The following is a 515961-nucleotide window of genomic DNA, read 5'->3' as shown; positions in this document are numbered from 1 at the left end:
CACAGGTAAATTGCATACACCTTTCAAACATCTCGGATGTTGGCTTTTTCCAATCACTACCAACTTTAACTTGTGTGTGCCTGCAGCATTGGCACACCCAAGAACAGTCAACCTGTCCTTAGCATCCTTAAAACCTGCTGGTGCACTCTCATCAGCCGTTGCTAATGTTTTTCTAAGAACGTAGCGCCAGAACAGAGCTGTTTCATCAGCATTGTAAATTTGTTCAGGACCGAGGTTTTCATCAGATATTATTTTTGCAAACTCATCTATGTAATTTTCAGCTGCTTCATGATCAGCAGAAGCTTTTTCACCACAGATTTTCAGATATTTTATACCATGACGCCTCTTAAATTTATGCAGCCAACCTTCTGAATATTCACACTCAACTTCAATGTTCAGTTCTTCATGGTATATTCTAGCTTGCTTCATGACCATCAAACCAGTCAGTGGCACACGTTCACCTCTGCGTTGTCGAATCCACTCAATCAGCACACGGTCAAGATCTTCATTTTTTGCCCTATGCAATGTTTTCCTACTTTTCATTAGTTTATGGTCATCACTGTCAGTGTAAAATTTCAACAACTTGTCTTTCTGTTTCTTTAAGTCATATACGGTGGTAGTTCCCACACCATATTCTTCAGTAAGACGTCGCACAGACACACCACGGTCAAGCTTCTGCAATAACTCCACTTTCTGCGATATCGATAATGAGCGATGCTTCCTTCTCTGCTTCTCACTGTTACCCATTGGGGTATCTGCAGCTCTTTTTAGCATTTTCACAAATTGTTAAAAGCCAGCAAATATGTAAGAGAGCAGCAAATATTTAAGAGAGCAGCAAATATCTAAGAGAGCAGCAAATATCACACAGAGCAGCAAATATCACACAGAGCAGCATAACACCTGCGTGGGTCAAGCATCGGCAGCGTCGGGTCATGCTTTGCGCCACTTTCGGCTTTCAGAGGTTTTCTGGTTTTGGATGTGCGGATAAAGGCTGGTACACTATATCTTATCCGAAATGGGGTGGGGTCGGCGGGGTCGGGGGTGGGGGCCGGGTTCGGCGGGGGGGTCGGGGGTCGGGGGTCGGCGGGGGTCGGGGTCGGCGGGGGTCGGGTTCGGCGGGGGGTCGGGGGTGGGGGTCGGCGGGGGTCAGGGTCGTGCGCACGACTTACGCTGAGCGATTTCGGTTTTCAGAAGTGCGGAAAAATGCTACACTATCCCTTATCCGGCTAGGCCTGTAAGTCGTGCGCCACTCTGGTCATGTCATGCGCACGACTTACGCTGACCGAAAAAACCTTCGGTTTTTAGAGGGTTTTGGTTTTCGGAAGTTCGGATAAAGGGTAGTCTACCTGTAATACTCCTGTGAAGTGCTTTGGGATGTAGTACTATGTTAAAGGCGCGATATAAATACAAGTTGTTGTTGTTGTTGGAACTAGTTGGAACTGGTTCTTGTCAACAAATGGGATTGAGGGTTATTAGAAATGCCCCAATACAACAACAACAACAACTTGTATAGCGCTTTCATTTATTCGCCCATACATTTCCAAATGACAATTAATTTTGTCCCGGATGATTGTCTCTACAAGTTTCTCCACCACTGACGTTAGGCTGACTGGCCTGTAGTTGCCAGGTTTATCCCTCTCCCCTTTTTTAAACAGGGGTGTAACATTTGCAATCCTCCAGTCCACTGGCACCACCCCCATATCCAAGGAGAATTGGAAGATTGTGGCCAGAGCCTCCGCAATTTCCCCCTTTACTTCCCTCAGTAACCGAGGATGCATCCCATCCGGACCAGGAGACTTTTCTACTTTGAAGACTGCCAACCTTTTAACTACCTCCTCTTTATCTATTTTTACCTTATCCAATATCGCTACTACCTCCTTCTTTACTGCTACATTGGCAGCCTCCTCTTCTCCAGTGAAGACAGATGTAAAGGCCCCGATTTTCGGCTTGTGTGGGAAATGGTCGGGTTTCCCCGAATGTGGGGTTTCTGACACACATAAAAAAGTGTCAGCCAGTTCCACGCAATTTTTCCTCAAGTGGCCAATTAATTCCCAGCATGTGGGAAGCCTTGCTAATTGTCCAATTCGAGTCAGAAATCCCCACAGTATGATGCCATCATTCGTGGTGCTTTCAAGGTCCATAGCAAGCACTGCACCCTCTGAAGGCTTCCAAACGAACCACACAGGATGGCAGAGGAGCCTGCAGCAGCTGTGGCCAGTGCCAGACCCCGAGCTGCCTCCAAATTCGACGAGGCTTCACTGCAGGCATTATTGGATGGGGTTATGGCCCACAGGGAGGTCCTCTTCCCTAGGTCAGGGAGGAAGAGGCCTCCCACTGAGACCAAGGCTGCATGGATGCAGGTGTCAGCAGATGCCAACTCGCTGGGAGTCACCAGAAGAACCTTGGCATTACATCTGTAACTCCTTCCTTTACTCCCCCACAGTACCATCCAGAGCCCCCGTCCTCACTGTGGAGGAGGAAGAGGCTGTGCAGACAGACTCCTCAGAGGAAGCTCCAACCTCTGAGGGTGCAGCGTCAGCAGAAGTAAGCGCACCCAGCACCAGCGCAGGCACTCACACCTCGGGGGGACCTTCGGGACATAGAGTAGTGTTGTCACGTGGTGTTTCACAGCTCACAAGTGAGCCTCAGCAGATTCTGGAGACAGGGACAGCAGTGGAGAGTCCTCGTCGGAAGGCGCAGGACTCTGCCAGCTCAGCTCAGCTGCGCTGCATGTCGACCCTCTGCCTCTGGGTTCATCTGCAAGAGAAGAGGTGATGGATCTCCATGCACAGATGCAGGAGTCTCTGGCAGGTTTTGTCTCCAGGGTCGCTGCGAGTGTGGAGCGAATGGAGGAGTCCATAGCGACCATGAGCAGAGCCTTTGTGGAGTCATTGGCACATGAACGCATCACCATGGAAAGGTTGGCAACCTCCATGCAGGAGATAACTCGCCAGGGTACGGAAAACATGGTGAGTGCTCATAAGAGAATGACATCTCTTGAGGAGCGTTGGCCATCTGTTGAACAGAGAAACCAGATCTTCATGGAAGTCCTTCTGAGTAGGACTGCCAGTGCAGAAACGGGTCCCCATGGCCCCCTAAAGCGCAGCAAGGTGCTCTCAAGCCACTTCCAAGTGCTGGCCCCTTCTGGCCTGTGCAGCTTCAGGTGAGTGAGCAGCAGCCTGGTGCTCCGTTGCTGATCCTGCTGTTCCTGGTTCTGCGGCTGCCGCCTCTGCTGCTGGAGATCCTCTAATGGCAAGAAGGGAAGGAAAAAAAGGCGTCCCATGCTTCTCGTAGATGCCTCCGCTGAGGAAGCGCTGAGTGAGGGTGGCGAGAGGGGCTTCCCAGGAGATCGCATTGGAGAAGTGTGTGAGGCTCCAACCTTCCATAGCTGTGCCTAAGCCTTGAAGAAGTAGCCCCAAACCTGCAACAACAAGGTCCTTCAACATACAAGTGCTGTCCTTTTAAATCGCAGCTTCTCCGATTGACCTGCAGCTGCAAGCAAGCAAGCCGGCAAGCTTCACGCCAGGTCTCATCAGCGGGGTTCCCCGCAGGCGTGTTTCACGTGGGGAAAGCCCCAAATTCGCTACGGCCCCGGAAAATCTACTTCAATAAGGTAATAATTGGTCATTAGTGTTCCGACGACCAGTCCCGCCAGCGGCGGCCGGGACTGAAGCGGGTCGCAGAGAAACGGCGGTCCGAAAGTCGGACAGGGCGGGGAATCAGGCGGTGGCGGGGGGGGGGTCGCGACCCGCTTTTTCAGCGATTTTCGGCCCCCGGCCGCCTGGAAAGCCGCCCGACTGCTGGCAGAAAATCGACCCCAAAGTCTTCATTTAGTACCTCAGCCACGCCCTCTGCCTCCATAAGAAGATCTCCTTTTTGGTCCCTAATTGGCCCCATTCTTCCTTTGACTATCCTGCATTGACACTTCTTCATAAAGTAGGCGAGGTCGTGTGTTTGTTGAGTATCCACGTTTTATTAACAATGCCAGTTAAGGAACAGAAGTTGAAGGAGTCAGAGCTGAGAGCTCCACGAGCCAGAAACCAGCAACCTAGGCACCAGGGAGACACGAGTGAGACACGTGACAGCGGCGTAGACGCTTTCTGCGTATAGAAAAGCACGCCTCATATCACATCCTTTCCCTCACGGAAGATATACTGGCTATCCGTTTCAGATTTCAAATACAGCATGGTGATTTTTTTCCAAAACAAATGTGCGTATATATAGTGGCACTCTGAAATTTAACCAATACAAAAACACACAATCACAAACAGGCATTCCAAAAAACATAGTCCTCCTAATCGAGTTGGAGGCTTGTGCTGTCTTCCAGATCTGCGATCGGTGATTGGTGTCTGAATACCAGGAGTTTCTAGTGTTGTCGCTTAATTCGGAGACAGTGGACAGTTTGGAGGACCGCTGGGGACCTGCGTTTCAGAAAAGTCCTCAATCTCAGGTGTATTGTTTGCATAGAAGCATAGAAAAATAGGAGCAGGAGTAGGCCATTCGGCCCTTCGAGCTTGCTCTGCTATTCAATATGATCTTGGCTGATCCGCTATCTCAATACCATATTCCCGCTCTCTCCCCATACCCCTCGATGCCTTTTGCGTCTAGAAATCTATCTATCTCTTCCTCCACAGCCTTCTGTGGTAGAGAATTCCACAGGTTCACCATCCTCTGGGTGAAGAAATTTCTCCTCATCTCAGTCCTAAATGTCCTACCCCGTATCCTGAGACTGTGATCCCTCGTTCTAGACCCCCCAGCCAGGGGAAACATCCTCCCTGCATCCAGTCTGTCTAGCCCTGTCAGAATTTTACACGTTTCAATGAGATTCCCTCTCATTCTCCTAAACTCTAGTGAATACAGGCCTAGTCGACCCAATCTCTCCTCATTAGACAGTACTGCCATCCAGGAATCAGGGTGCTCATCAACACAAATGAACTGACGGCGATTCCTGCTGCACGACGAGTCTCTGACTTGCACATCGTAGGTTCTAGGACCCACCACACTTGTGCATGTACCAGCACGCCAAGCACTCTGGCCAGAGAGTTTCGTCCACACTGTATCACCAGGGTGTATTACTGGAAGTGGGTTAGCATGCATGTTGTGGTAATGCTGCTAATGTTGCTTCATGCCGACAAGTGCACGAGCGTCTTCCTCAGTCAAAGAGGCGTTGGACCAAGTACAAGGCTCAACTTTGTAACAGGGCTAAGTGTAGAAAGCCGAAACCTCAGGCTGGCATTGCATCTACCGTTCAAAAGATTCAGATTGCATCTGGCCATACTAACACTGAGTCCTCATTAGCACACTGTCACTATTCCTGGTGCTACTCTTGTTTTATGAACCAGTCCTCCAATTTTAAATATCTCTCTATGTGAAGCACTAAGTCGCTGTGCTTCTCTACTCCCTTCAACATTTGACCAGAGTTGTCTCCTTATTGTGTCTCATCCCAAATTTCATGTGTGGGATAGCTCGCAACTTTGGAACAGCAACAGCTTACATTTATATAAGTGGCTTCAACATAGCCAGAACGTGGCAATGTGATTATCAAGTATGAAGCTAAAAGGTGCAGGGAAGGGGTTAATAACACCATGGACATTAACAACCCCATGGACATTAACAACCCCATGGACATTAACAGCCCCATGGACATTAACAACGCCATTGACATTAACAGCCCCATGGACATTAACAACGCCATGGACATTAACAGCCCCATGGACATTAACAACCCCATGGACATTAACAACGCCATGGACATTAACAACGCCATGGACATTAACAGCCCCATGGACATTAACAACCCCATGGACATTAACAATGCCATGGACATTAACAACCCCATGGACATTAACAACGCCATGGACATTAACAATGCCATGGACATTAACAATGCCATGGACATTAACAACCCCATGGACATTAACAACCCCATGGACATTAACAACCCCATGGACTATCCCTCCTCGTCTTTCTTGACCTGTCTGCAGCCTTTGACATGGTTGACCACTCCATCCTTCTCCAACGTCTCTCCACCGTCATCCAGCTGGGTGGGACTGCACTCGCCTGGTTCCATTCTTATCTATCTAATCATATCCAGAGAATCACCTGCAACGGCTTCTCTTCCCGCTCTCGCATCGTTACCTCTGGTGTCCCCCAAGGATCTATCCTTGGCCCCCTCCTATTTCTCATCTACATGTTGCCCCTTGGCGACATCATCCGAAAACACAGCATCAGTTTCCACATGTACGCTGATGACACCCAGCTCTACCTCACTACCACTTCTCTCGACCCCTCCACAGTCTATAAATTGTCAGACTGCTTGCCCAACATACAGTTCTGGATGGGCAGATATTTTCTCCAATTAAATATTGGGAAGACTGAAGCCATTGTTTTCGGTCCCCGCCACATACTCCGTTCCGTAGTCACTGACTCCATCCCTCTCCCTAACATCTGTCTGAGGTTGAATTACACTGTTTGTAAACTTGGTGCCATATTTGACCCTGAAATGAGCTTCCGACCATATATCTGCAGCATAACAAAGACCGCCTATTCCCATCTCCATAACATTGCCCGTCTCCGGCCCTTGCCTCAGCTCATCCGCTGCTGAAACCCTCATCAATGCCTTTGTTACCTCTAGACTTGACTATTCCAATGTACTCCTGGCTGGCCTCCCACATTCTACCCTACGTAAACTTGAGGTGATCCAAAACTCGGCTGCCCGTCTCCTAACTCGCACCAAGTCCCGTTTGCCCATCACCCCTGTGCTCGCTGATCTACATTGGCTCCCGGTTAAGCAACGCCTCGATTTCAAAATTCTCATCCTTGTTTTCAAATCCCTCCACGGCCTCGCCCCTCCCTATCTCTGTAACCTCTTCCAGCCTGACAACCCCCCAAGATATCTGCGCTCCTCTAATTCTGCCCTCCTGAGCATCCCTGATTAGAATCGCTCCACCATTGGTGGCCGTGCCTTCTGTTGCCTGGGCCCTAAGCTCTGGAATTCCCTGCCTAAACCTCTCCGCCTCGCTACCTCTCTTTCTTCCTTTAAGACGCTCCTTAAAACCTACCTCTTTGACCAAACTTTTGGTCACCTGCCCTAATTTCTCCTTATGTGGATCGGTGTCAAATTGTTTTTTGACTTATTCTACTCCTGTGCAGCGCCTTGGGACATTTTACTACATTAAAGGCACTATATAAATACAAGTTATTATTGTTGTTGACATTAACAGCCCCATGGACATTAACAAACCCATGGTCATTGTGAATTTAAAATGTGAATACAGCCTGTGCCGGAATCGCTGGAGAAGCACAAATCAGGACTAGGGCCTAAGAACAACTGCTGACAACAAAATGAGTAAACTTAAAAGAGTCCTTGGTTTAAGACTGCTGCGTCAGTTAGACATTGTTGGGAAAAACAGGCCATGTCTGTGTGAAGCAAGGCTTTGAGAGGTTTTGGACACTGATAAAGGAGGCCTACGCATTCCATAGTCTGGAACAAGTGAGATAAAATGATAGAATGTTGGTTGAAGGGCTGCACCTGGCTGAACATCTAGGGAAGTTGGCTGGCACACAACAAACACCCAGCCACCCATCATGGATGCCTAGCAACAGAGGGTGATGGGACAAAATGGATCTTCCCCTAACTTTTACTTATGCCCCAACTGGCAGAAACAATATAAAAATGAGACACGGTGACGGAAGCAGCAATGCCGTCGATGGAGCCGAATGCACTCTGCCTATAGGAGGCAGACCCACCAGAAGAAAAATCATAGAAACATAGAAGATAGGAGCAGGAGTAGGCCATTCGGCCCCTTGAGCCTGCTGCGCCATTTAATGAGATCATGGCTGATCATCCAAATTCAGTACCCTGTCCCTGCTTTCTCCCCATATCCCTTGATCCCTTTAGCCTTAAGAAATATATCTAATTCGTTCTTCAATATATTTAATGAATTGGCCTCAACTGCCTTCTGTGGTAGAGAATTCCACAGGTTCACCACTCTCTGGGTGAAGAAATTCCTCCTCATCTCTGTCCTAAATGGCTTACCCCTTATCTTTAGACTGTGCCCCCTGGTTCTGGACTCCCCCACCATCGGGAACATCCTTCCTGCATCTAGTCTGTCTAGTCCTGTTAGAATTTTATAAGTTTCAATGAGATCCCCTCTCATTCTTCTAAACTCCAGCGAATATAAGCCCAATCGACCCAATCTCTCCTCATACGTCATTCCTGCCATCCCAGGTATCAGTCTGGTGAATCTTCGCTGCACTCCCTCCATGGCAAGAACATCCTTCCTCAGATAAGGCGATCAAAACTGCACGCAATACTCAAGGTGTGGTCTCACCAAGGCCCTGTACAACTGCAGCAAGACATCCTTGCTCCTGTACTCGAATCCTCTCGCTATGAAGGCCAGCATACCATTTGCCTTCTTAACCACCTGCTGCACCTGCATGCTTACCTTCAGCGACTGGTGCACAAGGACACCCAGGTCTCGTTGCATTTCCCCTTCTCCCAATCTATTGCCATTCAGATAATAATCTGCCTTCCTGTTTTTGCCACCAAAATGGATAACCTCGCATTTATCCACATTATACTGCATCTGCCATGCATCTGCCCAATCACCCAATCTGTCCAAATCATACTGGAGTTTCTCGGCATCCTCCTCACAGCACACACGCCCACCCAGCTTTGTGTCGTCTGCAAACTTGGAGATATTACATCTAGTTCCCTCGTCTAGATCATTAATATATATTGTGAATAGCTGGGGTCCTAGGACCGATCCCTGCGGTACCCCACTAGTCACTGCCTGCCACTCGGAAAAAAACCCGTTTATTCCAAAATCAAGTGCCACGCGAGAGCTGGTGCCTTGCCGTTGATTCCTTGGTTTAAAGGCCGTATGTATTTCTGATGCTGTCTTTATGCTCGTGTAAACTGTTTTAATGCTGCGCACAATGTTAAATCATTAAAGGTAGCATTGACCTGAGTAGTGTGACTTTCTTTGGCAGCCTGCTGTCCAGGTCCACGAGTTACTGAAACGTCTGCATCCTTACAGAAAGTGGCACCCGAACAGAGACCTGACATAGTCAGAGAAAGAGAGGGTAGAAATAAAAAACAGAAAATGCTGCAAGTACTCGATGTCCTGAAACGTTAACTCTGTTTCTCTCTCCACAGATGCTGCCTGACCTGCTGAGTATTTCCAGCATTTTCTGTTTCTATTTCAGTATTTCGCTTTTGCAAGAAAGGGTAGAATCCTGTGAATACGGAAACAAGGTTTGCTGCGCAGAGATGTAGGAGGGTGAAAGATAAAATGGATACAGTAATTCAAGAAAGAAAGACTTGCACCTTTTACGACCACCGGACGTCCCAAAATGGTTTACAGCCAATGATGTACTTTTGAAGTGGAGTCACTGTTCTAATGTAGGGAACACGGCAGCCAATTTGCGCACAGCAAGATCCCACAAACAGCAATGTGATAATGACCAGATAATCTGTTTTTGTTATGTTGATTGAGGGATAAATATTGACCCAGGACACCCTGGAGAACATCAAACTGACCAAGGTAGGTGACCATCGGACGTCCCAAAGCCTTTTACGACCAATTAAGTACTTTTTGAAGTGTAGTAACATATTCACAATATATATTAATGATCTAGACAAGGGAACTAGATGTAATATCTCCAAATTTGCAGACGACACAAAGCTAGGTGGGCGTGTGTGCTGTGAGGAGGATGCCGAGAAACTCCAGTATGATTTGGACAGGTTGGGTGATTGGGCAGAAGCATGGCAGATGCAATATAACGTGGATAAATGTGAGGTTATCCACTTTGGTGGCAAAAACAGGAAGGCAGATTATTATCTGAATGGCATTAGATTGGGAGAAGGGGAAGTGCAACGAGACCTGGGTGTCCTTGTGCACCAGTCGCTGAAGGTAAGCATGCAGGTGCAGCAGGTGGTTAAGAAGGCAAATGGTATGTTGGCCTTCGTAGCGAGAGGGTTTGAGTACAGGAACAAGGATGTCTTGCTGCAGTTGAACAGGGCCTTGGTGAGACCACATCTTGAGTATTGTGTGCAGTTTTGGTCGCCTTATCTGAGGAAGGATGTTCTTGCCATGGAAGGAGTTCAGCGAAGATTCACCAGGCTGATACCTGGGATGGCAGGAATGACGTATGAGGAGAGATTGGGTCGATTGCGCTTATACTCGCTGGAGTTTAGAAGAATGAGAGGGGATCTCATTGAAACTTATAAAATTCTGACAGGACTAGACAGACTAGATGCAGGAAGGATGTTCCCGATAGTCAGGGACTCCAGAACCAGGGGTCACAGTCTAAGGATAAGGGGTAAGCCATTTAGGACAGAGATGAGGAGGAATTTCTTCACCCAGAGAGTGGTGAACCTGTGGAATTCTCTACCACAGAAGGCAGTAGAGGCCAATTCATTAAATATATTCAAGAAGGAGTTAGATATATTTCTTAAGGCTAAAGGGATCAAGGGATATGGGGAAAGCAGGGACAGGGTACTGAATTTGGATGATCAGCCATGATCTCATTGAATGGCGGAGCAGGCTCGAGGGGCCGAATGGCCCACTCCTGCTCCTATCTTCTATGTTTCTGTGTTTAGTCACTGTTGTAATGTAGGAAACACAGCAGTCAATTTTTCCCACACAGCAAGCTCCCACAAACAGCAACGTGATAATGATCAGATAACCTGGTTTTAGCGATGTTGGTTGAGGGATAAATACTGACCCAGGACACCAGGGATAACTCCCCCTGCTCTTCTTCGAAATAGTGTCACAGGATCTTTTACATCCACCTGAGAGAGCAGACGGGACCTCGGTTTAACGTCTCATCCGAAAGCTGGTACCTCTGACAGTGCAGCACTCCCTCAGTACCGCACTGGAGTGTTAGCGTAGCTTTACGTGCTCAAAGTCCCCGGAGTGGGACTTGAACCCAGAACTTTCTGACTCAGAGGTGAGGGTGCTACCCACTGAGCCACAGCATGAAAAGAGTAGAGAGTGATGAAGTTACCAAGGAGAGAGGAATGGTTCCATGTAGAGGACCATCAGGCAGGCCCCCTTTGAAGCATCTGCTATCAGTATGTCAGAGGAAGGTCCCTGAGCAAACAGAAGGATAATGCACAGGAGGAGGAGAGGTTATGGGGAGAAAGCAGGGACCGGGTACTGAGTTTGGATGATCAGCCATGATCGCATTGAATGGCCGAGCAGGCTCGAGGGGCCGAATGGCCTACTCCTGCTCCTATCTTCTATGTCTCTATGTTAACATCAGCCCTGTCACAGCAAAGGCTGTGGTTTCTGGTTCCAACATTTTCTGTTTTTATTTTAAAAGGAAAAGGCAGTGGGAATTTCAGTCCGCAGGAATGTGTACAAGTGTGAGGGTTTAACGTTAAGAGTGCGACAAATATTTCTGCAGCATTTCTTTTGATTGAAAGGGTTCAATTTTCAATGGGCCGTGGAGGCGTGATTGGAAGTGTGTGGGGGTTAAAATCGCGAAAGCTGGCGGGCGGGAACCCCCCCCCCAACCTGGTTCCCGACTCCGAGCAACTTTAACTCAGTCATGTCTAATGGTCCCAACTCTGCCCCACCTCCAACAGGCGGGATAGGTCATTAAGGCCCTTAACAAGCACTAAATAGCCTCTATAATCCTATTTTGAAAGGCCCTTGCGAATTTAACCCTTTTCCCACGTTAAACACGCCTGGTGGGAAACACAACGGTGAAACCTGGCGGGAGCACTATTGGATTGCTGACTATCAACTGCAGGTCAACCATTAAAGAGGAGATTTGATCAGCCATCATTTACAGATGGCAGGACTTAGTGTTCTCAGGTCTGGGGCAACTTTTAGAAGGCTTAACCACAGCTGTGGAAGTTTGGAGCCTGACACCCATCTCCAGTGTGGCCTCCTGGGAAACCCCTCTCGCCACCTTCACTCAACGCTTCCTCAACTAAAGCATATTCCAGAAGCATGGGAGCCATTTATTCCCTTCCCTTCTGGGCATTAGATGAGCTCGAACACCAGCCGCGGCACCAGCAGAACCAGGAACAACAGCAGCAGCAACAGGAGTGCCAGGCTGCTGCTCACCCACCTGAAGCTGCACAGGCCAGAAGGGGCCAGCACTTGGAGATGGCTGGAGAACACCTTGCTGCACATCAGGGGGCCATGGCGACCTGTATCTGCACTGGCAGTCCTACTCAGAAGGACTTCCATGAAGGTCTGGTTTCTCTGTTCAATAGATGACCATCGCTTCTCCAGAGATGTCATTCTATTATGAACACTTACCATGTTTTCTGCACTCTGGCGACTTATCACCTCCATGGAGGTTGCCATCCTTTCCATGGTGATGCGTTGAGACGCCAATGACTCCACAAAGGCTCTGCTCATGTTCGCTATGGACTCCTCCATTCGCTCCACACTCACATCGACCCTGGAGACAAAATCTGCCAGAGACTCTTGCATCAGTTCCTGGAGTTCCAGCACCACTGATCTTATGGATGGACCCAGAGGCAGAGGGTCGACATGCAGCTGAGCCGAGCTGGCAGAGTCCTGCGCCCTGCAACTAGGACTCTCCACTGCTGTTCCTGTCTCCACCATCTGCTGCTGCTCACTTGTGAGCTGTGATACACCAGGTGACAGCACTACTCTATCTCGCGAAGGTCCCACCGAGGTGTGAGTGTCTGCGCTGGTGCTGGGTGTGCTGAATTCTGCTGACGCTGCACCTTCAGAGGTTGCAGCATCCTCTGAGGAGTCTGGAAGCTCAGGCTCTTCCTCCTGGACAGTGGGGATGGGGGCTCTCGATGGTCCTGTGGGGGAGTAAAGGAAGAAGTCAGAGATGTGATGCCAAGGTTACATGCACATTGCATATTGCAGATGATCATAAGTCCATCTGTTAGAGCTTCAGAATCATTACAGCGACTCATGCAATGCCAATGAGAGAGATGGAAAACTATTCTGTCACCAGCTTGCTGTGATGCACTCGTCTGTCTGCCCCCCACACGCGTATCTTCATCCACTCCTACGATCTCCAGGACCGCCTCCTCCCAGGGGGTGAGGTGGGCTAGTGAGGGTGGCCCTCCTCCTGTCCTCGCTCTTTCTCGCTTATTGTGAGCCCTCTTTTCCTGCAATGAGGGAGATAAGTGGAGGTTGAGTGAGAATGAAGGAGTGAGTATAGAGATTCCATAGCATAAATACTTAGAAGGAGACAAAGATGGAGTGAGGTGGCAAGACCAAGGGCCCTCCCTGTGTGTTGTCAGTTGTTTTCATAGCATCACAGTGATAGGGAGTGTGAGGGCTGCAAGCCAAATAGTTAGGTGAATGTGACCATAGAGAGAAAGGGAATGGGTAAGGGTGCATGGATGTCAGTGTCAAGTGGGCTGTAGAGGAAGAGATTGCTAAAGCTGAGTGCTGGTGAGGAAAGGCAATGGGGATCAGATTGAGGGTGATGGGAAATTCATACTCACTTTTCCAGTGCGCAGAAGGTCATGAAATCTCTTCCTGCACTGAATCCAGGTTCTGCGGGGTACTGATAATGAGTTGACCTCCTCTGCCACCTGGATCCACACAGCCTTGGTCTGCTGGGGAGGCTTCTTCCTCCCTGAAGAAGGGACGAGCACCTCTCTATGAGCTCTTGCTCCCTCAACTAAAGCTTACAGGGTGACGTCATCAAACCTGGGAGCAGACCTAGGTCTCTGGCTGGTCATTCTGCCTCCAGGTCCCTGTAGCATGAAAGGGCAAAAGGTTGGCAGTCTGCAGAAGAAGCAAGGCTTGTTGCAGACCCTAAATGCAGCAGCAATGATGACGTCATCAGAGGGGACTTTCAGTCAGGAAAAACGCAGTTGCCAAGGGTTCCCACACGTTGGAAATCAATTGGACAATTAAGTTAAAATTGCATCAATCTCCCACATCCATTTAGATTCGGGTGGATAACACGAAATGCGGATAACACGACACCATCCCGCACCTGAGTTAAAATCCAGCCCAAAGTCTCTATTATAAATGTGTGTGTGTGTGATGTTTGTTTTCAGTGTCAGCTCCACCCTCTTCTTTCCACAGAGCTAACAGTAGTCTGACCCTCCGTAGATGGTGCGTTTTAATCAATGTCTTTTTCTATAAGCGCTCTACTCGGAGCTCCGTCACGACAAGAGAGCCCCAGCTGGGCAGAGGAAATGTTTCAAGGACAGCCTCAAAGCCTCCTTGAAAAAGTGCAACATCCCCACCGGCACCTGGGAATCCCTGGCCCAAGACCGCACAAAGTGGAGGAGAAGCATCCGGGAAGGCGCCAAACATCTCGAGTCTCTTCGCCGGGAGCAAGCGGAAGCCAAGCGCAAGGATCGCACGTCAACCCAAGCACCCCACCCACCCGCCCCTTCAACCACCGTCTGCCCCACCTGTGACAGAGACTGTAGGTCCATCATTGGACTCATCAGTCACCTGAGAACTCATTTTTAGTGTGGCAGCAAGTCATCCTCGGTTCCGAGGGACTGCCTAAGAAGAAGAAGAAGAAGAAGACTTTTCTAAAAGCATTTAAGTTTCTTGATTGTTTTATGCATACTTACATGTAGTATGTTCGAGATACTTTGAGTCGTGTTTATGGTTTTGAACAGATTTAAACTATGTGAATGTTCCTTGGGCTCGCGAGCTGGGAATATCACATAAAACTTGGTGAGTTCATAACCCATTACAGGGATCAATATTTTTAAGGTGCATGAACGTGTAAGTATGAGTGTTGAGTATGTTCATTTCAATTTGCGATTGTGCTCACAGATTTGGGGAAATTTATGTGCTTTACATTTTAAGTTAAAGATGCTAGTTAGGATTTATTTCGATTGAAAAGATAAAGGGCAGCTTTGAAGAGTTGCAGGATGCAGTCTGGTTTTAAATCAATATGAACTTCTTCAAAACACTTTGGCCTAGAAATTCAGTTGGGCGCGCCAGCCGTTAGCGCCTTAGGAGGAGTAGATCTCGAGCGCTAGGCGCTTAGCGCCCGGGCGCAGCGCGATCTGCGCCTCGCCTCAACTTCAGTACACATTTAGCGCCGGCGCAAAGTCTTAGCGCGCGCCCTGCTGCGCGTGCAGATCATGACGTCATTTCGTCGTGCAACGCCCTTTGTGCGCCCCGAACCGGAACTTCACTCGCGCCGGCCCATTGTGCGCCGGGTGGCCCTAACGACTGTGAAGTGGAACGGTACACAGCCGAGGCGGGCCACGGGGAGCGCTAATTAAAGGGCACTTACCCTGCACTATAAAGGCCAGCCATTTTGCAGCATTCACTCTTGTGCAACGGTTTTTTGGAGAGAGACCAAGGAGGAGAGCTTACTGGTTTGGACCAACACTAGGACAGGTATTTTTGGCTCAGGCCAGAGCTTAGCAATTATCTTTGCCTTCATTGAGAGCTCAGTGTTTGCCAGCATATAATGGGGGCTGCATTGGGTGCCAACGCTGACTTTCAGCCTTATGCCAGAAGGGCTTACAGACGCCGTGAGAGAGTGGCAGCCCTGGCTAGATGCAGAGGGGGCAACAGGCGTCGCCAACTGAGGCCTTACCCACCCAGGGTATACCGCCAGCAGACCTCCTATCTGACCATGTCTGCCGCGATGTGTGTTAGGAGGCTGCAATTCAGAAGGGAGGTGGTTGCAGACATCTGCCAGCTGCTTCACAGAGATCTGCAGCCACAGCTGATGCGCAGGATGTCTCTGTCGGTGGCAGTGAAGGTGACGGTGGCTCTCAACTTCTATGCCACCGGCTCCTTCCAATCCGCTGCTGGGGACATCGCTAACATCTCCCAGTTCGCCGTGCATTGCTGCATCCGCCAGGTGACCGATGCCCTTTTCAGAAGGAGACATCAATTCATCTCCTTCCCCATGACCCTGGACAAGCAGCAGCAGCGTGCAGTGGGATTTGCAAGAATAGCGGGCTTCCCCATGGTGCAGGGCGCCATTGACTGCACGCATGTGGCTTTGCGGGCACCTCTGGAGCATGCCGAGGATTACCGCAACCGGAAGGGCTACCATTCCCTCAACGTACAGCTGGTGTGTGACCACAGGCAGCGCATCCTAGCTGTCAATGCCCGCTTTCCAGGCAGCAGCCACGATGCCTTTATCCTGCGACAGACAACTGTGGCTGACATGTTCCAGGCACAGCCTCCCCCAAGAGGATGGCTTATCGGAGACAAAGGCTATCCTTTGTGTACCTGGCTCATGACCCCGCTCCGCGCGCCCACGACCCCTGCTGAAGAGACATACAACGAGAGCCATCAAGCGACTAGGGACAGGGTCACTGGCAAGGCTTGGAAGCTAAGCTAGAGCCAGGCCTGGTTAGTACCTGGAGGGGTGACCATTAGGGAAGACCAGGTACAGAAAGTCACGGAAGGAGCCCCGAGGAGGGGCGGTTGGTGAGAAGGTCACGGAAGGAGGAGCGGCTGGTAAGCAGGCCCGGGCGTTGGGCTGAAGATTGTCGGACAGGAGGAATGGTGGAAATGGAATGGCGGCGCGCACCAACGCAGCGGCTTTGCTTCTCCCAGTTATGGGAGCTTGCAAGATCACATTTCGTTGTTCATGTACTTGTGCAATGACAATAAAGTTGAATTATTATTATTATTATTAGAACAAACAATCGGCGTCCTCAAGCAACGGTTCCGCTGTCTCGATCGCTCCGGGGGAGCCCTCCAGTATTCGCAGGAGCAAGTCTCCCAATTCGTCGTCGTTTGCTGCATGCTGCACAACCTGGCTATCCGCAGGACTCAGGCACTGCCACCTCACGTTGGACCACCACCTCAGGAGGAGGAGCAGGAGGAGCATGAGGAGGAGGAGGACGAGGAGTACCAGCCCAGGAGGGAGGTAGAAGGTCCAAGGGCCGCCCGTCGGCGGCTTATTGAACGTCACTTCTAGGCCCCCTGTCAGGGAATGGCTTGTGCCAATGAAAGAACATGATTGCAGCCGCTCCGCAAGCCCTCAGCCGGTTAAGGCAACAAACACTTCAAAGATCAAACATGGACAATGTTAATAAATAAAATGCTTTATTGTACAAACTCAGGGCCCTTCCCACATGAAAAACAAAAACACTCAAACACATTACTCGCTCCCACAACCTGGAGAGGATTAACAAAACAGTGCAACTAAAATGGCCGTCATCCTCGGCCTTCGTAAAAAACAAACATCACATCCTCGGCCTTCAAAAAACAAACATCCAATTCTCGGCCTCAAAAAACAAACACAACTGGCCACACATTCGACTTTTTGGCCCGCTAGGGCGATGCCTTGGCCATCTTTGTGTGGCCCCTGCCCGCCCTGCTGCTCCTCCTCAAAGTAAGGCCATTGGCTGCTGCAAGGCTGGGGGCAGGATCCAGAGGGGCACATGTCGTGACGGCAGATGCCCTTGGGGGTCGGCCTAGTCGAGGTCTGGCCGTCGAGCGGGCGGCTGTTGAATGCTGCAGCTGTGGCTGGCTAGCATCAGTCCTGCAGCAGCTCCTGGCAGCTCCACTGGGGGAGTGGCAGTGGCGGCTGGAGGAATGGGGGCAAACTGGTGGATGGCAGGCACTCGCTGGTCGCCTGAGACACTGGCACTCGCCCGGGCCAGCACTGCAGCATGCGCACCAATCTGCCGAGGGACAGACCGCGCAGCGCGCTGGGTGCCCTGGCGATGCCTGGCTGACACAGCGAGTGTGGCAGCAGTGAGTGCCCGTGTTGACCTGTTCAGTGACCTCATCAGAGCACCCAGTGACTGCACGGCACCATTGATCAGCTGCCCACTCGCTGCCTGAGCTGCCCCGAATGCCGCCCGACTCGCTGCCTGATCTGCCCCGAATGCCGCCCGACTCGCTGCCTGCTCTGCCCCGAATTCCGCCAAACTGATGGCCTGTGAGGCCCCGATGTCGGTCACACTCCGAGAGAGGGACTCAATGGCCTCAGGCAACCGTGCCACTACCCCCATGAGCTCCATGTGCCGGCGCTCCGAGTCCGCGGACAAGTCCTTGAGGCGTTCCATCTCCTCGGCAAAGACCATCTCCGGACTGGAGGCTGGACTCTCCCTCTGGGGAGAAGGCCGCCGAGCTGGCCGACCCTTCCTGCGTTGCTGGACGCCGCTGGGCCCAGCAATTGGACTCCCCTCCGACCCTTCCCCCCTCTGGGGAGAAGGCCGCTGAGCTTCCACCCCCCTCCAGCGTTTCTGCAGGCCGCAGGTCCCATGAGCTCCCCTCCCCTCCGACACTTCCGCCACGCTCCCCTCCAGGGAAGACGTGTCCCCTACATTCGCATGGGTTGCCACGGCTGAGGGTTCCCCTGATGGGCCGCCTTCCTCTTGCTCCTCCTCCTCCTCCTCTTCTGAGGGGCTGTCACTGGCAAGTTCAGGGACCTCCTCCTCACCATCTGAAAGCAGGAAGGCACAAGAGTAGCTTTTGAGTGAGGAGAGGGCGTCAGCGAGGGATGCATGAGTGGTGGCATTCAGCGCATTGGTCGGACAGTGGCAAAGGATGTAGATCTGATGCGCAAGTGGGACGAGAGAGGTCCAAAAGGTGATGTCCTTACCATTGGTGCCCAGAACAGGGTCGGCATCTCCACATGCAACGGGGCCAATCACCCGGCCACTCATGATGCGCTCCACGCGATGTTGCAGCTCGGTGAGCGGCTGGATCTGGGGTCGGCCTCCCCCGGTCGCAGTCCGGCTCTTCTTATTATTGGCCAGCTTGGCCTGCAAGAGAAAGGACAGCCTCTAAGTACAGTGTGTAGCCCTGATCTTGTGTGCACTGCCTCCCATGGTGGAATAGCCTGGCCAGTGTGTCGCCCTGATCTTGTGTGCACTGCCTCCCATGGTGGAATAGCCTGGCCAGTGTGTAGCCCTGATCTTGTGTGCACTGCCTCCCATGGTGGAATAGCCTGGCCAGTGTGTAGCCCTGACCTTGTGTGCACTGCCTCCCATGGTGGAATAGCCTGGCCAGTGTGTCGCCCTGATCTTGTGTGCACTGTCTCCCATGGTGGAATAGCCTGGCCAGTGTGTAGCCCTGATCTTGTGTGCACTGCCTCCCATGGTGGAATAGCCTGGCCAGTGTGTTAAGTGCAGAATGTGCAATTGATGTTCATGCCTGTCCCATAGCTGCTGGATGAGGGCTGGCCATTAGGGCTTTCAGGTCCCTTTGCCCATAATGTGAGGTTCACATGCAAGGGTGAGGAGGTCACTGGAAAGGGTACTCACCCTGACAATCCGAGTGAGGTCATTAAACTTTTTGCGGCATTGGACACCGCTCCTGGGGACCTCGCTGTTGGCTGACACCTTGCTGGCGACATGCCTCCAGGCTCTCCGGTAGACACGGACCGGCGCCTTCCTGCCATTGTCCGGGTACAAAATATGGCGCCTCTTCTCCACACCACCAACCAGCACACTCAGATCAAGCTCTGAGAAGCGCTGCGCTCGTTCACGGGCCTTCTGCATGGCTTCAGGCGCTATTTGGGTCCAGCAGCAGTGTTCAGGCCTAGCTGGAGGGCTCCACTATCCAGGGCGTGGCAGCAGACCAAGTCGACCCTTCCCCCTTAAGAGCTGGCCGGCGCCAGGGTGTCTGCTGTTAATCACGAGATGGCCGCACCTGCGCTGTGCCCGGCCTCGGCGCTCTCGCTCAGCACCTCCGGCTTAGCGCCTAAAGAGAGGCGTGCAGCGCCAGTTTTAGCGCTCGAGCAAACTCTTAGGGCGAAGTTAATGAATATCGGAGAAGTGGCCTCGATTTTGCGCCGGGCGCAAACTTTAGCGGCCGCCCGACTTTACCGCCCCAAAAGTGGCTACAATGAATTTCTAGGCCTTTGTTTTAATTGGATTAGAGCTAAAAGCCGCTATTGATTTATGCAGTTTAAATTAAAGACACGTGGCCTTGTTTTAAGTCAATTCAAATGTTTACAAAGCACTGTTACTGAAAGTCTGAGACCTGCTATTGTGATTGGCTCTTCCCCCACTTACGAAGGCTCCAATTGCCTGAAGCCAGCTTGGCTGAAAGGATAAATGTTCGATGTTTGGTACCTGTGGAGTGAGGCCTGGGTTCAGCCAGGTGTAGAGTGGATAGCCCTTGTCTCTGAGCAGTCACCCTCAAGTTCGAGGTGGTGGCCGGAAGATTGCTGGCACAGCGGACTGGCGCAGGATGAACGCATCATGACTGCTGCCAGGACACTGGGCATTCACCATCACGATGTGCTGGGCGTGGCCCCACACCAACTGAGCACTAAGTGAACGGTAGCCTTTTCGGTTGCGGCACATCGCAGGATTCATATGCGGCGCACGCAAAGCCACGTGTGTGCAGTCGATGGCGCCCTGCACCATGGGGAAGCCCGATATCCTGGGGAAGCCACGTGCACACTCCTCCTGCTTCGTTCTGTTCAATGAAGTCCCTTCTCCTGGACTACAGAGCTTCTGTGAGCTCCCGGTCAGTGAACTGGGAGACGATAGCTACATCACCTGCTCCAGACAGAAAGGGCTGGATTTTCATTGAGGAGGCGGGTAGGAGGCAGGACTATAACTTTCGGGGTTGTTGTCCCGCCTCCAACGAGTTGTGGCCAACCCATGCGATTTTCACTTGATTGACCTTGTTGAGCCCGCCCAGCGGGTTCAACAGGCCAATTAAGGGCCACCCGGCAACAGGTGACATCACAGATTGATATTTCATCTGTCAAGACCTTTTGACAGATGAAATATCAGTGTTCGACAGCTCTTTGAAGCTGTCAAACACTGGCAATCTGTACTCCAAGTTAATTCCTTCCTCTCAGGATGATTTAGAGATCTCCCTGGAACAGAAAGCTGAATGCTGCAATTTTTGACAGATCGCGGCCATTTTGCTTTCTGTGCCGGTGTGATGAGGGACTCCCGAGACCTGAAGGAAGGAAGACTGTAAAGGCAAGTAAAACTTTTTTAAACACTTTAAACACACCAAACACACTTACCTCTGCACTCATGCACCCATCACTCACCTGAACACCGGACATCTCGACCCCTCCAAGCCCTTCAGCCCGACGGCCCGCCTCGCGAACTTGGCGTGGTTTGGAGCCGTCGGGAATCCCACACTTCAAGAATGAAAATAGGGATTAGGCAAAAAACTGCCTGTTAACTACCTGTTAGCAGGCAATTAATTGGCACTAATCCCCTTCCTGCCTCGGGGAGGCGGGTCCCAGTACGGGTCGGGTATCCGCCTCCTTTGAAACTGGCATGGAGGCGGGTTGGGGGGCGGGATGGGTTCATGACCCCCGATTTCGGGATTGTAACCCCCCGCACGCCTCCAATCCCGCCTCCACGTCCCAATGAAAATCCTGCCCAAAGGATCCGGTGGCGAAAAAATTCAGGGCCACGGTCACCTTGAGGGCCACTGGCAGCGCCGTCGTCACCCTGCTCTGAGGCTGCAGGTCTGGCTCCAAGAGGTGGCAGACTTCTGTGACCACCTCCTTGGTGAAGCGGAGCCTCTGAACACACTGCTCCTGGCTTAAGTGCAGGTCGGAGAAGTGCACTCGGAAGACCCTAGGTGGGTAAGGCCTCCTGCTGAGAGCCTTCCTCCTCCTCCCTCTGCGAGCAGCTTGTCCTCTTTTTTGCAGCCTCTGCTCCATCTCCCCATCCTGCTGCAGTGCGAGGGCGACTGCAAGTAGAGCCCCCATGACTGGAAGCAAGTGGTCTGACCAGAACCCTTGAATTCAGAAGCAAGGCCTTCTCCAATTGCAGCACCATGCCCTGGCACCTCACCAACTTCAAATAGTTCTAGAAAGCTCCAAGCAGTTCCACAAACTTACACAGAGCCAGTAGAAATCAAATAGCAAGTCACCTGAAAGTTGTTGATGATCCCTTTAAATATCCCTAGTGGAGAGTCCCTCGTGCAGCTGAAGGCAGCTTCAGGGAGGGCCTACTGTAGTGTCCGAGTATCAATAATACACGGACTGCAGGAGAACAATAATAACAGGTATTTACTGAACAGAGGGTAACTTAAGACTGAAGTACAGAAGCCTGCTATGGCTTTATATACAGGTGTGGTCACTGCCGGTACTGCAGTATAAAATCAGTTCTTCTCTTAAAGGTACATACACAACAATTCCTCCCCTTTTAGATAAACAGTACATAACATTCATTTAACAACTAAATAATAACTAATTACAATTACAATTTTCTCCGTACTGTATACATCAACTGAAATAGTCATTTATAAGTTCAGTCTTTGAGGAGGCTTCCTGATCCTGACTGGATAGCGCCTTTCTCGAGTATCCTGTTCTTGCGGCGGAGTCGATTCTGGCTCATTGTCATTGGTTGGTTCGTCAGCTTCCAATACCACTGCTTCTGAGGTAGACGCAATCTGTACTTCGGGTTCATTACCAGGTGCACATGCTCGTGGTATGGGTTTGGCTTGTTCCTGTGACTCTAGAATCTGGTCAGCATGGCGTCTCACGATGCTCTCTCCAACGTCCACTGTGTACATTAGTGGTCCCTGCTGTGTGCATATCGTTCCTGGCTGCCATTTTTCTGTTCGGTAGTCGCGGGCCAAGACAGGTTGCCCTATCTTGAAACTCCTGGTTGGCTTCTCATTGATGTGCTGGAATTGCTTATCCTCAACATCTCGTCTTATGTTTGGTTTGAGCAAATCCAGGCGACATCTTAGCCTTCGGTTGAAGAACATTATGGCTGGAGCTCGGTTGGTGACTGCATGTGTCGCATTCCGGTAAGCAAACAAGAAATTATCCACCTTGTGTTGTAGTGGTATGTCGTCGTTATACATCGCCTTTATTGCCTTTTTAAAGGTCTGAACAAACCTCTCAGCCAATCCATTTGAGGCTGTATGATATGGGGCAGATGTGTAATGTTTCACCCCATTATTCCTCAGAAACCTCCGGAAATCCTCGGACACAAACTGTGGCCCATTGTCAGAGCAAATCTGTTCTGGCAAGCCATTCCTGGCGAAGATGGTCCGTAGGACTGCAATAGTTTTCTCCGTGGTGGTGGAGGACATTTTGATGACCTCTGGCCATTTTGAATGGGCATCCACGGCAATTAGAAACATTGAGTCCATCAATGGACCAGCAAAATCAATGTGTACCTGTTGCCATGGAGATGAGGGCCACTCCCATGGGTGTAGCGGGGCCTGTGGTGGAGCGTTTTGGACCTTCTGGCATCCTGTGCATCTCTTGGTCATATCCTCAATTTCTTTATCGATTCCCGGCCACCACACAAACGCCCTGGCTAGGCTCTTCATTTTTACCCCTCCCAGATGACCCTCATAAAGCTCATTGAGCACTCTATCTCTCAACTTGGGTGGAATTACCACTCGCGATCCACACATCAAGGTCCCCCGGCACACTGACAGCTGTTCTCTCCTTGGCGAGAATGCTGGCAACAGTGAGTCGCCATGTGCTGGCCATCCCTTCACCGTCAAATCATAGACCCGAGAGTGTGTCGGGTCATTTCGGGTTTCCTTCCCTATACTTGAGTTTGTAACAGGTAGACATTCGACTATGGTCGCATGGAATATCTCAACAGGGTCCACTGCAGGTGCTTCCTCTACCATAGGCAACGGTAGGCGCAACAGCCCATCAGCGTTTCCATGCTGTTTCGTACCCTTGTACTCTATGTCGTACTGATGTGCCCCTAGAAAAAGTGACCATCTTTGCAGCCGTTGCGCCGTCATCACCGGAACGCCCTTCTTTGGGTTAAAAATGGAGACCAGGGGCTGATGATCAGTCAGTAGGGTGAATTTCTGCCCGTGCAGATAGTGATTGAACTTCTTCACCCCCCACACCAGGCTGAGGGCCTCCCTGTCAATCTGGGCGTAGTTACGCTCGGCTGAGGTTAACGAGCGCGACGCAAAGGCTATTGGCCTCTCTGAACCATCAAGGAATTTGTGTGACAGCACCGCTCCAATGCCGTAGGGAGACGCATCACATGCCAACCGAATCGGTAGTGTTGGATTGTAGTGGGCCAATACTTCTTTTGAAGTGATTCGGCATTTACATTTCTGAAAGGCACGCTTACACTCATCACTCCATTTCCATGTTACTCCAGTTTGCAGCAGGGCGTTCAGTGGGTGCAGAATTGTAGATAAATTCAGCAAGAACTTATGGTAGTAGTTCACCAACCCGAGAAACGACCTCAGTTGCAACACATTTTCCGGTGCTGGAGCCTTGACTACAGCCTCAATCTTGTCTGGCAACTTATGCAACCCTTCCTCATCAATCATGTGGCCACAATCCGAGATTTGTCTCCTGAAAAATTCGCATTTGGGGCGGTTGGCTCGTAGCCCATATTCCTGTAATCTCGTGAGCACCTGCTCCAGGTTGGCAAGGTGTTCACTGTCATTTTCGCCCGTAACCAGGATGTCGTCCAAATAACATTGGGTCCCCGGGATCCCTTGCAGGACTTGTTCCATCGCCCTCTGCCAAATAGCCGGGGCTGATGCTACCCCGAATACCAGTCGATTGTACTGGTAAAGGCCTTTGTAAGTGTTTATCGTGAGGTATTTCCGAGATGCTTCTTCCACCTCCATTTGTAGATACGCTTGGGACAGATCAATCTTCGTAAAGCGTTTCCCTCCAGATATTGAGGCGAAAATATCTTCTATCCGTGGAAGTGGATATTGTACTGTGTGCAGGACTGGGTTCACAGTTACCTTGAAGTCCCCACAGATGCGAACCTTCTTCGGCTCCCCAGGCGTGCTGCTCAATGATTTCTTCATTACAGGAATGATGGGTGTGGCCCACTCGCTCCAGTCCACCTTGGGCAGCACACCCGAACGCTCCAGACTCTCCAGCTCTGCTTCAACGGCTGGGCGGACCGCGTACGGTACCGGTCTGGCCATAAAAATTTTGGGGTTTGCGTGATCTTCGATTTTTATCATTGCCGTTACTCCTTTTAGAGTCCCAAGTCCTTGTTGGAACACCTCTTTCGCGTCAGTTAGAATTTTTGACAGTCGTCCAGGTGTGACGTCATCATCCTTTTTGTCAGTCACAGTTAGCGCCTGAATGGAATGCCAATCCAATTGTATTTTTCGGATCCATTCACGTCCCAATAATGGTGGTCCTCCATCTGGTAGTATATATAGATACAGTTTCTGTGTTTCCTTGCCGTTGTATTTAACTGGCACCCTTATTTTTCCTCTGGGGTAGACTTTTTGCCCCGTGTATGTCTTCAATACAATGGATGTGTCCTTCAAGGGTATGTGTGAGAATAGCCGCTCATAGTCTCGTCGATTCATGACAGTTAGGGCTGATCCTGTGTCCAATTCCATCTTTACTTGGGACCCTGCTATCATGAGGGTGACCCAAATGGTTCGGTGATCCTCCTTTGCGATCACGTTGTGTAACTTTAGACAACTTAGTCTCCTGCTCCCGGAGTCATTATCACTCTCCTGATCTTCCGAACTACTGTCTGTCATTTTTTTTACTTTCTTGTACTTTTCCTTAGTAGTTCTTGTAGTGTTGGTTTTCTTTCCCGACCTGCAGACTCTTGCTATGTGTCCCATTTTCCCACATTGCCTGCATACTTTGTCCTTAAACCAGCAGTCCTTCTGATCACGGGTTGTTCTGCCGCAGCGATAGCACTTTTCTGCTCCATATGTTAGTGCTGTATTCTTGTGGTTTCTGTTGTATTTCCGCAGCTCCCCGTGCTGCTGCTTCGTAGGATACTGCCACGCTGAAAGCCTGTTCTAGCGTCAGGTCCTTTTCCGAAAGTAGTCGTTTCTGGGTTCCTTCACTCTGGAGCCCGCAGACAAACTTATCCCGTAAGGTGTCTGCCAGTCCTGCTCCGAACTGGCAGTGCTTCGATAACTTGCGTAGTTCCGTAAGATAGTCAGCATTGCTCTCATCTTTGTGCTGGTTTCTTTTATGGAACTTGAATCTTTCTGCTATCAGCAGTGGTGTAGGGGTGTAGGGTTTAGGTGTTCCTGTAAGATATTAACAATCTCTTCAAAACTTTTCTCCATTGGTTTAGCTGGGGTAATTAAATTCCGCAATAGGCCGTACGTTCTCGCGCCCATCAAATTTAATAATACCGACGCCTTCTTTCCATCGGCCACCTCATTTGCCTTGCAGTACACTTCAATTCTTTCCACATACATGGTCCAGTCTTCTACCTCGTTGTCGAAAGCAATGATACTGCCACTCTTCGGCATCTTGGGTGATTTAAAATGGCGCCTCCCGCGCTTTTCCTTCTTCCCCAATGGAATAAAATGGCGCCTCCCGCGCTTTTCCTTCTTCCCCTTGCTGCCACGCTGCTCCTAGCGTTCTACAGGGTAATGGCGGCGACCCGCAGCTTCGGCGCGTCTCACTTTTCCTTCCCCTCGTTTTATTTTCTCTACGCTGCCCGGTTCTTGAGCACCGACCGCACCCTGTGCGCTCCACCCTCTCTCTTTTTTCCTCCCGGCGACGCTGCACGGCCCCTTTTGCAGAGCCGCTCGACCGAGCTCGAGCCTGCCGCAGTCCGGAAGGGTCAGTGCACTACCTGCTACCAGAACGATTTGCTGGAACACCTTGACTGGGGAGTCAAGCCCAGCTCTCCACAGCCTCCCCTGCAATTCTCCGAACTCCGATGGATCCTTGGGCGGTTGCCCGCGGTCGACGCCCGTTGCTCTGACTTCGACCTCCAAGAAGCTTCTTCTCAGGGAAAGATCCCCGTGAGGTGATGCAGTACTGCAGGTGAGTTCGAACCTGCTCGTCGCCAGTGTAGTGTCCGACTATCAATAATACACGGACTGCAGGAGAACAATAATAACAGGTATTTACTGAACAGAGGGTAACTTAAGACTGAAGTACAGAAGCCTGCTATGGCTTTATATACAGGTGTGGTCACTGCCGGTACTGCAGTATAAAATCAGTTCTTCTCTTAATGGTACATACACAACACCTACAGTCGCTGATTGACGTCACAATCTGCCTCATTTGCATTCTTCTGCTGAACGCAGGCAACGGCCGCGCTACCGACCTGCTCAAAATGGTGACCGCCATGGCCCGCGCTGGAAGTGGCCAGAAGCGAGGTGGCCGCCATTTTCTGCCGAAACCGGCCTAAAATGACAGCGCTAATTGGGAAATTTCACAGCCCCCATACAGAATGAATCAAAAAAGCTGCATTCACCAGCGAGGCTGCTGGGTGGGAATAAAGCATTTCCAGCTGTGGGCCAGTGGTTTGCAACACGTAGGAACAGGAGGAATTTCACAGTCAGGAAGTCCTGTTGCAAATATTTGGTGAAACCACACCGGGAGTACTGTGCACAGTTTTGGTCTCCTTACATAAGGAAGGATACACTTGCCTTGAAGGTTCACTAGGCTGATTCCTGGGATGAGAGGGCTGTCCTATGAGGAGAGATTGAGTAAAATGGGCCTATACTCTCTGGAGTTTAGAAGAATGAGAGGTGATCTCATTGTAATGTATAAAATTCTGAAGGGGATTGACAGGGTAGATGCTGAGAGGTTGTTTCCCCTGGCTGGAGTGTCTAGAACTAGGGGGTCACAGTTTCAGGATAAGGGGTCGGCCATTTAAGACTGAGATGAGGAGGAATTTCTTCACTCAGAGGGTTGTGAATCTTAGGAATTCTCTGCCCCAGAGGGCTGTGGAGGCTCAGTTGTTGAGTATATTCAAGGCTGAGATCGATCGATTTTTGGATATTAAGGGAATCAAGGGATATGGGGATCGGGCTGGAAAGTGGAGATGAGGTCGAAGATCAGCCATGATCTTATTGAATGGCGGAGCAGGCTCGAGGGGCCGTATTGCCTACTCCTGCTTCTATTTCTTATGTTCTTAAAAGACACTGAGGGGGAAACGAGATATTAAGTATGAGGCTGAGATATTAGTAAGGTGTGAAATGCAAACTCACCATCACTCACTGTGAGAGTGAGCTTGCAATAATTGTGAAAGGAATTTTCGCTCCATTTTTCAAATAAATTTGTTAAGTTTTGTGACAATTTTCAGCCTGACCTGCCCACGTTCCACTCCAATGGGTTGGGTCACTTGCTGGCGGCAATCTCGTGTTCAACAAGCTCTCAGTAATCTCACTTACACGTACACTAGCCACTCTCTACACTAGTCAAGTGACAATAGGAGGGAGAGAGAATCCTTGCTCTCGGATACAGTGCTGGGGGCTGATAGCGTCTCTCCTCCAGACCCACCCTTCCAGCCAGGTCCCATTTTACTGGAGTTTTTAGGTTACAAACACTCCAAGGCTGGAGTCCAGCGGCCACTGCGGGCCCTCGGGTATCTGGCCTCAGTGACCAGCCTCCATGGGGGACCCTGGACACTAAGTGACTGCGGTCTATGGAGGAGCTCATAAACTAGCCCAGTCCTGTCCTGCAAACCCCCACATACCTACACTTTCAGTGGGGATCTTGGGTCACAGTGGAGGCAGGGGGGTGGTGCAGGAACGCTGGCTGATTTCCTCTTCCCCGTCGCCTAGGACACTGTGGCCCAGATCAGCACAGAATGGGAGCCAATCCTAGGACCTGCCCACCCTATGGGGCTCACGGCACTTTGAACTCTGAGCCGCGAGGCTCCTTTCATTCGCTGTCTCATTGCTTCCCGAGGAGGTGCAGCAAAACATGTGAGTTTTATTTCAAACATATTAACCGGACAGGACTTTTGCACCAGGGATTCAACCAGCTCAGCCCATAACAACTTGACCAGAGTCACAGGCCTGGGCGTGATTTCTGCTCACATCTGAGGAGAGGTTGGGAATAGTGACTGTTCCCATCTGACACACTGATAGTGAACACTGGGGGAACACTGCATCAACAGATATCTGCCAGTTCAAACTTCACGCTTTTAAGCCCATGGCTAATCCCCTTGGGACAGACGGAACGCCTCCCCAAGCCCGGTACGGAACGCGAATGTCAACTGCTATTTGTCAGCCCAAATGTTATCCAGCTCCTGCTGTAGACTGGCGTGGGCTGCTTCATCATCGGAGGAGTTGCGAAAGGATCTGAAAGCTGTGGAATCTTCCGCGAACTCTCCCACTCCTGACCTTATGATGGAGAGAAGATCACTGATGAAGGGCAGGATTTTCATTGGGCCGTGGAGGCGGGATTGGAGGCGTGTGGGGGGTTAAAATCTCGAAATCGGGGGGGGGGGGCAGGAACCCATCCCACCCCCAACCCGCCTCCATGCCAGTTTCAAAGGAGGCGGATACCCGGCCTATGCTAGGAGCCGCCTCCCCGAGGCGGGAAGGGGATTAGTGCCAATTAACTGCCTGTTAACAGGTAGTTAACAGGCAGTTTTTAGCCCAATCCCTATTTTTATTGCTGAAGTGTGGGATTCCCGATGGCTCCAAACCACGCCAAGTTAGCGAGGCAGACCGTCGGGCTGAAGGGCTATCCGGTGTTCAGGTGAGTGATGGGTGCATGAGTGCAGAGGTAAGTGTGTTTGGTGTGTGTAAAGTGTTTAAAGAAGTTTTACTTACATTTACAGCCTTCCTTCCTTCAGGTCTCAGGAGTCCCTCATCTCACTGGCACAGAAAGCAGAATGGCCGCGAGCTGTCAAAAGTTGCAGCATTCAGCTTTCTGTTCCGAGGAGATCTCTAAATCAGCCTGAGAGGAAGGAATTAACTTGGATTACAGATTGTCAGTGTTTGACAGCTTCAAACAGCTGTCAAACGCTGATATTTCATCTGTCAAAAGCTTTTGACAGATGAAATGTCAATCTGTGACATCACCTGTTGCTGGGTGGCCCTTAATTGGCCTGCTGAGCCTGCTGGGCGGGCTCAACAAGGTCAATCAAGTGAAAATCACGTGGGTTGGCTACAACTCGATGGAGGCGGGACTACAACCCCGAAAGTTGTAGTCCTGCCTCCTACACGCCTCCTCAATGAAAATCCAGCCCGAAGCATCTGAACATGTTTGCGTCAAGCAGCATGAGTGGAGCGAGGAAGTTAGCGTTAACGCTTCACGTGGATGATCTTTCACCAGAACATTCGGCCTGAAATGTTAACCCTGCCTTTCTCTCTCCACAGATGCTGCCTGACCTGCTGAGAGTTTCCAGCATGTTCTGTTTTATTTCAGAGTTCCAGTATCTCTGTGTTATGTCTGACATTTGGTGATAGGTACTCGATTGCCTTGGCCTGAGCACATGGAGTTTGATAGTGCTGTTATCATTGTAATGTGTATAGGTATTCGATTGCTTGTGCCTGGGAGTGTGTGTGTGCAGCAGCCATATTAAAAGCAGCATGAACTGAACTCACTGACGGTCTCTGGATTTTCTTTGCAAACGCAACATTTGGCGACAAGGATGGCTGAAATCTCTCTTCCACCACCTCCTCCCTTCCTTGCACTACCCGGTGAGCCCCCGATCCCATGGGTTCACTGGTTACAGTCCTTTGAAACCTACCTCATTGCTCTTGGACTAGAAACTGTGAGTACGGCTCGGAAAAAGGCACTGTTATCCCATTGCTTGGGAGCGGAGGGCCAGCGCGTTCTTGGGACATTATGCACAGCAGACTTAATCCAAACATATGATGAGGCTGTGGCTCTGTTAAGCACACACTTCTCTGCCCCACAAAGTGCCCTCCTGCGGCGATTCATTTTTAGACAGCGTCACCAACTCCTCGGCGAGTCAGTGCATCAATACGACTAATTTGAGGGGGTTAGCTAGCTCGTGCAGGTTCGGTGCATTACAAGATGAGATGGTGTGTGATCAACTAATAGAGCACACAAACAACGTGAGAGTGCGTGAAAGACTGTTACTTGAGTCCGACGATCTGTCGTTGTCACAGGCAGTCAACATTGCCTTTCAAGTGGAGTCTGCAGCCAAATGTGCAGCGAAACTAGCACACACACCCAGTGACAGCGCCCTCGGCCCTGACAGCTCTGACACGGTAATGCTCGCGCGACGGCAGCAACGCGCGCTACCGCGGCAACAGTGCGGAAACTGCGGATCTCGTTCACATGCTACCAGAGCGCAGAATTGCCCCGCGCGCGGCCAAGCCTGTCGCAATTGTGGAAAACAAAATCACTTTGCCAATGTCTGCCGCTCTGCCCTGGTTGCTACAAATAAACACTCTCAGTCCTCAAGCACTATAATTCACAACGTGAGCTCTGGGCCAGTAGTGGCTTTCAAATCATGCACAATTAACCTGAATGATGTGTGCATCCCGCTGTTGTTGGATACCGGTGCCAGTATCTCACTGCTGAATGTGGACACATTCAAACACTTTTTCAGCTCCCTGCCACTCTCTGCGCCCTCCACTACCCTTTGCGGCTATGGTAATTCGAAAATTGGACTAGTGGGCTCAGTCAACCTCACAGTACGCTATGGAACAAAAGTTTTGCCAGATTTTTGTTTTCATGTGGCACGCCAAGGAGCTAACCTGATGGGACTGGATCTTTTCACTGACCTGGGTTTTTCTCTCTTGGACACCGGCGGGTCTGCGATTCTGCACGTCGCCTCACCGTGGCGCCAAACATGGCCAGCACTCTTCGAGGGTCTGGGCTGCCTGACTGCCTTCACCCACCAGCCCATGGTTGACTCCACTGTTACCCCTGTCATTCAGCCACTGCGCCGCATCCCGCTTGCTCTCCGTGACGGGGTCACAGCTGAACTAAAGCAGCTACTGGAAGCCGGCATCATCGAACCAGTTGATGCCTCCCCATGGGTCTCCAACCTGGTGGTCGCAACGAAAAAGTCAGGTGGTCTACGCGTCTGTGTCGATCTTCGAGCAGTGAATAAGGCCGTAATCCCTGACAAGTATCCACTGCCCACGTCAGAGGAACTCACAGCGCAGTTCTATGGTTCCATCCTGTTCTCGAAACTGGACCTTCGACAGGGCTATCTACAGGTTCCCCTCCACCCCAGCAGCAGGGACCTCACTGCTTTTGTGACACATGCTGGCGTCTTTCGGTACACCAGGATGCCATTTGGACTTAGCTCTGCACCCAGCTGCTTCCAAAAGGTGATGGCCTCTGTGCTCGCGGGCATTCCTGGGGTGGCCATCTACCAGGATGACATTGTCGTGCATGGGCCCTCGACCTCCACTCACGACGAACGCCTTCACAGAGTTTTCACAGCTCTAGCAAAACACAAGCTCACACTGAGTGGCGAAAAGTGTGTCTTTGCTGTTTCAGAGATCGAATTTGTGGGGTTTCGGTTGTTGGCTGACAGTATATCCCCACTCCAGTCAAACGTGGATGCCATTCACAGCATCCCAGAACCCAGCTCTGCAGCACAGGTTGCCTCCTTCCTTGGCATGACTGGGTACTACCTGAAGTTTTTGCCCCAGTACTCAGCCACCACAGCCCCACTGCGCCAGCTCCTGCGAAAGGATGAGCCCTGGGTGTGGTCACAAGCCTGTATGGAAGCTGTTCGCCTCCTCAAATCGCAGCTCACGTCGCCTCCAGTGTTGGCTCACTTTGACGTCACCAGCCCCACCCTCGTCACCTGTGACGCGTCTGCTGCAGCTGTGGGGGCGGTGTTATCGCAGATACAGAATGGAGTGGAGAAACCAATCGCCTTTGCCTCCCGAGCCCTTAGCCCCACTGAACAGAAGTACTCAGTAGGCGAGCGTGAGGCGCTGGCGTGCGTCTGGGCATGTGAGCGGTGGCACCTGTACACGTATGGCCGTGCCTTCACCCTGCGAACCGATCACCAGGCTCTCACTGCCCTGCTGTCGACATCCGGCACGGGTCACAGACCTCTGCGTCTACACCGCTGGTCTGACCGCCTCCGCCAATACAATTTCAGTCTCCAATTCACACCAGGACGTGACAATGTTGTTGCAGATCTGCTCTCCCGCACTGTCTCTGCTCCAGCCCCACTCGTCGGGTCTGAACAAGTGGAACAGGATATCGTCCAGATGCTGCACACGCCTCTCCAAACCACAGTCTCTCTCCAGGAGCTCAAAGAGGCCTCTGAACAGGACCCGGCCCTCTCCCAGCTGTGCACCTTCATCAGAGATGGCTGGCCTCGCAAGGTGCCTGAGAAACTGTCTGCCTACTCCAGAGTTAAAGAGGAGCTCTCCTGCTGGAATGACTCCTGTGTTGCACGTGGGCTCTGCACTGTGGTCCCAAGTGCCCTTCGTGCGCGTGTTTTATCCATGGCGCATGAGGGCCACTTGAGCATAGTGAAGCTCAAACAACGATGACGAGACCTAGTGTGGTGGCCGGGTATCGACAGGGAAATCAAGGCCCTGGTCAAGAACTGTGCAGCCTGCCTTGTAAGTGGCAAGACTGGCCACCAAGCTCCCCCACCCCTGCAACCCCTTGCCTGGCCCTCTCAGCCCTGGGAGCACCTGCAGCTGGACGTCTGCGGGGAGATCCATGGTGTCCCCCACCATCAACGGTTCCTAGTGGTGACCTATGACCTGCACTCAAAATGGCCAGAGGTCACTGCTGTGGGCTCCGTCACCTCTCGGGTCATCATTGATATCCTTGAGTCCCTCTTCTCCCGCTGGGGGCATCCAAAGGCCATCACCACAGACAATGGCCCCCAAATGGTCTCTTCGGAACTCTCCTCTTACCTTGAGAGCAAGGGCATCCGTCACATTCGCACAGCGTACTACCACCCCGAGTCAAATGGGGGGATGGAGCGTTTTAACCAGACACTGAAAAATGGCCTCAGAGCACACCTATCCCAGGAGTGTGCATTTGACAAGGCCCTCCTCCACACACTGCTGCACTACAGAGCCTCCCAGCATTCCACTACAGGGGTCTCACCCGCATCCCTCATGCTAGGCCGTGAGCTCATGCTGCCCGTTGGCAGGCTCCGCCCCTCGCTAGCTCAGAGCCCTGCTCCACCGGCTCAAGCCACAGTCGCTAGACAGCAGGAGAAGATGAAACTCCGCTTCGACCAGTCGAAGAGGGCCAAGGCGCCCAACATCTCAGTCTCCGATTGGGTCAGAGTCCGCAGGCCTCACCGCAATAATAAGATGGCGTCATTCTGGTCCTCCCCCCTCCAAATCAGCCGCCAACTTGGACCAGCCACTTTCTGCCTCACTGACGGCTCTCGGTGGCATGCCAGCCGCCTTCGGAAGGTGCCAGCACCACCTGATGCGGGATTATACGGACCTAATCCCCAAGCCTTACCCCCAGAGTGGCGGGATGCACATGTGGCTCAGCCAGCCAACCCTCAAGCAGATGTTGTGCCTCAGCCTGCTCCTCACCAGTCCACACCTCGGCCTGTTCGTACACGTTCTCACCCTGGCCACCTACAGGACTTTGTCACTACATTTCATGTTTGAAATTCTGTGAGGGGGGAGGAAATGTTATGTCTGACATTTGGTGATAGGTACTCGATTGCCTTGGCCTGAGCACATGGAGTTTGATAGTGCTGTTATCGTTGTATTGTGTATAGGTATTCGATTGCTTGTGCCTGGGAGTGTGTGTGTGGAGCAGCCAATTAAAAGCAGCATGAACTGAACTCACTGACGGTCTCTGGATTATCTTTGCAAACGCAACACTCTGAAATCTCCTCCAGCCCCACAACCCCCCTGAGATATCTGCGCTCCTCTAATTCTGCCCTCTTGAACATCCCTGATTATAATCACTCAACCATTGGTGCCGCGCCTTCTGTTGCCTGGGCCCTAAACTCTGGAATTCCCTGCCTAAACCTCTCTGCCTCTCTTTCCTCCTTTAAGACGTTCCTTAAAACCTACCTCTTTGAACAAGCTTTTGGTCACCTGCCCTAATTTCTCCTTATGTGGATCGGTGTCAAATATTTTGTCTGAAAATACTCCTGTGAAGTGCCTTGGGACGTTTTACTACATTAAAGGCACTATATAAATACAAGTTGTTGTTGTTGTTTTGCTTTTTGTGTTCTGGGTTCCTCTTCTTCTTAGGCAGTCCCTCGGAACCGAGGATGACTTGCTTCCACATTAAAAATGAGTTCTCAGGTGACTGATGAGTCCAATGCGGGACCTACAGTCTCGGCGGTCACAGGTGGGGCAGACGGTGGTTGAAGGGGCGGGTGGGTGGGGTGCTTGGGTTGACGTGCGCTCCTTGCGCTGCCTGCGCTTGGCTTCCGCTTGCTCCCGGCGAAGAGACTCGAGGTGTTCGGTGCCTTCTTGGATGCTTCTCCTCCACTTTGTGCGGTCTTGGGCCAGGGATTCCCAGGTGTCGGTGGGGATGTTACACTTTTTCAAGGAGGCTTTGAGGGTGTCCTTGAAGCATTTCCTCTGCCCACCTGGGGCTCACTTGCTCCGAGTAGAGCGCTTGTTTTGGGAGTCTCGTATCGGGCATGCGGACAATGTGGCCCATCCATCGGAGCTGATTGAGCATGGTCAAAGCTTCGATGCTGGGGATGTTGGCCTGAGCAAGAACACTGACGTTGGTGCGCCTATCCTGCCATTGGATTTGCAGGATCTTGCGGAGGCAGCGTTGGTGGTACCTCTCCAGTGCTTTGAGGTATGTGGAGGGTGGTACTTGGAGGAACCCCTTGCAGTGGTGTCCCACACCTGCGACAGGTATAATTCTCGCCGCTGGGGTGTTTTCCCTTTGATTTATTTTGCAGTGGCACAGAATCTGGTAACTACCATGCATGTGACATATGCACAGCGGAATGCTCCCAAGCTGCAAGAGGCAGTGAAATTAAACCCGACAGCAAGATCGTGCAAGTCCCCAGGGTAATCATTTCACAAGTCCTGCATTTGCCATCAGCAAAGAGATCAGCCAGCCGGGAAAACGGTGACAGAGGACAACACAAAAGAGAGAGAGAGAGAGAGAGAGACTGAAGAAACCAAGAAAACAAAAGTGGGAAGGAAGGAACCCCGAAATTCGAATGACTAACAGTTTCTCAAACTGTGTTTGCTGTTTACTATTCGAGCAGAACTTGAAGCTGCCTCAACGCACTCTCCAGCAGATGTCAGTGCATTCTGCCGTTCACTTTGTGTCACACATTTATCAATCACACTTGCTCCTTCCAACTCTCTTATCAGCCTCTGGTTGTTGGAAATGACTATTCTCAATAAGCTACCATTTGCATCTTTTTTAAAATACTGGTCCTTTATTGTAATCTGTCTCTGTTTTTTTTTGTTATTTTCATCCACATATTTAATTCTTTCATTCTCACTCTCACCAGAACCCACACATTTATTACGATCAGTTGGATGCTCATTAACGTTTAACCCCTTCATCTCCGCCCAACCAACCCACCGTCCATCTTAGTTTTCCTGTGAAACAGTCTCCACAGAAACACTTTACAGCTTTTTCTTCTTTTTCCAACTCCAAATGGCTACGGTAGTGGTTATGTTACTGGACTACAGGAAACTTTCGATTAACCGGCCCCTAAATAACTGGAAATGTCGGTTAACCGGCAAAATTCAGGAGTAGGTTCAGGTAACTTTTATTACTTGCCTTCCTCCATGTGTTGCTGTGCAAGGGTGTGGCTGCAGCTGTTGCTAAGCTACAGAGACGCTTGCAACTTGTGGCCATTGTTCTGAACCTGTTGCTGAGCAACAGGGTTTGTTGCTTTATACGGAGCTCTCAGCTCCGTATCTTTTACTATAGTGTTCGGTTATCCGGAATTTTTGATGAACCGGCACCACGTCGGTCCCGTCCGTGCCGGATAAAAGAAAGTTTCCTATAATGATCTGGAGACGTGAGTTCAAATCCCATTTAAATTTCATTAAAAACTAGTGTCACTAATGGTGACCATGAAACTACTAGATTGTCGTAGAAACCCATCTGCTTCACTAATGCCCTTTAGGGAAGGAAATCTGCAGTCCTCACCTGGTCTGGCCTATATGTGACTCTAGACCCACAGCAATGTGGTCGACTCTTAACTGCCCTCTGCGGTTCAAGAAGGTGGCTGACCGCCACCATGACCATGGGCAATAATTGCCAGCTTTGCCAGCGATGCTCACACATCCCATGAACAAATAAAAAAAATATAATCTGCGGTCCTTGACTTCCTTGGGTTCGCTTTCCACCTTAAGCCTCTTGTTCCTGTAATTCCTCTCTCTTCAAATACTTCTAACGTTTGTAATTCCTCCTCCTTACTTTTTTCTTCCACAACAGGCTTAGAGCGAGCTGGATCTCTTTCCACTTACACAGTCCTCAGCTCTACAGTTATGGGCAATGTGGCCTGAATCTGTAAACTAAAGCCAAGGAAATGCTTAAACTCCTGGTCATGATCAAAGTAGGAACAATCCACCTTGACTTGATTGCTACATAACATCTGAAAATAGTCATAACTCTACTGCTCGTATTCTATCCCACCCCTTGTGTTGAGTCTGTGTGTCCCAGTTATGTTTAGGATCAATCACTGACACAGACAACAAGAATAACTTTTAACAGGTCTTTACTATTCGGAGGTCAGGGCTGAACTGCCCAGCAAATCCTTACACAACACTTATATACCGGTGTGGTCACCACCGGTATTACAGTATACAGCAGCCAAGAGAAAGTAGTACATCTCTTAAAGTAGTTCTCTTAAGGTGGAACAGGTTACATACACCACAATCCTCCCTTTTTAGCTTAACAGTTATATCCCCATTTAACATAACATAATAACATATATACAACTTCATGCAAAACAGTTCAAAGATTCAGTCTCTGAGGAGGCCTCCTGATTCGAGTTGGATAATGCCTTTCAGGGGTCTCTGATTCTCGTTGTTGGGGTGACTCATCTAGTTGGTCTCTTATGGATTGGACATCATCATCAGGTACATTCACTTCTGAGGTAGATGCTTCAGGTTCACTAACTTCTTCCACGGTTGTCTCTGCCGTAACCATGGGTTCGACCCTTGTTCTCGATTCTACCAGTTGGTCAGCATGACGCCGTATTACATTTTCACCAACATCTACCGTGTACATCAGGGGTCCTTGTCTGGCCCGAATTGTTCCAGATTGCCATTTCTCGTTTTTATAATCCCGGGCTAACACTGGTTGTCCTATTTCGAAACTCCGAGTGGTCTTGTTATTTATATGCTGGAACTGTTTGTTTTCAACTTCCCTCCGCACATTTGGTTTTAACAAGTCCAACCTGGACCGCAACCTCCTGTTATAGAACATCATGGCAGGACTTTGGTTTGTCACTGCATGGGTGGCGTTTCGATATGCCAGTAGGAATTTGTCCACCTTGTGTTGTAGTGGAATCTGATCTTCGCTCATGGCCTTTATCGCTTTTTTGAACGTTTGTACAAATCTCTCGGCCAACCCGTTTGTAGCCGGATGATATGGGGCAGAGGTATAATGTTTCACCCCATTCTTCTTCATGAATCTCTGGAATTCTTCTGACACGAACTGCGGTCCGTTGTCTGAACATATTTGTTCTGGCAATCCATTTCTTGCAAATATCGTTCTTAACACCGCGATCGTCTTTTCCGAGGTAGTGGTAGTCATCTTAATCACTTCTGGCCATTTAGAATGCGCGTCCACCGCAATTAAAAACATGGAGTCCATGAAAGGACCAGCAAAGTCAATATGTACACGTTGCCATGGGGTTGAAGGCCATTCCCATGGATGCAGCGGTGCAATCGGAGGTGCATTTTGCACTTTTTGGCACCCTGAGCAGCTTTTCGTCAGATCCTCTATCTCTGTTGGTCGATACCTGGCCACCACACATAAGCCCTAGCAAGGCTTTTCATCTTGACTCCCCCCAGATGACCTTCATGCAGTTCCTTTAGAACTCTCTCTCTTAACTTAGGAGGAATAATCACCCTTGTTCCATACATCAATGTTCCTTGACAGACGGACAGCTGTTCCCGTCTTGCTGAGAATGCCGGTAACAGTGGATCACCATGTGCTGGCCATCCCTTCACTGTCACTTCGTAGACCCTGGACAGTGTCGGGTCGTTCCTGGTTTCTCGTTCAATACTTGCATTGGTGACTGGTAAACATTCGATGATGGTCGAGTGAAACAACTCAACAGGGTCAACCGTCGGTGCCTCCTCCTCTGTAGGTAGTGGCAGGCGCGACAGCCCATCAGCATTACCATGCTGCTTTGTACCTTTGAATTCTATCTGATATTGATATGCCCCTAGGAAAAGGGACCATCTCTGGAGTCTCTGTGCTGTCATCACCGAAACACCCTTCTTAGGGTTAAAAATGGATACCAACGGCTGGTGGTCTGTCAGAAGCGTAAACTTTTGGCCCTGCAGGTAATGATTAAACTTCTTTACTCCCCACACAAGGCTGAGAGCCTCCCTATCTATCTGAGCATAGTTGCGCTCAGCGGAGGTCAATGATCTGGATGCGAACGCAACTGGCCTCTCCTGGCCATTTGGCAACTTGTGTGAGAGTACTGCCCCAATACCATATGGAGAAGCATCACAAGCCAAAAGAATAGGCAGCGTTGGGTTGAAGTGAGCCAACGCTTCCTCTGAGGTGCTCAATGCCTTGCTTTCGCGAAAGGCCCTCTTACAGTCCTCGCTCCACTTCCATGGTACTCCCTTCTGCAAAAGAGCGTTCAGCGGGTGCAGCACCGTGGATAAATTTGGCAGAAACTTATGGTAATAGTTAATCAACCCTAGAAACGACCTCAATTGGGATACATTATCCGGAGCGGGAGCCTTCACAACAGCTTCGATCTTGTCAGGAGACTTATGAAGCCCCTCCTGGTCAATGACATGACCACAGTACGAGATCCGCTTCTGAAAGAATTCACAATGCTGGCGATTAACTCGAAGACCATATTCTTTCAATCTGGTGAGCACCAGTTCCAAGTTTGCAAGGTGTTCCTCGTCATCATCTCCTGTAATCAGAATATCGTCCAGGTAACATTGTGTACCTGGAATTCCCTGTAATACCTGCTCCATGGCCCTCTGCCAAATTGCCGGAGCCGATGCCACTCCAAAAACCAGTCTATTATACCGGTACAAGCCTCTATGCGTGTTGATTGTGAGATACTGGCGTGACTCTTCCTCAACTTCCATCTGTAAGTACGCCTGCGCCAGGTCTATCTTGGTGAAGTGTTTCCCGCCAGACAACGAAGCGAAGATATCCTCAATCCGCGGAAGCGGATACTGCACCGTGTGAAGCACCGGATTAACAGTGATCTTGAAATCTCCACGGATGCGAACCTTCCCCGGTTCCCCCGACTTGTTGCTTGATGAACGCTTCATGACGGGGACAATGGGTGTGGCCCACTCACTCCAGTCTACCTTAGACAGTACTCCTGAACATTCTAGCCCTTCCAGCTCAGCTTCCACAGCAGGTCGTATTGCATAAGGTACCGGTCTGGCTTTGAAAAATTTTGGGTTTGCATGTTCTTCAACCTTGATGTTTGCTGTAATTCCTCTCAGTGTTCCCAGTCCCTGTTGGAACACCTCTTTAGCATCGTCCAATATTCTGGACAATCGTTTAGGTTTGACATCTTTTGTACCGGAGTCTACCGTTAATGCTTTTAAGGAATGCCAGTCCATATTCATTTTCCTAATCCACTCCCGTCCCAGTAGTGGTGGACCTCCCTCAGGTAGCACATATAAGTCCATTCCTCGGCTTTCTTTGCCCTTGTGTACCACCTTTACCTCTATCTTCCCGATGGGGTATACTCTTTGCCCCGTGTATGTTTTCAATACAATCTCCGTATCCCGTAGGGGAATATGTGGGAATAACCTTTTGTAATCTTTCTTATTCATGACCGTCAATGCCGATCCAGTGTCCAATTCCATCTTCACTTGGACTCCTGCTATCTGAAGTGTGACCCAAATTGTTTGGAGGTCTGCTTCCTTACCAACATTGTGTACTCTTAGACTACCCAGTTCATTACTGCTGGAGTCTGAATCTGACTTCTGTTCGTTCGAACTGTTCTCTGTCACCTTGTGTACCTTTCTGTACTTTTCCTGTGGTGACTTTTTGTTGCTGGTCTTCTTTCCTGACCGGCACACTTTAGCTATGTGACCAAGCCTGCCACATTTTCTGCATTCCTGATTTTTGAACCAGCACTGGTTCTGATCGTGCGTTGTCTTTCCACAACGATAACATTTTACTGTACTCAAGACCATTTGATTGGTGCTGAGTTCCGGTGACCGTAGCTGCATTTCTGCAGTGCCTCTCGCTGCGGCTTCGTGCGATGCTGCAATAGTGACAGCTTTATCAAGCGTAAGCTCATTCTCCTCAAGCAGTCGCTTTTGTGTTCCTTCTTTTAACAATCCACACACAAATTTATCTCTCAGCGCATCTGCTAGTCCTGTTCCAAACTGACAGTACTTTGCTAGCTTACGCAGTTCAATTAAAAATTCAGCGTTGCTTTCGTCTTTCAGCTGCGTTCTTCTGTAAAATTTAAATCGTTCCGCTATCATCAGCGGCGTGGGGTTTAAATGATTTTTCAGGACAGTAACAATATTCGTGAAAGTCTGATCCGCCGGTTTATTTGGTGATAGAAGGTGCTTCAACAGCCCGTATGTTTTCGCACCCATTGAGCTTAATAAGGTTAGTGCTTTCTCATCATTTGGTACCTTATTTGCTGTACAATACACTTCCATGTGTTCTACATACATGGTCCAATCTTCGATATCGCTATCAAAGGTATTAATGCTCCCATGTTTAGGCATCCTTGCAATTTTTTTTTTTTTTAAATTTTTCTTTTTCTCAAAATGGCGGCTTCCCGCGCTTGTCTTCTTCCCCCGCCTACTAAAATGGCGGCTTCCCGCTCTTGGCGGTCTTTCCCGCGCTCATCTTCTTCCCCCGCCGACTACAATGGCGGATTCCCGCGTTTGCCTTCTTCCCCCGCTGGCTGCAATGGCGATTGCCTTGCTGCTGCCGTTCTCGCCTCCCCAGCGGTTCTCACTCCCCGATGCTGTTTTGCCTCGCAGCCCCGCTTGCAGCCCGGTCCTTTACACCGGCTGCGTTTGAATTCTCCGCGGCTCTCGTGCCTTAAGCTTCTCAACTCCCCGACGCTGCTTTGCCTCGCAGCCCCGCTTGCAGCCCGGTCCTGTACACCAGCTGCGTTTGAGTTCTCCGTGGCTCTCGAGCCTTAAGCTGACCCAGTCGCTGCGCCTCTCGGCCTCGATTGCAGCCCGGCCCTTTCTACCGGCCGTGGTCGAGCTCTCTGCCCTTATTCCTCCGTTTTCCCTCCCCTACTCCACAGCCAACGCGGCCGACTTTCTGCTCGTGTCGCTGATCGGCTTACCCACCACCATGGTAGAAGGGATGATCACTGCCTGTCGCTGATGGAGGGCTTCGTGGTCAGAATTCTTTTTCTTTTTAAACCCGGGTTCTCGATGCCTCCCGTGCGATGGTGCTCAGCCCGTTCTGAGGACGAAGCTGCCTTGGATGTAAAACTGCCGCAGGGTAAGATCGGACTCGTCGCCACTGTTGAGTCTGTGTGTCCCAGTTATGTTTAGGATCAATCACTGACACAGACAACAAGAATAACTTTTAACAGGTCTTTACTATTCGGAGGTCAGGGCTGAACTGCCCAGCAAATCCTTACACAACACTTATATACCGGTGTGGTCACCACCGGTATTACAGTATACAGCAGCCAAGAGAAAGTAGTACATCTCTTAAAGTAGTTCTCTTAAGGTGGAACAGGTTACATACACCACACCTTGCCCATCACCTGCACCCTCGCTGACCTATGTTGGCTCCCGATCCCCAAACCGATTTAATCTTCTATTTTTGTCTTTAAATCCCTCTGTACCCATGTCCCTTCCCATCTCTGTATCTTTCTTCAACTCTGCAAACTCACTCCCACCGAACTCCCCCCATTTCTCTGATTCTCGCCCCTTGTGCATCCACCCTCTCTTCACCCTATCTTTGGTTGATGTGTCTTCAGTCTCCTGGGTCCCACTCTTTGGCAATCCCTTCCTCAAAGCCTCCACTTCTCCACATCTCTCTTCTTATTCAAGACCCTCTTTAAAAGTCACTTCTTTGCCCAAGGCACCTCTCCTAATATCTCCTTCTTTGGCTAGTTGTCTAATTTCCCCTTGTGCTGAGAATCGCGATGGGAAGTTTCTCTAGAGGTAGTGGTATATAAAATGCACGTTCTTGTTCTATAAATGCAAGTTGTGTTGTGAATGTTTCCACGTGGATCATCACAATATTTTCTTTAACAAACTTCCTCTTATCTCAGTCTACTTTCTCTTGTATGCTCCTCTGGTTGTTATTAAAAGCTCGGACTTCTGAAGCTTGAGTTCTCGGTGAAGTCCCGCTGCCGTCTTCTTCCGCAGATAAAAAGGCTTAACTGGTATCTACCTGGTCAAAAAAACTCCAACTATCTCCAACCCACTGCCTGGTTTATGTAAGATTGGAAGAAAGCTGACAGCAGCCACAGCTCCTGTCTGTTCAGTCAGAGGGTTTGGATCTGGAGACCTGGAAAATGAAAATAGGGAGGAAGTTTTTAAAAAATGATGCAAAATTCAGGAAAACGAAAATCAAAATGATGAAAGGGCAGCGCAGTTCTGCTGGAAGGTCATCGACCTGAAACGTTGGGGGTGATTTTCATTCAGGAGTCGGGAAGGAGGCGGGACTACAACTTTCAGGGTTGTAGTCCCACCTCTATCGAGATGCGGCCAATCCACGCGATATTAACTTGATTGACCTTGTTGAGCCCTCCCAGCGGGCTCAGCAGGCCAATTAAGGGCCACCCGGCAACAGGTGACGTCACAGACTGAAATTTCATCTGTAAAGAGGTTTTTACAGATGAAATATTAGCTTTTCACAGCTGTTTGAAGCTGTCAAACACTGACAGTCTTACTTCTAACCTGAGTCCTTCTCCACAGACTCAGTTAGAAATCTCTGCTGCACAGAAAGCTGCAGGCTGTCACTTTTGACAGTTCGCAGCCATTCTGCTTTCTGTGCCGGTGAGATGAGGGACTCCCCGAGACCTAAAGGAAGGAAGGCTGTAAAGGTAAGTACAGGTAATTTAAACTTCTTTACACACTTTAGACACACCAAACACACTTACCTTTGCACTCATGCACCCATCACTCACCTGAACACCGACATCTCGACCCCTCCAAGTCCTTCAACCCGACGGCCCGACTCCTCTAACTTGGCGTGGTTTGGAGCCGTCAGGAATCCCACACTTCAAGGTTTAAAATAGGGATTAGGCTAAAAACTGCCTGTTAACCACCTGTTAACAGGCAGTTAATTGGCACTAATCCCCTTCCCGCCTCGGGGAGGCGGGTCCCAGTGCGGGGCGGGTACCCGCCTCCTTTGAAACTGGCATGGAGGCAGGTTTGGGTGCGGGATGGTGTCGGGACCCCCGGAATTTGGGACTTTAACCCCCCCACATGCCTCCAATCCCGACTCCATGGCCCAATGAAAATCCTGCCCGTTAACTCTGTTTCTCTCTCCACAGATGCTGCCTGGCCTGCTGAGTGTTTCCAACATTTCCTGTTCTTTATTTCAGATTTCCAACATCCGCAGTATTTTGCTTTTGTCAACATTACCATTTGATGATACAACGGCCTAGAAATTCGGTGGGCTGCGCCACCAGTTAGCGCCTAAAGAGGGCACTCAGTGGCTTTAGCGCCACTGGCCACGCCTCCCGCGATATTTAGCGGGGCGCTAATGGCGGCGTTAGCCTGTTGCGCTGCGCCACCACCGATGACATCATCGGTGGGCGCAGCGCCCCGCTACTGCCCTGATCACGATATTTGGTCGTGCCCGCCTCTGTAACGCCGATCGCAAATCGCGCCCGGTTCACGGGGCCTACCTGTGGCGGTAGTGGCGCAAATTAAGGTGGCGGTGCGGGGCGGCCATTTTTTCGGTGGCCGCCTGCCAGCACCTCCATCCCCGGCCTCCTGATCCCCCCCCCCGGGCAGTGCCGGCTGTGTCCCGAGAGCCCGGCACTTCTCCTCGGTGCCGGGCTCTTTTGCTGGCACTCACGATCGCTCATCGCGCTGGTGCAGGCCCCTCCCCCTTAAGAAGGGGAGGAAGGCCTGCAGTACCGCAGTGCACCATGCCGCAGTGTGTGGCGCTGCGGCACGTAGCGCTGCGATATTCAGTTTGAGCGCCCCAAGCGGGACGCGGGGAGCCTCGAGCAGCGCCCCGAGTCCCTCTTGGGACGCTCCAACTGAATATCGGGAAGGCGCAAGCGGCTCCGCCTGGAGCGCAAATTCCAGCGCCCAGGCGAGCTTGGCGCCCCAAACACGGCGCCACCGAATTTTTAGCCCGAACATCTTTAAAGCAAGTGTCAGATTTAGTAAAGTGCACAGCCAGCGTGCAAATTCAGGTGCGGGGCTCAAACCCAGAATATTCCGACCTAAAGGCAACTAACTCAAACACAAGTTGCACGTGCTTGTCCAAACTACACGGAGACCTGATCTACTGTTTTGAATGCCCTTGTATTCTTTGAATATAGAAGATTAAGGGGTGACCTCATTGAGGTGTTAAGATGATTAAAGGATTTGAGAGGGTGGATAGAGAGAAACTCTTTCCTCTGGTGGGGGTAATCCAGGACAAAGGGGGCATAACCTTAAAATTAGAGCCAGGCCGTTCAGGGGTGATGTCAGGAAGCACTTCTTCACACAAAGGGTAGTGGAAATCTGGAACTCTCTCCCCCAAAAAGCTGTTGAGGCTGGGGGTCAATTGAAAACTTCGAAACTGAGATTGATAGATTTTTGTTAGGCAAGAGTATTAAGGGTTACGGAACAAAGGCGGGTAGATGGAGTTATGGTACAGATCGGCCATGATCTAATTATATAGATACATAGAGATAGGAACAGGAGTAGGCCATTCGGCCCTTCGAGCCTGCTCCGCCATTCAATGAGATCATGGCTGATCTTCGTCTGAGATCATAGCTGATCTTACCAGTTCAGTACCCCGTCCCCGCCTTTTCTCCGTAACCCTTAATCCCCTTAGCCTTCAGAAATATATCCAATTCTCTCTTGAAAATATTTATTGAATTAGCCTTCACAGCCCTCTGTGGCAGGGAATTCCACAGGCTCACCACTCTTTGAGTGAAGAAATTCTTCCTCATCTCTGTTTTAAATGATTTGCCCGCTATTTTTAGACTGTGGCCCCTGGTTCTGTGCTCCCCGGCCATTGGAAACATTCTCTCTGAATTCAGCCTGTCCAGGCCTGCCATAATTTTATATGTTTCGATGAGATCCCCTCTCAATCTTCTAAACTCCAGTGAGTACAAGCCCAAACTATTTAATCTCTCTTCGTAGGTCATTCCCGCCATTCCAGGTATCAGCCTGGTGAATCGCCGTTGCACTCTTTCCATGGCAAGAACATCCTTCCGCAGATGGGGCGACCAAAACTGTACACAATACTCCAGATGCGGTCTCACCAGCACCTTGTACAGCTGTAGTAAGGTATCCCTATTCCTATACTCGAACCCCCTTGATATGAAGGCCAACATACCATTTGCCTTCTTAATCGCCTGTTGCACCTGCATGCTCTCCTTCAGTGACTGGTGCACAAGAACACCCAGGTCCCTCTGCACTTCCCCATCTCCCAATCTATTGCCATTTAGATAATAATCTACCCTCCTGTTTTTACCCCCAAAGTGGATAACCTCGCATTTATCCACATTATAGTGCATCTGCCACGTATCCGCCCATTCCCCCAACCTGTCCAAATCGCACTGTAGCCTCCTGACATCCTCATCAGAGCCCACCCCTCCTCCTAGTTTAGTGTCGTCAGCGAATTTGGAAATATTGCATCCAATTCCCTGATCCAGATCATTTATATATATTGTGAACAGCTGGGGTCCCAGGACAGATCCTTGCGGCACCCCGCTGGTCACTGCCTGCCACTCCGAAAACGAGCCGTTTATTCCAACTCTCTGTTTTCTATCCGCCAGCCAGTTCTCTATCCACGTTAATACTTTGCCCCCAATCCCATGAGCCTTAATTTTGCATGATAATCTTTTGTGTGGAACCTTATCGAAGGCTTTCTGGAAGTCAAGGTACACCACATCCACTGGCTCTCCCCCATCTATTCTACCAGTTACCTCCTCAAAAAATTCCAGCAGATTAGTCAAACACGATTTACCCTTTGTAAATCCATGTTGACTCTGTCCGATCCTTTCCCCATTTGTCAAGTGCTCCGCTATTTTATCCTTAATAATGGACTCTAGCATTTTGCCCACAACCGATGTAAGGCTTACTGGTCTATAATTCCCTGCTTTCTCTCTACCCCCCTTTTTAAATATTGGGGTAACATTAGCTACCCTCCAATCCACGGGTACTGTTCCCGAGTCAATGGAGTTCCGGAAGATGATCCTTAGAGCATCTGCTATCTCCAGGGCCACCTCCTTAAGTACCCTAGGATGTAGTTTATCAGGCCCCGGGGATTTGTCGGCCTTCAGTCCCCTCAACTTACCCAACACCATATCCCTAGAGATACTAATTTCTGTCAGCTCCTCCCTCTCATTAGTCCCTATGTTTGCCGATATCCCTGGGAGGTAATTTGTGTCCTCCTTTGTGAATACAGAACCAAAGTATGAGTTTAATTGGTCTGCCATTTCCTTATTCTCCATTATATATTCTCCCGAATCGGACTGCAAGGGACCGACTTGGGATTTTACCAGTCTTTTCCTCCTGATATACCGATAAAAGCTTTTGCAGTCTGTCTTTATGTTTGCTGCAAGTTTACTTTCGTATTCTATTTTCCCCTTCCTGATTAATCCCTTTGTCCTCTTTTGCTGTATCCTGTACTGCCCCCAATCTTCCGGTCTGGTGCTTTTTTTTGCCAGTTGATATGCCCTTTTTTTTGATTTTATGCTGTCCCTAATTTCCCTCGTTATCCACGGTTGAGTCACCTTTTTAGGTTTATTTTTATGCCAAACCGGTATAAACATGTTCTGGAATTCTTCCATTCTATCTTTGAATGCTTGCCATTGTCTATCCACTGTCAATCCCCCCAGAAACACCACCCAATCAATCTTACCCAATTCCCGTCTCATACCCTCGTAATTCCCTTTATTTAAGTTCTGGACCTTAGTCTCTGATTCAATTTCCTCACTCTCCATCTCGACTGAGAGCTCGATCATATTATGATCGCTCTGACCCAAGGGGCCTCGTACAAGAAGATTGCTGATAAGTCCCTTCTCATTGCACAATACCCAGTCTAAAATGGCCTGATCTCGAGTCGGCTCCTCGACATATTGGTCCAGATAACCGTCCCGAAAACATTCCAGGAATTCCTCCTCCTCAGAATTTTTACTAATTTGGGTAGTCCAATCAATATGTAAATTAAAGTCACCCATGATGACAGCTGTGCTCTTATCGCACGCTTCTCTAATTTCCCTTTTTATGCCTTCCCTCACCTCCATATTACTATTTGGAGGCCTATATATCACACCCACTAACGTTTTCCTCCCCTTGCTATTTCTCATTTCTACCCATACAGATTCCGTTTCATCCGAATGGCGGGACAGGCTCAAGGGGCTGAATGGCCTCCTCCTGTTCCTATGTTCTTGCATCTTTGTACTTCTAGGGGATTCTAATAGCAACACTGCAATTCCATGTGAAGTTTCCACTCCCACGTGCCTAAAGGATCAGTGTCGAAAGCACATGGATAAGCAGGAGGAACACGGAGAGGAGACAATGCTGCACTCTGAAGAGGCTTGACCTGCAAACGTGATTCTTGAAATGCGATCAAATGTTGACAGTAAATGTTGTTGCTGCAATTATTCAGACCTCACAAACACTGGCCAGTTCAGCACGGTTCAGCAACCATTCTGACTACTGAGGTTTGATCGGTGCCAGCCTAAGCAAGCTGACAGCCTGGGCCGTCTGGAGATAGGAAGGTAAGTAACACCTGCATCTGAGAAACAGAATAATTGTTCCCCAATGGTTTTCATTCTTCTGGTTTTCTGCATGTTCTAATGTGACTGCAAGGTAACTTGTACTGACAGCAGGTCAGGTAGTCCCTGACATGAATCAGTCATTCATGAAAGAAAGACTTATGAAATAATACTGAGCAGCCTACGGGTGGCGCTGTCCAGGGAGTGTATAAATACTCGGGCACGGGCCCAGCTTGCGCAGGACATTCTTAACAGGAACTAGTGAAGGACACAACTAGACCTCCATGTTGTAAAACAGTTGATTAAAGCTTTGTTTAACGCTTAGACCAAGTGCCTAGTAGTTTTCTTACGTCAGTCCCTACCCCATTCACACAGTTAGTCTGGCTACTCATATTACTATCATTCAAATGTTACAATTACAAGAACTCAACCTCAATAGAGCCGGCAGGCACGATGGGCCAAATAGCCTCCTTCTGTGCTGTTTAATCTACAAATACCTTCATCGCTGCTGGCTGGTGGGCACGCAGAGGCGTTGCTCAGAGTTAGTTATCCATGTGAGGTCTGTGAGTGAGAGTGAGGGTTCAGCACCCAATTACTCTGGGCTTCCATCAACTAGAAACTCATTGCCTATATTAGTTTCACTTTGGACGCTCAGAGTTGCCAGCAAGAGATTTTCACCCTTCAGTTTGGGCTGGATTGAAAGAGTAATGGAAATCTGCAACTCTCTCCCCCAAAAGGCTCTGGATGGTGGAGGGTGACATGAATCAGTCATTCATGAAAGAAAGACTTATGAAATAATACTGAGCGGCCTGCGGGTGGCGCTGTCCAGGGAGTGTATAAATACTCGGGCACGGGCCCAGCTTGCTCAGGACATTCTTAACAGGAACTAGTGAAGGACACCACTAGACCTCCATGTTGTAAAACAGTTGATTAAAGCTTTGTTTAACGCTTAGACCAAGTGCCTAGTAGTTTTCTTACGTCAGAGGGGTCAATTGAAATTTTCAAGACTGAGATCAATATATTTTTGTTAGGCAAGGGTATCAAAGGATATGGAGCAAAGGCAGGTAAATGGAGTTGAGGTGCAGATCAGCCCTGATCTAATTGAATGGCGGAACAGGCTTGTGAGGTTGAATGGCCTCCTCCTGTTCCTGCATGTCTCAAACCGCTGTCCCATAGCTGGAAATGCTGTATTCCCACCCAGCAACCTCCCTTGCGAATGCAGCTTTCTGAGACCATTGTCTTGATGGAGACAGATTCATTCTGTATGGGGGAGAAATTCGGTATCGCCCTGTTTGGGGCGCAATTATCTGCCGGGCGCAAAGTTTTGCACCTGGCGCTAATTATCGCCTCCGACTGCAAACTTGGCTCCTATCGCCACTGAATGTGATTGGAGCGCTAAATCAGGTGCTACACACCTCTCTTAAGGCGCTAACACCGAGGAGCGAGGCGCTACCTCAGAGCGCTGGCGAAGCTCATGTGATGTCAGTCAGCAATGGAACACAGACACACTGGCGCCGGCCAGTTCTTAAAGGGGAGGGTCGATCTTGCTCTCCATCCACACCCTGCTCATTGCAGCCTTGAATCTCGGCCTGGAGAGACCTGTACATCAATTCTGCTGGAAAGAACAATGGAGAGGCCCAGGGAAAGAGCTCAGAGAGCAGCCCCCACAGTCACTTCTAAATCGATGCATGGAAGGTCAAATCAAAATGAACCTGCAAAGTGCTGCTCAGTACCCAAAACTCCTTCACACAGCATTGAATCTCTCCAGAAGTCTCTCTCTCTCTCTCAGAATACGTGGTGCAAATATGTCACCGACCAAAAAAAGGCAGGAAGCGGTCACCTTTAAACAGTGCTCCCCCAGTCCCTTCCCGACTGCAAAACGCTCCTCTCAACCTATCGTTGCTAGTGGCAGGCGGTAAGGCAGGAGATGCCACTCATTATCCGGTCTGGGGTGCTACCAGGGTGTTGCACGCTTGACGGGCGCAGGAGATTGTGGCAGTAGTGTTTCTGGTCAATTTCATGAGCAACGCAAACATTGCCATGCCCGGGTGCTAGTTGCTTTGCGCCTCATTAGCGCCCTCTTAGGGCGCTAACGGGAGGCGCAAAGCAACCGAATTTTCCCCCCATAAGTCTATTCTTTAAATCCTTGAGTACAGAGTTTCTTTAAGTAATTAGGTTGCAACACAGGCTTGCATAAGACACATTCTGTCAATTTGTCGAACAGAATATGTATTTGTATTTTAGATAGAACTGGATGCAGGCTGACATGATGACTGGTGGCCCTGTAGAAGCTGCCTTGGCTCATCGTGACTGGTTCAGTGCCAATCTCTCCAAGTAGTTCCAGTAACAAGCCATGGCACCAAGGTCAGTCTCAAACACACCATATATCTTGTTGTGACATCACTGTGCACCATTCAACGCACCCTGTAAGGATTCTTACGGGAGAATGTGAAATGAAATGACAGCCTTCTTTTTATATTCGCTTATGGGATGTGGGCGTCGCTGGCAAGGCCAGTATTTATTGCCCGCCCCTAATTGCCCTTGAGAAGGTGGCGGTGAGCTGCCTGCTTGAACCACTGCAGTCCGTGTGGTGAAGGTGCTCCCACAGTGCTGTTAGGGAGGGAGTTCTAGGATTTTGACCCAGCGACGATGAAGGGTCAGCCGATATACTTCTAAGTCAGGATGGTGTGTGACTTGGAGGGGAACTCGGAGGTGGTGGTGTTCCCATGCGCCTGCTGCCTTTGTCCTTCTAGGTGGAAGAGGTCGTGGGTTTGGGAGGTGCTGCCGAAGAAGCCTTGGCGAGTTGCTTCAATGCATCTTCTAAAGCATCCTCAGCTCAACCATCTCCAGCTCCTTCCCCAATAACCCTCCGTTATAAGGTCAGAAGCGCGGATGGTCGCTGATGATTCCACAGTGTTCAGCTCCCTTCACAACCCCTCCAATAACAAAGCAGCCCATGCCAGCCTACAGCAAACCCTAGATACCATCCAGCCCTGGGCTGACAAGTGGGCAGATAAGATTCATGCCACATACGTGCGAGCTAATGACTGACATAATAAAACTCACTACACACTTGGTTTGAGCATAAAGCAAGGCTTTAATCAACTTGTTTCAGAACATGGAGGTCTAGTTGTACTTCACTAGTTCCTTGTCTTACAAAATGTCCCTGGGCAAGCTGGGCCCACGCCCGAGTATTTATACTCCTTGGATGGCGCCACCAGATGGCCGTCCAGTGTTATTTCATGAGTAGTTTCTTTATGATGATGAGATTTATAACAATGACCATTTCAAACAAGAGAAAGCCAAGTCATCTCCCCTTGACATTCAACGGCACCACCATCACCAAGTCCCACATCAGCACCACCACTGACCAGATGCTGAACTGGACCACCATTGCTGCAGAAGCCGAGTAGAGTCTGGGTTCTCTGAAACACGTGCCTCGCCTCCTGACTCCTCAAAGTTCTCCAATATTAAAAAAGCTCAAGTCAGGAGTATGACACAATACCCATTACTTGCTTGGATGGGAGCAGTTACAATACCACTCAAAAAGCGTGACACCATCCAGGATAGGGCAGGTTGCTTCATCAGTGCCCCAGCCAATGGACTCAATATCCACCCTCTCCACTGCAGTATGTAGAATCCACAGGATGCACTACGGCAACTCACCAATGTTACTTTACATAAGAACATAAGAAATAGGAGCAGGAGTCGGCCATTTGGCCCTTCGAGTCTGCTCTGCCATTCAATAAGATCATGGCTGATCTTCTAGCTCATCACCACTTTCCTGCACTATCCCCATATCCCTTGATTCCCATAATATTCAAAAATCTATCGTTCTCTGTCTTGAATATACCCAATGACTGAGCCTCCACAGCCCTCTGGGGTAGAGAATTCCAAAGAGTCACCACCCTCTGAGTGAAGACATTTCTCCTCATCTCAGTCCTAAATGGCTGACCCCTTATTCTGAGACTGTGACCCCTGGTTCTAGACTCTCCAGCCAGGGGAAACATCCTCCCTGCATCTACCCTGTCAAGCCCTGTAAGAATTTTGTATGTTTCAATGAGATCACCTCTCATTCTTCTAAACTCTAGGGAATATAGGCCTAGTCTACTCAATCTCTCCTCATAGGACAATCCCCCCATCGCAGGAATCAGTCTGGTGAACCTTCGTTGCACTCCCTCTATGGCAAGTATATCCTTCCTCAGGTAAGGAGACCAAAACTGCACACAGTACTCCAGGTGTGGTCTCACCAGAGCCCTTTGATAGAACCTCCCTCCCCCGTGACCTCTACTAACGAGCAGCAATGTCGTGGGAACATCATCACCTTAAAAGTTATACACCATCCTGACTCAGGCCTGTATTGCCATTTCTTCATCGGGGTTGTTGCAGCAACATCTTTTAATTCCTTTAACACCAATCTGACAGCACCTTCATCAGGGACTGCAGCAATTCAAGGAGGAGGCCCGCTACCACCTGCTCAGGGCAACTAAGGATGGACAATAAATGCGGCCTTGCCAGCGTTGTCCACATTCTGAGGAAAATTCCTTTAAAAATCACCGAGCCCAGGTTCCGCCTTGCAACTCCCTTATACTTGCCATAGAGGGAGTGCAGCGAAGGTTCACCAGACTGGTTCCTGGGATGGCAGGACTGTCGTATGAGGAGAGATTGGGTCGACTAGGCCTGTATTCACTAGAGTTTAGAAGAATGAGAGGGGATCTCATTGAAACGTATAAAATTCTGACAGGGCTAGACAGACTGGATGCAGGGAGATTGTTTCCACTGGCTGGGTGGGTGGGGGGGGTGGTGCTAGAACGAGGGGTCACAGTCTCAGGATACGGGGTAGGACATTTAGGACTGAGATGAGGAGAAATTTCTTCACTCAGAGGGTGGTGAACCTGTGGAATTCTCTACCACAGAAGGCTGTGGAGGCCAAGTCGCTGAATATATTTAAGAAGGAGATAGATTTCTAGACACAAAAGGCATCAAGGGGTATGGGGAGAGAGCGGGAATATGGTATTGAGATAGAGGATCAGCCATGATCATATTGAATGGCAGAGCAGGCTCGAAGGGCCGAATGGCCGACTCCTGCTCCTATTTTTCTATGTTTCTAAGCTTCTGTACATACATCTGGCACAGGCTGAATGGCCTCCTTCTGTGCAGCATCATTCTACGATACTAAATTAGTTGGTAGCAGTAAGACTATATTTGATCCATTGATAATTTTTTTTCTTTAAAAATCTATAAAAGGCAAAAGATAAACATTTTAAGTCATTTCAAATGCGTTGGCACACAACTGTCTTTTTACATTAAATATCGCTAGTTGTTTACTTTTGTGGTCTCCACCAGGGCAACACTACTCTGAGATATTTTTGGACTTGTCCTCAATGTAAATGACACAAAACTTAGTGGACATTCTGCTGGCATATGGAACTCAGTTACTTCAGCTTCTGAAAGGTGTTCGTGTTTAATTCATTCAATATAGGGGAAAAAATGTGGTGGGTATCATTGGAGAGAGAGGCACGGACTGTTTAAAATTAATATTGTTTAAAAGTAATATTGTATATACCCAACAAATGTCAAATCGATTGACACCTACAGAATGTTGGAAAACTGTACCTTTTTGCTATGTAAGCTTTGGCAATATGGTTCTCTGTAAACTTTCATGCCAATAAAGCATTTGAACTGAACTGAACTGAACTGACACACACACACAGATTTCATTTAGCAACAGCTGGTGACTGCAGCCAACCGGCCTTGGATATTTATTATAGAATGTTTAGATTAGAAATATTATGTTAGGATAAGAAAGAGACTAAAGCAGCACAGCAAGGCCACGATGTTTCTGTGTGCTTCTCTAAGGTTGTTGATGTATGTTGAAGAAAATGTAGACTTGTGTCTCTGGACTATGAGACTACCATATTAGGAAATGCCCGCTGCAGTTTGATAAGAAAACAGTGTATAAATGTCAGCTTTTTCCTTTGTTCAGGCGGCACAGAAAGACCCGTGCTCTATCTGTGACTAGACTCCGCTTGTAAATTGCATTTTATGCTGAAGTTAAAGAATAAAATGATTATAGCCAGAAGACTGAATTAGTTACTGCTCAAGTGAACAAACAGAAGTTCGTTTTAAGACAACACATTTCTGGATAAATTCTGGGGAATTCGAAGCTATGCTGAAAGAAAGGATCTTGGCACCAGCCTTGCACACAAGAGGTCCATGGCATCAGCTCTCTACCCAAGCAGAAGAAAACATATCAAAGTTCCTTGGAGCTCTGGCAACAGATCTCTTTGGCCCAGCAATAGGGCTTTCTCAAAAGGTTAAACATCGTTCTTGAGAGCTCAAGTTATTCATTGATGGATGGCTGCCAAGTCAATTTGATCATGCATGTGCCCATTGTTTATACGAGTGGGCAGCTGTGCCTCCAGGTACCGGTGACATTCACTGGCATTGTGGCTCACAAGGAGTCATTGACAATCTTCTTGATGTCACCATTTCAATTTTATCCCAACTGCCCCTGCCATGAGCTGAATAACATACAGATAGAACTTTTAAGGAGAACATAGTTTAGAGTTTGTTTGACTGGCAGAAAGCAAGAACAAAAGGGAGGCCCTGACCTGAGCACTTTTGTTGGTGGAGGGGGTCAGAAAGGAAAAAGAAAGACTTGCATTTATATAGCGCCTTTCACGACCACTGGACGTGCCAAAGTGCTTTATAGCCAATAAAGTCACTTTGAATGTAGTCACTGTTGTGGGAAGGAGGTGAGCCACTTGTCACTGCATCCCCAGCCTGTGCCCTGCTCTTGTAATCATGATGTTGATATGGCTGGTCCAGTTCAGCTTCTGGTCAATGGCGGCCTCCAAGATGTTGATGGTGGTGGGCTCGGCAATGGTGGTGCCATTGAATGCCAAGGGGAGGTGGCTGACATTCTCTTGTTTCCAATGATCATTACCTTGCACATGTGTGGTGTGAATATTACCTGACACTTGTCAGCCCAGGTGTGGTTGTTGTCCAGGTCTTGCTCTAGGCTGGCATGGGCTGCTTCCTTATCTGTCCTAACTGCTACAATGTGACCTTCTTCACATCAACCATCCACGAGGAATAGGGTGAAGATTGCCTAGTTTCATTATGTACTCCTGCAGTAGGTCAAGATGAAGAGACTTCACTTCCATCTGGGTTCGCAAATCCTAAAACTGAAAGGACCTATTGTAACTCATGTCACCCTCAGTCCGTTTGGGCCATCAAATTAAGCACATTCCACCCAAATGTGCTAATCCTCAAAGCGACTTTGAACAAATCCATTCGAATTTCTAGTCGTGGCATATATCATTGGCCGTTGAAACATGCAGTCTTCTCTGATCGATCCCAATTGGGGCTCAGTCTCATGAATTTCACTGGTTTCCATTGACCTTGTCTACGGGGCTGGTTAGAGCAGGGTAGTTCCAGTTGGATGACAAACAAGACCAGTTCACTCATCCTAAGCTTTTAATCCAATTCCTGTGGACAAATTACCAGTGATTTCTCCGCTGTCGTGAGGCCACTTCCTGGGATACGGCGTTTTTTTTAGGTTTTGTATCTTTATGGAACATGACAAGACAGCACAAAGCAGACCATTAATTTACTTGCTGCACCATTCAATTTACAAAAGAGCATTTCATCGATTGCCTTAATTAGTTCATAAATATGGCTGAGCCAATGTTTGTAGAACATCAATAACTGTGAGATAAAATAAATCTGGGAGTGAGTTGCAAGACAATAGTTCAATTCGAGCAATGTCAGTTTATTAACGTCACTGGAACTTTGAGATTTTGAATTCACCTGAAATTTATTGCTGGACAATTGCTTATTAGCCTGAGTGCTGTACAAACAGTGCAGTTACGGTTAAAATATGGCACTGGAGCCAAACATGTAGAGGTCTGTACCCCAGCAATCTAAATCTGCTTGAGTGGGATTCTAGGAAAAATACACTGCATTGCCCGCCATGTACAAACAGTACATCAAAATGGTAAGGGAAAAGTGGCAGGGAGTTCAATGAAACTTTGTGCTAAAACCCTTAAGATTGATACAGAAGCAATAAAACAAATCTACAAATCCAAATCTCCAAGACTGTTGAAAGGAAAGTACGAGCAGTGGCACTGCCATAGCCCTTGCTCTTTAATCCATAGAACTACACAAGTTTACAGCAAAGAGGGCCACTTGCCCCTTCCAGTCTGTGCTGGCTCTTTACTCGAGTAATCCAGAATGAATCCCATGACCCCTCTCTCCCCCTATAGCTCTAGATCTTTGCTTTAAAAAATCACCCACTTTTACCTTAGAACAAGCTTCAATCCCACTCTGTAGCAAAGCATTCAATGCGCTAACAGCCCTCTGCATCAAGAAATCCCTCCTAACCTCTGTCATCATTCTCAGTGACTCCCCAAACAAAGGAAATAATCTTTCCCTATTCACTCTTATCAAAACCCTTTATAATTAAAAACAAACTCTATTAAATCTCCACTGATTCAGTATCTCAAGTCTCTCATAATGACTGCAGTTTCTATCCCAGTGAATCTGTGCTCTCTATGGCTTTAATGTCCTCTCTATAATCGGGTGCCCAAAAACACCGCACAGTATGCTAACTGTGGCCAAACTTATCATAGCCTCTTCATCTTGCATTCTACGGCCCTGTTTATAAAGCTGAAATGACTAATGGTGTTTTTTGTGGCTTTACCTGTATTCTGTAGGGGGTGGTGGGTTTGTCGGCCTTTTAAATTGACCTTGACGGTTCGAATCGTCCCACTCCCTGGTTCTGGGGCTTGGAATTATTTAGGGGATGTGATAGATGTAGGCAGACAACTGTTTGGTGCAAGAACAAATATTTTATTTAGAAATCGCACACCACACGAATTAACTAAACAAAAACGTATACGCAACGGGTACAGAGGTTATGCAGTGAGAGAAAGAAAACCCAAAACAAAATAAAACTACACTAAGTTAGGCTCTGAAATTACAGGGACTATGCTCACCAAAGGATTTCTCCACAGTTTAGACCAGTTCCACACTGCTTTCTCTCTCCTCAGTCTTGTGGACTCCTTGGCTGGTTGCGGTGTCTTCGGTATTAGCACTGGTCGACGTTTTGATGGTACACAGGTTTTTCCTAGAGTCAGCGCTGGATGATGGTTGATCTTTCAGTGACTCCGAGGCTTCTTGTTAGGTTTTCTTGTTGCGTTGCTGTAACCTCGTGTGGCAAGTTAGATGTTTCAAAGCCAGAGTCAAAGAGCCCAGAGTCCAAGTGCTTTTCCAGCGTGTTCTCGGGTACGTTTCTTCTGCTCCGGTGTGCTGCTGCTGCTGCCCGCCAGCACTCTCTCTCTTCAGCCCGTCTGTTGAAGTCTCTCTAGCTACTAACAAGCCCCCCGTTATACCTGAGAGGCTGCTTAAACTTTTGCGCCAAAACTCGGGTGCACAATTGATTTTAGATGACTCCCTTTTGTGCGATTTTGGCAGGCTGATCAACTCTGATGTGACCGCTTTGTGAGAATTTTGGTGGGCTGATTGAGCATTAGCATGATACAAGATTCCCAAAGGTGTTGATGGGGTTTTTGAATGGTGCTGTTAGAATGTAATCAGGTCTTGATACTGTTCATTGTGTGTTTTGCTGATACCAGGGATTTTCTGTATAGCCGTTTTAAGAACTATTAAAATGTGTATTTATTTGGGTCCCTGGTAAGTGGGCTTTTGTTAGACTGCTAATGTCTCCCTGGGGGCCTGCCTCCCAGGTGGGTTAGCAGCCCTATAAGGATCCCATTTTCCTGTGCAGACCCAGCATACAATTTAAAATGTCCTAACTCAATCCAATAGGCCCTAGTTTAGTCCAAAGGCGCCAAATAGTGAGCTATTTCTGTCCACATTTCTCCTCCAAAAGGTCCAACACAGTCCCTTTTTAAATTCCAGACTGATGTCCATTGAGTAGGAGGTCCCGGAATTTTGTGAATCCTACAATTCACACATTTAAGAAATGATTTATTTTCATCCCTTCTGTCAGTTTCCACTGAGTGTGAACTCTCCTTTCTCCCAAAATGCCTCACCTCACACTTCTTTGCATTAAATTGCATCTGCCACCTGTCTGCCCAATTCGCTGACCTGTTTTATGTCCTCCTGAAGTCTTTAAACACTCCACCTCGCTATCTGCCAAACCCCTTCATTTTGTCTCATTGTGAATCAAGGGATTGAGAACAAATAATCTGCAAGATAAAATGATGAGCTGTAAAATAGCAAAACTATCAGTAAAGAACCAAAATAAGCATCAGTGTTTTAGTTTAGAATACAGTCCCGCTGTGTCTGCCACCTGAGCATAAATCTTTGCTCACATTAATAGTCATCAGAAAGGCCACTGATTTTGGATTATTAATGGAAAAATCAATGGAATTGTGGAATCCTCAAAACACCAATAACAACCCCAGAATCCTGTATAACAAAACAGGGTGCAATGTATTTGCCTAGATTTTCCAATTGGAATTGTCTTAATGCTACCAATAACCCACAGTTACTGCCAAATTGCCCTGGATCCCATGGGCTCTTACCTTCTTGACCAGTCTCCCATGCGGGACTTTGTCAAAAACCTTACTGAAGTCCATGTAAACTACATCAACTGTACCACCCTCATCCACACACCTAGTCACCCCCTCGAAAAATTCAATCAAATTGGTTAGACATGATCTCCCCTGACAAAGCCATGCTGACTATCCTTGATTAATTCTTGCCTCTCCAAGTGGAGACTAATTCTGTCCCTCAGAATTTTTTCCAATAAATTCCCTACCACTGATGTTAGGTTCACTGGCCTGTAATTCCCTGGTTTATCCCTACTACCCTTCTTGAATAATGGTACTATGTTAGCTGTCCTCCAGTCCTCTGGCATTTCCCCTGTGGCCAGAGAGGTTCTGAAAATTTGAGTCAGTGCCCCTGCAATCTCCTCCCTTGCCTCACACAGCAGCCTGGGATACATCTCATCTGGGCCTGGGGATTTATCCACTTTTAAGCCCGCTAAAGCCGCTAGTACCTCCTCCCTCTCAATGCTAATTTGTTCAAGTATATCATAATCTTTCTGCCTGATTTCTATGCCTACATCGTCCTTCTCCATAGTGAACACAGATGCAAATTATTCATTTAAAACCTCACCTACATCTTCCGGCTCTACACACAGATTGACACTTTGGTCCCTAATGGGCCCTACTCTTTCCCTCGTTATCCTCTTGCCCTTAATATACTTCTAAAACACTTTGGGATTTTCCTTTATTTTGCTCGCCAGTGTTTTTTCATGCCCCATCTTCGCTCTCCTAATTTAATTTTTAAGTACAGTACCCACCTGCACTTTCTATACTCCTCTAGGGATTCCACTGTTTTTAGTCCTTTGTATCTGCCAAAAGCCTCCCTTTTTTTCCTAATCCATTCTTGTATATCCCTTGACATCCAGGGTTCCTTGACTTGTTGGTCCCACCCTTGACCTTTATGGGAACATATTGGTGCTGTACTCTCTCTATTTCCTTTCTGAATGACTCCCACTGCTCTGATGTGGATTTTCCTATGTAACCCCTTTACGGTTCTCTAGATATATGTGAGATGTGGTCTTTGTTGTAGACAGTATTCTATAGTCCAGTAAGGAGATCACTACTACAATGGCTTAATTCTAATTATCTTACTTTATAGTTTTAACGTCAGATAGTATAAGAAGATTACAGGTCAATGAACTAAATTAGACATTTGCATACATTAGAATGAATCTAGACATAATAAACATACATTCTCCATTTACATGGATTCAAAGGAGAATCTGTCCCTGTGTCCAAATTCGAGTGCACACTTTCGTTGGCACGCTTAAGTTGGAGTTCATGGTATGTATAATGTCTGCAAGACTTATGACTCCGAACCCCTTCGTTGAATTCTCTTCACGATCACTGAATCCCACTTTGAGTTCTGGATGCAGAGCTACTAATACGAAGGGCGGCGGCCGAGTTTGGAAACCCGGGACGGGATGCGGCAGCCATTTGCCTCCTGAGCCCTCTTTTCAGAGCTCCTGCCCTCTTCTCTTCCAGTCGCTCCTTTTTCCCGCTCGAAAACCCCGACTCCACCCCTTCCTCCTGGGGTTTCTGCCTGGAGACTGCGCAGCCTCACTGTCTGCAACAGTTGATACTGGTGCAGAATTATGGAAAGTCTGCTCTTAGTCACATTGTGTCCTTAAAAGTTCTTGCCGTACCTTCACATGGGCAACTTTAACCCAGGGATTTATAACAATGATAATACAGTGTCTAAGTTAAAGATTGATAACCATACTTAGCGTACATAACATTTCCAGTGGATATTACACTCCCCCCCCTACCAAATATAGGCATGTCCCCATGACTAATGAACTTTACACATAAGGGGTTGCATGCTTCCCAACCATGTATAAAGGGAGGTAACATATCGAACCGTAGGAGCTATCATTACACTTGGCACTCCTAGTGTACTGTATGTCAATCTTTCAGGAACCTTCTTAACTCGCTGTGAGCTCCTTATTTCAGATACCCGGTCTTCAGTTCCTTCAACTACGTTGGAGGCGTTGGTTCCTTTGTTATCATGCCTTTCAGTCTCTTTTATCTCCTTCTCGGAAGCATCTGGTTCTTCCCAGACCATGTCCAAGTCTGAGCTAAATGGTTCAGACAATTCATCCAGATTCTGTCTTATGTGTCTTTCTGGGAGGTCGTACCATAGATCCCATATTCATCTTCCGACTCATCAGGTTCCTCATGATCCACACACTGTGTCATGGGTTTTCTGTCTTCTGGAACAAAGTTTTCCTGGTTTCTCGTTTTTTTCCTTCTTCTCTGCAGGGTTCTCCTACTAGGTGTCGGCTCATTATCCGCTGGCGGATCCAGACGCACTTGCTGTCCCAATGGCAGGATATGATTCCGGTGCAGTATTTTTATGGGTCCATTCCCACCTGCAGGTTTTAGCCGAAACACAGGTAGTTGTGACATTTGACTTTCAACAATGTAAGGTGTAGAAGCCCAGCGGTCTGCTAACTTATGTTTCCCTTGAAGTCCTAGGTTCCGTATGAGAACTCGGTCACCAGGCATGAGTTGAGAAAAACGGATCTTCTGGTCATACCTCTGCTTATTTCCTTTATTCTGTTTGGCAGAAACAGACTCAGCAAGTTCATAAGCAGCTTGCAATTCCTTTCTCATGTCAGATACATACTTGAGGTAAGTTCTCTGTGATGTGCCATCACTGGATACTCCGAAACACAAATCCACCGGCATCCTCGCTTCACGTCCAAACATGAGGTAGTACGGTGAAAAACCAGTAGCGTCATTTCGGGTACAATTATAAGAATGAACAAGATGTCCAATGTGCCGACTCCACTTGTTCTTTCGCTTTGAATCCAGCGTTCCAAGCATGTCTAACAAAGTACGGTTAAACCGCTCAGGTTGAGGATCTCCCTGAGGATGGTATGGAGTTGTTCTTGGCTTCTCAATCCCGAGCATGGACAACAACTCATGTATAAGTCTACTTTCAAAGTCTCTACCTTGATCACAGTGTATTCGCTTTGGCAGTCCATAGTGGATGAAGTATTTCTCCCACAACACTTTGGCAACGGTGGATGCTTTCTGATCCTTTGTGGGAAAAGCTTGGGCATAGCGAGTATAATGATCTGTAATGACCAAGACATTTGCGGTATTGCTGGAATCAGGTTCGATGGACAGAAAATCCATACAGACAAGGTCTAGAGGTCCATCACTTTGCATGTGAAACAGAGGAGCAACTCTTTTAGGTAAAGTCTTTCTCTGGACACAACGTGCGCAGGACTTGCAGAACTTCTCAACTGCAGACTTCATACGCGGCCAATAGAATCTGTCCTTGACCAACCCATAGGTCTTATCTACTCCCAGATGACCTGCGTCATCATGCAAAGACTTCATCACTATTTCCCTGTACTTTTCAGGCAGGACCAACTGTGAATGACATGGTTTAGTGGGTGGGTGAGTGATTCTACACAACACTCCCTCTTTAATTTCCAAGTGGTCCCATTCTCTTAGGAGCAGACGACAGTCAGGATGTTTTGATTTGTCGATCCGTGTAATATCACCCAGCCGGAGAGCTGAAAACACCTCATGAATACAGGGATCCTCCTGTTGTGCTTTGGATATTTCAGATGAACACAACATGGGTAAGTTTTGTACATCCAAACTGGAAAGGTTGCAAAATGCCTGGGGAACAGCATGCATTGACGCTCCCAAGTGGTCACTCTCTCGGGCATGAAATGAATTCTTTGGTCCAGATACCACGGACATCTGACACATTACTTTCACATCTGCTGAAGCAACATCTTTCCACTCTGGTTTCTGGTAGTGTGGGCGACGAGACAGAGCATCTGCGTCAATGTTCTGGTTCCCAGGTCTGTACCTGAAACTAAAGTTGTAAGCAGATAGTGCAGCAAGCCAGCGGTGGCCGGTGGCATCAAGTTTTGCCGAAGTCAACACATAGGTTAATGGATTATTGTCTGTCCTCATTGAAATAAAGAGTAGATTGCCTTTCAAAAGCTAAGCTTTATTAACCTTAAAAAACCAGCAAGTACATGTTGAGCACCCAGTCTCAACCAAACTGTAGAAAACTGAATTTAAGATGGCCACCACAGGTCACATGGAATCAACTAACCAATAAGTTTACAGCATATATCTCAAGGCAGGAAAACAGGCAACCAATTACAATGCTTCTTATAAAACAAGAATAATCACCACATTCACCCCTCCTTTTAAAATATACTTCAACCTAGGTAGCCTTTACAGTTTACAATTAGTTATTTATGACTAGAGCAATACATGTATAATGCCTTCAACAATTTTAAAATTTTACTATTAAATTATTAATTATTTTAAAAGTCCATTTTTAATCTTTCCAAAATGTTTGACATCAAACATGAAGGACACAGATTTTTGGTCAGTTACTAATGTAAAATGTTGCCCAGATAAATAATGTCTCCATTTACGCAGTGCTTCTACTATTGCGTACGCCTCTTTCTCTATTGATGAATGTCTCTGCTCACTATTGCTCAGAGTACGTGAGAAAAAGGCCACAGGTCTTCCATTTTGGTTCAGGGTAGCCCCAATTGCAAAATCGGAAGCGTCCGTCTCAATCACAAAGGGAACCTGCTCATCAATAGAATGCACAACTGCTCCAAGGATATCCTTTTTAAGATTATCAAAACACATCCTGGCCTCCCATGATAGAGGATATGTCGTAACCCGAATAAGGGGCTGGATCTTCTGCGAGAAGTTTGCAATCCAATTAGAATAATAAGAAAATAGTCCAACAACTCATTGCAAGGCCTTAGAATTAGTAGGGCAAGGTAAATCAATCAGTGGTCGCAGCCATTCTGGATCTGGTTTAATCTTGTTTCCCGAGATAATATACCCCAGTAAATTTACCTCGGTGGTCGAAAAGATACACTTCTCTTTATTGAAAGTTAAGCCAACTTTTTCCGCAACTTGAAGGAATCTTTCTAGATGAAAATCGTGCTCCACCCTTGATTTGCCACACACCGTGATGTCATCTAAATATGAGAAGGTGTCAGAGAGAGAGTTATCACTTATAAAAGCATCCATTGCCCGTTGAAAACAGGCGACACCGTTCGTAACACCAAATGGTACTCGTCAAAACTGGTACAGCTTTCCACCAGCTTCAAAGGCCGTATATGGTTTGTCCCTCTTAGCGATAGGAATCTGATGATAAGCACTCTTTAGGTCAATAGTGCTAAAAACCTTATATTGAGATACTTTATTGATAAGCTCATCAATCTTAGGCAGGGGGTACGCATCTAATTGAGTATACCTGTTAATAGTTTGAGAGTAGTCTATCACCATTCGCTTCTTATGTCTCTCATTAGTGGTGACAACTACCTGTGCCCGCCAGGGCGAAAAACTAGGTTCAATGATTCCTTCCGATAAAAGACGTTGAACTTCAGAATTAATAAATTCTTTATCCTGACTGCTATACCTTCTTGACTTGGTAGCAATTGGCTTACAGTCCAGCATCAAATTGGAAAAAAGTGATAATGGAGAAATGAATAAAGAAGTTAATCCACAAATAGACAAAGATGGCTGGGTTCCTCCGAAAGAAAGACTGAGGGACTCATGTAATTGAAGCACATCATGACCAATCAAAATGTCCGCACAGAGATTAGGCAGAACGGATAGGCGTATATCAGTATACGTATTACCTAGGAGAATTAATTTCACAAGGCAACAACCAGCTACTTGTGAGGTGAGAGTCGTCTGAGCCATACACACCTGATAGGAAACAGGCAAAATTTTCAAACGCTTCTCCCTCACAAACTGAAGGCTTATAAAGCTCTCAGTACTGCCCGTATCTATAAGGGCCTTCACTTCTAACCCATTAACTTGGGCCATAACTATAGCTTTGTTTAGGCCACGGGAAAAGGCGGCAGAAACTGATGCAATAAACGCCCTATCTAAAGGCTGAATGGTCGCAGAGGAGGCAACCGATTTGCAAACACGTGCGTAATGACCTCCCTTGCCGCATTTACTACACACAGCCTCCCGGGCAGGACACTTCAGACGGGGGTGCCGGGCGTTCCCGCAAAAATAACACTTCTGAATCCTAGAGGCAACAGCTGCCGAAGTAGAAACTGTTTCGGAATCTGGTAAACCACTCCTATTAAATCCATGTAACTCCCTTTCATCCGGAACTGCCGAAACCACGGTCGCAGGCCGATCAAAAAGAGCATAAGAATCCGAACTTCTCTGAGCCAAATCCAATGTAGAGGCTTGCTCAAAAGCACTCTTAAAATCCAAGATCTTATTTTCTAATAACCGCTGACGAATTGATCTAGACAGTAATCCATTAATAAATGCATCCCGTACCGACTCTTCCCTATGTTCTTCTGCAGACACGGCCTTATAATTACAGTTAGCACCAAGGCGCCGGAGTGCTTGTAAATAAGCATCCAAGGATTCTCCCGCCTGCTGCCTACGGGCAGATAAAAGGTGACGTGCAAATACCTCATTTTTGGGTTTAACAAAAATTTTGTCCAACGTAGCAATAGCCAATTCATAAGTTTCACAGTCCAAAATATACTTATACACATCCGGAGCAATGTAGTTGATTAGTATATCCAACTTATTTAGAGATTGCTGATCCAACACACCCAAAAAGTTTTTAACTGTACGATACCAATGTTTCCATTGATCATCCACTCCTGCAGAATTAGGGTCAGCATTAAATAGTTCCGGTCGAAGATATCGTTCCATTATAGCAAAAGGTTAATAAATTGAAATAAAGAGTAGATTGCCTTTCAAAAGCTAGGCTTTATTAACCTTAAAAAAACCAGCAAGTACATGTTGAGCATCCAGTCTCAACCAAACTGAAGAAAACTGAATTTAAGATGGCCACCACAGGTCACATGGAATCAACTAACCAATAAGTTTACAGCATATATCTCAAGACAGGAAAACAGGCAACCAATTACAATGCTTCTTATAAAACAAGAATAATCACCACACTCACTTCAAACTTCACTCCATACAGATAATCCTGCAGCTTATCCACCACCCCCCACTTCAACGCCAAGAATTCTAGCTTATGAGCTGGGTAGTTACGCTCTGATGGCATAAGACTGCGACTGATGAACGCTACGGGTCTCAGTCCTGCTCCTTGGTCCTGATACAACACACCACCCAACCCTTCTTGACTGGCATCCATGTGTAGCACATATGGCAGCTGTGGGTTTGCAAAAGCCAACACGGGGGCTTGAGTAAGACTTTGCTTTAAGGTGTGGAAGGCCTCTTCGCATTTCTCATCCCATCTAACACCAAAAGGCTCAGAGGGTTTGAAGTAATCCTTGTTCTCTTTACCTTTAGCCTTTTTCTTCCTCTCGGCTGGTGGGAGGTAACCAGCCAGCAGCTGATTCAGAGGATGGGCCACTTTGGAGTAATCCTGCACAAAGCGCCTGTAATATCCGCAGAACCCAAGAAATGACCGCAAGGCAGTCACTGTGTTCGGTTTGGGCCATGTGGTAACAGCTTCGATCTTGGATGGATCTGTGGCTACTCCATCCTGTGATACAATATGCCCCACATAGGACACGGATGTTTGGCAACACTGACACTTGTCCAATGATAGCTTGAGACCTTCATCCTCCAGGCGACCAAGCACTTTCAGCAACCGAGCTTCGTGTTCTTCAAGGGTTGCCCCAAACACAATGATATCGTCCAAGTACACCAATACTTCGAGCAAGTTCATGTCCCCAACTGTTTGTTCCATTATTCTTTGAAAAGTTGCTGGAGCGCCTGAAACTCCCTGTGGCATCCTTTCAAATTGGTAGAACCCAACTGGACATATAAAGGCTGTCTTTTCTTTGTCCGATTCACTCATCGGTATTTGGTAGTATCCACTTCTGAGATCCAACACACTGAACCATTTGCTTCCATTAAGACAAGCCAGTGCATCCTCAATTCTTGGAACGGTGTATTAGTCGGGAATAGTACGTCTGTTAAGCATCCTAAAGTCCACACACACCCGAATCTTTCTGTTCTTTTTCCTCACCACCACTATAGGAGATGCATAAGGACTCCTGGACTCGGTAATGATCTCAGCTTCTTTTAACTGTGACAGTTGCTGTCTCACTGCTTCGATGTCAGCTGGTGCCAGCCGTCGAGACCTCTCCCGAAAGGGTTTATCCTTGGTAATTCTGATAGAATGGCGAGTACTCTTACTACAACCAACATCAAACTCATGAGTAGAGAAAACTCCTCTCCATCATCTACCTGACTAATCGGTCCTTCCATTCTTTAGGAACGAATGAATCTTCAAAGTTGAAGGAGGAGGGTGTCAGATCTCCGGTTGAGTTAACTTTGGACTCTTCCTTCACATGTGACGACAGTACATTTACAGGAAACAGATGCGCAATCGGCATTCCTTTCCTCAATGTGATTCCTTTGCCTGACACATTCCTCACGGTCACTGTAACTCTCCTTGACATCACAGCTGTCGGGGTCTGCAACTCTGGTCTCACCAGAAGCTCATTTGGAAACCGTGACTCTTCTGCAGGATCATCAGGTGACTCTATCAGAATGGCTTCAGTACCTGGCGTTCCAGGGAATTTTGGTATCCCAGGGATTCTAGCCACTCCTCCAGGACGCAGGGTGATAGGTTTGGCTCGAACGTACCACACAGTTCCTCTTTTGCTATCATCTACGTCGGAAGAAAGTTCAGGCAGTTTCTCAAAAGCCTTTTTGAAAACAGGATGAATGTGTCTGGTGCTCAAGAAGTTTTCACCTCCCTGCTCTTTGCAGCTTGTCAGGAGTCGTCTCACTATGGGTGTATTACTACCAACCAGTATGGAAGCCTCACCTTTCACCATGGGGTCAGGGCAAACCAACACAAGTGCATCAATGGTCTCAGTGGTCCCTACATCAGCTTCCAAGAACTCCAACCTCAGCGACAAATAGCCATCATATGGGTAATCAGCAGGACTAAGGCCCCAGATCTGCAGAAGACTGATTGGGGTTAACGGCAAATGCGTCAGGTATCGGTCATAGAAGGATCTGTACAGTATGGTAACCTGAGAACCTGTGTCGAGGATAGCTTTAGTATAAATGCCTTCAATCTGTATTGATACAGCAGAACTCGGCCCTACTAAACCTTCAGGTATGATGTCTTTCATATCCCCTCGTCTATTATTGCACTTAGCAGAACGTGTCTTAACTACAGGGACAGCAGGCCGTTCCGTTACTGTGCCCCTTTGTAGTTTCCCGACTTCTTGGTAAGTTTTATGAGACGGTCATTTACTTTTTTTTAGATTTTCCTCACCTCTACATTCTCGCTTGAAATGTCCATCCTTTCCACAGTTATAACAAAAGACTCCAGGTCTATCTCCTTCATGGGGATATCCTTTAGAGGAATCATTCATTTTGCTGTTAGACTTCGCAGGGTGTTCAACCTTTTGCACCCGTGCGTCATCCCTTTCTGTGTTGGGCTTAGACCGAAAATATGCCATCTCGGCTCTCATGACATTTATTTCCTTCTTCAGCTGTTCCATCTCAGGGTTGACATCACCCTTAGGAGTAGGAACTGTAACAGGAGTCACAAGCTTGGACATCACAGCACTCTTTGCTACATTCCGGGCCTGAAGCATATCCTCCTCCTCTCTGACTTCCCTTAGCAGCTCAGTGAAGGTAGGTGGATCTCGCAACTTATGGGTCAGGCGTATGCGAAGAGCAGTCACGTCTTCGAGCAATGCACCTCGCACAACCTATTCAATGCGGAACCGATTCATTTCAGGCAACTCAATCCCTCTTTTCCGTAACATACAATGCAGCAGTTTGTCTATTCTCAGCAGATAACTGGACAGCTTCTCTCCCTCACACTGGAATGTGCTTCTGAATCTTACCATCAAATCTGAAATGGTTTCAGTAGTTCCAAAGGCAGTTTCTAGAGCCTGCATGTAGTCAAAGGAAGTAGCAGAGGTGTTCTGCGCCTTTAAGAATCTTACAATGTCAGCAGCAGGACCCTTAAGGCTTTCTATTATTTTCTGCCTCTTCACATTGTCACTGCACTGCCATTCCTCTAGCAGAGGCAGGGTCTGCTCAGCCCAGGCGTCATACTCCTCTTCCTCACTGGGAGTTGGCCTCACTCCTGAGAACATACGGAGCTTACGGTATCCCTGAGCCTCGAAGGGCAGATTGGTGCATTTATCCACCAGAGAACTAATGGTACTGACCAACTGAGTGTTCATATCCAGGGCCGAAGGACCTATCAGACCTTTGACATCAGCAACAGTCTTTCCTTCTTGTCTCAAGAATGACAACAACTTGGTCTGAAACCCTTCTTCTTCCTTAGCAGTAATAGGGACAAACTGAACAGGCCAGGGACCAGCCTCTTCAGAAAGCCCAACTGCCTCAGGTAAACCATGACCTCTCAGATTCTCTGATGTCTGGATCAACACAAACTGCTTCTTGGTAGCTGTATCCAAGCAGCGCTCAACTATCCTAACCTTTCCAAAGGCTTTGACACAATTCAGAGCCCTTAGCAAGACATCATCAGGGTCATCGTTAGCAACACCATTCAGCACAATGGCATGGGTAGTAGCTATCTGCTTCCCTTTGCACCAAGCTTCAACCTCAATAACATCCATCTTTTATGCTCAAACAGCCCAGTAGAAACCACAAACCACTCTCTTAGCAATGAGCATTCAATACTGTTAGTCTACTGACATAAATAGACCCCAATCCCGGACGAGCCCCCAAAATGTAACCCCTTTACGGTTCTCTAGATATATGTGAGATGTGGTCCCTGTTGTAGACAGTATTCTATAGTCCAGTAAGGAGATCACTACTACAATGGCTTAATTCTAATGATCTTACTTTATAGTTTTAACGTCAGACAGTATAAGAAGATTACAGGTCAATGAACTAAATTAGACATTTGCATACATTAGAATGAATCTAGACATAATAAACATACATTCTCCATTTACATGGATTCAAAGGAGAATCTGTCCCTGTGTCCAAATTCGAGTGCACTCTTTCGTTGGCATGCTTAAGTTGGAGCTCATGGTATGTATAATGTCTGCAAGATTTATGACTCCGAACCCCTTCGTTGAATTCTCTTCACGATCACTGAATCCCACTTTGAGTTCTGGATGCAGAGCTACTAATATGAAGGGCGGCGGCCGAGTTTGGAAACCCGGGACGGGATGCGGCAGCCATTTGCCTCCTGAGCCCTCTTTTCAGAGCTCCTGCCCTCTTCTCCTCCAGTCGCTCCTTTTTCCCGCTCGAAAACCCCGACTCCACCCCTTCCTCCTGGGGTTTCTGCCTGGAGACTGCGCAGCCTCACTGTCTGCAACAGTTGATACTGGTGCAGAATTATGGAAAGTCTGCTCTTAGTCACATTGTGTCCTTAAACGTTCTTGCCGTACCTTCACATGGGCAACTTTAACCCAGGGATTTATAACAATGATAATACAGTGTCTAAGTTAAAGATTGATAACCATACTTAGCGTACATAACATTTCCAGTGGGTATTACACCTATAAGTAGCTGATCCCAGTCCACTTTGGCCAGATCCTGCCTTATCATATTAAAATCAGCCTTCCCCCAATTTAGAACCATTATTTCTGGTCCATCTTTATCCTTTTCCATGACTACCTTAAATCTTACCGAATTATGGTCACTGTCACCAAAATGCTCTCCTACTGACACTTGCCCAGCTACATTCCCTAGAATCAGGTCCAGTACCGCCCCCTCTCTTGTAGGACTTTCTACATGTTGGCTCAAAAAGCTCTCCTGGATGCACTTTAAGAATTCCGCACCCTCTAAGCCTTTCACACTCTGACTATCCCAGTTAATATTGGGGAAGTTGAAACCCCCTACTATTATTACCCTATTATTTCTACACTTCTCTGAGATTTGCCTACATATCTGTTCTTCTATCTCCCCCTGACCATTTGGGGGCCTATAGTAGACTCTCAGCAAAGTGCTTGCCCCCTTTTTTGTTTTTAAGTTCTACTCATATGGCCTCATTAGAGGAACCTGCTAAGATATCATCCCTCCTTACAGCAGTAATTGACGCCTTTGATTAATATTGCAACACCCCCTCCTCTTTTACACCCACCTCATGTCTCGCCTGAAGATTCTATACCCCGGAATATTGAGCTGCCAGCCCTGCTCCTCCCTCAACCATGTCTCCGTGATAGCTCTTTAGGTGACTAAGTTTGTGCCTAAGCTAGGAGTTGATGCCAACACCGACTGCTTCATGTGGTTAAGTATTCTGTTCCTGGCATCAGTATCCCTCATCTTGATGGGCACAAAGCTCAGGAAAAATTAAAGACATGGGGGATGATATCCTTCCATTTGTGGAGTTGAAAATCAAAAAAGTCCGTCACGTCCTCAGTTAAGGTAAGTGGTTCCTGACATCTTTCAGCATGCGGCACCATCCCTGCCCATGTCGAGTAACGTTATTGCCATTTCACCACACATGGACAGATCCTGAGGGCCTCTTAGGAAGACAGTCCTCTAATTCATGATTCAGATTTCTGAATGCCATTCCTTCTAATACCTGAATGGAGACAGACCTCCAGGGGATGGCATCTCATAAACACGAGGGCTACTGAAGTTTTCTTTTCAATTTTTTTTTGCCTTAACTACTTATTTCTAGGCTGAAGTGTGCTTGATAGCTGGAGATAAAGGTTTGAGATGAGCTTCCCTGTTGTGAAGGAGTTGGGGAGGAAGCTATTGTTCAAAGTGGAGCAGCTAGTTGCTCTCAGGGGGGACGATCTGCTGACAGTTTGTCACACCGCTAACAGCCCTTGAAACATTCCTGGGAGAACACTGAAGGGAAATAACATCCGTGTTCAGTTGCAGGCAGCTGTTTTTGTTGGTTGATGACCGAAAGCTCAGAAAGACATGGGCAAGAGAGAGCCAAGCTCAGCAACACTGGTCTGGCAGGAACAGAAACCTGCCTTGAACACAGCAAAGCTGACAGACTGCAGGAGGAGCTGCTGCAGAAAAGGTCTATTAAGTAATAAATGATGGTAACGGGTTGAGAATTTCCCCCTCTGACAGCTATACCATTAGTGTGGCAGATTGGGACACCCAACTACACATCTGTCCAGTTGTCCTTTACCAAGGGAGCGGTGAGAATGTGAAACTCGCTACCACAAGGAGTAGCTGAGGCGAGTAGCATAGATGCCTTTAAGGGGAAGCTAGATAAACACACTAGAGAGAAAGGAATAGGAGGATATGCTGATAGGGTGAGATGAAGAAGGGTGGGAGGAGGCTCGTGTGGAGCATAAACACCGGCACGGTCCAGTTGGGCCGAATGGCCTATTTCTGTGCTGCAGATTCTATGTAATTCACCCTGCCTAATTTCCTGGGGCGAACCTTAATGAAATTATTTGACGGGGTCACAGTGGTGTTTCTGCTGACGCCGGTGAGCTTGTCACAGGGAGGATGGAAAATAGCTGAAATCGGGCACCTGCCACAGCTTAAAGGGGCTGACTTGAATCTTGTCATTCATGGGAAATGACTTACGTAATAATACTGGGTGGCCTGCTGGTGGCGCTGTCCAGGGAGAGTATAAATACTCGGGCACGTGCCCAGCTTGCGCAGGACATTCTTTAACAGGAACTAGTGAAGGACACAACTAGATTTCCATGTTGAAAAACAGTTGATTAAAGCCTTGTTTAATACACAGACCAAGTGCCGAGTAGTTTTCTTACGTCAGGGGCTGCTTACCACCTGGGCAGACGGAAGTGCGGGATCTCTTTGTTTCCCAGCTGGATATGACACTGGGGGACAGTATGTCAAACGGCCCCATGACCGATTGCACTCAAGTACAGCACAGATCAGCGAGGACAGGGGTGAGAGGTGAACGGGACTCAGTTTGGGAAAGCATGTTTTGGGGCTGTCATAAATCTCATCATCAAGAAACTACTTATGAAATAACCCTGGACAGCCAGCTGGTGGCGCCGTCCAAGGAGTATAAATACTCGGCTGTGGGCCCCAGCTTGCCAGGGACATTTTGTAAGACAAGGAACTAGTGAAGTACAACTAGACCTCCATGTTCTGAAACAAGTTGATTAAAGCCTTGCTTTATACTCAAACCAAGTGTGTAGTGAGTTTTATTACATCAGGGGTGAGTTAGACTCTACGGCAGGGTGAAGCTGAGGAGGCCATTGAGGAGAGCATTTGGGAAAGCCATGACGTAAATGGAGGCTAAAAGAAGGAAGAATGGAGCATTTCTTCGCTGCTTTATGCACCGTTGGGATTGAGCTGTAACTTTAGTTGAAGGCTTGAACGACTGACTCTTGTTAAACGGCCACGGGTGGCTGATAATAGTCTTGGAATCTGAAATGAGATGGAAATGATTGCAGAGAACAGATTGGTACATGTGTTCTCCTGCTTATTCTGAGCCAGCCTTCAACGGCACGGCATCCCTTTTATTTTCTGAATTGGGATTAAAGGCCAACGCTTAGGACATTAATAACAATTCCACCGACACATTTGGCTCTCTGCCTCTTTCAAGCACTCGAAGTGATGTCACACCACTGCTCCAAATCCAAATGGGCCCAAATTGGATTCCTTCAGCCATGTAAATGTTCCAATCTCACTTCGACTTCCAAATATTGTTAAAGGTGAACTGTGCTGTACAGAATAGCCGCTAATTCCGAAATGTTCTAATGGAGTTAGTGCAGCATTTAACGCCCCATGTTTGGCTCCATACTCCACAGCACAGCGACTTTTAATTATTATTTGTTGATGGGATGTGGGTTTCGCTGGCAAGGCCAGCATTTATTGCCCATCCCTAATTGCCCTTGAGAAGGTGGTGGTGAGCCATCTTCTTGAACCGCTGCAGTCCGTGTGATGAAGGTACTCCCACGGTGCTGTTAGGGAGGGAGTTCCAGGAGTTTGACCCAGCGACAATGAAGGATCGGCGATATACTTCTAAGTCAGGATGGTGTGTGACTTGGAGGGGAACTTGGAGGTGGTGGTGTTCCCATGTGCCTGCTGACCTTGACCTTCTAGGTGGTAGAGGTCGCGGGTTTGGGAGGTGCTGCCGAAGAAGCCTTGGCGAGTTGCTGCAGTGCATCTTGTAGATGGTACACACTGCAGCCACGGTACGCCGGTGGTGGAGGGAGTGACTTACCAAATGGAGGTCAACCGTCTCATCACAGGGAGGACTGAGGCAATCAGGTCTCACACACACGTCAAAGTTCCTGACTCAACAATTCCCACCTTGCACACTGAGGCTACATAATTAAGAGATGAGTTTATCCACTGGTTGGCTGAGTTACAAAGAGCAGGAAGAACCCAGCTTCTGTGCTGTCCTGGTCAGTGCTGATCTCAGCCAGGATGACACTACGGTTGGTCAGAAAGCCCCTTGGTTAAGAATGGAAATAAGATCAGCATTCATCCTCCTGACTGCTATCAATTCACCCTTGCTGGAAGATCGTCGTGTGGGGTGAAGACAAGGTTGGTCTCTGCTGTGATGCCCCAGTGGCCAAAGAGCCTTCCAAATCTCACTGGTTAAGCTCACAATGATTCCAACAAGATAAAGATTTAAAGGCTGCACTGGCACACTGAAGGTGGTGTTGAAATTCGTTGTCGTCTACGTCTGCCCTTGTTGACAGTAAGCTCCCAAGGTATGGAAAGCGGTCCTAGGACCCCAGCTGTTCACAATATATATTAATGATCTGGACAAGGGAATTGGATGTAATATCTCCAAATTTGCAGACGACACAAAGCTGGGTGGGAGGGTATGCTGTGAGGAGGATGTCGTGAAACTCCAGTACGATTTGGACAGGTTGGGTAATTGGGCGGAAACATGGCAAATGCACTATAATGTGGATAAATGTGAGGTTATCCACTTTGGTGGCAAAAACAGGAAGGCAGATAATTATTTGAATGGCAATAGATTGGGAGAAGGGGAAGTGCAAAGAGATCTGGGTGTTCTTGTGCACCAGTTGCTGAAGGTAAGCATGCAGGTGCAGCAGGCGGTTAAGAAGGCAAATGGTATGTTGGCCTTCGTAGCAAGAGGGTTCGAGTACAGGAACAAGGATGTCTTGCTACAGTTGTACAGGGCCTTGGTGAGACCGTACCTTGAGTATTGTGTGCAGTTTTGGTCGCCTTACCTGAGGAAGGACGTTCTTGCGATGGAAGGAGTGCAGCGAAGATTCACCAGGCTGATACCTGGGATGGCAGGAATGACGTATGAGGAGAGATTGTGTCGATTGGGCTTATACTCACTGGAGTTTAGAAGATTGAGAGGGGATCTCATCGAAACTTATAAAATTCTGTCAGGCCTGGACAGACTAGATGCAGGAAGGATGTTTCTGATGGCCGGGGAGTCCAGAACCAGGGGTCATAATCTAAGGATAAGGGGTAAGCCATTTAGGACTGAAATGAGGAGGAATTTCTTCACCCAGAGAGTGGTGAACCTGTGGAATTCTCTGCCACAGAGGGCGGTGGAGGCCAGTTCATTAAATATATTCAAGAAAGAGTTGGATATATTTCTTAAGGCTAAAGGGATCAAGGGATATGGGAGAAGGCAGGGACAGGGTACTGAATTTGGATGATCAGCCACAATCTCATTGAATGGCGGAGCAGGCTCGAAGGGCCGAATGGCCTACTCCTCCTCCTATCTATGTTTCTATGTTTCTATAACCTCCGAGTGAGCATAGACGCAAGCATCGTCTGCATGCTGTAATTCAACTGAGGAAGTGAGTGTTTGAAGACCAGGACCTCAAACCTGGCACTAAGCTCATGGTCTACAGAGCAGCAGTGATACCCGCCCTGCTGTATGCCTCAGAGACATGTACCATGTACAGCAGGCACCTCAAAGCACTGCAGAGGTACCACCAATGCTGCCTCCGCAAGATTCTGCAAATCCATTGGCAGGATAGGCGCAGCAACGTCAGTGTTCTTGCTCAGGCCAACATCCCCAGTATCGAAGCTTTGACCACGCTCGATCAGCTCCGATGGATGGGTCACATTGTCCGCATGCCCGATACGAGACCCCCAAAACAAGCGCTCTACTCGGAGCTCCGGCACGGCAAGAGAACCCCAGGTGGGCAGAGGAAATGCTTCAAGGACACCCTCAAAGCCTCCTTGCAAAAGTGTAACATCCCCACCGACACCTGGGAATTCCTGGCCCAAGACTGCACAAAGTGGAGGAGAAGCATCTGGGAAGGCGCCGAACACCTCGAGTCTCTTCGCCGGGAGCAAGCGCAGACAGCGCAAGGAGCGCACGTCAACCCAAGCACCCCACCCACCCGCCCCTTCAACCACCGTCTGCCCCACTTGTGACAGAGACTGTAGGTCCCACATTGGACTCATCAGTCATCTGAGAACTCATTTTTAATGTGAAAGCAAGTCATCCTCGGTTCCGAAAGTAAAAAGAAAGATTTAAAGCAGAGGTAGATACGGGCCTACGGGTCAAGAATGGGGCGGTGGGATTGCTCGAGCAAAGAGCCGGCACGGACACAGTGAGCCGATGGGTTACAGCTCTGTGATTCTCTTATATGTTAAGGATAAATAGAAAAAAAACATAGAAAAATAGGAGCAGGAGTAGGCCATTCGGACCTTCGCGCCTGCCCCGCCATTCAATATGATCATGGCTGATCCTGTATCTCAATACCATATTCCCACTCACTCCCCACACCCCTTGATGCCTTTTGTGTCTAGAAATCTATCTATCTCCTTCTTAAATATATTCAGTGACTTGGCCTCCACAACCTTCTGTGGTAGAGAATTCCACAGGTTCACGACCCTCTGGGTGAAATAGAAGATGTTGTATTAAAGATCCAACCAGCATCAAATATGCTGCTCTCCTGCGAGATCAATAGCTGGTCAACATTCAATTGGCCCAAATCACCATAATCTAAATGTTGCTAATAGGTTTCACTCACAAAGTATGGGGGCGTCATTTTAGGCCAGCTCATCAGTGTTCTCCTCTTTAATTTGTTTAACAACCATCAAAGACCATATTGACACCCCTATAAATTATGTAGGCAAGCAATTGCTTTCGCTCCCCCCCAAAATCGATACAATTCAATTTATAAAGCAAATTCATCTTCACTTAATATCTCCAAACCCAATACTGACTTTTTGACCCCAACATTGGACCCATAAATCTGAAAAAAACGACAGATGTGATAGAAGCTGACACAAAATCATCATCAGCCAGATACTAGTGTAATTTCTTATTTTTTTTTTAATTTCAAAGTACACCTTCAGTTTTGCATTTGAAAAACAATGACATCGTAAAATAAGAACGAATGCCATTCCAGATTAAAAAAAAATACAAATTTTTTCTTCAACGGTCTCCTACTGCACGGAATAATTTTACAATATTTCCCAAACATGTAACTTTCCCCAGGCAGGCCTTGGGCACTTTCGGACCCCTGATCGCCATTGCTGCTCAGGGAATGACACGCTTTGTAGAAGTGGGGATGGATTGTCACAGTGGGTTCAACACCATCATCTAGGTTCGTCTTAAATACAACTAATCCATCTGTTTCCTCAACCCCCTACTACAGATATTTTCATAATGATAGGATTTGGCCAATTGTGAACCATAAAAAAATCAAGGATTCCAGTCATTTCCATTTGTTTATCAGGTAAACATCAAAGATTACAGGACAAGAGAAGACCATTGCACTTCATCTGGCTGCTAAAGTTTGAAAAATAACACACACTACTAAATCTTCTACCCCTTAATCACTTGCCCCGACAATTATTGATCCAGCTCCCTCTTAAATTTGATGACAGCATTCATCTTTAAAATGCCGTCCGACTGACTGAATTCACCTGAAAGGAGGAGGTTACTAAAGGAACTCAATACAGGACACTTTCGATTTACTGGCACCTAAATAACTGGAAATCTCGGTTAACCGGCAAAATTCAGGAGTAGGTTCAGGTAAGTTTTATTACTTGCCTTCCTCGATCTGTTGCTGTGCAAGGGTGTGGCTGCAGCTGTTGCTAAGCTACAGAGACGCTTGGAACTTGTGGCCATTGTTCTGAACCTGTTGCTAAGCAACAGGGTTTGTTGCTTTATACGGAGCTCTCAGCTCCGTATCTTTTACTATAGCTTTCGGTTATCCGGAATTTTTGATGAACCGGCACCACGTTGGTCCCGTCGGTGCCGGATAAAAAAAACTGTGTATTGGAAGTCCTCTATTTATCTTGTGGAATTCTTCCCCGCCCACTCAAATAAAACTCTCTGCTAAAATAATCTCCTGAGTGTGTTCCAATCGCCCTCTCTTTCTTTAGATGGTGGAGAGACACACTCAAGGGAAGCCAGCCAAAGGTCTTCTTAATTTATTTCATTTTGCTAAGAGTGGTCATAAACATTTTAAGAGGAGATAAATTTATCACAGTCTCCAATGTCACATCAGTCAAATGCTGCGGATTCTCAAGCTAAACACTCTTCAACCCTGTCCTGTTAAAAGGCTACAAACCACACTCCCGTGGACCCAATATACTGGAATCCAAGCACATTATTTGCTTCTAGGTTATACAATAAATAGTCATGCAGCTTCTTTTAAATTGTCTTTTGTTTGGGTGAATTTGTGCGCTCATCAAGAGAGTCAGCATCAAACACTCAGAGGTCAGGTGCAGAGTAAAAGTCCCTTGATTCTCTTCCCAACATGTCCCAATCACAGCCTTAAACCTACCCCTCCACCCCTAAGATTGCACTCGTGCATGTTTTGCTACCTCCTATAACAACATTTCTGATGATGTAAGCAACAATGCCAACTTAGTGCCCAACGCTGGAGAGTTGTCAGCCGTGGCCTAATGTCAACTCAATTTCACATGAGGTCCTTGCGGGTAGAAAGGGGAAAGAGGGAGAACTGCTCAGTCTGGGGGAACTGTGACATGAAACTGACATGAGATAACGCAGTGTAGGACTGTGACACGAAACTGACATGAGAAAATCCAGTGTAGGACTGTGACATGAAACTGACATGAGATAACCCAGTGTAGGACTGTGACATGAAACTGACATGGGATAACGCAGTGTAAGACTGTGACATGAAACTGACACAGGATAACCCAGTGTAGGACTGTGACACGAAACTGACATGGGATAACGCAGTGTAAGACTGTGACATGAAACTGACACAGGATAACCCAGTGTAGGACTGTGACATGAAACTGACACAGGATAACCCAGTGTAGGACTGTGACGTGAAACTGACATGGGATAACGCAGTGTAGGACTGTGACATGAAACTGACACGGGATAACGCAGTGTAGGACTGTGACACGAAACTGACATGGGATAACGCAGTGTAGGACCAGATGCAGAGTAAAAGTCCTTTGATTCTCTTCGCAACATGTCCCAATCACAACCTTAAACCTACCCCTCCACCCCTAAGATTGCACTCGTGACACGAAACTGACATGAAATAACCCAGTGTAGGACTGTGACATGAAACTGACACAGGATAAACCAGTGTAGGACTGTGACACGAAACTGACATGGGATAACGCAGTGTAGGACTGTGACATAAAACTGACACAGGATAAACCAGTGTAGGACTGTGACATGAAACTGACATGAGATAAACCAGTGTAGGACTGTGACATAAAACTGACGCAGGATAAACCAGATGGTGAATTGGTTGGGATGGAAGACCTGAACAAATTGGTGGTGCGAGTGCTGCACGTTTCTGAAAGTCCTTCCATGCTGGTGAAAGTCACTCTCAGTATCAAGGATGTCAGGCCTTATATTGTGTGCTGCATTGTAGAAGGAATGAACCTGCGACTGGGAAATGCACTGAAACAATTCCTCGTAGCTCAGACCAAATTACACGATGATGTCTGTCAGAGGAAAACGTTGGCAACTATTGCAACTCATGATCTACATTTGGTGAAGGGACCTTTGCTGTATGATGCCAGACCCTCCCATTCCTTGAAGTACCAGACCACAAAGAAGGTTTAAGATAAAGATTGAGAAGGATATAAATGGAAGGAGAGCCAGGGAGAAGCAGGCCCCGGGACGTCGGTACCACGGCGGCTGAAGATTGTCAGGCAGGAGTGCGAGAGTGGACCCTATTGTGATGGCGCCGATGAAGTGTCCTTTGCTGCTTGGTGCGCTCGGCTCATTCAGAAAAAAGCATTTCACTGACTGGATTTCACTTGTTGTATTTGGTTACGTGACAAATAAAATTGAAATTGAAATTGACATGAAACTGACATGAGATAACCCAGTGTAGGACCGTGACATGAAACTGACATGAGATAACCCAGTGTAGGACTGTGACATGAAACTGACATGGGATAACCCAGTGTAGGACTGTGACATGAAACTGACATGGGATAACCCAGTGTAGGACTGTGACATGAAACTGACATGGGATAACCCAGTGTAGGACTGTGACATGAAACTGACATGAGATAAACCAGTGTAGGACCGTGACATGAAACTGACATGAGATAACCCAGTGTAGGGCTGTGACATGAAACTGACATGAGATAACCTGTAGGACTGTGACATGAAACTGACATGAGATAAACCAGTTAAGAGACAAAGAAGTCACAGAACAATGTACTCTGGGCATTGTTATGCAGCAGACGCCACACCTGTAGCTATTAGATCGACACAAAATTCGCAGCCCCATTATATTGATGATTCCGCATTGTCCCCTGACTCGGGGAAAATGGGGATCTTAATTCCATTAGAATTCTGATTGAATCATTGTTAACAATAAAGGCCAGTTAAGTGTCTGCTAACATTAAAAGGACAGAAGATTAAATTCACACAAAGTTCTCTGGTGGTGCTGTGGATACACAGGAACTTTAGAAACTTCGCATTGCTCTGATTGTAATTATACTGCTGCCGGTGCCAAGTGGAAACAGTACGAGACTACCGACGGAGGGTGATCTGACACCAGGTCCCACCTACATCAAGTAACACAATTTGCATAGATGAGAAGACAAAATCACTTTGCATTGACATAAAGTGTGCGCTGGCTAGTCAACAACGGAACAGCACAGAAAATAATGTGGCACTGGGAAATGTGGGCTTGCGTGATTTGAATGCTGCATAAATAGACATCAGGAGGAGTGCAATGCATCAGCAATATTCCCTCCGTCTTGGAGCTGAAGCACCTGCCCTCTGCTCTGCAACTCCTCCAGTGGCCTAATTAAAACCAACACCTGAGGTTGCAGTTTGGGTAGTTGCTGGCACGATGGTATATTCTTCCAGCTTGTGTTACTCCTCCAGCAAGTTTTGCTGAGGAAATTTACAGAGGGTCCTTTTCTTTAAAAAAAAGCAATTTAATTTCCAATGTATTCAGGCCATGGGAGACCCAGAACTGTCAACCGGGAGCAGTTGAGTGAGTCGAACAGGATCTGCACTACCTTCTTCAAATGTAGCAAGTATGAGCACACTCTCATTTGCCGCTGGCTTTTTGCCATCATGGTGACTGGGCACCTTACTAGGGCAGCATTACTAACAGGAAAAAAGACTTGCATTTCTAAAGCACCTTTCACGATGTCTCAAAGCGCTTTGCAGCCAATGAAGTACTTTTGAAGTGTAGTCACTGTTGTAATGTAGGAAACATGGCAGCTAATTTGCACACAGCAAGCTCCCAGAAACAGCAATGTAATAATGACTAGCAAATTGTTTTTAGTGATGTTGATTGAGGGATAAATAGTGGCCAGGACACTGGGGAGAACTCTCCTGCTCTTCTTCGAAATCGTGCCATGGGAGCTTTTACGTTCACCTGAGAGAGCAGACGGGGACTCGGTTTAACGTCTCATCCGAAAGATGGCACCTCCGCCAGTGCAGCGCTCCCTCAGCACTGCACTGGGAGTGTCAGCCTGGATTTATAAGCTAAAGTGGGACTTGAACCTACGACCTTCTGAGCATAAGCTTGAAATTGTCTCTGACACCCAGGCAGAACGAACAAAAACCAGTCACGTTCCACGTGGAGAATGTTAAACCCAGTCAATCTTTGTTTAGTGTTGTCGAACTGGCCGTGACAGACTTCAACACGCGTTGGGTCTTGGAACATTATCTCAATTCACCTCTCCCTGTTCCGTGCCAATCAGTTTTGTTTCTTGGATGCCAGCGTGGTTTTCATCTTCCTCCATTGGCTGGTAGCCTTCCTCTCTGGGCAGACACAGACACCACCCTGCCCCAGACAGATCCAGCTGCTCATAGGGAATGAACATTCTGAACCCATCTACTTCATCCATATGTTGGTCTAGTTTCTTCAGGTACAGGCAGCTCAGCACAATCCCAATAACCTGCAACAAATAACAGTTTATTTCTATTGTATACAGCTTTATACAGCAAATATATCCTTCAAATGTAGACGATTCATAAAAAAAAACACTTTTCCCAATGCATATTTTGTATGTTTCTCTGCCAGCTTTTGCTCTCTCAACTGATCATTTTTTTCCCTACTTATTTTCGTGGCACAATCAAAGCAACAGGAATAAAATCTGAGGTAACTTTGGTGAAGGAAACCATTTTTCGATTTGGTTTTCATACAGAACCATGCACGCGGGACCTTTGCTGAGCTCTGCGATTCGTTGCTCCTTACGCTCTATTTTGGTTCGAGACCACTCTCAATTCGAGTGGCACCTCTTTGCCAAAGTGTAAAACTGAAACCTGGTCTGGTACGAATCTCTCTTTCTTCTCCTGAAGCCGAGCGATAAATTGAATCGGCTGCTCCCAGCTCGCAGGCTACGCTGCTCTCACATACACAACAGAGAGAAACGCGCATAGTGTTTGCCCACCCCATCCACCCACCCTGGCGTCAGCACAACAATTGAGGGGGGGGGGTGGGACACTCTGCAGCAGGGGAAAATCTAGCCTTCAATGCCCCCTCCTAGAGGCTATCTCATTGAAACTTATAAAATTCTAACAGGACTAGACAGGACAAGATGCAGGAAGGACGTTCCCGATGGCGGGGGAGTCCAGAACCAGGGGTCACAGTCTAAGGATAAGGGGTAAGCCATTTAGGACCGAGATGAGGAGGAATTTCTTCACCCAGAGAGTGGTGAACCTGTGGAATTCTCTGCCACACAGGGCAGTGGAGGCCAATTCATTAAATATATTCAAGAAGGAGTTGGATATATTTCTTGAGGCTAAAGGGATCAAGGGATATGGGGAGAAAGCAGGGACAGGGTACTGAATTTGGATTATCAGCCACGATCTCATTGAATGGCAGAGCAGGCTCGAGGGACTGAATGGCCTACTCCTGCTCCTATCTTCTATGTTTCTATGGTTCAAACATACTCTGCCCACCATTTCATCCCACTAATTGAAGACATTTTTAAGATGGCAGACACGTGCCTCTGGAGACAGCAGCTTGCATGACTCAGGGAGAAGTGCCAATCCATCTTCCAGTCTGGCAATTGTCCAAATCACATATACAGAGCAAATTATTAATTTGAAAATATTAATTTGAAAATGTTGCTGAGTCACTTTTATAGATAGACCACTCAATGGGGAAATGTGGAAAGTACAATTTATTCTGACCATAACCTTACAATCATATTCATGGCTTTGTCTTCATCCCTTGCGAAATCAATTTTTTCCTGTGGAGCATTCTATGTATTTTATTGTAATTACAACATCTGAATTCTCTTTCACTTGTGTGAAACACCATCAAAACTTCTCAACTCCAGTGAGATATCCTTCATTACCAGCGATCTGATACTCACACAAACAGCTCGCTGCGATACTGTCTAATTGAATGGCAATGAGAAAGCCGCGACACTGATTTCATTAAACTCATACAGCTGCTTTGCTTGCCATGGTATATGGTTGCCGAACCATGAATCAGGCTCCTTTTTTAATTAAGGCTGTGCAATCTTTGTCAAATAAGGAGCAAAAGCTTGACGGAAAGAAAATAAAGAGTTACCCAAAGCTTTTGTTATTGCGGTGCAGTCATGTTTATTATTGATACTTTCGATTGAAACTGGTCGGCAACGATTACAGCAACCTGGAGCTGACATATTGTTACAGGAGATTACATCCTCGTACTTTGAGAATGCAGCTTCGGCATTTGAGACAGACCTGCTATAAAGTTCCAGAGATAAAGTCAACAATGAATTGCGAAGAATCATCCCTTTTGTCATTTAATCTCGCCTCCCTCCCACCTTATCACGAAGACTTTTTCACCCAGAGGGTGGTTGGAATCTGCAACTCACTGCCTGAAAGGGTGGTAGAGGCAGGAACCCTCACAACATTCAAGAAGCATTTAGATGAGCACTTGAAACACCATAGCATACAAGGCTACGGACCAAGTGCTGGAAAATGGGATTAGAATAGACAGGGCTTGATGGTCGGCGCGGACACGATGGGCCGAAGGGCCTCTTTCGGTGCTGTATAACTCTATGGCCTTCCCTTTTGTTCTTTCCTCCACTCCCCTCCCCCCTTTCCCAGCCTCTGTACTTAAAACCTGCTACAGGAAACTTTGTGCTATCCGGCACCGACGGGACCGAGCTGTTGCCGTCCCATCAAAACTGCCGGACAAACCAGCGCTAATGTTGAAACATACGGAGATTTTCAGTTCCGTGTGAATCAACAAACCCTGTTGCTTAGCAACAGCTTCAAAACAGTCAGCTGCAGCTTAAAAGCGTCTCTAGCTGAAGCTGTTGCTTAGCTACAGACCTTGCAGAGCCTGACAGGGAAAAAAAAAGCAACGAGAAGTAAAAAAACTTATAGGAAACGGCTCCTGAATTTTGCCGGTAGATAGAGCTTTCTGGACTTTTAACCTCCGGATAAACCAAAGTTTCCTGTACATCTCTAACTTTTTCCAGTTCTGATAAAGGGTCATCGACCTGAAACGTTAACTCTGTTTCTCTCTCCACAGATGCTGCCTGACCTGCTGAGTATTTCCAGCATTTTCTGTTTTTATTTCAGATTTCCAGCATCTGCCATATTTTGCTTATGAATTGCGAAGAAGTGGCTTGATTCATGGAAGCATAGAAACTTAAAGCACAGAAGGAGGCCATTCGGCCCGTCGGGCCTGTGCTGGTTCTTTGAAAGAGTCGTCGTGTTTAGTCCCACACCCCGTTTCTTTTCCCTAACCCTGTGAGTTCCTCATCCTCAAGAACCCATCCAACTCCCTTTTAATATTATTGATGGAATCAGCTTCCACCACCTTTTCAGGTCGAGTATTCCAGATCCCGACAACTCTCTGAGTGAAAACATTTCTCCTCATCTCCCCTCGAGATCTTTATCCAATGATTTTGAATCTCTGACCTCTGGTTATTGACCCACTCACCAGAGGGAATAGTTTTTCTCCGTCTACTCCATCAAAACCTCTCATCATCTTGAAAACCTCGATTCGGTCACCTCTTAACCTTCTCTGTTCCAAGGAGAACAGTCCGAACTTTTCCAACCTCTCCTCATAACTGAAGTCCCTCATAGAAACATAGAAGATAGGAGCAGGAGTAGGCCATTCGGCCCCTCGAGCCTGCTCCGCCATTTAATGAGATCATGGCTGATCATCCAAATTCAGTACCCTGTCCCTGCCTTCTCCCCATATCCCTTGATCCCTTTAGCCTTAAGAAATATATCTAACTCCTTCTTGAATATATTTAATGAATTGGCCTCAACTGCATTCTGTGGTAAAGAATTCCACAGGTTCACCACTCTCTGGGTGAAGAAATTCCTCCTCATCTCTGTCCTAAATGGCTTACCCCTTATCTTTAGACTGTGACCCCTGGTTCTGGACTCCCCCGCCATCGGGAACATCCTTCCTGCATCTAGTCTGTCTAGTCCTGTTAGAATTTTATAAGTTTCATTGAGATCCCATCTCATTCTTCTAAACTCCAGTGAGTATAAGCCCAATCGACCCAATCTCTCCTCATACGTCATACCTGCCATCCCAGGTATCAGTCTGGTGAATCTTCGCTGCACTCCCTCCATGGCAAGAGCATCCTTCCTCAGATAAGGCGACCAAAACTGCACACAATACTCAAGGTGTGGTCTCACCAAGGCCCTGTACTACTGCAGCAAGACATCCTTGATCCTGTACTTGAATCCTCTCGCTATGAAGGCCAACATACCATTTGCCTTCTTAACCGCCTGCTGCACTTGCATGCTTACCTTCAGCGACTGGTGCACAAGGACACCCAGGTCTCGTTGCACTTCCCCTTCTCTCAATCTATTGCCGTTGAGATAATAATCTACCTTCCTGTTTTTGCCACCAAAGTGGATAACCTCGCATTTATCCATATTATACTGCATCTGCCATACATCTGCCCAATCACTCAGCCTGTCCAAATCACACTGGAGTTTCTCGGCATCCTCCTCACAGCACACACGCCCACCCAGCTTTGTGTCGTCTGCAAACTTGGAGATATTACATCTAGTTCCCTTGTCTAGATCATTAATATATATTGTGAATAGCTGGGATCCTAGCACCGATCCCTGCGGTACCCCACTAGTCACTGCCTGTCACTCGGAAAAAGAGCCGTTTATTCCAACTCTTTGCTTCCTGTCTGCCAGCCAGTTCTCTATCCAAGTCAGTACCTTGCCCCCAATCCCATGTGCTTTAACTTTACACGCTAATCTCTTATGCGGGACCTTATCGAAAGCCTTCTGAAAGTCCAAATACACCACATCCACTGGTTCTCCCTTATCTATTCTACCAGTTACATCCTCAAAAAATTCCAGTAGATTAGTCAAGCACGATTTACCTTTTGTAAATCCATGTTGACTTTGTCCGAACCTGTCACTGTTTTCCAAGTGCTCTGCTATTACATCTTTTATAATGGACTCTAGCATTTTCCCCACTACCGATGTCAGGCTTACCAGTCTGTAATTCCCTGTTTTCTCTCTACCACCTTTTTTGAATAGTGGGGTAACATTAGCTACCCTCCAATCCATGCGAACTGTTCCAGAATCTATAGAATTTTGGAAGATGACCAGCAATGCATCTACTATTTCTAGGGCCACTTCCTTAAATATCCTAGGATGTAGATTATCAGGCCCTGGGGATTTATCGGCCTTCAATCCCGTCATTTTCGTAACACCATTTCCCTACAAATACTGATTTCATTCAGTTCCTCCCTCTCATTAGACCCTATGTTCCCTGACATCTCTGGGAGGTTATTTGTGTCCTCCTTTGTGAAGACAGAACCAAAATATGTATTTAATTGGTCTGCCATTTCTTTGTTCCCCATTATAAATTCCCCTGATTCTGACTGCAAGGGACCTACACTTGACTTCACCAATCTTTTTCTCTTCATATATCTATAGAAGCTTTTACAGTCAGTTTTTATGTTCCCTAGTCAGTTTTTATCCCTGGTAACATCCTGGTAAACCTCCTCTGTCCCCTTTCTAAGGCCTTTACATTTTTCCTGAAGTGTGGGGCCCAGGATTGTCCACAATACTCCAGCTGGGGCCTAACCAGTGATTTATAAAGTTCGAGCCTGATCTCTTTGCTTTTATATTCTATTCCTCTCTTTATAAACCCAAGTAACCCAGATGCTTTTTTAATCATCTCATCAACTTGCCCTGCCACCTTTAAGGATTTGTGTATATGGACACCAAGGTCTCTCTGCTCATCGACACTTTTCAAAATCATACCATTTATAGTATACTGCCTTTCCATATTAGTCCTCTCAAAGTGCATCACTTCACACTTCTCCGCATTGAACTCCATCTGCCGTGCTTCTGCCCATTTCACCATCCTGCCTATGTCATCCTGAAGCCTATAACTATCCTCATCACTATCTACAACATTCTCAAGTTTCGTATCATCTGCAAACTTTATAATGCTGCTCCCTACTCCCGAGCCTATGTTGTTTGTAAAAATTGAAATGAGTAATGGACCCCAAATTGACCTTTGGGGAACACCACTGCAAACTACCTCCCAGTCTGAAAAACTTCCATCCACCGCCACCCTCTGCTTCCTGTCACTGAGCCAAATCCGTATCCATACCGTCACTTTCCTCTTAATTCCATGGACTTCCATCTTCTTAACAATCCTCCTGTGTGGCACTTTGTCGAATGCCTTCCGGAAGTCCATATAAACAACATCTACTGCACTACCTTGCTCAACCTTCTCTGTTACCTCATCAAAGAATTCAATCACGTTAGACAGACACGATTTGCCTTTAACAAACCCATGCAGGCTCTCCTTGATTAACCCATGCCTTGCCCAATGAAAGTTTATTTTGTCCCTGATAATGGTTTCCAATAACTTCCCCACCACCGATGTTAGGCTGACTGGGCCCGTAGTTTCCTGGTTTATCCCTCTCCCCTTTCTTGAATAGTGGTATATTATTAGCAACCCTCCAGTCCTCTGACACTACTCCTGTATCCAATGAGGATTGAAAGACTGTGACCAATGCCTCTGCTATTTCTACCTTTGCTTCTTTCAGCACCTTAGGATGCATTCCATCTGGACCTGGTGACTTACCAGCTTTCAGTAATGCTAATCTTTTAGTACATCTTCTCTATCTAGTAGTATCCTGTTCATAATGTCCCTCTCCTCTTTTAGTGTAACATTCACATCATCTGCTTCCTTGCAAAGACAGATGCAAAGTACTCATTTAATACTTTAGCCAGGTCCTCTGTCTCTACCTGAAGATTGCCTTTTGGGTCCTTAATAGGCCCAACATTTTCCCCCAGCTAACCTCGTACACTTTTGTGGCTCACTCTCACCTCTGAGTCAGAAGGTTGTGGGTTCAAGTCCCACTCCAGAGACTTGAGCACAAAACTCTAGGCTGACACTGAGTGCTGACACAGGGAGTGCTGCACTGTCAGAGGTGCCATCTTTCAGATGAGACGTTAAACCGAGGCCCCGTCTGCTCTCTCAGGTGGATGCAAAAGATCCCAGGCCGCTATTTCGAAGATGAGCAGGGGAGTTATCCCCGGTATCCTGGCCAGTATTTATCCCTCAATCAACACAACAAAAGTAGATTATCTGCTCATTATCATATTGCTGTTTGTGGGAGATTGCTGTGCACAATTGGCTGCCGTGTTTCCTACACTACAACAGTAACTACACTTCAAAAAGTACTTCATTGGCTGTAAAGCACTTTAGGATGTCATGAAAGGCACTGTATAAATACAAGTCTTTCTTTATGTGTTTATAAAATGTTCAATTTAAAGCAGCCTGCTAATCACAGAATCACAGAAACCCCACAGTGCAGATAGAGGCCATTTCGGCCCATCGAGCCTGCACTGACACATATCCCACCCGAACCCCGTAACCCCTACACCAACACATATCCCACCCTATCCCCGTAACCCCACGTATTTAATCCCCCTAACACTAAGGGTCAATTTATCATAGCCAATCAACCTAACCCGCACATCTTTGGACTGTGGGAGGAAACCGGAGCACCCGGAGAAAACCCACGCAAACACGGGGAGAATGTGCAAACTCCACACAGACCTCTCTTTGCCTCCCGTATTAACTTTTTCAATTCCCTCCGATACTTTCTGTAATCTTCCTGGTTATTAACTGAATGTTGCTCCTGACATTTGTCATAAGCCTCCTCTTTCTGTTTTATTTTATCTTTTAGTTCCTCTGTCAACCAGAGCGCATTCGTTTTGGATGATCCACCTTTTCCCTTCAAAGGAATATGCCTGGTTTGTACTGGAACTATCTCTTCTCTGAATGCCCTCCACTGCTCTGTGACTGCTTTACCCTGCGATCACCTTTTCCAATCTATCTGTGCTAGGTCCCTTCTTAAATCACTGAAATTAGCTCTTCCCCAGTTGAGCATTTTTACCTTTGCTATTTTTTTATCTCTTTCCATAATTACTCGAAAACGAATTATGTTGTGGTCACTGTTAGCTAGATGATCTCTTGCTGTAACACCCTCCACTTGCCCAACTTCATTCCCCAGAACCAGATCCCACACTGCTTCCTTCCTTGCAAAAAAGAAAATACTGCAGATGCTGGAAATTGGAAATAAAAACAGAAAATGCTGGAGATACTCAGCAGGTCAGGCAGCATCCGTGGAGAGAGAAACAGAGTTAATGGGCAGGATTTTCATTGGGCCGTGGAGGCGGGATTAGAGGCGTGTGGGGGGGTTAAAATCCCGAAATCGGGAGTCCCGACCCCATCCCGCCCTCAACCCATCTCCATGCCAGTTTCAAAGGAGGCGGGTACCCGCCCCGCACTGGGACCCGCCTCCCCGAGGTGGGAAGGGGATTAGTGACAATTAACTGCCTGTTAACAGGTAGTTAACAGGCAGTTTTTAGCCTAATCCCTATTTTTAATGTTGAAGTGTGGGATTCCCGATGGCTCCAAACCACGCCAAGTTAGAGGAGGTGGACCGTCGGGATGAAGGGCTTGGAGGGGTCAAGATGTCCAGTATTCAGGTGAGTGATGGGTGCATAAGTGCAAAGGTAAGTGTGTTTGGTGTGTGTAAAGTGTTTAAAGAAGTTCTACTAACCTTTACTTACCTTTACAGCCTTCCTTCCTTCAGGTGTCGGGAGTCCCTCATCTCACTGGCACAGAAAGCAGAATGGCTGTGAGCTGTCAAAAATTGCAGCATTCAGCTTTCTGTTCCGGGGAGATCTCTAAATCAGCCTGAGAGGAAGGAATTAACTTGGAGTACCGATTGTCAGTGTTTGACAGCTTCAAACAGCTGTGAAACGCTGATATTTCATCTGTCAAAAGGTCTTGTCAGATGAAATATCAATCTGTGACGTCACCTGTTGCCGGGTGGCCCTTAATTGGCCTGCTGAGCCCACTGGGTGTGCTCAACAAGGTCAATCAAGTCAAAATCACGTGGGTTGGCTAGAACTCGATGGAGGCGGGACTACAACCCCGAAAGTTGTAGTCCCGCCTCCTTCCCGACTCCTCAATGAAAATCCAGCCCAACGTTTCAGATCCGTTCTGACGAAGGGTCATCGACCTGAAACGTTAACTCTGTTTCTCTCTTCACAGATGCTGCCTGACCTGCTGAGGATCTCCAGCATTTTCTGTTTTTATTTCTGCTTCGTTCCTTGTTGGACTGGAGAAATATGGATCAGAAAAGTTCTGTACACATCTCAGAAATTCCTCTCCTGCCCTACCTTTATCACTATGTTTTTCCCAGTCTATATTAGGGTAATTAAAGTCTCCGAATATTACGACTCTCTTTCTGTTACATGCCTTTGAAATTTGACAACAAATTTGCTCATCTAACTCCTCACTGTTTGGAGCTCTATAAAAAACACCCAGCAATGTCACAGCTCCCGCTGTGTTCCACAACTCAAGCCAAATAGATTCAGTCCTAGAACCATGTAGTATATCCTTTCTATTTAGATTTCTTCAAGTTAATCTATTTGTGAATGTACTGGGAAAAGATAAGAAATGTCGGAAATGATCCCCACAGTTTCTCATTAGTGAAGGAACTTAGGCTGGTGTAAGCAGTCAAGACGACACGATTACGATCTCCTGAAGTGGTCCCTGGCATGTGATTTATAATGTTATAATTGGTAGCTGTATCTCGTAGACACTGCACGTAAGGGGTTGTGTTTTATAGTCTCATTGATTTGATTTAATAAAGAGTGTTAACCAGATGTTTCAGTGTTTCCTAGTTTTCGAACATGTATTAGAGGTAAAGGATGTAGGACAATATCCTATAATACCTCCGCATAAGAGCAATAGGAATAAATGATAAACCCAACAGGGACGGTGAGGTTTCGGGAGAGAATTCCAGAGCTTAGGGGCTAGATGGCTGAAGGCATGGCCACCAACGGTGGTGCAACAGGAGTGGGGGATGCATAAGAGATGGGAATAGAAACATAGAAACATAGAAGCAGGAGTAGGCCATTCGGCCCGTCGAGCCTGCTCCGCCATTCAATATCATGGCTGATCATCCAAACTCAGTACCCTGTCCCTGCCTTCTCCCCATATCCCTTGATCCCTTTAGCCTTAAGAAATATATCTAACTCCTTCTTGAATATATTTAATGAATTGGCCTCAACTGCCTTGTGTGGTAGAGAATTCCACAGGTTCACCGCTCTCTGGGTGAAGAAATTCCTCCTCATCTCTGTCCTAAATGGCTTACCCCTTATCTTTAGACTGTGACCCCTGGTTCTGGACTCCCCCGCCATCGGGAACATCCTTCCTGCATCTAGTCTGTCTAGTCCTGTTAGAATTTTATAAGTTTCAATGAGATCCCCACTCATTCTTCTAAACACCAGCGAGTATAAGCCCAATCGACCCAATCTCTCCTCATACGTCATTCCTGCCATCCCAGGTATCAGTCTGGTGAATCTTCACTGCACTCCCTCCATGGCAAGAACATCCTTCCTCAGATAAGGCGACCAAAACTGCACACAATACTCAAGGTGTGGTCTCACCAAGGCCCTGTACTACTGCAGCAAGACATCCTTGTTCCTGTACTCGAACCGTCTCGCTACGAAGGCCAACATGCCATTTGCCTTCTTACCCGCCTGCTGCACCTGCATGCTTACCTTCAGTGACTGGTGCTCAAGGACACCCAGGTCTCGTTGCACTTCCCCTTCTCCCAATCTACTGCCATTCAGATAATAATCTGCCTTCCTGTTTTTGCCACCAAAGTGGATAACTTCGCATTTATCCACATTATACTGCATCTGCCATGCATCTGCCCAATTGCCCAACCTGTCCAAATCATACTGGAGTTTCTCGGCATCCTCCTCACAGTACACACGCCCACCCAGCTTTGTGTCGTCTGCAAACTTGGAGATATTACATCTAGTTCCCTCGTCTAGATCATTAATATATATTGTGAATAGCTGGGGTCCTAGGAGGAACGCAGAAATTTCAAAGGGCTGTAGGCAATGTTCCCCCTAATTTTTTCGGGGTGCATGGCCCATTCACAGCTTTTGTGCATGTGCGAAATCTAACATTGGAAAAGCCGGGCCTGGTCTGCGCAAGGCCGACAGAGAGCTGTGGGGCCGCGCAGCTTGGAGGGGACATTGGTTTTAGGGCTGGAGGAGGTTACAGAGATGGGGAGAGGTGACAGTGTGAAAGGATTAAACACGAGGATGAGAATTTTAAATTGGAGGCATTGGGCGACCAGGAGCCAATGTGGGTCAGCGAGCACAGGGTGAACGGGACTTGGTGCGAGTTAGGAGACGGGCAGCAGAGGTTCGGATGAGCTCAAGTTTCGAGAGGGTGGAAGGTGGGAGGCCGGCCAGGTGAGCGTTGGAATAGTCGAGTCTGGAGGTAACAAAGGCATGGATGAGGATTTCAGCAACAGATGGTCTGAGGTAGGGACGGAAATGGACGATGTTATGGAGGTGGAAGTAGGCGATTTTTGTGAGGATGAAGAGGATATGAGTTCGGAAGCTAAACTTGGGGTTAAGTAGGACTGTGGCTCAGGATAATTAGATGTGCCTTAACATTAAGTGAGTTGTGAATCATTCAGGACTGGCATTACAGCTTCCTGCCTCAGCAGCAATAATTATGTCTCGAGTGTAACCTGGGTCAGTTGCACATCCATAATCATTCAGAGGATAAATTGCAGCGCTGATGGAGAAAGGACTTATTTGCTAACAGCTTACTTTAGCGCTGCAAGTCAGGAAACGTGATTGGGAAAACAATTCCGGCTTCACAGACCAACAGGGGAATGTTGAAGGTTAAATCGCAGTAGTTCTGCTGCCTGGGTGATTCCACTAATTCTTAAGTGATCTCAAACTATTGGAATCAGATCTGTACTCTGAAGCCCTTTCACCAATGCTGCACAGTATCTGCAATACGCATAGTTGAAAAAAGAGTCCATTTACATAGCGCCTTTCATGACCTTGGGATGTCCCAAAGCGCTTTACAGCCAATGAAGTACTTACGATGTGTAGTCATTCTTGTGATGTAGGAAACACAGCAGCCAGTTTGCACTTAGTAAATTTCAACAAACAGCAATGACTCGATCCTGTTTTTTTAGCGATATTGGTTGGGGGATAAATATTGGCCTGGACACCGGGGAGAACTCCCTCTGCTCTTCTTCGAAATAGTGCCATGGGATCTTTTCCCCTCCCCCTGCGAGGACTTCGGTTTAACGCCTCTTCTGAAGGACGGCACCTCCGACAGCACAGCCCTCCCTCAGCACTGCGCCGGGAATGTCAGCCTGGATTTTGTGCTCGAGTCTCCGGGGTGGGGATTTGAACCCTCAACCTTCTGACTCAGAGGCGGGGCGCGCTGCCCACTGAGCCACGGCCGTCACGTCTCCCAGGAAGAGCAGACAGCAAGAAGGCAGAAGGCACGAGGCAACATTCCTCTGCTGAATAAGCTCAAAGAGTTGCCAACAACATTCCCGCTAAGCTGCGGGCCACGTGGCCGCACTGCGGTCTGGAGGTCCCGCGCAGGTCACTCACCGGCTTTACAATGGAAATAACCGCGCAGGCGCGAAAAATTGAATGGGGCACGCAGCCAGTTAAAGGGCCTGCGGACCCAAAAAAATTTACAGGGAACATTGGTTACCAATATTTTTTTTTAAATCAAAGGAACTTTCATCTTCCAAATGATGTGGTGTATTGTGGGTGAGTGGCAGTGACTCCCTTTCCCTAAATGTTACTGTGTCCTGCAGATTTTCACTATCTTGTGCAGAAAGAAGGCAGAGCAGCCCGACAGACTGCAGGAGAGAGTATGGCCGGAATTTTGCCGGTCCTCAGAGTGTGGGATTGGAGGCGGGACCGGTCAAAATGGCAAAGATTGACAGCGGGCAGGAAACCCGCTGTCAATCCGCCTCCAATCAATCTTCCCAAGTGTCGGGTCCCCGATTTGCGTATGGACCCGACACCTAGGGAAGAGGATTATAGCCACTTACCTGGCTGTTAACAGGTACTTGATACTTGTTAACAGGCTCTTTTTCAATTTTGCCGCTTCTGCCTCGGGTTACCCGATGTCTGGACACCACGCCAGGTAAGTGTGACGTGTTGTGAGTCTGCTGTAATGTTTCTTTATTGATGACAGCTGCAGAAGTGGTGTGAAGAATCCAATGGTGCACTGGTGAGTTTCAGAGGTAAGAAAATGTTGGGAAAATCATTTTTAATGCATTTACACTTTTTTGTAGGTAAGAAGTTTTGAATTGGCTGACTAATCCCAACTCATTGGGAGAACCTCTCTCACCAGTGACAGATCGCTTCTGTAACCTCAGCTGCAGCTGCCATCTGTTCTAGCCTAAGGAGGGAGTCACTGGAGAGTCTGGGTGAAAGAGCTCACCTTTGTACAGTGATTGTCAGTGTTTGCAGCACCTCAATGGTATCAAGCACTGAGAAATGAGCTGTCAAAGAAAAATTGTGCATGGTCCCTTTAAGAAAACCAGCAGATGATGCGTCTGCTCAATTCTTCTTAATTGGCCGGCAAGCCCGCAGGGCGGGTTTAACAAGGCCAATCGACGTAAAATCACGTCCGTTGGCCGGATGAAGTTGGGGGCGGGACTGGAACCCGGAAACCAGCTGACCCGCTCCCAAGCCGCATCCAATGACAAAATCCCGGCCTATGTGATCAACGGTCACCCTCATGGCAGATCTCTGATGTGGCATGCGGTGGGACGTAGGGATGGGGGAAGGAGTGGGAGGTAGGGGTGGGGATGGGAGGTGGGGAGGGGTGGGGGTGGAGTTGAGTTGGGGTGGTGATGGGAGGAGGGGTGGGGATGGGAGGTGGGGAGGGAGATGGGAGGTGGGGGTGGGGATGGGAGGTGGGGTGGGGAGGGGGTGGAGCTGACTTGGGGCGGGGGTGGGAGGTGGGGTGGGGAGGGGGTGGAGTTGAGTTGGGGCGGTGATGGGAGATGGGGTGGGGTGGGGGTGGAGCTGAGTTGGGGCGGGGATGGGAGGTGGGGAGGGGTGGGGGTGGAGTTGAGTTGGGGCGGGGATGGGAGGTGGGGTGGGGTGGGGGTGGAGCTGAGTTGGGGCGGGGATGGGCGGTGGAGAGGGGAGGGGAGGTGGGTAGGGGTGGGGGTGGAGTTGAGTTGGGGCGGGGATGGGAGGTGGGGTGGGGTGGGGGTGGAGCTGAGTTGGGGCGGTGATGGGAGGTGGGGTGGGGAGGGGAGTTGGGGAGCGGTGGGAGTTGAGTTGGGGCGGGTGATGGGAGGTGGGGTGGGGAGGGGAGGTCGGGAGGGGTGGGGGTGGAGTTGAGTTGGGGCGGTGATGGGAGGTGGGGTGGGGAGGGGAGGTAGGGGTGGGGATGGGAGGTGGGGAGGGGTGGGGGTGGAGTTGAGTTGGGGTGGGGGTGGGAGGTGGGGAGGGGTGGGGGTGGAGTTGAGTTGGGGTGAGGAGGGGAGGTGGGGAGGGGTGGGGGTGGAGTTGAGTTGGGGCGGTGATGGGAGGTGGGGTGGGGAGGGGAGCTAGGGGTGGGGATGGGAGGTGGGGGTGGAGTTGAGTTGGGGCAGTGATGGGAGGTGGGGAGGGGTGGGGGTGGAGTTGAGTTGGGGTGGGGAGTGGAGGTGGGGAGGGGTGGGGGTGGAGTTGAGTTGGGGCGGGGGTGGGAGGTGGGGAGGGGTGGGGGTGGAGTTGAGTTGGGGTGAGGAGGGGAGGTGGGGAGGGGTGGGGGTGGAGTTGAGTTGGGGTGGGGATGGGAGGTGGGGAGGGGTGGGGGTGGAGTTGAGTTGGGGTGGTGATGGGAGGTGGGGAGGGTTGGGGAAGCTGCATCAGGCTGAGACCTGGCACTTGCCCCAGGCAAAGCTGGGATGGGTAGTCATCTGTCAACTTCCACTGCAGCCCACTGGTGCCCAGGGACAGAGGCTCGGGCTGGGAATTGGGTGCAGGTTGTTTGTCTGGCTTCTTGGACAGCCTGTGATGCCGTGACAATAGATTGACTTCAAAACTGAAGGACATATAGATGATAAACAATTCTGAAGAGCTCCTTATTAGCAACTCAGTAATTCAGTAGATTCTATTAACTTCAGATTCTATTCACCCGTAAACACATTTCAGATTTATTTGATATAGCTTACACCATCAATACATTTGAGCCATCATTTTATTAATTAGCTCCATTTTTCTGCCAAAGACCAAACTCATTTTGTCAATTCTAAATATTTACCGTGTTCTTTAACTGCGGAGAGCCTAATTAACGTTGGTCTTCTTGGAAATCACTGGCTTCAGGGCACGCTGATGAACACATCACAGTAAATGTCTGGAGCGTCTTAAATGAGGAGAGGTGGAGAGGTTTAGGGAGTGATTTCCAGAGTTCAGGGCCCAGGCAGCTGACGGCACGGCCACCAATGGCGGGGCCATTAAAATCGGGGATGCTCAAGAGGCCAGAATTGGAGGAGCGCAGAGATCTCGGAGGACTGCAGGGCCGGAGGAGATGACAGAGATAGGGAGGGGCGAGGCCATTGAGGGACTTGAAAACAAGGATGAGAAGTCATTGCGTGGGAAAGTATACGCACAATATAGTGCCTTAACACTCCATAACTGTGGTGCGCTGGAGTGTCAAAGTGCTCTCCCACAGTCACGCAAAGTTTGAAGAACCGGAGTCTGAAAACTTAATGGCCTAGCAATTTGACTCGGATGGTGGCGATATACACAGCGCCTGATATTCCGTTCTATTGACTGCAGTAGAATTGAATATCAGGCACTGCGTATAATGGGCAGCCAATCCGATACCGCCTGCCTTTGCATCACCGACCGAGATGAACTTCTAGCCCAATCTATTTTATTTTCTATTATCCCTAATTAGGCTGACACTCCAGCGCGGTGCTGAGGGAGTGCTGCACTGTCGGAGGTGCCGCCTTTCAGATGAGACGTTAAACCGAGGCCCCATCTGCTCTCTCAGGTGGATGTAAAAGATCCTGCGGCCACTATTTCGAAGAAGAGCAGTGGGAGGAGTTCTCCCTGGTGTCCTGGGGCCAATATTTATCCTTCAATCAACATAAGAAAAAACAAATTATCTGGTCATTATCACATTGCTGTTTGTGGAAGATTGCTGTGCGCAAATTGGCTGCCGCATTTCCCACATTACAACAGCGACTACACTTCAAAAAGTACTTCATTGGCTGTAAACCGCTTTGGGACGTCCGGTGGTTGTGAAAGGCGTGATATAAATGCAAGATCTTCCTTTTCTTGCTGCTTGAGACAGATTGGGTTAATGAAGGCAAGGGAGTAAAATATGTGCCAAGATGTGCATTCGTAGTTATCCTTTGTTTCATTTGCTCTAATGGATAAATGACAAGAAAACAGATGGTGATTTAATTTCTACTGACAGGAGAAATGCACAACAGTGCTCTCAAAACAAAATTCAAATGAACAGTTGGCTAATTGTTGACTACTTACCAAGGCTGTACCAAAGTCATTAATATGATTGGCCACGATTTGTGATTTGTAAATGTCCTATTTAATTGCACCAGTGAGCTCATTATGCAGTACGACTGTCACCCATTAGAACTCGGTTTGTTATGGGATTCAACACAAATGCTGCAGGTGGCTCTCATTGAATGGCGATTGCAGGAACGCTGACCTATGTTCGTCTCGGGCTCCAGATGGTGGGCCAGTACCAGGCTCGGTGCCCACAGGAGCTGTACGCTCAACAACAATTCACACAATGGAGGCCAATTCTTCTTCTTCTTCTTTCTTCTTCTTTTTCCTTCTTCCTTCTTCTTCTTCCAATGGATATGATCTTCACCGCGCGTCAATTACAGGAGAAATCCATTGGCAGGATAGGCGCACCAACGTCAGAGTTCTCACTCAGGCCAACATCCCCAGCATCGAAGCTTTGACCACGCTCGGTCAGCTCCGATGGATGGGTCACATCGTCCGTATGCCCGATACGAGACTCCCGAAGCAAGCGCTCTACTCGGAGCTCCGGCGTGGCAAGAGAGCCCCAGGTGGGCAGAGGAAACGCTTCAAGGGCACCCTCAAAGCCTCCTTGAAAAAGTGCAACATCCCCACCGACACCTGGGAATCCCTGGCCCAAGACCGCACTAAGTGGAGGAGAAGCATCCGGGAAGGCGCCGAACACCTCGATTCTCTTCGCCGGGGAGCAAGCGGAAGCCAAGCGCAATCAGCGCAAGGAGCGCACATCAACCCAAGAACCCCACCCACCCGCCCCTTCAACCACCGTCTGCCCCACCTGTGACAGAGACTGTAGGTCCCGCATTGGACTCATCAGTCACCTGAGAACTCGTTTTTAGTGTGGAAGCAAGTCATCCTCGGTTCCGAGGGACTGCCTACGTCGTCTCCTCTCCTGCTTAACACCCTTGTGTTTCCTCCCAGTTTCCTTCCCTTCCTTCCTCTTCTGATGGCAGTGACTCTATCCTCGGGGGGTACGGTTAGGCTGGCACCTCTGGTACCTCACCCAAGTTTATTTGCAAGCCTTGGCATGTGAGCGCCAACAGACTGACCGCGGAGGATCTCACAGTCTATCCTGATCCTGTTCTCACCTGGCCTCCACACACGCATGCTTCCAATAGGGGTTGGTCGTTGGGTGGCAATCAGGATCGCCACACCCAGCCTGCTTTCTCTATCCTTAGCCTCTTCACGTTCCTACCACCGCCCTGCCCAAGATCAGCTAACTCGAAGACTCCCAGAAACCAGGCATTAAACCTGGGACCTTAATGATCTGTATGGAAGGGAAACGGAGACTTTTACCTTATAATACAGTTAATATATTGCGTCCAATTTTGGACGCCCTACTTTAGGAAGGATGCCAAGGCCACCATGGATAAGGTGCAGAAGAGATGCACTAAGACCATCCCAGGGATGAGAGGCTTTATTTATGAAGCGTGACAAGAGAAACTGGGGCTCTTTTCATTAAGACAAAGAAAGTTAAAAGGAGATCTGATGGAGGTGGTCAAAATTATCAGGGGTTTTGATAAGGTAATTAGTGAAAAACTACTTCCATTGGTCAGTAACTGGTTCATCACCAAAAGAATAAAGGGAGAGGGTAGAAGAGTTTTGTACAGAGGGTTGTCAAGATACAGTAGTGTAGGGTACTGTAGTGTAGTGGTTATGTTACTGGACTAGTAATTCAGAGAATGTGAGTTCCAAATCCTACCATGGCAGTTTGAACATTTGAATTCAGAAAAAAATCTTGAAATAAAAAGCTGGTCCCAGCAAAAGTGACCATGAAGCTTATCAAATTGTCGTAAAAGCCCGATAGCAAAATACTGCAGATGTTGGAAATCCGAAATAACAACAGAAAATGTTGGAAAAACTCAGCAGGTCAGGCAACATCCGTGGAGAGAAATTTGAGTTGACGTTTCGGGTCGAACCCTTCTTCAAAACTGGAAAGAAAATAGATCGAAGGCAGGGCTGCGATTGGACAAAAGAAACAAAAGAAGTAAAAGAGACAATAAAAGGTATTCGAAGCTAGATGAGATGGTAATAGGCTGAGATTAGGTGTGAAGTGTACTGGCAGGGCAAGAGATAGCTGCCAGGTGTGAGAGAGAAACAAAAGGAAAGGGGGGGGGGGGGAAAAGGAGTGGAAAAATTACAAGAAAAAATGTAATAGGGGCCGAGGTTATGATCTGAAATTGTTGAACTCGATATTGAGTCTGGAAGGCTGCAGAGTGCCTAATCGGAAGATGAGGTGCTGTTCCTCGAGTTTATGTTGAGCTTCCGTGGAACAATACAAGAGGCCAAGGACGGTGAGGTCCGAGTGGGAATGGAGCGGTGAATTAAAATGACAGGCGACCGGAAGCTCGGGGTCACCCTTACGGACTGAACGGAGGTGTTCCGCAAAGCGGTCACCCAATCTGCGTTTGGTCTCCCCAATGTAGAGGAGACCGCATCGTGAGCAGCGAATACAGTATACTAGATTGCAAGAAGTACAAGTAAATCGCTGTTTCACCTGGAAGGGGTGTTTGGGGCCCTGGACAGTGGGAAGGGGGGAGGTATAGGGGCAGGTGTTACATCTCCTCCGCTTGCACGGGAAGGTGCCAGGCGAAGGGGAAGGGCTGTTTGGGGTGATAGAGGAGTGGACTAGGGTGTCTCGGAGGGAGCGGTCCCTACGGAATGCTGAAAGGGGAGGGGAGGGGAAGATACGTTTGGTGGTGGGATCACTTTGGAGGTAGCGGAAATGCCGGAGGATGATCTGTTGAATGTGGAGGCTGGTGGGGTGAAAGGTGAGGACAAGGGGAACCCTATCGTGGTTCTGGGAGGGAGGGGCAGGGGTGAGGGCAGAAGTGCGGGAGATGTCCTTCAGGGAAGGGATCCTGCTGTCCTTACCCGATCTAGCCTCTATGTGACTCCAGTCCCACACCAATGTGGTTGAACCTGAAGTGGGACTCGCAAGCCACTCAGTTTATTATTCCGCCACCAGCGGTACAAGAGCAAGGCCCAACCATCAACTTCTTGGGGCAACTAGGGATGGTCAATAAGTGCTGCCGATGACCACATCCTGCAGCGTTTGGCATCGGCACTTTTATTCTGAGTCACACTGCTGATGCACGTTTGGGCTGTTCCAGTGACATTAATGTCACACCAGCCTGGTCTGGTCTGACCTTCCTAACCATAGGAAATCAAGAATCATAGAAAGTTACAGCACGGAAGGAGGCCATTTCGGCCCATCGCGTCCGCGCCGGCCAACAAATATCCAGCCTAATCCCACTTCCCAGCTCTTGGTCCGTAGCCCTGCAGGTTAGAGCGTCCCAAGTGCACATCCAAGTACTTTTAAAATGTGGTTAGGGTTTCTGCCTCTACCACCCTTTCAGGCAGTGAGTTCCAGACCCCCCACAACCCTCTGGGTGAAGACATTTCCCCTCAAATTCCCTCTAAACCTTCCACCAATTACCCCCTGGTTTTTGACCCCTCTGCTAAGAGAAATAGGTCCTTTCTATCCACTTTATCTAGGCCCCTCATAATTTTATACACCTCAATAAGGTCTTCTCTCAGTTTCCTCTGTTCCAAGGAAAACAGACCCAGCCTATCCAGTCTTTCCTCATAGCTAAGATTCTCTACTCCCAGCAACATCCTTGTAAATCTCCTCTGTACCCTCTCTAGTGCAATCATATCTTTCCTGTAATGTGGTGACCAGAACTGCACGCAGTACTCTAGCTGAGGCCTAACTAGTGTTTTATACAGTTGAAGCATAACCCCCCTGCTCTTGTATTCTATGCCACAGCTAATAAAGGCAAGCATTCCGTATGCCTTCTTAACCACCTTATCTACCTGGCCTGCTGCCTTCAGGGATCTGTGGACATGCACTCCAAGGTCCCTTTGTTCCTCTACACCACTCAGTGTCCTACCATTTAATGTGTATTCCCTGACCTTCCCTTAACAAATCCGTGCTGACTATCCTTGATTAATCCATGTCTTTCTAAATGAAGATTTATCCTGTCCTTCAGAATTCTTTCCAATAATTTTCCCACCACCGAGGCTAGGCTGACTGGCCTGTAATTACTCGGTCTATCCTTTTCTCCCTTTTTAAACAAGGGTACCACATTAGCAGTCCTCCAGTCCTCCGGCACCACACCTGAAGCCAGAGAGGATTGGAAAATGATGGTCTGGGCCTCTGCTATTTCCTCTTTTGCTTCGCTTAACAGCCTGGGATACATTTCATCCGGGCCTGGGGATTTATCCACTTTTAAAGCTGCTAAACCCCTTAATATTTCCTCTCTCACTATGTTTATTTCATCTAATATTTCACACACCTCCCCCCCGATAGCAATGTCTGCTTCGCCCCTCTCCTTTGTGAAAACAGACGCAAAGTATTCATTAAGAACCTTACCGACGTCTCCTGCCTCCACACACAGATTACCCTCAAGATCTCTAATAGGTCCTACCCTTTCTTTAGTTATCCTCTTACTCTTAATATATTTATAAAACATCTTTGGGTTTTCCTTGATTTTGCTTGCCAAGAATTTTTCATGCTCTCTCTTTGCTTTCCAATATCATTTTTAATTGCACCCCTGCACTTTCTGTACTCCTCTACAGATTCTGGAGTATTTAGCCCTCGGTATCTGCCATATGCCTCCCTTTTTTTCTTTATCCTACCATGTATGTCTCCAGACATCCAGGGGGCTCTAGATTTGTTAGTCCCATCTTTTTTCTTTAAGGGCACATATTTGCTCTCAAGCCTCCGGATCTCCTCCTTGAATGCCTCCCACTGCTCTGACACTGATTTACCTTCAAGTAGCTGTTTCCAGTCCACTATGGCTAAATCTCCTCTGAGCTTAGCAAAATTTGCTTTTCCCCAATTTAGAATTTTTATTCCTGGTCTATTGTTGTCCTTTTCCATAACTAGCTTAAATCTAACTGAATTATGGTCACTAGCACCAAAATGCTCCCCCACTGACACGCCTTCTACCCGCCCAGCTTCATTCCCTAAAGCTAAGTCCAGAACCACCCCCTCCCTTGTTGGGCTTGCTACATACTGGCTAAAAAAGTTCTCCTGGATGCATTTCAGGAATTCCGCAGCCTCTATACCCTTCACACTAATTTTATCCCAGTTAATATTGGAGTAGTTGAAATCCCCTACTATTACTGCCCTATAGATTTTGCACTTCTCAGAAATTTGTCTACATATTTGCTCTTCTATCTCTCTCTCACTGTTTGGGGGTCTGTAGTACACTCCCAGCAGTGTGATCGCCCCTTTTTGTTTTTCAATTTGACCCATATGGGCTCGTTTGATGATCCCTCCAACATATCATCCCTCCTCACAGCTGTAATAGTTTCTTTAATCAACACCCCCCTCCCTTTTTACCTCCCTCTCTATCCCGTCTGAAAATCCTGTAACCAGGAATGTTGAGCTGCCATACCTGCCCCTCTTTCAGCCACGTCTCTGTAATAGTTATAACATCATAATCCCAAGTATCTACCTGTGCCCTCAGCTCATCTGCCTTGTTCGCTATACTCCTTGCATTGAAGTATATACCATTTAGTACAGGCAAACCTCCTTGTTGACTACTATCTAGCCCTTTATTCCTCTGTCCTTCCAATTTACTTTCTAAGTTTTTGTTTTCCAATTCCAGTATTTCTTCCCTCCCTACTGACTCCATACTTAGGTTCACACTCATGCACTCACACATTCACACTCTCAAACACACACACTCACTCACACACTCACACTCAAACGCTCTCCTCACTCAATCCCCACAATCACTCCCCTCACTCACTCACTCACACACTCCCCTCCCTCACTCACTCACGCTCCTCCTTAACTCGCTCACTCCTCTCCCTCAATCTACTCCCCTCCCTCACTTTCCTCTCTCCCTCCCTCACTCCCCTCCCTCGTTCACTCCCCTCCCTCATTCCCTCACTCCCCTCCCTCACTTTCCTCTCTCCCTCCCTCACTCCCCTCCCTCACTCACTCCCCTCCCTCATTCCTTCACTCCCCTCCCTCACTCACTCCCCTCCCTCATTCCTTCACTCCCCTCCCTCACTCTACTCCCTCCCTCTTTCAGCCACGTCTCTGTAATAGCTATAATATCATAGTCCCAAGTATCTACCTGTGCCCTCAGCTCATCTGGCTTGTTCGCTATACTCCTTGTAAATGAGATACTACTGGCTGCATATGCAGAAGTATCGAGCTGGTAGTGGCTTTTCCTGGCTGAGGTGGCTATGGATTGGCACCCAGGCTGAAATGATGAAATAAAAAGCAAACGCTTCTGAGAAGAAGCAAAGAATCCAAGAGTTATGAAACGTAAGTCAAGCTCAATGGCCCCGATTTTAACTCCAGGTGGGTTCTGGACAGCTGGGTAACGAAAACGTCCCAAGGCGCTACACAGGAGCATAATCAGACAAAAATGACACCAGAGCCAAAGTAGGAGACATTAGGACAGGTGGCCAAATCCTTGGTCAAAAAGGTAGGTTGTGAGGAGAGTCTTAATGGAGGAGAGGAGGCGGAGAGGTTTAGGGAGGGAATTCCAGAGCTTAGGGCCTAGACGGCTGAAGGCACGGCCTCCAATGGTGGGGTGAAGGGGATGCACAAGAGTCCAGAATTGGAGGAACCAGAGATCTCGATGTACAATACAATTCCTGCAGAGTTGCTGCAGTGTATCTTGTAGATGGTACACACTGCAGCCACGGTGCACCGGTGGTGGAGGGAGTGAATGTTTAAGGTGGTGGATGGGGTGCCAATCAAGCGGGCTGCTTTGTCCTGGATGGTGTCGAGCTTCTTGAGTGTTGTTGGTGCTGTGCTCATCCAGGCAAGTGGAGAGTATTCCATCACACACCTGGTGGTAGATGGTGAAAAGGCTTTGGGGAGTCAGGAGGTGAGACACTCACCACAGAATTCCTAGCCTCTGATCTGCACTTGTTGCCACAGTATTTATGTGGCTGGTCCAGTTAAGTTTCTGGTCAATGGTGACCCCCAGGATGTTTATGGTGGGGGATTCGGCGATGGTAATGCCATTGAATGTCAAGGGGAGGTGGTTAGATGGTCGCCTGTTGGAGTTAGTCATTGCCTGGCACTTGTGTGGCGCGAATGTTACCTGCCACTTATCAGCCCAAGTCTGAATGTCGTCCAGGTCTTGCTACATGCAGGCATGGACTGCTTCATTATCTGAGGAGTTGTGAATGGCAGTGAACACTGTGCAGTCATCGGCAAACATCCCCACTTCTGACCTTATGATGGAGAGTAGGTCGTTGATGAAGCAGCTGAAGATGATTGGGCCTAAACTAAGTTCTCCTTAGCTGAGAATATAAACCACAATCATGCTTTTTTTTGTGATTGCACATTTGTACTGAACCAGTCACCGAGCCCTAGCTGACCTGTACGCAGGCTTCCTGTTTTCCATTCTGATGTGCGTTCCCCAAAGGCAGCTTCCTATCTTCTCGGCAAGTTTGACTGGAAGAAGATTGGTCTCTTGCTGCTGCTCCATCATCCAACTTATCTTCCACGGGATTACATTTTAGCTCTCATTACTTCAGACAAGTTTTCGAAAAAGTTTTTTGTTTTAAAGGAAGGTCACGCTCGTTGAGGAGGTTCAGCATAGGAACACAGGAGTAGGCCATTCAGCTCCTCGAGCCTGTTCCGCCATAAACTTCAAATCTTGTCCCTTTGCTTTCTATGCCAGTGAAGAACCTTCTGCTATGGATCATCATGTATAGATTGAAACCACACTGAGCCTTCCTGCTGACTGACTACTTGGAACCCATTGATTGGTCAGTTCCTCCCCTCATCAATTAATGGGGGCAAGCTAAACGGTTAATTCTTCTACTGGCTGTTGCGGAGTTAGTGGCAGTAAGCATCAGCCCTGTTGTCATGGGGATGCATTGAACAACAAGCACCAATCTTCCCAGAGGGACGGCAAACTGGAAGTCAGCAAGAGATTGTTTATACATTGCCCGGAGTGACAGAGAAGCATTTGGAGAGGCTTGGGAAGGAAGTTTGAGGCCCAGTCGATTAGCTTGCCCATTTCACCAGTAAAGTGCTTGGCAGAGGGAGTTGAGGGAGGAGGCAAAGACAGAAAATAACAAACACGACATAAAAAAGTCCCTTCACTGATTTGACGTTCAGCACATTGGCTGGGGATCCAAATTTCTCTGGTCTCCTAAATCTAAGGCTGATTGCACGTTGTCCTCCCCCACCACTGCCCCCCCCCACCCCCCGATTCCAACATGCAACGTTTTTAATTCTCGTGATGTGAGCAAAACATTTTATATTTTTTGTGGGTATAAATCCACCAGTTTTGGTGACCTTCAGCCAATGGCCAGACTGATGACCAGCTCCGAGGCCTCGACCATCAACTCGAGGAACGCTCGCCCTCAAATTTTCCTTTTCGCCCGCGCCCCATGAGGTGCTACCAACCGTCTCCTGATCCCCACGCCGAACACGAGAACTCAACAGGACTGGGGTAAAGAAATCAAAACCTGTGTCCGACCATTCCTATAGAACAGTACATTGGTGCCAAAATGCATCGCTACAGGCTTTCGATTTAAGTTTTCCATAAAAATGTTGAACTAAAACACTGAATAAAAAGAACACTGTGTATTCTGTCTCTTTGTGTACAGGATAGAAGATTCTCAGGACCCCCCTTTGGCCTCTTGTGGAACTGAGCTACTACTGGGACATTCATTGGCTGTAAAGCGCTTTGGGACATCCTGAGGTCGTGAAAGGTGCTACAGGAAACTTTTTTTTATCCGGCACGGACGGGACCGACGTGGTGCCGGTTCATCAAAAATTCCGGATAACCGAAAGCTATAGTAAAAGATACGGAGCTGAGAGCTCCGTATAAAGCAACAAACCCTGTTGCAGCTTCAGAACAATGGGCACAAGTTGCAAGCGTCTCTGTAGCTTAGCAACAGCTGCAGCCACACCCTTGCACAGCAACAAATGGAGTAAAAAAAAGTAATAAAAGTTACCTGAACCTACTCCTGAGTTTTGCCGGTTAACCGAGATTTCTGGTTATTTAGGTGCCGGTAAATCGAAAGTTTCCTGTATATAAATGCAAGATCTTTCTTTTTTTGAGCTGGGGGGCTGGGGTCAGCCAGTGTTCCCACTCCTGAAATCCATGCAGCGACCCTCATACGGTAGGTGCACCTGTGGATATTGGGTAAAGATAGGGTTGGGCTGCGATGCCCCGTGTAGCGGAATAGACTGCTGAGATTCGGGCCGTGAATTTAATAACGTTCAGGTGTCGGGTCTGTCAGCGGAGAACTGACCTGACACCAAGCAGTGGTGTCCAGGATGCCATGTTGCAGATGGTCAGTTTCAGAGCGCAGAAAATGTTGGTTGCTGCATTTTTAATACACGTACAGATTTCTTTAGCTTACAAGTTTTTAGATCCAACTGTATGTCCAGTGCCACCTCATTGGGAGAACCACTCTCACCAGGGACAGATCGCTTCCGTCACCTCACCTGCAGCTGCCATCTATTCCAGCAACAATCAGACCTTGGTCCTCCGAATCCTTCCACAATCATCCCCAACAACATCACCAACCTCATCACCAATCTTCGCCGCCATCACCTGATGCTGCACTGGAGACAGAGCATTAGCCCCTGACAACATTGCTGGCCGGGAGGCATCACCATGGCCAGATTTTCTTCACTTGACACTGTAAACCCTGGCTGCCAGATGATGCATCAGGTTGACACCATCCCACACCAGCACCGTGAAGCATCCCTTTAATGTCCAAGCCATTCCATGCACACACATCACCATAGCGGGGGGTGGGGGGGGCGGTGCGGAGTGGAGTTATGACTGAACAATCACTGGAACTCAGTAACACACTTCTCAATGTGCGCTCAGATCTGTCCAATAAGGGGCACTTTTGAAAAGGAGATTTCACTGTATGGCAACACATTACCAGAAATTTCACATGGACATTGGCTAAACCTCTCAAGTGCCCACCCTTGTGTGTTGTTAGTTGGTATGCTTGCAGTAGAATGAGGGTGAGTGTGAGGGGTGGCTAGTGAAATGGGGAAGTGATAAAGTAGATAGAGAGGGTTGGGTGGAGGTGCAAGGTAAGTTGGAGTGAGTAAGGATGTGGAGGAGTAGGGTAGAAAAGGCAGAGTGATGGGGATGTGTTGAGTGGCACAGCAGGGTGAGTTTGAGTGTGGCTTTGCAGTAACGTTTCGTGATCTATTGAGACCATTGAAAGGTTTGTGCCACTGCAGCCTGGGACCCCCGACGACATCCCTGCTTTTGCCCTCCTGTGCAATGTGCAACCAGGCTGCATTGGTGTCCTGGGGAGGTCTCTTCCACCCATGGGAAGGGAAGAGAACCTCCCTGCGTGATATGGAGGGAGTCATGGGAGAGCCTGGGTGCAAGCGTTCACCTTTGTGCAGTGATTGTCAGTGTTTACAGCACCTCAGTGCTGTCAAACACTGACAGCACGACTGTCAAACTCCATGTGGACATGGCCCCTTTAAGGAAACTGGTTGATGACGCGTCATCAAATGGTGTCATCAGACCCGCTTCCTGTTAATTGGCCGGGAAGCCCACAGGGCGGGCTTAACAAGGCCGATCATGGGAAAATCCCATTTACAGAGCAGCTGTAGCTGGGAGCGGGACCGGTACCAGGAAACCAGCTGACCCACCCCCATCCCGCCTCCTCTGTTAATTTTGCAGCCTCAATGTCCACACTTAACCAACTTGGGCAAGGTACCGTAATTTGACCCGTGGGTGACGACCCCAGCATCTTCAGGAAAGGAGGGGACAAAGTGGAACAAGTTTGTAAAAGAAAGATGTGAATCTTCACTGACGCACAGATCTTTCCCATTAAATTTAAGCAAACATGCTCAAGCCACGTTTTGGGAGAGAGTTTGAACAGTTCGGACTCTTGTTAAATGTCAACGCCAGATGAACTTGCCATTGAGGAGTAGGAAAGTGATAGGTCAGAACCAGGATGTTTGAAGAGGAGCAGTCTCTCAACAACAACACATTTGTACTCTGATCTCTGAACACTGAACAAATAGGGATGGTGATGAGCTCAGCAGATAAGGTTTGACTCTTGGGCAAACACACTCTGTTTGAAGACACTTTTGTCGGCTCCCACTCATTGCCTTTTGGCGTGAAGGAAATTAACTGCTAAAAAATTATACTGCACAAAATACACTGCAGCAAGCTGATAAGCTGACAGATTTATCTCAGATTTAATGATTTTTACGGCAGAACTAGAACCTATCAACTGAACAGTCTGTCTCATTTTTCTTTTAAAATTATTCTTGGGAGGTGGCTATTGTTGGCAAAGCAGCATTGCTTGCCCGCTTTGGAGGGCATTAAAGGTCTACCGTGTAGTGTGGGACTGCAGTCACGTGTAGGCCAGACTGCTCCCCTTCTCTGAGGGACGTCAGTGAACCAACTGGGTTTCTGCAATAATCTGGCAGCTTTCGTGGCCCTTGATTTTTTTCCCCTGGGTTTCCCTATCGGAGGCCAAGCAGGAAGTAGGGAGGCCGTTTATGGGAAGTGACCACAGGTGTGGTCAAAGAGGTGTTTTTCCAGAAGGGTTTGGAAGGTGGGGGTTTAGGAAGAGAACTCAAGTCTCCCCGTTGCTGCTAGTGGGTCAGCGGCCTTCTTTGAACAGATCGCCCCTGGAACAGACAGACTGGAGTAGGAATCAGCAAAGGATTACATTTTTTTTTTTACAGGGCTATGGAGAAAGGGCAAGGGAGTGAGCTTATTTGGATAGCTCGACCAAAGAGCCGAAACTGGCACGATGGGCTGAATGGCCTCCTTCTGCGCTGTATCATTCTATGAAGAAACTGAAGATGTCTTTGGGAGGGGAGGGGAGAAAAATATAAAGATGTGATCTTGTGACCTCCAGGTCAAAGAAACATCTGGGGGGCAAAATTGGGTCGCGCCCCCTTTGGGGCGCTACTTTTAGTGCCCCGAAAAGTTTAGCGCCTCCGCGCCCGAAATTCACTGGTAGTGCCCCAAGAGGGAGGTGGGGTGCTACTGGAAGCACTCCCCCTCCCACTTGGGGCGCTGCGAGTGAATATCGTGGTGTTATGTGCTGTGGTACTGCACGCCTTCCTCCCCTTATTAAAGGGGAAGGGCCGAGCGCAGCGTGACCCAGGGCCCAGCTGGGCCACCAGGGATTGGAGTGCAGGCAAAAGAGCCCGGCACTCAAGAGAAGTGGCGGGCTGACGGAGCGCAGCCGGCACTCCGCGGGGGGGGCTGCAGAGGAGGCCGGGGACGGCATAGCGAGCAGGTGCTGGCAGGTGGCCAGCAACAAAAATGGCCGGCCAGCACCTCCCCTTTAATTAGCGCCGCCCCGGCCGCAGGTAGGCCCCCCTGACCCCGTCGGGCATAACATCTGGCGGTAAGTCAGGGGGCGCTACCGAAGATCGCGGCCGGAGCGCGAGTGTGGTGCTGCGCACCGCGATGAGGTCATCGCCGGAGGCGCAGCACCGTGGGGCGCTAACGGTTACCGCTGCCGCTAACCTCCCGCTGAATTTCGCGGGAGGATTTGCGGCACCGCGCCCGGGCGCTAGTTGCTTTGTGTCTCGTTAGTGCCTCGTTAGCGCCCTCTTAGGGCACTAACGGGCGGTGCAAAGCAACCGAATTTGCCCCCCGCCCCCCTGCCCCCTGGGACCTTGGTGAATGATGGTAACAATAGTCTATCTCCTTAGCCAATGAAATTTAAGGATTTGAATGATTAGCAAAGCTCTAAAGTGGCGGCTTGGATAGCTGATTATTTACATTAAATTTATTAAAATATCGCCGAATTGCATGCCTATGGAACATGACACATAAACAAATGAAGAAGGCGGCCTCCTGCTCATGATTCAGATTGTTTTTTAATTTGTGACATTCCGGAACCAAAGGCACCCACTGCCAACACTCGCTAGCTAGATATTTTATAGCAATTGAAAGCATGACTTACTTGTGGAGTCAGCATGGTGATTGTTGGTTACTTACCATTGGAAGCAATGTCTATGAGGAAGCCACTCACAATAAACAGATGTTCCTCAGCCTCGCTTTATGTATTCCCAAAGCTCTAGTGGACCCACCTACTTTGCGGGGGGGGGGGGTACTCTAATCCTGAAAAGCTGACATGAATTTCGCATCACTAACAACAAACAACAACAAATTGTATGTATACAGTGCCTTAAACATCGTAAAACGTCCCAAAGGTGCTTCACAGGAGTGTTATCAAACAGAAATTTGACACCGAGCCACAAAAGGAGAGATTGGGACAGGTGAGGTATGTTTTAAGGAACGTCTTAAAGGAGGAAGGAGAAGGAGAGAGGTGGAAAGGTTTCGGGAGGGAATTCCAGAGCTTAGGGCCCACGCAGCTGAAGCCAATGCGGAGCAATTAAAATTGGGGATGTGCAAGAGGCCAGAATTGGAAGAGTTTTACTCCTAGCCAGAGTCAACAGCAAATCAAATCTCATGATCTTCCTACAGTAGCAAAATACTGCGGATGCTGGAAATCTGAAATAATAACTGAAAACGCTGGAAACACTCAGCTGGTCGGGCAGCATCCGTGGAGAGAGAAACCGAGTTAACGTTTCAGGCCGAGTTAACCTTTCGTCAGACGAAGGGCCCCAGGCCCGAAACGTTAACTCTGTTTCTCTCTCCACGGATGCTGCCTGACCTGCTGAGTGCTTCCAGCATTTTCAGTTGTTATCCCATGATCTTCCTCTTTGCTGCTCAGAAAGATTTCTCACTTTGCCAGCCAGTTACTAACCTACGCTTTCTCAATCAGTCACACTCGCGTCTGCGCAGCACTTGCCAATCTGTGCTCTCTTTGTTTCCTTTCAGTTCGATCATATACAGGAAACTCTTTATTATCCAGCACCAACGGGGCCGGCGTGGTGCCGGTTTATCAAAAAGTCCGGATTACAGAGAGGTATAGTTAAAAGGTACGAGAGCTCCGTACACAGCAACAAATCCAGGCTTCCCTGTTGCTTAGCAACATGTGCAGGAACTCCGGCCACAGACCAAGCGTCCCTGTTGCTTAGCAACAAGTGCACGAACCCCAGTTACACAGCCACAGATCCAGGAATGGCCACTAATATGAAGTAAAACTTACCTGAACCTACTCCTGAATTTTGCCGGTTAACAGAGATTTCCGGTTATTTAGGTGCTGGTAAATCGAGAGTTTCCTGTAGTTGTATTCCCGAATGCATTTTCTTTTCTCTGTGAAAGACTTACTTCCTTTTTATCATTTCCCCAGTTTAACTTGCATCCTGGTTGTGTGCTTTACGCGGCATGTGCAGAACAATTATCGTTCACTGCTAACTGGTTTCAAAGTGGAAATATTAACCATCCCATTAACAGGGTCCCTACGCCGTGAAATAGCAGCCCTAAACTCTGCTGTAAGTTTAGTTTGTTTTAACAGCACAAATATATTAATCGCTTGACACTCATGGGGAAGTTGAGGGCGAGCGCCCGTTTTTAGCGAGGCTAATGGCGGAGCGGTGTAACTCATGGCGTATCTCTTCTTCACCACGAATTGCTGGGTTATTTACACGTTAATACAGTGTCAGCCATGGCTTAGTTGGTAGCACACTCGCCTCTGAATCAGAAGGTTGTGGGTTTAAGTCCCACTCCAGGGACTTGAGCACATAAAGCTAGGCTGACACTCCCAGTGCAGTGCTGAGGGAGTGCTGCACTGTCAGAGGTGCCGTCTTTCGGATGAGATGTTAAACCGAGGCCCCGTCTGCTCTTTCGGGGGGGTGTAAAAGATCCCATGGCACTATTTTGAAGAAGAGCAGGGGAGTTATCCCCAGTGTCCTGGGGCCAATATTTATCCCTCAATCAACATCACTAAAACAGATTATCTGGTCATTATCACATTGCTGTTTGTGGGAGCTTGCTGTGCAAAAATTGGCTGCCGCGTTTCCCACATTACAACAGTGACTACACTTCAAAAAGTACTTCATTGACTGGAAAGCGCTTTGAGACGTCCGGTGGTCATGAAAGGCACGATAGAAATGCAAGTCTTTCTTTAATAATGGTGTGCACCATGAACTGGCCAAATTCTGGGCCATTGGATGTGGTAAATGAAAGAGATCTGGGGGGACCTGATTGACAATTAATCGAAGCTACTGCAACAATGCTCGGTGACAAATCAGATGTTGGGATGTATTAAAAGGTCAATATTGAGCAGCAATACTGAGGGAATCCTGCGAGGTTGCTGTTTAAAGGATTCTAAAGGGTCTATATCTGACGTTCATTAATAAATAGACATTCTTATTATGAACACAGCTAGCTTTTGCTAGACACTTTTATTGAGCACATGTGGACTAGGTACAGTATCTGCAGAGGCTTCCATCTTGACTGCTGCCTTGTGGGTAGCCTAGTGCCTCATGGGTAATGTAGTCTTAATATACATACAGCTGGGTAGTGTAGTCTTATACATACAGCTATATACAGCTCTACACAGCTCTACGGCTCCACCTAGTGTCCACTATAGAATGACATGTTATTGATCATTACATCCCCCTTTCTTTGAGGTTTAACAAAATCAATATCAATCAACTTTCAAGAAAACAATAAAGATAATATCAGTAACACTTTTGTTAGTGCTCTATAAACATAAACATTTTCAAAACAGTCAACACATTTTCAAAGCTTTACATTGTACTCAAAGATTAAGTCTATCAGGTTTTTTTACTTCACGTGTGGATCTTCTCAACACGGGTAAGTCTGATGTGTCTTCATGAGATTGTTCTGGCGATGAATGACAAGATGCAGTTGCGGCATTGTCATCAATCTGGTCTTGAATAGTCTCTTGTGTTTTTAGGAGGGAACGGCGGTTCCTCCTGAGAATCTGTCCTTCCTCAGTTCTAACAGTGTATGACCTTGGTCCAACTTCCTCAAGAACTGTAGCTTTCCTGTTCCATGCATCTGGATCCTCAATCCTGACAACAACATCCCTTGTCAATGGTTTTAGAGTTTTGGATGACTTGTCATAGTATGATTTCTGTTTCAGCTTTAACAGTTGAAGTCTCTGTCTCAGTTCCTCACTTTGCTGTTCTTTTGCACAGCAGGGTAGCGTGGTGCGCAACTTGCGACCCATTAGTAGTTCAGCAGGTGAAGAACCACAGTCTAAAGGTGAGGCTCAGTAGCTCAGCAGGGCGAGATAAGGATCAGACTTGCTTTCTGTCGCTTTCTTCAGTAGCTGCTTGAGAACTTGAACACCTTTCTCTGCCTTACCATTTGACTGAGCATACAAAGGACTGGATGTGATGTGCTGAAAGTCATAATGTGCTGCAAACTGTTGCCACTCCTTACAGTTGAAGCATTGACCATTGTCGCTAACGGCGATCCTGGGAATTCCATGTCTGGCGAAGATGGATTTCACATGCATTATGACACTGCTTGCTGTGGTGCTTGAGAGCAGTGCCATCTCAGGATAGTTAGAATAGTAGTCAATCACTATTAGTCTTTACCATTTAAATGAAAAAGGTCCATACCAACCTTTTGCCATGGTGCTGTTGGTATGTCAGCTACTATCATTGGTTCCTTTGCTTGTTTGTTTTGGTGTTTCTGACATGTCTCACATTTGCCTATCATGTTCTCAATGTCCTTATTTATGCCAGGCCAATAAACAGTGTCTCTTGCTCTCCTTTTGCATTTTTCAATTCCGAGGTGTCCCTCATGAATCCTCTTGAGCATGTCTTGACGTAGAGCCTGTAGAATGACTATTCTGTTCTGTTTTAGTAATAGTCCACTTGCGACACTCAATTCTGACCTTATGTGAAAATATTTTGGACAGGAACCTTTTGGCCAACCATGATGAATGTTCTCTATTACTGTTTGTAATACTGTATCTTTTACTGTTTCTTCTGCTATTTGCTTTGATTTTGTGTCTGACACGGGCAGCGCAGCAGTGACCATACTCACATGAACATCCACGTCTCCTTCAGTAGAGCTCACATGACTCATTGTGGGTGCTCGGGATAGTGCATCTGCTAACACTATGTATTTGCCTGGTGTGTAGATCAGTTCAAAGTCATATCTTTGCAGCTTCATCATGAGTCGTTGAATCCTTGGAGACATCTCATTCAGGTTCTTTTTTATGATGGCAACCAGTGGGCTGTGGTCTGTCTCAACTGTGAAGGTGGGAAGTCCATATATGTAGCCATGAAACTTTTCTAGTCCAACTACCAAGCCTAGACATTCCTTTTCAATCTGGGCGTATCGACACTCAGTATCAGTCATAGACCTGGAGGCATAGGCAACAGGCTTCCAATCTTCACCCTCTGCTTGTAGCAAGACCGCACCTAGGCCATCTTTTAATGCATCCGTTGACACTTTGATTCTTTTTGTTGGGTCAAAGAAGGTGAGTACAGGTGTGGTTGTCAGCACTGTTTTGAGGTTTATCCACTCTTGTTCATGTCTTTCTGTTCATGCAAACTCATTTGTTTTATGTAGCAGGTCTCGCAGACAGGCTGTCTTGGCCGACAAGTTAGGAATGAACTTTCCAATGAAGTTTATCATCCCCATGATGCGTAGCACTCCTTTTTTGTCAGTGGGTCGGGGCATTTTGAGTATGGCGTTTACTTTTTCCATATCTGGCTCTATTCCTTTACCAGATAGATTATCTCCTAGGAAAGTGACTTCCTGGATGCCAAACTGACACTTGGCTTTGTTGAGCTTCAGTCCATTCCGGCGTATGCTCTGTAGCACTTTAGTCAGTCTCTCATTGTGTTCTTTCAGTGTGGAGCCCCAGATGATGATGTCATCAACATAGACCTGAACTCCTTCCAGACCTTCAATTATGTGTTCCATCGCTCTATGAAAGATTTCAGATGCAGATATTATCCCGAAAGGCATTCTGAGGAAACAATACCTGCCAAATGGTGTGTTGAAGGTACAGTATTTGGTGCTCTCTTCATCCAGTTTTAGTTGCCAAAATCCTTGTGAGGCATCGAGCTTTGTAAAGTATCTGGCACCTGACATTTCACTGGTGATTTCTTCTCGCTTGGGAATCTGGTAGTGTTCACGTTTTATGTTTGCATTTAAGTCCTTTGGATCCATGCATATTCTTAGATCATTGTTCTTTTTCTTTACACATACCATGGAGTTAACCCAGTCTGTTGGCTCTTCGACTTTCCTGATGACTCCTAGTGTGGTCATTCTGTCCAGTTCATTCTTGAGCCGGTCACGCAGGGGTGCTGGAACTCTTCGTGGAGCATGTACCACTGGCTGAGCATCCTCCTTTAGCTGGATCTTGTAAGTGAATGGTAGAATTCCAAATCCTTTGAACACATCCAGGAAATTACTCACTACAGACTCCACTGAGTCATCTGGTCTGCTTATGGCACAGTTTATACGGTAGACTCTCTTGACCAGTTCTAATTCTTCACAAGCTTTGTCACCTAATAGTGAATCAAGTCCTTCAGCCACAACAGAAAACATGAGATGATGCACTTTGTCTTTGACTGTCACTTTAAGTCTGCATACACCTAAGTTATCTATTTTCTGTCCATTATAGTTCTTCAGTAGTACTGACTTTTTCAGTATTTTGGGCTTTTCTTTCATGTTTTTAATGTCACTCATACTGATTAAGTTTGCTTTTGCCCCAGTGTCCAGTTTCAATGTAACTAATGCTCCATTTATCTGCAGTGGGATCATCCATTTGTCCTCTTTTACTGCATTGACTTTATGTTCAGCATTGTTTATTCCTGAAGGCTGCACATTTTCTGTATCCTTTTTGATATTGTCACGACACCATTCCTACAAAAAATGTCTCACTTAAATCAGTGTCCTCAATTACATTAACTCGTTGCCCTTTCTTAGTTTTTACTTTTGAAAAGCATTGTTTGGCAAAGTGATTCTTTCCATTACACTTTGTGCACATTTTTCCAAACGCTGGGCATTGTCTTAACTGGTGTTTGTAACCACAGCGTTTACAATTAAAAATTTCATCCTCCGATTGCTTTTCATTTCTATTCTGCCCACGTTTCTTCCCCTTGTAGGACACAGCACCGACAGCAGCATTATCACTCATTACAATCGCATCATTATTGATTTCACTGAAAGTCTTCGCATGCTTTCGAGCTAGCTCGCTGGCTTGGCATATTTTCACTGCATTTTCCAAATTTAGTTCGGTTTCTCTCAACAGACGTTCCCTGACTTTTTTATCATGAATACCAAACACAATCTGGTCACGAATCATGGTTGATTTCAGCTCAGAGAAATTACATGTCTGTGCTTTCAGTTTCAGATCAGTTATAAAGCTATCAAAAGTCTAATTTTGCTGCTGTGTCCTTGAACAGAACATGTATCTTTCATAGGTCTCATTCTTTTTGGGAGAGCAATGTGCATCAAATTTCTGTAGCACATCGTCTAATTTGTCTCTGTTCTCCGCTGGATTAAATACAAATGTATTAAATACCTCTATCGCCTGTGGGCCTGCAACTGTAAGCAGCAACGCTATCTTCCTTGTGTCTGGCTTCGTACCGAATCCGATGGCTGCAATGTAGAGTTCGAATTGTTGTTTAAGAGTCTGCCAATTGTAGTCGATGTTTCCTGTGAGTTTCAAACGCTCTGGTGGCTTCAAATTCTCCATGTCGCTTTTCACAATTTTCAGCAGATCTTCACCATCCTGGTACCATCTTGTGTTCATTAATAAATAGACATTCTTATTATGAACACAGCTAGCTTTTGCTAGACACTTTTATTGAGCACATGTGGACTAGGTACAGTATCTGCAGAGGCTTCCATCTTGACTGCTGCCTTGTGGGTAGCCTAGTGCCTCATGGGTAATGTAGTCTTAATATACATACAGCTGGGTAGTGTAGTCTTATACATACAGCTATATACAGCTCTACACAGCTCTACGGCTCCACCTAGTGTCCACTATAGAATGACATGTTATTGATCATTACACTACATACTGCAAACCCTGACAAGCTATTTCACCTTGTCCAGAACCAGAGGACAGGGTCTGCGCTTGAAGACGGGTAAATTCAAAACAAATCTGTGGAAACATTATTTCAGTGAGCGAGTGGCCAATCTATGGAACAGGCTCCCGAGGGAGACGGGGAAAGCAGTTAGTATTGATTCATTCGAATCCAAATTAGATTTCATTCAGAAATTAATATTTTGGGTTACAGTATATGAGTAATTTGAGACATGACGTGTGGTGAGTATAGCACGCTTGGGAGGAACAGATGACTTTGCACTTCTGGTTCCCAAAGCTCTCCACTACTAAGGTTTTCCTGGCCTTATGTCTGGGTGTGTTGTAGACTAATTGATGGCGATTGATTGCTATGATTTGTCGCCAACTCCATTATCATATGGGCCCTGACAACATTCCGGCAATAGTACTGAAGACTTGTGCTCCAGAACTAGCCAAGCTGTTCCAGTACAGCTACAACACTGGCATCTACCCGGCAATGTGGAAAATTGCCCAAGTATGTCCTGTCTAAAAAAAGCAGGACAAATCCGACCCGGCCAATTACCACCCCATCAGTCTACTCTCAATCATCAGCAAAGTGATGGAAGGTGTCGTCGACAGTGCTATCAAGCGGCACTTACTCAGCAATAACCTGCTAACTGACGCCCAGTTTGGGTTCCGCCAGGGCCACTCAGCTCCTGACCTCATTACAGCCTTGGTCCAAACATGGACAAAAGAGCTGAACTCAAGAGGTGAGGTGAGAGTGACTGCCCTTGACATCAAGGCAGCATTTGATCGAGTGTGGCATCAAGGAGCCCTAGCAAAACTGAAGTCAATGGGAATCAAGGGGAAAACTCTCCATTGGTTGGAATCATACCTAGCACAAAGGAAGTTGGCTGTGGTTGTTGGAGGTCATTCATCTCAATCACATGACATCACTGCAGGAGTTCCTCAGGGCAGTGTCCTAGGCCCAACCATCTTCAGCTGTTTCATCAATGACCTTACCTCCATCATAAGGTCAGAAGTGGGGATGTTCGCTGATGATTGCACACTGTTCAGCACCATTCGAGACTCATCAGATACTGACGCAGTCCGTGTCCATATGCAGCAAGACCTGGACAACATTCAGACTTGGGCTGACAAGTGGCAAGTAACATTCGCACCACACAAGTGCCAGGCAATGACCATCTCTAACAAGCGAGACTCTAACCATCTCCCCTTGACATTCAATGGCATTACCATCACTGAATCCCCCACTATCAACATCCCAGGGGTTACCATTGATCAGAAACTGAACTGGACCAGCCATATAAATACTGTGGCTACAAGAGCAGGCCAGAGGCTGGGAATTCTGCGGCGAGCGTCTCACCTCCTGACTCCCCAAAGCCTTTCCACCATCTACAAGGCACAAGTCAGGAGTGTGATGGAATACTCTCCACTTGCCTGGATGAGTGCAGCTCCAACAACACTCAAGAAGCTCGACACCATTCAGGATAAAGCAGCCCGCTTGATTGGCACTCCATCCACCACCTTCAACATTCACTCCCTCCACCACCGGCGCACTGTGGCTGCAGTGTGTACCATCTACAAGATACACTGCAGCAACTCGCCAAAGCTCCTTCAACAGCACCTTCCAAACCCGTGACCTCTACCACTTAGAAGGACAAGGGCAGCAGACGCATGGGAACATCACCATCTACAAGTTCCCCTCCAAGCCACACACCATCCTGACTTGGACCTGTATCGCCGTTCCTTCACTGTCGCTGGGCCAAAATCCTGGAACTCCCTTCCTAACAGCATTGTGGGTGTACCTACACCATATGGACTGCAGCGGTTCAAGAAGGCGGCTCATCACCATCTTCTCAAGGGCAATTAGGGATTGGCACTAAATGCCGGCCTAGCCAGCGGCGCCCACATCCCATCAATGAATAAAAAAAAAATCATGTGATTACCAGGATGGTAGAAGGTGAATGCAGATGCTCAAAGGGACCTGGGTGTCATTGTACATGAGTCACTGAAAGTGAATGGGCAGGTGCAGCAAGCCATTAGGAAGGCAAAAGATATGCTGGCCTTCATTACAAGAGGATTTGAGTACAGGAGTAAAGAAGTCTTACTCCAATTATATAGTGCCTTCGTGAGACCACACCTGGAGTACTGTGTACAATTGTGGTCTCCTTACCTAAGGAAGGATATACTTGCCATAGAGGGAGTGCAACGAAGGTTCACCAGACTGGTTCCTGGGATGGGGGGATTGTCCTATGAGGAGAGATTGAGTAGACTAGGTCTATATTCTCTAGAGTTCAGAAGAATGAGAGGGGATCTCATTGAAGCATACAAAATTATTACAGGGCTTGATAGGGTGGATGCTGGGAGAATGTTTCCCTTGGCTGGGGAGTCTAGAACCAGGGGCCACAACCTCAAGATAAAGGGTCGGCCATTCAGGACTGAGATGAGAAGAAATTTCTTCACACAGAGGGTGGTGAATCTTTGGAATTCTCTACCCCAGAGGGCTGTGGAGGCTCAGTCATTGGGTATATTCAAGACAGAAGTCGATAGATTTCTGACTAGTAAGGGCATCAAGGGATATGGCGATAGGGCCGGTGAATGGAGTTGAGGCAGAAGATCAGCCATGATCTCATTGAATGGCGGAGCAGGCTCGAAGAGCCAAATGGCCTACTCCTGCTTCTATATCTTATGTTCTTATGAACTAGATGGACCGTAGTCTTTTTTCATCCAGCAATTCCTACGATCCTATGCAGTCAGAATGGGAGTCCAGTTAAAGGTTTATGTTCAGCTAGGATTCACAGAAGCGTTGAAGAGCTCCGGAACGAATTCATCAAAATGTTTAGTGAGTTTCTGATCCTTTGCTGAATGCAGTTACCACCCTCACTGCACCAAGAATGCCCCCATGTCAGAGGCACAAGGTTAGGTGATGGAAATATTTTCTCTTGGTCATCAAGACACTTTATACCACAGCGTTCCCTCCAAAACACAACAGCAGTGCGTTCGATAAGCTCATCTTAAAAAATATCGGCGTGCGGAAAAAAAACTGTGGACAAGGGGCCCCATCAGCCGAGTCTGTGCCCACGGTATTCCGCCACGCTTTTCAGCAACGACAGATTAAATATTGAGCTCTGCTCTTTCTCACAGGAAGGTCTGGTAACGTTGATGAAGGAGTTAAAAGTGATCTGGAGTGGGAGGACGTTTGGGTGTAACACAGAGGAAATTTGAACTATTTATTCAGTGCTTAATGAGCCCAGTGTGTCCCATACATATTCAGTCTCATGGTAGGTGCGGCCAATTATCATTGGAACATATTGGGCTCATTAAGCACTACGCTGCAGTAAGGTTTGAATCCCATCTTTTTTTATGCACCAGATTTAATCTTATGGAAATTCCTTAGTACTGTACAGCTTTTTATTTTATTTTCAAGGCACAGTTAAAACATGGCTCAGCAAGTACCTTCAGCGCATGAGCTATGACAGTTCTAAACTTACAACCCTGGTCTGGATTTTGCGGTCAAGATAACGGTGAGGTTATCAGCTATTAACGTGTAAATCAGACAGCAACTTTTTCCAACTGCGCAGTTAAATGTGGAAATCAGGAAGTTGTTATCCAGGAGGCCCTCCTCCTCCACAAGCTTTGCTACACAGGTACCTCGCCGAGAGACTCGGCATTGAATCACATGGAGCGGGGTGAAATTGGGGTACTTACCCACTAGTTATCTACTAAACGTGCTAGAAAAAATTAGGGCCTGTCCATTCCAGTGTAAGTAGATTTTTAACAGCATGATAAGTCCTAATTACTGCCAAACAACCTCTCTGGCACTGAAAATTAACTTTTACAAGTGTGGAGTCTCATTCCTTCAGATTTTAATTATTATTGGAGATTTAAAAATGTTTAAATATTTTTCTTTTAATTTTTTTCTGTCTCTTTTATCTCTCTCTTAATCCAATCTTTCTTTCCCTCTCTTTTATTTCGCTTTCTGTACCTGATTTGACATTAAATTCAACATTCTAACTGACACATCCTGGTTCAGAATCTTAGTAACAATTCTTCAATCTGATTGGTTAAGGAGGTACACCGTTGCTTGTCCTGCTCACACTGGTCCCAGCTCCCCTGTCGAGGACGCTGTGCCGAAATGGCTTTCTAATCACAGCAAATTCCGCTGCAAAACCCCACAGAGGGGGAAATTTTAACATGGGGGAGTGGGTGCGGGTGGCGGTTAAATGGCCAAAACTTCGAGGTATGTCAGGAAGCCAGCTCTAACCTGCTGACTTCCAGATTTTACCCGAGGCGGGACAAGGGACGGGCTCCCAGGAGGCGGGTTGGCATTTTATTTATGTTAATGAGGCTGGGAGCCTTGGATTTAACCTGCTGTGCAGGTCTTACTCTGGCCAGCCCAGTTTCCCAGGCCTCGGAAAACCCGGCAGCTGCAGTGAGTTGAGGACAGCCTTGGGGAGCACTCCTTGTGGGCCAGGAGGAGCAGGAGTGCTTCCTCCCGACCCCCCAAACTCCCCCAACGTTAGACCGCACCCCCCATACAAACCTCCCCCCCCCCACAAGGATTGGAGCACCCCCGGGGTTGGGGATCGGACACCTCTGGTCCTGTGGCCTCCTCTGGAGCGTTCCCCGCCCGACTGAAAGCCAAGCCCGTCAATCCAGGAGGGGCCCTGTCAATGACGTCACACGCACCCTGTGGCGTTAAATCTCCACAGCATGCGGAGAAACCCAAACTTCCGGATATCCCGCGACCTTCCAAACCACCTCTCTGCTGCTCCCATCACATCGGAAAGTAAAAATTCCCCCCAGAAAGTCTACGGGGAAGTGTAAGTGTAATGAACAGCTAGCACTGTTCGCTCGCCGCTGACCGTTAAATCGGCCCCTTGTTCACAATATAAACTGCATCATTTTCTTGTGGTAAATGCAAGCGAGAAATGCCAGCTCTGATCTTTGCCTCTCTGGTGTGTAATCTGTGTCTAGGCTACAATCTGTGCAGCCCCGCTTTATCCTCAAGGACTGATTTCAGGTGAAATTGTGCTTTCTCAAGCGATAATCGTACTAATACGTGCAACCTTTCTGATTTACTTGTTACGGCTAATATCAGAAATCTATGGTGACACTTTGAAATCTCCCCGCTTATTCACAGGTGTCGACTTGTGTTCAACACTGTGAGAGAAGAGCCAAGGACTACCACACAGTCAGACTCGAGGGACAGTCTGGCGGTTTTCATCCAAGGCACTTCACTCAAACTCAACCTCAGGAGCAATCAACTCAGCAGCGTTCAAAGAGAGAATGCCGTGCATTTATATAGCGCCTTTCACGACCTTAGGACATGCCAGAGCACTTCACAGCCAATAGAGTACGTTTGAAGTGTAGTCACTGCTGTGATGTATTCAGCTTATCTATCACTTTGGAGCTGATAAGGTAGGTCTGTGCAGATTAGTAAGTATGGCAATGGCTACCTTGGAACTTACTCCAATGCCAGTTACTGAAATAAAAATTAAGGATACAGAACAAAAGAGAGAAAAATATGCACTAATAAAAGAATATTGATTGAATTCTTTGTTGAGGTAAGAGAGAAGGTTGATTAAGGTAATGAGGTAGATGTTGTATATATGGACTTTCGGAAGGCAGTTGACACAGGAGGCAAAACACAGGGGACGAATCGACTCTAAAACAAAAGCAAAATACTGCGGATGCTGGAAATCTGAAATAAAAACAGAAAATGCTGGAAACATTCAGCAGGTCAGGCAGCATCTGTGGAGAGAGAAACCGAGTTAACGTTTCAGGTCGATGACCCTTTGTCAGAACTGGAAAAATCTGGAGATGGATCAGGTTTTTAAGCAAGTGCAGGGGCAGGGAAAGGGGGGAGAGGAGGAAAGAACAAAAGGGAAGGTCTGTGATAGGGCGGAAGGCGGGAGAGATTAAGAAACATTAAGAGAGATTAAGAGATGGTGCGAGGCAAAAGGAGATGGTAATGGGACAAGTTAAGAAACAAAAGATGGGTCTAGATGAAGTGTAAATGGCACTGGCAGAAAAAAAATAAAAATAAAATAAATGGAAAAGAAAAGGATAGGGACGAATCAACTCTCTTAGCTGGCTGAGCTGGTTTTACGCGGATTAATTCTGCCTCCGTTCCTCTCAGGTATGACCACTGTTCTTATGACTGCACCATCGACGTAAATAACAGGTTTCAAAAGAACCCTCTTTTACACTGTTGCAGACGCTCCTGGGCCCAAGGCAAGCCCACCATCTCAAAACCTCAGTCTGGCCTACTACAGAGACACAGGGCAGGATTTTCATTGGGCCGTGGAGGCAGGATTGGAGGCGTGTGGGGGGGTTAAAATCCCGAAGTCGGGGGGCACGAACCCATCCCACCCCCAACCCGCCTCCATGCCAGTTTCAAAGGAGGCAGGTACCCGACCCGCACTGGGACCCGCCTCCCTGAGGTGGGAAGGGGATTAGTGCCAATTAACTGCCTGTTAACAGGTAGTTAACAGGCAGTTTTTAGCCTAATCCCTATTTTTATTGTTGAAATGTGGGATTCCCGACGGCTCCAAGCCATGCCAAGTTAGCGAGGCGGGCCGTCGGGATGAAGGGCTTGGAGGGGTCAAGATGTCCGGTGTTCAGGTGAGTGATGGGTGCATGAGTGCAGAGGTAAGTGTGTTTGGTGTGTGTAAAGAGTTTAAAGAAGTTCAATTACCTTTACTTACCTTTACAGCCTTCCTTCCTTCAGGTCTCAGGAGTCCCTCATCTCACCGGCACAGAAAGCAGAATGGCCGCCAGCTGTCAAAAGTTCCAGCATTCTGCTTTCTGTTCCAGGGAGATCTCTAATTCATCCTGAGAGGAAGGAGCTAACCTGGAGTGCAGATTGTCAGTGTTTGTCAGCTTCAAACAGCTGTCGAACGCTGAGATTTCATCTGTCAAAAGGTCTTGACAGATCAAATTTCAATCTGTGACATCACCTGTTGCCGGGTGGCCCTTAATTGGCCTGCTGAGCCCGCTGGGCGGGCTCAACAAGGTCAATCAAGTCAAAATCGCGTGGGTTGGCTAGAACTCGATGGAAGTGGGACTACAACCCCGAAAGTTGTAGTCCCGCCTCCTACCCGTCTCCTCAATGAAAATCCAGCCCACAGGCTCTCCATCACATTGTTGTAACTGGAGATCGGAACGCAACTCCAACTGGGAGCTGAGGGAATGGCATCATAAAAAAGATATTGTTTTAACAGAAAAAGTGTAATAAAACTGCCGACAACACCATCAACCATTACACATCATTCTTTGAGATGGATTGCATTAAGTTCTAAAGGAGATTTACCCTTTCAATAACTGATACAGTATTAAATATTTCTTCCACAGCTATTCGTTCTTTGGCTTTTTTTCATCTCTTCCTTCAAAGTAATGAATAAAGTCAGCCCGTGAGAGCACAGTGAGCTCCCCAGACACATTCTTATTCAAAAAAATATATGCAATCCTGCCCATTTTACCACAGCATTTTTCAAAAATTTTTAATAAGCGTACTGTACAAGGCAGCATTTGACCTTACACATTCTGCAACAGATTGTTCTGACTTACAGGACATCAAGTATATCCGCAGGTTATCAAATATTACTCGTATGTAAAGTATTAAAATGGAAAATGTGCATGAAACACAAAAAGTTAGCATGCAGGTACTGCACGTGATCAAAAAGGCAAATGGAATGTTGGCCTTTATTGCAAGGGGGTTGGAGTATAAAAGTAGGGAAGTCCTGCTACAACTGTACAGGGCATTGGTGAGACCACACCTGGAGTACTGCGTACAGTTTTGGTCTCCTTATTTAAGGAAGGATATACTTGCATTGGAGGCAGTTCAGAGACAATTCACTAGGTTAATTCCAGAGATGAGGGGGCTGACTTATGAGGAAAGGTTGAGCAGGCTGGGCCTATACTCATTGGAATTTAGAAAAATGAGAGGGGATCTTATTGAAACATATAAGATACTGAGGGGGCTCGACAAGGTAGATGCAGAGAGGATGGGGTCGATTTTCCTGAAGCTGTCGGGAAGAAGGTGGGACTACAACTTTCGGGTTTTAGACCCGCCTACTTCGACGTCCGGCCAAACCGCGCGATTTTCCCTTGATTGACCTTGCTGAGCCCGCCCAGTGGGCTCAGCAGGCCAATTAAGGGCCACCCGGCAACAGGTGACGTCACAGACTGCAATTTCATCTGTCAAGAGTTCTTGACAGATGAAATATCAGTGTTTCACAGCTGTTTGAAGCTGTGAAACACTGACAGTCTGAGTTCTAACCTGAGTCCTTCTGCACAGACTCAGTTAGAACTCTCAGCAGCACTCAAAGCTGAAGGCTGTCACTTTTCACAGATCGCAGCCGTTCAGCTTTAAGTGCCGGCTGAGTGATGGGCTCCCGACGGCTACAGGAAGAAAGGCTGTTAAGGGAAGTACAGGTAAGTAAAAGTTCTTTACACACCTTAGACACACCAAACACACTTACCTTTGCACTCATGCACCCATCACTCACCTGAGCACCAACATCGCGATCCCTACAACTCCTTCAACCCGACGGCCCACCTGCTCTAACCTGGCGTGGTTTGGCGCCGTCGGGAATCCCACACGAAACCCCTCAAAATAGGGATTAGGCTAAAAACTGCCTGTTAACTACTTGTTAACAGACAGTTAATTGGCACTAATCCCTTCCCGCCTGGTTTCGGCGGGTCCCAGTGCAGGGCGGGTACCCGCCGCACCTGAAACTTTCGTGGGGCGGGGTTTTGGGCGGGATGGTGTCGGGACCCCCAAATTCGGGATTTCCCCCCCCCACATGCCTGAAACCCTGCCTGACGGCTCCAGGAAAATCGACCCCAATGTTTCCCCTCATGGGGAAATCTAGAACGCAGGGGCACAGTTTCAGAATAAAGGGTCGCCCTTTTAGAACTGAGATGAGGAGGAATTTCTTCTCTCAGAGGGTCGTAAATTTGTGGAATTCTCTGCCCGAGAGAGCAGTGGAGGCTGGGTCATTAAATACATTTAAGGTGGAGATAGACAGATTTTTGCAAGATAAGGGAGTCAAGGGTTATGGGGAGCGGGCAGGGAAGTGGCTTTGAGCCCAAGATCAGCCGTGATCTTATTGAATAGTGGAGCAGGCTCGAGGAGCCAAGTGGCCTATACCTGCTGCTATTTCTTATGTTCTTATGTTCTTAAAATGATATCGATGCATAAGCTTCATAAATTGCTTTGCAGTAGTGCAACAGGAAGAAACCGCCTGAAAGGGTGGTGGGAGCAGATTCAATAAGAACTTTCAAAAAGGACTTAGCTAAATACGTGAACGGGAACAATCAGCAGGGCTACGGGGAAAGGACAAGGGAGTGGGACTAATTGGATAGCTCTTTTAAAGAGCTGGCACAGACACAATGGGCCGAATGGCCTCATTCTGTGCTGTATCATTCTATAACTGGCATCCACGAAGCATGCAGTTAGAAAACCACTGACATGAATCAGTCATTCATGAAAGAAAGACTTATGAAATAATACTGAGCGGCCTATGGGTGGCGCTGTCCAGGGAGAGTATAAATACTCGGGCACGGGCCCAGCTTGCGCAGGACATTCTTAACAGGAACTAGTGAAGGACACAACTAGACCTCCATGTTGTAAAAGTTGATTAAAGCATTGTTTAATGCTTAGACCAAGTGCCTAGTAGTTTTCTTATGTCAACCACTGATATTTTACCCTTCCCCTAGCTCCGTATCAGAAGCAGCTTAAACCCTTTCTGCCCCTGAATATCAGCCGTGCTGGAATATGCCAGGCGGAGGAGATTTAAAGAAGATGATGAGGAACAAGAATTGCTAATTCACAAGTCAGAGGACTCTGAGCATCATTAGCTTTCCCTGTATCAATCCGAACTGTAACTGAAGGTTAATGAAGTACACTAATTGTAATGCAGTAATTATACATCATTTGCATAATGTAGTGAGGATCATTGGAAAGAAGACAATTGCGAAATGGCTCAAGCCAGCTCATTCTAATTGCCAGGGTAGTTGTGTGCTGGTGAACAGAGACACAGAATGACAGGACGCTTTCTGCTCCAAACTCCAGGCAACGTTCATGGCGAGTTCCTTGGGCCAGTTGGATCCTTGTGGTCCCAGTCAGGCCGACTCTCAGGGGGAAATTTTCCAGGGGGTCAGGGGACGGGATCGGTGGCAGGTCGGGTGGAAAATTTGATTTTTTTTTGACAGCAGTTCGGGACCCCACTGTCAACCCACCGCAAAGCGCGTGTGTGATCTCCCATCTGACCCGACCCGCAGAGGCGGCGACCCAATTAAACCAATTATTGGGTTGTTGACAGACCCTTAATAATGATTTTAACCTTACCGTTTCACTTTAACTGCTCGCCCACGGGGTCCATGCTGCTCGGGGACCACGTCTGTGAACCTGAGGCGGGAGTTGAATGGCCATTGCTCCAGCTGGTTACTTGACAGCTTCAAATGTCCAGTAACAGCTCCCACCTGACAGATCACCACCTTCCTCAGCCACAAGCTGTTTCTCAGTCCATTTCCAGCACAGATTCTACAGGTTTTCCACTTTCCACTCTCACCTCATTGGAAGAATTCTCTCACCATTGACAGAATGCTTCTGTCATCTCTACTTCACCTGCCATCTATTCCATCAACATGGGTGCCCTTTATACTGTCTCACCTTGGTCCTCAGAATCCGACCACAATCAGCCGCAACACCAGCAGCACCGGGCACACCAGCAGCACCAACAACCACACCAACCTTCTCTGGAATCACCTGATGCTGCGCAGGACACAGGGCATCAGCACCCGACCACATTGCTGCCTGGGAGGCCAGGGATGGCCTCACCATGGCCACATTTACTTCACTTGATGCTGTACACCCTGGCTGCCACATGATGCACCAGGTTGGCACCACCCCACACCAACACCATAAAGCATCCCTACAATGCCCAAGCCATTCCTTTCACACTCACCACGATTGTGGGGGGTACCGTTATGTCTCACCATTCACTGCAACTCACTAAGCCACTTCCAAAGGTGCACACAAATCTGTCCAAGAATGCAAAGTGTTGAAAATAAAGGTTTCAATGTTTGACAGCACATTAACAGAAACTTTACATGAACACTGGATAAAACAGCCAAGTGGCTACCCTTGTGTGTTGTTAGTTGGCATGATTAAACTAGGATGAGGGTGAGTGTGAGGGGTGCCTAGTGAGGTGGGGATATGAATGTAGATAGAGAGGAATGGATGGAGGTGCAAGGTAAGTTGGTGTGAGTAAGGATGTGCAGGAGTAGGGTAGGGAAGGCAGAGTGATGGGGATGTGATGAGTGGCACAGGAGGATGAAGGTGAGTGTGGTTTTGTACTAATGTTTCGTGATCTAATGAGATAATTGAAAGGTTTGTGTCACTGCAGCCTGGTCCTCCTGATGACATCCCTGCTTGTGACCTCCTGTGCAATGCGCAACCAGGCTGCGTTGGTCTCCTGGGGAGGTCTCTTCCGACCATGGGAAGGGAACAGGACCTCCCTGCGTGCTGTGCATATGGAGGGAGTCATGGGAGAACTTGGGTGCAGCCCTCAGCCTCTGTGCAGTGATGGTCAGTGTTTGCAGCACCTCAATGCTGTAGAACGCTGACAGCACAAATGTCAAAAGAAAGTTGGCCGTGGTCCCTTTAAGGTTCCCGGCTGATGACGCGTCCTGAATGACGTCACTAGACCCGCTTCCTCTAATTGGACCGGGAAACGCGCTGGGCCGGCTTAACAAGCCCCCAGTAACGTAAGTTCCTTTTAGGCAGCAGGATGGAGCCAGCAGCAGGGTCGCGACCCGCCACCGACATCGCCCGCCGCGGACCCACCGAAGTGAGCAAAATCCCGGCTCTACTTACTTGGAGTGAGGCCCATTCATTTGGGCCCCAAAATGCAACCCATTTTGATGCAACCCACTTATAAAATTAAACTCAGCGGCCGCATGTTTAAATGGGTTGAAAGTCTGTGCCACTCTTTCTTATCACAGATTTCCCTGATATTGATGGCCCTGTGAACAGCGCGGCAAATCAGAGAATGAGGCAGTCAGCTTGTGTCACTCCTGCTCAGCCTCTCACAACCGCTTCAGGAGGAATATTGGCAGAGGACTGCGAATAGTGTTGTTTGAGTTTCCTCTTGGCTGCTGCATGAGACCTCCCAAAGGAGGGGTGCCTATGGGCTCGATAGGCTCTATCTCTGCGCCAATAAAAGAAAATAGCGCCTTTCACGACCTCAGGACGCCCCAAAGCGCTTTATAGCCAATTAAGTACTTTTTGAAGTGTAGTCACTGTTGTAATGTAGGAAATGCGGCAGCCAATTTGCACACAGCAAGCTCCCAAAAACAGCAACATGATAATGACCAGATAATCTGTTTTGTTTTTGTTATGTTGATTGAGGGATAAATATTGGCCCAGGACACTGGGGATAACTCCCCCCTGCTCTTCTTCGAAATAGCGCCGCGGGATCTTTTACGCCCACCTGAGAGGGCAGACGGGGCCTCGGTTTAACGTCTCATCCTAAAGACGGCACCTCCGACAGTGCAGCGCTCCCTCAGCGCTGCACTGGGAGTGCCAGCCTAGATTTTTGTGCTCAAGTCTCTGGAGTGGGACGTGATCCCACATCCTTCTGACTAACCTACAGGCCCAAGATTATCATGTGGACGGAAGCCAACTTTGAAAAAGATTGCACAGAAAAGATAAAAATCCACTTTAGCTGATGAGTTGCCTCAGATCTAATTGCGGCATATACTAATCTTCCCAAGCAGGGTGTTGCACAATCACTCCCAGGATAGTAGAAAATCAGTTATGATGATTGAACTTCTTAAATGCAGATAGAGATATTGCAACTATTTACAGGTAGGTTCCATTACTAATGTGTGGAAAGCCAGTGCAAAATAAGTTCAGTACTCCTGAGTGAAGTCATAAATCAATGTATACCACTAAAGCCAAATGGAAATAGGATATTAATATAGAAAGACTAATGCGCGGTATGACAAAACTGTTCCTGCATCTGATGAGAAGGATCTAATGTCTTACATTGCAAAGATTTAGAGGCTGGGACACCAACTGGATGAACGGCAGTAAAACAAAACAAGAGAAGGAAAAACAAGCTTTAAACAGCTTGAAAAAGCTCGGGCTGTTCTTGGAACAGAGAAGGTTGAGCAGCGACCTAATCGAGGTTTTCAAGATAATGAGAGGTTTCGATAGAGTAGATTTAGAAAAATTAGTTCCTTCGCCGAGTGGGTCAATAACTAGAGGTCATAGATTTAAAAGCATTGGCAAAAGATCGAGACGGGAGATGAGGAGAAATGTTTTCACTCAGAGTGTTGTCGGGATCGGGAACGCTCGACCTGAAAAGCTGGTGGAAGCTGATTCCATCAATAATTTTAAAAGGGAGTTGGACGGGTTCTTGAGGATGAGGAACTCACAGGGTTACGGGCAACAAATGAGGGTGTGAGGTTAAGCACGACGGCTCTTTCAAAGAGCCAGCACAGGCCCGACGGGCCGAATGGTCCCCTTCGGTGCTGTAGGTTTCTATGATTCTCTGAAGTTGGAGAGGGAGAGGCCAGAATGGTAACTCTGCACCGGATTAATCTCAGGGACAAACACGTGATCAGGGTTCGGCTGCTAAAATGGACAAATTCGGGTGCTGGAGGGATGAGTTTCAATGGGAGGAACAGCCTTTACCCATCTGGGACCTTTGCAACGCTCTTCCTATGCGCAGCCTGCCTCTCTGTGTATCAGTGCTTTGAACCACTAACACACCACGCTCACATATTCCTTTCAGCAGGAAGATCTTGATTCATTTTCACACGCCAATCACAGCTCTGGATTTTGACAACGGATGAAAATGACCCTTCCCTCTATACTCGCTAAAAACCCTGAAAAGCCGAACCCAGCAATTATAATATTGTACTGTTTGTCTGAGCCTACAAAACCCAGTACAGGAAACTTCACGATATCCGGCACCGACGGGACCGGCGCGATGCCGATCTATGAAAACTTCCGGACAGACCAGCGCTAATGTTGAAGGATACGGAGGTTTTCATCTCCGTATCTGACAACAAACACCGTTGCTTAGCAACAGCTTGTAAACAGTCGGCCCGTACCTTGGAAGCGTCTCTGTAGCTTAGCAACAGCTTCAGAGAGGCTTTCCAGAGACTGAGGCCTAGAAATTGGGTTGGGGCGCCAAAGTGGCGCAAAAGTCGGCGGAGCGCAGGATTTAGCGCGGCGATCGGAGTGATACCGATCGCCAGAAATTCAGTTTCAGTGTCGCTCGAGGGACACGGGGCGAGGCTCGAGGCGCTCCATGTCCCTCTTAGGGCGCTGAAGCTGATTATCGCAGCGCAACGTGCCGCAGCACCACATGCTGCGGTACTGCAGGCCTTCCTCCCACTGTTAAGGGGGAGGTGCCTGCAACAGCGTGATCCCCGCTCGCGAGTGCCGGCAAATGAGCCCGGCACCAAGGAGAAGTGCGGGGCTCTCGGGAAACAGCCAGCAATGCTGCGGGGGGCGGGGGGGGGGTTAGGAGGCCGGGGACGGAGGTGCTGGCAGGCCGCCGCCAAAAAAGCGGCCGCCCCGCACCTCCACCTTAACTTGCACCACTGCCGGCACAGTAAGGCCCCGTGAACCGGGCGCGGGTAGCGAGCGGCGCAACTGCGGCGTTCGCTACCAAATATCGCGAATGGGGCACGAATGGGGCGCTGCGCACACCGATGACGTCATCGGTGGCGGCGCAGCGCAAATGCCTAACGCCACCATTAGCGCCCCTACTGAATATCGCCGCAGACGCAGCCAGTGGCGCTACAGCCACTGACTGCCTCTTTAGGCGCTAACAGCTGGCGCTACTCACCCAATTTCTCCCCCTGACTGTTTAAAAAAATGCTAGGAGAAGAAAAAAAAAGAAAAAAAACCTGACAAAACGGCTGCTGATTTCTGCCGGTAGATCGAGGTTTCCGGACATACAACCTCCGGATAAACCAAAGTTTCCTGTATTTAACCTCAAAGATGTTTCTTGGAATAAACAGTAATCTTTAAATGAACCTACGGCCTTCTGGCTCAATGGCCATTGTATAAGAACAATGCTCGTTGATCCATATTACATTACATACATCGGATATACGGCACAGAAACAGGCCATTCGGCCCAACCAGTCCATGCCGGCGTTTATGCTCCACTCCAGCCTCCTCCCGTCTTTCCTCATCTAAATCTATCAGCATAACCCTCGATTCCCTTCTCCCTCATAGGCTTGTCTAGCCTCCCCTTAAATGCATCTATACTATTCGCTTCAACCACTCCCTGTGGCAGCGAGTTCCACATTCTCACCACTCTCTGGGTAAAGAAGTTTCTTCCAAATTCCCTATTGGATTTCTTGGTGACTATCTTATATTGATGGCCTCTAGTTATGCTCTTCCCCACAAGTGGAAACATTCTCTCTGTATCCACTCTATCAAATCCTTTCATAATTTTAAAGACCTCTATTCGGTCACCCCTCAGCCTTCTTTTTTCAAGAGAAAAGAGACCCAGCCTGCTCCTACTCCTACTGACAAGGACTCGTTTGATCCCTCTCTTGTTCCACCAGGGGTCCATCTTTCAACTTATACAAGTTGTTAGTGCTGTTGGGGAGAGTTGTTAGTGCTGTCCCTGGGACTAGGGACAGGGTCACTGGCAAGGCTTGGAAGCTAAGCAGAGCCAGGCCTGGTTAGTACCTGGCAGGGGTGACCATCAGGGAAGACCAGGTGCAGAAGGTCACGGAAGGAGCCCCGAGGAGGGGTGGTTGGTGAGAAGGTCACGGAAGGAGGAGCGGCTGGTGAGCAGGCCCGGGCGTTGGGCTGAAGATTGTCGGAATGGTGGAAATGGAATGGCGGCGCGCACCGACGCAGCGGCTTTGCTTCTCCCAGTCATGGGAGCTTGCAAGATCACATTTCGTTGTTCATGTGCTTGTGCAATGACAATAAATTTGAATTATTATTATAACTTGGCAGGGGGGTGGGCACCAGCATATAGGAGTAGAAAAGAGGAATAAGGTGCATAAAAGAGAGAGTGTGTTGGATAGTACTGGAGAAGATAGTACTAGAGGAGGTAATAGTACCATATTAGATAGGAGCAGACTAAGAAAGACTACGAAAAAGTTTAGAATGCATGTATGTAAATGCACAAAGTGTGGTGAATAAGGTTGGTGAGCTACAAGCGCAATTAGCTGTATGGCAATATGATGGTGTGGCAATAACAGAAACGTGGCTTAAAAATGGTGAGGACTGGGCACTTAATATTCAAGGGTACAAGTTGTTCAGAAAAGATAGGGAAGGAAAAAAGGGAGGTGGGATGGCAATGCTAATTAAGGAAGACATTGTAGTGTTGGGAAAGGAGGATGTTCTTGAGGGGACCAGGGCAGAATCCATTTGGTTAGAGTTGAGAAGCAAAAAGGGTATGATCATGCTATTGGGGGTATTCTATAGGCCTCCAAATAGTGAGAGGGAGGTAGAGGAGCAAATCTGCAGGGAAATCGCAGAAATATGCAAGAGCTTTGGGGCTAGATTTTCAGTTGCTTGCGCCAGCAGTTAGCGCCTTAAGAGAAGTGATTTTCGGGCGCTATGTGTGTAGCGCCTGGGCGCAGCGCAGTTTGCGCCCCGCCCCAAATTAAGTTGCCCGTTAGCGCCGGCGCAAAGTTTAGCGGCCGCCCGGATGCGCGCGCAGAAAATGACGTCACATCCTCGTGCAACGCCCTTTGGCCGCCCCGAATCCAAACTTCAGTCGGACCGCCCCATTGTGCGCCTGGCGTCCAGAGCGTTTGTAAAATGGAACGCAACACACCCTGGGGAGTGCAAATTAAAGGGCACTCGTACAAAAGGCACTCTGCATGTGTTGTGTGGAAGTAAGCTGTGTGTTGTTCTGAACGGTCTATTTATGTTATGTTTCCGGGCACCAAGTCGTCGTCGTCGTCGTCGTCGTCGTCGTCGTCGTCGTCGTCGTCGTCGTCGTCGTCGTCGTCGTCGTCGTCGTCGTCGTCGTCGTCGTCGTCGTCGTCGTCGTCGTCGTCGTCGTCGTCGTCGTCGTCGTCGTCGTCGTCGTCGTCGTCGTCGTCGTCGTCGTCGTCGTCGTCGTCGTCGTCGTCGTCGTCGTCGTCATCGTCATCATCATCATCCCCCCCAGACTTTGCATTTGAAAAAAATACATGCACCCTTCCCCTTTAAGAGCTCACTGGCACCAGAGTGTCTGCCGTGCGCTGCGCCCGAGCTCGGGTGTTGCGCTCTCCACCGCCGGCTTAGCGCCTAAAGATACTAGTGGAACGCCTCTTTTAGCGCTCCACCAACCTCTTAGGGCGAAGCCACTGAATTTCCGGCAACGGGGCGCTACTTTGGGGCGGGCGATAACTTCGGGCGGGCGCTAAGCTTAGCGCCCCAAAACTGTCTATACTGAAAATCTAGCCCATAGAGTGGTGATATTGGGGGAGTTTAATTACCCAAATATCGATTGGGATAATGCTAGGATAAAGGGAAAGGAGGGGGAGGAATTTCTGAAATGTGTTCAGGAAAATTTCCTTGACCGATATGTTCTTGGCCCAACGAGGAAGGAGGCATTGCTGGATCTGGTGCTGGGAAATGAGGTGGACCAGGTCAACCAAGTGTCTGTGGGAGAACACTTGGGGACGAGTGATCATCGTATCAGAAGATTTAGATTAGCAATGGAGAGGAGCAAGGAACAATCTAGAGTAGAACTTCTAAACTGGAATAGGGCTAACTTCAATGGGATGCGAAAGGATCTAGCCAGGGTAAAATGGAACCAAAGACTGACAGGAAAACCTGTAACGGAACAATGGGTGATCTTTAAGGAGGAGATGTTCCAAGTATAGGCTAGGTACATTCCAACAAGAGAGAAGGGTAAGGGAACCAAAGCAAGGGCTCCTTGGATGATGAGGGAGATAGAGAAGATGATGAAACAAAAAAAGAGGGTGTATGATGAATGTCAGATGAATTCTTCAAGGGAGAACCAGACCAATTACAATAAGTTGAGAGGGGATGTGAAGATGAAAATAAGATTGGCAAAGAGAGAATATGAGAGTAGAATGGTGGTTAACATAAAAGGGAACCCAAAAATGTTGTACCGGCATGTAAACAGTAAGCAGGTGGTAAGAGGTGGGGTGGTGCCTATTAGAGACAAAGAAGGTGATATATGCTTAGAGGCGCATGGCAAGGCTAGAATACTCAATGAGTACTTTGTATCGGTGTTTACTAAGGAGGTGGATGCTGACAAAATATCGGTAGAAGTGGAAAAGTTAGAAGCAATGAAAGGGGTGAAAATTGATAGACAGGATGTACTAGAAAGGCTGGGTATGCTTAGAGTGGACAAGTCACCTGGTCCAGATGGCTTGCATCCCAGGTTGCTAAGGGAATTGGGGAGGAGATAGCGGAAGGGCTTGCCATAATTTTCCAATCTTCCCTAGATGCGGGGGAGGTGCCTGAGGATTGGAAAGTGGCAAATGTGACACCATTGTTCAAGAAAGGGTTTAAGGACAATCCTAGTAACTACAGGCCGGTCAGTTTAACATCAGTGGTGGGTAAAGTTTTAGAAACAATAATCAAGGAAAAATTGGAGAGATTTAATCTGATTAAGGAGAGCCAACATGGATTTGTAAAAGGCAGATTGTGTTTGACTAATCTAATTGAATTTTTTGATGAAATAACAGGGAGGATTGATGAAGGGAATGCAATGGATGTTGTCTACATGGATTTTCGGTAGGCGTTTGACAAAGTACCACATAGAAGGCTGGTTAACAAAATTGAGGCTCATGGAATAGTTGGGTCAGTGGCAGCTTGGATAAGGAATTAGCTTAAGGACAGAAAACAGCAAGTTGTGCTAATTGGCTGTTTTTCAGACTGGAGGATGGTAGACAGTGGTGTTCCCCAAGGGTCAGTGCTGGGGCCTCTGCTTTTTTTGATACATATAAATGACCTGGATATTAGAATACAGAGTAGAATTTCTAAATTTGCCAATGACACCAAACTTGGGGGTGTGGCAAACAGTGATGATGATATCAATCGACTGCAACAGGACATAGAAAGGCTAGCAGAATGGGCAGACAAGTGGCAGATGGAATTTAATACAGAGAAGTGTGAGGTGATGCATTATGACAGAAGGAACAGGGAGAGGCAATATACACTTAATGGCACAGTTTTAAAGAGTGTGCAAGGACAGAAGGACCTGGGAGTTAATGTGCATAGGTCCCTGAAGGTGGCAGGGCATATTGAGAGAGTGGTTAACAAAGCAGATTGGGTCTTGGGCTTCATAAATAGAGGTATTGGGCAGGAATATAACTCAGGAGTCGGGTAGGAGGCGGGACTACAACTTTCGGGGTTGTAGTCCCGCATCCATTGAGATGCGGCCAATCCACACAATTTTAACTTGATTGACCTTGTTGAGCCCGCCCAGTGGGCTCAGCAGGCCAATTAAGGGCCACCCGGCAACAGGTGACATCACAGACTGAAATTTCATCTGTCAAGAGGTTTTGACAGATGAAATATCAGCGTTTCACAGCTGTTTGAAGCTGTCAAACACTGACAGTCTTACTTCTAACCTGAGTCCTTCTCCACAGACTCAGTTAGAAATCTCTCCTGCACAGAAAGCTGCAGGCTGTCACTTTTGACAGTTTGCAGCCATTCTGCTTTCTGTGCCGATGAGGTGAGGGACGCCCAGAACCTAAAGGAAGGAAGGCTGAAAAGATAAGAAAAGGTAATTTACATTTCTTTAATCACTTTAGACACACCAAACACACTTACCTTTGCACTCATGCATACATCACTCACCTGAACACCGACTTCTCGACCCCTCCAAGTCCTTCAACCCGACGGCCCAACTCCTCTAAGCCGTCGGGAATCCCACACTTCAAGGTTTAAAATAGGGATTAGGCTAAAAACTGCCTGTTAACTACCTGTTAACAGGCAGTTAATTGGCACTAATCCCTTCCGGCCTCAGGTAGACGGGTCCCAGTGCGGGGCAGGTATCCGCCTCCTTTGAAACTGGCATGGAGGTGGGTTTGGGTGTGGGATGGGGTCGGGACCCCTGATTTCAGGATTTTAACCCCCCACACGCCTCCAATCCCAACTCCACGGCCCAATGAAAATCCTGCCCATTGAGTACAAAAGTAGAGAAGTTATGCTGAACCATTATAAAGCGCTGGTTAGGCCACAACTGGAGTATTGCGTCCAGTTCTGGTCACCACACTTTAGGAAGGATGTGAAGGCCCTTGAGAGGGTGCAGAGAAGATTTACCAGAATGGTTCTGGGGATGGGGGATCTTCATACTCCTATTCAGCCCATTCATGATTTTGAACAGCTCTATCTAATCTCCTCTTAACCTTTTCTGCTCGAAGGAAAACAAATCCAACTTCAGCACTCTGCACATAACCAGAATGGTACCGGAGTTCCGGGGATGGGAGATACAGGACAGGTTGGAGAAGCTGGATTTGTTTTCATTAGAGCAAAGGAGGTTGAGGGGTGATTTGATAGAGGTGTACAAGATTATGACGGCTTTGGATAGGCTAGACCGGGAAAGGCTGTTCCCACTAGTTGATGGTACAAGGACTAGGGGACACAGATTTAAGGTTTTGGGCAAGAGATACAAGGGGGAGGTGAGGAAAAACTTTTTACGCAGCGAGTGGTGAGGACCTGGAACTCGCTGCCGACGGAAGTGGTGGAAGCGGAGACACTCAGGCCTAGAAATTCGGTGGCGCCTGTAATGATATCAGCAAATAGTGATGGTATTTGCCTGTTTGATTATGATGCCTTACCAGCATATTTGCCTGTTTGATTATTTATGCCTTACCAGCAGAGGGCATGTGACAGAGGCAGAGTTTAGTTTTAGTTTCGTTTTAGATGGATCTCTAAGATGGTGTCTCCTGTTTAGCTGTTAACTTAGATGAACAAACTTTAGATTAAAGACATAGGGCTAGATTTTCAGTATAGACAGTTTTGGGGCGCTAACCTTAGCGCCCGCCCGAAGTTAGCGCCCGCCCCAAAGTAGCGCCCCGTTGCCGGAAATTCAGTGGCTTCGCCCTAAGAGGTTGGTGGAGCGCTAAAAGAGGCGTTCCACTACTATCTTTAGGCGCTAAGCCGGCGGTGCAGAGCGCAGCGCCCGAGTTCGGGCGCAGCGCACAGCAGACACTCTGGTGCCAGTGAGCTCTTAAAGGGGAAGGGTGCATGTGTTGTTTTCAAAGGCAGAGTCTGGGGGGGGAAAAGGAGGAGGAGGAGGAGGAGGAGGAGGAGGAGGAGGAGGAGGAGGAGGAGGAGGAGGAGGAGGAGGAGGAGGAGGAGGAGGAGGAGGAGGAGGTGGTGGTGGTGGTGGTGGTGGTGGTGGTGGTGGTGGTGGTGGTGGTGGTGGTGTCCGGAAACAGAAATACGCCATTCAGAACAACACACTGCATCCTTCCACACAACAGATGCAGACTGACGTTTATCGTGCAGGAGGAGTGCCCTTTAATTTGCGCTCCCCAGGGTGTGTTGCGTTCCATTTTACAAACGCTCTGGACGCCAGCCGCACAATGGGGCGGTCCGACTGAAGTTTGGATTCGGGGCGGCCAAAGGGCGTTGCACGAGGATGTGACGTCATTTTCTGCGTGCGCATCCGGGCGGCCGCTAAACTTTGCGCCGGCGCTAACGGGCAACTTAATTTGGGGCGGGGCGCAAACTGCGCTGCGCCCGGGCGCTACACGCATAGCGCCCGAAAATCACTTCTCTTAAGGCGCTAACTGCTGGCGCAAGCAACTGAAAATCTAGCCCTTACTCTTTCATCAATGTGTCGTCATTGAACCCACATAGAAATCAATACATGGTGTCAGAAGTGATTGAAAGAGATGAAGAGGAAAAATCTGAAGTTAAATCAGCTCTCCACATATTAGCAAGCCAAAAGAGAACATCGTTACTTACCTTTGGAGAATAGCTAACGAAGTGAAAAATGGTAGGATTACACCCACCGGCGAAGCTTCTGTTGACAGGTAGTGTGGCTGAAAGTTGGAGAAGGTTTAAACAACGTTTGGAGTTGTATTTAGCGGCAATCGGAGCTGACGAGAAAAGTGATAAAATGAAAGCGTCAGTGTTCTTACATGTTGTGGGTGATGAAGCGCTGGAGGTGTATAATAACTTCACATTTGCTGCTGATGGAGACAAAATGAAACTGGATAAAATAATGGAACAGTTTGAGGCCTACTGCATACCTAAACGTAACGTGACGTTTGAGAGGCACAGATTTTTCACATGTGTACAGAAAACGGGAGAGACTATTGATCAGTATGTGACTGAACTGAGAAACAGAAGCAAAACGTGTGAATTTGGGGGACTGACAGACTCGCTGATAAAAGACAGACTGGTGTGTGGTATTCCAGATAATGGTCTAAGGGAAAGACTGCTAAGAGAGCAAAATCTAGACCTGGGAAAAGCCATAGCACTGTGTAGGGCTACAGAGACTGTGAAGTCGCAGGCAAAGGAGCTGTTCAGTGACAGTAGCTGCAACGTGGATGCAGTGAGAAAGAACGGACACAAACCGTTTAACAAAAAGAGCGCCAATGTGAAAAAAGAGGCGTGGCCAGCGAACAAAAATGAAGGGAGCAATCGAAAGTCATGTAGTCGATGCGGTACACAGCATCCACCAAAAAAGTGTCCAGCATATGGTAAAACATGCAGTAGTTGCAACAAAAACAACCATTATGCCCGTTGCTGTAAGAACCAAGCGCAACAAAGCAAGGTCCATGCAGTAGATGAAAGCGAGATAGAGGAGTTCTATGTGGATGTTGTGTCTGAAAACAAAAAAGAAAAAAGAGACTGGATGTTGACACTAAAAGTGAATGACATACACATTCCATTTAAATTGGATACTGGAGCACAAGTTAATGTGATATCAGAGGCTGATTTTAAGAAAATTAGACCCAGACCAAAGATACATGGAATAAAAGTGAAAGTGACAGGATACTCAGGTACTGATATACCAGTGAAAGGAAGATGCATTGTCAAAGTGACACACAAGGACAGAGAGCACACGCTAGCATTAATCGTGGTGCCAAAGGATGTGCAAGCCATACTAGGTTTAATAGCCTGTGAGAGACTGAACCTGGTAAAGAGAGTCCTCGTTGTGGAAAGCAAAGGAGAGACAGTCTATGATGAACTCATGAAAGAGTACAATGACCTATTTCAGGGTCTAGGCTGCCTTCCAGGAAAACACACGATCAGAGTAGATAAAAGTATGCCAACGGTCATACATCCATGCAGAAAAGTTCCGTTTGCTCTTCAAAAGCAACTGAAGGCAGAGTTGGACAGGATGGAAAGCCTGAACGTGATTCAGAAGATAGATGAGCCAACTGAGTGGGTGAGTTCCCTCGTCATTGTGGACAAAAAGAATGGAAAGCTCAGAATTTGCCTGGATCCAAGAGATCTAAACAGAGCAATAAAGAGAGAGCACTTCAAGCTTCCTACACGTGAGGAAATCATGTCAGTTTGCAAATGCAAAGTATTTCAGCAAGTTAGATGCATCATCAGGATTTTGGCAGATGAAACTGGACGAAGCAAGTTCAAGACTGTGCACGTTCAACAGTCCATTTGGCAGATACAGATTCCTAAGGTTACCATTTGGTATTGCCTCAGCTCCTGAAGTGTATCACAAAACTATCCATATGATCTATGAGCACCTGGAGGGAGTTGATACCTCAATGGATGACATCATAGTATGGGGAACCACGAGAACTGAGCATGATGAGAGACTGAAAAAAGTGCTGGAAGCAACAAGGAAAACAAACCTGAAGCTGAATAGAGAGAAATGCCAGCTCGGGGTGACAGAACTGACATTCGTGGGAGATATCCTTAGCAGTGAGGGCATCAGACCAGATCCCAGAAAGGTGTCCGCCATTGAGAATATGCCAAAGCCACAATGCAAAAAGGACGTGCAGAGATTTAATGGAATGATCAACTACATGGGTAAATTCATATCCAACCTCTCAGAAAAGATGGCGCCACTGAGGTGACTAACTGAAAAGAACATAGTATGGGAATGGAATCATGAGCATGAGAAGTCATGGAGCGATCTAAAGAAACTGCTCACAGAGGAACCAGTTCTGAGGTTTTATGACCCAGTGAGACCCATCAAGATATCATCAGATGCATCACAGAGTGGGCTCGGTGCCGTTCTTCTGCAAAAATATGACTACTGGCAACCTATTGCATATGCATCGCGCTCAATGACAGACGCGGAGACGCGATATGCTCAAATAGAAAAGGAGCTGCTCAGCATCACATACGCCTGTGAAAGATTTCACCAGTTTGTGGCAGGACAAGCAATCAGTGTAGAAACTGACCATAAGCCCTTGATTGCATTGTTCCAAAAGCCACTAAATAGCTGTCCGCTTAGAATACAAAGAATGATGATCAGGCTGCAACGCTATACACTGAATGTTGCATACACACCGGGTAAGCTGATGTATACAGCAGACACGTTGTCCAGAGCTGTTGACCCAAGTGAGCCCGCAAACACCAAAATGGATGAAAAAATGAACGCCTACGTGGACATGATCACAAGTGCACTGCCCATAGCAGATGCAAAAATGGAGCTCATAAAGACTGAGACAAACAAAGATGAAACAATGAGATGACTGAGGAAAAGCATCTTGGATGGATGGCCCAACATGAAGCAAGACTGCTCACCTGACATGGCATAGTACTGGAACTGCAGGGCGGAACTATCAGTGGTCGAAGACATCATCTACAAAGGAAGTAAAATAGTTATCCCAAAGAGTCTGAGAAAAGAGATGCTAAAAAGGATCCATGGAGGACATCTGGGAATCGAAAGGTGTAAGAAAAGAGCACAAGAGGTGATGTACTGGCCACGAATCAACCAAGATGTGACAAATGAGGTGTCAAACTGCACAATATGCCTGAAATATCAAGCAAGCAATCCGGTAGAACCACTAAAGCCACACCCAGCGCCAGACAGACCTTAGCAGAAGGTAGGCGCTGACCTATTCGTATGTCAAGGGAAGGACTATCTTGTAGTCACAGATTATTACTCCCTGTATCCAGAGGTTTGTAGACTGTACACCGCCACTGCAGATGCTGTGATAACATGTATGAAAGCCATATTCTCCAGACATGGCGTGGCAAGCGAGGTCTTCACAGACAACGGACCCCAGTTTTACAATGCAAGTTTCCGACACTTTGCCAAAGAGTGGGGCTTTGTCCACACAACATCAAGTCCTCACTTTCCACAGTCCAATGGACTAGTGGAAAAATCGGTCCAGACAGTGAAAAGACTGATGTACAAGGCAAAAGACAGTGGAACTGACTTCTACCAGAGCATGCTTGTATACCGCACAATGCCGCTCGAGTGTGGTATGTCACCAGCCCAACTCCTTATGGGACGTCTGCTAAGGTCAAACCTACCCATCCCGGAGAACCTCCTGAAAACAAAAGAGGGGGAGAAAGTGAGGAAGTTCAAAGAACAACAGAAAGAAAAGCAAAAGTACTACTATGACAGAGGAACACAAAACCTACCTGAACTCCACACTGGTGACCAAGTAAGGTTCAAAGACAAAACAAACATATGGACTCAGAAGGGAACTGTCCTGAGTGAAGTCCAACCAAGATCATACACCATTCAGACAGATGAGGGTGCTGTTCTGAGAAGAAATCGTCGGATCTTCTCATGAGACCAGCCACAGCAGATCAAAAGACTGATACTGTTGAACAACCTGATCACACAGCTGAGAAACCATCATCGGAGGCAACAACTCAGATTCAAGGACAATCAATCAGAAAATCCTCAAGACACGTGAAGCCTCCTGAGAGACTCATTGAGCAAGTTTAAGGACTCTTGTTATCGAAGGAAGTAATGTTATCTTATTCTCTCTTCAAGTTCTAGGTATTTACATATTTCATGTGAACACACAAAACAAGGTTAAAAAACCTTGATCATGATAATGATAATGTAAGTTCATTAAGTGTTACAGTTAAAATGCAGAGTAATACAAAGAAAACATGTTGTTAGATAAAAGTAAAATACTTTTGTTTTAAGAAAGGGAGATGTAATGATATCAGCAAATAGTGATGGTATTTGCCTGTTTGATTATGATGCCTTACCAGCATATTTGCCTGTTTGATTATTTATGCCTTACCAGCAGAGGGCATGTGACAGAGGCAGAGTTTAGTTTTAGTTTAGTTTTAGATGGATCTCTAAGATGGTGTCTCCTGTTTAGCTGTTAACTTAGATGAACAAACTTTAGATTAAAGACAAAGGGCTAGATTTTCAGTTTAGGCAGTTTTGGGGCGCTAGCTTTAGCGCCCGCCCGAAGTTAGCGCCCGCCCCAAAGTAGCGCCCCGTTGCCGGGAATTCAGTGGCTTCGCCCTAAGAGGTTGGTGGAGCGCTAAAAGAGGCGTTCCACTACTCTCTTTAGGCGCTAAGCCGGCGGTCCAGAGGGATAGCGCCCAGGCGGGGCGCAGCACGGGTGCGGTCATTTTTGCACTGACAGCAGACCCCGTGGTGCCGACCAGCTCTTAAAGGGGGAAGGGACGAATTAGTCTGCTGCCACGCCCTGCACACTGCAGCCTTGCAAAGAGGCCTCAACACTACTGCTCAGCCCCAGGGAGTCATGGCAACGCCAGAGAAGGCCCGTCAGCGTGCCCTGCGCTTCTCAGAGGGTGATCTGGACATCATGCTCACAGCTCCGGAGGTGAGGCGCAAGATCTTGTTTCCAGACAGTGGGAGGAATCCAACCCACCACGACTACACCAAAGCCTGGAAGCAGATCGCCCAGAGGGTGACATTCACCGGCGAGGCCCCCAGGACCCACACACAATGCCGTAAGAAGTACAACGATCTGACCAGGATTGTGAGGGTGAGTAGCCTTTCCAGTCTCCTCCTCATTCTTGCATGTACACCTGACATGATGGGCAAAGGGACCTGAAAGTCCTTTTGGCCAGCCCTCAGCCAGCAGCATTGGGACAGTCATGAGCATCAAATGGCCATTCGGCACTCTACACTTTGGCCAAGCTATTCCACCATGGGAGGCAGTGCACACTACATCAGGGCTTCACTCTGTCCAAGCTATTCCACCATGGGAGGCAGTGCACACTACATCAGGGCTTCACTCTGGCCAAGCTATTCCACCATGGGAGGCAGTGCACACTACATCAGGGCTTCACTCTGTCCAAGCTATTCCACCATGGGAGGCAGTGCACACTACATCAGGGCTTCACTCTGGCCAAGCTATTCCACCATGGGAGGCAGTGCACACTACATCAGGGCTTCACTCTGGCCAAGCTATTCCACCATGGGAGGCAGTGCACACTACATCAGGGCTTCACTCTGTCCAAGCTATTCCACCATGGGAGGCAGTGCACACTACATCAGGGCTTCACTGCGCCCTTACAGCCCGTCCTTTCTCTTGCAGGCTAAAGTAGCGTTTAATCGCCAGGCCCGTGCCAGGGGTGGCCGCGCCAAGCTGCAGGAGCTCACTCGGCTGGAGGAGCGCGTGTGTGTGCTCATGGGAGCACGTGTGATTGTCCCCACAGCGTGCGGTGTATCCGACCCTCCACTGCCCGGCAATGGTAAGGACCTCGCCTTTTGGCCCTCTCGCGTCGCACTGGCCCATCCGAGCTACCTCCTTTGCCACTGTCCCACCAATGCGCTGAATCCCACCAGTCCTAACTCCCTCGCTGACGCCGTCTCCTCACTCTGAAGCTACTCTTGTGCATTCCTGCTTTCAGCTGGTGACGACCAGGACCCTGAGGCTGCCAGTGACAGCACCTCCAACCAGGAGGAGGAGGAGGAGCAAGCCGGACCTTCGGGGGAACAGTCACGTCCCGCAGGAGAGGAGGAAATGCTCGACACCTCCTCACTGGACGAGTGCCTGGAGGAACTGTCGCAGGGCAATGCAGCTTCTGGGACCAGTGGCGTCCAGCCACCCAGCAGCCGTGCGCGTGGCCCGCGGCCTTCCCCCCAAAGGGGGGAAGGATCAGAGGGGAGTGCTGCTGCTCGGCAAACTCGCCGTCACCAACGCGGCAAGGGTCCCCTAGTTCGGCCCCCTCCTCCCCAGCGGGAGAGTCGCGACTCCAGTCCGGACACCTTCACTTCGGAGGAGGTGCGGAAGCTCGATCAGATGGCCGACGACTCGGACCGGCGCCACACGGAGCTCATGAGCGTGGTGGGGCGCATGCCTGAGGCCATCGAGTCGCTGGCGACCAGTGTGCGCGAGTTCGGGGCAGCAACTGCCGCGACTGGCCGCATGCTAACTGATGCCGTCAAGACCCTGGCGGATGTGATGCGCGCGCACACCAGGACCAGAGGGCCACTCACTGCTGCCACACGCGCTGTCTCAGGCAGGCATCGCCAGGGCAGGCGCCGCGCTGGACCATCCCAGCAAGCCGGCCGTCGGCTGATTGCTGCGGATCCTGCAGTGCGGGCCCGGCCGAGTGCCACCGCGCCACAGCACCAGCCAGCGCATCCCAGACGCCAGCTGGCCCACATTGCACCATCCGTCGCCGCCATTCCCCCTCTGGGGCGTCAAGGGCAAGCGGCTGCAGCTGATGGTGGCCAGGCTCAGGCGCGCCACTCAGGAGACGGCCCCTCGAGGCCCAAACGCCGTGTAGGCCGCCCCCCAGTGGCATCTGGCGGAAGGGCATCTGAGCCTCAGGCGCCTTCCCCCAGCCTCGCAGCAGCCACTGGGCAGAGCTTGCGAAGGAGCAGCAGGCAGGGCAGGGGAGGCAAAATGCTGGCCAAGGTCTCGCCCTCGCGGGCCACTCAGTAGAGGGTGTGGCCAGCTTTCCTTTAATATGGCGGTGGCCATCTTTATTTTGCCCATGGTTGTGGTTTTGGAGGGCTTTTTTTTTGCGTTAGGCCGACGTTGAGGCCCGGTTTCAATAAAGGTGGAGTGGCTCCTCCCCAGTTTGTGGGAGTGAGTCGTTTGTTGGGCTTTTTGTGGGGCCCGTTTATTGTTTTTGGGGATTCATGTGGGAAGGGCTTTTCATTTTTGTTTAATAAAAAATTATCTTTATTCATGCAGTCTCCATGGTTGTTCTTCTTAGTGTTTGTTGGCTTCGCCGGCTGAGGGCTTGCGGAGCGGCTGCATTCATCTTCCCTCATGGCCCCTGGCCATTCCCTGACAGGGGGCTTAGAAGTACCGTGTAATAAGGTGGCGTCGTGCGGCCCTTGGCCCTGGTCGCTCCCTCCTGGGAACGTACTCCTGCTCCTCCTCCTCCTCCTCCTCCTCCTCCTCATGCTTCTCCTGCTCCTCCTCCTGAGGTGCTGGTCCAACGTCAGGTGGCAGTGCCTGAGTCCTGCGGATAGCCAGGTTGTGTAGCATGCAGCAAACCACCACAAATTGGGAGACCCGGTCCGGCGAATACTGGAGAGCTCCTCCGGAGCGATCAAGGCAGCGGAACCGCTGCTTGAGGACCCCAATAGTTAGCTCGATGATGTTGCGGGTGGTTTGATGGCTCTCGTTGTAGGCCTCTTCAGCAGCGGTCCTGGGCGCGCGGAGCGGGGTCATGAGCCAGGTGCACAAAGGATAGCCTTTGTCCCCGAGTAGCCATCCTCTTGGGGGAGGCTGTGCCTGGAACATGTCATGCACAGTACTCTGCCGCAGGATAAAGGCATCGTGGCTGCTGCCTGGGAAGCTGGCATTGACTGCCATGATGCGCTGCTTGTGGTCACAGACCAGCTGCACATTCAGAGAATGGTAGCCCTTCCTGTTGCGATACTGCTCGCCATGCTCCAGAGGGGCCCGCAAAGCCACATGCGTACAGTCAATGGCGCCCTGCACCAAGGGGAATTCCCCGAGTCTGGAAAATCCCAATGCGCGCTGATGCTGGCTCTCCAGGGCCATGGGGAAGGAGATGAATTGGCTTCTCCTTCTGAACAGTGCTTCGGTCACCTGGCGGATGCAGCGATGCGCGCCGTACTGGGAGATGTTTGCTATGTCCCCAGCAGCGTATTGGAAGGAGCCGGTGGCATAGAAGTTCAATGCCACTGTCACCTTCACTTCCACCGACAGAGACGTCCTGCACCTGAGCTTTGGCCGCAGATCTCGGCGAAGCAGGTGGCAGATCTCTGCAATCACCCCCTTCCGGAATCGGAGCCTTTTAACACATCGCGCGGCACTCATGTTTAGGTAGGAGCGCTGCTGGCGGTATAGCCTGACTGGGTAAGGCCTACGTGGCCGACGCCTGTAGCCCCCTCTGCCTCTAGCCAGGGCTGCCCCTCTCACAATACGTCTGCGAGCCCTACGGACATGGAGCTGCAGCTCCGCGTTGGCACCCCATGCAACCCCCATCAAATCCTGGCAAACACTCTAATTTCCAAATGGCCACTTGCAGCGCTGTTGCCTGAGTCCAAAAATACCTGGCTCTTGCTGCTTGAAACCAGTTAGCTATCCTCCTTGTTGTGTCTCCAGAAATGCGTTGCACAAGACTGTTTTCTGAAATAATGGATGGCCTTTATACTGGAGAGGACGTTCCCTTTAATTAGCGCCCCCCGGGGCCCGCGCTGGTTGTGTTGCGTTCCTTTTTCCAAACGCTCCGGCCGCCCGCCGCACAATGGGGCGGTCCGACTGAAGTTTGCAATCGGGGCGGCCAAAGGGCGTTGCACGAGGATGTGACGTCATTTTCTGCGCGCGCATCCGGGCGGGCGCTAAACTTTGCGCCGGCGCTAACGGGCAACTTAATTTGGGGCGGGGCGCAAACTGCGCTGCGCCCGGGCGCTACACGCATAGCGCCCGGAAATCACTTCTCTTAAGGCGCTAACTGCTGGCGCAAGCAACTGAAAATCTAGCCCAAACTCTTTCATCAATGTGTCATCATTGAACCCACATAGAAATCAATACAGCGCCCTTGCCTGGGCGCCGGAATTACCGCTCCGGACGGAGCCGCTTGCGCCAGCCGGAAATTCAGTTTGAGCGCCCCAAACGGAAGCGGGGCGCTGCTCGAGGTGCCCCGCATCCCTCTTGGGGCGCTGCAACTGAATATCGCAGTGCAACGTGCCGCAGCGCCACACGATGCGGCACGGCGCGCTGCGGTACTGCAGGCCTTCCTCCCCTTCTTAAAGGGGAGGGGCCTGCAGCAGCGCGATCAGAGATCGCGAGTGCCGGCAAAAGAGCCCGGCACCGAGGAGAAGTGCCGGGCTCTTGGGACACAGCTGGCACAACGTGGGGGGGGGCGGGCTCAGGAGGCCGGGGACAGCGGCGCGAGGAGGTGCTGGCAGACGGGCAGCAAAAAAAATGGCCGCCCCGCACCTCCCCTTTAGTTAGCGCCTCTACCACCGCAGGTAGTCCCCCGTGAACCGGTCGCGATATGCGACCCGTGTTCCAGCGTGGGGCGCTACCAAATATCGCGATCAGGGTGGTAGCGGGGCACTGCGCACACCTATGACATCATCGGTGGCGGCGCAGCACTACAGGCTAACGCCGCCATTAGTGGCCCGCTAAATTTCACGGGAGGTGTGGCCAGTGGCGCTAAACCAACTAAGTGCCCTCTTTGGGCGCTAACTGGTGGCGCAGCCCACCAAATTTCTAGGCCTCAACGTTTTCAAGGGGAGACTGGATAGGCACTTAAGGAAAATAAACTTGCAGGGCTACGGAGATAGAGCGGGGGAATGGGACCGACTGGATTGCTTTACAGGGAGCCGGCATGGACTCGATGGGCCAAATGGCCTCCTTCTGTGCCGTTATGACTCTATGGGGGAAAAATTCAGTATCGCCCCGTTTGGGGCGCCATTATCGGCCGTGCGCAAAGTTTAGCGCCTGCCGCTAATTATCGCCTCCGATAGCAAACTTGGCTTTTATCGCCCCTGGAGGTGATTGGAGCGCTAAATCAAGCACTTCACACCTGTCTTAAGCGCAAAGGCCGAGGAGCGAGGCGCTACCTCAGAGCGCTGGCGAAACAAGGAAGGGCAAATCAAAATAAACCCTCAAAGTGCTGCTCAGTACCCAAAACTCCTTCACAAAGCGTTGAATCTCTCCAGAAGTCTCTCTCTCTTTCTCTCAGAATGCGTGGTGCAAAAATGTCACCGACAAAAAAAGGCAGGAAGCGGTCGCCTTTAAATAGCGCTCCCCCAGTCCCTTTCTGACTGCAAAAACGCTCCCCTCAACCTGTCGTTGCTAGCGGCAGGTGGTAAGGCAGGGGGCGCCACTCAATATCCGGTCCGGGCCGTTACCGGGGCCTTGCGCACTCGACTGACGTCACAATCTGCTGGCGCAGGAGATCGTGGCGGTAGTGTTTAGCGCCGCCGCAAAATGTCTAGTTAATTTCGCGAGCGGTGCAAACGTCGCCGCGCCCGGGCGCTAGTTGCTTTGCGCCTCATTAGCGCCCTCTTAAGGCGCAAACAACTGAATTTTTCCCCATAAGACTTTGTTCCACTTCTAACTCATTCAGCGATGCCCAATGAAGTACTTTTCTGAAGTGTAATCACTTGTAATGCAGGAAACACGGCAGCCAATTTGCGCACAGCAAGCTCCCACAAACAGCAATGTGATAAAGACCAGATAATCTGCTTGTAGGTGTTGGTTGAGGGACAAATATTGTCCAGGACACTGGGGATAACTCCTCTGCTCTTGGAATAGTGCCATGGGATCTTTTACATCCACCTGAGGGAGCAGAAGGGGCCTCGGTTTAACGTCTCATCTGAAAAACGGCACCTCCGACACTGCAGCACTCTTTCCTGCATGCACAACTTTGAGTTTGGATAAAGAAGGACAATATACATTTAAGGGGATGCTAGATCCATTTAAGGAGAAGCTAGATAAGCACATGAGGGAGAAGGGAATAGAGGGTTATGCTGATGGAGTCAGATGAGAAAGGATGGGAGGAGGCTCGAGTGGAGCATAAACACCAGCATGGACTGGTTGGGCCGAATGTCCTGTTTCTGTGACGTATATTCTGCGTAATATTAGTGGAAAAGTTAAATATCAAAATAGCGAAAATTATGCTGAGCTGTATAACTGGGCAAACTAATCTTCAGGAAAAAGCAATTGGCCACAGTTCTACACTGGAATCGAGCAGGCTAAAATGAAAATACTCAGAGCAAAGATATCAGCATCTGGCGCTACTCAGATTAGCATCTGCCTGCCCAAAGCCCCTATCTATGAGGTGGGTCTGATTGAGACAAGCAAGGGTTCAGCACACATAATCTGTCAGATTTTTGACTAATTGCACGTCTAAGCTGCCTCTGTGAAACACATACTCCAGCTTGTGAAGTGTTTCAAGCTGGGATGTTGAACTTCAAATTTGAAAAGGAAGTGTTTCCTTATATATTGGTTCTTTTAACTGCGCACTAAGCAGGAAGCCTCCAATCGGAAATTACGGGCCATTGTCTGGGCAGACTAGAGGGAGCTTTATTTTGCGCCTAACTGTTATTTGACCAAGGAGTGCTTAATGGCAACATTTGGATGCCTGAAATGGAAGTGCAGCATTCCCCAGCACAGGCGTTCCTCACCTGTAACAGGGAGGCATAGCTTCCAGCCTTAGCCTTGCCACTAAAACCCCTCCTTGAGAAGATACTGTGTTGGCTTTACCCCGCCCTTCAGTACTACAGGAAACTTTCTTTTATCCGGCACGGACGGGACCGACGTGGTGCCGGTTCATCAAAAATTCCGGATAACCGAATGCTATAGTAAAAGATACGGAGCTGAGAGCCCCGTATAAAGCAACAAACCCTGCTTCAGAACAATCGTCACAAGTTGCAAGCGTCTCTGTAGCTTAGCAACAGCTGCAGCCACACCCTTGCACAGCAACAAATGGAGTAAAAAAAGTAATAAAAGTTACCTGAACCTACTCCTGAATTTTGCCGGTTAACCGACATTTCCGGTTATTTAGGGGCCGGTTAATCGAAAGTTTCCTGTACAAGTCTCAGTGATAGGACAATAAATCGGGAAGATCAAATTTGAACTCCCCTCTAAAATAGCAGGTGGTGGAGATGGCCTCCCAAGACCGCCCGGGAAAAATAATATCCTTTCCCCCACCCTCACCTTACTGGACCACCTTGAAAGACAGACAGATTCTCCGCATAAGACATTAGACTACGGGATAGATAGGGGACTGTGCTCTCTCCCCTATTTAATAAATCAGGACACATTTAACAACTAAACAATCTTGGACAGGCCAAAGTGCTGGTCCTGCAGCAACCTAATGGCGGAAGACACCATCAGTAGAATTTCTTGCCACCCCTGAGGAGATGTGCTTTAGCACCAGGAATTCCTACTCCGGAATCCAGAGCTTTATGGAGATTGGACTGACGTCACAAGAGGCGTGTGTTATAAATCTCATCATCATAAAGAAACACTCATGAAATAACACTGGGCGGCCAGCTGGTGGCGCCGTCCAAGGAGTATAAATACTCGGGCGTGGGCCCCAGCTTGCTCAGGGACATTTTGTAAGACAAGGAACTAGTGAAGTACAACTAGACCTCCATGTTCTGAAACAAGTTGATTAAAGCCTTGCTTTATGCTCGAACCAAGTGCGTAGTGAGTTTTATTACGTCAGCATGTACTTCGACTTCACTGGTGTTATTTGAATTTTTTTGGCAACCATTGGCATTTCCTATCACCTAGCCAAAAGTAGAGAAGATCCTTCTCCAATCCCTTTGGAGTCTCCATTATTGTGGCCCTTTCCCTATGATGTGAAATGTGAAGAGGCAGAGGACAGGCTGCACGCATTTTTCAAATACAGGAAACTTTCGATTAACCGGCCACTAAATAACTGGAACGCTCTATCCACCGGCAAAATTCAGGAGTCGGTTCAGATAACTTTTTTTACTTTTAGTTACTTTTTTTACTCATGTGTGGCTGTGCAAGCGTCTAGCTGAAGCTGTTGCTAAGCTACAGAGACGCTTGCAAGCTGTGCCAATTGTTTTGAAGCAACAGGGTTTGTTGCTTTAGACGGAGCGCTGAGCTCCGTATCTTTTAACTATAGCGCTCGGTTCCCCGGCATTGTTGATGGACCGGCACCAGCTCGGTCCCGTCCGTGCCAGATACCAGAAAGTTTCCTGTATCGGGAATATAACCGATAAAGTAGATGTGCACAGACTCTGGGCTGAACCAGAATAGGGCCCCAAAACTGAGCATTAGCCGAGGTAACAGCTTTACACATTGAGTTGTATCGAGTTGACTGCCAATGATGACAGAGAATGTGGAATTCATTGAAACATTTTAAAAGGAAAGGAAGGAGGACAGGCTTTCTGCTAAGGCGAAGAAAATGAGACATCATCAAGGACCCCAGCGACAAGATGAGCTGAATGACCTTTCTGCTTTCTTTCCTTTTCATGTCACCCCCGAGTCCTCTCTGCTGCTTTTCACCTTTGCCGGCTTGACTTACGTGTTTTCGCCGGGCACGGTGGAGACATGCTTGGCCTGCAGGAGGTTACACCTCATCACAAGCAAATACACAATGCACAGACTTCAGGTCAGGTAACCTGCTCAAACAGAAACAGCTCAACATCTGATCCGGGCACTTAGTAAAATGCCAGTGCACTTACTGCGCTGCGAGTGAAAGGGCAGTCAGAACTCCAAGGCTGCATGTCATGAACAGTATAGAACCGGTACATTACACAGAAGATGCTTTTAAGCTACAGGAAACTTTGTGTTATCCGGAGGCTAAATGTCCGGCAAGCTCGAGCCACCGACAAAAATCAGGAGCTGTTTCATTAGTTTTTTTTCTTTTCGTTGCTTTTTTCTCAACAGTCAAGCTCTGCAAGGTCTGTAGCTAAGCAACAGCTTCAGCTAGAGACACTACAGAGACGCTTGCCGACTGTTTAGAAGCTGTTGCTAAGCAACAGGGTTTGTTGATTCACACGGAGCTGAAAATCTCCGTATGTTTCAACATCAGCGCTGGTGTGTCCGGCAGTTTTAAGGGAACAGCAACAGCTCGGTCCCGTCGGTGCCGGATAGCACAAAGTTTCTGGTATATACTATGACTTAAGCCTGCCCACGACCTTTTTTAACCAAGTAATCACTGGGGTGTTTATGCCTCACAATTTACATGTAACCGCAGACTTCATTCTTAAGAAGTATGCATAAGTCTGTCTGCTTTGAACTCTAATTCTATAATAGTGTTCTCGACAATGTCCAGAAGAAACCAAAAAGGAAGATTTCTTCCTGTCTCCAAATGTTCTTCTCCTTCTTAGGCAGTCCCTCGGAACCGAGGATGACTTGCTTCCACATTAAAAGTGAGTTCTCAGGTGACTGATGAGTCCAATGCGGGACCTACAGTCTCTGTCACAGGTGGAGCCGACGGTGGTTGAAGGGGCGGGTGGGTGGGGTGCGTGGGTTGATGTGCGCTCCTTGCGCTGCCTGCCCTTGGCTTCCGCTTGCTCCCGGCGAAGAGACTCGAGGTGTTCGGCGCCTTCCCGGATGCTTCTCCTCCACTTTGCGCGGTCTTGGGCCAGGGATTCCCAGGTGTCGGTGGGGATGTTACACTTTTTCAAGGAGGCTTTGAGGGTGTCCTTGAAGCGTTTCCTCTGCCCACCTGGGGCTCTCTTGCCGTGCCGGAGCTCCAAGTAGAGCGCTTGTTTTGGGAGTCTCGTATTGGGCATGCGGACAATGTGACCCGTCCATCGGAGCTGATCGAGCGTGGCCAAAGCTTCGATGCTGGGGATGTTGGCCTGAGCAAGAACACTGACGTTGGTGCGCCTATCCTGCCAATGGATTTGCAGGATCTTGCGGAGGCAGCGTTGGTGGTTAGCATTATAAACACAGAGGCAGACTCCCTATGCTCACTATATCTAGCAAAATTGTAAAGACACTCTAAAACAACATGTTTATGATTTCACAAGAAGTATCTAAGCACCAAACATTTCTTTCCAAGCTTCACACGCATGGCCACACACTCTATTACTGCCACTTCAAATTGGGACTGTTGTCACATCACCATTTGAAAATCTGAGCCTACAAAACAACCTTTCAACACAAATCACCTGCATGATGCTTCTTCAGTTACTCACAAGCTGGGATTCAGGCTGGGTGTTGTGTGCCCCTGACGAACAGCACATCAGTGACCTGCTTGACACATCTGTGCACTGCAGATTGACTGATGTTCCTGGTGATAGCATACAATGAGCCTGAGCCTCACAAGTTAGGAGTGTGATCTTCTTTACTGCTACTGGCAGTGTGGAGGTTAACTGCAGGTCAGCTTTAAGCACTTCAAGTAGATGACACAACTCTCTCCTGTGTATACTGTGTTCGCTGCTCATGATGCGGTCTCCTCTACATTGGGGAGACCAAACGCAGATTGGGCGACCGCTTTGCGGAACACCTCCGTTCAGTCCGTAAGGGTGACCCTGAGCTTCCGGTCGCCCATCACTTTAATTCTCCGCTTCACTCCCACTCTGACCTCACCGTCCTCGGCCTCTTGCATTGCTCCAAAGAAGCTCAGCGTAAGCTCGAGGAACCACACCTCATCTTTCGATTAGGCACTTTACAGCCTTCTGGACTCAACATTGAGTTCAACAATTTCAAACTATAATCCCTGCTCCCATTTTTTATGCTGTATGATTTTGCCATCCCCATTTGCAAAATTTTATCTTTCCTGCCTCTTACCTTAGCACAGTACGTTCCTTCAATTCCTTCCTCCCCTCCCTGTCTCTGCACCTGCTTAATATCTGTTCCATTTCCAAGGCTTTTTCCAGCTCTGATGAAGGGTGCCAGAGCTGAAACGTTAACGCTGTTTGTCATGAATCTTACCATTCATGAAGAAATGACTCATGAAATAACACTGGGCGGCCAGCTGGTGGCGCCGTCCAAGGAGTATAAATACTCGGGCGTGGGCCCAGCTTGCCCCGGATGTTTTTATAACCAGGAACTAGTGATGTAACTAGAATCTCACGGTTGTGAAACAGTTGATTAAAGCCTTGTTTTATACTCAAACCAAGTGCTTAGTGAGTTTTCTTACATCACTGTTTCTCTCTCCACGGATGCTGCCTGGCCTGCTGAGTGTTTCCCGCATTTTCTGTTGTTATTACAACTCTCTCTATCATTGCCTCCCCGGTGAAGCTTGGCCTGCAAAGGCAGTTTTCAAGGACGCTTCCAGGCAGATAGGCCTGGAGATATAGGCATGACCGCATGGGTAAAGGTGTAAGTAGCCCACCTACAGTGCAATCGAACCTGCCTTGCATCCCTCGTTCATCCTCCTCTTCCTCCTCCAAAAACAAAAGGGAGGAATCCCCATGGGAATTTCCACCTCCTAGGAGCTGATGATACATGGGATACAATAACTGAGGTCCAGTAATAATGATCTCCACTCAACTTCCTCAGCCTCTGCTCACCCATTTTCCACACTGGCCACACAGAACGGAAAATCGAAAACAAAAGCTCTGAGATTTTCGACTTTTCGGTAGCATAGTGGTTAAGGGCTGGATTTTACACCAGCCCCGAGGAGGCGGGTTTAGAGGTGGGACTGCTGGGAAAAAGGGAAAAATTGCGTGCGGGTCCCAACCACACTCCCGACCCGCCTCCGGACCGTCTTCCCGGGAGGTGGGTCCCCGACTGGCACAGGGACCCGCCTCCTCGAGGCAGGAAGGGGATTAGAGCCACTTAACTGCCTGTTAACAACTAGTTAACAGGCAGTTAAGAGGCTTTTCACCATTTCATGCCTGCTGCTGCGGGCTTCCCGACGTCGGGAAACCCTGCCAGGGTCAGCGAGGTGAGCAGTGGGTCTGCGGGGGTGAGAGGGGTCGAGATGTCAGCTGTAGAGGTGAGTGATGGGTGCAAGTGTGGACAGGTAATTATGAGAGGTGAGTGTAAAGTGTTGAAAAAAGTTTCCTTACCTTTGCTTCTTCCTGCAGGCTTCAACCTTTGAGGATCCGGAGGTGCCTCCTCTCAACGGCAGAGATGACAAAATGGCTGCTGCATTCGCAGATGCAGCAGCCATCTGCTTTCTGCTGAGGAGAGAGGTCTTGGTGAGCCTGTGTGCAAGGGCTCACCTTAGAACAGAGATTGTCAGTGTTTGACAGCTTCTCAAAGCTGTCAAACGCTGACAATTCATCTGTCACAAAATTTTCGACAGATGAAGCGTCATACGCTGACATCATCTGTCACCGGCTTTCCCTTAATTGGCCGGTAAGGGTGGGCTTACCAAGGCCAATCAAGGGAAAATAGCGTGGGCTGGTCAGACGTCGCTGGGGGCGGGACTGAAACTCGGAAACCAAAAGTCCCGCCTCCAGCACGTCTCCATTGAGAAAATCCAGCCCTATGTTACTGGACTAGTAATCCAGAGGCCTGGACTAATGATCCGGAGACGTGAGTTCAAATCCCACCACGGCAGCTGGGGAATTTAAATTCAGTTAATTGAATAAACCTGGAATAAAAAAGCTAGTATCAGTAATGGTGACCATGAAACTATTGGATTGTCGTAAAAACCCATCTGGTTCATAGATGAAGGAAATCTGTCATCCTTACCCGGTCTGGCCTATATGTGACTCCAGACCCACAACAATGTGGTTGTCTCTTAACTGCCCTCTGAAATGGCGGCTCGCCACCATCCTCTGAAGGGCAATTAAGGCCGGGCAATAAATGCTGGCCTTGCCAGCGACGCCCACATCCCATGAACGAATAAAAAAAAATTGAAAACTTCAATCCTGAATGACAGGAGTGAAGTCTGGAGATTCCAAAGGAGACTCAATTTTTCTTAACTATGCAGATACCAGGGCTGAACAAAATACATTTGCAGTAAGTTATGTATGTTTTATATCAAGCAGTTGGCCAAAAAATCAATTTGGTTCCTGAACAAATCAGACTTTAATTGGTTCCCATCACTTTCTAATTGCCATTAGCTACAAGGCGATTTCTCCCCCCTCTCCCCCCCGCACCCCGCTCACGTTTCAAAGTCAAGGCTTTGTTTTCTCAATAAATATCTTGTCAGAAGTGCGCTCATTTCCACAAAGCACTGGCCTCTGATCTGAGATACGCTTACAAATGGACCTTCACAATACCAAGCTGAGTACATGCCGTGGGCGACTGGGGTAATAGCACCAGTTTGAGTCCTCCGCAAATGCACAAAGACAGATTACTGATGCAGTTGAGGTGCATTTGCCCAGAAAATGGTCTTGGGGCTGTGGTTTGCCAGTCAAGCTGGGAGATTATCAGGTCCAGTTCATTGCAGGGCAAGTACGCATCTCAAGACTGAAATGACTGCGGATCTTGTTTTCCTTAGAGCAGAGAAGGCTGAGGGGGAACCTGATTGAGGTGTACAAAATTACGAGGGGCATAGATAGGGTAGATAGAAAGGAACTTTTCCCTTTAGTAGAGGGGTCAATAACCAGGGGGCATAGTTTCAAGGTAAGGGGCAGGAGGTTTAGAGGGGATTTGAGGAAAAGCTTTTCCACCCAGAGGGTGGTTGGAATCTGGAACTCACTGCCTGAAAGGGTGGTAGAGGCAGGAACCCTCACAACATTCAAGAAGCATTTAGATGAGCACTTGAAACACCATAGCATACAAGGCTACGGACCAAATGCTGGAAAATGGGATTAGAATAGACAGGGCTTGATGGCCGGCGTGGACACGATGGGCCGAAGGGCCTCTTTTTGTGCTGTATAACTCTATGACTCTATCTGAAGCCAGACCTAATCAGAACCATAGTGATTTCAGTCTCAAGATTTACAATCAATCTCCTCACTGGTCTGATTCCCCAAGCCTTTTATATATCTGGGTCGGAGGTGCCAATATTAAGCCACAAAACACCAGATTTTCAAAAAGCTCCCAAGAAACCAGCCTGGCAGCATTATCAAATCAATCAATCAAATCAACTTTTATTGTCATTGTTAGTGCACAAGTGCAGTACAACGAAATGTAGGCTTGCGGCTCCCGAGAGTGTACAATTTGGATTAGGACACTTAAACATTTCAACATACATTTGTACATATATATTAGCATAAATATGACCATAATAAAGTGCATCGGCAGATGTGCAGGCTTTAGTGTTTATTTGTGGAGTTCAGTAGGATGACAGCCCTGGGAAAGAAGCTGTTCCTAAATCTGGTCGTACGGGTGCGAATGCATCTGTAGCGTCTTCCAGATGGTAGGAGGGCGAACAGACTGTGGCTGGGGTGGGTAGGGTCTTTGATGATGGACCGTGCCCTCCGTAGGCAGCGTTTCTGATATATATGTTCTATGGTCGGTAGCCGGGTGCCGGTAATGCGTTGGGCAGTTTTGACTACCCGCTGCAGGGCTTTCCGGTCATGGGAGCTACAGCTGCCGTACCATACCGTGATACAGTTTGTCAGGATGCTCTCTATAGTGCAGCGGTAGAAGTTAGAGAGGATCGGGGGTGACAGATTACATCCCTTCAGCCTCCTCAAGAAATATAGGCGCTGCTGGGCCTTCTTCACCAGAGAGGAGGTGTTGAGGGACCAGGAGAGGTCTTCCGTGATGTGGACTCCGAGGAACTTAAAGCTGGCCACCCTTTCCACCTCCGCCCCATTGATGTGGATGGGGGTGTGACTTCCGCCTTTGGACTTCCTGAAGTCCACGATTATTTCCTTTGTTTTCTTGGTGTTAAGGGCCAGGTTGTTGTCGGCGCACCACTTCACGAGTTGCTGGACCTCCTCCCTGTAGGCTGACTCATCGTTGTTGGTGATCTGGCCTACTACCGTGGTGTCATCTGCAAACTTGATGATGGTGTTGGAACCATTAACAGCCACACAGTCGTGGGTGAAGAGAGAGTAGAGGAGGGGGCTCAGCACACATCCTTGTGGGGCCCCCGGTGTTCAGGGTCGGGGGGGGGGGGAGGTGTGGTTACCTAATTTGACAGACTGGGGTCTGTTTGTTAGGAAGTCCAGGGTCCAGTTGCAGAGGGAAGTGTTCAGGCCAAGAGTTTGGAGTTTGGTGGCCAGCTTGTTGGGGACGATAGTGTTGAATGCTGAGCTGTAGTCTATAAACAACATTCTGATGTAGGTCTCCTTACCATCTAGGTGATTCAGTGCCGAGTGTAGAGCAGTTGTGATTGCATCCTCCGTTGATCTGTTTGCCCGATAGGCAAACTGGTGTTGGTCAAGGGAGGCAGGAACACTGGCTTTGATGTGGGCTAAGACCAGTCTCTCGAAACACTTCATTATGATGGGTGTGAGTGCGACAGGTCGATAGTCGTTCAGACACGTCACAGCCGCTTGTTTAGGCACAGGAATGATGGTGGCGGTCTTGAAGCATGTAGGGACTACTGCCTGGGCCAATGACAGGCCAATGGCATTATATTTTCCAGTCAACAGCAGACAAGTCAGGTCCAGAGTCTCAAATCTCTCATGTTCCCACAAAAACCCCCAGCTCCACTGCAGCAGATGTTAAGAATGGGGAGAGGGGGAAAGGGTCACACAGCTGAATCAAAGAGGAAGCTCAAAACTAAAGGACTTCATTTGCGGCTGGCAAATCACTTTCCAGATGAAACGTTAATTCAAAAACACCGGTGAAACGGTGCAAACGCCCACCCTCTCCGCCATTTTAAACCCCCCTGCCCGCACCGTTCCCCCCTGGGTGAGGGAGAGTTAAAATATCACCTAATGGCTCCTCATACCAGCCAGAAACATTTGCTCTGATTTGTGATGGAATACTCTCCACTTGCCTGGATGAGTGCAGCTCCAACAACACTCAAGAAGCTCGACACCATCCAGAACAAAGCAGCCCACTTGATTGGCACCCCATCCACCACCTTAAACATTCACTCCCTCCACCACCGGCGCACCGTGGCTGCAGTGTGTACCATCTACAAGATGCAGTGCAGCAACTCCCCAAGGCTTCTTCGGCAACACCTCCCAAACCCGCGACCACTTCCACCTAGAAGGACAAGGGCAGCAGGCGCATGGGAACACCACCACCTCCAAGTTCCTCGTCAAGTCACACACACCATCCTGACTTAGAAGTATATCGGCCGATCCATCATCGTCGCTGGGTCAAAATCCTGGAACTCCCTAACTAACAGCACTGTGGGAGTTGTAATGTATATACCTTTAAGGGAGGAACTACTTTTTACAGCTCATGTATACTGTAGTACCGGCAGTGACCACACCTGTATATAGCACTGAGTAGTAGTCTGTACAGGCAGTTGCAGTGTGAGCCACGTTGAGTAAACACCTGTTGTACCGTTCTCCGCAGTCTGTGTCTTATTATACACGGACACTACATTGGCGATGAGGCAGGTTCGAACCTATATGCAACTCTGCATCACCTCCCGGGGATTCGTTCCTGGAGATCAGTAGATTGGAGGTCAAGGCCAGAGACTCGGGCGTCGACCACGGGCAACCACCCAGTCATCCAGCAGAGACTCGAGAATTGCGGGGGGAGGCTGTCGAGAGCCAGGCTTGGCTTTCCAGTCGAGGTGGTCCAGCGAAACGGGCTCGCAACAGGTAGTGCGCAGACCCTTCCCGGACAGCGGCGGGCTAGAGCCCGACCGAGCGGCACAGCAAACGGCCGAGCAGCGTCGACGGGGGAGAGAGAGAGAGGGCAGAGCGCACAGGGCGCAGCCGGTGTTCAGGGGCCGAGCAGCGTCAGAGAGAGGCAGAGAGAGAAGCGCAGAAACCCGCGAGGCGCCGCCATTGCCATGAGGACTGCCGAGAGCGGCGTTGGCAGCAGCGCAGGAGAAACGCGCGAAACCTACAGGGTGCCGCCATTGCCACGAGAACCGCCGGGAGCGGCGTTGGCAGCAGCGGGGGAGGAAGGAATGCGCGGGAGACGCCATTTTAAGCCATTGGGAGACGCCATTTTAAACCACACCCAAAATGCCGAAGAGTGGCAGTATCACCGCATTTGACAATGAAGTCGAAGATTGGACTACATATGTCGAACGAATAGAGGTGTACTGCAAGGCAAATGAGGTGTCAGATGACAAGAAAGCGTCGGTATTGTTAAATTTAATGGGTGCAAAGACGTATGGTTTATTACGAAATCTAGTAACCCCAACGAAGCCAATGGAAAAGAGTTTTGAAGACATAGTAACGATACTACAGGAACATTTAAACCCCACACCGCTGCTGACAGCAGAAAGATTCAAGTTTCACAAACGGAACCAGCATAAGGATGAAAGCAATGCTGATTATTTAACAGAACTGCGCAAACTATCGAAACACTGCCAGTTTGGAGCGGGACTGGCAGATACCTTAAGGGACAAGTTTGTGTGTGGGCTTCAAAGTGAAGGAACCCAGAAACGGCTTTTATCTGAAAAGGACCTTACGCTGGAAAAGGCTTTCAGCATTGCGGTATCATATGAAGCAGCAGCACAGGGCGCTGCAGAGATACAACAGAGACCGCAAGAATATGGCAGAATGCGGCAGAACAACACACGACCAGAATGATTGCTGGTTCAAAGACAAAGGCCTAGAAATTCATTATAGCCACTTTTGGGGCGGTAAAGTCGGGCGGCCGCTAAAGTTTGCGCCCGGCGCAAATTCGAGGCCACTTCCCCGATATTCATTAGCTTCGCCCTAAGAGTTTGCTCGAGCGCTAAAACTGGCGATGCACGCCTCTCTTTAGGTGCTAAGCCGGAGGTGCTGAGCGATAGCGCCGAGGCCGGGCGCAGCGCAGGTGCGGCCATTTCTTGATTGACAGCAGACACCCTGGCGCCGGCCAGCTCTTAAGGGGGAAGGGTCGACTTGGTCTGCTGCCATGCCCTGGATAGTGGAGCCCTGCAGCTAGGCCTGAACACTGCTGCTGGACCCAAATAGTGCCTGAAACCATGGAGAATGCCCGTGAACGAGCGCAGCGCTTCTCAGAGATGGATCTGAGGGTGCTGGTTGGTGCTGTGGAGAAGAGACGCCATATTTTGTTTCCGGACAATGGCAGGAAGCCGCCGGCCCGCGTCTACAGAAGAGCCTGGAGGCATGTCGCCACCAAGGTGTCATCCAACAGCGAGGTCCCCAGGAGCGGTGTCCAATGCCGCAAAAAGCTGAATGACCTCGCCAGGATTGTCAGGGTGAGTACCCTTTCCAGTGTCCTCCTCATCCTTGCATGTGCACCTCACATTATGGGCAAAGGGACCTGAAAGCCCTAATGGCCAGCCCTCATGCAGCAGCTATGGGACACTCATGAACATCAATTGCACATTGTGCACTTAACACACTGGCCAGGCTATTCGACCATGGGAGGCAGTGCACACAAGATCTGGGCTACACACTGTACTTAGAGGCCGTCCTTTCTCTTGCAGGCCAAGCTGGCCAATAATAAGAGGAGCCGGAATGCGACCGGGGGAGGCGGCCCCCAGATCCAGCCGCTCACCGAGCTGCAACATCGCGTGGAGTGCATCATGGGTGCCCGGGTGATTGGCCCCGTTGCATCTGGAGATGCCGACCCTGTTCTGGGCACCAATGGTAAGGACATCACCTTTTGGACCCCTCTCGTCCCACTTGCGCATCAGATCTACATCCTTTGCCACTTTCCGACCAATGCGCTGAATGCCACCACTCATGCATCCCTCACTGACGCCCTCTCCTCACTCTAAAGCTACTCTTGTGCCTTCCTGCTTTCAGATGGTGAGGAGGAGGTCCCTGAAGTTGCCAGTGACAGCCCCTCAGAAGAGGAGTGTAAAGTCTGTGGGTTGTTTAGTTAATTAATACACAGACTCCAAGAGTAACTTAAAACAGGACTTTACTATTCGAAGGTCAGGGCGAATCTGCCCAATAACTCCTGGCACAACACTTATATACTGGTGTGGTCACCGTCGGTATTACCGTATACAGAAGCCAAACAAAGTAGTGCCACACCTAAAATAGTTCTCTTAAAGGTGAACGGTTACATACAATAGTTCTCTTAAAGGTAGACGGGTACATACACTACAATCCTCCCTTTTTAGCTTACAACATACTTATTCCCCATTAAACATAACATATAATCAACTTCATGTAAAACAATTCACAGATATAGTCTCTGCGGGAAACAGTTCACAGATTCAGTCTCTGCGGGAACAGTTCACAGATTCAGTCTCTGGTCTTGACTCGGTCCGAACAACATCTCTGTGGTGTAGCTGGTTCACATTTCTAGCGTGACTCATCCAATAGTCTTTCCCTTGGCTTAACAGCTTGAACTTCCGTCCTGCTGAACCAGCAGTGCTGACTTTTACAAACAGCTGGACTGCCTTGGTAATTTTTCCTACTTTCCAACTGATTTGGCCCCCTTCGTGGGGCCCACGTGCATGATCTGATAGAAGTGATAATGATTTAGATGGTTATCGTCTTCTGCTTCGTCTTTTTCTTTTCTGCTTCTTGGAGACTCTCGGGGCTCCCTTATCCGCTGCCAGCTGTAGCGCCACCATCTCCCTATGTTCCTTAGACTTTAAGTGCTTCATCCTGATTTCTGCACTTTGGGAGTTTTCATCACAAGCTGGGCAGACCAAGTCATCATAATATTCCGTGTCACTCAACAGGTCATGGTAATATTCGGTGTCGTCCTGAGCTAGTCTAGCGAGAGGGCCTGCTACTTCTTCCGTACCCAACTGGACGTTAGCCGACTGTTGTTCCCTCCCTATACATCTTTCCTGAAGAGACTTCTTCATGTGTTCATATTCATCCCGCTCTTCCTGGGTTTCCTGCAAATCCTTCACTAATGACTTCGTTTGTGATTTCAACACTTCCCCTTCCCTCGGGGATTGATTGATCAGGCTATTCAATCCTTCTACTGGAGCAGCTGTTTCAACATTCTGCTGTTCACATTGACGTGATTCAGCGTACTTTTGGCATCCCTGTAAAATCTGTGTTGCAACCTCAGCTATTTCCATAGCTTTTGAGAGCTCCGAACTCCTTCCCTTTGAAGATTGAAGCTCGTGTTCAGATTGTTCCCATTGTAGAGTCTTGTCCTTCAGCATATGAAGGAGTTGGCTGACCATTAACTCTTCCACGGGAACACTGTGGGTCAGAGTCTTCTCCATTTCATCCACCTTTTCCTCCAATGCTTTCACCTTCTTTTCCTCTTGTACTTTAGCTTCCAGCGCTCGGAGAAGTTGCGCCTTGATGCTCTCTAGCTCATGTTCAGAGGCCATTCTTACAGTCTCTATGTTTCTTACAGTTCCCTTTTCTTCCACTGAACAGATTCCCAGTTGAATCTGTTCTTCAAGTTGTTGAATCTCGGTCATTGCCGCCCCATATTTGTCTTGGGTTTCCTTTAATATTTTTATGAGTTCTTGTACATCTTGTCTTTCATGCTCTGCCATGTCTTTCACCTCTAATTTCTCATCTATGGATGGAACTTCTACCGATGAGTCTGTCTTGGCCTTGAGCTCATCAAGAATTTCCTGCAGCCTTTGGACTTCTTGCTCATGTTCAACCTTCAGTTGCTCATATGCTTCCACTGAAACCAGCTTTTCGGAGGTTGCCGAGTTAACCCCTTCCAGAATTGTAGCCTGGGCCTGTTCATACTGTTCTTTCAACTTCTCACACTCTGCTTGTAAGGAGTCGTAGAGAAGAACTGGAATAAAATCCTGGCTTCCTGAAGATTCCTCTTCATTTGCTTCTTCCTGCAAATATTCTAACTCCTGAACAGCATAAGGGAGATGTGATCGGTAATTGGTCACGATGGCTCTATGGTCGCTCTCTGCTTGAGCTAGCTGCTTCTGTTGTCTTTCCAGATTCTCCCATTCGGTGTCATAGAACTTTTTCATTGTTTTCATCTCTTGTACGAGACGGTAACTCAATTGTTCTAATTGTTGTCGTAATTTGAAATAAGTTTGAGTCCGAGCTCGGTGTTCTTCCATCATGGATATGTCCGTAACTTAAACAGGCTCAGAATTTTCTGTCAAACTAGGTTGTCGTTGTTCGGTGGAGTTCTGTTCTGAAACTTTGTTCTTCTCTGGAGCATAAGCCTTTATGCATGCCTTCGTTTTTCCAACCTTCGTCGGCAAGTCCATTTCAGCCTTGTCTTTCATATTTGGGTTGGTCTTATCGTCATCCGTTTCAGAATCTGAGCTGATTGTCTGCACCGAGTCCTCACTCGTTATGGCTTTTAGATAGTGCCATTCCATGTCTATTTTCTTGATCCACTCCCGTCCTAGAAGTGGTGGTCCTCCCTCATGTAGTACGTATAAGTTCATTCTTGGGTGTTCTTTACCCCTATCTCTCACTTTGACTCTTATCTTTCCCATGGGGTATACTTTATGCCCCGTGTATGTCTGCAATACGAACTTGGTATCTCTTAAGGGTATATGTGGGAATAGCCGGTGGCAATCCCTTCGATTTATGACTGATAGAGCTGATCCAGTGTCCAACTCCATTTTCACTTGGATTCCAGCTATTTTTAGCATGACCCAGATAGTTTGTAGGTCAGCTTCCTTACTCACATTGTGAATTCTCAGACTACCCAGCTCCTGGCCGTTTGGGTCTGAGTCTGAATTCTGTTCGTCTGAACTCTTCTCAGCCACCTTGTGTACCTTGTTGTACTTTTCCTGTGATGGCTTCCTTTGGTTGTTGGTCCTTTGGTTGTTGGTCTTCTTCCCTGACCGGCATACCTTAGCTATGTGACCCAGTTTGCCACATTTCCTACATTCCTGGTTCTTAAACCAGCATTGGTTCTGGTCGTGTGTTGTCTTCCCACAACGATAGCATTTTGTTGTTGTCGAGGTAATTTGATCCACACTTAGTGCTGCTGTCTTTAGCTGCATTTCCGCAGTTCCCTTCGCTGCGGCTTCGTGCGATGCTGCAATAAGGACAGCCCTGTCAAGTGTAAGGTCGTTCTCTTCGAGTAGTCGCTTTTGCGTTCCTTCCTTTGCCAACCCGCACACGAACTTGTCTCGCAATGCCTCTGTCAGATTCCCTCCAAACTGGCAGTATTTCGCTAGTCTACGCAGTTCGACCAAGTATTCTGCGTTGCTTTCGTCTTTCCGTTGCATTCTCGCATAGAATTTGAATCGTTCCGCCAACATCAACGGTGTGGGGTTCAAGTGATCCTTCAGAACAGCCACAATATCATCGAAAGTCTGATCCGCCGGTTTAGCTGGTGCTAGTAGATGCTTCAAGAGCCCGTATGTCTTTGCGCCCATCGAGTTCAGCAAGGTTATAGCTTTGTCATCTTCTTCTATTTTATTGGCCTCACAATAGATCTCGATGCGTTCCACGTACGTGGCCCAGTCTTCTACCTCGGCATTAAAATCGTTGATGTTACCACGCTTAGGCATCTTCCTCTCCTTCTGATAACACCCCGAATTATTTCTTTAACTTATTTTTTTTTTTTTTTTCTAAGATGGCGGTTTTCCCGCGAAAATGGCGGTTTCCCGCGCTTATCTTCTCTCCCCGTCCACTTCAATGGCGGTTTCCCGCTTCTGTCTTCTTCCCCGCCTAATGGCGGCTTCCCGCGTTTCTTCCCTAGCGGGAGGGGTACACTTTCCCCCACAGGCGACGGCCGCTGGCTTTCAGATTCACAGCCTGCGCGTCGGCTTCAGTGCTTTCCCTTTTCTCGGCAAGGCAACCGGCGCTGGGTACACCCCGTTGACGGCGAACAGGTTCAGCTGCTGGGCTGGCTCTCGCTCAGTTCCCCTTGCTCGGGCTCGGTCTCTCTCCCGCTCTCTCGGCTCTACCGGCGCTGGGTACACCCCGTTGACGGAGAACAGTTTCAGCCGCTGGACTGGCTCTCGCGCAGTCTCCCTTGGTCAGCTCTGCCTCTCCCGCTCGCTCGGCTCTACCGGCGCTGGGTACACCCCGTTGACGGAGAACAGTTTCAGCCGCTGGACTGGCTCTCGCGCAGTCTCCCTTGGTCGGCTCTGCCTCTCCCGCTCGCTCGGCTCCCAAACGCCTCTCCCAGCCGTCTCGCAGTCCGGTGCTTCCCTCCCCGGCTGCGGCTGAGTTTTTATATCTTCTCGCGCCTACGCTCCCGGTCGCAGCGCTTCGTGGCTTCGGTCGCTGCCCGGCCTTTTTCGCCGGTCGCGGTCTAGCTGTCTCACGACGCCGTTGCGTCCCCAGCCTGTCTGTACCGCGGCTTCCTTGCTCCACGCTGCCCCAGTCTCAGCGCCTCTGGGCCCGACTTCTGTCCGGCTCCTTTCTCCCTCGACCGTGGTCGAGTGCACCGCCCTTATCCTCCAGTTATTCTTTTTACTTTTCCCTTACTCACAGTCACCGTGGCCGCCTTGCTTCTCGTGCTGATTGGCTCACTCCTCACCATGGCAGAAGGGACAGTCAGTGCCTGTTGCTGATGGAAGTCTTTGTCTCTGAATTCTTCCTCCTTTCCAGCTCTGCAGACTCGAGTTTTCTCCCAGCAGAATGATGAGGGCGGTTGCCTCTTCTCGACGCTCGTTAACTGCTTCGGAATTATTGTTGCCGCAGGGTACGATCGGACTCGTCGCCACTGTAAAGTCTGTGGGTTGTTTAGTTAATTAATACACAGACTCCAAGAGTAACTTAAAACAGGACTTTACTATTCGAAGGTCAGGGCGAATCTGCCCAATAACTCCTGGCACAACACTTATACACTGGTGTGGTCACCGTCGGTATTACCGTATACAGAAGCCAAACAAAGTCGTGCCACACCTAAAATAGTTCTCTTAAAGGTGAACGGTTACATACAATCGTTCTCTTAAAGGTAGACGGGTACATACACTACAAGGAGGAGGAGGAGGAGCAAGAGGAAGGCGGCCCATCAGGGGAACCCTCAGCCGTGGCAACCCATGCCAATGTAGGGGACACGTCTTCCCTGGAGGGGAGCGTGGGGGAAGTGTCGGAGGGGAGGGTAGCTCCTGGGACCAGCGGCCTGCAGAAACGCGGGAGGGGGGTGGAAGCTCAGCGGCCTTCTCCCCAGAGGGGGGAAGGGTCGGAGGGGAGTCCAATTGCTGGGCCCAGCGGCGTCCAGCAACACAGGAAGGGTCGGCCAGCTCAGCGGCCTTCTCCCCAGAGGGAGAGTCCGGCCTCCAGTCCGGAGACGGCCAACGCCGAGGAGATGCGCCGCATCAAGGACTTGTCAGCGGACTCGGAGCGCCGGCACACGGAGCTCATGGGGGTAGTGGCACGGTTGCCTGAGGCCATCAAGTCCCTGTCTCGGAGTGTGTCTGAGTTCGGGCCCTCAGAGGCCACCAGTCAGGCGGAATTCCGGGCAGATCAGGCAGCGAGTCGGGCGGAATTCGGGGCAGCTCTGGCAGCGACTGGCCAGGTGATCAGTGGTGCCGTGCAGTCACTGGCTGCTCTGATGCGGTCACTGAACAGGTCAACACGGGCACTCACTGCTGCCACACTCGCTGTGTCAGCCAGGCATCGCCAGGGCACCCAGCGCGCTGCAGCAGCACAGCGGTCTGTCCCTCGGCAGATTGGTGCGCATGCTGCAGTGCTGGCCCGGGCGAGTGCCAGTGTCTCAGGCGACCAGCGAGTGCCTGCCATCCACCAGCTTGCCCCCATTCCTCCAGCCGCCACTGCCACTCCCCCAGTGGAGCTGCCAGGAGCTGCTGCAGCGACTGATGCTGGCCAGCCACAGCTGCAGCATTCACCAGCCGGCCCCTCGACGGCCAGACGTCGTCTAGGCCGACCCCCAAGGGCATCTGCTGTCACGACATGTGCCCCTCAGGAGCCTGCCCCCAGCCTCGCAGCAGCCAATGGCCTCACTTTGAGGAGGAGCAGCAGGGCGGGCAGGGGCCACACAAAGATGCCCAAGGCATCGCCCTTGCGGGCCAAAAAGTAGAATGTGTGGGCAGTTGTGTTTGTTTTTTGAGGCCGAGAATTTGATGTTTGTTTTTTGAAGGCCGAGGATGTGATGTTTGTTTTTTACGAAGGCCGAGGATGACAGCCATTTTTGTTGCACTGTTTTGTTAATCCTCTCCAGGTTGTGGGAGCGAGTAATGTGTGTGAGTGTTTTTTGGGGGTTTCGTCTTTTTTTGGTTTTCATGTGGGAAGGGCCCTGAGTTTGTACAATAAACCATTTTATTTATTCACATTGTCCATGTTTGATCTTTGAAGTGTTTGTTGTCTTAACCGGCTGAGGGCTTGCGGAGCGGCTGCAATCATGTTGTTTCATTGGCACAAGCCATTCCCTGACAGGGGGCCTAGAAGTGACGGTCAATAAGCCGCCGACGGGCGGCCCTTGGACCTTCTGCCTCCCTCCTGGGCTGGTACTCCTCGTCCTCCTCCTCCTCCTGCTCCTCCTCCTGAGGTGGTGGTCCAACGTGAGGTGGCAGTGCCTGAGTCCTGCGGATAGCCAGGTTGTGCAGCATGCAGCAAACGACGACGAATTGGGAGACTCGCTCCTACGAATACTGGAGGGCTCCCCCGGAGCGATCCAGACAGCGGAACCGTTGCTTGAAGACACCGATTGTTTGTTCTATGATGTTCCTAGTCGCTTGATGGCTCTTGTTGTATGCCTCTTCAGCAGGGGTCGTGGGCATGCGGAGCGGGGTCATGAGCCAGGCACACAAAGGATAGCCTTTGTCCCTGATAAGCCATCCTCTTGGGGGAGGCTGTGCCTGGAACGTGTCAGCCACAGTTGTCTGTCGCAGGATAAAGGCATCGTGGCTGCTGCCTGGAAAGCGGGCATTGACAGCTAGGATGCGCTGCCTGTGGTCACACACTAGCTGTACGTTGAGGGAATGGTAGCCCTTCCGGTTGCGGTAATCCTCGGCATGCTCCAGAGGTGCCCGCAAAGCCACATGCGTGCAGTCAATGGCGCCCTGCACCATGGGGAAGCCCGCTATTCTTGCAAATCCCACAGCACGCTGCTGCTGCTTGTCCAGGGTCATGGGGAAGGAGATGAATTGATGTCTCCTTCTGAAAAGGGCATCGGTCACCTGGCGGATACAGCAATGCACGGCGAACTGGGAGATGTTAGCGATGTCCCCAGCAGCGGATTGGAAGGAGCCGGTGGCATAGAAGTTGAGAGCCACCGTCACCTTCACTGCCACCGACAGAGACGTCGTGCGCATCAGCTGTGGCTGCAGATCTCTGTGAAGCAGCTGGCAGATGTCTGCAACCACCTCCCTTCTGAATCGCAGCCTCCTAACACACTGCGCGGCAGACATGGTCAGATAGGAGGACTGCTGGCGGTATACCCTGGGTGGGTAAGGCCTCACTTGGCGACGCCTGTTGCCCCCTCTGCGTCTAGCCAGGGCTGCCACTCTCTCACGGCGTCTGTAAGCCCTTCCGGCATAAGGCTGAAAGTCAGCGTTGGCACCCAATGCAGCCCCCATTATATGCTGGCAAACACTGAGATCTCAATGAAGGCAAAGATAATTGCTAAGCTCTGGCCTGAGCCAAAAATACCTGTCCTAGTGTTGGGCCAAAGCAGTAAGCTCTCTTCCTTGGTCTCTCTCCAAAAAACCGTTGCGCAAGAGTGAATCCTGCAAAATGGCTGGCCTTTATAGTGCAGGGTAAGTGCCCTTTAAATTGCACTCCCCGCGGCCCGCCTCGGCTGTGTACTGTTCCACTTCACAGTCGTTAGGGCCGCCCGGCGCACAATGGGGCGGCGCGAGTGAAGTTCCGGTTCCGGGCGCACAAAGGGCGTTGCACGACGAAATGACGTCATGATCTGCGCGCGCAGCAGGGCGCGCGCTAAGAATTTGCGCCGGCGCTAAATGTCTACTGAAGTTGGGGCGAGGCGCAGATCGCGCTGCGCCCGGGCGCTAAGCGCCTAGCGCTCGAGATCTACTCCTCCTAAGGCGCTAATGGCTGGCGCGCCCAACTGAATTTCTAGGCCAAAGTGTGCAGACAGTGTGCAAAAGTAGGACACATAGCACGAGTCTGCAGGTCGGGAAAGAAAACCAGCAATAAGAAACCTACCAAAGGAAAGTACAAGGTGGTACATAAGATGACGGAGAATAGTTCAGATGAACAAAAGAGTGATAACGACTCCAAAAGCAGGCAACTGAGTTGTCTGAAACTACATAATGTGATCGCAACGGAGGATCACCGAACCATTTGGGTCACTCTCAAGATAGCAGGAGTCCTGGTAAAGATGGAATTGGACACAGGATCAGCCCTAACAGTCATAAACCGACGGGACTACGAGCGGCTATTCTCACACATACCCTTGAGAGACACAAAATTTATTTTGAAGACGTACATGGGGCAAAAAGTCTGCCCCAAAGGAAAAATAAGGGTGACCGTTATATATAACGGTAAGGAAACACCAAAACTAGACCTGTATGTATTGCAAGATGGAGGACCACCATTACTGGTACGTGAATGGATCCGGAAAATACAACTGGATTGGCATTCCATACAGGCACTGACTGTGGCTGACAAAAAGGATGACGACGTCACACCTGGGCGACTGTCAAAGATCCTAACTGACGTGAAAGAAGTGTTCCAGCAAGGACTCGGAACACTAAAAGGCATGACAGCGATGATTAAAATTGAAGAAAACGCAAGCCCAAAATTTTTTAAGGCCAGACCAGTACCTTATGCGATCCGCCCAGCCGTCGAAGCAGAGCTGGAGAGTCTGGAACGTTCAGGTGTACTGTCCAAGGTAGACTGGAGCGAGTGGGCTACACCCATCGTCCCTGTGATGAAAAAGTCGTTGCGCAGCACGCCTGGGGAACCAAGGAAGGTTTGCATCTGTGGGGACTTTAAGGTAACAGTGAACCCGGTCCTTCACACCGTACAATATCCACTTCCGCGGATTGAAGATATTTTTGCCTCGCTATCTGGAGGGTAACGCTTCACTAAGATTGATCTGGCCCAGGCGTATCTGCAAATGGAGGTAGAAGAAGCATCAAAAAAATACCTCACAATCAACACCCATAAAGGTCTCTACCAATACAACCGGCTGGTATTCGGGGTAGCATCAGCTCCGGCTATTTGGCAGAGGGTAATGGAACAAGTCCTGCAAGGGATCCCAGGGACCCAGTGTTATTTGGACGACATCCTGTTCACGGGCGAAAATGACAGTGATCACCTTGCCAACCTGGAGCAGGTGCTCGCTAGGTTGCAGGAATATGGGCTCCGAGCTAACTACCCCAAATGCGAGTTTTTTAGAAAACAGATCTCGTATTGTGGCCACGTTATCGATAAAGAGGGGTTTCATAAGTCCCCAGAGAAGATTGAGGCAGTAGTCAAGGCTCCAGCACCGGAAAATGTGTCACAACTGAGGTCGTTCCTAGGGCTGGTAAACTACTACCATAAGTTCTTGCCAAATTTGTCTACAATACTACACCCACTGAACACCCTACTGCAAACTGGGGTGCCATGGAAGTGGAGTGACGAATGTAGACGAGCTTTCCAGAAGAGCAAAACACTAATCACATCAAAAGAGGTATTGGCCCATTACAACCCGGCATTACCAATTCGGTTGGCATGTGATGCGTCACCCTACGGCATTGGAGCGGTGCTGTCGCACAAATTCACGGACGGCTCAGAGAGGCCAATAGCCTTTGCGTCACGATCACTAACCTCAGCCGAGCGTAACTACGCCCAGATTGACAGGGAGGCCCTCAGCCTAGTGTGGGGAGTGAAAAAGTTCAATCACTATCTGCACGGGCAGAAATTCACCTTGCTGACTGATCACCAGCCTCTTGTCTCCATTTTTAATCCGAAGAAGGGCGTTCCGGTGATGACCGCGCAACGACTACAAAGATGGTCACTTTTTCTAGGGGCGCACCACTATGAGATTGAATATAAGGTCACGAAACAGCATGGAAATGCTGATGGGCTATCACGCCTGCCACTGCCTACTGCGGAGGAAGCACCAGCAGTGGATCCTGTCGAAATATTCCATTCGACTATAGTTGAATACCTACTGGTAACTAACGCTTGTATCAAAAAGGAAACCCGAAATGACCCGACACTGTCTCGGGTATATGATTTGACGGTGAAGGGATGGCCAGCATATGGCGACTCACTGTTGCCAGCATTCTCGACAAGGAGAGAACAGCTGTCAGTGTGCCGGGGGACCTTGATGTGTGGATCCCGAGTGGTAATTCCACCCAAGTTAAGGGATAGAGTGCTCAATGAGCTTCATGAGGGTCATCTGGGAGGGGTAAAAATGAAAAGCCTAGCCAGGGCTTATGTGTGGTGGCCAGGAATCGATAAACAAATCAAGGACCTGACCAAGAGCTGCTCAGGATGCCAGAGAGTCCAAAATGCACCACCACAGGCCCCTCTACACCCATGGGAGTGGCCCTCATCTCCAGGGCAACGGGTGCATATTGATTTTGCTGGTCCATTCATGGACTCAATGTTTTTAATAGCCGTGGATGTGCACTCGAAATGGCCTGAGGTCATCAAAATGTCCTCCACCACCACGGAGAAAACTATTGCAGTCCTACGGACCATTTTTGCCAGGAATGGCTTGCCAGAACAGATTTGCTCCGACAACGGACCACAGTTTGTGTCCGAAGAGTTCCGGCGGTTCTTGAAAAAGAATGGGGTAAGGCATTGCACATCCGCCCCGTATCATCCAGCCACAAATGGATTGGCTGAGAGGTTCGTACAAACCTTTAAGAAGGCAATAAAGGCTATGTACAATGACAACATTCCGCTGCAGCACAAGGTGGACAATTTCCTGTTCGCCTACCGGAATGCGACACATGCAGTCACCAACCAGGCCACAGCCATGATGTTCTTTAACCGAAGGTTAAGATCTCGCCTGGATTTGCTCAGACCAAACGTATGAAGAGATGTTGAGAGTAAGCAATTCCAGCACATCCATGAGAAGCCAACAAGGAGCTTCAATGTAGGGCAACCAGTCTTGGCCCGCGACTACTGAACAGAAAAATGGCAGCCAGGAACGATATGCACACGGCAGGGCCCACTAATGTACACAGTGGACGTTGGGGAGAGCATCGTGAGACGCCATGCTGACCAGATCCTAGAGTCACAGGAACAAGTCAACCCCATGCCTCGCCCATACGTACCTGGTGATGAACCCGACGTACAGGTCGCATCTACCCCAGAAACAGTAGCATCGGAAGCTGATGAACCAACCGACGACAGGGGGCCAGAATCACCTCCGCACCAAGAGCAAGACACTCGGGAAAGGCGCTATCCAGAAAGGATGAGGAAGCCTCCCCAAAGACTGAATATATAAATAGACTATTTTCAGCTAATGTTGCATGTTAAAAGTGTTAATTGTAATTAGTTTGATATTTAATTGTTAAATGAGTGTTATGGTACTGTTAATCTAAAAGGGGAGGAATTGTAATGTATATACATTTAAGGGAGGAACTACTTTTTACAGCTCATGTATACTGTAGTGCCGGCAGTGACCACACCTGTATATAGCACTGAGTAGTAATCTGTACAGGCAGTTGCAGTGTGAGCCACGTTGAGTAAACACCTGTTGTACCGTTCTCTGCAGTCTGTGTCTTATTATACATGGACACTACAGGAGTACCCTCACCACATGGACTGCAGCAGTTCAAGAAGGCAGCTCACCGCCACCTTCTCAAGGGCAATTAGGGATGGGCAATAAATGCTGGCCTTGCCAGCGACTCCTACATCCTATAAACAAATTTTAAAAAACCTTAACCAGGCCTGTGAAACCAGGAGGGTGGCTTTGCCTGTGCTGCCTGACATGTTTGATCAGATGAACTAATTCACTGCATAAACACCATCTGTTTCTGAAAATATAACACAGACCTTACAAGGCAGCATCCTTGATCCAAGTTAACGGGTCTTTGAAATGTCATGTATGTCAGTTCAAACCTTCAATACCATTACACCCAGTGTACTCAAGCTTTATACAATGAGAACATTTTATTCCTTGAACGTTTACTCATTAGGGAATAAAGACGTGCTGATACTTTGTCAAAATCAATACCGCTTTCACTCTGCTTTTCTGCAGATTAATAGTGCTCGAAAAATTCGTCTAACAATTACAGAGTTCATTCAGTACTGTCCCGAGAGCTGAGTAATACTCCTTTCAAATCTGCACGGATTCTCAATATCTAAAAGAACATGGAATTACTCAATAGCTGGTTGTGCAATAGGACTGAGTGACTCATACATTTTATCCGTTACAAGTTTTTCCGACGTGCGCGGTTTTGTTAAAGATTTATTGATTAGATTCTGCTCAGCATCACTGTCCTCACGGTTCCTTTCCGATTTCATTCACCTCACAGCATGTGGCTGTGATTCACCGGGAGAGAGGGCAAGGCGCAGGGTGGTGTACCTGTGATAAAATTCACCCCACGCATTGACCATCCAAACTCAATCACGACTGGCATGAAATTTCATCGAGCGAGTGAAACAATTTGTTCTAGTTTAATAACGGAAAGTTTTCAGCCACTCGGCTCCAGTTCAGCTATGTCTTACAGTAAGAGGATTATTTTTTTTTCTGGTGAATGTATTTTATACGTTTTGGGACATTTCCCCCCAGGTCCTACGCAGGCTGCGATAAAGTAATTTGCGGGAGTGCTGCTTGCAGTGGATGGCGTAGCAATAGACTGTAAAGTGGCTCACAAATCTTCTACTGCATAAGAACCATTTCCAAATTCAATTGTGCACTTCAGCTAAATTACTTTGAATGCACAGCTTTGCCAGTGATGATTAAAACCCACAATCCCACCTGAGTTTGAGGAGATTGCATCCCATAAAGTAAGATATATCAAGGAATATCATACCCTTTGTAAAACAGCGTACACGCAATAGAATTTTACGCTTCAAAAGATGGGTGGCTAATGAAACCCAGTTACTTGGAGCTGCACAGAACATTCACAAGCCACTAGCAACAGAGGCGTTAACTGCAGGGAATAGCAGTGCGCAAAAATAGGCTTATCTCTCTGTTCTGGGAAGAGGGGCAGAATCTTCCATTCAAATAGATGCTACAGGTGGACATAGAAACATAGAAACATAGAAGATAGGAGCAGGAGCAGGCCATTCGGCCCCTGGAGCCTGCTCCGCCATTCAATGAGATCATGGCTGACCATCCAAATTCAGTACCCTGTCCCTGCCTTCTCCCCATATCCCTTGATCCCTTTAGCCTTAAGAAATATATCTAACTCCTTCTTGAATACATTTAATGAATTGGCCTCTACTGCCTTCTGTGGTAGAGAATTCCACAGGTTTACCACTCTCTGGGTGAAGAAATTCCTCCTCATCTCTGTCCTAAATGGCTTACCCCTTATCCTTAGACTGTGACCCCTGGCTCTGGACTCCCCGGCCATCGGGAACATCCTTCCTGCATCTAGTCTGTCTAGTTCTGTTAGAATTTTATAAGTTTCAATGAGATCCCCTCTCATTCTTCTAAACTCCAGCGAGTATAAGCCCAATTGACCCAATCTCTCCTCATACGTCATTCCTGCCATCCCAGGTATCAGTCTGGTGAATCTTCGCTGCACTCCCTCCATGGCAAGAACATCCTTCCTCAGATAAGGCGACCAAAACTGCACACAATACTCAAGGTGTGGTCTCACCAAGGTCCTGTAAAAAGATCCCATGGGACCACTTTGAAGAATATGACAAATGTAAGGTTCACTTATGACAAATGTAAGGTTCATAATACAGTAGAGAGCCAAGCTGAATATCGAAAGTACAGAGGAGATCTAAAAATGGGAATAAGAGGGTTAAATAGAGAGTATGAGAATAGATCAGCGGCTAGCAAAAAAGGGAAATACCAACAGAAAACGCTGGAAAAACTCAGCAGGCCAGGGCAGCATCCATGAAGAGAGAAACAGTGTCAACGTTTCAGGTCATGACCTTTCGTCAGAACAAAAAAGAGAATCCAGCACTCTTTTATAAACACATAAATAGTAAAAGGGTAGTCAAAGGAAGGGTGGGGCCGATTAGGCACCAAAAAGGGGGTCTTCTTGTGGAGGCAGGGGGCATGGCTGAGATACTAAATGAGCACATTGCACATTGCATCTGTCCTGGCCAATATTTATCACTAAACCAACATCACTAAAGCTGATTATCTGGTCATTATCACATTGCTGATTGTGGAAGCTTGCTGTGCGCAAATTGGCTGCCGCGTTTCCTGCATTACAACAGCGACTACACTTCTGAAGTACTTCATTGCCTGTAAACGCTTTGGGACGTCCTGAGGTTGTGAAGGGCGCTATAGAAATGCAAGTCTTTCCCTTTCTTTTACAAGTCTTGGCTTGCTCAGGATAGCACCACCACAATGCTCCAACAACACTCAAGAAGCTCGACACCATCCAGGACAAAGCAGCCCACTTGATTGACACCCCATCCACCACCTTAAACATTCACTCCCTCCGCCACCGGCGCACCGTGGCTGCAGTGTGTACCGTCTACAAGATGCACTGCAGCAACTTGCCAAGGCTTCTTCGGCAGCACCTCCCAAACCCACGACCTCTACCACCTAGAAGGACAAGGGCAGCAGGTGCATGGGAACACCACCACCTCCAAGTTCCCCTCCAGGTCACACGCCATCCTGACTTGGAAATATATCGGCCGTTCCTTCATCGTCGCTGGGTCAAAATCCTGGAACTCCCTCCCTAACAGCACTGTGGGAGCACCTTCACCGCACGGACTGCAGCGGTTCAAGAAGGTGGCTCACCACCACCTTCTCGAGGGCAATTAGGGATGGGCAATAAATGCTGGCCTTGCCAACACCGCCCACATCCCATGAATGAATAAGAAAAAACATTCTCTCACAGACAAAGCTAAATCCTAAAAGCGTGTTGGTGTAGTTGTCACATCCTTAACCCTGGTATCGCAATAAGAACGCTTTTTACAAACAATATTAGGAAGTGTGCTCGAGGCTGTGGAGGAGAATACGTGGCTGGGTGGTGGGGGAGTGGGCAGATGGTGGGGGTCATAGTGCACATAAGTTATCGGACCAGGCGCCATGGATGACCTGGGCCTTTCCAGTCCTTCGTTTTCTCACAGCCCGCAATATATGATCGGTTCTTCTATTCCAAATCTCAGAAAAATGCCCTCCTGTAACGCAGGTAACCTGTCAGTGCCGCGTGAATGTATTGTACTGGCTCTTGCCGCCTCCCACTGCTCTTGACAAACAATTAATCCACTTGCACAACCAACTCAACTGGAGGCCGGTGTCCCTGTGGATGAAAGGTGCGCCTCACAAGCACTAAAAGGGGGCTTGCTGAGGAAGGCCACTGATTTGTGGTTTTCATGGAAAAGTAGGGTTTATCTCAAGCAAAGGAACACATGCTCCAAGAATACTAAAGTGAACTGCTACAACCTTTAGACCTTTATTGTTTAGGAACTATTTTAAAGTTCTGGTGAGAAATTAAGGGCTAACAATTGAGGGCGTTAACTCCCCGGACAGATTAGCGCCCCCACGCCGGAAATTCAGTGGTTGCGCCCCAAGAGGGAAGCGGGGCGCTACTGGAAGAGCCCCGCATCCCTCTTGGGGCGCTGCGAGTCAATATCGCGGTGCTACATCACGTCACGGTATTGCAGGCCTTCCTCCCCTTCTTAAAGGTGAGGGGCCTTGCACAGCTGGGCCCCCGGGGATCGGGAGTGCCTTCAAAAGAGCCCAGCACTCAAGAGAAGTGCCGGGCTCTTGGAGTGCGGCCAGCACTCCGCGGGGGGTTGGGGGGCGTTCAGGATACTGGGGACGGGAGCGCAGGCAGGTGCTGGCAGGCGGCCAGCAACAAAAATGGCCGCCCCGCATCTCACCTTTAAATAGCGCCGCCCCTGCCGCAGGTAGGCCACCCCCTGACCCCGTCGGACATAGCGTCCGGCGGTAAGTCAGGGGGCGGTCCCGAAGATCGTGGCCGGGGCGCGAGCGGGGCACTGCGCACGGCGATGACGTCATTGCCGGCAGCGCAGCACCACGGGGTGCTAACAGTTACCGCCACCGCTAACCTCCCGCTGAATTTTGCGGGAGGTGTTGGCGGCGGCGCGCCCGGGCGCTAGTTGCTTTGCACCCTGTTTAACGGGAGGCGCAAAGCAACCGAATTTTCCCCCCTAAATCTTTTGCACGCCCACTGTTTCTGCTGATTTGATTCAATCTGCTTCTGTGTGGTGTTTATCTCTTAATAAAAAACAATCTGTAGTTTTTGGCCTATGTGATTTGCCAGCGTGCTATCATCTACCAATTTCAGAAAGCCTAGGAGTGACTGAGGTAGTCCACACTGTTCCTGGTGTTTATACCGATAGTAAAAAAGGTTTCATTGTTCATCTCAAGCCACACTATTACGGTTACTTTGCATGCATGGTTGTGTTTGGTTCGTAGCAAGTGAGAATTCAGCTACCAAAGTGGACCTTTGGTCTGATCATGAGTAAAATGCACCTGGAATGTCTCGGATTGGGAATAGAGCTGACCTTTAAGCCATGAGCTGCCACATTTATTAAGTTCAGGCAAAGCAACTCAGACCAGACCAAGTACCTCCGCCTCCAGGGAAAGGGACGCCTCTGGACCATGAGCCAACTCTCAGGGTTATTTGCACATGTCCTGGGAGCTTGGCGTTTGCCCAACCTTCTGGATGGGAAAGAGCGAACAAGATGCTGAACACGTTAAAACAGGGACGAGATGCTCCCTTCCCCGAAAAAACAAAGCCTTTGTCTGAGCTACGACATTCACAGCCTTAACTTTCTCCAGTCTCCATCGCTTCCCGGCGCACAGTCCAATCCTCAATCTACATCTCCTCTCCAGCAACAACCTTTTCAACAAATGGGTGATCGAAACCAAGCACCTCAACAGAGGGTTTATTTTCCCTCACATCCCACCAATTACCGGGGGAGGCGGGGGGGAGGGCACGGGGGGCCTCATGGTTCCTGTTATCCCCGTTGGCGAAGAACTGCATTGTTCTCGAGCGTCACCGAGCCAGCATTTTGTGCAAAAATCACACTCGTCGTTACTTTTCCAAGGATACTATTTCGGATACATCTTTTGTTCTCAGGCCTCAGTACAGAACGCGGATCAACAGCACGACAACACGGACCAAGAGATTACCTGTGGCAAGAGTACTGCGGCAAGAATTCCTACTGTGATACCGATGTTATCCTCAAACCACAGCGAGATGGCGTCGACACAGCCTCGGGCGTAGATGATTGTGCCTACCTCGAAACGCTGCGGATCAAACCAAAAATAAAGCAAGGTCAGCATGGTGGAAGAAGATTTCGCCTTAAGCCGCCTATTACTGAATGTGCAATAATTGCTTCACTTTCTCTTCCCTCCGCCCTATTCATTTAATTTGGCCCAGAAATTCGTCACGGGCGGTGGCACAAAACGGGCAGTATCGGATCGGCTGCCTATTACACGCAGCGCCCAATAATCAGTTCCATTGCAGTCAGGCGGGTCCATCTGGTGCCACTGCCAGACATGATTCAGCCATTCATGAAAGAAAGACTTATGAAATAATACTGAGCGGCCTGCGGGTGGCGCTGTCCAGGGAGAGTATAAATACTCGGGCATGAGCCCAGCTTGCGCAGGACATTCTTAACAGGAACTAGTGAAGGACACAACTAGACCTCCATGTTGTAAAACAGTTGATTAAAGCTTTGCTTAACGCTTAGAGCAAGTGCCTCGTAGTTTTCTTAGATCACCGCCCAAGATGGATTTCTAGGCCTTTACCTTTACGTGATCCAGTGCTGGCCTGTCCCCTGGCGGACAGGGATCACCATTGACTGACTACCTCCAACCCGTCATGCTTGCCACTGTTGGAGAGAACGGGGAGCAGCGTGTGGCGTGCGGTGGCGCAGCGGTTATGTTACTTGGACTAATAATCCAGATCAGAACTTGAGTTCAAGTCCCCGCTAGGGCAGTTTGAGAATTTGAATTCAGTTTAAAAAAAAATCTGGTAAAGGAAAAGCTACCATCAGCAAAAAGTAACCAAGAAGCTGATGAATTGCTCGTGACAAGCCCAACTGGAACCTGCCACTCTTAATAATTCAATTTTTAATAATTCAATAATTTAATAATTCTTACCCGGTCTGGGCCTCTATGTGACTCCAGTCCCACAGCAATATGGTTGGACCTTTAGCTGCCCGCTGAAGTGGCCAAGCCAGCCACTCAGAGGCATCACCACCTTCTTAGCATAACTAGGGGTGGGCAGTAAATGCTGACCTTGCCAGCGACGCCCACATCCCGAGAATGATTATTTAAAAAAAAACGCAAATTGTCTCATGTCACGACGGTTTTTACCGGGCACTAGAATGGATGAAATGCATTTAGATTGGCAGGTTGGAGCACTGACATCCATAAGCCCCAATCCCCCAGGCTCTGATTCACGCACTGATCCTCATATTGCAGAGATAGGGGGTGATTTTGCCGATGGGGATGTCGATGAAGGCGGGACTGCTGCTTGTCGGGTTTCAGTCCCGCCTCCATCGACGTCCGGCCAACCCACGCTATTTTCCCTTGATTGACCTTGTTGAGCCTGCCCAGCGGGTTTAGCCGGCCAATTAAGGGAAAGCCAGTGACAGAGGACGTCAGCGTATGACGTTTCATCTGTCAAAATTTTTTGACAGATGAATTGTCACCATGTGACAGCCCTGTGAAGCTGTCAAACACTGACAATCTCTGTAGCTTGGTGAGTCATTTATAGCCGCGTTCCAGGAATTCTCTCTGTGCTCCTAATGCCTCTTGAATTGTCGCAGGAAGTGCACAGAACACACGTTCTACCATATCATTCCTAGCACAGGTAAATCCCAACCTTTAGCATTGAATTCATCATCACTTAGTGGTCTGGTTATTAGGGACAAAAATTGGACAGCAACTTTCGGCACCCGTACATGCGCATTTTAAAAAATTCATTTAAGGGATGTGGGCGTTGTTGGCAAGGCCAGCATTTATTGCCCATCCCTAATTGCCCTTGAGAAGGTGGCAGTGAGCCACTTTCTTGAACCACTACAGTCCGTGTGGTGAAGGTACTCCCACAGTGCTGATAGGGAGGGAGTTCCAGGATTTTGACCCAGCGACGATGAAGGATCGGCAATATACTCCTAAGTCAAGATGGTGTGTGATGGGAAGTTGAAGGTGGTGGTGTTCCCATGCATCTGCTGCCCTTGTCCTTCCAGGTGGAAGAGGTTGCGGGTATGGGAGGTGCTGCTGAAGAAGCCTTGGCGAGTTGCTGCCGTGCATCTTGTAGATGGTACACACTGCAGCCACAGTGGTGGAGGGAGTGAATGTTTAAGGTGGTGGATGGGGTGCCAATCAAGTGGGCTGCTTTGTCCTGGATGGTGTTGAGCTTCTTGAGTGTTGTTGGAGCTGCGCTCATCCAGGTAAGTGGAGAGTATTCCATCACACTCCTGACTTCTGCCTTGTAGATGGTAGAAAGGCTTTGGGGAGTCAGGAGGTGTGACACTCACCGCAGAATACCCAGACTCTGACCTGCTTTTATTGCCACAGTATTTATGTGGCTGGTACAGTTAAGTTTCTGGTCAATGGTGACCCCCAGGATGTTGATAGTGGGGGATTCGGCGATGGTAATGCCATTGAATGTCAAGGGGCGGTGGTTAGACTCTCGCTTGTTGGAGATGGTCATTGCCTGGCACTTCTGTGGCGCAAATGTTACCTGCCACTTATCAGCCCAAGCCTGAACATTGTTCAGGTCTTGTTGCATGCGGGCATGGACTGCTTCATTATCTGAAGAGTTGTGAATGGCGCTGAACACTGTGCAGTCATCAGCGAACATCCCCATTTCTGACTTTATGTTGGAGGGAAGGTCATTGATGAAGCAGCTGAAGAAGGTTGGGCCTAGGACACTGCCCTGAGGAACTCCTGCAGTGATGTCCTGGGGCTGTGACGATTGACCTTCAATCACCACAATCATTTTCCTTTGTGCTAGGTATGACTCCAGCCAGTGGAGAGTTTTCCCCCGATTCCCATTGACTTCAGTTTTAAACGTGGAAATCCAGAAGCTGCTGTCAGAGATACCCCGCTCCTCCACAGGGCGGGCTGTTACATTTCTCGCTGATAGACTCAGCACTGAAATCAATGCAATGGCGTGAACTTGGGGTACTTACCCACTAGTTCCTCACTAAAAACGCCAGAAAAAGGTAGGGCTGGTGCATTCAGGAGTAAGTGAATTTTTAACGGCATAATAAGTGATAATTACTGCCGAACAACCTATCTAGCCAAAATTTAATTTTACAAGTGTGGAGTCTCATTCCTTCAAAAGTTAATTAGTGGTGGAGATTTGAAAAAAAAAATTAAATAATTTGTTTTCACTTTTTCTGTCTGTCTCTTTTATTTCTCTCTCTTAATCCCATCTGTCTTTCCCAAATCTTTATTCCACTTTCTGTACATGATTTAAATATAATTTATACTTCCTGCTTTGGAGGGGCGATTCGATCACTGATCGGGGGTCTTTGTATGGGACGGGGGGCGGATCTGATCCAAGGGAAGAAGGTAAGCTTGGGGGACCATGGGAAGCACACCTGCTCCTCCTGGCCCACAAGCAGTGCTGTAAAGGCATTTACCTTCTCCCCGAAGCTGTCCTTGCCTCACTTCAGCTGACGGGTTTCCCGAGGCCTGGGAAACCCAGCTGAGCACGGTTAAACCTGCAACGATTGTTACATCTGAGGCTGCCAGCCTCATTTAAATATTTAAATTGCCAAGCCCCCTCCTGGAATCAGGCTGGCTGCCCGCCCCCCTGTCCCGCCTCCGTTAAACCCAGAAGTGGGCAGGTTGGAGGCGGATTGGTGTCGGGTTTGACATTGTAACATTTCACCTGACCCCCCCAACCCACCCGTTTTTGGGGGTTAAAATTCACCCCTGCGTGGCTCAGTGAGGGTTCTTCAATCTGATTGGTTGAAGAGCCTCGCCATTTCTTTCATTGCTCACAGATGCCCTGTAGAGGGCGCCGCGCTGGATCAGACAGCGGATTTGAGCAAGTCTGTGCTCTGAAGACCGAGAAGACTTTGTGGGCCGCTGACAGCGAGGTGAATGGCGAGCGCCGTTCCTTCGCCGCTGACCGCAAAATCCATTATCCATTTAACTTATTCTTAACCCTGCCGTACTGCATCATATTCAGCTGATTCACCTACACTAAAGGGCACAGGTAATTATAACTGTTCCTTCAGGGAGCAAAATTCAGTGACTAGCTAAAGATCAGTTTGTTCAAAAACGAGAACAAAATCTGAACAAATCTAGCCGATGCTTTTTTTTTGCTGCTAATCCTGGATTTAATCAAACTGTAGCAAACAATTGCAACCATGTAATAATCTGACGCACACACACACAAATACATACGTACATACAAACATACACACACAAACATATGTGCACATATACGTACACAAACATACACACAAACACACACACAAACATACACACGCACAAACATACACACAATAAACACAAACATACACACACACAAACATAAACATACACACATAAACATACACACACACAAACACACACAAACATAAACATACACACACACTAAACACAAACATACACACACACAAACACAAACATACACACAAACATACATACACAAACAAACACAAACATACACACACAAACAAACACAAACATACACACAATAAACACAAACCTACACACACACAAACATAAACATACACACGTAAACATACACACACAAACATACACACACAAACACACACACATAAACATACACACACACATAAACATACACACAAACACACACACATAAACATACACACACAAACACAATACACACAAACATACACACACAAACACAATAACATACACAGAAACATACACATAAACATACACACACAAACACAATACACACAAACATACACACATAAACATACACACAAACATACACACATAAACATACACACAAACACAAACATACACACAAACACATACACATAAACATACACACACAAACACAATACACAAACATACACAAACATACACACACAAACAATACACACACACACAAACACAATACACACAAACATACACACAATTTACACACAAACATACACACACATAAACATACACACACAAACACACACACACAAACATACAGCAGTGAGGTAATCTGATTGAGGGATAAATATTGGCCAGCACACCGAGGAGAACTCTCCTGCTCTTCTTCGTAAATGGTACCATGGGATCTTTTACATCCATCCACCTGAGAGAGCAGGCCGGCCTCAGTTTAACGTCTCTTCTGAAAGACGGCACCTCTGACACTGCAGCACTCCCTCAGCACTGCACTGCAGTGTCAGCCTGGATTTTTGTGGTCAAGTCTCTGGAAGTGGGATTTGAACCCACGACTTGCTGACTCAGAGGTGAGAGTGCAACCCATTGAGCCACGGCTGAAATAGACAATTCGGCCCAACTGGTTTATACCGGCGTTGACGCTCCACACGAGCTTCCTCCCAGCTTATTTCTTCTAACCAATCAGCATGTCAGTGACGAGTATTGACAACACTGATGTAAAGGACAGGTTCTGTCGCTCAGGAGGTCTGGTTCTTACCACAAGTAGAATCATTGCTCAAGTTATTTCGCCCAACTGTAGGGGGTGGGGGGGGGGGGGAGAAGACCATTATTTCAAATCCTACATCGATGGTGGAAGAAGTAGTAGAATGGTGGCCATAAACCTATTAGAGAAACTCGGCTGTTGTTTGTCTCTGTGGAAGGAGCGGAGGCTAAAGAAACATCTGCTGGGGTTGAACCCAGAGAGAATATCCCTGTCAATAGAGTTTAGAAGAATGAGAGGGGATCTCATTGAAACTTATAAAATTCTAACAGGACTGGACAGACTAGGTGCAGGAAGGATGTTCCCGATGGCGGGGGAGTCCAGAACCAGGGGTCACAGTCTAAGGATAAGGGGTAAGCCATTTAGGACAGAGATGAGGAGGAACCTCTTCACCCAGAGAGTGGTGAACCTGTGGAATTCTCTACCACAGAAGGCAGTAGAGGCCAATTCATTAAATATATTCAAGAAGGAGTTGGATATATTTCTTGAGGCTAAAGGGATCAAGGGATATGGAGAGAAGGCAGGGACAGGGTACTGAATTTGGATGATCAGCCATGATCTCATTAAATGGCGGAGCAGGCTCGAGGGGCCGAATGGCCTACTCCTGCTCCTATCTTCTATGTTCCTATGTTTCTATACACACACACAAACATATACATATATAAACATACACACACACATAAACATACAGACACACAAACATACACACATAAATGACGTAAGAAAACTACAAGGCACTTGGTCTGAGTATTAAACAAGGCTTTAATCAACTGTTTTTCAACATGGAGATCTAGTTGTGTCCTTCACTAGTTCCTGTTAAAGAATGTCCTGCGCAAGCTGGGCCCATGCCCGAGTATTTATACTCTCCCTGGACAGCGCCACCAGCAGGCCACCCAGTATTATTACATAAGTCATTTTCACATGCATGACAAGAATTATGTCAATAAACATACACACAAACACAAACTTACACACATAAACATCCACACACAAACATACACACACACACAAACATACACACACACACACATACACACATAAATACACACACACACAAACATACACACATAAACATACACACACACATAAACATACACACATAAACATATACACACACCTATAAATGAGCAACTGCACCCTTAAGAAATGACACCATTACCCAAGACAAAGGCATCAATGGACTGCAATGCGGGCTATGAATTTGGGCGTTCAGGACAGGTCCGCGTTCCCAGTCTCCCGTCAGGAGCAGGAGTGATTTCCAACTGCTCCGAGCAGTTAAGGGGACGGTCAAAGTTGACCATCCAGGCTTCTGTTGAGATATTTATCGTGTTTGTTTCATTGAAAGACCAGCTGGACTGTTCTCAGCTGCCTGAAGCCGAAACACCTATCCAGTTGGCATTACTATTTCATGTGCTTCAGCAGTGGGGCTGAACACGAAGCTCAGATCCACCTCTCACCTCAATTACAGCAAATAGCAGCCTGGAGCATCTGGAAAGTTATTACCGTTACATTTAACCGTGCCACGGATGCCTGGGTTGTATTGAACCTCAGTTTGAGATATGTCGATTCTTTTCTCATTTCAATTGCGGTGTGCTGTCATTTAGCGATGTGAAGAGAATGCGCCGGTGGTTTCTTTGACCTCATTGTCTCTCCTGCCATTTTATTCCTGCTCAAGCTTGCTTCAGCACTGTTGCTCTGTAAAACTCACTCATCTTTTCTTTTTTCCTGTAACCCACAGTCTCCTCAAACTGTCGGCCCCCTCCAGCCAAGCCAGGTCTCAGCCGTGGCTCAGAGGGCGTCACTCTCGCTTCTGAGCCAGAAGGCAGCAGGAGAACTCCCCTGCTCTTCTTCATCTTCCGTGGGATCTTTTTACGGCCACCTGAGAGGGCCGACGGGGCCCGGGTGTACCGTGCCACCTGAAGGTAGGCACCTCCGGCCGTGCAGCGCTCCCTCGGTACTGCACTGGAGCGTCAGCCTGGATCATGTGCTCGAGTTTCTGGGCTGGGGCTTGAACATAAGAACATAAGAACATAAGAAATAGGAGCAGGAGTAGGCCAATCGGCCCCTCGAGCCTTCTCCACCATTCAATAAGATCATGGCTGATCTGATCCTAACCTCAAATCTTCTATCACTCTGCATCCACCCGAACCCATGTGATCTCCCGGGAGAGGCGAAAAACCAGATAAAGACCCAATGGCCAATTTGGGAGAAAAAATCTGGGAAATTCCTCTCCGACCCATCTAGGCGATCGAAATTCTTCCAGGAGATCACTCTGTCCCTATATTTTCTACAGTACTTACCTTCTGTAAAGGTGATCTCCACCCCAGCCAGGAACAGGAATAAAACCATCTCCTGAAATCTAACACAGAATTAGAACACAGTAGGAGCAGAACCAGGCTACACGGCCCCTGGGCCCACTCCACTACCCACAGGGCCATGACCATTCCGAACCTAGAATCATGTCCTATTTCCTGCCCGCTCCCCGTAACCCTTAATTCCCTTTACTTCTAGGAAACTATCTATTTCTGTTTTAAATTTATTTAATGATGTAGCTTCCACAGCTTTCTGGCTCAGTGGCAAGAGTGCTACCCACTGGGCCTACGCTGACACCCGAGGTGCACTGGCTCCTGCTCTCACACTTTTTCCTGTAACCGTGAACCAGGGCAAGGGCCATACAAGTGTCCGTCAGGTGTGTCACCTGCCCAAGTACCTGGCATCTGCTCAGGTTCTCCACAAGACAGCCAGGCCAAGGCTAGGCACGTGCTATGAATATTCTGATCGCCAAGATGGTTCAAAAGTAGACCAACAGGAAGTAGGTCAGTTTACAATAGCTCCTAAATCATAGAATCATTGAAATTTACGGCACAGAAGGAGGCCATTCGGCCCATCGTGTCTGCGCCGGTCAAGAAGGAGCTATCCAGCCTAATCCCACTTTCCAGCTCTTGGTCCGTAGTAGGTTTTGGCACTTCAAGTGCATATCCAGGTACTTTTTAAATGCGATGAGAGTTTCTGCCTCTACCACCCTTTCAGGCAGTGAGTTCCAGACCCCCACCACCCTCTGGGTGAAAAAAGCTCTCCTCAACTCCCCTCCAATCCTTCTACCAATTACTTTCAATCAATGCCCCCTGGTTATTGACCTCTCTGCTAATAATATAATAATAATAATAATAATCAACTTTATTGTCATTGTTAGTGCACAAGTGCAGGACAACGAAATGTAGGCTTGCGGCTCCCGAGAGTGTACATTTTGATTAAGACATTTAACATTCAACATTCATTTGGCTTGTAATACATAAACATAAACATAATAAAGTGCATTGGCAGATGTGCAGGCTTTAGAGTTTATTTGTAGAGTTCAGTAGGATGACAGCCCTGGGAAAGAAGCTGTTCCTAAATCTGGTCGTTCGGGTGCGAATGCATCTGTAGCGTCTCCCAGATGGCAGGGGGGCGAACAAACTGTGGCTGGGGTGTGTAGGGTCTTTGATGATGGTCAGTGACCTCCGTAAACAACGTTTCTGGTAGATGTTCTCTATGGTCGGTAGCTGGGTGCTGGTAATGCGTTGGGCAGTTTTGACTACCTGCTGCAGGGCTTTCCGGTCATAGGAGCTACAGCTGCCATACCACACTGTGATACAGTTTGTCAGGATGCTCTCTATTGTGCAGCGGTAAAAGTTAGAGAGGATCAGGGGTGACAGGTTACATCCCTTCAGCCTCCTTAGGAAATATAGGCGCTGCTGGGCCTTCTTCACCAAAGAGGAGGTATTGAGGGACCAGGAGAGGTCTTCCGTGATGTGGACTCCGAGGAACTTAAAGGGAAATAAGTCCTTCCTATCGACTCTATCTAGGCCCCTCATCATTTTATACACCTCAATAAGGTCTCCCCTCAGCCTCCTCTGTTCCAAAGAAAACAACCCCAGCCTATCCAATCCTTCCTTTTAGCTAAAATTCTCCAGTCCTGGTAACATCCTCGTAAATCTCCTCTGTACCCTCTCTAGTGCGATTACATCTTTCCTGTAATGTAGTGACCAGAACTGTACACAGTACTCTAGCTGTAGCCTAACTCGTGTTTTATAGAGTTAGTTCAAGTATTTCCGTTACTGTCTTGTTTTCTCATAAAAAATAAATCTGTTGGGTGCCCTAATGTCACATGTGGTGTGCGACTAAAGCCACATATAGCAGACAGGTCTGTGTAGAAATGTAACCCAGCAGGAGTCTTGTATCTAGAACTTGAATTTTGGATTTTATACAGCTTCCCTCTCAATAACATTCTTCATGCCATAATTGAGTCTGGGCAATACAACCAATAGAAAGACAATTCAATCTGTGAATAAAACCCAATTTGAACCTTGCTACTCATTCGACTGGATCTTTAAAATAAATGTTTTTCTTTCGTAACAGCTAGAATTCACCGGGTCCTGGAAACAAATTAAATCAGGGAAGAATGGCAGTGTTGCTCTCAATTCATACAAGCTCGTAAAATAACATTCAGTTTTGACACAGCAGAAGGAATATCAATGAACATAAGGCAACAGGCTCCGACTCTCAAATTCACTTTGACAAGGCCTTTTTACGCAATTATCTCTGTTTTGCATCAAATACAATAGACCCTCTAACAGGTGCGCACCCTTTGCATTTTCTTTCCGTTCCATTAGGCCACTTTGTATGTTGGTCTGCATTAGGCATTGCATTGGGGTATCGCTGTCAATTCACTCGCTGGAATCGAAGGAAGTGTTTTCAACCCAGCAGTTGGTGCAACATAGGACTGAGGAAATATAAATGGTGCTGTCAATCCAATTTAACCAGCACTACACTCGTGGTGTAACTGCTGCACACCGACGATGGGGTGTATGAAGCAACAATAGTCCACAGCCTCCTGCTCTCGCATAGAATGATACAGCTCCGCTTGACAACGGCATTACCATCGCCCAATCCCCCACTATCAATATCCTGGGGGTCACCATCAACCAGAAACTTAACTGGACCAGCCACATAAATACTGTAGCAACAGGAGCAGGTCAGAGGCTGGGTATTCTGCGGTGAGTGTCTCACCTCCTGACTCCCCAAAGCCTTTCCACCATCTACAAGGCACAAGTAAGGAGTGTGATGGAATACTCTCCACTTGCCTGGATGAGTGCAGCTCCAACAACACTCAAGAAGCTCGACACCATCCAGGACAAAGCAGCCCGCTTGATTGGCACCCCATCCACCACCCTAAACATTCACTCCCTCCACCACCGGCGCACCGTGGCTACAGTGTGTACCACCTACAAGATGCACTGCAGCATCTCACCAAGGCTTCTTCGGCAGCACCTCCCAAACCCGTGACCTCTTCCACCTAGAAGGACAAGGGCAGCAGGCGCATGGGAACTCCACCACCTCCAAGTTCCCCTCCAAGTCACACACCATCCTGACTTAGAAGTACATCGCCAATCCTTCATCGTCGCTGGGTCAAAATCCTGGAACTCCCTCCCTAACAGCACTGTGGGAGCACCTTCACCACACAGACTGTAGCGGTTCAAGAAGGCGGCTCACCACCACCTTCTCAAGGGCAACTAGGGATGGGCAATAAATGCTGGCATTGCCAGCGACACCCTGATCCCAAAAACGAATTTAAAAAAAGCAGAGAATGATGCCATTCGGCCCATCGTGCCAGTGCCAGCTCTTTGAAGGAGCTCTCCAATTAGCCCTGTAACTTTTTCCGTTTCAAATATATATCCAATTCCCTTTTGAAAGTTATTATTGAATCTTCTTCCACTGTCCTTTCAGGCAGTGCATTTCAGAGCACAACAGCTTGCTGTGTAAAAAAGAATTGTCCTCATCTCCCCTCAGTTCTTGTGCCAATCACCTTAATTCGGTGTCCGCTGGTTACCGGCCCTCTAGCCATTGGAAACAGCTTCTCCTTATTTACTTTATCAAAACCCTTCATGATTTTGAACACCTCTATCAAATCTCCCCATTACCTTCTCTGCTCCAAGTTGAACAACCCCAGCTTCTCCAGTCTCTCCACGTAACTGAAGTCCCTCATCCCTGGTACCATTCTAGTAAATCTCCTCTGCGCCCTGTCCAAGCCCTTAACATCCTTCCTAAAGTGTGGTGCCCAGAATTGGACACAATATTCTAGCTGAGGCCGAAGCAGTGTTTTATAAAGGTCAAGCATAACTTCCTTGTTTTCCGGTAACTGGGGCATAGGGCGTATGAATAGTTGTCGGGTGAGATGTCTGCCCAAGCACCTGGCACCTGCTCATCACCGTCACAAAACAGCCAGGCCAAGACTGGGAACTTGCAATGTGGCGACTCACACAACAGCAAGTGGCTTAGCTCTTTGGTCGCCGATGGGAGCTCTTTGGTCGCTGTGGGCTGCTCCCCCGGTGGCGGTGAGTATTTCAGCCGCACAGATCAAGAGCAGCTCAGGTTCAATCCTTGCGCTGTGTGGGCCTAGCTGCCAGGGTGACAGGAGAAGCACCGCAATTGGGCCCAGCGCCCCTGGGTTGGGCAGGGCAGAATCTGGCAGGAATCCCCCCCCACCGCTATTTGTTGTCCATTGGAAATGCGGGCGGACAGGACTGCGCGTGGCGGTGATGCCTCTGTGATTGAATAGCCCACTGATACTCAGCATTAAGACTCAGACTGCCTGGGTGACAAGAGGACAACTGCCACCCGCAGAACCTCACCCTTGCGACGGCCAGTGCCACCCTGACAGGAGAAAATGATGGGGAGAAACGTCACCGAGCCAACAGAGCTCAGTTCCAATAAAAAGGAAAAAAAGAGGAAATCTGTAATAAAAATGTTATAAAATACACAACAGGTCTGTCGGCATCTGGATATAGAAAAGTGCAGGTTAATGTTGTGGGTGTAACTCATTTCTCACCTCTTGATGCAGAGCCTGGTATCCACACTGAGTGTTGACGACATCTCCTTCCTAATAGGACAGAAAGCAAAGTGTCACCAGCCAATCATTAATGGGCAGTTACTGCCTGCTGTCAGACATCAGCCCTTGGAATCCGATGGATAAATGTGAGAGGACTTTGCTCATTCTTAAGCCTTCGAACAGAACTGATCCGAAAGGACGTGAGCTCTGGCCATTCCTGTTGGCCAACATTTACGGCCAACTAAATCCAAACAGGCTTAAATTGGAATAAAACCGTTCCCTCAGCCTTCAAACAGGAAAGTATAGGAGTCAATTCATAGGATTCCATCGGATATACGGCACAGAAACAGGCCATTCAGCCCAACCAGTCCCTGCCAACGTTTATACTCCACTCGAGTCTCCTCCCGTCTTTCCTCATCTAAATCTATCAGCATAACCCTCTATTCCCTTCACCCTCATGTGCTTATCTAGTCTTCCCTTAAATGCATCTATACTATTCGCCTCAATCACTCCCTGTGGTAGTGAGTTCCACATTCTCACCACTCTCTGGGTAAAGAAGTTTCCTATTTGATTTCTTGATTTCCTGAATTCCCTATTTGATTTCTTGGTGAATTCAGTGCTCGAACCAGTTTCTGGGATTCAGCTGTGGGTTTATGTTGCTACGCCAACTGCATGGATTGGATTATTGCATTGTAATCACTTCTGCATGCCCACTATTCCCTTTAAGCTGTATTTGACTCCACCTGCCTACTTCTGATCACTGGAGGGTTCCGGAGCAGAAGGCAGGGGAAGGATAGAAGACAGATCTATCAATACTACTCTCCATTTGTCGTCGGCATATCAGAGCTGTGCTTGCTCAGCAGTTCAACTTCTTGACCGCTGACTCATGGCGCTCCGCACAAAAGCAGCACCAAGTGTGAGCCTGCTGTGTAGTACTCGGCAAGGCCAGCCTACACCTGGGGATACAGTCGCAGAAAGAAAGGGCAGGCAGTATGGGAATCTAGGAGCAGGAGGAGGCGGTTTAGCCCCTCGAGCCTGTTCCGCCATTCAATGAGATCATGGCAGATCTGTGACCTAACTCCATATGTAGACTGTAGTTTAAATGTCAGCCAATGCTGAGAGCTGAACACTGGACTCCCTGGGCTGGATTTTGCCAATGGGGACGTGTTGGGGGTGGGACTGCTGGTTTTCGGGTTTTAGTCCCGCCCCCAACGACGTCCGGCCAACCCACGCTATTTTCCCTTGATTGACCTTGTTGAGCCCGCTCTGTGGGCTTAGCCGGACAATTAAGGGAAAACCGGCGACAGAGGACGTCAGCGTATGATGTTTCATCTGTCAAAGATGAATTGTCAGTGGTTGACAGCTTTGAGAAGCTGTCACTCAAACACTGACAATCTCTGTTCTAAGGTGAGTCCTTGTACTGAAGACTCACCAAAACCTCTTTCCTCAGCAGAAATCAGATGGCTGCTGCATCTGAGAATGCAGCAGCAGTTCTGTCATCACTGCCGTTGAGATGAGGCACCTCCAGATCCCCAAGGGTTGAAGCCTGCAGGAAGAAGCAAAGGTAAGTAAACTTTTTCTAACACTTTACACTCACCTCTCATATGTACCTCTCCACACTTGCACCCATCACTCACCTCCACAGCGCACTTTTTGATCCCTCTCACCCCCGCAGACCCACTGCTCGCCTCGATGGCCCCAGTGAGATTTGCAACCATTGGGAAGCCCGCACTTGCAGGGGTAAAATGGGGTTAATCCTCTTAACTGCCCGTTAACTACCTGTTAACAGACAGTTAATTGGCTGTAATCCCCTTCCCGCCTCGAGGAGACGGGTCCCGGCGCAACTCGGGGACCCGCCTCCCGGGAAGATGGCACGGAGGTGGGTTGGGAGCGGGTTCGGTACCCGCTCCCAGTTTCTGCCATTTTCCCGGCAGTCCCGCCTCCCCAGGGCTGGCAGAATTCCCCCGTTTGTGCCTGTTGCTCTGTCCGTCTCACCGTGATTCTTTGGGCTCCCTCCATCAGCAGCCCTTCAGCTACACGGCCTGTTGCCAGCAATAAATTGGAGTAAAAGATTCCTCGGGCTATCAACTCAGTAACAGGTTTCCAAAGAGACAGCAAAAGTGAAATCATTGCAACCAATCTATAAGGTTATTCCATTATGTTTACGATTTCACTTTTGAGTCCATTATTGAAGAACTGAAGAAATTTGCTTTCCTGTTATTTTGTGAACATTGGATGTGTTGCTGGTTTGTACAGCAATCACAAATATCAGCAAACCATTCAGTCTTCCAGTTTTTCTCGCATGGGATCGCAAAATAGTTTATTTTTTTGCTCCGTCCACCTATTTCTTTTTACCTTCACTCCTAATCCAACTCAAGGTTTGCACCATTCCCTGTCTAATAAAATCAAGTCCCTCACTCCCTCCAGTAACTGCTAATTATAAATCGGTACCATTCCGTACCAATCTCCTGCTTCTGAAGGGATGAAGTAGTCACAGATGTTCCCTTCTGCAGAACCTGTTATCAACTGATTAAAGTTCGCCCCGATTTTAATTGTTCCACAATTGACGGTCGTGCCAAGACCCGAAGCTCTGGAATTCCCTCCCTAAACCTCTCTACCTCTCTCTCCTCCATTAAGACGCTGCTTAAAACCTACCTCTTTGCCCAAGCTTTTGGTCATCTGTCCTAATAGCTTCTTATGTGGCTCGGTGTCAATTTTTGTCTAATTAACACAACTGTGAAGCACCTTGGGATGATTTATTTAACATAGAAACATAGAAACATAGAAGATAGGAGCAGGAGCAGGCCATTCGGCCCCTCGAGCCTGCTCCGCCATTCAATGAGATCATGGCTGATCATCCAAATTCAGTACCCTGTCCCTGCCTTCTCCCCATATCCATTGATCCCTTTAGCCTTAAGAAATATATCTAACTCCTTCTTGAATATATTTAATGAATTGGCCTCAACTGCCTTCTGTGGTAGAGAATTCCACAGGTTCACCACTCTCTGGGTGAAGAAATTCCTCCTCATCTCAGTCCTAAATGGCTTACCCCTTATCCTTAGACTGTGACCCCTGGTTCTGGACTCCCCCGCCATCGGGAACATCCTTCCTGCATCTAGTCTGTCTAGTCCTGTTAGAATTTTATAAGTTTCAATGAGATCCCCTCTCATTCTTCTAAACTCCAGCGAGTATAAGCCCAATCGACCCAATCTCTCCTCATACGTCATTCCTGCCATCCCAGGTATCAGTCTACGTGAAAGGCGCTATATAAATGCAAGTTGTTGCTGTTGTCTCCAGTTTGCCCTGGAGTGTTTTTGGATTAGGTTTATTGTCCAAACTGATCATTGCTTTAAGGTCAGTCTTAACTCAATAGTTCAGTGGTCACTGCATCTACATTGATTTCTACTTCCCTTAACAAGCAATAGCGAAAGGTTACTTCTGCTACAATATAAAGAGAAATCAATCGCAGTATAACGTTAGTAGACCCCAGGGCAGTCTGATTAACCCTGTCCTGACGCACCGTGCCTCCAAAAATGCATAAAGTTCCACAATTTCACACAGAGTCATCATTCCCAGAACAAGTCTAAGAACATCAGGCAGCGGCAGGGTGAGCAAGGGGGAAAAATTCATCCCGAGGGTCTCTCCGAATGAGCGTAGTTTGACAGTTCCGGAGTACGGACTTCACATCTCTCCAGTCCGTTGTTTTGCCTCTCATTTCTCCCTCATCTATGCCTTTGTTACCTCTAGACTTGACTATTCCAACGCACTCGGGGCTGGCCTCCCGCATTCAACCCAACTTTTTTGTCTTATACAGGTAGACTATCCTTTATCCGCACTTCCGAAAACCGAAAACCTCTAAAAACCGAAAGTTTTTTCGTGGAGCGTAAGTCGTGCGCACGACATGACCCGAGTGGCGCCAAACATGACAGGAGTGGTCCGGGAGCTCTGCCTTTCCCTGTGAGCAGGGCAGAGGGTCACAGAGTTCCCTCCTGGGTAGGAGATTGCAGGCCGAGCCGGGCAGTGTGAAGGAGGTACCGGGAGAGTGAACCCAACAATACAGCGGCCCGTCCGATAGCTGCAGCGGCCCGTCCGATAGTCTTTTCTTCCCCCACCCCCCGACCTGATTTGCGGGCCAGCTTAGTGTAGGAGTCAGCCGATATCCGGCTTTCCCACAACTGGCGGTGGCAGTCGAGCCCCAGACCCCCGCTAAGTCAAGGAATTCAGATACGGAGCAGGGGGAGCCGGAAACCTCGATCTAACAACGGCAAAACCAGCAGCCGTTTTGTTGGGGTTTTTTTCTTCCCCTAGCGTTTTTTTTCTTCCCCTAGCATTTTTTTTACTTCCCCTAGCATTTTTTTAAACAGTCAGGCTGTGGAAAGAGTCTCTGTAGCTTAGCAACAGCTTCAGAGACGCTTCCAAGGCAGGGCCTGAGTGTTTACAAGCTGTTGCTAAGCAACAGTGTTTGTTGTCAAAACCTTCTGAAATCCGAAAAATTCCAAAAACCGAAACACAGCTGGTCCCAAGGTTTTCGGATAAAGGATAGTCTACCTGTAATACTCCTGTGCAGCACCTTGGGACGTTTTACTATGTTAAAGGCGCTATATAAATACAAGTTGTTGTTGCTGTATCTCCTCCCCCCTCCTCTCCTGAAGGTGCTGAGCCTTACGGAGTAGGTTCCAAAAATCAGTTTCTCCAACAGCTGCTAAGAAGGAAACAACCCCTCTGGTCCCTCGATCTACTCACAGTTCTTCATATGTGAGATTAGACCGTGAGGGTCGGCAGACTATTTGACCATTTAAGGCATCTTAACTCCGCCCGATCCTGAGCTCGGCCAATGTCCACACAACTGCACACCGACCACAAACCGAATCTGGGACCTTCTGGCCTGTGTGGCTTAGCTCTACACTGGGCCTGCTAGGCCCGCAAGGAATGATCATTTCATTATTAAATGTCATCTCCCGCAACGCAAACATTTTAACTCAGCTGTGACTCACTGGGTAGCACCCTCGCCTCTGAGTCAGAAGGTCGTGGGTTCAAGCCCCACTCCAGAAACCTGCGCACAAAAATCTAGGCTGACACTCCCAGTGCAGTACTGAGGGAGCGCTGCTCTGTTGGAGGTGCCGTCTGTCGGATGAGACGTTAAACCGAGGCCCCGTCTGTTCTCTCTCAGCCGGACTTAAAAGATCCCATGGCAGTATTTTGAAGAAGAGCAGGGGAGTTCTCCCCAGTGTCCTGGGGCCAATATTTATCCCTCAATAAACATTACAAAAAACAGATGATCTGGTTATTATCACCTTGCCGTTTGTGGGAGCTTAATGTGCGCAAATTGGCTGCTGCGTTTCCTACATTACAACAGTGACTACACTTCAAAAGTACTTAATTGGCTGTAAAGTGATTTTGATTTGAAAGGCGCTAATAGAAATGCTTGTTCTTTTTTTTAGAATGCAACCTCATTTCCAAAGTTGTTCACAAGGGAACTGAATTACTTTCATCGTGCTGCTTCTGCATCCATCCGTAACTAACTGCTGTGTGTCAAAGGAATACTTCACGTAATTTGGGTAGAATAGACCCATTCTTTCAGTGCTCAGGCATGAACCCCCTGTGAACTCACCCGGGCCACTAGACCCACCCTGTTTACCTTCTGTTACAGCCACCTCGAGCCTGATTTGAAAGGTGCATCGAAATGAATGGGTCACTTAGGCTTGTGTTGGTTCCAACAGGTCACCACGCTTGGCATAATGGCACATTTCTGTCAGCAAGTTAAACACCGTAAAATCCTCACGTTGAGTCTGCATTTTTTCCAAAACCCCTCACTGATAGGCCAGTTTCACACCTCCAGTTGGAGATGTTAAATTAACCAATCCGTAAGCACAGGCTACCAACCCTGCCTTGTGGTCTGGACATCTCGGTCACAATTTTCTCCCTTCTTCTCGTCCTCTTGCTCAGACACCAGTTGTCCTCTGGACCCTCACCCACATGACCATTCTTCAATCATGAGCCCGGAGCCCGTGTAGTGAATGTCAACACGCTTTACAATTTTATCATTCGAGGCATCATAGCCTAACCTGATGTTGCGATAGCCACGGACACAAATTTCTACCAGGGTGGGGGGTCACAGGTTAGCGATCAGGATATGAACATGGTTGATTTTCCCTTTCCCAGTCCAGCATTGCAAAGACTGAGATCAGGTTAGACTAGGAATAAATTTGTATAGTTCAGTTGCGCACTGCCTTTATTAACTGAGAAAACGGCAGAGCTCTATATTTTTCAGTGTCAGCCAGTGGCTCAGTGGGTAGCACACTCGCCTCTTGAGTCAGAAGGTTGTGTGTTCAAGTCCCACTCCAGAGACTTGAGCACAAAAATGTAGTCTGACACTCGCAGTGCAGTGCTAAGGGAGTGCGGCACTGTCGGAGGTGTTGTCTTTCGGATGAGACATTAAACTGAGGACCTGTCTGCTCTCTCAGGTGGATGTAACAGATTCCATGATGCTATTTCGAAGAAGAGCAGCGGAGTTATCCCTGGTGTCCTGGCCAACATTCATCCCTCAATCAACATAACAAAAACAGGTTATCTGGTCATTATCACCTTGCTGTTTGTGGGAGCTTGCTGTGTGCAAATTGGCTGGCGTGTTTCCTACATTACACCAGTGACTACACTTCAAAAGTAGTTCATTGGCTGTAAAGCGCTTTGGGACATCTGGTGGTCGTGAAAGGCGCTATATAAATGCAAGTCGTTATTTTTGGGAGGAGCAGGGAGAGGCAAAGGAGGCCATTAGATTGGGAAGAGTTGTGGAAGCAGGGAAGCAGAGGCCGTTCATTTGGGAAGAGTTAAGGAAGAGGAGAAAAGGAGGCTGTTCGTTTAGGAAGAGTTAAGGAAGAAGCGGCTGTTTCAGGGAGGAGAACCACATCTGTGACAATTGAGTCAGAACTAGAGCGTGGGCTGTGCTGTGTCTGAAGAGCAATTTCTGTTAGTTCAATTTACTTTGTCAGTCATAAATAGAAATCGGAGGTTGAGAAGCTAAGAATTTGCATATCACCAATGTCATCGTGTTTGAAGACCAGGACCTCAAACCCAGCACCAAGCTCGGTCTACAGAGCAATAGTGATACCCGCCCTCCTGTATGCTTCCGAGACATGGACCATGTACAGCAGGCACCTCAAAGCACTGGAGAGGTACCACCAACGCTGCCTCCGCAAGATCCTGCAAATCCATTGGCAGGATAGGCGCACCAATGTCAGTGTTCTTGCTCAGGCCAACATTCCCAGCATCGAAGCTTTGTCCACGCTCGATCAGCTCCGATGGACAGGTCACATTGTCCGCATGCCCGATACGAGACTCCCAAAACAAGCGCTCTACTCAGAGCTCCGACACGGCAAGAGAGCCCCAGGTGGGCCGAGGAATCGCTTCAAGGACACCCTCAAAGACTCCTTGAAAAAGTGCAACACCCCCACCGACACCTGGGAATCCCTGGCCCAAGACTGCACAAAGTGGAGGAGAAGCATCCGGGAGGGCGCCGAACACCTCGAGTCTCTTCGCCGGGAGCAAGCGGAAGCCAAGCGCAAACAGCGGAAGGAGTGCACGTCAACCCAAGCACCCCACCCACCCGCCCCTTCAACCACTGCACCCCACCTACCCGCCCTTCAACCACCGTCTGCCCCACCTGTGACAGAGACTGTAGGTCCCGCATTGGACTCATCAGTCACCTGAGAACTCATTTTTAGCGTGGAAGCAAGTCATCCTCGGTTCCGAGGGACTGCCTAAGAAGGCCCCACCCCCGCCGAGTAAATCGACTTTCCAGGAAGGATTAAAAAAAGAATAGCATCTAAGCAGACAAACATTGCACAATGTAGACTCCTTAAAAGACAAGAGAGGGGAGACTGAGGTGATCCAAAACAGATAAATGCTGGAAATATAGAGCAGGACTCTCAGCTACAATCAGGACACAAAGGGTTACACCAGGAACATGAACCTATCTTCCCACTGCACAGATGTTGCCTGATCTACTGTATGTTTCTAATGTTTAATGATTTTATTTCAGATTTACAGCATTGGCAGGGGTTTGTGTTTCTATTTGTGAGGTTGACGGGAGGCTGACAAGAGGCTTGCTTTATAAATGTCTCACTTTTTGCAAGGACTGTCTCATTCCCTGTACTTGTAGCTTGCTGCTCAATCAGCACACGCACTGAAGGATGAGGAAACAGAAATGTTCCAATTTTCAAAACAAGGTCTGAAGTAAGACTTTGCTTTGTTAGCTTAACATCAACAGTGAGAATATTAGGAATAATTCAGGTACATGTAATGGGAATAAAGGGAATAATTCACACACATCAGAAACCAGGGGGGCGATTTTTGCCAGCCCTGGGGAGGCGGGTTTGGAGGCGGGACTGCCGGGAAAATGGCCACCTCCATGCCATCTTCCCAGGAGGCGGGTACCCGACCCGTGCTGGGAGCTGCTTCCCCGAGGCGGGAAGGAGATTAGTGCCAATTAACTGCCTGTTAACAGGTAGTTAACAGGCAGTTTTCAGCCCTGAAGTGTGGGCTTCCCGACGGCTTCGAACCTCGCCAGGGTCAGCGAGGCGGGCCGTCGGTTTGCGGGAGTCGGAGGGGCCGAGATGTCTGGTGTGCAGGTGAGTGACGGGTGCATGTGTGCAGAGGTAAGTGTGTGAGGTGTGTGTAAAGTGCTTTAATAAGTTTTACTTACCTTTACTTCTTCCTGCAGGCTTCCTCCCTTCAGTTCTCGGGAGTCCCTCAGCTCACCGGCACAGAAAGCAGAATGGCCGCTGAACTGTCAAAAGCTGCAGCCTTCTGCTTTCTGGTCAGGAGAGCTCTCTAATTGCATCTTGAGTAAAGACTCAACTTAGAAGACAGATTGTCAGTGATTGACAGCTTCACAGAGCCGTCAAATGATGACATTTCATCTGTCAAAAGCTCTTGACAGATGAAACTGTAACGTCCGTGTGTAATTGAGACACGGACTGCAGAAGTTGGTTATAACAGGTGTTTACTAAATGGAGACAAAACTGGAACTAATATACAAAGTTACTACACAGGCTTATATATAGGGGTGGTCACTACTGGTACTGCAGTATATAGGGGCTGCAGAATATAGTTCCTTCTTCAAGGTACATACACTACAACTCCTCCCCTTTTAGCTAAACAGTACATAACATTCAATTAATAATTAAATAACATATTTACAATTACAGTTGCTATATACATTAGCTGAAGTTAATCAATTATAAATTCAGTCTTTGAGGAGGCTTCCTGATTCTGTCCAGAAAACACCTCTTTGGGGTATCAGGTTCTTCTGGCAAAGTTGATTCGGGATCAACGTTGTTGTTTGGTTCATCTGCTTCCAATATCACCGATTCTGAGGTAGATGCAATTGGTACTTCGATTTCATCACCAGGTGTATAGGATCGTGGTGTAGATTTGACGTTTTCCAGTGACTCTAGAATCTGGTCAGCATGGCGTCTTACAATGCTCTCTCCAACGTCCACGGTATACATTAGAGGTCCTTGCCGTGTGCAGATCGTTCCTGGCTGCCATTTCTCTGTGCGGTAGTCCCGGGCCAAAACTGGTTGACCTATCTTGAAACTCCTGGTTGGCCTTTCATTCATATTCTGAAACTGCCTGTTCTCCACATCTCTTCTGATGTTTGGCTTAACCAAATCCAAGCGGCATCTTAGTCTTCGATTTAAGAACATCATGGCTGGAGTTTGGTTGGTAACCGCATGTGTTGCATTCCGGTAGGCAAACAAGAAGTTATCCATCTTGTGTTGTAGGGGTATGTCTTCATTACACATTGCCTTGATAGCCTTCTTGAATGTTTGAACGAACCTCTCAGCCAATCCATTGGTGGCTGGATGATATGGGGCGGATGTGTAATGCTTAACACCATTGTTCTTTAAGAACCTCCGGAACTCTTCAGACACAAACTGTGGTCCATTGTCGGAGCAAATCTGTTCAGGCAGCCCATTTCTGTCGAATATGGTTCGTAAGACTGTGATAGTTTTTTCTGTGGTGGTTGAGGACATTTTTATTACCTCTGGCCACTTTGAATGTGCATCCACCGCAATTAAAAACATCGAGTCCATAAATGGACCAGCAAAATCAATGTGTACCCTTTGCCATGGAGATGAGGGCCACTCCCATGGATGTAGAGGGGCTTGTGGTGGGGCGTTTTGGACCTTCTGGCATCCTGTACAGCTCTTGGTCATCTCTTCGATTTCTCTATCGATTCCTGGCCACCACACAAACGCTCTGGCTAAGTTCTTCATTTTTACCCCTCCCAGATGACCCTCATGAAGCTCATTGAGCACTCTATCCTTCAATTTGGGTGGAATTACTACTCTGGATCCACACATCAAGGTTCCTCGGCACACTGACAGCTGTTCTCTTCTCGGCGAGAATGCTGGCAACAGTGGTTCGCCATGTGCTGGCCATCCCTTCACCGTTAAATCATAGGCCCTGGAAAGTGTCGGGTCATTTCGTGTTTCCTTTTCTATGTTTGCATTCGTCACAGGTAGACATTCGACTATGGTCGAGTGGAATATCTCCACAGGATCCACTGCAGGTGCTTCTTCCACCATCGGCAACGGTAGGCGCGACAATCCATCAGCATTCCCATGCTGTTTAGTTCCTTTGTACTCGATGTCATATTGGTGTGCCCCTAGGAAAAGGGACCACCTCTGTAGCCGTTGTGCTGTCATTATCGGGACACCCTTCTTAGGGTTGAAAATGGAGACAAGAGGTTGATGATCAGTTAGTAGAGTAAATTTCTGTCCATGCAGGTAGTGATTGAACTTCTTCACCCCCCACACCAGGCTGAGGGCCTCTCTGTCAATCTGGGCGTAGTTACGCTCGGCTGCAGTTAACGAGCGTGACGCAAAAGCTATTGGCCTCTCTGAACCATCAAGGGATTTATGTGACAGTACCGCTCCAACGCCATAGGGAGACGCATCACACGCCAGTCTTATCGGTAGTGATGGGTTGTAGTGAGCCAATACTTCTCTTGAAGTGATCAGGCCTTTACACTTCTGAAAGGCCCGCTTACATTCATCGCTCCATTTCCATGCTACTCCAGTTTGTAGCAGGGCGTTCAGTGGGTGCAGAATTGTGGACAAATTCGGCAAAAACTTATGGTAGTAATTCACCAATCCGAGGAATGACCTCAGTTGCGACACATTTTCAGGCGCTGGAGCCTTAACTACCGCTTCAATTTTGTCAGGGGACTTATGTAACCCCTCTTCATCAATCACGTGGCCACAATACGATATTTGTTTCTTAAAAAACTCGCACTTGGGGCGATTGGCTCGTAGCCCATGTTCTCTTAGTCTAGTGAGCACCTGCTCTAGGTTGGCAAGGTGTTCACTGTCATTTTCACCTGTCACTAGGATGTCGTCCAAGTAACACTGAGTCCCCGGAATCCCTTGCAGGACTTGTTCCATCGCTCTTTGTCATATAGCCGGAGCTGATGCAACTCCGAATACCAGTCGATTATACTGGTAAAGACCTTTGTGAGTGTTTGTCGTGAGATATTTGCTAGAGGATTCTTCAACCTCCATCTGCAAATATGCTTGCGCTAGGTCAATTGTTGTAAAACGTTTCCCTCCAGATAGTGAGGCGAAAATATCTTCTCTCCTCAGAAGAGGATACTGTACTGTGTGAAGGACTGGGTTCACAGTCACCTTGAAGTCCCCACAGATGCGAACCTTCCTTGGCTCCTCAGACTTATTGTTTAACGTTTTCTTCATGACAGGAATGATGGGTGTCGCCCACTCGCTCCAGTCTACCTCAGTTAACACGCCTGCATTCTCCAGATTCTCCAGCTCTGCCTCGACGGCTGGGCGAATTGCATACGGTACCGGTCTTGCTTTGAAAAACTTGGGAATTGCATTCGCTTCTATTTTTATCAAGGCGGTTACGCCTTTAAGAGTTCCCAGTTCTTGTTGAAATACCTCTTTAGCGTTAGCTAAGACTTTTGACAATCGTCCAGGTGTGACGTCGTCATCCTTTTTACCAGCCACAGTCAGTGCCTGAATGGAGTGCCAGTCTAAACTTATCTTTCTGATCCATTCACGTCCCAATAACGGTGGTCCACCATCTTGCAGTATGTACAGATACAATTTCTGTATTTCCTTGCCGTTGTATTCGACAGGCACCCTTATTTTCCCTCTGGGGTATACTTTCTGCCGCGTATATGTCTTCAAGAGAATGGATGTGTCTTTCAAGGGTATGTGTGAGAATAGCCGCTCGTAGTCTCGTCGATTCATGACGGTCAGGGCTGATCCTGTATCCAATTCCATTTTGACTTGGGACCCTGCTATCGTGAGGGTGACCCAAATGGTTCGGTGATCCTCTTTTGTGATTACGTTGTGTAGTTTGAGACAGCTTAGTCTCTTGTTCCCGGATTCACTATCGCTCTTCTGGTCTTCGGAACTACTGTCCGTCATCTTTTGTACTTTCCTGTACTTTTCCTTAGTAGTCTTTTTGTTGTCGTTAGTCTTCTTCCCGGACCTGCAAACTCGTGCAATGTGTCCCATCTTTCCGCATTGCCTGCATGTTTTGTCCTTGGACCAGCAGTCCTTCTGGTCATGGGTTGTTCTGCCGCAGCGATAACATTTTTCAAATCCCCGTGTCATTTCATGGGTGCCGTATTCCTATGGCTTTTGCTGTATTTCCGCAGCTCCCCTTGCTGCTGCTTCGTACGATACTGCCACGCTGAAAGCCTTATCTAGCGTCAGCTCTTTCTCTGAGAGTAACCTCTTCTGGGTTCCTTCACTCAGGAGTCCACAGACAAATTTGTCCCGTAGGGTATCTGCCAGTCCTGCTCCGAACTGGCAGTGCTTTGATAGCTTGCGTAGTTCCGTAAGGTAATCAGCATTGCTCTCATCTTTATGCTGATTTCTCTTGTGGAATTTAAATCTTTCTGCTATCAGCAGCGGTGTAGGATTTAGGTGTTCCTGTAGGATATCAACAATTTCGTTAAAACTCTTCTCCATCGGTTTGACTGGAGTGATCAGGTTCCACAATAGGCCGTACGTTCTTGCGCCCATTAAGTTTAGTAGTACCGATGCCTTTTTCTCATCGGCTACTTCATTTGCCTTGCAATATACTTCGACTCTTTCCACACACGTGGTCCAGTCTTCTATTGCATTATCGAAGGCAGTGATATTGCCAGTCTTCAGCATCTTGGAGATCTAAGATGGTGCCTCCCGCGCTTTGCCTTCTTCCCCGATTGAACAAAATGGCGCCTCCCGCGCTTTGCCTTCTTCCCTGCTGGATTAAGATGGCGCCTCCCGCGCTTTCTGTCTTTTCCGCTGCTGCCAGCGCTGTTGCTGGTGTTTTTATGCCTTGATGGCGACGCCCTATGGTCTTCGCGCACTTCCCCCCGCGCTGCTGCCAACGCCGCACTCCGCGGTCCCCGTGGCAAACTGCAGCTCCTTGCGGCTTTCTGCGCTTCTAATTTATTTTATTTTAATTACTGTTCCCGTCGTCAGAGCAGACCCTATGGAACACTTTCCTCCCTCTTCTCGGGTCTGTACATTGCCCAGCTTCATAGCACCGGCCGCGCCCTGTGTGCTCCACCCTCTCTCTCTCTCTCCTCTTCCCGACAACGCTGCTCGGCCCTGTTGAAAAGCCACCCGATCGAGCTCTAGCCCGCCGCAGCCCAGGAAGGATCAGTGTACTACCTGCCACCAGCCCGATTAGCTGGAACACCATAGATTGTAGAACCAAGCCCAGCTCTTGACAGCCTCTCCTGCAAATCTTCGAATTCGATGAATCAGAGGGGGTTGCCCACGGTCGACGCCCGTTTCTTCTGTTTGTTTTTTTTTCTTTTTGGATTTCTTCCTTCTGGCCTCGACCTCTAACAACTTCGCTTCAGGGATGGATCCCCGTGAGGTGGTGCAGAACTGTAGGTAAGTTCGGATCTGTTCGTCGCCAATGTAATGTCCGTGTGTAATTGAGACACGGACTGCAGAAGTTGGTTATAACAGGTGTTTACTGAATGGAGACAAAACTGGAACTACTATACAAAGTTACTACACAGGCTTATATACAAGGGTGGTCACTACTGGTACTGCAGTATACAGGGGCTGCAGAATATAGTTCCTTCTTCAAGGTACATACACTACAGAAACGTCACTCGCTGACGTCACCAGTAACCGGCTTTCCCTTAATTGGCCTGCTAGACCCACTGGGCGGGCTTAACAAGGTCAATCAAGGGAAAATAGCGCGGGTTGGTCACAAGTCGATCGAGGCGGGACTAAAACCCGACAACTGGGAGTCCCGCCTCCAAAAGCTCCCCATTGACAAAATCCAGCCCCAGGGGACCTTTAACCTGCAGTAGAAGCAGTAAGGGCGAACACCTCATACTTGATACATGAGCAACAGGCATATTTGGTGGAATACGAGAAAAATTCACAATACGAGAAAGACTTCACTCATAATCCCCATCTCCCTCCCCCACCGCTCCCACGACTCAATACTTACAGATCACTCGTCCTTACATAAAATACACAGTGAAAAATAGCAACAGCCATGACCTCCGATTAAGCCGGCCCGCTTCCAAATGACCAAAAGGGCCATAACGAACATTAAACATCTCAAGAATACGCATGGTCTAAACCACACACTGTTGGCCCGGGTTGTGGAGAGGAAATGCCATCCATTCAGTGGTTCAGAAAGTTGCCCCAATCTCTGGAAATACCAACAACTTGCAGCTACAATCAGTGAGCTGAACAGCCAACAATATTTCAACATTCCCAGCTGCTCACGGCATAATGATTTGAGCCAGTGAATTAAAACGATTGGTAGGAAGGGTTCTGCTGGGTTGTCCCCTCCAGGGATGGTCGGGCTCCTGACACCAGAAGGTGGCTGTTGCTCAGCTGCCAATTAGCATTGGCAGGCCTTGTCCATGCTCGCTACTAATCAGAAGCTCTAATTCAGAAGCACGGGCAAGAACAGATAAGGACTCAAAACTGGAGGGAGGTGGAAAGAGAGCGTAGAGGGCCTCATGAAGATGCTCTCAATGGAAAAAAAAAGATTTTAAAGGCAAGTAAATGTTCATTAATCAGCACGGGTCACTGACAAAAATCTCCTTTCACTACAGGCAAATTAAACAAATGAAAAGCAGCAGATATTCCACTGGGAGCCTCAACTCCATTTAGCCCCCTTTGCTCCAAATTCCATGATACCCTTGCCTAAAAAAATCTATCGATCTCAGTCTTGGAAGCTCCAATTGACCCCCAACATCCACAGCCTTTTGGGGGTAGAGAGATCCAGATTTCTACCACCCTATGTGAGGAAAAGGTGCTTCCTGACTTTGCTCCTGAACGACCTAGCTCTAATTTTAATTTCGGAACATCAGAATTAGGAGCAGGAGTCGGCCACACGGCCCCTCGAGCCTGCTCCGCCATTCAAACATCAGAAATAGGAGCAGGAGTCGGCCACACGGCCCCTCGAGCCTGCTCCGCCATTCAATAATGTCAGGGCTGATCTCCGACCTCAACTCCACTGTCCCGCCCGATCTCCATATCCCTTGATTCCCCGAGAGTCCAAAAATCTATCGATCTCAGCCTTGAATATACTCAAAGACTCAGCATTCACAGCCCTCTGGGGCAGAGCATTCCAAAGATTCACAACCCTCTGAGTGAAGAAATTCCTCCTCATCTCAGCCTTAAATGGCCGACCCCTTATCCTGAGACTATGCCCCCTAGTTCTAGACTCTCCAGCCAGGGGGAAACAACCTCTCAGCATCTACCCTGTCAATCCCCCTCAGAATCTTGTATGTTTCAATGAGGTCACCTCTCATTCTTCTAAACTCCAGAGAGTATCGGCCCATTCTACACAATCACTCATCATAGGACAGCCCTCTCATCCCAGGAATCAATCTAGTGAACCTTCGTTGCACCACCTCCAAGGCAAGTATATCCTTCCTTAGATAAGGAGACCAAAACTGTGCACAGTACTCCAGGTGTGGTCTCACCAAGGCCCTGTACAACTGTAGCAAGACTTCCTTACTCTTATACTCCAACCCCCTTGCAATAAAGGCCAACATGCCATTTGCCTTCCTTATTGCTTGCTGTACCTGCATGTTAGCTTTCTGTATCCTTTACGAGGACATCTAAATCTCTCTGAACACCAACATTTAATAGTTTCTCACCATGTAAAAAAATTCTGTTTTTCTATTCTTCCCACCAAAGTGAATAACCTCACATTTCCCCACATTATACTCCATCTGCTACTTTATTGCCCACTCACTTAACCTGTCTATATCCCTTTGCAGCCTCTTTGCGCCCTCCTCACAGTTTACTTTCCCACCTACCTTGGTATCATCAGCAAACTTGGATACATTGCACTCGGTCCCTTCATCTAAGTCATTAATATAGATTGTAAATAGCTGAGGCCCAAGCACTGATCCTTGCAGCACCCCACTAGTTACAGCCTGCCAACCGGAAAATGACCTGTTTAACCCTACTCTCTGTTTTCTGTCCGTTAACCAATCTTCTATCCATGTTAATATATTACCTCAACTCCTTGAGCCCTTATCTTGCATAGCAACCTTTTATGTGGCATCTTATCGAATACCTTTTGGAATTCCAAATATATTACATCCATTGGTTCCCTTTATCTACCCTGCTAGTTACATCCTCAAAAAACGCTATTAAATTTGTTAAACACAATTTCTCTTTCATAAAACCATGTTGACTCTGCTAACCATATTATGATTTGAAGGTGCCCAGTTACCACTTCCTTAACAATGGATTCCAGCATTTTCCCGATGACTGATTTCAGGCTAACTGGACTGTAGTTCCCTGTTTTCTCTCTCCCTCCTTTCCTGATTAGCAGGGTTACATTTGTTACCTTCCAATCTGCTGGGACCGTTCTAGAATCCAGGGAATTTTGGAAGAACACAACCAATGCATCCACTATCTCCGCACCCACCTCATTTAGACCCCTAGGATGTTGGCCATCAGGTCCAGGGAATTTGTCAGCTTTTAGTCCCATTAGTTTCTCAAATACTTTTTCTCTACTGATATTAATTACTTTAAGTTCCTCACTCTCTTTAGCCCCATGCTTTCCCACTATTTTTGGTATGCATTTTGTGTCTTCTACTGTGAAGACAGATGCAATATATTTGTTAAAATCTCTGCCATTTCCTTATTCCCCATTATAATTTCTCCTGTCTCAGCCTCTGAGGGACCAACGTTTACTTTTGCTATTCTCTTCCTTTTTACATACTTCTAGAAGCTCATACAATCTGTTTTTATATTCCTTGCTAATTTACTCTCATATTCTATTATCTCCCTTTTTATCAATTTTTTGGTCATCCTTTGCTGGTTTCTAAAGATCCCCCAATCTTCAGGCTTACTACTATTCTTTGCAACATTATAAGCCTCTTCTTTTAATCTAATACTATCTGTAACTTCTTTAGTTAGCCATCACTTTTCCCATGGCATTTTTATTTGTCAATGGAATGTATATGCATTGAGAATTTAGGAATATTTCTTTAAATGTTTGTCACTGCTTATCTACCGTCATACCTTTCAATCTAATTTCCAAATCTACCTTAGCTAACTCGCCCCTCATACCTATGTAATTGGCTTTATTTAAGTATAAGACTCTCATTTCCGACTGAAGTATTTCACTCTCAAACTCAATGTGAAATGTTATCATATTATGATCACTCTGCCCCAAAGGATCTTTTACTATGAGATTACTAATTAACCCTGCCTCATTACACAATACAAGATCTAAAATAGCCTGTTAAACATAGAAACATAGAAGCTAGCAGCAGGAGTAGGCCATTCGGCCCCTCGAGCCTGCTACGCCATTCAATGCGATCATGGCTAATCATCCAAATTCATTACCCTGTCCCTGCTTTCTTCCCATACCCCTTGATCCCTTTAGCCTTAAGAAATATATCCAACTCCTTTTTGAATATATTTAATGTATTGGCCTCTACTGCCTTCTGTGGTAGAGAATTCCACAGGTTCACCACTCTCTGAGTGAAAAAATTCCTCCTCATTTCTGTCCTAAATGTCCTACCCCTTATCCTTAGACTGTGACCCCTGGTTCTGGACTCCCCGACCATCGGGAACATCCTTCCTGCATCTAGTCTGACAAGTCCTGTCAGAATTTTATAAGTTTCAATGAAATCCCCTCTCATTCTTCTAAACTCCAGTGAGTACAAGCCCAATCGTCCCAATCTCTCCTCATATGTCATTCCTGTCATCCCAGGTATCAGCCTGGTGAATCTTCGCTGAACTCCTTCCATGGCAAGAACACCCTTCCTCAGATAAGGCGACCAAAACTGCACACAATACTCAAGATGTGGTCTCACCAAGGCCCTGTACAACTGCAGCAAGACATCCTTGTTCCTGTACTCAAACCCTCTCGCTACGAAGGCCAACATACCATTTGCCTTCTTAACCGCCTGTTGCACCTGCATGCTTACCTTCAGCGACTGGTGCACAAGGACACCCAGGTCTCGTTGCACTTCCCCTTTTCTCAATCTATTGCCATCCAGATAATAATCTGCCTTCCTGTTTTTGCCACCAAAGTGGATAACCTCACATTTATCCACGTTATATTGCATCTGCCATGCTTCTGCCCAATCACCCAACCTGCCCAAATCATCCTGTATTTTCTCAGCATCCTCCTCACAGCACACATGCCCACCCAGCTTTGTGTCGTCTGCAAATGTGGAGATATTACATCTAGTTCCCTTGTCCAGATCATTAATATATATTGTGAATAGCTGGGGTCCAAGGACCGATCCCTGCGGTACCCCACTAGTCACTGCCTGCCACTCGGAAAAAGACCCGTTTATTCCAACTTTTTGCTTCCTGTCTGCCAACCAGTTCTCTATCCAAGTCAATACCTTGCCCCCAATCCCATGTGCCTTAACTTTACACGCTAATCTCTTATGCGGGACCTTATCGAAAGCCTTCTGAAAGTCCAAATACACCACATCCACTGGTTCTCCCTTATCTATTTCACTAGTTACATCCTCAAAAAATTCCAGTAGATTAGTCAAGCACGATTTACCTTTTGTAAATCCATGTTGACTTTGTCCGATCCTGTCACTGTTTTCCAAGTGCTCTGCTATTACATCTTTTATAATGGTTGGTTCCCTGACATTTTATATTATACTCAGCTACTTATAGTCCGCAGTTTGCAATATGATCAGTGCATTTGCAGTTATTTTAACCAAAGATCAAGGGCTCTCTTTATACTGTTTCTTCACCAATTCCTCCGTATTCTCTCCTAAAGCTGGTAATTGTTGCTGCTGTGTAGGTCAGGTAGGCATCACCTTCCGATAACTTGCCGAAATGGCCACGATATGGCCCAGAAATTCAGGCAGTGGGCATGCAGGGTTCAGTCGCTGAATGGTGAGGCACCCCAGCTCATTATAATAGAGCCGGAGGGGCGATCAGAGCCAGCTGGCAAAGAGTAGTGCAAGATCAGCCCGCTGCTAGCGTCGCAGCGGGCCTCAGGTAAGTAGATCGGGGACCGGGGCCAGAATTGAGTCGGGCCAGGAGTGGGTCTGGTCTGGGATTGGAGGGCTGGGAGTCGGCGGTCTGGGCATTGGGGGCACTGGAATCAGGGGGACTGGAGATCGGAAGGCCTGGGGCCGGGAATCACGGGTTCCTGATGGGAGTTGCGAGGCCGGAGAGTCGAGAGTTGCAGAATCGGGAGTCCAGAAATCGTGGGGTCGGGGGGTCAGGGCCGGGAGTGGCGATGATATGGAGGGAGGAGTGGCGGCTGCCTCAGGGCAAACCAGTCTTGGCGATGAGGCATATGCGAAGACGCCTGACGTAATAAAACTCACTACGCACTTGGTTTGAGTATAAAGCACGGCTTTAATCAACTTGTTTCAGAACATGGAGGTCTAGTTGTACTTCACTAGTTCCTTGTCTTACAATATGTCCCTGGCAAGCTGGGGCCACGTCCGAGTGTTTATACTCCTTGGACAGCGCCACCAGCTGGCCATCCAGCATTATTTCATAAGTAGTTTCTTGATGATGAGATTTATAACAACGCCTATTTTTGTTTCTTACCCAATATGGCGGGCAGCGCACGACTGGCCATATTAGGGCCTTAGTAGTCTGACTAGTGCCTGAAAAACGGGTGCTGCCTGGCCCAATTTCAGACACTGTCGGTGAGCCCCAGGGGGGTGAGTGCCTAAACCAGTGCCTGCCCACCTGCCATCCAAAAATGCACAACTCCCAGCCTGGTGAATCTTCGCTGAACTCCTTCCATGGCAAGAACACCCTTCCTCAGATAAGGCGACCAAAACTGCACACAATACTCAAGATGTGGTCTCACCAAGGCCCTGTACAACTGCAGCAAGACATCCTTGTTCCTGTACTCAAACCCTCTCGCTACGAAGGCCAACATACCATTTGCCTTCTTAACCGCCTGTTGCACCTGCATGCTTACCTTCAGCGACTGGTGCACAAGGACACCCAGGTCTCGTTGCACTTCCCCTTTTCTCAATCTATTGCCATCCAGATAATAATCTGCCTTCCTGTTTTTGCCACCAAAGTGGATAACCTCACATTTATCCACGTTATATTGCATCTGCCATGCTTCTGCCCAATCACCCAACCTGCCCAAATCATCCTGTATTTTCTCAGCATCCTCCTCACAGCACACATGCCCACCCAGCTTTGTGTCGTCTGCAAATGTGGAGATATTACATCTAGTTCCCTTGTCCAGATCATTAATATATATTGTGAATAGCTGGGGTCCAAGGACCGATCCCTGCGGTACCCCACTAGTCACTGCCTGCCACTCGGAAAAAGACCCGTTTATTCCAACTTTTTGCTTCCTGTCTGCCAACCAGTTCTCTATCCAAGTCAATACCTTGCCCCCAATCCCATGTGCCTTAACTTTACACGCTAATCTCTTATGCGGGACCTTATCGAAAGCCTTCTGAAAGTCCAAATACACCACATCCACTGGTTCTCCCTTATCTATTTCACTAGTTACATCCTCAAAAAATTCCAGTAGATTAGTCAAGCACGATTTACCTTTTGTAAATCCATGTTGACTTTGTCCGATCCTGTCACTGTTTTCCAAGTGCTCTGCTATTACATCTTTTATAATGGTTGGTTCCCTGACATTTTATATTATACTCAGCTACTTATAGTCCGCAGTTTGCAATATGATCAGTGCATTTGCAGTTATTTTAACCAAAGATCAAGGGCTCTCTTTATACTGTTTCTTCACCAATTCCTCCGTATTCTCTCCTAAAGCTGGTAATTGTTGCTGCTGTGTAGGTCAGGTAGGCATCACCTTCCGATAACTTGCCGAAATGGCCACGATATGGCCCAGAAATTCAGGCAGTGGGCATGCAGGGTTCAGTCGCTGAATGGTGAGGCACCCCAGCTCATTATAATAGAGCCGGAGGGGCGATCAGAGCCAGCTGGCAAAGAGTAGTGCAAGATCAGCCCGCTGCTAGCGTCGCAGCGGGCCTCAGGTAAGTAGATCGGGGACCGGGGCCAGAATTGAGTCGGGCCAGGAGTGGGTCTGGTCTGGGATTGGAGGGCTGGGAGTCGGCGGTCTGGGCATTGGGGGCACTGGAATCAGGGGGACTGGAGATCGGAAGGCCTGGGGCCGGGAATCACGGGTTCCTGATGGGAGTTGCGAGGCCGGAGAGTCGAGAGTTGCAGAATCGGGAGTCCAGAAATCGTGGGGTCGGGGGGTCAGGGCCGGGAGTGGCGATGATATGGAGGGAGGAGTGGCGGCTGCCTCAGGGCAAACCAGTCTTGGCGATGAGGCATATGCGAAGACGCCTGACGTAATAAAACTCACTACGCACTTGGTTTGAGTATAAAGCACGGCTTTAATCAACTTGTTTCAGAACATGGAGGTCTAGTTGTACTTCACTAGTTCCTTGTCTTACAATATGTCCCTGGCAAGCTGGGGCCACGTCCGAGTGTTTATACTCCTTGGACAGCGCCACCAGCTGGCCATCCAGCATTATTTCATAAGTAGTTTCTTGATGATGAGATTTATAACAACGCCTATTTTTGTTTCTTACCCAATATGGCGGGCAGCGCACGACTGGCCATATTAGGGCCTTAGTAGTCTGACTAGTGCCTGAAAAACGGGTGCTGCCTGGCCCAATTTCAGACACTGTCGGTGAGCCCCAGGGGGGTGAGTGCCTAAACCAGTGCCTGCCCACCTGCCATCCAAAAATGCACAACTCCCAGCAGACGTCACTGGGTAGCCATCAGCAATACAAACCCTGGCTGATGGGCTAGAGAGGGGAACCAAAGGGTCCTGAAGCCAACTGTGGCGTCCAACTCCTGCTCCCTCCACTGTTTGCTGGGCTTTAAACTTCCCATCCCAGCGAGCGCTGACTCTCGCTGGGACCCAGTTCAGGCATGAAGTTCTATTACAGAGCTGCAACACAATTTGCTGGTTGGCTGACCCAAAGAATGAAGCAAAATGAGAGTTACGTGAAAGTGAGCTGGAGTCCAGACCCATTTAAATGAATAGCAAATGAATACTTTCACCAGTAAAACTGCGAGTGTTGCAAATCCAAAAATCAAAACAGAAAATGTGGGAGAGCGAAGGTCAATCGGCATTGGAAAGAGAAGGAAAGGTTTGGTTGAGACATCAAACTGAGGCCCCGTGTGCCTGTTGCAGTGGTTCAGGTGGCTGTTAACCCCAGGTGGAGGACAACCCCAGCTTCTCTAGTCTATCCACGTAACTGAAGTCCCTCATCCCTGGAATCATTCTCGGAAATCTTTTCTGCACCCTCTCTAAGACATTCACATCCTTCCTAAAGTGCGATGCCCAGAATTGGACACAATACTCCAGTTGAGACCGAACCAGTGCTTTATACAGGCTCATCATTATTTCCATGCTTTTGTACTCTACGGGGGAAAAATTCAGTTGATTTGTGCCTCCCGTTAACGCCCTAAGGCGGCGCTAACGTGGGGGGGCGAAAAGCAACTAGCGACCGGGCGTGGCGCCGCTAACGCCTCCCGTGAAATTTAGCGGGAGGTTAGCGGCGGCGGTAACCGTTAGCGCCCCGCGGTGCTGCGCCTCCGGCGATGACATCATCGGCGTGCGCAACGCCCCGCTCGTGCCCCGGCCATGATCTTTGGTAGCGCCCCCTGACTTACCACTGGACGCTATGTCCGACAGGGTCGGGGAGCGTACGTGTGGCCGGCGTGGCGCAAATTAAAGGGGAGGTGCCGAGCGGCCATTTTTGTTGCTGGCCACCTGCCAGCACCTGCCCCCGCTGCTGTCCCCAGCCTCCTGTGAAGCCCCCCCACCCCGCGGAGTGCCGGCTGCTCTCCGTGAGCCCGGCACTTCTCCTGAGTGCCGGGCCCTTTTTGCCGGTACTCCGATCCCTGGAGGCCCAGCTGGGCCCCGGGTCATGCTGCGCTAGGCCCCTCCCCTTTAATGAGGGGAGGAAGGCCTACAGTAATGCGGCACGTGGCGCCATGATATTCGCTCGCAGTGCCCCAAGAGGGAGGGGGAGTGCTTTCAGTAGCGCCCCGCCTCCCTCTTGGGGGTGTTACCAGTGAATTTCGGGCGCGGGGGCGCTAACTTTTTCAGGGCACTAAAAGTAGTGAAGTTAGCGCCCCAAAGGAGGCTCGACTCCATTTCCCCCCCATGCAGCAGAAAAGACATGTTTATAAAGGATGGGAACTGAGTGAGCTCTGTTGATGAAACTGTAGTGGGGAAAGAGTTAAAATGACATCGCTGGCCGTTTCACTGAATGGTGCTAGCATGACAGGTGCTAACATGAAAGGCCACATCCATAAAGATGTGGTCAAGATAGCTGACCTTTGAAGAGAAAAAAAGCAATTAAGTGGAGACAGGATGTCCAGCATTTCAACTGCCTTTAACAGCTTTATTACCGAGGTCACATTCCAAGATATCTTTTAATTAGCATTCAGCAGTTTGAGTGATTGATTGAGGAGGCAGCTTACACATGTTTACATGAAGATTTGTAACCAATCCGTGAAGGTGCATGTGGGCCATGATCCAATCAGGTGGCAGGAATGAATTGTGCATGAGGCTGCCATGCTTATTTTAATGTATAAAAATGTAGTGTTTGCTGTAACAATTTGGAGAAGTCTGGCTAAAGACAGGGCAGACTGTCTCCCCACTGGTGTAATAAAGACAACTTGACTATCGATCTGAAAACCTTGTGTCGAGCGTTGATTTAAAATACTCCACAACGAAACTCTACTGCATTGGTTACTTAAAAAAAAACAAGTTAAGGGAATGCATAACTGTGCTTTAATATAGCCTGAAATATTACCAGTATTGTTTCAACATGGCTTCCAAAGAGAATAGCGCAAAAAGAGGCCCAACCACGAGGGCCATTTTCAACAGTTGGCCGCCTGTTCCTCATCCAAAAAAGGGCGGCTGACAATTCAAAATCAGCAGGGGGTTGGGGGGTGGGGGGTGTGGTTGGGTGGGGTGTGGTTTGGGGGGGGGGTGAGCTCAGCTGGCACCCTGATGCCAAAGGCCCGCCTTATGCAATTTTCAGATGGGCCTGTAAATGGGCACCTGCAGGCTGCTTAAATATGCAATTCGAGGTCCGACGCCGATCGCAGCAGTTTGTATTTGTGTTGCACTGCAGAGCCAAGGTCAGGCTAACACCTCTTTGGATGTTAGGCAGCAAGTGGGCCGAGAGCAAAATCGTCTGGCAGTAATTGGGGTACTTCAAATGCAATCACATCATTCACATTTCAAAGGCAGGAAAGTGGCCCACTTACGATCAGACAGTAATGCCCCGCCTATTGGAAGATACAACAGAGCCAATCGTTTTAAGGCCCTGTTTTCGACAGTGAAAAAGATGGAATTGTATTCCAAGGCCACTCACCTTTGTCTCATGACTCATCTTGGCTGGCTGCTCAAACCGTCCAGGTAAGAAGAGAATTCTTCGCAATATTTTTAGACGGCTGCCGTTGTTCTTTGAAAGTGTATGAGATTCTTACGAGACGAAAAAAATCCATGAAACAAAAATTGGGGGCATTGAACATGTCAGCTAATGAGCTGGCATTATTTGTACAGATGTACCCTGTTAAAGGGAGCACAGAAATTGGCCCTGCAGTCGGTGGAACCGAAGTTCATGACCACGGTTTTCTTGCGACAAGTTGCTCTTTGCCGTAACATTTCTTTTTTGCTGGTGCGATTGAGCGAACAAATGCCTGAGGACCCTACACCCTTCAGGCCCCTTGGGCATCAATGTCCTATATGAAGTGGAGCTTTCGAGCTCTACTATAATTAAAGGGTTAAGAAGGGGTCTCGGGAATCAAATGAGCTAATAGGCCTTTTACAGTAGTCAGCTTTTCCTAAGTTGCTGAACTGGCAGTTGAGATAACGCCAAGAATAACATGTTGATTTTGCAGTAGCATTGGAATGATTAACGACTGCAAGCTGTGTAACTTGGAGATAATTGCAAATAGCAGAACAATGAGTTGGAAGTAAGGAGGCCTGAAGGGGCAGGAAAGCAGAACAATGAGTCAGAAGTACAATGTTGGTGAGGCCCCATCTGGCATAAACAAAGGTCATAGCTGCAACAACAGCTTGCGGTGATAACGGACATATGCTTTTCCGGTAATAAAGGCGGTGTAGAAGTGCTTGAACTCCTAACGAAAGTACTGAGACTGAAACTAGCAGTTAACCAAACGTGGTTTAATGCACTAGTAAAAGTTACAAAACAAAAACGCAGGAGAAACTCTATCCAGGTCTGTACACCAACTGGTTACACGAGGACTGAGGGGGAATGCCTCTCCCCTCTGACGTCATGACGTCATCACGTTTCCCGCTGTTGGGAACGTCACGTGACCTGCGTGATGACGTAATCGCGCTGGATTGCCATTTTACCGAACCCGCGCTGTTTATACAGAGCAAACACTTAAAGGTAACAAACCCCTGTTAAAGGCAATTATATACATTTCTGCAAGAGTCTCTTGGTGGCTTTGCCACATACGCCCCCCCCAAGAATTGTCTTTAATAAGGAAAGTCAATCGCAGAGGAGGTCGGACAAGCCTGTTTGAACGACTCCTAAATTCCCGGAGAGGAAAACGCTGAGCAGCTGGTGAGCTGGAGGGAATAGCGGCCTAGTCAGGTGCGGCAGCAGCCGGTGGTCGACCCCTACGCGGTGGCTGAGTGGGCTCGACTGGCTGTTCAAGGTCCAAGTGCGCGGGCTTGAGGCGATCGACGGAGATGTGGTCCGGCCTGCCATTCTCGCATAATCGATCCCCAACTGCACGGCTTGGACGGTGGCACGGGAAAGGCAATCCGCTACCACGTTGTCCTTGCCGGCCACATGCCGGCTGTCGGTGGTAAATTCAAAAATAAATGTAAGCTGTCGCTGCTGTCGAGCCGACCACGGTTCGGCAGTCTTGGCCATCGCGAATGTCAATGGTTTGTGGTCGACAAACGCAGTGAAGTGGCGCCCTTTGAGCAGAAAACGAAAATGGCGAATGGCCAAAAACAACGCCAACAGCTCCCTGTCAAAGGTACTGTACTGGCGTTCGTGCCGTCGCAGCTGGCGGCTAAAAAACGCCAGTGGTTGCCACGTGCCATCGACCCATTGCTGTTGGACGGCCCCTATGGCGTAGTCCGATGCGTCAGTTGTGAGAGCGATGGTGGCTCCTGGCAGGGGGTGTGCCAACATTGTCGCATTCGCGAGGGCGGTCTTCGTGTCCCCGAAAGCGCAGTCCATTTCCAGCGTCCAAACTACGGGCTCCTTTCCCGGCTTCCCTCTGAGGGCCTCGTAGAGCGGCCACATGAGCTGTGCAGCCCTGGGAACAAAACGATGGTAAAAATTTACCATACCCAGGAACTCCTGGAGTGCCTTCACGGACTGCGGCTGCGGGAATGCGGCGATCATCTCCACCTTAGCCCGAAGCGGCATTGCCCTCTCTGAAGTGATGCGGTGGCCTAAGAAGTCGATTTGCTGCAGGCTGAACTGGCATTTGGCCGGGTTGACAATGAGGCCGTGCTGCTGAAGACGACGAAAGAGAAGGCGCAGATGCTTCAGATGGTCCTCCTTTGTGGCGCTGGCGATCAGTATGTCATCCAGATAGACGAACAAAAATTTGAGATCCCGCAGCACCGAATCCATTAGGCGTTGGAATGCCTGCGCCGCGTTTTTAAGTCCGAAAGGCATGCGGAGGAACTCAAACAGGCCAAAAGGGGTGATGACCGCTGTCTTTTTGATGTCCTGGGGATGTACCGGTACCTGATGGTACCTACGGACGAGGTCGACCTTGGAGAAGATCGAATTCCCTGCCAAATGTGCGGAGAAATCCTGTATGTGCGGTATGGGTTACCGGTCGGGGGTCGTGACATCATTGAGGTGGCGGTAGTCACCGCAGGGCCGCCATCCACCCCCGGGCTTAGGGAAGATGTGGAGAGGCGAGGACCAGGGACTATTCGACCGGCGAATAATCCCCAACTTTTCCATGGCGGCGAACTCCGCCTTAGCAGCCGCGAGCTTGCTGGGCTCTAGCCGCCGTGCCCTGGCGTAGACGGGAGAGCCGGTCATCATTATATGGTGCTCCACCCCATGTTTGGCGGTCGAAGCCGAGAAGGTGGGCTTAGTCAGCTCTGGAAAGTCCCTGAGGAGGCGGGAGAAAACATCGGGGGGTGGCCGAGCGCAGGAGACCGAGTGCGGTGCCGCGCACACAGGGAATACAATCGAACGTGGTGGCGTGAACGAGCTGACGATTTTAAAAATCAACCAACAGGCCGTTGGCGCATAAAAAGTCGACGCCTAGGAGTGCCTGTGAAATTTTGGCAGTGACGAAGTCCCATATAAAGCGTTGGCCACTGAAGCAGACCTGGACCCGCTGTGTCCCGCAAGTACGAATCGCACCCCCGTTGGCAGCTTGGAGGGGAGAACCACGCCTGCCGGACCGAAGGTCGAGGACTGACGCGGGAAGGATGCTGCACTGCGCCCCTATGTCGCACAAAAAATGACAGCCCGAGATGGAGTCGGTTAAATAAAGTAGTTTCCCTGGAATCGCCGATCGCCATCGTGGCCGCGGGGCACGCCCCGGAGTCGGTATTCTTGACGCGCTGTTGCTTGTTCGGTGTTTTGGGCACAAAACTGCAAGGCGGACGGCAGCTTCTGGCCTTCACGCCAAACCGAGCGTGGTAATAACAGAAAGCGGTTGTTGGAGGCGTCGAGGCAGGGCCCTTTGGGGCGGGGCGTCTCGCGACGGCGCAGTATGGTTGTCGGACTGCGTATATTTTATCTGCCTCTTCGGCGGGCGCTATGCAATCCCCGGCGTCCGATCTGGCGAGGGCCGCCTGCACCTGTTTGGGCAGTTGACTGAGGAACAGTTCGCGGAACAGGAAACATTGCGGTTCAGACCCCAGGAGTGTGAGCATCTGGCTCATCAACTCCGAAGGTTTGGAGTCTCCTAACCCGGGCAGCGTGAGTAGGCGGCGTGCGCGCTCTGCCTTCGTATGGCCGAATATCTGCATTAGCCGTGCCTTAATGGCGACATACTTGTCGGTGGCCGGGGGGTTCTCCAGTAGGCTGATGATCCTCGATGCCGTCGAGCTGTCGAGTGCGGAGACCACGTAAAGATAATGGGTCTGATCCTGCACGACGTTGCAGAGCTCGAACTGCGCCTCCGCTTGTACGAACCAGGAGGCCGCCTGTTGTTCCCAAAATTGGGGGAGCTTCAAAGCCACTGCGTTGGCTTCCATCATGGCCCTGTGTTCCGTTTCCGCCACGAAGAACATCCACGAGGATTCGGGGTCACCAATGTAGGAGTGCTTGAACTCCTAATGAAAGTACTGAGACTGAAACTAGCAGTTAACCAAACGTGGTTTAATGCACTAGTAAAAGTTACAAACAAAAACACAGGAGAAACTCTATACAGGTCTGTGCACCAACTGGTTACACGAGGACTGAGGGGGAACGCCTCTCCCCTCTGACGTCATGACGTCATCACGTTTCCCGCCGTTGGGAATGTCACGTGACCTGCGTGATGACGTCATCGCGCTGGATCGCCATTTTACCGAACCCGCGCTATTTATACAGAGCAAACACTTAAAGGTAACAAGCCCCTGTTAAAGGCAATTATATACATTACTGCAAGAGTCTCTTGATGGCTTTGCCACAGCGGTACCTTAATGTAACGCGGCATAAGCAACCAGTCAGTAAATGTGCACGCGGGGCGAAACCCAATCAAACTGTTAAGATGGGTCATGCACGAGGCTAATCATGTACCAATATATATTTTTTTAATTCATTGATGGGATGTGGGTGTCGCTGGCTAGGCCTGCATTTAGTGCCCATCCCTAATTGCCCTTGAGAAGATGGTGGTGAGCCGCCTTCTTGAACCGCTGCAGTCCATATGGTGTAGGTACACCCACAATGCTGTTAGGAAGGGAGTTCCAAGATTTTGGCCCAGCGACAGTGAAGGAATGGCGATACAGGTCCAAGTCAGGATGGTGTGTGGCTTGGAGGGGAACTTGTAGGTGGTGATGTTCCCATGCGTCTGCTGCCCTTGTCCTTCTAAGTGGTAGAGTTCGCGGCTTTGGCGAGTTGCAGTGCATCTTGTAGATGGTACACACTGCAGCCACAGTGCACCAGTGGTGGAGGGAGTGAATGTTGAAGGTGGTGGATGGGGTGCCAATCAAGCGGGCTGCTTTATCCTGAATGGTGTCGAGCTTCTTGAGTGTTGTTGGAGCTGCACTCATCCAGGCAAGTGGAGAGTATTCCATCACTCTCCTGACTTGTGCCTTGTAGATGGTGGAAAGGCTTTGGGGAGTCAGGAGGTGAGACACTCACCGCAGAATTCCCAGCTGCTGGCCTGCTCTTGTAGCCACAGTATTTATATGGCTGGTCCAGTTCAGTTTCTGATCAATGGTAACCCCCAGGATGTTGATAGTGGGGGATTCAGCGATGGTAATGCCATTGAATGTCAAGGGGAGATGGTTAGAGTCTCGCTTGTTGGAGATGGTCATTGCGTGGCACTTGTGTGGTGCGAATGTTACTTGCCACTTGTCAGCCCAAGTCTGAATGTTGTCCAGGTCTTGCTGCATATGGACACGGACTGCGTCAGTATCTGACGAGTCTCGAATGGTGCTGAACAGTGTGCAATCATCAGCAAACATCCCCACTTCTGACCTTATGATGGAGGGAAGGTCATTGATAAAACAGCTGAAGATGGTTGGGCCTAGGACACTGCCCTGTCTTTTGTATAAAAGACTGCTTAAAACTTTGTATCATCGGAGAGAAGCCTGGCTAGACAGATCGCAGGTTGTCCCCCCACCGGTGCGAATAAAGACTGCTTGAATCTTTGAATGCAGACCTGCTGTCAAATACTCCACTTAATATACAACGTACAGTACTGCTATCTTCTTTCCTCATGAGTATATCTAATAGTCTCACCACACACAGCATTAGCTCGGATGTAAAACACATCTCTGAAAGGGCAGCCCACACACACCCTGCAGAAACTTCACTCGCTTGAAGATAGCGCTTCACCAACTGAGCCAGAGCTTTGCTGACCAGCTCCCACAAACAGCAATGAGATAAATGACCAACAAACCTGTTTTGGTGTTCACTGAGAGAGGAATGTGGTAGAACATCAGGAGAGCTCCTTGCACGTGTTCGAATAGGACTACAGGATTTTATTCTACATCTGTCTTGGAGGGCAGATTAGGCCTCAGTTTAACTTCTCCAGAGATTTGAGCACGTAATCTAGGCCTTCACTCGAGTGCAGTACTGAGGGACGCTGCACGGTCAGAGTGGCAGTACTGAGGGAGCGCTGCACTGTCAGAGGGGCAGTACTGAGGGAGTGCTGCACTGTTGGAGGGGCAGTACTGAGGGAGTGCTGCACTGTTGGAGGGGCAGTACTGAGGGAGTGCTGCACTGTCAGAGGGGCAGTACTGAGGGAGTGCTGCACTGTTGGAGGGGCAGTACTGAGGGAGTGCGGCACCGTCAGAGAGGCAGTACTGGGGGAGTGCTGCGCCGTCGGAGGGGCAGTACTGAGGGAGCGCTGCACTGTCGGAGGGGCAGTACTGAGGTAGCACCGCACTGTTGGAGGAGCAGTACTGAGGGAGAACTGCACTGTCGGAGGGGCAGTACTGAGGGAGTGCTGCACTGTTGGAGGGGCAGTACTGAGGGAGCGCTGCACTGTCAGAGGGGCAGTACTGAGGGAGCGCTGCACTGTCAGAGGGGCAGTACTGTGGGAGCGCTGCATTGTTGGAGGGGCAGTACTGTGGGAGTGCTGCATTGTTGGAGGGGCAGTACTGAGAGAGTGCTGCATTGTTGGCGGGGCAGTACTGAGAGAGTGCTGCACTGTCAGAGGGGCCGTACTGAGGGAGCACTGCTCTGTCAGAGAGGCAGTACTGAGGGAGCACTGCACTGTCAGAGAGGCAGTACTGAGGGAGTGTTGCACTGTTGGAGGGTCAGTACTGAGGGAGTGCTGCACTGTCGGAGGGACAGTACTGACGGAGTGCTGCATTGTCGGAGAGGCCGTATTGAGGGAGTGCTGCACTGTCGGAGGGACAGTACTGACGGAGTGCTGCATTGTCGGAGAGGCCATATTGAGGGAGTGCTGCATTGTTGGAGGGGCAGTACTGAGGGAGAGCTGCATTGTCGGAGGGGCAGTATTAATGGATGCATTTTCGGAGAGTCAGTACTGCGGGAGTGCTGCACTGTTAGATGTGCCGTTTTTCAGATGAAATGTTAAACCAAGTCCCCATCTGCCCTTTCAGGTGGATGTAAAATATAACATGGCGTTATTGGAAGAAGAGCAGGGGGAGTTCTCCCCGATGTCCTGGCCAATATTCACTAAAACAGATTATCTGGTCATTATCTCATTGATGTTTGTGGGAGCTTGCTGTGCGCAAATTGGCTGCCGCGTTTCCCTACTTTAATAGACCACCCCAATAGACGGGCCAAAGAACACCCCAATACACTGGGCAAAGACCAACTCGCCGACTTCTGGGTTTTACTGAGGCGGGACAAGGGGCGAGCGACCAACCTGCTCCCAGGAAGCAGTTTGGCATTTTCAGTATTTTAAGTAGGCCGGAAGCCTGGGACCCTCTCCCGGGACCGGGGCTCAGCTCTACCTGGTGCTGCGGCCTCCTCCACCTGGCTGGGTGCGAAGCCTGTCGATGTCAGAAGATGCACGGTCTTGTGTTAAATCTCCCCAACACGCGGTGGGGGAAACCCTAGACTCCCAGATTTCCCGTGCGCTACCCAACCCCCTCTGCTCCCGGCGCGTCGGTAAGTAAAAATTCCCCCACTGAGTGCTGAAGAGCTCTCCAGAGGAGGCTGGCTTGGAGCAGACACGGGGAGCAGAAGAATGATGCCGTGAAGCTGAAGCCATCTCGCTGGCCAAGAACTGCGGGTATCTCAGCCGTCAGTTCGCCCAGACTGGCCAGGCCCTGCATCACCTCGTAAACACCTCATCACCCTGGGCCCCGAGGTCATCAGCACTCACTGTTAAAATTCATTCACCCAACAAAATTACACGGCAACATGCATTACACCAGTGTTGTTGCCTTTTCGTTCTGCATGGAGAGGTTTCCAGTCCGGGCTGCTCCTGCAGGCTCTCCATTTTGTCATCTTCGTCTGCCATCTGGACACGCCTTGGCGCGCCATCCTGCCGTCTGGTGGAGGCGGGGGTCCCCAGTGGAGGGCTCTCTATGCGGGAGTCCTCTCTTTATCTATTGGGGACTTGGCCCCTGGAGAGTGTTGCACGGAGCAGTCCTGTGCAATAAAGTTTTAAGCAGGTTCACGGGCTCCCAGGCTGCCTGCCTTTTCTGCGGCCTGGAGGAGTCCGTGTTCCACGTCTACATGGAGTGTGAGAGGCTGCAGCCCCTCTTCCATTATTTGAAGGGGGCTGCTCCTCGATTTTAGGCTGCACTTCAGTCCCACGCTCCTGATCTTTGGTCAGAGGGGAGCAGGCAGATCGGAGGACCTCCTCGTGGGACTGCTCCTGGGCCTGACCAAAGTGGCCATCAACTGGTCCAGGCAGCGGGCGGTCGAGGGGGTAGTCCGGCCCGGCTGCCTGCCTCACTTCCGCGGCCACGTTCGCGCCTGGGTGGCTCTGGAGATGGAGCACGCGGTGCCCGCCAGCACGCTCGAGGCCTTCCACGACCGGTGGGCACCGCGGGGACTGAAGTGTATCCTCACCACCGACAACTGAATTTTAATTTAAGTTGTTAAGTTTCATTTAATGTTTTAGCAGTTACAGGTTTTTGTTTGTTTATGGTACGCACAAGAAGACTAGACCAGAGTTGTAGCAGAAAAGATGGCCTATGCCACACTTCTATCACGCTGACATTTCTGAATGTTGAGGTCAATCATATTATTACACTGTCGTGAGAAATGCCATTAAGCAATGCCTGTAACATTCCCGTGGCATACTGGTTAGCACTGTTGCCTCACAGCGCCAGGGACCCGGGTTCGAATCCGGCCTCGGGTGACTGTCTGTGTGGAGTTTGCACATTCTCCCCGTGTTTGCGTGGGTTTCCTCCGGGTGCTCCGGTTTCCTCCCACAGTCCAAAGATGTGCGGGTTAGGTTAATTGGCTATGATAAATTGACCCTTAGTGTTAGGGGGATTAAATACGTGGGGTTACGGGCATAGGGTGGGATATGTGTTGGTGTAGGGGTTACGGGGATCGGGTGGGATATGTGTCGGTGCAGGCTCGATGGGCCGAAATGGCCTCTATCTGCACTGTGGGGTTTCTGTGATTCTTGTGATACTCAGTCGTCACGCTGTGGAATAAAGTTTGGTGAAAGAGGAGCTGAGGCTGACTGACCCTCCACTGTTTAAAATTCAATAAAGGTTCATTACTTATTAAAAGGAATTAATGCACTTCTGGAGAAGTGCCGTTTCATGTTTTTAATACAGTGTAACTTACAGCCAAGTATGAAATATTTATTCAAAGTGGCCGACAAGTCATTCGACGCACTCATCCTCACATCGCACACGACAAGCAAAGCAAGTGACAGACACCAGTGGCACATCGGAAACTGCATATTGACTTTTGTTACCAGACAAAGGTCCCAGTTTCGATCCTTGTTTTGCTCAGTTACCTTATCCGAGGCAGGTGTGACAATGTTCGCTTTACCTAGGCAGTGACGTTCTCCCAGTGCCCTGGCCAACCATTTTCACTCAACCAACACCATAAAAAAAAAACAGATGATCTGGTCATTTGTCTCATTGCTGTTTGTGGGATTTTGCTGTGTGTAAATTGGCTGCCGTGTCAGCCGTGGCTCACTGGGCAGCACTCTCGCCTCTGAGTCAGAAGGTTTGTGGGTTCATAGTCCCACATCAGAGACTTGAGCACAAAAATCTAGGCTGACATTCCCAGTGCAGTGCTGAGGGAGTGCTGCACTGTCGGAGGTGCCGTCTTTCAGATGAGACCCCGTCTGCTCTCTCAGGTGGACGCAAAAGATCCCATGGCACTATTTTTGAAGAAGAGCAGGGGAGTTCTCCCCGGTGTCCTGGGGCCAATATGTATCCCTCAATCAACACTTAGTGATATTGATTGAGGGATTGGCCAGGACACCGGGGATAACAGATAACAGAATATCTGGTCATTTTCACATTGCTGCTTGTGGGAGCTTGCTGTGCACAATTTGGCTGCTGCATTTCCTACATAACAACAGTGACTACACCTCAAAAGTACTTCATTGGCTGTGAAGCGCTGTGGGACGTATGGTGGTCGTGAAAGGTGCTATATAAATGCAAGTCTTTCTTTCTTTTATTTATCTGGGACATGCTGCGAATGCTCAGCAGGTCACGCAACATCCGTGGAGAGAAAAACAGAGTTTGCGTCTCAGGTCAAGATGCTGCCTGACCAGCTGAGTATTTCATTATTTTATGCTGTCATTTCAGCATCCGCTTGCAGAGAGACAAGTAAGACACAGAAGAGGAGGAAGCTGGAGAGGAGGAAGCTGGAGAAGAGGAAGCTGGAGAGGAGGGAGCTGGAGAGGAGGAAGCTGGAGAGGAGGAAGCTGGAGAGAGGAAGCTGGAGAGGAGGAAGCTGGAGAGAGGAAGCTGGAGAGAGGAAGCTGGAGAGAGGAAGCTGAAGAGGAGGAAGCTGGAGAGGAGGAAGCTGGAGAGGAGGAAGCTGGAGAGGAGGAAGCCGAAGAGGAGGAAGCCGGAGAGGAGGAAGCCGGAGAGGAGGAAGCTGGAGAGGAGGAAGCTGGAGAGGAGGAAGCCGAAGAGGAGGAGGCTGGGAGAGGAGGAAGCTGGAGAGGAGGAAGCTGGAGAGGAGGAAGCCGGAGAGGAGGAAGCTGGAGAGGAGGAAGCCGAAGAGGAGGAGGCTGGAGGAGGAGGAAGCTGGAGAGAGGAAGCTGGAGAGAGGAAGCTGGAGAGGAGGAAGCTGGAGAGGAGGAAGCTGGAGAGAGGAAGCTGGAGAGAGGAAGCTGGAGAGGAGGAAGCCGAAGAGGAGGAAGCCGGGGAGGAGGAAGCTGGAGAGGAGGAAGCTGGAGAGGAGGAAGCTGGAGAGGAGGAAGCTGGAGAGGAGGAAGCCGGAGAGGAGAAAGCCAGAGAGGAGGAAGCCGGAGAGGAGGAAGCTGGAGGAGGAAGCTGGCGGAGGAATCAGATGGAAGGATGCATCCCTTCATTATTTTGAACACCTCTCTCAAACCTCCTCTTAACCTTCTCTGCTCTAAAGAGGACAACCCCAGCTTCTCCAGTCTCTCCACATAACTGAAGTCCCTCATCCCTGGTACCATTCTAGTAAATCTCCTCTGCACCCTCTCCAAGGCCTTGACATCCTTCCTAAAGTGTGGTGCCCAGAATTGAACACAATGCACTAGCTGAGGCCTAACCAGTGTTTTATAAAGGTTTAGCATAACTTTGTAGCTGTTGTACTGAATTCCACTATTAATAAAGCCAAGGATCCCATATGTTTTTTTTTTAACAGCCTTCTCAACTTGCCCTGCCACCTTCAATGATTTGTGTACAGACACCCCCAGGTCTCTCTGTTCCTGCACCCCCTTTAAAATTGTACCATTTAGTTCATATCGCCTCTCCTCATTCTTCCTACCAAAATATATCACTTCATACTTGTCTGCATTAAATTTCATCTGCCATGTGTGACATGAATCAGCCATTCATGAAAGAAAGACTTAAGAAATAATACTGAGCGGCCTACGGGTGGCGCTGTCCAGGGAGAGTATAAATACTCGGGCACGGGCCCAGCTTGCGCAGGACATTCTTAACAGGAACTAGTGAAGGACACAACTAGACCTCCATGTTGTAAAACAGTTGATTAAAGTTTTGTTTAATGCTTAGACCAAGTGCCTAGTAGTTTTCTTACATCAATGTGTCTGCCCATTTCACCAGTCTGTCTATGTCCTCCTGATGTCTGTTACTATCCTCCTCCTTGTTTATTACATTTCTCAGTTTTGCAAACTTTGAAATTATGCCCTGTATGCTTGACTTTTAAGTATGACTACTCCACGTACAAGGTCATACAAATTACCATTTAGGCAACCATTATATTAATTCAATGTGGGAATTCCCCTGTGCTGGAATAAACTTAATCTCTGATAAAGTACTGCTGTTTCTTTGAATCAATAAGCATTAATTTAGAAGCAGGTGAGTGAACTGCAATGCTTGCTGAGCATTTTGAAACTTCTGTGCTCGAATTTAACATGATTTCAAGGGAAGAAAACAGAAGAAGTTTGAAGAAGTTCTCATACCAAAAAAAACACTATTTTCAAATCAAAAGTTGGGAAAATAAGCTTCCCGAGGGGAAGTTGGTGCAGATCCACTTCACTGGCTTTACCTCCAAATCCCTCCATGGCCTTGCCCTTCCCAATCACTGTAACCTTCTCCAGCCCTACTACCCTCCGAGAACTCTGCGTTCCTCCAACCTCTTGTACATCCCCCACTTTGTACGCTCCACCATTGGCCTTCAGCCGTTTAGCTCCTAAGCCCTGGAATTCCCTCTCAAAACCTCTCCGGACCTCTGCCTCTCTCTCTCTCCTCTTTTAAGTCGCTCCTTAAAAACCTACCTCTTTGACCAAGCTTTTGGTCACCTCTCCTACTGTCTCCTTCTTTGGCTCGGTGTCTATTGTCTGATTACGCTCCTGTGAAGCGCCTTGGGATGTTTTACTATGTGAAAGGCACTATATAAATGCAAGTTGTTGTTGCTGTTACCTGTGTCCGTCACTTCAGTGATCTGCCGCAGTCTGAGCTCTGCAGAAAGAACGCGCAGCTACAAATCTCAGAAGTGAAGACAGTTCAGAAGAAAGCCGCAGAACGGGGCGAAGATGTCACACTTACACTACTATTATGTTGCTATTATGGGCTGGGAAAAGTGGCAAACCAACAGAGACCCATGAATTTTGAACACCGCTCAACCATATTTCATTACTGGTGTGATGGGTTCCAGGCACCTCCTTTAACACCAATAATGCATTGGCTTGGCACCAAGACCTGGGTGCAACGAGACCTGGGTGTCCTTGTGCACCAGTCGCTGAAGGTAAGCATGCAGGTGCAGCAGGCGGTTAAGAAGGCAAATGGTATGTTGGCCTTCGTAGCGAGAGGGTTTGAGTACAGGAACAAGGATGTCTTGCTGCAGTTGTACAGGGCCTTGGTGAGACCACATCTTGAGTATTGTGTGCAGTTTTGGTCGCCTTATCTGAGGAAGGACGTTCTTGCCATGGAGGAAGTTCAGCGAAGATTCACCAGGCTGATACCTGGGATGGCAGGAATGACGTTATGAGGAGAGATTGGGTCAATTGGGCTTGTAGTCGCTGGAGTTCAGTAGAATGAGAGGGGATTTCATTGAAACTTATAAAATTCTGACAGGACTGGACAGACTGGATGCAGGAAGGATGTTCCCGATAGTTGGGGAGTCCAGAACCAGGGGTCACAGTCTAAGGATAAGGGGTAAGCCATTTAGGACAGAAATGAGGAGCAATTTCTTCACCCAGAGAGTGGTGAACCTGTGGAATTCTCTACTACAGAAGGCAGTTGAGGCCAATTCATTAAATATATTCAAGAAGGAGTTGGATATATTTCTTAAGGCTAAAGGGATCAAGGGGTATGGGGAGAAAGCAGGGACAGGGTACTGAATTTGGATGATCAGCCATGATCGCATTGAATGGCGGAGCAGGCTCGAGGGGCCGAATGGCCTACTCCTGCTCCTATCTTCTATGTTTCTATGTTTCAATGGCACAGCACCATTGCAAAAACATCACAGCTCATAATCGGCCAGTCAGCATCGCTTTTAAACCATTCATTGGGCCTTTTGACAGCAGAGTCCAAAGGAAGAGAATTTCCTACTAGTTCAGCAATTAAACACTTTGGCGACTCAGCTTTGGGTTTGACTTGCACCAGTGGCATGAATATCTCCTCATCCTATCGACTGTCAGACTCCTGCATTAAATGAGTCCTCGAAAGAAAGAAGGAAAGAACGAACTTGCATTTATATAGCGCCTTTCACCACCTCAGGGCGTCCCAAAGCGCTTTACAGCCAATAACAACAACAACAACTTGCATTTATATTGTAAAATGTCCCAAGGCACTTCACAGGAGCCTCATCAAACAAAATTTGACACGAGCCACAGAAGGAGATATTAGTGCAGATGACCAAAAGCTTGGTGAAAGACGTAAAAAGAAAGACGAAAGACTTGCATTTATATAGCGTCTTTCACGACCAACGGTCATCTCAAAGCGCTTTACAACCAATGAAGTACTTTTGGAGTGTAGTCACTGCTGTTTTAAGGAGCGTCTTAAAGGAGGAGAGAGAGATAGAGAGGTTTAGGTAGGGAATTCCAGAGCTTGGGGCCTAGCCAGCTGAAGGCACGGCCACCAATGGTGGAGTAATTAAAATCGGGGATGCTCGAGGCTAGAATTGGAGGAGCGCAGATATCGAGGCGGGTTGTGGGGCTGGAGGACATAGGGAGGGACAAGGCCATGGAGGGATTTGAAAACAAGATGTACTTCATTGGCTATGAAGCTTTGCAACATTCTGATTATGTGAAAGGTGCTATATCAATGCAAGTCCTTGCCTTTCAGCTTTGCTATACTGTAATTAAGGGATCGCAGCTACGACTGGATGTCGGACAAGCAGTGTGAACAAATCAGAGACAGTGGGGGTGTCGAGAGAGGTGGTGGTGAGATAGAGCGGAGTGTCCTCAGTGGGACCTGATGCTGTGCTTTCCGATGATGTCGCCGAGGGGCAGCATGTAGATGAGAAATAGAAGGGGTCTCTAGAGGTAACAGTGTGGGAGTGGGAAGAGACGCCATTGCAAATGATTCTCTTGCTACGATTCGATAGATACGAATGGAAGCAGGCAAGGGCAGTACTTTTGAAATGTAGTCACTGTTGTAATGTAGGAAACGTGGCGGCCAATCTACGCACAGCAAGCTCCCACAAACAGTAATGTGATAATGACCAGATAGTGGTGAAGTGTTTCCGCTTTGGGTGCAATCAGCGATACAGGCGTCAATTGCGCTCAAAGTTGCGCTAGTTTTCAGAAGTGTTTTTTTTCTTGCTCAAGTTTCCGCTCAAACCCATTTGCATATTGTCAAATGTAAACCTTCTATGAACCAGCGCAATCGGGCAGCGTTTTAGAACATTAATTTAAAAAATAAAGTTTGCATGAAAAAATATTCCGTGATATATTGAAGAGCGGTAATCTGCTGCAGTTTGATGAGTACTGCTGAAAGGGGGCTTAGCGCAAAAAAATAAGCATTTTTAATCAGAGTGTCTAGTCCACCACCTGTGAGTAACCGATTTTAAATAACTAAAAAAGACTTTAAAAAAATTATTCAGAACCATTTGCTTGTTACAATAGTCAGTTCTTTCGTAAATTAAAAAAAAATTCATAGCTTTTAAAAGGTGCCTATTAATGCCTTTGCTTCTAAAAAAAAGCTTAACTTTTAGAGCCTCTTCGATTGACCGCAAACGTGCGCGAATAGCGGAAACTGGCAATGGTGATCAATTCGATCTGGGGGCGTGGCCAGTTTTGTGGGCGGGGCCAGCTTCTAGCGCGATGCTTGTTAAAACTAGCGTGAAAGATCGCGGAAACTCGACTTGTGTTGGATGTAACTTTGGCGCGTGAAATCCCTCGAAATTTGGCGCTGGTTTGGCTGATTCTGGGCGAATCGCGCTGGACCGGAAAACTCCTGTTTAATATGTTTTTAGCGATGTTGGGTGAGGGACAAATATTAGCCAGGACACCAGGGAGAATTCCCCTGCAGTTAAAATTAAGTAATTTAAAATTTAAAAAAAAAACAAAAAGGTTAAAATGAAACTGTAACTGTTATACCAAAGTGATAGGAGATGTTCTTCTGTGATTAAGCCCAAGTAACTTCATTTGATCTCTAACAGAGATGCAAAATAAAATACTCATGATCGAACGGTCCCAATATTTACAAAGATGCAGCACAAGAGTGACGGCCCCCATGTCTCCTAAATGCCCTTGGGCAGTACAGGAAACTTTTGATTAACCGGCCCCTAAATAACCGGAAATGTCGGTTAACTGGCAAAATTCAGGAGTAGGTTCAGGTAACTTTTATTACTTTTTTACACCATTTGTTGCTGTGCAAGGGTGTAGCTGCAGCTGTTGCTAAGCTACAGAGACGCTTGCAACTTGTGCCGATTGTTCTGAAGCGCAACAGGGTTTGTTGCTTTATACGGAGCTCTCAGCTCCGTATCTTTGACTATAGCGTTCGGTTATCTGGAATTTTTGATGAACCGGCACCACGTCGGTCCCGTCCGTGCCAGATAAAAGAAAGTTTCCTGTAACAGGTTCTCACTAACTCTACATCTAGCTCAGTGCAGGGGCTGCTCCATTTGTTACTATACATCAGCAGGATAAGTATAATTGCTAAAAAAAAAATGATATCCTATTGGTATTCTCTATGGTTGGAAAAACACTGAAGAACCCGCAATCACATTTCTGCAATAAAACAGTGTAACTATGGAAAAGTTGGATGGGATCCTCATCCATCATCTAGGCAACATAATGAACAAAGTGCCCAGATTGTTATAGCCTTAGGATATGAACATGTTCAAACAGCTCAGTGTTTCTCAAGCAACGCTGACTGGTTCTTTTGGTTTAATACCATCACAGTGTAGGCTATGGTCAAAATCATTTCAGTGCAGAGCTGACACAGGTCAGAAGCAAACCTGATGCTGTTTTTCGTACACTGAATCAGAATGGTAAAAGAAACAGATGAGGTAAGCATAGATTATTTCCACTCTTCTTCTTCTTAGGCAGTCCCTCGGAACCGAGGATGACTTGCTTCCACATTAAAAATGAGTTCTCAGGTGACCGATGAGTCCAATGCAGGACCTACAGTCTGCCACGTGTGGGGCAGACGGTGGTTGAAGGGGTGGGTGGGTGGGGTGCTTGGGTTGACGTGCGCTCCTTGCGCTGCCTGCGCTTGGCTTTCGCTTGCTCCCAGCGAAGAGACTCGAGGTGTTCGGCACCTTCCTGGATGCTTCTCCTCCACTTGGTGCGGTCTTGGGCCAGGGATTCCCAGGTGTCGGTGGGGATGTTGCACTTTTTCAAGTTACTTTATTTCCACTGGTAGGTAGATCGAAGACAAGAGGCCAGGATCTCAGTATGACCACGAGGTGCATAAAGGGGGAGGTCAGAAGAAACTTTTCACACAAGGAGTTTGTGGAATGTGGTCTGTGACATGAATCAGTCATTCATGAAAGAAAGACTTATGAAATAATACTGAGCGGCCTACGGGTGGCGCTGTCCAGGGAGAGTATAAATATTCGGGCACGGGCCCAGCTTGCGCAGGACATTCTTAACAGGAACTAGTGAAGGACACAACTAGACCTCCATGTTGCAAAACAGTTGATTAAAGCTTTGTTTAACGCTTAGACCAAGTGCCTAGTAGTTTTCTTACGTCAGTCTGCATTGCCACAAGTGGTGATCAATGCCAAATCCATTGCAGCATTCAAAGGGTACTGGATAATTACTTAAGAATATGCAAGGATGTGGGGAGGAAGCATGGTATTGGGATTAGTTTGGCGAGAACGCAGAAAAATGGGACTGAGAAGCCAGATTGCTCTATCACTGTCACAGCTTACCGAGCGGTTGCATGGGCATCTTAACATAACTAATTGCAGCGTCCCATATCCCGGATTATCAAATACTGACACTCACAGCTTCAAATCCTCAATCATTGATGATTGTTCTTACTTTTCTGGGTCCCCAAGCATCTTCACTCATCTTGTTCTTGCAGTTTAAGTTAAATTGGTAAATGGTGTATCTATGCCTTTCAGGTATTTAATCTTTTCTCCAATGAGAACAGATCAATCCTATTTATCGAACTTCCTTGCTGTTCTCAAGCCCTCTTCATTTGATAAATGCCCAGATGAAGCAGCAATTACAAACAGGTCAAATGTGACCAGGGTGAAGCTGTCCATCGAGGCTCATCATCAAATGTTCTTGAAGAAGGGTTTCGACCCGAAACGTCAACTCAAATTTCTCTCCACGGATGTTGCCTGACCTGCTGAGTTTTTCCAGCATTTTCTGTCGTTATTTCTTGAGATACATCCTGGAACACGTTATCTATTTTCTCCTTTCACTGATTATATAGCTTGGTATCAAACCTAGTACTTTTCAGTGTACCCTCTGCATGGTACTTGCAAATAAGGTTCACAGCAGAACACCTAGAACTCTGGTTTACACCCTTGTAACTTTATTGTTACCTTCAGCTTTCTGTTGCCATGTTATTTATTAGCCCAATTAGCTAACTTTCCAACAGTTCGCTGCACCTGTATCGTCTTCATAAACCTTGGATATATATCCTGCGTAAAAATCCTTCGTAATTTTCATTGCTTAATTCCATTACAACAAGAACGTAGATTTGTAGTGAAAGTGTGTGAGAGGCACAGAACGAGAGGGACAGAAGGAGAGCAGGACAGAAAGAAAGAGGGACAGAAAGGGAGAGGGACAGAAAGGGAGCGGGACAGAAAGAGGGCTAGTAAGAGAGACAGAGTGACAGAAAAAGTGCAACACGAAGCGAATAATAATAAAAATGAAAGAGGATTAGAGAGTGTGAGAGAAGCAGTAAGGTGCAATTTAAAAAAAAAGTTTCCTTCATGCGTGGAGACACAAGGATATTATAAATGAGAACTAAAATGGGATTTCGATATTTATGAGATGCAGAGTAAAGAGTCTGATTGCTTTCAACAGGGCTATGTGCAAATCAAAATGGATCAAAATGAAATCTTGCATCAGTGGCTTTTAGCCAAAATATATATGTGCACAAGTCATGCATCATACACTGAAGGATATCAGTGGCCCCTTTAATGCTACTTCCTCACTTTTGTTGGCTTATTTCGGATTGGAATGATTTAGGGTCTGGTGGAATATGGGGTCACGTGACAGTGGCCTGCTTGCTTATTCATTTGCTCATCTCTTGGAGGAGGGAATGAAATCATCAGATGGGAATTGAAAAGAAAGGTGATCCAATTTACAGAGGCCATTTAACAAACATGCACAACCGAGATGTTTAAAGAAACTGATGGCTAATGAGCCATCTCAGCTTGGTAACGCACAGCTGCCGGTGTTGATCGGTTTTTGAGGGACGGGAGACAAGAAGAACTAATGGAGCCCAAAAAGACATCTGCTGTGGGTCCCCTGCTGTTTAGGCGTGAAGTGGTGCAGAGTGGGTATTGATGCCAGGTAACGAGATGGCTTTTAATGAGCCAGAATTTGCCTGAAAGTTCCAAAAATCCTAAAGCTTGAACTTATGGGGTTTCCCTGAATATTCAAAAAAAAAAGGCACAAAGCTGCAGACCCTTACTTTGTGTATTTTGAACAGCTCAAACCTTTCAAATCAGCTTTCAGGTTTGCGACTGATGCATAATATTGTTGCAGCTTCATTGCACAAAAGCAATCATTCATATCCTTCTCACGACAGCATTATGAATCAACGTTTTCACAGCCAACATATATTTATTACATTAGTGATGTTGTTAGGAGGAGGATAACTGTACAGAGATTTGAGGGCAGGGAGTGAGCAATTCAGCAACATTTCAAACCAAGAGATAGGTTCTGATTCATATGTTAATATTCAAGTATTCCTGAGCTTGGTGACACTGGCAGCTCTATAGAGTTCTCACCATCATTATTACAAACTGCAGTGGACTTAAAAAAAACAGGAATAGCAATCATCAACTATCAAACACACGGAGCTCCAACAGGTTTTTTCAGCAGGAGTTTCTAAAGAGGTTTAGGGCGCAGTTCAATCGTTTCTGGCACATTCGTCAGGAATGTCCATCTTGCGAGCTCAGCAGCGTCTAACCAAAGTCTTTCTCAGCACTAGCTCTTCCAAGACCTGGTGTCAGCCACAGCACTCGTGCCTCTGAGTCAGAAGGTTGTGGGTTCAAGTCCCACTCCAGAGACTTGAGCACATAAATCTAGGCTGACACTCCAGTGCGGTGCTGAGGGAGTGCTGCACTGTCGGAGGTGCCGCCTCTCGGATGAGACGTTAAACCGAGGCCCCGTCTGCTCTCCCAGGTGGACGTAAACGATCCCGCGGCCACTATTTTGAAGAAGAGCAGGGGAGTTGTCCCCGGTCTCCTGGCCAATATTTATCCCTCAATCAACATCTAATGCAGATTATCTGGTCATTACCACGTTGCTGTTTGTGGGAGCTTGCTGTGCGCAAATTGGCTGCCGCGTTTCCCACATTACAACAGTGACTACACTCCAAAAGTACTTCATTAGCTGTAAAGCGCTTTGGGACGTCCGGTGGTCGTGAAAGGCGCTATAGAAATGCAAGTCTTTCTTTTTTTCCTTTACGACGCTATGGTCCAAGTACACGCTCTATCCTACAGCATATTCTGGCTAGATTTTATTAAATATTCAATCTCGGGATGTGGGCGTCGCTGGCAAGGCCGCAATTATTGGGCATCACTGGTTGACCTGAGAAGCTGGTGGTTGTGGGCTTTTGTCTTGATAAAACTGAGCGGCCACTTCAGAGTTAAGAGTCAACCACATTGGTGTGGGACTGCAGTCACATGTTGGCCAGACTGAGTAAGGACAGCAGGTTTCCATCCCGCAAGGACATTAGGGAGCCAGACAATCAGACAGCTTCACAGTCACTTTTACTCATGCCAGCTTTCTATTTCCAGATTCAATCACTGTACCACACCTTCTCCTCCTCTCATACACAAACTCACCATTTTTTGCAACCCTCGCTTCCCCACACCTCACATCTGACACACTGCACAGCAGATATTCCACCATGACAGCCACATTCTCTAAACATCCCTCCACCACCGGCGCACCGTGGCTGCAGTGTGTACCATCTACAAGACGGACTGCAGCAACTCGCCAAGGCTTCTTCGGCAGCACCTCCCAAACCGGCGACCTCTTCCACCTGGAAGGACAAGGGCAGCAGGCGCACGGGAACACCACCACCTCCAAGTCACACACCATCCTGACTTCAAAGTAAAAATAAAAACAGAAAATGCTGGAGATACTCAGCAGGTCAGGCAGCATCTGTAAAGAGAGAAACAGAGTTAACGTTTCAGGTCGATGACCTTTCTGACCTGAAACGTTAACTCTGTTTCTCTCTTCACAGATGCTGCCTGCCTGACCCGCTGAGTATCTCCAGCATTTTCTGTTTTTATTTCAGATTTCCAGCATCCGCAGTATTTTCTTTCTGACTTAGAAGTATATCGGTCGATCCTTCATCGTCACTGGGTCTAAATCCTGGAACTCCCTCCCTAACAGCACTGTGGGAGTATCTTCACCACACGGACTGCAGTGGTTCAAGAAGGCGGCTCACCACCAGCTTCTCGAGGGCAATTAGGGATGGGCAATAAATGCTGGGCCAGCCAGCGACGCCCACATCTCATAAACAAATTTTAAAAAAGACAAGAGCAGGAACGTTATTAACATAAGTTATTCATTCCTTTAAATAGCTCTGGTGTGCACCCTTTGACGCCTACAAAGAACCCCGATCCAATAGGGTGCGCTCACTTCCTGCCCGCCATATAGACGCTTATACGCCTGTTTAGCGCTCGAAAAATGGGGGGAGGGGGGGCAATCGAATTTCTCGGCCCTCATCTTGTCGTGACAATTATTTTCAAAACATTCTTCCTGCTTCCTCTATTTTGTCCCTTCCCTTCAGCTCCTTGAGGTAAAGGGCAGGCCGGTCACCTGCTCAGCCTCAGAGAAGGCCATCGGTGATGCTGCTCAATCCAGCTGCAGCAGTGGCCTTGGTGGGTGCTGGGGTGGTAAAAAACCCGCCCCTCCCTTTGAGGAAGTATCTGGCCTGCGACCGACACCTCACCCGAAGGACGAACCGCCACCAAGCGAAAAGCTCCTTCAACAAAGGCCACCAGCTCGAAGCGGTGAAAAAGCAGGCTGTCAGATGGGGAAGCTCTTCAAAAAGAAAATTGCTTCATTTAACACTCCAACGGTGCCGACGCTCCTGAAATAATGGCCTGTGCCCAGAGCTTCACACCCACGTGCAAAGAATAATCAAAATAATTTATCCTGAATGGGGCTGCAGAATTGTGTAATGTCAGATCGCATTAGACTAAGAGACAAATGACGGGTTTCTTAATGGCCCAGAAATTCGGGTCGGGGGCTTCCCGCAGGTGCAAGCCTCCGACCTGCACTTACCTAGCGCGCCGGCCGTTGTGCTGTGGGGCCCCCGTGGAATTCCGATCCTGGGCCTGCTCCAGCTGCCGGCGCGCAGTGCTTGCGTATCCCAGGCGTGCAGTTAGTTCGATGCATCCCCTGGGATCACGTGGGCCATGGGAGCCAATCGGAGCAGGAAATGCTCCATTCATAAGTCTGACAGGAAGACCTGTCAAAACTTAGAAATACTACGGGCCCCATAACATCACTAAGTCTTCAAATACATTTTTTTTTAAATCACATTTTTTAAATAAACTGTAAATTACATGAAATAACTATTTTAAACAATAATTTAAATTTTTGAAATAAATAATTTTATTTTCTAACGGGGCTAAAAATAAACTTACCTTTCTTTAAAGTATTTAAAAATAATAAACCTGTGGAAAAAATGTTTTAATTTTAATTAATTCACCACTTACCTTGTAAAAAGCAGGCCTTGCGACTGCTTTTTATATGTCTAACTTCTGGAGACTTACCCTCCCGGGAAAACCTGCTAAAAAACCCGAAGTTCGATGCGCATGCGCAGCCTCTCCCACGCACGTGTTCGACCTCTGAACCCCTGCTTTCAGGGGAACGGAAGTGCCGGTTTCCCGCGCATGCGCAGTGCATGCAGGAAACCGGCACTTCCATTGGGCTTACGGGCGAGTGCCCCGTGCGTACTCACCCGTGGAGACCCGAATTTCTGGGCCAATATCTCAGTCGATGGAAAAGAAAATTGGGTGAATGTGCAAAACGGGCGGTCAAATCGCTACCGCCCATGAGGAAATTACACGCCGGGTAACCAGGTCAAAGTTCACAAGAGGGCAAGCCAGAGCCATGATGCGCAGAGTGCGACTGGATGTCAAACTGGTTCCCTGTATCAGTGCGCTCGTATCATTATGTTGCTTTCATGATGGAGTACGCGCGCGCCCACCTCTGCCTATAGTGGATAATCCAATGGCAGATTCAGGCAGAAGGTCCCATCTAACCCACCCATCCCCAGTATTCCACTGATGAATTTCTAATAACCCTGAATTATTATTGAAAGAGGAGAAACCCCCACCATAGTCAAGACCTCCTCCCCCCCAGTTGAATCAGTGAGCATTCGCTCCTGATACAAAGACCAGAGTTGAACAAGTTTCTAGACGCAAAAGGCATCAAGGGGTATGGGGAGAGAGCGAGAATATGGTATTGAGATAGAGGATCAGCTATGATCACATTGAATGGCGGAGCAGGCTCGAAGGGCCGAATGGCCGACTCCTGCTCCTCTATTTCTATGTTTCCATGAGCAGCCACCTGCAGTAGAGCTTATACAAAAAGAAAACACTGCAGAGGCTGGAAATCTGAAATAAAAACAGAAAATGCTGGAGCAACTCAGCAGGTCAGGCCGCATCCGTGGAGAGAGAAACAGAGTTAACGGTTCAGGTCGATGACCTTTCGTCAGAACTGGAAAAAATCAGGAAATGGAACAGAATTTTTAGCAAGGGAAGAGGCTGGGAAAGGGGGGAGGGGATGAAAGAACAAAAGGGAAGGTCTGTGATAGGATGGAAGGCGGGAGAGATTAAGAGACATTAAGAGATATTCAAGGCGGGAGGAGATGGTAATGGAACAGGTTAAGAAACAAAGGATGGCTCGAGATGAAGTGTAAATTGTGCTGGCAGAATGAAAGACAGCTGCCATGTGGGAGAGAAGAAAAAAAGACACAGAATAAAAAGTGGGGATAAAAAAATATATATATATATGATAGGGGCCGAGGTTATGATCTGAAATTGTTGAACTCTGTGTTGAGTCCGGAAGGCTGTAAAGTGCCTAATCGAAAGATGAGGTGCTGTTCCTCGAGCTTACGCTGAGCTTCCATGGAACAATGCAGATCATAACCTCGGCCCCTATCATATGTATATTTATTTATTTAGTGTCTGCCAATGCTGTCTTCAACTTGCCCCTCCCCAATGGGGCACAAAAAGCAAGCTCTGCTGATGGCTCGGTCGACAGGTGCATCACCCGCTGTGTCACTGAGTTACACACACCTGGAAGGCCCCAAACTCACTCCAGATATGTGTGAGTTATCTGATCTTGGCCAAGGCAATACTGGGAATTCTCCAACTGGACCCGGTGTCCCTAGGCAGGAGGGAAGACAAGAAGCCAGCCAGGGTTCATGTTGCTGATCACTGTCTACTGGCTCCAAGGAACATAGGAACAGGAGGAGGGGAGATTGGGTCGATTGGGCTTATACTCGCTGGAGTTTAGAAGAATGAGAGAGGATCTCATTGAAACTTATAAATTAGATGCAGGAAGGATGTTCCCAATGGTCGGGGAGTCCAGAACCAGGGGTGACAGTCTAAGGATAAGGGGTAAGCCATTTATGACAGAAATGAGGAGGAATTTCTTCACCCAGAGAGTGGTGAACCTGTGGAATTCTCTACCACAGAAGGCAGTAGAGACCAATTCATTAAATATATTCAAGAAGGAGTTGGATATATTTCTTAAGGCTAAAGGGATCAAGGGATATGGGGAGAAAACAGGGACAGGGTACTGAATTTGGATGATCAGCCATGATCTCATTGAATGGCGGAGCAGGCTCGAGGGGCCGAAGGGCCTACTCCTGCTCCTATCTTCTATGTTTCTATGAGACCATTTAGCCCTTGAGCCTGTCCCGCTGTTCAGTGAGCTCATGGCCGAGGTGGGGACACGAGGGGGTGGGGGTGCCGCGAGGGGTTGTGTAAAGGTTCCAAACACCGGTTCATGGGGGTCTCCCGCCATCCTCTGCCCAACCGCTGCTGCGTACTTCTCATCTGATAACACGGCTGGGATCAGACTTTACCACATGGGAAATTAGCGACAGGCACAAACGGTGTGCTGCGGTTCCAACACCATTTTCCCCCCCGTGACCCCTAATCCGCTGCCCTCGAGGCTCAAACTATAAATGCTCCAAGCTGTTGTGACATCTGAAAGAGATTCTGCACCCATCGCAATGTTGACTCCAATATTTACACATAGACCTGGGATGGCTGTGACTGTGTGGTCACAATGTACAAGGTTAATTAGCACCCTCCCTCCAGTTGTCTGTATTGGAATTAAACCTTTGTCCCTCTCATAGAAACTTAGAAAAATAGAAGCTGGAGTCGGCCATTCGGCCCTTCGAGCCTGCTCCACCATTCAATATGATCATGGCTGATCCTCTATCTCAATACCATATTACCGCTCTCTCCCCATACCCCTTGATGCCTTTTGTGTCTAGAAATCTATCTATCTCCTTCGGAAATATATTCAGTGACTTGGTCTCCACAGCCTTCTGTGGTAGAGAATTCCACAGATTCACCACCCTCTGAGTGAAGAAATTTCTCCTCATCTCAGTCCTAAATGTCCTACCCCGTATTCTGAGACTGTGACCCCTCGTTCTAGGCCCCCCAGCCAGGGGAAACATCCTCCCTGCATCCAGTCTGTCTAGCCCTGTCAGAATTTTATACGTTTCAATGAGATCCCCTCTCATTCTTCTAAACTCTAGTGAATACAGGCCTAGTCGACCCAATCTCTCCTCATACGACAGTCCTGCCATCCCAGGAATCAGTCTGGTGAACCTTGGCTGCACTCCCTCTATGGCAAGTATATCCTTTCTGAGGTAAGGAGACCAAAAACTGCACACAGTACTCCAGGTGTGGTCTGACCATGGCCCTGTATAACTGCAGTAAGATATCCTTGGTACAGTAGCCTGTACAGGTTGAACCCCGGTAATCCGGCACCCGACAGTCCGGCACCTTCAGTGGTCCGGCACGAGGAAGGTCCTGCTGTCACATTCCCTCCCTGGGATGGGTCCGGCTCGGGCTCCGGGACCGCCGCCGGGTCAGGATCAGCGCCTGGACCGCGCAGCATCACCGACGGCTCGGCGGAGCCCGAGCCCGAGCAGCCCGTGGACGGCGGGGGCACAGGGAGGGCAGCAGCAGGAAGAGGAGGAGCAGGTGGTGGCGGTGTTTGTGGTGACTTTTGACACCTTCAGTGGTTCGGAATTTTCAATGGTCCGGCACCGGCCTGGTCCCGAGGGTGCCGGATTACCGGGGTCCAACCTGTACCAGGTAACCAAACAGGACACCCAGGTCCACCTCGTGTACTGTGATGGAATGCCTTCACTGTCGAATACCAATGCATCATTCACTGTTTGTTGGTAATACCACTCAGGGCCTCTTAAAATGTACTTCGACAGCCCAAGGTTGAAGATTCTAAGTTAAAACGAAAAGCCAATTTTAAATTGTAACGGGAAGGACAATGAAGGTGTTGTCAGTCTCAAGCCTACCTGTTCCTTCACACAGCAGGTGTACGGTACTCCACAGGCCAATGGGCCTGGTGCATCACAGGCATGGTAATGATTCACAGCCCAGTCCTTGTACTCATCTCCTCCGCAGCACGAAAACTGCCAACAAGAAACAGGTCAAAATTAGTGCACAATCTTGCTGAGTTGTCAGTCACAAAGTTTCATTCGCTTTTGAGTTGTTAGATTTGTGGTGGGAGGGAGCAGAGAGAAAACAACTGTGTTGGGATTGTTGGCGCTGATAAGGCGAGATTTCTTCAAGCAATTTTTTGTTGCGTAAAATTTGTGTTGTTCAAGGTGCTGGAGAATGGATCGTTTTTCCATTCTGGTGTCTTACTGGGTGTTGGCATCAAACACTCCCAGGACAGGCACAGCACGGGTTAGATACAGAGTAAAGCTCCCTCTACACTGTCCCATCAAACACTCTCAGGGCCGGCACAGCACAGTTAGGTACAGAGGAAAGCTCCCTCTACACTGCCCCATCAAACACTCCCAGGACAGGCACATCACAGTTAGGTACAGAGTAAAGCTCCCTCTACACTGTCCCATCAAACATTCTCAGGGCAGGCACAGCACAGTTAGATACAGAGTAAAGCACCCTCTACACTGTCCCATCAAACACTCCCAGGGCAGGTACAGCATGGGTTAGATACAGAGTAAAGCTCTCTCTACACTGTCTCATCAAACATTCTCAGGGCTGGCACAGCACAGTTAGATACAGAGTAAAGCACCCTCTACACTGTCTCATCAAACACTCCCAGGTCAGGTAAAGCATGGGTTAGATACAGAGTAAAGCTCTCTCTACACTGTCCCATCAAACACTCCCAGGTCAGGTAAAGCACAGGGTTGGATACAGAGTAAAGCTCCCTCTGCACAGTCCAATCAAACACTCCCAGGGCAGGTACAGCACGGGGTTAGATACAGAGTAAAGCTCCCTCTACACTGTCCCATCAAACACTCCCAGGGCTGGTACAGCACGGGGTTAGATACAGAGTAAAGCTCCCTCTACACTGTCCCATCAAACACTCCCAGGGCTGGTACAGCACGGGTTAGATACAGAGTAACAATCCCTCTACACTGTCCCATCAAACACTCCCAGGTCAGGTACAGCATGGGTTACATACAGAGTAAAGCTCCCTCTACACTGTCCCATCAAACACTCCCAGGTCAGGTACAGCATGGGTTACATACAGAGTAAAGCCCCCTCTACACTGTCCCATCAAACACTCCCAGGGCAGGTACAGCATGGGTTACATACAGAGTAAAGCCCCCTCTACACTGTCCCATCAAACACTCCCAGGGCAGGTACAGCACGGGTTAGATACAGAGTAAAGCCCCCTCTACACTCTCCCATCAAACACTCCCAGGGCAGGTACAGCACGGGTTAGATGAACTGGGGCTGAAGAGACGTGTAACCGTGGTTTCCGCAGCCATTTCTCTGACTTTACGGCGGTCCAGCGGAAGAAGCACTGTGATAGCTCGCCTTCGATGTGTGTAAGCCCCATCTTTTAAAGACTGCCCCCAACCGCATGAGTGAGGCATTCACCCATTCTCCACTCCAGCCGCCAAGAGTGAGACTGCTAATTTAGTGCCAATTGTCAATCATGGCAAAGTAAGGACACAGTGGGGTAGAGTGTCCATGATGGTTCCCCAATTGTCTGCCCTAACATTGGCAGAAGATCAGCAGAGACCCTGGAGGATTGGCGTTAATGGTCATCCATTTCTCTGCGTTTCCACCCAAGTTCCGGCAAGAGAGCGGGAGAATCCATGCGGAGGTTCCAGCCCAGTTTCTTCTTTGCCGTGGGATATTGGGAAGACCAAAGCCATTGTCTTTGTTCCCCGCCACAAACTCCATTCCCTAGCCACCGACTCCATCCCTCTCCCTGGCAACTGTCTGAGGCTCAACCAAACTGTTCGCAACTTTGGTGTAATATTTGACCCTCGAGATCAGCTTCCGACCACATATCCGAGCCATCACTAAGACCGCCTATTTCCACCTCCGTAACATCGCCCGACTCCGCCCCTGCCTCAGCTCATCCGCTGCTGAAACCCTCATCCATGCCTTTGTTACCTCTAGACTTGACTATTCCAACGCACTCCTGGCCGGCCTCCCATTTTTCTAGAGTTCTGCCGCAGGGTCATCGACCTGAAATGTTAGCTTTGTTTCTCTCTCCACGATGTTGCCTGACCTGCTGAATGTTCCCAGCATTTCCTGTTGTTATTTCCCATTTTCTACCTTCTGTAAACTTGAGGTCATCCAAAACACTGCTGCCCGTGTCCTAACTCGCATCAAGTCCCGTTCACCCATCACCCCCTGTGCTCGCTGACCTACACTGGCTCCGGTTAAGCAATGCCTCGATTTAAAAATTCTCATCCTTGTTTTCAAATCCCTCCATGGTCTCTGTAACCTGCTCCAACTCTGCAACCCTTCGAGATAACTGCGCTCCTCCAATTCTGGCCTCTTGAGCATTCCTGATTTTAATTGCTCCACCATCGGCGGTCGTGCCTTCAGCTGCCAAGGCCCAAAGCTCTGGAATTCCCTCCCTAAACCTCTCCGCCTCTCTTTCCTCCTTTAAGATGCTCCTTAAAACCAACCACTTTGATCAAGCATCTGTCCTAATATCTCCTATGTGGCTCGGTGTCAAGTTTTATTTGATAACATTCCTGTGAAGCGCCTTGGGACGTTTTACTACGTTAAAGACGCTATATAAATACAAGTTGTTGTTGTTGTTTGATATCAGTCCTTTTACTAGTTTGAACCCGTGTCCGCTTGTCCTACTCTCCCAATGTGAAGTCTCGCAGAAGTAGCACTATGAAAGCAGCTGTGTCAGTGAAACCCGGCCCCTGCAATGCTGAGTCCCGGCCTCGCAGTGCAACCCTGCTTTTGCAAACTGAGGACAAAGTCTTACAGATCCTGAATCACAAGGTGAATAAAAAATACAATCACTAGCTACCTTTTCATCGCGGTGAAAGGATTTTGGTGCATCACCGTCATGTGGGAGGTGGCCTTGAATTTCAAAACAAGGACAAAACTATTGAAAAGTAAAAGTTTAATCAAAGGCAAAACGATTTGCTTGGATGACGCATCCAGCTTTAAAATGTGAATAATGAAGCAGCTCAAACTGGCACTAATCTCATCGCTAAAATTCCATGTCAGGAGAGCTTTCCTGCGTTCCTTGTTTATTTTCGCATGGAGCCCTGCTCTCCAGTAAGAAAGGATTGGGAATGTGGAAAGCTATGTTCATGCAGGTCCGTGCCATGTAATGGGGTTAATATTGTGGCGCTGTCCCAATCTGTCAACCGTGGCTCAGTGGGTAGCACCCTCGCCTCTGATGTCAGAAGGTTGTGGGTTCAGGTCCCGCTTCAGAGACTTGAGCACGAAAATCCAGCCTGACACTCCCAATGCAGTGCTGCGAGAATGCGGCACTGCTGGAGGTGCCGTCGCTCAGATGCGAAGTTAAACCGAGACCCTGTTTGCTCTCTCAGGTGGACGTAAAAGATCCAATGGCACTATTCAGAGAACAGCAGGAAAGTCATCCCCGGTGCCCTGGTCAACTTTTATCCCTCAACCAACATCATTAAAGAAAACAGATTGTCTGGTCATTATCTCAGTGGGATCTTACTGTGCGCAAATTGGCTGCCGCTTGTCCTACATTACAACCATGTGACGACACTTCAAAACTACTCCATTGGCTGTAAAGTGCTTTGGGTCGTCCAGAGGTTGTGAAAAGCGTTGTATAGTGCAAGTTCTTTTCGCTTTCCATGTTTTTCATCTCACTGAGCGCTGCTCTCCTGTAAGATTCGACTAGGAATGCGTAAATCTATTCTATCGCATGGACTGGCTATGTACTGGGGTTATTATTGTGTCTCTATTCCAATCTGACCATTGGCATTGGTCAGATTTCACACTACTGCTTCTTCTTCTTCTTAGGCTGTCCCTCGGAACCGAGGATGACTTGCTTCCACACTAAAAATGAGTTCTCAGGTGACTGATGAGTCCAATGCGGGACCTACAGTCTCTGTCACAGGTGGGGCAGACGGTGGTTGAAGGGGCGGGTGGGTGGGGTGCTTGGGTTGACGTGCGCTCCTTGCGCTGCCTGCGCTTGGCTTCCGCTTGTTCCCGGCGAAGAGACTCGAGGTGTTCGGCGCCTTCCCGGATGCTTCTCCTCCACTTTGTGCAGTCTTGGGCCAGGGATTCCCAGGTGTCGGTGGGGATGTTGCACTTTTTCAAGGAGGCTTTGAGGGTGTCCTTGAAGCGCTTCCTCTGCCCACCTGGGGCTCTCTTGCCGTGTCGGAGCTCCGAGTAGAGCGTTTGTTTTGGGAGTCTCTTATCGGGCATGCGGATGATGTGGCCTGTCCATCGGAGCTGATCGAGCATGGTCAGAGCTTCGATGCTGGGGATGTTGGCCTGAGCGGGAACACTGATGTTGGTGCGCTTATCCTACCAATGGATTTGCAGGATCTTGTGGAGGCAGCGTTGGTGGTACCTCTCCAGTATTTTGAGGTGCCTGCTGTACATGGTCCATGCTTCTGAAGCATATAGGAGGACGGGTATCAGTACTGCTCTGTAGACCATGAGCTTATGCCGGGTTTGATGTCCTGGTCTTCAAACACTCTCTTCCTCAGGCGCCCGAAGGCTGCACTGGCACATTGAAGGCGGTGTTGGTGCTGCCCTGTTGCTATTGGCAGAAGGTTGTCCAGCACATTAAAACGGCCCTGTGCTGTATTACGGGGCAGGACCAGAGCCAGAGGGCCCTACGCCAGCTCACGAGACCTCCTGCAAAAACTGGGCCTCTACCCATCACTGCAAGGACCACAGTCAGGGCCCTTACACCTCGGAGAACCATGTGCTTGACACTAGCTGCAATCCAGTCACGTAGAAGAGTCCTGATTTAGTACAACTGCAACCGCTTCAATAAACCAGTCAACACGGTACAATTTAGAATGGTGATGTCTTGCATATTGAACAGCAAGTAGGTAGAAAGCAATCAGGGCTGGAGGGTCCAAATCAGATAGTGCAGTTTGAATAAAGTTGACTTCGGCTACTTTCCTTCACAGGGCATAACTTACAGAGGATATCAGTCCTAAATGGTAATTAGCTGTTGACAAGATTCAACTCTCTGAGCTGAATGTAAAGGCCGAATTATTCATGATGAGGCAATGTTGCAGGATAGCCCAAGGTCACAAGGAGTCTCCAAACTGACGGAGCACATCTACTGCACACATCCTGCTGCCCCGCTGGTACAGCCCAAGACTGACAGTCGTAAGCAGCGCTCAGACTCTGTCACCTCAACAGCTCAATTTTGACGGTTATTGATTGTGGTGCTGGAGGGAGCATCGTGGAAGAACTCCTTCTCTCCCCTTCCATAAATGTCAGCTGTGGCTCAGTGGACAGCAACCTCGCCTGAGTCAGACGGTTGTGGGTTCACGTCCCACTCCAGGGACTTGAGCACATAAAGCTAGGCTGACACTCCCAGGGGAGTGCCGCACTGTTGGAGGTGCTGTCTTTTGGATGAGACGTTAAACCGAGGCCCAGCCTGCTCTCTCAGGTGGACGTAAAAGATCCCATGGCACTATTTCGAAGAAGAGCAGGGGAGTTATCTCTGGTGTCCTGGCCAATATTTATCCCTCAATCAACATAACAAGAACAGACTATCTGGTCATTTATCACATTGCTGTTTGTGGGAGCTTGCTGTGTGCAATATTGGCTGCCGCGTTTCCCACATTACAACTGTGACACCACTTCATTGACTGTAGAGCGCTTTGAGAGTCTGGTGGTCATGAAAGGTACTATAGAAATGCAAGTCTTTCTTTCTTTGCCCCCACCGTGCCAAAGACAATCATCCTTGTAATATATGTTAGCCCCAATTTTAACGGGGTGGGAATTGGGTGGGCGGGGACAAAGCGGGGGAGGGGCGGGGGGGGTGCGGATGGCAAACCGGGCCTCAGCTACACCTTTTATGTTAAAATTCGGTGATTGACGCCACCACCAATAGGAAAGGAAGCGAGTGCCCCCTTTCAACGGGGCACAACCGATAAACCGCAAACTTAACCAAATTTAAATGAAACTTCACAAATCAAATCAAAATGTTATTTCCGGGGGTGATGAAGCACTCCAGTCCCTCCGGTGCCCACTGGTTGAGGAAGGCCTCGAGCGTGCTGGCAGACACCACGTGCTCCATCTCCAGGGACACCCAGGAGCGAACATATGCACGGAAGAGAGGCAGGCAGCTGGGCCGAACGACCCCCCTCGGCCGCCCGCTGCCTGGATCAGTTGATGGCCACTTTGGCCAGGCCCAGCAGCAGTCCCACGAGGAGGTCCCCCGACCTGCCCGCTCCCCTCCGCACCGGGTGACCAAAGATCAGGAGCGTGGGGCTGAAGTGGGCCTCAGCTACATGGCCTCGGTCAGCTGCCGGTCCAAATCCGGTGAGAGCCGGCAGCTGTCCGGCCGGTGGGGGGCGCATGACCGGCCAGCGAGGAGCAGTCTCTGGCAAATCAGGTAAATCGTTGGGAGGGTGTTTAGGGAGGGCCTCGCGATTGAGGGAGGGCGAGGTGGGTGGGGGGTGAAAGGCCTAAAATTAGGAAAAAGAGTGTCGTCAGAAGCAATGTTGGCCTCTTAAAAACTGAAAGCGGTGAGATGATCAATGATAATAAGGAAATGGCGGATGACGTAAGAAAACTACTAGACACTTGGTCTAAGCATTAAACAAAGCTTTAATCAACTGTTTTACAACATGGAGGTCTAGTTGTGTCCTTCACTAGTTCCTGTTAAGAATGTCCTGCGCAAGCTGGGCCCGTGCCCGAGTATTTATACTCTCCCTGGACAGCGCCACCCGCAGGCCGCTCAGTATTATTTCATAAGTCTTTCTTTCATGAATGACTGATTCATGTCAGCGGACATGTTGAATAATTACTTTGCGTCAGTATTTACAGTAGAAGAAGAGGTTTGAGGAGCTTTCAGAAACTCAGCGGTATAGTGAGAGGTGATTTTCTTCACTTGAGATCAGTGATGGTGCTGCCAAACCGCAAGTGGAAGTGAATACAGGCAAGAGCTATTGATGCAACCATTGTATTGCAGATCGGAGGCAGTGTTGTATTCTGCACTGGGGTGCTGGTGAAATGAGACTCCACCCTCTGAACAGCGCGTGCCCATTTTACAGTTCCCATTGCACTCCCAGTGATTGGAGAAACATGGCGGTAAAGCACTTTGGGACGCCCGGTGGTCATGAAAGACGCTATACAAACGCAAGTCTTTCTGTTCTCTGGGCTTTGCCTGCTGGTCACCCTCCAGTATGTTGCCAAAGGATCGTTATTCACATGCGTGGGTAGCACCCTTGCCTCCGAGCCAGAAGGTTGTGGGTTCAAGTCCCACTCCAGGGACTTGCAGCACATAAAGCTAGGCTGACACTCCCAATGCAGTGCTGAGGGAACGTTGCACTGTCGGAGGTGCCGTCTTTCAGATGAGACGTTAAACCGAGGCTCCGTCTGCTCTCTCAGGTGGACATAAAAGATCCCGCGGCCACTATTTTGAAGAAGAGCAGGGGGGAGTTATCCCCGGTGTCCTGGGGCCAATATTTATCCCTCAATCAACTTCACTAAAAACAGATTATCTGGTCATTATCACATTGCTGTTTGTGGGAGCTTGCTGTGCGCAAATTGGCTGCCGCGTTTCCCACATTACAACAGCGACCGCACTTCAAGAAGTACTTCATTGGCTGGAAAGCGCTTTGAGACCTCCGGTGGTCGTGAAAGGCGCTATAGAAATGCAAATTCTTTCTTTTTCTTTCTAACAATGAGGAGGACTAATATGGATTCCCCTGTTATTTCCCAATGGCAGCCTCCTGGATCCCAAGAAAAGTCAGGACCTTGATACTTTCGGAGACGTGGAGTAGATCTCCTTTATGTCCTAGCGTGCCATCAGTAGCCATGGTGCAATATCAATGTTAAAGGACCATTCAGCTTCCAATACAGCTCATGAATATCCAACAATGAGACAGTAATTGCATTTAACAGCAGCACTGAATCAGTCGAACACAAAGTACTGCTTTAAGCATCTTCTACAATCGCTGTGCAGTCAAACCGTGATGCAGTGTGTTAAGATAGCTCTATTTCAATTTACAGTACAATGTTGCTCATCACTTAGCGATTCATTCCATCCCTGACCCATTAAAAGTACAAGCGTAATAATTACAAGTATTTTTTCTCTGCTCTTCTGCAGAGCTTTCTGGCCTTTTACTATTATCTCTTCTTGTTGAGATATTATTGAGAGGGAAACAAAAAGGTTTTCAAGACTTGACAATTCATCCTCCGCCCGCCCCCATCCTGTTACGAAGCCAAACGCGATGGAAACTTTTACATTTCAGGAATTGCAGTTGCAAGTTTCACTCCGCTCCAGATCTGCACCTCTCACCACGAGGCCACCCCCATTTATTTTGGGGGGGGGGGGGATTCAGGTGTTTAAAGAGGCTGAACTGGATCAGCATCCTGAATGCCATTCTGGCTGGCTCACGCTGCTCCGAGCAAGGAGGAGATCTCCAGGGAGAACTCAGTCAGTGCACAGCGCTGGAGGAAGAGCACAGATTGCGTTTGGTAGGAAGCTGGAGAGTAGACAGGTAGATCCAAAGAGATCTACGGACCTCATCTACTAATGGAACAATGGGAGAGGCCTTCAAAGAGGAGATGGTTCAGGTACAGAGTAGACACGTTCCCATGAGGGGAAAAGAAAGGACATCCAAAGCTAGGGCTCCCTGGATGACTGAAGATCTACAGGTTAAAATGAGAGTTAAAAAGGAGGCTTGTGACAAATGTAAGGTTCATAATACAGTAGAGAACCAAGCTGAAAACAGAAAGTACAGAGGAGATCTAAAAACGGGAATAAGTTAGCAAAAAGAGAGTATGAGAAAGGATTAGTGGTGAACATAAAAAGGGAACCAAAAGTGTTTAATAAACATATAAATAGTAAAAGGGTCATCAAAGGGTGGGGCCCGTGAGGGACCAAAGAGGAGTTATTCTTGTGGAGGCAGATAGCATCCCTGGTACCATTCTAGTAAATCTCCTCTGCACCCTCTCCAAGGCCTTGACATCCTTCCTAAAGTGTGGTGCCCAGAATTGAACACAATACTCCACCTGAGGCCTGACCAGTGAATATTTTATATCTGCCTTCACTACAGAAGTGGAGGCTGCCAATGTAGCAGTAAAGGAGGAAGCAGTAGTGATATTAGATAGGATAAAAATAGATAAAGAGGAGGTACTTAAAATGTTGGCAGTACTCAAAGTAGAAAAGTCACCCGGTCCAAATGGATGCATCCTAGGTTACTGAGGGAAGTAAGGGTTGAAATTGCGCAGGCTCTGGCCACAATCTTCCAATCCTCCTTGGATATGGGGGTGGTGCCAGAGGACTGGAGGATTGCAAATGCTACACCCCTGTTCAAAAAAGGGGAGAGGAATAAACCCGGCAACTACAGGCCAGTCAGCCTAACGTCGGTGGTGGAGAAACTTGTAGAGATAATAATCTGGGACATAATTAATTTGTATTTGGAAAAGTATGGGCTAATAAATGAAAGTCAGTAAGGATTTGTTAAAGGCAAATCGTGTTTGACTAACTTGATCGAGTTCCTTGATGAAGTAGGAGAGAGGTTTGCTTAACATAGTGCGGTTGATATTGTGTATTTGGACTTTCAAAAGATGTTTGATAAAGTACTACATAATAGACTTGTTAGCAAAATTTAAACCCGTGGGATTAAAGGGACAGTGGCAGCTTGGATTCAAAATTGGCTAAGGGACAGAAAGCAGAGAGTAATGGTGAACGGTTGTTTTTCAGACTGGACAGAGGTATGTAGTGGTGTTCCCCAGGGGTCAGTATTAGGACCACTGCTCTTTCTGATATATATTAATGACCTGGACTTGGGTATGCAGGGCATAATTTCAACATTTGCAGATGATACCAAACTCAGAAATGTAGTAAACAATGAGGATAGTAACAGACTTCAGGAGGATATAGACAGACTGGTGAAATTTAACGCATAAAATGTGAAGTGATACATTTTGGTAGGAAGAATGAGGAGAGGCAATATAAACTAAATGGTGTTATTTTATAGGGTGTGCAGGAACAGAGAGACCTGGGGGTGTATGTACAGAAACCTCTGAAGGTGGCAGCACAAGTTGAGAAGGCTGTTAAAAAGCATGTGGGATCCTTGGCTTTATCAATAGAGGAATAGAGTACAAAAGCAAGGAAGTTAATGCTAATCCTTTCTAAAACACTGGTTAGGCCTCAGCTGGAGTATTGTGTTCAATTCTGGGTACCACACTTTAGGAAGGATGTCAAGGCCTTGGAGAGGGTGCAGAGGAGATTTACTAGAATGGTACCAGGGATGAGGGACTTCAGTTATGTGGAGAGAATGGAGAAGCTGGGGTTGTTCTCCTTAGAGCAGAGAAGGTTTAGAGGAGATTTGATAGATTTGTCCAAAATCATGAATGGTTTTGATAGAGTAAATAAGGAGAGGCTGTTTCCAGTGGCAGAAGGGTCGGTAACCAGAGGACACAGATTTAAGGTGCTTGGCAAAAGAACCAGAGGTGACATGAGGAAACATTTTATTACGCAGCGAGTTGTGATCTGGAATGCACTGCCTGAAAGGGAGGTGGAAGCAGATTCAATAGTTACATTCAAAAGAAAATTGGATAAATAACTGAAAATAACGGAAAAAATTGACAGGGCTATGGGGAAAGAGCAGGGGAGGGGGACTAATTGGATAGCTCTACCAAAGAGCCAGCACAGGCGTGATGGGCCAAATGGCCTCCTTCTGTGCTGCATCATTCTATGATTCTAGCAGGTGAGCTCACTGAACGGAGCAATCAACAGCTACAGGAATAAGAATCCAGTAGCCTGAGCTGTGGGGATACCTGCTCCTAATTGCTAGCCAAGGACCCACAGACTGGACCATACACAATGAGGACAGGTACTGGCTTGACTGCGATGTCCATCTTAGTCAAGTAACCAGCTCACACTGTCCAGGTTCAGCCTGAATAGGGTAACACTCACTTCAGAATAGAACACAACTGGAGGGCGAGGGAGGAAGGGTAGCTGAGATACAGAGAACAGCACACAGTTGAGATTCCAATCATGTAGCATTTGAAATGTGTGATGTTTGAGGCTGGAATGTTATGTTTGATTTTGCACATGCTGTTTCGAAGCACAATTTAATTAACATTTACAATCAGCTAATTTAGGTTTTTATTCAAGTGAGTGATCTCTCTGAATGTGTCATTTAACAGGATTTAATTCCACGACATGTTCTGAAATGATTTGTTTCAGACACACAGAGCTGAGGGGTTATTTGTAAAATACAGCTGTCCTTCACGATAATTAAAAAATGAAACTTCAACAATTTGATCCATGCCCAAGGGAGGGGAAAGCTTTGATTTAAAAAAAAAAATTGTGTTTTGTATTTTCTCCTCTCCCAGCACCAGTGAGTCCGTGATCAGCACACCAACCATTGCTTGTCTCCTAAATTGCATTTTCCACAGAGTTAGAGGAATGTCATTAATAACACATCAACAACAACCACCACAACCTGTATTTATATAGTGCCTTTAATATAGTAAAACGTCCCAAGGCACTTCACAGGAGTGTTATAAAACAAAAAGGGGGAGAAATTGGGTAAGTAGCGCCACTTGTTAGCGCCTAAAGAGGCAGGCAGTGGCTGTAGCGCCACTGGCTGCGCCTCCCGCGATATTGAGTTGGGGCGATAATGGTGGCGTTAGTCTTTTGCGCTGTGCCGCCACCGATGACGTCATCAGTGTGCGCAGTGCCCCATTCACGCCCCGTTCGCGATATTTGGTAGCGAACGCCGCAGTTGCGCCGTTCGCTACCCGCGCCCGGTTCACGGGGCCTTACTGTGCCGGCAGCAGCGCAAGTTAAGGTGGAGGTGCGGGGCGGCCGCCTTTTTCGGCGGCCGCCTGCCAGCACCTCCGTCCCCGGCCTCCTAACCCCCCCCCCCCCGCGGCATTGCCGGCTGTTTCCCAAGAGCCCGGCACTTCTCCTTGGTGCCGGGCTCGTTTGCCGGCACTCGCGATTGGGGTTCGCACTGTTGCAGGCACCTCCCCCTTAACAGTGGGAGGAAGGCCTGCAGTACCGCAGCGTGCCGTGCCGCAGCGTGTGGCGCTGCGGCACGTTGCGCTGCGATATTCAGTTTCAGCGCCCTAAGAGGGACGCGGGGCGCCTCGAGCCTCGCCCCGTGTCCCTCGAGGGGCAATGAAACTGAATATCGGACGATCGCTGAAGCCGCGAACGCTGCGCTAAATCCTGCGCTCAGGTGACTTTTGCGCCACAACCCAATTTCTAGGCCAAAGAATTTGACACCGAGCCACATAAGGAGAAATTAGGGCAGGTGACCAAAAGCTTGATCAACGAGGTAGGTTTTAAGGAGCATCTTAAAGGAGGAGAGAGAGAGGGAGCGAGGTGGAGAGGTTTAGGCAGGGAATTCCAGAGCTTTAGGGCCTAGGTAACAGAAGGCACAACCGTCAATGGTGGAGTGATTATAATCAGGGATGCTCAAGAGGGCAGAATTAGAGGAGCGCAGATATCTCAGGGGGGTTGTGGGGCTGGAGGAGATTACAGAGTAGGGAGTGGGTGAGGCCACGGAGGGATTTGAAAACAAAGATGAGAATTTTAAAATCGAGGTGTTGCTTAATCGCGAGCCAATGTAGGTCAGCGAGCACAGGGGAGATGGGTGAACGGGACTTGGTGCGAGTTAGGACACGGGCAGCCGAGTTTTGGATCATCTCAAGTTTACGTAGGGTAGAATGTGGGAGGCCAGCCAGGAGTGCGTTGGAATAGTCAAGTCTAGAGGTAACAAAGGCATGGATGAGGGTTTCAGCAGCGGATGAGCTGAGGCGGGGCGGAGACGGGCGATGTTACCGAGGTGGAAATAGGCGGTCTTAGTTATGGCGCGGATACGTAGTCAGAAGCTCATTTCCGGGTCAAATATGACACCAAGGTTGCAAACAGTCTGATTCAGCCTCAGACAGAGGCTCGGGAGAGGGATGGAATCAGTGCCTAGGGAATGGAGTTTGTGGCGCGGACCGAAGACAATGGCTTCGTTCTTCCCAATATTTAATTCGGAAAATTTCTGCTCATCCAGTACTGGATGTCGGACAAGCAGTCTGACAATTTAGAGACTGTGGAGGGGTCGAGAGAAGTGGTGGTGAGGTAGAGCTGGGTGTGGTCAGAGTACATGTGGAAACTGACGCTGTGTTTTCAGATTATATCACTGAGGGGCAACATGTAGATGAGAGTCTTTAATGAAGCTGTTTAGAATTGGATCCAGCTCCCACAATGGGGCTACAGGGAGGTCCAAAAAACTTCCATTATGAAGGCCTCATCTGACCTCATTTACTTGGCAATCTTTTAACCCATTTTATTTAACCTCTTCGTGCCCATCCCTGAAAGTGCCCTGCCTCGCCTTAAGTATGACAAGGACCAGGTTAATAGTTTGGAGAAAAGCTGATTTTGAGGGGCTGAGAGTAGAACATGGGAAAATAAAATGGACAACAATATTGGCAAACAATGACATAGAACATCAATGGGAAACATTTAAAACAGCGTTCAACAGAGTCCAGGAAAAGTATATTCCACTAAAAAACAAGAACAAGCTGAACACTAATGAGACACCATGGATGAATAAAGCCGTAAGGGAAAAATTGAGGGTAAGGAAAGAGGCATACATTAAGTACATGGACAGCAGGGGAGAGTGAGGTAAGGGAAAATATGACAAGATTAGGAAAGATGTAAAAAAAAAGAATTAGGAAGGCAAAGAAGAACTATGAAATTACATTATCAAGGAACATAAAACAAAATAGTAAAATAGGGCAACTCAGGGATGGTCAGGCTAATACCACAGGTAACGATAGAGAGATGGCAGAAATATTAAATAATTACTTTGCCTCAGTATTTACCAGGGAGATAGAACAGGTGGACATGACATTGGATCATGAGATTAGTAATGAGATAAGTGCACTTAAAATAAAGAGGAGATATATTAAATAAACTAATCAAACTCAAAGAGGAATAAACCCTGGTCTGGATGGATTACATACACGCATTTTAAAATAATCTAGGGAAGAGATAGCAGAGGCATTACTACACATATTTAATAATTCATTAGAAAAAGGTGTAGTGCCAGAGGACTGGCAGATAGCTAACATAATACCTATATTAAGAAGGGAGATAGAACATGTCCAGGGAACTATAGACCAGTCAGCTTAACATCGGTGGTAGGAAAAATAATGGAATCCCTACTAAAGGAGAAAATAGAAAAACATCTAGAAGCCAAAAATATAATATAATAAATGAATAGTCAACTGGGAGAATAGACAAGGGTAATGCAGTAGATGTAATTTATCTAGATTTTCAAATGGCCTTTGATAAGGTATCACATAATAGACTAATGAGTAAGGTCAGAGAATACGGAGTCAGGGGATAAGTAGCAGAATGGATAGCTAGCTGGATTCAAGACAGACAGCAGAGAGTAGGAGTAAAGGGTAGTTATTCACAGTGGCAGAAGGTGGGTCATGGTGTTCCACAAGGATTAGTGTTGGGACCACTGTTGTTCACAATTTACATTTACGATTTAGACTTTGGAATCAAAAACACAATTTCTAAATTTGCGGATGACACCAAATTGGGGGGGATAGTCAATACTGAGGAGGACTGCAACAAATTACAGGAAGATATTAATAAACTTGCAGAATAGGCATATAATTAGCAAATGAAATTCAACACAGATGAATGTGAGATATTACATTTTGGTAGGAAGAATAGGGAGATCACTTATTACTTGGAGAGTTTGGCCTAGAAATTCGGTATAGCTGCATTTGGGGCGCTAGTCCTGGCGATGCGCAAAGTTTAGCACCAGGCACAATTTAGCGCCACCAAGCGCGATATTGGGCTGCAGCGCCGCTAAAGGTGATTGCGGCGCTAAATCAGCCGCTGCACGCTACTGTTAAGGCGCTAACCCGGCGGCGCAACCCAATTTCGCGGTGGCGGGGCGCAGCGAGGGTGCTGTCAATAATCACTTTCCCTGAGACACAGTGGCGCCGGCCAGCTCTTAAAGGGGCAGGTCAATTGGCATCACCAGGCACACTCACTGCCTTGTAGGCCTTCAAAGCAGTGGGAGCCTACCTGTGGCGCACCAGCCTAGCAAGACATGGAAAGGGTGAGGCAGAGGGCAGAACGCCTCACTGATGGGGCATTGGATGCTTTGGTTGGCACAGTGGAATCAAGGCCAAGGAAGATGGTCGGAATGTGATTTATGTTTTGGACAGTCTCCCGGGTGTGAGAGTCAGTTATGTGTCAGTGTATTAGTTTTGCTTTCTGCTGCCATAGCTTTCTCATGTTTGAAGGAACCACATTTTGTGTAATGAAACACTTTCTTCATTTACAATGGCCATGCCTTCTATTTACATGCATCTTGCCCTTCACAGGCTTGGGGGTATCAGACCGGTTCCATTCCTGTTCTTGGAATGGCAGCAAGCACTCCGTGAGAGGGGCCTAGAAGCTACTTCTGATCAGCCTCTGATGCGCAGCCTGAGAAGAGCGACTCGCGTAGAAGTTCAGGCCAGCAGCCATCTTCTCAGCCGCCGACAGAGATGTCCTGCACCTTATCTGAGGCTGCAGATCTGGCTGAAGCAGCTGGCACAGCTCAGTCACCATCTCCTTTCTAAATCGCAGCCTTCTGACACACTGCTCCTCCGGCATGTTCATGTAGGAAAACTGCTGTCGGATAACCCTGCCAGCGTAAGGTCTGCTGTGGCGACGTCTGTTGGCCCTCCTCCATCTGGCCATGCCCGCCCCCCTCTCCCTGCGTCTCAGTGCCCTTTCCAGATGATTCAGCAGCAGGACGTTCCCCTCCAATGCAGCCCCCATAATAAGTGCCCACAGGAAGGTTCCCCATTGTCAAGGCTCACCAAGAGCAAGGTGATGGTCAGAAGGCTGAAGATCATCTGCCTGCGCTGGCTCAGTGGTCAAATGGCTCTGTGTGTGCAGCTCAGCAACTCTTTGTAGCTCTCGAGGAAGTTGTGATCCAAAAGTGGCTGCCGCTTTTAAACCACACCAGTCCCCTTTAAATAATGCTCCTCCAGCCCGAGAGCGACTTGGTAAGGCCCAGGTAAGCTGTCACTATTAGCGCCAGGCGCTACGGAGGGGGGCGCCACTGAATTTCCGGTCCGGGGCACCCAAAAGGCGCTGCACACTCAAATGACGTCATAATCAGCCTGCGCCCATGAGCGGGCGCTAAGATTTAGCGTCGGCGCTAAATGCATGCTCAATATGGGGCGAGGCGCTAGGCGCCTTGCGCCCGCCCGGAAATTGGCTAGCGCCCCACTTCTCGGCCTCTTTAGGCGTTAATCGGTGACGCTAACAACTGAATTTCTCCCCCAAAGAGTCTAGGTGGGGTAGAGGAGCAAAGGGATCTCGGAGTACAAATACACAAATCACAAAGTATCGACACAGGTTAGCAAGGCCATAAAAAAAGCAAACCAGGCACTAGGGTTTATTTCTAGAGGGATAGAATTGAAAAGTAGTGAAGTTATGCTAAAATTGTATCGAACCTTGGTTAGACCACACTTGGAGTACTGCGTGCAGTTCTGGTCGCCATATTATAAAAAGGATATAGAAGCACTGGAGGGGGTACAGAGAAGATTTACAAGAATGATACCAGAAATGCGAGGGTATACCTATCAGGAAAGGATGAACAGGCTGGGTCTCTTTTCGCTTGAAAAAAGGCTGAGGGGTGACCTAATAGAGGTCTATAAAATGATGAAAGGTTTGGATAGGGTGTATACAGAGAGAATGTTTCCACTCGTGGGGAAGAGCATAACTAGAGGCCATCAATATAAGATAGTCACCAAGAAATCAAATAGGGAATTCACAAGAAACTTCTTTATCCAAAGAGTGGTGAGAATTTGGAACTCGCTACCACAGGGAGCAGTTGAGGCAAATAGTGTGGATGCATTTAAGGGGAGGCTGGACAAGCATATGAGGGAGAAGAGAATAGAGGGTTACGCTGATAGAGTTAGATGAGGAAAGACGGGAGGAGGCTCGAGTGGAGCATAAACACTGGCATGGACTGGTTGGGCCAAATGGTTTGTTTCTGTGCCGTATATCCTATGTAATTGTATGTAATCCTTGATGGGGTACAACTTCCTGCGGACCTCTGGTACCTCGTTCAACTGGCTCCTATTCACAAGAGCCCTGCCAGTGTGTCGTCCAGCTATAGGGCCATGGGTGGGCATCACCCAATCCTGTTGTCACCCCACATCCTACAGGGGTTGATCAAAAGTGATCAGGCATAGCATTTTCCGTTATCTAAACCAGGACAGCTGAGGCCAATCGAAGCTTCCCTGACTGTGGCTAGGCTGAGATCGAACCTGGGGCCTTTCTGGTTTTCAGTCAACGTAAGACAGCCCCTTGCTACCAGGGTTCTATGTGATCAGGTGACTCAAGAGCGATTCCAGTTACCTTAACTGAACCTCCCCTTTCACCAACAGCCCCACATTCCTTACCTTTCCTCTTGCAATAACCATCACATCATCCTCTTTCTGACAACATTTATTGGTACCTCCCTCGCTTGACCTCAGATGTAAAAACCAACCCCAGATGTACAATCAAACCATAATTTATCAGAATAATCATTGGATCAACCTATGCCTTTGCATAACCTAGTGCTCCTACGTGGTGCTTCCCCAGTGGCTACAGCATTGATGGTGGAAGGATGTTGACTTTCAATTGAGGAAACTGCAGATGGCCTGGGAGGGCGACTTCGAGCAGCTCTGGGCCTAGAGTGGTCAAGTTCACACTGTACCATCCCGGCCTTGGCTGCACCCGGCTGGGGCGGCTGACTGATAGGCAACAGCAAGGGCACTGGTGGAGTGGCAGGGGTAGGAGCAGGAATGCTGTCATCCTGAGAGAGCAGCTGGAGAGTCTAGAACTTGGGGGTCATAGTCTCAAGATTAGTGGTCAGCCATTTAGGACTGAGATGAGGAGAAATTTCTTCACTCAGAGGGTTGTGAATCTTTGGAATTCTCTACCCCAGAGGGCTGTGGAGGCTCAGTCATTGAGTATATTCAAGACAGAGATCGCTGGATTTTTGGACACTGAGGCAATCAAGGGATATGAGGATAGGGCGGGAAAGTGGAATTGAGATAGAAGATCAGCCGTGATTGTATTGATTTCTATGTGGGTTCAATGACGACACATTGATGAAAGAGAATGTCTTTTAATCTAAAGTATGTTCAACTCAGTTAACAGCATTACAGGAGACACCATGTTAGAGATCCATCTAAAATGAAACTAAAACTAAACTCTGCCTCTCTCACATGCCCTCTGCTGGTAAGGCATAAATAATCAAACAGGCAAATATGCTGGTAAGGCATCATAATCAAACAGGCAAATACCATCACTATTTGCTGATATCATTACATCTCCCTTTCTTAAAACAAAAGTATTTTACTTTTATCTAACAACATGTTTTCTTTGTATTACTCTGCATTTTAACTGTAACACTTAATGAACTTACATTATCATTATCAAGGTTTTTAACCTTGTTTTGTGTGTTCACATGAAATATGTAAATACACTAGAACTTGAAGAGAGAATAAGATAACATTACTTCCTTCTATAACAAGAGTCCGTAAACTTGCTCAATGAGTCTCTCAGGAGGCTTCACGCGTCTTGAGGATTTTCTGATTGATTGTCCTTGAATCTGAGTTGTTGCCTCAGATGATGATTTCTCAGCTGTGTGATCAGGTTGTTCAACAGTATCAGTCTTTTGACCTGCTGTGTAATCAGGTTGTTCAACAGTATCAGTCTTTTGACCTGCTGTGGCTGGTCCCATGAGAAGATCCCGACGATTTCTTCTCAGAACAGCACCCTCATCTGCCTGAATGGTGTATGATCTTGGTTGGACTTCACTCAGGACAGTTCCCTTCTGAGTCCATATGTTTGTTTTGTCTTTGAACCTTACTTGGTCACCCGTGTGGAGTTCAGGTAGCTTTTGTGTTCCTCTGTCATAGTAGTACTTTTGCTTTTCTTTCTGTAGTTCTTTGAACTTCCTCACTTTCTCCCCCTCTTTTGTTTTCAGGAGGTTCTCCGGGATGGGTAGGTTTGACCTTAGCAGACGTCCCATAAGGAGTTGGGCTGGTGACTTACCACACTCGAGCGGCGTTGTGCGGTATACAAGCATGCTCTGGTAGATGTCAGTTCCACTGTCTTTTGCCTTGTACATCAGTCTTTTCACTGTCTGGACCGATTTTTCCACTAGTCCATTGGACTGTGGAAAGTGAGGACTTGACGTTGTGTGGACAAAGTCCCACTCTTTGGCAAAGTGTCGGAAACTTGCATTGTAAAACTGGGGTCCGTTGTCTGTGAAGACCTCGCTTGCCACGCCATGTCTGGAGAATATGGCTTTCATACATGTTATCACAGCATCTGCAGTGGTGGTGTACAGTCTACAAACCTCTGGATACAGGGAGTAATAGTCTGTGACTACAAGATAGTCCTTCACTTGACATACGAATAGGTCAGCGCCTACCTTCTGGTAAGGTCTGTCTGGCGCTGGGTGTGGCTTTAGTGGTTCTAGCGGATTGCTTGCTCGATATTTCAGGCATATTGTGCAGTTTGACACTTCATTTGTCACATCTTGGTTGATTCGTGGCCAGTACATCACCTCTCGTGCTCTTTTCTTACACTTTTCGATTCCCAGATGTCCTCCATGGATCCTTTTTAGCATTTCTTTTCTCAGACTCTTTGGGATAACTATTTTACTTCCTTTGTAGATGATGTCTTCGACCACTGATAGTTCCGCCCTGCAGTTCCAGTACTCTGCCATGTCAGGTGAGCAGTCTTGCTTCATGTTGGGCCATCCATCCAAGATGCTTTTCCTCAGTCGTCTCATTGTTTCATCTTTGTTTGTCTCAGTCTTTATGAGCTCCATTTTTGCATCTGCTATGGGCAGTGCACTTGTGATCATGTCCACGTAGGCGTTCATTTTTTCATCCATTTTGGTGTTTGCGGGCTCACTTGGGTCAACAGCTCTGGACAACGTGTCTGCTGTATACATCAGCTTACCCGGTGTGTACGCAACATTCAGTGTATAGCGTTGCAGCCTGATCATCATTCTTTGTATTCTAAGCGGACAGCTATTTAGTGGCTTTTGGAACAATGCAATCAAGGGCTTATGGTCAGTTTCTACACTGATTGCTTGTCCTGCCACAAACTGGTGAAATCTTTCACAGGCGTATGTGATGCTGAGCAGCTCCTTTTCTATTTGAGCATATTGCGTCTCCGCGCCTGTCATTGAGCGCGACGCATATGCAATAGGTTGCCAGTAGTCATATTTTTGCAGAAGAACGGCACCGAGCCCACTCTGTGATGCATCTGATGATATCTTGATGGGTCTCGCTGGGTCATAAAACCTCAGAACTGGTTCCTCTGTGAGCAGTTTCTTTAGATCGCTCCATGACTTCTCATGCTCATGATTCCATTCCCATTCTATGTTCTTTTCAGTTAGTCGTCTCAGTGGCGTCATCTTTTCTGAGAGGTTGGATATGAATTTACCCATGTAGTTGATCATTCCATTAAACCTCTGCACGTCCTTTTTGCATTGTGGCTTTGGCATATTCTCAATGGTGGACACCTTTCTGGGATCTGGTCTGATGCCCTCACCGCTAAGGATATCTCCCACGAATGTCGGTTCTGTCACCCCGAGCTGGCATTTCTCTCTATTCAGCTTCAGGTTTGTTTTCCTTGTTGCTTCCAGCACTTTTTTCAGTCTCTTGTCATGCTCAGTTCTCGTGGTTCCCCATACTATGATGTCATCCATTGAGGTATCAACTCCCTCCAGGTGCTCATAGATCATATGGATAGTTTTGTGATACACTTCAGGAGCTGAGGCAATGCCAAATGGTAACCTTAGGAATCTGTATCTGCCAAATGGACTGTTGAATGTGCACAGTCTTGAACTTGCCTCATCCAGTTTCATCTGCCAAAATCCTGATGATGCATCTAACTTGCTGAAATACTTTGCATTTGCAAACTGTGACATGGTTTCCTCACGTGTAGGAAGCTTGAAGTGCTCTCTCTTTATTGCTCTGTTTAGATCTCTTGGATCCAGGCAAATTCTGAGCTTTCCATTCTTTTTGTCCACAACGACGAGGGAACTCACCCACTCAGTTGGCTCATCTATCTTCTGAATCACGTTCAGGCTTTCCATCCTGTCCAACTCTGCCTTCAGTTGCTTTTGAAGAGCAAACGGAACTTTTCTGCATGGTTGTATGACCGTTGGCATACTTTTATCTACTCTGATCGTGTGTTCTCCTGGAAGGCAGCCTAGACCCTGAAATAGGTCTTTGTACTCTTTCATGAGTTCATCATAGACTGTCTCTCCTTTGCTTTCCACAACGAGGACTCTCTTTACCAGGTTCAGTCTCTCACAGGCTATTAAGCCTAGTATGGCTTGCACATCCTTTGGCACCACGATTAATGCTAGCGTGTGCTCTCTGTCCTTGTGTGTCACTTTGACAATGCATCTTCCTTTCACTGGTATATCAGTACCTGAGTATCCTGTCACTTTCACTTTTATTCCATGTATCTTTGGTCTGGGTCTAATTTTCTTAAAATCAGTCTCTGATATCACATTAACTTGTGCTCCAGTATCCAATTTAAATGGAATGTGTATGTCATTCACTTTTAGTGTCAACATCCAGTCTCTTTTTTCTTCTTTGTTTTCAGACACAACATCCACATAGAACTCCTCTATCTCGCTTTCATCTACTGCATGGACCTTGCTTTGTTGCGCTTGGTTCTTACAGCAACGGGCATAATGGTTGTTCTTGTTGCAACTATTGCATGTTTTACCATATGCTGGACACTTTTTGGTGTATGCTGTGTACCGCATCGACTACATGACTTTCGATTGCCCCTTTCATTTTTGTTCGCTGGCCACGCCTCTTTTTTCACATTGGCGCTCTTTTTGTTAAACGGTTTGTGTCCGTTCTTTCTCACTGCATCCACGTTGCAGCTACTGTCACTGAACAGCTCCTTTGCCTGCGACTTCACAGTCTCTGTAGCCCTACACAGTGCTATGGCTTTTCCCAGGTCTAGATTTTGCTCTCTTAGCAGTCTTTCCCTTAGACCATTATCTGGAATACCACACACCAGTCTGTCTTTTATCAGCGAGTCTGTCAGTCCCCCAAATTCACACGTTTTGCTTCTGTTTCTCAGTTCAGTCACATACTGATCAATAGTCTCTCCCGTTTTCTGTACACATGTGAAAAATCTGTGCCTCTCAAACGTCACGTTACGTTTAGGTATGCAGTAGGCCTCAAACTGTTCCATTATTTTATCCAGCTTCATTTTGTCTCCATCAGCAGTGAATGTGAAGTTATTATACACCTCCAGCGCTTCATCACCCACGACATGTAAGAACACTGACGCTTTCATTTTATCACTTTTCTCGTCAGCTCCGATTGCTGCTAAATACAACTCCAAACGTTGTTTGAATCTCCTCCAATTTTCAGCCACATTACCTGTCAACTGAAGCTTCTCCGGTGGGTGTAATCCTTCCATTTTTCACTTCGTTAGCTATTCTCTAAAGGTAAGTAACGATGTTCTCTTTTGGCTTGCTAATATGTGGAGAGCTGATTTCGCTGGGTAGCTTACTTGCCACTATCTCGTCGAGTTGCTAACTTCAGATTTTTCCTCTTCATCTCTTTCAATCACTTCTTCTGACACCATGTATTGGTTTGTATGTGGGTTCAATGATGACACATTGATGAAAGAGAATGTCTTTTAATCTAAAGTATGTTCAACTCAGTTAACAGCATTACAGGAGACACTATGTTAGAGATCCATCTAAAATGAAACTAAAACTAAACTCTGCCTCTCTCACATGCCCTCTGCTGGTAAGGCATAAATAATCAAACAGGCAAATATGCTGGTAAGGCATCATAATCAAACAGGCAAATACCATCACTATTTGCTGATATCATTACAGTGATCTTCTGGAATGGCAGAGCAGCCTCGAGGGTTCATATGGCCTACTCCTGCTTCTAGTTATTATGTTTTTAATGTATCACTTCACGTTTCTCTGCATTAAATTCCTAATACCGACCCCTGGGGAACAACACTGTATACCTCTCTCCAACCTGAAAAACAACTGTTCACCACTATTCTCTGCTTTCTGTCCCTTAGCCAATTTTGTATCCATGCAAACACTGTCCCTTTATTCCCATGGGCTTTAATTTTTGGTAACGAGTCTATTATGTGGTACTTTAATCAAACACCTTTTGAAAGTCCATATACACATCAATCGCACTGCCTTCATCAACCCTCTCCGTTACTTCCTCAAAAGAACTCGATCAAGTCAGTCAAACAGATTTGCCTTTAATAAATCCGTGCTGACCTTGATTTATTGGCTATTACTTTCATTTATAAGCCCTCCTTCCATCCCTTTTCATCTAACTCTCTCAGCATAAACTTCTATTCCTTTCTCCCTCTTGTGTTTATCTAGCTTCCCCTTAACTGCACCTATGCTTTTCACTTCAACGACTCCCTGTGGTATCGAGTTCCACATTCTCTCCACTCTCTGGGTAAAGAAGTTTCTCCTGAATTCACGATTGGATTTATTGGTGACTATCTTATGTTTATGACCCCTAGCTTTGGTGTCCCCGACTAGTGGAAATATTTTCTCTATTTCTACCCTATCAAACCCTTTCATAATCTTAAAGACCTGTATCAGTCACTATTCCATTCTGTTTATTTATTGTTAAGTTTATTAGCAATTACTTTTTATTTAGATTCATCAACTTCCTTGGCTCAGTATAGAGAGCGAAAAAAATGCAAAAGTAGGGGGAAAAATTCAGTTGTTTGCGCCTCCCGTTAGCACCTTAAGAAGGCGCTAATGGGGTGCAAAGCAACTAGCGCCCGGGCGCGGCGATGTTTGCGCCGCCCGCAAAATTAACTAGACATTTTGCGGCGGCGCTAAATACTACCGCCACGATCTCCTGCGCCGGCAGATTGTGATGTCAGTCGAGTGCGCAACGCCCTGTTAGCGCCCCGGACCGGATATTGAGTGGCGCCCCCTGCCTTACCGCCTGCCGCTAGCAACGACAGGTTGAGGGGAGCATTTTGCAGTTGGGAAGGGACTGGGGGAGCGCTATTTAAAGGCGGCCGCTTCCTGCCTTTTTTTTGTCGGTGACATTTTTGCACCATGCATTCTGAGAGAGAGAGAGAGAGAGACTTCTGGAGAGATTCAACGCTGTGTGAAGGAGTTTTGAGTACTGAGCAGCACTTTGCAGGTTTATTTTGATTTGCCCTTCCTTGCTTCGCCAGCGCTCTGAGGTAGCGCCTCGCTCCTCGGCCTTTGCACCTTAAGACAGGTGTGAAGCGCCTGATTTAGTGTTCCAATCACCTCCAGGGGTGATAAAAGCCAAGTTTGCTGTCGGAGGTGATAATTAGCGCCAGGCGCTAAACTTTGCGCACGGCCGACAATGGCGCCCCAAACGGGGCGATACTGAATTTTTCCCCCTTAGAGTCTTAAAGAAAAGTTATTGAGAAAGTGTTTCTTGAAACTATTTTAAGAAACACTCAATGGAACTGAATGTTATGTCTGAATAGAGACTTATGATGATGGTGTGGGAATAACTAGCTGTTTTCTATTTCTACAATATTCTGGCAAAGAATAAGAAATAAGTTGAGTGAGTGGGCAAATACATGGCAGATGCAGTATAAAGTGGCTAAATGTGAGCCATTTCTCATTGCACACAAGCCCAGGGCGCGTCCATCATTTCCTGAACCAAACATGAAAATGTTCCCTTTTCGTGCGCATATTGAACAGCAAATCTACAACCACATTTCACCTCAATACAGCACATTTGACAAGTCCAATTACTTCAGAGTACAATGTCCATTTGTGTTCAGACTTCCTTTGCTCCTCTTGTTCCGATCGACCCGCCAGATGAACAATTAAATGGGCTGCTGTACAGAGAAAATTGATTTTTCCATCCCCGGTTTAGAGAAATCCTCTTCTGAACAGAGCATTAGCAGAAGATTTACTGGCTCACCAGGACTAAGCAGGCCCGGATTTAAAGGCCAATGGGATTCCTCAGCAATGTTAACCGTGGGATCTCAGGCTTACTAACGTACAATGACAACCTGCATTTATTCAACGGCATCAATTGGGAAAATGTCCCACTATTCTTCACGGAAAAAAGATAAAAGGAATGAGACTGCAGAAATAACCAGAGTCTGCGGAAATAATCAGCGTCTGCAGTGTCTTTGGCGTAGAAAAACATCTTGGGCGGTAGGTGCAAAACGGCCAGTATCGGATCAGCTGCCTGTTGTACGCAGCGCCTCATATCAGGTCCATTGAGTGCGTATAACGGGCGGCTGATCTGATACCGCCCGTTTGTGCCTCCGCCCGAGATGAACTTCTAGACCATTCAGGCGCAGTATTATTCAGAGCCTGCAGTAATAGTCAGAAGCTGCAGTAATATTCAGAACCTGCAGTAATATTCAGAACCTGCAGTAATATTCAGAGTCTGCAGTAATATTCAGAATCTGCAGTAATATTCAGAGTCTGCAGTAATATTCATTCTGCAGTAATATTCAGAATCTGCAGTAATAATCATTCTGCAGTAAAATTCAGAGTCTGCAGTAATATTCATTCTGCAGTAATATTCAGAGTCTGCAGTAATATTCAGAATCTGCAGTAATATTCAGAGTCTGCAGTAATATCCAGAATCTGCAGTAATATTCAGAGTCTGCAGTAATATTCAGAATCTGCAGTAATATTCAGAGTCTGCAGTAATATCCAGAATCTGCAGTAATATTCAGAGTCTGCAGTAATATTCAGAATCTGCAGTACTATTCAGTGCCTGCAGTAATATTCAGAGTCTGCAGTAATATTCAGAATCTGCAGTAATATTCAGAACCTGCAGTAATATTCAGAATCTGCAGTAATATTCAGAGTCTGCAGTAATATTCAGAATCTGCAGTAATATTCAGAATCTGCAGTAATATTCAGAGTCTGCAGTAATATTCATTCTGCAGTAATATTCAGAATCTGCAGTAATAATCATTCTGCAGTAATATTCAGAGTCTGCAGTAATATTCATTCTGCAGTAATATTCAGAATCTGCAGTAATATTCAGAGTCTGCAGTAATATCCAGAATCTGCAGTAATATTCAGAGTCTGCAGTAATATTCAGAATCTGCAGTAATATCCAGAGCCTGCAGTAATATTCAGAGTCTGCAGTAATATTCAGAATCTGCAGTAATATTCGGAGTCTGCAGTAATATTCGGAGTCTGCAGTAATATTCAGAGTCTGCAGTAGTATTCAGAACCTGCAGTAATATTCAGAACCTGCAGTAATATTCAGAACCTGCAGTTATATTCAGAATCTGCAGTAATATTCAGAGTCTGCAGTAATATTCAGAATCTGCAGTAATATTCAGAGTCTGCAGTAATATTCAGAGTCTGCAGTAATATTCATTCTGCAGTAATATTCAGAATCTGCAGTAATAATCATTCTGCAGTAAAATTCAGAGTCTGCAGTAATATTCATTCTGCAGTAATATTCAGAGTCTGCAGTAATATTCAGAATCTGCAGTAATATTCAGAGTCTGCAGTAATATCCAGAATCTGCAGTAATATTCAGAGTCTGCAGTAATATTCAGAATCTGCAGTAATATTCAGAGTCTGCAGTAATATCCAGAATCTGCAGTAATATTCAGAGTCTGCAGTAATATTCAGAATCTGCAGTAATATCCAGAGCCTGCAGTAATATTCAGAGTCTGCAGTAATATTCAGAATCTGCAGTACTATTCAGTGCCTGCAGTAATATTCGGAGTCTGCAGTAATATTCGGAGTCTGCAGTAATATTCGGAGTCTGCAGTAATATTCAGAGTCTGCAGCAATATTCAGAATTTGCAGTAATATTCAGAATTTGCAGTAATATTCAGAGTCTGCAGTAATATTCAGAATCTGCAGTAATATCCAGAGTCTGCAGTAATATTCGGAGTCTGCAGTAATATTCAGAGCCTGCAGTAATATTCAGAGTCTGCAGTAGTATTCAGAGTCTGCAGTAATATTCAGAATCTGCAGTAATATTCAGAATCTGCAGTAATATTCAGAGTCTGCAGTAATATTCAGAGCCTGCAGTTATATTCAGAGTCTGCAGTAATATTCAGAGCCTGCAGAAATTTTCAGAGTCTGCAGTAATATTCAGAGCCTGCAGTGATATTCGGAGTCTGCAGTAATATTTAGTGTCTGCAGTAATATTCAGAATCTGCAGTAATATTCACATTCTGCAGTAATATTCGGAGTCTGCAGTAATATTCAGAGTCAGCAGTAATATTCAGTGTCTACAGTAATATTCGGAGTCTGCAGTAATATTCACATTCTGCAGTAATATTCGGAGTCGGCAGTAATATTCAGAGTCTGCAGTAATATTCAGAGTCTGCAGTAATATTCAGAATCTGCAGTAATATTCAGAATCTGCAGTAATAATCAGAGTCATAGAAACATAGAAGATAGGAGCAGGAGTAGGCCATTCGGCCCCTTGAGCCTGCTCCGCCATTCAATGCGATCATGGCTGATCATCCAATTTCAGTACCCGGTCCCTGCTTTCTCCCTCTTCCCCTTGATCCCTTTAGCCTTAAGAAATATATCCAACTCATTCTTGAATATATTTAATGAATTGGCCTCAACTGTCTTCTGTGGTAGAGAATTCCACAGGTTCACCACTCTCTGGGTGAAGAAATTCCTCCTCATTTCTGTCCTAAATGGCCTACCCCTTATCCTTAGACTGTGACCCCTGGTTCTGGACTCCCCGACCATCGGGAACATCCTTCCTGCATCTAGTCTGTCCAGTCCTGTCAGAATTTTATAAGTTTCGATAAGATCCCCTCTCATTCTTCTAAACTCCAGCGAGTACAAGCCCAATCGTTCCAATCTCTCCTCATATGTCATTCCTGCCATCCCAGGTATCAGCCTGGTGAATCTTCGCTGAACTCCTTCCATGGCAAGAACATCCTTCCTCAGATAAGGTGACCAAAACTGTACACAATACTTAAGATGTGGTCTCACCAAGGCCCTGTACAACTGCAGCAAGATATCCTTGTTCCTGTACTCAAACCCTCTTGCTACGAAGGCCAACATACCATTTGCCTTCTTAACCGCCTGCTGCACCTGCATGCTTACCTTCAGTGACTGGTGCACAAGGCCACTCAGATCTCGTTGCATTTCCCCTTCTCCCAATCTATTGCCATTCAGATAATAATCTGCCTTCCTGTTTTTGCCACCAAAGTGGATAACCTCACATTTAGCCACATTATATTGCATCTGCCATGTTTTTGCCCAATCACCCAACCTATCCAAATCATCCTGGAGTTTCTCGGCATCCTCCTCACAGCACACACTCCCACCCAGCTTTGTGTCATCTGCAAATTTGGAGATATTACATCTAGTTCCCTTGTCTAGATCATTAATATATATTGTGAATAGCTGGGGTCCAAGGACCGATCCCTGCGGCACCCCACTAGTCACTGCCTGCCACTCGGAAAAAGACCCGTTTATTCCATCTCTTTGCTTTCTGTCTGACAACCAGCTCTCTATCCAAGTCAATACCTTGCCCCCAATCCCATGTGCTTTAACTATACACGCTAATCTCTTACGCGGGACCTTATCTAAAGCCTTCTGAAAGTCCAAATACACCACATCCACTGGTTCTCCCTTATCTATTTTACCAGTTACATCCTCAAAAAATTCCAGTAGATTAGTCAAGCACGATTTACCTTTTGTAAATCCATGTTGACTTTGTCCAATCCTGTCACTGTTTTCCAAGTGCTCTGCAGTAATATTCAGAGTCTGCAGTAATATTCATAGCCTGCAGTAATATTCATAGCCTGCAGTAATATTCGGAGACTGCGGTAATATTCGTAGCCTGCAGTAATATTCAGAGACTTCAGTGGGCTGAAGATTTTGTTTTAGAAAAGCAGAAGGTTGTGACACAGGGCTTTGAATCATGTAATTTCTGAGGATGGGATTTCGCATGTCTGTTGTTAATTACAGAGACAACCAGACCTTCTGTTTTTTTTGTGAAGAGCAATCCCAGCGCCCAAGTGCAATTTCAAGTGACAGGTTGCTATTTCACTGCAGAGTGCAATTTGACCAGCTCGGGAATTCTTCACAGCTCCCAAGAGTTTCCTGAGAGCAGCTTGTCTTGTTTTATTACTTGGCTGAATTACTGGCTGGAACACTTGCCGTCACTTGCCCCAGAGACAAGTGCAAATTAAGTGGTTTGCTATAAAGAGAGACAACACAGCTAAGCAGGTGAAAAATGCAGAGTTTTTACACACCTCCTGGATCTATTCTTTGCTCCCTCCTATTTCTCATCTACATGCTGCCCCTTGGCGACATTATCTGAAAACACAGCGTCAGTTCCCACATGTACGCTGCCGACACCCAGCTCTACCTCACTACCACTTCTCTCAACCCCTCTCGCTAAGTTCGCAACCTTGGTGTCATATTTGACCCTGAAAAGAGCTTACAACCACATATCCGCAGCATAACTAAGACCGCCTATTTCCACCTCCATAACATCGCCCGTCTCCGCCCTTGCCTCAGCTCATCCGCTGCTGAAACACTCATCCATGCCTTTGTTACCTCTAGACTTGACTATTCCAACGCACTCCTGGCTGGCCTCCCACATTCCACCCTACGTAAACTTGAGGTCATCCAAAACTCAGCTGCCCGTGTCCTAACTCGCACCAAGTCCCGTTCACCCATCACCCCTGTGCTCGTTGGCCTACATTGGCTCCCAGTTAAGCAAAGCCTCGATTTCAATATTCTCCTCCTTGTTTTCAAATCCCTCCATGGCCTCGCTTCTCCCTATCTCTGTAATCTCCTCCAGCCCAACAACGCCCCCCCCCACCGAGATATCTGCGCTCCTCTAATTCTGCCCACTTGAGCTTCCGATTGTAATCGCTCAACCTTTGGTGGCCGTGCCTTCCGCTGCCTAGGCCCTAAGCTCTGGAATTCCCTGCCTAAACCTCTCCGCCTCGCTACCTCTCTCTCCTCCTTTAAGATGCTCCTTAAAACCTACCTCTTTGACCAAGCTTTTGGTCACCTACCCTAATTTATCCTTATGTGGCTCGGTGTCAAATTTTTTGTCTTGTAATACTCCTGTGAAGCACCTTGGGACGTTTTACTACGTTATAGGCGCTATGTAAATACAAGTGTTGTTGGTGTTACCAGCAACGAGCCCCTCTCACAATCTGCCTGGGCAAGTTGGCTCGCTCTCACGGCTCGATTCATCACTTAACAAACCTTCGATTTTATTTGCTTCGAATAATTTTTGAAAAAGGATAAGGAACTTCGAGCGAGGGTTAATTACAGGGTGGCTTTGTGCCTTTTGCTGTGACGGTTCTGTCCTGTTGTACGATGATGGTGCTTGTGTCAGCCATGGCTCAGTGATAGCGCTCTTGCCTCTGAGTCAGAAGGTTGTGGGTTCAAAGCCCCACTCCAGAGACTTGAGCACAAAAATCCAGGCTGACGCTCCCAGTGCAATGCTTAAGGAAATTAAGCTGGAAACTTTGTGCAGTAGATCTCAGCTCCAACCATTTTGTTTTTACTCAAGCAACTATTTTCGAAAGGATAAGAGTTGCAGAGCAGCAATATCAGTATGAAGCCTCGGCTCGGAGCTTCCTCCGTATTTGCGCCCAAGAAACGCGTGCAACCGGGGCGCAAATCAATTACGCGGCTTAAGAAAATGGTGGAAGTTTGGCCGTGAGTGAGTTATGCACGCAGGTAAAATCCGCCCAAATGTCCTCCATCTTCTACGTCTGCCTGCTTGAACAAATCCCTGCCCACAAAACAGGCCACGGCCCCCCGACTCCCAAATCCAAGTATCTTCCAATCGGGCTGATTTTCAGGCGCAATAGAAAGCAGAGTCATTTTTCTGGCCATTTCATTGCAACGGTTTGAGCGTTTTTACAAGAATTATCCACACTGAGAGCTGCACTATATTTTCTGTTCCTTTTAATGCACTTTTATGGCATAAGTATAAATCACATTACAAATTTAAATGTTCCCCTAATTGGAAGTTCCTTTGCCTGACGTGCATGAACGTCGGTCGAATGAGTTGAAACTTTAAAGTTTAAGGGGGAAAATTCAGTTGGTTGCGCCTGCCGTTAAGAGGGCGCTAACGGGACGCAAAACAACTAGCGCCTGGGCGCGGCACTGCCCACGCCTCCCGCAAAATTCAGCGGGAGGTTAGTGGTGGCGCCAACCGGTAGCGCCCTGCGGCGCTGCGCCGCTGGCGATGACGTCATTGGCGTGCACAGCGCCCTGCTCACGCCCCGGCCACGATCTTCGGGAGCGCCCCCTGACTTACCGCCGGACGCTATGTCCGACGAGGTCAGGGGGGCGTACCTGCGGCCGGGGAGGCGCAATTTAAAGGCGAGGTGCGGGGCGGCCATTTTTGTTGCTGGCCGCCTGCCAGCACCTGCCTGCGCTCCCGTCCCAGACCTCCTGAAACGCCCCCCTCCGCGGAGTGCTGGCTGCGCTCCAAGAGCCCGTCACTTCTCTTGGGTGCCGGGCTCTTTTGCCTGCACTCCTGATCCCCGGGGGCCCAGCTGGGCCCCAGGTCACGCTGCACAAGGCCCCTCCCCTTTAAGAAAGGGAGGAAGGCCTGCAATAGCACGGCGCGATATTGACTCACAGCGCCCCAAGTGGGATGCGGGGTGCTTCCAGTGGCGCCCCACTTCCCTCTTGGGGCGCAACCACTCAATTTCCGGCGCAGGGATGCTAATTTTTCAGGGGCGCTACCCGGCGAACTTAGCGCCCCAATTGGGGCGCTACTCAAAATTTAGCCCTAAGATTCAAAGAAAAAATATACTGGTGGGGGTTCGGCATTTCCTTGGGCCTCGATTGTTTACGCTGATTTATGCCCATTTTACGTTCGGGCATATTCTAATCAGTTTGGGAGGGTACTTGGGGTAACTTGACCTCGGCAAAACGAGCGCAGCCTTGGGCGCAATTTCAGATGCAACATCTGAGTTGCATTCAAGGAAGAAACTCCAGGTCCTTAGGTTTAAACATGAGGGTTAAATGGACTATGGGATTAGTGAAACAGATGTCTACCGTTGCATCTCCAAAAGCAGTTCCAAAGCTACAAGCAACTACAAAAAAAATCTCAAGGGCTACGATACTTCGCATAACAGATCAGAGGATTTATATTTCTCTTCCTCCTCCCGTTGGCATTTGGGACCAAGCGTATTCCATACAAGTGTTGTTGAGCATGGTCTTGTAAAAGTTGTCCATTTATTAGTAGCACTGCCTGATTTATTTTTCTGGGGAGGCTTGAAAAAGAACTTAGGGGGAAAAATTTGGTCGCGCCCGCTTTGGGCGCTAACTTCGCCGGGGCGCTACTTTTAGCGCCTCGAAAAAGTTAGCGCTCCTGTGGTGTAAATTGAGTGGTAGCGCCCCAAGCAGGAGGCAGGGCGCTACTGGAAGCGCTGCCCCTCCTTCCTGGGGCGCTCCCATTGAATATTGTGGCGCTACGTGCAACAGCGCCACCCGCGTCGACATGTAGTGCCGCGGTATTACAGGCCTCCCACCCCTGATTAAAGGGGAGGGGCCTAGTACAGCGCGCACCGGAGCCCTGCTGGACCACCGGGGCGCGGGGTGCCGGGAAAACAGCCCGGCACTTGAGCGATCGCGGCCGGCACCCCACATGAAGAAGCGGAAGGCGCAAATTAAAGGGCAGGTGCCGGGGCGGCCATTATTTTTTGGGGCCGCCTGCCAGCACCTGCCCTTTAATTTGCGCCGCCACGGATGCAAAAACGCCACCCTGACCCTCTCGGACATATTGTCCGGCGGTCGGTCAGGGGGTACGACCGAAGTTTGCGGCCGGGGCGCTGTGCACGGCGATGACGTTATTGCCGGAGGCGCAGCGCCACGGGGCGCTACCGGCTACGGCCACCGCTAACCTCCCGCTGAATTTTGCGGGAGGTGTTAGCGGCGCCGCACCCGGGCGCCGGGGGCTTTGCACCCGCACAAAGCAGCCCGATTTTTCCCCGTTTGTGCCTTCATAGATTTGTGGATCAACGTTTGAGTCCAGGATAGAGTTCATCAGGTGTTGGCTCTGGAGAGAGCGGGCTTGATTTGCCAAATGGCCTTTTCTCACTTTGGATATTCTTGTGCAAACCGATACAGCTCAGTTGAACAAATTGTACTTTGAAATTGGAGGAAGGAACCCTTCTTCTCAAGTCTTCTACGTCAATGGTAGGTTTCTCATGGGGTGGGTGCGAGGGGGAGAGAGCAGGGGAGAAAACAATGGCCTAGAAATTGGTCTCGGGAGGCTGCGCAAAGCGGGTGGTTTCGGATCTACTGCCTATTATATGCAGTGCCTGGTATTCAGTTCCATTGCAGTCAATGCAAATGCTGGAGCAGTTCCAAACTAATTCCAATGCCCTGCTCTCTCCCTGTAGTCCTTTGTCTTTCTCTGCTTCAAATAGCCATTTACTCTTCCTTTCAAAGATGTGCTCAAAGCTCCGACAACTCTCACTGGAAAGAAATGTCTCCAAACCTCTCTCAGCGCACATTTTGAACTGATATACCCTCATCGCTGACTCCCCAACCAAAGGAAGCACTCTTTTCCTAATCACCCTCAGACCCTTCATCATTTTAAATCACCTCGGAGCCTTTTTTGCTGCAGTGGAAATAATCTATCTCAGATCATAACCTCGGCCCCTATAATATTTTTATATATTTTTTATCCACACTTTTGGTTTGTGCATTTTCCTTTTTCTCTCTCCCACATGGCAGCTGTCTCTCACTCTGCCAGCGCATTTCACACCTCATCTAGAGCCACCTTTTGTCTCTTTACCTGTCCTATTACCATCTCGTCTCGTCTTGAATATCTCTCAATGTCTCTTCACCTCTCACAGACCTTCCCTTTTGTTCTTTCATCCCCTCCCCCATTTCCCAGCCCCCAAACTGGCCTTTTAATCCGTTTCATTTCCTGCTTTTTTTCTCAGTTCTGAAGAAGGGTCTTCGACCTGACACGTTGACTCTGTTTCTCTCTCCACGGATGTTGCCTGGCCTGCTGAGTTTTTCCAGCGTTTTCTGTTGTTATTTCGGATTTCCAGCATCTGCAGTATTTTGCTATCATAATCTATCTCATGCTCTTCCTCAGGTTTCCCATTCCTGGTATCTCCTGGAGACCAGCTACCTCGATGAAATTTCCAGCTTTCCCCTTTAAGACGCTCTCCCATAATAGCGAAGGTGATCCTCAATTTCTTCAGTGATAAACCCACTTCCTCAGTCATGAACACAAGTCCCCGTGCACCGTAACCAGGAGTGAGGGATAGCTGCCTTCAAAAACTAAATTGCTTGCAGAGGGACTTCTACCGGATGCATTATCCTGACAAGTCCCTTTTCAGGCGCTGCATTGTGTTTAAAGCTTTTTTCTGTCTTTATTTCCTCCCAGAAATCCAGTTCCTCTGTACTACTTTATTAACATCAGCTCCAACACATGCATGGGCTTCTGCAGTGAACAAAAACCCAATAAAAATGTTAATTTGAAAAGAAATTAGTTTTAAAGCCAATGAATAGGATATTTCTTTCATTTACCGCTTCACCAGAATTATATACCACGACAAATGTTCAATTACTCAAGGCCCCCTTTACAAATAATATTTTTTTATGGAACGACTGCAAAATTCAACAGGAGATGTGTGAATTAAAGCTTTAGAAAGTGAGCTACGTGATATTATCAGTATTAATTATTCAGATTTAAACCCATGAAAATGAGTTAAAGCTAACAGAAACTGCATTAAATGATATTTAAAGCATCAATATCTGCCTATAGTTACAGACCCAACCTAATAATTCAATTTTTTTTAAAATAAAGTTGCCTTTTCTCTCCTAACATTAGGCCTCAACCCTTACCAACCGAACCCCCCACCCCCCGCTCTCAAATAAACTGGTATGTTTCCCACACCAACCATTCTAGTAGCTTCACTCGAAGACTGGCTATTTTGTCATCCTGGCCAATGGATACAAGGAATTGGTTCAAAGCCATCCAGACCCTTAGGCCTGCAAAGAAAGAGGCTATTCATCTCGTCGGTCTGGGCCAACCTCAAATCATGGATCGCCAAGTTATATAGTCCTTCTTTATCCGTCAACATTCTTGGGGCTGGATTTTCCCAGCCTTGAGGAGGTGGGTTTGGAGGCGGGACAGCTGGGAAAATGGGAAAAATTGGGAGCAGGTCCCAACCCCGCTCCCAACCTGCCTCCGAACCATCTTCCTGGGAGGCGGGTCCCTGAGTTGCGCAGGGATCCGTCTCCTAGTGGTGGGGAGGGGATTAGAGCCAATTAACTGCCTGTTAACAGGTAGTTAACAAGCAGCTAAGAGTCTTTTCACCATTTTCAGCCTGCTGATGTGGGCTTCCCGACAGCGGGAAACCCCGCCAGGGTCAGCGAGGCAAGCTGTGGGACTGCTGCAGTGTGAGTGTGCAAATGACAGCTGCAGGGGTAGTGTTGATGGGTGCAATGGTGCACAGGTGAGTATGACAGGTGAGAGAATGTAGTGAGAAATATTTTTATTCTGTTTATATGTTTGTGTAGGTGACAAGATTTGATGTTTCTGGGAAGCCTCGTCTGATCGGGAGAATTGACAGATGGCTTCTGCAATCTCACATGCAGCTGCATTCTGTTTTCTCCTAAGGAGAGAGTCATTGGAGAGCCTGGATGCAAGGGCTCACCTTTGGACAGTGATTGTCAGTGTTTGACAGCACCTCAATGCTGTCAAACACTGACAATTCATCTGTCAAAAAATGATGGGGCCTGTCACTTTAACAAAACTGGCAGATGAAGCGTCATGCACTGACGTCATCTGACACCGGCTTTCCCTTATTTGGCCGGCAAGCCCGCAGAGTGGGCTTAACAAGGCCAATCGGGGAAAATAGCGTCAGGTCGTCAGACATCGCTGGGGGCGGGACTAGAACCTTGAAACCAGCAGTCCCACCCCCAACGCGCCTCATCAGGTAAGATCCCAGCCTTGGTCTCTCTATCTAGTCTGATCCCAAATGGAACTCCCAGGTCTCTTCCATTGGTAAGTCTGTCTCAAAGAAGCTCAATTTCCTCTTTCATACGGAACTGTTCTTCCTCCTCCCAATTCTTAATTCTCTATAAGTCCGTTTAATACTTGAACATATTGAGGAAGGTTCTTCTGAAACTGCCTTGCACGCTGGACAGGATACAGTTGTTGGAAAGGCCGGGCGTACCTACTACATGGAACACGGACCAGCTACAGCCTTTGGAAGCCTCTGCAGCAGCCCTGGGCCGGATCTACTCCAGTTCTTCTACAACCTGGAGCCCATTCCTTCCTCCTGGACAGAGGTAATTCAGTCCCACAGTGCAGAGTGGCTTAGAAAATGCTGTACTGCTAAAGCTCAACATTGTTAGTTCAATACATGAACAGGTTACAAAATATGCGTTAAGGGTCAGCCAGTGGCTCAGTGGGTTTAGCACTCTCGCCTCTGAGTCAGAAGCTTGTTAGTTCAAGTCCCACTCCAGTAGACCTTGAGCACATAATCTAGGCAATAGCTTATCTGATAGCCAACAAGCTGTCGGGCGGTCTGTGCACTCCTCTGCATAAAAGCACGGTTAAACAACTTTGGAACAGGCTGCCGGCTCGTGTGGTGGACGCCAATTCTCTGACTTTGTTCAAGCGAGAGCTGGACCTGTTTCTGGTTGGGGTGGAGATCGCTCCATACAAGAGGTAGGTACTGCAGGACCAGAGTGATCGCCTGGACGAGTTTTGATCGCTTAAAGGGGTCGGAGAGGAAATTTCCAGATTGTTTTCTCCTATTTAGCCTGGGGTGTTTAAACTGGTTTTCCGCCTCTCCCAGGCGATGGCATGGTTTCGGTTGGGGTGGGGAGTGTATATATTGTGATGTTAGAGACATACAGGGTAGGATAAAGAAAAAAAGGGAGGTGTATGACAGATACCGAGGGCTAAATACTCCATAATCTTTAGAGGAGTACAGAAAGTGCAGAGGTGCAATTAAAAAGGATATTCGGAAAGCAAAGAGAGAGCATGAAAAATTCTTGGCAAGTAAAATCAAGGAAAACCCAAAGATGTTTTATAAATATATTAAGAGTAAGAGGATAACTAAAGAAAGGGTAGGGCCTATTAGAGATCATGAGGGTAATCTGTGTGTGGAGGCGGGAGACGTCGGTAGGGTTCTTAATGAAGAAGGAAGCTGTAGACTGCAGGAAGCTATCAATAAATTGGTCAGGTGGGCAGAACAGTGGCAAATGGAATTCAATCCGGAGAATTGTGAGGTAATGCATTTGGGGAAGGCTAACAAGGAAAGGGAATACACATTAAATGGTAGGACACTGAATAGTGTAGAGGAACAAAGGGGCCTTGGAGTGCATGTCCACAGATCCCTGAAGGTAGCAGGCCAGGTAGATAAGCTGGTTAAGAAGGCATACGGAATGCTTGCCTTTATTAGCTGTGGCATAGAATACAAGAGCAGGGGGGTTATACTTCAACTGTATAAAACACTAGTTAGGCCTCAGCTAGAGTACTGCGTGCAGTTCTGGTCACCACATTACAGGAAAGATGTGATTGCACTAGAGAGGGTACAGAGGAGATTTACAAAGATGTTGCTGGGAGTAGAGAATCTTAGCTATGAGGAAAGACTGGATAGGCTGGGTCTGTTTTTCTTGGAACAGAGGAGGCTGAGGGGAGACTTTATTGAGGTGCATAAAATTATGAGGGGCATAGATAAGGTGGATAGAAAGGACCTATTTCCCTTAGGAGAGGGGTCAAAAACCAGGGGGCACAGATTTGAAGTAATTGGTGGACAGTTTAAAGGGGATTTGAGGGGAAATTTCTTCACCCAGAGGGTTGTGGGGGTCTGGAACTCACTGCCTGAAAGGGTGGTAGAGGCAGGAACCCTCACCACATTTAAAAAGTACTTGGATGTGCACTTGGGATGCTGTAACCTGCAGGGCTACGGACCAAGAGCTGGGAAGTGGGATTAGGCTGGATAGCTCTTTGTTGGCCGGCGCGGACGCGATGGGCCGAAATGGCCTCCTTCCGGGCTGTAACTTTCTATGATCACAGCTGTGTGGGACAGGCTGGATGGACCAGTGGCTCTTTTCCTGTCCATCATGGTTCGTATGTTTGTAAACTGTAGCACTGCAACAGTGTCCCTTTAACAGAGAAAGGAAGCTGTTTTCAGCCTTGACGTCCAATGCTAAAGAGTTTCTCTCATTTAATTTGGAAGGCAAACATTGCACTGCATCCCTGAAGCCTCCGTCCTGCTGGGTTGTGACAAGTGAGTTATTCGGCAGAGAAGTGCAGCTGACATTTATTCGGCCCCAGTTAATTGTTGAGCTGATGAAGTGTCCACCCTCTCACTTAGGGCGAGTCGTCTAATGTGCATCAAGCGACAGACAACATTTGTTTACCCATTCCCGGAAACCAGCTGATTTTGCAGGAGAAAGCCAGCTGTCCGCTCTGCCCCCTCCTCCTTTCGAAGCCGCACGTAGAGATGCTTTCACTTCAGCCGAGAGGTTGCGACTGCAGGCCCGCGGCAACCCGTCACGATAAGTGGGGGAGCGTTGAACACCCGAGGGTGCCATTCTGTGGGTTTCGCGAGCCCTCGTTTAGTTGTGAAACCGTGGGGGCCTTTTGCTAATTGAAACCACGGGTCTTCCCACTTCCAGCCCAAGCAGTGGTGTCGGGTTCAAGCAAGCACGGACATCAGGGGGGAAAGATTCAGTTGTTTGTGCCTCCCGTTAGCGCCTTAAGAGAGCGCTAATGGGGCGTAAAGCCACTAGCGCCCGGGCGCGGCGATGTTTGCGCAGCTCGCGAAATTAACTAGACATTTTGTGGCGGCGCTAAACACTCCCGCCACAATATCCTGCGCCGGCAGATTGTGATGTCAGTTGAGTGCGCAACGCCCCGGACCGGATATTGAGTGGCGCCCCCTGCCTTACCGCCTGCCGCTAGCAACGACAGGTTGAGGGGAGCGTTATGCTGTCAGAAAGGGACTAGGGGAGCGCTATTTAAAGGCGACCGCTTCCTGCCTTTTTTTGTCGGTGACATTTTTGCACCACGCATTCTGAGAGAGAGAGAGAGAGAGAGACTTCTGGAGAGATTCAACGCTGTGTGAAGGAGTTTTGAGTACTGAGCAGCGCTTTGCAGGTTTATTTTGATTTGCCCTTCCTTGCTTCGCCAGCGCTCTGAGGTAGCGCCTCGCTCCTCGGCCTTTGCGCCTTAAGACAGGTGTGAAGCGCCTGATTTAGCGCTCCAATCACCTCCAGGGGCGATAAAAGCCAAGTTTGCTGTCGGAGGCGATAATTAGCGCCAGACGCTGAACTTTGCGCACGGCCGATAATGGCGCCCCAAACGGGGCGATACTGAATTTTTCACCCCAGGGGTCTCCATTGGAGAGCTCCTTGATCACGCCACATACCCAGCACCTCTCTAGGGTACTGTCGAAGTGCATTCTGTGTTTCTCAGTGGAGCAGAGGTTGTTGAATGGGGTGAGGCTCTTTGAGATACTTGTACGTTCTATTAAACTCCCATGTTACTGTCGCACTAGACAATGCCACAACTGTAACAGCTTGATCTCAGATGTTACTCTTAACTCCAGTAAAGATCATTTGGAAATACGATTTACATTATTTTAATAGCACACACTTCCTCTAAGTGTCACACTGACTCTTCCCCTTTCCTGATAGCACCCCTATTCTTATAAACAGCGTATCCTCCAACTCACCGTCACCAATGCAATCGAAGATGTTCACATTTTTCACATGTTCCCCATTCTCTTGTTAAATAACTGGAGGAAGATGGGGGAGGGGGGGACATCTTCACTTAAAAATATTCAGGACTATCAACTGTCCCGTGTTTATAACAAGAGTCCCCCCTCAGCACTGCACTGGAGTGTCAGCCTAGATTACGTGCTCAAGTCTCTGGAGTGGGTCTTGAACCCACAACCTTCTAGGCTCAGAGGCGAGGGTGCTACCCACTGAGCCACAGCTGACACCTAATGGGCCTGAAAGCAACAGAAAACACTTTGTAAATGGTACAGTCAAAGCAAAAAGGTGAAAGAGGGTCTGAGAGAGGAGGGAAAAGTGCATTAATGGCACTCGACTGTCTTCAGACTTCGATACGACAGGTGCAGCTTGATATTTTTAAGAATGAGTCGATGCCTCAGGGCAATAGGAGATTTGCAATTGACAATCTCACACCGAGGATATGCCCAACCGTGACAGGTATGAAAGTACGGTATCTATAAATACCAGACAGGAATTTAACCCTGGGGTTCTGATGGTATCAACAAGAGCCCATCAATTCAATTGCTGCCTTTTATTTGTTTTCCTTCCAATATATAATAAAGTAACGTTTCTGTCATCCACTGTAAAAAGCCCCCATAAATTCAGTTCTATTCTCCCGATAGCGCGGCCACTGCCTCCTTCACTATGCTTTTGCCCACACCGTGACTGATTCCACTCTGCTCAGTAAACCTGGCACGTAATGGAAAAGAGTAAAAGAACCAGTCTGCCTATTTTGAGCAATAAATATCTGGATTCCGTGCCAGTAATGCAATTCTGTTGATATTCATAAATGGCTGAGGGGGAATGTCTGCCCTTGCATCCGGTGGCCTGTCATTTGTTATCCTATATTAATACATGGTTAGGGGCAGTGTACTGCTCAATAAATTCAGCCTTCCTGGGACCTGTTTTACTAGTTCCACGTTAATTTGTTTTGTCCAAACTTTAGTCATCCCCACCACAAAGGAGTCACAGAGTCATACCGGCACAGAAGGAGGCCATTCAGCCCATCGAGTTCATGCCGACTCTCTGTCGAGCAATCCAGTCAGTCCCATTCCCCCGCTCTATCCCCGTATCCCTGCAAGTTTATTTCCCTCAAGTGCCTATCCAGTCTCCCCTTGAAAACATTGAGGGGGAAAAATTCAGTTGTTTGCGCCTCCCGTTAGCACCTTAAGAGGGCGCTAATGGGGCGCAAAGCAACTAGCGCCCGGGCGCGGCGACGTTTGCGCCGCTCGCGAAATTAACTAGACATTTTGCGGCGGCGCTAAACACTACCGCCACGATCGCCTGCGCCGGCAGATCGTGACGTCAGTCGAGTGCGCAATGACCCCGGTAGCGCTCCCGACTGGATATTGAGTGGCACTCCCTGCCTTACCGCCTGCCACTAGCAACGACAGGTTGAGGGGAGCGTTTTGCAGTCAGGAAGGGACTGGGGGAGCGCTATTTAAAGGCGACCGCTTCCTGCCTTTTTTTGTTGGTGACATTTGTGCACCACGCATTCTGAGAGAGAGAGAGAGAGAGAGAGACTTCTGGAGAGATTCAACGCTGTGTGAAGGAGTTTTGGGTACTGAGCAGCACTTTGCAGGTTCATTTTGATTTGTCCTTCCTTGCTTCGCCAGCGCTCTGAGGTAGCGCCTCACTCCTCGGACTTTGCGCCTTAAGACAGGTGTGAAGCGCCTGATTTAGCGCTCCAATCACCTCCAGGGGCGATAAAAGCCAAGTTTGCCATTGGAGGCGATAATTAGCGCCAGGCGCTAAACTTTGCGCACGGCCGATAATGGCGCCCCAAACGGGGCGATACTGAATTTTTCCTCGAGTGTCTCCGCTTCCACCACTTCCATCGGCAGCGAATTCCTGGTTCTCACCACTCGCTGCGTAAAATTGTTTTCCCTCACGTCCCCCCTGTATCTCTTGCCCAAAACCTTAAATCTGTGTCCTCTAGTCCTTGTACCATCAACTAGTGGGAACAGCCTTTCCCCGTCTAGCCTATCCAAACCCATCATAATCTTGTACACCTCTATCAAATCACTCCTCAACCTCCTTTGCTCTAATGAAAACAAATCCTGCTTCTCCAACCTGTCCTTGTAGCTAAGATCTCCCATCCCCAGAACCATTCCTGTAAATCTCCTCTGCACCCTCTCAAGGGCCTTCACATCCTTCCTAAAGTGTGGTGACCAGAACTGGACGCAATACTCCAGTTGCGGCCTAACCAGTGCTTTATAAAGGTTCAGCATAACTTCTCTATTTTTGTACTCAATACCTCTATTTATGAAGCCCAAGATCCCATATGCTTTGCTACCCACTCTCTCAATATGTCCTGCCACCTTCAGAGACCTATGCACATTAACTCCCAGGTCCTTCTGTCCCTGCACACTCTTTAAAACTGTGCCATTAAGTGTATATTGCCTCTCCCTGTTCCTTCTGCCAAAATGCATCACCTCACACTTCTCTGTATTAAATTCCATCTGCCACTTGTCTGCCCATTCTGCTAGCCTTTCTATGTCCTGTTGCAGTCGATTGGTATCATCCTCACTGTTTGCCACACCCCCAAGTTTGGTGTCATCGGCAAATTTAGAAATTCTACTCTATATCCAATATCCAGGTCTCTGGTCATTATCACATTGCTGTTTGTGGGACCTTGCTCTGTGCAAATGGGCTGCCGCGTTTCCAATTCAAAAAGTACTTCATTGGCTGTAAAGCGCTTTGAGACGTCCGGTGGTCGTGAAAGGCGCTATAGAAATGCAAGTCCTTATTTCTAAGCTGTTTTCAACTCATGCAGAGGGTGCACCTCGAGTCAGTCCTAGTTTCAAATTCAGCCACATTTAATTCAAGGCAAATGTGGATGAAGTTCTTGAATTGATAATTTTGAATACAAATCAAGATTTTTTTTTGGAAGTAAAATTCACCCACAATGCTTGTCCTTTCACAGTATGTGTTACATTCTCTGCTGCTCAATTCAGACCCATTTATTCTTCACGTAACACCAGAAAGGTACTGTAACTTTCTACTGTGCTAACTAAAGCTATTAGTCTCTCAGTGACACTGGCAGTTAGAGATTTCTTCAACATCAGCATTCTGAGACACTCCGGTAGAATGGCTGAGTCAGGTACACAAAGCTGCATTAGTGGGTGACTGACTGTCCAGGCAGTTCTTAAACTGCTGCCCACCGTAAACCACTTCTATTTCATATCAATTTTAGAGGTGACCGAACAACACCCACCCTTTGTGCACTTGAGCCTTGTCCTGGATTGCTACAGGTGTACATCTCTGTCATTTATAACATCGAGTTATGAAAAAATATCAAGAAGTGAATTCGCCTCAGGCAGCTTCTTGCCGACCAGCTCCACATCACCACTGGCTGCGGGATTTGGGAAGACCAAGGACATAAGAATTAGGAGCAGAAGTAGGCCGTACAGGCCCTCGAGCCTGCTCCGCCATTCAATAAGATCACTAAGGGATTGGGGGCAAGGTATTGACTTGGAAAGAGAACTGGTTGGCGGACAGAAAGCAAAGAGTTGGAATAAATGGCTCTTTTTCCGAGTGGCAGGCAGTGACTAGTGAGGTACCGCAGGGATTGGTCCTTGGACCCCAGCTATTCACAATATATATTAATGATGATCTGGATGAGGGAACTAGATGTAATAGCTCCAAGTTTGCAGACGACACAAAGCTGGGTGGGAGTGTGTGCTGTGAGGGGGATGCCGAGAAACTCCAGTATGATTTGGACAGGTTGGGTGATTGGGCAGATGCATGGCAGATGCAATATAACGTGGATAATTGCGAGGTTATCCACTTTGGTGTCAAAAACAGGAAGGCAGATTATTATCTGAATGGCAATAGATTGGGAGAAGGGGAAGTGCAACGGGACCTGGGCGTCCTTGTGCACCAGTCGCTGAAAGTAAGCATGCAGGTGCAGCAGGCGGTTAAGAAGGCAAATGGTATGGTGGCCTTCATAGCGAGAGGGTTTGAGTACAGGAACAAGGATGTCTTGCTGCAGTTGTACAGGGCCTTGGTGAGACCACATCTTGAGTATTGTGTGCACTTTTGGTCGCCTTATCTGAAGAAGGATGTTCTTGCCATGGAAGGAGTGCAGCGAAGATTCACCAGGCTGATACCTGGGATGGCAGGAATGACGTATGAGGAGAGATTGGGTCGATTGGGCTTGTACTTGCTGGAGTTTAGAAGAATGAGAGGGGATCTCATCGAAACTTATAAAATTCTAACAGGACTAGACAGACTAGATGCAGGAAGGATATTCCCGATGGTCGGGGAGTCCAGAACCAGGGGTCACAGTCTAAGGATAAGGGGTAAGCCATTTAGGACAGAGATGAGGAGGAATTTCTTCACCCAGAGAGTGGTGAACCTGTGGAATTCTCTGCCAAAGAAGGCAGTAGAGGCCAATTCATTAAATATATTCAAGAAGGAATTGGATATATTTCTTAAGGCTAAAGGGATCTAGGGATATGGAGAGAAGGTAGGGACAGGGTACTGAATTTGGATGATCAGCCATGATCGTATTGAATGGCGGAGCAGGCTCGAGGGGCCAAATGGCCTACTCCTGCTCCTATCTTCTATGTTTCTATGTTTCTATGTATCACGGCTGATCTTTGACCTCAACTCCACTTTCTCACCTGATCGCCATATCCCTTGATTCCCCTAGAGTCCAAAATCTATCGACCTCAACCTTGAATATACTCAATGACTCAGCATCCACAGCCCTCTGGGGCAGAGAATTGCGAAGATTCGCAACCCTCTCTGATGAGAAATTTCTTCTCATCTCTGTCCTAAATGTCGGACCCCTTATCCTGAAACTATGCCCCCTAGTTCTAGACTTCCCAGCCAGGGGAAACAGCCTCTCAGCATCTACCCTGTCAATCCACCCTATGGAGGAAAAATTTGGTTACTTTGCGCCTCCCGTTAGCGCCCTAAGATTCAGCGGGAGGTTAGCGGCGGCGGTAACCGTTAGCATCCTGTGGCGCTGCACCGCCGGCGATGATGTCATCGCTGCGTGCAGCGCCCTGCTCGCGCCTGGCCACAATCTTCGGTGGCACCACCCCCCCCCAATCGACTTACTACCGGACGCTATGTCCAACGGGGTCAGGAGGGCCTACCTGCAGTCGGGGCAGCGCTAGTTAAAGGGGAGGTGGCGGGCGGCCATTTTTGTTGCTGGCCTCCTGCCAGCACCTGCCCCCCATTGCCGTCCCCGGCCCCTATGAAGACACCCCCCGTGGGGTGCCGGCTGCTCTCCATGAGCTCGGCACTTTCCTTGAGTGCTGGGCTCGTTTTGTCGGCACTCCCGATCCCTGGTGCCCCAGCTGTGCCCCGGGTCGCGCTGCGCAAGGCCCCTCCCCTTTAAGAAGGGGAGGAAGGCCTGCAGTACCGAGGTGGGGTGCTTCCAGTAGTTTGAGGCGCTACCATTCAATTTTGGCCGTGGGGGTGCTAATTTTAATTTCAACCAAAGGGGTGCAACTCAATTTTTCCCTCTATATGTTTCAATGAGATCACCTCTCCTTCTAAACTCCAGAGAGTATAGGCCCAATCTACTCAATGGAGCAGCTCGCCATCATTACTGGTTGTGGGTTTTGGGAAGGGCAGTGGGCAAGTCCTCCAGCCTCTGTCTTCGCTGGCAAAAAATGACATTGTAGGAGTCTCTGCACTCCTAACAAAGAATCTGTAACTTACTGGAAGTTAACAAACTGAATTTATTGTCTAAGAACTTTACAAAACAAGAAACTACAGGAGAAGCTCAAAACAGGTCTTTTCTCTTTCAATCCACACAAGGACTGGCTGGCCCCGCCCTCTACCTCTGACATCATGACGTCATCACGTTTCCCGCCGAAGGGGACGTCACGTGACCCACGTGATGACGTCATCGCATCAGATCACGATGTTGTCGATCTAGCTCTGTTTAACCAGAGCCAACTTGAAAGGTAATAACATTGGTTACAGACAATTATGTAAGTCACTTAGTGGTTTTGCCACAACATGATCTTACAGAGGAGGAAGGAAAATTTAAACAGGGAAAAATTGACAATGAAAATACAGCAGAGAGGCTTGGCTGGATTAAGCATTCTTTGCCTCTCCCAGTCATTCCTTCCACCTACAATTGTTATATTAATACAACAACCTAAATACCTTAGCAGCACAAATCTCCCTGTCAGATCTGGCCAACGTGTGAAAAACAGAGGCATTTGGTGGGACTATAAGTGCAGAGAACACAACAACTATAGCAAGACTGGTAGAACTGGTCGGGTAAATAATGACCTCAAAACAGAGATGGGCAAAGTTCAGATCACATTGTTAGTGAAGTGCATTGCAAACAAATTGTCTGGTGCCAGAAGCAGGCAACAGCTGCTGATTAATTCACATCAGAGACTGACCTTGGCTTGTATGCGGTCCAGAATGTTTTTGAAATCCAAGTCATCGTAATAGTGTTTAATCCCCTGTCTCACGTTGGCTTTAAATATCAGAAGCACCTGCGGGAAAAAAAATGTTGAAAACATAATTAACTTCTCTCGCAGGCGATGAGAGGATCTATCCCGAAAGGAACCGCTTGTCTGGATCACTTGTAGACATCATGGTCGTCGAGCTGTGCTCTGATGGGACTTTGCTGAATTGAACGAGCCATTTCGAAAAGTCACCACCTACAGAGGCAATACTCCAGGACTAAATTAATTGGCATTTGGAAAAGTGTGGGCTAATAAATGAAAGTCAGCACGGATTTGTTAAAGGCAAATCGTGTTTGACTGACTTGATCGAGTTCTTTGATGAAGTAACGGAGAGGGTTGATGAGGGCAGTGCGGTTGATGTTGTGTATATGGACTTTCAAAAGGCGTTTGATAAAGTACATCATAATGGACTTGTTAGCAAAATTAAAGCCCATGGGATTAAAGGGACAGTGATTCAAAATTGGCTAAGGGACAGAAAGCAGAGAGTAGTGGTGAACGGTTGTTTTTCAGACTGGAGGAAAGTATATGGTGGTGTTACCCAGGGATCGGTATTAGGACCACTGCTCTTCTTGATATATATTAATGACCTGGACTTGGGTATGCAGGGTATAATTTGAACATTTGCAGATGAGACGAAACTCGGAAATGTACTAAACAATGAGGAGGATAGTAACTGACTTCAGGAGGACAGAGACAGACTGGTGAAATGGGCAGACACATGGCAGAGGCAATTTAATGCATGGAAGAATGAGGAGAGGCAATATAAACTAAATAGTACAATTTTAAAGCGGGTGCAGGAACAGAGAGACCTGGGGGTGTACGTACACAAATCTTTGGAGGTGGCAGGACAAGTTGAGAAGGCTGTTAAAAAAAGCCTATGGGATCCTTGGCTTTATTAATAGAGGAATAGAGTACAAAAGCAAGGAAGTTATGGTAAACCTTTAATAATCATTGGTTAGGCCTCAGCTGGAGTATTGTGTTCAATTCTGGGCACCACACTTTAGGAAGGATGTCAAGGCCTTGGAGAGGGTGCGGAGGAGATTTACTAGAATGGTACCAGGGATGAGGGACTTCAGTTATGTGGAGAGGCTGGAGAAGCTGGGGTTGATCTCCTTAGAGCAGAGAAGGTTAAGAGGAGATTTGATAGAGGTGTTCAAAATCATGAAGGGTTTTGATAGAGTAAATAAGGAGAAACTGTTTCCAGTGGCAGAAGGGTCGGCAACCATGGGACACAGATTTAAGGTGATTGATTAAAGAACCAGAGGCGACATGAGGAAACAGTTTTTTACGCAGCGAGTTGTTGTGATCTGGAACGCGCTGCCTGAAAGGGTGGTGAAAGCAGATTCAATCGTAACATTCAATAGAGAATTGGATTAATACTTGAAGGGTAAAAATGACAGGGTTATGGGGAATGAGCAGGGGAGTGGGATTAATTGGATAGCTCTACCAAAGAGCCAGCACAGGAATGACAAGCCGAATGGCCTCCTCTGTGCTGAATCATTCAATTATTCTATGATTCTACAGCAGCAACTGTAAAGTCCTCTTCAATTTACAAACAATAACATGCCACCACCACCCCCCACCCCCCACCCCGCCTACATTAGCTCGGAGAATGTCTTGGGTCAGTTTGTTCTTTGTAAGTGCTGTGTAACATTGTGTAAGCCTGGTCCTGCCCATCACCAGCACTCTGAAGGTTGGGAAATATTACTGGGCGCCTGGAAAATATCTTGATTGCACCTGCAGAGATTGAGGGTGGGATGGGGCAGATTTTTGTTTCAAGTTATGTTAATCATTCTTTCTCAACAGTTTTTCAACCTCTCTTTTTGTTTCTCTCAAAGTTCTTGACCTCGCTACAGATACGGTTCCACAAGTGACTAACCGCCCTGCAGTACCTCGCCCAATCGGCCATTGTTCACAGGTGAGCCTTGACAGTGAGCATCAGCGGGCTATTTAACCATTGGAGTATCACAGCCGAGCCTAATCCGGCCTTTGTCCAATGTCCACACACGCACTGCCCACCGAAGTCTTTGGGAAGCAGTAGAGATCTGGGCCTAGAAATTCAGTGGGCTGCACTGCCCGTTAGCGCCTTAAGAGGGCGCTAAGTGGGTCGCAAGCCACTGGCCGCGCCTCCCGCTAAATTCCGCGGGACGCTAGTGGTGGCGCTAGCCGTTAGCGCTGCGCCGCTACCGATGACGTCATCGGTGTGCGCAGCGCCCCGCTGACGCCCCGGCCGCAATATTTGGAAGCGCCCCCTGATTTACCACTGGACGCTATGTGCGACCGATTCATGGGGGCCTACCTGCGGCGGGAGAGGCGCAAATTAAAGGAGGTGCGGGGCGGCCATTTTTGTTGTTGGCCGCCTGCCAGCACCTCTCCGCGCTGCCGTCCCCGGCCTCCTGACCGCCCCCCGCCCCCCCCCCCGCAGAGTGCTGGCTGCGTTCCAAGAGCCTGGCACTTCTCCTCGGTGCCGGGCTCTTTTGCCGGCACTCGCGATCCTCGGGGGCCCAGCTGGGCCCCAGATCGCGCAGAACAAGGCCCCTCCCCTTTAAGAAGGGAAGGAAGGCCTGCAGTACCGCAGCGCGACGTGCCGCAGCATGTGGCACTGCGGCACGTTGCGCTACGATATTCAGTCGCAGCACCCCAAGAGGGATACGGGGCGCCACCAGTAGCGCCGTGCTTCCCTTTGGGGCGCTCCAACTGAATTTCCGGCGGGTGGCCGCGAATGCTTCCAGGGCGCTACTTTTAGCGCCCTGGCGAGGCTGGTGCCCCAAACGGGGCTATAGTGAATTTCTGGGCCCTGGAGTTCTCTGCTCCAAAAGTCTGTGGATGCTGGGACAATTAGGTGCTTTCAAGACTGAGATCTGTAGATTTTTGTTAGGTAAGAGTATCACGTAATACAAAGCTACGACGTATAAATGAAGTTGAGGTATTGGTCAGCCATGATCTAATTGAATGGCGGAACAGGCTTGGGGGGGGCTGAATGGCCTCCTGTTTGTATGTTCCTACAACTAGTGTTTGGGAGCAGGCAAATGGGTCAATTTCTGCCCTCTCTTGGTGCGAGACAATTTCCGCACCCCTAACAGTATTCCGGTTAGGATCAACAAACAGCGCAGGCCGGGGATCGAACCTGGGGCCTTCTTGAGCATGTGTGGCTGGACTGCTCACCAGATAAACCCACTGAGCCATTGAGAGAGCTTAAACTGCAGCCAGCAACAATGTGCATTTATATAGCGCCTTCAATGTAGTAAAATGTCCCAAGGCGCTTCAGAGGAAAGTCAACAGACAAAATTGGACACCGAGCCAGATATTAGGACAGCTTGGTCAAGGAGGTAGGTTTGAAGGAGCATCTTAAGAGAGGTAGCAAGGCAGCAAGATTTAGGGAGCTTAAGCGAGAGCTTCTCACACCTCCCTTCCACTTTCACACGGCATCAGCAGCCAATCTTACGAAGACCCAGGGATTAAATGCAGACGACTAGCTCCTCATATTGAACTGAAACAGTTGGATTGAGCACAGTGGACACAAGGATGTGATTGCTTTGGAGAGGGTGCAGAGAAGATTCACCAGGATGTTACCTGGGATGGAGCGCCTCAGCTATGAAGAGAGGCTGGACAGGCTGGGGTTGTTTTCCTTGGAGCAGAGAAGGCTGAGGGGGGACCTGATTGAGGTGTACAAAATGATGAGGGGCATAGATAGGGTAGATAAAGAGGAACTTTTCCCCTTAGTGGGGGGGTCAATAACAAGGGGGCATAGATTCAGGGTAAGGGGCAGGAGATTTAGAGGGGATTTGAGGAGGAACTTCTTCACCCAGAGGGTGGTTGGAATGTGGAATTCAATGCCTGAAAGGGTGGTAGAGGCAGGAACCCTCACAACATTCAAGAAGCATTTGGATGAGCACTTGAAATGCCATTGCATACAAGGCTATGGACCAAATGCTGGAAAATGGGATTAGACTGGACAGGGATGGATGGGCGGCGCAGACACGATGGGCCGAAGGGCCTCTTTCTGTGCTGTAAAACTCTATGACTCTATGACTCTAATGGTGCCTTCAGGCACCGGCTTTATTGTTCCGCTACACCGTAGGTTCCCTGAACGATGGATGGTATACGTGATGATTTGTACCCGACAGAGGGAGAGCTGCACATCCGCTATTGGTCGCACTCCTCTAGTGTAAGGCTGCCTTTGAAAGGTGCGTTGCTCTGCCACTCTGACAGGTGTAATGATATCAGCAAATAGAGATGGTATTTGCCTGTTCGATTATGATGCCTTAACAGCATGTTTGCATGTATTGATTGCTTGTGCCTGACCAGCAGAGGGCATGTGACCGAGACAAGCAAGGGAGTTTAGTTTAGTTTCAGTTTCGTTCTAGATGCATCACAAGCATCGTGTCTCCTGTAAAGCTGTATAAAGAGTTGAACAGACTTTAGATTAAAAGACATTCTCTTTCATAAATGTCTCGTCATTGAACCCACAAAGAAATCAATACATGGTGTCAGAAGTATACAACAGGGAGACTGAACACGGGCTTCAGATATTTTGCTTTCACACGCCCATTATCTTTGTCCCCTCCTTGAGGCTGGCAGTTCAACTAATAGCAAATTGCAAGCCATTTGGGGATGTGAGCCAAACAAAGGATTCTCTCAATTGGCATCGAGGGGTTTTCCGGGCGCCGGTATATGTCTGGACAGTCACCCGCACTTAAAGGAAAAGATCTCTCCCTTGCTGTCCTGGAGGCACTGGCCAATGCTGGGCACAGACCCATGGGCACCTGGCACCTTCTGGGATCTTATCTGCATGCCCATTCTACATGCCCGAGCCCAGTCAGTGAACGTCAACAGGCTATTGGTCCATTGTGGGGGGGGGGGGGTGCGTATCACAGCCGAGATCCTGCCCCAGCACAGCACCTACACACACGCGCATCTTTTAGCAGGAACACGGGTTTATTTTACCCTCTCTAAACAAGGCAACTCAAGCAAACTACACTGAACCATCAAGAAAGTGCCGAACATTCGTAATTGTGACACAGAACTGCCTCAGGTAGCGTTTATATTACATGGCAGATTCCACAGCGGGAAAACAACCATAAAGGCAGAGATGTTTTATGGTCGCAATTTCAGACTTCAATCCTGGCTTCCATTTTGCGCTTTGGGGAGTGAGCGGAATCTGTAAATGACGGCGAGCAAAAAAAAAAATCACATGACTGACTCGTACGGAGAGGGGAAGGGGTAAGTAAGTAAGCCACTCTGCCTCGCCAGCAGCCAGAAAAACATGGCCACTTGTACCCTCAGGCTGCCTCCTGGGCGCCATGGAAACGGGCTCTCAAAGTGAGGCCTTGGATAGGTCGCAGGCGGCGATGAACGGCTTTCCTTATCCAGTGGCCCTGGGAATGCTGGAAGCTGGCAAAAAATAGCTGTCTGCCCAGGTAGCACAACTGGAGCCTGTGTGCTGCTCTCATTAGCATTCTGCGCACAGCGACTGCTCGTCCACGTAATGTATTACTGCTCTCCAACACAGGAGGGAAAAAGAATGGTTCCCGTCACCCAAGGTATAATATTTTTACAGCGTAAGGAATATACAATGAGAGCAGAGCAAAAATAATCAGCGCGTCAAAGCTGAACTTTCTGTACAAAATCCAAAGTAAGCCCATTAGTGTAGTGTAATTGATGTAGCAAATAATCCATCTGGGTTCGTAATAAATGAATTACATTGCTTTACCTGGCATGTGTCTAATAGGTCTTCCCCAGGCTGAACTGTGTGAGACTGTACATCATCGACCAGGCTTCCGCTTCTGATGGTTATCCCAAGTCAATTATCCAACGCTTAAATGTATTTTGAGGAGCCTTTCCCTTATTTTCAAGATTTATTTTTAATAGCGTCAGACGTGGCTCAGTGGGCGGCACTCTTGCCTCTGAGTCAGAAGGTCGTGGGTTCAAGTCCCGCTCCAGAGACTTGAGACTCGAGCACAAAAATCTAGGCTGACACTCCAGTGCAGTGCTGAGGGAGAGCTGCACTGTCAGAGGCGCCGTCTTTCAGATGAGACGTTAAACTGAGGCTCCGTCTGCTCTCTCAGGTGGATGTAAAAGATCCCACAGCACTATTTCGAAGAAGAGCAGGGGGAGTTATCCCTGGTGTCCTGGGGCCAATATTTATCCCTCAATCAACATCACTAAAAAACAGATTATCTGGTCATTATCTCATTGCTGTTTGTGGGACCTTGCTGTGCGCAAATGGACAGCCACGTTTCCCACATTGCAACAGTGACTCCACTTCCAAATGTACTTCATTGGCTGTAAAATACTTTGGGATGTCTGGTGGTCATGAAAGGCGCTATAGAAATGCAAGTCTCTCTTTCCACCTATTTCAGTTTGGGCGAAGTGGAACTGTTTTATTTATCTGAGTTGCATTTTGAGTCAAAAAGAGAATGACCTACAGTCCAATATTTAATTCTTCAGGCCGCCACTTCAGGAATGCACCCTGACAATGTAAGGTAATGGAACACAGGACCGCACGAATTCCACCGCAGGGTAAGACTTCAGTCTCAGCCTTCGCTGCCAGGCCAAGCCAATGTGCTGAGCTTATGGAAGAGCCGTTCCCACATGAAGCAATAGTAGGGTTGCCAGCTCGAGATGGACGGATTCCTGGAGGCTTCATCACGTGACCTCCCGCCCCACCCAGTCACACAGCCTTTTACCCCATTATGAAGGATTTTGGACTTTTCAATCTGGATTTTTCACCTGCTTAAGGAGCAGAATTTGGTTCAACAAAGGATGGAACACAGAACTGTTGGACTTGACTGTTTGGGATGGCAGTCTGGGAAGGTTGACCAAGCTCAAGAGAAAGAAAGACTTGCATTTATATTGCGCCTTGCACAACCACCGGACATCTCAAAGTGCTTTACAGTCAATGAAGTACTTTTGAAATGGAGTCACTGTTGTAATGTGGGAAACGCGGCAGCCAATTTGCGCACAGCAAGCTCCCACAAACAGCAATGTGTTAATGACCAGATAATCTGTTTTTTAGTGATGTTGATTGAGGGATAAATATTGGCCAGGACACCGGGGATAACTCCCCTGCTCTTCTTCGAAATAGTCCCATGAGATCTATTACGTCCACCTGAGAGAGCAGAAGTGGGCCTCGGTTTAACATCTCACCCGAAAGATGGCACCTCCGACAGTGCAGCGCTCCCTAAGTGTCAGTCTAGATGTGTGCTCAAGTCTCTGGGGTGGGACTATGAACACACAACCTTCCGACTCAGAAGGCGAGTGTGCTGTCCACTGAGCCACAGCTGAGAGATACAATATTACTGCTTCACACTGTTTAGAAGGCTAGCTGAGACGATGTACTTTCGCGGACATAAGGGGCCGAGGTTAAAGCTAAGACAACTGCCCAGCGGGGCCCTGAACGTCTGTGAGAAGCCATTGCAAACATCAGATGCTGTAGCATTAGCTTGTTTTGAACTATGGGGAAGAGAGAGAGAGGGAAAAGTATCAGCAACCTGTTTATGTCAGCAAGAACGGTATAAGAGCAGCCATTCTAAAGTGAAAGGAGGAGACAGTGCGTGAGGCAAAGCAGAAGAATGCAAAGAAGGATGCAAATGGAGAATTAGTCCCTCAGTTTCTCGAAGCGGAAGGACCATTCGGAGTTTTGAGTTGTATTAAGATTGTAGGCATATCTATCTGCAAACCTGTTGTGTTTTAATGTTAATAATACTAATTGTTAGGAAAGTTTAAAGCCTTAGTTAATCTTACCCTCAATATTAAAGACACACATACTAGAATCTGCAACATAAACAGTTTCTAATAGATCATATTCAGGACAAGATTGGAACCTGTGAACAGACATTAATGGACTAATAATCTGCAGGGACAGACACGGTGTGTTCTCGGCACTGAGCAAAGCAGTCAAGAGATGGTCAGGAGGCCGAAGAATACAACAGACTAAAGGTATGAGTAAAGATAAGGTACAAACCGTGAGAAGGACAATGATAGTGTCGTGCAGGTGCACTGAAGAGGATTACATAATTTACAAAATGACTTAATGGGTTAACGTGATATGTTACAATCACACCAGCAAAACTTTACTAACACTAACACAAAGGGCTGGATTTTGTCAATGGGGAGCTTTTGGAGGCGGGGCTCCCACTTGTCAGGTTTCAATCCCGCCTCCATCAACTTCTGGCCAACCCACGCTATTTTCCCTTGATTGACCTTGTTAAGCCCCCCCAGTGGGCTTAGCAGGCCAATTAAGGGAAAGCCGGTTACAGAGGACGTCAACGTATGATGTTTCATCTGTCAAAAAATTTTGACAGATGAATTGTCATCATTTGACAGCTCTGTGAAGCTGTCAAACACTGACATTCTCTGTAGTTTGATGAGTTCTTGAATTCAAGACCTCATCAAACCTCTTTCTTTTGCAGAAATGAGATGGTTGTTGCATTGGTGAATGCAACGGCCATCTGTCATCTCTACCGCGGAGGTGCGAGACTCTTCGCATACCCACCGATTGAAGCCTGCAGGAAGAAACAAAGGTAAGTAAACATTTACTAACACTTTGCACTTACCTCAGATACTCACCTCTCCAGACTTGCACCCATCACTTACCTCCACAGCACACTTTTGGACTCCTCCGACCCCCACAGACCCACTACTCGCCTCGGTGGCCCTGGAGGGTTTTGGAGCCTTCGGGAAGCCCGCACTTTTGTGGACAAAATGGGGATAATCCTATTTTCTCCCCGTTAACTACCTGTTAACAGGAAGTTAAGTGGATGTAATCCCTTCCCGCCTCCAAGGAGACCGAACCTGGCGCGGGAAGGCTACCTGCCTCCTGGCACGATGGCATGGAGGCGGGCTGGGGACGGGTTGGGCTCCCGCCCCCAAATTCTGCCATTTTCCCGGCAGTCCCACCTCCAAACCCGCCTCCCAAAGGCTGGCAAAATCCAGCCCAAAAGTTCAGTGTGAATTGAACTTCTAGATTCGACCAGTGTAAACAGGTTAGAACTACGCACTTACAATTCTTCCTAATGATGAGTCTTCCCGTGGGTATCTGCCTGTACCTGTAATCTCATGGTCACTGTATGTAGTGGGTAGTGTAATATGAATAAAATGCATTAAACCAACATCTCATTTTTTCTTAGTTTTCAAGCTCGTTTAAAGGGGTCTGGACACGGATTATCCTGTAACAAGCCAATGTATATTTAGCCTATTAGGGGGCAAAAACCTAACAATCTTGTCCTGCAGTGTCAGCCATGCCTCAGTTGGTAGCACTCATTCTTCTGATTCTTGAAGGTTATGGGTTCAAGCCCCATTCCAGATACTTGAGCACAAAAATTTAGGCTGAAACTGCAGTGCTGAGGGAGTGCGTTTTGCAGTCGGGAAGGGACTGGGGGAGCGCTATTTAAAGGCGACCGCTTCCTGCCTTTTTTTGTCGGCGACATTTTTGCACTACGCATTCTGAGAAAGAGAGAGAGACTTCTGGAGAGATTCAACGCTATGTGGAGGAGTTTTGGGTACTGAGCAGCACTTTGCAGGTTCATTTTGATTTGACCTTTGTTGTGTATGTAACCGTTTACCTTTAAGGGAACTATAGAATGTGACCGTTCGCCTTTAAGAGCACTACTTCAGGGTGGCACTATTTATTGGCTCATGTATACTGTAATACCGATAGTGACCACACCAGTATATAAGGGTTGTGATACGTTAACTAGGGCAGAAATCGCCCAGACCTCTGAATAGTAAAGACCTGTTTTGTTTGTACTCCTAAAGTCTCTGAAGTTATTTACTGCACAACTTACAGACTTTACAATGGCGACGAGGCCGATCGTACCCTGCGGCAACAGTAGTTCCTAAGCAACTAAGGAGCGTCGAAGTGAGGCACCCGCCCTCGTCGTTCTGCTGGGTGAAAACTCGAGGCTGCAGCGATAGCAAAGAGGAAGATTTTGGCATTGAAAACTTCCATCTGCAACAGGCACTGACGGTCCCTTCTGCCACAGTGAGGAGCGAGCCGATCGACAAGAGAGGCAAGGCTGCCACGGACTGTGAGTAAGGGAACAGTAAAAGAAAATAAGGAAGGAGTAAAACCAGAGGATAAGGGCGGTACACTCGACCACGGTCGAGGGGGAAAGGAGCCAGACAAAGTCGGGTCCAGAGGCGCTGAGACCGGGAGCAGGCCGGGTGAGACAGAGCCGAGAAATCGGGAATTGGCCGAGAGCCAGTTCAGAGGCTGTAACTGTCCGCCGTCATCGGGGGTACCCGGAGCCGGTTGCCTGCCGCGGGAAGGAGAGCGCTGAAGCCGACGCGCGGGCTGGGGATCTGAAAGCCAGCGGAGAGCGCTGAAGCCGACGCGCGGGCTGGGGATCTGAAAACCAGCGGAGAGCGCTGAAGCCGACGCGCGGGCTGGGGGTCTGAAAGCCAGCGGAGAGCGCTGAAGCCGACGCACAGGCTGGGGACCGGTAGCCAGCGGCCGTCGCCCGCGGGGGAAAGTGTACCCCTCCCGCCAGGGGAAGAAGCGGGAAACCGCCATTGCCGTGGGCGGGGAGAACAGAAAAGCGCGGGGAAAACCGCCATTAAAGTGGGCGGGGAGAGCCGAGAAGCGCGGGAAAGCCGCCATTTTTCGCGGGAAAACCGCCGAAGAAGAAGGAAGAAGCGGGAAACCGCCATCTTGGAAATTATTAAGAATTTCAGAAAAGTAATAAGATTTTTCAGAAAGGCTGGTGTGTTCTCAAGAAGAGAGAAGAAAATTAATAATAAGTAAAGTAATACTTGTACTGTTCTCAAAAAGAGAAGAAGATGCCTAAGCGAGGAAATATTAATGACTTTAATGCAGAAATAGAAGACTGGGCCACGTATGTGGAACGCATAGAAATATATTGCGTAGCCAACGAAATTGAGGATGACAACAAGGCAATAACTTTGTTAAATTCGATGGGAGCAAAAACATACGGGCTTTTGAAACATCTAATAGCACCAGTTAAACCAGTGGACCAGACCTTCGAAGAGATCGTAACAGTGTTGAAGGATCACTTGAACCCCACACCGTTGATGCTGGCTGAACGATTTAAATTTTACGCCAGAACCCAGAGGCAAGATGAAAGCAATGCGGAATACTTAGTCGAACTGCGTAAGCTAGCGAAATACTGCCAGTTTGGAGGGAATTTGACAGAGGCGCTGCGGGACAAGTTCGTATGCGGCTTGGCCAAAGAAGGAACGCAGAAGCGACTTCTGGAAGAAAACGACCTCACACTGGACAGGGCTGTCCTCATAGCTTCATCGCACGAAGCCGCAGCGAAAGGGACGGCGGAAATGCAGCTAAAGGCGGCGGCACTCGGGGTGGACCAAATTACAACAAGCACTCCCAAATGCTACCGTTGTGGAAAGACAACGCACGACCAGAATCAGTGCTGGTTTAAGAACCAAGAGTGCAGGAAATGTGGCAAACTGGGTCACATCGCGAAGGTATGCAGGTCCGGAAAGAAGACCAACAAGCAAAGGAAGCCACCACCACAAGGAAAGTACAACAAGGTGCATCAGGTGGCTGAAAAGAGTTCAGACGAACAAAATTCAGACTCAGACCCAAACAGCCAGGAGCTGGATAGTCTGAGAATCCACCATGTGGGTAAAGTAACTGATCTACAGTTGATCTGGGTCACACTAAAAATAGCGGGAGTCCAAGTACGAATGGAGCTGGACACGGGATCAGCTGTATCCGTCATCAACCAAAAGGACTATCACCGGCTATTCTCTCACATACCCTTAAGAAATACAAAATTCGTATTACAGACATACACGGGGCATCATGTATACCCCCTGGGAAAAATACGAGTCAAGGTGAGAGATAGGGGTAAAGAACACCCACGAATGTATCTGTACGTACTACCTGAGGGAGGACCACCACTTCTGGGACGGGAGTGGATCAAGAAAATAGACATGGAATGGCACTACCGACAAGCAATGACGAGTGAGGACTCGGTGCAGACAAGCAGCTCAGACTCCGAGCCGGAAGACGATAAGTCCAGCTTATGTATGAAAAACAAGATTAACATGAACTCACGGACTAAGGTTGGGAAATCGATGGCGTGCATAAAGACAGAGAATTCTGAGTCTGTTCAAGCTACAGACAGATGCATTACGGAGGAACACCGGGCTAGAACTCAACGTTATGTCAAAGTACAACGACAATTAGAACAGTTGAGTGCCCGTCTCCTACAAGAGATGGAAAAGGTGAAAAAGTTCTGGGACACCGAATGGGAGTCCCTGGAAAGACAACAGAGACAGCTCGCTCAAGCAGAGAGCGACCATAGAGCCATCGTGGCCAAGTACCAATCACATCTCCCTGAGGCTGTTCAGGAACTGGAATATACACAGAACGATCCAAAGGAAGAGGAATCTTCAGGAAGTCAGGATGGTATTCCAGTTCACCTCTACGACTTGTTGCAAGCAGAGTGTAACGAGTTGAAAGAACAGTATGAACAGGCCCGGACTACAATCCTGGAAGGGGTTAACTTGGCAACTTCCGAAAAGCTCGTGTTAGTGAAAGAACATGAACGACTAAAGGTTGACCATAAGCAAGAATTACAAAGTCTGCAGGAAATGTTTGATGAGCTTCAGGCCAAGGCTGACTCATCGTTAGGGATTCAATCCATAGGAAAAAAATTAGTGGTGGAAGACATACCAGAACAGGGAATACAGGATGTCCAAGAACTCGTTAAATTATTAAAGGAAACACAAAATAAATATGAAGCGGCAATGGCCGAGGTCCAACGACTTGAAGAACAGATGCAACTGGAAATCTTCTCAGTGGAAGAAAAGGGAACTGTAAGAAACACAGAGACCGTAAGAATGGGCCATGAACATGAGCTTAAATCGTCAGAGGAGAAGGGTTTGGAGCTCTCAAAAGTTATTGAAATAGCCGAGGTTGCAACACAGACTGAGAAGATGGCAGCAGAGCAACCCTTAGATACCAAAAGTACGCTGACTCATGTCAAGGTTGAACAACAGAACGCTGAAACAACTGCTCCGGTAGAGGGATTGAATAGTCCGATCAATCAATCTCCAAAGGAAGTTGAAGTATTAAAATCACAAATGAGGTCATTAGTAAACAACTTGCTGAAAGCCCAGAAAAAGTTAGAGGAAGCGGAACACGTGAAGAAGTCTCTTCAGGAAAGATGTCTGGATTTGGAACAAAAGCTGGCTGACGTCCAGCTGGGTAGGGAGGACATAGAAGACCCTCTCGCTGGCCTAGCTCAGGACGACTCCGAATATTACTATGTCCTGTCCTGCCCAACTTGTAACTTCGACTCCCACCATACAGAAATCATGGAGGAGCACCGAAAGTCTACGGAACATCGGGAGAAGGTGGCTCTACTACGGAAAAAGGAGGAAGAGAAGGAGGAACTGCGCATGCAGCTGGCAGCTGACAGTGGAGCCCAGAGAGTCTCCAAGAAGCAGAAAAGGAAAAGTCGAAACAGAAGATGACCCATCTGAACCATGATTACCTCTACCAGATCACACACGTGGTCCCTCCGAACGGAGCCAATTCAGTTCGGAAGTTCAAACTGTTAAACCCATGGAAGGACTATTGAATGAGTCACTCCAGCAATGTGAACCGACTACACCACAGAGACTGAATCTATGAACTGTTTTCCACAGAGACTGAATCTGTGATCTGTTTTGACATGAAGATATATATGTTATTATGTTATGTTAAACATGAAGTTATATGACGTTGACTCCATCGAGAGTATATCTGTAAATTGTTATATGACGTTGACTCCATCGAGAGTATATCTGCAACCTGTTTATATAAAATTGAAGATTGTATGTTTAACGGGATTCTGTAAGTAATAAGCTAGGAAGGGAGGAGTGTTGTGTATGTAACCGTTTACCTTTAAGGGAACTATAGAATGTGACCGTTCGCCTTTAAGAGCACTACTTCAGGGTGGCACTATTTATTGGCTCATGTATACTGTAATACCGATAGTGACCACACCAGTATATAAGGGTTGTGATACGTTAACTAGGGCAGAAATCGCCCAGACCTCTGAATAGTAAAGACCTGTTTTGTTTGTACTCCTAAAGTCTCTGAAGTTATTTACTGCACAACTTACAGACTTTACAACCTTCCTTGCATCGATTTAGAAGAGACTGTGGGGGCTGCACTCTGAGCTCTTTCCCTGGGCCTCTCCATTGTTCTTTCCAGCAGATTTGATGTACAGGTCTCTCCAGGCCGAGAGTCAAGGCTGCAATGAGCAGGGTGTGGATGGAGAGCAAGATCGACCCTCCCCTTTAAGAATTGGCCGGCGCCGGTGTGCCTGTGTTCCATTGCTGACTGACATCACATGAGCTTCGCCAGCACTCTGAGGTAGCACCTCGCTCCTCGGCGTTAGCGCCTTAAGAGAGGTGTGTAGCGCCTGATTTAGCGCTCCAATCACCTCCAGGGGCGATAGAAGCCAAGTTTGCAGTCGGAGGCGATAATTAGCGCCAAACGGGACAATACCGAATTTCTCCCCCATAGACTTTAATCTGACGCCAGATTCATATTCTGCAAAGATTCCGCTTCCCCGCAGGCCAGTCATTTATTAGGAGTCAGCTGAGAACAAAGTGTTTGCTGTTGGCTATACTTCTCTAATGAAAGAATGCTCTCCCTCTGCCTCTGTCTGAGTGTATTTTTCTCTCTCCTTTCCTTCTCTCCCTCCCTCCTCTCTAATTGTTACGGTTCTCCTCATCGCCACATCTTCTCCACTTTTTCCCAAAATGTCTATCGACCTGAGAAAAATAGGATACAGAAACAATTGACTGGAGCAGAAAGTAACTGTTCCATGCCATATGTTTTCCATATTCCATTCCTTGTGATTTACTAAAAAAAAACCCGTGTAGGTCACGGTTGACTTGAACCAGAGTTTTCCGATTGTCCATGATTGACATTGTTCTCCCATTTGCCTTCAGTTACAAGCACGAGAAGGTCTCACTTTGATAACTACCCACAATTTTTCTTCGTATAACATAAAGTTTCCTGTTGCTTTGAGGCACTCCGCTGCTGAGCTACAATAGGATAATAGAAGTTGATGTTGGTGACGGGCTAATAAACTTAAGAGTAATGTTGTACCTTAAGGTACCCAGCAACCTTTGATTGGAATCACAGTAACACAAGGCTGGGAGGTAGAGTATCAGAAAATAAAGAAACCTTTATTCACATCATTCTGGCTTCTGAGTACTTGCATCCATCATAACGTTGTTTCCTGCCTCCCCCGCTTCATCAATTCTCAATGTTGTCAGTATGACGGTAGAGAAGCAATGGCTAGCATTTAAAGAATTCATACATAATTTACAACAAATATACATTTCTTTAAGGCTCAAAAACCCAGAAAAGTGCTCCAACCGTGGCTAACAAGAGAAGTTAAAGATAGTATTAGATCAAAGGAAGAGGCTTATAATGTTGCCAGAAAGAGCAGTAAGCCTGAGGATTGGGAGGGTTCTAGGATTCAGCAAAGGAGGACCAAGAAATTGGTAAAGAAAGGGAAAATTAAATACGAGAGTAAACTAGTGAGAGACATAAAAACAGACTGTAAAAGCTTCTATAGGTATGCAAAAAGGAAAAGATTAGCGAAAGGAAATGTGGGTCCCTTACAGGCTGAGACAGGAGAAATTATAATGGGGAATAAGGGAATGGCAGAGAAATTAAACAAATACCGAGGGCTGGATTTTGCCAATGGGGAGCTTTTGGAGGCGGGACTCCCACTTGTCGGGTTTTAGTCAATTGACTTCTGGCCAACCCACGCTATTTTCCCTTGATTGACCTCGTTAAGCCCGCTCAGCGAACTTAGCAGGCCAATTAAGGGGAAGCCAGTTACAGGGAATGTCAGCGTATGATGTTTCATCTGCCAAACATTTTTGACAGATGAATTGTCATCATTTGACAGCTCTGTGAAGCTGTCAAACACTGACATTCTCTGTAGTTTGATGAGTTATTGAATTCAAGACTCATCAAACCTCTTTCTTTAGCAGAAATTAGATGGTTGTTGGAGAATGCGGCAGTCACCTGTCATCTCTGCCGCGGAGATGTGAGACTCTCCGCATCCCCAATGATTGAAGCCTACAGGAAGAAACAAAGACAGAATCACAGAATCACAGAAACCCCACAGTGCAGATAGAGGCCATTTCGGCCCATCGAGCCTGCACCGACACATATCCCACCCGATCCCCGTAACCCCTCCACCAACACATATCCCACCCTATCCCCGTAACCCCATGTATTTAATCCCCCTAACACTAAGGGTCAATTTATCATAGCCAATTAACCTAACCTGCACATCTTTGGACTGTGGGAGGAAACCGGAGCACCCGGAGAAAACCCACGCAAACACGGGGAGAATGTGCAAACTCCACACAGACAGTCACCCGAAGCCGGATTCGAACCCGGGTCCCTGGCGCTGTGAGGCAACAGTGCTAACCACTATGCCACCGTGCTTTTTCTATCACTTTCCACTTACCTCACATACTCACCTCTCCACACTTGCACCCATCACTTGCCTTCACAGCGCACTTTTGCACCCCCCCCCGACCCCCTCAGATCCACTGCTCGCCTCGGTGACCCTGGTGGGGTTCGCAGCCTTCGGGAAGCCCGCACGTGTGTGGGTAAAATGGGAATAATTCTCTTATCTGCCTGTTAACTACCTGTTAACAGGCAGTTAAGTGGCTGTAATCCCCTTCCTGCCTCCAGGAGACGGGACCCGGCGCGGGACAGCTACCCGCCTCCTGGGAAGATGGCATGGAGGTGGGTTGGGAGGCGGGTTGGGCACCCGCCCCAGAGTCTGCCATTTTCCCAGCAGTCCAGCCTCCAAACCCGCCTCCCCAAGGCTGGCAAGATCACACCCTGAGTGTCTGCCTTCACAGAAGAAGATGCAAAAAATTTCCCGGAAATATTGAAGAACCAAGGCTCTAGCGAGAATGAGGAATTGAAAGAAATCAGTATTAGTGAAAAAATAGTACTGGAGAAATTAATGGGACTGAAAGCCGATAAATCTGGACCTGATGGCCTGCACCCTAGGGTTTTGAAAGAGATGGCTATAGAGATAGTGGATGCATTGGTTGTCATTTTCCAAAATTCTATAGATTCTAGAACGGTTCCCGCAGATTGGAAGGTAGCAAATGTAACCCCACTATTTCAGAAAGGAGGGAGAGAGAAAACGGGGAACTACAGACCAGTTAGCCTGACATCAATAGTTGGGAAAATGCTAGAATCTATTATTAAGGACGTGGTAACAGGGCACTTAGAAAATAGGCAGAGTCAACATGGATTTATGAAAGGGAAATCGTGTTTGTCGAATCTGTTAGAGTTTTTTGAGGTTGTAACTAACAGAATATATAAGGGGGAACCAGTGGATGTGGTGTATTTGGATTTTCAGAAGGCAATCGTTAAGGTGCCACACAAGAGGTTATTAAACAAAATTAGGGCTCATGGGATTGGGGGCAATATACTAGCTTGGATTGAGGATTGGTTAACGGACAGAAAACAGAGAGTAGGAATAAACGGGTCATTTTTGAGTTGGCAGGCTGTAACTAGTGGAATACCGCAAGGATCAGTGCTTGGGCCTCAGCTATTCACAATCTACATCAATGATTTGGATGAGGGGACCAAATGTAATATATCCAAATTTGCTGATGATACAAAGCTGGGTGGGAATGTAAGTTATGAGGAGGATGCAAAGAGGCTTCAGGGGGATATAGACAGGCTAAGTGAGTGGGCAAGAACATGGCAAATGGAATTTAATGTGGAGAAATGTGAAGTTATCCACATTGGTAGGAAAAATAGAAAAGCAGAGTATTTTTTAAATGGTGAGAGATTGGGAAATGTTGGTGTTCAGAGGGACCTGGGTGTCCTTGTACAAAAATCACTGAAAGTTAACAAGCAGGTACAGCAAGCAATCAAGAAAGCAAATGGTTTGTTGGCCTTTATAACAAGAGGATTTGAGTATAAGAGTAAAGGGGCTAGATTTTCAGTATAGACAGTTTTGGGGCGCTAACCTTAGCGCCCGCCCGAAGTTAGCGCCCGCCCCAAAGTAGCGCCCCGTTGCCGGAAATTCAGTGGCTTCGCCCTAAGAGAGTGGTGGAGCGCTAAAAGAGGCGTTCCACTCCTACCTTTAGGCGCTAAGCCGGCGGTCCAGAGGGATAGCGCCCAGGCGGGGCGCAGCGCGGGTGCGGTCATTTTTGCACTGACAGCAGACCCCGTGGTGCCAACCAGCTGTTAAAGGGGGAAGGGACGAATTGGTCTGCTGCCACGCCCTGCACACTGCAGCCTTGCAAAGAGGCCTCAACACTGCTGCTCAGCCCCAGGGAGTCATGGCAACGCCAGAGAAGGCCCGTCAGCGTGCCCTGCGCTTCTCAGAGGGTGATCTGGACATAATGGTCACAGCTCTGGAGGTGAGGCGCAAGATCTTGTTTCCAGAGAGTGGGAGGAATCCAACCCACCATGACTACACCAAAGCCTGGAAGCAGATCGCCCAGAGGGTGACGTTCACCGGCGAGGCCCCCAGGACCCACAAACAATGTCGTAAAAAATACAACGATCTGACCAGGATTGTGAAAGTGAGTAGCCTTTCCAGTCTCCTCCTCATTCTTGCATGTACACCTGACATGATGGGCAAAGGGAGCTGAAAGTCCTATTGGCCAGCCCTCAGCCAGCAGCATTGGGACAGTCATGAGCATCAAATGGCCATTCGGCACTCTACACTTTGGCCAAGCTATTCCACCATGGGAGGCAGTGTACAGTACATCAGGGCTTCACTCTGTCCAAGCTATTCCACCATGGGAGGCAGTGCACACTACATCAGGGCTTCACTCTGTCCAAGCTATTCCACCATGGGAGGCAGTGCACACTACATCAGGGCTTCACTCTGTCCAAGCTATTCCACCATGGGAGGCAGTGCACACTACATCAGGGCTTCACTGCGCACTTACAGCCCGTCCTTTCTCTTGCAGGCTAAAGTAGCGTTTAATCGCCAGGCCCGTGCCAGGGGTGGCCGCGCCAAGCTGTAGAAGCTCACTCGGCTGGAGGAGCGCGTGTGTGTGCTCATGGGAGCCCGTGTGATTGTCCCCACAGCGTGCGGTGTATCCGACCCTCCACTGCCCGGCAATGGTAAGGACCTCGCCTTTTGGCCCTCTCGCATCGCACTGGCCCATCCGAGCTACCTCCTTTGCCACTGTCCCACCAATGCGCTGAATCCCACCAGTCCTAACTCCCTCGCTGACGCCGTCTCCTCACTCTGAAGCTACTCTTGTGCATTCCTGCTTTCAGCTGGTGACGACCAGGACCCTGAAGCTGCCAGTGACAGCACCTCCGACCAGGAGGAGGAGGAGGAGCAAGCCGGACCTTCGGGGGAACAGTCACGTCCCGCAGGAGAGGAGGAAATGCTTGACACCTCCTCACTGGACGAGTGCCTGGAGGAACTGTCGCAGGGCAATGCAGCTTCTGGGACCAGTGGCGTCCAGCCACCCAGCAGCCGTGCGCGTGGCCCGCGGCCTTCCCCCCAAAGGGGGGAAGGATCAGAGGGGAGTGCTGCTGCTCGGCACACTCGCCGTCACCAACGCGGCAAGGGTCCCCTAGTTCGGCCCCCTCCTCCCCAGCGGGAGAGTCGCGACTCCAGTCCGGACACCTTCACTTCGGAGGAGGTGCGGAAGCTGGATAAGATGGCCGACGACTCGGACCGGCGACACACGGAGCTCACGAGCGTGGTGGGGCGCATGCCTGAGGCCATCGAGTCGCTGGCGACCAGTGTGCGCGAGTTCGGGGCAGCAACTGCCGCGAGTGGCCGCACGCTGACTGATGCCGTCAAGACCCTGGCGGATGTGATGCGCGCGCACACCAGGACCACAGGGGCACTCACTGCTGCCACACGTGCTGTCTCAGGCAGGCATTGCCAGGGCAGCCGCCGCGTTGGACCATCCCAGCAAGCCGCCCGTCGGCTGATTGCTGCGGATCCTGCAGTGCGGGCCCGGCCGAGTGCCACCGCGCCACAGCACCAGCCAGCGCATCCCAGACGCCAGCTGGCCCACATTGCGCCATCCGTCGCCGCCATTCCCCCTCTGGGGCGTCAAGGGCAAGCGGCTGCAGCTGATGGTGGCCAGGCTCAGGTGCGCCACTCAGCAGACGGCCCCTCGAGGCCCAAACGCCGTGTAGGCCGCCCCCCAGCGGCATCTGGCGGAAGGGCATCTGAGCCTCAGGCGCCTTCCCCCAGCCTCGCAGCAGCCACTGGGCAGAGCTTGCGAAGGAGCAGCAGGCCGGGCAGGGGAGGCAAAAGGCTGGCCAAGGTCTCGCCCTCGTGGGCCACTCAGTAGAGGGTGTGGGCAGCTTTCCTTTAATATGGCGGTGGCCATCTTTATTTTGCCCATGGTTGTGCTTTTGGAGGGCTTACTTTTTGCGTTAGGCCGATGTTGAGGCCCGGTTTGAAGAAAGGTGGAGTGACTCCTCCCCAGTTTGTGGGAGTGAGTCGTTTGTTGGGCTTTTTGTGGGGCCCGTTTATTGTTTTTGGGGATTCATGTGGGAAGGGCTTTTCATTTTTGTGCAATAAAAAATTATCTTTATTCATGCAGTCTCCATGGTTGTTCTTCTTAGTGTTTGTTGGCTTCGCCGGCTGAGGGCTTGCGGAGCGGCTGCATTCATCTTCCCTCATGGCCCCTGGCCATTCCCTGACAGGGGGCTTAGAAGTACCGTGTAATAAGGTGGCGTCGTGCGGCCCTTGGCCCTGGTCGCTCCCTCCTGGGAACGTACTGCTGCTCCTCCTCCTCCTCCTCCTCCTCATGCTCCTCCTCCTGAGGTGCTGGTCCAACGTCAGGTGGCAGTGCCTGAGTCCTGCGGATAGCCAGGTTGTGTAGCATGCAGCAAACCACCACAAATTGGGAGACCCGGTCCGGCGAATACTGGAGAGCTCCTCCGGAGTGATCAAGGCAGCGGAACCGCTGCTTGAGGACCCCAATAGTTAGCTCGATGATGTTGCGGGTGGTTTGATGGCTCTCGTTGTAGGCCTCTTCAGCAGCGGTCCTGGGCGCGCGGAGCAGGGTCATGAGCCAGGTGCACAAAGGATAGCCTTTGTCCCCGATGAGCCATCCTCTTGGGGGAGGCTGTGCCTGGAACATGTCATGCACAGTACTCTGCCGCAGGATAAAGGCATCGTGGCTGCTGCCTGGGAAGCTGGCATTGACTGCCATGATGCGCTGCTTGTGGTCACATACCAGCTGCACATTCAGAGAATGGTAGCCCTTCCTGTTGCGATACTGCTCGCCATGCTCCAGAGGGGCCCGCAAAGCCACATGCGTACAGTCAATGGCGCCCTGCACCAAGGGGAATTCCCCGAGTCTGGCAAATCCCAATGCGCGCTGATGCTGGCTCTCGAGGGCCATGGGGGAGGAGATGAATTGGCTTCTCCTTCTGAACAGTGCTTCGGTCACGTGGCGGATGCAGCGATGCGCGCCATACTGGGAGATGTTTGCTATGTCCCCAGCAGCGTATTGGAAGGAGCCGGTGGCATAGAAGTTCAATGCCACCGTCACCTTCACTTCCACCGACAGAGACGTCCTGCACCTGAGCTTTGGCCGCAGATCTCGGCGAAGCAGGTGGCAGATCTCTGCAATCACCTCCTTTCGGAATCGGAGCCTTCTAACACATCGCGCGGCACTCATGTTTAGGTAGGAGCGCTGCTGGCGGTATAGCCTGACTGGGTAAGGCCTACGTGGCCGACGCCTGTAGCCCCCTCTGCCTCTAGCCAGGGCTGCCCCTCTCACAATGCGTCTGCGAGCCCTACGGACATGGCGCTGCAGCTGCGCGTTGGCACCCCATGCAGCCCCCATCAAATCCTGGCAAACAGTCTAATTTCCAAATGGCCACTTGCAGCGCTATGGCCTGAGTCCAAAAATACCTGGCTCTTGCTGCTTGAAACCAGTTAGCTATCCTCCTTGTTGTGTCTCCAGAAATGCGTTGCACAAGACTGTTTTCTGAAAAAAGGCTGGCCTTTATACTGGAGAGGACGTTCCCTTTAATTAGCGCCCCCCGGGGCCCGCGCTGGTTGTGTTGCGTTCCTTTTTCCAAACGCTCCGGCCGCCCGCCGCACAATGGGGCGGTCCGACTGAAGTTTGCAATCGGGGCGGCCAAAGGGCGTTGCACGAGGATGTGACGTCATTTTCTGCGCGCGCATCCGGGCGGGCGCTAAACTTTGCGCCGGCGCTAACGGGCAACTTAATTTGGGGCGGGGCGCAAACTGCGCTGCGCCCGGGCGCTACACGCATAGCGCCCGGAAATCACTTCTCTTAAGGCGCTAACTGCTGGCGCAAGCGACTGAAAATCTAGCCCAAGATGTCTTACTGCAATTATATAGGGCCCTGGCGAGACCACACCTGGAGTATTGTGTACAGTTTTGGTCTTCTTACCTAAGGAAGGATATACTTGCCATAGAAGGAGTGCAATGAATGTTCACCAGACTGGTTCCTGGGATGGGGGTATAGTCCTATGAGGACAGATTGAGTAGACTAGGCCTATATTCTCTAGAGTTTAGAAGAATGAGAGGTGATCTCATTCAAACATGCAACATTCTTACAGGACTTGACAGGGTAGATGCAGGGGGGATGTTTCCCCTGGCTAGGGAGTCTAGAACCAGGTGTCACAGTCTCAGAATAAGGGGTCGGCCATTTAGGACTGATATGAGGAGAAATATCTTCACTCAGAGGGTGGTGAATCTTTGAAATTCTCTACCCCAGGGGGCTGTGGAGGCTCAGTCATTGAGTATATTCAAGACAGAGATCGATAGATTTTTGAATATCAAGGGCATCAAGGGATATGGCGATAGTGCAGGAAAGTGGAGATGAGGTAGAAGATCAGCCATGATCTTATTGAATGGCGGAGCAGTCTCGAAGGGCCAAATGGCCGACTCCTGCTCCTATTTCTTATGTTCTTATGTCCTACACTCTGGTATTTCCAGGACCGTTGTGACACCATTTGCTGATATGTGACCTCATTGCCCCTCAGCCTTCTTTTTTCAAGAGAAAAGAGACCCAGCCTGTTCATCCTTTCCTGATATGTATACCCTCACATTTCTGGTATCATCCTTGTAAATCTTCTCTGCACGCTCTCCAGTGCCTCTATATTCTTTTTATAATATAGCGACCAGAATTGTACACAGTACTCTAAGAGTGGTCTAACCAAGGTTTGATACAGGTTTAGCATAAATTCCCTACTTTTCAATTCTATTCCTCTAGAAATAAACCCTAGTGCCTGGTTTGCTTTTTTAGTGGCCTTGCTAACCTGTGTTGCTACTTTATTGATTTGTGTATTTGTACTCCGAGATCCCTTTGCTCCTCTGCGTCACCCAGACTCGCACCCTTCAAGTGATAAGTGACCTCCCTATTCTTCCTACCAAAATGTAATAACTCACATTTATCTGTGTTGAATTTCATTTGCCAACTATATGCCCATTCTGCAAGTTTAGATTCCAGAGTTATCGCCTCCACTGCTCTATCTGGAAGTTTGTCACACGTTGATCACTCTTTGTGTGAAGAAGTATTTCCTGATATCTGTCCCAAAATAACTTTTTACCAGTTTGATCCTGTGCGCCGTAGTTCTACTCTAACCTCTTATAAATTAGTCACTTGCACTAGAGTGATGTTAAAACGTTCCACGTTGTATGTCTCCCTGTAAATCACAGCTGATGTACCTTCTCTCCCTTCGCCACAGGGAGACTTGAAGTGAAGTATTAAAGAATCAAAAGTAGCTTTTTGTTAGGGCAAGGTATTAAGGGTTATGGAACCAAGGCGGTTAAATGGAGTTAAGATACAGATCAGCCATGATCTCACTGAATGGCCTACTCCTGCTCCTTTGTTTCTCTGTATTAATTAATTCCTACATTACAACAGTGACTACTCTTCAAAATTGCCTCATTGGCTGCAAAGCACTTTGGGATATCCTGTGGTTGTGAAAGGCACTATATGAATGCAAATCTTTCTTCATTTGTATTGATAAATGAAAGGTGATGAATATAGGATTGGACAAAGATCAGTCCATCATTGTTGTTATCTTCGAGCTGGCCTGCTTTTACTGTGTTGTGGAAGACATTAGACCTCCTGAATTAACGTGAAACATTGATACAGTCCCCATCCCTTAAAATGTCCATGCTTAAAATGGACAATCGCTTATATCAACCAAAATATAACCCAATTATCCACGTGCATTAATGTCAATTTCAAAGTTGCTGTATATTTTAAGTTCTCCTTTTATCTGAGGCAGAAACAGCTGTGTTTGCTCACCAGCTCGTATAATTACATAAAACCTTAATCCTTCACATGAATCTACCGGCCTAGAAAGAATCTGAAGCTTATCAAGCCCTACCTTGGACACCCTGCAATGATTCAGTCCATACCTTTGTATGGGAACCCCAGGTTCCAATTAACGCCCGACAACGCATTGCGCACATGCTCTCCCCGCAAGCTGAGAGTAAAGACTAAGGAAGCTGACCATATTAAAAACTGCGTGGATATTTTAACTGTCGTCTCTCTGGCAGTCTCTAACAAAGTATATTCTCTTGGAAAAAATAACTTTTTCATCCCATTGAAATTATGCCTGATATTTTAAACTAATGACGGGAAACGCCACTGATTGCGATATTCAAGGGGAAAGAATGTGTGAAATTATGGGGTAGATTTTCATTCAGCAGTCGGGAAGGAGGCGGGACTACAACTTTCGGGTTTTAGTCCCGCCTACATCGACGTCCGGCCAATCCGCGCGATTTCCCCTTGGTTGACCTTGTTGAGCCCGCCCAGCGGGCTCAGCAGGCCAATTAAGGACCACCCGGCAACAGGTGACGTCACAGACTGAAATTTCATCTGTCAAGAGTTCTTGACAGATGAAATATCAGTGTTTCACAGCTGTTTGTAGCTGTCAAACAATGACAGTCTGACTTCTAACCTGAGTCCTTCTACACAGACTCAGTTAGAACTGTCACCGGCAATGAAAGCTGAAGGCTGTCACTTTTGACAGCTCACAGCCATTTTGCTTTCAGTGCCGGCTGAGTGATGGACTCCCGAAACCTAGAGGAAGAAAGGCCGTTAAGGTAAGTACAGGTAATTTAAACTTCTTTACACACTTTAGACACACCAAACACACTTACCTTTGCACTTATGCATTCATCACTCACCTGAACGCCGACATCGCGACCCCTCCAAGTCCTTCAACCCGACGGCCCGACTCATCTAACCTGGCGTGGTTTGGAGCCAGCGGGAATCCCACACGATACCCCTCAAAATAGGGATTAGGCTAAAAACTGCCTGTTAACTACCTGTTAACAGGCAGTTAATTGGCACTAATCCCTTCCGGCCTCGGGTCCCTGGGTCCCAGTGCGGGGCGGGTACCCGCCTCCTGTGAAACTTACGTGGAGGCGGGTTTTGGGCAGGATGGTGTCAGGACCCCCGAATTCAGGATTTCCCCCCCCACCCCACCCCCACGCCTGAAACCCTGCCTGACGGCTCCAGGAAAATCTACCCCTGTATGTGAAATACAATGGGGACGAAATTGGGCTCGGTGGCACACGGATTTTGTGCGCTTCGAGGCTCTTTAAGCGTCAAAAATGGCATCCGCAGCACACACTTCCGATGGGAAGTGCGCCGGACGCCATCTTCGTAAAGGTGTCTGTGCGCGCACCTAATGACCGCCGGCAGCATGCAGAACAGGCAGATCATGACGTCAGTCAGAATGCAACACTGATTTGCCGCCAGCGCTGCCGTTTTGGAGCTCCACACTCTAGCCTACTCCCTCAACGCATGAACGACCCCCCCCCCCCCACCAGCGTATTTAAAGGGATCATCAACTACTTACTGGCTAGTTGCTGGATTATTTCTTCTGGCTGTTGCTTTTCCATACTTGTTAAAAGTTTTAATAGTCTACAGAGAGTGATCTGGCTGGTGCTGAAGTACTTTTTTGGTGACTTAAAGGCTTGGGCACAAACCAGTTGCTTCCAGACATGGTTGGCCTATCACGACTTCCTCTTGGCATCGAGCATGACTGGGAGAGTGATCAGAGGCCACGCAGAGCAGGACAAGCTGCTAGAAGAGGGAGGAGGAGGAGGGGGAAGAAGGGCTCTCAGGAGGAAACCATATCCACAGAGGGTCTTTAGGGAGCATGTCTGTTGGAGAACAGATTGCTGGAGTGCTGTGATGCCCTGGAAGCCCCCTTGTACACTGGTACCCAGAGCCATGATGGCAGCAGTTTGAGCTTCCACTGCAGCACTCAGACCTTTGGTGGAAGCTGCTTGTGCTGCAATGGAAGCTGAGACATCGGTCATCAGACACTACATCATGGTGGGTTCCACAGGTGTGCTGATGGAGGTGACCACCCGTTCCATGTTGTAAAGGATGGGCTCCAAACTCTGCACAAAGCCCTGTGCCAAGTTGGTGCTGGACTCCTCCATGCTCCCTGACATTGAGCTCAGGCTTTCTGGCAGGCTTTCCAGTGCACCAAGCAGTTGGCTATGTTAACCCATCGGCCTTCTTCTGTAACCTGGCCCATCAAAGTCATCATCTGAGTCCTCTGCAGCAGAACTAGTGTGTGACTTCGACCTCCGGCGAGCTGGCACCTGCGCTGTCCTTTCCCCCTGCCCTGCTTCCTTCGCACTTGTGCCCGGTGTCTCACCACATGCAGATCCCACCTCTATGCTATCCTCTAAATTACGCGCAGTGTCAGTCTCTGAGCTGGTGGCTGCGACAGTGAAATCGAGTGACAGTGTGTTTTCATCTTCACTGTCTTCTTGCTATTCCTCCTCTGCCTGGGAAGGTTGCAGTTCTGGGATGTGCGAAAGGCAAAAAGGGACAAGGGTCGGGTTGTGGTGAGGGGAGAGGAGAAAGTAAGAAGTGCGTGCTTACACCATCAGCAGCTTGTCAGTCAGAAGAGATTGTGGGATGAGGGAGAAGTGGGATGAGAGAAGGAGGACTAGGTATACGTATTGTTGAGGTAATCTTCAATCGCCTCAACAATGGCCCTTCCCATAATGGCCAGCACCATCTCCTCCATGGGGGTTAGGACATGCAGGCGTGCCTCTTCCCCCTCCGGTTAGTTCCTGCTGCCTTCGGTTGTGCGCCACCTTCTCCTGCAAGAGAGAGGGAAGTGTGTCAGTGAGTGTCCTGTAATCTGTGTGGGTGATTTGGCTGTCATGGATGAAGAGCTGCCAGTGTGTGCAAGCTGTGAGGTGTGGGATTGAGGCTTGCAACAGTGCTAAGTGTGTGAGGGGAAGGTGAAGCTATGAATGTTAAGTATGAGTCCTGTTTGATAGAGATTGTTGGTAGGTGGGTGATGGGGGTGTGGTGCATTGAGCAGTGGCTGAGGCTAGTGGTGCAGTTGGTAGGATAAGGTATTTGATGATGAATTCACTGACCTTGACCACTTGTGTGAAATCCTTAAACTTCTTCCTGCATGGCATCCATGTTCCTGCAGCTATACTCCTATCATTGACTTCCTCCGCTATCTCTTGCCACTGCCTTCTGAGCATGTGCCTGGAGGGCCTACAGTCCCCCCTTAGGTTGCAGGACATCTCTCCTTTCCAGCTCTTCAACTAAGACCTCCAGTGCAGCATCCGAAAACCTTGGAGCCCACGCTCTTCCATGGTCAGCCATTGTTGATTATTGCGCAGCACAATATTCCCAAACATTTCTGCACCTTCAGCAGCCACAGTGCACCTCCCCTTTAAGTAATGCAGGCTAGCTTTAAGCAGTGCTTGGCACTCACAATATTGGGCCCCCTGCTGATGCATGCAGCCAATGAACAGCGTGGGGAGCACTGACTGCACACTGAGATCATTACAATGAGCAAGCAGCACAAAGTTGCCGGGCTGCCTGCTCTCCACTCAACGGGTGCGGGTTAATCGCGCATCACGATCATGGCGCCCGTTTTCAGGGGTTATCGAATTTAACCCCCAGCACCTTCAAGAGTCTCCTTAACACCCTTGTTTTTGACCATTCTTTAGCCCCCTGCTGGCCCTCTTCTTTTCTCTCCCCTGCTCCATGTCCTATAATGACGCACCACTCTGTAAAGTGCTGTGAGACATCTCCACTGTAAGTAATGAGTGTTACATGAACGTGTGGCGGAGACCACACAGGGACAGTAACACAATTCACTATGTATAGCCAATGTTGTTATCGCTCCACGTTATGTACGGAACTTGGTTGGGTTAACGGGGCAGGGTCCCTTTAAAAGTCGTCGATTGTGTGATGACGTCATAGCCCTGCGACGAGGTCGAGTCCCTCAGTCCATGCGGAGAGTTAATAAAGCTAACACGCATTTTTCTTTGCTGCTATGAAAGTCTCGCAGTCTGTTTATTTCCAGCGACTCCTACAAACGCAAGTTATTGTGCAGTGCATTAGACTAGCCTGGCACCTCACTACATTTATACAAATGGATTAGACGCCAGAAACGATTAGTGACAAAGCATAGGGTCTACACTGAGAACATTGTGGGGTCTTACTTAATTCACGTGCTGAAAAAGTAAATATCTTGATTAATTTACAATTTCGGTTTGAGATTTTTTTATGCTCCCTCTTCCCCACCAGTTTGCTCCCCTCTCCTTCTCTTCTCCCGAAGGCCGAGATTCAGTTCCACAGGAGGCAGGTGCCCTTCACTTGTACAAGTGGCCAATCTTCACGTATGAGCTCAGCGATCAGCGCCACCTAGCCAGGAGGGGAAATCACAAGCAAGCCTCATCCTGTTCTCAGTTGGCATCTGCGCACAGGCACGTCCACCAGGGGTCGCTAGATAGCAGTCAGCACTGAGAACCCAGGCCACCTTACCCAGATGACAATTGTGGCTCCACTTACCACTACTCTTACCGGGCTCAACAAACTCACCACAGCCTGGGCCTCCAACTTGGGACCCTCCGAGTTAGCACAGCTCAATTACTGATCACCTCAACTAGCTGAGCCCACGGAAAAGCACCAAATATTGGCTTTGAAGTTAGTTCGCAGCGGTGGGTGTTGGTTGCTGTGGTGGCATAGCAGGAGCCAGGGACTGAAGTCCACTGTTACGACGACATGTTGTTGAGTTAGTGTTGGCCCCCAAACAGCAAAGACCAGCCACAGGATGACTTCTTAAGGGGCTAAAAATTGAGTAGCGCCCAAATTGAGGTGCTAGCGCCCCGGAAACATTAGCACCCCCACACCATAAATTGAGTGGTTGCGCCCCAAGAGGGAAGCGGGGCGCTACTGGAAGCACCCCACATCCCTCTTGGGGTGCTGTGAGTGAATATCGTGGCGCTACGTGCCGCAGAGCCACACGCTGCGGCACGTCGCGCCGCGGTATTGTAGGCCTTCCTCCCCTTCTTAAAGGGGAGGGGCCTTGTGCTGCGCGACCTGGGGCCCAGCTGGGCCCCCGGGGATCAGGAGTGCAGGCAAAAGAGCCCGGCACCCAAGAGAAGTGCCGGGCTCTTGGAGCGCAGCTGGCACTCCACGGTGGGGGGGGGCGGGGGGGGTCAGGAGGCCGGAACTGGAGCGCAGGCAGGTGCTGGCAGGCGGCCAGCAACAAAAATGGCCGCCCCGCACCTCACCTTTAAATTGCACCTCCCCTGCCGCAAGTAAGCCCCCCTGACCCTGTCGGACATAGCAGGGGGCGCTCCCGAAGATCGCGGCCGGAGCGTGAGCGGGGCGCTGCGCACACCGATGACGTCATCGCCAGCGGCGCAGTGCCGCAGGGCGCTACTGGTTAGCGCCACCACTAGCCTCCCGCTGAATTTTGCGGGAGGCGTGGGCAGTGCCGTGTCCTAGTTGGTTTGCGCCCCACTTAGCGCCCTCTTAAGGCGCTAACGGGTGGCGCTACCAACTGAATTTTTCCCCCTTGTATACAAACTTTGCCAGTAACTGAAACAGAAACAGATTTCACTTCTAGTAATCAGGTTTGGAGTTGTCAGATTGTCGTATGTGATGTGCTCCTCTAATGTGCTTTAGGGAAGGAAACCTGCCGTCCTTACCCGGCCCGGTCTGTACGTGACTCCTGTCCTACACCAACGTGGTTAACTCTTAAATGCCCTCTGAAGCGGCACAGCAAGCCACTCCGTTGTATCACCCGCCTTCTCCAGGGCAACCAGGGATGGGCGACAAATGCCGCCCTTGCCAGCGACGGCCACATCGCGAGAATGATTTTTTTTTTAAAGTTTGGAGATTAGAAAACGCTTGTTGCCCACAGGAGAGCTAATGTGCGGAACAGACTCCTCGAGAAGGAATAAAAAAACAGAAAAATGCTGGAAATACTCAGCAGGTCAGGCAGCATCTGCGGAGAGAGATACAGAGTTAACGTTTCAGGTCGGTGACTTTTCTCTCTCCGGCATCCGCAGTATTTTATCCTAGAGAAGGTCGTTAACTCAGCGATAATTAGCTTTATAAGGGGAGCGGGATCAATGTCTGTTGAGTAGAAGGACTGAGGGTTATAGAGATTTTTAGCAGCAATCCCTGATTTTCTTTTTACAGTGGAAGTAGGGGGAAGAAAAATAGGGGGCCAACAGGTTAGTGGGAGGGAATCCAATGAAAGTGGGTGAAAATGCCTGATCTTAAATGATGTAAAGTTAGAGCTGCACAAGATTGTTCCGAACAAGCCGTCCTTTTATTTTAATGCAGTCTCAGGGCCTAGTAACCATGAGCAGGTGGTAGTAGGCCTCCTTCTTGAACCACTAGTTATTTGTAGAGGTTTGATACAACTGAGTGACTTACTAAGCGTTACGAGTCAACCACGTTGGAGTCACATTAAGGCCAGATCGGGTAAGGACGGCCGTTTCCTTCCCTGCATTCGTGAACCAGTTGGGCTTTTATGACGGTAACTTTTTTACTGATACCAAGGGGCTGGATTTTGCCGGGAAAATGGCAGAATCTGGGGGCGTGTGCCCAACCCGCCCCCCAACCCGCCTCCGCGCCATCTTCCCAGGAGGCGGGTAGCCGACTTGCGCCGGGTCCCGTCTCCTCGAGGCGGAAAGGGGATTACAGCCACTTACGAGCATTATCCCCATTTTTCTGCCAGAGGCGCGGACTTCCCGATGTCGGGAAACCCTGCCAGAGTCACTGAGGCGAGCAGAGGGTCTGCGGGGTGCAAAAAGTTCGTTGTGGAGGTGAGTGATGGGTGCAAGTGCGGAGAGGTGAGTATGTGAGGTGAGTGGAAAGTGATAGAAAAAGTTTACTTACCTTTGTTTCTTCCTGCAGGCTTCAACAGTTGGGGATGCGGAGAGTCTCGCATCTCACCGGCAGAGATGACAGATGGCTGCTGCATTCTCCGATGCAACAACCATCTGATTTTGGCTCACAAAAGACGTTTGATGAGTCTTGAATGCAAGGACTCATCAAACAACAGAGAATGTCAGTGTTTGACAGCTTCACAGAGCTGTCAAACAATGACAATTCATCTGTCAAAAATTTTTGACAGATGAAATGTCATAGGCTGACGTTCTCTGTAACTGGCTTCCCCTTAATTGGCCTGCTGAGCCCGCTGGGCGGGCTTAACAAGGTTAATCAAGGGAAAATAGCGTGGGTTGGTCACAAGTCGATGGAGGTGGGACTAAAACCCGATAAGTGGGAGTCCCGCCTCCAACGCACCCCCATTGACAAAATCACCCCCCCAGATTTTTATTTCCGGATTTTTTAAAAACTTTCTCAAACTACCATGGTGGGATCTCAACTCACATTCTTTTGGATTATTAGTCAGGGTCTCAGGATTACTACGATAGCAAAATACTGCAGATGCTGGAAATCCGAAATAACAACAGAAAATGCTGGAAAAACTCAGCAGGCCAGGCAACATCCGTGGAGAGAAATTAGAATCGACGTTTCGGGTGAACCCTTTTTCAAAATTTTTGCACCCCTTTGTCTTGGGTTTCCCTCCCCCCCTTTCCTTTTTTTTCTCTCTCCCACATGGCAGCTCTCTCTCATCCTGCCAGAACACTTCACACCTAATCTGAGCCGTCTTTTGTCTCCACTGTCCTATTACCATCTCGTCTGGTTTTGAATACCTCTTAATGTCTCTTTACTTCTTTTGTTCTATCGCAGCCCTGCCTTCGATCTATTTCATTTCCTTTCCAGTTTTGAAAAAGGGTTTTGACCTGAAACGTCGATTCTAATTTCTCTCCACGAATGTTGCCTGGCCTGCTGAGCTTTTCCAGCATTTTCTGTTGTTATCTCAGGATTACTAGCCCAGTGACATAGCCACTATACTACCGTTGTTGATGAAGTGCCAGCTCACAAGCTGCATTTCTCCACGACATAGCAACAGGCGGCTCGGAACACTCAGAAGGCTGCATTTGTCAATGAAATTCCCTCTGGTTTGAAAAGAAAAAGTGGAAGATCCCAACGATGTGACACTCCAAAAGAAGGACTTTTTTATTTTAAGGCAGTTTCATTGCTGACCCGAATATCTCAGTCTCGGGTTGCGAAACAGCCAAATGACCGCCACACAGAGTGTTAACTGGCTGTCAGGAACAGAGCTAGTCTTCAGTGGGTCATGCCCATTCACCCAGAGTCTATTAACTGGCCTCCTCCATCACATTTGTCACAAGGCCAGCTGCTTGGTTTTGGAATTATGATTTAGGGTGAAGACTCTTTATCGACCTGGACTTGCACGATCAGGTTGGAGCTCAGTCACATAGGTCCAGTACAGTGCTGCTTTTGGCAAAGTGTTTGATCGAGTGCTGACATTAAATGAGCCGAGATGATTGTGTTTTTCACCTCCAGAGTATATGTTGCCCTGATACTGCCTTAAACAATCTCCTCACCCAGGACACAATTGCCGGCTTTCAGGGGTGCATGCTGGCATCAACGTTCTGCCATACATCTCATGCCCGTACTCTGTAGCTGGGACCCAAGGTTCCCTTCCGCGCCCCTGTACTGATATCATTATTCTACCCCCCACCCCATGATTATGAGAAACAGTCTATGGCCATTGACAGCACATGGACCACACAGATTCGCTGCTTGTCAGTTGGCTGTGCAGTTACTGAACGCAACCAATCCATCAAAGCACTCTCCTGAATTCCCAGTGACAGCAACAACAACGTGCATTTATATAGCGCCTTTAACGTGGTTGACGTAAGAAAACTACTAAGCACTTGGTCTAAGCGTTAAACAAAGCTTTAATCAACTGTTTTACAACATGGAGGTCTAGTTGTGACCTTCACTAGTTCCTGTTAAGAATGTCCTGCGCAAGCTGGGCCCGTGCCTGAGTAGTTATACTCTCCCTGGACAGCGCCACCCGTAGGCTGCGCAGTATTATTTCATAAGTCTTTCTTTCATGAATGACTGATTCATGTCAGTGGTAAATCGTCCCAAGGCGCTTCTCAGGAGCGGTTATCAGGGAAAAATTGACATAAGGAGCTATTAGGGCAGGTGACCAAAAGCTTGGTCAATGAGGTAGGTTTTAAGCAGAGAGAGGGAGAGAGGCGGAGAGGTGTAGGGAGGGAATTCCAGCGCTTCGGGCCGAGACAGCTGAAGGCACAGCCGCCAATGGTGGAGCGATGAAAATCGGTGATGCGCAACACAGAAATAGCTTTCCAAATTACAGAACTTTTATCAATGGCCCTTAAAGAACAGCTCTATAGCAGGGGAAACACCGAGTAGTAATATAGTGTCTCATAGAAACATAGAAGATAGGAGCAGCAGTAGGCCATTCGGCCCTTCGAGCCTGCTCCGCCATTCAACGAGATCATGGCTGATCATCCAAACCCTAGCACCCGGTCCCTACACCGACAGCCATCCCACCCAAGCCCTATCCCAGTAACCCCGTAACCCCACGTATTTAATCCCCCCTAACACTAAGGGCCAATTTTTATCATGGCCAATCAACCTAACCCGCACATCTTTGGACTGTGGGAGGAAACCAGAGCACCCGGAGAAAACCCACGCAAACGCGGGGAGAATGTGCAAACTCCACACAGACAGTCACCCGAGGCCGGATTTGAACCCAGGTCCCTGGCGCTGTGAGGCAACAGTGCTAACCACTATGCCACCAGAGCTAGCAGATAACAACAACAACTTGTATTTATATAGCACCTTTAATGTAGTAAAATGTCCCAAGGCGCTTCACAGGAGTGTTAAAAGACAAAAAATTTGACACCGAGCCACATAAGGTGAAATTAGGGCAGGTGACCAAAAGCTTGGTCAAAGAGGTAGGTTTTAAGGAGCGTCTTAAAGGAGGAAAGAGAGGCAGAGAGGTTTAGGGAGGGAATTCCAGAGCTTAAGGCCTAGGCAACAGAAGACACGGCCACCAATGGTTGAGTGATTATAATCAGGGATGCTCAACAGGGCAGAATTAGAGGAGTGCAGATATCTCGGGGGGTTGAAGGAGATTACAGAGATGGGGGGGGGGGGCGAGGCCATGGAGGGATTTGAAAACAAGGATGAGAATTTTGAAATCTAGGCGCTGCTTAACCGGGAGCCAATGTAGGTCAGCGAGCACAGGGGGAGATGGGCGAACGGGACTTGGTGCGAATTAGGACATGGGAAGCCAAGTTTTGGATTACCTCAAGTTTACGTAGGGTAGAATGTGGGAGGCCAGCCAGGAGTGCGTTGGAATAGTCAAGTCTAGAGGTAACAAAGGCATGGATAACCAATCAAGAACGTGCATTTGTATAGCACCTTTCCCATCCTCAGGATGTCCCATACCTTTGAGTAGGGGTTCTCCAGCGTTAAAGCACAGGCTGCTGACAGTGGTTGAGTGAGCTGGACAACCACTGAAGAGTTTCAATTTCCATTTTTTCAGTTCATGTGGACTAGTGGTGTTGTTTTCTCCATTATCTTTCAAAGGTACGGTGTGCTGAAGTGTCCAGGGAGGCCCGACTACAAGTGTCAGAGCAGCAGGGCTCACAGCAAAGTGGTTTCTGCCAGACTGCCCAAGAACTGATCGAAGCTGCTGTAGTCATTTGGCCGACTGTCATAAGGCAATGACGCACTGTGTGGCAGCTCTGGGAGTCAGTCAGCTGGCTGAGGCGAACAAATCAGTGCAGAGGTTCCTGAGGTGAAACAAATATTGCCGAGTCCAGAAAGGACACCCTTCATCGTAATACGCACAAAATCACATTGTTAAAACACAGGGGGCTAAAAATTGAGTAGCGCCCCAAATGAGGTGCTAACTTCGCTGGGGCGCTAAAAGAATTAGCGCCCCAGCGAAGTTAGCACCTCATTTGGGGCGCTACTCAATTTTTAGCCCCCTGTGTTTTAACAATGTGATTTTGTGTGCTGGAAATTGAGTGGTTGTGCCCCAAGAGGGAAGCGGGGCGCTACTGGAAGCGCCCCGCATCCCTCTTGGGGGCGCTGCGAGTGAATATCTTGGCGCTGCGGCACATTGCGGCACGTCGCACCGTGGTATTGCAGGCTTCCTCCCCTTCTTAAAGGGGAGGGGCCTTGTGCAGCGCGATCTGGGGCCCAGCTAGGCCCCCGGGGATCGGGAGTGTAGGCAAAAGAGCCTGACACCCAAGAGAAGTGCCGGGCACTTGGAGCGCAGCCGGCACTCTGTGGGGGGGGGGGGGAAGGGGGGGCGGGTCAGGAGGCCGGGGACAGGAGCGCAGGCACGTGCTGGCAGGCGGCCAGCAACAAAAATGGCCGCCCCGCACCTCGCCTTTAAATTGCGCCTCCCCGGCCGCAGGTACACCCCCCTGACCCTGTTGGACATAGCGTCTGGCGGTAAATCAGGGGGTGCTCCCGAAGATTGCGGCCGGGGCGCGAGCGGGGCGCTGCGCACACCAATGACATCATCGCCAGCGGCGCAGCGCTACTGGTTAGCGCCACCACTAACCTCCCGCTGAATTTTGCAGGAGGCGTGGGCAGTGCCGCGCCCAGGCGCTAGTTGGTTTGCGCCCCACTTAGCGCCCTCTTAAGGCGCTAACGGGTGGCGCAACCAACTGAATTTTTCCCCCAGGGGGTCACCTGGCAACAAAAGCTAACCAAGGCTGGCCTCTTCTGTAACCAGTAGCAACCTCAGTGAATGCACCAATGCACAGCTGTTGATGATTCTGCTATACCCATTTACACCTCTTCTAGGCCCGCCTTTTGTTTCTTTACTTGTCCCAGTACCATCTCCTTTTGCTTTGTACAATCCTACCTTTTGTCTTTTAGAATCATAGTCATTATACAGCACAGAAAGAGGCCCTTCGGCCCATCGTGTCTGTGCCGGCCATCAAGCCCTGTCTATTCTAATCCCATTTTCCAGCACTTTTAATCTCTCTTGCCTTCCACCCTATCACAGACCTTCCCTTTTGTTCTTTCCTTCCCCCCTTTCCCTACCCCCATGCACTTGCTTAAAATCTGTTACAGCTCTGACTTTTTCCAGTTCTGACGAAGGGTCACCGACCTGAAATGTTAACTCTGTTTCTCTCTCCACAGACGCTGCCTGACCTGCTGAGTATCGCCAGCATTTTCTGTTTTTATTTCAGATTTCCAGCCTCCACAGTATTTTGCTTTTGTATTAATGTTTGTCCCATCCCTGAGCTTAACCCTGAGATCCTCCCCTCCCAGGATTGCACCATATTGTCAGGACAGTGTCGGCAGACCATTCTGAGCACAACCCAGTTTGACCCTGTCTCTCTCACACTTTCCAGCGGGCAACCCTGGGTGGGGAAAGGCAGTGGGAGGTCTGGCTGATTTCTCCTTTTCCCTCACCATGACAACAGTGGCAGCCCCAGCAATGTCCCAGTGGCTCCCGGCTGGAACCTGGGGATGCCCAGCCTTGAACTGGCTCAGGGTCAGGCCTCAGCATGAATGCGCTCACTGAGACACTGGGAGAGTCAACCAGTCCCGCTTAGAAAAGTCAAGCTGATTCCAACGGCCTGTAGTCTACAAACAGCGCAGTATTGTATTAGATAACGCAGTATTATGTTATAGATATATGCTCTGATTAGGCCATTGTCGGACCAAATCATTGATAATCCTTTCAAAAATTATTAAAAACCTGTTTGCTCAATTGGTTAAGATAGTGAGCTGCCTTTACATAGTTTCAAGGTAAGGGGCAGGAGGTTTAGAGGGGATTTGAGGAAAAAAAAATTCACCCAGAAGGTGGTTGGAATCTGGAACTCACTGCCTGAAAGGGTGGTAGAGGCAGGAACCCTCACAACATTCAAGAAGCATTTAGATGAGCACTTGAAACGCCACAGCATACAAGGCTATGGACCAAGTGCTGGAAAATGGGATTAGAATAGACAGGGCTTGAAGGCCGGCGCGGACACGATGGGCTGAAGGGCCTCTTTCTGTGCTGTATAACTCTATGGGAGAGAAATTCAGTTGGCTGCGCCACCCGTTAGCGCCTTAAGAGGGCGCTAAGTGGGTCGCAAGCCACTGCCCATGCCTCCCGCTAAATTCCGCGGGACGCTAGTGGTGGCGCTAGCTGTTAGCGCTGCGCCGCTACCGATGACGTCATTGGTGTGCGCAGCACCCCGCTCAAGCCCCAGCCGCGATATTTGGAAGCGCCCCCTGATTTACCACCGGACGCTATGTGCGGCCGGTTCAGGGGGGCCTACCTGCGGCGGGAGAGGCGCAAATTAAAGGAGAGGTGCAGGGCGGCCATTTTTGTTGTTGGCCCCCTGCCAGCACTTGCCTGTGCTCCCGTCCCCGGCCTCCTGAACCACCCCCCGCCCCGCGGAGTGCCGGCTGCGTTCCAGGAGCCCGACACTTCTCCTCGGTGCCAGGCTCTTTTGCCGGCACTCGCGATCCTCGGGGGCCCAGCTGGGCCCCAGTTCACGCTGAACAAGGCCCCTCCCCTTTAAGAAGGGGAGGAAGGCCTGCAATACCGCAGCGCGATGTGCCGCAGCGTGTGGCGCTGCGGCACGTTGCGGCACGATATTCAGTCGCAGCGCCCCAAGAGGGATGCGGGGCGCCTCCAGTAGCGGAGCGCTTCCCTTTGGGGCGCTTCCACTGAAATTCCGGCAGGCGGCCGCGAATGCTTCCGGGGCGCTACTTTTAGCGCCCTGGCGAGGCTGGCGCCCCAAATGGGGCTATAGTCAATTTCTACCCCTATGACTCTAACCAACTGAGCCATCAAACGAGGTAGAAACATAAGAAGAGTAGACCATTCAGACCCTCGGGCCTGCTTCACCATTCAATTAGATCATGGCTGATCTGTACCTCAACTCCATTCACCCACCTTGGTCCTAACCTCAGCAGCTTCTTAGGGGGAAAGGTTCCAGATTTCCACTACCCTTTGTGTGAAAAAGTGCTTCAGGACATCACTCATCAAAGGCTCAGCTCTGATTTTAAGATTATGCCCCCCTCGTTCTTGACCCCCCTATCAGAGGAAATAGTTTCCCTGTATTTCCCCTATCAATTCCTTTTAACGTTTTAAACACCTCGATCAGATCATCCTTCAGACTTCTATGCTCAAGGGAATACAAGCCTAGTCTATGCAACCTGACCTGATTATTTAACGCTTCAGCCCCCAGAATGATTCTGGAGAATCTACTCCGAGGCTAATGTATCTTTCCTGAGGTGCAGTCCCCAGAAGTGAATGACCAAGGCTCTGAAAATGAGTGAGCCACAGGAATGATCTCAGCCAGTGCGGCAGCTAACCTCAGCCCTCCAGAGTTACAGAAAAAATATGGTCAGGGTTGTAATGTCCGTGTGTAATTGAGACACATGTTAGTTATAACAGGTGTTTACTGAATGGAGACAAAACTGGAACTACTATACAAAGTTACTACACAGGCTTATATACAGGGGTGGTCACTACTGGTACTGCAGTATACAGGGGCTGCAGAATATAGTTCCTTCTTCAAGGTACATACACTACAATTCCTCCCCTTTTAGCTAAACAGTACATAACATTCGATTAATAATTAAATAACATATTTACAATTACAGTTGCTATATACATTAGCTGAAGTTAATCAATTATAAATTCAGTCTTTGAGGAGGCTTCCTGATTCTGTCCGGATAACGCCTCTTTGGGGTATCAGGTTCTTCTGGCAAAGTTGATTCAGGATCAACGTCGTTGTTTGGTTCGTCTGCTTCCAATATCACCGATTCTGAGGTAGATGCAATTGGTACTTTGGTTTCATCACCAGGTGTATAGGATCGTGGTGTAGATTTGACGTTTTCCAGTGACTCTAGAATCTGGTCAGCATGGCGTCTTACAATGCTCTCTCCAACGTCCACGGTATACATTAGAGGTCCTTGCCGTGTGCAGATCGTTCCTGGCTGCCATTTCTCTGTGCGGTAGTCCCGGGCCAAAACTGGTTGACCTATCTTGAAACTCCTGGTTGGCCTTTCATTCATACTCGGAAACTGCCTGTTCTCCACATCTCTTCTGATGTTTGGCTTAACCAAATCCAAGCGGCATCTTAGTCTTCGATTGAAGAACATCATGGCTGGAGTTTGGTTGGTGACCGCATGTGTCGCATTCCGGTAGGCAAACAAGAAGTTATCCACCTTGTGTTGTAGGGGTATGTCTTCATTACACATTGCCTTGATAGCCTTCTTGAATGTTGGAACGAACCTCTCAGCCAATCCATTGGTGGCTGGATGATATGGGGCGGATGTGTAATGCTTAACACCATTGTTCTTTAAGAACCTCCGGAACTCTTCAGACACAAACTGTGGTCCATTGTCGGAGCAAATCTGTTCAGGCAGCCCATTCCTGGCGAATATGGTTCGTAAGACTGTGATAGTTTTTTCTGTGGTGGTTGAGGACATTTTTATTACCTCTGGCCACTTTGAATGTGCATCCACCGCAATTAAAAACATCGAGTCCATAAATGGACCAGCAAAATCAATGTGTACCCTTTGCCATGGGGATGAGGGCCACTCCCATGGATGTAGAGGGGCTTGTGGTGGGGCGTTTTGGACCTTCTGGCATCCTGTACAGCTCTTGGTCATCTCTTCGATTTCTCTATCGATTCCCGGCCACCACACAAACGCTCTAGCTAAGTTCTTCATTTTTACCCCTCCCAGATGACCCTCATGAAGCTCATTGAGCACTCTATCCTTCAATTTGGGTGGAATTACTACTCTGGATCCACACATCAAGGTTCCTCGGCACACTGACAGCTGTTCTCTTCTCGGCGAGAATGCTGGCAACAGTGGTTCGCCATGTGCTGGCCATCCCTTCACCGTTAAATCACAGACCCTGGAGTGTGTCGGGTCATTTCGTGTTTCCTTTTCTATGTTTGCATTTGTCACAGGTAGACATTTGACTATGGTAGAGTGGAATATCTCCACAGGATCCACTGCAGGTGCTTCTTCCACCGTCGGCAACGGTAGGCACGACAATCCATCAGCATTCCCATGCTGTTTAGTTCCTTTGTACTCGATGTCATATTGGTGAGCCCCTAGGAAAAGGGACCACCTCTGTAGCCGTTGTGCTGTCATTATCGGAATGCCCTTCTTAGGGTTGAAAATGGAGACAAGAGGTTGATGATCAGTTAGTAGAGTAAATTTCTGTCCTTGCAGGTAGTGATTGAACTTCTTCACCCCCACACCAGACTGAGGGCCTCTCTGTCAATCTGGGCGTAGTTACGCTCGGCTGCAGTTAACGAGCGTGACGCAAAAGCTATTGGCCTCTCTGAACCATCAAGGGATTTATGTGACAGTACCGCTCCAACGCCGTAGGGAGACGCATCACACGCCAGTCTTATCGGTAGTGATGGGTTGTAGTGAGCCAATACTTCTCTTGAAGTGATCAGGCCTTTACACTTCTGAAAGGCCTGCTTACATTCGTTGCTCCATTTCCATGCTACTCCAGTTTGTAGCAGGGCGTTCAGTGGGTGCAGAATTGTGGACAAATTCGGCAAAAACTTACCGTAGTAATTCACCAATCCGAGGAATGACCTCAGTTGCGACACATTTTCAGGCGCTGGAGCCTTAACTGCCGCTTCAATTTTGTCAGGGGACTTATGTAACCCCTCTTCATCAATCAGCTGGCCACAATACGATATTTTTTTCTTAAAAAACTCGCACTTGGGGCGATTGGCTCATAGCCCATGTTCTCCTGGTCTAGTGAGCACCTGCTCTAAGTTGGAAGGTGTTCACTGTCATTTTCACCTGTCACTAGGATGTCGTCCAAGTAACACTGAGTCCCCGGAATCCCTTGCAGGACTTGTTCCATCGCTCTTTGCCATATAGCCGGAGCTGATGCTACTCCGAATACCAGTCGATTATACTGGTAAAGACCTTTGTGAGTGTTTATCGTGAGATATTTCCTAGAGGATTCTTCAACCTCCATCTGCAAGGTCAATTTTTGTAAAACGTTTCCCTCCAGATAGTGAGGCGAAAATATCTTCTATCCTCGGAAGAGGATACTGTACTGTGTGAAGGACTGGGTTCACAGTCACCTTGAAGTCCCCACAGATGCAAACCTTCCTTGGCTCCTCAGACTTATTGTTTAACGTTTTCTTCATGATAGGAACGATGGGTGTCGCCCACTCGCTCCAGTCTACCTTAGATAACACGCCTGCATTCTCCAGATTCTCCAGCTCTGCCTCGACGGCTGGGCGAATTGCATACGGTACCGGTCTTGCTTTGAAAAACTTGGGAATTGCATTCTCTTCTATTTTTATCGAGGCGGTTACGCCTTTAAGAGTTCCCAGTTCTTGTTGAAATACCTCTTTAGCATTAGCTAAGATTTCTGACAATCGTCCAGGTGTGACGTCGTCATCCTTTTTACCAGCCACCGTCAGTGCCTGAATGGAGTGCCAGTCTAAACTTATCTTTCTGATCCATTCACGTCCCAATAACGGTGGTCCACCATCTTGCAGTATGTACAGATACAATTTCTGTATTTCCTTGCCGTTGTATTCGACAGGCACCCTTATTTTCCCTCTGGGGTATATTTTCTGCCCCGTATATGTCTTCAAGACAATGGATGTGTCTTTCAAGGGTATGTGTGAGAATAGCCGCTCGTAGTCTCGTCGATTCATGACGGTCAGGGCTGATCCTGTATCCAATTCCATTTTGACTTGGGACCCTGCTATCGTGAGGGTGACCCAAATGGTTCGGTGATCCTCTTTTGCAATTACATTGTATAGTTTGAGACAGCTTAGTCTCTTGTTCCCGGATTCACTATCGCTCTTCTGGTCTACGGAACTACTGTCCGTCATCTTTTGTACTTTCCTGTACTGTTCCTTAGTAGTCTTTTTGTTGTCGTTAGTCTTCTTCCCGGACCTGCAAACTCGTGCAATGTGTCCCATCTTTCCACATTGCCTGCATGTTTTGTCCTTGGACCAGCAGTCCTTCTGGTCATGGGTTGTTCTGCCGCAGCGATAACATTTTTCAAACCCCCGTGTCATTTCATGGGTGCCGTATTCCTGTGGCTTTTGCTGTATTTCCGCAGCTCCCCTTGCTGCTGCTTCGTATGATACTGCCACGCTGAAAGCCTTATCTAGCGTCAGCTCTTTCTCTGAGAGTAACCTCTTCTGGGTTCCTTCACTCAGGAGTCCACAGGCAAATTTGTCCCGTAGGGTATCTGCCAGTCCTGCTCCGAACTGGCAGTGCTTTGATAGCTTGCATAGTTCCGTAAGGTAATCAGCATTGCTCTCATCTTTATGCTGATTTCTCTTGTGGAATTTAAATCTTTCTGCTATCAGCAGCGGTGTAGGATTTAGGTGTTCCTGTAGGATATCAACAATTTTGTTAAAACTCTTCGCCATCGGTTTGACTGGAGTAATCAGGTTCCACAATAGGCCGTACGTTCTTGCGCCCATTAAGTTTAGTAGTACCGATGCCTTTTTCTCATCGGTTACTTCATTTGCCTTGCAATATACTTCGACTCTTTCCACATACGTGGTCCAGCCTTCTATTGCATTATCGAAGGCAGTGATATTGCCAGTCTTCGGCATCTTGGAGATCTAAGATGGCGCCTCCCGCGCTTTGCCTTCTTCCCCGATTGAACAAAATGGCGCCTCCCGCGCTTTGCCTTCTTCCCCGCTGGATTAAGATGGCGCCTCCCGCGCTTTCTGTCTTTTCCGCTGCTGCCAGCGCTGTTGCTGGCGTTTTTATGCCTTGATGGCGACGCCCTATGGTCTTCGCAGCAGAGATTTGGCAGATGGAATACAATACTGGAAAGTGTGAGGTTATGCACTTTGGCAGGAAAAATAGTAGAGCAAATTATTATCTTAATGGCAAGAAACTGGAAAGTACTGAAGTACAAAGGGATCTGGGGGTCCTGGTGCACGAAACTCAAAAGGCTAGTATGCAGGTGCAGCAAGTGATTAAGAAGGCCAATGGAATGTTGGCTTTCATTGCTAGGGGGATAGAATATAAAAATAGGGAGGTATTGCTTCAGTTGTACAAGGTATTGGTGAGACCGCACCTGGAATACTGCATACAGTTTTGGTGTCCATACTTAAGAAAAGACATACTTGCTCTCGAGTCAGTACAAAGAAGGTTCACTCGGTTAATCCCGGGGATGAGGGGATGGACATATGAGGAGAGGTTGAGTAGATTGGGACTCTACTCATTGGAGTTCAGAAGAATGAGAGGCGATCTTATTGAAGCATATAAGATTGTGAAGGGGTTGGATCGGGTGGATGCGGGGAGGATGTTCCTGATGATGGGTGAAACTAGAACTAGGGGGCATAGTCTTAGAATAAGGGGCTGCTCTTTCAAAACTGAGATGAGGAGGAACTACTTCACGCAGAGGGTGGTAGGTCCATGGAATATGCTGCCCCAAAAAGCTGTAGAAGCTACATCATTACATAAATTTAAAACAGAAATAGACAGTTTCCTAGAAGAAAGGGAATTAAGGGTTACGGGGAGCGGGCAGGAATTTGGACATGAGTCTAGGTTCGGATCGGTCATGGCCCTGTGGGTAGCGGAGCGATCCCGGGGGCCGTGTAGCCTGATCCTGCTCCAATTTCATGTGTCTAATTCTGTTAGATTCAGGAGATAGTTCTGTGATAGTAGATTGGCGGTTAGGATCAGATCAGCCATGATCTTATTGAATGGCGGAGCAGGCTCGAGGGGCCGATTGGCCTACTCCTGCTCCTATTTCTTATGTTCTTATGTTCCCCCCGCGCTGCTGCCAACGCCGCTCTCCGCGGTCCCCGTGGCAAACTGCAGCTCCTCGCGGCTTTCTGCGCTTCTAATTTCTTTTTCTTTTATTTTAATTACTGTTCCCATCGTCAGAGCAGACCCTATGGGACACTTCCCTCCCTCTTCTCGGGTCTGTACGCTGCCCGGCTTCGTAGCACCGGCCGCGCCCTGTGTGCTCCACCCTCTCTCTCCTCTTCCCGACAACGCTGCTCGGCCCCGTTGAAAAGCCACCCGATCGAGCTCTAGCCCGCCGCAGCCCAGGAAGGATCAGTGTACTACCTGCCACCAGCCCGATTAGCTGGAACACCATAGACTGGATAACCAAGCCCAGCTCTCGACAGCCTCTCCTGCAAATCTTCGAATTCGATGAATCAGAGGGCGGTTGCCCACGGTCGACGCCCGTTTCTTCTGTTTGTTTTTTGTTTTTTGGATTTCTTCTTTCTGGCTTCGACCTCTAATAACTTCGCTTCAGGGATGGATCCCCGTGAGGTGGTGCAGAACTATAGGTAAGTTCGGATCTGTTCGTCGCCAATGTAATGTCTGTGTGTAATTGAGACACGGACTGCAGAAGTTGGTTATAACAGGTGTTTACTGAATGGAGACAAAACTGGAACTACTATACAAAGTTACTACACAGGCTTATATACAGGGGTGGTCACTACTGGTACTGCAGTATACAGGGGCTGCAGAATATAGTTCCTTCTTCAAGGTACATACACTACAAGGGTCCCATTCCCAACTGCTAACCCCCTCCTCCTTGATGTGCCCTTGTGTGGACTTCAGGCTCAGCAGTCAAACCCTCTGCTTTTAAGGAGCTCACTGTCTACCATCACAAATTGAACATGGACCATGTACAGCAGGTACCTCAAAGCACTGGAGAGGTACCACCAATGCAGCTCTGTAAGATCCTGCAAATCCATTGGCAGGATAGGCGCACCGTCATTGTTCTTGCTCAGGCCAACATCCCCAGCATCGAAGCTTTGACCACACTTGATCAGCTCCGATGGATGGGTCACATTGTCCGCATGCCCGATACGAGTCTCCCAAAACAAGCGCTCTGCTCGGAGCTCCGACACGGCAAGAGAGCCCCAGGTGGGCAGAGGAAATGCTTCAAGGACACCCTCAAAGCCTCCTTGAAAAAGTGCAACATCCCCACCAACACCTGGGAATCCCTGGCCCAAGACTGCACAAAGTGGAGGAGAAGCATCCGGGAAGGCGCCGGACACCTCGAGTCTCTTCGCCGGGGAGCAAGCGGAAACCAAGCGCAAACAGCGGAAGGAGTGCACGTCAACCCAAGCACCCCACCCACCCGCCCCTTCAACCACCGTCTGCCCCACCTGTGACAAAGACTGTAGGTCCTGCATCAGCCACCTGAGAAATCATTTTTATTGTGGAAGCAAGTCATCCTCGGTTCCGAGGGACTGCCTAAGAAGAAGAACATTAAACGATGCTGGTTTGGGAGAATTACTTGGGGGGGGGGGGGGGGACGAATGACTGACACCCGTGGATCGCAGCTCGAGGAGCTTCTGCCTTCAGGAGGAGGGGAGAAGACTGGCAGGGGGAAGAAAAGGAAAAGCAAACTGACGTACCTTATTCCGACATAAAAAGCTGACGATTATGAAAACCAATTGCAGAAGCAGCACGGCGACCAGTGTCCACTTAAACTGCAGGAAGGAAACAAGAAAACAAATGATGAGCTCAGGCACCGGCGACAACTAGGGTTAACTTGGGTCAACAGCTTTTTGATCGAAGGGATAAGCGAGAGAGTAGATTCTACTACCTGCGCACACTGAGGGTAGAAGATTTCCTATTCATTGAGTGCCGATAGCTTCTGATGAACTTATCCCCAGTACTCAGACATGTGTTTTTTAATGGATTTTTGAACTTTTCAAGGCGAGGGGTGTTAGTAGCCAGTATCACTGCCAACAACAACACATTTATATATAATATAAAATAACAACAGGAACTGTTCTGACGAAAGGTCATCGACCTGAAACATTGACTCTGTTTCTCTCTCCACCGATGCTGCCTGGCCTGCTGAGTTTTTCCAGCGTTTTCTGTTGTTATTTCAGATTTCCAGCATCTCCAGTATTTTGCCAACGCATTTATATAGTGGTTTTAACATAATAAAATGACCCAAGACGTTTTAGAGGAACATAATCAGACAAAAGTTGACATGAGCCAAAGAAGGAGGCATTAGAGCAGGTGGCCAAATGCTTGGTCAAAGAAGTAGCCTTTAAGCAGCATTTTATTGGAGGAGAGAGAGGCGGAGATTTAGGGAGGGAATTTCAGAGCTTAGGGAGCAGGCAGCTGAAGACACGGCTGCTAACATTGGGGAGAAGGAAGTGGGGGATGCACAAAAGGCCAGGGGTGGATCACATCCAGATCAGGCAAGGCACAGTTCGATGCAGTGTAAAGCTTTCCCCTCTCAACCCCAACCTACTGCGCCATTGTGACGATTTTCCCCCCTCCATCTCCTATGGGCTTTGGGAGTGAGGCAGCCAACTTTGTGCCGAACTGGGGACGAGGGCCCAAGGCCACTAGGAACGAGATGGAGACTGTTCAAAGTCATTTCATGAACACAGCAGAGGAATGAAAATTCTATCCCATCAGTCTGGCTGCATCTGAAGCCGGGACCAAGAGGCGAAATGGCCGTGCCTAACCCAACTCCCCTCGGGTAACACTCACGATCCCTCTGGTCTGATTCGTCGGGCTCCACTTTCACCAAAAGCAAAAACCTTGCAAGTCCATACCCTGCAGGTCCATACCCTGCGGCTCCATACCCTGCGGCTCCATACCTTGCGGCTCCATACCCTGCAGGTCCATACCCTGCGGCTCCATAACCTGCGGCTCCATACCCTGCAGGTCCATACCCTGCAGGTCCATACCCTGCGGCTCCATACCCTGCGGCTCCATACCCTGCGGCTGCATACCCTGCGGCTCCATACCCTTCCTCGCAACACCCTCTGCTCTCTGCACAGATGCTGACTGGCCTGCGGTGTGTGTGTTCCCAGCCCTTTTTCTGGTTTTGTTCCACTTTCAGATACTTCCTCATGACACTGCTACAGTTCAAACATTATTGGAAGAGACCTGTTCAAACCTGGCCACCAATGGCTGAAGCTTACCGTCACTTCTGCACAAACATGGGCCAAACTGCAGCCTCAATGCTTGGTAGCCACATGCAATGGATATTTGTGACCCCTTCCTTTTAGGCTTCTGCTTACGGTACTAGATGAGAGAGTTGTACGATAGGAATGCATCCTCCATCTTTCCACAACAGCAGAAAAATCACAGATAGGTTACCCTCAGCTTTTTGACAGTGTTGTGATGAATTTAATTGAAAATGCATTTCCTTTCTCCTCAGGACCCATTTCATTTATTATGCAAATACTATAACCAGCTTGTTTTCTCTGAGGGCAATCATAATATTCATCATTCCATGAGTCATTAAGGTTAGGTGTTTTCACTCGCTGTGTATAGTCGACCTGTTGTAATCAAAAAGGCTTATATAGCATGAACATTGTGCTATTGAAATTAAAACCTAAGGGAAATGTCTTTCTGACTGTAGGAAGGAAAACAAGCACGTTATTAAAAAGAGAAATTGCATTTACCTTTTCACTCTTGGATAAATCAATCTGAATTCAAGTTACTTTGATTACAGCAAAATGTTCAAGTCTTATTCATTCAGAGCTCAACTAAGTTGATATGCCTTTGCTTCCCTCCCCACAGGGAACATCTCTCGCTCTTCCCCTCCTCTCCCTCCCCACCCCGCCACCTGTCTTACCCTTACCCAGGTCAATAATCACAGCTGTTGCCCCTTCCTCACTCAACCCCACCCTCCCAAAAAACTCTGGGGCCTATTTTCCCACAGGTGCGGGGAATTGTCGGGTTCCCACACGAATGTCGGGGTTCCCACACAAATGTAAATGGGTCTGCCAGATTGATGCAATTTTCCCTCAATCGGCCAATTCATTTCCAGCGTGTGGGAACCCTTGCTAATTGACTATTTCCAGTCAGAAAGCCCCACAGTATGATGTCATCATTCATGGTGCTTTTAAAGTCGATAGCAAGCATTGCAACCTCTGCAGGCTTCCATACGAACCACACAGGATGGCAGAGGAGCCTGCAGCAGCTGTGGCCAGTGCCAGACCCCGAGCTGGCAGCAAATTTGACGAGGATTCACTGCAGGCATTATTGGATGGGGTGAGGGCCCACAGGGAGGTCCTCTTCCCTAGGTCAGGGAGGAAGAGGTCTCCCACTGAGACCAAGGCTGCATGGATGCAGGTGGCAGCAGATGTCAGCTCGCTGGGAGTCACCAGAAGAACCTGGATACAGTGTCGGAAGCGATTCCATGGCCTTCACCGTACAGGAAAAGTAAGTATGAAGTTTCCATCACCCTCAAACTGATCCCCATTGCCTTTCCCCAACAGCACTCAGCTTCAGCACTCTCTTCCTGTTTGCAGTATTGCAAGTAACCTCTCTTCCAGTGCGACCCTAGACAATCGGTGGCGATAGGCACCCGGACCGGAGTAGGACCACAGTCAAGCCCAATCACGCACTCCTCTCGTCTCCACATACTTTCCAGCAGGAATCACATGGCAGTGCTTAGAAGTTGGATTCCTGGCCGATTCTCGCCTTTTCTAACTCAGCGGCACCCCCTATCGACTCCATGACGGAGATCAGCTCAGCCTTCCCGAACCTGCTGGTCTGTACGGCTCAGTTGCACACCGCCTTTACTAAACGAGCCATCGATCGCGGTTACATGAAGTTGCTAGGGCTCCCTCAATGACTCAGTGAATAAATGCACCACTGTATGGTCCTGAGCCACACAGCCCAGGAAGATCCCAGGCTCAACGACATCTAGGCAAAAAGCTGCGGGTGCTGGCAATCTGAAATAAAAACAGAAAATGCTGGAAATACTCAGCAGGTCAGGCAGCATCTGAGGAGAAAGAAACAGAGTTAACATTTCAGTTCGATGTCTCCACAGATGCTGCCTGACCTGCTGAGTATTTCCAGCATTTTCTGTTTATATACCAACAATATCGATGTTTCAGTGGGGGCAGGGTTGGGAAGTGTGCAGTTGCTCTCCGAGTCCCTATGTGGGGCAGGCAGAGGAGCCATGCAGAGTTTCCAATTGCAATTGCTTTCAGTGGCGCCTGCTGTGAAGGCCATTGGTGTTTAGCCATGGTGTAGTGTGTAGCACTCTCGTCTATGAGTCATAAAAACATAGAAGATAGGAGCAGGAGTAGGCCATGCGGCCCCTCGAGCCTGCTCCGCCATTCAATGCGATCATGGCTGATCATCCAAATTCAGTACCCGGTCCCTGCTTTCTCCTCATACCCCTGATCCCTTTAGCCTTAAGAAATATATCCAACTCCTTCTTGAATATATTTATTGAATTGGCCTCAACTGCCTTCTGTGGTAGAGAATTCCACAGGTTCGCCACTTTCTGGGTGAAGAAATTCCTCCTCATTTCTGTCCTAAATGGCCTACCCCTTATCCTTAGACTGTGACCCCTGGTTCTGGACTCCCCGACCATCGGGAACATCCTTCCTGCATCTAGCCTGTCCAGTCCTGTCAGAATTTTATAAGTTTCAATGAGATCCCCTCTCATTCTTCTAAACTCCAGCGAGTACAAGCCCAATCGATCCAATCTCTCCTCATACGTCATTCCTACCATCCCAGGTATCAGCCTGGTGAATCTTCGCTGAGCTCCTTCCATGGCAAGAACATCCTTCCTCAGATAAGGCGACCAAAACTGCACACAATACTCAAGGTGTGGTCTCACCAAGGCCCTGTACAACTGCAGCAAGACATCCTTGCTCCTGTACTCAAACCCTCTCGCTACGAAGGCCAACATACCATTTGCCTTCTTAACCGCCTGCTGCACCTGCATGCTTACCTTCAGCGACTGGTGCACAAGGACGCCCAAGTCTCATTGCACTTCCCCTTTTCCCAATCTATTGCCATTCAGATAATAATCTGCTTTCCTGTTTTTGCCACCAAAGTGGATAACCTCACATTTATCCACGTTATATTGCATCTGCCATGCTTCTGCCCAATCACCCAACCTGTCCAAATCATCCTATAGTTTCTCGGCATCCTCCTCACAGCACACACGCCCACCCAGCTTTGTGTCGTCTGCAAATTTGGAGATATTACATCTAGTTCCCTTGTCTAGATCATTAATATATATTGTGAATAGCTGGGGTCCAAGGACCGATCCCTGCGGTACCCCACTAGTCACTGCCTGCCACTTGGAAAAAGACCCGTTTATTCCAACTCTTTGCTTTCTGTCTGCCAACCAGTTCTTTATCCAAGTCAATACCTTGCCCCCAATCCCATATGCCTTAACTTTACACGCTAATCTCTTATGCGGGACATATCGAAAGCCTTCTGAACGTCCAAATACACCACATCCACTGGTTCTCCCTTATCTATTTTACCAGTTACATCCTCAAAAAATTCCAGTAGATTAGTCAAGCATGATTTACCTTTTGTAAATCCATGTTGACTTTGTCTGACCCTGTCACTGTTTTCCAAGTGCTCTGCTATTACATCTTTTATAATGGACTCTGAGCATTTTCCCCACTACCGATGTCAGGCTTACCGGTCTATAATTCCCTGTTTTCTCTCTACCACCTTTTTTGAATAGTGGGGTAACATTAGCTACCCTCCAATCCATGGGTACTGTTCCAGATTCCATCGAATGTTGGAAGATGATCAGCAATGCATCTACTATTTCTAGGGCCACTTCCTTAAGTACCCTAGGATGTAGATTATCAGGCCCTGGGGATTTATCGGCCATCAATCCCATCAATTTCCCTAACACCATTTCCCTACAAATGCTGATTTCTTTCAGTTCCTCCCTTTCATTAGACCCTATGTTCCTCGACATCTGTGGGAGGTTATTTGTGTCCTCCTTTGTGAAGACAGAACCAAAATATGTATTTAATTGGTCTGCCATTTCTTTGTTCCCCATTATAAATTCCCCTGGTTCTGACTGCAAGGGACCTACGCTTGACTTCACCGATCTTTTTCTCTTCACATATCTATAAAAGCTTTTGCAGTCAGTTTTTATGTTCCCTGCAAGCTTACTCTCATATTCTATTTTCCCCTTCTTAATTAATCCCTTTGTCCTCCTTTGTTGAATCCTAAACTGCTCCCAATCTTCAGGTTTACTGCTTTTTCTGGCCAATTTATATGTCCTCTCCTTGGATCTTATGCTATCCCCAATTTCCCTTGTTAGCCACGGTTGAGTCACCTTTTTTGTTTTATTTTTATGCCAAACTGGAAGGTCGGAAGGTCGTGAGCTTGAGTCCCGCTCCAGAGACTTGAGCACATAATCCAGACTGACACTTCAGTGCAGTGCTGAGAGAGCGCTGCACTGACAGAGGGGCAGTACTGAGGGAGTGCTGCACTGTCGGAGAGGAAGTACTGAGGGAGTGCTGCACTGTCGGAGGGGCAGTACTGAGGGAGTGCTGCACTGTCGGAGGGACAGTAGTGAGGGAGCGCTGCACTGTCGGAGGGGCAGTAGCGAGGGAGCGCTGCACTGTCGGAGGGGCAGTACTGAGGGAGCGCTGCACTGTCGGTGGGGCAATACCGAGGGAGCCCTGCACTGTCGGAGGGGCAGTACTGAAGGAGTGCTGCACTGTCGGAGGATCAGTACTGAGGGAGCGCTGCACTGTCGGAAGGGCAGTACTGAGGGAGCACTCCTCCATCAGACGTGCCATCTTTTGGATGAGTCATCTGCTAAAATACACTACGATAATGAATTCAGTTTCTGGCAGAAAATACTTCTTTAAGTTTTGCTTAGTTTATGAATAATGTGGTTTGCAAAAAAACACCCAAGATAACAAAGAGACAAAGGCATTCACCAGCAGGTCAGTGGAAATTAATCTTCACCCATTGTAAAAAGGCAGACTGCTGACACCCGCACACCCACACACAAAGAATCCAGCAAATCACCAGCAGCAACTCACATAGCAATAAACTAGCTCCTTCTAAAAAATTAACAAATCACTGATGGGCCCCACTTCAAAATATCCCCCACTGCAGTTATCTGAGAGAGTCAGGGCCCCTTTTTAAATGACCAAAATTAGCCTTCAACGTTCCTTGTTTATTTGTCAATTCTATAGACTCCTTAATGAGGAGCTCCCAGGAAACACATTCATTAAAAATATATTTAAGTCTTCAATAAGTCTGGATTTTATGATCTGGGTCTTACATACAATGAATTATTTTTGACTTTAAGGCAAAGCTGGTAGGGAAGTTGCACACAGCAAGATCCCATAAAACAACAATGGGGCAAAAAGACAGAAAGAAAGAGAGAATGGAAGGAAGAAATAAAAGAGAGGAAAAGGGGAGAGAAGCAGAGCGAACGAGGAAGAAAGGAAAAGGAGAGCGAAAGAGGGGAAAGAAAATAGGGAAGGAAAGGGGGAAGGAAAGGGGGAAGGAATGAAAGAGGAAAGGAAAGGGGGAAGGAACGAAAGAGGGAAGGAGGAAAAGAGGGAAAGAGGTAAGGAAAGAAGGAAAGTGTCATGTGCCATATGAAGGGTGACACCTCTGGCAACACAGCAGTCCCTCAATACTGTGTGTCGGTCGAGGTTGAGTATTCTAGCAGTGTGGCTTGTCTACTCTATAGATTGGGGGAGAGGAAGGGATGGGAAGAGGTCTGAATTCATTTCTCTGAATTCCATAATTCAATCTGCATGTTTCGCTGTCAGTGTTCTGGTGCTTTGATTTGTTCATACAGTAGAACAGGTGCACATGACAGACCAAATGACAAATTCAGTGCCAGGAAATATTCAGTTCAGATCCTACATAATAGAAATGAAAACTAAGTAATAATTAAATTTCTTGGTTCCTTCAACTACAAAGCATCTGGTGGAAAATTAGCATCAAGTCACATCTCTGCTGTAGACAACATGAGAAAACATGTTACATAAAAGATGACAATCGGTTACTTGAAAAGAAAGTTGCTCATCACTCCATCACGCACTCTCAGCAAGAGAAACATTCATCTTTCGGGAGAGTTTTCACTCCAGCCCCAGAGTATCTCCGGGCAGAAGTTGCAAGGTTCTGCCGCCGATGGCGAGTATCAGCAGACACGAGCAAGGTTCAGAGATAGGGCAGTCCTGACTCCGAGCCCCACACTCCATGCCAGTGGTGGTTTACCACTATAAAGAGCAGATTGTCTGGTCATTCATTTGCTGCGGCTGGGAGCTTGCTATGCGCAAAGAGCCTGCTGCGTTTGCCTACAAGACAACAGTTCAAAAATACTTCAAAAATAAAGTCATTGGGAAAAATTCAGTATCGCCCCGTTTGGGGCGCCATTATCGGCCGTGCGCAAAGTTTAGCGCCTGGCGCTAATTATCGCCTCCGACAGCAAACTTGGCTTTTATCGCCCCTGGAGGTGATTGGAGCGCTAAATCAGGCGCTTCACACCTGTCTTAAGGCGCAAAGGCCGAGGAGCGAGGCGCTACCTCAGAGCGCTGGTGAAGCAAGGAAGGGCAAATCAAAATGAACCTGCAAAGTGCTGCTCAGTACCCAAAACTCCTTCACACAGCGTTGAATCTCTCCAGAAGTCTCTCTCTCTCTCTCTCTCTCTCTCAGAATGCGTGGTGCAAAAATGTCACTGACAAAAAAAGGCAGGAAGCGGTCGCCTTTAAATAGCGCTCCCCTCGTCCCTTTCTAACTGCAAAACGCTCCCCTCAACCTGTCGTTGCTAGCGGCAGGTGGTAAGGCAGGGGGCGCCACTCAATATCCGGTCCGGGGCGCTGCGCACTCGACTGGCGTCACGATCTGCCGGTGCAGGAGATCGTGGCGGCAGTGTTTAGTGCCACCGCAAAATGTCTAGTTAATTTCGCGAGCGGCGCAAACATCGCCGCGCCCGGGTGCTAGTTGCTTTGCGCCCCAATTGGCGCCCTCTTAAGGCGCTAACAGGAGGCGCAAACAACTGAATTTTTCCCCCATTGGCTTTGAAGTGCTTTGGGGAGTCCTGAGGGCTAATAGGGCACGGCTTAAATAAAATTACTTTCCTAGCATGCTATTCAGTTGCATGCGTTTGTGATTGAGGTCAAAGCAGAGCCTCTCTCTCCCATGGGCTTTTCATCGTGCTTTGTACCTGGCCAAGTGTCAGGTAGCCAACCTGTCCCCAAGCATTTGTTCTCAGGATTTGGGCATCGCTGGCAAGGCAGCATTTATTGCCCATCCCTAGTTGTCCTGAGTAAGTGGTGCTGGACCTTCGCCTTGAACTGTTGCAGTCCTTCTGTTGATGTGTTCCCACAATTAGCGTTAGATAAGGAATTCCCAGATATTGGCCCAGCCACTGATTAAACTGGTTTCTGCAAAGTGTACAAAAGGAACAAAAAATCGGAGATGCACAATGATGTAATAAAACTCACTACGCACTTGGTTCGAGTATAAATCAAGGCTTTAATCAACTTGTTTCAAAACATGGAGGTCTAGTTATCTTTCACTAGTTCCTGTTTACACAATGTCCTGGGCAAGCTGGGCTCACACCCAAGTATTTATACTCCTTGGACGGCGCCACCAGCTGGCCGTCCAGTGTTATTTCATGAGTCTTTCTTCATGGATCATAAGATTCATAACACAAAATAGGCCAGAATTGGAGGAACATAGAGTTCTAAGAGGGTCGTAGGGCTGGAGGAGATTACAGAGATAGGGAGGGACGTGGCCATGGAGGGATTTGAACACAAGAATGAGAATTTTAAATTCGAGGCGTTAGTGGACCAGGAGCCAGTGTAGGTCAGCGAGCAGGGGTGATGGGTGAATGGGACTTGGTGCGAGTTAGAATACGGGCAGCAGAGTTTTGGATGAGCTCGAGTCTACGGAAGACAGAAGATGGGAGCTGGCCAGGAGAACATTGGAATAGTCAAGTCTAGAGATAACAAAGGCATGGACGAGAGTCTCAGCAGCAGATGAGCTGAGCCAATCAGCCTAACCTCGGTGGTGGGAAAATTATTGGAAAGAATTCTGAAGGACAGGATAAATCTTCATTTAGAAAGACACGGCTTAATCAGGGACAGTCAGCACGGATTTGTTAAGGGAAGGTCGTGTCTGACTAACTTGATTGAATTTTTTGAGGTGGTAACAAGGAGGGTCGATGAGGGTAGTGCGTTTGATGTAGTGTATATGGATTTTAGCAAGGCTTTTGATAAGGTCCCACATGGCAGACTGGTCCAGGGCAAAGTGGCAGATTGGCTCCAAAATTGGCTCAGAGGCAGGAAGCAGAGGGTAATGGTTAATGGTTGTTTTTGTGACTGGAAGGCTGCTTCCAGTGTGGTTCCACAGAGCTCAGTACTAGGTCCCTTGCTTTTTGTGGAATATATCAATGATTTGGACTTGAATATAGGGGTATGATAAAGAAGTTTGCAGATGACACTATAATCGGCTGTGTGGTTGATAATGAAGAAGAAAGCTGTAGACTGCAGGAAGATATCAATGAACTGGTCAGGTGGGCAGAACATTGGCAAATGGAATTCAATCCGGAGAAGTGTGAGGTAATGCATTTGGGGAGGGCTAACAAGGCAAGGGAACACACTATAAATGGTAGGACACTGAGAAGTGTAGAGGAACAAAGGGTCCTTGGACTGCAGGTCCACAGATCCCTGAAGACAGCAGGCCAGGTAGATAAGATGGTTAAAAAGGCAAACGGAATACTTCCTTTTATTAGTCGAGGCATAGAATACAAGAGCAGGGAGGTTATGCTTACACTGTATCAACACTAGTTAGACCACAGCTAGAGTACTGCGTGCAGTTCTGGTCACCACATTACAGGAAATGTGATTACACTAGAGAGAGTACAGAGGAGATTTATGATGACGTTGCCTGGACTGGAGAATTTTAGCTATGAGGAAAGATTGGATAGGCTGGGTTTGTTCTCTTTGGAACAGAGGAGGCTGAGGGGAGACTTTATTGAGGTATATAAAATTATGAGGGGCCTAGATAGAGTGGATAGGAAGGACCTATTTCCCTAAGCAGAGGGATCAACAACCAGGGGGCACAGATTTAAAGTAATTGGTGGAAGGTTTAGAGGGGATTTGAGGGGAAATTTCTTCACCCAGAGGGTGGTGGGGGTCTGGAACTCACTGCCTGAAAGGGTGGTAGAGGCAGAAACCCTCACCACATTTAAAAAGTGCTTGGATGTACACTTGAAGTGCCGTAAACTACAGGGCCACAGACCAAGAGCTGGAGAGTGAGATTAGGGTGGATAGGTCTTTGTCGGCCAGCGTGGACATGATGGGCCGAATGGCCTCCTTCCGTGCTGTAACTTTCTATGATTCGATGAGGCAAGGGGCGGAGACGATCGATACTACGGAGGTGGAAGTAGGCGGTCTTGGTGATGGAAACGATATGGGGTCGGAAGCTCAACTCAGGGTCAGCTAGGACATCGAGGTTGTGAACCTGCTGGTTCAGCGTCAGACAGTGGCCAGGGAGAGGGATGGGACCGGTGACCAGGGAACGCAGTTTGTTGTGCAGATCGTGGTGTGTCTCTCAGTTCCGTTCCCCTCTGAAGGAAGCCCTTGCCTGTGGCCTTGGCAACCAAGAATGATTGGAAACTCACAATCTGCATTCAACTCACATCCCACTCTACCCTATGACTCCACTGCCCCTCCCAAACACGGTGGCCAATGCTTTTGCGAATATAACTTGCGTAAAAACAACAGCAGTCTGTTCGTGCTGCATAAATTTCAGCTACATATTGCAAACTTCTTTTTTTGGGGAGGGGACGGGGGAGGTGCGGGGGCAGAAGGGGGTTAAACCTCGACTGTGCCTTGTGCACTTGACGGGCAGTTCTGAAAATGATTGTAACCTGATCTGCCAGGTTTCCCCGAGTTTACACAGCCAGTATTTACAGAAGCAGAATTGCACTGTAAATATTTCATGACTGCATCGTCTAATTGGGAGTGAGATTTTGAACACCCAAACAGTGTCATCCTCCGAGAACATTCCTGCAGTACATGAGCAATCAGTCCTAAAACAAGAGACACAAGGGAGCAGGTGACTGCTCATCTCAATTCCACGGCATAGACCTTAATTAAACATTGAACAGCACCCACCTTTACTTCCTAACACAAGTAAATGGTACTCAAATATTTCTTTCTTACCCCTTCAGATGCCTCGACCACCCACTGCTTGGACTGGTTCCAGGATCCAACGGCAATTACAGCGAGCCTATTGTTAAAATCCTACTAAGAGATGAGCAGGCTGCCCTCCGCACCTAACAGCAATGTGTAGAAGTCTCTTAAGAGGTCGTTGTAGTGTATGTACCCGTCTACCTTTAAGGGAACTATTGAATGTAACCGTTCACCTTTAAGAAGACTACTTTCGGGTGGCACTATTTGTTTGGCTTCTGTATACTGTAATACCGATAGTGACCACACCAGTATATAAGTGTTGTGGCATGATTGCTGGGGCAGATTCGCCCGGACCTTCGAATAGTAAAGACCTGTTTGTTTGTTACTTCTGAAGTCTGTGTATTTATTAACTGCACAACCCACAGACTTTACAGTCGTCACTCACTGGGGTAGATCTAGACTTTGTGCAAGTGTGTAAAAAGGGCGATAGCGAGTTGGCAGCCCACTGACTTCAATGGAAATGACAATCAGGAGAGGTGTAAAAATCGGGAGGGCTGCCGGCTCGCTATCACCCGTTTTACACAATCGCACAAAGTCAACATCCACCCAACCGTCGCAAGCCCCCTCAGCTCCTCGCTGGGTTTAAGAGCCACTTTCACCTGGGCCTCGAGTTCGCAGGAGAGCAGCACTCAGAGACTCGCGGCCTCCATACCTCGTCCTCTTCGATTTCCCCAAACTGAACTTTGTGAATGCAGTACCTCTTCAAAATACGTACATCGTAAAGAAACTCTTAGCACCTTTTCCAATCCTTCAATCAACTAGGCAGTGTATGTCCCTGCAAGATCTATTATGTGTGCATTTTAATTCAAATTCCTGGTGTGCATTTGGTTATTAATATTGTTAGGAGAGCAGCACTCAGAGACTCGCGGCCTCCGTGCCTCGTCCTCGTCGCTCTTCTTTGGTCGGTCCACTGGGAGTCGGGTTCCTTAAAATCTTACTGTCGAGACACAGACAGAATGAACCTGGCAATTCACAGAGAGCCAGTACTTTGTGGCTGCGCTCTTGAGGCACAACAACAAAAATAATTTAAAAGGCCAGTGGAATGTTAGCCTTTATCTCAAGAGGGAGCTGGAACACAAAGGGGCAGAAATTATGCTTCAGTTGTATAAAGCTCTGGTTACATAGAATGTACAGCACAGAAACAGGCCATTCGGCCCAACTGGGCAGTGCTGGTGTTTAAGCTCCACACAAACCTTACTTCATCTCACCCTATCATTGTATTCTCCCTCATTTACTTAAGCTCGCTTCCACTTAAATGCGTCTGTGCTACTCGTCTCAACCACTCCCTGTGGCAGAGAGTTCCACATTCTCACCACCCCCTGGGTAAAGAAGTTTCTCCTGAATTCCTTACTGGATTTATTAGTGATTGGACTCCCCCACAAGTGGAACATCTTCTCTACATCTACCCTATCGAACCCCTTCATAACCATACCTGCATCAGGTCACCAGTCTTCTCTTTATAGAGATAAGAGCCCATTTACTGGAGGGCTCCTCCCATTCCCCCATTTACTGAAACCCTCCCCCCATTCCCCCATTTACTGAAGCCCTTCCCCCATTCCCCCATTTACTGGAGAGCTCCTCCAATTCCCCCATTTACATAGAAACATAGAAGATAGGAGCAGGAGTAGGCCATTCGGCCCCTCGAGCCTGTTCCGCCATTCAATGAGATCATGGCTGATCATCCAAATTCAGTACTCTGTCCCTGTCTTCTCCCCATATCCCTTGATCCCTTTAGCCTTAAGAAATATATCCAACTCCTTCTTGAATATATTTAATGAATTGGCCTCAACTGCCTTCTGTGGTAGAGAAATCCACAGGTTCACCACTCTCTGGGTGAAGAAATTCCTCCTCATCTCTGTCCTAAATGGCTTACCCCTTATCCTTAGACTGTGACCCCTGGTTCTGGACTCCCCCGCCATCGGGAACATCCTTCCTGCATCTAGTCTGTCTAGTCCTGTTAGAATTTTATAAGTTTCAATGAGATCCCCTCTCATTCTTCTAAACGCCAGCGAGTATAAGCCCAATCGACCCAATCTCTCCTCATACGTCATTCCTGCCATCCCAGGTATCAGTCTGGTGAATCTTCGCTGAACTCCTTCCATGGCAAGAACATCCTTCCTCAGATAAGGCGATCAAAACTGCACACAGTACTCAAGATGTGGTCTCACCAAGGCCCTGTACAACTGCAGCAGGACATCCTTGTTCCTGTACTCAAACCCTCTCGCTACGAAGGCCAACATACCATTTGCCTTCTTAACCGCCTGCTGCACCTGCATGCTTACCTTCAGCGACTGGTGCACAAGGACGCCCAGGTCTCGTTGCACTTCCCCTTCTCCCAATCTATTGCCATTCAGATAATACTCTGCCTTCCTGTTTTTGACACCAAAGTGGATAACCTTGGGGAAACACCGTGTGTATGTAGATAAACCTGTATAATCCCCTTTTAACTGCTGTATTCCCCTCCCCCCGCAAGACAGTTGCAAGCTGAGAGGAATAAGGCACGTTCAGACTTGCCTGCTGCTGATAGAAGGAAAACCAATCAGGTTCCAGCAGGTGACCAATCCGTGAGTCATCACAGGTTCGCGGGCTTCACGAATTCAGTACTGTATTGTGAGAGTTGGAGTAAAGACCTATTTCTTGTAGCTCGCTGTGTTGCCTATTTCTTTACGCGGGAGACCATAGTCCCCCACAACCTCGCATTTATCCAATTATATTGCATCTGCCATGCTTCTGCCCAAGCACCCAACCTCTCCAAATCATACTGGAGTTTCTCGGCATCCTCCTCACAGGACACACGCCCTGTGGAGCCCTGGATCCCTCCCCATTCCCTGGACCCTCCCCCCATTCCTCCATTCCCTCATTTACAGGAGCCCCTCCACCCCCATTCCCCCATTTACTGGACCCTCCCCCCATTCCCCCATTTACAGGAGCCCCTCCCCCATTCCCCCATTTACTGGACCCTCCCCCCATTCACAGGAGCCCCTCCCCCCATTCCCCCATTCACTGGACCCTCCCCCATTGCCCCATTTACAGGAGCCCCTCCCCATTCCCCCATTTACAGGAGCCCCTCCCCATTCCCAGGAGCCCCTCCCCATTCCCCCATTTACTGGAGCCCCTCCCCATTCCCCCATTTACTGGACCCTCCCCCAGTCCCCCATTTACAGGAGCCCCTTCCCCATTCTCCCATTTACTGGAGCCCCTCCCCCATTCCCCCTATTACTGGAGCCCCACCCCATTCACTGGAGCCCCTCCCCATTCCCCCATTTACTGGAGCCCCTCCCCCATTTAATGGAGCCCTCCCCCCATTAACTGGCACCCTCCCCCATTCCCTGGAGCCCCTCCCCCATTCCCCCATTTACTGGAGCCCCTCCCCCATTCACTGGAGCCCCTCCCCCATTCCCCCATTTACTGGAGCCCCTCCCCCATTCCCCCATTTACTGGAGCCCATCCCCCATTCCATTTATTGGAACCCTCCCCCCATTTATTGGAACCCTCCCCCCATTCCCCCATTTACTGGAGCCCCTCCCCCCATTCCCCCATTTACTGGAGCCTTCCCCCCATTCCCCCATTTACTGGAGCCCCTCCCCCATTCCCCCATTTACTGGAGCCCCTCCCCCATTCCCCCATTTACTGGAGCCCCTCCCCCATTCCCCCATTTACTGGAGCCCCTCCCCCATTCCCCCATTTACTGGAGCCCCTCCCACATTTACTGGAGCCCTCCCCCCATCCCCACATTTACTGGAGCCCTCCCCCCATCCCCACATTTACTGGAGCCCCTCCCCCATTCACTGGAGCCCCTCCCCCATTCCCCCATTTACTGGAGCCTTCCCCCCATTCCCCCATTTACTGGAGCCCCTCCCCCATTCCCCCATTTACTGGAGCCCCTCCCCCATTCCCCCATTTACTGGAGCCCCTCCCCCATTTACTGGAACCCTCCCCCCATTCCCCCATTTACTGGAGCCCCTCCCCCATTCCCCCATTTACTGGAACCCTCCCCCCATTCCCCCATTTACTGGAGCCCTCCCCCCATCCCCACATTTACTGGAGCCCTCCCCCCATCCCCACATTTACTGGAGCCCCTCCCCCATTCACTGGAGCCCCTCCCCCATTCCCCCATTTACTGGAGCCCCTCCCCCATTCCCCCATTTACTGGAGCCCCTCCCCCATTCCCCCATTTACTGGAACCCTCCCCCCATTCCCCCATTTACTGGAGCCCTCCCCCATTCCCCCATTTACTGGAGCCCTCCCCCCATTCCCCCATTTACTGGAGCCCTCCCCCCATTCCCCCATTTATTGGAGCCCTCCCCCATTCCCCCATTTACTGGAGCCCTCCCCCCATTCCCCCATTTACTGGAGCCCCTCCCCCATTCCCTGGAGCCCCTCCCCCCATTCCCCCATTTACTGGCGCCCCTCCCCCATTCCCTGGAGCCCCTCTCCCCATTCCCCCATTTACTGGAGCCCCTCCCCCATTCCCCCATTTACTGGAGCCCTCCCCCCATTCCCCCATTTACTGGAGCCCTCCCCCATTCCCCCATTTACTGGAGCCCTCCCCCCATTCCCCCATTTACTGGAGCCCCTCCCCCCATTCCCCCATTTACTGGAGCCCTTCCCCCATTCCTCCATTTACTGGAGCCCCTCCCCCCATTCCCCCATTTACTGGAGCCCCTCCCCCATTCCCTGGAGCCCCTCCCCCCATTCCCCCATTTACTGGCGCCCCTCCCCCATTCCCTGGAGCCCCTCTCCCCATTCCCCCATTTACTGGAGCCCCTCCCCCATTCCCTGGAGCCCCTCTCCCCATTCCCCCATTTACTGGAGCCCCTCCCCCATTCCCCCATTCCCTGGAGCCATCCCCCAATTCAAGATACAGCGCAGGAGGTGGCCATTTGGCCCATTGTGCCTGTGCCGGCTCTTTGGTCGAGCTCTCCAGTGAGTCCCACTCCCCTGCTATTTCCTCGTAGCCCTGCAAATGTTTTCCCTTCAAGTTTTTATCCAATTCCCTTTTGAAAGTTACTGTTGGACCCGCTTTCACCACCCTTTCAGGCAGCGCATTCCAGCCCGACAACCCTCCAAGATCTCCACACTTCTAATTCTGGCCTCTTGTGCGTCCCCGCTTTTCATCACTCCACCACGGTCAGCTGCCGAGGCCCTAAGCTGGAATTCCCTCCCTAAACCTCTCCGCCTCTTTCTCTCTATCTCCTCCTTTAAGATGCTCCTTAAAACCTACCTCTTTGACCAAGGCCTAATATCTCCTTATGTGGCTTGGTGTCAATTTCTGTATTGATACCGCTCCTGTGGTGCGCCTTGGGATGTTTAACTACATCAAGGGCCCTATATAAATGCAAGTTGTTGTTGTTGTTGCTAACTGGAATATGGGTGGAGCAGGAAACAGGATCAAGATGAGGCACTCTTTGCCACTGTGTTCACCATCTGACTTATCAAGGCAGCCGAGATGGTCCCTAACATAATAAAACTCACTACACACTTGGTTTGAGTATAAAGCAAAGCTTTAATCAACTTGTTTCAGAACATGGAGGTCTAGTTGTACTTCACTAGCTCCTTGTCTTACAAAATGTCCCTGGCAGGCTGGGGCCGACGCCCGAGTATTTATACTCCTTGGACGACGCCACCAGCTGGCTGTCCAGCATTATTTCATGAGTAGTTTCTTGATGATGTTGAGATTTATAACAGTCCCCTTTTAGGGTCCAGTAATATATCAAAACGGACTTGCTTGTCCTGACCCATCAAGCTGCAACACACACTACAGGAAACTTTTTTTTAATCCGGCACCGACGGGACCGACGTGGTGCCGGTTCATCAAAAATTCCGGATAACCGAAAGCTATAGTAAAAGATACGGAGAGCTCAGAGCTCCGTATAAAGCAACAAACCCTGTTGCTTAGCAACAGCTGCAGAACAATGGCCACAAGTTCCAAGTGTCTCTGTAGCTTAGCAACAGCTGCAGCCACACCCTTGCACAGCAACAGATCGAGGAAGGCAAGTACAATAAGTAGTAAAATTTACCTGAACCTACTCCTGAATTTTGCCGGTTAACCGAGATTTCCGGTTATTTAGGTGCCGGTAAATCGAAAGTTTCCTGTAGTTCAAACACACACGGCTGCTCCAATGAACTGCATTAGGCACAGAAATAAACGTGAAGTAAAACAAGCTGAGGAGCCCATTTTTTCTGGCAACTCGGCATCCTGTTTATTCAGCACATCATTCACTGTGCTAAAAACAACCTGCTGTCAGGCTCTGATATGAATTTGTCAGAATGACTTTCCCCATTTTTCAACTAACCGGCCATTTGTGCAGCAGCGACTGTATAAATTTAAATAAAAGCCCAGGGGATTAGTTAATCCATTTGTCACTACAAAAATAAAAGAACATGCAACAGATCATTCTCCTGTAGAGAGTGCAATGTGATTTAAGGTAACTGGCTAACATTCTTTATCTTGCCCCTGAGTCAGCAGCTGTACGCAGAGCTCCTTCGATAGTTCAGCAAGTTTCTCCAGAAAAAGCTGACCCAGGATAATCCCTGGTCTGGCTGATCTCACCCAGATGGAGGTGCTACAATTAAGCTCGCTACCCCTGGTGTAGGGGATGGGGAGAGAGGGGTTTGAATCGCTGCCTCGCTACCCTTGACGGAAGAGCATGCGTGAACATCCAGTGAGGGCAGGGTTGCGTCAGCAGCGAGGCTGGGTATTCATGGTTGAATATCCAGCGTTAGGTTAGCGAGTGAGCCAATATCTAGGCTGGCACTCCCAGTGCAGTGCTGAGGGAGTGCTGCACTGTCGGAGGTGCCGTCTTTCAGCTGTGACGTTAAAACGAGGCCCCGTCTGCTCTCTCAGGCGGGAGTAAAAGGTCCCATGGAATTATTCGAACAAAAGCAGGGAAGTTCTTCCCAGTGTCGTGGCCAATATTTATCCCTTAACCAACATCTAAAACAGATGAGGAGAGATTGTGTCGATTGGGCTTATACTCACTGGAGTTTAGAAGATTAAGAGGGGATCTCATCGAAACCTATAAAATTCTGTCAGGTCTGGACAGGCTAGATGCAGGAAGGATGTTTCTGATGGCCGGGGAGTCCAGAACCAGGGGTCATAGTCTAAGGATAAGGGGTAAGCCATTTAGGACTGAAATGAGGAGGAATTTCTTCACCCAGAGAGTGGTGAACCTGTGGAATTCTCTGCCACAGAGGGCGGTGGAGGCCAGTTCATTAAATATATTCAAGAAAGAGTTGGATATATTTCTTGAGGCTAAAGGGATCAAGGGCTATGGGGAGAATGCAGGGACAGGGTACTGAATTTGGATGATCAGCCATGATCTCACTGAATGGCGGAGCAGGCTCGAGGGGCCGAATGGCCTACTCCTGCTCCTATCTTCTATGTTTCTATGCTTACCTAGTCATTATCACGTTGCTGTTTGTGGGAGCTTGCTGTGCGCAAATTGGCTGCCATGTTTCCAACATTACAACAGTGGCTACACCTCAAAAGTATTTCATTGGCGATAAAGAGCGTTGGGACGTCCAGTGGTCGTGACAGACGTTATATAAATGCAAGTCTTTCTTTCTCTATTAGTGTCTGACTTCAATCTGATAGTCACCTACAACAAGCAAACTGTCACAATGACTTCAACAGGTATGTTTAATATTATTTGCTGAAAAGAAACGATCAGCTAAGAGTGTATTTGCCTTGCCACAGAGGTGTGCTTCAGTGAACAGGCTGCTCAAATAGAGAACTCCCATTAGCAGCCACTTTGGTGCTTAGAACGGCTGAATCGCCAACACTCAGTTTGCTGCAAAACATTTGAGACAGTTCAAAAAAGGCGAGACCTGTTTAAAAAAAAAAAAGAGGGATAAACTCGGCAATTCCAGGCCAATCAACCTAACGTCGGTGGTGGGGGAAACTTTTAGAGGCATTACTCCGGGACAAAATTAATTGGTACTTGGGAAAAATACGGGTTAATAAATGAAAGTCAGCACGGATTTGTTTGACTAACTTGATCGAGTTCTTTGTGGAAGTAACGGAGAGGGTTGATGAGGGTAGTGCGGTTGATGTTGTGTATATAGACTTTCAAAAGGCGTTTGATAAAGTACCACATAATAGACTTGTTAGCAAAATTAAAGCCCATGGGGTTAAAGGGACAGTGGCAGGGTGGACACAAAATTGGCTAAGAGACAGAAAGCAGAGAGTAGCGGTGAACGGTTGTTTTTCAGACTGGACGGTAGTATTACAGTGGTGTTCCCCAGGGGTCGGTATTAGGATCACCGCTCTTTCTGATAAAGGGCATAATTTCAAAGCTTGTGGATGACATGAAACTAGGAAATGTTTGTCAGGTGGTCACAAATGATCAACTGTTAACTCCGAGGAACTGAAGCGGTGACGACTATGGCTGTCATATGCCGAACACGGATGTGTTAGTCACGTTGAATCAACAAAAGGCATAGACACTGGAGTCACCTCACGGCAGAGTAACAGTCATTTAAAAAAAGACAGCTAATGATGTCCTCTTGGAGTGTCGTCACCATGGTAATGCAGGAAACGCAGTAGCCAATTTGTGCACAGCAAGCTCCCACAAACAGCAGTGTGATAATGACCAGATAGTCTGTTTTTGTTTTATAGTGACGTTGGTTGAGGGATAGTCAGGACATCAGGAGAACACTACTCTTCTTCGAAAGTGAATCCACCTGAGAAGGCAGACGGGGAGACCGACTTCAAAGGAAATAATCATCGGGAGAGATGTAAAGTGGGCTGCCACCTCGCTATCGCCCGTTTTGCACTATCACACAAAGTCAAAATTACCCCCAATGGGTCTGGATTTGAATCCCGGTCTCAGGAGGTGAAAGGCCAGAATTCAGTCCACTGCATCACCTCGTCTTTTAGTATCTCTCCGGACATGGAGCAACTTATGCCTGAGATCCAGAGCCTCTCGATCATAGAATTATAGAATAGAATCATAGAACGGTTACAGCACAGAAGGAGGCCATTCGGACCGTCGAGCTCATGCCGGCTCTCTGCAAGAGCACTTCAGCTAGTCCCACTCCCCCGCCCTTTCCCCGTAGCCCTGCAACTTTTTTTGCTTCAGGCATTTATCCAACTCCCTTTCGAAAGCCGCGATTGAATCTGCCTCCACCACCCTATCAGGCAGTGCATTCCAGATCCTAACCACTCGCTGCGTAAAAAAGGTTTTCCTCATGTCGCCTTTGGTTCTTCTGCCAATCACCTTAAATCTGTGTCCTCTGGTTCTCAACCCTTCCGCCAATGGGGACAGTTTCTCCCTATCTATTCTGTCTAGACCCCTCATGATTTTGAACACCTCTATCAAATCTCCTCTTGGCCGTCTTTTGTCTCCACTGTCCTATTACCATCTCGTCTGGTTTTGAATACCTCTTAATGTCTCTTTACTTCTTTTGTTCTATCGCAGCCCTGCCTTCGATCTATTTCATTTCCTTTCCAGTTTTGAAAAAGGGTTTCGACCCGAAACGTCGACTCTAATTTCTCTCCACGGATGTTGCCTGGCCTGCTGAGTTTTTCCAGCATTTTCTGTTGTTTCTCCTCTCAACCTTCTCTGCTCTAAGGAGAACAATACTCCAGTTGAGGCCGAACCAGTGTTTTATCAGTCCCAATAAGTGTCTCATCACGCACCAGGGCTACGAACATCATGGATTTCTAATTGCAGCAGTAAATCTCCCACCAAAAGAGTTTGAGTTCTGCCTGTTTATCTGGATAACAAAACCTCAGCTGTATAGTCAGACTTTCAGGTTAACAGCCTCCGTATTGCCAGCTCAAGTTAATCAAACTTATCACTAAAAGTTAGGAAAATCGCATCAAGTAGCACATGAACATCACAACTTGACATTGGGTCCAAAGGCAGGAACACTTACCATTCAGAAGCATTCTATTCCCACTTAAATTCATAAAACGCCACACAAAGGAACCTGCCGATTAATTCTACACAATAAGAGACAGTTGAACTAAATACCCCATTTATTTCCATGGCAACAACTTTAATTGAAATTATTTTACCCGTGATCACAAAGGCTGTGCTAATGCACTGGTTTTAGCTCGATTTTTGTTTTTCTTTACTTTGCCTTAATATCTGGATAATAAATGACCCTGACTCTGATGTTGCTATGGTTTCACTACAGAGCGACAAAGACCCTGGTTATCATTGCTGTACTGGGACTGGCACTGAAGTACGGGAGGACCAACTGCTCAGGTTTCCTCTTCACTCATTTGCAGCACACAAAGTTAGGGGGGAACCGACACGCAGCGGCGGCGGAGGCAATTCATGTCATTGTGACCTTGTTAACAGACCATTAAGAACTGTTTTCAGCTCACTTTCAGAGTTTACTAGGTCACCCACGGGGTCCACGCTGCTCGGGGATCACGCCCGGTAAGCAGGTCGGGCGTTGTACGACCATGGAATCATCTCATTACTTGATAGCTGCAAATGTGCTATAAAAGCTCCCATCTCACAGCTGTTCACTTTCCAAGCTCAGAAGCTGTTGCTTACTGCATTTGGAAGACAGGTTGAGCTTTATGCTGGTTGCAAGTGTTTGGAGTAAACTCTCTATCCAGTGTCACTTCATTGGAACAACCTCTCTCACCACTGACCGATCGCTTCTGTCATCTCAAGTTCACCTGCCATCTATTACATCAGTATTAGAGCCCTTGAAACGATCTCACCTTGGTCCTCAGAATCCCACCATGATCAGCCTCAACACCAGTAGCACCAGGCACACCAGCAGCACCAACAACAACACCAACATTCTCTACAATCAACTGATGCTGAACAGGACAGAGGGCATCAGCACCCGAGCACATTGCTGCCCGGGACGCCAGGGATGACCTCACCATGGCCAGATTTACTTCACTTGACACTGCACACCCTGGCTGCCACATGATGCACCAGGTTGGCACCATCCCACACCAACACCACAAAGTATCCCTACAATGCCCAAGTCATTCCTTTCACACTGATGACCATTGCAGGGTGTACCATTGGTGCAACTCACTAAGCCACTTCCAAAGGTGCACACAGATCTGTCCAAAAACGCAAAGTGTTCAAAATAAAAGTTTCAATGTTTGACAGCACATTAACAGAAACTTCACATGAACATTGGCTAAAACACCCTTGTGTGTTGTTAGTTGGTATGATTGGACTAGAATGAGGGTGAGTGTGAGGGGTGGCTAGTGAGGTGGGAATGTAATAATGTAGATAGAGAGAGAGGGATGGGTGGAGGTGCGAGGTAAGTTGGTGTGAGTAAGGATGTGCAGGAGTAGGGTAGGGAAGGGAAGGCAGAGTGATGGGGATGTGATGAGTGGCACAGCAGGATGAGGTTGAGTGTGGCTTTGCAGTAACGCTTCGTGAACTACTGAGATCATTGAAAGGTTTGCGCCACTGCAGCCTGGTCCTCCTGACGACATCCCTGCTTGTGTCCTCCTGTGCAATGTGCAACCAGGCTGCGTTGATCTCCTGGGGAGGTCTCTTCCGCCTATGGGAAGGGAAGAGAACCTCCCTGCGTGCTGTGACTCCCTCCATAAGCATATGAAGGGGGTCATGGGAGAGCCTGGGTGCAGCCGTGCACCTCTGTGCAGTGCTTGTCAGTGTTTGCAGCACCTCAATTTTGTGGCTTGATGTCAAATTTTGTTGGCTAACGCTCCTGTGAAGTACCTTAGCATGTTTTACTATGTTAAAGGCGCTATATAAATACAAGCTGTTGTTGCTGCTTACTGCTGTTGGAGAGAAGGTGACTACAGTTGTCCACTCGAACGGCAGTGTTGAGAAAGGTTGCCTGCATGGCTCGTTTCTACTACTTAGCAAATCCCACAGAGTCCTTTCAATCTATTTGGATTTACAGGGGATAGCTTTTCCTGATGCCTCACTTGGTGGAAGCAGTGTACAGCTGAGCCATAGAGACCAGAAGGTCCCAGCTTTGATTTCCCCGTCTGTGTTGAGTTAGTGGACCTCAGCCAGGTTGGCAGTGCGGGAACTACAAGTGGTCTCAGTGCCCCGGAGCTAAAATCAGGCAGGGTTCCTGCTCCTAATTTTTATCCAGTGAACCCGACAAAAAAGTAGACCTCTTGGGTTGGCAGGACCAGATGTGGTCATTATACTCTCACCATTGAATATCCTACCAATACCCGAGATTTATGATCAAACATGATGAATCACCACTTGAACCAGGTATCAAAAGGGTTAGAATCATAGATATTTACAGCACAGAAGGAGGCCTGCCGGTCAAAAAAGAGCTATCCAGCCTAATCCCACTTTCCAGCTCTTGGTCCGTAGTAGGTTATGGCACCTCGAGTGCATATCCAAGTACTTCTTAAATGTGATGAGGGTTTCTGCCTCTACCACCCTTTCAGGCAGTGAGTTCCAGACCCCCACCACCCTCTGGGTGAAAAAAGTTCTCCTCAACTCCCCTCTAATCCTTCTACCAATGACTTTAAAAGCTATGCCCCCTGGTTACTGACCTCTCTGCTAAGGGAAATAGGTCCAACTCCCTTTTGAAAGCCATAATTGAATCTGCCTCCACCACCCTTTCAGGCAGTGCATTCCAGATCTTAACCACTCGCTGCGTAAAAAAGTTTTTTCTTACATCGCCTTTGGTTCTTTGGCCAATCATCTTAAATCAGTGTCCTCTGGTTCTCGACCTTCTGCCAATGGGAACAGTTTCCCTCCATCGACTCTGTCCAGACCCCTCAGCTTCATTCCCTAAAACAAAATCCATAACCGCCCCCTCTCTTGTTGGGCTTGTTATGTACTGGCAAAAAAAGCTCTCCTGAATGTATTTTAAGAATTCTGCGCCCTCTATTCCTTTTACACTAATTCTATCCTAGTTAATATTATGAAAGAATAAGTCATACCTGTATAACCTATTCAGAAAAATACACCATTCTATGAAAGAATTCTGGTCTTATTCAAACATGACAAACTGGGTCTGGAAATCGAGAAACCTAACTATGAAAAAGCTGTGAAATCATTCTGGCTATAGAGATAAGATAGTTGTTGACACTGAATCAATAACCTTATTGAAACAGAAGGTTAAAGGCTCCGGTAGGCTGAACCTTTCGGAATGAAACAATAGTTCACCCTGTACAAGGTGTTCTAATTTACACTTCGTAAAGAAGCACATAAAAGTAAGAAACATCTGCCTTCATAAAAATGACATCAAGTAAAATGCACCTGTTGTTACACCGTTTTTTATGGTAAACTTAGAACACCTAGAGAAGAGACATAATTCTGTAATGCTACCAGCTGAAGTGACTAAGAATTACAGGGATCAGCAGAAAAATGACTAGAGATAATTAGCTTACATCAGCAGAAAACCTTAAAGGAAATACCACTGGAAAAGGGTATAAATATTGAACTCTCAAATGGGATAGTAGACTCGCTTTAAAGGGGCAAAGCGATTCTTGGCTTCAGAGGCAGCTCTTTAAGTCTCCAACTCTTTGTACCTCGGGGATCAAAGGTATTTGATTTTGGTGGATATCCTGTAGAAAACTAAGAACTGTAAAACTGTAGCGAAGTTCAGATTTGAGAGTAAGGTTCTCTGATAATAGAATTGTAAGCTTTCTCTTTCTGGAACTGTTAATGTTGCGATTGACTCACCAACTGTAAATTACATGTCGGGTCTTTAATAAATCTATATATTTTTAGAATTGCCTCACATACACTTCTGTATCAAACTCGCAAACTCAATCTCTGTACACTCTTTGGTGAGGAGTTGCAGAATTCTGGAGGAGTTTTCCGGACCCTCATAATATCCGGAACGTTACAGTTTAGCTAAACTTATTAAAAGTGCTATCTGGAGGACGGTAACATTTTCAGGTTGTTCCTTTCCTTTAGAGAGAGATAGTCCAGACCTTTAGACCCAATTAAGCATCTTTAGGATTCGGTTACCTCAAACTTTAGTTGAAAGTGAACGTCTGAGGAATACGCCTGATCTGGGGTAGTCCTAAAAGGGATAGAAGTGGTAATTATCTCTTCAATATTACGGTAGTTGAAATCCCCTACTATTACTGCCCTATTGTTTTTGCACTTCTCAGAAAAGTGCCTACAGAGGAGGGGTGGGTCAATTAGGGACCAAAATGGAGACCTATGCATGGAGGCAGAGGGTATGGCTGAGATACTATACAAGTACTTTGCATCTGTCTTCACCAGGGAAGAGGATGCTGCCATAGACGTAGTGAAGGAGGAGGTAGTGGAGATATTTGATAGAATAAAAATTGATAAAGAGGAGGTATTAGAAAGGCTGGCTGTACTTAAAGTAGATAAGTCACCAGGAGTGGATGGACTGCATCCTAGGATGCTGAGGGAATTGAGGGAGGAAATCGCGGAGCTACTGGCCATAATATTCCAATCCTTCATAGATACAGGGGTGGTGCCAGAGGACTGGAGAATTGAAAATGTTACACCACTGTTCAAAAAAGGGTGTAAAGATAAACCCAGCAACTATAGGCCGGTCAATTTGAACTTGGTAGTGGGGAAGCTTTTAGGAACAGTAATCAGGGACAAAATTAACAGTCACTTGGGTAGGTGTGGATTAATTAAGGTAAGCCAGCACGGATTTGTTAAAGGCAAATCGTGTTTAACTAACTTGATTGAGTTCTTTGATGAGGTAACAGAGAGGGTTGATGAGGATAATGCGGTCGATGTTGTGTACATGGATTTCTAAAAAGGCATTTGACAAGTGCCACATAATAGGCTTGCCAGCAAAGTTGAAGCCCGTGGAATAAAAGGGACATTGGCAGCATGGATACAAAATTGGCTAAGTGACAGGAAAGAGAGAGTATTGGTGAATGGTTGTTTTTTGGACTGGAGGAAGGTATACAGTGGTGTTCCCCAGGGGTCGGTTCTAGGACCACTGCTTTTCTTGATATACAGAGGGAGCTAACGGGGCGCAAAGCAACTAGCGCCCGGGCGCGTCGCTGCCAACGCCTCCCACGAAATTCAGCGGGAGGTTAGTGGCAACGGTAACCATTGATGTCATCGCCGAGCGCAGTGCCCCGCTCGCGCCACAGCCGCGATCTTCGGTAGCGCCCCCTGACTTACCGCTGGACGCTATGTCCGACAGGGTCAGGGAAGGGGCCTACCTGCGGCCGGGGAGGTGCTATTTAAAGGCGAGGTGCCGGGCGGCCATTGCCTCCGCTCCCGTCCCCAGCCTCCTGACCCGCCTCCCCCACCCCCCCCCCCCGTAGCGTGCTGGCTACGCTCCGTGAGCCTGGCACTTCTCTTGAGTGCCGGGCTCTTTGCCGGCACTCCGACGATCCCCGGTGGCACAGCTGGACCCTGAGTCACGCTGCGCAAGGCCCCTCTCCTTTAAGAAGCGAGGAAGACCTGCAATACTGTTAATTTTGTCCCTGATTACTGTTCCTAAAAGCTTCCCCACTACCAAGTTCAAATTGACCGGCCTATAGTTGCTGGGTTTATCTTTACACCCTTTTTTGAACAGCGGTGTAACATTTTCAATTCTCCAGTCCTCTGGCACCACCCCTGTATCTAAGGAGGATTGGAATACAGGTAGACTATCCTTTATCCGAAAACCTTGGGACCAGCTGTGTTTCGGTTTTTGGAATTTTTCGGATTTCAGAAGGTTTTGACAACAAACACTGTTGCTTAGCAACAGCTTGTAAACACTCGGGCCCTGCCTTGGAAGCGTCTCTGAAGCTGTTGCTAAGCTACAGAGGCTCTTTCCACAGCCTGACTGTTTAAAAAAAAATGCTAGGGGAAGAAAAAAAATGCTAGGGGAAGAAAAAAAACCTAACAAAACGGCTGCTGATTTCTGCCGTTAGATCGAGGTTTCCGGCTCCCCCTGCTCCGTATCTGAATTCCTTGACTTAGCGGGGGTCTGGGGCTCGACTGCCGCCACCAGTTGTGGGAAGGCCGGATATCGGCTGACTCCTACACTAAGCTGGCCCGCAAATCAGGTCGGGGTGTGGGGGGGGGAAAAGAAAAGACTATCGGACGGGCCGCTGCAGCTATCGGACGGGCCGCTGTATTGTTGGGTTCACTCTCCCGGTACCTCCTTCACACTGCCCGGCTCGGCCTGCAATCTCCTACCCAGGAGGGAACTCTGTGACCCTCTGCCCTGCTCACAGGGAAAGGCAGAGCTCCCGGACCACTCCTGTCATGTTTGGTGCCACTCGGGTCATGTTGTGCGCACGACTTACGCTCCACGAAAAAACTTTTTATTTTTTATTTTTTTAAATAGAGGTTTTCAGTTTTCGGAAGTGCGGATAAAGGATAGTCTACCTGTATTATGGCCAGTAGCTCTAAGATTTCCTCCCTCAACATCCTAGGATGCATCCCATCCGCTCCTGGTGATTTATCTACTTTAAGTACAGCCAGCCTTTCTAATGCCTCCTCTTTATCAATTTTTATTCTATCAAATATTTCCACTACCTCCTCCTTCACTACGGCTATGGCAGCATCCTCTTCCCACAAAGAGGGCGTGACTCAATTTTTCCCCCATCGAGTACAAAAGTGTGGAAATTATGATGAACCTTTATAAAACACTGGTTCGGCCTCAACTGGAGTACTGTGTCCAATTCTGGACACCACACTTTAGGAAGGATGTGAAGGCCTTAGAGAGGGTGCAGAAAAGATTTACGAGAATGATTCCAGGAATGAGGGACTTCAGTTACGTGGATAGACTGGAGAAGCTGGGGTTGCTCTCCTTCGAGCAGAGAAGATTGAGAGGAGATTTGATAGAGGTGTTCAAAATCATGAGGGGTCTGGCCAGAGTCGATGGAGGGAAACTGTTCCCATTGGCAGAAGGGTCGAGAACCAGAGGACACAGATTTAAGGTGATTGGCCAAAGAACCAAAGGCAACATAAGAAAAAACTTTTTTACGCAGCGAGTGGTTAAGATCTGGAATGCACTGCCTGAAAGGGTGGTGGAGGCAGATTCAATTATGGCTTTCAAAAGGGAGTTGGACCTATTTCCCTTAGCAGAGAGGTCAGTAACCAGGGGGCATAGCTTTAAAGTCATTGGTAGAAGGATTAGAGGGGAGTTGAGGAGAACTTTTTTCACCCAGAGGGTGGTGGGGGTCTGGAACTCACTGCCTGAAAGGATGGTAGAGGCAGGAACCCTCACCACATTTAAAAGTACTTGGATATGCACTTGAAGTGCTGTAACCTACAGGGCTACGGACCAAGAGCTGGAAAGGGGGATTCGGCTGGATAGCTCTTTTTTGACTGGCTGGCCTCCTTCTGTGCCATAAATATCTATGATTCTAACCCTTTTGATACCCGGTTCAAGTGGTGATTCATCATGTTTGATCATAAATCTCGGGTATTGGCACGATATTCAATGGTGAGAGTGTAATGACCACATCTGGTCCTGCCAACACAAGAGGTCTACTTTTTTGCCGGATTCACTGGATAAAAATTAGGAGCAGGAACCCTGCCTGATTTAGCTCCGGGGCACTGAGACCACTTAGTATCTGCAGGAAAGAAATTTGCAGGGCTACGGGGAAAGGGCGGGGGGAGTGGGTCTAGCTGAAGTGCTCTTGCAGAGAGACCGGCACGGGTTTGACGGGCTGAATGGGCTTCTTCCATACTGTAACCATTCTATGATTCTACGATATTTGCTCTTATATCGCCCTCTGACTATTTGGGGGTCTGTAGTACACTCCCAGCAGTCCTTTTTTGTTCTTCAGTTCAACCCAGATGGCCTCATTTGACGATCCTTCCAACATATCATCCCTCCTCACAGCTGTAATTGTTTCCTTAACCAATACTGTGATCACCCCCTCACTTTTTATCCCCCTCTGTATCTCGTCTGAAAATCCTGTAACCAGGAATGTTGAGCTGCCATTCCTGCCCTTCTTTAAGCCATGTTTCAGTAATAGCTATGATATCATACTTCCACATGTCTATCTGTGCCTTCAGCAGCATCTGCCTTGCGAGCATCTGTGAACCGTACTCCCCTCCCAGAACGAGAGGAAGAAGGAAAATATGAAGGAAGATTAAAAGGGTTCGGTGGTATTATGGGATAGATAGATAGTCCATCAGGGCAGGCGGTAGGAAGGACGGGTCAGACTCATGCATATTCCATTTTCATGCCTGTCTCACGAGTAGGTGCATCAACTCTTTTGTAACACCTCGAACAATTAGGATGGTTCAATGCATTCAAAATTAATTAAACACGGACTGCCAGGAAATTGCATCAACTGTTTCTGAAAGGTTTTTAATACTCAAAAGCCTATGAGGTCTTCACCTGCACTTATATTTAAATAAACCGAACAGGCTGCCTTCACATTCACCCGTCCTCTTCAAACACGCTCAAGGGCACCGAAACTGGGCAGGTGCCAATCTGTAAGTGGAAATAAAGAACTATCAGCTGCGTATTGCTGCCACGCTATTGTCGGCCTGCAAAGGGCACACTGGAGGTGGGACGTGGGCCTTGTTCCATCCCACTTGAGTACAATGAAAAGACACGGGTTATAATTAACCCTGGCAGACTCAGCCGCCGAGTGCAGTAAAACAAATACGTAAACATGCCAGGAATCGCGGAGTAGGCCGAGGTACAAAAATAAAAACCACAAGTGCTTGCTATTCGAACGGCAAACAGAAAACAGCTTTGAGAGCAAGTAATATGTCAACGTGATTGACAAGCGCCTTTAAGTTAAAAATAGGGCCCCCCCCCGCAACATCAGACGTGCAGATTCTGCTGCCGCTGATGAGACCCTTCTAGCCAGCCGGAATTAACCCACGCGGGAACACAAGGACAGGCAAGGACGATGAAGCTCACCCCCTTCACGCTAACTCTCCCAGCCTGGCATCCAACTGCAATTTTAAACCCCGAAAGCTTTTCGCACTATGATCAGGCAGATTGGTCCAAGCATCATAGCCCACTGAGTAAAGGAGTCCCTTCCAGTCACACTTGTGAATCGAGTTTTCTCTCCTGCAAACTGAAGTTCTGTAAAGTGACCTGAGGTAATATTCCAGCTTTCCCTTCACTATATATATAGTTTTATAGACTCCCATACCCTCCCTGCACACCGATATTAATACAATCCCGTCTATAGGTTTCAATCTTGCTTTGTGGTGAAAGCCTTAATTCCTCGGCCTGCAACTTCGATGATGATGCGCACTGGGAGGAACTTCCTCCTCGCTTCACATTAAAAGCATGAGCTGCTACCGGCCACTGCTCGCACCCCTCCCAATCTCTGCCTCGCACCCTCTCCCAATCATTGCCTCGCCCCCTCTCCCAATCACTGCCTCGCCCCCTCTCCCAATCACTGCCTCGCCCCCTCTCCAAAACACTGCCTCGCCCCCTCCCAATGACTGCCTCGCCCCCTCCCAATGACTGCCTCGCCCCCTCTCCCAATCACTGCCTCGCCCCCTCTCCAAATCTCTGCCTCGCCCCCCCTCCCAATCACTGCCTCGACCCCCCTCCCAATCACTGCCTCGCCCCTCTCCCAATCTCTGCCTCGCACCCCCCTCCCAATCTCTGCCTCGCACCCTCTCCCAATCACTGCCTCGCCCCCTCTCCCAATCACTGCCTCGCCCCCTCTCCCAATCACTGCCTCGCACCCCCCTCCCAATCTCTGCCTCGCCCCCTCTCCCAATCTCCGCCTCGCCCCCTCTCCCAATCTCTGCCTCGCCCCCTCCCAATCTCTGCCTCGCACCCTCTCCCAATCACTGCCTCGCCCCCTCTCCCAATCACTGCCTCGCCCCCTCCCAATCACTGCCTCGCCCCCTCTCCCAATCACTGCCTCGCCCCCTCTCCCAATCACTGCCTCGCCCCCTCTCCAAATCTCTGCCTCGCCCCCTCTCCCAATCACTGCCTCGCACCCTCTCCCAATCACTGCCTCGCCCCTCTCCCAATCACCGCCTCGCCCCCTCTCCCAATCTCTGCCTCGCCCCCTCTCCGCCTCGCCCCTCTCCCAATCTCCGCCTCGCCCCTCTCCCAATCTCCGCCTCGCCCCTCTCCCAATCTCCGCCTCGCCCCTCTCCCAATCTCCGCCTCGCCCCTCTCCCAATCTCCGCCTCGCCCCTCTCCCAATCTCCGCCTCGCCCCCTCTCCCAATCTCCGCCTCGCCCCTCTCCCAATCTTCGCCTCGCCCCTCTCCCAATCTCTGCCTCGCCCTCTCCCAATCACTGCCTCGCCCCCATCCCAATCTCCGCCTCGCCCCCTCCCAATCTCCGCCTCGCCCCCTCCCAATCTCCGCCTCGCCCCCTCCCAATCTCCGCCTCGCCCCCTCCCAATCTCCGCCTCGCCCCCTCCCAATCTCCGCCTCGCCCCTCTCCCAATCACCGCCTCGCCCCCTCTCCCAATCTCTGCCTCACCCCCTCTCCGCCTCGCCCCTCTCCCAATCTCCGCCTCGCCCCTCTCCCAATCTCCGCCTCGCCCCTCTCCCAATCTCCGCCTCGCCCCTCTCCCAATCTCCGCCTCGCCCCTCTCCCAATCTCCGCCTCGCCCCTCTCCCAATCTCCGCCTCGCCCCCTCTCCCAATCTCCGCCTCGCCCCTCTCCCAATCTCCGCCTCGCCCCTCTCCCAATCTCTGCCTCGCCCTCTCCCAATCACTGCCTCGCCCCCCTCCCAATCTCCGCCTCGCCCCCTCCCAATCTCCGCCTCGCCCCTCTCCCAATCTCCGCCTCGCCCCCTCCCAATCTCCGCCTCGCCCCCTCCCAATCTCCGCCTCGCCCCTCTCCCAATCACTGCCTCGCCCCCTCCCAATCTCCGCCTCGCCCCCTCCCAATCTCCGCCTCGCCCCCTCCCAATCACTGCCTCGCCCCCTCCCAATCTCCGCCTCGCCCCTCTCCCAATCTCCGCCTCGCCCCCTCCCAATCTCTGCCTCGCCCCCTCCCAATCTCCGCCTCGCCCACTTCCAATCACTGCCTCGCCCCCTCCCAATCTCCGCCTCGCCCCTCTCCCAATCTCCGGCTCGCCCCCTCCCAATCTCTGCCTCGCCCCCTCTCCCAATCTCCGCCTCGCCCTCTCCCAATCACTGCCTCGCCCCCTCCCAATCTCCGCCTCGCCCCTCTCCCAATCTCCGCCTCGCCCCTCTCCCAATCTCTGCCTCGCCCCTCTCCCAATCACTGCCTCGCCCCCTCCCAATCTCCGCCTCGCCCCTCTCCCAATCTCTGTCTCGCCCTCTCCCAATCTCCGCCTCGCCCCTCTCCCAATCTCTGCCTCGCCCCTCTCCCAATCTCTGCCTCGCCCCCTCCCAATCTCTGCCTCGCCCCCTCCCAATCACTGCCTCGCCCCCTCCCAATCTTTGCCTCGCCCCCTCCCAATCACTGCCTCGCCCCCTCCCAATCTCTGCCTCGCCCCCTCCCAATCACTGCCTCGCCCCCTCCCAATCTTTGCCTCGCCCCCTCCCAATCTCTGCCTCGCCCCCTCCCAATCTCTGCCTCGCCCCCTCCCAATCTCTGCCTCGCCCCCTCCCAATCACTGCCTCGCCCCCTCCCAATCTCTGCCTCGCCCCCTCCCAATCATCGCCTCGCCCCCTCCCAATCTCCGCCTCGCCCCCTCCCAATCACTGCCTCGCCCCCTCCCAATCTCCGCCTCGCCCCTCTCCCAATTTCTGCCTCGCCCCTCTCCCAATTTCTGCCTCGCCCCCTCCCAATCTCTGCCTCGCCCCCTCCCAATCTCTGCCTCGCCCCTCTCCCAATCTCCGCCTCGCCCCTCTCCCAATCTCCGCCTCGCCCCTCTCCCAATCTCCGCCTCGCCCCTCTCCCAATCTCCGCCTCGCCCCTCTCCCAATCTCCGCCTCGCCCCTCTCCCAATCTCCGCCTCGCCCCTCTCCCAATCTCTGCCTCGCCCCCTCCCAATCTCTGCCTCGCCCCCTCCCAATCACTGCCTCGCCCCCTCCCAATCACTGCCTCGCCCCTCTCCCAATCACTGCCTCGCCCCCTCCCAATCTCTGCCTCGCCCCCTCCCAATCTCCGCCTCGCCCCTCTCCCAATCACTGCCTCGCCCCTCTCCCAATCACTGCCTCGCCCCCTCCCAATCTCCGCCTCGCCCCTCTCCCAATCACTGCCTCGCCCCCTCCCAATCACTGCCTCGCCCCCTCCCAATCTCTGCCTCGTCCCTCTCCCAATCACTGCCTCGCCCCTCTCCCAATCACTGCCTCGCCCCCTCCCAATCTCCGCCTCGCCCCTCTCCCAATCACTGCCTCGCCCCCTCCCAATCTCTGCCTCGCCCCCTCCCAATCACTGCCTCGCCCCTCTCCCAATCTCCGCCTCACCCCTCTCCCAATCTCCGCCTCGCCCCTCCCAATCTCTGCCTCGCCCCCTCCCAATCTCTGCCTCGCCCCCCTCCCAATCTCTGCCTCGCCCCCTCCCAATCACTGCCTCGCCCCCTCCCAATCACTGCCTCGCCCCCTCCCAATCACTGCCTCGCCCCCTCCCAATCACCGCCTCGCCCCTCTCCCAATCTCCGCCTCGCCCCTCTCCCAATCTCCGCCTCGCCCCTCTCCCAATCTCCGCCTCACCCCCCTCCCAATCTCCGCCTCGCCCCCCTCCCAATCTCCGCCTCGCCCCCCTCCCAATCTCCGCCTCACCCCTCTCCCAATCTCCGCCTCGATCCCTGCCGATTGCGCCTCCCTCTTGCAAGACCTTTTGAGGGCCGCTGGCAGGAAGTGGAAATGCTCCTGGTCTTTGTCGGCCAGCAAAGTTTGGTGCTTTCTCACATTTATACTGGTTAAGAAATCAAGAAAGAAGGGAGACAGAAAGCAGGAAACTATAGGCCAGTTAGCCTAACATCTGTCATTGGGAAAATGCTGGAATCCATTATTAAGGAGGTAATAGCAGGAGATTTAGAAAATCATAAGACAATCAAGCAGAGTCAACTTGGTTTTATGAAAGGGAAATCGTGTTTGACAAATTTGCTAGAGTTCTTTGAGGATGTAACAAACAGGGTGGATAAAGGGGAACCAGTAGATGTAGTGTATTTGGATTTCCAGAAGGCATTCGATAAGGTGCCAGATAAAAGGTTACTGCACAAGATAAGAGCTCACGGGGTTGGGGGTAATATATTAGCATGGATAGGGGATTGGCTAACTAACAGAAAACAGAGAGTCGGGATAAATGGGTCATTTTCAGGTTGGCAAACTGTAACTAGTGGGGTGCCACAGGGATCAGTGCTGGGGCCTCAACTATTTACAATCTATATTAACGACTTAGATGAAGGGACCACTGTAGCCAAATTTGCTGATAATACAAAGATAGGTGGGTTAGCAAGTTTTAAGGAGGACACAAAGGCCTAGAAATTGAGTTTTGGCTTAGCCAGGGCTTTAGCGCCGGAAGTTAGTGCCGGCGCTAAGTCCCCCTGCGCGCGCCAAAAATTCAGCAGGGCCGTGCCCAAACGGCTGCCGGCGCTACTGAAGGGTCTTTGCGGCGGTAAATCGGCGCTAACTGCCGTTTCGCGCCGCAATTCCGGCGCTGCGGCACCCGATGCGGTGCGGCAGGCTCGGGAAGTGCAGGCCTCCTCCTTCCCTTAAGGAGGAGCTGCCTGCACCCGATCGCGGCCCGCGAAAATCTTTTAAAAAATGAGCCCGGCACCTCGGACAAGTGCCGGGCTTGCTTCTGTTCCGGGGGGGGGGCGGGGGGAAGTCCGGGGAGGGAGCTGCGGCCAGGCGGCCGGCGGGAAAGCGGCCGGCCGCCGCGGGGCCTTTAATGCGCCGGCGCAAAGACTCGTAAGACTCTGTTGCCAGAGTCTTAGTTGCGGCTGTCACGGGCGAGGCGGCCGCAACTGAATTTCGGCGCTGGGGCCCGTCGGCATGGCAACCGGGACGCTGCGCACACCGATGACGTCATCGGTGCCGGCGCAGCGCTACCGGTCTACCGCGGCGTAAGGGCCCCAGGCAATTTCGGCGCCGGCGCCAAATGCAGCGCTAGGCCCTCTAGCGCCGCAAAATCGGCGCTAAGGGCACTCAATTTCTAGGCCAAAGAGTTTGCAAATGGATACAGATAGGCTAAGTGAGTGGGCAAACATTTGGCAGATGGAGTATAATGTGGGAAAATGTGAGGTTATCCACTTTGGTAGGAAGAATGAAAAAGCAAATTAATATTTAAGTGGAGTGACGCTACAAAATGCTGCGGTACAAAGGGATCTGGGGGTCCTAGCACATGAAACACAAAAAGTTAGCATGCAGGTAATTAGGAAGGCTAATGGAATGTTGGCCTTTATTGCAAGGGGTATGGGCCTAGAAATTCAGTTTGGGCCCGCCAGCTGGCTTGCGCCCAAAAGTTAGCGCTGCGCGCGGAGCCAGTTGCGCCTGTGAGATATTCAGTTTTTGCGCCCCAAGTCGGAACCGGGCGCTGTTCCAGGGTATGCCCGCCCCCGCTTGGGGCGCTGAAACTGAATTTCAGCACTCTAGGTGCCGCTGCGCCACCCGATGCGGTGCGGCAGGCTGCGGTACTGCAGGCCTCCTCCTTCTCTTAAGGTGGAGGTGCCTGCAACGGGGAGATTGCCGCTGGATTGTGCCGGCAAATGAGCCCGGCACCATGGAGAAGTGCCGGGCTCGCGGAAAGCAGCCGGCAATGCCGCGGGGGGGGGTGGTGGAGGAGGCCGGGGAAGGAGGTGCGGGCAGGCGGCCGCCGAAAAAGCGGCCGGCCGCACCTCCACCTTTATGCGCCCCACTAAGGCTGCAGTAAGGCCCTGGTCTCCGGATGTTAGTAGCGGCCGCCACGGAGGAGGCGGCGGCAACTGAATATGGGGGTCGGGCCGGCATCGAGGCGGAAACAGGGCACTGCGCACACCGATGACGTCATCGGTGCCGGCGCAGCGCTACCGGCTACCGCCGCCATTACCGCCGAGCTCAATATCAGCACAACCTCCTCTACTGGCGCAGAGGCCCTCTTTGGGCCTTAACTGGGCGCAAAGCCCACTGAATTTCTAGGCCATGGTGTATAAAAGTAAGGAAGTTTTGATGCAACTTTACAGGACGCTGGTGAGACCGCACCTGGAGTACTGCGTACACTTTTGGTCTCCATATTTAAGGAAGGATATACTTGTATTGGAGGCAATTCAGAGAAGGTTCACTAGGTTGATTCCTGGGATGAAGGGGTTGATGTAGGACGAAAGATTGAGCAGGTTGGGCCTATACTCATTGGAGTTTAGAAGAATGAGAGGGGATCTTATTGAAACATATAAGATTCTGAGGGGGATTGACAGGGTGGATGCTGAGAGGATGTTTCCCCTCGTGGGGGTATCTAGAACTAGGGGGCACAGTTTAATAATAAGGGGTCGCCCATTTAAGACGGAGATGAGGAGATATTTTTTCTCTCAGAGGGTCGTCAATCTTCTCTACCCCAGAGAGCTGTGGAGGCGGAGTCAGTGAATATATTCAAGGCAGAGATAGACAGAAGGGTCAAACCCGAAACGTCAACTCAAATTTCTCTCCACGGATGTTGCCTGACCTGCTGAGTTTTTCCAGCATTTTCTGTTGTTATTTTAGAGATAGACAGATATTTGAACTACAAGGAAGTCAAGGGGGGAGAAATTCGGTGGGGCCGCAAACGGGGCGCCAAGCTCGCCTGGGCGCCAGAATTAGTGCAGCGATCGGAGCAGTAGCGACCGCCGGAAATTCAGCTTGAACGCCCCAAGAGGGACACGGGGCGAGGCTCGAGGCGCTCCGCGTCCCTCTTAGGGTGCTGAAACTGAATATCGCAGCGCAACGTGCCGCAGCGTACGGCGCGCTGCGGTACTGCAGGCCTTCCTCCCATTCCTAAGGGGGAGGGGCCTGTACCAGCGCGATCAGAGATCGCGAGTGCCGGCAAAAGAGCCCGGCACCGAGGAGAAGTGCCGGGCTCTCGGAAAACAGCTGGCACTGCCGCGGGGGGAGATCAGGAGGCCAGGGACGGAGGTGCTGGCAGGCGGCTGCCGAAAAAAACAGCCGCCCCGCACCTCCACCTTAATTTGCGCCACTGCCGCCACAGGAAGGCCCCGTGAACCAGGCGCGATTTGCGACCGGCGCTACAGAGGCGGACGCTACCGAATATCGAGATCGGGGCGGTAGCAGGGCGCTGCGCACACCGATGACGTCATCGGTGGCGGCGCAGCGCAACAGGCTAACGCCGCCATTAGCGCCCCAGCTAAATATCGCGGGAGGCGTGGCCAGTGCCACTGAGTGCCCTCTTTAGGCGCTAACTGGTGGCGCAGCCCACCGAATTTCTAGGGGTATGGGGAGAGAGCGGGAAAGTGGAGTTGAGGCCAAGATTGGATCAGCCATGATCTTATTGAATGGTCGAGGGGCCGATTGGCCGACTCCTGCTCCTGCTTCTTATGTTCTTATGTTATCTGCAAGATTCATGATAGAGAAATGCACTTCGTTTTAGAATAAGGAGCTCACCACTTTAAGCAGCAGTCGGTTGTCTCGGAGAGCTCCGACCATACCAGCAAAGGAGACTACAAACATGCTCAGACCCAGCAGTAACAGGATGATGGCTGGGGCGACAAAGAATCCGTCCATTGTCTTGTTTTGCTGCCTCTCCACTTCTGCGTAAATGCCAACACACAAGATGAGTAGTCCCAGCAGCTGCAAAAACATAAAAACTATTACAACCACGGCAACATAATAACCAGGAAAGAATTAAGGTTAATTCAAACATGGCTCATGGGAAGATTTTGCCTGCAGACAACAATGAATGCAGGAGATGTTCCCCTTGAATATGAACCGTGGGGATCGAGTATTGCATTGCATTACGCACTGGCCTTGCTCCATTGGGACCTGGGTTCGGAAAAAAAGTATCACTGCAAAAAAAGTCGTTCCCAGCTGCTGAAATCACAAGTGGAACTCTCCAGACTCACAAACTCCTCACTTCTACCAGTCTCAGCTGGTCCCAGTACTTCCCAAACCCGCGACCTCTTCCACCTAGAAGGTCAAGGGCAGCAGGCACATGGGAACCCCACCATCTCCAAGTTCCCCTCCAAGTCACACATCATCCTGACCTAGCAGTATATCGGCCGATCCTTCATCGTCGCTGGGTCAAAATCCTGGAACTCCCTCCCTAACAGCACTGTAGGAGGACCTTCACCACACGGACTGCAACGGTTCAAGGAGGCAGCTTACCACCACCTTCTCAAGGGCAATTAGGGACGGGCAATAAATGTTGGCCTTGCCAGCAACACCCACAGCCCATGAATGAATAAAACATTTTTTTTTTACAATAGGTGCACCGTACAATTCTCAGTCTAAATCACCCAGAGTGCGTAACATGTGGAAAAGCAGGAAACTCGAAGCTGGAAAGATTCCGGCCCTCACTCTAATAGATGTAAATGAGCTCACTGAGGACGCGGCAAGCATAGAAAGGGTCAAAAAAACCACGGCAATTCAGGGGGATCAATATTACGTCAGAAAACCACCGCAAACCGATTCTGCCCCATTTTGTTGCCAAAATAGATACTGTACTTGCCCCGATTATACACTGAAATTACCCGGGAAAAGCAGAGAATTTCAAGGCCTGGGAGGACATGTGACTCTGCTTCAAGTAGTGTCACAGGGTTTCGGTCTAACATCTCACGCAAAAGACGGTACCTCCAAAAAAAACACAGCGCTCCCTCAGCTGCCCAGGCTATGTGGTCAGCTCCTGGCGTGGGACTGGAATCCAAAAACCTTCTGGCTCAGAAGTGAAAGTGTTGTCAATGGAGCCAAGCCAACAAGCAGAGGCGCTTGACCATCGACCTGAAACGTTAACTCTGTTTCTCAATTCAATTCAATTTTATTTGTCATATATGCAGCAAACGTGTGTACTGTACAATGAAATGTTGATTTTTACGAGTCCTCCCAACATTGGAATAAATATGGCATAGCAATGATAAAAATACTAATAGAAATACAGTAATAATAAATAAAACAACAGTAATAAATAATAATAAATTATTCGTTCATGCGTCTTATGGCCTGGGGGTAGAAGCTGTTTCAAAACCTGCTGGTACGAAAACGTATGCTTCGGTATCTCTTACCGGACGGGAGCAGGGCGAAGAGGTTGTGGCTGGGGTGGCTCGCGTCTTTGATGATTCTCAGGGCCTTCCCCCGGCACCTCTTGGGGTAGATATCCTGCACAGCAGGTAGTTTAATTCCTATAGTATGCTGTGCAGCTTTCACCACCATCTGTAGAGCCTTGCGGTCTGTGGCGGTGCAGTTGCCATACCAGGTAGTGATGCAGCCGGACAGGATACTCTCGATGGTGCACCGGTAGAAGTTGGTGAGAATCTGGGGGGCCATTCCAAATTTCTTCAGTCTCCTGAGGAAGAACAGGCATTGGCATGCCTTCTTGGTTACGACGTCGATGTAATGGGACCACGTTAAGTCCTCCGTAATGAATACACCCAGGAATTTGAAGCTGCTGACCCTCTCCACCTTAGCCCTTTCGATGTAGATTGGGATGTGTCCATCCCCCTGCCGCTTCCTGTAACCAACGATCATCTCCTTTGTTTTGCTGATGTTGAGGGAGAGGTCTCTTGTCACAGATGCCGCCTGACCTGCTTTGTCTGTTTTTATTTCCGATTTCCAGCATCCGCAGTATTTCACTTTTTTATCAAGCATAGACTGGGCTCGTATTCCCTTGAGTATAGATTAAGGGGTGATCTAATTAAAGGGGGAGAAATTCGGTATCGCCCCATTTGGGGGGGCTAACTTTTAAAAGTTGAAAAATTAGCGCCAGGCGCTAATGTCTTTCAACTTTAAAAAAAATTCGGTGTTCACGCTCCAGGAAGGAAACGGAGCGCTAAATCAACTTCACTTCCTTCCTGGAACGCAACAGGCAGTGGGCGGGGTGGTAGGTGAGCAGCGCTGTACACTGGGCCGGGCAGCGCTGCCGCGTTGGTAGGCTCCTTCCCTCCCTTAAAGGGAAGGGCTGTCGCTGCTGGCTCTGCAAGGGCAAAACTTACCTGATCCCCCACGGCAGCCGCGATCCGGCCGGATCAGCCCGATGCACTGCAGCAGAGTGCCGGGCTGATCGAGCGCGGACGACAAAAAATGGAAAAAAAAACAGAAACAGCATTTGAGAAATGTTTCTGCTCACCTCGACCGCCTCGCCTTTAAGTATCGTGCCCACCCCCCCCCCCACCCCTGAAGCGCCCGGCCTCCTGATGAACGCCTCCTGCGGCTGTCGGTGTTTTCGCCCATCCATGCTGCAGGGGGCGGAACTGAAGTTCGGGTCCGGGGCGCTCCCGGGGCGGTGCACACGGCGATGATGTCACGCTCTCCAGGCGAAGGAGATCGGTGCATCGCCGCAGAACTCCCGCCGAATATAGCAGGACTGGATCTTCTCGCCGCGCCCAGGCGGTAAGTGGTTAGCGCCCCGTTATCGCCCCCTGGAGGCGATAACCGGAGGCGCAAAGGTACCCAATTTTCCCCCCAAATTTTTTATGATGATGAAAGGAGTTGATAGGGTGGATAGAGAGAAACGATTTCCTCTGGTGGGGGTAGTCCAGAACAAGTGGAGATAACCTTAAAATTAGAGCCAGGCCGTTCAGGGGTGATGTCAGGAAGCACTTCTTCACACAAAGGGTGATGGAAATCTGGAACTCTCTCCCCCAAAAAGCTACTGAGGCTGGCGGTCAATTTGAAAATTTCAAAACTGAGATGGATAAGATTGTTAGGCGAGGGTATTAAGGGTTATGGAACCAAGGCGGGTAGATGCAGTTAAGATGCAGATCAGCCATGGTCTAATTGAATGGTGGAACAGGCTCGAGAGGCTGAATGGCCTCCTCCTGTTGCAATGTTCCTATGACTCACTGAGCAACAAATGTGCACAGGGAATTGAGTGAGCCACAGCCACCCACGAGGGCGGGGGTGGGTTCGGGTTACTGACAGACACGGATGCACTTTCCAAGCGAACAGAGCTGCTCTCGCTTACAAAACATGAGAATGGAATCATTCTGCTCCAGAGCTTCGACAAACCTCAGGGTGTCCACCCTCGACAACTGATACTGAGAAAGGTCACACGGAGAGTGGGGAGGCGGGGAGTGGGGAGGGGAGCGGTGGAATGCTCTTTTGAGGTTCGGGCTGAGGAACATTGTTGGAATATAAAGAAATTGACCGCACCTAACCATGTGAAATAAAAAACAAAAAATGCTGGAAATACTCAGCAGGTCAGGCAGCATCTGTGTGCGGAGAAACTGAGCTAACGTTTCTGGTCGATGACCTTTCGTCAGCGCTGGAAAAAGTTAGAGATGTAACAGGTTTTAAGCAAGAACGAAAGGGAAGGTCTGTGATAGGGTGGAGGACAGGAGTGATTGAATGACAAAGTGGATGATGGCGTGAGGCGAAAGGGGATGGTAATGGGACAAGTAAGGAAACAAGAGATGGGGTTAGAGGAGCTGTAAATGGTTAGCGCAGAACAGCAGAGAGGAAGGGAAGCACGGAAAATCTGACAAAGAGAAGAAGGCTCCTGCGGCCCGAGAATGCTTAAATATTATTAAATCTCGAACATCTTCCAGTACTGATGAAAGGTTACCGGCCTGAAACGTTAACTCTGCAGCTGGTACCTGACCTGCTGAGTATTTCCAGCATTTTCTGTTTTTTATTTCAGTTTTTAACCAGTATTTTGCTTTTGTTTTCATGCTACATGTGAGCTGGGAGTCCTTGAGAAAATGGAAAGTCTTTTATTCATCAGCACTAAAATCCCCTTCTCGAGGAGTACAAAAATAATGAAGTAAATGAATAGCATTCTTTTGAACCTTATCTATTCAATACAAGAGAAGTGATTCATAAATCACAATACCAAGGCCGTACGGAAGGGTTCGCGTCCAACTAAACACTGTGACCGGCTCTGCTTCTGTTGATTTTCATGAACAATTTTCGTTTAACAGATAAACCATCTCAAAAAAAGTATGGAATCCACAAGATAATTGTGTCAATAATCAGTATAATCTGTGAATCACAAGTCACAGGCCATAACATAAGAACATAAGAAATAGGAGCAGAAGTCGGCCACACAGCCCCTCGAGCCTGCTCCGCCATCCAATAAGATCAGGGCTGATCTTCCACCTCAACTCCACTTTCCCGCCCGATCCCCATATCCCGTGATTACTTGAGAATCCAAAAATCTATCGATCTCAGCCTTGAATATACTCAAAGACTCAGCATTCACAGCCCTTTGGGGTTGAGAATTCCAAAGATTCGCAACCCTCTGAGTTAAGAAATTCCTCCTCATCTCAGTCTTAATTGGCCGACCCATTATCCTGAGACTGTGACCCCCTAGTTCTAGACACTCCAGCCAGGGGAAACAACCTCTCAGCATCTACCCTGTCAATCCCCTTCAGAATCTTGTATGTTTCAATGAGATCACCTCTCATTCTTCTAAACTCCAGAGAGTATCGGCCCAATCTACTCAATCTCACCTCATAGACAACCCTCTCATCCCAGGGTCCAATCTAGTGGACGTTTGTTGCACTGCCTCTAAGGCATGTATGTTCTTTCTCAGATAAGGAGACCAAAACTGTGCACAGTACTCCAGGTGTGGTCTCACCAAGGCCCTGTACAATTGTAGCAAGACTTCCTTACTCTTATACTCCAACCCCCTTTAATAAAGGCCAACATGCTATTTGCCTTCCTAATTGCTTGCTGTACTTGCATGCTAGCTTTCTGTGTTTCCTGTACGAGGAGACCCAAATCTCTCTGAACACCAACATTTAATCGTTTGTCAGCATTTAGAAAAAACATAAAATTACATAGAACGCACAGCCCAGAAACTGGCCATTTGGCCCTACTGGCCCATGTCGGTGTTTATGCTCCACATGAGCCTCCTCACACCCTACTTTATCTAATGCCATCAGCATATCCTTCTATTCCTTTCTCCCTCATGTGCTTAACTAGCTTCCCCTTAAATGCATCTATGCTATTTGCCTCAACTACTCTTAGTGGTAACAAGTTCCACTTTCCAACCACTCTCTGGGTGAAGAAGTTTCTCCTGAATTCCTTATTGGATTTATTAGTGACTATCTATCTTACATTTAGGCCCCTAGTTTTGGTCTCCACCACAAGTGGAAACATCGGGCTCAATTTTCATTGTGCCGTGGAGTCGGGATTGGAGGCGTGCGGGGGGCTAAAATCCTGAAATCGGGGGTCCCGACCCCATCCCACCCCCAAGCCGCCTCCATGCCAGTTTCAAAGGAGGCGGATACCCGCCCCGCACTGGGACCCGCCTACCCGAGGCGGGAAGGGATTAGTGCCAATTAACTGCCTGTTAACAGGTAGTTAACAGGCAGTTTTTAGCCTAATCATTATTTTTAAGCTTGAACTGTCGGATTCCCGACGGCTCCAAACCACGCCAAGTTGGAGGAGTCGGGCCGTCGGGTTGAAGGGCTTGGAGGGGGTCAAGGTGTCGGTGTTCAGGTGAGTGATGTGTGCATGAGTGCAAAGGTAAGTGTGTTTGGTGTGTCTAAAGTGATTAAAGAAGTTTAAATTACCTTTTCTTACCTTTTCAGCCTTCCTTCCTTTAGGTTCGGGGACTCCCTCATCTCACCGGCACAGAAAGCAGAATGGCTACAAACTGTCAAAAGTGACAGCCTTCAGCTTTCTGTGCAGGAGAGATTTCTAACTGAGTCTGTGGAGAAGGACTCATGTTAGAAGTAAGACTGTCAGTGTTTGACAGCTTCAAACAGCTGTGAAACGCTGATATTTCATCTGTCAAAACGTCTTGACAGATGAAATTTCAGTCTGTGACATCACCTGTTGCCGGGTGGCCCTTAATTGGCCTGCTCAACAAGGTAAATCAAGTTAAAATCGCGTGGATTGGCCGCATCTCGATGGAGGCGAGACTACAACCCCGAAAGTTGTAGTCCCACCTCCAACCCGACTCCTGAATGAAAATCCTGCCCATCTTCTCTACATTTACCCTAGCGAACCCCTTCATTAGTTTGAAGACCTCTAGCATGTCACCCCTCTGCCTTCTCTTTACTGGAGAAAAGAGCCCCTGTCTGTTCAACCTTTACTGATAGGTATAACCTCTCAGTCCTGGTAACGTCCCTCAGTTCTACTATCATCCTTGAAAATTTTTTAGCACCTTCTCCAGTGCCTCTTTTCCTTTTTATGATATTTATAATATTTTATAACAGGAGTGTTGTCCCAAGCACATTGATGTTCTGCTACTTTGGAGTGACAAGCCATGCAACCATCCTGATTCTACCTCTAACTGAGCTCCACACAGTTCAGAACACAGGACTGTACTTGCGACTCAACTCCTCAAACCTTCCCATTTATTGGAACTCCTGATCACAAGGGCGGTCCATTGATGCAGAATATTGCGACTCCGTCACACCGAGAAACCGTGTATAAAGTTCTCGCAGGCCGGCAACGCGTGGCTCGTTCTTGATTTCCAAACACTTTGAACCTAACCTGGCGGGAGACTACGGGAATCAGGTGTACTCTTTTGTGTTGGGTGTTTAAACAATTGGGGGGAAAAATTCAGTTGTTTGTGCCTCCCGTTAGTGCCTTAAGAGGGCACTAATGGGGCACAAAGCAACTAGCGCCCGGGCGCGGCGATGTTTGCGCTGCTCGCAAAATTAACTAGGCATTTTGCGGTGGCGCTAAACACTGCCGCCACGATCTCTTGCGCCAGCAGATCGTGATGTCAGTCGAGTGCGCAAAGCCCCGGTAGTGCCCCGGACCGGATATTGAGTGGCGTCCCCTGCCTTACCGCCTGCCGCTAGCAACGACAGGTTGAGGGGAGCGTTATGCTGTCAGAAAGGGACTGGGGGAGCGCTATTTAAAGGCGACCGCTTCCTGCCTTTTTTTGTTGGTGACATTTGTGCACCACGCATTCTAAGAGGGAGAGAGAGACTTCTGGAGAGATTCAACGCTGTGTGAAGGAGTTTTGGGTACTGAGCAGCACTTTGCACGTTCATTTTGATATGCACTTCCTTGCTTCGCCAGCGCTCTGAGGTAGCGCCTCGCTCCTCGGACTTTGCGCCTTAAGACAGGTGTGAAGTGCCTGATTTAGCGCTCCAATCACCTCCAGGGGCGATAAAAGCCAAGTTTGCCGTCGAAGGCGATAATTAGCACCAGGCGCTAAACTTTGCGCACAGCCGATAATCCCGCCCCAAACGGGGCGATACTGAATTTTTCCCCCTTGGACTGTAAATTAATAAAACTTTAAAGGAACCTTAACAACTTAAATTAAAATTTATTTGGCCGGGGTGATGATGCATTCCAGTCCCCGCGGCACCCACTAGTCGCGGAAGGCCTCAAGCGTATCGGCGGACACCGCGTGCTCCATCTCCAGGGCCACCCGGGGGCGAAAATGGCCGTGGAAGAGAGGCAGGCAATCGGGCCGAACGACCCCCTCGACCGCCCGCGGCCTGGACCAGTTAATGGCCTTTTTGGCCAGGCCCAGGAGCAGGGGAATCAGGTGTAATGCTGGATTTACACCTCGCCCATTGACGCCAGTGGCGGGTAAAATCGGGTGGAGTGGGCAACCAGCGTCGCTCCCGATCCCCTGGGTTTCCCGACTGGCGGGTTCGGTCCCTATTAGCCCCCAGTGTTTCTGGAGGTGTCAGAAGGGAAGGTGAGAAGGTAAGTGTCTCTGGAACGCTGGCTTTCTAGCACCAACGGCAGGAGCTGGGTCGAAGGCCTCAGCTGCCCTCTTGGCCTGAAAGGGTGCGTGATGCTGAAAGGCTCAAAGGTGAAAATAGAAAAGAACTTACTTTGAATTCCCCGTGAAATTTCCTACATGGTTCGGCCCAATTCCTCACTGCACTATCTCCACACAGCACAAATGATTACAATAGTTCAGCATTACTAAAACACCTGTTGCAAACTCTTCATTATGCACAAACTGTCCCAGACGAAGCTTCACTTTCTCCTGACGAGGGCCATTAGTGTTTTTTTTTTTGGCTTCACATCCTTTTTGTGCAGATTTTGCTTGACATCCATCATGCTCATTAAGAGGCATTTGTGTGCACGGAAAGAAAAAAAATGGGCCTGATTATTTCTGAACTCATTTCTAAACTTCCAAATCTCAAAGCTAAGACATAAAAGCTGCACTGTTCAGGGGAAATCAAAACTAACAAGTACCAATCCACAGAGAGGTTTATTTGTGCAAGCCTCATTTGCACTGCTTCAAGCTGGGTAATTGATAATCCACAGTGAGGCCCCTCTCGATCTCTGTCTATCTGTCCGCAATTATTCTTATGGCATTCGCCATTAGAATTGTGTTTTTCTCATTTTCTCCCCATCTGCTAAAGGTGCGGAGCCTTGATTAGGTACTGTTTCTACAGGTCCTGGCAGTCCCGATATCTCTTCCTGTCTGGACTTAGACGGCAAGAGTTTTTTCTTCAATCATGGGATCCATTGCAAGCAAGCTCGATCCTAGCCTCACCCAACATCCACTGTCCAGTAGGGATCATTGGAGGGGCTCAAGAACAGGAAGGTTGACTGTCTTTTTCCCTTCCCAGGGGCACAGAACTAATAGAATGATACAGCACAGAAGGAGGCCATTCAGCCCATCGTGCCGGTGCCAGCTCTTTGGTCGAGCTATCCGACTAGTCCCACTCCTTCGCTCTTTTCTCATAGTCCTGCTAATTTTTCCCCCTTCAATTCCCTTTTGAAATTTACTATTGAATCTGCTTCCACCGCCCTCTCAGGCAGCGCGTTCCAGATCACAATTTTTTACCCATCGAGTTGTTGTTTCCTCATCTCCCCCTCTGGTTCTTTTGCCAATCACGTTAATTCTGTGTCCTCTGGTTACTGATCCTTCAGCCACAGTTTCTCCTTATTTACTCTATCAAAACCATTCATGATTTAGAACACCTCTTTCAAATCTCCTCTTAACCTTCTCTGCTCTAAGGAGGACAACCCCAGCTTCTCCAGTCTCTCCACATAACTGCAGTCCCTCACCCCTGGCACCATTCTATTAAATCTCTTCTGCACCCTCTCTAAGGCATTGACATCCTTCCTAAAGTGTTGTGCCCAGAAATGAACACACTACTCCACCTCAGACCTAACCAGTGTTTTATAAACATTTTGTGTAACTTCCTTGTTTATATACTGTATGCCTTTATTAATAAAGCCAAGGATCCCATATGGTTTTAACAGACTACTCAACTTGTCCTGCCACCTTCAAAGATTTGTGTGCATACACCCCCAGGTCTCTCGGCTCCTGCACTCCCTTTAACATTGTACCATTTAGCTTGTATTATCTCTCCTCATTCTTCCTACCAAAATATATCACTTCACACTTTTCTGCGTTGAATTTCATCTGCCATGTGTCCGCCTATTCCACCAGCATGTCTATGTCCTCTTGAAGTCTATAACTAGGTTTTGTGTCATCTTTAAATTTTGAAATTGTGCCCTGTACCCCCAAGTCCAAGTCATTAATGTTAAATTTCACCTACCATGTGTCTGCCCATTTCACCAGTCTGTCTATGTCCTCCTGAAGTCTGTTACTATCCATCTCACTGTTTACTACATTGTCATGCCCTGGCTCTGATCAGTATCGGTCTTCACGGTAGAAGACACTAAAAGCATTCCAATAATGGATAATCAAGGGGCTATTGGGGTGGGGGAGGGAACTTAAAACAATCACTAGAGAAAAAGTACTAGGCAAATTAATGGGACTAAAGGTGAACAAGTGCCCTGGACCCGATGGCCTGCATCCTAGGGTCTTAAAAGAGGTGGCTGCAGAGATAGTGAATGCATTGGTTGTAATCTACCAAAATTCCCTGGATTCTGGAGAGGTCCCAGTGGACTGGAAAACCGCAAATGTAACGCCCCTGAAAAGGAAGGATATACTTGCATTGGAGGCAATTCAGAGACGGTTCACAAGGTTGATTCCGGAGATGAAGGGGTTGTCTTATGAGGAAAGGTTGAGCAGGTTGGGCCTTTACTGATTGGAGTTTAGAAGAATGAGAGGGGATCTTATTGAAACATAAGATTCTGAAGGGGCTTGACCGGGTAGATGCAGAGAGGATGTTTCCCCTCGTGGGGGAATCTAGAACTAGGGGGCATAATTTCAGAATAAGGGGGCACCCATTTAAAACGGAAATGAGAAGGAATTTCTTCTCTCAGAGGGTCATAAATCTTTGGAATTCTCTTTCCCAGGGATCTGTGGAGGTTGGGTCATTGAATATATTTAAGGTGGAGATAGACAGATTTTTGAATGGTAAGGGAGTGAAGGGTTATGGGGAGCGGGCAGGGCAGTGGAGTTGAGGCCAAGATCAGATCAGCCATGATCTTATTGAATGGCGGAGCAGGCTCGAGGGGCCGAATGACCTACTCCTGCTCCTACGTCTTATGTTCTTATGAACAGAACCTCATCTTTCATTTAGGCACTTTACAGCCTTCTGGACTCAACATCGAGTTCAACAATTTCAGACCATAACCTCGGCCCCTATTTTTTGACATGGCAGCTGTTGATGATTCTGCCCTCTCCATTTACATCTCTTCGAGAATCATCTTTTGTTTCTTTACTTGTCCCATTACCATCTCCTTTTGCCTTGTACTATCATACCTTTTGTCATTTAATCTCTCCTGCCTTCCACCCTATCACAGACGTTACCTTTTGTTCTTTCCTCCCCTCCCACCTTTCCCTGCCCCTGCACTTGCTTAAAATCCATTACGTCGCTAACTTTTTCCAGTTCTGCCAAAAGGCATTCGACCTGAAACGTTAACACTGTTTCTCTCTCCACAGATGTTGCCTGACCTGCTGAGTGTTTCCAGCAGTTTCTGTTTTTATTATAGACAGAGTACCAAATCGTTTCAGTTTAGGCGAATCTCCAAAACACTAATCCAAGACCCACGCTACCCACCACCACTGGGCAAGGAGGCAGGAATCCAAAGAGCAATGACTTGAGTCTTTCAGCTTAAGACCAACACTGAAGTCAAAATACAGAGAAGCAAAATACTGCGGATGCTGGAAATCTGAAATAAAAACAGAAAATGCCTGAAATACTCAGCAGATCAGGCAGTATCTGTGGAGAGAGAAACAGAGTTAACGTTTCAGGTCGATGACCCTTCGGCAGAACTGGAAAAAGCTGGAAAAATCTCCAGCTCTGACGAAGGGTCATCGACCTGAAATGTTAACTCTGTTTCTCTCTCCACAGATGCTGCCTGACTGGCCTGAGTATTTCCAGCATTTTCTGCTTATATTTCAAAATCCAGAGAGATGCCCACTCATTTTGTGCAGCAACAAATCATGTTAAGAGATTGAAGGGACAGGTTGCGGATTATGGGACTAGCTTGACTGAGTGCAATAACCTTTTTCAGCCCCACGTACTCCCGTAGTTTCTACCAATAACTACAACCTTAGAACATAGGAAGGAACATAGGAACAGGAGGAGGCCATTCAGCCCCTCGAGCCTGCTCCGCCATTCAATGAGATCATGGCTGATCTGTGACCTAACTCCACATACAGGAAACTTTGGTTTATCCGGAGGTTAACTGTCCGGAATGCTCGAGCCACCGGCAAAAATCAGGAGCCGTTCTGTTAGGTTTTTTTTCTTTTCGTTGCTTTTTTTTCCACCAGTCAGGCTCTGCAAGGTCTTGCTGAGCTGTTGCTAAGCTACAGAGATGCTTGCAAGGTACGGCCGACTGTTTAGAAGCTGAAGCAACAGGGTTTGTTGCCAGATACGGAGCTCAAAATCTCCATATGTTTCAACATTAGCGCTGGTTTGTCCGGCAGTTTTGATGGGACGGCAACAGCTCGGTCCCGTCGGTGCCGGATAGCACAAAGTTTCCTGTACCCGCCTTTGGCCCATACCCCTTAATACCTTTGGTTAAAAGAAAGCCATCAATCTCCGATTCAAAATTAACAATTGATCTAGCATCAATTGTCGTTTGCAGAAGAGAGTTCCAAACTTCTACCTCTCTTTGTGTGTAGAAGTGTTTCCCAATTTCACTCCTGAAAGATTTGGCTCTAATTTTTAGACTCGGCCCTCTAGTCCTAGAATCCCCAACCAGCGGAAATAGTTTCTCTCTATCTACCCTAACTGCTCCCCTTAGAAGTTCAAAACTCCATGATAGTTACAATTTATACTCTACTTATTCTGTTCTTGATCTATTGCTTTCTTTATGCCTTTTTGAAGTGATATTGGTATTTAAGAAGATAACGTACATAATCAAACAGCACCGTATCGATCTGGCATTTCTAATCAGTTCTGCTGCCATGATTTTTACGTTAATGTATTAAATACATTATCGGAAAAGAAGAGGCACATTGAGCTAAAACATTTTAGTGTGTTAAATCTGCTTCTTCTGTGATGCTCTAAATCCATCACCTCACCAGCCCCATTACCAGTGACAGACTTCACCCGAGCACTAGACAGCTCAAAGTACGCCTTCCAGCACAACCCATATTTATAACACATGGCTGATGTTATTTTACAGTCTCGAGTAGGCACATAAATGTGGATTTTTCCATTGCTTTAACACCACTGGTAAGCCAAATGGGCCACTGATGCATTAACTACTGATCGGGAAATCCAGGCTATATAGTCTGAAATTTTCACACCATTAAGTTCTTCTGCAATCATAGTGACAACACCGAATACTGTGCTTCCCCTATACAACAACATCGCATTTCTATAGCGCCTTTAAAATAGGAACATCTGGATGAGCAGAAATTTTCTCCAAATTAAACATTGGGAAGGCCGAAGCCATTGTTTTCGGTCCCCGCCATAAACTCCGTTCCCTAGCCACTGACTCCATCCCTCTCCCTAACATCTGTCCGAGGCGGAACCACACTGTTCGCAACCTTGGTGTCATATTTGATCCTGAAATGAGCTTCCGACCACATATCCGCGGCATAACAAAGACCGCCTATTTCCACCTGCATAATATCGCCCATCTCCGCCCCACCTCAGCTCATCTGCTGCTGAAACCCTCATCCCTGCCATTGTTACCTCTAGCCTTGACTATTCCAATGCACCCCTGGCTGGCCTCCCACATTCTACCCTACGTAAACTTGAGGTCATCCAAAACTCGGCTGCCCGGGTCCTAACTCGCACCAAGTCCCGTTCACCCATCACTCCTGTGCTCGCTGACCTACATTGGCTCGCGGTTAAGCAACACCTCGATTTCAAAATTCTAATCCTTGTTTTCAAATCCCTTCATGGCCTCGCCCCTCCCTATCTCTGTAATCTCCTTCAGCCCCCCCCCCCCCCCCGAGGTATCTGCGCTCCACTAATTCTGGCCTTCTGTTGCCTAGGTCCTAAGTTCTGGAATTCCCTGCCTAAACATCTCCGCCTCGCTACCTCTCTCTCCTCCTTTAAGACGCTCCTTAAAATCCACCTCTTTGACCAAGCTTTTGGTCACCTGCCCTAATTTCTCCTTATGTGGCTCAGTGTCAAATTTTCTGTCTTAAAACGCTCCTGTGCAGCGCCTTGGGACGTTTTACTACATTAAAGGCGCTATATAAATGCAAGTTGTTGTTGTAGTAAAACAGCCCAAGTCGCTTCACAGGAGCTTAATCAGAGAGAAAAAGAACTGACACCCAAGGAGACATTAGGACAGGTGACCAAAAGTTTGGTGAAAGCGGTAGGTTTTAAAGAACGTCTTAAAAGGAGGAAAGAGGTGGGACGGTGGCGAGGTTTAGGGAGTGAATTCCAGAGCTTAGGGCCTAGGTAGCTGAAGGCACGGCCGCCAATGGTGGGACGAAAGAAGTCGGGGGGGTGCCCAAGAGGTTAGAATTGGAGGAACGCAGAGCTCTCGGGGGTTTGTAGGACTGGAGGAGGTTACAGAGATAGGGAGGGGCGAGGGCATGGAGGGATTTGAACACAAACGGGAGAGTTTTAAATTTGAAGCTTTTTTCCCCAGGGATGTGGACTGTATTTTTGGTTCTCGAGCCCTCTACTTTTAATTCACTTGCGAGAAAGGCTTTGGGCAGGGGTGGATCGCAACTGACCGTCACTTGGGTCTTCGATATGACGTTTGGAGCATGCAGATCCGAACATTGCGATTCATGTCCCAGAGCACCGAGTACAAACCCTGTGCTGAGGTATCTTGACAGCAGTTCAGCCTCTTCCCTTCTTTATATCAGAAATAATTACAGTGAACAGATCGCTATGGGAAATACAATTTCAATCTTCATTGCTCCTTCATAGTGCTAACAAGATGTGTTTATTCATTTGATTGTTTCTCAATATCAGTTTCTCCTAGAGGAGCTTTTCCCCTTGTATCTGCTCTGTGTCTCGCTTCAAAGCAGATTTTTTTTCTGTGAAAAATCCATTATTTTTGTATTCTCGCTGGGAGAAGTGTTATTAATTGAAGATGCAAAGCATATTTGGGATTCTGCACATGGATCTGCCTCCTCTCTCACCAATCTGCGGTCGGGCACTATTCCACTCAGCTTATCTCTCCTCACCCTTGCTGGAGGCTTCTTTTTTATAATTTTTCTTTTTGTCTCCAATATATATTGGCCTAGAAATAAATCTTTGGAGGTGGTGCAAAACAGTATCAGACAGTATCAGATCGACCGCCCATTATAAGCAGCGCCTGGTATTCGGTTCAATTGACTGCAATGGAATCGGGGGAAAACGCTCCACTGGCTGGAGTCATACCTAGTGACGTAAGAAAACTACTAGGCACTTGGTCTAAGCGTTAAACAAAGCTTTAATCAACTGTTTTACAACATGGAGGTCTAGTTGTGTCCTTCACTAGTTCCTGTTAAGAATGTCCTGCTCAAGCTGGGCCCGTGCCCGAGTATTTATACTCTCCCTGGACAGCGCCACCTGTAAGCTGCTCAGTATTATTTCATTGTAGCGATTCATGTGCATCGCCACTAAATAATCGAGTTCGACTTCGACGAACTATAAATAAGTTGTTTATTTACAGGAACAGGTTAAATACAACAGGTAAGGTAGCAGGTAAGATGACTGACTGTAGGAGCACCATGGTGTAGGTCTTTCCCCAGCGGGGATGCCACGAGGACTAACTAGAAGTTTCCCAGCTCAACTGCCAGCAGGTTCCGAGCTCTACTGTTGGAAGGTTCCGAGCTCTGACGTCATGACGCAGAGTACAGGAGAGAAGCCCGAGTATAGTAACAGACACATACAGTAAGGTAAGTTAAAGGGAATTATGTATCTCAATGTAAGGGACAACCAGTGGTACCGCCACATCATAATCTTTCTTTCACAAATGACTGATTCGTGTCACATAGCACAAAGGAAGATGGTTGTGGTGGTTGAAGGTCAATCATCACGGCCCCAGGACATCGCTGCAGGAGCTCCTCAGGGCAGTGTCCTAGGCCCAACCACCTTCAGCTGCTTCATCAATGACCTTCCCTTCAACATAAAGGTCAGAAATGGGGATTTTCGCTGATGACTGCACAGTGTTCAGCACCATTCGCAACTCCACAGATAATGAAGCAGCCCATGCCCGCATGCAACAAGACCTGGACGACGTTCAGGCTTGGGCTGATAAGTGGCAGGTAACATTCATGCCCACAGAAGTGCCAGTAATGACTATCTCCAACAAGCGAGAGTCTAACCGCCTCCCCTTGACATCAACAGCATTACCATCGCCGAATCCCCCACCATCAACATCCTGGGGGGGGTCACCATTAACCAGAAACTTAACTGGACCAGCCACATAAATACTGTGGCAACAAGAGCAGGTCAGCGGTTAGGTATTCTGCACCGAGTCTCTCACCTCCTGACTCCCCAAAGCCTTTCCACCATCTACAAGGCACAAGTAAGGAGTGTGATGGAATACTCTCCACTTGCCTGGATGAGTGCAGCTCCAACAACACTCAAGAAGCTCGACACTATCCAGGACAAAGCAGCCCGCTTGATTGGCACCCCATCCACCACCTTAAACATTCACTCCCTCCACCACCAGCATACCATGGCTGCAGTTTGTACCATCTACAAGATGCACCGCAGCAACTCGCCAAGGCTTTTTCGGCAGCACCTCCCAAACCCGCGACTTCTTCCACCTAGAAGGACAAGGGCAGCAGGCACATGGGAACACCACCACCTCCAAGTTCCCCTCCAAGTCACACACCATCCTGACTTAGAAGTATATCGGCCGATCCTTCATCGTTGCTGGGTCAAAATCCTGGAACTCCCTTCCTACCAGCACTGTGGGAGTACCTTCACCACACGGACTGCAGCGGTTCAAGGCGGCGGCTCACCACCACCTTCTCAAGAGCAACTAGGGATGGGCAATAAATGCTGGCATTGCCAGCGACGCCCACATCCCATAAACAAATAAAAAATAACATTTAAAAAATGGATCTGAATATTGGGCGCTGCGTATAGCGGGTGGCCGATCTGATATGGCCCGCTTTGCGCCCCTGCCTGAGACCAATTTCTAGGCCATTGTTGTCTCCCCTGTGCTCTCCCACCCCATGAGAAAACTACCATTGACGCAGAAGACTTGAGAAGAAGGGTTCCTTCCTCCAATTTCAAAAGACAGTTTGTTAAACCGAGCTGTACCAGTTTACACAAGAAAATCCAAAGTGAGAAAAGGTCATTTGGCAAATCACGCCCACTCTCTCCAGAGCCAATATCTGATAAACTCTATCCCGGACCCAGACGTTGATCCACAAATCTATGAAGGCACTAAGTTCCTTTTCACACCTCCCCAGAAAAATAAAGTGAGCAGTGCTACTAATAAATGGGCAACTTTTGCAACACCATGCTCAACAACATTTGTATGGGACATGCTTACCTTGGTAGGTGAATTTGGACTCGCTCCCAAACAAGCCCATTGTTGTGCACTGACTGTCCAGAACATAACACACAAGCTTTCCTATCAATTGAAAGAGAGGTTGTCGCCTGAAATTCAAGACCATGGGAGCTATTGCTGGGCCTTTCCGGTAGCTCTCAGACTACCCTCCGTTTGAAACGACTTCAACAGAACCAGGGATCAGAGGGCTAACTGAAGCGACTTTGTCTGAAAGCAAATCATCTGCTTGATTAGGGTGGAAAAAAAATTCAATTGCACCCCAGCAAACCAGCGTCACATACAGTAACCACTGACAAAACAAATAACCTGCTATGTGCCTCCATAACTCACACGTAGAATCAAAGCAGAATTGTTGCTCTGCTGCCAAGCGTCTGCACCAATGAGCACCATTTTATATTTGGTGGAAAAATATGTCCTGAAGGATCTTTCATCTCCTTGAAACTGGAATCCTTTGTGATACAGCGACTGTGCACATCGTCCCTTCACCTCTAAAGCTAGGTTTCAATGCAGGTCCAGACCAACGCCTCAGTTTAACGTCTCATCCGAAAGACGGCACCACCAACAGTGCAGCAAACCCTCAGTAATGCACTGGAGTGTCAGCCTGGATTATGCGCGCAAGTCTCTAGAGTGGGACTATGAACCCACAACCTTCTGACTCAGAGGCGAAAGTGCTACCCACTGAGCCACACCCGAGACCTAAACTATAAACCTCTCATTCCTGGTATTCACTATCCCCTTTCCATGGCTCTAATTGCTTTCTGACAAGTTGAGTGTAAGGAGATGAATTTCAGGCAATCTTGAACTGGGTCAAATTGAATCTCCTCTTTGAACTAGTACCATAGCAAAATACTGCAGATGCTGGAAATCCGAAATAACAACAGAAAATGCTGGAAAAACTCAGCAGGCCAGGCAACATCCGTGGAGAGAAAATAGAGTCAACGTTTCGGGTCGAAACCCTTTTTCAAAACTGGAAAGGAAATGAAATAGATCGAAAGGCAGGGCTGGGAGAGAACAAAAGAGAAGAGACATTAAGAGGTATTCAAAACGAGATGAGATGGTGATAGGACTAGTGGAGACAAAAGGCTCCGGACTCAATATCGAGTTCAACAATTTCAGATCATAACCTCGGCCCCTATTACATTTTTACTTATATTTTTTATCCACCCCTTTGCAGTTTCTCCCTTGCCCCCCCTTTCCTTTTTCTCTCTCCCACATGGCAGCTGTCTCCCATTCTGCCAGCGCATTTCACACCTAATCTAGAGCTGTCTTTTGTCTCCACTAGTCCTATCACCGTCTCGTCTCGTTTTGAATACCTCTTAATGTCTCTTCACTTCTCTTTTGTTCTCTCCCAGCCTGGCCTTTTAATCTATTTCATTTCCTGTGCTTTTCCAGTCTTGACAAAGGGTTTGCCCCGAAACGTCGACTCTAATTTCTCTCCACGGATGTTGCCTGGCCTGCTGAGTTTTTCCAGCATTTTCTGTTGTTATTTCACCTCTTTGAACTGACAGTTTAACTCCATTAATCCGTACAATGAGTGTCACTAATTCTTCAACACCCTGCTAAATGGAACACCTTATGTTGATGCAGTGTTTCAAGCTCTTGGTTGGGTATTGAGGAGAAGGAGAGATGGAAAATCATTAGAAGCACCTCTCCGTCCCACAAAGTGATGTTTTGCCTGGCCCGTGTATTGGAGCATTAATGTCAACATTATGTCTCCAGTGTAGTCGCAGCATTTTACTTGAAAGAATTAACCAGGACGGGGAAGTGTTTCTTTTTTGTAAGTTTGGCACCATATTTGTGCTTTAAAAAAATTGTGTTTGGATTTATTTTATATATTTGCAACACTGTTGTAAGACTGTTTAAATAGCTCAAAGTTATAACAAAATTCTTACAGGGCTTGACAGGGTAGATACAGGGAGGATGTTGCCCCTGGCTGGGGAGACTAGAACCAGGGGTCACAGTCTCAGAATAAGGGGTCGGCCATTTAGGACTGAGATGAGGAGAAATTTCTTCACTCAGAGGGTGGTGAATCTTTGGAATTCTCGACCCCAGAGGGCTGTGGAGGCTCAGTCGTTGAGTATATTCAAGACAGAGATCGATAGATTTTTGAATATTAAGGGGATCAAGGGATATGGGAATAGTGCAGAAAAATGGAGCTGAAGTACATAAGAACATAAGAAGTAGGAGCAGGAGCAGGCCATACGGCCCCTCAGGCCTGCTCCGCCATTCAATAGGACCATGGCTGATTCGAACCTAGACTCACGTCCACTTCCCTGCCCTCTCCCCGTAACCCCTAATTCCCTTATCAGCTAGGAAACTGTCTTATCTCCGTTTTAAATTTATTTAATGTCACAGCTTCCACAGCTCTCTGAGGTAGCAAATTCCATAGATTTACTACCCTCTGAGTGAAGAAGTTTCTCCTCATCTCAGTTTTGAAACGGCAGCCTCTTATTCTAAGATTATGCCCCCTAGTTCATAGTCTCACCCATCAGTGGAAACATCCTCACTGCATCCGCCCGATCAAGCCCCCTCACAATCTTATATGTTTCGATAAGATCACCTCTCATTCTTCTGAATTCCAATGAGTAGAGGCCCAACCTACTCAACCTTTCCTCATAAGTCAACCCCCTCATCTCCAGAATCAACCGAGTGAACCTTCTCTGAACCGCCTCGAGAGCAAGTATATCTTTTCTTAAATATGGAAACCAAAACTGTATGCAATATTCCAGGTGTGGCCTCACCAGTACCCTGTATAACTGAAGCAAGACTCCCTGCTTTTATACTCCATCCCCTTTGCAATAAAAGCCAAGATTCCATTGGCCTTCCTGATCAACTGCTGTACCTGCATACTAACCTTCTGTGTTTCATGCACCAGGACCCCCCAGATACCTTTGTACTGCAGCACGTTGCAGTTTCTCTCCATTTAGATAATAACTTGCTCTTTGATTTTTTCTGCCAAAGTGCATAACCTCACACTTTCCAACATTATATTCCATCTGCCAAATTTCTGCCCACTCACTTAGCCTGTCGATGTCCTTTTGCAGGTTTTTTATGTCCTCCTCACTCACTGCTTTCCCTCCCATCTTTGTATCGTCGGCAAACTTGGATACGTTGCACTTGGTCCCCTCCTCCAAATCATTAATATAGATTGTAAAGAGTTGGAGTCCCAGAACTGACCCCTGCGGAACACCACTAGTCACTGATTGCCAACCCGAGAATGAACCATTTATCCCAACTCTCTGTTTTCTGTTAGATAGCCAATCTTCCACCCATGCCAGTATACTACCCCCAATCCCGTGATTTTTTATCTTGTGCAGTAATCTTTTGTGTGGCACCTTGTCAAATGCCTTTTGGAAGTCCAAATACACTACATCCACTGGTTCCCCTTTATCTACCCTATTTGTTACATCCTCAAAGAATTCGAGCAAATTTGTCAAACATGACTTCCCCTTCATAAAACCATGCTGACTCTGTCTGATTAAATTATGCTTATCCAAATGTCCTGTTACTGCTTCCTTAATAATGGACTCCAACATTTTACCAACCACAGATGTTAGGCTAACGGGTCTATAATTTCCAGCCTTTTGTCTACCTCCCTTTTTAAATAAGGGCGTTACATTAGCAGTTTTCCAATCTGCTGGGACCTTTCCTGAATCCAGGGAGTTTTGGAAAATTACCACCAATGCATCCGCAATCCCTACCGCTACTTCTCTCAAGACCCTAGGATGTAAGTAGAAGATCATCCATGATCTTATTGCATGGCGGAGCAGGGTGGAGAGGCCAAATGGCCGACTCCTGCTCCGATTTCTTATGTACTTATGTTCTTATGTCCAGGTGAGTGTGGGGCATATTTAACAAAAAGCAACTGGTAGAAAATTTGACAATCTTACTGAGACAGACCACATAGATGGTTGGTGTTAGAAATAGAAAAATCCCACTGGCAGTGTCACAGTTTGGATTTAAGGTTTATTCTTGGTAAAAAAGAATTTCTGTAGCGCCTTCCACGACCACCAGACATCTCTAAGCATTTTACAGCCAATGAAGTAAATAGAAACATAGAATCATAGAAAAATAGGAGCAGGAGTAGGCCATTCGGCCCTTCGAGCCTGCTCCATCATTCAATATGATCAGGGCTGATCCTCTATCTCAATCCCATATTCCCACTCTCTCCCCATACCCCTTGATGCCTTTTGTGTCTAGAAATCTATCTATCTCCTTCTTAAATATATTCAATGACTTGGCCTCCATAGCCTTCTGTGGTAGAGAATTCCATAGGTTCACCACCCTCTGAGTGAAGAAATTTCTCCTCATCTCAGTCCTAAATGTTCTACCCCATATCCTGAGACTGTGACCCCTCGTTCTAGACCCCCCAGCCAGGGGAAACATCCTCCCTGCATCCAGTCTGTCTAGCCCTGTCAGAATTTTATACATTTCAATGAGATCCCCTCTCATTTTTCTAAACTCTTATGAATACAGGCCGAGTCGACCCAATCTCTCCTCATACGACAGCCCTGCCATCCCAGGAATCAATCTGGTGAACCTTCGCTGCACTCCCTCTATGGCAAGTATATCCTTTCTTAGGTAAGGAGACCAAAACTGCACACAGTACTCTGGGTGTGGTCTCAACAAGGCCCTGTATAACTGTAGTAAGACATCCTTGCTCTTGTACTCAAATCCTCTTGCAATGAAGGCCAACATACCATTTGCCTTCCTAACTGCTTGCTGCACCTGCATGTTTGCTTTCACTGACTGGTGTACAAGGACACCCAGGCCCCTTTGTACATCAACATTTCCCAATCTATCACCATTTAAATAATACTCTACCTACTCACTCAATTGTCTAAATCGCCTTGAAGCCTCTTTGCATCCTCCTCACAACTCATAATCCCACCTAGTTTCATGTAGTCAGCAAACTTGGAAATATTACATTTGGTTCCCTCATCCAAATCATTGATATATATTGTGAATAGCTGGGGCCCAAGCATTGATCCCTGTGGTACCCCACTAGTCACTGCCTGCCACACCAAAAAAAGACCCATTTATTCCTACTCTCCATTTCCTGTCTGTTAACCAATTTTCAATCCATGCCAGTATCTTACCCCCAATCCCATGTGCTTTAATTTTGCACACTAACCTCTTATGTGGGACTTTATCAAAGGCCTTCTGAAAATCCAAATACACTACATCCACTGGTTCTCCCTTATCTATTCTACCAGTTACATCATCAGAAAACTCCAGCAGATTTGTCAAACATGATTTCCCTTCCATACTTTTGAAGTGGAGTCACTGTTGTAATGTGGGAAACAATACAATGGCAGCTTTTACTCTCAATCTAACTCATGCTGTACCAAATGTGGGTACCAATAGGAGGGGGAGGGGAGGACAAAAAGAGGGAAGTTGTCATTCCATCTCTGGCAAATCCCAGCTTCAAACACAACTGACACGTCAAAGCAACTCCCCAAGTCATATCATTTCCACAGCGATTGTACAGAGAACATCAAATGCTATCACCGACGCTGCTTGTGATACACTAGTTACACAATTTGCTGTTCAAGATATTGGTATTTGTTAAAAAAAGATTGTCTTAATCAAGTTGAGTAGAGAATTTTGAGACCTTGTTAACTGCAAATAAAAAGGTTCCCTGCCCCCGACATAGCTCAGAGGCCTCTGTTATGTCAGGATCACAAGATAATGACAAAGAAGGCCATTCGGCCCATCTTGATTCACCCATCTGGAAGCACCCTAAAATCCCCCCATTGTGGCTTCTGGCTGTTTCTGGAGGGGCGTAACGCAAATTTACCAGAATGATACCAGGCTAAAAGGGTTACATTAGGAGGACAGGTTGCATAAACTAAGCTTGTGTTCCTTGAGTTCAGAAGATTAAGGGGTGATCTTATCAAGGTGTTTAAGATGATTAAAGGATTTGACAAGGTAGATAGAGAGAAATGATTTCCTCTAGTGAGAGAATCCAGAACAAAGGGGCATGACATTGAAATTAGAGCCAGGCCATTCAGGGATGATGTCAGGAAGCACTTCTTCACACAAAGGGTAGTGGAAATAGGAAACTCTCTCCCCCAAAAAGATATTGAGGCTGGGGGCCAAGTGAAAATTTCAAAACTGAGATTATAGATTCTTGTTAGACAAGGTTATTAAGGGTTATGGAACCAAGGCGGGGAGATGGAGTTGAGGTACAGATCAGTCATGATCTAATCGAATGGCAGAACAGGCTCGAGGGGCTGAATGGCCTACTCCTGTTCCTGTGTTCTTAAATGGCTGCAGCTCAGAGGCTATGTTACTCAGACTCTCAATTCAATTCAATTTTATTTGTCATATATGCAGCAAACGTGTGTACTGCACAATGAAATGTTGATTTTTACGAGTCCTCCCAACATTGGAATAAATATGGCATAGCAATGATAAATATACTAATAGAAATACAGTAATAATAAATAAAACAACAGTAATAAATAATAATAAATTATTCGTTCATGAGTCTTATGGCCTGGGGGTAGAAGCTGTTTCGAAACCTGCTGGTACGAGACCGTATACTTCGATATCTCTTCCCGGACGGGAGCAGGGCGAAGAGGTTGTGTCTGGGGTGGCTCGCGTCTTTGATGATTCTCAGGGCCTTCCCCCGGCACCTCTCGGGGTAGATATCCTGCACAGCAGATAGTTTAATTCCTATAGTATGTTGTGCAGCTTTCACCACCATCTGTAGAGCCTTGCGGTCTATGGCGGTGCAGTTGCCATACCAAGTAGTCTTACACCGGTCTCATTCCCCAGGCTCCAAACAAACAAGCATCAAAATGGTCAACAGTTCTTAGAGGGGGTGTGTTCAAAACTTTGAAGTAAATGCTACACACCAACCGCGCCCCCCACCCCACTGGCACTCGCCAACAAAAAGGTCTGTTTAATATCATCAGCTACAGAACTATTAGCATCAGTGAGGTGTTCTGAATATTATCAGCAATTCCTGTGCTCATTACCGTACCATTGTAATGAAAAAAAATGAAGAATACTGTAATCTCACACTAGGCATTCGATTCAATTAATAAATCAGCACAAATTGCACAGGACCAGTGAAAGATTCTCGCTGAGGTTGCAGAGAGGTTGCAATTAACTTAAAAACAACGCTTTAAAAGCAGTCTTCGATTTTTTTTTAAATAGATAGCAAAAGTCACAAAAGTCATTAAAAGCACAGTTTCAGTTTAAGGAATTTTGATATGAAAATATCCAACTTTATAATGAGCAGAATTTCAAAGAAAGCCAAGTCAGCCTAGAAAGCAAACAATGGAGGTGGGGCCGACCACGGGGGTTGTTGCAAGAGGTTCCATCACCCCTTCAGAGGCTGGTGTCTGTCAGAGTTTTAGTAAATAATGATCATAAACCCTGGAAACCAGAACACAAACCTGAAAATGCCGGATGTTACCAGGGATGAGGGTCTTCAGTTATGAGGAGAAGTTGGAAAAGTTCGGACTGTTCCCCTTGGAACAGAGAAGGTTAAGAGGTGGCCTAATCGAGGTTTTCTAGATGATGAGAGGTTTTGATGGAGTAGATCGAGAAAAACTATTCCCTCTGGTGAGTGGGTCAATAACCAGAGGTCAGAGATTCAAAATCATTGGATAAAGATTTCGAGGGGAGATGAGGAGAATTTTTTTCACTCAGAGTTGTCGGGATCGGGAACGCTCGACCTGAGAAGGTGGAGGAAGCTGATTCCATCAATAATTTTAATAAGTAGTTGGACGGGTTCTTGAGGATGAGGAACTTACAGGGTTACAGACAAGAAGCGGGGATGTGGGACTGAGCTCGACAGCTCTTTCAGAGATGCAGCACAGGCACGGCGGGCCGAATGGCCTCCTTCTGGGCTGTGAGTTTCTATGATTCTAAGTGCACAGCAAGACTGGAAGCAACCATAAAGATTCACGTTTCAGGTACAAACCCTTCTAAATAGCCGATTCCTTCAATTGAAATATTGAGACACAGATATGGGATATGGTTTGCATTTATTAGAACACAGGTGGGGGTGGGGAGGGCGAACCCACACCTGGACTGTTTCTTTCTCCTAGGAGAGACATTTCAAGTTTGGGGTGCAGCCATTTGTGAAACAGGGATAGAAATTGCATTTATATAGCCCCTTAGGACATCTCAAAGCTCTTCCTAGCTAATACATTCTCTCTTAAGTATTGTCATTGTTGTTATGGCAGCCAATTTGAACACACGAACAGCAAATGAGATACATGACCAGGTAAACTGTTTTAGTGATGTTGGCTGAAGGGGTGGGGGTGGTGGAATATTGGGCAGGACACCGGGAGAACTCCCCTACTCTTCTTTGAATAGTGTCACGGGAACGTTTACATCCACCTGAACAGGTTAAAGTCGCATTCAAAGGACAGGACCTCTGACATGTAGCACTCCCTCGATACAACACTGGAGTACCAAACTAGAGTGGGGCTTGAACCCATGATCTTCTCAGAGCTGGGAGTCCTACCAAACGAGCAAAACCGACACTTCAATATGGCACTGGTCACACAAACTTCCTCTCCTGGTGATTTCGCTGATGTACAGCTCCAAGAGGAAACAAACAGGAATGGGAACCTCGGCTGGTTTATTCATTTTTATGGGATGTGGGCATCGCTGGCAAGGCCAGCATCTATTGCCCATCCCTAATTGCCTTTGAGAAGGTGGTGGTGAGCCGCCGCCTTGAACCGCTGCAGTCCGTGTGGTGAAGATACTCCCACAGTGCTGTTAGGGAGGGAGTTCCAGGATTTTGAACCAGCGACGATGAAGGGATATATTTCCAAGTCAGGATGATCTGTGACTTGGAGGGGAACTTGGAGGTGGTGGTGTTCCCATGCGTCTGCTGCCCTTGTCCTTCTAGGTGGTAGAGGTCGTGGGTTTGGGAAGTGCTGCCGAAGAAGCCTTGGCGAGTTGCTGCAGTGCATCTTGTAGAGGGTACACACTGCATCCACGGTGCGCCAGTGGTGGAGGGAGTGAATGTTTAAGGTGGTGGATGGGGTGCCAATCAAGTGGGCTGCTTTGTCCTGGATGGTGTCGAGCTTCTTGAGTGTTGTTGGAGCTGCACTCATCCAGGCAAGTGGAGAGTATTCCATCACACTCCTTACTTGTGCCTTGTAGATGGTGGAAAGGCGGAGTCAGGAGGTGAGACACTTGCCACAGAATACCCAACCTCTGACCTGCTCTTGTTGCCACAGTATTTATGTGGCTGGTCCAGTTAAGTTTCTGGTCAATGGTGACCCCCAGGATGTTGATGGTGGGGGATTCGGCGAGGGTCATGCCATTCAATGTCAAGGGGCGGTTGGTAGACTCTCGCTTGTTGGAGATAGTCATTGCCTGGCACTTCTGTGGCGTGAATGTTACCTGCCACTTATCAGCCCAAGTCTGAACGTCGTCCACGTCTTGTTGCTTGCGGGCATGGACTGCTTCATTATCTGAGGAGTTGTGAATGGCACTGAACACTGTACAGTCATCAGCGAACATCCCAATTTCCGACCTTATGTTGGAGGGAAAGTCATTGATGAAGCAGCTGAAGATAGTTGGGCCTAGGACACTGCCCTGAGGAACTCCTGCAGCGATATCCTGGGGCTGTGATGATTGACCATCAATCACCATAACCATCTTCCTTTGTGTTCAGTAGGACTCCAGCCAGTGAAGTGTTTTCCCCCTGATTCTCATTGACTCCAGTTTTACTAGGGCTCCTTCATGCCACACTCGGTCAAATGCTGCCTTGATGTCAAGGGCAGTCACTCTCACCTCACCTCTGGAATTCAGCTCCTTTTTCCATGTTTGGACCAAGGCTGTAATGAGGTCAGTAGCCGAGTGGTCTTGGCGGAACCCAAACTGGGCATCAGTGAGCAGGGTATTGGTGAGTAAATGCCGCTTGATAGCACTGTCAATGACACCTTCCATCACTTTGCTGATGATTGAGAGTAGACTGATGGGGCGCTAATTGGCCGTATTTGATTTGTCCTGCTTTTTGTGGACAGGACGTATCTGGGCAGTTTGCCACATTGTCGGGTAGATGCCAGTGTTGTAGCTGTACTGGAACAGCTTGGTTAGAGGTGTGGCTAGTTCTGGAGCACAAGGTAGCTCAGAGATTTTAAGATCAACTGTGTGGCCTCCACAGCTATCCAGCTGCTAACTCAGCACACAGCAGGGCTTGACATGGGGCTTTCCGGAAGAGGAAGAGTTGCTGATCGCGTGAAGATTTGGAGAGGTAAAGTCCTTGTGATCACCTAAACAACAGTAATCTTTTGAGCAGGCACCTTAATTGAGTGCCCTCACGCTGCTGAGATTTACTCAAAAACCAGTTATAAGAACATAAGCAACAGGAGTAGGAGTCGGCCATTCGGCCCCTCGAGCCTGCTCCGCCATTCAATAAGATCATGGCTGATCTTTTACCTCAACTCCACCTGCCTGCCTGATCCCCATATCCCTTGATTCCCTTAATATCAAAAAATCTATCGATCTCTGTCTTGAATATACTCAACGACTGAGCCTCCACAGCCCTCTGGGGAGAGTATGCCAAAGATTCACCACCCTCTGAGTGAAGAAATTTCTCCTCATCTCAGTCCTAAATGGCCGACCCCTTATTCTGAGACTGACCCCTGGTTCTAGATTCTCCAGTTAGGGGAAACATCCTCCCTGCAGCTACCCTGTCAAGCCCTGTAAGAATTTTGTATGTTTCAATGAGATCACCTCTCATTCTTCTAAACTCTAGGGAATATAGGCCTAGTCTACTCAATCTCTCCTCATAGGACAATCCCCCCATCCCAGGAACCAGTCTGGTGAACCATTGCACTCCCTCTAGTATATCCTTCCTTAAGTAAAGAGATCAAAACTGTACACAGTAGTCTGAAAAAACCCACTAATCATTCTACTTAACCGCTGCATTTTTACAAGGTGCCTTGATCACCTCTTTCCAAGTGGTCTTGGCAGTGAAAGGCGCTCTTTGATTTTTGTTTCGGTCTGCTGCTAGTTTTACGGAGACGTAAGCAAGGAGTGCCGGTGGTGTCACCAGGTGAACTGCCTGGGAGGAGGTACTGAGCCTGCCCTGCGGCAGCATCAGTGTCAGAGTGGGCCTCGCAGAGGTTAAGATAATTGATGGGTAAAAGGATAGTTAATGGAGCAATACTTTCAGATCCGGCAAGACAGAAAGACAAGCGAGCACAGGGTCAGGGTGCACAGGACCAGTTTTAGGATTGACGCCAGGAGGTATATCTTTTCACAGAGGGTGATAACAGCTGGACTGATTTGCCAGGTTGGCTGGTTGATGCCAGGACACTGGGCTCATTTAAGAGACAGCCAGATGTTGCCATTGGGAGACTGGAGGGTTGGTATTCTGGAAGGATCGGATCAACAGGCCGAAAGGCCTTTTATCCCAGACACAGAAATTACAACATGGAAACAGGCCATTCGGCCCAATCATCCGTCTCGGTGTTTATCCGGCACATGAGCAGCATCCTAATCCCATCATCCCATATCTCCTCATCCACTTTCCTTTAGTCACCTGTCTAACCAATTAGTATGGTGTGTGCTTCAATCACCAGTGCATTCCACAGCCTCACAACCTTCTGTGTAAAAAAATGTTCTCCTGCTCTCAATCTTTCAAAAAGAGATTGCTCCTGATCAATTGTCCAATATCTCCAGGAGAGAGCAATCATGGATGGCATCACACGGAGCCCCGATCCTCACCCAACATTTGGACCTGCCTGTCTGGTTATCTTGTGTTACATTAAATCGTTTCCTTGCTTATGTCTGGAATCTCGTAATCCGAGGTTTGACACACCAGGGCTAAATAGATGTCCAAATCCCACTGTGTGATGAAATGTAGGAAACAATGTTTTTTTTACAAGTCCCACTCCCAAGACTTGAGCACAAAAATCTAGGCTGACACTCCAGTGCAGTGCTGAGGGAGTGCTGCACTGTCGGAGGTGCCGTCTTTTGGATGAGACGTTAAACCGAGGCCCCGTCTGCTCTCTCAGGTGGATGTAAAAGATCCCATGGCACTATTTCGAAGAAGAGCAGGGGAGTTCACCCCGGTCTCCTGGCCAATATTTATCCCTCAACCAACATCACTAAAACAGATTATCTGGTCATTATCACATTGCTGTTTGTGGGAGCTTGCTGTGCGCAAATTGGCTGCTGCGTTTCCCACATTACAACAGTGCCTGCACATCAAAAAGTACTTCTGTAAGGCGCTTTTGGACGTTCAGTGGTCGTGAAAGGCGCTATATAAATGCAAGTCTTTCTTTCTTGTTTTGAGGTATTGGTTCCACACCAAAGTAGCTGTGAACTAGGATGCAAATACTCGGCTAAAAAAAAAATCACAGGATTATCATGAGAGGATCAAAGAGAGAACAGAGAAAAAATACTTTCACACAAAGCGTTATTAGAACATGGAATGTGTGCACCCAAGTTGTACACAGCAAAGTCCCACAAACAAACAATGAGATAAATGAGACAATAGTCTGTTTTTTATGGTATTGGTCATTGGACAGGACATTAGGAGAATTCCCCTGCAATTCTTCCAAGCTTGCCACGGGACCTTTTATGTCAACCTTCCTGGGAGACGGGGCCTCAGTTTAGCGTCTCATCTACAAAGTCGGCACCTCAGACAGTGCAGCACTCCCTCAGTACTGCGCCAAAGTGTCAGCCGAGATTATGTGCTCAAGTCTCTGGAGTGGGACTCAAACCTTTGTAATGCAGGAATCAACATGCTTTTGATGTATCAGAACCACACCACAGTAGCTGTGAACTCGGATGCAAATACTCGGCTAAAAATCATCCACAAATCTGAAGAGCTAACTTAGACAGCTTGCACGCACAGCACGTCCATTAAACCACAATGAAACAATAACATTTTTTAATCAAATGGATACTGGAGAAAAATCTCTGCTCGGGCACAGAAATTAAGAAGTGTAAAACAGGAAGCACACTTATGGGAGCTGGAGTTTTATTAATCTAGGTCCTCAGGATCTGGAGCATGGCAGCTGGAGATATTTATGCAATAAAGGAGAAGTTGCAGTGGTAATGGAGAAATCTCTCTTTAATTTACTGACTGACAGAATCAACTCGGCAAGGTCCCACAGCTGCAGTTTTTCATTCTTTTATAATATAACAATGATATCACCGTGCCCTCACCCCTTCCTCGCACAGTTCTGGCAATAACAAGGCACTCATTCATTCACACAGACTGCGAGCCTCCCTGCGCCAGCAGGCTCTGCAAAAACACCGTACTTCATTTAAACCTCATTCATTTTCCCGAAGCAGACGGGAGTTAATCCTCTTCCCTCCCCACAGTACTTCTCCTTTCGAAAAAAAGCCAATTTTTGTTTCAAAACAGTTGGCTTGGCACCTCTTGAGCCCACACCCCTCAATTCAACTGCTGTGCCCAGTGCCAGCCAAACATGTCGACCACAGAAGGAAAGTCAGGGTTGAGGAAAGACGAGTGAGCACATCGCAGTTCGTCCCTCCGGTACCGTAACTCTCCCATTGGGTTTTTAAATTCCTCCAATGTTTTTGCCTCAGTTGTTTTGCTTTGCCGATTATCACTCCAAATATCGATATGGGACTCTAAAACAGTTTTATGTTCGAATTTCACTTTTCAATCATCTCGCATCCTCTGGTTTGACTTTCTTGATGCCGCAATCTGCTGCCACTGGTGATTCATAACTTCCTTGCTTTGAAATGCATTTGTTTTATCAAATGGAAATGAGGTACAGTTTTTGAAATGTAAATGCATTACCATTAATTTAGGTACCAGACTATTCTATATTCAGCACGTTACTGGTGGATGTAGATTGCAATACCAGCCATCCCTGGAATGCCTGCAATCTCTTAGAAGTAATAGTGTCAGCTTATACTGAGTGACAGTGCCAGCCTATACTGTGTGATAGTGTCATCTTGTACCGAGACCCGAGACCAGATCTTATACCATTGTACACCAAGCAGTTCAAAGCACTGGAGAGGTATCACCAATGCTGCCTCCGCAAGATCCTGCAAATCCATTGGCAGGATAGGCGCACCAACGTCAGTGTTCTCGCTCAGGCCAACATCCCCAGCATCGAAGCTTTGACCACGCTCGATCAGCTCCGATGGACGGGTCACATCGTCTGCGTGCCCAATACGAGACTCCCGAAACAAGCGCTCTACTCGGAGCTCCGACACGGCAAGAGAGCCCCAGGTGGGCAGAGGAAACGCTTCAAGGACACCCTCAAAGCCTCCTTGAAAAAGTGCAACATCCCCACCGACACCTGGGAATCCCTGGCGCAAGGCCGCACAAAGTGGAGGAGAAGCATCCGGGAAGGCGCCGAACACCTCGAGTGTCTTCGCTGGGAGCAAGCGGAAGCCAAGCGCAAACAGCGCAAGGAGCGCACGTCAACCCAAGCACCTCACCCACCCACCCCTTCAACCACCGTCTGCCCCACCTGTGACAGACTGCAGGTCCCGCACTGGACTCATCAGTCACCTGAGAACTCATTCTTAATGTGGAAGCAAGTTATCCTCGGTTCCGAGGGACTGCCTAAGAAGGAGAAGAAGAAGAAGATACCGAGGCCTGATGCCATAATCCAGAGAAAGAAAGAACTTGCATTTCTACAGCACCTTTCATGACCTGAGAACGTCCCAAAGCACTTCTCAACCAATGAAGTACTTTTGCAGCGTGGTCACTGTTGTAATGTGGGAAACGCAGCAGTCCATTGGCGCACAGCAAGCTCCCACAAACAGCAATCAGCTAAATGGCCAGATCATCTGTTGGTTGAGGGATAAACCAGAAGATAGAAATCCAACTTCTTTTTCTTCACACCAGCGCTATGCATCATTTTACAGGTAAACGCTCAGTTAGATTTTAGTCCAAGCTAATCACATCAGTCTTCATACTTGTACCATAATAACCACAGGACAATATCTGTAACTTAGCAATATATGTGCGTATATTTCCCCCGTCACACTGAATTCCAAGCAAGTTATTTCTCAGATGTAAATGTCTTCCATCTGATTGGCTCATGTTTAAATTTAAAGCACCAAAAGATGACAACTGGCAAATTTACAGGTGAAATTAACATTTATAATGAAACAAAAGTTAACTAGTTCTAAACAGCATCCTACATAGAAGATAAGAGCAGGAGTAGGCCATTCGGCCCCTCGAGCCTGCTCCGCCATTTAATGAGATCATGGCTGATCATCCAAATTCAGTACCCTGTCCCTGCCTTCTCCCCATATCCCTTGATTCCTTTAGCCTTAAGAAATATATCTAACTCCTTCTTGAATATATTTAATGAATTGGCCTTAACTGCCCTGTGTGGTAGAGAATTCCACAGGTTCACCACTCTCTGGGTGAAGAAATTCCTCCTCATCTCAGTCCCAAATGGCTTACCCCTTATCCTTAGACTGTGACCACTGGTTCTGGACTCCCCTGCCATTGGGAACATCCTTCCTGCATCTAGTCTGTCTAGTCCTGTTAGAATTTTATGTTTCAATGAAATCCCCTCTCATTCTTCTAAACTCTAGCAAATATAAGCCTAATCGACCCAATCTCTCCTTTTTGTTACTTATACAATTACCTGTACAGTGTCCTAATTCCTGAAAGCATTTTGTTTGTGTTCAGTTTCACTCCATTTCTTTAAATTTTAGGGGTCGCATTTTGCAATAAGAATAATGGTGAGGCTAACAGTGCTCACCGTTACAATAGGGTAAATCAGACAGCAACTTCCGGCATCCGCACATGCGCAGTTAAACGTGGAAATCCGGAATTTGCTGTCAGAGATACCCTGCTCCTCCACAGGTTGCGCTGTTACAGTCCTCGCTGATAGACTTGGCACTGAAATCAATGTAACGGCGTGAACTTGCGGTACTTGGCACGAGTTCCCCACTAAAAATGGCAGAAAAAGTTAGGGCTGGTGCATTCAGGGGTAAGTGAATTATTAACGGCATGATAAGTGATAATTACTGCCAAACAACCTCTCTGGCCCTGGAAATTTAATTTTACAAGTGTGGAGTCTCAGTCCCTTTGTCTCTTTTATCTCTCTTTAAATCCCATATTTATATTTCTTCCGCTTTCTGTACATGATTTAAATCTAATTTATGCTACCTGGTTTCGGCTCTGCGGGCAGGATTTTCATTGGGCCGTGGAGGCGGGATTGGAGGCGTGTGGGGGGTTAAAATCTCGAAATCGGGGGTCCCGACCCCATCCCGCCCCAACCTACCTCCATGCCAGTTTCAAAGGAGGCGGGTACCTGACCCGCACCGGGACCCGCCTCCCCGAGGCGGGAAGGGGATTGGTGCCAGTTAACTGCCTGTTAACAGGTAGTTAACAGGCAGTTTTTTAGCCTAATCCCTATTTTTAATGTTGAAGTGTGGGATTCCCGACAGCTTCTGTGGCCGTAGACGTGAATCCAGGATGGTTTGTTGCCTCCCTGGTGCCAGGGTCAAGGATGTCACTGAGCGGCTGCAGGGCATTCTGGAGGGGGAGGGTGAACAGCCAATGGTCGTGGTCCACATTGGTACCAACGACATAGGTAAAAAGAGGGATGAGGTCCTGCATCAAGAATTTAGGGAGCTAGGTAACAGATTAAAGAGCAGGACCTCAAAGGTTGTAATCTCTGGATTACTCCCAGTGCCACGTGCTAGTAAGTATAGGAATGGGAGGATAGAGCAGATGAATGCGTGGCTAAAGAGTTGGTGTAGGGGGGAGGGTTTTACTTTCCTGGATCACTGGGCCTGCTTCTGGGAAAGGTGGGACTTGTACAAGTCGGACGGGTTGCACCTGAACCAGAGCGCGACAAATATCCTTGCGGGGAGGTTTGCTAGCACTGTTGGGGGGGGTTTAAACTAACTTGGCAGGGGGATGGGATACAGAGGGGAGCTGAAATAGGGGGGGATGTGCTGCCAATTATAGAGAAAAAAACAAGTCAGCTTGGTAGACAGGGCAAATATATAAGGGCAAGGCTGGATGGCATCTATTTTAATGCAAGGAGTCTTGCAAATAAGGTGGATGAACTGAAGGTGTTGATAAACACATGGGAGTATGATATTGTTGCTATCACGGAGACATGGTTGAGGGAAGGGCAAGACTGGCAGCTCAATATTCCGGGGTACAGAATCTTCAGGCGAGACAGAGGGGGAGGTATAAGAGGAGGGGGGTGTCGCAATATTAATTAAGGAGTCAATTACTGCAGTAAGGAGGGATGATATATTAGCAGGGTCCTCTAATGAGGCCATATGGGTGGAGCTTAAAAACAAAAAGGGGGCAAGCACTTTGCTGGGAGTGTACTATAGGCCTCCAAACAGTCAGGGGGAGATAGAGGAACAGATATGTAGGCAAATCTCAGAGAAATGTGCAAATAATAGGGTAATAATAATGGGGGATTTCAACTTCCCCAATATTAACTGGGATAGTCAGAGTGTGAAAGGCTCAGAGGGTGTAGAATTCTTAAAGTGCATCCAGGAGAGCTTTTTGAGCCAGCATGTAGAAAGTCCTACAAGAGAGGGGGCGGTACTGGACCTAATTCTAGGGAATGTGGCCGGCCAAGTGGAAAAAGTGCTAGTAGGTGAGCACTTTGGTGATAGTGACCATAATATGGTAAGATTTAAGGTGGCCATGGAAAAGGACAGGGATGGGCCGGAAATAAAGGTTCTAAATTGGGGGAAGGCCGATTTTAATAGGATAAGGCAGGATCTGGCCAAAATGGACTGGGATCAGCTACTTGTAGGAAAATCCGCATCGGAGCAATGGGAGGCTTTCAGAAGGGAGATTGAGATCATACAATGGCAACATGTTCCCGTAAAGGTCAAGGGTGGTTCCAAAAACCACAGGGAACCTTGGATGTCAGGGGATATACGAGAATGGATTAGGAAAAAAAGGAGGGCTTTTGGTAGATACAAAAGGCTAAAGACGGAGGAAGCCCTAGAGGAGTACAAAAAGTGCAGGGGGATACTTAAAAAAGAAATTAGGAGATCAAGGAGGGGCCATGAAATAACACTGGCGAGCAAAATAAAGGAAAATCCGAAGATGTTTTATAAGTATATTAAGGGTAAGAGGATAACTAGGGAAAAAATAGGGCCCATTAGGGACAAAAGTGGCAATGTGTGTGTGGAGCCGGAAGATGTAGGAGGGGTTCTAAATGAATTTTTTGCATCTGTTTTCACTATGGAGAAGGACGATGTAGACATAGAAATAGGGCGGGGGGACTGTGATATGCTCGAACATATTAACATCGAGAGGGAGGAGGTATTAGCGGTTTTAGCTGGCCTAAAAATGGATAAATCCCCAGGCCCGGATGAAATGTATCCCAGGCTGCTGTGTGAGGCAAAGGAGGAGATTGCGGGGGCTCTAACACATATATTCAGGACCTCTCTGGCCACAGGGGATGTGCCAGAGGACTGGAGAACCGCTAATGTAGTACCATTATTCAAGAAGGGTAGTAGGGAAAAACCGGGGAACTACAGGCCAGTGAGCCTAACATCAGTGGTAGGAAAATTATTGGAAAAAATCCTGAGGGACAAAATTTGTCTCCACTTGGAGAGGCAAGGATTAATCAGGGATAGTCAACATGGCTTTGTCAAGGGAAGATCATGTCTGACTAATTTGATTGAATTTTTTGAGGGGGTGACTAGGTGTGTGGATGAGGGTAACGCAGTGGATGTGGTATACATGGATTTCAGTAAGGCCTTCGATAAAGTCCCGCACAGGAGACTGGTCAAGAAGGTAAGAGCCCATGGAATCCAGGGTGCCTTGGCACATTGGATACAAAACTGGCTTAGTGGCAGAAGGCAGAGGGTGATGGTCGAAGGTTGTTTTTGTGACTGGAAGCCTGTGGCCAGTGGGGTACCACAGGGATCGGTGCTGGGTCTCTTGCTGTTTGTGGTCTACATTAATGACTTGGATATGAATGTAAAGGGTATGATCAGTAAGTTCGCGGATGATACAAAAATTGGTAGGGTGGTAAATAGCGAGGAGGGTAGCCTCAGTCTGCAGGACGATATAGATGGGTTGGTCAGATGGGCGGAACAGTGGCAAATGGAATTTAACCCGGAAAAGTGCGAGGTGATGCACTTTGGGGGGACTAACAAGGCAAAGGAATACACAATGAATGGAAAGACCCTAGGCAAGACGGAGGGTCAGAGGGATCTGGGTGTGCAAGTACACAGATTCCTGAAGGCGGCGGAACAGGTGGATAAGGTGGTAAAAAAGGCATATGGGATACTTGCCTTCATTAGCCGAGGCATTGAATATAAGAGCAAGGAGGTTATGATGGAGCTGTATAAAACACTGGTTAGGCCACAGCTGGAATACTGTGTGCAGTTCTGGTCGCCACACTACAGGAAGGATGTGATCGCGTTAGAGAGGGTGCAGAGGAGGTTCACCAGGATGTTACCAGGGCTGGAGCGCTTCAGCTATGAAGAGAGACTGGGCAGATTGGGTTTGTTTTCCTTGGAGCTGAGGAGGCTGAGGGGGGACATGATTGAGGTGTACAAAATTATGAGGGGCATAGATAGGATGGATGCTGAGGAGCTTTTTCCCTTAGTAGAGGGGTCAATAACTAGGGGGCATAGATTCAAGGTAAAGGGCGGGAGGTTTAGAGGGGATTTGAGAAAGAACTTTTTCACCCAGAGGGTGGTTGGAGTCTGGAACTCACTGCCTGAAAGGGTTGTGGAGGCAGAAACCCTCACAACATTTAAGAAGCATTTGGATGTGCACTTGAAATGCCATAGCATACAAGGCTACGGGCCAAATGCTGGAATATGGGATTAGATTAGACAGGGCTTGATGGCCGGCGCGGACACGATGGGCCGAAGGGCCTCTATCCGTGCTGTATTACTCTATGACTCTATGACTCTAAACCACGCCAAGTTAGAGGAGGCGGACTGTCGGGATGAAGGGCTTGGAGGGGTCGAGATGTCCGGTGTTCAGGGCAAAGGTAAGTGTGTTTGGTGTGTGTAAAGTGTTTAAAGAAGTTTTACATACCTTTACTTACCTTTACAGCCTTCCTTCCTTCAGGTCTCGGGAGTCCCTCACCTCACCAGCACAGAAAGCAGAATGGCTGCGAGCTGTCAAAAATTGCAGCATTCAGCTTTCTGTTCCGGGGAGATCTCTAAATCATCCTGAGAGGAAGGAATTAACTTAGTTGTACAAGGTATTGGTGAGACCGCACCTGGAATACTGCATACAGTTTTGGTGTCCATACTTAAGAAAAGACATACTTGCTCTCGAGTCAGTACAAAGAAGGTTCACTCGGTTAATCCCGGGGATGAGGGGATGGACATATGAGGAGAGGTTGAGTCGATTGTGAAGGGGTTGGATCGGGTGGATGCGGGGAGGATGTTCCCGATGATGGGTGAAACTAGAACTAGGGGGCATAGTCTTAGAATAAGGGGCTGCTCTTTCAAAACTGAGATGAGGAGGAACTACTTCACTCAGAGGGTGGTAGGTCCATGGAATATGCTGCCCCAAAAAGCTGTAGAAGCTACATCATTACATAAATTTAAAACAGAAATAGACAGTTTCCTAGAAGTAAAGGGAATTAAGGGTTACGGGGAGTGGGCAGGAATTTGGACATGAGTCTAGGTTCGGATCGTACATGGCCCTGTGGGTAGCGGAGCGGGCCCAGGGGCCGTGTAGCCTGATCCTGCTCCTATTTCGTGTGTCTAATTCTGTTAGATTCAGGAGATGGTTCTGTGATAGTAGATTGGCGGTTAGGATCAGATCAGCCATGATCTTATTGAATGGCGGAGCAGGCTCGAGGGGCGGATTGGCCTACTCCTGCTCCTATTTCTTATGTTCTTATGTAATACAGATTGTCAGTGTTTGACAGCTTCAAACAGCTGTCAAACGCTGATATTTCATCTGTCAAAAGGTCTTGACAGATGAAATATCAATCTGTGATGTCACCTGTTGCCGGGTGGCCCTTAATTGGCCTGCTGGGCAGGCTCAACAAGGTCAATCAAGTCAAAATCGCGTGGGTTGGCTAGAACTCGATGGAGGCGGGACTACAACCCTGAAAGTTGTAGTCCCGCCTCCTCAATGAAAATCCAGCCCTGCGTGTCTCAGTGAGGATTCTTCAATCTGATTGGTTGAAGGGGCTCACTATTTCTTGTTCAGCTCACAGACGTCACAGATACCCTGTAGAGGGTGCCATGCTGGATAAGCGGCCAGATTGGAGCAAGCCCACAAAAGCTTTGTGGGTAGCTGTGAGCGAGGTAAACAGCGAGCGCCGTGCCTTCGCTGCAGAATCCGGGCAATTGGGCTAATTTCATTTCAAACTTTCTCCCGCTCCCTTCTTTGAAAAATTATTTTTCTTCTGAACTTTGTTGCATTTCCCAGAACAGCGCCATCTAATGTCACTAAACAGCTACAGCACCGTTGAGAACATATTTGCAGGAAGGGAAAAGCTTGCTTCATATGAATAGAAAGAAAAAACTTCCATTTATATAGCGCCTTTCACAGCCCCAGGATGTCCCAAAGCACTTTACAGCCAATGAAGTACATTTTGGAGTGTAGTCACTGTTGTAATGTAGGAAGCATGGCAGCCAATTTGTGCACAGCAAGGTCCCACAAACAGCAATGTGATAATGACCAGATAATCTGTTTTAGAGATGTTGGTTCAGGGATAAATACTAGCTAGAACTCCCTTGCTCTTCTTTGAATAGTGCCACGGGATCTTTTACGTCCACCTGAGAGAGCAGACGGGGCCTTGATTTAATGTCTCATCCGAAAGACGGCACCTCTGACAGTGCAGCACTGCCTAGATACTGACTCACTCTCCAACATAATGATGGGTGGCAGCCTAGATTTTGTACTCAAGTCTCTGGAGTGGGGCCTGAACACACAACCTTCTGACTCAGAGGTGAGAGTGCTGCCCTCCGAGCCACAGCTGGCACCTTAACACTTGACATTTGCATTTATAGTTTATTTGCTTACTGACACAGCTCATATATTGCTCAACGTAAACTCGAGGAACAGCACCTCATCTTCCGATTAGGCAGTCTGCAGCCTTCCGGTCTCAATATCGAGTTCAACAATTTCAGATCATAACCTCGGCCCCTATTTCATTTTCACTTATATTTTTCCACTCCTTTCCTTTCCCCCCCCCCCCCCCCTTTCCTTTTGTTTCTCTCTCACACCTGGCAGCTATCTATTGCCCTGCCAGTACACTTTACACCTAATCACAGCCTATTACCATCTCGTCTAGCTTCTAATCTCTTTTACTTCTTTTGGTTCTTTAATTCTTTTGTCCGATCGCAGCCCTGCCTTCGATCTAGTTCCTTTTCTCTCCAGTTTTGAAGAAGGGTCAAACCCGAAACGTCAACTCAAATTTCTCTCCACGGATGTTGCCTGACTTGCTGAGTTTCTCCAGCATTTTCTGTTGTTATTTCATATATTGCACTTGACTTTAAGAGCTGATAAGACCGGGCAGCAGTTAAATGCTATGGGGTCAGCAAGCAGCTGCAACACTGAAGACTCGGAGAAGTCAGTCTGGCTATCTTTAGCACAGAGACTCCCGAGCCCATCCTGCAACTGTTTGGCCGGATTCTCTCACAACATCCCCCGAGATTTCTAACTACTGCAGCCTCCTCTGTAGGAGCATCGCAGTCAGGCTGCAGGATTGTTAGGTTTGAGTAACTGCTGGGCCAGAATAGAGGCAGCTTTACTCTGCATCTTATCTGCATTGTACCTGACCTGTTCCTTGATAACACTAAGCTATAAAAATAAAACAAAGTGTTCTGGTTGCCAACACTGAGATCTCTCATCTTCGTGAGCTGAATAAATCGTCCATAAATAAAAAAGCTTGTTAAAATTTATTGCCCACCACAGCTTATGAGTAAGAGGGTGTCAGAGCATGTCCGTGTGGCAGATGGTCTCTGTCTTTGAAATTGACCTTATTGGGCGTGAATTTCTAATTTCACTGTTCTTGCTTTGAAAATGGAACAGGTTCCCGTTGAGAGCCATGACTCTTCAGCCATGTTTTCCCTCAGACTTATGCAGGAAATGGTCAGAAAGAAATCCTCGCAGTCGTCAGGCCAGTGAGCAAACACCATCTATTCCAGCTATACCTGGAGGTAAGGGGGGGAAATGAAAAGAGACAGTAACTGCAATATCTGTGGCAATATGGCGCAGGGCACGTGTGTTTGATTTTGTAACCATAAATAATGAAAAGTGCTCTGTAAAAATATAATTCCGTCTTGTAATTTCTATGTCGGTAGCACACTCGCCTCTGAGTCAGAAGGTTGTGGGTTCAAGTCCCACTCCAGGGACTGGAGCACAAAAAGCTAGGCTGACACTCCAGTGCAGTGCTGAGGGAGTGCTGTGCTGTCGGAGGTGCCGTCTTTCGGATGAGACGTTAAACCGAGGCCCCGTCTGCTCTCTCAGGTGGACGTAAAAGATTCCACGGCATTATTTCAAAGAAGAGCAGGGGGAGTTCTCCCCTGTGTCCTGGGGCCAATATTTATCCCTCAATCAATATCACTAAACAGATTATCTGGTCATTGTCACATTGCTGTTTGTGGGAGCTTGCTGTGCGCAAATTGGCTGCTGAGTATCCCGTGTTACAACAGTGACTACACTTCAAAAAGTCCTTAATTGGCTGTGAAGCACTTTGAGACGTCCGGTGGTCGTGAAAGGCGCTATAGAAATGCAAGTCTTTCTTTTTCCTTTCTATATGTAAATAAAACCCTTCCTGGGGCATCCTTGGTCTGTGCAGAGTTGTCTGATCTCAGGCAAGGCAACAGTGAGGCTTCCACAATCAATTCTAATGTCCTTGGGCTGTGTAAGGATACCTTTATCTTTTCAAATCCAGCGTTCCAGCTATTGATCAGTCGCTGAAAAGAGCGACTGCAGGCAAGCATCAGGTCGGTTTGCACACAATCTCCCGATTATTCACTCGCCCGACACTCACTTATCTGAGCTTACTCTGCAGAATGGCCACTTCAGCAAGGTCCCAGTCATTGGCTGAAGTGATCAAGAAATGTTCCTCAGCCCCCCAACCTTCACCACCCCCCCGCCATGCTACCTTTCACCCTACTCCCATAACCTTTAACCCCTACCCAAAGGAATACTTATCTCAATCAATACTTGTTTTCAAATGTTGTGAGCATTTGTCACATGCAGTTGCAAACAATCGTTAAATCGCTCTATAAGATAAACTCCCACCACCCCCCATCCATTCGCAATTCTTAGTCAATGCTGAGTCTGTGAATCTGCATTTGGTGATTGAGCAGTGTGGGATCATTTGGTCGCAACACGCTCCGCAAAGCTTCACCGTCTCTGCCTCGCTCCATTTTTACGAAATGTGCAACAACGAGCAGGTGCCAACCAAAAGAAAAGAAATAAAAAGCTTTTTTCTTCGTACAGTGGGCTGGTTTTAATAGACGGTGCGATAAAGGCTGGCTGAGGCTTGCTGTAACCAAGCAGCCCGGCCCACCTTGAACCCCATGGGATGGGAGAGCTGCCAGCCTCCGTGGAACCATACTCCACTATGTCACTGCCCGAATAAAGGCTCTTACTCTGATGAGGTAATTGTAGACCTCAACAGAAGCTTCAGAACACATGAGAAATGGTTCTTCAATCCCATTGGGTCTCCAGAGGTCACAAGCTTTATACTAGGGAGTGCTGTCAAAGGAAGAAGAATTGACTGGCTGTCATTGACATGTTAAAGGGCCTGTTCACAAGCACGGCTGCACCAGGTGAGGCTCGGCGGTCTCCTGACTGATCATTTCAATTGTACCAGTGTTTCGGCAGCCAGCAAACCTCCTACTTCAATGGAGAGGGTGGAGTACCAGCCTGGCAGTACAAAACAGCGAGCTTTTTGTTTTACTTTTATACCGTGTAATTAAATTGTGCTGATTCTGCCTCCTGCTTAGAGGCTGAAGTCACAGGAACAAGAACAGGAGCAGCTTTTCTGCTCTGTTTACCAAACACTGCTTTGAACAGCGCAATATTTCTGGGTATCCCAGCCAGGCCACGGTGCCAACTGCATGTGATATGGAGCGGGAAACGATCCAGGGCAACTGGATTGTTCCCTCCCCGCAGTTATCAGACAGTGTTCTCCCTGAGTGTAAACTGGAGCATGAAAGAAGGGAAAATGGGACAAAGAAAAACAATTGAGCTGGCTTGCAAGATTTTCAACACTCTCTCACACTCTCACACTCTCACTCGCTCTCACTCACTTACACACACTTTCACTGTCACACACACAAACACTCTCTCACACTCACACTCTCTCACACATACACCCACACACACTCATACACACACACACACTCACACACACACACTCACAAATTCTCACACATAAACACACACACACACACTCACATACACACACACATTCAGATATTCAGACTCACACACACACTATCTCACACACATACACACTCACAAACTCATACTCAGAGAGACTCACACACAGAATTACTCACACTCACAGACTCACACTCACAGACTCACACATATACATGCACACACGTATAAATACTGAGATACACACACATACACATATACACACACATGCATGTATACACATACACACAAGCACACCCATGCACACACATGCACGCACATACACAATTAGGATCACATTAGTCCTCTGTTTCTGTTAACACAACCTCTGCAAGATATTTGATAAATCAACAAAACAACAGGAGCGGGCAATCGCAGACATTCATCATGCCAGCTTCCTCCTGGCATGAACGGTGTCCCCGAGATCTGCTCCACCAAAGTGGCATCTGACTAATGATCATCTGAGTGATTGACACAGCTTCAGGGGAAGACTCTCAGTGGTTTGACTTACTGATCCCTCTCCAACCAGCGAGCGGTGGTGAGGGAATAATTGGATTTCTATTTAATTACATTTTTAGGCCCACTTTCTCCCTCCTCTCTGGAGTTCTGCGTGGTTTATACAGGGAACAATTCTGGAGTGCCTGTTCTCAGGAGATTAATGTGTTGAGGGGCAGACTGGCTAGCCATTGCTCAGTGGGTAGCACTCTTGCCTCAGAGTCAGAAAGTCATGGGTTCTAAGTCCCACTCCAGAGACTTGAGCACAAGATATAGGCTGACAGTCCAGTGCAGTACTGAGGGAGTGCTGCACGTCAGAGATGCCATCTCTCAGATGAAATTTCACAGAATGATAGAGCACAGAAGGAGGCCATTCGGCCCATCGTGCCTGTGCCTGTTCTTTGGTAGAGCTATCCAAATAATCCCACTCCCCCGCTCTTTCCCCATAGCCCTGTAATGTTTTTCCCCTTCAAGTATTTATCCAATTCCCTTTTGAATGTTACTATTGAATCTGCTTCCACCGCCCTTTCAGGCAGCGCATTCCAGGTCACAACAACTCGCTGCGTAAAAAAATGTTTCCTCAAGTCGCTTCTGGCTCTTTGCCTATCACCTTAAATCTGTGTCCTGTGGTTACCAACCCTTCTGCCACTGGAAACAGTTTCTCCTTATTTACTCTATCAAAACCCTTCATGATTTTGAACACCTCTATCAAATCTCCCCTTAACCTTCTCTGCTCCATGGAGAACAACCCCAGCTTCTCCAGTCTCTCCACATAACTGACGTCCCTCATCCCTGGTACCATTCAATTTTTCAATTTTCAATTTTATTTGTCACATAACTAAATACAACAAGTGAAATCCAGTCAGTGAAATGCTTTTTTCTTAACGAGCCGAGCGCACCAATCAGCAAAGGACACTTAGCTGCTGGTACGCACGGAGCCGGCAAGGACGGCAGCCATCTTCATCGGCGCCATCACAATAGGGTCTGCTCTCGCCTCATTCTGGTAAATCTCTGCACCCTCTCCAAGGCCTTCACATCCTTCCTAAAGTGTGGTACCCAGAATTGAACACAATACTCCAGCTGAGGCCTAACCAATGATTTATAAACATCTAGTCTAACTTCCTTGCTTTTGAACTCTATGCCTCTATTAATAAAGCCAAGGATCCCATATGCTTTTTTAATATCCTTCTCAACTTGTCCTTTCACCTTCAATGATTTGTGTACAGACACCCCCAGGTCTCTCTGTTCCTGCATCCCCTTTAAAATTGTATCATTTAGTTTGTATCACCTCTCCTCATTCTTCCTACCAATGTATCACTTCACACTTCTCGGTGTTAAATTGCCTCTGCCATGTGTCTGCCCATTTCACCAGTTGGTCTGTGTCCTCCTGAAGTCCGTTACTATTCTCCTCATTGTTTGCGACATATCCGAGTTTCGCGTCTTCTGCAAATCTTTGAAATTATGCCCTGTATACCCATGTATATAGGAAATCGGGAGATTTCCCGAGGTGAAGAGTTCCACAGCGCTGGATTATGGGCGCCCACTTTTTCCATGAGAATCCTGAAGAACCCCGGCCTTTTTGGGGGAGCCACTCCACTCGTGAATGGCCTCGGTGGAATCTATGCGAGAATTCATTTGACTCGGTTTATGCAGGGGCCAACTGGTTGTTTCTCATTCCAGGTCCTTCAGCAGCACTTGATTTCCTGCTGCACTGAGTACCATGCGGGTGGCTTGGAGCTCCCAGCAGGTCACACAGTCAGAGTACTGTGGCAACAAGAGCGGGTCAGAGGCTGGGTATTCTGCGGCGAGTGTCTCACCTGCTGACTCCCCAAAGCCTTTCCACCATCTACAAAGGCACAAGTCAGGAGTGTGATGGAATATTTCCACTTGCCTGGATGAGTGCAGCTCCAACAACACTCAAGAAGCTCGACACCATCCAGGACAAAGCAGCCCGCTTGATTGGCACCCCATCCACCACATTAAACATTCACTCCCTCCACCACCAGCGCACCGTGTGTACCATCTACAAGATGCACTGCAGCAACTCGCCAAGGTTTCTTCGGCAGTGCCTCCCAAAACCGCAAACTCTTCCACCTAGAAGGACAAGGGCAGCAGGCACATGGGAACACCACCACCTCCAAGTTCCCATCCAAGTCACGCACCATCCTGACTTAGAAGTATATTGTCGATCCTTCATCGTCGCTGGGTCAAAATCCTGGAACTCCCTCCCTAACAGCACTGTGGGAGCACCTTCACCACACGGACTGCAGCGGTTCAAGAAGGCGGCTCACCACCACCTCCTCAAGGGCAACTAGTGATGGGCAATAAATGCTGGCATTGCCAGCGACGCCCTGATCCCATAAACGAATTTTTAAAAAAGTTACGGTGTCGAAGCCCTCTCCCACCCGCACTCCAATCAGAGCCAGACCACTCAGAAGAGCAGTTCGGAAACACTTCTTCACACAATGGGTGGTAGAAGTGTGAAACTCACTCACACAAAAAACAGTAGATGCTCAATTAATAATATTAAATCTGAGATCGATAGATTTTGCTGGTCAAGGGTACTAAGGGATATGGAGCCAAGTCGGGTAAATGGAGTTAGGATACAGTTCAGCCACTGTATGGTGGAACAGGCTCAAGGGGCTGAATGGTCACCTCCTCTTCCTATGTCTTCCCCGCTGGGAGGGTTGAGTTGTCCCTTGACAATTCAGTTCCTTCCTGGCAGCATCCATTATAAACATATGCACATCTTTACATCCCAGGTTAATTTAAAGAGTGTGTGGATTGTGGGCACACATCCCTTCCCATCTTGTGGTTCAGTGCAAAAAAGAAATGGTGTCACCAGCATGAGATTGAGTAACACTCCGAAGCTTCCCCACTGAAATAAACTAGTCTACACTTCCTTAAGCCCATGATTCCGAGTTCCAGCAGCCCCACTTTTCTGGGAAGATGGGAGTAGCATTGATCGGAAAGCAGTGCCAACACGTGTGATCCATTTGCAAGTCCCATGCCTTTCAGGTGATTTGTTTTTTAAATTCATGCAAGGAATTATAAAATATTGGGGGGTGAAATTGGTCGGCGCCAGTAACGCGAAACGCACTTTACACCACCCCCATTTTTCTTCACCAAATTTCACCTCCACAGTGTGTTTGACATCTTTGGTTCTGCTTTGATCTTTCTCCTGGGCTCCCGCTTGGAGACTGTACCAGGGCTCCCTCCGAGCATCGCGATTGTTGGTTGGTTATGGAAATTTCAGACCACTCAATCTCATTCCTTTGGGTCGAGATTTTTGGATTTGATGGAGGTTTTTATCATTCTGAAGAGTTTTGATCAAGTGAATAGGGAAGGACCATTTTCTCTGGTTGGGGAGTCAGTGACAACAGGACATCAATTTACAACGTCATGAAGAGATTAAGGAAATGGTTTGAGGGTAATTTCTTTACAGTGAATTGTTGGAGCGTGGAATGGTTAGAACAGAATAGAATAGAATCATAGAATGGTTACAGCACAGAAGGAGGCCATTCGGCCTGTGGAGCCCATGCCGGCTCTCTGCAAGAGCACTTCAGCTAGTCCCACTCCCCCGCCCTTTCCCCGTAGCCCTGCATTTTTTTTTCCTTCAGGTACTTATCCAATTCCCTTGTAAAAGCCACAATCGAATCTGCCTCCACCTCTACTCTTGAGGTACAGAGTGGATAAACAGTTGAAGCAGAGGCAGATTCAGAGCTTTGGGGAAGAGAGCAGGGCAGTGCGATTAATTTTGGTTTGTTGTAGCAAGGAAGAAGTAGGCCGAATGGCCTTCTTTAATTCTAAGGACATGTCTCAAGCTTAAAAATAAAAACAATTTCCCTTAAATAAACGGATTTGCAATTTAGCTGCTCAAGAAAAGGAATAGTAAAAAGGAAAGGTACGGGGAGTGAGCGGAGAGTGGAATTAGACACGGTGACCCATATAGAGAGAACACTGGTCAGATTTGATGAGTGGAGCGGTTTGTCCCTGTGCTGGAACATTCTATGCCTCTTTCTTTAAATCATTCATTTCATTCCCAATATTTGACAAACAATGTTGAGAATTTTGCTTTTTAAAAAAAAATTCATTCACGGGATGTGGGCGTTGCTGGCAAGGCCAGCATTTATTGCCCATTCCTAATTGCCCTTGAGAAGGTGGCGGTGAGCTGCCTTCTTGAACCGCTGCAGTCCGTGCGGTAAAGGTGCTCCCACGGTGACTTTGCTGCAGCGGATTGGTACAACTGAGTGGCTTCACAGAATCACAGAAATCACAGAAACCCCACAGTGCAGGTAGAGGCCATTTCGGCCCATCGAGCCTGCACCGACACATATCCCACCCGATCCCCGTAACCCCTACACCAACACATATCCCACCCTATCCCCGTAACCCCACATATTTAATCCCCCTAATACTAAGGGTCAATTTATCATAGCCAATCAACCTAACCCGCACATCTTTGGACTGTGGGAGGAAACTGGAGCACCCGGAGGAAACCCACGCAAACACGGGGAGAATGTGCAAACTCCACACAGACAGTCACCCGAGGCCGGATTCGAACTCGGGTCCCTGGCGCTGTGAGGTAACAGTGCTAACCACTATGCCACCTTGCTGGGCCATTTCAGAGGGCAGTTAAGAGTCAGCCACATTGCTGTGTGCCTGGAGTCACATATAGGCCAGACCGGGTAAGGACAGCAGATTTCCTGCCCTAAAAGGACATTAGTGAACCAGATGGGTTTTTACGACAATCTGGTAGTTCCAAGGTCACCATTACTGACACTAACTTTTTATTCCAGATTTATTTAAATTAACTGAATCTAAATTCCCCAGCTGCCGTGGTGGGATTTGAACTCACGTCTCTGGATCATTAGTCCAGGTCTCTAGATTACTAGTCCGCTATGCTATAAAAACAGAAAATGCTGGGAATACTCAGCATTTTCTGTTTTTATTTCAGATTTCCAGCATCCGCAGTATTTTGCCTTTGTAGATCCACTAAGGTACCATTCCCGGTGCTAAAGTACATAAAACTACAGTAAAAAAACAACTATATCTAGATGTGTCCGGATGGTATTCTCATTTATTTAATTTAAAAAGTTACAAAAAATAACTGACCTTTAAGAGCGCAAATTAAGTCTGCAGACAAAAATACATCCCATTGAGAACGCCCAGAGACTTCCCCTTTAATGGGGAAATGAACAAAGGTCCAAATCCATTAAGAGCAAAAGTCAAAGTCAGGATTTTAAAATAATACTCTCCCCCCCTCTCCAAAAAGAGGGATTAAACCTCCAGATTGGAATCAAGAAGTATGGACTCCTCCTGCCCAGAAACAGCCCACCCAAGTCACCTGCAATGACTCAGCCACCTTTGATTTTTATTCTTCACCTGCCAATTTCGATTTTCTCAATGTCGCTGACTTTCACTCACCCAGAAAAGTGTGGCGAAGACCCCGAGCGTCAGTTTCAGCACGAAGTATCCGGGATCGGCGCCCGTGCGGCGCAGCCGGTTGCGCCCGCCCATCGCGGAGCCCGAAAAACCGGCGACTGACCTGTTACCTGAGCTCTCAGCAACACAAAGACAGCGCTTAAACCCGGCAACTTCCGCTTGGAAAGCGAAAGCAGCAGCCAAGACTGCATTGTTTGCAGAGCGAGGTGTGGGTTCCCTCCAGTCATCCTTTGACTCCACTCAATCACAGGCTGTTTGTTTTCCAGCTGTGGTTTCCTCTCCCCACAATTGGAGTGGATTTCTTAAATCAGTGCAGACATAGACCTGTGTTTCCAACATCTCCCCCCAAAAAGAAAGACTTGCATTTCTATAGCGCCTTCCACAACCTCAGGACATCCCAAAGCGCTTTACAGCCAATGAGGTATCCTAGGTGCTCCCTAACCACTCTCTCCCAATCCTGATTCCGATCCATCAACCATTCCCATCTCCTCAACTATTCCCATCCCCTGAACTATTCCCGTCCCCTCAATTATTCCCATTCCCCTCAACTAGTCCCATCCCCTCAACTATTCCCATTCCCCTCAACTATTCCCAACCCCTCAACTATTCCCAACCCCTCAACTACTCCCAACCCCTGAAATATTCCCATCCCCTGAACTATTCCCATTCCCCTCAACTATTCCCAACCCCAAAACTATTCCCAACCCCTGAACTATTCCCAACCCCTGAAATATTCCCATCCCCTGAACTATTCCCATTCCCCTGAACTATTCCCAACCCCTGAACTATTCCCAACCCCTGAAATATTCCCATCCCCTGAACTATTCCCATTCCCCTGAACTATTCCCAACCCCTGAACTATTACCAACCCCTGAACTATTCCCATCCCCTGAACTATTCCCATTCCCCTGAACTATTCCCAACCCCTGAACTATTAACAACCCCTGAACTATTCCCATTCCCCTCAACTATTCCCAACCCCTGAACTATTATGAAAGTAAATTAGCAAAAAATATAAAAACAGATAGTAAGAGTTTTTATAGTTATATAAAAAGAAAAAGGGTGGCTAAAGTAAATGTTGGTCCCTTAAAGGATGAGACCGGGAAATTAATGGTGGGAAATATGGAGATGGCAAAAACACTGAATGAATATTTTATATCAGTCTTTACAGTAGAAGACACTAAGAATATCCCAACACTGGACAAACAGGGGGCTAAAGGGGGGGAGGAGCTAAACACGATCAAAATCACTAAGGAAGTGGTACTCGGTAAAATAATGGGACTCAAGGCGGATAAATCACCTGGACCTGATGGCTTACATCCTAGGGTCTTGAGGGAAGTGGCGGTAGGGATTGTGGATGCATTGGTAATAATTTTCCAAAACTCCCTGGACTCAGCAAAGGTCCTGGCAGACTGGAAAACTGCTAATGTAACGCCCTTATTTAAAAAGGGCAGTAGACAGAAGGCTGGAAACTATAGACCGGTTAGCCTAACATCTGTGGTAGGTAAAATTTTGGAGTCCATTATTACGGAGACAGTAACAGGACATTTGGATAATCATAATTTAATAGGACAAAGTCAGCATGGTTTTATGAAGGGGAAGTCATGTTTGACAAATTTGCTGGAGTTCTTTGAGGAAGTAACATATAGGGTGGATAAAGGGGAACCAGTGGACGTAGTGTATTTAGACTTCCAAAAGGCATTTGACAAGGTGCCACACAAAAGATTATTGCTTAAGATCAAAAATCACGGGATTGGGGGTAATATTCTGGCATGGATAGAGGATTGGCTATCTAACAGAAGGCAGAGAGTTGGGATAAATGGTTCATTCTCAGACTGGCAATCAGTAACTAGTGGTGTTCCGCAGGGGTCAGTGCTGGGTCCCCAACTCTTTACAATCTATATTAACGATTTGGAGGAGGGGACCGAGTGTAACATATCAAAGTTTGCAGATGATACTAAGATGGGAGGGAAAGTAGTGAGTGAGGAGGACATAAAAAACCTGCAAGGGGACATAGACAGGCTAAGTAAGTGGACAGAGATTTGGCAGATGGAATACAATACTGGAAAGTGTGAGGTTATGCACTTTGGCAGGAAAAATCGTAGAGCAAGTTATTATCTTAATGGCAAGAAACTGGAAAGTACTGAAGTACAAAGGGATCTGGGGGTCCTGGTGCACGAAACTCAAAAGGTTAGTATGCAGGTGCAGCAAGTAATTAAGAAGGCCAATGGAATGTTGGCTTTCATTGCTAGGGGGATAGAATATAAAAATAGGGAGGTATTGCTTCAGTTGTACAAGGTATTGGTGAAACTGCACCTGGAATACTGCGTACAGTTTTGGTGTCCATACTTAAGAAAGGATATACTTGCTCTCGAGTCAGTACAAAGAAGGTTCACTTGATTAATCCCGGGGATGAGGGGATGGACATATGAGGAGAGGTTGAGTAGATTGGGACTCTACTCATTGGAGTTCAGAAGAATGAGAGGCGATCTTATTGAAACATATAAGATTGTGAAGGGGTTGGATCGGGTGGATGCGGGGAGGATGTTCCCGATGATGGGTGAAACTAGAACTAGGGGGCATAGTCTTAGAATAAGGGGCTGCTCTTTCAAAACTGAGATGAGGAGGAACTACTTCACTCAGAGGGTGGTAGGTCCATGGAATATGCTGCCCCAAAAAGCTGTAGAAGCTACATCATTACATAAATTTAAAACAGAAATAGACAGTTTACTAGAAGTAAAGGGAATTAAGGGTTACGGGGAGCAGGCAGGAATTTGGACATGAGCCTTGGTTCGGATCGGTCATGGCCCTGAGGGTAGCGGAGCGGGCCCAGGGGCCGTGTAGCCTGATCCTGCTCCTATTTCGTGTGTCTAATTCTGTTAGATTCAGGAGATGGTTCTGTGATAGTAGATTGGCGGTTAGGATCAGATCAGCCATGATCTTATTGAATGGCGGAGCAGGCTCGAGGGGCCGATTGGCCTACTCCTGCTCCTATTTCTTATGTTCTTATGTATTCCCAACCCCTGAACTATTCCCATCCCCTGAAATATTCCCATCCCCTGAACTATTCCCAACCCCTGAACTATTCCCAACCCCTGAACTATTCCCAACCCCTCAACTATTCCCAACCCCTCAACTATTCCCAACCCCTCAACTATTCCCAACCCCTGAACTATTCCCATCCCCTGAACTATTCCCATCCCCTCAACTATTCCCATCCCCTGAACTATTCCCAACCCCTCAACTATTCCCAACCCCTGAACTATTCCCAAACCCTCAACTATTCCCAACCCCTGAACTATTCCCAACCCCTCAACTATTCCCAACCCCAGAACTATTCCCAACCCCTGAACTATTCCCATCCCCTGAACTATTCCCGTCCCCTCAACTATTCCCGTCCCCTCAACTATTCCCATCCCCTGAACTATTCCCATCCCCTGAACTATTCCCAACCCCTCAACTATTCCCAACCCCTCAACTATTCCCAACCCCTCAACTATTCCCATCCCCTGAACTATTCCCATCCCCTGAACTATTCCCATCCCCATAACTATTCCCATCCCCTGAACTATTCCCAACCCCTGAACTATTCCCAACCCCTGAACTATTCCCATCCCCTGAACTATTCCCGTCCCCTCAACTATTCCCATCCCCTGAACTATTCCCGTCCCCTCAACTATTCCCATCCCCTGAACTATTCCCATCCCCTGAACTATTCCCAACCCCTCAACTATTCCCAACCCCTCAACTATTCCCATCCCCTGAACTATTCCCATCCCCTGAACTATTCCCATCCCCATAACTATTCCCATCCCCTGAACTATTCCCAACCCCTGAACTATTCCAAACCCCTCAACTATTCCCATCCCCTGAACTATTCCAAACCCCTCAACTATTCCCATCCCCTCAACTATTGCCATTCCCCTCAACTATTGCCATCCCATCAACTATTCCCATCCCGCCACCTATTCCCAACCCCTCAACTGTTCCTGTGCCCTCAACTGTTCCCGTCCCTTCAACTGTTCCTATCTGTAAGAATACACCATTTGCTGTAACTTGACCAAACTTAAAAGTTGACCACATATAATGTACCAGCATGCTTCGCGAGGCCAAGAGACTGGTTGCTGAGAGAACTTTTGCAAAACTAAAACTTCTGCAGTTGTAAGCTGTGAAGGCTGCTAACTGTCCTTCAACAGATAAGTAACAGACCTTGAGAGTCCTGTAAAGACAAGCTATTGAACTGTGAAGCCATTGCAAAAACAGGAACATCCTTAGACAATGAAGCAACCGACCTTGAGGCCCACTGACTAACTGATAAAACAGATAAGGAAGTGAGAGAGAGAAAACAACTGCTGACCATTATTCACACAGTTTGGGACATGAATGCTGTGGGCGGGATGCCAAGTTTTGGGGTATAAAAAGTGCTGCTAAAAGGCACTCAGAGCTGCTGCAGTAAGTTGGGCAACTTGGTCAGTTGTCAGTTACAGAGGTACGAGTCACCGCCGAACCGACCATTCCTGGGTGTTACTATGTATGTGTTTGCTTTTGATCGCTGCAGCTTAAAGTAAATGAGTAGATCAGTGCGTTCTTGTAATAAGTAAATGAACGAGTATGGGTTATAACTTTTACTATATGTAGCAGTTTTGTGTGTGCTTACTTGTAATCTCTTGCTGATTTTTAAGTAAAATAGTTTTCCCTGAAATCTTTGTCTCGAGTTGTTTTTTCCACAAGGTCTGAACTCTCTAAACTGTTCGATGGGGTAAAGGTAATTTGCACGTCTTACACATCCCTCTCAACTATTCCCGTCCCCTCATCTATTCCCATTTCCCCCAACTTTTTTGGAGTGTAGTCACTGTTGTAATGTGGGACACGCGGCAGCCAATTTGCACATAGCAAGCTTCCACAAACAGCAATGTGATAATGACCGGATAATCTGTTTTTGTTATGTTGGTTGAGGGATAAACATTGGGCAGGACACCGGGGTTAACTCCCCTGCTTGTAATGATCAGTAACATGTCATTCTAGAATGGTACACTAGGTGGAGCTGTATGTTTAGTAGTGGGCTACCCATAAGGCAGTAGTCAAGATGGATGCCTGTACACTAGTCCACATGGCTGAATAAATGGCTAGCTCAAGCTAGCTGTTCATAATGAAAATGTCTATATATTTATGAACGTAACATGGTACCAGGAGTGGGAATATCTGCTGAATATTGTGAAACACGACATGGAGAATTTGAAGCCACCGGAGGGTTTGAACCTCACGGGGAATGTTGACTGCAATTGGTGGACTTTCAAACAACAATTCGAACTCTACATTGCTGCCATTGGGTTCGGTACGATGCCAGATGCAAGGAAAATAGCGTTACTGCTCATGGTTGCAGGCCTGCAGGCAATTGAGGTATTTAATACATTTGTATTTGATCAAGAGGAGGCCAGAGAAAAAATGGACGATGTGCTAAAGAAGTTTGATACACATTGTTCTCCCAAAAAGAACGACACCTATGAGAGGTATGTGTTCTGTTCACGGACACAGCAGCAAAATGAGACTTTTGATAGCTTTGTGACTGATCTGAAACTGAAAGCACAGACATGTAATTTCTCTGAACTGAAATCATCCATGATTCGTGACCAGATTGTGTTTGGTATTCATGATAAAAAGGTCAGGGAACATTTGTTGAGAGAAACTGAACTAACATTGGAGAAAGCTGTGAAAATATGCCATGCCAGTGAGCTAGCTCAACAGCACGCAAAGACTTTCAGTGAAATTAATAATAATGCTACTGTAGTAAGTGATAGTGCTGCTGTCGGTGCTGTGTTCTACAAGGGGAAGAAATGTGGGCAGAACAGAAATGCAAAGCAATCGGAGGACGGAATTTTTAATTGTAAACGCTGTGGTTACCAGCACCAGCCAAGACAATGCCCAGCGTTTGGGAAAATGTGCATAAAATGTAATGGAAAGAATCACTTTGCCAAACAATGCTTTTCAAAAGTAAAAACAAAGAAAGGGCAACAAGTCAATGTGATTGAGGACACTGATTTAAGTGAGACATTTTTTGTAGGAATGGTGTCATGTGACAATATCGAAAAGGATACAGAAAATGTGCAGCCCTCAGGAATGGACAATGCTGAACATAAAGTTAATGCAGTAAAAGAGGGCAAATGGATGATGCCACTGCAGGTAAATGGAGCATTAGTTACATTGAAACTAGACACTGGGGCAAAAGCAAACTTAATCAGTATGAGTGACATTAAAAATATGAAAGAAAAGCCCAAAATACAGAAAAAGTCAGTACTACTGAAGAACCATAATGGACAGAAAATAGATAGCTTAGGTGTATGCACACTTAAAGTGACAGTCAAAGACAAAGTGCATCACCTCATGTTTTCTGTTGTGGCTGAAGGACTTGATTCACTACTAGGTGACAAAGCTTGTGAGGACTTAGAACTGGTCAAGAGAGTCTACCCTATAAACTGTGCCATAAGCAGACCAGATGACTCAGTGGATTCTGTAGTGAGTAATTTCCAGGATGTGTTCAAAGGATTTGGAGTTCTACCATTCACTTACAAGATCCAGCTAAAGGAGGATGCTCAGCCAGTGGTACATGCTCCATGGAGAGTTCCAACACCCCTGCGTGACTGGCTCAAGAAAGAACTGGACAGAATGACCACACTAGGAGTCATCAGGAAAGTCAAAGAGCCAACAGACTGGGTTAACTCCATGGTATGTGTAAAGAAAAAGAAAAATGATCTAAGAGTATGCATGGATCCAAAGGACTTAAATGTAAACATAAAACGTGAATACTACCAGATTCCCAAGCGAGAAGAAATCACCAGTGAAATGTCAGGTGCCAGATACTTCACAAAGCTCGATGCCTCACAAGGATTTTGGCAACTAAAACTGGATGAAGAGAGCACCAAATACTGTACCTTCAACACACCATTTGGCAGGTATTGTTTCCTCAGAATGCCTTTCGGGATAATATCTGCATCTGAAATCTTTCATAGAGCGATGGAACACATAATTGAAGGTCTGGAAGGAGTTCGGGTCTATGTTGATGACATCATCATCTGGGGCTCCACACTGAAAGAACACAATGAGAGACTGACTAAAGTGCTACAGAGCATACGCCGGAATGGACTGAAGCTCAACAAAGCCAAGTGTCAGTTTGGCGTCCAGGAAGTCACTTTCCTAGGAGATAATCTATCTCTAAAGGAATAGAGCCAGATATGGAAAAAGTAAACGCCATACTCAACATGCCCTGACCCACTGACAAAAAAGGACTGCTACGCATCATGGGGATGATAAACTTCATTGGAAAGTTCATTCCTAACTTGTCAGCCAAGACAGCCTGTCTGCGAGACCTGCTACATAAAACAAATGAGTTCGCATGGACAGAAAGACATGAACAAGAGTGGATGAACATCAAAACAGTGCTGACAACCACACCTGTACTCACCTTCTTTGACCCAACAAAGAGAATCAAAGTGTCAACGGATGCATCAAAAGATGGCCTAGGCGCGGTCTTGCTACAAGCAGAGGGTGAAGATTGGAAGCCTGTTGCCTATGCCTCCAGGTCTATGACAGACTCTGAGTGTCGATATGCCCAGATTGAAAAGGAATGTCTAGGCTTGGTAGTTGGACTAGAAAAGTTCCATGGCTACATATATGGACTTCCCAACTTCACAGTTGAGACAGACCACAGCCCACTGGTTGCCATCATTAAAAAAAATCTGAATGAGATGTCTCCAAGGATTCAATGACTCATGATGAAGCTGCAAAGATATGACTTTGAACTGATCTACACACCAGGCAAACACATAGGCCTAGAAATTCAGTAAGGCGCTGCCAGCTTTGCGGCCAGTTACCGCCCAAAGAGGGCTTCTGCGCCAATAGAGGAGTTTGCGCTGATATTCAGCGCAGCGGTAATGGCGGCGGTAGCCGTTAGCGCTGCGCCGGCACCGATAACGTCATCGGTGTGCGCAGTGCCCCGCTACCGCCCGCTACCGGCCCGACCCCCATATTGAGTTGTGGCCGCCTCTTCCGCAGCGGCCGCAAACAGCGACCAGAAAACGGGGCCGTACTGTAGCCTTAGTGGGGCGCTTTAAGGTGGAGGTGCGGCTGGCCGCTTTTTCGGCGGCCGCCTGCCCGCACCTCCTTCCCTGGCCTCCTCCACCCCACCCCCCCGCGGCATTGCCAGCTGCTTTCCGCGAACCCGGCACTTCTCTGTGGTGCCGGGCTCATTTGCCGGCACTATCCAGCGGCGATCTCCCCGTTGCAGGCACCTCCCCCTTAAGAGAAGGAGGAGGCCTGCAGTACCGCAGCCTGCCGCTCCGCAGCGGGTGGCGCAGCGGCGCCTAGAGCGCTGAAATTCAGTTTCAGCGCCCCAAGCGGGGGCGGGCACACCCTGGAATAGCGCCCGGTTCCGACTTGGGGCACAAAAACTGAATATCTGACGTTCGCAACTGGCTCCGCGCTCAGCGCTAACTTTTGGGCGCACGCCAGCTGGCGGGCCCAAAGTGAATTTCTAGGCCATAGTGTTAGCAGATGCACTATCCCGAGCAACCACAATGAGTCATGTGAGCTCTACTGAGGAAGACGTGGATGTTCATGTGAGTATGGTCACTGCTGCGCTGCCCGTGTCAGACACAAAATCAAAGCAAATAGCAGAAGAAACAGTAAAAGATACAGGCCTAGAAATTCGGTATGGCCCCGCCAGCTCAGTTGCGCCCAAAAGTTTGCGCAGCGCCCGGAGTCCGTTGCGCCCACCAGAAATTCACTTTAAGCGCCCCAGGTCGGAACCGGGCGCTGTTCCAGGGTGTGCCCGCCTCCACTTGGGGCGCTGAAAGTGAATTTCAGCGCTCCAGCTGCCGCTGCGCCACCCGATGTGGTGCGGCAGGCTGGGGTACTGCAGGCCTCCTCCTTCTCTTAAGGAGGAGCTGCCTGCAGCCGTGAGATCGCCGCTGGATTCTGCCGGCAAATGAGCCCGGCACCTCGGAGAAGTGCCAGGCTCGCGGGAATCAGCCACCAATGCCACGGGAGGGGTGGTGTAGGAGGCCGGGGAGGGAGGTGCGGGCAGGCAGCCGCCGAAAAAGCGGCCGGCCGCACCTCCACCTTTATGCGCCCCACTAACGCTGCATGAAGGCCGTGTTTCACGAACGTTGTTTGCGGCCGCTGCGGAAGAGGCGGCCGCAACTGAATATGGGCGTCGGGCCGGCATCGGGGTGGAACCGGGGTGCTGCGCACGCCGATGACGTCATCGGTGCCGGCGCAGCGCTACCGGTTACCGCCGCCATTAACGCTGCACTCAATTTCCGCGCTACCAACCCCGCCGGCACAGAAGAACTCTTTAGGCACTAAGTGGGCGCAAGGCCCACTGAATTTCTAGGCCACAGTGTTACAAACAATAATAGAGAACATTCATCATGGTTGGCCAAAAGGTTCCTGTCCAAAGTACTATCACATCAGGTCAGAGTTAAGTGTCGCAAGTGAACTATTACTAAATCAGAACAGAATAGTCATTCCACAGGCTCTACGTCAAGACATGCTCAAAAGGATTCATGAGGGACACCTCGGAATTGAAAAATGCAAAAGGAGAGCAAGAGACACTGTTTATTGGCCTGGCATAAATAAAGACATTGAGAACATGATAGGCATATGTGAGACATGTCAGAAACACCAAAACAAACAAGCAAAGGAACCAATGATAGTAGCTGACTTACCAACAGCACCATGGCAAAAGGTTGGTATGGACCTCTTTCATTTGAATGGTAAAGACTATCTAATAGTGATTGACTACTATTCTAACTATCCTGAGATGGCGCTGCTCTCAAGCACATCAGCAAGCAGTGTCATAATGCATGTTAAATCCATCTTCGCCAGACATGGAATTCCCAGGATTGCCGTTAGCGACAATGGTCCGTGCTTCAACTGTAAGGAGTGGCAACAGTTTGCAGCACATTATGACTTTCAGCACATCACATCCAGTCCTCTGTATGCTCAGTCGAATGGTAAGGCAGAGAAAGGTGTTCAAGTTCTCAAACAGCTACTGAAGAAAGCAACAGAAAGCAAGTCTGATCCTTATCTCGCCCTGCTGAGCTACTGAGCCTCCCCTTTAGACTGTGGTTCTTCACCTGCTGAACTCCTAATGGGTCGCAAGTTGCGCACCACGCTACCCTGCTGTGCAAAAGAAAAGCAGAGTAAGGAACTGAGACAGAGACTTCAACTGTTAAAGCTGAAACAGAAATCACACTATGACAAGTCATCCAGAACTCTGAAACCATTGACAAGGGATGATGTTGTCAGGATTGAGGATCCAGATGCATGGAACAGGAAAGCTACAGTTCTTGAGGAAGTAGGACCAAGGTTAGAACTGTTAGAACTGAGGAAGGACAGATTCTCAGGAGGAACCGCCGTTGCCTCCTGAAAACACAAGAAACTATCCAAGAGCAAATCGATGACAATGCCGCAACTGAATCTTGTCACTCACCACCAGAACAATCTAACACAAACACACATACAGGGTCTCATGAAAACACATCAGACTTACCTGTGCTGAGAAGATCCACACGTGAAGTAAAAAAGCCTGACAGACTTAATCTTTGAGTACAAAGAAAACTATAATAAAAGAATGAAAAGCTTAGAGTTCAAAAAGTAAAGCTTTGAAAATGTGTTGACTGTTGTGAAGATGTTTATGTCGTTATGATTGATTGATATTGATTTTGTTTAACCGCAAAGGAAGGGGGATGTAATGATCAGTAACATGTCATTCTAGAATGGTACACTAGGTGGAGCTGTATGTTTAGTAGTGGGCTACCCACAAGGCAGTAGTCAAGATGGATACCTGTACACTAGTCCACATGGCTGAATAAATGACTAGCTCAAGCGAGCTGTTCATAATGAAAACGTCTATTTATTTATGAACATAACACTGCTCTTCTTCGAAATAGTGCCATGGGATCTTTTACGTCCACCTGAGAGAGCAGACAGGGCCTCGGTTTAACGTCTCATCCGAAAGACGGCACCTCCGACAGTGCAGCGCTCCCTCAGTACCGCACTGGGAGTGTCAGCCTAGATTTTTGTGCTCAGGTCTCTTGAGTGGAATTTACCATCGGGAAACGTGGCACGGTGCTTCACAATTTCTGGGAGAGGAAGCAACACTGAGAATAATGAGGAGAGGTGGCTCAAAATACAGTCAAAGATGGTAGGCTGGGAGAGGTGGGGAGAGAGGTAGAAAGGGGGAAGGAAGGGTTTGTGGAGAGAATTCCAAAGTGTGGGAAGTACCGGCTGACAGAGCCCGCCACTGGTGTGGTGCTATAGGTTAGGAGGAGGGGTGAGAACGCAGAACAGACCAGGGTCGGAAGAGCGGAGGGTGTGAGGCAAATGATATCACAGCATAATTTCCAGGCTCTGCTATTTATTCTGCACAGAAGTGCTGATTTGACAATATGAAGCATTTAACAAGACCCTAGGCCAGGTTCGCCAATCGTCGCTGGGCGTATTCCTGCAGGTTTGATCGGGAGATATTTGATCACATGAACAGCTAATCGCGTGGCACGCGATCACGTGACATCCGCTCATGTGACATCTGATCACATGATGCTTGCCTGCAGTTTGCAAATGTTATTGCACTTACCGTGTTACGGTTGGGTCCAACGTTCCCTATATCTGCCAGCCCAGGACCGGCTTTTTCAATGTAAAGTTTCGCACAGCGTGAAACTGTGAATGGGCCGAGCGACCCCTTAAAGGGGCCACGTGCCCCAAAAGAACAAAAGAGGGAACATTGGTTGGGTCCCCTGTAGTTCGGCGTCTTTGCTCGTGGTTTCATGCCAGCATCTGTTGCATGAGAGGTTCCGCGATTTGGGAGGCCGCCCGTGAGCAGGTGCAGAAACTGCACAGGCACGAGCCATGAATACAAACATAAGAACATAAGACATAGGAGCAGGAGTAGGTCATTCGCCCCCTCGAGCCTGCTCCGCCATTCAATAAGATCATGGCTGATCCGATTTTGGCCTCAACTCCATTTTCCTGCCCACTCCCCATAGCCCTTCATTCCCCAGTTTTTCAAAAATCTGTCGATCTCCACCTTGAATATATTCAATGACTCCGCCTCCACAGTTCTCTGGGGTAGAGAATTCCAAAGATTCACGACCCTCTGAGAGAAGAAATTCCTCTTCATCTCCGTTTTAAATGGGCGACCCTTTATTCTGAAACTATGCCCCCGAGTTCTAGATTCCCCCATGAGGGGAAACATCCTCTCTGCATCTACCCTGTCAAGCCTCCTCAGAATCTTACATGTTTCAATAAGACCACCTCTCATTCTTCTAAACTCCAATGAGTATAGGCCCAACCTGCTCAACCTTTCCTCATAAGACAACCCCTTCATCTCAGGAATCAACCCAGTGAACCTTCTCTGCACTGCCTCCAATACAAGTACATCCCTCCTTAAATAAGGAGACCAAAACTGTACTCTAGGTGCGGTCTCACCAACGCCCTGTACAGTTGTAGCAAGGCTTCCCTACTTTTATACTCTATCCACCTTGCAATAAAGGCTAATATTCCACTTGCCTTCCTAATTAGTGTGCAATCCACTTTTCTCTCGGGTTGCTTGCACCACTGCCCGGCAACAACGACCTGCATTTATATAGCACCTGTAACATAGTAAAATGTCCCAAAGCGCTTCACAGGAGCGTTATCAAACAAAATTTGACACTGAGCCACAAGGAGTAATTAGGACAGGTGACCAAAAAGGAGATAGGTTTTACGGAACATCTTAAAGGAGGAGAGAGAGGTAATGAGGCGGAGAGGTTTAGGGAGGGAATTCCAGAGCCTAGGGCCCAGGCAGCTGAAGGCACAGCCGACAATGGTGGGGCGATGAAAATTGTGGATGCACAAGAGGCCAGAATTAGAGGAGTGCAGAGATCTCGGAGGGTTGTAGAGCTGGAGGAGGTTACAGGGATAGGGAGGGGTGAGGCTATGGAAGGATTTGAAAGCAAGGATGAGAATTTTAAAATCGAGACGTTGCAGGACTGGGAGCCAATGTAGGTCAGCGAGCGGGATTGGTTGAACGGGACTTGGTACCAGTTAGGATACGGGCAGCAGAGTTATGAGTGAGCTCAAGTTTATGGAGCGTGCAAGGTGGGTGGCATTGGAATAGTCGAGTCTAGAGGTAATAAAAGATGGACGAGGGTTTCAGCAGCCGATGAGCTGCAGCATGGGTAGAGTCGGGCTATGTTACGGAGGTAGAAGTAGGCAGTCTTCATGATGGAGAGGATATGGGGTTGGAAGCTCAGTTCAGGGTCAAATAAGATGCCAAGATTGCGGATGGCATGGAAACATAGAAACATAGAAGATAGGAGCAGGAGTAGGCCATTCGGCCCCTCGAGCCTGCTCCGCCATACAATGAGATCATGGCTGATCATCCAAATTCAGTACCCTTTCCCTGCCTGCTCCCCATATCCCTTGATCCCTTTAGCCTTAAGAAATATATCCAACTCTTTCTTGAATATATTTAATGAATTGACCTCAACTGCCTTCTGTGGTAGAGAATTCCACAGGTTCACCACTCTCTGGGTGAAGAAATTCCTCCTCATCTCTGTCCTAAATGGCTTACCCCTTATCCTTAGACTTTGACCCCTGGTCCTGGACTCCCCGACCATCGGGAACATCCTTCCTGCATCTAGTCTGTCTAGTCCTGTTAGAATTTTCTAAGTTTCAATGAGATCCCCTCTCATTCTTCTAAACTTCAGCGGGTATAAACCCAATCGACCCAATCTCTCCTCATATTGTAAGATTCGCGAAATTTTCATAAGTAATCACGCAAGAAATTAGGGTTAATAAAACAGCTTTATTGACCAAAAGAAGCTTGTACAGAGAAACCTTTGACAAAAGGGCACACAAAATGGCCGCCAGACCTCGTGACCAGCTTCTGGGACCATTTGAATTTCTGTTACTGCAAGCCAGACAGGCTTGTGGATTAAGGACATTAAAGCCCGCGAAAACCAGTTTCGGGAAACCGAAACTCATGGAACTGAGTATACATATTGATTAGATTATAAGTACAGGACAGATTTGGGTAGCAGGATGAGGCCCATCAAGAAATGGGCGGACAATTGAATGAACACTTTAACCCATTTACTGTACAAAGAGAAGCCGTTTAACAGCCATCAAGGGCCATCTCCAGACCGATCAATATACAAGCCGAGTTACGGTGACAAAGCAAAGACATTATCGGCCCAGGAAGGCCAGTTAAGCTATCACCGACTCCCGTTATGAAGACAAAACACCCATGCAGAGAGTTCTGCCCGCCAAAATTATTACAAAGACAGGAATATGATTTGGCGGGAGATAAGAATGTTCCAAAAAGGTGTAACTGTGGATTGAAAAAGTCCATCAGTAGCTTCACTTGAGCTTCACTTCTTGGATGCTTCAGAAACGCTTTGGGACAGACTCTTCGGTTAGACAGCACTTTGGTTGCGGAACGTGTTCGGTGTTCGGGCAGGCAAGGCCCGGCCACGACGGGAAGACGACGAGGGTGGCCCGGGTACTTTTGTCGGGAGATCATCGACGACCCAGGCCGAAGAAGAAGACACCCTCAGAAGGACAATCATGACTGTGTGGCGGATCGCCACCCAAACGGGCGCAATCCACTTTTCTGCCCGTGGAAAATAAATCGGGCACCTTGCCTTTGAGAAGCATGCTGCCTTTAAGGCATGACAAAGGAGCGGGCGTCGCCCTCAGTGTGTACTCAAAAGCGCGGGCGTCGTCCTCATTCTGTTTTCGGGTTTAGCAGAGAGAGGAGCTGGGACAGCCAGCTCTCAAGAGAATGTAATAAAAGCCATGTGTTCCTCAGATCGATTCGGCCTCCATTCGTGTTCCGCGGCAGCCTCAACATTGGTGACCCCGACGCTCAGAACGTATTCCGAGCACTGCAATGGCGGACACGAACGCAGTTTCCGTGAAACTGCTGGAGTTTTGGGAAAACCAGCCCGAAGCCTGGTTCCTCCAAGCTGAGTCCCGATTCCGGCTGCGACACATCACCACAGATGGGACGAAGTATGACTACCTCGTCGCATCACTCGGTAGCTCCACAGTCACGAAGGTCTGGATAGCGCTGCAGAACTCACCAGAGGAGGGCAAGTATGCACATCTTAAGGCCACGCTCCTTAAAAAATTTACGACCTCGACATACCAGCGAAACAGCCATGACCTTCCAGGCCTCGGTGACGCCTCACCGTCAGACCTCCTCTCCCACATGCTCTCACTCACCGACGAGAGCCCACCTGGGTCCCTCTTCCGCACGCTGTTCATCCGCCAGCTACCTCCCAGCATCCGCCCAGCGATCGTGGCGTCCGGCCTCACGGACCTAGAAGCCCTGGCCGACGAGGCCGACAAGCTGCTGTCCGCTCAGTCCAGCCGCGACATCGCTCCGGACCTGTCAGCCACAGCCTGGGCGCACCCCTCGCCGGCCACCACGCGGCCACAAGGCCCAGCCACGGGGCCCACGGGGCCTTCGCGCCCCACAACCCCGGGCTACTGTTACTACCACGCACGGTTCGGCGCCAGGGCACAACGGTGCACACCTCCCTGCTCCTTCAAGTCCGCCCCCGTACCAGCCCCCGTGATGGCCGTGGGCCACGCGGGCTCCCTGCTGTACGTCACGGATGACAAAACCAGCCGCCGGTTCCTGTGCGACATGGGAGCTCAGCACAGCATCATCCCGGCCTCCGCCCTCGACATCCAAAAGGGTGAATGAGGACAGGCACTGGCTGCCGCTAACAGCTCGGACATCCGGACGTACGGCACCCGCACAGTCACCCTCGACCTCGCTGGTCGCCGCTACCGATGGGAGTTCATCACTGCCAAGGTACTCTCCCCTCTCATCGGCGCAGACTTCCTGTGCGCCCATGGCCTACTGGTAGACATCCCTCGACACCGCCTCGTGGACATGAACACCATGTCCCCCATCCTGGGCGCCATGGCCCCCCGTCAACCCGCCGACATGGCGTCACAGTGCCACGCCCGGGCCACGGCTGACTACTCGGCACTCCTGGCCAAATTCCCGGCCCTCACCAACCCGACCTTCTCCGCGGAGGTCGCCAAACACGGGGTGGAACACTTCATCCCCACCACAGGCCCCCCAGTGTACGCCCACGCCCGCAGGCTGGACCCGGCCAAACTGGAGATCGCGCGGACCGAGTTTGCCACTATGGAACAGCTCGGCATCATCCGCCGCTCCAACAGTCCCTGGGCCTCCCCACTCCACATCGCCCCCAAACCAGGCGGGGGTTGGCGCCCCTGCGGGGATTACCGCCGCCTCAACGACGCCACCACCCCTGATCGGTACCCCGTGCCGCACATTCAGGACTTCTCAGCTAGACTGGCCGGCCGCTCAGTCTTTTCGAAAGTCGACCTGGTGCGCGGCTACCACCAAGTCCCCGTCCACCCCGCGGACGTCCCCAAGACGGCCGTAATCACCCCCTTCGGGCTTTTCGAGTTCCTGCGGATGCCCTTCGGCCTCAAAAATGCGGCCCAGGCATTCCAACGGCTCATGGACTCGGTCCTTCGGGACCTGAAGTTCCTGTTCGTCTACCTGGATGACATCCTGGTAGCCAGTTCCTCCAAGCAGGAACACCTCGAACACCTTCGCATCCTGTTCGGGCGCCTCAGCGACCACGGGCTCATCCTCAGCCCAGCCAAGTGCCAGTTCGGCCTGGACAAGATCGACTTCCTCGGCCACCACATCACCCATGCTGGGGCCATTCCCCTGCCCACCAAGGTGCAAGCCGTCCAGCAATTTCCCCGCCCCACCACCATCAAAGGAGTCCAGGAGCTCCTCGGGATGGTGAATTTCTACAACCGCTTCATCCCCAAAGCGGCGTCCCTCATGAGGCCCCTGTATGAAGCCCTCTGGGGCAGGAGTGGCAAGATGGCGGTCGAATGGATGGCAGACGTATCAGCCGCCTTCAACTCCACCAAGACCGCGCTCGCCGACGCCACCCTGCTCGCGCACCCACGGCCCAATGCCAGAGTAGCGCTCACCACGGACGCCTCCGACCACGCGGTCGGCGCCGTGTACGAGCAGTGGGTCGACGGCGCCTGGCAACCACTTGCCTTCTTCAGCTGCCAACTACGCCCCCCGGAGGTCAAGTACAGCACCTTCGACCGCGAGCTCCTCGCGCTGTACCTGGCGGTCCGCCATTTTCGGTTTTTGCTGGAGGGCCACCCCTTCACTGCGTTTGTCGACCACAAACCCCTGACATTCGCAATGGCAAAGACAACCGACCCCTGGTCCGCCAGGCAGCAGCGCCAGCTCGCGGCAGTGTCCGAGTTCACCACGGACATCCAACACGTCTCTGGCCGAGACAACGTGGTAGCCGACTGCCTCTCCCACCCCGCCATCCACGCCGCACACCTGGCAGTCGACTACGCTCAACTCGCAGCAGACCAGCTCACGGACCCTGATCTGCTCTCCGCACCTACCAACCTACCAGGGCTACGCCTGGCCGACGTCGCCTGCGGCCCGACCGCAGTCACGGTCAAGTGCGACATATCCCTATCTCAACCTCGGCCCATCGTCCCAGCGTCCTGGCGCCGCCGGGTATTCGAGATTCTCCACAACCTCTCCCACCCCGGCGCCCGCGCATCCATCAAATTGGTAGCCAACCGCTTTGTCTGGCGCGGCCTTCGCAAGGATGTGCGTACTTGGGCCAACTCCTGCCTAGCCTGCCAACGGGCCAAGGTGCAGCAACACACGAAAGCACCCCTCGAGGAGTTCACCGTCCCTTCACATAGATTCGACCACATCCACGTGGACATCGTCGGGCCCCTGCCGCCGTCGCAAGGCCACACGCACTTGCTGACGATCGTCGACCGCACCACGCGCTGGGCCGAGGCAATTCCACTGACCTCTACCACCACCACCGACATCGCCAGAGCCTTCATCAGCACCTGGGTCGCACGGTTCGGCGTCCCCTCCGACATGACGTCGGACAGAGGTCCGCAATTTACCTCTGAACTCTGGACCGCCATCGCACGCAATCTCGGGGTGACCATTCACCGCACCACAGCGTACCACCCCCAAGCCAACGGACTGTGTGAGCAGTTCCACAGATCCTTGAAGGCATCTCTTCGAGCCAGCCTCCAGGACGGCGCCTGGACCGACCGACTCCCGTGGGTCCTCCTCGGCCTGTGCTCCGCGGTTAAAGAAGACCTCCACGCATCGGCAGCAGAGCTCGTGTACGGCCAGCCGCTGCGCGTACCCGGCGAGTTCCTGCCCACCGCCATGACACCCTGGTCAGCCGACCAGCAACGCCACGACTTCGCCTCACCGGCGCTACAGTTCGCCCCGGTGCCCATTGCCCGGCACGGCGAATCCACCTCACACGTCCCGCTAAGCCTGCACCAGGCATGGTTCGTTTTCGTCCGGCACGACGCCCACCGCGGACCCCTTCAACCCCCGTACGACGGGCCCTACAAAGTGCTACAGGCTGGGGACAAATTTTTCGACCTACAAGTGGGCGACAGGACTGAAAAAGTGTCGGTTGACCGACTCAAGCCAGCACACTCGGAGCCCGGTGAGCAGGTCCCAGTAGCTCGTCCACCGCCACGCGGCCGACCTGCCCTCAAGCCAGTACACCCGGCTGCTCCACGCCCGGCCGTTCCACGTCCACCGGCGTCCTACAAGAGCCGCTCCGGCCGGCCCATCAGACCGCCGCACCGTCTCGTCCACACCTCCTAAGCGGATTCTGGGGGGAGCTGTGTGGCGGATCGCCACCCAAACGGGCGCAATCCACTTTTCCGTCCGTGGAAAATAAATCGGGCACCTTGCCTTTAAGAAGCATGCTGCCTTTAAGGCATGACAAAGGAGCGGGCGTCGCCCTCAGTGTGTACTCAAAAGCGCGGGCGTTGCCCTCATTCTGTTTTCGGGTTTAGCAGAGAGAGGAGCTGTGACAGCCAGCTCTCAAGAGAATGTAATAAAAGCCATGTGTTCCTCAGATCGGTTCGGCCTCCATTCGTGTTCCGCGGCAGCCTCAACAACTGTATAAAGAAAGCTTTTTGGGACCAGCGTCCCGCCCCGGGGAAGACCATCGGGAGATCGACGACCCAGGCTGGAGAAGAAGACACTCAGGGCCCGGCACTCCAGTGTCTCAACATCACATCGGTAATGGATTCACCCATGTGCATCCAGTTCTTAAAGTCACGTCGGTAACGGATTCATCCGTGGCGAGCGCTCACCAAGGCTGTATCGGCTGCCTCATTGCAGGAGAACCAAGAGGAAAACAAGCTGCGCCAGAACTTTCCAAACCCACGTGACGACGGAAAGTTGTGTCGAAAGGCTGCAAACCCCTTTTCGCAATTCTTAAAGTGGTGAGCATGATCCCGAGTTCCTCAAATCGAAACTTAGTTAGGTCTAGGGGAGGGGGTTAAGGGTGGTTGTAATGTGTTACCCCTTTTACGATGTGCCGTGTGTTCCCCATTTCCCTAGAGTTAAGTTTATAGATGTGTGCATGCTTGTAGTTGCTTTAATCTGTGCAGATGACATGTATTTTATAATGCTGCAAACTGTTCAATAAAGGCATCCATTTCGTGCTATTCGACCTGGTCTATTGAGTTTTTCTGCACTACAGCTCCCTGCACCTAAGTCCAAGGTCGAGAACCGTAGGGGCGAGTGGGTCGAACCACTCACGGGTAATTATTGCAAGAAGCCTGGCAGGAGACCAGAGCAAGCAAGAGAAACCCCCTACAATATGTCATTCCTGCCATCCCAGGTATCAGTCTGGTGAATCTTCGCTGCACTCCCTCCAAGGCAAGAACATCCTTCCTCAGATAAGGCGACCAAAACTGCACACAATACTCAAGGTGTGGTCTCACCAAGGCCCTGTACAAGTGCAGCAAGACATCCTTGTTCCTGTACTCGAACCCTCTCGCTACGAAGGCCAACATACCATTTGCCTTCTTAACCGCCTGCTGCACCTGATTCATCTTCCATTCCAAGAGACTGCTGGGCAATCCGGGAGGGTTAGAAACCCTACTGAAGGGGCAAATAACCCATAAACATTCACTGTTCAGCCTCAGGCACCAATAGTCATTGGGCCAAGATACTGCGGGTGGGGGAAGTAGCTGGGGCCTGTGTGTCAGCATGTTTAAGAGGGGAAAATATTTCCAAGGGCTGGGATAACAGTCATTTGTGACTCTACTGTTACTGGCAAAAAGGAACTCCCCAGCTATCAACTCAGATTAAATACACATCCACTAGGTTGAAGAAATTATACGCACACACGGTAGAAAGTGAGGAGAAATATTAGACAGAGACGCCAAACAGCTTCGAAAATTGTTTAACTGTCACTATCAGCTGGTCTGAACAGGAACAGACTGCACGTAATAGCAAGGAGCCAGCCACAGAGTACATAGAATGAAAGTGGTCTTACTAAACCAAACTACATTGAAGGAGAGACTCCCCCCAGTCCCTGTCCCTGTCCCAACATTTTCCTGCAGGCCAATGTGCCTTTTTGTTAGTTAATTTCTGCACTTATTATTTTTGGCTGCAGAATGTAAACTTAACCCAACTTCACTACGTCAGACTCACATCGCACCTTTCACAACCTCAGGACATCCCAAAGCACTTTTGAATAGTTCCACTGGGATCTTTTACATCCCAGCAAGAGGGCAGACGGGGCCTCGGTTTAGCGTCTCAGCCGAAAGACGGCACCTCCGGCAGTGCAGCACTCCCTCAGCACTGCACTGGGACTGTCAGCCTGGATTTTGTGCTCGAGTCCCTGGAGCGGGACTTGAACCCACAACCTTCGTGACTCAGAAGCGATGCACGCTACCCACTGAGCCACAGTTGACACACAACTGCTGAGATGACAGGACACTGGTAAATATGTGGGAAATGATCACAGTGAAGCAACTGCTGTGTTCTCATGTGACCAGGCTCCATTTCCTGTGTGGCTGAGAGCACAGCAGAAGGTGCCTTGTTGGAGTAAGCCAGTATGACCCTGGCTATTGGACGAACACCATTGACTTAACTCTCTAAAGGATAATGCGGTGTTAAAAGTTTTCCACCTAGAAAAGGTCTTGCATTTATATAGCAGCTGATCACATCCTCAGGACAACCCAAAGTGCTTCACAGCCAATGAATTGCATTCCATGTGCTGTCGTTATGACTTGGACGGCCAATTCGCGCAGTAGCAGATACCCAAAACCGCAATGAGATAAACAGCCAGTTAATCTGGACTTGCATCTAGGATGCTCAACTGACTGAGCGATGGTCGAGAACTGGCCTGAAGCACATGGCTCAAGTGGGGACCAGGAGATTAACACGATGGCTTCACATAAACCGCTCTGTGACTCACAATAGTTGTCACTTCTTACAGTGTATTTAATGGGAATTTTATACCTCATCCCCCAATTGACTATTTCATCTCCTTTGCCGAGCAGGAAAGACAAGTGTCTCCTCATTTTCAAATGGACTTAATTCAATTATCAGATATAGATATGTTAAAGTAGAACATCCCATGTAGTCATATCAATTCCCAGAAGGAGGAAGTCCACCCACAGGGAAAACCATTGACAAATAACATTGGTGTCCTCTAGTGGCTGGTGTTGGTAACTGTTGGTACAGAGCTGTTTCAACAGCCCACTGTTCGGACTGTAATACAAACAGAAAAACATAACATGTCGATCAGCATCTGAAAGAGGAAGCTAGGTCAACGATTTGCTAGAACCCTTTATCTAGTCCCCCTCAGATGTCAAAACGCATCCATTCTTTCCTGCATCTCAAAGCTGTAAATCCTCTTACTTCCTTCTGCCTTCCGTTCCTCCAATAATCCAGAGACTTTCAAAACCCATGCTAGGCATCACCTCATCCCTACGTCCTGGTCTACCTTGCCCGCTCTCCTTCTGGCTCAGCCTTAGCAATCCCCTGTGTTATGGCCATTGGCCATTTCTATAATAAAAATAGATAAAGAGGAGGTACTTAAAAGGTTGGCAGTCTTCAAAGTAGCAAAATCTCCCGGTCCGGATAGAAACATAGAAACATAGAAGATAGGAGCAGGAGTAGGCCATTCGGCCCCTCGAGCCTGTTCCACCATTTAATGAGATCAGGGCTGATCATCCAAATTCAGTACCTTCTCCCTGCTTTCTCCCCATATCCCTTGATCACTTTAGCCTTAAGAAATATATCTAACTCCTTCTTGAATATATTTAATGAATTGGCCTCAACTGCCTTCTGTGGTAGAGAATTCCACAGGTTCACCACTCTCTGGGTGAAGAAATTCCTCCTCATCTCAGTCCTAAATGGCTTACCCCTTATCCTTAGACTGTGACCTCTGGTTCTGGACTCCCCCGCCATCGGGAACATCCTTCCTGCATCTAGTCTGTCTAGTCCTGTTAGAATTTTATATGTTTCAATGAGATCCCCTCTCATTCTTCTAAACTCTAGTAAATATAAGCCTAATCGACCCAATCTCTCTTCATACGTCATTCCTGCCATCCCAGGTATCAGTCTGGTGTATCTTCGCTGCACTCCCTCCATGGCAAGAACACCCTTCCTCGGATAAGGTGACCAAAACTGCACACAATACTCAAGGTGTGGTCTCACCAAGGCCCTGTACAACTGCAGCAAGACATCCTTGCTCCTGTACTCGATTCCTCTCGCTACGAAGGCCAACATATTATTTCCCTTCTTAACCGCCTGCTGCACCTGCACGCTTACCTTCAGCGACTGGTGCACAAGGACACCCAGGTCTCGTTGCACTTCCCCTTTTCCCAATCTATTGCCGTTCAGATAACAATCTGTCTTCCTGTTTTTGCCACCAAAGTGGATAACCTCGCATTTATCCACATTATACTGCATCTGCCATGCATCTGCTCAATCACCCAACCTGTCTAAATCATACTGGAGTTTCTCTGCATCCTCCTCACAGCACACACGCCCACTCAGCTTTGTGTCGTCTGCAAACTTGGAGATATTACATCTAGTTCCCTCGTCTAGATCATTAATATATATTGTGAATAGCTGGGATCCTAGCACTGATCCCTGCGGTACCCCACTAGTCACTGTCTGCCACTCGGAAAAAGACCCATATATTCCAACTCTTTGCATCCTGTCTGCCAACCAATTCTCTATCCAAGTCAGTACTTTAACCCCAATCCCATGTGCTTTAATCGCCAATTTCTTATGCGGGACCTTATCAAAAGCCTTCTGAAAATCCAAATACACCACATCCACTGGTTCTCCCTTATCTATTCTACCAGTTACATCCTCAAAAAATTCCAGTAGATCAGTCAAGCATGATTTACCTTTTGTAAATCCATGTTGACTTTGTCCGATCCTGTCACTGTTTTCCAAGTGCTCTGCTATTACATCTTTTATAATGGACTCTAGCATTTTCCCCACTACCGATGTCAGGCTTACCGGTCTATAATTCCCCGTTTTCTCTCTACCACCTTTTTAAAATAGTGGGGTTACATTAGCTACCCTCCAACCCATGGGAACTGTTCCAGAGTCTATAGAATTTTGGAAGATGACCAGCAATGCATCTATTATTTCTCGGGCCACTTCCTTAAGTACCCTAGGATGTAGATTATCAGGCCCTGGGGATTTATCGGCCTTCAATCCCATCAATTTCCCGAACACCATTTCCCTACAAATACTGATTTCATTCAATTCCTCCCTCTCATTAGACCTTATGTTCCCTGACATCTCTGGGAGGTTATTTGTGTCCTCCTTTGTGAAGACAGAACCAAAGTATGTATTTAATTGGTCAGCCATTTCTTTGTTCCCCATTATAAATTCCCCTGATTCTGACTGCAAAGGACCTACGCTTGACTTCACCAATCTTTTTCTTTTCACATATCTATAAAAGCTTTTACAGTCAGTTTTTATGTTCCCTGAAAGCTTACTCTCATATTCTATTTCCCCCCTCTTAATTAATTCCTTTGTCCTCATTTGCTGAATCCTAAACTGCTCCCAATCCTCAGGTTTGCTGCTTTTTCTGGCCAATTCATATGTCCTCTCCTTGGATCTTATGCTATCCCTAATTTCCCTTGTTAGCCACGGTTGAGTCACCTTTTTTGTTTTATTTTTATGCCAAACAGGGATGAACAAATTCTGTAGTTCATCCATGCGATCTTTAAATGTTTGCCATTGCCTAGCCACCGTCAACCCTTTAAGTAACGCTCCCCAATCCATCCTAGCCAACTCGCGCCTCATACAATCGTAGTTTCCTTTATTTAAATTCAGGACCCCAGTCTCTGTGTCAACTACTTCACTCTCCATCTTAATGATGAATTCTATCATATTATGATCGCTCCTCCCCAAGGGGCCTCACACAACAAGATTGCTAATTAATTCTTTCTCATTACATAATACCTAGTCTAAGGTGGCCTGATCTCCAGTTGGTTCCTCGACATATTGGTCCAGGAAACCATCCCCTATACACTCTAGGAATTCCTCCTCCACAGCATTGTTATTAACTTGGTTAGCCCGCTCTATATGTAGATTGAAGTCACCCATGATAACTGCTGTGCCCTTATTGCACCCATCTCTTATTTTCAGTTTAATGCCATCTCCAACCTCAGCATTACTGTTAGGGGGTCTGTATACAACTCCCACTAACGTTTTCTGCGCCATGGTATTTCTCAGCTCTACCCATACAGATGCCACATCATCAGAGCTAATATCCTTCCTTACTATTGTGTTAATCTCCTCTTTAACCAGCAATGCTGCCCCACCTCCTTTTCCTTTTTGCCTGTCCTTCCTGAATATTGAATACCCCTGGATGTTGAATTCCCAGCCTTGGTCACCCTGGAGCCATGTCTCTGTAATCCCAATTGTATCATATCCGTTTACATCCATTTGCGCAGCTAATTCATCCAGCTTATTACGAATGCTCCTCGCATTAAGACACAAAGCCTTCAGGCTTGCTTTTTTTAGCACTATTAGTCCTTTTAGAATTAATACTTACTGTGGCCCTGTTCAATTCACATCCTTGATTTCTCTGCCTTTCACTTTTGCTTTACTCCTTCCTGTCTTTTGCTTCTTTCCTTGCTTCCCTTTCCTCTGTCTCCCTGCACAGGTTGTCAACCCCCTGCCATTTTAGTTTAAACCCTCCCCAAGAGCACTAGCAAACACTCCCCCTAGGACATCAGTCCCGGGCCTGCCCAGGTGCAAACCGTCCAGTTTGTACTGGTCCCACCTCCCCCAGAACCGGTTCCAATGTCCCAGGAATTTGAATCCCTCCCCCTTTCACCATTCCTCTAGCCACGTATTCATCTGAAATATCCTTCTATTTCTACTCTGACTAGCACGTGGCACTGGTAGCAATCTTGAGATTACTACCTTTGAGGTCCTATTTTTTAATTTACCTCCTAACTCCCTATATTCAGCTTTTAGGACCTCATCCCATTTTTTACCTATATTGTTGGTACCTATATGCACCACGACAACTGGCTGTTCACCCTCCCCCTCCAGAATGCCCTGCAGCTGCCCCGAGACACCCTTGACCCTTGCACCAAGGAGGCAATATACCATCCTGGAGTCTCGTTTGCGGCCGCAGGAACGCCTATCTATTCCCCTTACAATGGAATCCCCTATCACTATAGCTCTTCCGCTCTTTTTCCTCCCGTCCTGTACAGCAGAACCACCCATGGTGCCAGGAAGTTGGCTGCTGCTGCCTTCCCCCGATAAGCCATCTCCCCCAACAATATCCAAAGCGGTATATCTGTTTGAGAGGGGGATGGTCGGCGGCCTTCTCCCCAGAGGGGGGAAGGGTCGGAGGGGAGTCCAATTGCTGGGCCCAGCGGCGTCCAGCAACGCAGGAAGGGTCGGCCAGCTCGGCGGCCTTCTCCCCAGAGGGAGAGTCCGGCCTCCAGTCCGGAGATGGTCTTCGCCGAGGAGATGGAACGCCTCGAGGACTTGTCCGCGGACTCGGAGCGCCAGCACACGGAGCTCATGGGGGTAGTGGCACGGTTGCCTGAGGCCATCGAGTCCCTCTCTCGGAGTGTGACCGACGTCGGGGCCTCACAGGCCATCAGTTTGGCGGAATTCGGGGCAGAGCAGGCAGCGAGTCGGGCGGCATTCGGGGCAGCTCAGGCAGCGAGTGGGCAGCTGATCAGTGGTGCCGTGCAGTCACTGGGTGCTCTGATGAGGTCACTGACCAGGTCAACACGGGCACTCACTGCTGCCACACTCGCTGTGTCAGCCAGGCATCGCCAGGGCACCCGGCGCGCTGCAGCAGCACAGCGGTCTGTCCCTCGGCAGATTGGTGCGCATGCTGCAGTGCTGGCCCAGGCGAGTGCCAGTGTCTCAGGCGACCAGCGAGCGCCTGCCATCCGCCAGCTTGCCCCCATTCCTCCAGCCGCCACTGCCACTCCCCCAGTGGAGCTGCCAGGAGCTGCTGCAGCGACTGATGCTGGCCAGCCACAGCTGCAGCATTCAACAGCCGCCCACTCGACGGCCAGACCTCGACTAGGCCGACCCCCAAGGGCATCTGCCGTCACGACATGTGCCCCTCAGGAGCCTGCCCCCAGCCTTGCAGCAGCCAATGGCCTTACTTTGAGGAGGAGCAGCAGGGCGGGCAGGGGCCACACAAAGATGGCCAAGGCATCGCCCTAGCGGGCCAAAAAGTCGAATGTGTGGCCAGTTGTGTTTGTTTTTTGAGGCCGAGAATTGGATGTTTGTTTTTTGAGGCCGAGAATTGAATGTTTGTTTTTTGAAGGCCGAGAATTGGATGTTTGTTTTTTGAAGGCCGAGGATGTGATGTTTGTTTTTTACGAAGGCCGAGGATGACGGCCATTTTAGTTGCACTGTTTTGTTAATCCTCTCCAGGTTGTGGGAGCGAGTAATGTGTTTGAGTGTTTTTTGGGGGTTTCGTCTGTTTTTGGTTTTCATGTGGGAAGGGCCCTGAGTTTGTACAATAAAGCATTTTATTTATTAACATTGTCCATGTTTGATCTTTGAAGTGTTTGTTGCCTTAACCGGCTGAGGGCTTGCGGAACGTCACTTCCTGACAGGGGGCCTAGAAGTGACGTTCAATAAGCCACCGACGGGCGGCCCTTGGACCTTGTGCCTCCCTCCTGGGCTGGTACTCCTCATCCTCCTCCTCCTCATGCTCCTCCTGCTCCTCCTCCTGAGGTGGTGGTCCAACGTGAGGTGGCAGTGCCTGAGTCCTGCGGATAGCCAGGTTGTGCAGCATGCAGCAAACGACGACGAATTGGGAGACTCACTCCTGCGAATACTGGAGGGCTCCCCCGGAGCGATCAAGACAGCGGAACCGTTGCTTGAGGACGCCGATTGTTTGTTCTATGATGTTCCTAGTCGCTTGATGGCTCTCGTTGTATGCCTCTTCAGCAGGGGTCGTGGGCGCGCGGAGCGGGGTCATGAGCCAGGTACACAAAGGATAGCCTTTGTCTCCGATAAGCCATCCTCTTGGGTGAGGCTGTGCCTGGAACATGTCAGCCACAGTTGTCTGTCGCAGGATAAAGGCATCGTGGCTGCTGCCTGGAAAGCGGGCATTGACAGCTAGGATGCGCTGCCTGTGGTCACACACCAGCTGTACGTTGAGGGAATGGTAGCCCTTCCGGTTGCGGTAATCCTCGGCATGCTCCAGAGGTGCCCGCAAAGCCACATGCGTGCAGTCAATGGCGCCCTGCACCATGGGGAAGCCCGCTATTCTTGCAAATCCCACTGCACGCTGCTGCTGCTTGTCCAGGGTCATGGGGAAGGAGATGAATCGATGTCTCCTTCTGAAAAGGGCATCGGTCACCTGGCGGGTGCAGCAATGCACGGCGAACTGGGAGATGTTAGCGATGTCCCCAGCAGCGGATTGGAAGGAGCCGGTGGCATAGAAGTTGAGAGCCACCGTCACCTTCACTGCCACCGACAGAGACGTCCTGCGCATCAGCTGTGGCTGCAGGTCTCTGTGAAGCAGCTGGCAGATGTCTGCAACCGCCTCCCTTCTGAATCGCAGCCTCCTAACACACATCGCGGCAGACATGGTCAGATAGGAGGACTGCTGGCGGTATACCCTGGGTGGGTAAGGCCTCAGTTGGCGACGCCTGTTGCCCCCTCTGCATCTAGCCAGGGCTGCCACTCTCTCACGCCGTCTGTAAGCCCTTCTGGCATAAGGCTGAAAGTCAGCGTTGGCACCCAATGCAGACCCCATTATATGCTGGCAAACACTGAGCTCTCAATGAAGGCAAAGATAATTGCTAAGCTCTGGCCTGAGCCAAAAATACCTGTCCTAGTGTTGGTCCAAACCAGTAAGCTCTCCTCCTTGGTCTCTCTCCAAAAAACCGTTGCACAAGAGTGAATGCTGCAAAATGGCTGGCCTTTATAGTGCAGGGTAAGTGCCCTTTAATTAGCGCTCCCCGCGGCCCACCTCAGCTGTGTACCGTTCCACTTCACAGTCGTTAGGGCCGCCCGGCGCACAATGTGTACTGAAGTTGGGGCGAGGCGCAGATCGCGCTGCGCCCGGGCGCTAAGCGCCTAGCGCTCGAGGTCTACTCCTCCTAAGGCGCTAACGGCTGGCGCGCCCAACTGAATTTCTAGGCCAAAGCCTTCAGGCTTGTTTTTTTAATGCTCTTAGATCTTTTAGAATTATTATTTACTGTGGCCCTGTTTGATTTAAACCCTTGGGCCTAGAAATTCAGTTGGTTGCGCCAGCCGTTAGCGCCTTAGGAGGAGTAGACCTCGAGCGCTAGGCGCTTAGCGCCCGGGCGCAGCGCGATCTGCGCCTCGCCCCAACTTCACTAGAGATTTAGCGGCGGCGCAAAGTCTTTGCGCGCGCTCAGCTGCGCGCGCAGATCATGACGTCATTTCCTCGTGCAACGCCCTTTGTGCGCCCCCAACCGGAAATTCAGTCACGACGCCCCATTGTGCGCCTGGTGCCCCTAGCGACTGTTAGAGTGGAACGGTGCTCAGTCGATGCGGGGCGCGGGGGGCGCAAATTAAAGGGCACTCCTCCTGCACTAGAAAAGGCTGCCATTTCGCAGCACTCCTTCTTGAGAAACGGATCTTTGGAGAGAGACCAAGGTAGAGAGCTTTCTGCTTTGGCCCAACACTCGGACAGGTACTTGTGGCTTCAGGCCACAACTTTCCACTTGTCTTTGCCCTCATTGACATCTCATTGTTTGCCAGCATATTATGGGGGCTGCAATGGGTGTAAACGCTGGCTTTCTCAATTACATCCAAAGGGCTCACAGACGCCGTGAGAGAGTGGCAGCCCTGGCTAGACGGAGAGGGGGCAACAGGCGTCGGGAAAGGAGGCCTTACCCACCCAGGGTATACCGCCAGCAGTTCTCCTATCTCAACATGTCTGACGAGCAGTGTGTTCGGAGGCTGCGATGCAGAAGGGAGGTGGTCACAGAGATCTGCCACCTGCTTGGCGGTGATCTGATGCCACAGCTGAGGAGCAGGATGTCTCTGTCGGTGGCAGTGAAGGTGACGGTGGCTCTCAACTTCTATGCCACCGGCTCCTTCCAATCCGCTACTGGGGACATTGCCAGCATCTCCCAGTTCGCCGTGCATTGCTGCATCCGCCAGGTGACCAATGCCCTTTTCAAAAGGAGACGTCAGTTCATCTCCTTCTCCATGGCCCTTGCCAAGCAGCAACAGCGTGCAATGGGCTTTGCAGCATTCGCAGGCTTCCCCATGGTGCAGGGCGCCATTGACTGCACGCATGTGGCTTTGCGGGCACCTCTGGAGAATGCCGAGGATTACCGCAACCGGAAGGGCTACCATTCGCTGAACGTCCAGCTGGTGTGTGACCACAGGCAGCTCATCCTAGCTGTCAATGCCCGCTTTCCAGGCAGCAGCCACGATGCCTTCATCCTGCGACAGACTTCTGTGGCAGACATGTTCCAGGCACAGCCTCACCCACGAGGATGGCTTATCGGGGACAAAGGCTATCCTTTGTGTACCTGGCTGATGACCCCGCTCCGTGCGCCCAGCACCCCTGCTGAAGAGGGATACAATGAGAGCCATCACGCGACCAGGAACATCATTGAACAAACAATCGGCGTCCTGAAGCAACGGTTTCGCTGTCTGGATCGTTCCGGTGGAGACCTACAGTATTCGCCGGAGCGAGTCTCCCATTTCGTGGTCGTTTGCTGCATGCTGCACAACCTGGCTATCCGCAGGACTCAGGCACTGCCACCAGAGATTGGAGGACCACCTCAGGAGGAGGAGGAGGAGGAGGAGGAGGAGGAGGACCAGCACAGGAGGGAGGCAGAAAGTGCAAGGGCCGCCCGACGCCGGCTTATTGAACGTCGGTTCTAGGCCCCCTCTCAGGGAATGGCTTGTGCCAATGTCAGCAGACGAATGTAGCCGCTCCAGAAGTCCTCAGCCGAGCAGGGCAACCAGGACTTAACCAAAAAACCATGCACACTGCAATTTAACAACAATAATTTATTGCAAACCTCTGCCCTTCCCACATTACATCCTCATGTGGAGAAGCCCCCTCCAAAAACACAAAACTACCAGTCTCGGCCTTACAAAAAGAAAGAAAGACACCAGTCTCGGCCTTACAAAAACACAACTGCACCAGTCTCGGCCTTACAAAAAGAAAGAAAGACACCAGTCTCGGCCTTACAAAAACACAACTACACCAATCTCGGCCATACAAAAAACACCAGGCATTTGTGCATACCTTCTACTTTTTGCCCTGCGAGGGCGATGCCTTTCACATCCTTGCCTGGCCCCTGCCCGCCCTGCAGCTCCTCCTCAATGGGAGCCCAGTGGCTGCAGCAAGGCTGGGGGAAGGCTGCTGAGGGGCAGATGGCGAGACGGCAGATGCCTTTGGGGGTCGGCCTGCACCAGCTCTGGCCTTGGAGTGGCCGGCTGCTGACTGCTCCAACTCTGGCTGGGCGGCAGCAGTCTGTCCAGCGGCTCGTGGCAGCTGCAATGGCGGAGTGGCAGTGTCGGCTGCAGGAATGGTGCCAACCTGGCAGATCACAGGTGCTCGCTGGTCGCCTGAGACATTGGCACTCGCACGGGCCAGCACTGCAGCATGCGCAGCAAACAGCTGAAGAACAGACTGCTGGGCTGCTGCTGCGCGGCAAGTGCCCTGGCGATGCCTGGCTGATCCAGCGAGGGTGGCAGCAGTTAGTGCCCGTGTGGCCCTGGTCTGTGTCCGCATGACAACAGCCAGTGAATGGACGGCACGACTGAGCACTTGGCTCGAAGCCGCCTGTGCTGCCGCGAAGTCCTGTAGACTCCTGGCCTGTGCTGCACTGAATTGATCCAGACTCCTGGCCTGTGCTGCTCCAAATTGCTGCACACTCCTTGACAAAGACTCAATGGAGTCAGGCATCCTTGTCACTGCAGCCATGAGCTCATTGTGCCTGCGCTCAGCCTGGACGGCCATTTCCTCCAGGAGCCGCACCTCCTCTGTGCTGACCGTCGCAGGACTGGAGGCCGCACTCACCCTCTGGGGAGAAGTCCGCCGAGCTTCCCCACCCCTCCCGCGTTGCTGCAGGCCGCTGGGCCCCGGAGCTTCACTCTCCTCCGACCCTTCCCCCCGGCTCCCCTCCAGGGAAGACGTGTCCCCTACATCGCCATGGGCTGGCGCGGCTGAGGGTGGCACTGATGGGCCGGCTTCCTCTTCCTCCTCCTCGTATTCCGAAGCGCTGACAGTGGCAGCTTGAGGGCCCGCCTCCTCACCTGGCGATTCACCATCTGAAAGCAGGAAGGCACAAGAGTAGCTTTAGAGTGAGGACAGGGCGGCAGCGAGGGAGGCATGAGTGGTGCCATTCACTGCATTGGTCGGACAGTGGCAAAGGATGCTGATCTGAGGCGCAAGTGGAACGAGCGAAGTCAAAAAGGTGATGCCCTCACCATTGGTGCCCAGAACAGGGTCGGCATCTCCACTGGTGACGGGGCCAATCAGCCGGCCTGCCATAATGCGCTCCACACGCTGGTCGAGGTCGGAGAGCTCTTTTACGTCAGGACGGCCTCCCCCGGTGTCAATTCGTTTCCGCCGGTTGTGCGCCACCTTGGCCTGCAAGAGAAAGGACGGCCTCTAAGTACAGTGTGAAGCCCTGATCTTGTCTGCACTGCCTCCCATGGTCGAATAGCTTGTACAGTGTGATGCCCTGATCTTGTCTGCAATGCCTCCCATGGTCGAATAGCTTGTACGGTGTGAATCCCTGATCTTGTCTGCAATGCCTCCCATGGTCGAATAGCTTGTACAGTGTGAAGCCCTGATCTTGTCTGCAATGCCTCCCATGGTCGAATAGCTTGTACAGTGTGAAGCTCTGATCTTGTCTGCAATGCCTCCCATGGTCGAATAGCTTGTACAGTGTGTAAAGTGCTGAATGTGCAAGTGATTTTCATGCCAGTCCCATAGCTGCTGGATGAGGGCTGGCCATTAGGGCTTTCAGGTCCCTTTGCCCATAAAGTGAGGTGCACATGCAGGGATGAGGAGGACACTGGAAAGGGTACTCACCCTGACAACCCGAGTGAGGTCGTTGAACTTCTTCCGGCATTGCACAGGAGTCCTGGCAACCACGCTGTTGGAAGACACCCTGTTTGAGACCTCCCTCCAGGCTTTCCGGTAGGCGCTGGGCAGCGGCCTCTTGCCACCTTCTGGGAACAGAACATCGCGCCTGCGCTCCACTCTGCCAACCAGCAACCTCAGGTCACCGTCGCTGAAGTGCTGCGCTCTCTCCCTGGCCTTCTCCATAGCCCTGGGCGTTGTGCAGATGAAGCTGAAGTGGTCAGGCCTAGGTTGAGGGCTGCAGTGTGCAGGGCGTGGCAGGCAAACAAATCCACCCTCCCCCTTTAAGAGCTGACCGGCGCCAGAGTGTCTGCCGTCAATCAACTACTCGCCGCACCTGCGTTGCGCCCGGCCTCGGGGGTATCGCTCAGCACCGCCGGCTTAGCGCCTAAAGATAGTCGTGCATCGCCTGTTTTAGCGCAGCAGCAACCTCTTGGGGCGATGCGACTGAATATCGCCGAAGGGGGCGCAACTTTGCGCCGGGCGCAAACTTTAGCGGCCGCCCAACTTTACCGCCCCAAAAGTGGCTATACTGAATTTCTAGGCCTTGATTTCTCTGCCTGTCACTTTTGTTTTTCTCCTTCCTGTCTTTTGCTTTGATCCTTGTTTCTCTTTCCTCTGTTTCCCCGCTCAGGTTCCCAACCCCCTGCCATTTTAGTTTAAACCCTTCCCCAGAGCAGTAGCAAACACTCCCCCTAGGACATCAGTCCCAGCCCTGCCCAGGTGCAAACCATCCGGTTTGAACTGGTCCCACCTCCCCCAGAACCGGTTCCAATGTCCCAAGAATTTGAATCCCTCCCCCTGGCACCATTCCTCTAGCCACGTTTTCATCTGAAATATCCTTCTATTTCTACTCTGACTCGCACGTGGCACTGGTAGCAATCCTGACATTACTACCTTTGAGGTCCTATTTTTTAATTTACCTCCTAATTCCCTATATTCAGCTTTTAGGACCTCATCCCATTTTTTACCTATATCGTTGGTACCTATATGCACCACGACAACTGGCTGTTCACCCTCCCCCTCCAGAATGCCCTGCAGCCGCTCCAACACATCCTTGACCCTTGCACCAGGGAGGCAATATACCATCCTGGAGTCTCGTTTGCGGCCGCAGAAATGCCTATCTATTACCCTTACAATAGAGTCCCCTATCACTATAGCTCTTCGGCTCTTTTTCCTCCTGTCCTGTGCAGCAGAACCACCCATGGTGCCAGGCTGCTGCTGCCTTCCCCCGATAAGCCATCTCCCCCAACAATATCCAAAGCAGTATATCTGTTTGAGAGGGGGATGGCCACAGTGGTCCCTGCACTACCTGCCTGCGCCTACTACTCTGCCTGGCGGTCACCCATTCCCTTCCTGCCTGTGCAGCCTTTACCTGCGGTGTGACCAACTGATCAAACGTGCTATCCGCGATGTCCTCAGCATCGCAAATGCTCCAGTATGTATTCATTCGCAGCTCCAGCGCCGCAATGTGGTCTGCCAGTAGCTGCAACTGGATACACTTCCGGCACACATGGTCGTCAGGGACACAGGAAGTGTCCCTGATTTTCCAAATAGTGCAGGAGCCGCATGCCACAGGGCCGAGCTGTGCTGCCATGACTTACCCTCTTAATTAACTTAAATTAAATTAAATCAAATCAACACCACTAATTACACTACAATTAAATGATATACTCAAGGGCCCTTGTTTACTAGCACGCACCGCTACATAACAGAGACCTTAGCAACTATAAACCACAAAATTAAGACCTTCTAAACCGTATAAACTATTAACCTTAACTGTCAAACTGTAAAGTAGTATAAATACTCACCTGGCCGTACTCACCCAATCAGCTGCTTCCCCTGCTCTGGCATCACTTTCGGTACTGTGACATCGCTCTCGAAATCTGTCGCTGCTCCCTCGCACGTCCGCTGCTCCCGCTGCTGTCGCTGCTCGACTGGGTCTGAAAATCACAGACCTTTATTTTCACCCACAGCCGCTGCTCCCTCGCAGGTCCGCCGCCCCCGCTGCTGCCGCTGCATCCTCGGTTACTGAGGGATGTAAGGGTTGAAATTGCGGAGGCTCTGGTCACGATCGTCCAATTCTCCTTAGATATGGGGGTGGTGCCAGAGTACAGGAGGATTGCAAATGTTACATCCCTGTTCAAAAAAGGGAAGCTGGATAAACCCAGCAACTGCAGGCCAGTCAGCCTAACGCCGGTGATGGGGAAACTTTTCGAGACAATAATCTGGGACAAAGTTAATTGGCATTTGGATAAGTATGGGTTAATAAATGAAAGACAGCATGGGATTTGTTAAAGGCAAATCGTGTTTGACTATCTTGTTCTTTGATGAAGTAACGGAAAGGGTTGATGAGGGTAGTGCGGTTGATTTTGTGTATACTGACTTTCAAAAGGCGTTTGATAAAGTACCACATAATAGACTTGTTAGCAAAATTAAAGTGCAAGTGATTAAAGGGACAGTAGCCAGTGTGGATATGAAATTGGCTAAGGGACAGAAAGCAGAGAGTATTGGTGAACAGATGTTTTTCAGACTGGAGGGAAGTATACAGTGGGGTTCCCAGGGGTCGGTATTAGGACCTCTGCTCTTTTTGATATATATTGGCTGGGAAAATGGGCAGACACATAGTGGAAGATATTTAATGCAGAGAAGTGTGAAGTGATACACTTTGGTAGGAAGAATGAGAACAGACCATACAAACTAAATGATACAATTTTAAAGGGGGTGCAGGAACAGAGAGACCTGGGGGTGTCTGTACACAAATCTCTGAAGGTGGCAGGACAAGTTGAGAAGGCTGTTAAAAAGCATATGGGATCCTTGGTTTTATAAATAGAGGCGAAGGGCTGGATTTTCTCAATGGGGAGCTTTTGGAGGCGGGACTCCCACTTGTCGGGTTTCAGTCCCGCCTCCATCAATTTCGGGCCAACCCAGGCTATTTTCCCTTGATTGACCTCGTTAAGCTCGCCCAACGGGCTCAGCAGGCCAATTAAGGGACACCTGGTTACAGAGAACGTCAACGTATGACGTTTCTGAATTGTCATCGTTTGACAGCTCTGTGAAGCTGTCAAACACTGACATTCTCTGTAGTTTGATGAGTTCTTGAATACAAGAACTCATCAAACCTCTTTCTTTTGCAGAAATTAGATGGTTGTTGCATTGGAGAATGCAGCGGCCACCTGTCATCTCTACCGCGGAGGTGCGAGACTCTCCGCATCCCCACCGACTGAAGCCTGCAGGAAGAAACAAAGGTAAGTAATCTTTTTTTAACACTTCCTACTCACCTCAGATACTCACCTCTCCACACTTGCACCCATCACTTAACTTCACAGCGCACTTTTGGACCCCTCCGACCCCCGCAGACCCACTGCTCGCCTTGGTGACCCTGGAGGGCTTTGGAGCCTTCGGGAAGCCCATACTTGTGTGGGCAAAATGGGGATAATCCTGTTAACAACCTGTTAACAGGCAGTTAAGTGGCTGTAATCCCTTCCCGCCCGGCGTGGGACAGCTACCTGCCTCCTGGCAAGATGGCACGGAGGCGGGTTGGGGGCGGGATGGGTCCCTGCCCCTAGATTCTGCCATTTTGCCAACTGTCCCGCCTCCAAACCCACCTCCCCAGGGCTGGCAAGATCCAGCCCATAGAGTACAAAAGCCAGGAAGTTATGGTGAACCTTTATAAAACACGGGTTAGGCCTCAGCTGGAGTATTGTGTCCAATTCTGGGCACCACATTTTAGGAAGGATGTCAAGGCCTTGGAGAGGGTGCAGAGGAGATTTACTAGAATGGTACCAGGGATGGGGGACTTCAATTTTGTGGCGTGACTGGAGAAGCTGGGGTTGTTCTCCTTAGAGCAGAGAAAGTTAAGAGGAGATTTGATGGAGGTGTTCAAAATCATGTAAATAAGGAGAAATTGTTTTCCAGTGGGAGAAGCAAGTTGTGATCTCGAATGCACTGCCTGAAAGGGTGGTGAAAGCAGTTTCAATAGTGACATTCAACAGAGAATTGGATAAATACTTCAAGGGAAAAAATTACAGGGCTATGTGGAAAGAGCAGGGGAGTGGGATTACATGGATAGCTCTACCAAAGAGCCGGCAGAGGCACAGTGGGCCGAACGGCCTCCTTCTGTGCTGTATCATTCTATGATATATCGGCCGCTCCTTCATCGTTGCTGGGTCAAAATCCTGGAACTCCCTCCCTAACAGCACTGTGGGGAGCACCTTCACCAGGCGGACTGCAGCGGCTCGAGTAGAAGGCGGCTCACCACCACCTTCTCAAGGGCAACTAGGGATGGGCAATAAATGCTGGCCTAGCTAGTGATGCCCAGATCCTGAGAATTAATTTTTTTAAATCTCGAGCTCAAGTAATCTCAGTTGAAAATATTTTGTACAGATATGTTTGTCCAAGTTAACATCTGCTACTTGAAACTCCCGCATCCTGCAAGCGTTGCACAACAGTGTCACTTCCTGTGATACCATTCATCCTAAAATACTAGTTCATTTATAGTTAAGTTTATATTTAAAATACTCTGTTCATCCTTCCCCTCTGCTCCAAATTCCTACTCTAGTCAAATTCCCATTATGGAAGTACTGTTTTCACTCTGTTCCTATCTCACTCCTTTCCCAGTTCAGTCTGTGGTATGTGCCCTGCTTGAACTGGTAACGCCCAGGTGAATCCCCACTGCACCTTTCCCATTGTGTTTATATCCTTCCCATAAAAACTGTACCCAATACTCCAATTGTAGACCAGCTAAACTCCTCTACAAGTTCAACATTGCCTCCTCGCTTCCCTGTTCCTTGCTCCTAGAAATAAAACCAAGGATTAGATGATGCCAAGTTGGGTCTCGAAAGTCTCTGGATTATTGGAGGAAGGGTAGGCAGAAGGAAGTAAGAGGATTTACAGCTTTGAGGTCCAGGAAAGAATGGATGAGTTTCGACCTCTGAGGGGAACTTGATAAAGGGTTCTAGCAAATCATTGGCCTAGCTTCCACTTTCAGACGCTGATCGACATGTTATGCTTTTCTGTTTGTATTACAGTCCGAACAGTAGGCTGTTGAAACAGCTCTGTACCAACAGTTACCAACACCGGCCACTAGAGGACACCAATGTTAGTTGTCAGTGCTGTTCCCTGTGGATACACTTCCTCCTTCTCCTGGACAGGTGAAGTGTTTGCGTTGTGAGGGGTCTTTTGCAGAGGCTGGGTTTGCGGCCCTACCTTTTACTAGACGATGATACTAAATACAAACTATATCAAATCTGCACGCGATCGGTTGTGAAAAGGCGTGTTTGCAACAGATAATATAGAAATAGTTGACAAAATGATCAGAGACCAAATATTGCCGTTGCGGCGGTGTCCTTTCACCGATCTGCTCGTGACCACATAACACCATCCCACGCCCTCCTTAAACCCCGAAAAACCCTCCCACACCCTCCTTTGACCCTGTACAGCCACCTACACCCTCCTTGATGTTCATGTGAATTAATGTGACTCCACGGGATCTTCCACTTCAATATATAAATATTTTTTTATTTGTTTATGGGATGTGGGCGTCGCTGGCAAGGCCAGCATTTATTGTCCATCCCTAATTGCCCTTGAGAAGGTGGTGGTGAGCCACCGCCTTGAACGGCTGCAGTCCGTGTGCTGAAGGTACTCCCACAATGCTGTTAGGGAGGGAGTTCCAGGATTTTGACCCAGCAACGATGAAGGAATGCTATATATTTCCAAGTCAGGATGGTGTGTGACTTGGAGGGGAACTTGGAGGTGGTGGTGTTCCCATGCGCCTACTGCCCTTGTCCTTCTAGGTGGAAGAGGTCACGGGTTTGGGAGGTGCTGCCGAAGAAGCCTTGGCTTGGTAGATGGTACACACTGCAGCCATGGTGTGCTGGTGGTGGAGGGAGTGAATGTTTAAGGTGGTGGATGGGGTGCCAATCAAGCGGGCTGCTTTGTCCTGGATGGTGTCGAGCTTTTGGAGTGTTGTTGGAGCTGCACTCATCCAAGCAAGTGGAGAGTATTCCATCACACTCCTGACTTACTATATCTGATAATTGAATTCAGTGCAGCTGAAAAAGTCTTGAGTGATGAGACCCTCGTCTCTCATTCATGCTCAGCAAAGAAGATCAAGACTCTATTGCAAATGAGCCATGTAGTTCTGCCACCCAGCACCGTGAGGAGAATGTCTGGGATAAACCATGATATGCCTGATCCGGAAATGGAGAATGTCTCTCTACCTTTCGCTCCTCCTTTAAGATGCTCCTTAAATGCTACCTCTTTGACCAAGGTTTTGGTCACTTGTTCGAATATCTCCTTCTGTGGCTCGGTGCCACGTTTTGTTTGATAACGCTCCTGTGAATCGCCTTGGGACGTTTTACTACATTAAAGGCGCTATATAAATGCAAGTTGTTGTTGTTACTGTAGGAATGCGCTCAGATGTTTTACAGGGTGCTGGATAAATATAAGTATTACGGGAAAAGTTGGTAGATGGTTTCCTTACCCAGAACTGATCTGGAAATAACATGTCCCACTGCCCCATCCATCGTGGTTTTCAGCCCCGTCTCTCCTCTCGGTGTTTCAGCCAGTTTGTGGTTCTGAAAACATGAGGATAGAAATTCGGGTGAGCTCATTTTTGGGCACGCGGGGGAGGGGGGGGCGATGAAGGGAGCAATCGCTGTGTCTGAATGGTGAGGCCCGATATTGGGCCTCGCTTCAATGGAGCCGGCGAGCTGCATGGAGCCTCCGGCAAATCGTCACTGAGGGTCGCGCGTTGCCGCGGCCCTCAGCTAAACGAGGAATGGGAGGATGATCAGGCAGTGGGCCGAGGAGGGGGGAATCGGTGGTCAGGGGGGCAGCGCGATCAGTGACTGGGGTGGTGGGTGATTGAGCCTCAGACGGGTGGGGCAGTGCGATCAGAAGCCAAGGGGGAAGGGGCGATTAGTAGCAGGGGAGGGGGGGAAGGGTTATCAGTGGCCAAGGGTGGGGGTGGGAAGGGGTGATCGGTGGTCAAGGGGCGGGGGTGGGGAAGGGGTGATCGGTGGACAATGGGCGGGGGTGGGGAAGGGGTGATCAGTGGACAAGGGGCGGGGGTGGGGAAGGGGTGATCGGTGGACAAGGGGCGGGGGTGGGAAGGGGTGATCAGTGGACAAGGGGCGGGAGTGGGGAAGGGGTGATCAGTGGACAAGGGGCGGGAGTGGGGAAGGGGTGATCAGTGGACAAGGGGCGGGGGTGGGGAAGGGGTGATCGGTGGACAAGGGGCGGGGGTGGGGAAGGGGTGATCGGTGGACAAGGGGCGGGGGTGGGGAAGGGGTGATCAGTGGACAAGGGGTGGGGGTGGGGAAGGGGTGATCAGTGGACAAGGGGTGGGGGTGGGGAAGGGGTGATCAGTGGACAAGGGGTGGGGGTGGGGAAGGGGTGATCAGTGGACAAGGGGTGGGGGTGGGGAAGGGGTGATCAGTGGACAAGGGGTGGGGGTGGGGAAGGGGTGATCAGTGGACAAGGGGTGGGGGTGGGGAAGGGGTGATCAGTGGACAAGGGGCGGGGGTGGGGAAGGGGTGATCAGTGGACAAGGGGTGGGGGGTGGGGAAGGGGTGATCAGTGGACAAGGGGCGGGGGTGGGGAAGGGGTGATCAGTGGACAAGGGGCGGGGGTGGGGAAGGGGTGATCAGTGGACAAGGGGCGGGAGTGGGGAAGGGGTGATCAGTGGACAAGGGGCGGGGGTGGGGGAGGGGTGAGCAGTGGACAAGGGGTGGGGGTGGGGAAGGGGTGATCAGTGGACAAGGGGTGGGGGTGGGGAAGGGGCGATCAGTGGACAAGGGGCGGGGGTGGGGAAGGGGTGATCGGTGGACAAGGGGCGGGGGTGGGGAAGGAGTGAGCAGTGGACAAGGGGCGGGGGTGGGGAAGGGGTGATCGGTGGACAAGGGGCGGGGGTGGGGAAGGGGTGATCAGTGGACAAGGGGCGGGGGTGGGGAAGGGGTGATCAGTGGACAAGGGGCGGGGGTGGGGAAGGGGTGATCAGTGGACAAGGGGCGGGGGTGGGGAAGGGGTGATCAGTGGACAAGTGGCGGGGGTGGGGAAGGGGTGATCAGTGGACAAGGGGCGGGGGTGGGGAAGGGGTGATCAGTGGACAAGGGGCGGGGGTGGGGAAGGGGTGATCAGTGGACAAGGGGCGGGGGTGGGGAAGGAGTGAGCAGTGGACAAGGGGCGGGGGTGGGGAAGGGGTGATCAGTGGACAAGGGGCGGGGGTGGGGAAGGGGTGATCGGTGGACAAGGGGCGGGGGTGGGGAAGGGGTGATCGGTGGACAAGGGGCGGGGGTGGGGAAGGGGTGATCGGTGGACAAGGGGCGGGAGTGGGGAAGGGGTGATCAGTGGACAAGGGGCGGGGGTGGGGAAGGGGTGATCGGTGGACAAGGGGCGGGGGTGGGGAAGGGGTGATCGGTGGACAAGGGGCGGGGGTGGGGAAGGGGTGATCGGTGGACAAGGGGCGGGGGTGGGGAAGGGGTGATCGGTGGACAAGGGGCGGGGGTGGGGAAGGGGTGATCGGTGGACAAGGGGCGGGGGTGGGGAAGGGGTGATCGGTGGACAAGGGGCGGGGGTGGGGAAGGGGTGATCTGTGGACAAGGGGCGGGGGTGGGGAAGGGGTGATCGGTGGACAAGGGGCGGGAGTGGGGAAGGGGTGATCAGTGGACAAGGGGCGGGGGGTGGGGAAGGGGTGATCAGTGGACAAGGGGCGGGGTTGGGGAAGGGGTGATCAGTGGTCAAGGGGCGGGGGTGGGGAAGGGGTGATCAGTGGACAAGGGGCGGGAGTGGGGAAGGGGTGATCAGTGGACAAGGGGCGGGGGTGGGGAAGGGGTGATCAGTGGACAAGGGGCGGGGGTGGGGAAGGGGTGATCAGTGGACAAGGGGCGGGGTGGGGAAGGGGTGATCGGTGGTCAAGGGGCGGGGGTGGGGAAGGGGTGATCGGTGGACAAGGGGCGGGGGTGGGGAAGGGGAGATCGGTGGACAAGGGGCGGGGGTGGGGAAGGGGTGATCAGTGGACAAGGGGCAGGGGTGGGGAAGGGGTGATCAGTGGACAAGGGGCGGGGGTGGGGAAGGGGTGATCAGTGGACAAGGGGTGGGGGTGGGGAAGGGGTGATCAGTGGAGAAGGGGCGGGGGTGGGGAAGGGGTGATCAGTGGACAAGGGGCGGGGGTGGGGAAGGGGTGATCAGTGGACAAGGGGCGGGGGTGGGGAAGGGGTGATCGGTGGACAAGGGGCGGGGGTGGGGAAGGGGTGATCAGTGGACAAGGGGCGGGGGTGGGGAAGGAAGTGAGCAGTGGACAAGGGGCGGGGGTGGGGAAGGGGTGATCAGTGGACAAGGGGCGGGGGTGGGGAAGGGGTGATCAGTGGACAAGGGGCGGGAGTGGGGAAGGGGTGATCGGTGGACAAGGGGCGGGGGTGGGGAAGGGGTGATCAGTGGACAAGGGGCGGGGGTGGGGAAGGAGTGAGCAGTGGACAAGGGGCGGGGGTGGGGAAGGGGTGATCAGTGGTCAAGGGGCGGGAGTGGGGAAGGGGTGATCAGTGGACAAGGGGCGGGGGTGGGGAAGGAGTGAGCAGTGGACAAGGGGCAGGGGTGGGGAAGGGGTGATCAGTGGACAAGGGGCGGGGGTGGGGAAGGGGTGATCAGTGGACAAGGGGCGGGAGTGGGGAAGGGGTGATCGGTGGACAAGGGGCGGGGGTGGGGAAGGGGTGATCAGTGGACAAGGGGCGGGGGTGGGGAAGGAGTGAGCAGTGGACAAGGGGGCGGGGGTGGGGAAGGGGTGATCAGTGGTCAAGGGGCGGGAGTGGGGAAGGGGTGATCGGTGGACAAGGGGCGGGGGTGGGGAAGGGGTGATCGGTGGTCAAGGGGCGGGGGTGGGGAAGGGGTGATCAGTGGACAAGGGGCGGGGGTGGGGAAGGGGTGATCGGTGGACAAGGGGCGGGGGTGGGGAAGGAGTGAGCAGTGGACATGGGGCGGGGGTGGGAAAGGGGTGATCGGTGGACAAGGGGCGGGGGTGGGGAAGGGGTGATCAGTGGACAAGGGGTGGGGGTGGGGAAGCGGTGATCGGTGGTCAAGGGGTGGGGGTGGGGAAGGGGTGATCGGTGGACAAGGGGCGGGGGTGGGGAAGGGGTGATCGGTGGTCAAGGGGCGGGGGTGGGGAAGGGGTGATCGGTGGTCAAGGGGCGGGGGTGGGGAAGGGGTGATCGGTGGTCAAGGGGCGGGGGTGGGGAAGGGGTGATCGGTGGTCAAGGGGCGGGGGTGGGGAAGGGGTGATCGGTGGTCAAGGGGCGGGGGTGGGGAAGGGGTGATCGGTGGACAAGGGGCAGGGGTGGGGAAGGGGTGATCGGTGGTCAAGGGGCGGGGGTGGGGAAGGGGGTGATCGGTGGACAAGGGGCGGGAGTGGGGAAGGGGTGATCAGTGGACAAGGGGCGGGAGTGGGGAAGGGGTGATCGGTGGACAAGGGGCGGGGGTGGGGAAGGGGTGATCAGTGGACAAGGGGCGGGGGTGGGGAAGGGGTGATCGGTGGACAAGGGGCGGGGGTGGGGAAGGGGTGATCGGTGGACAAGGGGCGGGAGTGGGGAAGGGGTGATCGGTGGACAAGGGGCGGGGGTGGGGAAGGGGTGATCGGTGGACAAGGGGCGGGGGTGGGGAAGGGGTGATCAGTGGACAAGGGGTGGGGGTGGGGAAGGGGTGATCAGTGGACAAGGGGCGGGGGTGGGGAAGGGGTGATCAGTGGACAAGGGGCGGGAGTGGGGAAGGGGTGATCGGTGGACAAGGGGCGGGGGTGGGGAAGGGGTGATCAGTGGAGAAGGGGCGGGGTGGGGAAGGGGTGATCAGTGGACAAGGGGCGGGGGTGGGGAAGGGGTGATCGGTGGACAAGGGGTGGGGGTGGGGAAGGGGTGATCAGTGGACAAGGGGCGGGGGTGGGGAAGGGGTGATCGGTGGACAAGGGGCGGGGGTGGGGAAGGGGTGATCAGTGGACAAGGGGCGGGGGTGGGGAAGGGGTGATCAGTGGACAAGGGGCGGGGGTGGGGAAGGGGTGATCAGTGGACAAGGGGCGGGGGTGGGGAAGGGGTGATCAGTGGACAAGGGGCGGGGGTGGGGAAGGGGTGATCGGTGGACAAGGGGTGGGGGTGGGGAAGGGGTGATCGGTGGACAAGGGGCGGGGGTGGGGAAGGGGTGATCAGTGGACAAGGGGCGGGGGTGGGGAAGGGGTGATCGGTGGACAAGGGGCGGGGGTGGGGAAGGGGTGATCAGTGGACAAGGGGTGGGGGTGGGGAAGGGGTGATCGGTGGACAAGGGGCGGGGGTGGGGAAGGGGTGATCAGTGGACAAGGGGCGGGGGTGGGGAAGGGGTGATCGGTGGACAAGGGGCGGGGGTGGGGAAGGGGTGATCGGTGGACAAGGGGCGGGGGTGGGGAAGGGGTGATCAGTGGACAAGGGGCGGGGGTGGGGAAGGGGTGATCGGTGGACAAGGGGCGGGGGTGGGGAAGGGGTGATCAGTGGACAAGAGGCGGGGGTGGGGAAGGGGTGATCGGTGGACAAGGGGTGGGGGTGGGGAAGGGGTGATCAGTGGACAAGGGGCGGGGGTGGGGAAGGGGTGATCAGTGGACAAGGGGCAGGGGTGGGGAAGGGGTGAGCAGTGGACAAGGGCGGGGGTGGGGAAGGGGTGATCAGTGGACAAGGGCGGGGGTGGGGAAGGGGTGATCAGTGGACAAGGGGCGGGGGTGGGGAAGGGGTGATCAGTGGACAAGGGCGGGGGTGGGGAAGGGGTGATCAGTGGACAAGGGGCGGGAGTGGGGAAGGGGTGATCGGTGGACAAGGGGTGGGGGTGGGGAAGGGGTGATCAGTGGACAAGGGCGGGGGTGGGGAAGGGGTGATCGGTGGACAAGGGGCGGGAGTGGGGAAGGGGTGATCGGTGGACAAGGGGCGGGAGTGGGGAAGGGGTGATCAGTGGACAAGGGGCGGGGGTGGGGAAGGGGTGATCAGTGGACAAGGGATGGGGGTGGGGAAGGGGTGATCAGTGGACAAGGGGCGGGGGTGGGGAAGGGGTGATCAGTGGACAAGGGGCAGGGGTGGGGAAGGGGTGAGCAGTGGACAAGGGCGGGGGTGGGGAAGGGGTGATCAGTGGACAAGGGGCGGGGTGGGGAAGAGGTGATCAGTGGACAAGGGGCGGGAGTGGGGAAGGGGTGATCAGTGGACAAGGGGCGGGTGTGGGGAAGGGGTGATCGGTGGACAAGGGGCGGGGGTGGGGAAGGGGTGATCAGTGGACAAGGGCGGGGGTGGGGAAGGGGTGATCAGTGGACAAGGGCGGGAGTGGGGAAGGGGTGATCAGTGGACAAGGGGCGGGGGTGGGGAAGGGGTGATCAGTGGACAAGGGGCGGGGGTGGGGAAGGGGTGAGCAGTGGACAAGGGCGGGGGTGGGGAAGGGGTGATCAGTGGACAAGGGGCGGGTGTGGGGAAGGGGTGATCGGTGGACAAGGGGTGGGGGTGGGGAAGGGGTGATCGGTGGACAAGGGGCGGGGGTGGGGAAGGGGTGATCAGTGGACAAGGGGCGGGAGTGGGGAAGGGGTGATCGGTGGACAAGGGGTGGGGGTGGGGAAGGGGTGATCGGTGGACGAGGGGCGGGGGTGGGGAAGGGGTGAGCAGTGGCTGATCGGGTTTTGGGCGGGTGCAATCTGTGGCTGAGGCAGTGGGTGAAAGAGGGCCTGGGGTGGGGTAGGGAGGGTGATCGGTGGACCAGGGGGGTGGGTAGGGAAGGTGATCGGTGGACCGGGGGTTGGGTAGGGAGGGTGATCGGTGGGCCAGGGTGTGGGGTGGTGATCACTGGCTTGGGGATGGACGATTGTTGACCAATATGGAGGGTGGCGTATTTCCTGCCCGCCATACCTGGGGGTTAATAGGCTGGTTAGCACCCGAAAGACATGCTCTGAATGGCCGAATTTATAGGCCACTATTTATATCGACCCTTCAAATCTCCAGCTTCATGAGAACACGGCAACAGGCAGTCTGAAAATTTACAGCCCTGGATCCTTCCTGCAAGGTTCAGTGAGGGACGCACAGCAGATGGGATATTCAAAAAAAAAACAACTAGATTGCATCTTATCATCCACATAAAGCACTTTGCAGATCCCTGGCACAATGCTTCACAGTGTAACGACAGATGCAGTAACACAGGACTGAATGGAGGAGCCAGCTTTCAACTGTCAGTTAAATCCATATGCTCTTCACAGCCAAGGCTCTTAGTAAAGAAATCCCAGAGCAGACAAAATATTTCTCAGTAGTGACAGCCAGCGGTCAGCTCTTTAAATCCTTATGTTTAGAATTGTCAATTCAAGCCGTAAATCTTGCAGCGAAAGTACTGCTCACCTCTCATCGAGTGAACTATTCCCGAAAGCTGACATCACGGGCTTAATAAATAACCTGAGCTTAACCCTGACCTCATCAGCGCAGCTCTCGAGTGAGAGGACAGGGGAGAAACTTAAACTGCTCAGGGTTTAACGCAGTGATGTAATAATGAATGCAGCGTTCCGATCTGCTTTCTGATTAATTGGCCCTCTTTCATGTGGAACTTTGCCAAAGGCCTTTTAGGAAGTCCAAACAAAGTACATTATCGGGACTCTCATTGCCCACTTTGTAACGTCCTGACAGTTATCAAAAGCAGTTTGCCAACCTAGTTCATCCCCTCTTCAATCCACACTAAATCCACAATTAAGCTGTTTCAACACAGGTAGTCCTACAGCCTACTCCTTAGCACAGCCTGCTTTCTCTCACCTCATATTGATGTATGATTTTAAGGACTGCAGTTGCCGAGATCAGATTTGTCTTATGTTTATATAATACAGACAACCTTCCATTGTGCTGTGGAACCACTCCAGTAACCAATGAATCTTCCATTACTACAACAACTTGCATTTATATGGCATCTTTAACGTAGTAAAACATTCCCAGGCTCTTCACAGGAGTGTTATCAGACACAAATCGACACCGAGCCAAAGAAGGAGCCACTACGACAGGTGACCAAAAGCTCGATAGGTTTTGAAGGAGGCTCTTAAAGGAGGAGAGAGAGGTTGAGAGGTTAAGGGAGTGAATTCTAGGCTTAGGACCTAGACAGCTGAAGGCACGGCCAGCAATAGTAGGGGGAAAGGCGTGGGGGATGCACAAGAGGCCAGAGTTGGAGCAGCACTGAGTTCTCAGAGGGTGTTAGGGCGGGAAGAGGTTACAGAGATAGGGGGAGGAAAGGGCATGGAGGGATTTGAACACGAAGATGAGAATTTTAAAATCGAGGCGTTGGTGGACTGGAAGCCACTGTAGGCCAGCGAGCTCAGGGTTGATGGGTGAACGGGACTTAGTGCGGGTTAGGGTACAGGAAGCAGAGTTTTAGATGAGTTTAAGTTTGTGGAGCATGGGTAAGCCATTTAGGACAGAGATGTGGAGGAATTTCTTCACCCAGAGAGTGGTGAACCTGTGGAATTCTCTACCACAGAAGGCAGTGGCCAATTCATTAAATATATTTAAGAAGGAGTTAGATATATTTCTTAAGGCTAAAGGGATCAAGGGATATGGGGAGAAGGCAGGGACAGGGTACTGAGTTTGGATGATCAGCCCTGATCTCATTGAATGGCGGAGCAGGCTCGAGGGGCCGAATGGTCTATTCCTGCTCCTGTCTTCTATGTTTCTATGGAGGATAGGAGCCCGTCCAAGGGAGCATTGGAATTGTCGAGTTCGGAGGTGACAAAGACATGGATGAGGGTTTCAGCAGCAGATGAGCTGAGGAAGGGGTGGAGATGGGTGATATTACAGAGGTGGAAGTAGGCGGTCTTTGTGATGGAGAGGATATGGGGTCAGAAGCTCAACTCAGGGCTGAATGGAATTGATCCAGATCGACCCTTCACTCCACCAATTGCACCATCTAATTGGTTGTAAATTGATCACCTTCATTCTGGGAGTCCATTCCAAGTATTGTTTACTCTTTGTGTGATATCAATGTGAAACTTTCTCTTTACTAGTTTGAATCTGTGTCTCATTGTTCTACTCTTACAGTTTAATGTAATGTTTTACGTGTACATTTTAATATCCTTAACTATCTCATACGCCTCGATAAGATCAGCTCTCGGGCACCTCCCTGCTCAGTTGAAAAGCTCAGGTTTCTCCAAGCTTTCCTCATACACTAGGGATCAGGCTCGAGACTCTTCCCCAGTGCTGGAACCTCTCTCTCTTGTTTCTTGCTGACCAGAGTGGACACGGTCCTCCAAGGCCCGGTGTGACCAAAGCACTCACTCAGAAGGAGGAACCCTGGCTGACTTTTCCCTTCCCTGTCCTGCGGAGGGGGTTTTGTTGGAGGGGGTGGTACTGAGACATGTTGTAGCCCACCATTATTGCCCCAACTGAGACCAGCTCACTCAGCACAGACCAGGGATTGAACCGGAGCCTTTGTGGCTGTCTGTACGACACCGGGCGGTACATTCACCCACTGAGCCAATTCCCCTTCACTCCTGAAGCAGTACTGGAGCCTCCTGAACAGATCGCAGTGTTTTTGAAGAGAGAGGGCTAATTTCATAGAATCATAGAATCGTAGAATAGTACTGCACAGAAGGCGTGTAGTACATTCGGCCCATCGAGTCTGCGCCGTCTCTTTTGAAGAGCAATCCAGTCAGTCCCACTCCCCCGCTCTTTCCCCATATCCCTGCAATTTTTTCTCCTTCAAGTATTTATCCAATTCCCTTTTGAAGGCTACTGTTGAATCTGTATCCACCGCCCTATCAGGCAGCACATTCCAAATCCTAACCACTCATTGTGTAAAAAAGTTTTTCCTCATGTCGTCCCTGGTTCTTTTGCCAATCACCTTAAATCTGTGCCCTCTGGTTATCAAACCTTCAGCCATTGGAAACCGTTTCCCTTTATTTTACTCTATCGAAACCCTTCAATAATTTTAAACAACTCGATCAAATCTCCTCTTAGCCTTCCCTGCTCCAAGGAGATCCACACCAGTTTTGTTGAACTTCAGGCCTTCAGCACCTCCTCTCCGGAATGAGATGTTGCAAAGCGGAGTTGTTATTACGTTCAGATCCTCTCCAACAAATTCATCAAACACTTTTTAAATTAATCCTGGTAGTTTAGAATTAATTACTTCCATTTGTGCTAAACAGAATGTTTTATATAAATAGCTCATTAATGGAAAATAAATGACTATTACTGTTGCGCTGTTACTTCTGATGATGTACAACAGCCTGTACCGCAACTGTCGATTGATTATTATAATCTTACATGTTAGCCCAATTAGGTCACTGCTTGTGGTGGATTCTGTGTCCCTTTTGCCAATTCCTCACTTTACAGCATAAACATAATCCGACTTTACAATCAATCTGCTGAGCTGCGTTCCGCAGAGAACACTCTCACAGTCCCAAAAGGGGCTGGAAGCCAGGCCATCGAGTCATCTCCAACCCAATGGGGCTTTGCCCTGGAGTCCTTGCCTTGCAAAAATCACCAATCCAGATGCTAGTGCTTTTAGGGAGGACTTGAAAGTAGGATTTGCAATTTTGCAGCTTGTAGTTTGCACACCTCTCTTTCCTTCGCACTCCGGCCCAGTGAGGGATTCCCGCACCACATCTTGCTCACGAAACTGGCCCCTTAACGCCAGAGGCAGTTCAACCAACAGGAAGGGAAAGCGCAGTTGCAAGCAAACGGGGCCACTCCTGCCCACCGTTCTCCTGCTCTCTCTCGCTGCGTGGCGACTGCTTTCGTCCACCGCCCACACGAAATTTTTAGGCTTCACTAAATTTAAAAATAATCTTTCGCTATGTCAACATTCTGCCCAGGTATGGTCACGAATCTCAAGATGGGAGCTGGACCGGTTCTTGACTGAGTCAGGAATCGCCTCATATCGAAGGTAACAGATGTTAGTTAGACAAGGGCTTTAAGGGTTACGGAACCAAGGCGGGTAGATGGAGTTATGGCACAGGTCAGCCATGATCTCGTTGAATGGTGGAACAGGCTCAAGGGGCTGAATGGCCTCCTCCTGTTCCTATGTTCTTATGAAAGTGGCTTTACAGGTAACACTTGGGATCTACTCGATTGGTTTCGATCGCCTGATAGGGTCAGAGAGGAATTCTGCAGAGTAGTTTTTCCCTTATTGTCCCTAGATTTTCCGCCTCTCCCGGAAGATTAGATGGCTGTGGGGGCGGGGGGAGAATGTCTAATCCTGCGAGGCAGGATTCATGCACCAGCTGGTCTTTTCATGGCCGTCATTTTCTTATGTTCTTATGAGTCGAACGGAATGTGACTCTCCCAGGCACACCGAACCCCCCCGGCCCCTGGGATTACAGCAGGGAGCACAGTGAATCGATGGCCAGAGTGGTCCCACCGAAGCGCTGGGCTTGTTTCTGACTGCTCGCGTTCTACATTGATCATTTCGCCCGCTGTGACTGGAGTAAAATTTCCCCCAAAAAAACACCTTTCCCGCAGCCTGCACTTGGCTGCATCCTCAACGTCTGCAAGCAGTGCAACTTCAGGAGGCGTTGATGATATTATTAGTGATAATGAAGTCTGTGTTCCTGTGAGCACAGCTCAGCAACTTCATTGCTATTGATCCGCATCACTGTCCATCCACATTTGCAAAATGCCACCAGCTTAAAAAAAAAAGGGGCCCCGGCTCATTTGAAGGGAGCTGGTGACGGAATGCAGCATCTTCCCACCTCCGCCATGTGTAAGTGGGACTTGCTGCACCAACCTCTCAGATTCCACGCTCGGTGATTCTGAGCGATTCTCATTGATTTTGTTTCAAACTAATTTGACTGCTGACGCTTTCGTTTTTTAAAGCAAGGGCATCTGAAAGAGGTCACACAATTTGCATGAATACAGCTCAGCTTAGAACTAGACAAGAGAACGTGTTCAACAGGACACAATGGCTTCCTGTCTCTGGGTAACACTGACCATCTCTTCCCCCACCCCTTCCCTGGCTGCTGAGGTCTGGTCTATGAAACCGCTGGCCCCTACCAGTTGGCGTATAAGAGTGAGGAAGTCTTGCTACAATTGTACAGGGTCTTGGTGAGACCACTCCTGGAGTACTGTGCACAGTTTTGGTCTCCTTATCTAAGGAAGGATATACTTGCCTTGGAGGCGGTGCAACAAAGGTTCACTAGATTGATTCCTGGGATGAGAGGGTTGTCCTATGATGAGAGATTGTGTAGAATGGGCCGATACTCTCTGGAGTTTAGAAGAATGAGAGGTGATCTCATTGAAACATACAAGATTCTGAAGGGGATTGACAGGGTAGATGCTGAGAGGTTGTTTCCCCTGGCTGGAGTGTCTAGAACTAGGGGGTCACAGTCTCAGGATAAGGGGTCGGCCATTTAAGACTGAGATGAGGAAGAATTCCTTCACTCAGAGGGTTGTGAATCTTTGGAATTCTCTGCCCCAGAGGGCTGTGAATGCTGAGTCTTTGAGTATATTCAAGGCTGAGATAGATTTTTGGACTCGAGGGGAATCGAGGGATATGGAGATTGGGCGGGAAAGTGGAGTTGAGGTCGATGATCAGCCGTGATCTTATTGAATGGCGGAGCAGGCTCGAGAGGCCGTATGGCCTACTCCTGCTCCTATTTCTTATGTTCTTATGTACCCGAGTGGTCAGTCAACAAGTGACTGTGAAATTCAACAGGTAATTTGACAGTAGAAGGAATCACAATTAAGCCCTATAGCCACACACTTGCTCTTCCAATAGGGGTTGCCAGACAGTAAAACAAGTAAGTGGCAACTCTGGGTGACTTTTCCTTTCCTGGTTCTGGGGTTGGTGGGGGCTGGGAACATAAGATCACAAGAATTAGGAGCAGGAGTCGGCCATACGACCCCTCGAGCCTGCTCCGCCATACAATAAGAACATGGCTGATCTTCGACCTCAACTCCACTTTCCCTCCCGATCTCCATATCCCTTGATTCCCCTAGAGTCCAAAAATCTATCGATCTCAGCCTTGAATATACTCAAAGACTCAGCATCCACAGCCCTCTGGGGCAGAATGGAATGAAAGTCTCCCCAGTTGCCTAGGCTAAGATTAGTTCATTCAGAACACACCACAATCATTTTTGGGAGCTCTATGGTTTGTATGGCTCAGTACTGCCTGAGCCATTTTTTCTCTCCATTGAAAGCAGTGACTTTTGAGGAGTTTGCTGAACTATATTCGGTCAGGACGTACTGAGGCTGCATTTCTTAGCATCACTAGAAAACAGCCAAGTGCAGTTCCTGATTAAAATGCCTGTATAAGCTTAAGAAGAGCATAGGTCATGGCTAGCACAGTGGGGTAGCACAGTGGGGGAGCACAGTGGGGTGGCACAGTGGGGTGGCACAGTGGGGGAGCACAGTGGGGGAGACAGTGGGGTGCACAGTGGGGTGGCACAGTGGGGGAGCACAGTGGGGGAGACAGTGGGGGGGCACAGTGGGGTGGCACAGTGGGGGAGCACAGTGGGGTGGCACAGTGGGGGAGACAGTGGGGGAGCACAGTGGGGTGGCACAGTGGGGTAGCACAGTGGAGGAGCACAGTGGAGGAGCACAGTGGGGGGGCACAGTGGGGTGGCACAGTGGGGGGGCACAGTGGGGGAGCACAGTGGGGGAGACAGTGAGGGGGCACAGTGGGGTGGCACAGTGGGGGAGCACAGTGGGGGAGACAGTGGGGGGGCACAGTGGGGTAGCACAGTGGGGGAGACAGTGGGGGGGCACAGTGGGGTGGCACAGTGGGGGAGACAGTGGGGGAGACAGTGGGGGAGCACAGTGGGGGAGCACAGTGGGGTAGCACAGTGGAGGAGCACAGTGGAGGAGCACAGTGGGGTGGCACAGTGGGGGAGACAGTGGGGGAGCACAGTGGGGGAGCACAGTGGGGGAGACAGCGGGGGAGCACAGTGGGGTAGCACAGTGGAGGAGCACAGTCGAGGAGCACAGTGGGGGAGCACAGTGGGGTGGCACAGTGGGGGAGACAGTGGGGGAGCACAGTGGGGGAGCACAGTGGGGGAGCACAGCGGGGAGCACAGTGGAGGAGCACAGTGGGGCAGCACAGTGGGGGAGCACAGTGGGGGAGCACAGTGGGGGAGCACAGTGGGGGAGCACAGTGGGGGAGCACAGTGGGGAGCACAGTGGGGGAGCACAGTGGGGGAGCACAGTGGGGGAGCACAGTGGAGGAGGCAGTGGGGGAGCGCAGTGGGGTAGCACAGTGGGGGAGCACAGTAGGGGAGCACAGTGGGGTAGCACAGTGGGGAGCACAGTGGGGGAGCACAGTGGGGGAACACAGTGGGGGAACACAGTGGGGTAGCACAGTGGGGAGCACAGTGGGGGAGCACAGTGGGGAGCGCAGTGGGGGAGCGCAGTGGGGGAGCGCAGTGGGGGAGCGCAGTGGGGTAGCGCAGTGGGGGAGCACAGTGGGGGAGCACAGTGGGGGAGCACAGTGGGGGAGCACAGTAGGGGAGCACAGTAGGGGAGCACAGTGGCGTAGCACAGTGGGGGAGCACAGTGGGGGAGCACAGTGGGGGAGCACAGTGGGGAGCACAGTGGGGGAGCACAGTGGGGGAACACAGTGGGGGAGCACAGTGGGGGAGCGCAGTGGGGGAGCACAGTGGGGAGCACAGTGGGGGAGCACAGTGGGGGAACGCAGTGGGGGAACGCAGTGGGGGAACGCAGTGGGGGAGCGCAGTGGGGGAGCGCAGTGGGGTAGCGCAGTGGGGGAGCGCAGTGGGGGAGCACAGTGGGGGAGCACAGTAGGCGAGCACAGTAGGGGAGCACAGTGGCGTAGCACAGTGGGGGAGCACAGTGGGGGAGCACAGTGGGGAGCGCAGTGGGGGAGCACAGTGGGGGAGCACAGTGGGGAGCACAGTGGGGGAGCACAGTGGGGGAACACAGTGGGGGAGCGCAGTGGGGGAGTGCAGTGGGGGAGCGCAGTGGGGGAGCGCAGTGGGGGAGCACAGTGGGGTAGCGCAGTGGGGTAGCACAGTGGGGAGCACAGTGGGGGAGCGCAGTGAGGTAGCACAGTGGGGAGCACAGTGGGGGAGCGCAGTGGGGTAGCACAGTGGGGAGCACAGTGGGGGAGCGCAGTGAGGTAGCACAGTGGAGGAGGCAGTGGGGGAGCACAGTAGGGGAGCACAGTGGCGTAGCACAGTGGGGGAGTACAGTGGGAGAGCACAGTGGGGAATACAGTGGGAGAGCACAGTGGGGGTGCGCAGTGGAGTAGCGCAGTGGGGGAGCACAGTGGGGGAGCACAGTGGGTTAGTACAGTGGGGTAGTACAGTGGCGTAGCACAGTGGGGTAGCACAGTGGGGTAGCACAGTGGAGGAGGCAGTGGGGGAGCGCAGTGGGGTAGCACAGTGGGGGAGCACAGTAGGGGAGCACAGTGGGGGAGCACAGTGGGGGAGCACAGTGGGGTAGCACAGTGGGGAGCACAGTGGGGGAGCACAGTGGGGTAGCACAGTGGAGGAGGCAGTGGGGGAGCACAGTAGGGGAGCACAGTGGGGTAGCACAGTGGGGAGCACAGTGGGGGAGCGCAGTGGGGTAGCACAGTGGAGGAGGCAGTGGGGGAGCGCAGTGGGGTAGCACAGTGGGGGAGCACAGTAGGGGAGCACAGTGGGGGAGCACAGTGGGGGAGCACAGTGGGGTAGCACAGTGGGGAGCACAGTGGGGGAGCGCAGTGGGGTAGCACAGTGGAGGAGGCAGTGGGGGAGCACAGTAGGGGAGCACAGTGGGGGAGCACAGTAGGGGAGCACAATGGGGAGCGCAGTTGGGGAGCACAGCGGCGGAGCACAGCGGGGGAGCACAGTGGCGGAGCACAGCGGGGGAGCACAGCGGGGGAGCACAGCGGGGGAGCACAGTGGTGTAGCACAGTGGGTACTACAGTGGGGGAGCACAGTGGGGGAGCACAGCGGCGGAGCACAGCGGGGGAGCACAGCGGCGGAGCACAGTGGGGGAGCACAGCGGGGGAGCACAGCGGGGGAGCACAGTGGTGGAGCACAGTGGGGGAGCACAGCGGGGGAGCACAGTGGGGGAGCACAGTGGTGGAGCACAGTGGGTACTATAGTGGGTACTACAGTGGGGGAGCACAGCGGGGGAGCACAGCGGGGGAGCACAGTGGTGGAGCACAGTGGGGGAGCACAGTGGGGGAGCACAGCGGGGGAGCACAGTGGGGGAGCACAGTGGTGGAGCACAGTGGGGGAGCACAGTGGGGGAGCACAGCGGGGGAGCACAGTGGGGGAGCACAGTGGTGGAGCACAGTGGGTACTACAGTGGGGGAGTACAGTGGGGGAGCACAGCGGGGGAGCACAGTGGTGGAGCACAGTGGGTACTACAGTAGGGGAGCACAGTGGGGGAGTACAGTGGGGAGCACAGCGGGGGAGCACAGCGGGGGAGCACAGTGGGGGAGCACAGCGGGGGAGCACAGTGGGGGAGCACAGTGGTGGAGCACAGTGGGTACTACAGTGGGGGAGCACAGCGGGGGAGCACAGCGGGGGAGCACAGCGGGGGAGCACAGTGGTGGAGCACAGTGGGGGAGCACAGTGGGGGAGCACAGCGGGGGAGCACAGTGGGGGAGCACAGTGGTGGAGCACAGTGGGTACTACAGTGGGGGAGCACAGCGGCGGAGCACAGCGGCGGAGCACAGCGGGGGAGCACAGCGGCGGAGCACAGTGGGGGAGCACAGCGGGGGAGCACAGCGGCGGAGCACAGTGGGGGAGCACAGCGGGGGAGCACAGCGGGGGAGCACAGCGGTGGAGCACAGCGGGGGAGCACAGCGGGGGAGCACAGTGGGGGAGCACAGCGGGGGAGCACAGCGGTGGAGCACAGTGGGGGAGCACAGTGGGGGAGCACAGTGGTGGAGCACAGTGGGTACTACAGTGGGGGAGCACAGCGGGGGAGCACAGTGGGGAGCACAGTGGTGGAGCACAGTGGCGTAGCACAGTGGCGGAGCACTGTGGTAGAGCACAGTGGGTAGTACAGTGGGGGAGCACAGTTGGGGTGCACAGTGGCGTAGCACAGTGGGGGAGTACAGTGGGAGAGCACAGTGGGGGAGTACAGTGGGAGAGCACAGTGGGGGTGCGCAGTGGAGTAGCGCAGTGGTAGAGCACAGTGAGTAGCACAGTGGGGGAGCACAGAGACAAGACACCTCCTCACACGCCAAGAAGCAAAACAAGATAGAGAGTCACTTCAAGCGAGCCTCACTTCATGCAACTGCCACCCCAGCAGCATTGGTCCAGTTCTGGTTAACAACCCACTCCCTTCAGCCTTGCCTTCCAACACTCTTGATATTATCTACCAGTTATACCAGTTTCCACTCTCAGCCTGTCAGCCCTTTGTTTGGTTCTTGGTGCTTTAACTAAATTTATTCCCATTTATTGTTTTTCCTCTCCATTCTCACTATCTCTGGGAATACTGTCTGTGGCTATTTCCCTGCAAACTTGTCATAGTTGGGCTGCCATGAAACATCTTCCATGTTCCACAGGTGCCTATTAGGTACATTCTGCACAGTGAAAGTATAATGCAAGGTTTATCGACATTCTAAGTGACTCTTTATGCTGGTTTCTTGGTTCTGTGGTTGCAGACCACTGGTTGGATACCAGGCCGTGCTGGGTGTCAGACACAGGCCGGGGCATAATCGCAAAGGGTCCTGGATCAAGGGTTGCTATGGCACATTGCTAGGCCTCAAGCCTCATTGTATTTGGTGGCCCTTAGAGCCCGTTTCCTGAGATAACGAATACTTTGTGCTAAGCAAGCACCTTAATAGAACGGTGTCACAAACTTCCAATTTCTTTTCTTTTTGAAGGAATCGGACTCCTCTTCAGTCCTTTCCCTGTGTCATTCCTTGAGGAAGAAGGTTGGCCGGCAGCTGCAATGAGGCCTTTGCCTATCATGTCCTGTGACCACCCCGAGGAGCCCCTGAAAGTGGTTGGGTTAAATTACGCTCCAATTTCTTCCTCGCAGCCTCTGCCCTTGCCTTTGAGAGTGCCTGGCCCCCCTCCCTTTGAGCACCTCCCAATTGAATTGAATGCACAAGGAAAACAAGTCACAGGGCAGTGACGAACTGAAGGGCGTCCTTGTGAAGAATTAGGAGAGGACAAGGAGCGGGGACACATATGCGAGTGGAGGCAAAACAAGCGGAAATTGCTTTTTGCAAATGTTGATCGAGTTTTGCTTGCAATTCCAATTCCACTTAATAAGATAACGCTTCAACTTGGAAGTGTAAAGTCCTGCTATTAATTTTTCTCACTCTACTGACAAGAGCGCAAATCATCACCAATTTAATTCCAAGCATTTCATGCTGCAGCTTATTGCCTGTCTAATCATTATTTTCAATATTATGTTTGTAATTCCTTCCCACAATTTTCCCTATTTTTAGGCATCCTCTTTCAATCTGTTGTTTGTAAATATTAAGGGGTTTCATTCAAAGTTTAAAAGAGAATAGCAAATTTTTTGCCCCGGCTATTTTCCTTGCCTCCTAAAGGCATTGGACTCCACTACCTAGAGTCATCGCTCATGACAGTGAGTCTCCGGAGGCTATTTGACTGTGGCAGCTACCACAGCCAAGCCTGATTAACACAAGGGGTTGCCAGACAGTGATCAGTAAGAAGCCTGTGTCCTTCCCCTTCTCAGACCCAGGGATGCTAAAACTAATAGTCGTGTTCTTGCTCCTTACTAATACCCTGGCATAGGTTATTTGATATCTTCTTCTTGCTTTCCATTCGTTGAGCACCCTGCCCCACTCCCTCGATCACTCATCCATGCCCCATGGCCGAAAGTGAAGGTGGGTAATTGGATCAAACCACACCGGCAATGCCTCCTGATCAGGACAGGCTGGGGGGTGACTCACGTTGTGAGGTCCTCGGTGTAAGAGCTCCCGACAACTATCTCCAATGTATTGTGCTTCTCAGCCGGGGCTCAGTGCGTAGCACCCTCGACTCTGAGTCAGAAGGTCGTGGGCCCAAGTCCCACTCCAGAGACTTGAGGGCTGACACTCCCGGTGCAGTACTGAGGGAGTGCAGCGCTGTCGGTGCTGCCGCCTTTCACATGAGATGTTAAACCTGAGTCTGCCCTCGCAGGTGAATGTAAAAAATCTCATGGCATTATTTCGAAGAAGTGCAGGGGATTTATCCCCGGTGTCCTGGGCCAATATTTATCCCTCAACCAACATCAATAAATCACATTGGGGGTGATTTTCATTCAGAAGTCGGGAAGGAGGCGGGACTACAACTTTTGGGGTTGTAGTCCCGCCTCCATCGAGATGCAGCCAATCCACGCGATTTTAACTTGATTGACCTTGTTGAGCCCGCTCAGCGGGCTCAGCAGGCCAATTAAGGGCCACCCGGCAACAAGTGACATCACAGACTGAAATTTCATCTGTCAAGACGTTTTGACAGATGAAATATCAATGTTTCACAGCTGTTTGAAGCTGTCAAACACTGACAGTCTTACTTCTAACCTGAGTCCTTCTACACAGACTCAGTTAGAAATCTCACCGGCACACAAAGCTGCAGGCTGTCACTTTGACAGTTCGCAGCCATTCTGCTTTCTGTGCCGGTGAGATGATGGACTCCCGAAACCTAAAGGAAGGAAGGCTGTAAAGGTAAGTACAGGTCATTTAAACTTCTTTACACACTTTAGACACACCAAACACACTTACCTTTGCACTCATGCACCCATCACTCACCTGAACACTGACATCTCGACCCCTCTAAGTCCTTCAACCCGACGGCCCGACTTCTCTAACTTGGCGTGGTTTGGAGCCGTCGGGAATCCAACACTTCAAGTTTTAAAATAGGGATTAGGCTAAAAACTGCCTGTTAACTACCTGTTAACAGGCAGTTAATTGGCACTAATCCCTTCCTGCCTCGGGTAGGCGGGTCCCAGTGCGGGGCGGGCATCCACCTCCTTTGAAACTTACATGGAGGCGGGTTGGGGGCGGGATGGTGTCGGGACCCCCGAATTCAGGACTTTAACCCCCCCACACGCCTCCAATCCCGACTCCACGGGTCAATGAAAATCGACCCCATTATCTGGCCATTATCACATTGCTGTTTGTGGGCGCTTGCTGTGTACAAATTGGCTGCCGCGTTTCCTACATTACAACAGTGACTACACTCCAAAAGTACTTCATTGTCTGTGAAGCGCTCCAGAATGTACTGAGGTTGTGAAAGGCGCTATATAAATGCAATTTCTTTATTTATTTCTTGTCACCAATGCAAATGTGCATCATCAGAAAAGGACAGGAGTCTTTCTACAGGCAAACTACACTGGAAATTCACTGGAGGGAGCAAACATCAGCGCAATATCGAAATATTCACATTCCTAGTTGGACTGGGGCTGCCCACGCCCTTGGATGACAATCACAAACCATTTTTTTTGGGGCGCTGAGCTGGTCCCATTGGGCAATGCACCCCCCCCACCCCCACCCCCGCAACCCCATTACATTTTACCCCAAAATCCTAATGAGAATCTTGGAGCAGTCCTGAGTAGGTCATCACTTGGGGTGCCAATCAAGCGGGCTGCTTTGTCCTGGATGGTGTCGAGCTTCTTGAGTGTTGTTGGAGCTGCACTCATCCAGGCAAGTGGAGAATATTAAATCACACCCCTTACTTGTGCCTTGTAGATGGTAGAAAGGCTTTGGGGAGTCAGGAGGTGAGACACTCGCCACAGAATACCTTGCCTCTGACCTGCTCTTGTTGCCACTGTATTTATGTGGCTGGTCCAGTTAAGTTTCTGGTCAATGGTGACCACCAGGATGTTGATGGTGGGTAATGTGATGGTAATGCCATCGCTTGTTGGAGATAGTCATTGCCTGGCACTTCTGTGGCGCGAATGTTACCTGCCACTTATCAGCCCAAGCCTGAACGTTGTCCAGGTCTTGTTGCACGCGGGCATGGATCGTTTCATTATCTGAGGAGTTGTGAATGGCTGAACACTGTGCAGTCATCAGTGACCTTATGTTGGAGGGAAGGTCATTGATGAAGCAGCTGAAGATGGTTGGGCCTAGGATTCTCCCTGAGGAACTCCTGCAGCGATGTCCTGGGGCTGTGATGATTGACCTTCAATCACCACAATCATCTTCCTTTGCGCTAGGTATGACTCCAGCCAGTGGAGAGTTTTCCCCCCGATTCCCATTGACTTCAGTTTTACTAGGGCTCCTTCATGCCACACTCGGTCAAATGCTGCCTTGATGTCAAGGGCAGTCACTCTCACCTCACCTCTGGAATTCAGCACCTAAAAATTAAAATACTGGGAGTAAGGAAAATGAAACCATTTATTTTCTCTCTTTAACTTCATGGGCTGCAGAAGGCACAGGAGATTCTGACCAAACTGGGTTTGGAGCTAACACTCGAGATCGCTTGTCCAGTAACACAACAACTACACTACCGTACCCCTGCAATAAACCTGCAATGTTAACAAAGAGAGTATTAATCTGCAGAGCTGAGGCCTGGCCACATTTTGCGATGAGCTGTAATGGGGTTAGTGGCTATGTTTGCTGACAGCATTTTACTGTTCTCTTTTCATTAGAACATCACTTTCCGAGGAGATGATGTATGTGCAAGTACACAAAGCAAGTGTGACAGAGCGCCTTATGACTGTGTGCCGCCCACACTCATTTCACTTGGATTGGGGATCTCATTACTTTAAATAACAACCAATTTGTCTCATTAGATTGATTGAGTTCCATCTCATTCAGTATGAATGGTTTTTGCAAGCACAGCTTCTTCCGCAGTCATGAATATTTATGAAGCTTTACCAAAGCGTCTCAGCTAATCTATTATGCTCCCAACTTTGATTCCTGGGTTACTGTTGTACTGTTCACTCTCTGACAATTGACTGAAGTTCCACTCTTCATATGTGAGTCTTGCCACTGAGTGTTGGGAAGCTATTGAACTGTGGGTGTTATCATAGCCGAGCTTAACTGTGTTCACACCCGACATTCAGAAGCAGCCCATGGTCACTGTATACCGATAAGGAGCAGGTATCTTAGGTAAATGTTGCCTCTCACTCAAACAATCTAAAGCCTTTTACAGCCAATGAAGTACATTTTGAAGTGTAGTCACTGTTGCAATGTAGGAAACATGGCAGCCACAAGCTCCCACAAACAGCAATGTGATAATGGCCAGATAATCTGTTTCAGTGATGTTGATTGATGGATGAATATTGGCCCCAGGACACCAGAGATAACTCCCCTGCTCTTCTTCGAATAGTGCCATGGGATCTTTTATGTCCACCTGAGAGAGCAGACGGGGCCTTGGTTTAATGTCTCATCCGAAAGACGGCACCTCCGACAGTGCAGCGCTCCCTCAGCACTGGCACTGGGCGTGTCGGCCTAGATTATGTGCTCAATTCTCTGGAGTGGGACTTGAACCCACGACCTTCTGACTCAGAGACGAGAACGCTACCAATACATGACACTGGGGCCAAGTGCAGTGCCCAAACTGCTGTCCCGTCTCACATCAGCTAATTCAGTATCAAACGTGGGACTTTCTTGTCTCTATAGCTCCGTGCGACAAGGGGATGTTTCATTGCGCAGGACCCCGTGGCGAATTTCACAGTGGATGAGTGTTGAGTGTGTTCTCCTTACTCCTCAGCTCCTCACCCAATGTGAATGTGATGTGTGGGTGTAACCGGCTCCAAGTTGAAGGGACGTGGTATCATGTCCGTGCAAACACGCCACCAATTGGCTGATCAGGAGGCGAAACAATTTGGCCAAGGCGATTCGGTTGGTTTGGATTCTCCTTTTATATCTGAGCATGGGGTTGAAATCCAGCCCAGAATGATGGGTTAAATGTCCTCCCTCTGCCTATTGTCAGGGTCCAGAGTGAGATGAATGTAGATCTGTATCAGTTGCCATTGGGCACAAATGCTGTGCACATAAACGGCCCCAACATAGCCATAACTTGGCTTGAGTTGATTTACTCCTCTCTCAGTGCCTCCTTTTTTTTGTGGATTACCAGCTACCATTTGAAAGGTCCACTAGAGTTTGCATCCCCCCCTGCACAGCTCAGGGTGGGCACTCCGCATGCTGAATCTCTGCCCATCAGCCACCACTATCACCATCACCATTGCCTCACCAGCGCTGGGTGCCGGCAACTCTTCGCCACCATCAGTGCCACCGTTTCCACATCAGCGTGCAACTCATCACCAACAACACTAACTCATTCTCCCATGATTTGTATACCTGTGCTGATCTCCTGCTCCGTACGAACGTACGGAAGTGATGGGCAGGAAAAGACCAGCTGGTCCATCAAGCCTGCCCCACACTCATGATGCTCGGAGAATCATGACTAGGCACTTCAACAACAACAACAACAACAAAGTGCATTTATATAGCGCCTTTAACCAAGTAAAACGTCCCAAGGTGCTTCACAGAAGCGACATCACACAAAACTTGACACTGAGCCACATAAGAAGTTATCTACTGGGTTGTCCTTGCTCTGAGAAGAGGGCAGTTGGTACATTACGAATAGGTGTGGTAAGTGCTCAATGTTGTGTGCGTGTGTTGATAGAGACACTGAAGACAGGAGTTGGTTTCACAGGTGTTTACTAAACAAAGTCTGGAGGGGAACTAACTGATACAACACAATATACAGGCTTATATAGCCCGAGTGGCCATTACCGGCATTACAGTAGACATGGGGCTCTTAAAGGCACATACACTACACTCAACTTCATAGGATCATAGAATAGCCCACAGCACAGGAGGAGGCCATTTGGCCCATCGAGCCTGCGCCGGCTCTTTCAAAGAGCAATTCAGTTAGTCCCACTCCCCCGCTCTTTCCCCATATCCCTGCAATTGTTTCTCCTTCAGGTATTTATCCAGTTCCCTTTTGAAGGCTACTATTGAATCTGTATCCACTGCCCTATCAGGCAGCGCATTCCAAATCCTAACCACTCGTTGTGTGAAAAACTTTTCCTCCTGTCGCCTCTGGTTCTTTTGCCAATCACCTTAATTATGTGCCCTCTGGATATCGACCCTTCAGTGATTGGAAACATTTTCTCTTTATTTACTCTATCTAAAGCCTTCATGTTTTGAAAACCTCTATCAAATCTTCTCTTAGCCTTCTCTGCTCTAAGGAGAAGAACCCCAGCTTCTCCAGTCTATCTGTAGCGTATGTAACCTGGACCACCTTAAGAGGATACCTTAAGGTGATGGACTACTTTTGATGGCTCCTGTACATTGTAGTACCGGTGGTGACCACACCGGTATATAAACCCTGCGGAGCAAAGTGTATCCCAGTTCAGCCCTGACCCTCAATCACTAAAGACCTGTTTAATTACTCCTGTAGTCTGTGTCCTGTTATTCAGCATAACTACATTTGAAAACACAGACTCAACAGTGGCGACGAGTCTGATCTTACCTAGCGGCAGTTTGGCATCAAAGGAAGCTTCGTCCTCTGAAACGGGCGTTGAACAAGGGCATCCGCCCTCAACATCCTGCTGGGCACTGCATCGCACGGGAACCATTAGGAACCCGGGTTGGTTTCTGGCCACGAAGTCAAACATCAGTGAACATCCCTTCGACGACAGCGGCGGGTAAGCCCGATCGAGCGGCATGGGGGGGGAAGTCGGCCGAGTTGTCAGTGAGAGAAGGGGAGGGAAAACGACGAAAAAGGTGGAGAACACGACTGCAGCCGGTGTCAGGGGCCGGACTGCAATCAGGGCAGAGACGCGCAGCAGCCAGAAAAGCGTTTATGACCACAAGGACCGCGGGAGCAGCGGGGAAAAAGAGCAGCAGCGCAGGGGAAAATAAAGGACCGCTGGGAGGCGTGAACGGCAACAGCACGGGAAGCGCCATTTTGAGTCGGCGGGGGAAGAAGACAAGCGCGGGAAAAGCCGCCAAGCGCGGGAAAAGCCGCCATCTTGAAAATAAAAAAATAAAAAAATTAAAATAATAATATCCGAAGGGAAAGGAGAAACTCAGCAAGGATGCCAAAAATGGGTAACATCACTGCTTTTGATAATGATGTGGAAGATTGGGCCACTTATGTGGAACACATCAAAGTTTACTGTACAACAAATGAGGTACCGGATGATAAGAAAGCACTAACCCTGTTAAACTCGATGGGTGCGAAGACATACGGGTTATTAAGGAACCTTGTAACACCAGACAAACCGGTAGGGAAGAGTTTCGCAGATATTGTTACTATCCTGCAAGAGCATTTAAACCCCACGCCGCTGCTGATAGCGGAACGATTTAAATTCTACAAAAGAATTCAACTTAAAGAAGAAAGCAATGCTGAATTCCTAACCGAACTGCGCAAGTTATCAAAGTACTGCCTGTTCGGTAGAGGATTAGTAGACGCACTGAGAGATAAGTTTGTGTGTGGGCTCCTAAGGGAAGGAACCCAGAAGCGACTGCTAGAGGAAAAGGACCTTACGCTGGACAAAGCTTTCAGCATTGCAGCATCGCACGAGGCAGCAGCACGAGGCGCTGCAGAGATACAGCAAAGGCCATTGGAATTCAGCACCAATGAAATGGCATTGGGCGCAGTAAAGTGCTATCGTTGCGGAAGGACAACGCATGACCAGAACCAGTGCTGGTTCAAAGATAAAGAATGCAGGCAATGTGGCAAAATTGGTCACATAGCGAGAGTATGCCAGTCAGGAAAGAAGACCAGCAGCAAAAAGTCACCGCAGGAGAAGTACAAAAAAGTACACAAGGTGACAGAGAACAGTTCGGATGAACAGAAGATGGATTCAGACTCCAGCAGTAAGGAACTGGGTTGTCTAAAAATACATAATGTGGGTAACACAGTAGACCACCAAACTATCTGGGTTATGCTTCGGATAGCAGAAGTTCAAGTGAAGATGGAATTGGACACTGGATCGGCATTGACGGTCATGAATAAGCAAGATTACAAAAGGTTATTCTCGCACATTCCCCTGAGGGATACGGAGATTGTATTGAAAACATACACGGGGCAAATAGTATACCCCAAAGGAAAGATAAAAGTAAATGTGGTCTACAGTGGTAAAGAAAGTCAGAAAATGGACTTGTATGTGTTACCTGATGGAGGTCCGCCACTACTGGGACGGGAATGGATCCGGAGAATAAATTTGGACTGGCATTCCATACAAGCACTGACTGCGGATGCCTGTAAGGAGGACGATGTCAAACCTAAACGGCTGTCCAAAATATTAGACGATGCTAAGGAGGTGTTCCAACAGGGACTGGGAAAACTGAAAGGAATTACGGCAAACATCAAGATTGAAGAACATGCAAACCCAAAATTTTTCAAAGCCAGACCGATACCTTATGCGATACGACCTGCTGTGGAAGCAGAGCTGGAAGGGCTAGAACGTTCAGGGGTACTGTCCAAGGTGGACTGGAGCGAATGGGCCACACCCATTGTTCCTGTCATGAAGTGTTCGTTGAGCAACAAGCCGGGGGAACCTGGGAAGGTTCGCATCTGTGGCGATTTCAAGATCACTGTTAATCCGGTTCTTCACACGGTGCAATATCCGCTTCCGCGGATTGAAGATATCTTCGCTTCGCTGTCTGGCGGGAAACACTTCACCAAGATAGACCTGGCGCAGGCGTACCTACAGATGGAAGTTGATGAAGCATCACGCCAGTATCTCACGATCAACACACATAAGGGCTTATATCGGTATAATAGACTGGTTTTTGGAGTGGCATCGGCTCCAGCGATTTGGCAAAGGGCCATGGAGCAGGTATTGCAGGGAATCCCAGGCACACAATGCTACCTGGACGACATCCTGATTACAGGAGATAACGATAAGGGTCACATCGCGAATTTGGAGCAGGTGCTCGTCAGATTGAAAGAATATGGGCTCAGAGTTAATCGCCAGAAATGTGAGTTCTTTCAAAAGCGAATCTCGTACTGCGGCCACATCATTGACCAGGAGGGGCTCCATAAGTCACCTGACAAGATCGAAGCTGTTGTAAAAGCTCCTGCACCGGAAAATGTATCCCAGTTGAGGTCGTTCCTCGGGTTGGTTAACTATTACCACAAGTTTCTTCCAAATTTATCCACGGTGTTACACCCGCTAAACACTCTTTTGCAAATGGGAATACCATGGAAGTGGAGCGATGATTGTAAGCGGGCTTTTCGAAAGAGCAATGCACTGATCACCTCTAAGGAAGTGTTGGCTCACTTTAACCCAACGCTGCCTATTCGCTTAGCTTGTGATGCTTCTCCATATGGTATTGAGGCAGTGCTCTCGCATAAGTTTCCAGATGGCTCGGAAAGGCCAGTCGCTTTCGCATCCAGATCATTGACCTCCGCTGAGCGCAACTATGCTCAGATAGATAGGGAGGCTCTCAGCCTCGTGTGGGGAGTTAAGAAATTTAACCATTACCTGCAAGGCCAAAAGTTTACGCTGCTGACAGATCACCAGCCGTTGGTTTCCATTTTCAACCCTAAGAAGGGTGTTCCGGTAATGACGGCGCAGAGGCTTCAGAGATGGTCCCTTTTCCTAGGGGCACATCAATATGATATTGAATTCAAAGGTACAAAGCAACATGGTAATGCTGATGGGCTGTCGCGCCTGCCACTACCTACAGAGGAAGAAGCACCGGCAGTTGACCCTGTCGAGATATTTCACTCGACCATCATCGAATGCTTACCAGTCACCAATGCGGGTATTGAGAGAGAGACCCGAAATGACCCGACACTGTCTCGGGTCTATGACTTGACAGTGAAGGGATGGCCAGCACATGGCGAACCACTGTTACCAGCATTCTCAGCCAGACGAGAACAGCTGTCCGTATGTCAAGGAACATTGATGTATGGAACAAGGGTGATTATTCCTCCTAAATTAAGGGAGAGAGTCCTGAAAGAATTGCACGAAGGTCATCTGGGGGGAGTAAAGATGAAAAGCCTTGCTAGGGCTTATGTGTGGTGGCCAGGTATCGACAAACAAATAGAGGATCTGACTAAAAGCTGCTCAGGGTGCCAAAAAGTTCAAAATGCACCTCCAATTGCACCGCTGCATCCGTGGGAATGGCCTTCAACCCCATGGCAACGTGTGCATATCGACTTTGCAGGTCCATTCATGGATTCCATGTTTTTGATAGCAGTAGACGCGCATTCTAAATGGCCAGAAGTGATTAAGATGTCGACCACTACCTCTGAGAAGACAATCGCAGTTCTAAGAACCATATTTGCAAGGAATGGGTTGCCGGAGCAAATATGTTCAGACAACGGACCACAGTTCGTGTCAGAAGAATTCCAGAAATTCATGAAAAAGAATGGGGTGAAACACTATACATCTGCCCCATATCATCCGGCTACAAATGGGTTGGCTGAGAGATTTGTACAAACATTCAAAAAGGCGATAAAGGCCATGAGTGAAGACCATATTCCACTACAACACAAGGTGGATAATTTCCTGATGGCGTATCGAAACGCCACGCATGCAGTGACAAATCAAAGCCCTGCCATAATGTTGTATAACAGAAGGTTGCGGTCCCGGTTGGATTTGTTGAAACCCAATGTGCGAAGGGAAGTCGAAAACAAGCAATTCCAGCATGTAAATAACAAGGCCACTCGTAGTTTCGAAATAGGACAACCAGTGTTGGCCAGGGACTATAGGGATGATAAATGGCAACCTGGAACAATTCGTGCACGACAAGGACCCTTGATGTACACGGTAGACGTTGGAGAGAACGTAATACGACGTCATGCTGACCAACTTGTGGAATCGAGAACAAGGGTCGACCCCATGTCTACGGCAGAGACACCAGTTGAAGAATTTATTGAGCCTGTAGTATCTACCTCAGACTCGAACGTACATGATGATGTTCAATCCATAGGAGATCAAGTGGATGAGTCACCCCAGCAACGAGAACCAGAGACCCCTGAAAGGCGTTATCCGGCCCGGATCAGGAGGCCTCCTCAGAGACTGAATCTTTGAACAGTTTTGTGTGTAAATTGTATATATGTTATCCATGTAATGTTTAATTTGGGGTGTACACTGTTAAGCTAAAAGGGGAGGAATTGTAGTGTATGTAATCTGTACCACCTTAAGAGGATACCTTAAGGTGATGGACTACTTTTGATGGCTCCTGTACATTGTAGTACCGGTGGTGACCACACCGGTATATAAACCCTGCAGAGCAAAGTGTATCCCAGTTCAGCCCTGACCCTCAATCACTAAAGACCTGTTTAATTACTTCTGTAGTCTGTGTCCTGTTATTCAGCATAACTACATTTGAAAACACAGACTCAACACTATCCACCTAACTGCAGTCCCTCCTCCCTGGAACCATTCCAGTAAATCTCTCCTGTACCCTCTCCAAAGCCTTCACGTCCTTCCTAAAGTACGGTGCCCAGAATTGGACACAATACTCCAGCTGGGGCCGAACTAGTGTTTTATAAAGGTTTAGCAGAACTCCCTGGTTTTTGTACTCTGCCTCTATTTATAAAGCCCAGGATCCCATATGCTTTATTAACTGCTTTGTTAACCTGTCCTGCCACCTTCAAAGATTTGTGCACAAACACCCCCAGGTTTCTCTCTTCTTCCACCGCCTTTAAAATTGTACCGTTTAGCTTGTATTGTCTCTCTTCAGTCTTCCTACCAAAATGTATCAACTCACACTTTTCTGTGTTGAATTTCATCTGCCATGTGTCCGCCCATTCCACCAGCCTGTCTATGTCCTCTTGAAGTCTATCACTATCTTCCTCACTGTTTACTACACTTCCAAGTTTTGTGTCATCTGCAACTTTGTGCCCTGTACCCCCAAGTCCAAATCAAGAATGTCTATCAAAAACAGCAGTGGTCCTAGCACTGAACCCTGGAGATCACCACTGTAGACTCCAGTCCAAAAAGCAGCCATTCACCACAACTCTCTATTTTCTATCTCTTAGCCAATTTTGTATCCATGCTGCTACTGTCCTTTTTATCCCATGGGCTTCAATTTTGCTAACAAACCTAATATGTGGTACTTTATCAAACGCATTTTAAAAGTCCATATACACAACATCAACAGCACTGTCCTCGTCTACCCTCTGTTATCTCATCAAAAAACTTAATCAAGTTAGTCAAACACAATATACCCTTAACAAATCCATGCTGGCTCTACTTTACTAGTCCATGCTTGTCCAAGTAGCTATTGCTTTTCTCCTGGATTATTGCTTATAAAAGCTTCCCCACCACTGATGTTAATCTGACTGGCCTGTAGTTGCTGGGTTTATCCTTCTCTCCTTTTTTGAACAGGGTGCAACATTTGCAATCCTCCAGTCCTCTGGCACCACCCCTGTATCTAAGGGGGATTGGGAGATCGTGGCCAGCATCTCCACAATTTCTACCCTCAGCAACCGAGAATGCATCCCATCTGGACCAGGCGACTTTCCCACTTTAATATGGCCAGTCTTTCTAGTACCTCCTCTTTATCTATTTTTACCTCATCCAGTATCCCAGCAACCTCCAGTTTTGGCAAAGTCCTCTTACTTGGTAAACACTGATGCAAAGTTCTCATTTATTACCTCAGCTGTGCCTTCTGCCTCCACAAATAGATCTCCATTTTGGTCCCTAATTGGCCCCACCGCTCCTCCGACAGCCCCTTTACTGTTAATATTCCTATAGAAGACCTTCAGATTCCCTTTTATGCTAGCCGCCAATCTATCCTCCGACTGTCTCTCTTTCCTCCCTCTCATTTCATTTTTCAGTTCTCCTCTTCTTTTTATATTCAGCCTGATTCTCCCTTGCATTATCAAGCTGGCACCCACCATACGCTCCCTTTTTCTGCTTCATCCTATTCTCTAACTCCTTCGTCATCCAGGGACCTCTGGCATTGGCTGCCTTCCCTTTGTGGGAATGTACTGGGAATGTATCTAGATTGTACCCGAACCATCTCCTCTTTAAAGACCACCCATTGCTTCATTGCATTTCTGCCTGCCAGTCTTTGACTCCAATTCACCCAGGCCAGGTCCCTCCTCAATGCGCTGTAATTAGCCCTCCTCCCGTTAAGTATTTTTATTCTAGTATTTTTTTAAGGGTTTATCACATTCTGGGTTCCTTGTAAGGCCTGCGCAGATCCTGGTATAGCCAGGGGGAGTTAATATCCTCGATGGGACTGAACAGTCGGATTCGCGGACTTTTAGCTGCTTCCGAAGCAGGAAAAGAACAGCGTTACAGGCGAGCTGCGATTGGCTTTTCCATCGCCACGGACAGATTTGGATTTCTCTCGGTCTGCACTCAGCCTTTTGTTTGCGTTTGTTAAAACGGTCTTACATTTAGATCCTATTTTGTGCCTTCTCTCTGCCCATCATGCCTCTCCGTAGCTTAACCGAAGTAAAGCTGTGAAGCATCTTTAATGAAATCTGTTGATAATGTGGCACTCTGGGCGTCAGAATGCAAGGCAGCAGATGAAATTACGGATTTACTTTAAACCCTTTCAAAATTGGTTCCATTCTGATGCAGCCAAGCCCTTGGCGACTGTCAATCAATAACAAGTTGCCAAGGCTTCAACTCTGACAAACACACTGACGGAATAAGGCATGTGACAGCTAGAGTAATACACTAAGGCCTAGAAATTCACTGGCCTTAGCGCCGCTTTTGAGGCGCTAGAGGGCCTAGCGCCGAAGTTATGGCCAGTTTAGAAATTGACAGGGGCCCTAAATCGGCGTTAGGCCGGTAGCGCTGCGCCGGCACCGATGACGTCATCGGTGTGCGCAGCGTCCCGGTTGCCATGGTAACCCGCCCGAACTCGGAAATTGAGTTGCGGCCGCCTCGCCCGTGGCAGCCGCAAGCAACGTTCTGGCAGAGGTGCCTTACAGAACTTTGCGCCGGCGCATTAAAGGCCCCGCGGCGGCCGGCCGCTTTCCCGCCGGCCGCCTGGCCGCAGCTCCCTCCCCGGACTTCCCCCCCCCCCCCCCCCCACCGGAACAGAAGCAAGCCCGGCACTTGTCCGAGGTGCCGGGCTCATTTTTAAAAAGATTATCGCGGGCCGCAGCCGGGTGCAGGCAGCTCCTCCTTAACGGAAGGAGGAGGCCTGCACTTCCCGAGCCTGCCGCACCGCAGCGGGCGCCGCAGCGCCGGAATAGCGCCGCAATGCGGCGCGTGGCGCCAGTTTTGAGGCGCTGAGACCCCTCAGTAGCGCCGGCAGCCATTTGGGCGCGGCGCTACTGAATTTTTGGCGCGCGCAGGGGGACTTAGCGCCGGCACTAACTTCCGGCGCTAAAGCCCTCGCTGCGCCAAAACCGAATTTCTAGGCCTAAGGATCTCCATTAAATTTCCTTGGTTGCTTTACTTTCATTAAACATTTGATGATTGCTTTTTTGCATCCATCCAAGATCACAACAGCCTTACACTTGAGAGGCTGGCAATTCAGAACGTGTCCTCTGTTTTTTTAATTCTGCATAAACAGTTATTGCATTTGGTCCCAGCTACTGAAGGGTTTTTTTACGCTGGAAGAATGGCGATGGACACAGGCCAATTGTTCACACGCTTTATATCTCCTGGACGTCCAGCCAAGATCGATGGAGCAAATTGCCCTCTCTGCCAACAGGGGTATGGCGGCTTGCAATAGGAGGTTAAGAGGCTGCGCTACCACCTCTGGGATTTCAATTCCACCCAGACAGTTTCATTGACAGACTCGTCTCTCAGCTAAATGGTCAACAATAAAAAGGATTCACGGTCTTCATGATACCTGGGCTGAAATGGTTAAATTATGAAGAAAGGTTGCATAGACTAGGCTTGTAATCCTTTGAGTATAGAAGATGAAGAGGTGATCTTATTGAGGTGTTTGAAATGATTAAAGGGTCGATGGAGAGAAACTATGTCCTCTGGTGGGGGTGACCAGAACAAGGGGGCATGACCTTAAAATTAGAGCTAGGCCGTTCAGGGGTGATGTCAGGAAGCACTTCTTCACACAAAGGGTAGTGGGAATCTGCAACTCCCTCCCCCCGAAGATGTTGAGGCTGGGGGGTCAATTGAAATTTTCAAAACTGAGATTGATAGAATTTTGTTAGCCAAGGGTATTAAGGGCTATGGAACTAAGGCGGGTAAATGGAGTCAAGCTACAGATCAGCCATGATCTAATTGATTGGCGGACCAGGCTCGTGTGGCTGAATGGCTTATTCCTGGTCCTATGTTCTGATGCTGCTTCCTCCTTGTCACATCCCTTACCTGGGGATTTATTTATTTTGTATTGATCGCAGGTGCGGGAAGGAAACAATATTTTAAGCTCTGGTTTTGAAACTTCCTCATAATTAGCAAAAGAAATCAAAGTGCTAAGGACTGAAACCTGTCTGGTGAGGAGAAGACCCTTTATGGAACTGACTAAAGCAGAGAAGAGAGGGTGTATGTGTATCCTTTAACTGCTGACTGATCCACCAGAATCTGTTGTGTACATTGCATTTCAGAGCCTGTGTTTAAAAACAAGGGCCTAGAAATTCGGTGGGGTTAGCGCCCAATTAGAGGCGTTAGAGGGCCTTGCGCCGGAATTATAGCCGCGATCAAAATTGCGTTGGGCCCTACCATCGGCGTTAGCCGGTAGCGCTGCGCCGGCACCGATGACGTCATCGGTGTGCGCAGCGTCCCGGTTGCCGTGGTAACGCGGCCGGACGCCCAAATTCAGTTGCAGCCGCCTCGCCCGTGGCAGCCGCAACCAACGATTGTTCAACGGGATGTTGCAGCACGTAGCGCCGGCGCATTAAGGTGGAGCGGCGGCCGGCCGCTTTCCCGGCGGCCGCCTGCCCGCACCTCCCTCCCCAGATTCCTCCACCACCCCCCCGTGGCACTGATGTGTGTGGCCCGCGAGCCCGGCACTTCTCCGAGGTGCCGGGCTCATTTGTCGGGCGAATTGACCGGTCAGCGGTCGGCTGCAGGCAGCTCCTCCTTAACAGAAGGAGGAAGCCTGCAGTACCCCAGCCTGCCGCACCGCGTTGGGTGCCGCAGCGGGGGATTAGCGCCGCAAACCTGCATTCAGCGCCCATAGCGAGGCGCTGAAACCCTCCATTAGTGCCCGCAGCCGTCTGGGCGCGGGGCAGCTGAATTTTTGGCGGGCGCAGCGGCAATTATCGCGGGCGCAAAATTTCGGGCGCAAAAGCCCTGGCGGAGGCAAACCTAATTTCTAGGCCAAGGTTTCAGTAATGTTGAGGACCCCGTTAAAGGCACCAACACTATCAGATGAATACTAATTCACCTTAATCTCCAACACAGTGGGGCTAGTTCCCGTTGAAAGAATAACCTGTCAGCCACAACGTAGTTATTTACTGAAATTAAACAATTACCTCCATATGAATTCAGATTTATAATGCAATGCAGGAACGAATGTTTAACAAAAATATGCTTCAGTAAATAACCCTGCAATGGGAAAGTTCTGACTGTAACCATGAATCTCAGTGACAATTGTACACAAACATTACAATGTCACTTTCTGCTTGTATTTCCATCTTGATTTGATTCGGCTGAATCTGCTCACAGCACTGTGGTGCAATTAAAGAAAAAGCATTTCACCACGAGGAAGTGGGAGGATAATAGACACCCAGCACTTTGTCTGGAATGTGTAATTTGTTCCAGGCATTGTCAGGCAGACTACCGAATTCAGACAGTGCACAGCACTAACACTGCTGAATTCAGAGAACGCACAGCACTAACACTACTGAATTCAGAGAACGCACAGCGTAAACACTTCCGAGTTCAGAGAATGCACGACGCTAACACTACCGAGTTCAGAGAATGCACGACGCTAACACTACCGAGTTCAGAGAATGCACGGCGCTAACACTACCGAGTTCAGAGAACGCACAGAACTAACACTACCGAATTCAGAGAACGCACAGCGCTAACACTGCCGAGTTCAGAGAACGCACAGCGCTAACACTCCTGAGTTCAGAGAATGCACAGCGCTAACACTACCGAGTTCAGAGAACGCACAGTGCTAACACTCCCGAGTTCAGAGAACGCACAGCGCTAACACTACTGAATTCAGAGAACGCACAGTGTTAACAGTCCTGAGTTCAGAGAATGCATGACGCTAACACTACCGAATTCAGAGAAAGCACGGCGCTAACACTACCGAGTTCAGAGAATGCACAGCGCTAACACTCCCAAGTTCAGAGAATGCACAGCGCTAACACAACCGAGTTCAGAGAACGCACAGCGTAACATGCTCGAGTTTATAGATGCACAGCGCTAACACTACCGAGTTCAGAGAATGCACAGCGCTAACACTCCTGAGTTCAGGGAATGCACAGTGCTAACACTCCCGAGTTCAGAGAACGCACAGCGCCAACACTCCCGAGTTCAGAGAATGCACAGTGCTAACAATACCGAATTCAGAGAATGCACAGTGCTAACACAACCGAGTTCAGAGAATGCACAGCGTAACACTCTCGGGTTTATAGATGCACAGTGCTAAAACTACCGAATTCAGAGACTGCACAGCACTAACACTGCCGAGTTCAGAGAGCGCCCAGCGCTAACATTCTCGAGTTCAGAGAACGCACAGCGCTAACACTCCCAAGTTCAGAGAACGCACAGCACTAATACTACTGGGTACAGAGAACGCACAGTGCTAACACTCCTGAGTTCAGAGAATGCACAGCGCTAACACTCCCGAGTTCAGAGAATGCACAGCGCTAACACTACCGAGTTGAGAGAATGTAGAGCGCTAACACTCCCGAGCTCAGAGAACGCACAGCGTTAACAGTCCTGAGTTCAGAGAATGCATGACACTAACACTACCGAATTCAGAGAAAGCACGGCGCTAACACTACCGAGTTCAGAGAATGCACAGCGCTAACACTCCCGAGTTCAGAGAACGCACAGCGCTAACACAACCAAGTTCAGAGAACGCACAGCGTAACATGCTCGAGTTTATAGATGCACAGCGCTAAGACTACCGAGTTCAGAGAATGCACAGCGCTAACACTCCTGAGTTCAGGGAATGCACAGTGCTAACACTCGCGAGTTCAGAGAACGCACAGCGCCAACACTCCCGAGTTCAGAGAATGCACAGTGCTAACAATACCAAATTCAGAGAATGCACAGTGCTAACAGAACCGAGTTCAGAGAATGCACAGCGTAACACTCTCGGGTTTATAGATGCACAGCGCTAAAACTACCGAATTCAGAGAATGCACAGCACTAACACTGCCGAGTTCAGAGAGCGCCCAGCGCTAACATTCTCGAGTTCAGAGAACGCACAGCGCTAACACTCCCAAGTTCAGAGAACGCACAGTGCTAATACTACTGGGTACAGAGAACGCACAGTGCTAACACTGCTGAGTTCAGAGAATGCACAGTGCTAACACTCCCGAGTTCAGAGAATGCACAGCGCTAACACTACCGAGTTCAGAGAGCGCACAGCGTTAACACTATTGAATTCAGAGAACGCACAGCGCTGACACTCCCGAGTTCAGAGATGCACAGCGCTAACATTCACAAATTCAGAGAACACACACTGCTAAGACTACGGAGTTCAGAGAACGCACAGTCACGACACTTCCGGTTTCAGAGAATGCACAGGGCTAACACTCCTGAGTTCAGAGAACGCACAGTTCTAACACTCCTGAGTTCAGAGAACGCACAGCGCTAACACTTCCAAGTTCAGAGAATGCACAGTGCTAACACTACCGAGTTCAGATAACGCACAGCGCTAATACTACTGGATTCAGGGAACGCACGGTGCTAACACTACCGAGTTCAGAGATGCACAGTGCTAACACTCCCGAGTTCAGAGAACGCACAGCGCTAACACTCTCGAGTTCAGAGAAGGCACAGCGCTAACACTCCCAAGTTCAGAGAATGCACAGCGCTCACACTCCCGAGTTCAGAGATGCACAGTGCTAACACTCCCGAGTTCAGAGAATGCACCGCGCTAACACTCCCGTGTTCAGAGAATGCACCGCGCTAACACTCCCGAGTTCAGAGAACGCACAGCGCTAACACTCTCGAGTTCAGAGAACGCACAGCGCTCACGCTCCCGAGTTCAGAGAATGCACAGCGCTAACACTCCCGAGTTCAGAGAAAGCACAGCGCTCACACTGCCGAGTTCAGAGAACGCACGGCGCTAACACTCCTGAATTCAGAGAAAACACAGCGCTAGCACTCCCGAGTTCAGCGAATGCACAGCGCTAACACTCCCGAGCTCAGAGAATACAGAGTGCTAAAACTCCCGAGTTCAGAGAACACACAGCGCTAACAGTCCCGCGGTCAGAGAACGCACAGCGCTAACACTCCAGAGTTCAGAGAATGCACAGCGCAAACACTACTGAATTAAGAGAATGCACAGCGCCAACACTACTGAGTTCGGAGAATGCACAGCGCTAACACTACCGAATTTAGAGAATGCAAAGCGCTAACACTCACAAATTCAGAGAACGCACAGCACTAACACTCCCGAGTTCAGAGAATGCACAGCGCTAATACTACTGGGTTCAGAGAACACACAGTGCTAACACTCCCGAGTTCAGAGAATGCACAGCGCTAACATTCTCAAGTTCAGAGAATGCACAGTGCTAACAATACCGAATTCAGAGAATGCACAGCGCAAACACAACCAAGTTCAGAGAACGCACAGCGTAACACTCTCGGGTTTATAGATGCACAGCGCTAAAACTATCAAATTCCGAGAATGCACAGCACTAACACTACCGAGGTCAGAGAGCGCGCTATCATTCTCGAGTTCAGAGAATGCACAGCACTAACACTCCCAAGTTCAGAGAACGCACAGCGCTAATACTACTGGGTACAGAGAATGCACAGTGCTAACACTCCTGAGTTCAGAGAATGCACAGCACTCACACTCCCGAGTTCAGAGAATGCACAGCGCTAACACTCGCGAGTTCAGAGAATACACAGTGCTAACACTCACGAGTTCAGAGAATGCACAGTGCTAACACTACCGAATTAAGAGAATGCACAGCGCTAACAATACTGAGTTCAGAGAATGCACAGCGCTAACACTACCGAATTCAGAGACAGCACAGCGCTAACACTCACAATTTCAGAGAACGCACAGTGCTAAGACTAACGAGTTCAGAGAATGCACAGCCATGACACTCCCAGATTCAGAGAATGCACAGCGCTAACACTACCGCGTTCAGAGAATGCACAGCGCTAACACTGCTGAGTTCAGAGACTGCACAGCGCTATCACTACCGTGTTCAGAGAACGCACAGCGCTAACACTCTCGAGTTCAGAGAATGCACAGCGCTAACACTCCCGAGTTCAGAGAACGCAGAGCGCTAACACACCCGAGTTCAGAGAATGCACATCGCTAACACTCTCGAGTTCAGAGAACGCATAGTGCTAACACTTCTGAGTTCAGAGAATGCACAGCGCTAAAACTACCAAGTTCAGGGAACGCACAGCGCTAACACTACCGAGTTCAGAGATTGCACAGCGCTCACACTACCGAGTTCAGAGAACACACAGCACTAACACTGCTGAGTTCAGAGAATGCACAGCGCTAACACTACTGAGTTCAGAGAATGCACAGCACTAACACTCCCGATTTCAGAGAAAGCACAGCGCTAACACTCCCGAGTTCAGAGAATGCACAGCGCTAACTGTACCGAATTCAGAGAATGCACAGCGCTAACACACCCGATTTCAGAGACGCACAGCACTAACACACCCTGACGTAAGAAAACTACTAGGCACTTGGTCTAAGTATTAAACAAGGCTTTAATCAACTGTTTTCAACATGGAGAACTAGTTGTGCCCTTCATTAGTTCCTGTTAAAGAATGTCCTGAGCAAGCTGGGCCCATGCCCGAATATTTATACTCTCCCTGGACACAACCATCAGCAGGCCGCCCAGTATTATTTCATAAGTCATTTCCACTTAAATGACAAGATTCATGTCACTCCCAAGTTCAGAGAGTGCACAGCGTTAACACTACTGAATTCAGAGAATGCACAGCGCTGACACTCCCGAGTTCAGAGATGCACAGCGTTAACATTCACAAATTCAGAGAACGCACAGTGCTAAGACTACGGAGTTCAGAGAACGCACAGTCACGACACTTCCGGGTTCAGAGAATGCACAGCGCTCACACTCCCGAGTTCAGAGAACGCACAGTGCTAACACTCCTGAGTTCAGAGAATGTACAGTGCTCACACTCCTGAGTTCAGAGAATGCACAGCGCTAACACTCCTGAGTTCAGAGAATGCACAGTGCTAACACTCCTGAGTTCAGAGAACGCACAGCGCTAACACTACCGAGTTCAGAGAATGCACAGCGCTAGCACTACCGAGTTCAGAGAAAGCACAGCGCTAATACTACTGGGTTCAGAGAACGCACGTCGCTAACACTAGCGAGTTCAGAGAATGCACAGTGCTAACACTCCCGTGTTCAGAGAATGCACAGCGCTAACACTCCCGAGTTCAGAGAAGGCACAGTGCTAACACTCCCGAGTTCAGAGAATGCACAGTGCTAACACTCCCGTGTTCAGAGAACGCACAGCGCTAACACTCCCGAGTTCAGAGAACGCACAGCGCTAACAATCTCAAGTTCAGAGAATGCACAGCGCTAACACTACAGAATTAAGAGAATACACAGCGCTAACACTACCGAGTTCAGAGAACGCACAGCGCTAACACTCCCGAGTTCAGAGAAGGCACAGCGCTAACGCTCCCGAGGTCAGAGAATGCACAGCGCTCACACTCCTGAGTTCAGAGAACGCACAGTGCTAACATTCCTGAGTTCAGAGAATGCACAGCGCTCACACTCCTGAGTTCAGAGAAGGCACAGCAGTAACACTCCCGAGTTCAGAGAATGCACAGTTCTAACACTCCTGAGTTCAGAGAACGCACAGCGCTAACACTACCAAGTTCAGAGAATGCACAGCGCTAACACTACCGAGTTCAGATAACGCACAGCGCTAATATTACTGGGTACAGAGAACGCACGGCGCTAACACTCCCGAGTTCAGAGAACGCACAGCGCTCACACTCCCGAGTTCAGAGATGCACAGTGCTAACACTCCTGAATTCAGAGAACGCACGGCGCTAACACTCCCGAGTTCAGAGATGCACTGCGCTAACACTCCCGATTTCACAGAATCCACAGCGATAACACTCCCGTGTTCAGAGAATGCACAGCGCTAACACTCCCGAGTTCAGAGAATGCACAGCGCTAACACTCTCGAGTTCAGAGAACGCACAGCGCTCCCGCTCCCGAGTTCAGAGAATGCACAGCGCTAACACACCCGAGTTCAGAGAATGCACAGCACTCACACTCTCAAGTTCAGAGAATGCACAGCGCTAACACTCCCGAGTTCAGAGAATGCACGGCGCTAACAATCCCGAATTCACAGAACGCACAGCGCTAACACTCCCGAGTTCAGAGAATGCACAGCGCTAACACTCCCGAGTTCAGAGAATACATAGTGCTAACACTCCCGAGTTCAGAGAACACACAGCGCTAACAGTCCCGCGGTCAGAGAACGCACAGCGCCAACACTCCCGAGTTCAGAGAATGCACAGCGCTAACACTCCAGAGTTCAGAGAATGCACAGCGCAAACACTACTGAATTAAGAGAATGCACAGCGCTAACACTACTGAGTTCGGAGAATGCACAGCGCTAACACTACCGAATTTAGAGAATGCACAGCGCTAACACACCCGATTTCAGAGATGCACAGCACTAACACACCCTGACGTAAGAAAACTACTAGGCACTTGGTCTAAGTATTAAACAAGGCTTTAATCAATTGTTTTCAACATGGAGATCTAGTTGTGCCCTTCATTAGTTCCTGTTAAAGAATGTCCTGAGCAAGCTGGGCCCATGCCCGAATATTTATACTCTCCCTGGACAGCACCATCAGCAGGCCGCCCAGTATTATTTCATAAGTCATTTCCACTTAAATGACAAGATTCATGTCACTCCCAAGTTCAGAGAGTGCACAGCGTTAACACTACTGAATTCAGAGAACGCACAGCGCTGACACTCCCGAGTTCAGAGATGCACAGCGTTAACATTCACAAATTCAGAGAACGCACAGTCACGACACTTCCGGGTTCAGAGAATGCACAGCGCTAACACTCCCGAGGTCAGAGAATGCACAGCGCTCACACACCCGAGTTCAGAGAATGCACAGCGCTAACACTCGCGAGTTCAGAGAATACACAGTGCTAACACTCACGAGTTCAGAGAATGCACAGCGCTAACACTATCGAATTCAGAGAATGCACAGTGCTAACACTACCGAATTCAGAGAATGCACAGCGCTAACACTCACAAATTCAGAGAACGCACAGTGCTAAGACTAACGAGTTCAGAGATCGCACAGCCATGACACTCCCGGATTCAGAGAATGCACAGTGCTAACATGACCGAGTTCAGGGAATGCACAGCACTAACACTCCCGAGCTCAGAGAACGCACAGTGCTAACACTGCTGAGTTCAGAGAATGCACAGCACTAACACTACCGAGTTCAGAGAATGCACAGCGCTAACACTACCGAGTTCAGAGAATGCAGAGCACTAACACTCCCGAGCTCAGAGAATGCACAGCGTTAACACTGCTGAGTTCAGAGACTGCACAGCGCTATCACTACCTTGTTCAGAGAACGCACAGCACTAACACTCTCGAGTTCAGAGAATGCACAGCGCTAACACTCCCGAGTTCAGAGAACGCACAGCGCTAACACTCCCGAATTGAGAGAAAGCACATCGCTAACACTCTCGAGTTCAGAGAACGCATAGTGCTAACACTTCTGAGTTCAGAGAATGCACAGCGCTAACACTCCCAAGTTCAGGGAACGCACAGTGCTAACACTACCGAGTTCAGAGAATGCAGAGCGCTCACACTACCGAGTTCAGAGAGCACACAGCACTAACACTGCTGAGTTCAGAAAATGCACAGCGCTAACACTACCGATTTCAGAGAATGCACAGCGCTAACACTCTCGAGTTCAGAGAATGCACAGCGCTAACTCTGCCGAATTCAGAGAATGCACAGCGCTAACACTCCCGATTTCAGAGACGCACAGCACTAACACACCCTGACGTAAGAAAACTACTAGGCACTTGGTCTAAATATTAAACAAGGCTTTAATCAACTGTTTTCAACATGGAGATCTAGTTGTGCCCTTCATTAGTTCCTGGTAAAGAATGTCCTGAGCAAGCTGGGCCCATGCCCGAATATTTATACTCTCCCCGGACAGCGCCATCAGCAGGCCGCGCAGTATTATTTCATAAGTCATTTCCACTTAAATGACAGGATTCATGTCACTCCCAAGTTCAGAGAGCGCACAGCATTAACACTACTGAATTCAGAGAACGCACAGCGCTGACACTCCCGAGTTCAGAGATGCACAGCGCTAACATTCACAAATTCAGAGAACGCACAGTGCTAAGACTAATGAGTTCAGAGAATGCATAGCCACGACACTTCCGGGTTCAGAGAATGCACAGCGCTAACACTCCCAAGGTCAGAGAACGCACAGCGCTCACACTCCCGAGTTCAGAGAACGCACAGTGCTAACACTCCTGAGTTCACAGAATGTACAGTGCTCACACTCCTGAGTTCCGAGAACGCACAGCGCTAACACTACCGAGTTCAGAGAATGCACAGTGCTAACACTACCGAGTTCAGAGAATGCACAGCGCTAACACTACCGAGTTCAGAGAATGCACAACGCTAACACTCCTGAGTTCCGAGAACGCACAGCGCTAACACTACCGAGTTCAGAGAATGCACAGTGCTAACACTACCGAGTTCAGAGAATGCACAGCGCTAATACTACTGGGTTCAGAGAACGCACAGCGCTAACACTACCGAGTTCAGAGAATGCACAGTGCTAACACTCCCAAGTTCAGAGAATGCACAGCGCTAACACTCCCGAGTTCAGAGAACGCACAGCGCTAACGCTCCCGAGTTCAGAGAAGGCACAGCGCTAACACACCCGAGTTCAGAGAACGCACAGCGCTAACACTCCCGAGTTCAGAGAAGGCACAGCGCTAACACTGCCGAGTTCAGAGACCACACAGCGCTAACACTCCCGTGTTCAGAGAACGCACAGCGCTAACACTCCTGAGTTCAGAGAACGCACAGCGCTAACAATCTCCAGTTCAGAGAATGCACAGCGCTAACACTACAGAATTAAGAGAATGCACAGCGCTAACACTACCGAGTTCAGAGAACGCACAGCACTAACACTCCCGAGTTCAGAGAAGGCACAGAGCTAACACTCCCGAGTTCAGAGAATGCACAGCGCTAACACTCTCAAGTTCAGAGAATGCACAACGCTAACACTCCCGAGTTCATTGAACGCACAGCGCTAACACTCTCAAATTCAGAGAATGCACAGCAATAATACTACAGAATTAAGAGAATGCACAGCGCTAACACTACCGAGTTCAGAGAACGCACAGCGCTAACACTCCCGAGTTCAGAGAACGCACAGCGCTAACACTACCGAATTCAGAGAATGCACAGCGCTAACACTCCCGAGTTCAGAGAACGCACAGCGCTAACACTACCGAGTTCAGAGAATGCACAGCGCTAACACTCCCGAGTTCAGAGAATACACAGTGCTAACACTCCCGAGTTCAGAGAATGCACAGCGCTAACAGTCCCGCGGTCAGAGAACGCACAGCGCTCACACTCCCGAGTTCAGAGAATGCACAGCGCTAACAGTCCCAAGTTCAGGGAACGCACAGTGCTAACACTACCGAGTTCAGAGAATGCAGAGCGCTCACACTACCGAGTTCAGAGAACACACAGCACTAACACTGCTGAGTTCAGAAAATGCACAGCGCTAACACTACCGAGTTCAGAGAACGCACAGCACTAACACTCCCGATTTCAGAGAAAGCACAGCGCTAACACTCCGGAGTTCAGAAAACGTACAATGCTAACACTACCGTATTCAGAGAATGCACAGCGCTAACACTCTCGAGTTCAGAGAATGCACAGCGCTAACTCTACCGAATTCAGAGAATGCACAGCGCTAACACTCCCGATTTCAGAGACGCACAGCACTAACACACCCTGACGTAAGAAAACTACTAGGCACTTGGTCTAAGTATTAAACAAGGCTTTAATCAACTGTTTTCATCATGGAGATCTTGTTGTGCCCTTCATTAGTTCCTGTTAAAGAATGTCCTGAGCAAGCTGGGCCCATGCCCGAATATTTATACTCTCCCTGGACAGCGCCATCAGCAGGCCGCCCAGTATTATTTCATATGTCATTTCCACTTAAATGACAAGATTCATGTCACTCCCAAGTTCAGAGCGCACACAGCGTTAACACTACTGAATTCAGAGAACGCACAGCGCTGACACTCCCGAGTTCAGAGATGCACAGCGCTAACATTCACAAATTCAGAGAACGCACAGTGCTAAGACTAATGAGTTCAGAGAACGCACAGCCACGACACTTCCGGGTTCAGAGAATGCACAGCGCTAACACTCCCGAGGTCAGAGAACGCACAGCGCTCACACTCCCGAGTTCAGAGAATGCACAGTGCTAACACTCCCAAATTGAGAGAAAGCACATCGCTAACACTCCCGAGTTCAGAGAACGCACAGCGCTAACACTCCCGAATTGAGAGAAAGCACATCGCTAACACTCTCGAGTTCAGAGAACGCATAGTGCTAACACTTCTGAGTTCAGAGAATGCACAGCGCTAACACTCCCAAGTTCAGGGAACGCACAGTGCTAACACTACCGAGTTCAGAGAATGCAGAGCGCTCACACTACCGAGTTCAGAGAGCACACAGCACTAACACTGCTGAGTTCAGAAAATGCACAGCGCTAACACTACCGATTTCAGAGAATGCACAGCGCTAACACTCTCGAGTTCAGAGAATGCACAGCGCTAACTCTGCCGAATTCAGAGAATGCACAGCGCTAACACTCCCGATTTCAGAGACGCACAGCACTAACACACCCTGACGTAAGAAAACTACTAGGCACTTGGTCTAAATATTAAACAAGGCTTTAATCAACTGTTTTCAACATGGAGATCTAGTTGTGCCCTTCATTAGTTCCTGGTAAAGAATGTCCTGAGCAAGCTGGGCCCATGCCCGAATATTTATACTCTCCCCGGACAGCGCCATCAGCAGGCCGCGCAGTATTATTTCATAAGTCATTTCCACTTAAATGACAGGATTCATGTCACTCCCAAGTTCAGAGAGCGCACAGCATTAACACTACTGAATTCAGAGAACGCACAGCGCTGACACTCCCGAGTTCAGAGATGCACAGCGCTAACATTCACAAATTCAGAGAACGCACAGTGCTAAGACTAATGAGTTCAGAGAATGCATAGCCACGACACTTCCGGGTTCAGAGAATGCACAGCGCTAACACTCCCAAGGTCAGAGAACGCACAGCGCTCACACTCCCGAGTTCAGAGAACGCACAGTGCTAACACTCCTGAGTTCACAGAATGTACAGTGCTCACACTCCTGAGTTCCGAGAACGCACAGCGCTAACACTACCGAGTTCAGAGAATGCACAGTGCTAACACTACCGAGTTCAGAGAATGCACAGCGCTAACACTACCGAGTTCAGAGAATGCACAACGCTAACACTCCTGAGTTCCGAGAACGCACAGCGCTAACACTACCGAGTTCAGAGAATGCACAGTGCTAACACTACCGAGTTCAGAGAATGCACAGCGCTAATACTACTGGGTTCAGAGAACGCACAGCGCTAACACTACCGAGTTCAGAGAATGCACAGTGCTAACACTCCCAAGTTCAGAGAATGCACAGCGCTAACACTCCCGAGTTCAGAGAACGCACAGCGCTAACGCTCCCGAGTTCAGAGAAGGCACAGCGCTAACACACCCGAGTTCAGAGAACGCACAGCGCTAACACTCCCGAGTTCAGAGAAGGCACAGCGCTAACACTGCCGAGTTCAGAGACCACACAGCGCTAACACTCCCGTGTTCAGAGAACGCACAGCGCTAACACTCCTGAGTTCAGAGAACGCACAGCGCTAACAATCTCCAGTTCAGAGAATGCACAGCGCTAACACTACAGAATTAAGAGAATGCACAGCGCTAACACTACCGAGTTCAGAGAACGCACAGCACTAACACTCCCGAGTTCAGAGCAGGCACAGAGCTAACACTCCCGAGTTCAGAGAATGCACAGCGCTAACACTCTCAAGTTCAGAGAATGCACAACGCTAACACTCCCGAGTTCATTGAACGCACAGCGCTAACACTCTCAAATTCAGAGAATGCACAGCAATAATACTACAGAATTAAGAGAATGCACAGCGCTAACACTACCGAGTTCAGAGAACGCACAGCGCTAACACTCCCGAGTTCAGAGAACGCACAGCGCTAACACTACCGAATTCAGAGAATGCACAGCGCTAACACTCCCGAGTTCAGAGAACGCACAGCGCTAACACTACCGAGTTCAGAGAATGCACAGCGCTAACACTCCCGAGTTCAGAGAATACACAGTGCTAACACTCCCGAGTTCAGAGAATGCACAGCGCTAACAGTCCCGCGGTCAGAGAACGCACAGCGCTCACACTCCCGAGTTCAGAGAATGCACAGCGCTAACAGTCCCAAGTTCAGGGAACGCACAGTGCTAACACTACCGAGTTCAGAGAATGCAGAGCGCTCACACTACCGAGTTCAGAGAACACACAGCACTAACACTGCTGAGTTCAGAAAATGCACAGCGCTAACACTACCGAGTTCAGAGAACGCACAGCACTAACACTCCCGATTTCAGAGAAAGCACAGCGCTAACACTCCGGAGTTCAGAAAACGTACAATGCTAACACTACCGTATTCAGAGAATGCACAGCGCTAACACTCTCGAGTTCAGAGAATGCACAGCGCTAACTCTACCGAATTCAGAGAATGCACAGCGCTAACACTCCCGATTTCAGAGACGCACAGCACTAACACACCCTGACGTAAGAAAACTACTAGGCACTTGGTCTAAGTATTAAACAAGGCTTTAATCAACTGTTTTCATCATGGAGATCTTGTTGTGCCCTTCATTAGTTCCTGTTAAAGAATGTCCTGAGCAAGCTGGGCCCATGCCCGAATATTTATACTCTCCCTGGACAGCGCCATCAGCAGGCCGCCCAGTATTATTTCATATGTCATTTCCACTTAAATGACAAGATTCATGTCACTCCCAAGTTCAGAGCGCACACAGCGTTAACACTACTGAATTCAGAGAACGCACAGCGCTGACACTCCCGAGTTCAGAGATGCACAGCGCTAACATTCACAAATTCAGAGAACGCACAGTGCTAAGACTAATGAGTTCAGAGAACGCACAGCCACGACACTTCCGGGTTCAGAGAATGCACAGCGCTAACACTCCCGAGGTCAGAGAACGCACAGCGCTCACACTCCCGAGTTCAGAGAATGCACAGTGCTAACACTATCGAGTTCAGAGAATGCACAGCGCTAATACTACTGGGTTCAGAGAATGCACAGCACTCACACTCCCGAGTTCAGAGAAGGCACAGCGCTAACACTCGCGAGTTCAGAGAATACACAGTGCTAACACTCACGAGTTCAGAGAATGCACAGCGCTAACACTACCGAATTAAGAGAATGCACAGCGCTAACAATACTGTGTTCAGAGAATGCACAGCGCTAACACTACCGAATTCAGAGACTGCACAGCGCTAACACTCACAATTTCAGAGAACGCACAGTGCTAAGACTAACGAGTCCAGAGAACGCACAGCCATGACACTCCCAGATTCAGAGAACGCACAGCGCTAACACTACCGCGTTCAGAGAATGCACAGCGCTAACACTCCCGAGCTCAGAGAACGCACAGTGCTAACACTGCTGAGTTCAGAGAATGCACAGCACTAACACTACCGAGTTCAGAGAATGCACAGCGCTAACACTACCGAGTTCAGAGAATGCAGAGCACTAACACTCCTGAGCTCAGAGAATGCAAAGCGCTAGCACTGCTGAGTTCAGAGACTGCACAGCGCTATCACTACCGTGTTCAGAGAACGCACAGCACTAACACTCTCGAGTTCAGAGAACGCACAGCGCTAACACTCCCGAGTTCAGAGAATGCACATCGCTAACACTCTCGAGTTCAGAGAACGCATAGTGCTAACACTTCTGAGTTCAGAGAATGCACAGCGCTAAAACTACCAAGTTCAGGGAACGCACAGTGCTAACGCTACCGAGTTCAGAGATTGCACAGCGCTCACACTACCGAGTTCAGAGAACACACAGCACTAACACTGCTGAGTTCAGAGAATGCACAGCGCTAACACTACTGAGTTCAGAGAATGCACAGCACTAACACTCCCGATTTCAGAGAAAGCACAGCGCTAACACTCCCGAGTTCAGAGAATGCACAGCGCTAACTCTACCGAATTCAGAGAATGCACAGCGCTAACACACCCGATTTCAGAGACGCACAGCACTAACACACCCTGATGTAAGAAAACTACTAGGCACTTGGTCTAAGTATTAAACAAGGCTTTAATCAACTGTTTTCAACATGGAGATCTAGTTGTGCCCTTCATTAGTTCCTGTTAAAGAATGTCCTGAGCAAGCTGGGCCCATGCCCGAATATTTATACTCTCCCTGGACACAACCATCAGCAGGCCGCCCAGTATTATTTCATAAGTCATTTCCACTTAAATGACAAGATTCATGTCACTCCCAAGTTCAGAGAGTGCACAGCGTTAACACTACTGAATTCAGAGAACGCACAGCGCTGACACTCCCGAGGTCAGAGAACGCACAGCGCTCACACTCCCGAGTTCAGAGAACGCACAGTGCTAACACTCCTGAGTTCAGAGAATGTACAGTGCTCACACTCCTGAGTTCAGAGAACGCACAGCGCTAACACTCCTGAGTTCAGAGAACGCACAGCGCTAACACTACCGAGTTCAGAGAATGCACAGCGCTAGCACTACCGAGTTCAGAGAAAGCACAGCGCTAATACTACTGGGTTCAGAGAACGCACGTCGCTAACACTAGCGAGTTCAGAGAATGCACAGTGCTAACACTCCCGAGTTCAGAGAATGCACAGCGCTAACACTCCCGAGTTCAGAGAAGGCACAGCGCTAACACTCCCGAGTTCAGAGAATGCACAGCGCTAACACTCCCGTGTTCAGAGAACGCACAGCGCTAACACTCCCGAGTTCAGAGAATGCACAGCGCTAACACTCCCGTGTTCAGAGAACGCACAGCGCTAACACTCCCGAGTTCAGAGAACGCACAGCGCTAACAATCTCAAGTTCAGAGAATGCACAGCGCTAACACTACAGAATTAAGAGAATACACAGCGCTAACACTACCGAGTTCAGAGAACGCACAGCGCTAACACTCCCGAGGTCAGAGAATGCACAGCGCTCACACTCCTGAGTTCAGAGAACGCACAGTGCTAACATTCCTGAGTTCAGAGAATGCACAGCGCTCACACTCCTGAGTTCAGAGAAGGCACAGCAGTAACACTCCCGAGTTCAGAGAATGCACAGTTCTAACACTCCTGAGTTCAGAGAACGCACAGCGCTAATATTACTGGGTACAGAGAACGCACGGCGCTAACACTCCCGAGTTCAGAGAACGCACAGCGCTCACACTCCCGAGTTCAGAGATGCACAGTGCTAACACTCCTGAATTCAGAGAACGCACGGCGCTAACACTCCCGAGTTCAGAGATGCACTGCGCTAACACTCCCGATTTCACAGAATCCACAGCGATAACACTCCCGTGTTCAGAGAATGCACAGCGCTAACACTCCCGAGTTCAGAGAATGCACAGCGCTAACACTCTCGAGTTCAGAGAACGCACAGCGCTCCCGCTCCCGAGTTCAGAGAATGCACAGCGCTAACACACCCGAGTTCAGAGAATGCACAGCACTCACACTCTCAAGTTCAGAGAATGCACAGCGCTAACACTCCCGAGTTCAGAGAATGCACGGCGCTAACACTCCCGAATTCAGAGAACACACAGCGCTAACACTCCCGATTTCACAGAACGCACAGCGCTAACACTCCCGAGTTCAGAGAATGCACAGCGCTAACACTCCCGAGTTCAGAGAATACATAGTGCTAACAGTCCCGAGTTCAGAGAACACACAGCGCTAACAGTCCCGTGGTCAGAGAACGCACAGCGCCAACACTCCCGAGTTCAGAGAATGCACAGCGCTAACACTCCAGAGTTCAGAGAATGCACAGCGCAAACACTACTGAATTAAGAGAATGCACAGCGCTAACACTACTGAGTTCGGAGAATGCACAGCGCTAACACTACCGAATTTAGAGAATGCACAGCGCTAACACACCCGATTTCAGAGACGCACAGCACTAACACACCCTGACGTAAGAAAACTACTAGGCACTTGGTCTAAGTATTAAACAAGGCTTTAATCAATTGTTTTCAACATGGAGATCTTGTTGTGCCCTTCATTAGTTCCTGTTAAAGAATGTCCTGAGCAAGCTGGGCCCATGCCCGAATATTTATACTCTCCCTGGACAGCACCATCAGCAGGCCGCCCAGTATTATTTCATAAGTCATTTCCACTTAAATGACAAGATTCATGTCACTCCCAAGTTCAGAGAGTGCACAGCGTTAACACTACTGAATTCAGAGAACGCACAGCGCTGACACTCCCGAGTTCAGAGATGCACAGCGTTAACATTCACAAATTCAGAGAACGCACAGTGCTAAGACTAAGGAGTTCAGAGACCGCACAGTCACGACACTTCTGGGTTCAGAGAATGCACAGCGCTAACACTCCCGAGGTCAGAGAATGCACAGCGCTCACACACCCGAGTTCAGAGAATGCACAGCGCTAACACTCGCGAGTTCAGAGAATACACAGTGCTAACACTAACGGGTTCAGAGAATGCACAGCGCTAACACTATCGAATTAAGAGAATGCACAGCGCTAACAATACTAAGTTCAGAGAATGCACAGCGCTAACACTACCGAATTCAGAGAATGCACAGCGCTAACACTCACAAATTCAGAGAACGCACAGTGCTAAGACTAACGAGTTCAGAGATCGCACAGCCATGACACTCCCGGATTCAGAGAATGCACAGTGCTAACACGACCGAGTTCAGGGAATGCACAGCACTAACACTCCCGAGCTCAGAGAACGCACAGTGCTAACACTGCTGAGTTCAGAGAATGCACAGCACTAACACTACCGAGTTCAGAGAATGCACAGCGCTAACACTACCGAGTTCAGAGAATGCAGAGCACTAACACTCCCGAGCTCAGAGAATGCACAGCGTTAACACTGCTGAGTTCAGAGACTGCACAGCGCTATCACTACCGTGTTCAGAGAACGCACAGCACTAACACTCTCGAGTTCAGAGAATGCACAGCGCTAACACTCCCGAGTTCAGAGAACGCACAGCGCTAACACTCCCGAATTCAGAGAAAGCACATCGCTAACACTCTCGAGTTCAGAGAACGCATAGTGCTAACACTCCCAAGTTCAGGGAACGCACAGTGCTAACACTACCGAGTTCAGAGAATGCAGAGCGCTCACACTACCGAGTTCAGAGAGCACACAGCACTAACACTGCTGAGTTCAGAAAATGCACAGCGCTAACACTACCGAGTTCAGAGAACGCACAGCACTAACACTCCCGATTTCAGAGAAAGCACAGCGCTAACACTCCCGAGTTCAGAGAACGTACAACGCTAACACTACCGATTTCAGAGAATGCACAGCGCTAACACTCTCGAGTTCAGAGAATGCACAGCGCTAACTCTGCCGAATTCAGAGAATGCACAGCGCTAACACTCCCGATTTCAGAGACGCACAGCACTAACACACACTGACGTAAGAAGACTACGAGGCACTTGGTCTAAATATTAAACAAGGCTTTAATCAACTGTTTTCAACATGGAGATCTAGCTGTGCCCTTCATTAGTTCCTCGTAAAGAATGTCCTGAGCAAGCTGGGCCCATGCCCGAATATTTATACTCTCCCCGGACAGCGCCATCAGCAGGCCGCCCAGTATTATTTCATAAGTCATTTCCACTTAAATGACAAGATTCATGTCACTCCCAAGTTCAGAGAGCGCACAGCATTAACACTACTGAATTCAGAGAACGCACAGCGCTGACACTCCCGAGTTCAGAGATGCACAGCGCTAACATTCACAAATTCAGAGAACGCACAGTGCTAAGACTAATGAGTTCAGAGAACGCACAGCCACGACACTTCCGGGTTCAGAGAATGCACAGCGCTAACACTCCCAAGGTCAGAGAACGCACAGCGCTCACACTCCCGAGTTCAGAGAACGCACAGTGCTAACACTCCTGAGTTCACAGAATGTACAGTGCTCACACTCCTGAGTTCAGAGAACGCACAGCGCTAACACTCCCGAGTTCAGAGAAGGCACAACGCTAACACTCCTGAGTTCAGAGAACGCACAGCGCTAACACTCCTGAGTTCAGAGAATGCACAGTGCTAACACTCCCGAGTTCAGAGAATGCACAGCGCTAACACTCCCGAGTTCAGAGAACGCACAGCGCTAACGCTCCCGAGTTCAGAGAAGGCACAGCGCTAACACACCCGAGTTCAGAGAACGCACAGCGCTAACACTCCCGAGTTCAGAGAAGGCACAGCGCTAACACTGCCGAGTTCAGAGACCGCACAGCGCTAACACTCCCGTGTTCAGAGAACGCACAGCGCTAACACTACAGAATTAAGAGAATGCACAGCGCTAACACTACCGAGTTCAGAGAACGCACAGCACTAACACTCCCGAGTTCAGAGAAGGCACAGCGCTAACACTCCCGAGTTCAGAGAATGCACAGCGCTAACACTCTCACGTTCAGAGAATGCACAACGCTAACACTCCCAAGTTCATTGAACGCACAGCGCTAACACTCTCAAATTCAGAGAATGCACAGCGCCAACACTACATAATTAAGAGAATGCACAGTGCTAACACTACTGAGTTCAGAGAACGCACAGCGCTAACACTCCCGAGATCAGACAATGCACAGCGCTAACACTACCAAGTTCAGAGAACGCACAGAGCTAACACTATCAAGTTCAGAGAATGCACAGCGCTAACACTCCCGAGTTCAGTGAATGCACAGCGCTAACACTCCCGAGTTCAGAGAATGCACAACGCTAACGCTCCCGAGTTCAGTGAATGCACAGCGCTAACACTCTCAAGTTCAGAGAATGCACAGCAATAATACTACAGAATTAAGAGAATGCACAGCGCTAACACTACCGAGTTCAGAGAACGCACAGCGCTAACACTCCCGAGTTCAGAGAACGCACAGCGCTAACACTACCGAATTCAGAGAATGCACAGCGCTAACACTCCCGAGTTCAGAGAACACACAGCGCTAACACTACCGAGTTCAGAGAACGCACAGCGCTAACACTACCGAGTTCAGAGAATGCACAGCGCTAACACAACCTGTTCAGAGAATGCACAGCGCTAACACTCCCGAGTTCAGAGAATACACAGTGCTAACACTCCCGAGTTCAGAGAACACACAGCGCTAACAGTCCCGCGGTCAGAGAACGCACAGCGCTCACACTCCCGAGTTCAGAGAATGCACAGCGCTAACAGTCCCAAGTTCAGGGAACGCACAGTGCTAACACTACCGAGTTCAGAGAATGCAGAGCGCTCACACTACCGAGTTCACAGAACACACAGCACTTACACTGCTGAGTTCAGAAAATGCACAGCGCTAACACTACCGAGTTCACAGAACGCACAGCACTAACACTCCCGATTTCAGAGAATGCACAGCGCTAACACTCCCGATTTCAGAGACGCACAGCACTAACACACCCTGACGTAAGAAAACTACTAGGCACTTGGTCTAAGTATTAAACAAGGCTTTAATCAACTGTTTTCATCATGGAGATCTTGTTGCGCCCTTCATTAGTTCCTGTTAAAGAATGTCCTGAGCAAGCTGGGCCCATGCCCGAATATTTATACTCTCCCTGGACAGCGCCATCAGCAGGCCGCCCAGTATTATTTCATATGTCATTTCCACTTAAATGACAAGATTCATGTCACTCCCAAGTTCAGAGCGCACACAGCGTTAACACTACTGAATTCAGAGAACGCACAGCGCTGACACTCCCGAGTTCAGAGATGCACAGCGCTAACATTCACAAATTCAGAGAACGCACAGTGCTAAGACTAATGAGTTCAGAGAAGGCACAGCCACGACACTTCTGGGTTCAGAGAATGCACAGCGCTAACACTCCCGAGGTCAGAGAACGCACAGCGCTCACACTCCCGAGTTCAGAGAACGCACAGTGCTAACACTCCTGAGTTCACAGAATGTACAGTGCTCACACTCCTGAGTTCAGAGAACGCACAGCGCTAACACTCCCGAGTTCAGAGAGTGCACAACGCTAACACTCCTGAGTTCAGAGAACGCACAGCGCTAACACTACCGAGTTCAGAGAATGCACAGTGCTAACACTACCGAGTTCAGAGAATGCACAGCGCTAATACTACTGGGTTCAGAGAATGCACAGCACTCACACTCCCGAGTTCAGAGAATGCACAGCGCTAACACTCGCGAGTTCAGAGAATACACAGTGCTAACACTCACGAGTTCAGAGAATGCACAGCGCTAACACTACCGAATTAAGAGAATGCACAGCGCTAACAATACTGAGTTCAGAGAATGCACAGCGCTAACACTACCGAATTCAGAGACTGCACAGCGCTAACACTCACAATTTCAGAGAACGCACAGTGCTAAGACTAACGAGTTCAGAGAACGCTCAGCCATGACACTCCCAGATTCAGAGAACGCACAGCGCTAACACTACCGCGTTCAGAGAATGCACAGCGCTACCACTCCTGAGCTCAGAGAACGCACAGTGCTAACACTACCGAGTTCAGAGAATGCAGAGCGCTAACACTCCCGAGCTCAGAGAATGCAAAGCGCTAGCACTGCTGAGTTCAGAGACTGCACAGCGCTATCACTACCGTGTTCAGAGAACGCACAGCGCTAACACTCTCGAGTTCAGAGAATGCACAGCGCTAACACTCCCGAGTTCAGCGAACGCACAGCGCTAACACTCCCGAGTTCAGAGAATGCACATCGC

General features: G+C 48.9%; 1 protein-coding gene across 1 annotated transcript; it reads right to left on the bottom strand.

The window, feature by feature from the left end:
- Positions 1-78387: 78387 nt before the first annotated feature.
- On the bottom strand, positions 78388-422685 carry LOC147098006 (tetraspanin-15-like). Its single transcript, XM_085971200.1, has 8 exons — positions 422490-422685; positions 373994-374179; positions 336106-336180; positions 290459-290554; positions 244143-244259; positions 193242-193292; positions 180904-181020; positions 78388-82332 (listed from the first exon to the last, which is right to left on the bottom strand). The coding sequence occupies exons 1-8, from the start codon at positions 422580-422582 to the stop codon at positions 82102-82104; spliced, it is 966 nt and encodes a 321-aa protein (XP_085827326.1). The 5' UTR covers positions 422583-422685; the 3' UTR covers positions 78388-82101.
- Positions 422686-515961: the final 93276 nt, after the last annotated feature.

Source organism: Somniosus microcephalus, chromosome 30 (assembly GCF_052327205.1).
Source record: "Somniosus microcephalus isolate GS21.2 chromosome 30, FLI_Smic_1.0, whole genome shotgun sequence".
Taxonomy (NCBI): domain Eukaryota; kingdom Metazoa; phylum Chordata; class Chondrichthyes; order Squaliformes; family Somniosidae; genus Somniosus; species Somniosus microcephalus.
Note: the sequence above shows the minus strand (reverse complement) of the source record. Positions and strands in the feature narration are given on the sequence as shown.

Excerpts from the sequence above, each read along its gene's own strand:
- LOC147098006 (XM_085971200.1), bottom strand. The coding sequence starts at position 422,582 with ATGGGCGGGCGCAACCGGCTGCGCCGCACGGGCGCCGATCCCGGATAC. Across the intron at positions 181,021-193,241 it reads ACCAGGCTCTGCATCAAGAG|CGTTTCGAGGTAGGCACAAT; the intron begins GTGAGAAATGAG and ends TTTGATCCGCAG. Across the intron at positions 82,333-180,903 it reads CCGCAGTACTCTTGCCACAG|GTTATTGGGATTGTGCTGAG; the intron begins GTAATCTCTTGG and ends TATTTGTTGCAG.